The following is a 571,608-nucleotide window of genomic DNA, read 5'->3' on the forward strand; positions in this document are numbered from 1 at the left end:
GGTCATGGATACTAGATACAGAAAACCATCGGTCCAGAAGGAAATGGTGACAGCCAAAAGGAGACGAGTGGGCACTGATGGTCTCTGCTGTAAACACAATATTCCACAGAGTGCTGATCTACATGGCCTCCCCAGTGGCTCAGCAGTGAGGCATCCGTCTGCAATGCAGGAGACAAGGGAGACGTGGGTCTGACCCCTGGATCAGGAAGATCCCTGGAGGAGGAAATGGCAACCCACTCCAGTATCCTTGCCCAGACAATCCCATGGACAGAGGAGCCTGGTGGGCTACAGTCCATGGGGTCCCAAAGAGTCAGACGCAGCTGAGTGACTGAGCAGGACCATAACTGTTCTACATATCTAGTGCTGCCTAAAAAACCACCCCGAAACAGAGTGATCTATCACCACAAACGCGTTTGTTTTGCCCATGAATCTACAAGTCGGCAGGGCTCAGTGCAGAGGACCAGTCACTGCTCCACTCAGCCTCAGCTGGTGGTACAGCTTGGAGGATGGGATTTGGAATCCTCTGGACGGTCACTCCATCGCACATCCAGGGGTTGATGCTGGCTGTCGCCGGGACCGAAGCAGGAACCAGAGCTGGCACACTGCAGATGCTCCCTCCACCTGGCTGCCTGGGCTTCCTCACAACGTGGCAGCTCAGTTTCAAGGGCACAGAGAAGCCGGGAGAGGGGGAAACCGGGCAGAAACTGCATTCTTTTATGACCGAGACTCAGAAGTCATGCAACAGTACTTCTCCTGCCTGTTGGTTGAGAGCAAGTCATGAGGCTAGCCCGTATTTAAGAGAAGAGGGGGACTCGCTGGTGGGCCAGTGGTTGAGCATCCACCTTCCAATGTTGCGGATCAACACTTGATCCCTGGTCTGGAAGCTAAGATCCCACCTGCCGCAGAGCAGCCAAGCCCACATCACAGCTAGAGAGAGCCCGAGCACTGCGATTAAGACCCAGCACAGCAGCCAAAACTTTTTATTTTTTTTTAAGAGAAAAGGAATTAGATTTCACACTTTCAGAGACTCTGCAGACGTATTTTAGAGCCACCACACTGTACGCTTCCATTCCGTTTTACAAACACAGAGCATTTCCTCTCTGTCAAGCATTTTGCTGGATACCAGGTGACAGAAAAGGACGATCCATTTCGAAAAGAGATTTTAAAAAGAATTCTGGAGTCAGTGTTTAGGTTCATTGCCGTACTTATCTCAAGAGTAGTTTTATAATTTGCATGAATTTTTGATTAATGCTGATTTCTTCAGAAATGATTCAGAAATACGTACGTTGTTCGAGAATGCTTCTGTGCTCGGGGCCAACACTTACAGTAGGGCAGGTTGAGCACGGCACAAAAGCACCTTCCCCCTCCCCAAGGAACCAAGGTCGGGAAGAAATCCAAGTTGCACCTGCTCATCAGACTGTGCCCTGCTGCTGGGCTGGTTCATAAAAGGGTGTTTTCTGGTTCCATGTGCTAAACCATTCACCCCTATCTGGAGAGGGCATCTTTTATTTATTTACTCAAAGGTACCAAAAAATAGAACATAAATGACAGAAGCAATATTATTAAAAATTTAATAAAGATTTTTAAGAAATACGTAAAAATATTAATAGATGTCATCACTGCGTGGTGAACTATAGGAGGCTTTTATTCACTTTCTGTTCTTTATGTGTATTTTTCAAATGTTCTATAATGAACACATACTATTGTTGTGAAGAAAAAAGTAATAATAAATTCTTAAAGTCATCTGACAAGACCCATTCAACTGTACCTGTCAAGCTGTCCAGGGAATGGAGCAGAAAAACCCCCTTGAACTTGGATCTGACCCTGGACCCTAGTTTGTGACCCTGAACACACTATCTTTTCTCTCTGGAAAAGTTTCTTCATCTTAGTTTCTTCATCTGTGAATGGGTGAACAACACCCCCCATCTTGGGTATTTTGGGGGACTCCCAAAATCTCAAAAGAGATCTCAGGAGTCAGCGAGCTTTGGAAGCCATAAGATGCTCTACAAATAGGAAGAACATTTCAACCCAAATACCCTCAAAGTAAAGGGTAGGTCCAGCAGGGGCCCATGAGAATCAGAACTAGAGTGAGGCAGTGAGCCACTGGCCCTGGGTGCAAAATCTAAGGCCACCTCCACGACTCGCTCATCTGGATAAATAACACAGCCATGTCCTGCTCTTTTTAAAACAACTTTAAACTTTTTCTTTTGTATTGGACTATAGCCAATTCACAACGCTGTGATAGTTTCAGGTAGACAGCAAAGGGACTCAGCCGTACATACACGTATCCATTCTCCCCCACGCTCCCTTCCATCCAGACAGGCACAGAACGGTGACCAGACTTCCCTGTGCTATACAGCGCGTCCTTGTTGGCTGTCCATTTTAAACATAACAGTGAGTACACGTCCATCCCAAACTCCCTAACTACCCCTTCCCCCCATCCGAACTTCCTCCGTAAGTTCCTTCTCTGTTTATGAGCCTCTTTCTGTTTCGTAAATTCATTTGTATCATTTCTTTTGAGAGTCCACTTTTAAGGGGTGTCATATGATATTTCTCCTTCTCTGATTTACTTCACTACTGTGACAATATCTATGTTGCTGCAATTGACATTATTTCATTCTTTTTAATGGCTGAATGATATTCCATTGTATGTATGTACCATATCTTCTTTATCCTTTCCTCTGTCAATGGACATCTAGGTTGCTTCCATGTCTTGGCTATGCTGCAATGAACATTGGATGCACTGCTTTTTTAAAGCCTCCAAACACCCATGGTGAACAGAATAGCAACATCTGTAAATGAAGACAGGATCTGATTCAGCACCTCCACCAGCCTCCCTCTCCTCACCCTGGTCTCGACCCTGAGACCTGGACTCTAGAGCAGAAGTGATTGGAGGTTTAGCGTCCAGGAGGGGAATGGCCTGAACTCCAGGTCATCCTTCCGGTTTGGAGGTCGAGCCTGACCCAGGGTCCAAACCTCCCAGCCTTTAACCAGGAGTATTTTCCATCATGCCAGGTGGTATCCCCCCTACCAGGATGACGCTTTATGGAAGATGTGTGTATGTGGGTGTGTCCCCTGTCCCCACCATCTATGCTAAAATCAACCCAAACAAGCAGGTGGTTTTCTCCAGAAAAGCCAGGAGGCTTAGGAACAGCTTTAACGCTGCCCCTGTTTCTCTACATTTTCATCCACATTTTGAGAACTTGGTGTTTCAATCCAAAGCTGAGCTTGAAAAGACTGAAGCCCCCTTCAGTAGAAATAGCAGGCCCTAAGGCTGCTTCACAGGAATCCTTTCTCCAGGATGATGAAAGATGCATTGGAGAGGGTTTCCATCCTTGACTTGCTCCCTTGGTGGAGGGTCAGGCCCTGCAAACAGCTGTTGCTGAGTTGCCTGCGGAAGCTGCCCGCAGCTGAACCGAGAAGGCAGCTAAACCGAGAAGGAGTCTGCATCCTGGCTTCTCTTGCCCTTCATCACAGCGCTTGTCTCCATCTGTAATTACATGTGTGACATTTGATTAATATCTGTCTCCCCACCCCTCCCCAAGCCCAGGCTTTCAACAGGCCAGGGTCTGCCTGCCTCCTGCTCACTGCTTCTCTCCCAGGGGGAGCATGGAGTAAGGCTCCTGGACATATTTGCTGAATGTATGAATCATGGAGTTAATTAAACCCGTGAACTAAGGCAAAGTCCGAGGTCTGGAAATGAGTAGAATACTAAGAACAGCAACCCCGATTTACACTTTCAAATGAGAAGCCCGGTCCGAAGCTCTGTGCGGCGGAGACGCATGTAATCGCCACAACTCTCTCGAAGGCAGGTACCGCTGGGAGCCCTGCCTGTCTTAGGGCTGAGGAAGTGCAGACATGAGAGGCTTAAGCCGTTGGCCCATCGCACTCTGCGGTCCCTCCCCGGTCACAGAGTCCAGGCAGAAAGGTGATGCTCATGGCAGGTGAAGGGAGGGAGATGGGGGAAGCAGACCACACCCTGATCTGCCTTCTTCTGGGCTTGTCCCTCCTTCCTCCCCCCAGTCCCTCCTTCTTGATGAGTCTGGTGGTCTCTGCTGGTTGTGCCCCATTGGAGCTGGGGCACAGACAAAGCAGGCCTCTCCGCTCTCACACCACACTGATCCTCTGAGCATCTCAAGGAGTCCAGAGGTTTACATCACCCTCTAGATACAGATTCTCCAAAGCACTGGACCGAGTGGTTCTCATCCGGAGCAACTGTGCCCCCCACCCCCAGGGGACATCTGGCAATGTCTGGAGACATTTGTGATCGTCATGCCTGAGAAAGGGATGTAATTGACATCTCCTGGGTAGAGTCCTAGACAGCATATTTAAAAGCAGAGACATTACTTTGCCAACAAAAGTCCATCTAGTCAAAGGTATGGTTTTTCCAGTAGTCATGTATGGATGTGAGAGTGGACTATAAAGAAAGCTGAGAGCCAAAGAATTGATACTTTTGAACTGTGGTGTTGGAGAAGACTCTTGAGAGTCCCTTGGACTGCAAGGAGATCCAACCAGTCCATCCTAAAGGAAATCAGTCCTGAATATTCATTGGAAGGACTGATGTTGAAGCTGAAACTCCAATACTTTGGGCACCTGATGCGAAGAACTTTTTGAAAAGACCCTGATGCTGGGAAAGATTGAAGGTGGGAGGAGAAGGGGACCACAGAGGATGAGATGTTTAGATAGCATCACCGACTCAATGGACATGAGTTTGAGTAAACTCCGGGAGTTGGTGATGGACATGGAAGCCTGGTGTGCTACGATTCATGGGGTCGCAAAGAGTCGGACACGACTGAGCAACTGAACTGAACTGGGTAGAGTCCAGAGATTGGGCACCCCATCAATGCACAGGGTGGCCCCCACAACACACAGTGATCTGACCTCAGACTTCACTAGGGCTGAGGCTGGGAAGTCCCAGCCAATCTGACCCTCTGTGCTGAGAAGTATTCCCAGGAATTCCCTGGCAATCCAGTGGTTGGGACTCTGCACTCCCAGTGCAGGGAGCACAGTAGTCCCTGGTCGGGGAACAAAGATTCCACATGCAGCACAACACAGCCAAAAATAATAATAACCTGGAAAGCAATGTGCACGTACGTGTGCTGTCGTGTCTGACTCTCTGCGACCCCATGGACTGTAGCCCGCCAGGCTTCTCTGTCCATGGGAATCTCCAGGCAAGAATGCTGGAGTGGGTTACTAGGGGATCTTCCTGACTCAAGGATGAAATCTGCATCTCTTGCATCTCCTGCATTGGCAGGTGGGCTCTTTTTTAAAAAAAATATTTATTATTTATTTGGCTGCTCCAGGTCCCACTTGCGGCACACAGGATCTTTAGCTGTGTCATGCAAACTCTTCCTTGTGGCATGTGGGATCTAGTTTCCTGACCAGGGGTTGAACCCGGGCCCCCTAGCTTTGGGAGCTCAGTGTCTTAGCTACTGCACCAGCCCAGGAAGTCCTGGAGGGTGGATTCCTTACTACTACACCACCTGGGAAGCCCTTTCAAAGCAAAGCATAATTAAAAAAAAAAAAAAAAGATTCCCAGCTGCCGCCTGGGTGGGTCCGCTTGGACGTCCCCCAGGGCCTCAGTGTCCTCCAGAGCGGAGTCACAGTTTGCACCCCTCCTCCAGCACCACCAGTCGGCCGGCCTTCCAGCATTTTCCAGTTCTGGAAACGCCAGTTCCACTCACATTACTCTCCCACCTGGGAAACTGCTATCACCTGGGCACGTCAGGCACCCACCCACTTCCGTAACCCCATCACCTAAACGCCAGCTCTGAATTCTTCTTGCCTTCCCATCACCTCCACCCTACCTGAGCCCCCAAGCTCCCTGCACCGACCAGCCTCTCTGCTGGCCTTGATCCCTGCAGCTTCACCACCACCCACTCTGGCCCGTCACCCACGCAATGAGCAGAGAGATCCTTCTCAAGCCTGAAAGTGTCGCCTCTGGGACTTCCCCGGAGATTCGAGGGTGAAGACTCTACATTTCCAATGCAGGGAGCATGGGTTCAATCCCTGGTGGGGGAACAGAATTCCCATATGCCCCACGACTCAGCTGAAATATAGAAAATAAAAGCATCACCTCCTCCAGAAAAACCCCCATTTAGTACAGCATTTCCTTCTAGAGTGATGATAGTGTTCTAGAACGAGATGGTGATGCTTGTTTAACATTGTAAAGGTGCTAAATGCCCCTGAATTGTGTGTTTTAAAATGTTTAAACTTTACTCTGTGGATATTGGACCACAATTTCTTAAAAACTGCCCCCTTGACCTCTGGGCTCCTCTCTGTGGTTTCCACAATCTGGCCTTCTTGCTTGCTAAGGACTCAGATCAGTCACTGGGCTTTGCTGGGGACTGGAGCAGGGCGCGGGGGGGGAAGTAGAGATGCCTGAGATCTTGCGAGCGGAAATAGTGAAGCAGTGAGATTAAGAAAGCAAATTAGGCTTCCCTGGTGGTCCAGTGGTTAGCACTTCGTGTTTCCACTGCTGAGGGCCCAGGTTCAATTCCCAGTCAGGGCACTAAGATTGCACAAGTGGTGTAGTGCCGCCAAAAAATGATAATAAAGTAAATGAAAAAAAATTAATTAAAAAAAAAGTAGAAACTTCCCTGGGAGCCCAGCAGTTAAGAATTCACCTGCTGATGCAGGGGACACAGGTTTGATCCTTGGTCCAGGAAGATCCCACAGGCCAAAGGGCAAGTAAGCCTGAGACTAGAGCGTAGCCTCTGCTCAAAGACCACAAGAGAGGGAAAAAAAAATGATGGCTGCTGGTTTTAGATGCTGCTTTTGGGGTGATGTGTTATGAAGCAACAAAGAAACAGGCAGCTGGTCAGCCAGCCTCGACCCGTGTCCCAGACCCACCTCTCACCAGAGGTGTGCGCTTGGGCCATCATTTCCCCTCTGGAAGCCTCAGTCTAACTTCCCTAGTGGCTCAGATGGTAAAGAATCTGCTGCAACGCAGAAGACCTGGGTTCGATCCCTGGGTCAGGAAGATCCCCTGGAGAAGGAAATGGCTACCCACTCCAGTATTCTTGCCTGGAGAATCTCATGGACAGAGGAGTCCATGGGGTCACAAAGAGTCGGACACTACTGAGTGACTTCACTTTAGCCTCCGTCTGCTCGTCACGGAGGAGAGAAAAACAGCACATGCCTCACAGGTGTCTTCAGACAGAAGATAAAGTACGCTCAGCACGTGACAAGCACTTACTATGTAGCTGCGGTTACTATTCTGATGTGTTTTTTAAAGTACGGATTTGGCTACACCAGGCCTTAGCTGCAGCGTGTAAATCTCTGGTTGCAGCACGTGAGATCTAGTCCCCCAACCCGAGATGGAGCCCCAGCCCCCTTGCATTGGAAGTGCAGAGTCTTAGCCACTGACCACTAGGGAAGTCCCTATTCTGATTTTCCAGAACAACCCTGGTGATAGGGCCTGTATTCATTTCCCAAGACCACCATGACAAAGGACCCGAAACTGGGCACCTAAAAACAACAGAAACTTATTCTCTCACAATTCTAGAGGCCAGAAGTCTAAGACCAAGGTACCAGGGGACTTCTCTGGCGGCCCAACTTTCACTGCCAGGGCCCAGCCTCAGTCCCTGATCAGGGAACTAAGATCCCGCAAGCTGAGTGGCATGGCCAAAAAAAAATTTTTTTATGAAAAAAAAAAATAATAAGATCAAAGGTCAGGAGGGCCACGCTCCATCTGAAGACTCCAGGGCAGGATCCTTCTTCTTGTCTCCGGAGGCTCCAGGTGTGCCTTGGCTTACGGCAGCATCGCTCTGTAAGCCGGGTCCCCTCTCTGTGTGTCGGTGGCTTCCTCTGGCTTCTTATGCCTGCCAGTGCAGGAGACAAAACAGACTTGGGTTTGACCCCCAGGTTGGGAAGATCCGCTGGAGGAGGAAATGGCAACCCACTCCAGTATACTTGCCTGGAGAATCCCATGGACCTGGTGGGCTACAGTCCACAGGGTCGCATAGAGTCGGAGATGACTGAAGTGACTCAGCACACGCACACATGGCTTCTTATAAAGACACCAGTTACTGGATTTACCCTGGTACAGTGTGACCTCGTCTTAACTAATTACACCTCCGAAGATTCTCTTTCCAGATGAGGTCGTGTTCACAGGTACTGAGTTACGAGTTTTGGAGTATACCCCTGAGCCCACCTGTGTGCCTGTTCACCTCCCACTCTTTTTTGACCTCATAGACCATAGCCCACCAGGCTCCTCGGTCCATGGGATTGCCCAAGCAAGAAAACTGGAGTGGGTTGCCATTTTCTCCTCCAGGGGATCTTCCCGACCCAGGGATCGAACCTGCATCTCCTGCATTGGCGGGCAGGCTCTTTACTACCGAGCCACTTGGAAAGCCCTTGAACCCACAGCAGTCCCTTTGCGCCACAGCAGTAGGCGACTACCTGAACACACACATCCCCTCTCAGGGCCTCACGGGTGAAAGGTGAAGGTCAGGTGTGGACATCAGGCCATCTAGGACTGACACCAGCTGCTGGTTCCGTGGTGCAGAATCAGGACCACGTCCTCGGTGAGGAGGAAAACCGACAGCTGGCTCCAGGCATCACAGGTGAGGCCTCAGCTCGTCACTCGGGCTCCCCCAGGCTGCTGCTTCCAGGCAAGGACTCAACCACCCAGGGAGGTGCAGGAGGGAGCGAGCCCCACAAAGGAGCGGGGAGGCAGGGGACTCGGGAACTCAGCTCTCCCAGCGCATAAATATTGTATTAGTCATCCCAGGCTTGTTCTTCCTCTGGGGCTCCGAGTATTCCATTAAATTAAGCATTTCTAATTGAGGAAATAGAAAGGAACACGGAACAAATGCCAATGTTCTGAGAAAATCCCCATATCCTCCTGATGGGGAGAGGTCCACTCCCCAAGCTGTGGTTGGAATACAGGCAACTTAACCTGGTTGCTGTTGAAAGGGCAGGATCTCCAGGGACAGCTGCATCAGGTGCCCTGGGGCAGGGGGATCCTCAGACCCCAAGGAGGGTGGAGGCGGAGGCAGAAGCCCGTGGCTCAGTTGAGTGATCAGAGCAGCAGTTTTGGGTCTCAGTCCCAGCCCATGACCTTGGAGCGTCCTTGGCCTCGCTGAGCCTCTGCTGGTGTGCATCTGATGGTGGGAACCACAGAGGACGCGCCCCCCTGCCCCTTGCAGGACAGTGGCAGGGGTCAGATGGGAGCCAGGAATTTAGGAAACTCTCAAATGCTCCCAGGTGTAAGTCAGTCACGTCTGCTGGGTGACCCACCTTCAACGGTGCTCCCAGGAAGCTTCCAGAAGAGGCCAGAGCAGATGACCCGTGATTGAGCCCAGCAGGGACGCCTCCTACGGACAATCGGGGACATCTAAGCAGCCGGGAGGTGATGTGCTCCCTCTCCACCGGCCAGTCCTCCCGGGAAAAGCTCAGACCTGCCGGGGAGGTGAGAAATCGAGACCCGAACACGAGAAGGGACTTTCCCAAGTCATCTGTCCAGGAAGCAAAAGAGCGCGTTCCCAGGAGCACGGCGGCCCAGGCACAGCCCGAAGCCTCTCGCTGCCTGAATCATGCTTTCTCCCCACCAGCCTCAGCCCCACCGAGTCTCTTGTCCCCTGGCTGGACCCCGGCTTATGAGAGAGGGTGACGGGGTAACGGCCGCCAGAGAGCCAGTAGAATAGGGGACGCCATTCCCCTAGGCGGGACTTCCTCGACCCAAAAGTCACATCCACACCTAGAGTTTCGCAGGACCTTGTGACAACCTGTTTGGCTGACTGGTGTGTTCCCAGTGCCTGGCTGAGGACTTGGCATGAAACGGCTCTCAGGAGAAACTTGTGGGATTGAACTGGATGAAATGGGCTTGGGGAGGATGATCCGTGTGCCCATTTTACAGACAAGAAGACTGAGGCCCAGAGGGAGCCAGGGACTTCCCCAAAACCACGCCCCTGAGCTGGAAGAGGTGCATCGGCCGTTCCTGGCCTTTCTCAGACCTGACATTTCACAGCTCCCCAGTCTCAGCTGGGCTTCCTGAACCTCCCTCAGCCTCTTCCTGTCTTTCCCTCTTCTTTCTCTCTGGACTTGGCTCCTTCATTCTCTGTCTGTCTCTGCCTTCAGTCCACTCCTCTCTGTCTCTCTCTCCACGCCTGCATGTTCAGTTGTGTCTGACTCTGCGACCCCATGGACTGCAGCCCTCCAGGCTCCTCTGTCCTTGGGATTCCCCAGGCAAGAATACTGGAGTGGGTTGCCATTGCCTTCTCCAGGGGATCTTCCGACCCGGGGATGAAGCTTCCTCTCTTACGCCTCCTGCATCGGCAGGCAGGCTCTTTACCACTGCACCACCTGGGAAGGCCCCTCTCTGCCACTACCTCTGTCTTTATCTCTATAAAGGTGTTGCTATGTTTCTCTGAGCCTCTTGTGTCTGTGTGTTCGTGTCCCTCTGTCATTCTGTCCTCTCTCCCTTCCCCTATCCTCCAGATGCTCCAGGAGTGGGGGCTGGGGGGGTCCCCAGTTGTAAATATTTGGGAAAGCACAGGCTTCCCGGGTGGCACTAGTGGTAAAGAACCTGCCTGCCAATGCAGGAGATATGAGAGGTGCAGGTTCAATCCCTGGGTCGGGAAGATCCCCTGGAGGAGGGCATGGCAACCCACTGCAGTATTCTTGCCTGCAGAATCCCATGGACGGAGGAGCCTGGTGGGCTACAGTCCATAGCCCGGGCTACAGACTTGAACACAGCTGAGCAACTAACACTTTCACTTCATAAGTGAGTGAAGAAGTGAATGAAGAATATGAGTGAATCACTACATATTGATAAATGATGAACGTATCTGTGAATGGCTGGATGGAGGGTGGACAGCGAGTCAACGAATGAGCGGACGAATGAATGAATGAACTTTCTCACCAGGCAGAGCCATCCTGAGTAGGGAGTGGGTCAGTTCCATGGACCATCCACATCAGAGGGTCCAGCCAGGTCTGGACCGAAGGACACAGGTCCAGGCAGAGCTCCCTCTGCAAAGGGGAGGCAAGTATTTCCTCCCCTTCTTGTCCTATTTACTTTTCTGAGAGTAAAAGCCCACTCCCCTCAACCCCTAAAGCCCACCCTGAGTCCAAACCCCTGAGTCCAAGTCCCCCTGGTCCAAACACCCTCATCCCCCCAGATGATGGGAGAAGCCCCTCCTCCATCTGCTCTCCACCCCCAAGACCAAAGGAGCTTCTGTAGGGGTTCTCACCCCACCCCTGCTCAGCACAGTCACCTGGGGAACTCTTTTTTTTTAAATACCAGTGCCTGGGCCCACTTTCGAAGTTTGGATTCCTTTGGGCTCAGTTGTTAGAAGTTTGGTTTTATTTTAAAGCCCCTGAATGATGCTAATGTGAAGCCTGTAGTGAGAACCACTGGGTTAGAGCCGACGCACCTCTGCCGCCCAGACAGCAAAGGAGGGACTTCCCTGGTGGTCCAGCGGTTAAGACTCTGCACTTCCCCTGCAGGGGGCACAGGCTTGATCCCTGGTCAGGGAACTAAGACCTTGCATGCTGCACTGTGTGGCCAAAACATTGAAAATATATTCAAAATAGGGATGGAATGAAATGGAATGGGGTGTGATAGGACTGAATCCCAAACACAGCTCAACCATGAAGAACCTCCTTACCATGGACCAGAGGGAACCCCTAGCCCTGTTCCTCTGCCTCCTCCTCACCTTTTCACCTCCTACCGCCATCCCCCAACACGCCTTCCTTCCCTCCCTCAAACACCTAAGCCTGTTTCCCACCTCAGGGCCTTTGCACGTGCTGACACCTGCCTGGTCGGCTGTTTCGCTATGAAGGGCTCCTCATCTGAGTCTCTGCACGAATGCCACCTCCTCCCAGAGGCCCTTCCTGACTGTCCTTCCGAGAGCAGCCCCTCCCAGCACCTTCCATCTCATGACCCTGTTTTCTTCACCATGCGAGTTTCTCATACTGGTTCGAACGTGCGCCGTCGGTTTCCATGTAACGCCAGGGATCTTGTCATCCATGCCCACGGATGTGTTCTCAGACCTCAGCACGGTTTTCAGCATATAACAGGTGTTTGGTAAGTATTTACTGAATGAATGAAATTCTTTACAATTGTGTCAATGGCACCCCACTCCAGTACTCCTGCCTGGAAAATCCCATGGACGGAGGAGCCTGGTGGGCTGCAGTCCATGGGGTCGCTAAGAGTCAGACACGACTGAGAGACTTCACTTTGACTTTTCACTTTCATGCATTGGAGAAGGAAATGGCAACCCACTCCAGTGTTCTTGCCTGGTGAATCCCGGGGACGGGGAGCCTGGTGGGCTGCCGTCTATGGGGTCGCACAGAGTCGGACACAACTGAAGTGACTTAGCAGCAGCAGCGGTCAGTTCTTTGAAAACACTCTCTCTTTGTAATTATTTCTTTTCGTTTCCACAGCCGGGTTTCTCACCCTTGGTGCTTTGACAGGTGGGACTAGATCTTTCTTTTTGGGGGGCAGGGGGGGCATCCCATGCCCTGTGGAAGTTGATCAGCGGCCCTGACCTCCACCAACCGGAGGCCAGTAGCACCCGTCCCCAGTAACGACAACCAGAAATGTCTCCAGATAACCCCAAACGCCCCAAGTGGAGAGGGAGCGGCGAATCTCCCCCAGTGAAGAACCCCTGCCCTGAGTGTTTAACCCACTGAAAGGCTGAGAACAAATGGCCTTGGTCTGATTTGAACATCAAAACCAGCCTCTGGTGCAGTTCCCCCATGTGACCAGAAGGTGGCAGCAGAGACCGCCCTCTTACCATCACAGTTTGCTCTCGCTTTGTGAAAACTTTTTCATCTTTCTCCCCAGACTAGAAACTGATTTTGGGGAAAGCACTCACCCACTGCCACGAGGTGTTGTGACCAATCCACTTTATTTGCACTTTTCCATATTAGACAGAAAGGGAAGCAGCAGCAATGATTTGAACCCAGAAGTGAGCTGGAATCAGGTAGATGTGAATTTCAGTCCCAATTGTACCCCCTTTCTCTCCTTAGCTTGGGCTTCCCCGGAAGTTCAGCTGGCAAATAATCCACCTGCAACGCAGGAGACCCCAGTTCGATTCCTGGATTGGGAGGATCCCCTGGAGGAGGGAAAGGTGACCCACTCCAGTATTCTGGCCTGGAGAATTCCATGGACTGTATAGTCCATGCGGTCACGACGAGTCAGACACGACTGAGTGACCGTCACTCTCTCCTAGCTTAGTCCATGTGTACCTCAGTTCTGACCTGTATGCACTTTGCGCATCTCCATAGTCATCACCATCAGCCATATATTTCACCTGCCTCTGTCCTCAACCACGTGGCAACTCAGGGAGCAAGGGCTCGCTCTGGTGGGGTCACTGCCCCTGGTTCCTAGCATAAACGGCCGGCCCTCAGAGGTTTGTCGAACGACTGATGGATGGGTTCACTGGACGATGCAGGGGCAGAGTAAGCAATGACTCAGTGGGTGTCAGCCGTGACGATGACCATGCCCTACTCAGGATGCCCTTCTTCACGAAGGTGAGGGGAGGACGTCATAGTGAAGGCAGTGACGTTGTGGCAAAAGTAGTGATGTCATGGTAGAGTGATGTCATGGTAGAGTGATGTCATGGTGAGGATGATAACATTATGCAGTTGATCTTAATGTTCGCATCTTACATCCACACCAGTGGTCCCCAAATCTGAACCATCAGCCCTTCCTGAGGAGTTTCTCTAACAGGTATTTTATTTTGTTTTTAGCCACACGATGCAGCGGGTGGGATTTTAGTTCTGAGACCAGGGATCGAACCTGCACCCCCTGCATTGGAAGCACAGAGTCTTAATCACTGGACTACCAGGGAAGTCCCTCCTGGGGAGTTTCTTAAACCTGCAGCTCCCCAGCCCTCCACACATCTCATGACTCAGAATCTTACAGGAGCAGGTTCTCAAGCTTAGCTGATGTTGAGTCATCAGAAGAGGTCTTAACAATTATCAGCGCCTAGGCTGCCCCCCTGGAGACCATCAGAGCAGATGTTCAGCCCCGGCATCAGGCCTTGTGATTCTAATGGGCAGCAAGGCGACAGCCAGCCCTGACACTTAACAAACTCCCCAGTTCAGTGTGATACAAAGGGTGGTCCCAGCCCAGGAGTGTCTGCAGCACCTGGAAACTGCTTAGAAATGAGCCCCACCCAGACCCACCGACTCAGAGACCCCCTGAGTCAGGAAGACCCCCTGAAGGAGGGCATGGCAAGTGGGTCTGGACTCCCGGTGGACTGACATGTGAGCAGCACTGCCCCAGGGGAGTTCAGACACACAGCCACTCTGGGGACCCCCATCCCCACTGGCCAGAATATCAGGAGGAGAGAGGGATGGAATTTTCTGGAGCAGGGAGGAAGAGTTATGATTAGTCCCCAGAGATCACCCTAGCCATTGACCAACTCCTCGGGGACCTCCCAACTCCCTATTCTAGACTGAACCTCCCTGCCACACGAGAAAAAGCCAAACTACAGTGATTTTCACCCCAAAGGAACCGAGTCTTCTCTGAAGAGTGTTCAGTGCCAATGGGGCCACGGAGGTGGGCACAAGTCCCCAGGCAGACCCACTGGGGCCACACCAAGGAAACACCTTCCACCTCCAGTCACAGAACTGCGATGGGGTGTTGTTTTTTCACAGAAGAGCTGTCATATGTCCCCACGACCTGGCCTGTGACAGCAGACCTCCAGTGTTTGCAGAAGCAGCTCACAACCCCCACTGCTCCAGAGGAGACCATGTGTGTACGCAGTGTGTGCGTGTGTGTTTAATCACTTCAGTCGTGTCCGACTCTGCAACCCCACGGACTGCAGCCCGCCAGGCTCCTCTGGCCATGGGATTCTCCAGGCTAGAACACTGGAGCAGGTTGCCATGCCCTCCTCCAGGGGATCTTCCTGACTCAGGGGTGGAACCCAGGTCTCCCGAATTGCAGGCAGGAGAATCATCGTACCAACGAAGCCTGTTCTGCTGAAGGCTCAGGAGGGGACTAGGTGAGCATGAGCCTGGCTGGGGCAGGTGAGGCAGGACACATCCACCACCTGGCTGTCAAGGAGCCCACGTCTCTGCGGTCTTCCCCCCGGTTCCCCACGGGACCTCCTGCCTGGCCCCAGGTCACGGGGAAGCCTGAAGCCCAGTGTCTGAGATGCAGCCGCCTCCACACGCAGGATCCAGGTCGCAGCCAGTCAGCCGGAACCACCCGGAGACGCTTCGATGTCGGAGAATATGCCTCTATCTTGCTGTGTCTTTTTCCAACACTTACCTAACCTCTCTGGTCCTCCATTTCCTTAACAGAGAGGCTCATCCAAAGGGCAGGTGTGAGGATGCAGTGAAGCCAGAGGAAGTGCACAGAGGCTGCAGTGACGCAGGGGGCGCTTTTTGTGGTCTCATGGGTTCGGGCTCCTCCAGGCCACAGACACACAGGTGCCTGGACACAGCATCCCCCATGCCAGGCAGTGCTAACATGACCGCCAGGCCCCGAGTTCAGCCCACAGTGGCTCTCTGGTGGTGGCCTCAGACCAAGGGGAAGCCGCAGCCCACCAGGATGGTGTCCCTGAGCACTGGCCCCTCCAGTCCAAGCCGCTCCCTCCGCCCTCGAGCCGGAGCCCGCCTGCGTTCAGATGGCCTGGTCCTGCCGCCGTCTCAGGCTGAGCACACGGGCCGCCACCAGGAAGGTGGCCCCGGTGAGCAGCTCGGCAACGCAGCTGACCCAGCCCAGGGCCAGGGACCAGCCGAAGCGGATGTCCACCTGGTCCAGCAGTGTCTTCTCCTGCAGAAGACACAGCGCCTCCTGGAAGGCAGCGGCTGAGTAGGCGATGTAGACGCTGATGCCGGCGAGGGTCACCAGGGCTGCAGTGGACAGAGGAGAGCTGGTGGACCCCCACACACACCCAGCACCACCCCTCCTTCCCTCTTCTGCCTGTCCTCTGTCCCACCCCCTCCTGCCCCTGGTAGCTCTTCCCCATCCATCTTTCACGCACGCGCTCGTGTCCCCTCTGTCCAGGGGATTCTCCAGGCAAGAATCCTGGAATGGGTTGCCATGTCCTCCTCCAGGGGTCTTCCCAACCCAGGGATAGAACCTGCATCTCCCCCAAATTGGCAGGCGGATTCTTTACCACTGAGCCCCCTGGGAAGCCCCCATCTATCTAAGCTCGTGTCGATTCCTGGATGCCCTCCCTCCCACTGCAGAGCTGGCCAAACCACCCCCTCCCATGGTTTCACAGCGTCTCACAGCGCTCCATCACTACCCAGGTCAGAACTGGAATTTTGCAACTATTTGTGAACCAGCTAATGTCCGTCTGCCGCAGTGTGAGTCCCAAGGGGTCCGCCCTGGATTCCCCAGCACCCAGAACAGCACCCTGCACACGGCTGGTCCCTGTCCCTGTGTGATTAGGGCCCGCTGTCCAGTTGACGGTCCTGGGTGGCTATGTAAACACATTAACCTCAGTCTACATCTCAGCTCCACGTTGGCATCTGCCTCGTGTCAAGTGCTCATTGCCTGGTCTCGTGGCAAATCAGGGATGGAGACTTCTCCTGGGGAGGCGCCGTTTGGGGAATTCATCACTGGGCAAACTGTTAATGCCGATATTCTTAACAACATTACAGTGGATGGTGTTCGCACCTCCAGGCGCCACTTTGCCGTTCCCTCCACGGACTCCGAGTGTCATCCCTGCTCTTGTTTTGTGTTGCTTCTGTGACTGTGCAGGGAGTTTAGCTGCAGCATGTGGGGTCTAGCTCCCTGAGCAGGGACAGAGGGCGGGTCCCCTGCGTGGAGAGCATGAAGTCTTAGCCGCTGGACCACCAGGGAAGTCCCTGTTCTTGTTCTTTTTTAAGGGCCGTTTCAAATGACCCAGGAAAATTCCCCAGTGGCCCAGTGGTTAGGACTCCACACCTTCACTGCCAAGGGCTCAGATTCAGTCCTTCGTCGGGGAACTAAGACCCCAAAAGCCATGCAGCGCGGCCAGTAAATAAGTAAATAAGCAGGAGGCTATAAAACTACCGGAGAAGGCAGTGGCACCCCACCCCAGTACTCCTGCCTGGAGAATCCCATGGACAGGGGGAGCCCGGTGGGCTGCAGTCCATGGGGTCGCTAAGGGTCGGACACGACTGAGCAACTTCACTTTCACTTTTCACTTTCATGCATTGGAGAAGGAAATGGCGACCCACTCCAGTGTTCTTGCCTGGAGAATCCCAGGGACGGGGGAGCCTGGTGGGGTCTCACAGAGTCGGACACAACTGAAGCGACTCAGCAGCAGCAGCAGCAAGTGCTAGATCCCATCTTTGAAACCCAGCCATTGCCTGACTTGCCTGATTTTAATCAATCAAAGCAAAGCAATGTGTCAGGATGGCAGGTGTGCATGAGACAGCGAGGGTCTCCCGCCAGCCCGTGACCCTGACCCTGAAGCTCTCGGGACTCGGCTTCTTTTATGAAACAATGAAGATGATTCTCAGAACCTGCTCTCACCCTCAGGCTTCTCTCCTGGGACCACAGACCCAGGGACCCTGGGCAGGAAATCTGTTCACCCCTTCCAGCTAGGAGATCACAGCGGGGCAAACCGAGCCCCAGAGGCAATGCAGTCTCCTCCACCCTCCTTCCTTCTGGGGGACCGTGCACAGACCCTCTCGGCACCTGGGGCTCCATGCCAGGCGGGCACCTACCTCCAAAGAGGAAGAGGGTCCCCGTGAGCAGAAGGAGGCAGGAGGCTCGCAGGAGGAAGCTCAGAAAGCCCGTCATGCCCCCGAAAACCATAAGGATCAGGCTGAGCGGCAGCAGAATCACGAATGTCCCATGCATGGCTTAGGGGAGACAGAAGGAGGCAGTTACTAACATCCTTCAGTCAATCAACAAACACCTACTGAGCACTTCCTGTGACCTGCACCCAAACGCTGGGGGGAGGGGGGAAGTTGCCACTACTACTGCCCGATAATGATGATGATCTGGGCTTCCTGGTGGCTCAGGGGTAAAGAATCTGCCTGCTAACACGGGAGACCCAGGTTTGATCCCTGATCTGGGAAGATCCCACATGCCACAGAGCAACTAAGCCCATGCACTACAACTATTGAGCCTGTGCTCTGGAGCCCAGGAGCTGCAACTACTGAAGCCCGTGCTCTGAAACAAGAGAAGCCCTGGAACCACCACTAGAGAAAAGTCCGAGCAGCAACAAACCCAGCACAGCCTAAATAAATAAACAAAATTATAAAAAATAGCCATGATAATAATATGATTAATGTGCTGTACTAAGCCACTTCAGTCATGTCTGACCCTATGAACTGCAGCCCGCCAGGCTCCTCTGTCCATGGGATTCTCCAGGCAAAAATACTGGAGTGGGTTGACGTGCCCTCCTCCATGGCATCTCCCGACCCAAGGATCGAACCTGCGTCTCTTATGTCTCCTGTACTGACAGGCGGGTTCTTTACCACTAGCACCATCTGGGAAGCCATTGATATGATTAATAGCCACGGTTATCGAAGCTCAGTTATGCCAGGCTTTGTGCTGCGTAAGTACCCCCTCGTTTAAATCCCATGCACCCTATAAGTAAGTATTGTCCTTGTTCGTTCGCTTATTCACTCAGCACATGTGTATCGAGTACATGCTGGGTGCCAGGCTCTGTGCCTAGATTGGCAGATACATAGGCAAATTCACCAAGGCTCCTGCCATGCGGGGTCAGCAGTGAACAAGTAAGTGATGAAGTTGAGAAATGGTGACAAATGCACGGGGAAGGGCGTGAACAACGCTGAGAAGCGGGCAGGGCAGTGGCTCTACTGAGGAAGTGACATCAGAGCAAAGACCTGAAGGAGGTGAGGGAGGCAGCCGTGCAGGAGGGGCAAGAACTGAGGGACGACAGGGAAGGATGGAGCAGGGGGGAGTCAGAGATGGGAGGGGTTGTGCCCGGTGGGACTTCCTCTGGGAGAGCCAGCGAGGGTGGCTGCGGGGAGGGAGAGTGAGGACGTGGGGAGGGGAGATCGTTCACAGCGGCTCGCGTGGGGCTCGGGGCTCCGGAGCCATCAGGAAGATTTTTCATTTCTCTCTGAATGAGAGGGCTTCCCTGGTGGCTCAGATGGTAAAGAATCTGCCTGCAACGCAGGAGACCTAGGTTCGAGACCTGGGTTCGATCCCTGGGTTGGGAAGATCCCCTGGAGGAGAGCGTGGCCACCCACTCCAGTATTCTTGCCTGGAAAATCCCCACGGACAGAGAAGCCTGGAGGGCTGCAGTCCATGGGGCCACAGCGAGCCGGACAGGACTGAGTGATTAAGCGCAGCCCTAATTAAGACGGAGGCCACCAGACTGTCTTGAGGCACGAGAGACACGGGCTTTAACTTCACTTTCTATAGGTCGCTCTGGTCGCTATATTGTGAGTGGCCAGCAGAGGGGTGTAGTGGGCTGAAAGAAGGCTTCCAAGTTCACGTCCAGACTTCTTTTCTTGGGCTCCAAAATCACTGCAGACGGTGACTGCAGCCGTGAACTTAAGACACTAGCTCCTTGGAGGAAAAGCTATGACCAACCTAGACAGCGTATTAAAAAGCAGAGACATCACTTTGCTGACAAAGGCCCGTCTAGTCAAGGCTATGGTTTTTCCAGTAGTCATGTACGGATTTGAGGGTTGGACCAGCAGGGAACACCGCCAGAGAAGATGCAGAAGTTCACATCTGGAAGGGTCTGCCCCAGCCATGGCCCCACTCCCTTCCCAGCCACTGGAGGCTGAAGAGTGACAGGTGGGGGCGGGGGGGGGTTGAGCAGGAGAGAGGAGGGGGAAGCCAGAGAAAGAACCACTCAGAAAAGTGCCACCAGCATCCATCCCCTCCCCCTTCTGTCCCCAAACTCCCTGTCTTTTGTGAGTCGCTTCATTCCTCAGAAGCTCGTTTTCACGTCTCTGACCTGGAGGTCATGAGATCCGGTTCGCTGTGTTACCATAAGGATAATGTGTGTGGAGGAAATGGAGAGGCCCATAGAGCCTGGATTAAATCAACCATGACCTCACCAACCATAAAGATGATGAAGGTAATCATCCGGTCTGCCTTCCCCTGTGATCACACCCCTTGGTTTGCAAGCCCCTAAATGCCAGCAGCCTTGGCAAGTCAAGGAGACAAGGCACATCTCCTTCCTGGGGCTGTCACAGGACAAAACGTGATTCCAGGGGACGGGGACCTGGGGTCTTTCCTCCTTTGCTCCCTCCCTCTTTTCCTTCCTTTCTTTCTCAAGGAAAGATCTTGGGCAAGGAAGCACAACAGCTGGTGTGAAAACCGGGTTCTGTTAAGATCTGTCGGCTGCATGGCATTGCCTCCAGACGCTGGCTGAGAACTGAAATCATTTCTCATTTAGAAATTAATGAGGTTTCCCAGAGTTGGTTCGTCCCCGCAGCCCCACGTGTGAGCTCCCCAGACACGCTGCCGGCTGAGTTCCTGTACATGTTCAATTAAATATCTGGACGAGAACAGTGCTCCCCCTGGGAGAGTTGTAACATTTCCTGCTGAAATTTGGTTTAGTACTTTTTTTTTTTAATGTGCCTTGGTCTTTTGTTAGTTTTTTATTTTCATGACTGCTGTCTGGGGACATAAATATTGATTCTGAGTTCTGTTCTACTTGGAAAGGTCCCCAACTCCCGGTACATCTCATTCAGAAACGAATGTCTAAGGGCCCCATAGAGCCTGGGCATCAGCAGGGGACAAGGTCTCTGGCCTCCCGGAGATCACAGTCCAGGAAGGAGACAGACTCTCAGGAAAATAAAGGGGATGATTACAGACCGAGTGTCACAAAGGACATGAGCGTGATGATGTGGAAAAAAACAAGGTGGCCACTTCTATAGCTGAGATGGCTGTTTTAATTTCCTAAAGCTGACATCATAAATTACTACAAACTAGGGGTCAGGTATGGATGTGAAAGTTGGACCATAAAGAAAACTGAGCACTGAAGAATTGATGCTTTCAAACTGGGGTACTGGAAAAAACTCTTGAGAGTCCCTTGGACAGCAAGGAGATCCAACCAGTCAATCCTAAGGGAAATCAACCCTGAATATTCATTGGAAGGATTGAAGCTGAAGCTGAAGATCCAATGCTTTGGCCACCTGATGCGAAGAGCTGATTCGTTGGAACAGACCCTGATGCTGGGAAAGCTTGAAGGCAAAAGGAGAAGGGGGCAGCAGGAGATGAGATGGTTAGATAGCATCACCGACTCACTGGCTATGAGTCTGAGCAAACTCCGGGAGACAGTGAAGGACAGAGGAGCCTGGTGTGCTACAGTCCATGGGGTCAAAAAGAGTCAGACTTGACTTAGCAACTGAGCGACAACAGCAGATGTCTTAAAAGCAGGAGGAATTTATCCTCTCACATCAAGGTGTCAGCAGGAACTTGGTCCCTGCAGAGGCTCCAGGGAAGACTCCTTCCTGCCTCTTCCAACCTCTGGTGGTTGCTGGCAAGGCTTGGCATTCCTTGGCTGGTGGCAGCATCCCTCTGATGTCCACCTCCATCTTCCTATGACCTTCTTGTCTCTCCTCTGCGATTCTCCTTTTCTTACGAGGACACTTGTCATAGGACGTAAGTTAGTTCACAGTGATCTTGAGAGCCTTAACTAAATTGCCTAAGATATTTTTTTCCAAATGAGGTCCCATTCCCAGGTACTAGGATCTGTGAGGACATGGTCACATTTTTCTGGAGGGTGATACCCTTCAATCCACTACAGCGTTGGGACTTCCCCGGCAGTCCAGTGGCTAAGACCCTGCACTTCCAACGCAGGAGCCTGAGTTTGATCCCTGGCCTAGGAAATAAGATTCCACGTGCTGTGTGGCAAAAACAAAAGAATCAATGAACCCAATCCAATACAGGGTTTACAGTAGGAGCACAACCCAGGAGAGCTAAGATTACCATCTAGAATTAATCATGGGCTTTCCTGGTGACTCAATGGTAGAGTCTACCTGCCAATGCAGGAGACACAGACATGATCCCTGGACCAGGAAGATCCCACGTGCCATGGACCAGCTACAGCCTGGGAGCCTCAACTACTGAAGCCCGAGAACCCTAGAGCCTGTGCTCCACAACAAGAGAAGCCTCCGCAACGAGAAGCCCTCGTGCCGAAACTAGAGCAAAGCCCTGAGGCAGCACTGAAGACCCAGAAGAGCCATAAATAAATACAAGTATTTAAAATAATACTAGTAATCGTGTTGGCGATCAGGAAGACGATGAAGGTGCAGTCCCGGTCCTACAAGGAGCCACGTTCTGGTGACAAAAGATTCGAACATTCACAAAAAATATAAAAATCCACTTCCTTACCAGGTATAATAGGATTGAATGTCTCTGAGGATCTCGTGGAGTCTCCAAGTCACACTGACAAGGTTTGAAACTAAAGATAGCGATGATTTCCCCTTTGGGAAATGGTTCCTGAGACTTTCTTCTTTTGCTAGCACTCTGATGTTGTTGGAGAATGATACCGCTCTGCTCTTTTAGCTTCTCTGATGGCTCAGTGGTTTAAAAAAAGAAAACCTGCGTGCAATGCAGGAGATGCAGGCTACATCCTTGGGTTCGGAAAATTCCCTGGAGAAGGGCATGGCAACCCACTCCAGTAATCTTGCCTGGAGAATCCCATGGATAGAGCAGCCTGGTGGGCTACAGTCCATAGGTCACAAAGAGTCGGACATGACTGAGCACACACGCACCTCTCTGCTCTCTGTAACAGAAAGACTATTACTTCGTTACCTACCCTGGGGCTTTCTGACCTCACAAGCATTCCGGAAGCCTGCTCTGCCCATCAAGCTATTCTTTGAACAGTGCGATAATGAATCATTCACGCAGTTATTCTTGGCATGAACATCTTGGCTTTTCTCTGGGTTTGCTTTTCCTTTGCAACAAAGCATTTCTGAATCAAAAAAATCTCTTGCACCTGGGTACCTATTTGCTCTTGATGAAAAAAATGACCTGTCAACATTATTAGTATTATTAATTCTACATGGTAATCTTAGTTCTCAAGTGAGCTCCTACTGCGGGCAGTGGAGAAGAGCGGGGCTCCGAACCCAAGAAACAGGCTAGGAATTTTTCTTCCGGTCTCAGCACACTCACATTATACTGAAATTATCCTCGGTGTAGCGTCATTCTAAAAGAGTAGAAACTGCCTGTGTTCAAATCCCAGATCAACCAGTTACTGTCCAAACTTTGGTCACTTACCCAACCTCTCTGTGCCTTGGTTTCCTCATTTGAAAAGTGAGGAGGATAAATCACAGTAACTGCCTCATGGGACTGTTGTGGAGTTTAAATGGATGGAAACATGTGAAGACCTCAGGACAGGGTCTGGCACACAGCACCTGCTCTGTAAGCACTGACTGTTATTTTTACTGCTCTTCAACCACTCCACAGAAAGGGGCCCCACCTCCCTTTACTCCATGCCCCTGTTTTATTTCCTTTGTTACAGCTACTACTATTTGAAACCATTTTATGTTTATTTATTCACTGCTCACCAGGTGTTTATTATCTGCCTCCTGCACTAGACAGTAAGCTGTAGGTGGCAAGCACCCCACAATCTCACCATGTTTTATCCCCCGAATTAAGTTAAAAAAAAAGGAGTTTGCAATAATTAGCCCCATTTTAGGGCAGGAGGAAAAGGGGAGGACAGAGGATGAGCTGGTTGGATGGCATCATGGACTCAATGGACATGAGCTTGAGCAAACTCTGGGAGATAGTGAAGGAACAGGGAAGCCTGGCGTGCTGCAGTCCAGAGGGTCACAAGAGTCTAACACGACTTTGCAACTGAACAACAACGCCTCATTTTACAGATGAGAAGCCTGAGGCTCAGGGAGGTAACATGACTTAACGCAGGAGAAGGAGACCGCAACTCCCCTCCTGTTTTGGGTAACCTAAGCTGGATGCTTTACCATCTCTGAGCGACTAAAACAACTATGCTGGAAGCTTTGCTTATATGACCTCATTTCATCTCAAAGCAGCCCACTTATTTTTTAAATTTATTTTTCATTGTAAGTGAAAAGTGAATTAGATCAGTCGTGTCCGACTCTCTGCGAGTCCATGGACTGTAGCCCACCAGGCTCCTCAGTCCATGGAATTCTCCAAGCAAGAGTACTGGAGTGGGTTGCCATGTAACATTAATTATTGCTGTACAGGAAAGTGACTCAGTTATCATATATATATGTTCTTTTTCATATTCTTTTCCATTATAGTTTATCACAGGATATGGAATATAGTTCCCTGTGCTATACAGCAGAACCTTGTTGTTTATAAAACAGCCCATTTATGGAAGCAGATGACTAGCCAGAAGTTACAGAACTGGTCAGGGGGACCTTATCTATGATGAGGTGGACCCCACCCCATCTTGTTGAGAGAGGCACATGACTCAGCCTGACCAATCAGCACACTCCTTGCCCTCGGCCATACTGATTGGCTCAGTCCTAGGCATGTGATCCGATCTGAGCCAAAGAGAGACCTACCAGGAGTTGCAGAATGATTGGGCAACAGTCTCCTATTTTGGTTGCTGAGACTGGAGAGGATTTAGTTGAAAGCAGAATCTAGAGGCAAAGCCCAGAGAGAAGAAGAAAGAAATTGTGCTTAACTCTTTAGGTCCTGGGGGGCTTGAGCTTTTCAGCTCCATGGACCAGGAATTCCGTGTTTTGTTTTAACTAGTATGATTTGGGAGCTTTCCCGGTGGCTCAGAGATAAAGAATCTGCCTGCAACACAGGAGCTGCAGGAGATGCGAGTTCGATCCCTGGGTGGGGAAGATCCCTGGAGGAGGGCATGGCAACCCCCTCCAGTATTCTTGCCTGGAGAATCCCATGGACAGAGGAGCCTGGTGGGGTACAATACATAGGATCACAAAGAGTCAGACACAACTGAAGCGACTTAGCATGCACGCACAGTATGATTTGAGTTTCCATCACTTTCAAAAGGCTGATACAGCTAGCCTGGGTGGCTCTAAACTGTGGCTCTTTTATCTAAACTGTGCTGGGACTTTCCTGGCAGTCCAGTGGTTGAGACACTGAGCCTCCAATGCAAAGGGCGAAGGTTCAATCCCTGGTCAGGGAACTAATATCCCACATGCCATGCAGCGGGACCAAGAAAATATTTTTAAAATATAAAAGTAATAATAATAAACTGTGCTGAATTTGAAGACTGCCTCTCTGCCAAAAAAAAAAAAATCCCAGTCCCTAGCCAGGGAACCAAACCCTTGACATCCCCAGGGCTAATCAAGAAGATAAAATATCCAAGCAAGGTGGAGTTTTACTGGGTACAGAAGCAAGCTGCCCGCATGGGTTTTCTTGGAGGAAAAATCAATTGTTCTTCCCATCCACCCTCAGGAGGGACTCTGTCTGGAAGGCTGCCTCACAGAGCATGCAGCTTGTCACTTGGCCTCTGTCCTCTGTGACTCTTCTGCAGGTCCAGAAAGGAACACGGGCTCTTTGTGCAATAAAAGAACTTGGCCAACATTCAAAACTCTTTCTGGGGATAAAGAGATTCTGGGAAAAAGCTGTCTCTGGGGGTGATTTTCAGTGAGCACAAGGTCTGAAGGGCCAGCCTCCTCTCTGATGATACAATAGTAGTAAGAGCAGCTAACACTCAGGGTACACTTACAGGGCCAGACACTGCGTGAGGCTCTGGAAATACACTCTCTCGTTTCACCCTCGACTGTTCTTATGAGGAGAGATGAGAGTTATTTTCAATTTGCCTATGAGGGAACTGAGACTCAGAGAGGCAGAGGAATTTGCCCAAAACCATCATGTACGGATGTGAGAGTTGGACCATAAAGCAGGCTGAGCACCGAAGAATCGATGCTTTCAAATTGTGGTGCTGGAGAGGACTCCTGAGAGTCCCTTGGACAGCAAGGAGATGAAACCAGGCGATTCTAAAGGAAATCAACCCTGATTATTCATTGGAAGGACTGACGCTGAAGCTGAAGCTCCACTGCTTTGACCACCTGATGTGAAGAGCTGACTCACTGGAAAAGACCCTGATGCTGGGAGAGATTGAGGGCAGGAGGAGAAGGGGTGACAGAGAATGAGATGGTTAGATGCCATCCCCGAGTCAATGGACATGAGTTTGAGCAAACTCTGGGAGATACCGAAGGACAGGGAAGCCTGGCGTGGTGCAGGCCATGAAGTCACAAAGAGTCAACATGACTGAGCGACCAAACAGCAACAACATGCCTGGCTGGTGGTGAAGCTGGGGCTTAGACCTGGGGCAGAGGGTGAACAGAGGCGCAGACTGTGGACATGGGTTTTGCCTGTTTCTCAAAACCCTGGACCACGCAGGGCTGCTGCATTATCAAGCTTCACGAAGAGGCCAGACCAGTGCTGACTGGTTAGCCATCCAGTGTACCCACTGATGTGATAAGTAGGCTGAAGGCCAGCATGCAGCCCAGCAAAGGGCCACAGATGTGACTGCGTCTAAAAGAGGCGGGAAGGAACGGTACAGAGGACTAGTGTTTACTGACCACTTAGTGCGTGTCTAGCACGTTTACATCAAGTCATTCTTTGATGCAACAGGGAGATCACACAACAACAGGCACTAAGCCAGGTGCCAGGTCAGGTCCATCTTTTCAATCAGCTAGTTCGTGGAATCCTGACCCCACACCCCTTTCGGGTTTTGTTATCTTGTTTGGATAAATATGGAAGCTGAGGCTCAGAGAGGTTAAGATACCAACCCCGGGATCACAGAGGGGTCCTGGGAAAGGTCTAAGCTGGGCTTTGACTTCCAGCCCTCAGTTTATGGGCAAAAATTCTAGATTATTCTCTCCCCGCCCCCCACCATGGGAAAGCCCTCTTGTTTATTTGATTAAACAAATAAACATAAATAAGCTGGGGCTTCCCTGCTGGTCCAGAGGCTAAGACTCTGCACTCCCAATGCAGGGGGCCGGTGTTCAATCCCTGGTTAGATCCAGGGTTAGATCCCATGGAACTAGATCCCACACGCCACAACTAAAAAGATCCCTCGTGCCACAACAAAGACCCAAATCCTGTGTGTTGCGACTAAGACCAGGCACAGCCAAATAAATACATTTTTAAGTTTTAAATAAATAAATAAGTTGCATAGGCACAATTTTCACATGCAAAGGGACACCCAACTTTGTTTTAAGGCTGTAGTAACTGATACAGCATCTCCTGGTTACATTCTCCAGCCTTCTCTGTGGACCAGAGTGATCCATTCAGAAGCCTGCTAGCTAACACGTAACAGGAGTTTTGGAATGGGAATTCCTGATGATGCTTGAAATGCTCTGAGAATACCCAGAGGTCCTCCTGGTGCAACTTGGAGCTGAGGACAGAGTTCGTGAGATCCCTTCCTTTCCTCCATGCCCACCCACCTCACTTTCCAAGCACCTAGCGGATATTCCCTTCAGGGGGACTTCACGCAGTAGTGTGCAGGTGGTGGTTTAGTCGCTATGTCATGTCTGACTCTTGTGACTGCAGGGACCGTAGCCTGCCAGGTGACTGCAGGGACCGTAGCCTGCCAGGCTCCTCTGTCCATGGAATTCTCCAGGCAAGAATATTGGAGTGGGCTGCCATTTCTTTCTCCAGGGCATCTTCCCGACCCAGGAAGCGAACCTGGGTCTCCCGCATTACAGGCACGTTCTTTACCAACTGGGCTACAAGGGCAGCCCGTGGGGTGCTGGAGTTGGATTATATCAGAGTTGTTCTATCGCTAAGTCTTGTCCTACTCTTTGTGACCCCAGGGTCTGGAGCACACCAGGCTCCTCTGTCCTCCACCATCTCCCAGAGTTTGCTCCAATTCACGTCCACTGAATCAGTCAACTGTTAAGTTTTCAGGAATATGCGGAACCAGTGGACGTCATGTTGACAGCTTGAATTGACCGCAGTGGGAATATTTATTCCACAGAGGTTGGCAAATGCCACAAATCAAGATGCTCCCCTCCTCCAGAGAGCCAATTATTAAGCATTTTCCAGCACACCAGTGGACTTCAGAGAAGCAGTCTGGTTCACTCATGTACTTATTTATTCATTCAACAAACATGGATTGAGTTTCACCTCTAAAAAATAGTTTACATTCACTCTCATACCTGCTCAGCCAACCTTGGCTCATGGGCTACTCTGTGCCAAGGCTGTGTGTGCTAAATCACTTCAGTCATGTCCGACTCTGCAACCCTATGGACTGTAGCCCACCCAGCTCCTCTGTCCATGAGATTCTCCAGCCAAGAGTACTGGAGTGGGTTGTCATGCCCTCCTCCAGGGGATCTTCCCCACCCAGGGATCAAACCTGCATCTCCTGTATTGGCAAGCAGGTTCTTTACCGCTAGCGCCACCTGGGAAGCCCAGGCTCTGTGCTAAATACTAAATATTCTGTGCTAAATTCCAGCTGTGGCAAGAGAGACATGGTCCCTGCTGGCATGGAGCTTGTTTAGTGAGGGGGTCAGCTTTTAACTCTAAAAATGTCACACAGCCTGTACTGTGAGTAGGAACTGACTAAGTCAAGCTGGCAGGATGGGAGCAGGGAGACTCCGAGTGGAGGCAATGGCGTGTGCAAAGTCTCTGTGGCGGGAGGAAATGTGCCACCTTCCAGGAACTGGTGCCAACACAGCCGGAGAGGAAAGAGCAAAGGGGAGAGTGGAGCTGAAGAGGGGCCCTGGCAGCCCTAGTGGGCCATGCCAGGGACTTGTCTTTATTCTAAGAGTCCCATCCCCAACCCTCAGTAAGTCTATCAAAAGCTGCCCATACTTGTCAAGGTCTATGGAACTCAGCTCTCATTTCCTCATCATTTCCTTTGTATGGCACCTCTCTCTCTAGGAGTGTTTCCTCTTTGGAAAAGTAAAGATTAAGATGGAGACAAGAACTTTGCAGGAAGGCTGTGAGGATTAAATGAAGGCTGAAATGGAGTTCAGCTCCAGGTCTGGCCGCTGGTGAACTGAACTATGGCTCTGATTTTCCCTCTTCCCTCCAGTGTTTATTCAGCCCCTTTGCTTTCCCAAATTCTGTCCTCAAATCCTGCCGGCTTTTCTGACTTCGGAGCACCGTGCCAGGCACTGGGAAGTCAGCCAGGAACAACAGACACAAGGCCCCTGGGGATGGGGAGCTGTCCTTTGCCTCCTGGTTTTCCTCTCTTGGATCGTTCAGCCAATATTTACTGCATCCTTGGTGCTGCCAAGCGCTTGTCCTCAACAGCGAGGATGCAGCGACGGCTGACCATGGGGTGTGCCAGTCAGCTCCCCAGGCTGGTTAAGGTGTCTCCTCGGGCTCCGAGTCACCCTCCCCCGTGCTGCTTGCCACTCTGAAATGGAACTGCGCACTTCCCCCTCGGTGTCGCCAGCTAGCCTCTGAGCCCCGAGCGCTGGGCCTGGGGCTTGGAGCTCAGCACCCCGCTGCCCCGCGCACCGAAAGCCTGCAGCCAACGTTTGTCGAATGAATCCCCAACCACACAACTTCACCCGTGGAGCCAGAGGGTCCCACCTCCTTCTCCTATACCCCTTCCCCTGCTCCTGCCCGTGTCAGAGGCCACCTCGGTGGCCCTCTCCTCTGCAGGGCCCCCGCCCCCAGTTTGAATAAAAGCTCCCAAACTGGCGTCCAGCCCCGGGTTCCGCCCCCCGTCTCACCCTCCCCGGACTCACTGAGAAGTTGCCGGCTCGAGTCGCTGACGGTCACGTTCTCCTGCCAGAAGGGGTTCATCAGCGGCGCGCACGGGCTCTGGACTGGGTGGGGCAGAGGAATCGGTGGGCGTAGGGGCTGCGGGGCGGGGGGGGGGGGGGTCCCCGGGGGTTCAGACCCAGCCCGCGCCTTCGTCCCCACGTCCCTCCTGGATGTCCCACCCGGGGGGTGTAGGGTCGCGGAGCAGCGGTGGGCTGAGCCGGGCACCTCTTTATAGGGGTGATGGCAGCCCCAGGACCCTGGGCCACCTCCCGTCCGGCCCCGGACCTCGCGTTTCGCGGGCTCCGGGGCTTGAAAGCCGAGTGCGCGCCAAGCAACAGGTCCGGCCACCGCCCGGGCTCCCCGGGTGCCCCCTTACCCCGGCAGGTCCGCCAGAGGCCGGAGTGCGAGCTCAGAGGCTCGAGCTGGCTGCGGTTGTTGGCCCCCGCCGGGCCCCGCGCCCCTGGGCCGCCCCGCTCCAGGCGCTCGGTGTCGATGATGTACCAGAAGTCGGTGCCGATGGCCGCCGCCAGGAGCACGAAGCTGAGCGCCCCGGTCAGCGCCGCCGCGCCGGCCAGCGCGCCCAGGTGCACCCGCATCGCCGAGCCGCGACCCCGGCCGCCGCCCACAGTTGCCAGCGCCAGAAGCTCGCGCGCCCCGGTTCTAAGAGCCAGAACTGGTCCTCGGGACCTCGATCCCTCCCTCCGCCACTGGCTCCGCCCCTCAGCCCCTCACCTGCAGGCTGGGACCTGCACCGCCTCCCCGCTCAGACCCCATCACGATCTAAAACCCCACCTCGATTAACACTTGCAGCCCAGCACACCCTTTCGCTCCCGCTCCTCAACTGCTCGAAGACCCTCCTCCCACCTATCCGCTCCTGCACTCCCCACGCATCCCAGCTGTTCCCCGCTCTGCCGGGCCTCTGCGTTCCTCCCAGCCCTGCCCCGCGACCCCACCGCCCACCCCCAACTCAGGGAGTCTGCCCTCCGACGCCCTTCACGCAGCTCTGGGCTCAGTGGACGCGTGCTCCTCCTCTGTGCACAGCGCCCAGGCGCCCCGCACAGAGAAAAGGGCAGGGTGGTGCGGGGCAGAGGGCGGTCTTCCCACAGAGGGGGTGAGGGGGTGGGGTAGGGGCGGGGGGATTAGGAAGGACAGCTAGCACCTGTCCTGTTTCCAGGTCATCCTCAATAGCCTCTCCCTCCAGCTTCAACCACCCTTTCTCCAAAATCTTCCCTTTCAGTTGATTTTTCTAGGCTCGCTACAGAGAAAAAAGATCAGTTTTTTTACATAAAAATTCTTTAACGGATAACCAAAAGGTCCAACTGCATAGTAAGGGGAACTATATTCAGTATCCTATGATAAACCACAATGAAAAATAATTAAAGAAGAATGTGTGTGTATGTGTGTGTGTGTGTGTATGTAACTGAATCATTTTGCTGTAGAGCAGAAATTAAGAAAACATTGTACGTGGAAGCAACAGATGAATGGATAAAGAAGTTTGGTATATATATGTATAATGGAATATTACTTAGTCATGAAAAGGAATGCATTTGAGTCAGTTCTAATGAGGTGGATGAACCTAGAGCCTATAATACAGAGTGAAGTAAGTCAGGGAGAAAAACAAATATCGTACATTAATGCATACATATGGACTCTAGAAAGATGGTTCTGATGAACCTGTTTGCAAGGCAGCAGCGTCCATGGGGGTGGCAAAGAGTTGGACAGACTGAGTGACTAACTCTTAGTGGAGACACAGAGAACAGACTTGGACACAGCTGGGCAAGGAGAGGGTGGGACGAATTGAGAGAGTAGCATGGAAACATATATTAATACATTTCCAAATGCAAAATTAGAAAGCCAGTGGAAATTTGCTCTGTGATGCAGGGAGCTCAAATCCTGTGCTCTGTGACAACCTCGAGGGGTGGGATGGGGTGGGAGGTGGGAGGGAGGTTCATGAGGGAGGGGACATATGTGTCCCTGTGGTTAATCCATGTTGATGTATGGTAGGAACCAATGCAATATTGTAAAGTGACTAGACTCCAATTAGAAATAAATAAAAATTTTAAAAGACCACATTGTAAATCAACTGTCCATCAATAAAAGTCTGGTTTCTAGTCTAGGCTCCTGGTCAGTTTTGAAAAGAGTAAGTGAAATGTTGTAATTTACATTTTTTAAAATCTCACTCTTCCTCCCGATTTTATTGTGGAGCAGAGACTGTCGGGAGACAGCACAGGAAGCAAGGAAGCCAGTTAGGAGCAACTTAACAACAGAAGCACAAGAGATGTTTGGATGGTCAGGCCACGGTGGTGGCAGCCAGGAGTAGGTAGAGAAGTGAATAGATTATCTTTTTAACTGAGAGGGGTTGACTTGATAGGATGTGGTGATAGACTAAGGCTGACAACTACTCTTTCCCTTGTTTAATTCTGTCTTACCAACACCATCCTTCTCTTCATCACTAGCGTCCTCATCTCCATCAGCAGCAGCAGCACCCTGAACAGAGCCATCACCAGCAAGAACACATGCTCCCCTTGATTTTACCACCCCATTCTGCTCTAGGACCCCTTCAACCACCATCTGAGTAAGACTGATATCTCCCGTTACCATCCCCTTCGTTATCCCAGGTGGCACAGTGGTAAAGAATCCACCTGCCAATGAAGGAGAGGCATGAGACGCAGGTTTGAGCCCTGGGTCGGGAGCATCCCCTGGAGAAGGAAGTGGCAATCTGCTCCAGTATTCTTGCTTGGAAAATCCCACGGACAGAGGAGCCTGGTGGGCTACAGTCCATGGAGTCGCAGAGTTGGCCATGATTGAGCATGAACGCATGCAAATAACCATCCCCACTAAAGAGTTCGCCTTCCACTCTATCATGTTACTATCGTTATCTTCAATTACACCATCATCCAAACAGTCCTCAACTGTTCCATCGACATTTGGGAGCCTAACTGAAGGTACAATTCAATGAGGTGGGTCCCAGGACCCCCTAATAACGTCTTTAAGTTTTAATTCTTCTCTCTCCATTCCTCTACATCTCTCCGTTGTTTGTCCTCTCCTGGCTTCGTTCTTACTCAGATTCTCATTGGTTGGAACCCCAGGAGCTACTTTTTTCATCACTTAGCAATCCCAACAAAAAAAAACAAATGTCTTTCTCAGTGGTGCAAATCAGATTTCCAGGATTCCCATCTCTGACCCAGTCTCTAGGAATGACAGGAGTAGGAGGCACCACCTGGCCAAGCCTGGATCAGTCACCCCCCTGCTCCTGAAACCAAGGGAGAGTGAATCAGTCCCATCATCATCATTTGAGTTAAGAGGCGTCCTGGCTGCCAGATGCAGCAAATAAAGGTGCCCCGTTAGTTACATCTGAGGCCTTCCCAGGGGCACTAGAGGTAAAGAATCCACCTGCCAATGCAGGAGACTTAAGAGATGCAGGTTCGATCTCTGAGTCAGGAAGATGCCCTGGAGGAGCCCTGGAGGAGGAAATGACAACCCACTCTGTAGTATTCTTGCCTGGAGAATCCTCCAGACAGAGGAGCCTGGCGGGTTGCAGTCCATGGGGCCACAAAGAGTCAGACACAGCTGAGCACACACACACACACACACATACACACACACACACAGAGTTACATTTGAATTTCAGATGAATAATAAAGTTTTAGTATAAATATGCTCCATGCAGTATGTGGGAGATACTTATATTTTTATATTGTCTTTGGACTTCCCTGGTGGTCCAGTGGTAAAGAATCCACCTGCCGATGCAGGGGACACAGGTTCGATCCCTGGTCCAGGAAGATCCCACATGCCGTGGGGCAACCAAGCCTGAGAGCCACGACTGCTGAAGCCTGCACGCCCTGGAGCCTCTGCGTCACAAGAGAAGGCACCGCCGTGAGAAGCCCACGCCCTGCAACTAGAGGGTAGCTGCAGCCACCACAATTAGAGAAAGCCCATGCTCAGTAACAAAGACTCAGTGAAGCCATTAATTATTTTAAAAAGAAAATTAAACTGTTGTTGCTGTTTAATCTGAAGTTCAAACTTAACTGAGCATCCTGTCTTTTCCCTGGCAAACGTGGCTGGCTCCCCAAGGGACAGTGAAAGTCACTCAGTCATGTCCAATTCTTTGCAACCCCGTGGACTACACAGTCCATGGGATTCTCCAGGCCAGAATACTGGAGTGTCCCCAAAGGACAACCAAGGCGCTATGACCACAGCCAGGAGAAGGGGCAGTGGCAGGGTGGATGATACCCCCTCCGCCTGGTGCAGGCACTTTCCTTCACTGGGTCCCACGTCCCTCATCCCCATAAGGAGACCTTCTTCCATGCCCCGTTGCAAAGACAACCTTGTAGGCTTTGATCATTCTATTTTTTCCTGAGGATTTTGATAGAATCTACCTGAATCATGCTCAGTCGCTGTAAAATGAACAGAAAGTAATGTTTTTCAATGAATCTGGGGCAGGGGAGGGGGCACATCAAACAACGGATGCTGTGACTACTCAGCCGGTCAACTGAAGAGGCAGGATAAAACCGGAAGGCTTCCAAGGCAGAAACCAAACAAAGCACCACCTTTAGGATTAAAGCCACACGCTGAACCCCGAGCTGGTAGAGAAGGGCTTTGCACAGGGGTTCAGGAGGCTGGTCTTGAGTCTTAAATCTGCGTGAGCCCCGAGAAGTTGCCTCTCTGAGCTTCAGTTTGTGTTGTTGTTGTTTTTTTCCCAGCTGTAAAAAGCAGGTAATTGTACCCACCAGTCCCAGGAGGGCACTACGAGGGTGTCAGGATGGTGGGTGTAAAAGTACTTTGTGACCAGGTTTCCAGTTAAGAATCCACCTGCCAACCCAGGGGACACAGGTTGAATGCCTGGTCTGGGAAGATCTCACCTGCCTCGGGGTAACCAACACAACCACTAAAGCCCGTGCACCCTAGAGCCCGTGCTCCGCAACGAGAGAAGCCACTGCAACGAGAAACGGGCGCACCGCAGCCAGAGGGTAGCCCCTGTCGCCGCAACTAGAGAAAGCCCACGAAGCGACGAAAACCCAGTGTGGCCGAAAATGAAGGAACGAGAAAAAGAAAGTCTGTTTTTAAAATTTTTTTAAAAAGTACTTTGTGACTTAGGCAGACTCATGCCAATATTATTATTAGAAGAAGTGAGAGACACTTTGAGAAGCGGGGAGGAGTGCGTTTCAGAGATGCAAGGAACAAATATTTAAAAGAAAGAGAAGGGAAGGAGGGAGGAAGTCAGGATCCTGGAAAGAAGGGTTTCCTTTCATTATGAAGCGTCGAGTGTCATGGGAAAGCCGATGTTTTTTTAATCGGTGAGCTCTGGATTTGTACAAGTGTGTAGCCCTGAGGCCCTGCCAGCCTCGCCAGCCTCACACACCTGGACCTCGAACACATGAGGTTCGTTCCTGCCTGAGGCTTCGCACATGCTGTTCCCTTTAACTGAAATACTCTTATCCCCACTTTTTAAAAAATATCTCAACTGAAAAATTACCTCTTTGGAAGTGAAAGTGTTAGTCGCTCAGCTGCGTCTAGCTCTTTGCCACGCCATGGATTGTAGCCCGCCAGGCTTCTCTGTCCATGGAAATCTCCAGGCAAGAATACTGGAGTGGGCTGCCATTCCCTTCTCCAGGGGATCTTCCCGACCCAGGGACTGAACCCAACTCTCCTGCATTGCAGGCAGATTCTTTACCATCTGAGCCACCGGGGAAACCTCCTCTTTGGAAAGGGCTTACCTAATCCCCAACTTAGGTTAAAAGCTCTCAGGATATGATGATTTATGATGATTCAGGTAGGGTTAATGCCCATCATAGCTCCTTAGGCTCTCAACCACTTAGTGCATTTCTACAGCACCCACTACACACACCTGTGTCTTTCCATGTATGGACTTCTCTCCCCAGGTGAGAAGACTGATATTGATGGAGGATGAAGACCCCTAGAACACCAAGCATGAAAGAAGTTGGAAGATAAACAGCCTCAGCTATTCCCTCCTTCAGGGAGGGAAAAGCTCTGAGGCCTGTCCTACTCCACCCCCTCGAGTTTCCCAGTGGGAGTGAACCCCAGCCGCCCACGGCAGCGAAGTCTTCAATTGATAGCCTTCCTTCTTCATCTTAATTCCCTACTCTTGTACCAGTGTGTCCTAGGATCACCCACCCCAATAAAATCGCTAGTCTTAAATCCTTATCTCAGAGTCTACTTCAAAAGAAACCCACACTAAAACACATGATATCTTGGCAACAACACTGTCCCCATAGTAATTAACGGTTTTTGAGCAATGAAGTTGTTTTCTACCATCTGTTCCTTTGGACATTCAGACAGGATGGTCGATACTATAGGATGGCTCATCCAACACCAATCTGACCCATCTGCCCCTTCACTTTTCTAGGTACCTTCTAGCCAGTGGTGGCCACGTGACAGACATAATCCTAACCAATGACTTAGAAGCAGAGTCTGTTGGGAAACAAAAAAAAGACCAGGCCCTGGGAGGAGAAGGCTTTTGATCCACTTGGGATAAAGATGTAATGTCTGGAAGTACAACAGCCATCTTGCAACCATGAGGCTAAACCTCCTAGTGAGTGGCAAAAACAAAAGATACAGAGTCTGAGGCTCTGATAGCATCACTGAACAGCTGCCCCATCCTTGAATTGCCTACCTCAGGAATTCTTATTAGAAGGTAAAACTAAGCCCCCATTTGTTTAAGCCACCCTCTCAGGATTGTCTGTGTTTGCAGATGAATTCCTTGTGAACCTCTGCAGACACAATGGTGTTGGTCCTATCCCAAGCACATCTCTGGCTTTTAGGTTAGTGCATGATACACAGTAGATGTGTAACAAAGATTTATTGATTCAATAAATGAAAAGTCTTCCCAAAAGTCTCTTCTTGCAAGCACAGGGCTTATTTTGCGTGGCAAACTCATAAGGAACCAACTCCAAGTTATAGCCAAGATATTGGTACGGTTATTAAGATCACCATACTAGAAGGAAATGGCCTCTGTCTATTAAGTCTCATGAGGTCATGATGTTGTTAGGAGTCATTTGACTCCATGGACCTGACCTGTGCATAACCGTTTAAGTTTAAAGCCTCCACTTTAAAGCTTCCACTTAAAGTTTAAAGTCCCTAGAAACTTCTGGAGGGGCTGGCTGCCACTCTTCAAATCCTATATGATGTAATTAATTTTGAATGAAAAGGGATCAGTAATGCACTGGTCTAATTTTCCAAACACATGTCTGGCATGATACCAAGAGATGAAGGCTAAGCAGCCCTTTTTTCGTTTCAGGGAATCTCTTCCCAAATTGGAATAAAAATCCCTCAGCCAGAGAGAAACCGCTGCTAGGAGCAATGTGGTAGGGAAAGAGCTAGAACCATGAGCCAGTGCACCTGGATTCTAGCACCACCACGAGCCTGCTGAGAGATCTGGACTGGTTGCTTCCCCTGTCTGAGCCTCAGTTTCCTCATCTGTAAAAGGGGCTAGCACAAGTGCTCTTCTGGGACTCTATTCCTGCAACAGCTTATATGCGGCATCGCTACAATGTGGAAGGCATCACCATGCACGCATGCATGCTTGTGTGCTCGCTCAGTCCTGTCTGACTCTTTGCAACCCCATGGACTGTAGCCCACCAGGCTCCTCTGTCCATGAGATTTCCCAGGCAAGAATACTAGAGTGGGTTAACATTTCCTTCTCCAGGGGATCTTCCTGACCCGGGGATTGAACCCAAGTCCCTTGCATCTTCTGCACTGGCAAGTGGGTTATTTACCACTGTGCTAGCTGGGAAGCCCATGTATATAAGCAACCCTCTCCAGTATTCTTGCTGGGAAATCCCATGGACAGAGGAGCCTGGCAGGTTATAATCTACGGGGTTGCAAAGAGTTGGGCATGACTTAGCAATTAAACCACAAGTAGGTATACAAATTTGTAAAAGCCAGACTTGCCTAGGCTTGAACAAAAGGAATTTTCCAAGCAATAATACATTTTAGGCATTCTAAAGCTGAACTGCAGGACACCTGGCTATACTTTCCAGCCTGTTCTCCAGACCAACACCTAACATGCGACGTAGGGGGAAGAAACTGGGTAGCTGATGTCCACAGGCACGCCAGGCCACTTGCCCCTGCAGTTCCTCATCACTGAGACAGAAATAGTAGGTTAGCTAGAAGCTTCAACAGTTCAGCTAAGGGGACTTCCCTGGCAGTCCAAGGCTTTTCCATCCAATGCAGGGGGTGCAGGTCCGATTCCCTGGTCTGGAAGCTAAGATTCCCACATGCCTCATGGCCAAAAAAACCCCAAACCATAAAACAGAAGCAATATGGTAACAAATTCAATAAAGACTTGACTGAAGATCCTATGTGACTCAACTGGGACCCAGTGCAACCTAATAAATAAATATTTCCAAAAATAAAGCAAGCAGGGGACTTCCCTGGTGGTAACTCAGCTGGTAAAGAATCCACCTATTCAATAAAGACAATGATCCACACACACACAAAAAAAAGTCTTTAAAAAAATAATAATAATAAAGTGAGCACATTCAGGGACTTCCCTGGTGGTCCATCGGCTAAGACTCCACATTCCCAATACAGGGTTACATCCCTGTTCAGGTGACTAGACTTTACATACTGCCACGAAGACCGAAGATCCCACGTGACTCAACTAAGACCAGTGCAACCTAATAAATAAATATTTCCGAAAAAAAAAAAAAAGCAAGCAGGGGACTTCCCTGGTGGTAGCTCAGCTGGTAAGGAATCCACTTGCAATGCAGGAGACCCCAGTTCGATTCCTGGGCCAGGAAGATCCACTGGAGAAGGGATAGGCTACCCACTACAGTATTCTTGGGCTTCCCTTGTGGCTCGGCTGGTAAAGAATCTGCCCGCAATGCGGGAGATCTGGGTTCAATCCCTGGGTTGGGAAGATCCCCTGGAGAAGGGAAAGGCTACCCACTCCAGTGTTCTAGCCTGGAGAATTCCATGGACTGTATACGGAGCGACTTTCACTTTCACTTTCCCGGGTGGTAGAGTGGATAAGAATCCGTCTTGCAATGCTGTGCGCACGGGTTCGAGCCCACGTTCGGGAAGATCTCACATACCGCAGAGCAGCTAAAGTCCATGGGCCACAACTACTGAGCCTGCGCTGTAGACAGCCCACCAGCCACAACTACTGGGACCACGTGCTGCCAACTGCTGAAGCCCACAGGCCGAGAGACTGTGCCCTGCGGCAGGCGGAGCCCCTGCAGCGAGAAGCCGCGCGCAAGGAAGAGCGGCCCCCTTGCTCACCGCCGCTGAAGCGAGTCCGTGCACGGGAATGAAGACCCGGCGCAAACAAAATTAATTAATTTTTTTTTAGGTAAGAACAATTCTCTTTTCTCCCTCCCTCCTTCCATTCTTCCCTCTGGCCCTGGGGTTTTGTTGAGAAACACCTTTCCATTGTTAAGAAATCTCTCTTTTCTACAACAACCTAGGGAAATGAGGTGTCTAGACACAGGCCAGACGAGCCTGGCCTTACCCAACCTCCGCCACGACTTAAAGTCTGAATAGAATCCCCCAGAGAATGTGTAGGCAGGGACTCCTGGGATGGGCTGGACCGGGGAGGTGTGGAAATGTTCAATATAAAAACCGTGTGTAACTTTTATCACATGCATAGCTCTGAGAAGATATTTAACTAGTTCTTCCTGAAATAACACAGGTAAAAACATTTAGCTGGAGCCTTACCCATAGTAAGCGCTCATGATATATAAGACCTATATATATTATTAGAGTTTTAATCATGCTACATGCAGCATTTTCTCTTCAACTGTCATTACATCATTCAGTTGGACATCATTTGCAAACATATAAACCTCAATCTGCACCTTGCACTAGATAGAAAAATTAATTCCAAAGGGCTCATAGGCCTAAGTGCAAAAACTAAAGCTATAAAACTACTGGGGACTTCCCTGGTGGTCCAGTGGTTGAGAACCCACCTTCCAATGCAGGGGATGTGGGTTTGACCCCTGGTTGGGGAACTAAGATCTCACACGCCACAGGGCAACTACTGAACCCACGTCCTGCGACGAGGGTCTTGAGTGCTGCAACCGAGCCCCGACACAGCCAAAAATAAATGAATGTTAAAAAAAAATAGAGGACATAAGAAGAAATCCTTGTGGCCTTGGAGTAAGCAAGATTTCCTAGGCAAACACAAAGAACACAATTCACAAAAGAAAGAAGTGATGGCCCCCAGTGAGCCCACCTTCATGTAATTCCCGTCTTTGTGACTGTGAGTGAGACATGGGACGTGTGTCTAAACAGCAGCATGCAGCAATGGCAGCAGGATGTCATTTCTGTGGTTATAAGAGACTGTGATGATCTTGCTGGCATGCTTTCTCCGTTTGCCTTCTCAACCTGCACACTTCATGTTGCAAAGGCCAACATGGCCAGCAGCTATACATGGCCCTCCAGCTAGTGAGGAAATGAGACCTTTAGCAAACAGCTCTGGAGGAATTCAGTCCTGCCAACAACCCGAGTGAGCTTGGAATCAGATCCTATCTCAGTGGAGCTTTCAAATGAGACCCCAGCCCCAGCCAACAGCTTGACTGTAGGCTTAGGAAAGACTGAAGCAGGACTTCCCTGGTGGTCCAGTGGTTGAGAATCCACCTGTCAATGCAGGGGACATGGGTTCAACCCCTGGTCTGGGAAGATGCCACATGCCACAGGGCAACTAAAGCCATGCATGACATTCACTGAGCCCAAGCTCCAGAGCCCATGTGCCCTGGAGCCTGTGCCCTGGAAGAAGAGGAGCCAATGCAATAAGAAGCCTGCGCCCTGCAACTAGAGAGTAGCCCTCACTCACTGCAACTAGAGGAAGCCCGAGTGCAACAAAGACCTAGCACAGCTAAAATAAATTAAAAGAAAAAAAAAGACTAAAGCAGAGGCCCTAACCTATCTACGCCTGGCCTCCTGATCCACAGAAATGGTGAGATAATAGAGATGTGCTCTTTAAGCCATTAAATCGGTGGTGATTTGTTACATGGCAACAGATAACTAATACAATTGGCAGGTTTCTGAAGAGCAATCAGGGGCTTTGTGTTGAGGACCTTAACAAGGGCATACTCCTGATCCTGAATTTCCACTTTGAGAAATAGAGAAGCAATTGCTCCAAAAGGTACATTCAAAGATGCTCATCACAGAGTTCCCCAGTCTGAGAAAAGTATCTGATGTTTCATGAGGACCTGCTGTTACAGAGTCCAGGCTCACTCTGCTTGCTACATGACAGGCCAATTAACCAAGAGACGAGGTGTTGAGGCAAGGAAAATGACTTTATTCAGAAAGCCTGCTGACCGGGAAGATGGAAGACTAATGTCTCCAAATAACCATCTTACAGGGTCTGGATGCCATTCATCTTGCAAATGTCTCCTAGAATGGCCAGTCTCAGGGAGGGGATGTGTTGATTTCTTCCTTCCTGTAGCCATCCGCAGGTGGGTGGGGTCCCAAACAAAGGCATTTTGGTTTAACCTTCAGGCAGAGGGGCAGGGTTCCCTGAGGCAGGCTGTTATGTATGGACAGTATACTTTTAGAGAACAGAAGCAAATGTTAAAGTAAAAGAGACAGCTCCAACATAGAGTCAGTTCTTCTCTGTAACACTACTACGATATGCCAGGCACTCCATATGTTTTACTTACTTAAGTCTCCCAACAATCTTATTCTTACAACATTATACCTACTTTGAAAGTGAAAGTGTTAGTCACTCAGTTGTGTCCGACTCTTTGTGACGCCATGGACTGTAGCCCACCAGGCTCCTCTGTCCATGGAATTCTCCAGGCAAGAATACTGGAGTGGGTAGCCATTCCCTTCTCCAGGGGATCTTCCCAACCCAAGGATCGAACCTGGGTCTCCTGCACTGTAGGCAGATTCTTTACTGTCTGAATAACCAAGTCAGAACACACCTAGTTTACATACTAGCAAATTAAGTCTCCAAGAGAGGAAGCGACTTACCAGAAACAAATCAGATAATGTTCATCAAATTCTTAGCACTGTGTCTGGCCAAAGGGTAAGTGCTCAATAAATCTCACACTGTTTATCCTTATTCAGTTTCAAGTTGCAGAAACCTAACTTAAAGAAGTCTAAACTCAGGGCTTTCCTGGTGGTCCAGTGGCTAAGACTCCAAGCTCCCAATGCAGGGGACCTGGGTTTAACCCCTGGTTGGGGAACTAGATCCCATTTGCCACAGCTAAGACCTGGCACAACCAAAGTAATTAATTAAAATAAATATTTAAAAATATTTTTTTTTAAAATAAGAATCTAAGCTCAAAAGAGCTCATATAATTGGGGAGGTCTGGGTGGTTAGCTCCAGCCATGGCTGTATCCAGGAGCTGGAAGGATCTCTATCAGCAGGACTCTGTCTTTACCAATCTATGAGCTCTGCTTGCTTCTGTTTTTCAGGCTCTGTCCACATGCTTCCTCCTGGTCTGGCAACCCTAGGAGAACAAAAGCATCCATCTCCCCAAATCCACAGGTTAATCTGAAAGGAGAATCTGATTGGCCTGATTATATCACCAGGAGGCTGGCACTCTATGACTGGCCATCCTGGGTCTCATGACCATCTTCCAGGGACAGGAGTGTCATGGTTAACAGTCCCACCCAGAACCCAGGTCCACAGAGTGATTTAAGGAAGGCATGTTGGGGACAGAGTGAGCACAGCTACCTCCATTTAGCAATTATGACTCCAGCATGGATACTGAGGGAAGACGGGTCAGAACACCACCACCCTGCTTTGGGCCTCACGTCCTTCCCATTATGTACGCCTCATCTCCCACCTCCCCACTTTAACCTTTTCACACTTCACACTGTCGGCTGGCCTGAAAAACACCTCCTCTGCCTGACAGTATGCAGTGAAGAAGCGGCTCATAAAAGAGCCTTGGTGAAGGGAAGCTGACTGGACGCAAAGGTCACAGCAGGTGGGGTTGACGTGCCCGCTGGTCCTTGCACATCGGGGCTCCAGGGCTACGAGCATTGTCAGCGAGCTCAGGAGAGGGTCTCTAGAAGGCTGAGGGTCTTCTCCGTGTCCCTGCTGTTGTTGTTTAGTCACCAGTCCTGTCCGACTCTTTGCGACCCCATGGACTACAGCCCCACAGGCTCCTCTGTCCCTAGGATTCTCCAGGCAAGAATACTGGAGTGGGTTGCCATTTCCTTCTCCAGGGGATCTTGCAGATCCAGGAATCGAACTCAAGTCTTTTGGGTCTCCTGCATTGGCAGGTAGATTGATGACTGCTGAGCCACCAGAGAAGCCCTTTCCATGTCCCTACCCAGATGATTAACAAAACTATCACAAATCAGCAAACATTTACTGAGTGCTTGCTGTGTCCCAGGCCCTGTGAGAAATATTGTACCCACACTGACTCCATCCTCGCAAAAACCCTATGAGGAATGTGCTAGCATTATTCCCACTTTACAGATAGAGAAACTGAGGCACACAGAGGAAGCGATGCAATTTGCCCAGAACCAACACTCCTAACCCTGCAATCCTGCTGCAAAGAGAAGTGAGATGTTCAGAGCCCACTAGAAAGACCACCATATCCCCCAGAAAGCTCTACTTTAAGTCAGGAATATTTTCATAGGCATTACCAATGATGCTCCTTTCTGACTCTTGACGGGGGGCCAAGGGGAGGGGGTTCCCTGTCTGACCCTGGACACCATGTCCTAACACATGATTGTAGGTAAGGAAGATGCTGAATGGGATGCTTGCTCCTTGGAAGAAAAGCTATGACAAACCGAGACAGCGGATTAAAAAGCAGAAACCACTTTGCTGACAAAAGCCTGCATAGTCAAAGCCATGGTTTTTCCAGTAGTATGGATGTGAGAGTTGGACCATAAAGAAAGCTGAGCGCCGAAGAACTGATGCTTTCAAATTGTGGTGTTGGGGAAGGCTCTTGAGAGTCCGTTGGACAGCAAGGAGATCAGACCAGTCCATCCTGAAGGAAATCAACCATGAATATTCACCGGAAGGACTGATGCTGATGCTGAAGCTCCAATACTTTGGCCACCTAACGTGGAGAGATGACTCAATGGAAAATATCCTGACACTGGAGAAGATTGAGGGCAGGAGGAGAAGGGGGCAACAGAGAATGGGATGATTGGATGGCATCACTGAGTCAATGGACATGAGTTTGAGCAAACTCTGGGAGATAGTGAAGGACAGGGAAGCCTAGCGTGCTGCCGTCCATGGGATCGCAAAAAGTCGGACACAACTGAACGACTGAACAACAACAGAATCTGCAGTAAACTCAAAGGCACCTTGCTCTCTGCTCGCCAAGACACTTCATGGCAGAAGGGCTTCTGGGGCTGTGATGAGAGTTCCTTAGTGGAGATCTAGATGAAAATGTTGTAGAAAAAAACAGAAATGAGTGAACAGCCTTTGGCATATGCCAGCCAAACAGGCCTGTAGGAGCTAAACACTGTTGGCCGCTGCTGCTGCTAAGTGGCTTTAGTCGTGCAGTCTTTAGCTATCGCTACTAATGAAGGCTTGCAGCTAGACTTGTCCTTCACAAAACTAAACAAAGCTAATTATTCTCAGACACCATGTGAACTGTGCTCTGCACCTGGCATTGTTCACCTCCTACACTCTCTGGCAGCATTCTGCATTTCAAAAAGAAGGTCAAGGGCCGATAACTTCAGGGACACTAGACCCAGCTGCTCAGCCACCTGATGCCAGCTTTGGCAGTAAATTTGCAGAAGAAAAGAAATGCAAGAGCTTCATTCCCAGAAGCCCCGGATATAAAACCTCTCCCTACTTCCCACCGAGAGGGGCACAGTTCTTGAGGCCCTAGCCTCCTCTAGTCCCTCTTTGCCTGGCAAAGAATAAAGCTACTCTTTGCTCATCCCCCTGAACCTCTGCCTCCCTTTTGCTTTCAGGCGTAAGTGCACAGCGGGCCAAGATTTTGGCAGCAAACCCTGCTGTTGTTGTATCATGTGAGAAGCCACAAAGGTAAAAGAGTGGGCTTGGCTGTTTGCCAATAAAATGTGCCCATAAAACGTTATTCACAAAAGCCAGGCTGGATTTGGCCTGAGACCAGAGTTCTATGTGAACTGTTCAGGGACTGAAGAGAGACAAATGTATTTATTGAGCAAATACTATAAACCATGGACCAAACTGGGCCGTTTCCTTGAATCCCTGGAACCACTCTGTCATGTGGGGCGCTACTTATCCCCATTTTACAGATGGAAGAAACTGAGGCTCTGGGACATAACTTGCCCACATTCACATAGCTTGTTAGCAAAAGAGGACTTGAATCCAAGACTTCAAAGCCTGGGCCTTGGGGCCCACGTGGCCCTGCCTCCCCTGGGGATGGCTGTTGATTCTGAAACCATGTACAAGCCCCCGTGTCCTTGTCTTTTGAAGTAAAGTGCTGACTCGAGAGTTAATGACTGGGAAACATGAAAAGGTAAGGAACAAAGACTTGCTGTTGGGGCTGGGGCACTGGTAACAATTTAGACTACAATGCTGCCTCTTAGCCGAATCACAGAACTCCCAGTTCCCCGAAAGCTACAGATAAAGGCCTGACACACATTCCTGAGTTGCTTTTGCAGGAAGCTGACCCCCTCCAGATGGAAACTGCTGACCACAAGAACACAGACCCTAGACTGGTTGCAACCAGAAGGCTGATGAGGCTTGAAGCTTCGCCTTGATGCCAACCAATCTGAGAGATGTCCACAGGCTGATCACACCCTTCTCCTTGAATGCTACAAAACTCCTCACTCCCCACTCCAGGGTAGGTCACAGGGTCTTCAGGGCTTTAGCCCGCTGTGGCCCCCTTTGCCAGCCAAAGCAATGAAAGCTACTCTTAGAATTCTACTACACCCAAAATTCTTGTCTCCACGTTTATTTTTTTTAACTATTATTTATTTTTGGCTGTGCTGGGTCTTCATTGCTGAGTATGGGCTTTCTCTAGTTGCAGTGAGTTAGGGCTACTTTTCATTGCAGCGCACAGGCTTCTCACTGCAGTGACTTCCCTTTGTTGCGGAGCATGGGCTCTGGGGCACATAGACTTCAGTAGTTGAGGCTCTTAGGATTTACATCATGGGCTCTGCAGTTGTGGCTTACAGGCTCAGCTGCCCCAAAGTATGTGGAATCTTCCAGGACCAGGGATCGAACCCGCGTCTCCTGCACTGACAGGTGAATTCTTTACCACTGAGCCACCAGGAAACTCCCTGTCTCTGAGTTTCTATTTTGGCACCGGGGAACAGAGGCTAAGTTTGGGCAACAGTTCCCATACCCAGGTCCCTTGTGGGTGCCCCCCTCCTCACAGCATCCCAGCCTCTGGATCCATCTTAATCCCAGACAACGTGCAGCACCTCCTGCTTACCTTCCTGCCAGCCCACCTTCCAGGAACCACCCCCGCCTCCCTGACTCTCTTGTTCTTTCCTTCTCCACTGAGCTCAGCGCTGCCCTGAACTGCAACACATTTTCTCAACTGAGAACGAAGAAATCGAAATTTTTGTTTTTGCGCAGAAGCTGCCCTTTTCAACCGTGGCTAAAATTCCCCCACAGAACAGGAAGAATAGCCATGGTCACACCAAACGTCAATACTTATTGAGCTGGCACCACGGCCAGAAGCTGGCTGGAGAGAGGAGGGGCAGACCACAGTGCAGCCACCTCTAGGAGCTGACAGAAGGAAGCCCAGGGCCCCCTGCGGGAGCACAGAGTCCCCTTAACTCAGCCCAGTGAGGGGATGGGGAGGGATGGAGAGCTCCAAGGATGAGGAGGTACTAATTAACGGCCAAGGTGCAAGGCAGGGCATTCTGGGTACCCAGAGTGAGAGCGTGGTCTTTGCAAAACCACCAGCACCCTGATACGCCTGGCACACCCGGAGTGGGAAGGGACTCTCGGTGAGCATCTGGGGTTTGAGGCTGCCCAGCACCATTCTCCTTCAGGCAATGGTACCCTAGTTTTTCTTAGCGGAACTAACTGCTCCGTTGCGCAGCCCTAGGGGACTGTCAATCAAGGTACCCTGTTCACTCACAGCAAGGTAGACCAATTAGATGCTCCTCTTTCCAAAATCTGCATTGTGAAGAGAAAACTCGATGAAGGAAAGTGCTTGAGGCTACAATTACCCCATTTCTAAGGTAACGCCTTGAGCCAGGACCCTTTGCTTCAATTCTAAATTTCCTGAGCTCTCTGGATCCTGTCCCTCTGAAGGGCTGGCTTTTCCAGCTTTTCCATTTGTTTGATGCTAGAGTCCCCAAGCACATGGTCACACGTTTTAGTGTATTTTTGCCATTGCTGGTTTCCAGGGCTTCCAATCAAGCCATCAAAAGAGGTATAGGGCTGGGACTTCCCTGGCGGTCCAGAGGTTAAGACTCCATGCTTCCAATGCAGGGGGGTTGGTGGGCCAGGTAATGGGTGCGATCCTTGGTCAAGGAATTGGCATTTCCCATTCTGCGTGGCGCAGCCCAAAATTTTAAAAATAAAAAAGAAGAGGTACAGGAATATGGGCTTCCCAAGAGGCTCAGTGGTAAAGAATCTGCCTGCCAAGGCAGGAGATGCGGGTTTGATCCCTGGGTTGGGAAGATCCCTTGGGGAAGGAATTGGCAAACCACTCCAGTATTCTTCCCTGAGAAATCCCATGGACAAAAGAGCCTGGTGGGCGAGAGTCCATGGGGCTGCAAAGAGTCGGACATAACCAAGCACGTGCACACAAGTGCAAGGCTATGCAGGGTCAGATGCTCTAGGAAAGTAGCAGAGTAGATTAGACATTGGAGGAGTGAGTCTGTCGTCAGAAGATCATCTTGGATTATCTCTTAGGGCCCTAGATCCAAAGGTTCTTGTAGGAAGAAGAGAAGATGTAGACACAGAAGAGAAGACCACGCAAAGATGGAGGCAGGAACTGGAGTCTACAAGGCAAGGAACGCCCGCTGTCAGCTGGAAGACAAGCGTGGGGTAGACCTTTCCCAGGGGCCCTCAGAGGAAGCCTGGCCCTGCCAACACCTTGCTTCTGGGCTTCTAGCCTCTGGAACTGAGAAAAAGAGAGAGAGCATGCATATGTGTGTGTGTGGCGGGGGGGGGGGCCTCTGGAACTGAGAGAGAGAGAGCGTGCGTATGTGTGTATATGTGTGTGTGTGTGTGTGTGTGTTTAGTTGGTAAGTTATGTACAACTCTTGTAACCCCATGACCTGTAGCCCACCAGGCTCCTCTGTCCATGGGATTCCCCAGGCAAGAATATCAGAGTGGGTTGACATTTCCTCCTCCAGGGGATCTTCCTGACCCAGGGATTGAATCCGGGTCTCCTTCATTGACAGGCAGGTTCTTTACTGCTGACCCACTGGGGAAGCCCAATCATGAGAGAAACTCCTTCTGTTGTTCTAAGCCACTTAGTTTGTGCTCCTTTCTTACAACGGCCCTAGGAGACTCCTGCACTTGCCTCAAGGCAAGAGAAAGACTGTGACGTGACTTCTGCCCTAGGGTTCCCTGTGGGAGCAGGCTGAGGCTGGCCTTCCGCCTGACCTCTCTCTCCTGCTGGTATTCTCACCTTCCCTGTCCTGTCTCCCTCACTCCCTTCCCAATTTCTCCCAGAAACACTTCCTTGATAAATCACTTGCCCGTGAATTCTCATCTCTGGGGCTGCTTCTGGGAGAACATGATCTAAGAGGGGGAGGAGGGGCAAGGACAATATTGGCCCTGAGGCTGCCTGACTCCCGAAAGCTGGAAGCACAGCTTAGAAGATTCCCTTGACTTTTCCAAACCACTTTTCAGGGTCGGACTGAAACGAGCAGGACCCTATGGTTCTTGCCCCGGCCCCCCCGCATACCATGCCCTCTGCCTGCCTTCTGTCTGTGCAAAAACTTTAATCAAAGAATAAGTTTAATCAGAGAAGTGAGAAATGCTGAAAAAAGGGAAACAATCAAAATAAAAAAGGAAACCAAATAATAATGATGTAGTCATTAAACATAGTCAGGGACCTTTAGTTCTTTCTCAAGGGCTATTGATAATATTCTGAGCCACATACTGCAAGCTGTCTTATAGATACTAAACATCAGGTGGAGAAGTTAACGACATGGTGACCAGACTGTACCCAGGACATGAGCTGCCACAATTCCGAGAATTAACCACAAAGAAATGGGAACAAATGGACTCTGGAACTGAAAATTAACTGTACCTAAAACCACCAAGATGATGCCGGTCAGACCACCGACGACCAATCTGAAGATGACTGTCAGATTCTGCATGTAGTCCCCCAGCCCCGACTTCTGTCTATAAAAGTTCATGCCCCACTGGTTGCCAGGGGAGGGAAAGTCAGCCTTTGGACAGATGTCCACCACCCTCTGCACCCCCATCCAGTGGCTGGCATCTGAAATAAAGCCTTTCCACCAACCTGGCCTGTTTATTGGCTTTTGAACGGTAAGCAGCCAGACTCCACACACTTTTTGGTAATAAGACCCATCTGGGCCAGCCCTCTAGGAATTCAGTGACTGCATCTCTGAGCCTCAGTTTGCTGGTCTGCAAAATGGGGCCAGTCTTGGTGTCTCCCTCTTAAGGCAGCTTGGAGAATAGGAAATGACTCATGTAAGCATGCAGCAAGCCTCCAAGCCAGGGTGCTGTGTTCTGCACTGCTTCGTGGGTCCAGGGTGGGTGCAGCCAGCTGAGTGCAAGTTCCCAGACGAGGGCACCCTCATCCGAGGCCAGGCTCTTAAAGGAGGCCCTGGAAGACGTGGACCTTCCACAAGCCCTCTGCCACTCTGTATTGATTAGATCTGGTTTGCCAAATGTTCCCGAGATAAAAGGATCTGATAATGGTGAGCCATATGATCAAAGCAGCTCTGTGAGATCTAAAGGCTCACGGAGTGTCGTCAGCTAAAAAAGAGAAATTTCGAGTTGGAGAAAGGTGGGGGGAAAAAGATGACAAAGGCTGGGAACAGAATCAAAGGGATCCATCTGCAACCTGACTCTCCAACAACTCTCCACTCCTTTTCTGGGGGCAGGGGTGCCTATATGAGGGTGGCGGCGGGGGGAGCACTGCAGGGGAGAAGGCATTAAATCAGCCTGTTCTGGTCCACCCAGAAGGAAGCCAACGCTCAGCGTGGTCACTCAAAGTCTCACAGGTGGGGGCCAAAGCCTCATAGGTCTACTGGAGTCCAGAGCCCAGAATCTCAACCCCTGCCTCCCTTAAGCTGCCTGAGACCCCTCCTGACCCCAATTCTGTGTTTTTCCTCCTCCCCAGCCTATTCCCTATCCGCCAAGTCCTGCATTTCGAACCACAACACGTTCTAGGAAGTCCTTACTCAATACAGCCACAACCCCCAGAGGACTCTCGGACAAGAGAGATTTCCCTGGTGGTCCAGTGAGTAAGACTTCACCTTCCAACACAGGAGGTGCTTGTTCAATATCAGGTTCAGATCAGATCAGATCAGTCGCTCAGTCGTGTCCGACTCTTTGCGACCCCATGAATCGCAGCACGCCAGGCCTCCCTGTCCATCACCAACTCCCAGAGTTCACTCAGACTTACGTCCATCGAGTCAGTGATGCCATCCAGCCATCTCATCCTCTGTCGTCCCCTTCTCCTCTTGCCCCCAATCCCTCCCAGCATCAGAGTCTTTTCCAGCGAGTCAACTCTTCGCATGAGGTGGCCAAAGTACTAGAGTTTCAGCTTTAGCATCATTCCTTCCAAAGAAAGCCCAGGGCTGATCTCCTTCAGAATGGACTGGTTGGATCTCCTTGCAGTCCAGGGGACTCTCAAGAGTCTTCTCCAACACCACAGTTCAAAATCATCAATTCTTCGGTGCTCAGCCTTCTTCACAGTCCAACTCTCACATCAATACATGACCACAGGAAAAACCATAGCCTTGACTAGACGAACCTTTGTCGGCAAAGTAATGTCTCTGCTTTTGAATATGCTATCTAGGTTGGTCATAACTTTCCTTCCAAGGAGTAAGCATATTTTAATTTCATGGCTGCAATCACCATCTGCAGTGATTTTGGAGCCCAGAAAAATAAAATCTGACACTGTTTCCATTGTTTCCCCATCTATTTCCCATGAAGTGATGGGACCGGATGCCATGATCTTAGTTTTCTGAATGTTGAGCTTTAAGCCAACTTTTTCACTCGCCACTTTCACTTTCATCAAGAGGCTTTTGAGTTCCTCTTCACTTTCTGCCATAAGGGTGGTGTCATCTGCATATCTGAGGTTATTGATATTTCTCCCGGCAATCTTGATTCCAGCTTGTGTTTCTTCCAGTCCAGCATTTCTCATGATGTACTCTGCATAGAAGTTAAATAAACAGGGTGACAATACACAGCCTTGACGTACTCCTTTTCCTATTTGGAACCAGTGTGTTGTTCCATGTCCAGTTCTAACTGTTGCTTCCTGACCTGCATACAAATTTCTCAAAAGGCAGATCAGGTGGTCTGGTATTCCCACCTCTTTGAGAATTTTCCACAGTTTCTTGTGATCCACACAGTCAAAGGCTTTGGCATAGTCAATAAAGCAGAAATAGATGTTTTTCTGGAACTCTCTTGCTTTTTCCATGATCCAGCAGAGGTTGGCAATTTGATCTCTGGTTCCTCTGCCTTTTCTAAAACCAGCTTGAACATCAGGAAGTTCACGGTTCACATATTGCTGAAGCCTGGCTTGGAGAATTTTGAGCATTACTTTACTAGCGTGTGAGATGAGTGCAATTGTGCAGTAGTTTGAGCATTCTTTGGCATTGCCTTTCTTTGGGATTGGAATAAAAACTGACCTTTTCCAGTCCTGTGGCCACTGCTGCGTTTTCCAAATTTGCTGGCATATTGAGTGCAGCACTTTCACAGCATCATCTTTCAGGATTTGGAATAGCTCAACTGGAATTCTATCATCTCCACTAGCTTTGTTCGTAGTGATGCTTTCTAACACCCACTTGACTTCACATTCCAGATGTCTGGCTCTAGGTCAGTGATCACACCATTGTGATTATCTGGGTCGTGAAGATCTTTTTGTACAGTTCTTCTGTGTATTCTTGCCATCTCTTCTTAATATCTTCTGCTTCTGTTAGGTTAGGAGTCTAAGAACTCACACACCTCTGGGCCAAAAAACCAAAACATAACACAGAAGCAATATTGCTACAAATTCAATAAAGACTTTTAAATGGTCCACATTAAAAAAAAAATCTTAAAAAAAAAAAAAACAAGAAGAGAGCCTCTCTATGAGAGGAGTCCTGGGCATCCATCAAAGTCACCTGAATGTCGAGACCATGACTGCCCACCTGTGCATCAGATTTCAAGGCACTGGGAGAAAAAGGAACTACAGCTCAGATGGAGAGGTCCCTGGGGCTATGGATTGGGGGTAGGGGGAGCAGTTTTCAGGGGACACATTGAATCTAAATCTCTGTAACTTTCCATTCAATTTTGCTGTGAACTGCCCCCCAAAAAATAACATTTACTAATATTCTTCATGTTTTAAGAAAAGAAGGATGGAAAGGAGGTAAAGAAAAGGAAAGGAATGGATGCTAGGCCGATGACTTAACCCCCCTGACCTCTTTGTAAAACGGGAACAATACTTCTCTCATAGAGTTGTTGTGAGAATTAAAAGCAATTAAAAAAAAAAAAATGTGAGATGCCTGGCACAGCCTCTGTTGGTTTGGGAATTACTAACCAGGACATGGCTTCAGGTTCCAGATTTGCTGCCCCTAAAACAGCTAGTAAAGATCAATTCCTGCCCAAACTTGAAGGAAATAGATATACATTAAATAAGACGAAATAGGAACCAGAGAGGAGACCCACCAAAAGAGGCTGTTGGGGCAGAGACCATTGAAAAGCAGCTCTAGGGTCTCCCTGGTGGTCCAGTGGTTAAGAATCCACCTGCCAATGCAGGGGACACAGGTTTGATCCCTAGCCCGGCAAGATCCCACAAGCCGCACAGCAACTAAGCCTGTGCGCCGTAACTACTGAGCCTGAACTCCAAGAGCCCGTGCTCTAAAACAAGAGAAGCTACTGCAATGAGAAGCCCGTTTACCAGAACGAGAGAGTAGCCCCCCGTGCGCTGCAACTCGAGAAAGCCCACGTGCAGCCATGAAGACCCAGTGCAGATGAAAATAAGTAAATAACATGTTAAAATTATAAGAAAAAGAAAAGCAGCTACAAGATAATTTTTTAAAGAGAGGAAGGAAGAAAGGAAAGAAAGAAGTTAATCCTTCCCTGGGTGGGGGGGATGGTACATTAGTTCCCCCCATCCCCCAATACTGCCCCCGCTCTTCAGGGGATGTACCCCACTAACTAGACCCCACTGATTCCACTGCTCTGCTACCTATAATAAGGGCCAAGATACAGCGATCAGATACTTCGTGAGGAGACAGCCATAATCAGAAGAGGGAGGGAGCCTTGCAGGGAAGAGAAGGTGCCATTCAAGGTCTTCCCCCAACATCCTGGGTCTGGGGTAATCTGGGGAAAAAAGGAAACAGAGCAGGCGTGTGACACTTGCAAGTATTCATTACTCTTGGAAATATTCATTACTTTCCCGAAGCCAGACACGGGAAGAGAACAGGGTGACTTCTTAAGCTGATCTCAAAAAGAATATTTTGATCCACTCCGACCGGGATTTTCTTTTCCCTGCCACACACAGGGAGTCATTGGGATGTCAGAGGGCAGCTTCTCTGAAGCTACATCCTCCTCATGACATGCGGGGGCAACAGAGCCTCCGGAGGCGCTCTGAAGGTCTCCAGCCTCTTGTTCATCCTGCAAAGAGCCCCTTATCGCACCCCAGGTACTCAGGATAACAATGAGGCAGGCAGGCCTGGCCCTGCTGTCTAGCATCTTACATTCTAGTGCAAGAGACAGATGATAAACAAGAAGAAATTAAATAGCAGGTCATTCTGGAGCACCACAGGCTTAGGAAGAAAATAAAACAGGTGTGCAACAGAGATACTTGAATGGATGGTTGGTGTTGTTTAGCTGCTCAGTCATGTCCAACTCTTTGCGACCCCATGGACTGTAGCCCGCCAGGGCTGTCAGAGGACCCCATGGCTGTCCTCTGTCCATGGGATTCTCCAGGCAAGAATACTGGAGTGGGTTGCCATTTCCTCCTCCAGGGTATCTTCCTGACCCAGCGATTGAACCCACATCTCCCGAGTCTCCTGCATCAGCAGGTGGATTCTTTACTACCGAGCCACCTGGGAATACGGAACTGAAAGTTAATTGTACTTAAAATGATCACGATGATGCTGGTCAGACCACCACAGAACCAATTTCAAGATGACTGTCAGAGCTCACTGTTCTGTTTCTACAAGTACCCCCTCCCTCTGTCTATAAAACTCTTGCCCACTGGTTGTTGGGGGTGTTGGGGTGGGGGCCGGGGGGAGTCAGTGTTTGGACAGGTGTCTGCCCTCCTCCCGGTTGCTAGTATCCAAAATAAAGCAAACTTCCCTTTCCACCAACCTGGCCTCTTTATTAGCTGTTGAGTGGCGAGCAGCCAGATCCCCACTTTTGGTTACAAGAGGGCACTGATGGGCACAGGGTTTGTTTGAGGGTGATAATCCCATTCTGGAATTAGACAGTGGTGCTGGCTGTGCAATGTTGTGAATACGTAAAATCCACCCATTTTTGCACTTTAAAATAGTGACTTTGATGGTATATAAGTTATCTCTTGGGCTTCTCAGGTGGCTCAGTGGTAAAGAATCTGCCTGCCAACTAAGCAAGAAACACGGGTTCAATCCCCAGGTCGGAAAGATTCCCTGGAGAAGGTGATAGCAACCCACTCCAATATTCTTGCCTGGAGAATCGATGGATGGAGGAGCCTGGTGGGCTACGGTCCATGGGGTCACAGAGTTGGACACGACTGAGCGACCGAGCAGCAGAAGCAACAACCTGTTATATCCTGGTTCATTCTAGCTGCTATCACAGTATACTTCAGCCTGGGCAGCTTATAAACAACAGGAATTTCCTCCTCACTGCTCTGGAGGCTGGAAATCTGAGATCAACGTGCCAGTCTGGTCAGGTCACTGCGGACTATGTGTCTATCTTCTCTCTCAACTGTCTTTCCCCCAAGGCTTTTAACATCCACTGATGGTTCTCATCTGGATCGGTCATTATCAACGTGACTTTTAAGAGTGATTTTCTATAACTATTCATCCTTCCATCCACAGTTTCTCACTGAAGCTTTCCTTCCATGCCCTCCCTTTTAAAAAGTCTTTGAGGACTTCCCTGGTGGCTCAGAGGGTAAAGCGTCTGCCTTCAATGTGGGAGACCTGGGTTCGATCCCTGGGTGGGGAAGATCCCCTGGATAAGGAAATGGCAACCCACTTCAGTACTCTTGCCTGTAAAACCCCATGGATGGAGAAGCCTGGTGGGCTACAGTCCATGGAGCCACAAAGAGTCGGACATGACTGAGCAACTTCACTTTAGCTATTTATTGTATAGTATCCAGTTTTAAAAAATAATAATAAATTTTTAAAAATAAGAAGCTTTTAGTTTCATTATGAATTCATGGATTTTTTAAAAATATTTATTTATTTTGGCTGTGCTGGGTCCTAATTGTGGCGTGCAGGATCTTTAGTTGGAGCACGAGGGATCTTTTTTCTTTTTTTTTTTTCAGTTTCAGCATACAAACTCCTAGTTGCGACATGTGGAAACTAGTTTCCTGACCAGGGATAAAACCTGGGCCCCCTGCGTTGGGATCAAGGAGTCTTAGCCACTGGACCACTAGGGACGTTCATTCATGGATTTTTTTTTTTTAACTAAAGTAAAACTCATATAAAATACATCATTCTGAAGTGTAACATTTAGGGACTTATGTGAACCCTGGCCCAGTGATTCAAGCTGCTTTGCAATGCAGGGGACGAAAGTTCGATCCCTGGTCCGGTAACTAACATCCCACGTGCCTCAGAGCTACTACGCCGGAGAGCCACAACCACTGAGACCCCACGCCACAATCAGAGAGTCTGTGCCCCACAACAAAAGATCCCACATGCTGCAACTAAGCCCTGATGCAGCCAAATAAATTAAAAAAATAAGTTAAAAAAGTGTACACTTCAGTGGCATTTAGTACATCTACAATGTTGTACGGTCACTCTATCTGGTTTCAAGCCATTTTCATCACTCCCAAAGGAGTGACCCATCAAGCAGTCTCTCTCCACTTTTCCCCTCTCTCCTGTCCCTGGTGACCACTAGTCTGCCTGCTGTGTCTGTGGATTTGCCTTTTCTGGATGTTTCATTACACGTGGAACCTTACAGTGTGTCTTTTGCGTCTGCCACAGTTCACTGAGGGTCACCGTCCATCCACATCGTAACACGTATCAATGCTTCCATTTTAAAGCTGGATAATTTCCCCACTATATGGAGAGACCACATTTTATTTTTCTGTTTTTCAGCTGATGGACACGTAGGTTGTATTTTTTTTTTGCTACTGTGAATAGCGACTTACCAACACTTGTGTCCGAGCATTGGCCAGAATGTATCACGCCAGGAGGGCCTTCACCACAATCATGCTGGCACCCTGATCTCAGACTGCCAGCCTCCAGAGTGGCCATTGTTTATAAACCACCCAGTGTACGGTACGCTGTCATGCAGTTTCAACAGACTGAGACACATTTGTTTGAGTACCTGTTTACATGGATTGCTTTTATTCAGTGTGTCGTGTTTTGTTCTCGCCAATATATGTTCGCAGAGGCTCCTGTGCTCAGTCGTTCAGTCGTGTCTGTTTCCACATTCTGTTTCACTCCTCACAGCAGCACTTCAAGGTAGGTGGTGTTATCATCAGTACTTGAGAACTTAGAAACTTAAGTTTCAAACAAATAACTTGCCCGAGTGCCTAGCATGTGAAAAGCTCTCCACCATCAGGCATCAAATGAGTGTCTATGATTACTCAGTGGCCCAGCTGGGATTTGAACCCAGCTCATTGCATACCAAGGTCAGCTAGGTGCCTCCCTACACAGAGCCAGGAGCCAGAGAGGCATTCCTGTGCCTGTGTAGCAGCTGCTGCCAGAAGCTGGTGGGAGGTGGGGTGGGGCTGGGGACAGAATTATAATCACCTGCTCTCAGCAGATCCAGGGGAAGAGCTGTCTCTCCAGGAGGACAAAATCTAGGGCTGATGGGGAAAATGCATCAAGCGTCTGATAAACGCACGACCTTTGGAAACGTGGTGACTCTGAATACCCAGGCTAACAATGATCACCTAATAGCAATTTCCTGCAAGCCGGTTTCTTTCCACACATCTGGCAGTCTGTCCGCTTTTCTCCGTTGCATACATGATCTGTCATTAGCCCAGGCAGCTCGGGTGATGTGCGATCCAGGATATGGGAGTTAGCATAGTAACTCTTGCATCGCCAAGCCTAGGGGAGCCTCTCAAAGACGTGCCTGGGATGCCAGAAAGGGCTTTTCACTCTAAGGCTCCATCTAACAGACTCACACGGTTGTTTCGCAGACCTGAGTCTGCACCCCAGCTCTGCCACTCAGTGACCGGCACTTTGAGCAAGGCACCTCACCTGTCCGAGCTTCAGGGGTGGTTGTGTGTGTAACTGAGACTCAGGTGCCTGGGAGGCCACCTCTCCCTAACCTGCAAAGCTCTGCAAAGAAGGGCAGCGTTTCCTTCCCCTCTATTCTGAGCATCGGCAGCTGTGTTACAAGTGAAAGTAAAAGTGTTAGTCGCTCTGTGATGTCTGACTCTTTGAGATACTATGAACTGCAGCCCACCAGGCTCTTCTGTCCATGGGATTCTCCAGGCCAGAATACTGGAGGGGGTTGCCATTCTCTTCTCCAGGGGATCTTCCTGACCCAGGGATTGAACCCCGGTCTCCTGCATTACCACCAGATTCTTTACTGTCTGAGCCACCAGGGAAGCGCTGTGTTGCAAACTACCCCCAAATATAGTGGCATGATGCCAGCAGGTGTCCCCAACCTGCAGGATCTAATCCCTGACACTGAGATGGAGTTGATGTAATAATAATAGACATAAATGCATATTAAATATCATGTGCTTGAATCATCCCAAAACCATCCTCCCAGCCCGTGGAAAAATTGTCTTCCATGAAACCAGTCCCTGGTGCCAAAAAGGTTGAGGACCACATAGACCATAAGAACATTTCTGTTATGTTTACGGATTCTGTGGGTCAGGATTCGAACACAGCAACATGGGGCTGGCTTTTCTCTGCCCCACGATGTCTAGCAAGAGGATCCCGGTAGCTGAGGTGACTCACAGCTGGGAGCTGAAAAACAAGGTCTTCAAGAATCCTTTCCAAGACATTTCCCACTAGGAGTCAAATTATGTCCCTCCCACCCCCGCTCAAAGATATGTTCAAGTCCTAACCCCAAACCTATGAATGTGACCTTATTTGTTAATAGGGTCTTTGAAGGGTGAGCAAGTAATTATGAGGTCATACTGAATTCTGCTGTTGTTGTTAGTTGCTCAGTCCTGTCTGACTCTCTGTGACCCCATGGAAGGTAGCCCGCCAGGCTCCTCTATCCATGGGATTCTCCAGGCAAGAATACTGGAGTGGATTGCCATTTCCTTCTCCAGGGGATCATCCCAACCCAGAGACTGAACCCATGTCTCCTGCATTGACAGGCAGGTTCTTTGCCACTGAGCCACCAGGGAAGCCTGGTAATGAATTAGGAGGCCCTGATCCAACAACTGGTGTCCTCAGAGAAGAGATGTGGAATAGACACATGGGGAATATGGCCATGTGAAGATGGAAGAAACTGTGTCATTGCATCTGCAAGTCAGAGGTCACCAGGAGTCACCAGAAGCTGGGAGAGAGGCAAGAAAGGCATTATGGACTGAATGTGTCCCCCCAAGTTCGTATGTGGAAGCCCTAGCCCCCAATGTGGCTGTATTTGGAGATGGGGCCTCTAAGGAGGCAATTAAGGTTAAATGAGGTCATAAGGATGGGGCCCTGATTTCATAGGATTAGTGTCCTTATAAGAAGAGACAGTAGGACTTCCCCAATGGTCCAGTGGTGAAGACTTCACCTTCCAAAGTAGGGGGTTGTGGGTTCGATCCTTGGTTGAGGAGCTAAGATGACACGTGCCTTGTGGCCAAAAACCCCAAACATAACACAGATAAAAATGGCCCACATCAAAAAAACAAAACCAGAAGAAGAGAGACACCAGAGAGCATTCTCCCTCTCTCTCTCCTCACACACTCAAGAAGTCACATGAGGACGCAGTGAGCAAGTGGCTGCCTGCAGCCCAAGGGGAGATTCCTCACCAGAGCCCAGCCACGCTGGCACCTGCATCTTGGACTTCTGGCCTCCAGAGCTGTTAGAAAACAGATTTCTGTTGTTTAAGCCACTCAATCTATGCTATTTTGTTACGGCAGTTCAAGCTAATACAGGAGGATTCTTCCCGAAAGCCTTCAGGGAGAACTCAGCCCTACTGACACCTTGATTTTGGACTTCTGGCCCCTAGGACTGTGAGAAAATGGATTCATTTTGTTTTAAGCCATGAAATTTGTGAAAATTTGTTACAGCAGCCATAAATATTAATACATTTCCATTTGCAGGGCCTGGCCGGACGGTGAACAATCAAGCTGAACCTATTCACCAAAGGGTCTCACCCGCCCCCCTAACGTGTCTGATGTTAGGCAGAATGAACTACATACAATATAAGAAATAATATAGTAGACCTTCATACAATGCAGGGGTTGGGGGGCACCGATCCTCCGCACAATCAAAAATTCAAATATAACTTTACAGTCTGTAGAGTCAAACAACCACGGATTGTGTCATACCACAGTACTTATTTAGTGGAAAAAAATGCTTCTATAAGTTGACGTATGATGTACAGTTCAAACCCATGTTCAAGGATCAACTGTAATAGTCTAAAAGTACCGTGGCTATATATTGACTGCTCACAGCGTGCAAAGGACGGTGCTAACTGCTTTACAAGCATCATCCAGTTTTTCCCTTGCAGATATGGACAAATTCAGTGTGAGCTGCTGATGAAAACCAGCAGCTGCTCCTGCCAACAAGCACTTCAACCTGGTGGGGGAGTCACAAGTGCTCTGATGGGGAGACCTGAGAGGACTGGGCAGGCCCACAGACTCATCAACATGAACTGGCAGAGGAGGAATCAGGGAAGGCTGCCAGAAAGAGGTGACCCGCAAGCAGGGTTGCCACTCTGCCATAACTTAGTGTAGGGAGGGCCCTCAGGGCAGATCTGTTTTGGGCTTCATGAATGAGGAAGGGACAAAGTATCAGGGACCAAGGACTCCTCAGCTTCCTGCTTAAGGGTGCCAGAAACTGCTCTATGACACTTCCCCTTACATTCCACTGCCTTAATCCCATTGGTTTAACCCCATGACTTCACTCTACTGCAAGGGAGGCTGGGAAATAGTTTTTAATTTAGAGGACTTTCCTGGCGGTGCTAGTGGTTAAGAATCCATGTTTCCACTGCAGGGGGCACAGGTTCAATCCCTGGTTGGGGAACTAAGGTCCCCCATGCGGCCTGGTGTGGCCAAAAAAATAAAGGATGAGAAGAAAAAAATAACACACACACACACACACACACACACACAAACTGAGGGAGAGGCATGTGCCCAGCAAAATATTATACAACTATGGGGAAAAGATGAGAATGGATACTGTCCATGCCTTGGGGCGCAAAAGTTAACAGGATCCAGATAGAAGAGTTTGAACTTGACCCTGAGGATTGTTAGGAATCCTGCAATGACGGGAATTCCCTCAACATCACAGTGAGGGACCCAGACCCTCAGCGGCTCTCCAGCTCCCTAACACATCCCATTCCTCTTTCTTTCCCTCTTTCATTCAACAAATTGAACTTTCTGAGCAGTTCCAATGTTCCAGGAAGGCCTGGGTGGGAAGAGATGGTTATTTCAAATAGGATGGTCAGGGAAGATCTCGCTGAGAAGAGGATGCCTGATCACAAGCCCAAAGGAGGTGAGGGAATGGGGCAGGGCAGATGGGTGTCCTGGGGAGATGTACCTTCAGTGAGCAGAACAGTCAGTGCAAAGCACGTGAAGGGGAACACAACTGATCAGGGTGGCTGGAAGGGAGCAGAGTTGGGTGTGAGATGGGATCTCTGCCCAAGGTACGGGCCTCCAGGGGTTTCAACAGAGGACAGATGTGATCTGGCTTTTGTTTTTAAAAGATGACTCTGCCTGCGTTGGGGGCTTCCCAGTGACTCAGGCAGTAAAGAATCCACCTGCAATGCAGGAGAGCCAGGTTCAATCCCTCAGTCGGGAAGATCCCCTGAAGAAGGGAATGTCAACCCACTCCAGTTTTCTTGCCTGGAGAATCCTCATGGACAGAGGAGTCTGGTGGGCTACATAGTCCATGGGGTCACACAGAATGGAACACGACTGAGTGGCTAACACTTCCACTTTCTGCCTGCTCTATTCTCACAAGTTTTTTAACAAAACAATAACTCCAGAGGTGTCTATGCCACCTTCCTCAGTGACCTTCCCTCTTTCATTCAGCAAATTGAACTTTTTGAGCAGCTCCGATGTGCCAGGAGTGCCTGAGTGCCTTCCACCCAGACATTCCCTGAGAACAACCCAATCAAGACTAGAATGGGGTCTCAAGATGCACAGACAACTCTTCATGTACTGTTCCGGGGAGTTCAGGAAACAATCTGTTTCCTTTGAGAATATTTATGTTGTTTGGTCACCCTATTAACGCCACACCAGTTTTATCCATAAAACTTACGTTAATGCTCCATAAGTGAAGTAAAAGTGTTAGTCGCTCAGTTGTGTCTGACTCTTTGCAACCCCATGAATGGTAACCCGCCAGACTCCTCTCTCCATGGGATTTCCCAAGCAAGAATACTGGGGTGTGTTGCCATGCCCTGTTTCAGGAGATCTTCCCCATCCAGGGATGGAACTTGGGTCTCCTGCATTGCAGGCAGATTCTTTACCATCTGAGACATGGGGGAAGCTCAAGAATTACACATGTGTGCACTCTTTACATATGTGGTCTTATGTGCTTGGAAATTTACTGAATATGCAACAGCTGTATTGGATTTCATTTCCTACTAGATGCCAATTAACACGGAGGTTCTTCACTCACCTGATGTTGGAGACTTGATGAGTGGATGAATGAATGAAATGAGTACCAGCTATTGTATTAATGAGTACTAAGAGCAAGATGACACCACACTTATGGCAGAAAGCGAAGAAGAACTAAAGAGCCTCTTGATGAAAGTGAAAGAGGAGAGTGAAAAAGTTGGCTTAAAACTCAACATTCAGAAAACTAAGATCATGGCATCTGGTCCCATCACTTCATGGCAAATAGATGGGGAAACAGTGGAAACAGTGACAAGCAATTTTGGGGGGCTCCAAAATCACTGCAGATGGTGACTGCAGCCATGAAATTAAAAGACTCTTGCTCCTTGGAAGAAAAGTTATGACCAACCTAGACAGCATATTAAAAAGCAGAGACATTACTTTGCCAACAAAGGTCCGTCTAGTCAAGGCTATGGTTTTTCCAGTGGTCATGTATGGATGTGAGAGTTGGACTATAAAGAAAGCTGAGCCCCAAAGAATTGATGCTTTTGAACTGTGGTACTGGAGAAAACTCTTGAGAGTCCCTTGGACGGCAAGGAGATCTAACCAGTCCATCCTAAAGGAAATCACTCCTGAATATTCGTTGGAAGGACTGACGCTGAAGCTGAAGCTCCAATACTTTGGCCACCTGATGGGAAGAACTGACTCATTGGAAAAGACCCTGAGGCTGGCAAAGATCAAAGGCGGGAGGAGAAGGGCGGACGACAGAGGATGAGATGGTTGGATGGCATCACCGACTCCATAGACATGAGTTTGGGTGAACTCCGGGAGTTGGTGATGGACAGGGAGGCCTGGTGTGCTGCAGTCCATGGGGTCGCAAAGAGTCCTACACGACTGAGCGACTTAACTGAACTGAACAGCAAGTATAACATTAATTAACAAATACCTAGGCAATGGCACCCCACTCCAGTACTCTTGCCTGGAAAATCCCATGGATGGAGGAGCCTGGTGGGCTGCAGTCCATGGGGTCGCGAAGAGTCGGACACGACTGAGCGACTTCACTTTCACTTTTCACTTCCATGCATTGGCGAAGGAAATAACAACCCACTCCAGTGTTCCTGCCTGGAGAATCCCAGGGACGGGGAGCCTGGTGGGCTGCCGTCTGTGGGGTCGCACAGAGTCGGACACGACTGAAGTGACTTAGCAGCAGTAGTAGCACAGCAGGCTCTAGAGCCGTATTAGCCGGTTCGAAACCAAGCCTCGCCACTTAGCTGGGTGACCTCGAGCGAGTTATGTAACGGCTCCCGCACTCGCAGGAGTGCACCATCCCGCCAGACCAGCCACCATCCCGCCAAACCGGGGCAGGTGAGAGCAAACCTGCGCAGGTGAGAAACGAGCTTCTTCCGGGCTGCGCCTGACGACAACGCTGGCGCGCACGCGCGATTCGGCAGGTGGGCGTGGCCACGAAGCTACGCAAGGAAGACGGGTGCGCGGGGGGTTGGGGCTGCGCCTGCGTAGGCCGCCCCGCCATGGCGGCCGCCTGAGCGCCGTGGTGAGAGGCTCGGGTGTGACTTCGGGCTGCGGCCGGCGGCTGGTAAGCCCTTTGGAAGAGCGGCGGCACGGGGAAGGATGCATGGGATCTCTTGGCACCTGACCTTGAAGCGCGGGCTCCCCCACGGACTTGAAGCCTGGGTCCCCAGTCAGCCTCAGTTTCCCTAAGCGAGGAGGTAGAGGGGAGGAGTCCATGCCTGCCTGTAGGTTTCCGTTTGGGGTCCAGGCAGCCCCCTGGGTTTCGGATTAGGAAGGGACGACGATGCTGGAGCTGTGACTCCTGATTGAGAGGGCATGCGTAGCCCGCCGGCTGGAGTCCTCGGAGGCGGCATGGCAGAGGGAACGAAGAGCCCCAAGGACCGAGGACCCTGGAGCCCCCGACTCTGACCCCCGCCGTGGCCGGGGCCAAGTCTCAGGCCCCCAGCCCTGGGCCTCGGCTCCGGAATCGCGCCCAGTTCCCTGTCATTAATGACCCTGTGACACCTGGCAGAGAGAGAGCCTGGATGGCAAGCAGGTGGTTCAACCCCCCACATCCCGGCAAACTGCTTTTAACGGGCAGCCCTGGCAGGGTTAGGATGACAGCGTCGGCGTCTGGCCCCCATAGCCTAGCAGAACCAAGGACACGTGTCAGCAACTCCTGTGAGATGAATCTACAGTACGAAGGAGGGGGCGGAGGGCCCATCTGCATTTGGGTGTCCTTTTCTCCTCCCCAGTCAGGAGAGGGGACTGAAGCCTATCCAGCCTCAGAATTCCCAGACCGACCGTGAGTCAGCTGTTCCTAAGTAGAGAAACTGATTATTGCCTTTTCCCATCTTCCAGCACATCCTTTAATAATTACTCTTATCAATGCTATAATGATGAAAGTGAAAGTGTGAGTTACTCAGTCCTGTCTGACCCTGCAACCCCATGGACCATAGCCCCACCAGGTCCCTCTGTCCATAGATTTCTCCAGGCAAGAATACTGGAGTGGGTAGCCATTCTCTTCTCCAGGGGATCTTCCCGACCCAGGGATCAAACCCTCCTCTCCTCTCTCCCCTGCACTGGCAGGCGAGTTCTTTAACCAGCTGATGCACCGGGGAAGTTGAGCACTTACTATGTATTGAACTCTGAAAGTGATCGTTGTCTCATTTAATGCTCACGTAGACCCTGAGACGGGTCTAAGGTGCTCCTGTAATTCCCAGAGATCTGGTTCTAGGAAAAGCCGCTTAAAGGGAATCCCCTTTACCTAGTACTCCATTGTAGAGTGTGTTTCCTGGAAGGCTGGGGCAGGTTGGATTTCAAAATAGAAATTTCAAGCAGTCTAGATCATACCACTTGAACGCGCCCGATCTCATCTGATCTCAGAAGCTAAGCAGGATCGGGCCTGGTTAGTACTTGGACGGGAGAAATTTCAACTGCAGGTTAAGAATACAAGCTTATTTTTTTGTCTATTTTTAAAAGTATTGGTGTATAACTGCAGTGTTAAATCTTTCAGTCCTCAGGGAGCCAAATCTGCCTTTAAAACGATTGGTCATGGTTGGTCTACACTGTGTTTAGACTGGATCTTCTTCGTGGATCCATCCTAATTTTTCCAGTCCTCATTGTTTGAGGACTTTTGCCTGTGAGGCAACAACCCTCCCCACCCACCCACCCACCCCCAGCATTTCTCCTCCATCACTTTCATTGACACCATGAAATCTTCCATCCATTTATCAGATTCACAGCTTCAGCTCATAACCCACTTACTTTGTGCTGGTTTGTCGCATCAGATAGAAAAGCCAGCGTGGAGTGACTCTTTTATAGAAAACATTTGTGTTGGTACTTCTGCTTCCCCGTGGCAAGTGCATAAATGTAGGAACTCCAGTTATGTGGACTCAGATTATAGACTGTGGCTTATGACGATCCCATTTTCTGACTGAAGGAATGGAGGCTCAAGAGGTTTCATGACATTCGTGTTGCACACCGCTAGTGCACACATCTACCCAGATAGGAGGGTCGGGGGGGGGGGGTGGGCGGGGGTGAGGGATTGTGGCAGGTTTGTGTCAAAAACACCTGAAACCAACCCCATGACAAGAAAATTGTGGGGTTTATTAACAATTGCTGTGCACCAAGGACTCTGCTCAGTGCTTGACACACAGCCTCCACATCCTGCTGCCCCCCAGCCCTGCGAGCTGAGACTATAGCTGACGAAACCAGTCCAGAGAGGTGAAGTAATTTTCTCAGGGTCAGTGAGGAGGTTGGAGACCAGATTTAGCACCCACTCCACCTAGCATCACAGCCCTAGGCTCTGTCCACATGCTGCTGCTGTTTGATGGTTTTTGATGAGGTGGAACATTTGGATGGAGGAAGAGCCTTCCTGTTTTTCTTTTATTTTTTTGGCCATGCCTAATGGCATGTGGGATCTTAGTTCCCTGACCAGGGATCAAACTCACCCCCTGCATTAGAAGTGCAGAGTCTTAACCTCTGGACTGCCAGGGAAGTCCCAAGCCTTCCTGTTTTGTTTTGTTTTTCCCACATTTTAGAAAAGTTTATTTTTGTGTGTGTATGTTGGTTTCTGCCAAACATCAGCATGAATAAGCCACAGGTATACTTATGTCCCCTCCCTCTTGACTCTCCCTCCACCTCCCTCCCCATCCCACCCATCTAGGTTGATACCGAGCCCCGGTTTGAGTTCCCTGAGTCATACAGCAAATTCCCATCGGCTCTCTGTTTTACATATGGTGATGTCACCCTTTCCTTCCTCCCCTACGTGCCGCCCGCCCCACCATGTCCAGAAGTCTGTTCTCTATGTCTGTGTCTTCATTGCTGCCCTGAAAATAATTTCATCAGTACCATCTTTCTAGATTCCATATATATACGTTAGTATATAATATTTTTTTCTGACTTACTTCACTCTGTATAATAGGCTCTAGGTTCATCCACCTCATTAGAACCGACTCACGTGTTTATTTTTATGGCTGAGTAGTACTCCATTGGCTATATGTACCGCAGCTTCTTTATCCATTCGTCTGTCACTGGCCACCCAGGGTGCTTCCGTGTCCTGGCTACTGTAAATGGTGCTGCAGTGAACATTGGGTGCGGGTGTCCTTTTCAGTTTTGGTTTCCTCAGTGTGTGTGCCCAGGGGTGGGATTGCTGGGTCATCTGGTGGTTTTATTTCTAGTTTTTTAAGGAATCTCCAAACTGTCTTCCATAGTCCAAGCCTTCCTGTTTTTAACCACTTTGCCTCCAGCATGAGTTTCCAAATTTTAGTTATTGCTGGGTCACCTTCATAATTTTTCAAAACCTATATATCACCTGTACAATGATTCCTTTAGTTGGTTTTGCTTTAAATCCACTAACTTTTTTCAAAGTTTAAAAAGACGATTTTAAAACAAATGATATGTGGGCAGCTGGAGTCAATTTCTAGGAAGAAAAAAGATTATAGGAAAAAAACTACTAAATGTGATGTGTAAATTGTGATTAAATACTGCTTTAGGAAAAACTAGCTACCAAAGACAATTGTCTCATGGAGAAAACGGACTGTGAACTGGGTTTTAAATGATATAAAGGAATCCTTAGTTATCTTAGGTCTGCTAATGGTCTTTTAGTTAGATAGGAGCACATTTTTACAAGACAGACATGCTGAAGAATTATTTAGAGTTAAAATATCATGATGTCTGGAAGGTGCTCAGTTCAGGGGAGAAAAAAAACCCTAGATTGATTGATCACATATGACAGTGTGAATGATCATTGAATCTAAACAGTGGGTATATGGCTGTTTATTACACTGTGCCCTCAACTTGCTAGTATTTGAAATTCTTCATAACGAAAAGGTTGGAAAAAATAAAAAGGGTAGGAAAACTGTTTTCAGTATAAATGGAAATTTGGATCCTTTGCCATAAATAAAAGGTTACTATGAAAGTCAACAGAGTGCAAGACAGAGTAACAGTTCTGTTTATTATCTTGCCAGGGCTCTGAGACTTTGACCTGCAGGATTATGAGAGGACTAAAAAGAGAAGCCTTTCTTCCAGGGTGACTGGGAGCGCTCTGCCCCCTGGGTGGGTCGTTCACCCTGCTCCCCGCCGGGAGCTGCTGTCTGAGGACTTGCTCTCGCCCTTCAGGTGCTGCCATCCATGGTCACTGTGGAGCCCGGGCCATGGTCACTGGCGCCCGCGCTGGCCATGGACGAGATCACCTTCAGAAGCGACACTGTGCTGTCAGACGTCCACCTGTACACCCCGAACCAGAGGCGCCTCATGGTGCGGCTGAACGGCATGGGGCAGCCGGGTAAGGAGCCCACTGTGTTTTCTGCGTCCTCACAGAAAGGACGGGGAGGACTAGCTTGTCTGACTCGCCCTCGCACCACTTCTTCGGAGCCCCTATCTCACAGAGCAAGCCCCTCAGCTTTCCTGAGCACCTGCCTTGTGCCACGCCTGATGCAATGCTGGGAAAGTGGAAGGAATGGGCTGAACTCTGCCCTCAAGAGCCCACGGACCAGTCGGGGAGAGGTGGCCCTCTACCAGGCTGGCTTCACCTACCAGGGCTCCCTGGTTTTCTTCCCACACACCCTCCCCTACTCCTCTAGCCCAAGGGATCTTTTCTTTCTTTCTTTTTAATATTTAATTATTTGGCTGCGCCAGGTCTAAGTTGCAGCACACAGATTCTTTGCTCTTCTGTGCCATATATGGGATCTAGTTCCCTGACCAGGGATGGAACCGGGACCCTCTGCACTCAGAGTGCAGAATCTTAGCCTCTGGATCACCGAGGAAGTGCCCCAGGGGATCTTTTGAGAAATGCAGATCACACCACCGCCCAGATTCAGACCCTCCGGTGGCTTCCCGTGCTCTCAGAATGAAACCAGAGTCCTCACCTTGACCTTTGAGGCCTGGCCCTACCCCTGCTCGAGTGCCCACACCTCCCTCTCCCACCATCAGTGCCCAGCAGCCACTTCCAGGTCCTTTCTGTCCCTCACACCAGGCACACACCTTCCTCTCTCAGCACCTTTGCGCCTGCTCTTCACTCTACCCAGAACATGCTCCCTTCCCGGGACCTCCCTGGCCACCGTCCCCAGCTCCTGTCTCCCTGTGTTTGCTTATTGCTCTGTCACAATCAGTCACTCTCCCTTTCCCTCGTGTCCCTGTTTGGATTCCAGGATTCAGGAAACTGACTCAGGACAGATGAGCTACTTGCCCCGGGGGTCAGACAGCAGGGGCGGGGAGGACTGGCCCAGGACTGCCCACTCAAGTCCTGGCACCCCCTCCCTCCAGCCTGGCACAATACTCTTACCGAAACCTGTTCTGGTGACTCTCTGGGCCCCAGGTCGTGAGGGCCCCGGCATCCATGTCCCAGCCTGCAGACCTCAAGGCCAGACAGTACGGCAAGGAGGGCAGTGGCCCAGGGGTTGGGGAGACTGGATTTGGATCCTGCTTCAGCCATACCCACAGCTGTGTGACCTTGGTCAGCTCACGTAGCCTCTGAGCCTCAGTTTCCATGTCTGTAAACAGAGCTCCACTGTTGTGTTCACAGCAGTCTGTAAAGTGGAGCACCACTGTTGTGTCCGCTGCTGTGCGGAGTCAATGACAGCATGTGAACTGAGTGCCTACAGCGTAGATCAGAATGCGGCTGCTCTGAAGGCCACAGCTTCACAGCCGAGTCACATGGGCCTTTTCTGCTGCCGTCACGATGTCTCCACCTGGCGTGAACATAGTTCCCTCTGCTGTGCAGTAGGACCTTATTTGTCTCCTCCCCTCTCCCCCAGCCCAGCCTTTAAAACTCTTTCCAGGTGGAAATTGAGGAAAGGAAATACAAAAAGAGACAGTGAAGAAATATTCTACTTGTGTGTTTCGCTTTCAGTCTTCCTGTCCCAGTTCAAGCTTCTATGGGACCGAGACTCTCAGACTGACTCAGGGGCCGAGGGTGGCGATCACACAGAGGGGACCCCTCCTGCCGGCACCATCTGCAGCCGCGTGGGGGCCTCCCTCCAGGCGGGGGCCAGCACCACCACCCCAGAGGGGCTGGCGGCTCAGCTGGACGAGGATGGGGACTTGGACGTCGTGAGAAGACCCCGGGCTGCCTCCGCCTCCGAGCCACTGGGGCCTCCGAGAGACAAGGTACATCCCACGATTCTAACGCAGGAGGAAGACGACGTCCTGGGAGACGAAGCCCTAGAGAGCAGCCCCTACAACGTCATCAAAATAGGTAAATAAAGGGCCGCTCACCTGCCACCAGGGCAGCGCCACAGTGGGTCAGGCACACGGCCCTCTGAGTGTGGGCCGGGTCAGTGGGACCCGAGCGCGGACACTGAAGCCCGCTGGGGAGCATGCCAAAACCTGGTCTGATCCCCCTCTTACTTCAGGCTCCTCAGGGGCCCCCATTGCCCTCTGGACACAGTCCGTGTGCTCAGCTTAGCTCTGCCCACCTCCCCAGCCTCAGCTCCCACCACCGCCCACCCTCTCACCTTCCCTGCACTTCCTCACCTGCGCGCCTCTGCTCAAGCGAACCGCCATCCTGGAGGGCCTGCCCCTCCCCTGCTTCCCTGGCTGACACGTTCCCGGTTGTCGTAGTCCGAGTCCCAGCTCAGCAGTCAGTTGTTCCAGAAGCCTGCTGCCGCCTCTGCCACCTGCATCAGCATTCTGTGCCCACTCGGCTGCCTGGCTATGGGTCGGGGTTGTCAGTGAACGACTGGGCCAGCGGGGGCAGGCAGCAGGGAGCCCTGGCAGATTGCAGAGCCAGATCGGAGCAGAGGAAGATGAAGAGGGAAGTAGGTCCGTAGTCAACCTGGAGGAGCAGGTGGGCTGATCAGATAGCCCCAGGGGTGGGAAGAAGCTGGGGGCCAGTGCAGACACAGCGGCAGGATAGGCGGGGCGGAAGGGGGTCTCAGCTGGCCCTCAGGCAGGGCCCAGAGCATCCACACCTGCCCGGGGTCTGGGCAGAGGGCATTGGCGGAGCGGGGATTTTGATTTCTGGAAATGCCAGGAGTGGAAAGCGGCCGGGACAGGAAGTAAGCCAGTAGTTTGAGGCACCTGTTGTGTCTTGATGTCCACCTTCACCTCTTCGTGGGCTTCACAGCCCCTCCAGGGCATGGTTCGGATGAGGAAGTGACAGGCTCAAGGCCGTGCAGTTTGGGGCCAGTAAAGGAAGGTTCTGAACCCATGTGGACCGTCTCCACAGGCAGGGCTCCGGCCACCCCAGCCCTCCTCTTCTACGGGGAGGAGCTCTGATTTGAATCTGTTCATTGAGATCCAGAGTCCAGATGGTGCCTGAGGTCCCAGGTAAAGGCCTCCCTCGATACTGGCCCTGGTCGGGGGCCTGGGATCCACTGGACTTTCTCAAAAACCCTAATAGAACAGCCACTCTGATTGATGGCAGCCCGGTCAGCGGCCCAGCAGACAGTGAGTGAGTGCCTGCAGGTCCCTGGCCGGCTGGGTCTGGATCCCCCGGTGGGGACCCTTCTCTGTCTTCTGTGGAATATCTCTAGTCCCTGTGGCCTTCCCAGGGATGAGTATTCGCATTTCACACAGGAGGGAACTGAGGCTCAGGTTGAGGAACTTGCCCAGGTCACACAGCTAATCAGTGACAGAGCCTTGACTCACACCGGTTGTGTCCGACACCACCGCCTATGTTCCCTACCCACGTTATGTGATCAGAACATTGGAAAGTTCTGTTGTCAAAAATCTAATGTTACTCGTGGACCAGCTAGGAATTAACAGACACAAGGTTCCTAGTAAATTATGAGCATTCCCCCCATTTTATAGATAAAGAACTGGAACCCAAAGAGAATGCAGAAGAGGCAGGGCTGGAACTTGGGCTGTCGGATCTCGAGTCACTTGCCTTTTCCATTGTCCTATGACTCAGACAAGTACTTTAACCTCAGAGCTGTTTCCTCTTCTGTGAAATGGGTATAATCTCCCCTGGCTGTAAGGAACAGAGGGAGCTGGCCCACATAGAGCTCTTAGCACAGTGCCTGGCGCATAGTAGGTGCTCAATAAACATGCACTGCCATCAGCTTTCATTCCTGGGGACCAATCTGAGCGCGGAGGAGGGAGGCTGAGGAGGAGAGTCTGGGTTCCCACAAGTCTGGAGACTGTCCTGCTGGCCGGGAACCCCTCAGACACTGAGACTATTTGCCTCACCCCCTTTGCTAGCCCTGGGGTTTCTCATGGGGCTTCCTGGGTGGCTCAGTGGAAAGAATCTGCCTGCCAATGCAGGAGACTCGAGTTTGATCCCTGGGTCAGGAAGATCCCCTGGAGGAGGAAATGGCACCCTACTACAGTATTCTTGCCTGGAAAATCCCATGGACAGAGGAGCCTGGCAGGCAACAGTCCATGGGGTCACAAAGATTTGGACACAGCTGAGGGACTGAGCACACATGAAAGTTCCTCGGGCTGGGCTTTTATGCTCTTACGAGGCCACTGGCATTGTTAAGTATAAACTGGCTTTCCCGTGAAGCAGGAGCTCCCCACCCTTGACCCTGGTTAGGGAGGCCTTTGAGCCCACAAATGAGGTGATGTTATTTCTGCATCTTGTGAAGGAGCAAACCATGGCTCTGGTGCTGAGAAGGTCGGTGATTCGTGCCACCAGCCAGATCCGTGACCAAGCCTGGGTCACCCTCAGGTCTGTGAGCTCAGTCCACGTTCTCGCTCAAGGGAAGCCAAGCACCCCTTAAATGCAGCCGGAGGCAAAACTTAAGTCCACGGGACCTCTGGGAGAAAAGACCAGGCTCAGACTACCGAGATCCCCGTGAGAGGGTGCCCCTGGCTTGGCCAAGCAGACTGGAAGGAGGCAAAGAAAGATGGGATGAGCCCCCTCTGTGGGGGGACCCGAGTCACGGCAGGGACAGTGGGCCAGGGACCATACAGGGGCCACAGAGACTGGGGAGGAGGTGGAGTGGGGTCTTTGGACTGAAGGTCCAAGGCAGCTGGAGAAGAGAGCCCCCCAGGAAGGCCCCTTCTCACACACACACCCCTTCAGCCTCGCTGTTTCTTCTCCCACCCTTGCTTCCTGCTCCTGGTTTGATGTGAGTCAAGCTGCCCTGCTGTGCATGTGTCCTGGTATTTGATTTGCTGGCCGTCACCATCTCGCTTCAAGACTCAAGAGCCGGTTTTCCTCTAACAGGAAAAATGTTTGCCTTCACTCTTTCTTCTTGATCTCATAGTTCTGTGCCCCATCCCGACCCTGGTAACCAGCACTAGATTGTGTTCTGCATTTGAGTATACTTCAAGTGGAGTGTGGGATGTGTGTTTGTGGTTAAGTTGGGCCGAGTCCTCTTGTGACTGGTATGTGCAGGCTTCAGTGATCTGAAGGAGAGGAATGCTCATCCCGCCCTGGAGGCTAGCGGATGGCCGCGTGGCCTGTGTTTCTGCTGCTGTTTAGAACGCCCGCCTTCAGCCCCGTCCCACCGTGTCGGCCACCTCCCCCACACCCCATCTGTGTTCTGTCCATCCCTGTTTTCACGGTGGCCCTTTCTCTCTTGGTTTCCGCCCCCTCCAGAGCACACCATGGCCACCCCCCTGGAGGATGTTGGCAAGCAGGTGGGTAGGTCCCGTCCACTCCCCGTGGCCCTGCAGGGTCTCTTGATTGCCTCCAGTCACCCACCGTTCCTGCCCCCCTCTCCCCTCCAGGTGTGGCGGGGTGCCCTGCTCCTGGCAGACTACATCCTGTTCCAGCGAGACCTCTTCCAGGGTCGCACGGTGCTGGAGCTTGGGGCGGGCACTGGGCTGGCCAGCATCATCGCAGCCACTGTGGCACAGACCGTGTATTGTACAGGTAATGCCCCGCCATCCCAGGCTGGGGGAGCGTTCTCCTCACAAAGGGTGTGCTGACTGGGTACAAAAGGGAGGGAGGGAGACTGGGAATCCGACCTTGGCAGTTCTTGATTCTGCCCTCCTCCTGGGCTGGTTTTCTCCACCCTCCACTGTTTTCCCAGCAATCCCACGGTGCAGGACCAGCAGCTTGGCTAGTACCTGTGCTCACACCCCCTCAAGAGAGTAAACACCTCAGGAAATCAGGAAGAATGTGCCTCTAATAAGGCTTAAAGATGGGCTTCCCAGGTGGCACTAGTGGTAAAGAACCCGCCTGCCAACACGGGAGACATGAGAGACACAGGTTCAGTCCCTGGGGCTGGAAGAGCCCCTGGAGGAGAGACCGGCAACCCACTCCAGTATTCTTTCCTAGAGAGTCCCCATGGACAGAGGAGCCTGGTGGGCTGCAGTTGCAGAGTTGGACATGAATGAAGTGACTTAGTATAAGGCTTCAATTCAGTTCAGTTCAGTCGCTCAGTCCTGTCCGACTCTTTGCGACCCCATGAACCGCAGCGCGCCAGGCCTCCCTGTCCATCACCAACTCCCAGAGCTTACCCAAACTCATGTCCATTGAGTCGGTGATGCATCCATCTCATCCTCTGTTGTCCCCTTCTCCTGCCCTCAATCTTTCCCAGCATCAGGGTTTTTTCAAATTAGTCAGCTCTTCACGTCAGGTGGCCAAAGTATTGGAGTTTCAGCTTCAACATCAGCCTTCCAATGAACACTCAGAACTGATCTCCTTTAGGATGGACTGGTTGGATCTCCTTGCAGTCCAAGGGACTCTCAAGAGTCTTCCTGCAACACCACATGCTTAAAGACAGTTTAGTATTTTTTTCCTGATGATGGAAGTCTTGCCTACTCTCTATGGAAAATTTGTAGAATAGCAAATAAATTTCCTCATAATGTCACAATCCCCAGATAGTGTCAACAGTGTGCAGGTCACTGCGTGCCAGACATGGGAAACCTGGGGTGAATGAAGAAGATCAAGTCGCTGTACGCGGGAAGCTTCGGAGTCTATTTTTTAACTGTGTCAATTATTTTTTACAATCTTTTCCTTTGTGTGTACATGTTCCCAAATAATTTAGATCAAACTATATATATTCAGTGCTTTATCCTGTCAAAAATGTCAGAAAATAGAAAGCACATTTTCCGTTGTCATTAAAGGGAAAAAGGGAAATTGAAATCACTCAGTCGTGTCCGACTCTTTGCGACCCCATGGACTGTAGCCTACAGGGCTCCTCCGTCCATGGGATTTTCTGGGCAAAGGTACTAGAGTGGGGTGCCATTTCCTTCTCTAGAGGATCTTCCTGACCTAGGGATTGAACCCAAGTCTACCTGCATTGCAGGCAGACGTTTTACCCTCTGAGCCACTAGGGAAGCTCCTGAGTTACTTATAAATAACTTTTAATGACTGATTCATATCAATGTATGGCCAAAACCACTACAATACTGTAAAGAAATTAGCCTCCAATTTAAATAAATTAATTAATTTTTAAAAATTAACTTTTAATGATCAAACAGTATTTCATCTCTTTTCTCTCTTTTTTTTTTAAACCACTCTCCTATTGCTAGATGTTTGGCTGTTTTCATTTGGTATGGTGTTTTGGGGGGTTTTTTTGTTTTTTTGCTTTTCTTTTGCACTGCAACCAATACCTTTTTGCATCTTCGGTTGATAATCCTTAAACCAGATTCTTAGAAGTGAGTGGGACCTTTCTTAAGCTTTTGATGTAAGTGTGTTAGTCACTCAGTCGTGTCTGACTCTGCCACCCCATGGACTATAGCCTACCAGGCTTCTCTGTCCATGGGATTCTCCAGACAAGAATATTGGAGTGGGTTGCCGTGCCCTCTTCCGGGGGATCTTCCCAACCTAGGGATCAAACCTGGGTCTCCTGCATTGCAAGCAGATTCTTTACCGTCTGAGCCACCAGGGAAGCCTGTACTTACTGTACTTAATGATTGCTTTTTAAAAGTTCTATTTTGAAATAATACTAGATTCATACAAAAGTTGCTAGAACACGACAGGAAGTGCCAGGCATCCTCCGCTCAACTCCCACCATGATAACATCAGGGATCACACCCACAAACTGACCCAGGGCAGTACTACCAGCTACGCTCCGGATTGGCCAGCGTGCTTTCTCAGGGACAGTCTACCAGTTTATAAGAAAGTAGGATCTCAGCAGGCGATTATTATTAATGTTATTATTTTTTAACTCTTTAATAGCCACTAGGCAGAAAGTGGTGTCTGCTGACACGCTTTGTGTTTCATCAAATTCTTAGTTTATGTTCCCGTGGCGTCCGTCTTTTGCGTCTGAGCTGAGGAAGGGGAAGCCTGGGTGGCAGTTGTCCTGCTCAGATACCCTGCATCAGCTACTGGTCAGGAGTCTGCAGCAAGGCCACTCTGTGGCTCCTTGACAATTGGGTGTAAATGGCCAGTGAACTTCAGAGTCAAGCCACCAAGCAGTGCCCGAGGGCTATATTCACGCCTGGAGCCTGACACCAGCATCTCATCTCTTAGTAGTTATCATCCCCTTGAGAGGGTGTGCATGCAGGCAGCATATTGCAGTTAGTAAGGCCTTTTCTTGAGCGCCGGCACCTGCAAGCTCACCGCGACACCAGGCAGCCTGTCACCATCCCCTCTTTCCAAATGGGAGGGGCTGAGGCCAGGTGGCTGGCCCTGGTCACCCGGGGAGCCGCCTTGGGGCCGACTGAGGGGTGGAGGGCAGAGGCAGCTCCAGGGCTCTGGGTCTCCCTCCCCCACTCAGCCAGCACTGCCCCTCTCGAATCTGCTTGGCACGTTAGAATCCCACAGCAGATGTTCTGACAAAAGTGCCATAAAGGCTTAAAAACTGCTGACCCAGTCCTGTGCTGCCAGGCACATGCCTCAGTGTTCTCTGCTCCCAGAGCCCCAGGAGCAGGGACAGGGCATCCTATGACCCCACCCCCACCACCCCGGGGCTCTGCATGGTCCCTGGGTTGAGACAGTGGTCCAGGCCCAGGCAGGTCTGGGGCGGGGACAGCGGGGGGTGCTCTGTGGTTGCAGGAAGCCCAGGAAAAAGAGTCACAAGGCTTTGGGTGCCCTCCACATGCTCAGTCTCCTGATTGAAAGTTAATTTTGGCAAAGCACTGCCCTGGCCCCCATCCAGGGCTCACTGAGCTACAACTCAGTTCTGCTCATGTGGCAGGAAGCCTTGCCTGGTCAGAGCAGCAGGCGGGTGGGGAGACGCGATGGTGGCAACAGTGAGTTGGGCCCCGCGGTGTGGCCGTCAGCCCGCTGATTGTGCTGTGTCCCCGCCAGTCACATCCAGACGCCCTCCTGGCTCATCCATCTTCTGGGGCATCAAAGAGCAAGCCTCGATTTGGAGTCAGAGACGCTTGGGTTCAGACTTTCCTGATGGTCTAAGGATCCACTAAGGATCCTGCCAGTGCAGGGGACACGGGTTCGATCCCTGGTCCGGGAGGATCCCACGTGCCGCAGAGCAGCTAAGCCCCAGGCACCACAGCTACTGAGCCTGTGCTCTAGAGATACTTGGGTTCAACTCCCAGGTCTGGTTCCACCCAACCACATGACTCTGCCCCGGCCACTTTGTCTGTGATGGGACTGTGATGCCAGCTCAGAGTCATTAGAAAGGTCAAGGGTGGACTCGGGTGTGCATGTTTCATGAGCTCTGAAGATGCTGGGAGCTCTCATTCCTCCTTTCTGGAATGCAGAGTCTGCCCCACGAGGACAATCTTCTCTAAGGAAGAGATCATGAGAAGGAGCCTTAAGGTAAACATACTTCATTTTGGCATAAAACACATGGGAGGAACATTGGTTTTCGTTTTGCATGTCTCTGCCGCCGGGCGGTGGACAGGAGCTCTCTGCAGGCCAGAGCACGGAGGTGAAGGGCTGTCGCGGCCGGCGCTTCATGGCTGCCCTCTGTCTCCCCAGATGTCGGTGCAGACCTCTTGGCCATGTGCCAGCGAAACATCGCCCTCAACAGCCACCTGCTCGCTTCTGGAGGTGAGGCCTGGTGGGTCCCCGCCCGGGAGAGGGGCTCCCCTGTCTGGCAGGTGGGACAGACATCCAGAACCGGGGCACCGGGAGGCGGGGTTCTGCCCGCACCCGTGGACGCCCCAGACAGTGGAGGGAGCGGACGTCCTGGCCTTGTGTCCCTGCAGGTGTGCGATGGCTCTGTCCTTCCTCCTCTCTGCCCACGCCTCCGCTGTGGCCCACCTCCGCCCTCTCTTCCCTTCAGGCCACGGGGCCCCTGCCAGGTCTCCCCAGCTCCTTGTCTGACCACTTCCCTCCCCGCTGAGCATCTTCCAGGGGCAAAGTCTGAGCTCCTCTGGCTCCAGACCCCCTGCTCTGGGCCAGCCAGCTCCTGCCCCCTCTCCTGACAGCACACCGTCCAGCCCTGCGCCCAGTGAGCCACAGACTCATATGCCTTTCCTTCTGCCCTGGGTGCCCCCAGCCCCATCGGCCTGACCACCCGAAAGAGTAAGCTGCTGATGAGGCACACCCCTCCCTCACACAGCCGGGGGGATTTACCAGACTCGGACAGGGTCAGCCGGTCCCACAGGCTTCAGACCCTTCAGAGATTGCCCATTGCTCTTGGAGCAGAGACCCAGCTCCTTTGCTCTTCTGGATCCTGTGGGGTCTGGTTGCTGCCCATTGGCAGTCCCTACCCTACCTCCACTCCAGACATCCTGGCCTGGCTGGAGACTTGGTGCCCTCGGGGCCTTTGGCTCTTTCCTCCTGTCTGTTTCCCTTCCCTCTGCCTCCTGTCAGTTCCTAATCAGGCTCAGGCCTCCAACAAGGTCACAGTCCCCTCACAGACGCCCCTTTTCACCCTGAGCCGTTGTGTTTGGACATCTGTCCGTGTGACTAGTTGATAGGCATCTGCCATCCCACTAGAGCTCCCACCCCTGAGGGCAGGGCCCCATCTATGGTGGACCCTCTGGTCATGTTTGCTGAGCACCCAGGGCAGAGCAGGCCTGGAAGGGAGGAGCATGCATAAAACACCTCCTTCTGGAAGCCCTCCCTGACACCCCGTCCACACGAGAGCCCCTCTCCTCCCTTGTACCTGGCACGTCCTTTTCATATCAGCGTCTGCTACCTGCCAGTCTCCTGGGACATGGACGTGCCTCGTGAGACTGCTCCCTGGGCCAGCACCAGGCCTGACGCTTAACATGAAAAGCGCCGGTTGGGGGACTTCCCTGATGGTCCAGTGGTTACTGCTCCACGCTTCTGCTGCTGGGGCCCCGAGTTCAGTCCTCGGTCAGGAAACCAAAATCCCGCAAGCCACACAGCATGACCAAAAAAAAAAAAAAATAGTGGGACGGGTGTATCGTGAGGTGAAGTGTGAGGTTCATCTTCCCTAACTTTGCGCAGAGTTTGGGGGATTCCACTCACGTTTGTTTTGCAGGCGGTGTGATTAAGGTCAAGGAACTGGACTGGCTGAGAGACGACCTCTGCACAGGTGCATGGCCTCCTCGCTCAGGCCCCCGTTCATTCGTGGCTCCTCGCGCCACATTGAGGCCACCCACCCTGTGGCCTTGACTGGCCAGCAGGGTCCTTTGTCCACTGGCTGATGAGTGACAGCTGCCCGCCTGGCTGCCACGTGCCAGGCGCCCCACACTCGTTCTGTCGTTCGGACTCACAGCATCACCGTCCGTCTGTCCTGTAGTCTCTGGGTAACGGGGGAAGACGGGTGCTCAGAGAGGTGCAGTGCCTGCCCAGGGTCACAGGCACCAGCCGGGCAGGGTGCAAACCCAAGTCTGTGGGGCTCCAGGGTTGAGACCATTTGCCTGCAGGAGTTGGCCCCTGGGGGTTCAGGGTCCGTTGGGCGGGGGAGATTGCTAAATTTTGCTTTTTAAGTTTCTTGTACAGACTAATTCACACTCACACCCTTGCTCTTTTTCTTTGTACAAGAACTTTTCCTGCCAGACGCAGGGTGAGGAAAACCATTGTTGTTGAGTGCTCCAGTGCACTTGAGGCCCTTCGGTCTCCCTGACAGTCCTTATCAGGCCCATCCTAGCATGAACACCACAGCCCAGAGAGGTGAAACTCTTTTCTCGGGGTCACACAGCAAGTCCGCAGGGCCAGGAATGCCATGGACGGAGGGGCAGCCCCTGTTCTGTTCAGGCTGCCGGCCGAGGCAGCAGGTCAGGCCCCTCGTGGCTGAGGCAGGCCCGGCAGAACCTCCTGATGGGATTCAGGGCTGCTCGGCAGTGCCCACTGCTCCCAGCCTCACCCACCCCGGTTTCTTCTCCTAAAGCTTACTGCAGTCCATCTCTGTGAGAACTGGTGGCCCACAGAGCAAGGGCTGAGCCCATGGTATTCTTCCGCTTTCACAGACCCCGAGGTCCCCTTCAGCTGGTCCGAGGAGGACATCTCCCACCTGTACGGCCACACCACCATCCTGCTGGCGGCCGAAGGTGAGGGCGCCTCCGCCTCATCGCATGTGGTCCTCGGGGGGTGGGCCTCAGGGGTGGCCTCCCACCACGGCTCCTGCCGCTTCCCTTCTGAGCTGTGACTGTTCACATCCATACAGATTCTATCCCAGGGTCCTTGGGATCCGCTAAGGTATCCTTCTCCCTGACGTTTGCCTGTTTTCTTCCCCTCAGTGTTTTATGATGACGACCTAACTGATGCTGTGTTTAAAACCCTCTCCCGACTGGCCCACAAGCTCAAGAATGCCTGCACTGCCATCCTCTCGGTGGAGAAGAGGTGAGCTCCGCGCGGGCCAGGCCACCCTCGCCTCCCAGATGAATCCATCCGTGTCATCCTCGTCCCTTCCTCATCCACCGCTTGCTGTCCCTGACACAGAGCCTCGTGTGACCCCCACTCACCAGTGTGTGTGTGTGGGCGCCGCCCCTGCCGCACAGCCATAGGGAGGAGGCTGAGACCTCAGGGCTGGAGCTCTGGGGACCTGTCCAGGCCCCGCCGGGCAGTGGGCGTCCCGGAGCCTGAATGCGTGGCCGCTGTGCTGGCCGAGGCACTGCCCATCTATGCCCCAGGCCCCCGTCGGTGCTGGCTGCACTCTCAGCCCCTCCAGGGCATTTCCCCCTGGATGTTCTGACACACTAGGGCTCCCGTTGCGGGAGTGACCCTCATGGTGGATGCAGCACGGGGCCCGCTACACACATTTTCCTCTAACGCATAAGCTAGCCCACAGCTCTCCTGAAGGCAGTTTAGAATCAATAGCAAAAAACAAAACCGAGCAGACCGACTGACCCAGCAGTTCAGCTTCTAGAACTGGCCCTGTGTCAGTGATCGCGGCCAGTGCAGAGGCATCCAGTCGGGCATGGCTGCTCCAGCAGCTCTTACACCCATGAGGCCCAGTATGCCCATGTGCTTGGTCCCCGTGACCTGTGGCACTTCATGGACCTGATCACTTGGTTTGAACCTGGACACCTGCCCCTCCCCTCTGAGCCCCGCCCCGCGGGGGTAAGTGGAGGTGGTCACTGAGCCTCCTCCCTGGCTTCCTGCTCAGCATGCGGAGGCGCTCGCTTAAAATCCGGCGGGACAGAAGGGACCGAAAGCTCCGGGGGTGACGGCGCGCTCTCCGGTTGTGCACAGGCTGAACTTCACGCTGAGGCACCTGGACGTCACGTGCGAGGCCTACGACCACTTCCGCGGATGGCTGCGGCGGCTGGAGGGGCTGGCGGGCGGGCGCCTGCGCTTCGCGGTGGAGCCGGTGGACGCCTCATTCCCGCAGCTCCTGGTGTACGAGCGTATCCAGCAGCTGGTAGGTGTGCGCGCCTGCGCCGGGTCTGGGCGAGGCCGCGGGCCACGGGCACAGGAGGCGATGAGCTAGCTTTCCGGGTCGGGCCCGGCCCGAGCTCTCCCGACTGATTGCTGCACTGGGCCCTCTGGGTCTGGCGAGGGCCCGCTGGATGAATGGTCATCCAGCTTTAGGGCACGTCCTTTCCCCGCAGGCCCTGCAGACTCCAGGAGAAGCTGGCAGGCGGGGCAGGGGGCCCTTGGGTGGGCTGAAGACCAGAGCTGACGGCCACGTTTTCAGTGTGAAAGTGTGTGGCCTCGCGGGCTAGGGGGGCGGGTCTGATGCCCCAGGGCCCTTCTGTGGCAGGCAGGGTCCTCGTGTGGGCCTCTGAGCGGTCACCCTGATGACAGGCGCCAGGTGCTGGCTGGCTCCCAGCCCAGGCAAGGTGAGTTCCCGCGGGAAATGGCAGCTGTGTGTGTGCCATCCCTCAGTCATGTCCGACTCTGTATGACCCCAAGGACTGTAACCCACCAGGCTTCTCTGTCCTTGGGATTCTCCAGGCGAGAACACTGGAGTGGGTAGCCTTTCCCTTCTCCAGCAGATATTCCTGACCCAGCGATCAAACCCAGGTCTCCCGCATTGCAGGCAGATTCTTTACCAGGGAAGCCAGGGTTAACCCTACAGACATGTTGCTTCCTATGACGGTTTTAAAACAAGCACTGGGGGGAAATTTGAAAAGTTTAAAATCCCCTTAAAAATCCCTTAAAATGACCAGGAGCTGAATTCATAGAAGTCCCAAGGGCTTTCGTTCCCGTGGCCCCTTGTCTGCAGCCACCCTTTCTCTGAGCCTGTGAAGACCAGGCCTGGCTCCAGGAGGAGGGATCCTGCCCCCTCGGTCTGTCCCACCAGCAACCACAGCATTGGGCGCACTGCTCCCAGAAGCAGGAGCTGTGTGACCTGTTGCCATCCTGGCCCCTTAGACCATGGGCAGCCTCAGCCTCTCAGATCCGTGCCAGGACTCAGCATGCAGCTCCTCCACGGAAGAGCCCAGAGCCGTCCGAGGGGGCGCCTGCTCCAGTAGCTTCCATGCTGCCCAGTGTTCACATCTTGTTGGGGCTTCTCTTTTGCCAATTTACACCCCTTTGTGAAACTAAAGTCTCGTTTCCTCACCTGGGAATCCGTCCCTCCATTTGCTGCAGGAACTCTGGAAGATCTTTGTGGAACCAGTAACAGACCCCATCATGTCTGTAGACAAAGCTTCTCAACCATTCTCGTGACATTTCTAATAAAATTGAAAGCTCACAAAGTCATGTGCTTGAGAATTTTATCATTGATTTTTTATCATTTAAAAAATATGGTAAATGGATCTTCTATGACCCAATACAGTTTTAACTCTTCATAACCAAAATCAGGGGTGTTTGGAGCAGACGTAAAAGCCGCCGCCTGGCTGCCCAGGGTCCGGGCCCCCACAGCCATCTGCCTCGTGGGCGTCTCCCTTCCTCAGCCTGGGCTGGTCCCCCCTCCCCTCTTCTCTCTGCGTCACCTGCATGGGTGTCTGTCTGTGTGGTCTTTAACCCGCTTCCCTGGGCCTCTGCTGCATCTCTCCCCCTCACCTTGTCATCCCTGCTCCTCCCACCCCCTCTCTCCCTCCTTCACTCTCCTGCTTTCCAGTTTGAGTCCCACCTTCCCTCCCCGCAGTCCTCTCCCCCGACCCCGTCGATGTTCCTGCACACTGTCCACCCCCCCGCCCCGGGTGAGCACGGCCCCGCCCCGATGCCCCTCCAGCTCCAGCCCAGCCACCCCTGCCCATGTCACTGCCCCCCAAGCACAGGTCCCATTTCTGTCCTGACACGGTGGTCCAGGCTTCTCAGGTCTCGATTCATTTCATTTTCCCAACCACTCTACTCTAGTTAGTCAGCAGCCTGGTTAGACCAACCCATTTAATGGTTAAGAAGACTAAGGCTGTTGAAAGGGAAAAGTCTCCGTGAAGTCAGAGACCTGTTTGTCACACACGAATACATTCCTGCCGTCTGACCCTGGCCCAAAGCAGGGGCTCAGTACGTTTTATGGAATTAATTGTTCAGAGGAATTGTTGCTTAGGATGGTGTTTTTCAGTTGTGGGTGCTCTTGCTTCCAGGGGCATTTGGCTAAGTTTGGAAACATTTTGGGTTGTCACACCTCGGGGAGATGGCTGCCCCCAGCCAAGGAGGCTGCTAAACATCCCATACCACAGGACAGCCCCCACAGCAAAGAACAGTCTAGCCCAAAAAATGGTAGTGGTGCCGAGGCAGAGAAACTGTGACCTGGAAGAAGAGTATCAGCTACTTTAGGAGAGAAAAATGGGCCTCGGTTGAACTTGCCATGAAGGTGACGCAGAAGAATGAGTCTCAGCCCTTCCCTCGGGGAGTGGAAGGAGATGTACACGCACCATCTTTAAATCTTACCAGGACCTTCTGGTAAGGATCCCTATTTTAAATGTGAGAAATCTGAAGTTCAGAGAGGTTAAGCAACTTGCCCACCACCACACAGCTACCATGTGGCAGAGTCAGGCTCCCAGCCCAGGCCTGTGCTCGCCCCTCATCCCCAGTGTGGTTCCCAGACCAGCAGCCCTGGCAGTGCCATCTCCTGGGAGCCTGTTAGACATGTAGCAGCAAGCCCAGCCCAGACCCAAGTCAGACCTGCATTGACAAGACCCCAGGCGATTTGTGAACACAGAGGTTTGAGAAGCCTTGCCTTTGAGATTTTCCCCTTTTTCAAGGATCCTATACACAAAAAACTTCCCTGATTGTTAATCGGCTATACCCCAATACAAAATGTTTTGAATATTAAAAAAATTAAATTTTTAAAAATAAATTTAAAATTGTAAAAAAAATAAAACTTCCCTGATTGACTTGCCATAATCAAGCAGAGTAGCAGATCAAGACAGGATTCATTTATATTTTGATATGGATTTCTGATATAATTCCACAGTGATAAGAGAACAGACTCTGTATAATTTCAATACCTTTAGACCATGAAGTTTTTGCACCTTGTTTTATGTCCCTGAATATGTTCCAGTGTCTCCTGGTGTATAGTCTATGGGAACTTGAATTTGTATCTTACTGTTGTGTGAAAATTGTATAAATCTTAATTATGTTGAATTAGCTCATGGTGCTTTTCAGGTCTACTATATCCTTCTACTTTTCTGTCTATTCTAATAGTTTTTGAGAGTTTGATATTGAAACTCCAACTAAAAGTCTTAATTTACCTATTTAAATAATTGTAATATATAGTGGAACTATATGTAACTTGAAGAGGAAATAACCTCTTGATGAAATTGAAAGAGGAGAGTTAAAAGGCCAGCTTAAAACTCAATCTTTAAAAAACTAAGATGATGGCATCCAGTGCCATCAACTCATGGTGAATAGAAGGGGAAAATGTGGAAGCAGTGACAGATTATCTCTTCTTAGGCTCTAAAATCACTGCATATGGTGACTGCAGCCATGAAATCAGAAGACAGTTGCTTCTTGAAAGGAAAGCTATGGCAAACCTAAAAAGCAAAGACATCACTTTGCTGACAAAGGTCCGTGTAGTCAAAACTATGGTCTTTCCAGTTAGTCATGTGTGGATGTGAGAGGTGGACCACAAAGAAGGCAGAGCACTGACAAATTGATGCTTTGAAATTGTGGTGCTGGAGAAGACTCTTGAGAGTCCCTTGCATTGCAAGGACATCCAACCAGTCTATCCTAAAGGAAATCAACAATGACTATTCATTGGAAGGACTGATGCTGAAGCTGAAACTCCAGTCCGTTGGCCACCTGATGCGAAGAACTGACTCACTGGAAAAGACTTTGATGCTGGGAAAGATTGAGGGCAGAAGAGAGTGACAGAGGATGAGATGGTTGGATGGCATCACCAATTTAATGGACATAAACTTGGGCAAACTCCGGGAGATGGTGAGGGATAGGGAGGCCTGACATGCTGCCGTCCATGGAGTCGCAAAGAGTCGGACACAAATTGGTGATGGAACAATGACTTTCATCATTTAAAAAAGGGAAAAGGGGGGGAAAAAAGACAGGATTTATTAATAATAAGTGTTCAAAACAGAGCGCCACCAGTGACTTTCCCAGCACTCCTGGGGACAAGCCTATCAAGGTAATTGACACCAAGCGATAGCGTCGTCATGCCTCTCACCTGGTGCATCAGGGGACATGCTCTTATGTGCAAACCACTCGGCCTGAAAGCTTCCTCTAAGTGGAGCCTGGAATTAATCCTGATTCACTATAATTCAAAGCATCATCAGATTATCATTCCTCAGAGTCAAAATGCACACTTATCACTGTGTTTTACAGCTTTGCTTGAGCTTCTGGAAGTGCCTGTTTGGCAGTGATAGTTCAGAATCATCAGAGCATCAAGATGTTGTACTAGGGTAGGGAATTAATCCAGGCCATTGGACTCAATTTTTTTTTGCACATATTCTAAAATTTTCAGAAGATATACAGCCCAGGGAGGGGACTTGATGGTTCAGGCCTGCCTGGGAAATATTTGGTAAAACCAACAAACAGGAATGATATGGGCCCAGCACTTCTCAAATTCTATGCATGCGAATCCCCCAGGGTTTTGACAGACACAGCTTCTCAGTCCTGGGTGGGGCTCCATGCTGCAGTTTAATAGGCTCCCAGGTGATGCTGGTGCTTCTGGTCAAGGGACCACAGGTCATCCCTTCTTGAGAGCACAGACTCTGGGGTCGGGCAGAACTGGGATCAGTCCTAGCTTTGCCATGGACCAGCCAGGTGACCTCGGACAAATGACCTAGTCTCTCTGAGCCTCAGCTTCCTCATCTGTAAAATGGTAAGACCCCATCTTCATGGAGTTACTGCAAAGGTGATAATAGATAAGCCGAGGAAGACGCACCAGAAGTCTTCCTGGTGGTCCAGTGGCTGAGAATTCGCCTTGCAGTGCAGGGGACATACGTTCGATCTCTGGTCAGGGAACTAAGATCCCGCGTATTCTGGAGCAACTAAGCCCAAATGCCACAACTGCTGAGCCTGAGCGCCACAACTAGAGTTGTTCCCATATGATTCAATTCCACATGCCACAACTGAGACCTGACACAGTTGAATAAATAGTTAAATATATATATTTAAAAAATTTTTTTAAAGATGAACTGGGGAAGTTTTCACTAGATGGCAGGTATTGGCTCAGTGCAGACTTGCTGGGGTGGGAACATTTTCAGTTCGTACACTGTGGCCTGCATGATCTGGTCTGATTGTCCTCTTCTCCTGCTGGATGGAATCACCGAGAGCCGTCTCTTCCTATCTGTGTCAGTAAAAGGGGTCCTGGAAATTCCCGGGTTGCTCAGTGGTTAGGACTCCGTGCTTTCACTGCCATGACCCGGGTTCAGTCCCTGGTGGGAGAATTAAGATCCTGAAAACCGAGCTGTGCGGCCAGGGAGAAAAAAAAAAATCCAGACACAATAGCTGGACAGAGAGCAAATCTGAAGAGTCACATTATACAGACCTGCCTAAAATCCCAGGCTCCATGTTACACACAAAAGTCACTTTAGAGGACTTGGGTGGCTTTAGAGGAGGAACAGGCAAGTCACCCTCGACACTGCTGGTAGGGGAACCTGCTTCCTGGGGAAACGATCTTGGGGTCCAGGTATCTCATACAGTAACAGTGGTCCCCAAACTTTTTGGCACCCAGGGTCGGGTTTCATGGAACAAAATTTTTCCACATATTGAGGCAGTGGGCGAGGGGCAGGGGCTTAGATGGTTTGGGGATGAATCAAGTGCATGACATTTGTTTTGCACTTTATATTTCTATTATGATTACATCAGCTCCCCCTGAGGTCATCAGGCATTAGATCCCGGAGGTTGGAGACCCCCGTCATACAGGGTGGAGCTAAAGTGGGATGTCGTGTCTGCCCATCTGTGGTGAGACCCTCATGTGTGGGGCTGACCATGCACTGGCAGGCCAATCCTGGCCCTCTGTGACTCTGGCATAAAGCTCCTTACAGGAGCCCCAGCTCGCTGGTCTCTATGTCAAGGTGACCCCTAGGCATCTGGGCGCTCAACTGCAGCAGCTGTCCGGGGCGCCCCGGCACTGATCTGAGGAGATAACGGTGCTGCGCATGCTGTGTTCCCTGCCCCGCAGCCTTCTAGAAAGCCACACAAGAGTGGTATTAGATCTCAGGAGTGTGACTACAGGGTCAAACCCACCTCAGCCACTAGACCAGCGCACGGGCTCAGGTGCTGAGCAGGCGGTCACCCCACAGATGAGGAAAGAAGGCAGCAGTTCACCCCTGGTCCCAGCAAGAACCTGGGAGAGGCCCCTCATTCTGGGCTGTTTCCCATCTGGCATGGCGGTACAGTGCCCCAAAGCCAATGTCTGTCAGGACTTGCAGATCTGGCCCTGATGAGTGATTCTGCCCCAAAACACTGGATGGTTTTGAAATCTGCAAACTTGCAAATGATGTTACGGTCTCCATCTCCCTCTCTCTCTCTCTCTCTCTCTCTCTCTCTCTCTCTCTCTCTCTCTCTCGCTTCCCTGGTAGCTCAGGGGTAAAGAAGCCACCTGCAATGCAGGAGACACGGGTTCGATTCCTGGGTCAGGAAGATCACCTGGAGGAGGGCATAGCAACCCACTCCAGACTTCTTGCCTGGAGAATCCCATGGACAGAGGAGCCTGGTGGGCTACATACAGTCCAAAGGGCTGCAAAGAGTCAGACACAACTGCTCAACTAAGCATGCACACACGCAAGGTCTCTCTACCAGCAGACTGAGAAATCAACCTGATGGCTTTGTGCATTTTAACCCTCTGTTAAAACCACAGATTTCCTTGATGGTCCAGTGGCTAAGACTTTGAATTCCCAATGCAGGGGCAGGGGGTGCAGGTTTGATCCCTGGTCAGGGAGCTAGATCCCGCATGCCACAACTAAGGGTCTGCATGCCATAACTAAAGATCTAGCATGCTGCAACAAAGACCCAGCACAGCCAATAAAATATTTCTAAAAAAATAAAACCACAAAGGGCAAGGTCAGCCCCTCAGACCAAAAAGAGACCTGTGGGCTTGTGTGATGGAAGCAGCCCTAAATGCTCAGTCCTCTGTCCCCTCACAGGCACTCTTCTCATCAAAACAATCTGGTACCTGGTGACTGATTTCTGTGCTGATCAGAAAATGTTGATGGATGATTGGAAAGAGCATAGGAATCAGAGAAAGACACAATCCCACCATTGGTGATTATACGCATAGGAATAAACCAATGAAGTACAGTGGACAAATGAATTAATGGGAAAAAATCAGTCTCTGTTGATTGATAGATGCCTGATCCAAATGGGTCTTGAGTTTGTTTCCCATAGGGAAAGCTTGCTGACTTTAAGCAGCAGAGTTATAATGATTAAAATCTAACTTTATTCTTAAGCTGCCCTCTGTATTATGTGTGCGCGTGTGTGTTAGTCACTCAGTCATGTCTGACTCTTCAAGACCCCCATGAACTGTAGCTCACCAGGCTCCTCTGTCCATGAAATTCTCCAGGCAAGAATACTGGAGTGGGTTGCCATTCCCTTCTCCAGGGGATCTTCCCAACCCAGAGATGGACCCCAGGTCTCCCGCATTCCAGGCAGATTCTTTACGATCTGAGCCACCAGGGAAGCCTGTCCCATGTTGTAAAACCTTAATTAATTAGAACTCAACCCACTAAACTTGCTTCCCCATCACTTCCAAGGCTCAAGCCACTGGGAGTTAAGCATAATATGGGGACTTGAAAAAAGATCATAGCACAGAAGTCCCTAAACACCTGGGCAGGAAGGAGCCACCTAAAAAGATGGTGACCTCAGAGCATGAGAAAGCCTGAGCCAGGACTCCCCTGGTGGGCCAGTGGTGAGGACTCCCCCTTCCAATGCAGGGGGCATGGCTTCAAGCCCTGGCTTAGGAATTAAAATCCCCCATGCTGCAAGGTGCAGCCAAAATAAATAAAGAGAACTCTTTAAGTTAAAAAAAAAAAGATTGTTTTTAAAAAACCATGCTTTAGATAGATCGGGAGTTTAGGATTGACATGTACACTCTGCTATATTTATAATAGATGACAAGGACCTACTATATAGCAGAGAAAGCTTCTCAATATTCTGTAACAACCTAAATGGGGAAAAGAATTTGAAAAATAATAGATATATGTATAACTGAATCACTTTGCTGTACATCTGAAACTAACACTACATTGTTTTTCTTAATAAATTTTTAAAGTAATTAACACATACTGTTAAGATGAGATGCGACAATGAGATGGTTGGGTGGCATCATCGACTCAGCAGACTTGAGTTTGAGCAAACTCCGGGAGATAGTGAAGGGGAAGCCTGGTGTGCTGCAGTTCATGGGGTTGCAAAGAGTCAGATGCAACTGAGCAACGGACCAACAACAACACATATTGTTAATAAACTATGCTCCAATATTTAAAAAAAAAAAAAAAGATCTGAGTAGACCACTCCCCTGGGAGATTCGGATGAATGAATGAACCGCTTGGGAACCAGGGCTCCCGGGCCTCCCTGCTCGGCCCCAACCCGAGGTGACAAAGGAGTTCTGAAAGCTCCCTTTCTCCTCCCGCCTCGCCTCCGACCTGACCCCTGAAGGCCTTTCGCCGCGAGGTGGCGCCCCAGCCTCATGAATCCACAGCAGTACACAGTCGTCTGTCCCCTTGGCCACTGGCAGCCTCTCCCAAGCGGACCCCAAGAGTCACAGGGGACTCTCCACCCAACCCATGCTACAGAGCAGCCAGAACGCAGCTAAGCCCATACTCTAATTCAGATCAAGCCTCGTTTCCTGGTGGCTCAGATGGTAAAGAATCCACTGACAATGTGGTAGACCCAGGTTCAATCCCTGGGTCAGGAAGATCCCCTCTGGAGAAAGGAATGGCTACCCCTCGTCTTCTTGCCTGTAAAATTCCATGGACAGAGGAGCCTGACAAGCTACAGTCTTTGGGGCCGCAAAGACTCAGACACGACTGAGCAACTAACACACCATGGCTCTCATTTATCAGCCCACCAACCCTGAACCCATTTTAGAGGTAGGTAAGCTGAGGCTCAAAGAGCACACCCAGGCTGAGGTCACATGACTCTGAAGTAATAGGAGTGGAATCTAAGCCCAGGTCTGCCTGGCTTTGTAGCCAGCATTCTTCCAATTACCCTCTTGCCCAAGGTGGGGACTGTTTGTCTGAAGGCAAGCAGGAATCCTGTGGATTGGAGACAATATTATGACGTTGTGCTGGGATAGATCCAAGGGTCTGATAGGCCCGGACTGAGACATGATTCTGCCTCAGGCCTTAGGAAACAGTGCACATGGGAGCCACACAAGACCATTCCTCTGGGGCCGGAGTGTCTGGACCAAGGAATCAAGCTCAGAAATGGGTCCTGTGGGCAGATCGAGGCATTTCCAGCTTCCAGTTTACCACAAAGAGAGCCTGGAGCTGATGGTTTGGGTTGCAGGGGTCAGGGACAAAAGGAACTGAACCTTCTTCCCCCTACCCTCCTCTGCTGGTGGCTCCTGAAAGGCAATAAAGATTGGTGGCTAGAGCGTGGCGCCTGACGTCTGAACTGGGCTCAAGGCAGCCCAACACTCGTCTCTCTCAGCCTTGATATTTGTGTCTCTTAAAGATGGTACTTGATAAGACATGTAAAGCATGTGGCACACCCCCGATTCAGGAGAGGTGCAAGAGCCGCGGCCATCATTTCATCACCGCTGCCACCACCATCACCAGCATCACTCTTATTAAGTGTCCACTGTCGCACCTCTATTAACCACCTGTCTCAGTGGGGGTTGGAAACTCCCCAAGCAGCTAACGATGTAAAACCATTTTGCCTAAGTGTTGTTTGACTGACAGGATGGGTTATTTTGGGGAGGAAAAAAAAAATCATTCGAGCTCTTGAGTGCACCATCCCTGAAAGGTTTCCACGACAACGCACCCCTGGATGTTCCAGGGGGAAGGCAGCCACGTGGGGGAAGAGCGAGAACGAAAATCAAGAGATGGGGAGGGGTCCCCCCTACTCCGCCTATTTTCCTGGCTGCGTTTGTACAGCAGGATGCGTTACACAGGTTCTCTCTTTTACACCTCGTCAGGACCTTCAGGACTGAGCACTATTACATTTTCCAGATGAAGAAACTGCAACTCAGAGAGATTCAAACTTGCCTAGGCCGTGCTTTCCTGGCGGTCTGGCGGTTAGGGCTCTGAGATTCCACTGCAAGGGACACAGTTCGATCCCTGGTCTGGGAACTAAGATCCCACATGCTGCCCGGTGTGGCCAAAAATATATATATAAACAGTGTTTCCCTCATAGCTCAACGGTGAAGAATCCGCCTGCCGATGCAAGAGACTTAAGTTTATCCCCGATTCAGGAAGATCCCACATGCCACGGAACAACTAAACCCACGCACCACAACCACTGAGCCTGTGCTCTAGAGCCCAGAAGCTGCAGTGACTGAAGCCTGAGGACCCAGAGCCTGTGTTCCTCCAGAGAAGCCACTGCAGTGAGAAGCCCGAGCCCTGTAACTAGAGAGCAGCCCTTGCTCACCACAACTGCAGAAACACCCTCATAGCAATGAAGACCCAGCACACCCCCCAAAAAAACAAAAACGCACACACGAAAGACTTGCCGTTTGGGGCCGGATAGCTCTTTGCTGCAGCCCATCCGTGCACTGTGGATACTGAGCAGCATCCAGGGCCTCCTTCACTAGCTTCCAGCAGCACCTCCCTCCTCCCCTGCTCATGACAACCCAAACCTGCTCCAGACACAGCCAGGCATCCCAGTTGCTGACCCTGGGCTAGGTTAATAGTCTTTCTGTACACGTGTAGGGCACACTGCATCCGTAAAGCCCTGTCAGAGGACCTGCCTCCTGGGATCCCGTGCAATCGTGTGACTTTGAGGTCTTTTAACAGTGAGGATCCTGGGAACTGGGGGTGAGCCCCGTGCCTGAGCCAGCAGATGGACACGGGAAATCAAGGGGAAACTCAGCCATCTAACCCTCCTTGCTGGGCAGACACATCTTGCAGTACCACTTCTTATGGGCAAGGAAACGGAAGGTCAGGGTTTCCCAGGTGTCTCGGCAGGAAGGGATCTGCCTGCCAATGCCGGAGACGTGGCTTTGATCCCTGGGCTGGGAAGATCCCCTGGAGAAGGAAATGGCAACCCTCTCCAGTATTCTTGCCTGGAGAATTCCATGGACAGAGGAGCCTGGCAGGCTATACAGTCCATGGGGTCACAAAGAGTGAGACGTGACTGAGCAACTAAACAAAAAACAACAGCAAAACTGAAAGGGAGGAGGAGCGGCCCCCGGGGGTCCCTGGGCCTGTGAGCGGCAGGGCTGGGTGGGCACCCAGTGAGTGGTCTCCACTGTAGCCTCTAAGGACTCCAAACCTCAAAGGTCACCTTGGTTCACACGGAACCACCCAGCTGCACTTGCTGGGCGGTATCACAGACTGGAGGATGGGCCAAGGAGGCGAGGGTCACAGGCATTCCGCTCAGGACCCAGCATGGTAGATGTCGGACCCTTGGTGACACATAGGACCATGGCGTGGGGGGGTAGGGCTGTCACCTGCCTGTGGCTGCAGAGGAGAGTGGAGGATATTTCAACATTACATGCTGCAACAAAGATGGAAGGTCCCTCCTGCCACAACCCAGAGACCTGGTGCAGCCAAATAAAAAATATCTTGAAGAAAAAAAAAGATATTAAGGAGTTCCCATCCTGGGTCTCAAAAGACACTTGCTCCTTGGAAGAATAGCTATGACAATGTAGACAGTGTATTAAAAAGCAGAGTCATCACTTTGTTGACAAAGGTCTGTATAGTCAAAGCTATGGTTTTTCCATTAGCCACGTACAGATGTGAGAGCTGGACTATAAAGAAGTCTGAGCACCAAAGAATTGATGCTTTGAAACTGTGGTGTTGGAGAAGACTCTTGAGAGTCCCTTGGACTGCAAGGAGATCAAATCAGTCAATCCTAAAGGAAATCAACCCTGAATATTCACTGGAAGGACTGATGCTGAAGCTGAAGCTCCAATACTTTGGCCACCTGAAGGGAAGAGCTGACTCATTGGAAAAGATGCTGGGAAAGATTGAAGGCAGGCAAAGGGGGCGACGGAGGATGAGATGGTTGGATGTCATCACCGATTCAATGGACATGAGTTTGAGCAAACTCCGGGAGTTGGTGATGGACAGGGAAGCCTGGTGTGCTGCAATCCATGGGGTTGCAAAGAGTCGGACATGACTTGGTGACTGAACAACAAATCCTGGGTCTCAGTCAGCCTCTGGAAGACATCTGGAGCCCCAAGGAAAATGGTGGGGCTGTGGGAAATGCAAGCAAAGCTAAGGTGAACAGGGCTTTCTCCACCTGCCAACAGTTTTCTTCACAAGTGTCACAATGAAGCTATTTGAGAACCAGCTTGCGAAGCACCTGGCTCTAAAAATCCTTCTCACAGGCTCCCCCAAGCAGAAACAACGCAGCGCCTCCTGAATGTCCTATGCCAGGCCCTAACCCGCAGTGATGCTCCATACGTAGACGAATGAATGAATGAACATGAATGAAGACGACGCCACCCACTTTGTCTCCCCCGATTGCCTTAGACCAGGGCTTGGCAAACTTTTCCTGAAAACGCCAGATGGTAGATATTTTTGGCTTTGCAGGCTGTATGGTCTGTGTCGCAACTGCTCCTCGGCTCTGCTGGGGTAGCACAAAGACAGCCACAGACATCCAGAAGTGGGTGGTGCGGCTACGTTCCAGTAGAACTTCATGCACAATGAAATGTGAATTGTATGCGATTTTCTTGCGATACAAAATATTCTTTTTTTCATTTTTTTTCCTACCATTTACAGTGTAAACCCCATTTTATAGCCCAGATTGCAGGTCATGTAAACTGATGGTGGGTTGCATTTGACTTACACTTTTGCTTTCTGTTTTTCATGTTAGCTATTTGTTCTTAGTACAAAAGCAATGTGTGTGTGTGTGTGTTTGTATATATATATATATATATATATATATATTTAAAATGGGACATAAGTAACATGCAGATACGGAGAAGGCAATGGCACCCCACTCCAGTACTCTTGCCTGGAAAATCCCATGGACGAAGGAGCCTGGAAGGCTGCAGTCCATGGGGTCGCTAGAGTCAGACACAACTGAGCAACTTCACTTTCGCTTTCTACTTTCATGCATTGGAGAAGGAAATGGCAACCCACTCCAGTCTTGCCTGGAGAATCTCAGGGACGGGGGAGCCTGGTGGGCTGCAGTCTGTGGGGTCGCACAGAGTCAGACATGACTGAAGCAACTTAGCAGCAGCAGCAGCAACATGCAGATAAAATTATAGTCATCCACAATTTTAACATGCAGAGATAACTACTTCTGCTCTACTGCTGCTGCAGTTGCCATTTGCCATTTCCTTCTCCAATGCATGAAAATGAGAAGTGAAAGTGAAGTCGCTCAGTCGTGTCCGACTCTTAGAGACCCCATGGACTGCAGCCTACCAGGCTCCTCCGCCCATGGGATTTTCCAGGCAGGAGTACTGGAGTGGGGTGCCATTGCCTTCTCCTAGTGGGCATTTTTTTTTCAATCTATTGATCTATGTATCATCTATATTGGTGATCTCCAGTGTGATAGACAGGAGCTTCCCTGGTGGCTCAGCAGTAAAAGAATCCACCTGCAATGAGGGAGACATGGGCTCGATCCCTGGGTAGGGAAGATCCCCTGGAGGAGGAAATGGCAACCCACTCCAGTATTCTTGCCTGGGAAATCCCATGGACAGAGGAGCCTGGCGGGCTACGTCCATGGGGTCATGAGAGTTGGACCCAATTTAAGGACTAAATCACCACCACCACCAATGTGTGACTATTTAACTTAAAACAAAAGTTAGATAATATTTTAAAATTCCATTTCACAATCAACTAACGACATGTGAAGTGTTCCATGCCTACCTATGGCTGGTGGCTACCATATTGAATAGCACATTTCCACCATCATGGAAGGTTCTATTAGACAGCATTGATTTATCGATATCTATTTATCTAGATTTACCAAAAATAGAACACCAAATAAGCTTTTTTTGGCAAATATCTTTTACTCACTTAATATTTTGTGTAAACCATTCAATATTCAATACCTATGTTTTATTTAATTCCATACCATTCAATATTCAACATCTATGCTGTATTGGAGACGTCTAATTTCATGCAACAGATGTCCTTTCTGAGTCCCTGTTGTACTCAACTTATAAGTACTTATTAGTTGTTTCTAGATTTTTGCTATAAGAAACAAAATGACAGTAAACCACTTTATCACTAAACTTTAGCACCTTTCATTGTTTTAGGATAAATTCATAGAGGTTTAAATGCTAGGTCAAAGGGGAAGCTTATTTTTCAGGTTTTTTGAATAGGAATACTCAGTTTCTTCCCAGAAAGGCTTTGAACATTGATATTACCTACAGCAATTTATGAAATTGTCCACTTCCTTGAAACCTCCACAAATAATGCTAATTATAATAATAAAAACAAGGCCATTCTGGTAGATGAAATTTTCCATCTCTTTAACTTGTCTTTCTTCGGCAAACCTTCCTTTCTTCCGCATTTACTGACCATTTTATTTCTTTGGACAGTGAAAGGGATTATCTGCATGGCTTGGGTTTTAAGGAAAAATTTGTAACCCAGGCCTCATAAAGGTCTGCAAGGTGACAGCATTAACATACCAAAGAGACTGGCAAAGCTCTCGGTTTTAGTAGAACTGTGGTTCAGTGGTATGTTCTATCCGTTCCTTTGTATTCTTCTTTGGGGCTGCACTGGGTCTTCGTTGCTGCACTCGGGTTTTCTCTAGCTGCAGTGAGCCAGGGCTACTCTCTAGTAGTGGAGCAGCGGCTTCTCACTGCAGTGGCTTCTCTAATTCTGGAACACAGGCCCTAGAGTTCGCAGGCTTCAGTAGTTGTAGCCCACATTGTTAGTCGCCTCTCGGCATGTGGGATCTTCCCAGAGCAGGGATTAAACCCGTGTCCCCTGCATTGGCAGGCAGGTTCTTAACCACTGGACCACCAGGGAAGCCCTCCTTTGTACTATTCTTATGTATTGTTTCTTTTGTTCCCTGGAGTCACAGACCACACTAGAGGGCAGGTGGTTTGTTCGGCGGTTTTTAAATGTATTCATTCGCTTTGGCATGCTCAGTTGCTTTAGTCGTGTCCGACTCTGTCACCCCATAGACTGTAGCCCGCCAGGCTCTTTTGTCTATGGGATTATCCAGGCAAGAATACTGGAGTGGTTTGCCATGCCCTCTTCCAGAGGATCTCCCCAACCCAAGGATCCAACGTGAATCTCCTGTGTCTCCTACATTACAGGTGAATTCTTTACCCACTGAGCCACCTGGGAAGCTCCCCCCCACCAACTTTTTGTTTTGTTTTGTTTTATATTTATCTTAATTCCCAGGACTGTAGTCCTGCTCACCTAATCGGAGATAGGGCAGCCTGGATTCATGGAAGACAGGAAGGAAGGAACTCAGAGTTTTGCAAGATGCAAACAAAGGAAATAGTTACCTGATCAGGCTGAGTGGGGAAAACCAAGCTGTATTCTTTCCTGGCATTTTTAATTCTGGAACAGCTATTCATCATGAGCACTTGGTGAGCTCTTGTTGTTTTCTGATGGGTAGTTTCCTGTGTCTTTGATTTTACCATTGAACGAATGCATCCTCTTTCCAAATACCTTTAGAAAGCTACTGGGCTAGCAGTTATTCACACTTTAGTATTAGCTAGTTTTCATACCGGAGAAGGCAATGGCACCCCACTCCAGTACTCTTGCCTGGAAAATCCCATGGACGGACGAGCCTGGTAGGCTGCAGTCCATGGGGTCGCTAAGAGTCGGACACGACTGAGCAACTTCACTTTCACTTCTCACTTTCATGCATTGGAGAAGGAAAGGGCAACCCACTCCAGTGTTCTTGCCTGGAGAATCCCAGGGACGGGGGAGCCTGGTGGGCTACTGTCTATGGGGTCGCACAGAGTCGGACACGACTGAAGCGACTCAGCAGCAGCAGTCTTCATACAGCACTTCAATTTTTGTAAAGGCAGCTTCATCACATCTACCCTCTCACTTGTGCTCATGAAGGAGGTGTTATCACTGCTGTCTCCACTTACTGTTGAGGAGCAGAGAGGCAGAGTGACCTGCCCGAGAACATGCAGCAGGAACCATGGACGCCTAGTCCAGTGATTTTTGCACTGCCCCAAGGCTGCACTCGCTGGGAGGTGTTAAATGAATGGCAGCTCAGGGAGCTGAGAGCCAGAAGGCCCTGAGCACTTGCAAGGAGGGAAGGTGTGCGTGGGCGGGGGGTGGTGGTGGGTGGAAGGGGACCCTATGCTCTTTCGCCCTCCCTTTCTTACGGAACCTTGTCTAACTCTGAATCTAGGTTTCCCGGAGCCGGAGATCTAAGGCTCATGGTGCAGAGGGGGCAGCTACACACGTCTGCAGCCCCCAGTATCCAGAAAAGGGGCAGGGGGCAATTAAGGTCTAGGTTAAACCAGCCTAGAGAGCCTCCCCCCCCCCTCCCGCCCCCCATTTCAGAGACGGGCTCCTCACACCCCAGCTCGGCTGGGGCTCCTCGCCGCCGCGGTCGCAACCCGGCTCCTCCATCCAGGCCCTCGCGGCCCCTCCTCCGGGCCCCCGGCTCCTCCGCCCCCGGGAGGCCGGACTCTGCCCCCGGCCCGCCTTCCCCCGCCCTCCCGGGGGCGGTGGCCCGTGGCGGGCGCGCTCATTGGCCGTGGCGCGCGTGAGGGCCGGGACCCGCATCTCTGATTGGCCAGCGCGGCTCGGCGGAGCCCAGGAGCCCGGCGAGTCGCTGGGGGAAGCGGGGCAGAGACCGGGCGCCGCCGGAGCGCAGGGCGCGCATCGCTGAAGTCGGAGCCCGGCGGATCGGAGTCTGCACATTGGAGCAGAGGCCTGGAGGTAAGGACCTGGCGCCGGGTCGCGTGAGGCGAGCCCTTGCGCGCTAGCTGAGATGGAATCCTTCGGCCCTGCCCCCCAGGGAGCAAAAACGGGGCATCTTCTCTTAAGAGACCGAGCCCTCATCTTTCCGAGACGCGGGTCCCTCTGTCCCGAAAAGACAGAGCCGTCCACCGTCCAGAGAGCAAAATAGTTTCCTTTTCCCTTCGGATATGGGCCCTTCCTTCCTGGCCCCCCGGCTCTAGAAATAAGATTGTTCTCCCCACATTCCCCCTTGGAATGGAACGTGCTTCCCTCCGCCCCCAAAGTGGGTTCCAGCCTCCCCGGATTTCTAGGGCCCATCATTGGGCCCATCATTTCTTTGGAGACGCATGCCTCTCCCCCGTCCCTAAAAAACTAAGTTTGGCTTCTTCTCCCCACCCTCCCTTCTCAGCTCGGAGATAACGGGGTGCTTCCTCCAGGAGGGAAAATAAGCCCCTTCCTAAAAGAAGGATATCGCTGGTCAGAGGCTCTGCATGTAACCCTCAAGTGCAATACAGACCTCCGTGTAACCCACTCCCCCCCCCCAACTCAGAAACTGGACTCAATTGCCTATCTCCACCCCCAGTCCCCCTTCATCCATCAGAGACAGAAGATTGATTGCCTTGAAAACCTTTACATTTAAGGCATTTGGGAGATTACTCCTCTTTCTCAAGATGTAAGAGGAGGGGTTTTCACATTCAGAAACAGGGCAAGGGTTTGGTCACCGGTCTGGACGAAGCCACACACCTCACCCCACCCCTTTAACCCTTTTGCACAAATCCCATCCCATTAACCACCCCCCTACCCTGTCCCATCCCTCCCACCTCTCTAGTCCACCTGATCCCATCTCTCCTTTCCTCTCCCACGATTGCCAGAGATAAGAGCAGAGGTTGAGGTTTAGTAAGAAGGTTTAGAAGACTGAAACCCTTAGAGCTGGGCTCCTCAGCCTAGAGATCATTCCTGGAGCCTCCAAACTGCCAGCAGAGATGGCCTCTGAGGCAGCAGGACCAGTGAGGAGCCCCCCCCACACACACACACACAAAGGACTGTGTCCCAAATATCCTCCCCTGAGACAGACCAACCCCTCTCCTGGAGAAGAGGGTGTCCATGCAGAAAGAAGGGCCCCCATTTGCCTCCTGGGGCTCCCCCTTCCTAGCTCCTGTGGACATTGCCCGGTGGAATTCCCTAGGCCCTTAGCCAAGAGAGATGCTTGCAGGAGCCATCCATCGGACTGGCTTCAATGAAGCTGGACTGAGGGACAGGTTGGTGGTGACCTGATGGGGGCAGGGAACCGCTTTGATCCGGCGGGTCAGAGTAAGGGGTGGCAGCAGAGGAGAAAAAGCAAGGAGCTTTGCTTTGGAGCTGCAGCTGAGAGGTGGAGAAAGGAGAAGTGTGTGTCCCAGACGCCCAAAGAGGTCAGCCCCGAAAAGAGAGAAATGGCGCTACCTGGAGACCTTAGACCTCCCAGGGACTTGAGACCAAAGATCTTGCTCCTTCATTTGACAGTTGAGCAAGCAGAGGCACCAAGACGGGAAGAGACTTGCTCAAGGTCACCCAGCCAGTGGGTGGCGAAGCTGGTCACAGCCTCTCTGGGACTCGCGGACCGGCAGGGTCCAGAATACTACCTCCCATCCTCACATTTAGAACCAAGGTGGTTGGGCACCAGGCTCCCCACTTGTCAGAGGTGGTGCAGAGGCTCGGCCAATGTCACGCATCTGGGAGGGGACACAGCTGGAACTCGGTGCCGCCCCCCAGCAGGTCGCTGTATAGAATCCATTCCCGGGCCCCTGCACTTCCCCACTCAGCCCGTAGCATCTTTTTATTGAGCCAACTGCCAAGTCTAGGCTTGCCAGAATCCGAATGGACTCAGGACGGCAAATGAGATCAGTTGTATTAGTCTGGAGCTGCTGCTGCTGCTGGAGTATCTGTTGCAGGTGAAGCTTGCTCCAGGCTCTTTGAACAGCACCCCCACCCCCACCCCTGCAATGGAAGTCACAGCCCGTCCCTCCAGGGCCCCCTCCCTCTCCATCGCTTCCTTTTCCCTGTGACCCCAAGTTCTCTGCTGCCATCTCCCACCCTAGCTCAGAGCCTGCTTCTTTTCCTGAGGCATTGAACCCCCACAGAGCAGCAGCAACCAGGTCCCTACAGATGGGAGGGTCTTGAGGTGGGGACTCCCCACTGCCTCCAGCTGAGGGCTTGGCAGTGCTCCAAGTTGGAGCAGGGATCCAAGTTCAAGGTGCCAAGGTGAAAGTTCACAGTATGAGGGAGAAGCTTAGTGCAATGGGGGTTGAGGGATCCATCTCTGGCCCCTCTATTCAGGGTCAGAGCCCAGATTTGCTACTTAGTATGCGTCTTGGTGGAATTATTAACCTCTCTGCAACTAATTCCCTTAGTGTCCTTATTACGGTAAAATGAGTTCATCTTGGTAAAATACATGGCAGTACTTTATGTGATTATGACAAGTCATAAAACCTCTAAACCTGGGTAGGGGGCTTATGCTTTTAGGTAAGACTTAAGACTTAAGACTCAAGATGTAGATCACCTGTCAGGCAGCGAAAAGTCAGCTCTTGCTTCGCGACTAGGATGGTGTCTTCCCAGAGAGATGGTGCGGGATGTGGAATGCACCCCAGACCCTAAAGTCAGATGGAGCCGGGGATCTACTTCTGTTACCGCTGGCTGGGCAGCTGGGCAGGCCTCTCTGAGCCTCAGTTTCCTCATCTTTGAATTGGGCTTGTTGGTGGGGGGAGAGGCTAGGCATCAGATAAGAGATAGGTCTGCTGCTGCTGCTGCTAAGTCGCTTCAGTCGTGTCGGACTCTGTGCCATAGACGGCAGCCCACGAGGCTCCCCGTCCCTGGGATTCTCCAGAGAGATAGGTCTAGAGCAGGGCAACAGTGTTGCCATTTGGGGCCGGATCATTCTGTGTTGCCAGGGGCGGGGGAGGGGGGCTGTCCCATGCATTGTAGGGTGTGGAGCAGCATCCTTAGCCTCTACCCATTAAAGCCAGTGGCAACCATTTCTAGTGATGGCAACTAAAATAATCTCCAAGCATGTCCTCTGGGGGGCAAAATCCCCCTCCCCGCATTGAGAACTGCTGGTCTCAGGTAGATTCTCCACTCATAGTGGATGATTGATGTTAGGAGAGCATCCTTCTTACTCAGGCTCCTCGTTCCGCTTTGTGCATCATAGAGGTCATGTGTCAAGTGCTGAGCCTCCCGATGTTGAGGGCAATATTAACCCCTCACACTTCAACAGGAAAATCCAGAGCACTTCCATGTGCATTGCTGTAGGTTTCCCATTTTACAGGTGAGCTGAGGCCCACGGAGGTTGAAGGACTCTGCTAACAGCATTACCCCCATCCTTGCTAGAAGTCAAAGCAACTGTCCCTGCTGGAAGTCAAAGACAGTTTTAGAAATAACCTAGTTCTGGAGCCTTCTCAGTTCCTTTAGCAGTCTCAGAATTTTAACTGCAAGCTCTGGGGCCCAGCCATCCCTCAGCTAAGAAAGAATCTCCTGTAGAAGTGCTAGGCCAATGCAGGAATGTTCACCCAAGGGCTTGGCAATCCAAGACGGGAAGGGGTTACATTATGTGGAAAAATGAGCCGTCTTTTTAGGAGAATGGGGTGGAACTATGCTCCTGACCTGGAGAGATCTCTAAGACATCATTTACTGAAAATGATAAAAGTCACAGGATCAATATATAGGTATTTTAGTAAGTATATGTACATACATATAGGGAAGCGAGAAACATGAAAGGGGCCTCTGTGTGTGTGTGTGTGTGTGTGTGTGTGTGTGTCTATCCATGGGGGAAAAGAGGAAACAGGATCCTTTAGCCAGCTTACCGTGCATTAAAGGTGAGCCAGGCACAGCCCCCAGAGACTGAGACTTGCTCAGAGTCCTTTATCCACGCTGCACACCAGGCAGGGGCTCTTTCAGCTGCCTGGCCCCCAGGAAAGAGAGGCAGGCAGGGTCTGAGGACTGGACATTCCTGCATACCCAGTCCCTCTTTCCTGGGAAGTGGTCATGCCAGAAGCTGCCAGTGACCGGAACTCAGGCCTTTGAGCTTCCTAAGAGTTCTGGAGCCAAGAGACAGAGATCTGAGGCCTCATGTCCACAGGCTGAGCCTCCGCCCTGCCCACAGGGGACTCTTGTCACCAGCATCCTGGTGGGGCCTGAGGTCACACTGACCAGAGCTGAACTGGGCTTCCACCAGCATGAGGGGGGCTTCCCTGGTGGCTCAGATGATAAAGAATCCGCCTGCAACGCGAGAGACCTGGGTTCAATCCCTGGGTGGGGAAGATCTCCTGGAGAAGGGACTGGTTACCCACTCCAGTGTTCTTGCCTGGAGAATCCCATGGACGGAGGAGCCTGGCGGTGCTACAGTCTATGGGGTCATGAAGAGTCAGACTCGACTGAGCCACTAACACTTTCACTTCACTTTTTACCCTCACAGCATGACAGCCTAGGCCATGGACATTCTGTTTGTTAGTGCCACATTTTCCCATCTTTAGAAAGGCAGTGGTAGTTGAAAGAGAGGAAAGAAGGAAGGAATAAAGAAAGAAAAGAAGGAAAGGGAGAAAGGGGGGGAAGGTAGGCAGAGGTGCAAAAGGAGAACGCGGCTCTGAGTTACTGTGAGGATTGGCTGAAACCCTTGTTCAAGCACCTGGGACCTAGTCCCTCTTCAGTAGTGTGAGCCCTGCTCTCCCCCTTCCTCTCTCTCCTTGTCTGCCCTCCTTGCCAGAAAGCCGGGGACAAAAGCATCATGGGTGACAGCTGGGGAGCCTGAGGGCTTCCAGAACGCACCACCCGCTCCCCACTGCACCCCTACAGAAGGCCCAGGAAGTGGTTCTGAGCTGCATGTCCTCCTTTGTCTCCGCCACGTCTGACTAGCCTCGCTTTCCTGGAGGCACCAGGCATTTTAAACTGTCTTACCCATCCCAGGAATGGTATCGCCTGGTACAGCCTCTGATTACACATCCTCTCTGTCTTGGGGTCGACTTCCCAAGGGCAAATTGCCCTCCTCCTTCAAAAGGTGTCTCCGTGACCCTTCCTGCCTCCAGCCTCCCCCAGCGAGGATCCGTTTATCCTCAGAACTGAATGCTTAAACATCCGAGGCTTCCTTGGGTCTGTGACTGTTGGCTGGGTTTCCTCCCCATCTGTCTCCCTGGGGAGTAGACGTACATTCGAGTCTCTTTCACTTCCATCCTGAATGCAGAGCACTGTCCCTGCCACACAATAGAGACTGGATGAGCGTTTACTGCGCAGTGTGTGCAAGAAAGTGCTTGTGTGCTCATTTGTATCCGACTCTGCAACCCCATGGACTGTAGCCCACCAGGCTCCTCTGTCCATGGGATTCTCCAGGCAAGAATACTGGAGTGGGGTGCCATTTCCTTCTCCAGGGGGCCTTCCCGACCCAGGGTTTAAGCCAGCATCTCTTGCATCTCCCCCATTGGCTGGCAAATTCTTTATCACTGCACCACCTGGGAAGCCCCAGGTGATTAAAAAAAATGTGTATAGGATCTTAGTTCCCTAACCAGGGATCAAACACATGTCCCCTGCATTAGGAGTGAAGAATCTTAACCACTGGACTGCCGGCTACATCCCTTAATAATTTTAAAAGGTACAGTTCAGTGACATTAAGTACTTTCACAATGTCGTGCAATCGTCACCTCTCTCTAGTTCCAGAACTCTTTTATCATACCGAAAGGAAACCTTGTCCCCATGAAGCCGTCACCTTCCCTTCCCCCAGCCCTTGCCAACCATTCGTCTGCTTTCTGATTCGATAGCTTTGCCTGGTCTGACTATTTCATATAAATGGCATTATCCAACATGTGGCATATTGGTCTGACTTCTCTGAGGTAGCATATATCAGTACTTTGCTCCTTTTCATGGCTAAATAATATTCTATCACATGGATTATATGCCAGTTGGTTTATCCGTCTGTCAGTTGAGGGGCATTTGGGCTTCCAACTTGACGGCTATGAATGATGCAGCTGTGGACATGTGTGTACAAATTGCAGCTTGAAGATCTGCTTTCCGTTCTTTGGGGAGTGGGACTGCTGGGTCCCATGGTAGCTCTTTGCTTAACCTTTTGAGGAATCGCCATGCCAGACTCCACCATTTTACAAGCTCACCAGCAATGTGTGAGGGTTCCAATTTTTTCCACATTTTTGTCAACACTTGTTATTTTCTGATTACTAGTATTACAATGTATTACCTTATTCTAGTGGATATGAAGCAGTATCTGATTGGAGGGGTGGTTATCTTTTTTGCTTACTTTATCTCACTGTGGTTTTGATTTATGTTTCCCTAATGGAGAAGACTCTTGAGTCCTTTGGACTGCAAGGAGATCCAACCAGTCCATTCTAAAGGAGATCAGTCCTGGGTGTTCTTTGGAAGGAATGATGCTAAAGCTGAAACTCCAGTACTTTGGCCACCTCATGCAAAGAGTTGACTCATTGGAAAAGACTCTGATGCTGGGAGGGATTGGGGGGACAGGAGGAGAAGGGGACGACAAGGGATGAGATGGCTGGATGGCATCACCGACTCGATGGACGTGAGTTTGAGTGAACTCCGGGAGTTAGTGATGGACAGGGAGGCCTGGTGTGCTGCAATTCATGGGGTGGCAACGAGTCAGACACGACTGAGTGACTGAACTGAACTAAATTGAACTGAATGATAGTGATGTTGAACATCTTTTCATGTGCTAATTGGCCTTTTGTGTATCTTCTTTGAGGAAAGGTCCGTTTAAGTCCTTTGCACATTTTTGAATTGGGATGTTTGTCTTTTTGTTGTCATGTAAGAATTCTTTATATACCTAAGTATATCTTTGTCTTGCTATTTCCTCTTGCATTTAAACATTCGCTTAGCTCCTGGGGGTCAGGCCCTGTCTCGTGACTTTGGGATGTCAAAGTGACTGCCGTACAGTTCCTGCCCTCCAGGGGTTCCTAGTTTAGAGCAAAGTTTCTTTTTCTTTTTTTTTGCCACACTTTGCAACTTTCAGAATCTTAGTTCCCCAACCAGGAATTGAACCCAGGCTCCAGCATTGAAAACACCAAGTCCTAACCACTTAACCACCAGGGAATTCCCAGAACAAAGTTTTTTTACAACACTGTTGCCATGGCTGGGGTGGGGTGGGCATGGAGGCGGGTGGGGTGTCCTGTGTACTATGGGATGTTCAGCGGCATTTCTGGGTTTTATCCCACTCATTGCCAGTAGCACACTTACCTCCAAGTTGTGACAAGCAATAATGTCCCCAGACATTGCTAGATATCCCCTGGTTGGAAATCAGTGGTTTAGGAGCTTAGACAGGCATGTCTATCTACAACTTCTTGTGCCTAACAAGATGCCTAGTGGGCACTCACAACTTATCTGTTGGATGTTGGATGGGTGGGTGGATGGATAGATAGATGAAATAATGAATGCAATTTACAGGGTCTGGACATGTGCCTGAAAGTCGACTATGTGAAACAAAACATTGTTCTTCCAACTGGAATATTCTACCCCTTTCTGCCTAGCACAATGGTTCTCAGACTTGCACATCAGAATCCCCTGGAGGATGTATTAAAACAGAGATCGACAGGTCTCACCACCAGAATTATCACTCTGTTGAGTCACCGGCCTGGCAGAATGCTCCCAACCTGGTTTCCATGTCCCTTGGGAACCCTGCACCCGACTACCCCCGCTCACCAACTTGTCCGTCCTCGGAGTCTCATAGTCTTAACTGTCAGCCTCTCCCACTTGGACACTAACATTTATTACTTTGAACGATCAGCAACCAGGGCTTCCCCAGTGGCTCAGCAGTAAAGAATCTGCCTCCAATGCAGGAGATACAGGAGACGCAGGTTCGATCTCTGGGTCAGGAAGATTCCCTGCAGGAGAGAATGGCAACCCATGCCGGTAATCTTGCAGGGAAAATCCCATGGATAAAGGAGCCTGGCAGGGTACAGTCCATGGAGTCACAAAGAGTCGGACATGACTGAAATGACTGAGTACACAACACATCAGCCACGTACTGGTTATCTGTCTTTCAGCCACTGCTCGGAGAGTTCCTGCAAAGCTGGGACCCACTGTGTCATGGCATCTTGCTGCTCAAAGTGTGGTCCAGCACCCAGTGGCATGACATCGCTGGGGAGCTGGGGGGAAAATGTGGGCGCTTGGGCCCCACCCAGCATCCTACAAAGTGCAGTCTGCGGTTTAACACTATCCTGGTGGGACAAGGGGGTTCGTGTACACCTTCAGGTAGTTTGGGAAGCTCGTCCTTGGCCATCTCTGTAACCTCAGAACTCAAAGTTAACCCCTGTAGCCTCGCTGATGTGTTACCTTGACAGCATCTGTTACATTGTAAATGGTGCCTGAGCGGGAACATCATTAGGGTGTTACTGGCCATCCGTATCTCCGCCTGATGTATTTTATCTCTTGGAATGCCTGAACTGACCTTGCTTCACCCATTGGAAAGCCAGAGGGGTGGCGTCTTGCTCAAGGTCAGGCGATGACCATAAAGCAGAATGGAGAGATGGCCCCGTTTCCTAGAGGGGAGCAGTTGAAAGGCCACGGTTACGACATGTGAAAATACAGGGCGGGAGGGTAGCGTTCAGAGGCTGCTGGGGTGCTTTTCACACGTGGAGAGCTGGGAGATGATTTAAAAGTGGGCCAAGAACAGGAACTGAAATGGTATTTTTTTATTAATTAATCTGTCTTTCCTGTGCTGGGTCTTCGTTGCTGTGCGGGTTCTCTCTAGTTGAGGTGCGCGGGCATCTCATTGTGGTGGCTTCTCTTGCTGAAGAGCACAGGCTCCAGGGCGCATGTGGGCTCAGGACTTGTGGCTCTGAGACTGGGCTCACAGGTTCAGGAGTTGTGGCTCACGGGCTTATTTGCCCCGTGGCATGCAGAGTCTTCCTGGACCAGGGATCAAACCCGTGTCCCCTGCATTGGCAGACGGATTCTTAGCCACTGGACCACCAGGGAAGTCCTGAAATGGTATTTTTTTTTCATTTATTCAGCCAGTGTTTGTTGAGTACTTTGTAGATGTCAGACATTGGCATCCCGTGTATGGTATTAACAAGGAAAACAAGGTCTCCCACACCAGAGGATCTTCTAGGCTAGCTGTCAGGATGTGCTGTGTGTGCTAAGTCGCTTCAGTCGTGTCCGACTCTTTGCGATGCTATGGACCATAGGCCGCCAAGCCCGTCTGCCCATGGGATTCTCCAGACAAGAATACTGGAGTGGTTTGCCATTCCCTTCTTCGGGGGATCTTCCCATCCCAGGGATTGAACCAGAGTCTCTTATGTCTCCTGCACTGGCAGGAGGGTTCTTTCCCACAAGTGCCACCTGGGAAGCCCAGCTATCAGGGAACAGGCCCATAAACAACCAGTCAGAGAGAAGAGTACCAGGAAGGTGGGAGTAGATAGTAGATAGAGGGAGGAGCTCAGAGAAGGAAGAGGTTCTCTGTCTCTGCACCTGGGCATGCTGGGAAAGAAATTTCTGGAGGAAAAGGCAGAAAAGACAGGAAAGATATTCTCAACAGATAGGACACAAACAGGGGCTCACAGACTTCATGGAAAAGTCTTAAAATCTTCAGGACAAAGTAAAAGGGGGGGTGGTGATAAAACCATGACTCCCTTAGAGATACAAAGATGAACACTTAATGATTCTGTAAAGTTCATTCAATGAAAGAACCAAGCAGATGTTGGAAGAGGTTCAAAGGAAAAGTCAAATAAAGCACAGTTGTCTATGGAGTAAAGGAATGGTGAACTCCATTGCAAATGGAGGCAAAAAAAATGACTGGACAAGACAGAATTGGCTCCTCTGTGAGATTCCTGGGCTTCCCAGGTGACTCACTGGCAAAGAAACCACCTGCCAATGCAAGAGACATGGGTTCGATCCCTGGGTTGGGAAGATTCCGCTGGAGGAGGAAATGGCAACCCATTCCAATATTCTTGCCTGGAAAATCCCATGGACAGAGGAGGCTGGCAGGCTACAGTCCATAGGGTCGAAATGAGTTGGACCGACTAAGCAGCTGAGCATGCATACACACATCAGATTCCTACAACTTAGAAAGAGTTGGAAAAAAAATAGCTGGAAGATAATGTAATGAACAAGGCTAGAATCAGATATCTTAAAAGTTTGTGTGGTATGTAAACAATGCATAGTTTTCCACTGAGATGGCTTTTTAAATAAAAAACCAATGTTCAGGGAGGTGTTTGGCAGAGGCTCCCCAGGGTGGATGGCTAAGAAGAGGGGAGCTGTGAGAAGGCCAGATCATAAACAGCCTGGTGACCCTTGATGCTGAGTTTAGACTTGACCCAGAGACCCCTGGGGAACCTGGAAGGGTTTTAAGTAAGGAGGTGACCTGATTTGATTAGCACTTGAGAAATACTCTTCAGGAAGCTTCATGGAAAGTGGACTGACTGTAGGAGGAGCCTGTTTGTTAGAAGATGAGATGGTGGGGGCTTCACGTAGAGTCGGGCTCAGCAGATTTTTTTTTTAAGGGGCAGATAGTAAATATTTGAGGCTTTGTGGGCCATGCAGCTATAGTCACAACCACTCGACTGTACCGTGAAATGTAAATGAATGGATGTGTTTGTGTGCTAATAAAACTTTATTTACACAAACAGGCTGGGGGGGCCAGATGTCTCCCACCTCCCAACTAGTTTGTCAATCCCTGACCTAGAGCGGCTAGAGCTGTCCATGGTTTTGACAGGTCTCCTGTATCCCTTTCTCTAGATGTTTAGAGTCTACAGGCAGCTATTGGTCAGGCTTCCCTGATGGCTCAGCAGCTGTTAGCGGGAGCAGGGACACAGGTCCCCTGACTTTGCGTGTGGGTTCCCTGAGGGAATCAGACAATCGTGGGGGCGGATCCCTGGCCTTTCAGCAAAAGCTTTCAGGACCTCGAAGCTCCTTCAGGGCGAGACTGGCTGAACAGCCTCCTAAAGCAGCCAAAAGAGCAAGCCACCACCACCTCAGCAGGGCCATTCCCATGTGAGATCAGAGCCTGCCTCCCTTCTCTTTGCCCAGAGCTGTAAATAGCTCTCTGCTGGCTTTGCAAGCCGAGTGCCGTTCTGGGGACAGGCTGGAAATGAGCACACCGAGGAGCATTTGTGCAAATTACTGCCTGCATGCGGATTTGCATGGCTGGCGTTCTGCCCCAGTCGTAAGTGCACAGTCCTCCCAGGGGCTGAAAACGGGACTCAAAGAAGAGCCACCCACAGAAGAGCATGGACTCGATGACCTAGGGTCAGGGTCCCAGAGGGATCCAGGGCTGGGCTGCCAGGGTAATGATAAGTTTCAGGGACAAGAGCAAACATTCAGAGGACCCTGGACAGACTTTCAGCTTAGGCTCTGTCCATCCTATTGCAACGGCCCATGAACACTGGCAGCTCATATTTGCCGAGCATTCAGCGGGTGCTAGGGCTGTTCTGAGGGTTTCATGTGTATTTGCTCATCTCATTGCTCATAACAACCTAAAGAGGAAAGACTGATCAGGTTTCAGAGGCGGAAAATGCAGGCTCAGAATAGATGATTGACTTCAGGCTCTCATAATAAAAACATCAAGTCTAGAGAGAAACTCAGGCATACGGACCTGGACCTCTGCTAATACTAAGCCCCATGGATGCCGCTGTTTACTCTGGCCTCAGTTTACTCATCCATCAAGGGGAATAATCTTGTCTTATCCTTTGATGATCACAATAGAGTTTGCGAAGACCAGCTGCGATGGCAAATGAGAAAGCAGTGTTCGAAAGTCCAAAATGCTGAATAAAGCTAGTGGTGAGTGGGTTCAAAGTTCAAAGCGCTTCCAGAGGCAGCCAACAATTTGGATCATTTGCAGTAATTGATCAGATTCAACCCTGTGCAGCCCCTTGACATCCTGCTATGGGCTTAGGTTGGAGTCTGTTGCTTAGCTGTTCCTTTGGGGGTCAAGGAAGAAGTCCTATGGAAAGTAGCTGTGTAGCTGGCTTTCTGAGCTCCCTGGAAGTTGTGACTTCTGGGTCTCAGTTTCCCCATCTGTAAAATGGCAACAATACTGCCTTTTGAAATAGCATATTTGTGGTTATTAGGGCTTCCCTGGTGGCTCAGTGATAAAGAATTTGCCTGCCAATATAGGAAACTTGAGTTCAATTCCTGGTCTGGGAAGATTCCTTGGAGAAGGAAATGGCAACCCACTCCAGTATTCTTGCCTGGAAAATCCCACGGACAGTGGAGCCTGGCAGGCTACAGTTCATGGGATCGCAAAAGAGTCAGACACAACTGAGCGACTGAGCACACACACACACACACACACACAGATTAGATGATAAGAGTGAGTGGTCAGAAGCTTTCTACCTGCCAGGCACTGGGTTCTATTTGGATTATCTCATTTAAAGCTTTCAATAATCCAGGTGGGAATGACCTTCTTTGTGGACGTGGAAACAGAGAATTTTAAGTTTCTTGGCCAAGATCACAGAGGAAAGAAGGGCCAGAAACTGAATTCGGTCCATAGCAAGACTATTATAGTGTTGTCATGAACATTCTAGAACAAATTGGTTGCCCCATTTAGACTCTGCCAACTGTGTGTATGAGGAGTCCCCTTCCTCCATACCTCTCCAGCTCCAGCACCTCAACTTGCTATTATATTTCAGCCATTCCAGGAGTTGTGTATTTTTTTTAAACATTTCTCTACTAACTGAGTTCATCACCTTTTCTATATTATGTATGTTGACTACCTGGAATTCCTGTTTTATGAAGTGCCTATTAAGATCGCTTGTCCATTTTTCTTTGCATTTGTCTGTTTTTCTTTTTCTTATAGATTTCTAAGAGTTTTCTTAATCTATTTGGATAAAGATCCCTCTGCCAGTTATGTGTTATGGATCTTCTACTCTGTGGCATGAATTTACTTTTCAATGGTGACTTCGGGTTATTGGGACTTTAATTTTTAGATGAACTCATACTCATCTTTTTTTGTGGTTTTGTGTGCTAGTTCAGAAATTTAAAGTCATTCATGTTGCCCCTCTATTTTCTAGAAGGTGTCACATTTAGTTTTTCATATTTATCTCTATCATCTGCCTGGAGTTGATTTTTAGGTATTGAATGAGGTAAGATCATGATAAATTTTTCTTTCCATATGAATAATCCTACTGAGCCAATATCACAGACTCTTTAATTAATTTATTTATTTATTTTTGGCTGTGCTGGGTCTTTGCTGCTGTTTGCAGGTTTTCTCTAGTTGTGGCGAGCGGGGGCTACTCTTCATTTCGGCGGCTTCCCTTGTTGCAGAGCAGGAGCTCTAGAGCGCAGGCTCAGTAGTTGTGGTGCACGGGCTTAGTTGCTCCGAGGCACATGGGATCTTCCCGGCCCAGGGATTGAACCCATGTCCCCTGCATTGGCAGGCAGATTCTTATCCCCTGGGCCACCAGGGAAGTCCTAGGGTTGCTTCCATGCTGGGGAATCTGTTACCTCTGTAGTAACACGTGGGTCCTGTGGCCTCATCCCACAGGTCCTGGCTCTGAGCATCTTGGTTTTGCTGGCAGTGGAAGCGACAGTTTTTCCTCGCAGGCAGCCCGGGTTCTGCTGGCGATAGCATCTGCCAGGCTCGACATCAGGTCTGGAACCCTTCTGTCCCCGCCAGCGAGCATGTCCTGCCTGCTGGGCATTTGCAGGACAAGCCTGAGGCAGGCCCTGCGCCATGGACCTGAGCCAGTGCTCTTCATTCATTGTCATCTCTGCTCATCACCCCACAGATGAGCAAACAGCAGCCCAGAGCACTCAAGCCACTGGCCCAAGACCACACAGCTTCCAAGGGGCAAACGTGACGGTTTTCTTTCTTTTTTTAAATTTTATTTATTTCTTATTTTGGGTTGTGCTGGGGCTTTGCTGCTTTGCACACGATTTCTCTAGCTGTGGTGTGTGGGGGCTACTCTCTAGCTGCGTCGTGCGGGCTTCTCATTGAGGCGGCTTCTCTTGCTGTGCAGCACAGTCTCTAGGCTCACGGGCTTCAGTAGCTGCGGCTCTAGATCACAGACTCCACAGTCGTGGTGCACGAGCTTAGCTGCTCTGTGGCATGTGGGATCCTCCCGGACCAGGGATCGAACCCAAGTCCCCTGCATTGGAACGCGGATTCCTATCCACTGCGCCACCAGGGAAGTCCATGACAGTTTTCAGCTTGCTACAAATTTTATTTTCCAAACTTGAATAGTACTTTTTTTCCCCTCTTCAAAATGGTGGATCCAATTCTTCAGGAATTTCACCTGAAGAATTCCAACTTTGTTTAGAGTCTGGATTCTAAAATATCCCCACATCTCTGCCTAAGACCCCTCATTCTGCCCTTGGCACTGCTTTTTCGATTTTGTACCCAGCATGGGGTTTTGTTTCTTTCTGCACCACGTAGAATAATTAAGAAGATTTTAATGTCAAGATACATGTCTGCTGGTTTTTAACAGAACTGGAGGAGGAGGGAGAGAGCTCTGTCTATGCCGGCACTCAAAATCTCATTAAATGGATCCATCCCTGTTTTGGGAGGGCTTCCCTGGTGGCGCTAGTGGTAAAGAACAATGTAGGAGATGTAGGAGACTTGAGTTCAATCCCTGAGTCGGAAGATCCCCTGGAGGAGGAAATGGAAATCCACTCCAGTACTCTTGCTTGGAGAATCCCATGGACAGAGGAGCCTGGTGGGCTACAGTCCACAGGGTTGCAGAGAGTCAGACATGACTGAAGTGACTTAATACGCACTGTTTGGGGATGGGAAATCCAGACAGAGCTGACAAGATTGATGATGTTTTCATGAAACTGGGCATCTGTTGTGTTCCTTGTGGGTTCTTATTGAAGGAATTTGCTGGCGAGAGGACAAAGAAGCAGAAACTTTGGAGTCTGGAAAGATGGTGTAGTTTTGGAATAAGGATCCGCTTCCCCCTCCACAGTGGGATGTGTGGGGGGTGGAGATGACTACGCTACCAGACTACAGATTTCCATTAGTCCCTCCATTTGCAAACCGTACTTCCCATACTGGCTCCCACTTCTGTTTTCTGAGCACCTACTCTGCATGGCAGAGTAGGCAATGGCACCACTCCAGTACTCTTGCCTGGAAAATCCCATGGACGGACGAGCCTGGTAGGCTGCAGTCCATGGGGTCGCTAAGAGTCGGACACAACTGAGCGACTTCACTTTCACTTTTCACTTTCATGCATTGGAGAAGGAAATGGCAACCCACTCCAGTGTTCTTGCCTGGAGGATCCCAGGGACAGGGGAGCCTGGTGAGCTGCCGTCTATGGGGTCGCACAGATTCGGACACGACTGAAGCGACTTAGCAGCAGCAGCAACTCTGCATGGCAGTGTGCTGGGTGCTGCAGTTACCCTCTCTTTATAGTTGTTTAGTCGCTAAGTCGTGTCCAACTCTTTGCGACCCCGTGGACTGCAGCCCACCAGGCTCCTCTGTCCATGGGATTCTCCAGCCAAGGACACTGGAGTTCCCTTCTCCAGGGGATCTTCCTGACCCAGGGATCAAACCCACTTCTCCCTCATTGCAGGCAGACTCTTTACCACTGAGCCACCAGGGAAGGTCACCTCAAAGAGAAATAAAGCAACTATACTCCAATAAAAATTAATTAAGAAATAAAGCTGGCCTTGGGCCACATCTGGGCTGGTGCTCACAGACAGAGAAGGAGAAAGAAACTCTGGAGGCCACTGCCTCCTAATACTTGAGTTCCAACTGAGGACCCTCAGCGGGTGAGTTCACACAGCTCTGTGCCCCGTTCTCCACCCACACGGCACACATCCCCGAGCTCCTCCCTATCCCCACCAAAGACCGTGCTCTGGGAGCCACTGAGCTGGTACTGGGAATGCTGGCATCCACCTGTGTCTACCCCGAGTTCGTATCCAGGAGAACTTTTTCCCCACATCTCTTCAACTCTGAAATGAAGAGTCCCAGGTTTGCTTGGGGACATCCTTTGGAAAGAAGTGGCATGTCAGTGCCACATGGTGATCGGGGGAAGTTGCTGAGTCTGCAAGGCATCGCCGCACTTGAGCTGGCAATGGGAGCAAGAACTCCTCGGAGACGTCTGTGAAAAGACAGGAATGAGAAGCAGATGGTTCCTAGTAGCTGCGATAAGAGGCCAGTGACTTGCTGTACGTCTCATTTTCTGCAGGAGCCAAATGATGGTAGAGATTATGTTTCTCCGCAAGCGTAGTATCACCCCCATAGCACTGTGCTCGTGATTCTGCAGAAAAGCAGGCCCATTGTCACTTATTCAATACAAGGTGGAGGGGGGGTGGTGAGACTTACTGAACCTTCCGTGGGTCTCAGTGTCCCCATCTGCAAAAAGGCTCTGCCTTTGCCTCACAGGATGTTTACAAACATCATTGATCAGAGAGCAGAGAACATCAAGAGGCACTTCAGCTTTCTTTGCCTGGCTTTCTTATCCACTGAATGGGAAGAAGTCTTCCTTGTTGTGGAGCAGTTTTTTTTTCCTGTGCTGGGTCCTCGTTGCTGTGCACTGGCTTTCTCTAGTCGTGGAGAGCGGGGGCTGCTCTCTAGTTGCGGTGCACGTGCCTCTCATTGCGGTGGCTTCTCTTGTCGCAGAGCACAGGCTTTAGGGCTCAGTAATTTCGGCACTCGGGCTTAGTTGCCCTGAAGCAAGTGGGGTCTTCCCAGAATAGGGATGGACCCCATGTCCCCTGCATTGGCAGGCAGATTCTTAACCACTGAGCCTGATGCCCCGGCCCCAGAGGTGTCCACATCCCAAGGACTGAGCAACACTCAACACATAAATTATATTTTGCATCAACAGTAAGAGAGAGGTGAAGGGGAGCTTGCATCCTGGGGCAGGGAGACAGATATATCCATGAACAAATGGGAAACGGTGAAGGGCCTCAATGAAAATCAAATTCCGTTACTTGAATTAATGGCAGTCAGCAAGGCCATGTGAGAGTCAGACCATAAAGAAGGCTGAGCTCCAAAGAATTGATCCTTTCAAACTGCTATGCTAGAGAAGACACTTGAGAGTCCCTTGGACAATAAGGAACTCAAACCAGTCAATCCTAAAGGAAATCAACCCTGAATACTCATTGGAAGGATTGATACTGAAGCTGAAGCTCCAATACTTTGGCCACCTGATGCGAAGAGCCAACTCATTGGAAAAGACCCTGATGCTGGGAAAGACTGAGCACAAGAGGAGAAGGGAGTGACAGAGGATGAGACGGCTGGATCGCATCCCTGGCTCAACGGCCATGAGTTTGAGCAAACTCTGGTAGATACTGAAGGACAGGGAAGCCTGGCATCCTGCAGTCCATGGGGTGGCAAAGAGTCGGACACAACTGAGCAACTGAAGAAAGAAAGGCCTCTCTGACTGGGTGTTTTCTGAGCTGTGAAAGATGCCAGTCATTCAGAGACAGGGAAGCATGTTCCCAGGTTGGGGGCTAGGCTCTGCACAGCAGGTGCACACAGGACCCCGTCCAAGGACTTTGAGGTTATAGTGAGAAGGTTGGGTTTTATCCTCTTTGCAATCAGACACCGTTGGTAGGTTATTAACCACGGAGTGACGCGATCTGCTTCACTTTATTTATTTATTTATTTTTTTATTATCTGCTTCACTTTAAAGCAATCTCTCGGGTTCAGCCCTCGCTACAAAACTGGTCCCTGGTGCTGGAGAGGTTGGGGACCACTGCTCTACAGTGACCTACAGTATTTACAGCAAATAATACCGCCTTCCAGACACAAGAGTGATGTACAGGTTTTCACTTAAAATTTTTCCTGGTCAAAAAGCAAGATGGGGGGCTTCCCTGGTGGCTCAGTGGTAAGGAATCCACCTGCCAATGCAGGAGACATGGGTTCAATCGCTGGTCCAGGAAGATCCCACAAGCCACGGAGCAGCTACACTGGTGTGCCACAACTTCTGAGCCTGTGCTCCAGAGCCTGTGAGCTACAGCTATGGAGGCCCAAGTGCCCTAGAGCCTGGGCTCGGTAACAAGAGAAGCCACCGCAATGAGAAGCCCGCTCATCGCAACTAGAGAGCAGCCCCACCTTGCCTGCACAGCAAAGAAGACCCAGCACAGCCAGAAATAAACAAACAAATTCTTAAAAAAAAAAAAGCAAGATAGGATGTCCCTGGTGGTCCAGTGGTTAAGACACCACATTTCCATTGCAGGGGACTCCGGTTAGATCCCTGATCAGGGAACCAAGATCCCACAGGCCACACGGAGGAGCCAAAAACTAGGGAAACAAAAAAAGCAAGATCACGTCAAGGTGGGTGTGGGGGAGTGTTGTAAATGTTGGTAAAGACAGAAGAATGGGGCAGACAGAAAATGCTGGCTCCAGAGAAACACACACCTCCAGCGCTGCCAGTGTGTTAGCAGGAAAAAGAGCCCGTGCGTGCTGCAGCGGGTGGCGCAGCCAAACCCACGCACCGCGCTTTCTTTACAAACTGAACCCTGAACCTGGATACGCGTGCGTCACCGCTGAGTCCTAAGGAAGGTAGGATCAATCTGTGGTTTCAAAGCTTGGAAAGCTTGGATCAGTCAGTGTCGGCTAACTTTTTCTGGAAGGGCCAGATGGCCAGTGTTTCCGCAGTGCGGCTACATGCTTTCTGTCGCAGCCACAGAAACGAACGAGCAGAGATGAGTCTTCATTTGCAAAAATCACGCAGCTGGCCGCAGTGTGCAGACTCATAGCCTAGAATTTGAAGCCCCGGGCTGCCAGGCCTCAGCACATGCTCTTGCCTGGCCTTCCAGGAATCCCAGGTTTCCTTTCTCAAGCTCCCCTTTCCTTCTGTGCCTTGGGATGAGTCTAGAAGTTTCGAGCTGTGGCGACAAGACATGCCCTGTGCTCCCTGACCCTGCTGACCTACTTTCAACTTTCAAGTATTTTACACCCGGGATCAGAATCCAGTTTGACCTGGTTCGGTGCCAGAGAACAAACGTCCTCTTTGGAGTCCACCTGAGAGCTCATCTCTTCCCACGCCTTCGGAAACCAAACGGAACACAGATCAATGTCCCAGTGCCTGTGAGGCTCTCTGTGAATGCCAATAATGTCAAGTTACCCAGCACTTATTTTCCTGCGATTAGATGTCTAGACACATTCGGCTGCCATCAACACAAGGCTGCCCGTGTTATAATTTCTTTCTGTGTATTATTAGAGAAAGAGAGAGGCTGCTTTCAGATCATTAGCGACGATTCAGAAAATACCAAGAGGCGGAAAAAGGTAGACTTCTCCGTAGCCCCATATCCAAGGCAAAATGGTGTTGAACAGAAATTTCATTTCTTTCCAGCCTTCCTTTTTCGTGTATTGGTTTATGGGCTTGTTTTTGCGTCTGTATGAAATTCTGGCCAGACTGCATATAAAATTTTATGGTCTTTCACTCTCATTTACATAACTTCAGAAATCGTTCCCCTGCCTTTTTACCTGGTTTTCAGTAAATAATTGTCATATCACAACTCATTTGAGCAGCCCTTTGCTGTTGCTTGTTCACATCGTTTTTAGTGGTCCACTCTTCTAAAATACACTGTTCTGAACAACAGAGCCCAGAACTGTTACATTCTTTAAGATTGACTGCATTAGCTATGTTTCTGGGGGTGGAATTATTTGGGATTCAAATATTTACTATCTCTTGACTCTTTGGGGCTCCATTGTTTTCTAAAAGTGTTGAGCCCAGATACCGTACACCTCAGTCTGTTTGGAGAGACAGCAGGCATGATGTTCTGACTCTCAGATCAGACATGCAAGTAACATAATTCCCAGGTGCTTGCTTGCTTGGTTGGTCCTACCTTCTGGGTCTCATTTCAAAGAGAGGGAATTGACTCCATAGTTAACACACACACTTAATTTCACAGGTGCTATTTCTTGAGTTTAACTGTTTGCTAGCAAAATGGCCACATTTCTAGAACTTCTAGACCTGTTGGGTTAGGATTTTGCACACAAGATGATGTAATTTATTTTTTTTCTTTTCCCTTTTAGTTGACTATAAGATGTTGAATATAGTTCCCTGTGCTATACAGTAAGACCTTGTTGTTTATCTATTTCATATAGTTTGTATCTGCTAATTGCAAACTCCTCGTTTATCCCTCCCCGCCTCCCTTTCCCCTTTCGTAACCATACATTTACCTTCTACGTCTGTGGGCCTCTTTCTGTTTTGTAAAGTTTGTTAGTATCATTTTTTTAGATCCATATGTAAGTGATATCGTATGATGGATATCAATAATTTTGTAATATAGTTGTGTCATTTTGGAGAAGTTTGTTTTCTTCCAAGTCCTGAGCTCTCTCATCTATAAACCGGGAATAGTAAATATCCACTCCATACATAGTGCTCGTGTGCCAGGCACTGTGCTGGGGACCCACCCCTTCTCTGGGGAATGGGGAATGGCCTGGAAGACACAGATTAAGAAAATACACAGGGCTTTCCCAGTGGTCCAGTGGTTAAGATTCCAGCTGCCAGTGCAGAGGATCCCTGGTCTGGGACGATTCCAAATGCCACAGGACAACTAAGCCCATTCAGCACAATTGCTGAAGCCCAGGCTCTCCAGAGCCCATGTTCCACAAGAGAGGCCACCACAGTGGGAAGCCCATGCACAGCAGCAAAGACCCAGCACAGCCCCAAATAAACACACAATAAAAGTTTTAAAAAGCAAGATACACAAATAAATGTAGATGTGCAATCTGTGATAAATGTGAAGGAATAATAACACAGGGAGTGGTGAGAAATTCCAGCAGGATAAGCATATTTCCATGAGGTTTAAAAAAAAACAAGCTTCTCCAAGGAGATAACATGTGATGTTGGAGACCTCTGTGTGTGTGTGTGTGTGTGTGTGTGTGTGTGTGTGTGTGTGAGCTCAGTTGTATCCAACTATTTTCGACCCCTTGGACTACAGCCCACCAGGCTCCTCTGTCCATAGGGTTATCCCAGGCAAGACTACTGGAGTGGGTTGCCATTTCCTTCTCCACAACTCCAGTAGTCTTGCCTGGGATAACCCTATGGACAGAGGAGCCTGGTGGGCTGTGGTCCACAGGGGTGCAAAAGGGTCAGACTCAACTTAGCAACTAAACAAAAACAACTTTATATATAAACTTAAAAAAACTGGAATCATTATATCAACTCTCTAAAGAACATAATGCTGTCATCACACCACTTTTCATATATATCCTTCCATACTGAAATCCCCCTAAAAACAACGGGGTTTACCTCATTGTCATTAAAGGATATGAAAGAGAAAACCCCCCCCAAAAAAAAGAATACTGGAGTGGGTTGCCATTTCCTTCTCCAGAGGATCTTCCTGACCCAGGGATGGAACCTGTGTCCCCTGAATTGCAGGCAGATTCTTTACAGTCTGAGCCACCAGGGAAGCCCCAAATAGGACATAAAACTAACTTTAAAATTTCATCTCTTTCCCTTTTTTGGTAACATGTTCAATAGGGGGAAAAAAGAGTTTGAACAGGGATATTCAGTCATTTGAGAATGGCTCAGGTCTTTTTTTTTTTTTTTTAATTGGAGTACAGTTGATTTACAATAGCTAAGTGAATCAGTTATACGTATATCAGCTCTGGTCTTTATTGTGTCCTATTTTAGATGTTAGGTGATCTATGAATTTCCCAATGATTTATATCTTTTTATTTATTTTGAAAACTTTATTAAATTAGAGTTGATTTAATAGAAAATTTTAAATTACATACCTGACTCGCATTTAGAATTGACCCTTGACCAACAGATTGAACTGCACAGATTGTTTTCAATAAATATAGAACCGAGAGACTTCCCTGGCAGTCCAGGGCTTAAAGACTCTGCCTTCCAGCGCAGGGGATGTGATTCAATCCCTTGTCGGGGAGTTAAGATCCCACATGCCTTGCGGCCAAAAAATCAAAATGTAAAACAGAAGCAATATTGTAACAAATTCAACAATGACTTTAAAATAATGATCCGCATCAAAAATATCTTTTAAAAAGTACAGTACCTATATTTTCACTTTATAGGTCTTTGAATTAACTAAGCGTGGTGGAGAGTTTGTGCAGGATTAGAGCTCACAGTATGTGGAATACAAAAAACTAAGGTTTGAATCCTGAATCTATCCACATATGTCAGCTTCCTGCCCTTGGGTGAGTCATTTATGTTTTTGTTTTTGAGGCAGAGAGAGCACTACGCAGATTTTGGACTGTGGGGGTTGGTGACCGTGACGCCCATGTTGTTCGAGGGTCAGGTGTATATTTTTAACTGCACTGATCTAAATGGGTTCCCCAGGTGGCACAGTGGTAGAGAATCCACCTTCAATGCAGAAGACACAAGAGATGCAGGTTTGATCCCTGGGTCAGGAAGATTCTCTGGAGAAGGAAATGACAACCTGCTCCAGTATTCTTGCCTGGAGAATCCCATGGACAGAAGAGTTTGGTGGGCTACAGTCCCTGGGGTAGCAAAGAGTCGGACACAACTGAGTGACTGAGCATGCACACACACAAAGTTCTGACTTAAGAAGTAGGAATGATTAAGGAATGAGAAAATTGTGGACTCGGCAGCCAGAAAGATTTGGGGGTACCCGGGTAGCACCCCTCTGTTATCAGGAAGCTTGCTAACCTGTCTGTACCTCTTTCATATCTGCAAAATAGGAGGAAAAATCCCTAACAGAAAGGAGTTGTTCTGAGGCTTAAAAGAGATTATATAGGAAAAGTGCTTACCTCAGTCCTAGACACAAAATAGGTGCTCAGACAGAAGCAACAGGTACAGCTTTTGTTCCAGCTGCTTACGGGTGTTTGGCATTCAAAAGTGGGCTGAGCACACTATGGAGAACAGTATGAGGGTTCCTTAAACTCAGCATTCAGAAAACGAAGTTCATGGCATCCGGTCCCATCACTTCATGGCAAATAGATGGAGAAACAATGGAAATAGTGAGAGACTTTATTTGGGGGGGCTCCAAAATCACTGCAGATGGTGACTGCAGCCATGAAATTAAAAGATGCTTACTCCTTGGAAGAAAAGCTGTGACCAACCTAGACAGCATATTACAAACCAGAGATATTACTTTGCCAACAAAGGTTCATCTAGTCAAAGCTATGGTTTTTCCAGTAGTCATGTATGGATGTGCGGAGAAGGCAATGGCACCCCACTCCAGTACTCTTGCCTGGAAAATGCCATAGATGGAGGAGCCTGGTAGGCTCCAGTCCATGGGGTCGCTAAGAGTCGGACACTACTGAGCGACTTCACTTTCACTTTTCACTTTCATGCCTTAGAGAAGGAAATGGCAACCCACTCCAGTATTCTTGCCTGGAGAATCCCAGGGACAGAGGAGCCTAGTGGGCTGCCCTCTATGGGGTCGCACAGAGTCGGACACGACTGAGGCGACTTAGCAGCAGCAGCAACAGCATGTATGGATGTGAGAGTTGGACTATAAAGAAAGCTGAGCACCGAAGAAATGCTTTTGAACTGTGGTGTTGGAGAAGACTTTTGAGAGTCCCTTGGACTGCAAGGAGATCCAACCAGTCTATCCTAAAGGAAATCAGTCCTGAATATTCATTGGAAGGACTGAGGCTGAAGCTGAAACTCCAATACTTTGGCCACCTGATGCGAAGAACCGACTCATTTGAAAAGACCCTGATGCTGGGAAAGATTGAAGGCAGGAGGAAAAGGGTATGACAGAGGATGAGATGGTTGGATGGCATCACCAACTCGATGGACATGAGTCTGAGCAAGCTCTGGGAGTTGGTGAAGGACAGGGAAGCCTGGTGTGCTGCAGTCCATGGGGTCGCAAAGAGTCGGACATGACTGAGCGACTGAACTGAACAAAAAAACCCCTAAAACTAGAGTTACCACATGATCCAGCAATCCCACTCCTATGCATCCCAGTGTTCACAGCAGCACTGTTCACAATAGCGAGACAGGGAAACAACCTAAACGTCCATCAACAGGTGAATGGATGAAGATGTGGTCCATGGACACAAGAGAACACTACTCAGCCACGAGGAAGAATGAAATCATGCCGTTTGTAACAACATGCATGGAGCTAGAGATTATCAAGCTGAGCAAAGTCAGAAAGAGAAAGACAAATACCATATAATACCCCCATATGTAGAATCTAAAATGCGACACAAAGGAACGTATCTGTGATACAGAAAGACTCACACACATAGAGAACAGACTTGTGCTTGCCAAGGAAGAGGGGCGTGGGGGAGGGAAGGATTGGGAGTTTAGGATCGGCAGATGTAAACTATTATTTATAGGATGGATAAACAACAAGCTCCTACTATATAGCACAGGGGACTATATTCAGTGTCCTGTGATAAACTATAATGGAAAAGAATATTTTAAAAGAATATACATACACACACGCATATAGGTGTAACTGAATCACTTTAGTGTTCAGCAGAAATTAACACAACATTGTAAATCAACTGTAATTTAAAAGGAAGTGGGCTGGGGCTTCCCTGGTGGCTCAGTGGTAAAGAATCCACCTGCCAATGCAGGAGACAGGGATTCGATCCCTGGTCTGGGAAGATCCCACATGCTGTGAGGCAGCTCAGTCCCAGCACCACAGTTACTGAGCCTGTGCTCAGAGCCTGGAGCCACAACTGAAGCCTGCACACTATAGAGCCCATATGCTCCGCAACAGAGAAGCTACTGCAATGAGGAGCCACGCACTGCAACTAGAGAGCAGCCCACACAGCAACGAAGACCCAACACAACCATAAATAATTTTAAAACAACTAAAAATAATGAAAAGAAGTGGGCTGAGTAGATCTGAAGGTAACTCCCTGGGTGTAGCAAGATGGCTTCGGGATATGCTTTTCACCTCTATCACCACCTTTGATCTTGAGAACCACCCTGCAAGGTATAGTCAGCCCCTTGCAGAGCTGGAGAAACTGAGGCACAGAGGCCCTGCAAGGTCTGCACATGACCTCAGACCAGGTGTCCTCCTGTCAACCCCGTCGTGCTGCCTTGAAATTTGCCACACCTCTGAAGTGTGTTCCAGTTTTTGCCTCACCCTCTGGTTACGTATGGCGCTAGTGGTGAAAGAACCTGCCTGTCAATGCAGGAGACTCAAGAGATAAGGAAATGGCAACTCACTCTAGTATTCTGGCCTGGAGAATCCCATGGACAGAGGAGCCTGGTGGGCTACAGGCCATGGGGTCGCAAAGGGTCAGGCACAACTGAGGAACTAACACACACTCTGTCATCCTCCCGAAACGGGGAAGAAGACCATCATCTAGCACCAACCAGCCCCTGCATGGCTGACCTCCCTGAGGGTACAGTGGGGGAGCTATGTGTTTTCTGGGGAGGCTCACGAAGCAGGGCGGCGTTTCTCATGAAGAGCTAGTGTTGACACTCGTGACTGCTCATAAAGCCATGTTCCCCAGACCCACTGGTCCACTTAAGTCTCAAACGAATGTGATACCCAAGTCTAAGAGCTGCTGGGGACTCAGGGGACATTGTCCCGTACTGCTCCTTTGCAACTTCTTTGGCTTAGATTTTGATCAGTTGCTCTCCCACGTATTTGTAGAAATGTGTGCCCCCACCAGCTTGATCAGATAGTTCATGATCAGTCAGCGTGGAGAAAGCAGAGGGAGAGTGAGATGGCAGCTGGGAGGCCAGTCAGGAGGCTGGGGCAGCTGTCCACCTAAGATACAATGGGGACCACAACTGGGACAGGAGAAAGAGGAGAGGGTGGAGGCTGGAGCTGGTGTGGAGGGGAAATGCCAGGGCCTACTACTGAGTGAAGGGAGGGAGGGAGGGATCAAGGCTGTATCTCGGGTTTCCGGCTTGAATAACTGGGTAGACAGTGGTTCTACTTGCTGCTATGCTGAACACAGGGAATGGAATAGAAGTGGTGAAGGGGAAAAAAATGATGGTGTTTAGCTGGAAATGTATCGAGCTTAATGTGCAGGACTCGGTTGGAACAAGGAGGAAGATTCAGGGATGGGGAATCCTGTGTGGAAACCATGAGCACACATGAGCACTCCCAGGGATGCATGGATGGATGGATGGTGGGTGAACGAGTGGGAGACTGGGTGGGTGGATGGATGGAAGAAAAGATAGATAGGTGGACAGATGGATGGATATATAGTTAGATTAGTGGGAGACTGGGTGGGTGGATGAATAGAAGAAAAGATAAATGGGTGAAGGCAACTGGAAGTATGTAGAAAAGCTGATTTGTATAATGATCTTTGAAAATTTCTGATATAATTTGAATATTTTTTTTCAAAATCAATACTCTGATACTAGTTTTGAGTTGAGGCTCATATATATCTAAATCTTTCTAGTTCCCTTTCATGTGAAACTTGTTAATTATGTATTATACAAATATTTTTCTCCTAGCTGGACCTCGAAGGCATGTTGCTAAGTGAGTAAGTCAAACATAGAAACCCAAATACTGTATGATCTCACTTATACGTGGAATATAAAACAAAAGTACCCACCAAACTCATAGGAAAAAAGATCAGATTGGGGTTGCCAGAGGTATGGGCTACAGGAAAGGAAAATTGAAAGAAGGCAGCTGAAAGTTATGAACTTCCAGTTATAAATAAATACTAGGGATGAAATGTACAAGGATGATGGTAGTTTACACTCTGTATAATATACAGGAAAGTTGTTCAGATAGCAGACGCCAAGAGTTCTCATCCTAAGGAAAATTTTTATTGTGTCTATGTAAGATGACAGATGATAACTAAACTTACTACAGTGATTATTTTACAGTATATATGAATCAAACCATCATGCTGTGTACCTTAAACTTAGTGATGTATGTCAGTTATTTCTCAATAAAACTGTGAAACCTTTAAAAAAAAAAGATAGATGGGTGAATAGATGGATGGATGAACGAGTGGGAGACTGGGTGGGTGGATGGATGGAAGAATAGATAGATGGGTGAATAGATGTTTAGACAGATGGGTGAATAGATGGGTGGACAGATGGATGAATGAGTGGATGGATGGATGGATGGATAGAAGGATGAGTGGGAGGCTGAGTGGGTGGATGGATGAATGGATGAGTGAGAGACTGGATGGATGGATGGATGAATAGATGGGTGAATAGATGGATGATGGGTGGGAGGATGGATGGATAAATGAGTGGATGGATGGATGGATGGATGAATAGAAGGATGAGTGGGAGACTGGGTGGGTGGATGGATGGAAGAAAAGATAGGTGGATGGATGGATGGACAGCTAGATGACAGAAATCTAGATTGTATTCTATTTAGATTGAATCAGGTGGAATTGCTGTTTTGGTTGTTAAAAATGATCAAATATTAAATTTTTTGCAGGCCGAAGCACTTGAGGGGGAAGGGTACTGATGTCTGCAATTTACTTTGAAATGCATCAACAAGTCAGGAGGGTTAATGGATGGAGAGAGGGGTAGATGGTGTGATGAAGTGATTATGGTAAAAACGTTAACAGCAGAAGCCAGGCTGTGGGTGGACAGGTATTCAGTGTCAAATTCATCTTTGCTGTATGTTAGGAATTTCCATAATAAATTCAGGGGAAGTGTTTTCTAGTGGTCAAATGTTGACATTTTCGTGTCGTTTCACCGAGTGTTTACTCCTCATTTCACCAAAAGATTCTTCCAGGTTTCCTTTCTGTGTCATCAACAGATCTGCCTTGCTGAGACTCCTCTAGCCTTATTCTTCCCAGAATTGGGGGCTGGGGGCAGGGGTTATTGTCCCCCACGCCACCCCCAAAGTTCAGGTTGAATTGCCCCAATGTGCTGATTATCGCCCCAAGTTCGCCCGTATCTGGTTTGTAATAATTATAGATTTCCTCTGCGATTTGATCTCATTGGTTGCCACGGCAACGGCGTAATAGCTCAACTGAAGCGCTGTCACGGTGATTTAGAACCAACCCGTCTCTCTTGCATCCTCCGGTCTGGGCGACCCCACCTCCTTGCAGTCGTCATGGCAACTGATGAGCAGCATGTGATAGAAAGCTCTGGGCTCCCCCCACTCAACCTCCCCATCTTGTGACTATTGCCACGCCCTCTTCTGGCCCACCCGGTGGACAGGCACTGACCCAGCTTGGGCTGTAATGGGGAGGCTAGAGTAATCCCTCAGACCCCCTTCCACAGAGGGGGGTCAGATGGACTGTAAGGACCAGGGCAGCCGCCCCTCCCCCTGGCCCCGGAGGTCTTGGAGATGACCTGGCATCCCTCAGAGCCCCTCAGGGCTGTGACACAGGCTGGTTCTGCCACCACCATCCAGGGGAAGCCATTTAGTCTTCCGCAGCCTTGGGTCTGTGCTTTGTAGCTTCAGGAATTCCTGAGCTGGCTAGAGAAAAATCAAGAGAGAGGCTCCTGGAAGAGGTCAAGGGGACAAAAACAGCCTATTTCAGAAAGTCCCAGAGCAGGTGGTTCGTGTGGATCTTTTCCTTTCTGCTTCTGTCCGGAGATCTTTCTCTCTCTCTCTGAATCCATCTTTCCACCTCACGCTCTCTCTCCCTTCCCTCCTCCTCACCTTCTCCCCATCCCTCTCCTCTAATCGCTTGCTAGGAGCCAGCTGAGCGCATCCTTTTCCAAAGCTGCTTTGCCTCGGAGGAGCCCTGTTCCCCCTCCAGTATCTGAGCCAATGTTCTGGGGACAGCCTGGGAGTCTAGAGCATCCTCCCAAGGGGGGAACTGGTACCCGGCGGCGCCTCTTAGGATGAACCAGCTAACCGCGTCCCTGAAACTCTGCAGGATGGCATAGAGGCGACATTGTGAGCAGGCAAGAGCTGGGCTTGCTGCAGGACCCTGACGACCGGGCACTGTGAGTGCAGATGTGTGTGTGTGTGTGTGTGCATGTATTTGCACGTATTGCACGTATCTGCTGACATATGGAGGTGTGTCACTGTTATCTGTGGTAGTGGGTGTGTAAGTGTGTGCCCCGTGGCACGTGTGCAAGTGTGCCTGTGGGTGACTTTCTATCTGAAGGACACACAAACAGGCATGACAGATTTTTCAAGGGTATTTTGCCAAGAGAACGTGGCAGGATGAGCCCTCCTATTTTAATTTTTTATTGACGTATAGTTGACTTTTTTTTTTTGATGTATGAGCCCCTTTCAAATGATAACAAGATAAACAAAGATGGATGTTAAAATGCTAAGGAATTGAATTTGCATCAGTAGGTTGGCAGAACCACTTCTGAATGCATCTGCCTTCTGGCCCTAGAAAATGAAGTGAGGGTCACCTTGAAAGGGCATTTTTGCTCAAGCCCCCCAAAGAGATCCTTCCCTTTTGTCATAAGGGCTAAAACAGCACATACACACACACACACACACACACACACACACACATACACGTACACACACACACAACTTCCTCTTTGAAACTCAAAGGCTCAGGGGCCCCCTTCAGGGCACATTTCACTTTCTTCCTCCACAAGACAGGAGGGGTTTGCTTGACATATGGGGGGCTTATGACGAGGAGAGGTAGGAAACTTTGGCTGGAACATGCCACAGTGTTTATTTCTGTGGTTGATTAGAAGTTCCTTTTGTATTTTTTGACCGAAGCAGCCCAGGCCTTAAGAGGCAAGCAGGTTGAGAAAGGGAGGTTTAATTTGCAGGGCAAGATGTGGGAACCCTGGCAACTTGCCGGTTAAGATCGAGCGGTTGGTGCGTGAGGGCAGGCGGCCACGTCGCCCCCTGGAAGGGAATTCTTTGTGCTTCTCCGTTCCTGAATGTTTGGGAGGCTTGGCGGCCAGTATCCACGGGTGAACGCTGCTGGTGGGCTGGGCAGTGCCCTTGGCATCTTGAAGGAAAGAACAGATCCGAAGACAAGGACCAGCCTCAGGAAAGTTCCAGTTCACGTAGGCACGGACCCTGCTTATTCAGCACCTCGCCCTCGAGGCCTCGCTGCTACTCATGACTCTAAGTCGCCGCCCTCATTCCCCTATGCCACGGCCTCTGTCTGCAGAGGCCCCGCCACCCTGGCCCACCTGCCAAAGCTCTAATCACCTTTAAACATCCTCCGTCACTGCTTCCGGGAACCTCTTAGACCCAAGTAGACCTGATGCCCTATGTCCTCCTCTGCAGGACCCCGAGTCCCCTGCACCTCTGGCATCAGGTACCCTGTAGACCGCTTTCTGCATTTACCCATGAGCTACAGTTAATTTTACAAGGAGTCAGAAAAATATGAAGACATTCAAAGTGACCAGCCTGGACTCTTAAAATATCAGTGGCATGAAAGGCCAAATGGCTGAGAAATGGTCCCAGGTTAAAAAGAGATGAAAAGAAAGAAAAAAATGAGAGAGAGAGAGAGATGAAAGAGCCTTGCGCATGTGATGAGTGGTTCCCAGGGGGAGTTTGAAAAACAGAAACAGCCACCAGAGATGTTTTGGGGACAAATGGGGAAATTTGAATACAGAAAATATTTGATACTATTATGTAAAGAATCCACCTGCCAGTTCAGGAGACACAGGTTCCATCCCTGGATCGGGAAGGTCCCCTGGAGAAGGAAATGACAACCCGCTCCAGTATTCTTGCCTGGGAAATCCCATGGACAGAGGAGCCTGGCGGGCTACAGTCCATGGGGTTGCGTAAGAGCTGGACACGACTTAGCAACTAAACAGCAACAAATTATGTCAATGGTGAATTTCCTGAAGGTGACATACCTTGTATCTCAGATCATTTGTACTAAAGTTCTATGAGACAAAGTCTCATTTTCAGAATGTACAGACTGGAGGATTTAGGGATGAAATATCACAGAGTCGCAAGTACCTCTCAAAGAATTCAGAAGAGAGATAATCAGTACATTGATTGATAGATGGGATAGGTACATATGTGGCTCAGTGTTAACAGTTGGTGATTCTGCGATTACAGGTGGTTGTTGAGTAACTTGCAACTTTTCCGTAGGTTTGAGATGGTTTGAAGCCCCACCACGTGCTGGATATTCTGCCTAGCTCAGTCTATGGACGGCCTTATGTAATGCTCACAGCAGCCTCGGGATGGGGGAGCTCTGTCATACCCATTTTTCAGTTGAGAAAACAGAGGCAGAGCCAGATTCCAGCCCCAGCCAAAATCCACACAATGCCACTGCTCTACCGCCTCCCTTCTGGAGAAATTACAAAGGGAAGTCTTGCCCACTTCCAGTCTGAATCTGAGTGAGTTCACATCTTCACTCTGGTGTACAGGTTAAGAGCACTGGATCAAGAGCCAGCCTGGGCTTGTAGCCTGGCTCATCTACTTAGTGGTTCTGTGTTTTGGGGCAAGTCACTTAACCTCTCTGTATTTCCATTTATTTTTTGGTAAGAGAGGATGATAATTGTAACTGCTTCAGAGAGCCATTCTAAAAATTCAAAGCCCTAGTATACGGAGAAGGAAATGGCAACCCACTCCAGTGTTCTTGCCTGGAGAATCCCAGGGACGGGGGAGCCTGGTGGGCTGCCGTCTATGGGGTCGCACAGAGTCGGACACGACTGAAGTGATTTAGCAGTAGCAGTTAGCAGTATATGTAAAAGCTTGAAACAGGGTTTGACCCAAAGCAAGTGATCCCTGGTGGCTTAGATGGTAAAGAATCTGCCTGCAGTGCAGATCTGGGTTTGATCCCTGGGTTGAGAAGATCCCCTGGAGAATAGAATAGCAACCCACTCCAGTATTCTTGCCTGGAGAGTCCCATGGACAGAGGAGCCTGGCCGGTTACTGTCCATGGGGTCACAAGAGTCAGACACGACTGAGCAACTAACACATACACACACACACCCACACACACACACACAAGTGATCACTAAATATTGTTGTTGCTATTACTCTTGTAAACCGAGCATCCTTGCCTCAGCCAGTGATGGATAGTCCTAGAGGGGTCTTTCTCTTCCACACCCAGGCCTGGCTTGCTTTCTAGACCCTGGCAGTCTCTGCAGAGATATCAGGCTGGGGTTGGGGGGTGTGGTAAGAGGCCATCTTATACCACCTCTTCCCAGCAGAACTGCCCTCCACAAGTCACCTGCGAACCAGTTCTCAGGCATGCTGTAAAGACCTCCAGGGAAATATGCATCAGTTTAGTCAGAGCTCATAAGCCCATGAGCTCACCAGAGACTTCAAAGTCCATCCCCAAAGGCTGGAGGCAGGCGCCTGTGTTTTGTCTGTTGGGTGTCACTCTCACCGCTTGACGTTTTAGGGGCAATGCCTCAGGGTGATCGAGAAAGAATCTCGATCGGGAGTGTTTATCCGTTCCCTCATGGCCTTTCGGTTTTGTGAACCAGATGTTCGCACACTTGAAAAGTCATCCCAGAAGTGGACTGTGGGGGCCAGGGGTGGGTGGGGGGTTGTGTCTCAGTCCTGAGCAGCTGGGGTGGATCCTCAGTCACCCTGGTTCCCCTCCACGTCCCCCTTTCGAGGGGTGGGAAAGGAAAGGACTGTTACCATAGTGACCACAGAACCCAGGCTGCCTCAGCGGGACCCTGTGCTCGGAGCATCCAGCGTGTGACGTGCTGCTCCGTGGGGATGGGACGAACGAACGGGCCGCCCTCTGTCAAGGGATGCTGATGACTCTCATCACAATGGGAAATTACCTTGTTTATTTATTTATTGTCTGTCTCCTCGGCCGGAACGGAGGGCAAGGACTCTGCAGTCTGGTCCCACCACCCCCGCCTGGGTCCTCGGGATTTACTGTTGTGTCTTTAGGTAACAGGCAGTCAGGAAATAGCAGAACCTGATGGCAGACCTGTGAATGAATGAATGAGTGAATACATGCATTGCACAGGCTAAAGGCAGAGACAGGGATTGTGAACAGATTGTCACAGTACAGGTGAGCGTGCGTAAGAATATGTGTATTAATCTGTGGCTGATCTAATCATGACAAATATTGACAGTTGGAACAAGGTGATAGGTAGAGCTAAGTTCATCTTGTGTGTTTGCTTTTTTTTTTTTTTTGCACGGGGGGGGCCCACACCATTCAGCTTGCAGAATCTTTGTTCCCCAACCAGGGACTGAACCTAGGTCCCCTCCAGTGGAAGCTCAGAGTCCTAACCACTAGACCTCCAGGGAATTCCCTTGAAATTTTTTATTAAAAAAAAAAAGAAAAGAATGATTGCTGAGATTTCCCTGGTGCCCCAGTGGGAAGCAGGGGGTGTGGGTTCCATCACCAGCTGAGGAACAAAATTCCACATGCCTCAAGGTGCAGCCAAAAAAAAAAAAAAGAATGACTGCTGGAGAAATACAGATGAGTGGTGTCTAACCCTGAGCTGAGTGTCAGGAAGGCTTCTTGGAGTTGGTGGCCAGAAGTGGCCACTCTGAAAAAGCACCCAAGATTCAGGGAATACCCACAGGGGGAGGGGGCAGAGAGGACAATCCAGCAGACAGGATCTCGTGAGAGATGACCTGGAGGCAGCAAAGAGCAGAGTATACGTGAGTCAGCGCCCAAGGGACAGGGGGAGGGGCGGGACATACAGGTTGCAGGCAGGGTTGGGGGTAGGGGGGTACCCAGATAAGCAGCTGGGCTTTATCCTGGGGGTAGCAGGGAGCCAGGGAATGTTGGGGCACCCGTGTAAACTAAGATGATTTCAATATAAGGCTTTTAATTCCTTCCTACAACCCTTACCTTTTTGCATGGAGGATGGCTGGGGGTTTTGTACATGTCTCAAGGAGTATCCTTCCCCGGTGGTTCAGTGGTAAAGAACCCACCTGCCAATTCAAAAGATGCAAGAGACTTGGGTTCGATCCTTGGGTTGGGAAGATCCCCTGGAGGAGGAGGAAATGGCACTCCACTCCAATATTCTTGCTTAAAAGATAATCCCACAGACAGAGGAGCCTGGCAGGCTATCCATGGGATGGCAAGAGTGGGACACAACCGAGTAAATGAACAGAAGCAAGGAGTATCATTTTAGAGATGTGCTTTTTTTTACCTAGCAAGTCTGTTTTCCTAAAATTGTCTAAAGGCATAAAATGGAGGCATTTATCTCAATGGGAGGTAAGGTAGAAGTAAGACAGAGAATGACTGCTGATGATGGAAACCAAAGGAGGTTTGGACACCTGGGTGGGTTTCTCCTTCAGGGAGCATGCCAACCAGGATAAATTCCATCCCAGGTTTTTTTTTGTTGTTGTTGTTGTTGTTTTGGCTGGGGGGTGGGGATGGGGAGGGGAGCTGTGCCATAAGGTATACAAGGCTACCTCAGTGGCTCAGCAGTAAAGAATCCACCTGCAATGCAGGAGTTGTAGGAGACTCAGGTTCAATCCCTGGGTCAGGAAGGTCCCCTAGAGGAGGGTATGGCAACCCACTCCAGTATTTTTGCTTAGAGAATCCCATGGACTGAAGAGCCTGGTGGGCTACAGTCCATGGGGTCGCAGAGTCAGACACGACTGAGCGACTGAGCATGCACGCATGCAGCATCTGGTATCTTAGTTCCCCAGCCAGGGATAGAGCCCAGGCCCCCTGCAGTGGACGCTCACAGTCTTAACCACTGGACCACCAAGGAAGCCCCCATCCCAGTTTTATTTACTCTGAATATCTGGCTCTATGTGGACAAAAGACAGGAGAGGTGATTGATGTTTTGCACTTGCTTGACACTCTACTTTGCACACTGATAATCACCAGCAGCTGGGATCAGCCTTCCTCCTCAGGTTCAGGTCCCAGGCCTTTCTTTGGTGCTCTATTTTGTCCTCAGGGTCCCCCTCCTTTCAATAAACAAGCTAAACAAGGCATTGCAAGCTGTAGGGTTAAGAGCTTCAGCCGTCTGCCTTCTGGTACCTTGGGAAGCCTCCCTAAACAGACAGGCTACATTTGATGTCTTAGATGCTGCCAGACTGCAGGGGGCATCAGGGGAGGTGGATAAGACTGGCATGAGGATCTTGGAAATCAACACACGTGTGTCATCCAGAAGGCCCCAGGTCTTGGCCAGGGTCACGTGATTGATGGCCATTGTGCCAGTCAACAGCTTGATTGGTTCAGAAGACAGTGCATCAGGGGCTTTTTCATGACTCTGTCCTTGGATCTCCCCTCCTCTTCGCTGTCCCTCCCGCACCAAAATTTTGAAAGCATAGGCTAAAAGAATTAGGAAGCAAGAAAAGGTAGGCAAACTCTTGGTCATATATTGATTTTTTTTTAAATTTTATCTTTTGGCCATTCCACATGGCATGTGGGATCTTAGTCCCCAGACCAGGGATCGAACCCACGCCCCCTGCATTGGCAGTGCAAAGTCTTAACCACTGGAGCACCAGGGACATCCCTCATATACTGATGTTTGAAATGTGCCGGCAGCATTCTCTGTTACCTGGAGCTGTCCTGAGTGCCGTAGAGTCACAGAGATGTTGCTTCTTGCACACCAAGGACCTTACTTGCCTTAGGGTAGGATAGAGTGTCTCATGGAATTCAGACCTCTGTACCCTGAAAGGGAAGGTGGGATAAGAATTGGGATGTAGGGAAAGTGCCAAGTGTGGGCTGAGGTTGGAAATGAACATGAGGCCAAAAGATGAAGACTTATTTGTTCTAGCTCTGTGAAGAATACCGTTGGTAGCTTGATAGGGATTGCATTGAATCTATAAATTGCTTTGGGTAGTATACTCATTTTCACTATACTGATTCTTCCAATCCATGAACATGGTATATTTCTCCATCTATTACTGTCCTCTTTGATTTCTTTCACCAGTGTTTTATAGTTTTCTATATATAGGTCTTTAGTTTCTTTAGGTAGATATATTCCTAAGTATTTTATTCTTTTCATTGCAATGGTGAATGGAATTGTTTCCTTAATTTCTGTTTCTATTTTCTCATTATTAGTGTATAGGAATGCAAGGGATTTCTGTGTGTTGATTTTATATCCTGCAACTTTACTATATTCATTGATTAGTTCTAGTAATTTTCTGGTAGAGTCTTTAGGGTATTCTTCACAGAGCTAGAACAAATAATTTCACAATTTGTATGGCAATACAAAAAAACTCAAATACCCAAAGCAATCTTGAGAAAGAAGAATGGAACTGGAGGAATCAACCTGCCTGACTTCAGGCTCTACTACAAAGCCACAGTCATCAAGACAGTATGGTACTGGCACAAAGACAGAAATATAGATCAATGGAACAAAATAGAAAGCCCAGAGATAAATCCACACACATATGGACACCTTATCTTTGACAAAGGAGGCAAGAATATACAATGGAGAAAAGACAATCTCTTTAACAAGTGGTGCTGGGAAAACTGGTCAACCACTTGTAAAATAATGAAACTAGAACACTTTCTAACACCATACACAAAAATAAACTCAAAATGGATTAAAGATCTAAACGTAAGACCAGAAACTATAAAACTCCTAGAGGAGAACATAGGCAAAACACTCACTGACATACATCACAGCAGGATCCTCTATGACCCACCTCCCAGAATATTGGAAATAAAAGAAAAAATAAACAAATGGGACCTAATTAAAATTAAAAGCTTCTGCACAACAAAGGAAATTATAAGAAAGGTGAAAAGACAGCCTTCAGAATGGGAGAAAATAATAGCAAATGAAGCAACTGACAACAACTAATCTCAAAAATATACAAGCAACTCCTACAGCTCAATTCCAGAAAAATAAACGACCCAATCAAAAAATGGACCAAAGAACTAAATAGACATTTCTCCAAAGAAGACATACAGATGGCTAACAAACACATGAAAAGATGCTCAACATCACTCATTATCAGAGAAATGCAAATCAAAACCACTATGAGGTACCATTTCACACCAGTCAGAATGGCTGCAATCCAAAAGTCTACAAGCAATAAATGCTGGAGAGGGTGTGAAGAAAAGGGAACCCTCTTACACTGTTGGTGGGAATGCAAACTAGTACAGCCACTATGGAGAACAGTGTGGAGATTCCTTAAAAAACTGGAAATAGAACTGCCTTATGACCCAGCAATCCCACTGCTGGGCATACACACTGAGGAAACCAGAATTGAAAGAGATACGTGTACCCCAATGTTCATTGCAGCACTGTTTATAATAGCCAGGACATGGAAGCAACCTAGATGTCCATCAGCAGATGAATGGATAAGAAAGCTATGGTACATATACACAATGCAGTATTACTCAGCCATTAAAAAGAATACATTTGAATCAGTTCTAATGAGGTGGATGAAACTGGAGCCTATTATACAGAGTGAAGTAAGCCAGAAAGAAAAACACCAGTACAGTATACTAATGCATATATATGGAATTTAGAAAGATGGTAACAATAACCCTGTATACGAGACAGCAGAAGAGACACAGATGTATAGAACAGTCTTTTGGACTCTGTGGGAGAGGGAGAGGGTGGGATGATTTGGGAGAATGGCATTGAAACATGTATAATATCATATATGAAACAACAACAACAAAAAAAAAAGATGAAGACTTTCTTGGGACTTCCCTGGCAGTCCAGTGGTTAAGACTCCATGCTTCCAATGCCAGGGGTGTGAGTTCGCTCCCTGGTCAGGGAACTAAGTGTCCACATGCTGCAGCCAAAAAAAAATGCACAGACAAAAAAAGATGAAGATCTTTAGGAAGACTGCAAACAGTGATAGCTATTAAGTTTTTTTGTCCCTATAAAGGAAGTGTTTGTTGGTCTCAGTTGATTGATGAGGTTTCTGGGTAAGGACCACAACCACCAACTGGTAATATTCCCAGATCTTGGTCTTCAAGCCCAGAGGCCCTGGTTCCAACCCAGCTCCACGATCTCTGGCTGTGTGTCCTTGTGCAAGTGTCTGAACCTCTCTGAGCCTGTCCCCTCACCTGAAAAATGGGAAGAGTAGAATTTGCATTTGGGGAGTAGATGAGATGGCGTGGGTCATGCTTGGCATCGCAGGCATTTGTTCACTGAATCATAGCAGACCCTCCATCAGATCCTCTGAATTTGTGAAGCTAAGGCATTTCCAAGGGATTGTAGGAATACTGTCAGGCATAGGTGGTAACTCCGATCACCAAAAGAGTTTTTCCAAGTCGCCCTCGGTGCAGACTGGGGAGAAAATAAATGGCTCGTTTGTAACACACCGTGGTATTTGCTCCCTCAGCAGTTCCTGGAGTCCTTAAAATGATTTGGTTTCTCTAAACAGGGAACGTGTCTCCTCTCATCACGTGGGCCTTATCTGCTGGTTTTTCCTGTCCGCCCCCCACCCCCCCACCTCTCGCAGGAACACTGGGTCCCCAGGGCAGAGCAGAGCATGTGCTCACTGGACTGACACCTGGTAAACATTCGTGAAACTGAGCAAACAGACTCCAGTCCTCTGGCCCAGGTCAGCGTGTTCCGCGTTGGCACGGCATCTTTCCCAGCCCAGTTTCTGTTCTCTCACTCCCGCTCCCTTGTGGGGTCAGAAATCCGAAACTCACCCAGCACTTCCAGGACGTGTCTTTTCGCTTATGTCTTGCCTCCAGATCGAAGCCTCTGTCTCTCCCATTCAGGGCTTGGATTCGAAGCCTTGTCTGTTATTTTCTCCTTTATTCTAGAGACGCCATGTCCATGCTGCCTGCGTGCGGGATTTAAGTTCACCTTATTCTTCCTGACGGGGCTCCCCAGGAGGCTCCATGGTGAAGAATCCGCCTGCCAGTGCAGGAGACACAGGTTCAATCCCTGGATTGGGTAGATCCCCTGGAAGAGGGCGTGGCAACCCACTCCAGTATGCTTACTCAGAAAATTCCATGGACAGAGGAGCCTGGTGGGCTACAGTCCATGTAGTCACAAAGAGCTGGACAGGACTTTGTGACTGAGCACGCACGCACACATTCTTCCTGATAGAGCCTAGGGGGCAGGGGCAGTGTGGGCAGGTGTACTGGGAGACAGAAACCTAAGGATGGAGAGATTGGGGCAGACCAGCTTCTGTCTCATGGAAGCTACATCTTCAGGCTCGAGCAGAGCCACAGATTTGCACGTGCAAATGGTCCCTCCCAGGACGTCAGACTGTAGAAGAAATGCCTTCCCTACAAGGTGGAGGTTTCTTTGGAAACTGAGAACGTGGCCTGCGAGGAGCAGTCTCTTCTACGTCCTGTGTGCAGGCTTCAGTTGGCCAAATTCTGTGCCTCGTGACCGCGTGGGTAGGTTTAATTCTTCCCATTTCACAGATGAGGAAACTGAGGCCCTGGTGAGCTGAGCAACCTTTTTTTTTTTTTTTTTTTTGGCCATGCCATACAGCTTGTGGAATCTTAGTTTCCCAACAAGGGATTGAATCTGGGCAGGAAGAGCGCTGGACCACTAAGGAATTACTGAACTGAGCAAGTTGCCCAGTCATCAAGCTACTAGATGGCACATCTGAGCCCAGTTTCTGGCTAATGTTACTTTCTCAACTGCACCCTCGGTCTGTCTTAGGAGTCAACACTTGCCTGTTTCTAAGAACAGTATTCCTCTCCCCTTATACAAGTCAGTAATGATTGTATGGTGTTCCACCAGCAGGTTATAGGGAATCATGAATTCATGAATGCAGGGAGGAAGGGCCAGGGTCTGTTTTGCAGAGAAAGCTCGGGTGGGGAGGGGGGCTGGAGGAGAAAAGCCAGGTCCCAGATAAAACCTTCTGTCCCAAGGCCATCATCACAGGCCCTTGAATGGGGCCCTGTTAGCTATCTGCAAAGGCCAGGCCTCTGGCTTTATTGGTTGCCATGGCGACCCCTGGCCTTGACAATGGAGGCCCACTTAGCTTGAGCCCGTCATTGTGTCCCACTGAGTCTGCAGAAAAGCCGACAGTTGGGGCTGCAGACAGGGAAAGGAATGTCCCCAGCCTCTGCCAGCGTTTCTGTCTCCGTTCCAAGAGCAGATAGAAGAATGAGAAAGAGTATTTGGGGGAGCCTCAGAGAAGTCCAGGGGTTCCATCTCCAGCCAGTGACATATGCAAATGGTAGAGAGATGAGTCTGTCTTCATCGGGTGGTTTGGAGTGTTTAGTATGTATGTAATGACTATTTGCAGTGCGGCACTGGGGCTGGGGATAGCCGTTCACCCGCAGCTAGGCCATGAGTCAGGTGCAATTGGGGTTTCCCCATTTTACAGAGGAGGAAGCTGAAACCCAGAGAGGTTACTTAAGGTGCTCAAGGTCACACAGCAGGCAAAAGAGGCTGGTTTCACATCAAGCACTCCAGCTCCCCAAAGGGCCACCTTGGTCTTCATTTTTTTCTCTTCATTTTCCATCTTTGGAATGTTTAACTTTCAAAGCCATTTCCAAAGATTTGGGGGCAGTGCAGACCTGGGTCAAGTGCAGGGCCCACCGTCTACCCCTTAGGAAGGTGGTTGTAACCCTGCCTCAGGAGCGTCACCAATCCCAGGTCACACTTGTGGGTGTCCCCGGAGGGAGGGGGTGTCATAGATGGAGAGCTCCCCTGATTCTCGCCGGCAGCGAGGGTAAGAATCACTGGCTTTTGAGCCCCAAGACCATGGGGAGTCATTCACCCTGAGCCTGTCACCTGAGGCGGACACAAAATGTCACACAGAGGGTACAGTGCACACGACAGGGGAGCCATAAGCAGCAAGCAGTGCTGCGATTGTTGTTGTTCAGTCGCTAAGTCGCACTATTTGCAGCCCCATGGACTGCAGCATACCTGTCTTCCCTGTCCTTCACTGTCTCCCAGAGTTGGCTCAAACTCATGTCCGTTGACTCCATGATGCCATCAACCATCTCATCCTCTGTCCCCCTCCCCCCCTACCTTCTCCTCCTGCCCTCAATCTTTCCCAGCATCTGTGTCTGTCTTTTTATTCTCTATGACTTTTTATTCATAGAAAAACAATCAGAAGTTTTTTTTTCTTTTTTTTTTTGCCCTTTCACCTGAATTCCTCTCGCCCTATTGATTTAAACATTGCTTCTGCCCAGCCCACCCTCCAAATGCACCAGGAAGATAAGAGGCAGCAGAGAGAACTAATTAGCATTTTAATTAAAGGAACCGGGATAGGGAGCAGTGGGTGGAAACCCAAGGACTCCAGTATCTGGTGAGACCAGGGTTTCAACTTGTTTTGACTGAAACGCACACTGAGAAACAGGTTCTTTGTAGGGGCTCCATGTGTCTGAAACAAAGGTCACCCCCCACCTACCGTGCGCTCTGATGGTTCCTATTCTCTTTAGTTTATTGATTGGTTGAAATTTCTCTTTTGGTTCTCATCATGGCATGGAGAAAAGTTCCTGTCTGATGCTAGCCTGCTTTTAACACCTGTCTGAGAGCTGCTCGTCTCCATCTTAGCAAGAAGATGGGACCCTCTGCAGAAGATGGGGCCCAGCAGAGGCTGGAAACCTTGGGCAGTCAACCACATCCAGCTTTTAATTTGACAACCTGCCTTGATTTTATTACATTCTTTCCCCGATCACTTTTACTTGCAGCAAATGAAACTTTGAGGGAAGGATGCTGGGGAGTGATTAGTAGGGGCTGTTGTTGATCATTCGTTCAGTTCTGTCCGACTCTTTGTGACCCCATGGACTGCAGCTTGCCAGGCTTCCCGGTCCTTCATTGTCTCCCAGAGTTTGCTCACACTCATGTCTATTGAGTCAGTGATACCATCCAACCATCCCATCCTCTGTCACCCCCTTCTCCTGCCCTTTATCTTTCCCAGCATCAGGGTCTTTTCCAGTGAGTCAGCTCTTGGCATCAGATGGCCAAAGTATTGGAGCTTCAGCATCAGTCCTTCCAATGAATATTCAGGGTTGATTTCCTTTAGGATTGAATGTTTGATCTCCTTGCAGTCCAAGGGACTCTCAGTCTTCTCCACCACCAGCTGTAGGAAAGTAATTTTAAATAGGAAAGCTTAAAAAGCAAGTTGATCTCAAGAAGTACATTAAGTGGGGACTTCCCTGGCAGCCCAGAGGTTAAGACTCTGTGTTTCCATTTCACAGGGCATGGGTTCAAACCCTGGTCAGGGAGCTGAGATCCCACATGCCACGTGGTGGGGCCAAAAAGACAAGGATTTCAGGGACCAGGGGTTCCTGGCAAGCAGCCTGTTTTCCATTCAGAGTCAGGATTTCTCCAGCCCCACGTTGGTCCCAAGCCTCAGGGTGGGCTGGTACTCGGAAAGCTCCCCCTCCAGCCCAGGATCCCTCAGGCCTCCCCATCCCTTTTCCAGATGTGCAGCAGATTGCAGATGGGGGGACCCGGTGGGGGGGAGGCTGGTACCACTTCTGGGGTAGGAGTGGGGGCCGGGAGTAGCGCTGCAAGGAATTCTCCATAAACTGCTCCTCAGATGCTTCTCAGGGTCAGAAGGGGCCTTAGAAACGACATGACCCAACACCCACGTTTTACACACAAGGAAACGGAGGCCAGAAGTGGGCTGTGTCTTCGATTCCAGAGCCAAACAAGGGCTGTGGTGGACAGGCAGAGACTCAGTGACTTCAGAGTTGGGGGAGGGGAGTACTATTATTAAATTGCCGTTTTAACATGAATTTTAGACCTCCTCACTGATTTTATTATTTTTTTTAATTATTACTTTTGTTTTTGGCTAAGCAGGGTCTTCATTGCTTTGCACTGGCTTTTTCTCTAGTCACGGAGTGTGGGGACTACTCTCTGGTTGCCGGGTGGAGGCTTCTCATTTCAGCGACTTCTCTTGTTGCCGAGCATGGGTTCAGTAGTTGTGGCTCGAGGGCTTAGTTGCTCCTCAGTTGTTCTGTAGGATCTTCCAGGACCGGGGATCGAACTTGTATCCCCGGCATTGGCAGGCAGGTTCTTAACTACCAGACCACCAGGAACATCCCTGGATTTACCTATTATCGAAGTTTCAGACATAAACAGAATCTTACAATAGGTGACCCTTTATGTCTGGATTCTTGCACTTAACGATGTCTTTAAGGCTCAGCCATGCTGTGTCAGTGCTTCTTTCTTCCCTTTTTATGGTGAATAATAGTCCAAGGCATAGACAGACACATGGTGCTCATCTGCTCATCCATCGGTGCACACTGGGCTGTTTCCACCTTTTGTGATTGTGAATGGTGCTACTGTGAACACGCGTGTTCATGTTTTTCTTCAAGTTGCTGTCTTCAGTTCTTTTGGGTGTATATTTAGAAGTGGAATTGCTGGACTATATGGTAATTCTGTGTTTAACATTTTGAGGGACCCGTAATTCTCAAACCACCAGCTCTAAGGCTAGGGGTTTAGGAGTTGGTCCCTGGCTTCTTCCTCCCCATCAACTCCCACCCCACTTGATGTTCTCCACTCAGCTCATCCCAGCAAGTCCCCCTCCCCAACTCATCAATGACCCCAGCATCTCATTAACATCCCGAGTACCTATTCCCTCCTTGCCCTCTGGGACTTGCCTGAAGAGGTTCCTTCTGGATAAGACAAGAGCAACTGGCACCTTCCTTCCTTTGGAGGGTCTCTAGTGGGTTCCATCTGGCAATTAGAAGATTTTTTTTTTTTTTTGAATATTTGTTTACTTGGCTGCGCTGGGTCTGTTGTAGCATGCGGAATCTTTAATCTCTATTGAAGCATGTGGGATGTTATAGTTGCTGCTTCCGGGGCTAGTTCCCTGACCAGGGATAAAACCCGGGCCCCCTGCATTGTGAGCATGGAGTCTTAGCCACTGGACCACTGGGGGAGTCCCGTGACCTAATTCTGTGCATCTTCCATTTCAGTGCTCTGAGATATCATGCTTGAGTCCATGGGCATTCCACATCCTTTCATGCCTTTGAGCATTAGCTCAGCTTCCCAGGTGGCCCTAGTGGTAAAGAACCCTCCTGCCAATGCAGGAGACATACGCAATGCGGGTTCAACCCCTGGGTCAGGAAGATCCCCTGGAGGCGCGCATGGCAACTCACTCCAATATTCTTGCCTCGAGAATCCCATGGACAGAGGAGCCTGTCAGGCTATAGTCCATGGGGTCACAAAGAGCCCGACACGACTGAAGCAACTTAGCATTCATTTCTTCATTCATTACTTCCCCTTTCTTTCTATGGCTTCTGGAACTTTGCAGCTTTTCAAGGGGCAGCACCCCCCCACACACACACCTAGAATTAATTCTCTGTTCCCCTGGCAGCTTGTTTATACCAGAAGGTAAAGATTCCATTCCGTCTTATGTAGAATTAGCTGTTGACAGTGAACAGGGCATTTCTTCATCTACATATCCTGCCAGGTTATTTTAAGGATTTATTGACATGATGGGTAAAGCAGTTACTACATTAAATTCTCCTGTTTTCTCCCCCTCATTCCTCTGACACTAAATTATGAGCTTTAGAAAGAGAGCAGCATTTTATTCATCTTCGTTTTCTCCTGTGTCTAGATAATACAGTGCCTTCCGTGAAACAGGTACCTGATTAATTTTGTTGACTGGATTAGGGGGCCAGAGAAAGTGAATGAATGACATCAACTCTTCTGATTGTTGGAAATATATTGTGCTGAGAACCAACGCCTGATAGAGATCAGGTTTCGTTATAAGGTCAGTTTCAACTGCGGGCCACTGAAATGTCACCGAGATATATTTCCCAATGTGACATTTTGTAATTGAAAGTGTACGGGTGTGACTTTCACTTTTGCATAGCATTCAAATGTTAATATTCGAGTTCTCCGAGATTCTCGCATTTTCAAACACACATCTAATGGAAATTGAATTGTGTGGAGTCCTTAGTGCTCCCATTTGAGACAAATAGTCTTCAAAGAGAGCAATCGCTCTTTCTGCCTAGTTTTTATGTTGTTGTGCTTAGTCGCTCAGTCTCGTCTGACTCTCTGCAACCCCATGGACTGCAGCCCGCCAGGCTCCATGGGATTTCCCAGGCAAGAATACTGGAGTGGGTTGCCATTTCCTTCTCCAGGGCATCTTGCCAACTCGAGGACTGAACCTGAGTCTCCTGCATCTCCTGCATTGGCAGGCAGGCCTTCACCACTATCACTACCTGGTTACCAGGCTGCTAAATTAACAGGGCTGCATTGAGCGAGCTGTTCTGGAATAGATCAAAAAATCCATTGACTTATCACAGAAAGAGTCTGCTTTCTCAGTTAATTTATGGTCACACTTTCCAAGACCATGCTTTCCTCAATAATATTTTCTCAGGTGAAAAGCAGCAAGATTTCCTCTCTTAACAGGAACATTTGTATTCATCAAACCCCTTGCTTCTACAGTTAGATGTTTTGTTAGTCACTGAATTAATCCATGTTGTCATGAGCAAGGGTTTGGGGTTAGGCAGTCCCAAGCAATCCTATGATCAAGGCCATATACCATGACCTCTCTGAACTTCTATCTCCTCATATCGGAAGTGGGGAGATACCCTACTCCCTGGATGGTTGAGCAGATTGAGGGGGATCAAATACCCTTCAAAACAGTCACTTCTTGGAGGAGGAAATGGCAGCCCACTCCAGTATTCTTGCCTGGAGAATCCCATGGACAGAGGAGCCTCCCAGGCTACAGTCCGTGGGAATCGCAAAGAGTCGGATGTGGCTGAGCATGCACACACATTAATTAAATGCATCAATATGTTTTTAGAGAGGGATATGATCAATTAGTTTGAGAAGCACTGCCCTGGGGGTCCTCTAGTCTCACTTATTTCTTTCCCACACCTAGAGTTGCTAATATTTCCTACCCTATCTCTTTTGACTTTTTTTTGGGTGGCAAAGGGAAATAATAACCTTTCAGCAAAAGATGGGAAATTTCAAAATCACTCCTATTCAAGCTTCCAGATAATAGTGGTTTTCATTGTGTGTCTATGTGTTCCCTTCTAATCTTTGTCCACATGCAAGATGTATTTTTTCATAGAAGCCTTCTGTTACAACATTAAAAAAAAAAGTCACTTCCATCCTGGAGGATTCTGGTGGCTCAAACGGTAAAGAATCCATCTGCCGTTCAGGAGACCCAGGTTCAATCCCTGGGTCGGGAAGATCCCCTGGAGAAGGGAATGGCTACCCTCTCCAATATTCTTGCCTGGAAAATCCCATGGACAGAGGAGCCTGGTGGACTACAGTCCATGGGGTTACAAAGAGTCAGACGCGACTAATCACATACATGCCACACCACAGCAGAAACCAACACAGCATTGTAAAACAACTATACTCCAATAAAAATAAATGAATGAATGAATGAATACATATACAATGAGAATCAGAAAAATAATAAAATAAATGAAGGCATCCCATATTCATGTGATTGCCATTTTTGTGAATAAAAATTCTATTTAAAAAAAAAGGTAAAACCTGAAAATTCCACATCCTGGAACCTCTTGGTCCAGAACACACTCGGGATGGTTGGTTGTGCTGGAGAAGTCCACCCCTCAAAATGGGCCCCGGGTACTGCTCTGGATCTGCAGGGTTCCCAGCGACCCAGCCACCAACATTCTGTATGTGAACAGGGCAGGGGCCTCCTGGCCTCCCCCACTAAGCAGTCACCAGGACATCTGCTCTAGAGTTTCCTCCATCTGAGTTTTTCCATCATGTAGGACACAGGCTGCTTTGCTTATCCAGATGGACGAGGCCCTCTCACCAGCTTGCCCACAGAGGGTCCTCCAGCCAACTCTGTCTTCTAGCCAACTCTGTCCTCTCTCTTTGAAAGTGGGTGTAATAATCCTACCTAGATGCAAGGTCAAGAAAAAGACAACGTGGGGTACTTCCCTAGTTGTCCAATGGCTAAAACTCCAGCTCCCAATGCAGGGGGCTCAGGTTCAATCCCTAGTCAGGGAACTAGATCCCACATGTCACAGCTAAAAGTTCGCACACTGCAACTGAAGATCCCTCATGCTGCAACTAAGACTCAGTGCAGCCAAATAAACTAAGAAAATATTAAAACACACACACACACACACAAGGTGAACAGGCTTTGATTTAAAGTGTATATACTCTGGAGACCTCCCTGGCAGTTAGAATTCTGCACATTCACTGCCATGGCCTGGGTTCAATCCTTGGTTGGAAAACTAAGATCGCGCAAACCACGCAGTCAAAAATTTTTTAAAAAATAGTGTAGGCCTTCCCTGATGGTCCAGTAGTTAAGAATCTGCCTGCCAATGCAGGGGATACTGGTTCAATCCCTGGTCCGGGAAGATCCCACATGCCGGGGAGCGACTGGGCCCAAGTGCCACAACTCCTCAAGCCTGTGCTCCTCAACAAGGGAAGCCGCTGCAGTGAGAAGCCTGCCCGCCGAAACTGGAGAGTAGCCCCAATGGCCTCCACTAGAGAAAGCCCTTTAGCTGCACAGCAGGGAAGACCCAGCAAAGCTAAAAAAATAAATTATAATTTTTTTAAATCATAAAAAATAGAGTGTACCTTCTGCATGAAAGCAAAGGATCTGATATTAGCAGATCCTTCTCCACCATGTGGGGAAATGGTGGGGAGTGGGATACTTGGCCAGCAAGGGCATGGCCTCTGTTGGCCTGACTCTGAGTTTCTGGTTTCTTTCAGGGCCGGAGCGTGTGACAGGGGTCTCTGTTCCCAGCGGAGGGGACCATGGCCTCCATGTTGCTCACCCAGCGGCTGGTCTGCAGCTTCCAGCACAACTACCGCCTGTTGGTGCCGGGTAAGCCCTGGGAGATGTTGGCAAGGACTGGTCCTAATGGAAGATGCAATCCAGACTAGAGACTTAGGGGTCCGGAAGAGTTCTTGGGGACAAAGGGACCTGCTATCCCACCCACCCCCATGAAACTATCCCCTTGGCCACCCCTCCCATCTCCAGCGTGTGCTCCTGTGCCCTGGAGGACAGCTCAGCAATGGGCAGGGAGCTGATCTGCCCTGGAGCTGCTCTGCTTGCCCCTGAGGCCAGAAGGGCCCAAGCCATCCCCACAGGGACTGTTGAGGGAAACACAGAGCTAGGTTTGCTGCCAACAAACAAGGAAACTACAAAAACCCTTGTAATTCACCTAAAAGCTTCAAGGACACTAGAGAGTGGGCCCTATCCAAGGAACGGCCACCCTGCCCCTCCCTCTCCCTTACCTCCACTCACCCCGCACCCAAATGGCCAGCAGCTCATGCTGTCACCGCAGCCCCTCTCAGTTCAGTTCAGCCGCTCAGTCGTGTCCAACTCTTTGCAACCCCATGGACTGCAGCACACCATGCTTCCCTGTCCATCACCAACTTCCAGAGTTTGCTCAAACTCATGTCCATCAAATCGGTGATGCCATCCAACCATCTCATCCTCTGTCGTCCCCTTCTCCTCCTACCTTCAATCTTCCCCAGCATCAGGGTCTTTTCCAATGAATCAGTTCTTGCATTTGGTGGCCAAAGTACTGGAATTTCAGCATCAGTCCTTCCAATGAGTATTTAGGACTGATTTCCTTTAGGATTGCCTGGTTTGATCTCCTTGTAGTCTAAGGAACTCTCAAGAGTCTTCTCCAAAACCACAGTTCAAAAGCATCAATTCTTCGGTGCTCAACTTTCTTTATGGTCTGACTCTCACATCCATACCTGACTACTGGAAAAACCATAGCCTTGACTAGACAGACCTTTGTCAGTAAAGTAATGTCTCTGCTTTTATATGCAGTCCCTCTCAGAGGCTTCCATTTCTCTCTGCCTCACTGAGTGCAGGCAGCATAGCCCAGTGAGCACCCTGCCTGTATGATCTCAGGAGACCTCCCTCCATAGTTCCCACAAGGAAGGAAAGGGTGAATCCCAGTTTACAGATGAGAAAACTGAGGCTCAGAGAAGCCAAGTCACACAGCCCCTTGAATGCAAGTCAGATGTGGGAAATAGAGTCCACCGACCCAAACCCAAGGAATGGACTTGGAGACACAAGATGCAGCGAGAAGCAAGGCTTTAATGATGATGTTGCCAGATCAGGTGTCTGGTGGGCAAGTTACAGTGGGGTTTTTATCCTCTCGGCACCCAAGCCCCTCCCCCAGCCCCTCATTGGTTGTGTACTACTGGGTTAACAATCTTCCCGAGAAAGTCACCTGGATTTATTACTCCCCCTTTGTCTGGATTTTCCCACGCAAGGATCCTAACGGCTATTACATCAGCAAGCTGTCCCTCTAGGCTAGTTGTCCTTGAAAATGGACCACTTTTAAGTTTTTCTTACATCAGTCCAGCTCCAAACACTGGATTATTATCCACTCCCTCAATGTGTCTCCTGGGCTTCTCTGGTGGCTCTGTGGTAAAGAACCTGCCTGCCAGTGCAGGAGACGTGGGTTTGATCCCTGGATGGGAAAGATCCCCTGGAGAAGGAAACAGCAACCCACTCCAGTATTATTGCCTGGGAAATCCCACGGAGCCTGACAGGCTGCAGTCCATGGGGTTGCAGAGAGTCGGGCATGACTTAGTGACTGAGCATGCATGCAGCTTGCCTCCCAGCAGCTCTGGTAGCCTGCTTCGGATGCCTGCCCCTCCAGGTTGCCCCCAGTTCTCAGAGCTCCATGCTTGTCATCACGATGTCTCCTTATTGTGTGTCCCGTCTGCCTTCTGAAGACAAATTGTCAGTGGAGTCCTTGGTCTCCTTGTTGAATGTTGCAGGCGTTTCTGTCTTGAGTGCGATAAAAAGCAGGAGTGTTGTCTCCTCTCCCACAGGCTTTATTTTTAAATAAACATTTATCTTGGAATATTTTAGATGTGCAGAGAAATTGCAAAGACAAAGAGATCCCACATGCTGTTCACCCAGTTTTCCCCAGTCTTATCATCTTACATCACCAGGATGCATTTGTCATTGCTGAGGAACTGACCTTAGTACTTTGATCTGAACCAAACTCTAGACTTGTGTGTGAATTTCAGCAACTTTTTCTCAGGGCCTCCTTCTGCTCCAGGGTCCAATCCAGTTTCATTGTCTCCTCTGGTCTATGAGTTTCTCAGTTTTTCCTCTTTCTTTTTAAACCTTGATAGCCTTGAGAAGTTATTAGTGGGTTTTGAGGATTTGTTTTATTTAATTAGAAGATAAGCATATTAATGCTTACCCCTAATTATGTAACAAATAAACTCCAATGATACAGGTCTGTTGTGTTCCAAGTAGAAGGGAGAGTCATTAGCATGGAAGATTCATCAGGTCTTAGCTGCGGCTCATGACTACCTACCTAGCACAGGATTAGTTGCTCCGCGGCTTGTGGATCTTAGTACCCCTGACCAGGGATTGAACCTGCATTCCCCACATTGGAAGGCAGATTCTTAACCACCAGACCAGCAGAGGAGTCCCAAGTGTTTTGTTTTAAACAAAAGCAGAGCAAATAACTCCAGTTGAACTTAATCTTGACTTTGGCTAGGCTCACATAGAGAACCCTTGCTGTTTGGGAAAATGGCATTTATTCATTGCTCTCAGAAGAAGATCTAGAGGACATTAAAAACATCAGACGGCAGCTTTTACAGTTTGGAGTTAAAAACTGACTCTGTGGATTGGCACAGTCACGGAGGATAGTAAGCATCATTATCAGACCCAGAGGATTGGGTTGAATTTACCCACCCTGCCTGGTCTTGCCTGTCAGGGCACACCCCTGCCCTCTGGGTGTGCTATTTTATTCATGAATGGAAATGTTGGGTCATTCGGTGTTGATTCAAACTTCTTCCTCCTTTTGGTAGTAATTTGCCTTTAAGAGAAGTGAGTCGTTTTGCTGCAAATGTTTCATTTCAAAAACCCACACTAGATGAGATGGACTATACATACATGATGCTCACAGCATCTGGGAAAGGAGAGGTCCAGTGGACAGACTGCCAGCTTCAGCACTTTCCATCTGTGTGACTCTGGGCAAATTAATTGACCTTTCTGAGCGTAGTGTCTCCTTTAACATAAGACTCATAATAACATTTACCTCCGATGGGGTTGTGAGGATTATGCGAAGTAATCCATGGAAATTACTCGGAATAATGTCCAGTATGTTCACCGTGAGTGCTCAATAAACGGACATCTGCTCACACAGCTTGATAGAAGGGATCCTGGAAAAGGCTTTCTTGATCATTCAAATCTTGTTCTTTTTTCTTGTGGTTTATGGCACTACATGTCATCATTAAGTGTTGTATTGGCATTTGGTCATTTTCCTCCACAAAAGTCACAATTAAGATATAGTAGGAAAAGCACAAGTTTTCTGGACTCAAGTTCTGGCCTTGCAAACTCACTAGCTATGTGACCTCAGGAAACTCGCTTAACCTCTCTGACCCTCATCTGTGAAATGGGAACAGTATCTTCTCACAAGAAGGTTGTGGATTAATCAAAACAATAGGTGAGGGGCATTCCAGCAGTTACGACATCACCTTCCAATGCAAGGGGGTCAGGTTCGATCCTTCGTCAGTGAGCTGAGATCCTACAAGCCTAGGAGCCAGAAACACCAAAACATAAAACAGAAGCAATGTTGTAACAAACTCAATAAAAACTTTAAAAGTGATCCACATCAAAAAAAAAAAAGTCTTTAAAAAAAGAATAAAATAATAGGTGAGCATTTGCCTAAATATATGTGAGCGTCTCCATCTTCCTTTTTCTGATGGCACATTTGCAAAAAAAAAAAAAAATTCAACAGACTCTGATTTTCAGGATTTCTACCCAGCATTTTTGTCCCTCTCCCATCCACACCCAGAAAGACTTGGGACACGGTAGGAACCAGTGCGGTTCCTGACCCAGATGCATCTGCCTCGCGCCTGGCCTTGGCATCCCCGTCTCATGCCCCATCCGTCTCCACTGTGTCTCCCAGGTCCTACCCTGACCCCGCCTCCCAGCCCTGTTTACTCATGGTCCGGGCATCTTGGCAACCACAGCTCCCCGGGACTTCACATGCTCCGCTTTGAGGTCCTTTCAGCTGCAGGTCCCACTGCCAACTGCCTCCACCCCTGGTATTCCTGCAACCCCCAAGAAATCTGATTGCTACAATGCGATGTCAAGACATAGTCTGGAGAAAGGAAGAGAGGACTTGTGTGTCCTCATGAGAGGATGACTTACTGCTTATAGATTTTTCACTGTCCCCCCTTTTCTGGAAACAAAGGAAGAATGGCAGGTTAAGAGCCCTGTTTATCCAAATAGACCTGTTGAATGCAGGTCTGGTTGGAATCAGTCTTGACCAGTAACGCTGAGTTCAGGCCAAGGAAACGAGAAACAGTTGAGTGTGTGTGCGTTGTTTTTTTTTTTAAGTCATCAGTATGGTCCATGATTTTTAATTCTCTGCTGATGGAATCAGATCTTTAGGAATTCCTTTTTCATTGTAAGATCAAACAAAAGATAATAAAGCTGGTATCTTCATGCCTGAAAATAAGGGTGGTATTGGATTTTAACTGGATTTTATGTTCAAAGGGCTCCACTTTATTGCATAATTAATTCAGAAACCTTTGATATTCCAAGCAATTGTGAAAAATTAAGAATTTATGTTTTCTAATGTCATGGCTTTTTATAGTTTGGTAGGTCGTGTGTGTGCGCGCATCAGCGTGTATGACAGAGAGACACTAGCATGTTTTAGTATTTGTTTCCTCTCCTGTGTAATGCAATAAATAGCAACTACTCCTCAGCATTGTGGAAAGATGAAAAAAGATCACATACATGATCTTTTTAAAAAAAATTTATTTATTTGTTTTAATTGGAAGCTAACTACAATATTGCGGTGGTTTTGGCCATACATCAACATGAATCAGCCACGGTGTACATATGTCTGTCCGTCCTGAACCCCCCTCCCACCTCCCTCCCCACCCCATCCCTCTGGGTTGTCCCAGAGCACCGGCTTTGAGTGCCCTGCTTCATGCATCGAACTTGCACCGCTCATCTGTTTTACATATGGTGATATACACGTTTCAGTGCTATTCTCTCAAGTCACCCCACCCTTACCTTCTCCCACGTAGTCCAAAAGTCTATTCTTTACATTTGTGTCTCTTTTGCTGTCTCGCATAGAGGGTCATAGTTACCATCTTTCTAAATTCCATGTATATGCGTTAATATACTGTATTGGTGTTTTTCTTTCTGACTTATTTCACTTTATATAATAGGCTCCAGTTTCACCCACCTCATTAAAACTGACCCAAATGTGTTCTTTTTTATAGCTCAGTAATATTCCATTGTATATATGTACCACAACTTTCTTATCCATTCATCTGCCGATGGACATCTAGATTGCTTCCATGTCCTGGCTATTATAAACAGTGCTGCGATGAACACTGGAGTACACGTGTCTCTTTCCATTCTGGTTTCCTCGGTGTGTATGCCCAGCAGTGGGATGGCTGGGTCATATGGCAGTTCTATTTCCAGTTTTGTAAGGAATCTCCTCACTGTTCTCCATAGTGGTTGTACTAGTTTGCATTCCCACCAACAGTGTAAGAGGGTTCCCTTTTCTTCACACCCTCTCCAGCATTTATTGTTTGTAGACTTTTTGATGGCAGCCATTCTGATGGGTGAAGATCACATACATGATTTATATGAAACATCTTATTGTTTAGTCACTAAGTCGTGTCTGACTCTTTCTGACCCTATGGACTGTAGCTCCCTCTGTCCATGGGATTCTCCAGGCAAGAATAATGGAGTGGGTGTGCCACACCACTTTCAGGATCTTAGTTCCCCCAACCAGGGATTGAACCCTGGCCAGGGCAGGGAAAGCATCAAACTCCTAACCACTGGACTGCCAGGGAATTCCCATCTCCTCGATGATTTTTAATTGACACAACTTGGGGCACAACTCGAGGAGATGCCACTGACCTCTAGTGGCCGGAGGCCAGGGATGCAGCTAAACATCCTATACCACCCAAGGCAGCCTCCCACAGCAAAGAACCATCCAGCCCAGTGTCAGCAGTTCCAGGGCTGACAAATTTGAGTCTACACATGGAGGAGACACAGGTTTGATCCCTGGGTTGGGAAAATCCCCTGGAAAAGGAAACGGCAACCCGCTCCAGTATTCTTGCCTGGAAAATTCCGTGGACAGAGGAGCCTGGCAGGCTACAGTCTATGGTGTCGCAAAAGAGTCAGACATGACTGAGCATACACACACAATACATATGGATATAGATAAATTTTTTTTACAAAATCTGGATAATTTTTATTATGGATACATAATTTTCCCAATATCCTGCTGTCCATGAAAACGGTGGGACATGGCACATTCTATTTACCGACCCTCCCTGTTGGACATTTAGGCTGTTTCTTCTCTGTTGTTGTTAGAAACAATGCTATGATGAATATTTTTAATCTACATCTTTTTGCACTGGTCCACTTATTTTCCGGATGAATCCTGAAAACTGAGTTTGCTCAGTCGAAAAGACTAGGAAGTCGGCATCACCTTAGCCTCACGACAGTGGGATGTGAGCATGCCTGCTTGCCTACAGCATCACTGGCACCAGGCTTTCCCACTTCTTGAAATCCTCAGGGTGCTTGTGGTACCCATGTCTGACCACACTCAGAGTTCTGGGATCGTCAGGCTTGCGTGGGTCTCAGGCCCTGGCACTGCCTCTGTTGGGGACTCCCAGTGTTGTAAGCGCAGGATTCTCATATCCTCTGTGCTCAGGGGTTTCTCACCACCTGTGTTTACTGCAGGATCCAGACACATCAGTCAGGCTGCAGCCAAAGTCGATGTTGAATTTGACTATGATGGACCTTTGATGAAGACGGAAGTCCCAGGGCCTAGATCTCGGGTGAGTTGAGCACACTTGAGTGGTGTGTTTCAGAAAAGAGCAAAAAGGGCCCATGGGGCAAGAACACAGCCATGCTGAGGGCCCTGTATCCTTAGCTGCTTTCAGAGAGTTCACTACTAGAGATCCAGAACTTTAAACCAGGCCATCTTTCCATAAGAAGTCAAAGAAGTCTTCTTAGAGGATATGTATCAGTTATCAATTGCTGTAATAGTGCTGCATAACAAACAGTCCCAAAACCTCAACAGCATACAAGTTGCTCATGCATGGTTAACTGGCAGTTGGGTAGGCAGCTGTGTTGGGCTCATCTATGTGCCTGAGGGATGACTGCCCACCAGTTGATCTATGCTAGGCTTGTCTTGGGTCACTGTGGTAATGTGGCTCTGCCTCATGGGTCTCTCATATTCCAGCCAGCCAGCCTGGGCTTGTTCTCATGGTGATGGAAAGGAGTGCTTGCTCTATGTCTCTTGAGCCAGGCTCCCCACTGACCCACCATTACTTCTACCTCGTTCTGTTGGCCAAAGCAAGTTACATGGCTTGTTTCTGAGTCCAGAGTCAGGGGCTGGGGCAGAGCATCCCACCAACAGTGAAAGAACCTGACTGTGTGATGTGGCACAGGGCGTGTATGGCAGATGCCTCCCTGAGCTTGATCTTGAAGGGCCACAAGGAGGAACTGGCAGGAGTGCATTCTGTTCTAGGTAAGGGGAATGGTGACAAGCCCGCAGGGTGACAGTGCATGGGGTGTGAGAGACTTTGGGCAGCTCAGAATCCGTGGAATAGGTGTTAGAGACACGGCGAGGGGTGTTTCGGCTTCTCCCCAAAGAAGCTACAAAATCTGCATACACCACGCTTTGCAAGTCTGGTTAGCCTTGATTCTGGGTTGTGAGTCCAATACTGTTTCTAATGTTTGCATCTAAAAAATAACAGTGAAAACCTTTGTAATACAAATTTAGTTTTTCTCTGCATATTTTGCAGGTTTTATCCATAGACAGTGTCTTTGTTTTTTAAAAGTCAAAAGATGTTTCTTTTGACATTGAAACTATTTAATAAACTAGAAGTCTTTGTGCTGATGTAAATGATTGTAGCTATTTTGCATGGCTCTTTGCTAACAAAAGAAGACTTTTTTCATGCATATTTCTATTGGTGAGGGGTGAATTTTAATTTAATAATAGTAAAATAGCTGGAATAAATTTCATATTCTTATCATGAATATTATTTTGTATTTTTACATGGAAATATATGATTTTATGACACTAATTGCTAAAGTTTACTTTCTGTGACTTCTTTTCAGAAATGAAGTCCTTGTAATAGTAAAATCCCTAGTTTATAATTCCCAGTTGCTAAGTATAATTGTACAAATGATTTATGGAATGTTCAGATTATAATTATAAATGGTGCAGATTTCTATTTTCCTAATGGTGTGTTAGAGCTTTTATTTTTCCCTAAGTAAAAAAAGAGCCCATGCTTTTCGGGACATTAGATAAATATCTTCAGCTCAATTTTTTTTGGTTAAATATTTTAGTTTACTTGATTGTTATCTTTGAAGAGTCCGACCCTCCAAGCTGTCTGTTGCACTGGTAATTGAAGTGGCAAGAATCATTTCCCACCAACTATTTCTCTTAAGGATTTAAAAAAATATGTATAATATTGTTGACTAACTATTAAGTTATTGACATGAAGGGGGAAAAGCCCCAAGACTTGGGAAAAGATGAAAGATTTTAAGCAAGTATGTGTCTTTGCTATGATGCTTTTTTTCTTCTCTCCTGCAGGAGCTAATGAAACAGTTGAATATAATTCAGGTAAGTGGGGAATCCTATCTTTGCTTCTTGGTTACAACTTAATCTGTGCTTATTCTTTTTATAAAACATGCTTTTGTTCTAAACCTTTTTTTCCCCCTAATTTCATCTGTTATTTCTTCTTTGACTCATTGGGATTTGGTTGTTTTTTTTTTTAATTTTTTATTTGGCTAAGGTGGGTCTTAGTTTCAGTACGCAGGATCTTAGATCTTTGCAGCATGGGGGATCTTTAGTTGTGGCATGTGGGATCTAGTTCCCTGACCAGGGATTGAATCTGACCCCCCTGCATTGAGAACATGGAGTCAGCCCCTGGACCACCAATGAGGGGTGTCCCTCAATGGTTATTTATATAGTGTAATTCCCACATTTTGGTGAACTTCCCAAACTTCTGAGATTTCTAATCTCCTTCAACTGGGGTTGGAAAACTTATTTTGAATGATTTCAATCCTTGGCAATTTATTGACCCTTTTTTATGGCCTAGCATGTGGTCTATTCTAGAAAATGTTCTGTATGCACTTGAGAGGAACATATACCCTGCTGTTGTTGGGTAGGGTGTTCCACACGTGTTTGTGAGATCTGCTGATTCTGAATGTTGTTCACATCTCTTTCCTCATTAATCCTCTGCCTGGTTGTCCTATCCGTTATTGAAAGCCAGGGACTGAAGTATCCAACTAGTGTTACAGAATTATCATTTCCCTTCAGTTCTGGCAGGTTTTGCTTCATGTATTTGGGGCTGTATATCAGGTTTCCCAGGTGGCTCAGCGGTAAAGAATCCGCCTGCAACGCCAGAGACCTGGGTTCGATCCCTGGGTCAGGAAGACTCCTGGAGGAGGGCATGGCTACCCACTCCAGTATTCTTGCCTGGAGAATCCCATGGACGGAGGAGCCTGGCAGGCTGCAGTCCATGGGGTCCAAAGAGCCAGACATGATGGAGCAACTAAACAACAATATCAGCCACTTACATGTTTATGGTCTTCTTTGTGGATGGACCCTTCTGTCATCATAAAATGCCTCTCTTTACCTCTAGAAACGTCTTGTTTGTTTACCTGTTTCATCTGATATTAGTATAAAACATCCAGCTTCCTTATGATTACTGTGAGAATTATGTAGCTTTTCCTATCTTTTTACTCTCAACCTAATTTGTATTCTAGAATCTAAAATGTATCTCATGTAGATGGCATATCACTGAATCTTTTAATCCAGTCAGATAGTTTCTGATTTTTTTTTATTGACTTGCTTAATCCATGCACAGTTAATGTTACCATTGATGTAGTTGTATTCACAGGTTCAGTTTTATTTTCTGGTTTCTTTAATTATAACATTTGTTTATTTGGCTGCACTGGGGCAGTGGCATGTGGGATCTAGTTCCCTGACCAGGGATTGAGCCCAGGCCCCTTGCAGGGGGAGCAAGGAGTCAGCTGCTGAGCCACCAGGAAAGTCTCCAGTTTTATTTTTTGTTCTCTCTCTTTCTCTTGTCTTTTTTCTTCCTCACCTTGGTTTCTACTAATTTTTGGTACATAATGTGAAAATCTTCTACTGTACCATTTTCATTTCTTTCACTATATACTATATATATATTATATTATCAATATATAATCACTATCATTTTTTAGTTTTCTTAGGCCCTAAAACTTACCATATACATCTTAACTTTCCAGAATTTTCTTCAGATTTATTTTTCAATCTTTTTTGTTGGGATAAATAAAACACATACAGGAAAAAAAATCATCAAATACAAATCCACAGCATCAAAAATGATTATAAAGCAAATCACCTATGTATTGATAATTACCTGCAGGGCAAAAAAATCCTACATTGTCAACAACCACAGACCCCATCCATGTGTCTTTAAATGGTCAGGACATGGTTTGAACCCAGGTCTCCTGCACTGAAGGGCCTTCCCAGGTGGTGCTAGTGGTAAAGAACCCACCTGCCAGTGAGGGAGACATGAGAGACACGGGTTTGATCCCTGGGTCAGGAAGATCTCCTGGAGAACGGCATGATAACCCACTCCATTATTCCTGTCTGGAAAGTCCCATGGGCAGAGGAGCCTGGTGGGCTACAGTCCATGGGGTCACAAAGAGTCGGACACAACTGAAGCGTCTAAGCATGCATACTCCTGCATTGCAGGCAGATTCTTTACTGTCTGAGCCATCAGGGAGGCGCTTTACTTCAGCAGTTCAAGCTTAGTCCTGAAAGACTGGGGGTCTAGGGAATTTCAGTGAGCCTGATCCAGTCTCTTCTTTCCCCAAGAATGCAGAGGCTGTGCACTTTTTCTGCAATTATGAAGAGAGTCGAGGCAATTACCTGGTGGATGTGGACGGCAACCGGATGTTGGATCTTTATTCCCAGATCTCCTCGGTCCCTATAGGTAAGAGCTGGAAAATAAATCCCTGGATGGAGCTTCTTTCTGTGTTACTCATGGTTATCTGGACTTCAGTCCCTCCTTCCAAGAGATACATCCTTGTGTGTGGCCAGACACTTCCCTCAAGGGCAGAGGAAAAGAACAAGTCATTTGCAGAGGGTGTATTAGAAAAGGAACTTTACATGTCTTTTCTCATTTACTCCTCCCCCAAAACCTGACAAGTGTGGGTCTGGGTGAATATACCCGTTTTGTAGGTAGATAAGCAGAGTTTGGAGAGGAAGCACAGGCAGGATGTGAAACCGTGGCCAACGTCAGCAGTCTTAGGACTCCTGGAAGAAGGTCGGAGGTGGGGATTCAGTGACAGTGGTTAATTAAGGGAGAGCTGGGGTGGGCGGGGGGTGGGGGGGCGGGGGGAGGGTGGCGCAGAGCTATGGAAAGGAGAGGGAGAGAAACAGCAGAGAGCAAAGGGGAGGTGAAGAAGGATGAGGTCTCAGCCAGAGACCAGCCACAGCCTGATTCCACAGGGCGGTGGGAGTGGGGGCTCTGGAATGTGAATTGCACCCCAAAGTCAAACCCAGACCAATGCGAAGAGGCTGATCTTTTGGCCCCCCTGGGCCAGTCGGGTCATCTCGCATCAGCTGCCAGAGGGAAGGATGCCATCTTTTCAGGCAACGCGGCTTCCATTCATCAGGGGCAATTTGCCAGAGGAGGTGGCTGGAGCCACTTTCAGTGTCCCCCTCCCCCCAGGATACATGCACACAGAGCAGCTGGAAGAGGGGTGGCTGGGCCAAGAAAGTATCTCAGCAGGCTCACCTCCTGGCCATCCAGAGCAAGGCTGTCCTACTGCAGGAGGGAGAGGCAGGGCTGATGGGCACAAGCTGTTTGTAGCTTGGCTGGTCCGTGTTTCTTTGGTCGATGGAGTCCTCACGGCACCCGCCGATCTGTAGGCTGAGTATCTGTGAAGCCTGTCCCTTCGTGGATAACCCTGGAATATTTACAGCTCCCCACCCAACTCCAGCCCCCTCCACTCACCTCCAGCCCCCTCCACTCACCCGCTTAGGGTCTTTCCACAGAGATCCGCCCCTGCCTTAGGTTTCCACGCCTCCTCTGCTTTTGCCAAGTTGGGTCGCTCAAACCTATTTATTTCCCATGAAGATGAGATCCAACAGCAGGCAGATAGATGACTCATTGTTTCTGGTAAGTTCATCATTCAGAGATGCCTTGGCCTCTGAAGGTGACTTGGAGTCTGAGATTTACGAATCTGTCTCTCCATGTCCTACCAGAGTGAAAGGGGTAAAATCTCGCATTATCCCGAAACCGTGGGCCCGTCTCTTCCTGGCTAACCCCTATATCCTCCCCACCACCACCCAGGGCTCCTTCAGCTCAAATCCCCAGCCAGCCGGCATCTCTATGGGGCTAGGGGAATCGGGCTGATCAGACTGGCAGCAGTTGTTAAAAGACCAAAAGTTCAGGGCTTCCCCGGGGGCTCAGTGGTAAAGAATCCACCTGCCAATACAGGAGACACGGGTTCGATCCCTGATCCAGGAAGATCCCACACGCCCTGGAGCAACTAAGCCCGTGTGCCCCAGCTTGTGAACCCGAGCTCTGAAGCCTGTGCCCCGCAACAAGGGAAGCCACCGCAATGAGAAGCCCACACATTACAACTGGAGAATAGCCCCAGCTCTCCGAAACTAGAGAAAAGCCCACACAGCTACGAAAACCCAGAGCAAGCCAAAATAAATACATAAATAAAATTATTTTTTTAAAACGCCAGAAGTTCTAAAAGTTTTGTCTTTGGCCACCTTTATTTTACATCTGTAGTCATTGAAATAATTTTTTTTAACTAATAATTACTGAAAATTTGCTGTCTGGCATAGTGTCTTCCAAGGGCTTCCCAAGTGGCCCTAGTGGCAAAGAACCTGCCTGCCTGTGCAGGAAATGTAAGAGACTCAGGTTGGATCCCTGGGTCGAGAATATCCCCTGGAGAGGGAAATGGCAACCCACTCCAGTATTCTGGACAATCCCATGGACAGAGGAGCCTGGCAGGCTACAGTCTATGGGGTTGCAAAGAGTCTGCTGAAGCAACCTAGCCTGAATGCATAATGTCTTCTGTGTTCTCTCACTTAATCCCTACAACCATCCTATAACGTCGGATCTTTTAATATCACCTCAGGCCCATCAATAGGGAGTTAGTTTCAAGGGGTTTCAGGGTTCCCACGGCCATCCAAGGAGCCTGAAGGTTTGCACCAATGACTCTGCCTCCTAAGCTTACTTCTATAATAGCAGCCTCCAGACAGCTACCCCTGCCCTGCGGTGTGGGCAGGGGGCGCCCCATGACATCAAAGACTCGGGTGTGCAGGGACTTCCCTGAGGTTCCAGTGGCTAAGACTCTGCGCTTCCACCGCAGGGGGCACAGGTTCAGTCCCTGGTCTGGAACTAAGATTCCACCTGCTGCTCGGTGTGGTAAAAAAAAAAATCCAGCAATAGGATTTCCTGATCAGAGGGGCTAGCTCTGCTTTCATCTTTCTTTATGAAGCCAATAAGAAAAGTTGCATCTGTGGCTTAATGTGATTCCCTGACACTGCCTTTATCTACTGAGGCAGAAAAGTTATCAACATCCAGGTAGCGTGGTAAGAGTCAGAGCCCAAAGACCTCTGGCCACGGGTCAGTTGGGAAAACCCCCAGAGTGTTCCTTACTTGGGGAACAAGCAATTCCCAACCTTGGTCCCGGCACCCCTGGGGGTGGGGCGAGTGGTGGAGAGACGGAGGAAGAGTGTTAATCACTCTTTCCCCTGGTCCTCACACCACTGCCCCAGTCCACAGCCCCTGCATCCGACAGAGTGAAGTTACAGGGCGTTTCCCAGGCAGGGCCCCAGGAATGGGCCTTTGTGTGTGAAAAGGGTTGCAGGGTTGGAAGGGAAGGGAGGAGGCAGGCGATGGGGTGAAGGGCAGGGGACCCCCAGATACGATGCTGGTCTCTAACTGTATCTTCCTCTCCCCAGGTTACAACCATCCTGCTCTCATGAAACTCGTTCAACAGCCTCAAAATATGGTGAGTGCCCGGGGTTGTGTTCATGGAGATTCAGAGGCTGACTGGGGCAGCCTTTGGAAATGGTCCATCCATTCAGTCCTCCCTGAAATATTTGTTGAGTCCATACAGTGTGGTAAGCCCTTGGAACGCCTTGCCAACACTGCACCCTGCTCCCACAGAGGCAGCCAGTTAACCACACACATAAGCAGAGAATCGCAGCCATAGGAAACGCTACTGAGCGAGACAATCAGTGCTGTGTGGGCACAAGACAATGATCATGATAATAATGAGCAATAATTAAGAGCATAATACGTATAAAGACTGTGGCCGGCACAGATCGAATATTGCCAAGTCTCTGAGGCAGCTACTGTTGTTATCCCTGTTTTACAGATGAGGGAGCTGAGCCCAGAGAGGTTAAGTATTTGTCCAGAGTCACACAGCCAGAAGAGGTGCTGGAGATAAAAAACCCAAGGGAGCTGGGCTTTTTTAGGGATGGACGGGCTGGGGGCTGGGGGAGAGTGGTCCCTGTAGGGAGTGGAGGGTGGGAGGGAGAGGTGCAAGGAGCTTCAGGAGCGAAAGAGGGCATGGCAGCCGGATCGGAAGAGGCAGGAAAGGTCCAAGAGTGGTGGGGTGGCAGGCAGGGGCTGGGGCAATTTCCCATCCTTGGCATCGCTACCGTTTGGAGCCGGATTCTTCTCGGGGGCTGTTGACTGATGACGCTGGCTGTAACACACATGGAGATGTGCGTGCACACTCAGCGTGCTGTGTGTGTGCGTTTAGTCGCTTCAGTCGTGCCTGACTCTGCGACCCATGGACTGTAGCCTGCCAGGCTCCTCTGTCCACGGGATTCTCCAGGCAAGAATACTGGAGTGGGTTGCATGCCCTCCTCCAGGGGATCTTCCCGACCCAAGGATAGAACTCAAGTCTCCTGCATAGCGGGCAGATTCTTTACCATCTGAACCATCAGGGAAGCGTACTACTGAATGAATTGTCCCCTGTTACCCAGTGTTTCTCCACTTTTTCTTCCCATTATCACTCGCTTAAGGAGTCTTTTTTTGGCCGCACCATTCTGCATGTGGGATCTTAGTTCCCCAACCAGGAATTGAACCCACAACCCCTGTAGTAGAAGCACAGAGTCTTAATCACGAGACCACCAGGGAAGTCTCTCCAGAGGCTTTTTAGACATTATTTCCCCAATTATCCTCCCCAACCATGAAACTTTAAAACCACCCTGTTTTAGTTTCCTGTTGCTGGCATCACAAACTACCACCAGCCTAGGGATTTAAGACAACAGCCGTTTGGGGTCTCACAGATCTTATGGGTCTAGAATCCGGTGAGCAAAGCTGAATGCTCTGCCTCGCAGCTCACAAAGCTGAGGTCAGCTCTTAGCTGGAGGCTCCGGGGGAGGATCTGCTTTGGGGCTCATTCAGGTCGTTGGCAGAGTTCGTTTCACGTGGTCCTTCCACCGTCAAGCCAGCAGTGTATGATCCTGCTCTCTTTGTATCCCTTCTCCGCCTCTGCCCTGAGCCAAGGGCTCGTGTGGTTGCAGTTAGCCCACCCAGAAGATCTAGGACTGTCTCCTTTCTGAGCTGAATAGGAAGCTTAATAAGACCTGCAAAGCCCCCTCTGCTGTGTAACAGTCACAGTTGTGGGGAGGGGATAAGAGTAAGGTATCTTCTTGGAAGCCATAATGGTGCCCACAACACACCTATGATGCATGGTGTGTCTGTACGTATGAAGAAGTGTGAAGCGTTAGTCACTCAGTCATGTCCGACTCTTTGTGACCCCAAGGACTGTAGCCCACCAGGCTCCTCTATCCATGGAATTCTCCAGGCAAGAATACTGGAGTGGGTTGCCATTTCCCTCTCCAGGGGATCTTCCTAACCCCAGGATCGAGCCTGCATCTCTTGCATTGCAGGCAGATTCTTTACCACTGAGCCACCATGGAAGCCTCCCCTTACTTCTAACAGCACATGGACAGAATCGTACTGCGTGTGCTCTTTATCACATCTGGCTTATCTCACTCAAAATCCATCTGGAGATGTGTCCTTGGTAGCCACAGGGCATCCATCCTCCCGGCTTTAATCGTTCCATTGTGTGAACGCACTGTAATTAGCATCCTACCTACCTCGGATGAGCATCTGAGTCACTTCTCACAAAGGCCACTGCTGTGGACCTTCCAGTGTGTCTGTTGGTGACACAGTCATGCGTCCCACGATACAAGACGTAGACAAAGCCAGTCCATCTCTACAGCAGTGTGCACACACGGTCAGCCTCAGCAGATCCCCAGATCCCCGGACAGTTTTCCCTCTGGCCACTCCCCAACCTACCCCCCTACCCCGGGCGCCACGCATCATTAGGGCTTCCATTTTTCTCAGAGTGTGACATCATGTCCACACATAAGGGGTGTGATTCCCAAAAAGAAATCAAAGAAAGACAGGAGGACTGAAAGCCTGACCCTGGCAGGAACCAACTCTTATTTTTTATAATATTTGTATATTTGACTGTCTTGGGTCTCAGCTGCAGCACGTGGATCTTTGTGTGTGTCATTCAGGATCTTTGGTTGCAGTGCACGGACTCCCTGGGCTTCCCCCCATCATGGTTCAATGGGTAAAGAATCTGCCTGCCAATGCAGGAGTCGCAGGAGCTGCAGGTTTGATCCCTGGGATGGGAAGATCCCCTGGAGGAGGGCATGGCAACCCACTCCAGCATTCTTGCCTGGAGAATCCCACGGACAGAGGAGCCTAGCGGACTACAGTCCATGGTGTCTCGAAGAGTTGGACATGACTGAAGCGACTGAGCACGCACACACTCTCTAGTTCAGTGTGCGGGCTCTACAGCATAGGCTCAGTAGTTGGGGCAAATAGTTATCCAGCGAGGAATCGAACCCATGTCCCTGCACTGCAAGGAGGATTCTTAACCACTGGACCAGCAGGGAAGTCCCTTCTCCAGCCATAAAGAAGCAGCAGAAGATAACAGGAAAGAACTCAGCTCCTCTTTACCTGTGGGCCGGTGTACCTGCCTGGGAGGGACCTGGGGATGGTTCTCACCTCTGATGGGTTGACAAGTTCAGGAGCTGCTCTGGCAGAAGCCTCGTCCCCCCACCCCCCAAACCCAGGGTGTCTGGCGAGGCCTGTTGGTGTCTCCGAGCGTGTGTTTACATTCAGAGCCCGGCTTTGTTTCGAAACGTTCTGCGGATCCCAGATGCCTCAGCAGTTGGTGCTAAAAAACTGTGTCAACAAACACGCCAGACACATTTGCCGTGTCAGCTGCCTCCGGAGGCAGAGTGGCCCCAACAGCACATGATTTCCAGGCCCAGGGATTCTGATTTGCGGGGGCAGGGGCGTGGGGAATGCCCTGCGTCCACCTATCCCTGCCAAGAACCTGGACACCACCCCTCATCCTCCCTTCCCCCAGCCAGGCGGGGACCAGTCCTAGCTCCCCCTCTTCCAGTTGGAGTTTCCCATCAGCCCCTCTCCATCCCTTCCTCCCACCTCCATGTCCATTCTCACCTCCTCCAAACCATCCTCCAAACTGCTCTGTGCCTGGAACCCGCTCCTGGTACCCACTGCCTTCAGGATGCCTCCCAGCTCCTCCTCTTCACATGCAAAGCCCTTTGTGATCTGGCTCCTGCTTCTTCAGCCTCATTTCTTTCTTTTTTTAAAAATTAATTTATTTATTTTTATTTTTTTGATTGCACTGGGTCTTCATCGCCGCAAAGCAGACTTTCTCTAGTTGCAGTGATCGGGGGCCACTCTTCCTTGTGACGCGCAGGCTTCTCAATGCAGTGGCTTCTCTTGTTGCAGAGCACAGGCTGTAGGCACACAGGCTTACATAGCTGTGGCGCGTGGACTTAGTTGGTCCTGTCGTGTGGAATCTTCCCGGAACAGCAATTGAATCTGTGTCCCCTGCATTGGCAGGCGAATTCCCATCCATTGTACCACCAGGGAAGTCCCAGCCTCATTCCTTAACATCTGTTCACTTAATGATGGATGGAATACCTACTGTGTGCCGGGCACTGTCCTTGGTGCTGACCTCGATAACACGATCACAGTCTAGGTTACACTCCAGAATAGTCTGGACCAGTGTCTGGATCACAGATCAGATCTGCCTAGATTGCCACCTAGACCGTAGTCCGGATCAAGGTCTAGATCACAGTCTGAGCTGATGTCGTTCTTGCAGAGGGCTGGGTATGGGGCAGGGAGACTGGCACAGCCTCAGAGAAGTGACCGATGACCGCCACAAGCTCAGCAGAGTACATCTGAGGCGTCAGACAAGACAACCTTGATTGACGTCTTCCAAACTCTTAGCCCAAGATGTGCTCAGGTGGTGGTCATGGTGTTTTTTACCTGTCCTGGGCAGGCTGTTGCCAAGTCATTGAAGTCTTGAGATGGTGCTTATCAACCCTTTCATACCCCAACCACATCGTCTATAATTCATGTCCCGGGTCACCTGGATCTAACCGGTTGCAGTTAAAACTTCTTATGTCCCCGGGGCGGCCTCATCACACTGCTCACAGACTATACAATATCACTGGTCATTGCATGTACCTGGTCACTGCAATGAACAATGAGTGCCGACTGACATCCGTGGTCTTTGGCTGGGCTGGTCATAGGGCAGCTGACCTTGTCAGCTAAGACATCAATGTGACCTCCAGGCCTTTCCACCTGCGTGATTCTGTCCTTCAGGACTAGCTCCTGCCTCATCTGTAGGCTATGTCCTCTCACTGGCTCCTGACGAGCACCCAGGAAGGCATCCTCATTTTCTCAAATAAGGACCAGAGAGGTTAAGTGACTTGCCCCAGGTTGCACAGCCACTTAAACCAAAGCCCATTCTCCTCCTTCTGCACTTTACAGCTGCTGAGTCTGATGGCGAGGATTCTAGAAACCTGTCCTCAATTGATTCTGCTACCCAGAGTCCCAGATACCTTCTGTTCTTAATGAATGCCACGCTTTGCCGAACGAGAACACCACCCCCACATCTTGCCTGGGCCCAGAGCGGCAGTCGGCCCAGCCATCTACCTGTGCTGGCAATTCCCCTCCACCCTGAGCTCATGATGTGTTTGGTTTCCTCAGAGGCACATTGACTGTGTGTGTGTGTGCTTAGTTGCTCAACCGTGTCTGACTCTTTGTGACCCTATGGACTGTAGCCCGCCAGGCTCCTCTGTCCATGCGATCCTCCAGGCAAGAATACTGGAGTGGGTTGCCATTTCCTTCTCCAGGGGACATAATGAATGTCTTGAAGCCAAAACAAAAGACCGCTCAGCACCTCCCACAGGCCACCCAAGGTCTCTGGTCTCTGCCAAGCCTACTTACCAACAGCATCTATAGTTTCAGGTGGAGGCTGCCTGCAGTGCCGGCAGAGGATGGGATCGGAAGTCAGCCAACCTGGGTTTGACTCATGGTTCTGCCTCTTTCTATCTGTGTGACTTGAGGCAGGTTGCTTGACCTCTCTGGTCCTCCATTTCCCCGGCTCTACAGTGAAAAGGGTTAACTCCCCCCCATTGTTATTAGACCTATGCAGCTAGTCACAAAGAAGAAAAACCAACCGAGACACGAGGCTACCACGAAGTCTAGCCAGCCACGCCGAATCGCAGTGCCACGGGAGGATGGGTGCTGGGGCCCGCCTGTCCTTGAGTTTCCTCCTGTTTGGATTTGCACTGAGTTTATTTACATAGCTGAGTCTGAGAGAGAAGGGTGCCTGAGAATTTCCAGGCTCAGTCAATCCTTCCTTACTTTTTAACTTGACTCACAGGATCTTAGTTCCTGGACCAGGCATTGAACCTGGGCCCCTTGCATTGAAGGGCTTCCCTGGTGGCTCAGATGGCAGAAAATCTGCTTGCAATGCAGGAGATGTGGGTTCGATCCTTGGGTCAGGAAGATCCCCTGGAGGAGGGAATGGCAACCCTCTTCAGTATTCTTGCCTGCAGAATTCCATGGACAGAGGAGCCTAGTGGACTATAGCCCCATGGGGTTGCAAACAGTCAGACATGACTGAGCAATTAACACTTTCACTTGCTTTGAAACCATGGAGTCTTAACCACTGGACTATCAGGGAAAATCCCCCAATCCTCTTCTTGATGACCTCATTGCTTATCCGCTGTGCAGACCCCACTCAGACTCTTGCTGATCCTTCAGGGGGCACTGGCTGCACCTGGAGAGACAGATCAGCTCTGTTCTTATCCCCATTTGCATTTCCATTTGCATCTTTTCCATAAGGGTGGACACATGCTGATACATTTATCAACAGCCACAGAAGGTACACCACTCAGTGAACCCTAACATACAACTGTGACTTTGGACATGCCATTTTACCAGCAACACAACATTATCATCAGTGAATGTGCCTTTGTTTGCTTAACCTAATTTTGGCATTTAGAGTGGTTCTCCTTTTGGTTGAGTGACGCTCCCTCGTTTCCTGGGTTTCAGAAGCGAGTGTCTGTGTAGCGTCAGGTATGCACTGTAGATTTCCTTACAGAGGGAATCTTTCTCTAGACCTGCCTCTATCAAAAAAAGGGAGTTTTCTAACGCTATTTCTCTTCATCGGCAGCTCTTTCATTAGCCAGCTTCTTTATCCGATTGCTCTCCTACACCTCACTGTCTTTAAAACTTACAGTTACTGAGACCTCTTTCCCGTTTTTGTTTTTTTTTTTAATTAAAATATAATTCACATGAGGTCAGATCCATCCTTTGCCATATACAATTCTATGGATTTCAACAAACCCATAAACTGGGAATTCCCTGGTAGTCCAGCATGGTTCCACAGCAGGGGGCATGGGTTTGATCCCTGGTCAAGGAGCTAAGATCCTACAAGCCACTTAGTGGGGCCAAAAAATAAATAAAACTTAAATTTTTTTTTCAAATTTATTTGATAACTTTTAAAATAATTTTATTTATTTATCTATTTATTTTTTGGCTGTGCTGGGTCTTCATTGCTGCACAGGCTTTTCTCTAGTTGCAGGGAGCAGGGGCGACTCTGTAGCTGCAGTGGACAGGCTTGTCTTTGGGGTGGCTTCTTCTGTTGCAGAGCACAGGCTGCAAGGTGTGCTGGGAATCTTTGGAAAAGCAGGTGGGCAGTTTGTCAACGTGAGGCTGCCATCAAGGCATCCTTCTTAAATAAAACTTTTTGGTGTTGTTCAGTCGCCAAGTCGTGTCCTACTCTTAGCAACCCCATGGACTAGTATGCCAGGCTTCCCTGTCCTTCACTATCTCCCAGAGTTTGCTCAAATTCATGCCCATTGAGTCAGTGATGCTATCTAACCATCTCATCCTCTGCTGTCCCCTTCTCCTCCCGTCTTCAATCTTTCCCAGCATCAGGGTCTTTTCCAGTGACTCGGCTCTTCGCATCAGGTGGCCAAAGTATTGAAGCTTCAGCTTCAGCATCAGTCCTTCCAGTGAATACTCAGGGTTGATTTTGTTTAGGATTGACTGGTTTGATTTCTTTGCTGTCCATGGGACTCTTAAGAGTCTTCTCCAGCACCACAGTTCAAAAGTGTCAATCCTTCAGCACCAATTCTTTCTTTATAGTGATAGCTATAAAGATATAGCTATATATATATATATATATATATATATATAGTGATAGCTACTTGGATAGTACCCCAGCCAAGAAACTGACACTTGGTTTTCAACCCAGAGCCATCCTAGTGGATTTCTCTAAAAGTGCAGGAAAATCTGTCATTCCTGGAAGTGTGAAACACATCCACTCTGAAAAGCATCGCCGGTGGGCGGGACCTGGGTCAGGCAAGAAATCACTGCTGGCATCCTGGCTTTTTTGCAGAGCACATTCATCAACAGACCTGCCCTCGGAATCCTTCCTCCGGAGAACTTTGTGGAGAAGCTCCGGGAGTCCCTGCTCTCGGTGAGTGACTCCATGGGGACAGACTGCAACATGAGGACCCACCTCCGCCCTCCCCACCGCTGGCCCTTGGCTCTGATCTTCAGGAAGCCAGAGTAGCTGGGAAGGAAAGGGTTGGCATCCATAGCAGTTAAGGATGGGGTGTTTCTGCATTAGTCTCACTCTTCCTGCTGTTTCTTTCAGGATGAGTCTTTTTAAATTTTTCCTTGCAAGAAAAGCTGGGATCCCTCTCGTGCTAGGGGGTGGGGTAGGGGGAAAGGGAACCCAGGGGAACTTAAATTAGCATAGATCCCACAACTGGAGCTTTGCCTGTGTCCTTCAGTCCTCCCTGACTTTGGGTTTCAGTGGCCACAATGATCAGTGTCCTTCGGAATCCTGACTTCCCACCTGTAAAATATACAGGCAGTGGTGGGGAGGGCCATCAGGAGGGACCTATGGGCTTCATTCACCTTTTTCCCTCTCTGGCCTCCAGTCCCCAGGCCTTTCTTGGCTTCTCGCTCACCCTCCCAGTCTGGCTGCGTCCAGGACTCCATACCTGGTTCCCTGCCCGCACATAGCGGTCAGCTGGAGGGAGGTGGGGAGTGGGGAGCCCACAACTGTTTCCCTCTCCACAGGTGGCTCCCAAAGGGATGTCCCAGCTCATCACGATGGCCTGTGGCTCGTGCTCCAACGAGAACGCCTTCAAGACCATCTTCATGTGGTACCGGGTGAGGTTTGGGGCATGCATGCGTGTGCACGTATGCACACACACACACAGAGAGACTCCTCAGCCCCCAGCTGCACAGTCAGCCCTTGTCCAATTATTCACCCCAGTTGGGCAGAATATTGGACATCAGTGACCATGTCCAAAATCCAGGGAAGGCCACTGGCTAGTCAAGCCTTTCTAAACATCCCAGCAGAGAATGGTACAAAACCTCCCCAGTGTGCTACGCTAGTTTACCTGGAATAACGTACCATCTCACAGATCTTCACTGTTGCCAATAGAAGAAGGATGAGCCTTATCCGTCCATCTGTTTCATCGCAAGCACTATGAACGGTCTCGGGCCTCCATCCATACATGTAACATTGACATGTGTGAGCAGCTCTTCAGAAAGCACCCCCTCGTGGCTTAGATGTGGGTGCAAAGCAGCAGCTCTCCCTGTCCCAGAGCATCTCTGAGAATCTTTTCTGTTCCATCTTGTCAGAGCAAGGAAAGGGGCCAGTCGAGTTTCTCCAAAGAGGAGCTGGAGACGTGCATGGTCAACCAGGTGAGCCCAGCACCCCCTGCTGTCCTCCTCAAGTCGGAGGGTGTCCCGGTTTGTAAAAAAAAAAAAAAAAAAACCCACAACATCTGTGAAGTGCAATAAAACAAGCTGCATCTCATATCACATTTGGAGATGAATAAAGGAAAACGACCTGAGGGTATTCTGGAGTTTGTGGGAGAAGGTGCTAGAGTTTTTCCTGGGAGTCTCGGGGACCCAGTGGAGTTGAGCCAGGTCAACCTCCCAGAGACTCAGGGGCCCCCAGGGTGGCCTCTGCAATGTCCCCAGCAGCTCTTCCTGAGTCGCCTGGAGGCAGGTCTGATTTCCTTGCTGAGTGGAGAGTCAGAAGGCAGTGCAGCTGTGCCGTTCACTTAGGGCCAGGAGAGGCCTGGGTGTTCGTGAATTCCTCATGCTCCCAGGGGCAGCCCTGGAGGGCCAGGGAAAGCTGGTGTTCCTCCCCTCCTGCTGATCCAAAGCCTGGGCATGTCCTGTGAGGGGCCCAGCTCAGCATCAGGTCATGGGCTGCAGGTACCACCCCCACACCTGGCCCACCTGTGGGCTGTGGGAGCCAGAGCCACCAAAGCAGGGAAAGGAGAGGGGCTGGGAGGAACTTGAAGAGCCCGTCGACAGCTGGGGTGGTGATGGAAAGGAGACTGGGGGGTGGTGGGGGCCCTGGGGCAGCACGCCCACCCACCTTCGGGCTTGGCCGGGAAAGATGGGCGCCCGTGATGCAGAACTTGTGAGAAGACAGAGGTTCAGAAATGTATCTCATGAAACCTCTTGATTTACAAAAAAGAAAAAAATCCACGGGCTGGATTTTGACCTCTGGTGTCCAGTTTGTAACTTCCCCCTGCGAAGGACCCTTGGTTCCTCTGAGATTTCATGCTCCTCGAGGTTCATGGGAGCAGCCACCTAGGTCCCTAGTTCACAGTCCTGACCGATGGTTGTTTCCTGGTTCCAGGCCCCTGGGTGCCCTGACTACAGCATCCTCTCCTTCATGGGTGCTTTCCACGGGAGGACCATGGGTAAGGAGGGCCGTGGGATCCGGAGGTAGCAGGTAGAGTAACAATAACAACAGCAGCAATAGCTGCCTCTGATCGGGCGTGGCGGCTTCTACTTATGGTCTCCTTGATTGCACACCATTCTCTGCAGACTAGGGGTGGCTGTTCCCACTTTGCAGATGTGGAAACTGAGGCTCAGCAAGGGAAGGAACATTCAAGGCCATTCAGTGGCAGAGCTAGGATTTAAACCCTTGCCTCTCTGCCTTCAAAGAGTTAGTCTGTGATAAATCAGAAAGCAATGACACACACACACACACACAGAGGGACACAAGTGTGCCCCTTCAGCTTCAGGATGTTCCCAGAACTGGGGTTCTGCGGGCACCGGGTCTCCCCAGGCTGCCCCATATCATTCTCAAAAACAATCTGGCAGAAACCAACACAATATTGTAAAGCAATTTTACTCCACCTAAAAAGTAAATTTAAAAATAATTAAAAAGCATTTGCTGTGGTCCTGCTTTATTGAAGGTACCATTCACTGAAGGCACAGTAGTTCTGAAATGAAAAAAGTACAATCTTTGCCTTAAAAAAATCTAATAGATAAAGACTTTGGGAATTAAGAGTGTATCTTGACTTGCCCTAAAGTTTTTATAACTACTGTGATTAAAACCAGGCATACATGAAGCTTTAGAGAGACCATGTAATGGATTTGTTGTTGTTGTTCAGTCGCTAAGTAGTATCTGACTCTTTGCAACCCAATGGACTTCAGCACACCAGGCTTCACTACCTCCCAGAGTTTGCTCAAATTCATGTCCATTGAGTCGGTCCTATAGTGATGTAATGAGTCAGTGATGTAATGATGTAATGGATAGAGGAGTTAATTCTGTTTATGAGAAATCCAATCTTCATTTTCTGTGATCCAAAACATAAAATTTAATAAATTCACAAACTTTGAAATTCTTTAAAAAAAAAAAAAGAATGGTCCACCTTCCTTCCCCCAGCCAACCTCTGCTCTTCTGTTCTGCTGGGCTTAGGTTGCTTAGCAACCACGCACTCCAAAGCCATTCACAAGATCGACATCCCCTCCTTCGACTGGCCCATCGCACCGTTCCCACGGCTGAAATATCCTCTGGAAGAGTTTGTGAAAGAGAACCAACAAGAAGAGGCCCGCTGTCTAGAAGAGGTAACACCCGGACCCTCCCGGTCCTCTCCTCAACACCCCTTCCTGACCCTCAGCACACCGAGAATTAGCCCAGATAAGAGGAATACACACAGAGTGTCTGGGGATCCATGTGGCACTCCCTGGGTGGGTCAGAGGGACAGGGAGCCACGTGTCCCGATGTTCCATGTTAGGAAAGGCAATGAGACACTGATTTTGCCACCCAGCCTCCATCACCCGGCTTCTGGTACCAACTTCTGTATCATTTAAGTTTCTTTGGGGACAAGCTTCACTGAGTCCAGAATAAGAGAAAACGAACTGATGGAAAGAATATGGGACAGCTCATAGGGAAACTGATTCCAGGGGATCCTCTAATCCCCTGTGTCTCAGTCTTCGCCAGAATCCTGGGGCTTTTGGGAGAGCCCTGGAGGTTGCAGGGTCGGGGGCTAAGGATGGGCGACCCTGGTCACCACGCCTTCACTTCAACCAACAGCCCCACCTTGATCTGTCCCAGATATTAGGGTTCCATGTAAGATGTTGAAAGGATTGTGTTGTTTGAGGGGGCAGGTGGGGAGTGGCTATCACTGTTCATCCCTGTTCAGATTTGGATTTGAGCTCAGATCAGGCTGGTTTCCCTCTTACCCACATCTTTCTTTTGAATTAATAGGTTTCGCGTACTAGGTGTGAACTAGGTGCTAGGTATTTCGTTGTTGTCGTGGTCTAGTCACTAAGTTGTATCCGACTCTTTTTCAACCCTATGGACTGTAGCCTCCTGGCTCCTCTGTCCATGAGATCTCCCAGACAAAAATATTGGGGTGTGTTGTCATTTCCTGCTTCAGGGGATCTTCCCAATCCAGGGATCGAACCCACATCCCCTGCATTGCAGGCAAATTCTTTACCGCTGACCCACCTGGCTATTTAGTGGTAAATAAAAGAAGCAAGATGATGGAGTCCAAGCAAAATAAGGCCAGCCACAAGTCCCCACAGCCTTCCTAGTCATATTTTTAAAAGGTAAAAAGACCTGGGAGAATAATTTTAATAACATTTTATTGAACCCAGTGTATCCCAAAATATTACTGTGTCAACACGTCATTAATATTTTTAAATTATTGATGAGATATTTTTATATGCTTTTTTTGTGTTGAACCTTCAAACTGCTGGGTGTGTTTTAGACGTAAAGTACATCTCAGTTTGGACCAGCTGCATTCCAAGTGCTGGATAGACATGTGTCTCTTCTGCATCCTATCAGAAAGTGCAGACTAGTCAGAAACACAGCACTGGACAAATAAATGGAAAAACAGCCATGCAATGACAAATTGCAAATGACACTCAAAGCAAAAAAAGCATCTGACCACTTCCGTGGGGCCATTGGTGAGGCAGAGACCAAAATTACATCATTCACATAGATGATTTTCCTTTAATTCTGCATAACAGAGAAAGATTGCACTTGTTACTCTATCTGGGTATGTGGTTTGGGTTTTTTAGATTAAGTATAATTATTAAATTATTAATGAAGTATCACAATTACTATTCCTTAATTATTTATAAGATGATGCCTGTTTTAGAACAAGACTCCAAGAAATATAACCACTTGGGGAAAATCAGATGCTTTTCTTACTACTCCATCACTGTTAACAGTTAAAAACTTTTTTTTCTTGTAATGAGCTATCAGAGATCAGATCAGTCACTCAGTCATGTCCGACTCTTTGCGACCCCATGAATCACAGCACGCCAGGCCTCCCTGTTCGTCACAAACTCCCGGAGTTCACTCAGACTCACGTCCATCGAGTCAGTGATACCATCCAGCCATCTCATCCTCTGGCGTCCCCTTTTCCTCTTGCCCCCAATCCCTCCCAGCATCAGAGTCTTTTCCAGTGAGTCAACTCTTCGCCTGAGGTGGCCAAAGTACTGGAGTTTCAGCTTTAGCATCATTCCTTCCAAAGAAATCCCAGGGCTGATCTCCTTCAGAATGGACTGGGTGGATCTCCTTGCAGTCCAAGGGACTCTCAAGAGTCTTCTCCAACACCACAGTTCAAAAGCATCAATTCTTTGGTGCTCAGCCTTCTTCACAGTCCAACTCACATCCATACATGACCACTGGAAAAACCATAGCCTTGACTAGACGAACCTTTGTTGGCAAAGTAATGTCTCTGCTTTTGAATATGCTATCTAGGTTGGTCATAACTTTCCTTCCAAGGAGTAAGCATCTTTTAATGAGCTATAGGGAAGGAGAATCTGAAAAAGAATATGTGTGTGTTTGTGTGTGTGTAACTTAGTTTGCTTTATACCAGCAACTAACACAACACTGTAGATTAACTATGCTTCAATGTTTTTTTAATGATTTTAATGTAGAAGGGTGCCCATTTCTCCACATCCTCTCCAGCATCTATTATTTGTACACTTTTGATGGCGGCCATTCTGACTGGTGTGAGGTTGTAAGTTACTGTACTTTTGACTTGCATTTCTCTAATAATTAGTGATGTTGAGCATCTTTTTATGTGCCTGTTGGCCATCTGTATGCCTTCTTTGGAGGAATGTCTATTTAGGCCTCCTGACCATTTTTTGATTGGGTCATTTGGTTTTTTGTTACTGAGTTATATGAGCTGTTTGTATATTTTAGAAATTGAGCCCTTGTCTGTTGCATCATTTGCAAGCATTTTCTCCCAGTTCATTGGTTGTCTTTTTGTTTTGCTTACGGTTTCTTTCACTATGCAAAAGCTTATACATTTGATTAGGTCCCGTTTATTTTTGCTTTTATTTCTATTGCCTGGGAGACTGACCTAAGAAAAGGTTGCTAAAATTTATACCAGGGAATGTTTTGCCTATGTTCTGTCCTAGGAGTTTTGTGGTGTTGTGTCTATATCTACGTCTTTAAGCCATTTTGAGTTTACTTTGTGTGTGGCATGAGGGTGTGTTCTAATGTCACTGACTGCCATGCAGCTGTCCAGGTTTCCCAGCACCACTTGCTAAAGAGAAACTGTCTTTTCTCCACTGTATATTCTAATGATAAGACACCATGACATCGTCAGCATAACTTCCAGGGGTCCACAGCACCCCCATGCCCATCCTCCTCGGGGGCTGCCCAAGAGCCCCCACGAGCCCTTGTCCCGGCCCCCTTTGGAATCCAGGTGGAGGACCTGATCGTGAAATACCGGAAGAAGAAGAGGACGGTGGCCGGCATCATTGTGGAGCCCATCCAGTCTGAGGGCGGAGACAACCACGCGTCGGACGACTTCTTCCGGAAGTTGAGAGACATCTCCAGGAAGGTCAGTGCCCGGGGCCAGTTAGTTGGTTTTCCAGGGCAAAGGGTGAGCCTGGACTCCTTGTAAACTTCCAGATGTTTCAGAGGCCACCTGTGGGCCTCGTGGATAGAAAACTTGGGGTTGACGGCAGGACAGGGAATTCTTCCCTAAAATCTTCTTCCAAAGTCAGCCTCCAACCTGCCACCTTAGGTGGTGGTGGTGGTTTAGTTGCTAAGTCGTGTGCAATTCTTGCGACCCCATGGGCAGTAGCCCGCCAGGCGCCTCTGTCCATGGGATTCTCCAGGCAAGAATACTGGAGTGGGTTGCCATTTCCTTCTCCAGAGGATCTTCCCAACCCAGAGATCAAACCCGGGTCTCCCGCTTTGCAGGCAGGTTCCATCTTAGCGACACTCTCAAACAAGAGAAGGTCCCAGGGAAAGCCTCAGCCCCCTCGTCCCTTTTCTTTCTTGGGATCCCACCTCATCTTTCAGCCCATTGTGGTTCACTCTCCACAGAAACCAAATGAACAAACTTTAATATCATGTCTATTTGGGGTTTCCCAGATGACCCTGTGGGCTTCCTCTGTGGCTCAGCTGGTAAAGAACCCGCCTGCAATGCAGGAGACCTGGGTTTAATCCCTGGGTTGGGAAGATCCCCTGGAGAAGGGAAAGGCTACCCACTCTAGTATTCTGGCCTGGAGAATTTCATGGATTGTGTAGTCCATGGGGTCTCAAAGAGTCGGACACAACTAAGCGACTTTCACTTTCAGATGACGCTAGCGGTAAAGAACCTGCCTGCCAATGCAGGAGACATAAGAGATGTGGGTTTGATCTCTGGATTGGGAAGATCCCCTGGAGAAGGGAATGACAACCCGCTTCAGTATTCTTGCCTGGAGAATCCCATGAACAGAGGATTCTGGCGGGCTACAGTCCACAGGATTGCAAAGAGTCGGACACGACTGAAGCATTTAGCATGCCTGCATATCTATTTTAATGTGTCTTGGTCCATCCAAGCAGTCAGTTTACAGATAAAGGTGATAAAAATTTATTTAAACACAGATGCTAAGTAAATAATAGTCCAGGTGGACGTCCCTTGTGGTCTACTGGTTAGGACTCTGCGATACCACTGAAGGGGCAGGGATTCGATCCCTGCTCTGGGAACTAAGATCCTGCCTATAGCATGGTGTGGCCAAAATTAAGACCAATAATAACAATAGTCCGGGTGCTGAGCAGAGCTGGCAAACATGGCACCTGAAGTTTGGGAAACGGAGTGCCTTACCATCGGGGCACGCCTCCTTCTGAGCACGTTGGCCTGCTCAGGAACCAAAGCCAGTGGATCAAGGAGCCTTTGATGTTCCGATTTTGTTCCAGTTGGGCAGTGGGAGGCCACGCGCAGACACAGCCCTGCAGGAACTGCCCTCCTAAGCCTTCATTTGGTTTTGCACAGCCTGAGAACACGGGCCGGGTGTGAGGTTCAGAAAGCAGTGGCTCTTGGGCTGGATTCGGGGATCCGAGGTCCGAGGTGGGGGGGCCCGAGGTGGGCGAGGTGCGCGCGGTGTTCATGTCTCCCTCACCCCGCCTGCGCCAGCATGGCTGTGCCTTCTTGGTGGACGAGGTTCAGACTGGAGGAGGCTGCACCGGCAAGTTCTGGGCCCACGAGCACTGGGGCTTGGATGACCCGGCGGACGTGATGACCTTCAGCAAGAAGATGATGACCGGGGGCTTCTTCCACAAGGAGGAGTTGCGGCCCAACGCTGTGAGTGGGGACCCCGCCTGCCTGTCCCCACCTCTGCTTTCCAGGGCAGGGGGCGTTGCTTTCTCTTAATTGCTTCTTTCTCACCAACAAGGCACTTGGTAAATACCTAAATGTCTCACAGAAGTTTCTGAAGCCTTATTTCTTCTCAACCTAATTTAAAGGCAATGGTTACAGTCACCCCAGCTCTCTCTGCAGGGTTGACTTTATAGCAGTCGATCTTCAGGCTTCTGATTTTTCTCTCTGTGCACAAGCAAAAATATTGTCAATAGCTGCTGCCGTGAACAGCGCCTTTGTCTCTGACCCAGTTCTAAATACTCTGCTTGTACTTTTAATCCTTACAACATCTAACCAAGTAAATGTTATTTTTCTCTCCCATTTTGCTAATGAGGAATCAGGCACAGAGACGTTAAGTAAGTTGTTTAAGGTCACACAGCCGGTTAAGTGACAAAGTCAAGATATAAACCCAGAGCTCATGCTCTTAACCACTTTACTGCAATGCCATATGTACATACAGATTCTCTCTTTCTCTCTCTCTCTCAGGGCCCAGGGTCCCTCCTTCCATCATACCTTCATATAGCTTCTACCCTCAAGGTCACCTCATGATCCAAAATGGCTACTTGGGCTCCAGCCCTCAAATTTCAATTTTAGGCAGTAGGAAGGAACAAGGAGGCAAGGACAGAGTGGCCCACTTCTCGTCCTTAAGCAGCTTTCCCAGAAATCCCACAACGTTTCTGTTTCTCCCGCTTTTGCCTAAGATCTGCTCACATGGCCACTCTTAACTGCAAGAGGGGCTGGGCAGTGTGTTTCAGCTGGGCTGCGTTGACGCCTGAAAGAGGAGTAAAGGAGCGGCCTTTAAGGGCCAGGCTGCCATCGGTCCACTCCTGACTCCACCAAAGTGTTGTATGTTCACAAACAAATCACTTCACCTGGAACCCCAGCTCATCCTTTGTGAAAATAAGGATTGTGGTGATGAGGAGCCAACTGTCTCAGTTTCCCCAGGACTGAGGGATTTTCCAGGGCATGGATGAGTTGGTGTCCCTAATAGGAGTAACTAGAAGACCCACAGGGCTTCCCCAGTGGCTCAGCTGTAAAGAATCGCCTGCAGTACAGGAGACGCAGACTCGATCCCTGGGTGGGGAAGATCCCCTGGAGGAGGGCAACCCACCCCAGTATTCTAGCCTGGAGAATCCGGTGGACAGAGACTCCTGAAAGGCTACAGTCCATAGGGTCACAAAGAGTCGAACATGACTGAAGCAACTTTAGCACACACGTGTTTAAGACCTACAAGATTGCTGTGATGGAAACAATTTGTTGAGACCATGTGTTATCCTCCCAGCCCTTAGCAGCTGCTTGCTGAGTTGATCTCTCTCCTCTTAAATGGGGAGAAGTGAGTCTGAGGCTACGTCTGGAACCTTTCTGATACCCGTGATATCTGATTCTGATTCCAGCCTTACCGGATCTTCAACACGTGGCTGGGAGACCCATCCAAGAACCTGCTGCTGGCCGAGGTCATCAACGTCATCAAGCGAGAGGACCTGCTGAACAACGCAGCCCATGCTGGGAAGGTCCTGCTCACAGGACTGCTTGACCTCCAGGTACTCCACCACCCCAGCCCCACCCCAACCTTCCAAGACCCCACCCATGGCTCCCAACGGCCCCTGGGGCAACAGCTGAGCCCTTCAGGGTGGCATCGCACCACTGCCCCAGTGATTCTGAATGGGCTGCACCATTTCTGTAGGGAGCGCCTTCCTACCCCTCATTTCCAATCTTGTTCCCGGTTCCTGATGCTCCTCTGAGAGTTCAAACATCCTCCTCTGAGTTCAGACATCCCTCCTTTGAGAAACCTCCCCAACACTCCTCTCTTCTTCCCACCCGTGTGCCGCCTGTTCCCTCCCCTGGACCATCTTCTACACCCTGATCACTCCGTAGCAGTGCTCTCCAGGGGGACAGATTGCAAGCTCTTGTCGTTGTTCAGTTGTGTCCGACTCTTTGCGACCCCATGGACTGCAGCACACCAGGCTTCCCTGTCCTTCACCATCTCCTGGATCTTGCTCAAACTCATGTCCATTGAGTCGGTGATGCCATCCAACCATCTCATCCTCTGTCATCCCCTTCTCCTCCCGCCTTCAATCTTTGCCAGCATCAGGGTCTTTTCCAATGAGTCAGTTCTTCGCATCAGGTGGCCAAAGTATTCGAGTTTCAGCTTCAGCATCAGTCCTTCCAGTGAATATTCAGGATTGATTTTCTTTAGGACTGGTTTGATCTCCTTGCAGTCCAAGGGACTCTCAAGAGTCTTCTCAAGCACCACAGTTCAAAAGCATCAGTTTTGCTTACAATCAAGATTGCAAGCTATACACATAATTTCAAAGGTCCTAGTAGCCACACTAAAAGTTAAAAAGAAGGAAGTGAAGTTAATTTGAATAATATATTTTACTTGACCCGTCATATCCAAAATATTATTATTTCAACATGCCATCAATATAGAAAATAACGTGATATTTCACATTCTTCTTCTCATAAGTCTTTGAAACCCAGTACGTATTTTACACTTGGTTGTTGTTCGGTCGGAGAAGGCAAAGGCACCCCACTCCAGCACTCTTGCCTGGAAAATCCCATGGACAGAAGAGCCTGGTAGGCTGCAGTCCATGGGGTCGCTAAGAGTCGGACACGACTGAGCGACTTCACTTTCACTTTTCACTTTCATGCATTGGAGAAGGAAATGGCGACCCACTCCAGTGTTCTTGCCTGGAGACTCCCAGGGACGGGGGAGCCTGGTGGGCTGCCATCTATGGGGTCGCACAGAGCTGGGCACGACTGAAGTGACTTAGCAGCAGCAGTAGCAGTTGTTCGGTCACAAAGTCATGTCCTACTCTTTGCAACCCCATGGACTGCAGCACAGCAGGCTTCCCTGTCCTTCGCTATCTCCCAGAGTTTGCTCAAACTCAAGTCCACTGAGTCGGTGATGCCATCCAGCCATCTCATTCTCTGTTGCCCGCTTCTCCTCCTGCCCTCAGTCACTTAGGGCACACCCCAATTTGAAGTCACATTTCAACAGCCACATGTGGCCCCTCAGTGGACAGTAGAGCTCTCTGTTATAGTTATTTGCCTTTGTTATATCTATTCCCTGCAGGACACACTCTCCTAGATTTGGGGGTGGGGGATGTGGCTGGGAGGAACCACAGTGTCTCCAGGAGGAGAGCTGACCCTCCCCAGATGGCTGGACAGAAAGCCCTTCCTTCCTCCAGGAGCTTGAAGCATCCAGTCCCTGGTGAGCTCAGCAGAACCGCTGCTGGTGACGGTGACGCTGACAGCGCTGTTGACGTTGAAGGGAGGAGGGACGGTAGTGAGAACAGCGTCCACTGATTGAGAGCCTGCTCCCCCCAAGTCCTCTCACAAGGGGCCTCGTGCATTCCTGTTTAAGTCCAGTAGTCACGCTAGTGATGGAGACACCACTGTTATCCCCATTTTACAGATGAGGAAATGAGGGGCAGAGAGCTATTAACTTGTCCAAAGTTACACAGCTTCTACTGTGCTTCTTTTCCTTTATTTTTAAAATGTACTTATTTCTTTGGCTGCACCAGCTCTAAATTGCAGCACACAGGATCTTTAGTTGCAGCATGTAGGATCTAGTTCCTCGACCAGGGGTGGAACCCAGGCCCCCGGCATTGGAAGTATAGAGTCTTGGTGGCCTCTGGACCACCAGGAGGACTTCCACTGGGGTTTGAACCTGATTTTGGTGGCCTTCAAAGTCCATGTTCTTTGCCAGTGTTCACCTCTTTGACATGATCAAAGACATCATCCTTTTAAATTGTTTTTCCATCAATTGAAACTTTGCTCTGTTTAAAATTATTTTTCCATCAACTAAAAATTTGCTCTGTGCCAAGCATTGTGTTAAGTGCATTATCTCATTTAATCCTCAGAATAGGATTACTGCATTTCAAGGGAAAATAAATGGAGGATCCCCCAGTTATATTTAAATTTCACAAGTCCAAAGCCCAGGGGAGAAAGGCAGGTACTAGACTTGGTTCCCATCACAGGGAAGAGGCAGGAGTTTCAGGGACCAACTTCCTCCTCCCCGGATAGGGATGTGAGAGTTAGCAAATTACAATACAAGACTCTCAGTTAAGTTTAAAAGATGGGAGTTAATTTTTTTTTTTTTAGCACAAATATATCCCATGCAATGTTTCGGACATACTTACACTGAAAAATTAGAAGTTGCTTGTCTGGGGCTTCCTTGGTGAGTCAGTGGTAAAAAATCCACCTGCCAATTCAGGAGACTCAGGTCCCATCCCTGATCTGAGAAGATCCCACATGTCGGAGCAACTAGGCCCACGCGCCACAGCTACTGAGCCTGTGCTCTAGAGCCCTGGAACCGCAACTGCTGAAGCCTCCCTGCCTGCAGCCCATGTTCCGCAACAAGAGTTAGTTCAGTTGCTCAGTCATGTCCGACTCTTTGTGACCTCATGGACTGCAGCACACCAGGCTTCCCTGCCCATCACCAACTCCCAGAGCTTGCTCAAACTCATGTCCATCAAGTTGGTGATGCCATCCAGCCATCTCATCTTCTGTCATCCCCTTCTCCTCCTGCCTTCAATCTTTCCCAACATCAGGGTCTTTTCCAATGAGTCAGTTCTTTGCATCAGGTGGCCAAAGTATCGGAGTTTCAGCTTCAGCATCAGTCCTTCCAATGAAGGAAATGGCAACCCACTCTAGTACCCTCGCCTGGAAAATCCCATGGACGGAGGAGCCTGGTAGGCTACAGTCCATGGGGTCGCAAAGAGTCAGACACAGCTGAGCGACTTCACTTTCCTTTTTCCTTTCCTGATATGTGCTCTAGAGATATCTGTTCTTTACAATCTCAGATCGAGGATAAAGATATACAATGCACAGTCTTCAGTGTCAAACCTTCAGGCCTTCCATGACTTTATTTAGCCCTTCGGCTAGTGACACCCTTTCTCAGCAACTCCCTCAAGGCTCTGGGAACAGTCACTAATGGTTTTCCATCAGTCACATCAGTACTTCACCATCTTGTTTTCAAGATGTTTTTCCACGATGTACTTTTTACTGCTCCTAGCGCTTTGCCTGGGGGTGATGAGAAAGTCATTCTTATTTTTCAAAGAAGCTCTGTTAATTATAGTACAGGCCTGTGCATAGCATATTCCCTACAGTACTCCGCAGCAAGAGAGGCCACCACAATGAGAAAGCCACACGCCACGAGTAAAGAGTAGCCTTCCACGCACCGAAACTAGAGAAAAGCTCACACAGCAAGGAAGACCCAACACAGCCAAAAATAAATAAATAAAAGTTAGAAAAGAACTTGCTTATCTGAAATTTATCTGGGTGTCCTGTATTTTTTTCTGGCACCCCTAAGCCAGGACAAGTTGAAGTTAGAAGAATATGATTCTCATTTTCTGGATGGGAATGGGAAGCTTTAAACCCAGGTCTGCCTGATTGTAGACGCTGAAGGGGTTAAGTGTGGCTGCTGAGACAGCTGAGCCCCTCCAACTGTGCTGCGTGTAGCTTGAAGGGGGATTTCTTTTTCTTTTCTTGGACTGGATTTGCATTTAGACTGAGGCTGGGTGGGAGCAGGTGCTAGAAAAAGCCTCTGGGAAGGATGGGAGCAGAAGGACCTTCCCTCCTGCTGCCCGTTCCCTCCCCCGTTGCCAGGGTGGCAGGGGAAATGTCAGACACTTCTGTGTCCCCTGGGGGGACAGCTGGGCCCCAATTGCAGTTGTCGGTGCCGGAGTGTGGACGTGTCAGGGCAGGCCGGGCTCTGCAGGGATCCTGTTGTTCTGAGGCTGTCCCTGCCCTGAGCCCAGTGGCCATGAGGTCCACGTGGACTGATGGCTGCCTTGGCTCTTTTCTTTTTTACTGCACCGGGTCTTCGTTGCTGCCTGGGCTTTCTCTAGTTGCAGTGAGCAGGGGCTAACCTCTAGTTGCGGCGTGCAGGCTTCTTGTTGCGGTGGCTTCTCTTGCCGCAGAGCACGGGCTCTGGGATGCGGGCCTCAGTCATTGTGGTGCACGGGGCTTAGCTGCCCCACAGGCCGTGGGATCTTCCCGGACCAGGGATGGAGCCCACATCCCCTGCATTGGCAGGCGGATTCTTAACCCCTGGACCACCAGAGAAGTCTTGCCTTCCTTTGCACTGATGCCGGTCTTGTCTCCCAACTGCAGGCCCGGTTCCCCCAGCTCATCAGCAGAGTCAGAGGGCGAGGCACCTTCTGCTCCTTCGACACTCCAGACGAATCCGTGCGGAATAAACTCATTTCAATAGCCAGAAACAAAGGTAAGGCAGCTGGGCAGCGGGGGGCGGGGAGGCGGGGGCAGTGACCACAGTTCCTGGTGGGGGGCCCACTGGGGCACAGAGGTGAACCCTCACAGGACTAAAAATAGTCTGAATCTCCTTTCTCAAAAGAAGAGAAAGTCACCAGGGAGCTTTATTTGTATGTTGATTCATGTGGCAATATTCCCCGAGGTAAGCGGTGCCTATGCTGGAAAGGATCAGGAAAACTTCCTTCAAGGAGTTTTCAGTCTAGCAGGAAGGGGTGACATCAAAGAGAATATTTCAGAAACAACCTATTACAGTTTTAAGTCCTAGGATGGAAGAAAAGGAGCTAGAGAGCAAATAGCTAGGGAAAATGTCCAGGAGATCAGGGGAGGCTTCCTGGAGGAAGCAGCATTTTGCTGGATGAATACCGGTTGGCCAGGTGAAGAAGGTGAGAAGGAGCATTTTGGGCAGAGGGAGGGAGGTGTTCCTTTAGCTGGGTGAGACGGGGCTTAGAGTGTGACAAGGGACAGAGGCGGCGGCGGGCGAATCAGGTTCAGGTGGGTAAGGTTCAAGATTCCAGACTTTCTCCTGAGAGCTATGGGAGCCCTGGAAGTTTTAAGTGGGGGAGATCAGAGTGCCTGCTGGGTGTCTAAGCCAGTGTCTTTCACATGGACCATCTTAGAGGATCCCAGCAGCAACCCTGAAGGGCAGGGTAATTCATCTCCTCTTGAGAATGGGAAAAAAAAAAAAACAAATTTCAGAGACTCTGTGCAACCCAGGCAAGGACCCCAATCTAGTCAAAGGTGAAGTCACCCTTTAAAATAAGCACATTCTGGGGACTCCCTGATGGTCCAGTGGTTAAGACTCTGCGCTTCCCCTGCAGGGGGCATGGGTTCTGTCCCTGGTCCAGGACACTAAGATTCCCGCAGGCCATAAATAAATAGATTTTTAAAATAAAATAAGCAGATTCCAGGAATTCCCTGGTGGTCCAGTGGTTAAGACTCTGCGCTTCCACTACATGGGACACGAGTTCAAACCCTGGTCCGAGAAACTAAGATTCCCGTAGGCCATAAATAAATAGATTTTAAAAATAAATTCCAGGAACTCCCTGGCCTCCAGTGGTTAAGACTCAGCACTTTCACTGCTGAGGCCACAGGTTCCCTCCCTGATTGGGGAACTAAGATCCCGTATGCTAAAAAATAATAATAATAAGCAGATTCCATCTCTTGGACATGCTGCTGACCTGCCCACACTTTTGTGACTTACTTTTTTTCATAATTGTATTTATTCAGTTACTTTTGGCTGCACTCAGGCTTTCTCTAGTTGCAGGGAGCAGGGACTACTCTCTAGCCGCGTGGTGTGCAGGCTTCTCACTGTGGTGGCTTCTCTCGTGGCGGAGCACGGGCTGTAGAGCACGTGTGGCACACAGGCTTAGCTGCTCCGTGGCATGTGGGATCTTCCTGGACCAGGGGTCAAACCCGTGTCCCCTGCACCGGCAGGCCGATTCTTAACCACTGGACCACCAGGAAGTGCTATAATTTAGTTCTTTACTTATTTTCTCTCCCTGCCGCACCGTGAGTTCCTAGAAGGCAGGGACCTGGTCTCAGGGTTTCTCCATCAGCAGGGCTAGTTTGGGGCAACAGAGCTGGCATTTGCAGTTGGAAGGGAGGGAGGAAAGAGAGAAGGTGGGTGAGCTGGGTGATGGGAGACAGTGAGAAGGCTGGATGGGTGGCTAGCGGAAGGATGAAACAGTCCAGATGGATGGTAGCACCCCTGTGTGACCGTGCCCCCAGGGGACCCCCAGCAGGTGACTCTGAGCCCGAGCCCCTAACCCACCCACCCCTTGCCTCTCCTTCCAGGCCTGATGCTGGGGGGCTGCGGCGACAAGTCCATCCGCTTCCGTCCCACTCTGGTCTTCCGAGATCACCACGCCCACCTGTTCCTCAACATCTTTAGTGACATCCTAGCTGACTTCAAGTAAAGAAGCCCTCTCCTCCACGCTCTGAGGACGGCCTGACCTCAACCGTTGTCCAATTGATTAGTTCGCCTAATTCATGTTTTCACTCAAAGTTTCAGAGGTGAAGGCATAAACTGAACGGTTACTTGTAAAGGAGGGGATGTCTCTGGTGGCTTGGGGGCAGGGAGGGGCTGGTTGGGGTCTCCGTCTCCGCGGAGCCGGTGGCGCACATTGATTTTCAGCTCAGAGATTCTGCTTGAGCCCTGGACTTAGTCTTAGGATGGTCCCTGGGGGTCCTGGCCACATAACTGCCCACCAGGAACCCCCCCAATACCTTTTGAAGCCAGTCAAGGGAATGACACCTGCTGCTGGGGCTGGCGGCTGGGGCTCCTGGGTTCCGTTCCACTCAAGGGACACATTCAGAGAGGGGAGGATGCTGGTTCTCCCTCCCCTGTCCTATGCAAACAGACTCACGTCCCCCTCATCCCCCTCTGAGCATGTCCCATGGGCAGTGCAGTGATGGGCAGGACAGAGCATGGGAAGGCAGGATGGCAGGGACATGAGACTGAGCTTTGGGCTGTGGGAAGGGGGTCTTCTAGCCACTCCCCCGATGCATCTGGGGATTTCTCTCCAAACTGTGAATTCTCTCCTTGATGGGGTTTCATCCTGGGAGAATCTCTGGGCGGCATCACCAACCAGTCTTAGTCACCACTCTCATTCCCCAAGTCCCCTCCCTCCTGTTAGGCGTCAGCCCAGACCTCCCTCCTGGGAAGGAAAGCTGTAGCCCATCACCCTGGGACACACTCCCGGGAGTGTCAGCCCAGGCCGGGGACAGCAGAGACCACCCCCCCCTTCCTGTCCTCCCAGCTTCTGGGGTCTGACTTTGGACCCCTGGTCGGGGGGAAACCCTTTCTCTAGCTTCTGCTCATCCACCTCTGCTCCACAAGTGAGCAGCGCCCCAGGAACGTTTTCCGCTCCGTCAGAGGGACTTGGTTACAGGACCAGGTTTCTTCTTGCGGGAGGCATCACGCATTAAACGCACAGAGCTCCAGGCAGGAAAATGCAGCCTGTCAGGGCACGGCGATTTCCTTGTCGTTATTGCTCTGAGTGAGATTTTCCCGCCACGCGTGAGTGTGAGAGGACCAGGCAGGTGATGCTTAGAGGACGCTTCACTGGACGATGGCTGAGGTTCAGGGGGGTCTCTCCTGGAGATGAGACAATTTGCAACTGATTTGACTTCAGTTGCTTCTAAAACAGAGCAGCAGGTCATCCTAGAGCAGTGAGGTGTGGTTTAGTGGGTAGATGAAGGAAGTCTGTCCAAAAGGAAGCCATTGGGGTCTCCCCATGCCTTGGTTGACTGTTTTGGGGAGCCGGGCAGATCAAGAATCTCAATTCAGCACTTTTCTCTTTTAATAACTAATCATCCAAAGATCTCAAAGTGCTTTGGTTTTTTTCTTCCCGCTTCCACTGTTCAGCAGATTTGGTCATCAACCTATGTTTGCCGAGAGTGAAAGGCAAACTCACATGTTTAACAAGAACACGGACAGATCCGTGAATACTGGTTCACCCCACATCCTGCACTCAGTGCTAATCTGTTGCTTTTAAGGGGCTCTGCTGTGTCCGAGGACATGCGCACTGCCAGCTAAGTGGAGTTCCCTCTCTCTACAACTTTCACTCACTTGTAGATTCATTTATTTATCCAGTCATTCATTCATGAAACTTGCATTAAAACCTGCTCTGTCCCAGGCCCAGTGCTAAGCACTAGAAATCCAAAGGTGAAACAAAACCTAGTCCCTGCTCTCAAGGGACTCACCCTCCCATTGGGAACGACAGACTCTTAAACCAACAATCAATGCAGAATGGCAAGTGCCATAACAGCAGTATGTGTGGGGACATCAGGAAATCAGAGGGTGTGACATGATCCACCTAAGGGTCAGAGGAGGGTCCAAGGAGAAAGTGACATTTAAGCAGGGTTTTGCAGGATGCGTAAGAGTTCACCTAGCAGACAAGGCAAGGAAGTGTTGCAGAAAGGGAACAGCATATGCAAAGACACGTCCGTTCACAGCCTCACACCTTTCACAGGGGATCCAGATTCCACAGGCAATATCCCAAGATTCAAGGCCTTATTTAACAAACAAGCAAAATGCAAACCAAACCATACTTCACATATGCTTTCTCTGGAGAAACAGCATCGGATCCAAACAAACTGTGAGGTTCCTGGAGTCCAAAAGGTTTTTAAGCCAGTGCCCAAGCAGAAACATGGCTCTCTTTGGTGGAGAGACTGGCTCCAATATTTTGTTCTCTCCCCATAGGGCATGGACAGATAAATGAAATCTTTTTTTTTTTTTTTTAAATCTGGAGAGTCACAACCAGACTTATTCACTCCTTACCAAGGGAAGTTACTTCTTAGAAAACTTTTTAAGCCATTTATCAGCCAGTTCTCATTGACTCAGGGCTGAGTGAGTTTCTGAGACATCCTCTTTTGGAGGTGGGGGGTCTAGCTGGAAGAACTTCAAGGTAAAGATTCTCAGCAGTGTTCAAGAAACTTGTCAGAGGTTAGTGGAACACAGGGAGAGTAGAAAACAGGTGCAGAAGAGTTTTTTTGACCTATGGTCTGGAAATGAATCCATCCCACAGTAGTGCCATGGAGTTTAGTACATGTCGCTAGGAAATCTCATCCCTTTTACAGAAAAACGAGGTCCAGTAATAGCAAATCTTAGCACATCCTCACTTTTATTATAAATGGGTGTTTGTTTTTTTTTTACAATTTTTACTGACACTCAGTAACCATGCAAAGTTGTGTACAACATTCATCTGTCTATATATCTATACGTGTCTATATCTATCTATATATCAACTCATGGTAGAAAACCATAGCTAGGGAACCTCGCCGACTTACCCGCATACAAAATGATCTTGTTTACAGTATTCTGTTGACAGTGCCAATAAATGATAAAGAAATTAACGCGTCACGATGTAACGGATGACCCTATGCCCAATTCCATGAATTCAATCTGTTTCCTGTGTTCATCAGTATTCTTAAATTAAAAACAAAATGTTTATAATGGAAACATCTGCGTATAAGTGGTCTTTTTGGTTAGAAATGGTTTTGGTAAGGACTCATTTGACAAGTTCTTATTAAGCACGTATGATAAAAGTGCTTAATCATAACTCTTCAGGATGTCTTGGGGTAATTCTGTGCCTGCATTAAGTCTGCCTTGGGCTTAAGAAGCCTGCTGAGGCCATTCAGTTCATCAGAGTTCATCTAAGGTATACCACGTGTCGGGGGTGGACAAGGTGTGGTCCTCGGCTCACCTGCCATGGGCCTGTCTAAGGACCAGGATACAGGAGGATGCTGTTTGTGAAAAAAAAAAGACAGGCCCGAGGCATGGTGGAAGTTAGGCCCCTGAATTTCAACCTCACGGTTGAGTGAGAACGGCTCCAATGACTCAGAGGAGGGGTAGAAGGCATTCCAGACCAAGAGAACAGCCAGCTGAAGGCTGGGTGAGGCAGGCAGGTCTGTGGCGTTCAGCATGACTGTATCACAAAGAAGGGGAGACGGGAAGAGCCTGGAGACCAGGCCAAAGAAGAAGGCAGGGCACGGATCCAGAGGGCCTTCTGAGCCAGGCTGGGCCTGCCACACAGTGATGGAGTCACCGAAGGGCTGGGGTAAGGGGGTAATCAATGTGCATTCTCGAAAGAATGTCCCGAGTGCCCACTGTGAACATCAGAGCGCCTGGACCACCAGGTGGGAATCTGTGGCCTTGAAATGACTGGGTGGCCCGACCAGGACAGCAGTAATGGGCTGGATTGGGAGATCCAATGGGATCTCTCCCAGTAATGGGAGAGGCCGAGCACAGAACCCACAGAGCCCAGGACACTGACAGTCCACACTAGGTACCTTGTGTTGCTTCATTTTTAATGTTTTTTAATTTATTTGGCTGCACCGGGTCTCCGTTGCACCATGTGAGATCTTTTTTTTTAACTTGTGCCATGTGGGATCTAGTTCCCTGACCAGAGATCGAACCCAGGCCCCCTGCCTTGGCAGTGTGGAGTCTTAGCCACTGGGAAATCCCAACACTGGACACACTTTGGAGTCGGCCTAAAGAGCTTTGTAAAACTCCTAATGCTTGTGCCCCACCCCAAACCAATTCAACCACATTCTTTCTGCCACCGCTTGAGGTGGTTAAGTTGAGGACCAGCTGGCATCAGCCCACAGGCAGGTTGCAGCATGGGAAAGCGGGGAAGAGATGCTGAGTCAGCACCTGGGGGCAAGGGGGGGGGGGGCAGGGGCGGGGCGGGGAGAAAGAGAGATAAAAAAAAAAAGTCTGCCTCTCCTGTCCTCCTGGTGTCCTGACCTGGAACCAGGCAGGGGTCGTGGGCTCCTGACTCGCTTCTGTGCCCAGCTGGCTCCGTAACCCTACACAGCCCTTATTTTTCTCACGTGGAAAATGTATGGTTTGGATCACAGGATTTTCAGTGTTCCTTCTGGCTGGGACACCCAACACATCTATGAAATAATTGCACTTGGAAAGTAATATCTACCATTAAATGTGCTTTTAAGAATAATCACAGGTAATGATAATATTTATCATTTGTTTGAGCATCTGCTACCTGTGAGAATATTCTGGTGAAAGTGAAAGTGTGAGTTGCTCAGTCATTTCTGACTCTGCGACCCCATGGACTATAGACCTCCAGGCTCCTCTGTCTATGGGATTCTCCAGGCAAGAATACTGGAGTGGGTTGCCATTCCCTTCTCCAGGGGATCTTCCCTACCCAGGGATGGAACCCAGGTCTCCTGCATAGCAGGCAGATTCTGAGGTACCATCTGAGCTACCAGGGGAGCCCATATTCTGCCGGGGCTTTGTAATTGTCACAACACGCCTATGCATGTGGCAGCCTGTTTGTAAACTGAGAAGCCTGATGCTCAGATAGGTTGGAGACCCTGCCCAGCATCATGCAGCCTAGAAGCGGGGATTTGAGACATGGTGGGGGGCGGGGGGTGTGCATGCACACATTCCATCAGCATGGGGTTGATTGAGGAGCGACCACTCAGGACACTTCTCTCTGCCATTCTGGCCACTGGCCTAAGAAAGTGGACTTGAACTGGCCAGCATTAGTGTAAGCTCCTGAATGTATATCCCTAAGGCAGGTAGGTGGAAGGTGCCAGGACTTCTGTTAAAAACAGTTACTGTTTCCATTTTTCTGTCCTTCTTCCCGCATGCCCCCAGGAGTAGGCAGGACAAGGCAGGAGAATGATCAGCTGCTTTCTAGCTGGGCAACCTTGAGCAAGTGCCTTCACTTCTCTGAGCATCACCCGCAGAGTGAGACGGATCATGGTAATGCAGCTGACACTTATTGAGGGCTTTCCTGGACCAAGCGCTATTTTAAGTGCTTTTTGTGTAGGAAGTCAGTCCCTTCAACCACCTTCGGTGGGTGCTTTGAGTGTCATCAATTCACAAAGGAAGAAACCAAAGCACAGAGAGCGATTAAATGACTGGCCCAAACTCACAGCCCGGGAGTGACAGGGCTGGGGTTCCAACCAGCTAGAAGTCTTGCTTCCAAACATGGTGCTTTCCATACTCGTGCAACTTCCGGCTCTCCAACTCCAGCCGTTGCTGGGGGATTCAAGAAAAGCACATAATCATCGCCTGACAAGTAACAGGTGCTGAATACATGCTGGTTCCTTCGGCCACTTGATCTCCAAGCATGGAGTTCACACATAGCTCTAAATATAAAATCTACTTCCCAACAAGGAGACAAGTCCCACCAGATCCCAGGGTAGCTTACAACAGTTAATCAGTAAAATGGATGCTTTGTCTCTAGGGTTGGTACAGACACGGCCAGATGGTATTGGCCCTGCCTGATTAACCCTCATCAGGCAAGAATTTACAGTTGAATGAATGCTGCACAGTCAAAACAAGGCCATAAAAGTTGGGATTCTGCCCAGGTTTCAAAAGGACCCTGTGGCTTTCCATTCAGGACTCATGAGTCCTGAATTCTTAAAGCAGCCTAGGGCAAGCTCCTAGTTATTTGGGTAACTTGCCCCAGGCTGGCCCCCTGCAAGCAGCTAAGCCCATCAGATCTGTTTTGGGGATTGCATTAAATGTGCCTGTTTATGATGGGATGGGGGTGGACTACCTGGGCCTATAACAAGGTAAGGCTCAGTTTCGATAACCAAGAGAGGAAGGACAGGGCTTCCGAGGTGGAGCTAGTGGTAAAGAACCCACCTGCCAATGCAGGAAATATAAGAGACTTGGATTTGATCCCTGGGCGGGGAAGATCCCCTGGAGGAGGGCATAGCAACACACTCCAGTGTTCTTGCCTGGAGAATCTTCATGGACAAAGGAGCCTTGTGGGCTATGGCCCATAGGGTCACAAAGAGTTGGACACAACTGAAAGCGACTTAGCACACACACATGCATCAGATCAGATCAGATTAGATCAGTCGCTCAGTCGTGTCCGACTCTTTGCAACCCCATGAATTGCAGCACGCCAGGCCTCCCTGTCCATCACCGACTCCCGGAGTTCACTGAGACTCACGTCCATTGAGTCAGTGATGCCATCCAGCCATCTCATCCTCTGTCGTCCCCTTCTCCTCTTGCCCCCAATCCCTCCCAGCATCAGAGTCTTTTCCAATGAGTCAACTCTTCACATGAAGTGGCCAAAGTACTGGAGTTTCAGCTTTAGCATCATTCCTTCCAAAGAAAGCCCAGGGCTGATCTCCTTGCAGTCCAAGGGACTCTCAAGAGTCTTCTCCAACACCACACTTCAAAAGCATCAATTCTTTGGCGCTCAGCCTTCTTCACAGTCCAACTCTCACATCCATACATGACCACTGGAAAAACCATAGCCTTGACTAGACGAACCTTTGTTGGCAAAGTGATGTCTCTGCTTTTGAATATGCTACCTAGGTTGGTCATAACTTTCCTTCCAAGGAGTAAGCGCCTTTTAATTTCATGGCTGCAGTCACCATCTGCAGTGATTTTGGAGCCCAGAAAAATAAAGTCGGACACTGTTTCCACTGTTTCCCCATCTATTTCCCATGAAGTGATGGGATCAGATGCCATGATCTTAGTTTTCTGAATGTTGAGCTTTAAGCCAACTTTTTCACTCTCCACTTTCACCTTCATCAAGAGGCTTTTTAGTTCCTCTTCACTTTCTGCCACAGGGTGGTGTCATCTGCATATCTGAGGTTATTGATATTTCTCTCAGCAATCTTGATTCCAGCTTGTGTTTCTTCCAGTCCAGCGTTTCTCATAATGTACTCTGCATATAAGTTAAATAAACAGGGTGACAATATACAGCCCTGACGTACTCCTTTTCCTATTTGGAACCAGTTTGTTGTTCCATGTCCAGTTCTATCTGTTGCTTCCTGACCTGCTTATAGATTTCTCAAGAGGCAGATCAGGTGGTCTGGTATTCCCATCTCTTTCAGAATTTTCCACAGTTTCTTGTGATCCACACAGTCAAAGGCTTTGGCATAGTAAAGACAACAGTTCCCAGCTCTGCACACTGTGAATGCCCCTGGCTGCAGCTGACTCACCGCAGTCTGCAGGACCCCCTGTCTTAGCTCAGGCTGCTCAAACAGGATACCATAGGCAGGGACTTCCCTGGGGGTCCAGTGGTTAAGACTCTGGCTTCTAATGCAAGGGGCATGGGTTCCATCTCTGGTTGGGGAACTAAGATCCTAAGATCTCACATGCCACACAGCACAGCCAAAAAATATAATAATAAGAATAATAAAATAACTTTAAAAAATAAATACTAACAAAAAAAAATTAAAAAAAAAAAAAGAATACCATAGACAGGGCAGCATAAACAGCCAACATTTATTTCTCACGAGTCTGGAGGCTGGAAGTTCATGGCTGGGTCCTTGGTGAGGGTCTCTTCCTACTTGTCCTCACATGGCACTGATTCCATAATGAGGGCCCCACCCTCATGACTTCATCTAACAAGAATCACCTCCCAGAGGCCCCACCTCCAAACAGCATCACACGGCTGCGGGGGCGTTTCTACATACGAATTTTAGGAGGGGACACAAACACTCAGTCCATAGCAACTACCATGTGAAAACACATGCTACAGGTCACCCCATTTCCTGTTGGTTTTGTTGTTGCTAATCTGGGGCATGGGGACAGCTCCTGGGTGCTGCCCTGCTGGTGCACTGCAGAGGCCCTAACCCATTTCTGTTGCCACAGGGTGACCCGGGATCGTGGGGGACTGCGGGGAGAGGGGGGTGCAGCAGGAATGAAGGGGTGGAATGATGCATTTGCTCTGTGCGCCCTCTGCTGGTACTGTGCGAGCAAACCACACATCCTGGAAGCGGACTGAAGTGAAAGCTGCTCAGTCGTGTCCAACTCTTTGCGACTATACAGTCCATGGAATTCTCCAGGCCAGAATACTGGAGTGGGTAGCCTTCCCTTCTCCAGAGATTGGACCAACCCAGGGATCGAACCCAGGTCTCCAGCATTGCAGGCAGATTCTTTACCAGCTGAGCCACAAGGAAAGCCCAAGAATACTGGAGTGGGTAGAGTTGGCTCTTCCCGCCAAAACTGGTGAGAATCTAGGCTCTCATCTCCCACTGCACTGACACTTCTGGGCTGTGACTGTCAACCTAGATGACGATGGAAATCACCATCACCTAAGGAAGCTGGGCATGGGCCTGGGCCTGCGGGTCTGCTCAGTCATGTCCGGCTCTTTGCGACCTTATGAACTGTAACCCACCAGGCTCCTCTGTTCAGAGGACTTTCCAGGCAAGAATACTCGGCAATGGTGTTTTTTTTATAGGTCTCCAGGTGATTCTACACGTGGAGCCCAGATTGAGAACCTTTAGGGGGGGAAAAAATGGCTGAGGGAAACAAAATCCACAGAGACACGTTATTCTGGTGCTTCCCATCCTGACCATCTATTTCAGAAATTCCCAGCCTGGGTGCATTGCAGAATTAGCCTCAAGCTTGACCAGGGAAGTGCTTACAAGTATCCTAATAGGCTTATTTGAGTTCATTTTGGGTTGTAGTAAGTCAAAAGTGAAAGTGAAAGTAAAGTCACTCAGTCGTGTCCGACTCTTTGCAACCCCATGGACTGTAGCCTACCAGGCTCCTCCCTCCATGGGTTTCTCCAGGCAAGAGTACTGGAGTGGGTTGCCATTTCCTTCTCCAGGGGATCTTCCCAACCCAGGGATTAAACCCGGTCTCCCACATTCCAGGCAGATGCTTTAACCTCTGAGCCACCAGGGAAGCCCCTAATAAGTCAAGGTCAAACCATTAATCCTTAAGACATTTTATAGGAACAGACTATCAAATAGCACAGCCTTGGGAAAACAGGCTCACAGGCGTTGAAGGCATCTGATGAGCAGGTGAGGGAAGGGTAGAGCCAGGCTCCAACTATATAATCAAGTCTTCTGTATAACTGAATCCTCACCATAAACTTTTTTTAAAGTCTTTTTTTGATGTGGACCATTTTTTGTCTTTATTGAATTTGTTGCAATATTGCTTCTGTTTTTTGCTTGTTTTGGCTTTTTGGCTGCAAGGCTTGTGGGATCTTAGTTCCCGAACCAGGGATCAAACCCATGCCCCTTGCATTGGATGGCAAAGTCTTAACCACTGGACCACCAGGGAAGTCTCCACACTATAACTTCTTGAGGGTTAAGTCAGAGAAAGAAACTGGAAAAGGAGAGACTTCTATGTAGAAGATATCTGGGGAGAAAAGCTTCCAGGCAGAGGAACTGTGTCATTACAAAGGCCCTGAGGCTGGAGGGTGCTTGACTATTGGAAGAGGAGCAAGGGAAATACAGCCAAGTGAAGTGACTGGCACAGAGCTATGGATGAGGCAAGGAAGCTGGGGGAAGAGTCCAGGCCATGCTCCAGGCAGGACCTATAGACCACAGTAAGAATTTCAACTTCTATAGAAGTGATGCAATCCTCTTTTTTCAAAGGATCACTTTGGCTGCTGTGAGAACAGGCTCTAGCAGGGTAAGGACGGAAGCAGCAAGCTGCAATAATCTAGAGGCCACAAGAGCAGCGTGGATCAGGGTGGCGGGGCTGGCGGAGGTGAGAGCAGTCAGGTTCTGGCTGTTTTAAAGTCGGTATAAAACAGTCTGTCAATGGAACCACATGCCATTTACCCCGAAGAGCTGGCACTTCTGAGTGGGTCTGAAGCCCTCTGGGACCCTCCAGGCCCACCACCAGACTCTGGGTCATGCCTTCCACTGCACACACAGCCCCTCTACCTAGGGAACCCACAGACACACCGTGGCTGACAATGGGGATGAGGGGAGGGCTGGACAGCATTCCCAAACATCTGAGACACACAATCACAGCCCCACCCACGCAGACCATAGCCTCTGACTGGCAGAAATTAACACAGAGGAAGAAACTGTTAAAGGAGAGACTTCTATGTAGATATCTACGGAGAAAATTAACAGAGGAAACAACAAACCCACGATAAGCCTAGTCCTATCGCTTGCATCATTAACTAAAGACAAATACAAATTAAAGCCGCTTCCTCTTGTTCCGAAGTGCTCCCAAGCTTTCAGAGTTCTCTTTTTCTCTGACCAGCAAAGCTTCCCCACAGTGATGTGGATCCAAATCAGGGTCCTCCCTGAGCAAGGGTGTCCATCCTGCTCCTGTCCAAGGCAGGACAGTCTTGCTGCTCCCGCAGCCCACCTCCTCCTCACACCTGGGGTGCCCTTCAAGGTCCGGGCCCCAGGCCATCTGAACCCTGCTCCCCAACTCACCCCCTGCTGTTGTTCTGCTTTGGACCACCCTACTCTTCTCTTGCCTTGCACATTTCCCTGTCTCTAACACACATACACTTAGCACCCGGCCTCCTCCCCACTGACACTGTCGGCCCCACAAAGGCCCCAAATCCCCTCGTTTTCTGAACTACATACGATGCCTTACACCCAGCATTAGAGGTCTGGGATGACTGGCTGACTTGGAAGCCTTCGGTAACAAACTGTGTTTGTTTGTTTATTATCTTTTTTTTTTCTAGTTGTGCTGAGTCTTCAATGCTGTACAGGCTTTTCTCTTGTTGCAGAGTGGGGGTTACTCTCCAGCTGCGCTTCTCACTGCAGTGGTTTCCCTTATTGCAGAGCAGGTGCTCCAGGACATGTGGGCTTTGGTAGATGTGGTTCCCAGGCTCCAGAGCACAGGCTCAGCAGCTGTGGCGCATGGGCCCAGAGGCTATGCAGCACGTGCGATCTTCCTGGACCAGGAATCAAATCGAGCCTGAATCTTCTGCCCTGGCAGGCGAACTCCACCACTGGGGCACCAGGGAAGCCCCAAACCATCTTGAATTATATGCTTTACTTGCTTCTGTGAAATGCAGTAGATTAAGAAGATCTAACTTGGTGCAGTGGTTAAGAATCTACCTACTAATGCAGGAGACCCAGGTTTGATCCCTGGGTCAGGAAGATCCCCTGGAGGAGGAAATGGCAACCCACTCCAGTATTCTTGCCTGGAAAATGCCATGGACAGAGGAGCCTAGTGGGTTACAGCCCATGGGGTCACAAAGAGTGGGACTCGACTGAGCACACACAGGCAAAAAAAAAAAAAAGTGTTTCATGTTATCTTGATGATAAAGTCATCTTTCTCAAAATGCCATTTTTCAGTCTACACAGAGGAAGGAAACCTCTCCAAATATTTGATCTTTATCACATTCTTTACAACAATGGAAAATGGAAATCATTTAAAAGGACCAGCTACATCCACTCAGTGGAATATTTTGCAATTACTCATTTTCTTTTTTTGCATAAAAAGTATTTAAAAGAATCAAATAATCTGGGCCTTTTGTTTTTATGTATTTGTAAGGTATACTCCCCATTTTTTTCTAATTTTGAGATCTAATTGGCATATAGCATTGTATTATTTAACATATACAATATAATGATTTATATATATATATAGTAAAATTACAGTAAGTTAACATCCAGCATCTCGCACAGTTAACAAGGTTTTTCCCTTGTGGCTATTCTAAATGATCAACCCCTCCGGCCGCTGGGTGTACCAGGAGGCGCAGCACCGGGAGAGCGAAATCCCTCCCCGTTGCCTGGGACCCCTTCAACGAGCCACCAGCTCTGCATCAGCAGTGACATCCAACCATCCCAGGAGACCAGGAGGATTTTTTTCCCACTTTACAGACGTGAAAACTAAGGTTCTGAGAGACTTCATAACCTGGCTTTGAGAACTAACAGAACACAAGTCGAACACAAGTCCCCCATACCTGTCCGATTTCACAGCAGAGGATGGTTTGAGCAAACCTGTCATTGCTTTCTCCGAGAACCTATCAGAAACTTCTGGCCATTATCTCAATGCCACACGCAAGTCCAGTGAAGAATCTGCACTCGGGGCCTCTTTCCTAAACCCGGCTACTAACGCCTACCTTGTGAGTTTTCTCACAGACATAAGTTTCCAGGCAGCCCAACCCAGTCCTTCAGCCCCGCCCACACTCTCTGCCTTCCTACCGGGGCCTCCCGGCATCCACCTGAGCTCCCGGCATCCACTTGGGCTCCAGGCCATTCACTTGAGCGCCTCCAGCACCCCGAACACCTGCGTGAACCGCTCTTGGTCCAGGACGCGCCCGTAGCGCAGGGTGAGGTAGAAGGTCTGTTTCCCACTGTACTGCTGGATCCGCATGAACAGCTCCTGGGGCCGATCCGGGCTCTCCGTCATGGGGATCACGTCGGCCACGGGGCAGTAGGTGTCCTGTCGCCGGCCCCAGAAGGTCAGGTGGGCCACCCGCAGTACGGTGCCCGCCTCGTTCACATACAGGATGCCCACCAGCCTCCGGAAGAAATGGCTCATCCAGCACAACATGGCCAGGGCAAAGCCGGCGACCCCGCCCGCCAGGCACAAGGAGCTGAAGGGCATGAGGCCCTGGGAGTAGCAGTAGAGGCCTGGTGGCAGGGCGGCCACCGTCAGGGCCGTCTGTGCCACCTTCAGCCGAGACAGGTACCCGAAGGCCTTGATGGCGTCGAACCGGTACACCATCTGGAACTTCTCCGTCTCTGGGCCCAGTGGCTTCTCCTTGGAGTGGGGCGGCCCGCTTCCCACCCACCTCCTGGGATCCTGCCCACCGCAGCAGCACAGCCGGTGGAGGGGCCGGCCCCAGGCGGCTGGCCCTGGCGACCGCGCCACAGCTCGGAGGACGGCAGCCTGGAAGGGAGACAGGGAGACCATTTCTCTCAGGGAACTCAACCATGCGGATCACTCAAGGGACAGGTGCAAAGCCCCTCACACAGAGGCCAGTCCTGTGAGATCGGCATTACTGCCAGACATGAAAAGAAAGGTAAAGCCAGTGGCTTTGTTTGCTGTTGTTCGTTGCTAAGTCGTGTCTGACTCTCTGCGACCCCATGGACTGCAACCCATCAGGCTCCTCTGTTGCTTTACCTCACAGATCTTCAGGAAAGCTGTGCACCACAGGAACCACCACTTCTACTTTATCATGGAGGAAACTAAGCCCAGAGAAGGCAAGCAATGTACCCAAAGACCCACAGCCAGTCGGCGGGGCAGAGTCTGATTTTTAAAAGTGGTCCTCCTTCCTCCAGGTAGTTCAAGTAAATATGGGAAAGGAGGCACAACCTTCATTCATTCAACAGTTATCCTGCGAAAGGACAGCTCTACGCTGCCACTGAATAATCCATAGCCTGTGTGACATTTCCTCAGGCAGGAAACGCCATCAGTGTCCTAGTGGGGAACAAACCCGGGAGATAGTCATCACAATAACTTCCCAATTCTCGGTTAGATTAAAGCGTCTTCTTGGGGTCTGAAATGAAACGCTATTTCTTGGCCTAGACTGAGAAGGGGTTGAACGAAGGAGGAGGGAGGGATGGAGGAATCAACCCGCTGCGCTAGGGCTTCATGAGGCGCAGTTTCACACCTCGAATAGTGCAGTGAAAGATATTTTGGTCGGTGGAGTCAGATCTGGGTTCCAATCCCGACTGCTACAGTCACCAGCTGTGGATCCTTGGGCAAATTACTCCGCCTCTCTGGGCCTCAGTTTCTTCATCTTTAAAAACGGGGATCCAGAATATACTGAATGTGATGATGGTTTGAAAGACTTCAAAACGCACTTAATGCACTCCGAGTGCTCAGTGAGTTTTAGTTATTGCCAGCTGTTGGTCCACGTGACCGGAGGGCAAAGTAAGGCGGGAAGCAGAAAATTAAAACCCACGCGGATGTCCCTCTGGCACATTCTCCGAATGAGAACCCCTGGCGTCTGCATACTTGCCCCAGGCGTGCCCCGGACCCCCAAAGCACGTCACCTCCCTCGCTCCCCACCAGTCGCTTTCTTACCATGGTACCACTGCCCGGTGCCGGAAGTGAATCCACCTGCTCCCGGAACCGCTAAGAGCGCGTGCTGGGCCCTAATAGGACAGGGTAGAGGCGCGTTGCATTCTGGGATCTGTAGTCCAGGGCACATCCCAGAGCCGCTAGTGGCCGGCCTTGTGGGAGTGGAGTCTCCTCCTCCCGGCGTGCCCTACGGCACGGGGGCCGGACCCGGAAGTTCCGGGCAGAGGTCCAAGTGCCAGCGAGTCCTGTTAGGTGCGCGTGGAAACTAGGGTCATGGCTGCGCCCGGTCCAGCGCTCTGCCTTTTCGACGTGGACGGGACCCTGACGGCCCCGCGGCAGGTAAGAGGCGCCCGGCAGTAGCTGGTGCAGAGCCCCCTACTACTCCCAGGCAGGGCTAAAGACCGCCCAGGCAGGCGATCTGGGGCGGCTAGGGACCGCCCACCTCCCTTGGAGCGACTGAACTCTACTCTGTGTTCCCTGGAGGGCTGAGACGGAAGCCCTAGCCAGATCTGCAAGACCTCAGGGTGCTCGGAGAGATGGGACAGGCCGAAAAACTCTAAGAGAGCAAGGAACTTCTGTTGGCTTGGAAAAAATTCTGGACTCTCACCGTCAGCCCTGACTGTGAAACCCAGCTCAGCCCCTTTACCAGCTTGTGTGCCCTTTTCAGATGTATCACTGTGGTCTGTGCCTGTAGCTTGATGTGAAAGACAGGTTTTCAGGTCAGACCGGCCTAGTAGAGTCTCAGCTTTACCTCCTGACAACTGTGTGACCTTGAGCAAGTCACTTAACCTCAGTATCTATGGCTTTAAGTGGGGAGGTGACCTGTTCCTTGAGGTGTTTGTGGGAGTCGAATGAAATCATATAAGTTCATGAAAGTATCTTGAAGACGGTAGGCTGGGTTCAATAATACTCAATTAGTATTAACCACCACCACCATTGCCTTGTCCAGCCCTGCAGTGGAGTGGGGTGATGGATAAGACCTAGATTGCTACAGGCTGCCTGTTGAGAGTCTCCTTGGACTCCTGGAAACTTCTCTTTTCCAGATTTTGTTGCCATGGGCACAGATTTTGTGATGACGCTCATTCTGACCTCCCCCTTGCATGAATCAGTCACTGAACAGCAGCCATTCAAACTTGGGACTGGTTCCAAGTGGCCTCACTGTCTTCAAGTTCTGTCTCTACCCTGCTTGGTTCAGGCCGGATGGTAGCAGTGGTGAGTGCGCTCTGGAATTCACACGCACGGAATGTATGTGACCTTAGCCGCATCATTTTACCTTTCTGAGCCACAAGTGCTGTATCTAGTGATAATCAGATCAGATCAGATAAGTCGCTCAGTCTTGTCCGACTCTTTGCGACCCCATGAATCGCAGCACGCCAGGCCTCCCTGTCCATCACCAACTCCCGGAGTTCACTCAGACTCATGTCCATTGAGTCAGTGATGCCATCCAGCCATCTCATCCTCTGTCGTCCCCTTCTCCTCTTGCCCCCAATCCCTCCCAGCATCAGAGTCTTTTCCAATGAGTCAACTCTTCTCATGAGGTGGCCAAAGTACTGGAGTTTCAGCCTCAGCATCATTCCTTCCAAAGAAAGCCCAGGGCTGATCTCCTTCACAATGGACTGGTTGAATCTCCTTGCAGGCCAAGGGACTCTCAAGAGTCTTCTCCAACACCACAGTTCAAAAGCATCAATTCTTTGGCGCTCAGCCTTCTTCACAGTCCAACTCTCACATCCATACATGACCACAGGAAAAACCATAGCCTTGACTAGACGAACCTTTGTTGGCAAAGTAATGTCTCTGCTTTTGAATATGCTATCTAGGTTGGTCATAACTTTCCTTCCAAGGAGTAAGCGCCTTTTAATTTCATGGCTGCAGTCACCATCTGCAGTGATTTTGGAGCCCAGAAAAATAAAGTCTGACACTGTTTCCCCATCTATTTCCCATGAAGTAATGGGACCGGATGCCATGATCTTTGTTTTCTGAATGTTGAGCTTTAAGCCAACTTTTTCACTCTCCACTTTCACTTTCATCAAGAGGCTTTTTTGTTCCTCTTCACTTTCTGCCATAGGATGGTGTCATCTGCATATCTGAGGTTATTGATATTTCTCCCGGCAATCTTGATTCCAGCTTGTGTTTCTTCCAGTCCAGCGTTTCTTATTATGTACTCTGCATATAAGTTAAATAAACAGGGTGACAGTATACAGCCTTAACGAACTCCTTTTCCTATTTGGGACCAGTCTGTTGTTCCATGTCCAGTTCTACCTGTTGCTTCCTGACCTGCATACAGATTTCTCAAGAGGCAGGTCAGGTGGTCTGGTATTCCCATCTCTTTCAGAATTGTCCACAGTTTCTTGTGATCCACACAGTCAAAGGCTTTGGCATAGTCAATAAAGCAGAAATAGATGTTTTTCTGGAACTCTCTTGCTTTTTCCATGATCCAGCAGATGTTGGCAATTTGATCTCTGGTTCCTCTGCCTTTTCTAAAACCAGCTTGAACATCAGGAAGTTCACGGTTCACATATTGCTGAAGCCTGGCTTGGAGAATTTTGAGCATTACTTTACTAGCATGTGAGATGAGTGCAATTGTGCAGTAGTCTGAGCATTCTTTGGTATTTGCCTTTCTTTGGGATTGGAATGAAAACTGACCTTTTCCAGTCCTGTGGCCACTGCTGCGTTTTCCAAATTTGCTGGCATATTGAGTGCAGCACTTTCACAGCATCATCCCTCAGGATTTGAGATAGCTCAACTGGAATTCTATCACCTCCACTAGCTTTGTTCGTAGTGATGCTTTCTAAGGCCCACTTGACTTCACATTCCAGGATGTCTGGCTCTAGGTCAGTGATCACACCATCGTGATTATCTGGGTTGTGAAGGTCTTTTTTGTACAGTTCTTCTGTGTATTCTTGCCATCTCTTCTTAATATCTTCTGCTTCTGTTAGGTCCATACCATTTCTGTCCTTTATCGAGCCCATCTTTGCATGAAATGTTCCTTTGGTATCTCTGATTTTTTTGAAGAGATCTCTACTCAACTGTAAGTTCTCCAAAGGCTCTTTTTGACTCTGAAAGTCCACGATCCACGCACACTTGTAAGTTGTTAAAAACCCATAGTGGTTCAGAGCCAAGGTCAGTAATTCATTGTTTGTAAAGGGCCCGGTAGCAAATACTTTTGTGTTTACCCGCCATATGATCAGTACTAACTACTCGCCTTTAATGCAAAAGCAGCCATCGACCATACATAAACACTGTAGCTGTGTTCTAATAAAACTGCTGTTCAGTTTGGCCCTTTGGTTGTAATGATCTTTGGTTTACATTCCAAGGCTTCTTACACAATATCATTAGAGCCTCTTAACCTTTCTCCCTCTTTCATCCCAAGTAGGGTAGTTATTTTCATTTTAAATGAGGAAACAGACACAGTGAAACCATGACCTTGGTTTCCATACAAGATCTGATAAAAGTCTCTGGGCCTCAGGGTATTGTTATTTGCCAAGTCTGCCATTTTCTGCCAAGGCTTCAAGGTGGAGGCTGTTCTGGTTACTAGGTGTGCCATTCAGGAACATGCTTCTGATTCCCAGAAGGAATCAGGACATATAAGCACAAAGTATGAAATAGCAAAACCAGGCAACCTGCAGTGTATTCCCTTGAAACATTTGAAACATTTCTTTGATTAACATGATTTTTACACTTAAAAAAAAAAAATCTAAGTTTTATGCACTGGGTGCTCCAGGTAAAAAATAAAGCTAATTTAGCAACAGATCTGCATTATACAACCTTTCCCTTCCTCAATAAACAACATCTCAAACACTGATAAGCACAAGGCAATCCAAAAGCAATCAAATGGATTATCTTTTCTTGCAGCTGCTGGAACAGGATATGACCTAATCAGGTAAAATATAACCAGTGGTGTCCAGAGCTTTGCGCATTTCAGCATGCTAGTAGAATGTTGCTGTTCTAAGTGCTTTCCTAAGAAATGCCATTGCATCTAAGAGCAGATGAGACTTCAGTTCGGTTCAGTTCAGTCGTGTCCAAATCTTTTGGACCCCATGAATTGCAGCACGCCAGGCCTCCCTGTCCATCACCGACTCCCGGAGTTCATTCAGACTCAAGTCCATCGAGTCAGTGATGCCATCCAGCCATCTCATCCTCTGGCGTCCCATTCTCCTGCCCTCAATCCCTCCCAGCATCAGAGTCCTTTCCTATGAGTCAGCTCTTCGCATGAGGTGGCCAAAGTACTGGAGTTTCAGCCTCAGCATCATTCCCTCCAAAGAAATCCCAGGGCCGATCTCCTTTAGAATGGACTGGCTGGATCTCCTTGCAGTCCAAGGGACTCTCAAGAGTCTTCTCCAGCACCACAGTTCAAAAGCATCAATTCTTTGGTGCTTAGCCTTCTTCACAGTCCAACTCTCACATCCATACATGACCACAGGAAAAACCATAGCCTTGACTAGACGAACCTTTGTTGGCAAAATAACTTCTCTGCTTTTGAATATGCTATGTAGGTTGGTCATAACTTTCCTTCCAAGGAGTAAGCGTCTTTTAATTTCATGGCTGCAGTCACCATCTGCAGTGATTTTGGAGCCCAGAAAAATAAAGTCTGACACTGTTTCCACTGTTTCCCCATCTATTTCCCATGAAGTGATGGGACCAGATGCCATGATCTTAGTTTTCTGAATGTTGAGCTTTAAGCCAACTTTTTCACTCTCCACTTTCACTTTCATCAAGAGGCTTTTTAGTTCCTCTTCACTTTCTGCCATAGGGTGGTGTCATCTGCATATCTGAGGTTATTGATATTTCTCCCAGCAATCTTGATTCCAGCTTGTGTTTCTTCCAGTCCAGCGTTTCTTATTATGTACTCTGCATATAAGTTAAATAAACAGGGTGACAGTATACAGCCTTAACGAACTCCTTTTCCTATTTGGGACCAGTCTGTTGTTCCATGTCCAGTTCTACCTGTTGCTTCCTGACCTGCATACAGATTTCTCAAGAGGCAGATCAGGTGATCTGGTATTCCCATCTCTTTCAGAATTGTCCACAGTTTCTTGTGATCCACACAGTCAAAGGCTTTGGCATAGTCAATAAAGCAGAAATAGATGTTTTTCTGGAACTCTCTTGCTTTTTCCATGATCCAGCAGATGTTGGCAATTTGATCTCTGGTTCCTCTGCCTTTTCTAAAACCAGCTTGAACATCAGGAAGTTCACGGTTCACGTATTGCTGAAGCCTGGCTTGGCGAATTTTGAGCATTACTTTACTAGCATGTGAGATGAGTGCAATTGTGCGGTAGTTTGAGCATTCTTTGGTATTTGCCTTTCTTTGGGATTGGAATGAAAACTGACCTTTTCCAGTCCTGTGGCCACTGCTGCGTTTTCCAAATTTGCTGGCATATTGAGTGCAGCACTTTCACAGCATCATCCCTCAGGATTTGAAATAGCTCAACTGGAATTCCATCACCTCCACTAGCTTTGTTCATAGTGATGCTTTCTAAGGCCCACTGGACTTCTTAGAAGCCTGCAAAGAGAAGCAGGGCACAAGCCTGGGTGGACTGTTCTCCAGCTTTCTCTCATGAAAAGCTTCAAAGGAACAGAATCGCTGGGGGAAAAAAACAGTACCCCAAAGAACCATATTCACATCACTTAGATTCAACAACAATTGGGTTTTGTTTGTTTGTTTGTTTGATTATGGGTTTATTTTTGGCCACGTTGGGTCTTTGTTGCTGCCCTCCGGCTCTCCCTAGTTGCCACAAGCAGGGGCTACTTTTTCTTGGGGTGCAGTGACTTTTTGTGGCGGCTTTTTGTGGAGCACAGGCTCTGGGCGCATGGGCTTCAACAGTTGCAGCATGTGGGCTCAGTGGTTGGGGTGCATGGGCTCAGTTGCCCCACAGCATGCAGAATCTTCCCAGATCAGGGATCTAACCCATGTCTCCTGCAGGTGGACTCTTACCCAATGTACCACCAGGGAAGTCCTCGCTCTCTTTTTTAATCTTTGCTGCATCACTTCTGAAGCTGTAGTCATAATGGTACTTCACCCCTGAATATTTACACCTGCAGCTCTTGACAGGGACCTCTGTTGGAACCACAACTTTGTGATCACAGCTAAGGAAATGATCAGCAGTGCCCTAAATTGATTTTATACAGGGGTCAGCAAACTTTGCTCTGTAAAAAGCTGCTTGTGACCACAATCGAGCATCTAAACTCCCCTAGCCCCACCACAGGAGGTAGGAAATGGTTGAGGCTCGCACAGCTGCTCACCCCTGTAGTCATGGCTGCAGACACCACAGAGATGAATGGATATGACTGTGTTGCAGTCACTGTACAGAAACAAGCAGAGGGTTGGTTCTGGCCCGCAGGCCTGGTTTTCTGACTCTTCTTCTCCTCCTTAATTTTCCTTAATTATCCCTAGGAAGTCTTCTATATATATATTTTTTCACATTAATTCCAAGTTTTGGGCTCCTTGTGTTTTGTTTTGTCTGGGATGACTTATAAAGGATTCCTTGAATTTTCATAACTAAAGAGTTATTTAGAAACATGACCAAATCAAAAATTGGGCAGAAGACTTAAACAGATATTTCTCCAGAGAAGACAGACAGATGGCCAATAAACACATGAAAAGATGCTCAACATCACTCATTATTAGAGAAATCCAAATCAAAACTACAATAAGGTATTACCTCAACCAGTCAGAATGGCCATCATCAAAAAATCTACAAACAATAAATGCTGGAGAGGGTGTGGAGAAAAGGGAACCCTCCTACTCTGGTAGGGCTTCCCTGGTTGCTCAGCTGGTAAAGACTCCGCCTGCAGTGCAGGAGACCCTGGTTCGATTCCTTGGTCAGGAAGATTGACTGGAGAAGGGATAGCCTACCCACTCTGGTATTCTTGGGCTTCCCTGGTGGCTCAGCTGGTAAAGAATCCGCCTGCAATGCAGGAGACCTGGATTTGATCCCTGGCTTGAGAAGATACCCTGGAGAAGGGAGCATCTACCCACTCCAGTATTCTGGCCTGGAGAATTCCATGGACTAGATATGTATAGTCTATGTGGTCACAAAGACTCAAACATGACTGAGCGACTTTCACTTCACTTTCACTTCCTACACTGTTAGCGGGAGTATAAACTAATACAGCCATTATGGAGACCAGTATGGAGATAAAACTAGAAATAAATCTACCATATGACCCAGCAACCCTACTCCTGGACATATACCCTGAGAAAACCATAACACTGTGTCTCAGTGTTCATCTCAGCACTGTTTACAACAGCCAGGACATGGAAGCGACCTAGATGTCTGTTGACAGGTGAATGGATAAAGAAGCTGAGATACATATATACAAAGGACTATTAGTCAGTCATAAAAAAAGAATGAATTTGAGTCAGTTGTAGTGAGGTGGATGAACCTAGAACCTGTCACACAGAGTGAAGTGAGCCAGAAAGAGAAAAACAAATATATTATGTGCCTATATGGAACCTTAAAAAATGCTATTGATGACCCTATTTGCAGGGAAGGAATGAAGACGCAGCTATTACAGAGAATGGACTTGTGGACGCGGGGGGAGGGAGGGAGAGCGTGGGATGAATGGAGAAAGTAGCAACAGCATATAAACAAGATGGATAGCTGGTGAGAAGCTGGCACTCTGATGACCTGGAGGGGAGGGAGAGGGTGGATGTGGATGGCTGACTTGCACTGTATGGTAGAAATCAACACAACATTGTAAAAACATTTTTTTAATATATTTAAATAAATGGAAAAAGGCCTCTCTGGTGTGCACCTCCCCCCACAAAAAGAAGCATTGTGACAGTTTTGCTGTGTGGCTACTTTACTCCATATCTCTCTCCTGCGGTGGGGGGTAGTTTACATGCTCGACTGTGGTCAGAAGCAGCTGGGTCTTATTTCCTGTCGAAAAATATTTGCTGCCACCTGGAAGGGAGAAGGTGCCTCTCTGACCCATGCGTGTTGAGCATGTCTCCTGGCTGACCTGCCAGACCATTCAGCTCATCGGTGCTCACAAGGGTCCAGACAAAAATAAATGGTACCTTTGGCTTCTGTGTGAAGGTGTAGGTGTTGTGTTTGTTGTTAGTGTTGCGTTTTTAATGTTCTGCGATCACAGGACTCTTCCCCACTTCCTCCCATTCTGAGCTCATGTCTGAGTACAACTTGTGGGGGCCTCTGGGGCCCGTTTAGAGTCACTGACTCAGAGGCCACTAGACTTTCCACTAGGTCAAGACTCCACCGGAAGATGTGGAAAAGATTGCACTCTCTTAGAAGCCCTTCTGCACAATTTTATTAACCATATGCATGTACTACTCTTAATGCTTTTTAAAGAAAAAGAGAAGATTGAACTCTAGACGTTTTTGTACTGAAGTTAAGTGGATTTTTTTGCTTTCAGTTTCTGGTAGCTTTATTTGTGATAAGTGTACAATCACAGCTTTATTTATGAAGATAAGTGTCCATGTAAGTGTACCATTAAGACTGCCAGCAGCAATGAAACAAGGGTTTAAAAGATACTTTGTGGTTTGCCTAACACAGGGATGTCACTTTATCTCAGTTTAAAATTTATTTCGAATTAGCACATGGGTTGGAATTAGCCACAACTTGAATCCATAAATGCAGTACAGTGTAGCATTTGAAAGGAATGGGTCTATGTGCGTTCTGGAAGAATCACAGCTTAATACTGAGAAAGCAAGTCATTGTGCAAGACAGACAGTGAGTCCAACTGGTGTTTCAAAAAGTAGAACCTTTTTTTTATGTATGTGCCTACAGACAAGAGTGTAAATGCACAGGGAGAAAAACAAGCTGGAGCAAAATACAACAGCTGTTACTGTATTATTTGTGTGTTTTAAGCCAGGTAAAAATTTTAACAAGTTTTTTTTTTTTTTTTTCTGATAACTTGATGTCCCTAAGTGAAAAGTGAAAGTGAAGTCACTCAGTTGTGTCTGACTCTTTGCAACCCCATGGACTGTAGCCCACCATGCTCCTCCATCCATGGGATTTTCTAGGCAAGAATACTGGAGTGGGTAGCCATTTCCTTCTGCAGGGGATCTTCCCGACCCAGGATAGAACTCGGGTCTCCTGCATTGCGGGCATACGCTTTACCATCTGAGTCACCAGGGACTCCCCCAGTGTCCAAAAAGCACAGCCAAACAGTAGGTCTTACCTGTAGATGTAGAAGCAGATAGACAAGTAGGAGAGTAAAGGTTGCATTACTCTTGGGGGTCTTAATCTCCCGATTCCTGCATGTCTCCTGACTGTTTATTTTCCTTTTTGAAATGCAGAAAATTACCAAAGACATGGATTGCTTTCTGCAAAAACTGAGGCAGAAGATCAAAATTGGTGTCGTCGGCGGGTCGGACTTTGAGAAAGTACAGGAGCAGCTGGGAGATGACGGTAGGCTCTGCGTTGCTCATTAGGTTTTGGTGAAACAGTAACTTCTTGTGAGGTTATCGGGACCCGTCGCCACTTAGTGTCGTGGTTACAGCCCTGAACCCTCCTGCCTGTGGGGCAGCCTTCCTGCTTCCTCAATGGGGAAACATTTTCTCTGCCCTTAGTTTTTCTTTTTTTTTTTTTTTTTTTAATCCTATAAATACATTTCTGGAGCTGCTGGTGAAGCATTTGGTACTCAGACACGTGGACAGATGGACCTAGAAATGGTGTCTGTGTCTCAGCCTGGAATCCTTCTTGCTGATATCTGTTAACTGCCTTCCTGGCCTCAGTTTGGGCACCATCCAGACGCCCTGCTCACCTGGGTGCTGAGGGGTCCTGTGGGTCTTCACGCCTACTTCTGATGTCCGATTGCTCAGTGTTTCCCAGAGTCACCCAAGGCTCCTCCCCGACTAGGGAACCAGAATCCAGACCCCCAGGCCCAGGAAGCCAGAGACTGACGCAGTGGGTCCGCGGGGCCTGGGAATCGTACTTCAGCAACCGCCTTCAGGAGATTCTAGAGCTGCTTATGTAGTGCTGAGTATTGGAGACTGTCTGCTTCTGTCTGTCTTGAAGACTGGGACTACGGATTATTCATCTTCATGGCCCCAGGGCCGCTGGGGTGCCTGAGATGGGGCCCTGTGAGAAACAGTGGGTGGAGACCTCGAGGGCCTGAGCTTTCTCTTTGGCACCATTGACGTCAGGGGCCAAGAACTCTCTGTTGTCCGATGCATCGGACGCTGTTGAACAGCATCTGCGGCCTCTGCTCACTTGATGCCAGCAGCGCCCCCTCACCCAGGGTGACAACCACACGTGCCTCCAGACACCAGAGATGTCCCTCGGGGCAGCGTCACCCCCAGTTGAGAACCACTCCTCGAGACGTAATACCTTCCAGTGCAAATCTGTGTGGGCTGTATGTATCCGACCGGTTACTGAAAGAGTAATCTGTGGGGGCCCTTTAAAACCCTCTGTTCTGGGCTTCCCTGATGGTCCCAGTGGTTCAGACTCCATGCTTCCGCTGCAGGGGTCATGGGTTCAAGTCTCTGGTTGGGGGGCTAAGATCCCGCATGTCTTGGGGTGCCGCCCAAAACAAAGCTTTCTGTTCCTCTTTCACTAATTGTCCTTGTAGGTGCTCTGTTTAGAAACACCATAAACAACATGTTGTTGTTTGTTGTTTAATTTACTCAGTCATGTCTGACTCTTTGCAAGCCCGTGAACTGTAGCCCACCAGGCTGCTCTGTCCATGGGATTTCCCAGATAAGAATACTGGAGTGGGTTGCCATTTCCTACTCTAGGGGATCTTCCCAATCCAGGGATCAACCCTGTGGATTCTATACCACTGAGCCCACCTGGGAAGCCTGTATAAACAACATAATGGGGCACATTAAGACCCTGTTACCTGGTCCTGATTGCCCTTTCTGCCTCTGATCATGTATTTAACTACAGGCTCAGAGAGGTTTTGTTAGTATAGGACAGTGTCTTACCTTTCAGAGTGTGAGTGGAAACACCAGATTCAAAATAGTCACGAGCCAGAAGAAAGTGAAAGACCCACCTATATGAGAATCACCTGGGGACCTCGTTCAAATGCAGCGCTTGGCCCCCACCCAACACACCGTGCCTGGGAATCTGCACTATAACAAGCGCCTGAAGTTTGAGACCATCCATGGATATGGGCTTCCCCTATGGCTCAGCGGTAAAGAATCTGCCTCCAATGAAGGAAGTGTGGGTTCAATTCCTGGGTCAGGAAGATCCCCTGGAGGAGGGAATGGCAACCCACTCTAGTGTTCTTGCCTGGAGAACCCCTGTGGACAGAGAAGCCTGGTGGGCTACAGTCCATGGGGTCACACAGGGTCGAACACGACTGAAATGACAGGGTGAACGCAGGCAAGATTGATGTGGGTGGTCTTAAGAATCACCTGAAGAGCTTTTTTGAAAACAGATCATCTGATTCTTAACCCGGCCCCTGCAGGTTCTGATTCAGAAACTCCGGGAACATAGCCTCAAATTCGGCAGGTTTTCCTCACTGTCCGGATGACGCAGGTTACAGTGGGGTTTGGGAGCCATTGTTGGCTTTCACTTGCCTTTACAAATGAACAGGCGGAAGGCAGAGACACGCAGTGACCCACCACCAACTCTCCAGTCTGCAGCCTAGTTGTCATTTGTTAAATTGATAACAAAGCGTCTTTTAAAAAAATTTTTAAGGAGCTTTATTCCACCCTTCCAATCTGTTAAGATAGGTCGGTGTTGGAGTTTAACAGTTTTGTTGGCCATGTGTTAATGAAGAAATAGAAACACAAGGTTCAATTCATTGCATTCTAAAGTTTCTTTTGTTTTGTTGGCAGTTATTAAAAAATATGATTACGTGTTTCCAGAAAATGGCTTGGTAGCATACAGAGATGGGAAACTCTTGTGTAAACAGGTAGGTTTGTAAGTATCCAGACTATGACAGACTACTAGTCAAATGTTTTCTGGAAAGGTACTTAAATGCCTCCAGGGGCTGAATGGTAATGAATTTTCACTCTCGTTTTTTAAATTTTGGATGTTGAACCATGTGACGATTACACATTTCAAATTGCTAACTTAATTTTTACAATTGCTTTTTAAGGGTAATTAATATTTCTGTTATGGTAGCAGAGACCAGTGCAGGCTGCCTTGCTACAGACATTTTTCATGCAGTCCTGTGTAGCTCTTATTACCATTAGGATCATTCTGTTCAGACAGAAGAGGAAACTGAAGTGAAACAAATATGTTTTCTATCCGTGTCTGCAGATATTTTAATGGGATAAAAGCAGCAATGAATAAACTCTTCTGGGGCTTCCAGGAAGTACTTTGAGAGATAATGAACATAAAAATCTTGAGTGATGAAGCAGGAAATGGTTCTGACTGAAGCCCTTTCTGGTTTGCCCAATGTTTTCAGCAAATAAGAAAGGGAGAGGAGGAAGGCAGTGTGGGTGTCACCCAGCCCCGCCAGGTGACCTTCGGCCCGCGGTGGCTGAAAACCTGGCTTGGCTGGAAAGCCATTTGAAAACATCTCCCACTGTGTCAAGTAACATCAACATTTTCTTTATCTAGAATATTCAAGGTCACCTGGGTGAAGCCCTAATCCAGGATTTAATCAACTACTGTCTGAGCTACATCGCGAAAATCAAGCTCCCGAAGAAGAGGTAGGTTTGCTCTTAGCAACGAGGTGCTGCTGGAGTACAGCGTCACATCATCTGGCGGGTTGGGGCTCAGTTAACTCCACAGTGCAGTGCTTACAAGGGGCCACCGGAAACCTTCTGCAAGGCCCGCAGTGGACTAAAGGAAAGTGAAAGGAGAAGTGAGAGTGAAGTCGCTCAGCTGTGTCTGACTCTTCGCGACCCCATGGACTGTAGCCTACCAGGCTCCTCTGTCCATGGGATTTTCCAGGCAAGAGTACTGGAGTGGGGTGCCATTGCCTTCTCTAGCGGATCTTCCCAACTCAGGGATCGAACCTGGGTCTCCCGCATTGTAGACAGACGCTTTACCGTCTGAGCCGCCAGAGAAGTCCTAGCAGTGGACAAATGATTATATAAATGATGGCATGTCCACATGACAGGAATTGAAAGCTCGATGCTTTCAAAGACTGCCAGTCAAGGCCCCTGCCTGTGACAGCAGCGTGGGAAACGCATTAGCCCCAGCTGGGGGGTCAAAACTAGAGGCCCCTGGGCCAAATCCCCCCCCAGATCCAAGTTCACTTGGCCCCCACTGTTCAATACAATCTGAATTAAGTGCTGTCGTTTTTTCATTTTCATCCATTCATTCATTCGTTTTTGGCTGTGCTGGGTCTTTGCCGCAACGCATGGGCTTTTTTCTAGCTGTGGCGAGCGGGGCCTACCCCAGGTGCGGTGCAGTGGCATCTTGTTGCGGAGCACTGGACTCCGTGTGCAGCTCGAGGGCTCTAGAGTTCCTGGCTTAATTGCCCAAAAGCATGTGGAATCTTCCCAGACCAGGGATCGAACTGTGTCCCCTGCCTTGGCAGGTGAATTCTTAACCACTGGACCACCAGAGAAGTCCCAGGGCTGTCATTTGAAAGTCTGATTTTAAATGTCCGGGCTCCCGGTTTCTGTTGCATCTGAAGACCCAATAGTTCAATGCCCGCCCTCAGCATGGCAGCAGCTGGCGAGCGGCACAGGCACAGTGCTGCCCCCCACCACCATCTCCAGCCTTTCACAGGCTGTTTGTCTCATTTTTCTGACCTCTCTAGACATTGATTTGTGAACCTGCCTCTTGCTCCAAACACTTATCATCTCAGTTCCCATTTTTAAACTTTACATAATTGTATTAGTTTTGATGAATACAGGTATACATGTTTCCCCATCCTGAACCCTCCTCCCTCCTCCCTCCCCATACCATCCCTCTGGGTCGTCCCAGTGCATCCAGTAGCATTGAACCTGGACTGGCAACTCGTTTCTTACATGGGAATCTTCCCACTCAGAGTCCATAAGACTGTTCTATACATCAGTGTCTCTTTTGCTGTAGGGTTATTGTTACCATCTTTCTAAATTCCCAGACTATGGCTTACTTCACTCAGGCTCCAGTTTCATCCACCTCTAGAACTGATTCAAATGTTTAATGGCTGAGTAATACTCCAATATGGCTTTCTTATCCATTCATCTGCTGATGGACATCTAGGTTGCTTCCATGTCCTGGCTATTATAAACAGTGCTGCGATGAACATTGGGGTACATGGTTTCCTCAGTGTGTATGCCCAGCAGTGGGATTGCTGGATCATAACAGTTCTATTTCCAGTTTTTTAAGGAATCTCCACACTGTTCTCCATAGTGGCTGTACTAGTTTGCATTCCCACCAACAGTGTAAGAGGGAGCATTTAATTTGTAGACTTTTGGAAGCCATTCTGACTGGTGTGAAATGGTACCTCATAGTGGTTTTGATTTGCATTTCTCCATCTTTTCATTAGCCATCTGTATGTCTTCTTTGGAGAAATGTCTATTTATGGTGAATTTATTTTTCTGGAGTTGAGCTGTAGGAGTTGCAGTTGTTTGTCTGCTTCATTTGCTACATTCTGAAGGCTGTCTTTTCATGCAGTTTCCTTTGATGTGCAGAAGCTCCCATTTGTTTATTATTTCCAATATTCTGGGAGGTGGGTCATTCCTGCGTCAGAATGTTCTCCTCTAGGAGTTTTATAGTTTCTGGACGTAGAAATCCAAGTTTATTTTTGTGTATGGTGTTAGAAAGTGGTCTAGTTTCATTCCAAGTGGTTGACCAGATTTCCCAGCACCACAGATAATCCATTGTATATGCCTCCTTTGGATAAAATGTGCATCTCTGGGCTTTCTTCCATTGAATAAGTACCATACTGTCTTGATAACTGTGGCAGCCTGAAGTCAGGTAGGTTGATTCCTCCAGTCAAGATCGCTTTGGCTATTCGAGATACAAATTGTGTGTTCTAGCTCTGTGAAGAATACTGTTGGTAGCTTGATAGGGATTGCATGAATTGCAGACTATATTGATTCTTCCAATCCATGAACATGGATTAGTGTCCTCTTTGATTTCTTTCACCAGTGTTATAGCTATATATAGGTAGTTTCAGGTAGATATATAAGTATTTTAAATGGTGAAGAATTGGAGTGTATAGGAATGCAAGGGTGTGTGGTCCTGCACTTTACCAGTTCCCCGATCATGTCATCTGCAAATAGTGAGAGTTCCGGATTCCCCTGCTCTGATTGCTGTGGCCAAAACTTCCAAAACTGAAAACCCTTGTCTTGTTCCTGACTTTAGAGGAAATGCTTTCAATTTGAGGATAACATAGCTCCCTATTCCTGTGTCATAAATGGATGTTGAATTTTGTCAAAGGCTTTCTCTGCATCTATTGAGATAATCATATGGTTTTTATTTTTCAATTTGTTAATGTGGTGTATTACATTGATTGATTTGCGGATATTGAAGAATCCTTGCATCCCTGGGATAAAGCCCACCATGGTGTATGATCTTTTTAATGTGTTGTTGGATTCTGATTGCTAGAATTTTGTTAAGGATTTTTGCATCTATGTTCATCAGTGATATTGGCCTGTAGTTTTCTTTTTTTGTGGGATCTTTGTCAGGTTTTGGTATTAGGGTGATGGTGGCCTCATAGAATGAGTTTGGAAGTTTACCTTCCTCTGCAATTTTCTGGAAGAGTTTGAGCAGGATAGGTGTTAGCTCTTCTCTAAATTTTTGGTAGAATTCAGCTGTGAACTGGAGGCTTTTGTTTGCTGGAAGATTTTTGATTACAGTTTCAATTTCCATGCTTGTGATGGGTCTGTTAAGATTTTCTATTTCTTCCTGGTCCAGTTTTGGAAAGTTGTACTTTTCTAAGAATTTGTCCATTTCTTCCACGTTGTCCATTTTATTGGCATATAATTGTTGATAGTAGTCTCTTATGATCCTTTGTATTTCTGTGTTGTCTGTTGTGATCTCTCCATTTTCATTTCGATTTGAATGAGTCTGGCCTATCCTTTGCATTTTTGCTATGGTCTCCTTTTGCATTTATTTCTGTAAGATTTCTTTCCTTCTACTAACCCTGGGGAAGTTGCTTTAGGTGTAGAGTTAGGATTTGAAGCCTGTAGCTATGAACTTTCCCCTTAGGAAGTCCCACGTTTTCTCAGTTTCTATGCAAATTTTGTCTGATTTCTTCTTCAGCAGCGTGTTGTTCAGCCTCCATGTTGGAGTTTTTCTCCTGTGAGATCTAATCTTACTGCATTGTGGTCTGCCTACCAAGGCTAGCTTTATGGCCCAGGATGTGATCTATCCTGGAGAAGGTTCCATGTGCGCTTGAGAAAAAGGTGAAATTCTGGGATGAAATGTCCTATAGATATCAATTAGGTCTAACTGGTCTATTGTATCTAAAGTTTGTGTTTCCTTGTTAATTTTCTGTTTAGTTGATCTATCCTAAAGTCTCCCACTATTATTGTGTTATTGTTAATTTCTCCTTTCATACTTGTTAGCATTTGTCTTACATACTGTGGTGCTCCCGTGTTGGGTGCATCTTCTTCTTGGATTGATCCTTTGATCATTATGTAGTGACCTTCTTTGTCTCTTTTCACAGCCTTTGTTTTAAAGTCTATTTTATCTGATATGAGTATTGCTACTCCTGCTTTCTTTTGGTCCCTATTTGCATGGAAAATCTTTTTCCAGCCCTTCACTTTCAGTCTGTATGTGTCCCCTGTTTTGAGGTGGGTCTCTTGTAGACAACATATGTAGGGGTCTTGTTTTTGTATCCATTCAGCCAGTCTTTGTCTTTTGGTTGGGGCATTCAACCCATTTACGTTTAAGGTAATTACTGATAAGTATGATCCCGTTGCCATTTACTTTATTGTTTTGGGTTCATGTTTCCTGTCTAGAGAATATCCTTTAGTATTTGTTGGAGAGCTGGTTTGGTGGTGCAGAATTCTCTCAGCTTTTGCTTGTCTGAAAAGCTTTTGATTTCTCCTTCATACTTGAATGAGATCCTTGCTGGGTACAATAATCTGGGCTGTAGGTCATTTTAAGTATGTCTTGCCATTCCCTCCTGGCTTGAAGAGTTTCTATTGAAAGATCAGCTGTTATCCTTATGGGAATTCCCTTGTGTGTTATTTGTTGGCTGCTTTTAATATTTGTTCTTTGTGTTTGATCATTAATATGTGTCTTGGGGTGCCTTGGGTTTATCCTGTTTGGGACTCTCTGGGCTTGGACTTGGGTGATTATTTCCTTCCCCATTTTAGGGAAGATCTCCTCAAGTATTTTCTCACTTCTGGACCCCTATGATTCGAATGTTGTAGCGTTTAATATTGTCCTGGAGGTCTCTGAGATTGTCCTCATTTCTTTTAATTCGTGATTCCTACCATTCTATCTTCTAATTCACTAATCCTATCTTCTGCCTCTGTTATTCTACTATTTGTTGCCTCCAGAGTGTTTTTAATTTCGCATTATTCATTTTCTAGGTCCTTGTTAAACCTTTCTTGCATCTTCTCAATCCTTGTCTCCAGGCTATTTATCTGTGATTCCATTTTAGTTTCAAGATTTTGGTCATTATTCGGAATTCTTTATCAGGTAGATTCCCTATCTCTTCCTCTTTTGTTTGGTTTGGTGGGCATTTATCCTGTTCCTTTATCTGCTGAGTATTCCTCTGTCTCTTCATCTTGTTTAAATTGCTGAGTTTGGGGTGTCCTTTCTGTATTCTGGCAGTTTGTGGAGTTCTCTTTATTGTGGGTTTCCTCGCTACAGGTGGCTTGTCAAGGTTTCCTGGTTAGGGAAGCTTGTGTCGGTGTTCTGGTGGGTGGAGCTGTATTTCTTCTCTTTGTTCAGTGCGGAGGATGCTGGACTAACACTGGCGTGGGCTCGCAGTGCCTCAGCCACCCTGGGTCTCTGATCAGTAGTGTCCACACTGCTCGGACTTGGTTGTTCCGCCAAATCCGAGGCTGGCCCTGGGTTGCATGCACCTCCCAGGTCCAAGCCGCTCAGGTTCAGGCACAGTCCTCAGAGGCGCAGACTCACTGCTCTTCCCAGGTCCGAGCGCCAATTTGCTCTTCCCAGGCGAGCGTGCGACTTATTCTCCCTGCCACTCATCTGGATGTAAACGCACCCAGGCAGAACCGTCCAGACCCCAGCAAAGAAGCCTGTCATTTTATAGATAATGTGGGGCTGCGATGGCTGCCTGTCACCGGAGGGGAAGGTCTGCTATCTCTGTTCAGGTTCCGTCTGGCGGTCTTAGGTTTGGCTTTTGTTAGGTATCCCACATGCTAGAAGATAGCCTCAGGGTATTCAGGCCAGATTCTTCAGCGATGCCCGCCTCCCTCAGCCCCGGCTAATGGCAGATGCAGGCGTCTGCGCTGAGCGAGTTACCAGGGCTCGCAATCTGCAGTTTTAAATTGTTTATTTATTTTTTCTCCCTGTTATGTTGCCCCCCCAAAGCTCGGCACAGATTCGGCAGGTTTCCTGAGCTCTCCTTCCCGGGACGGAACTCCGCTCTTTGTCTCATTTTTTTGATTTTTTCCTACCTCCTCGAAGATTGCTTTTCTGGGTGCCTGATGTCCTCTGCCGGCATTCAGAAGTTGTTTTGTGGAATTTACTCGACGTTTAAATGCTCATCATCTCCGCCATCTTGGCTCCTCCGATCAAGTTTTAGAAGCAAAATCCAAAATGAATCTGCAGTCTGGCAAGGCCTCCCTCTACCTGTTCCCATTTTTAAATAATAATAGTAACATGCACACATGCCACAATTAAAAGATTGTCAGGAAACGGACTGGATGCTAACGGTGGCTGTTTCTGGGTAATGAGGTTACAGGTGGTTTCTTTGAAATACTTTTCATTTTCTTCTGTTTTCTGCACTTACTGTGTGACACCCTAGTGATTAGGAGGTGAAACGTTTCTGAAACGGCAATTGAATCTCAAGAGATGCTGCGCTTTAAAGACTGATTTCCTGAATCAGGTGGCCCTGCTCGGCTCCTCCTCTCAGAGGGCGGGGCTTTTGGTTTTCTCGTCTTTTCTAGTCTGTCCCAGGAAGCGGGATGGATGAGGCGGGCGGACCTTCAGATCCGTTTTTGTTGGAACTGGGAGGTGACCTATGAGCGTTCGTTACCCTGTGGTGTTGACATTTGCGTAAATTAGAAATTCAGGTCAGTTCAGTCTTTACTTTGAGCTAAGCGTTAAGGGAAAATAAAAAGAGGGTAAGATCCACTCCCGTTCTCAGAGAGGATGTCGTCTAGTGAGAGACCAGCGTGCAGAGTTGCGACTGAATTAGCCCAGGGTTCCTGGTGGATTCAGGAGGCAGAGCTGAGACCCTCTGAGCAGCGTTTGCCCACATTTCTCTTGGGCCTCACTCTGTGCCCCGCACAGGTCAGGCAGGTGCAGTGAGATGTCAGATAGTCCAGATCTTCAGGGGGGAAGTGAATGCTTGATCGATTGCCTTAGTCCTGGTGTTAGAAGCCATTCAAGAACGCATCAGCCGCCCTCCCTTTCTCAGGAATGAGAGTAATGACGTGTCCTTGAGCTGGGGAAACAATAGAGCTCTTTTACTGACAGTTTAGGACCCACAGGCCTAGGATCCCCGCCCCCGAATGATAACCATTGCCCCCCACCCCCGTGTACATGTAGACGGAGTGGGGGACCAGCCGAGCTGTTCAGAGTCCAGGTCAGCTGGGCGGGGGTTGGGATAGTGTCTCCAGTGTACATGTGTTTGCCTCTTTCTCTGCAAGTGGAGCACAGCAGGGGAGGGTCCAGTGAGGGAGACTTTGCCGTTTTCACTTTACCTGATTGAGTATCCATTGCTACTCAGTTAGCAAAGTACTTTTACATAAAGATTTCAGGAGCTCCTTTGGGGGCTTAGAGCGAGTGCCCTTAGCCCCTTTCTGAGGCTCAGAGCGGTGCCCAAGGTCACCTGGTAAACTGTGGCCTGCCTTGGCCTGGAATCTGGTCCCAGCCCCAGCCCCATGGCGCTCATCTTCACAGTAGTGTTACTGAGCTCACCTGGGATCCTCAGCAGCTTTTCCTGTGTCTCTTTGCTTGGTGAAAAGCAGCATTTCACTAAATCACTGGCCACGATGTCTGGATAGATACTTTCAGATTCCTCAGGGAGCGTGAAGAGCTAGTAATTGTTTCCATAGCTCCTTGCTCGCTGTAACATTCTCTGCCCAAGAGCAGCACTGTCCAGCTGAAATGTAATATATTTTTTGAGCTTTCTGCGGTCCTGGGTTTTTTGGTTTTTAGGAAAGAAAGGAACAAGTGAAATTCATTTTAATATGCTTTATTTAACCAAATATATCCAAAATACAGTCCTGTCAAATGCAGTCAATGTAAAGCGTTATCCGGACCTCCCTGGTAGTCCAGCGGCTAAGACTCCACGCGCCCAATGCAGGGGGCCCACGTTCGATCCCTGGTCAGGGAACTAGGTCTCTCATGCTGCAACTAAGACCCAGCTCAGCCAAATAAGTAAATATTTTAAAAGATAAGGAAAGCCTTATTAGTGAGGATTACACTTTTTCACATGAAATCTCTAAACGCTCGTCTCCGATCGGATCAGCCACAGTTCAGGGCTCACGGGCCACGTGGGGCTGGTGACGGCCCACAGCCCAGCACAGCTCCTCCACATGTTGACCGCACCCGCCTCTGCCTGTGGAATTGCCTGCCTCTTAGCCCATCTGTCCTTCTGCCATGTTGCTCAAATGTGTCTCCGGGACCCCTCTCCCCTTCCCCTCCCGCCCAGGGGCACTTTCATAGAGTTCCGTAACGGGATGCTGAACGTGTCGCCGATCGGAAGAAGCTGCAGCCAGGAAGAACGCATTGAGTTCTACGAGCTCGATCGGGTGAGTCTTCCTGAAATAGCCCGGGCATGCGGACACGTGGTGTGCCTGTCTGTGGCCGAGAAAGCCTGCTGTCTACTGCTCTAGACTCTCTGTATCTTTTTGTCTTCCTCAGAAAGAAAACATAAGACAAAAGTTCGTGGAGGATCTGCGAAAAGAGTTTGCTGGGAAAGGCCTCACGTTTTCCATAGGTACCGTATGTCCGAGGGGTTCGTGCTGGGAGGTGGCTGTGGGCCAGTGTGCTCTTGGACTTGGACTCAGTTCACGTTCAGGGCTCATGAGCCACATGGGGCTGGTGACAGCCATACGGCCCAGTCCAAGTTCAGCTCTTGGACTCAGTGCTCAGTTTGCTGATGGGCAGCAGGATTTTACAGGTGGCCCATCCATAAGAGGGAAAGCACTCGCCTGGGACTTCCCCGGCAGTCCTGTGGTTGAGACGCTGCACTCCCAAAACAGGGGGGCGTGGGTTCAATCCCTGGTCGGGGAACTAATCCTGCATGTTACACAGCACAGTTCAGTTCAGTTCAATCGCTCAGTCGTGTCCGACTCTGCGACCCCGTGAATCGCAGCACGCCAGGCCTCCCTGTCCATCACCAACTCCCGGAGTTCACTCAGACTCACGTCCATTGAGTCAGTGATGCCATCCAACTATCTCATCCTCTGGCATCCCCTTCTCCTCCTGCCCCCAAACCCTCCCAGCATCCAAGTCTTTTCCAATGAGTCAGCTCTTCGCATGAGGGGGCCAAAGTACTGGAGTTTCAGCTTTAGTATCATTCCTTCCAAAGAAATCCCAGGGCTGACCTCCTTCAGAATGGACTGGTTGGATCTCCTTGCAGTCCAAGGGACTCTCAGGAGTCTTCTCCAACACCACAGTTCAAAAGCATCAATTCTTCGGCACTCAGCTTTCTTTATAGTCCAACTCTCACATCCATACATGACCACAGGAAAAACCATAGCCTTGACTAGACGAACCTTTGTTGGCAAAGTAATGTCTCTGCTTTTGAATATGCTATCTAGGTTGGTCATAAGTTTCCTTCCAAGGAGTAAGCGTCTTTTAATTTCATGGCTGCAGTCACTATCTGCAGTGATTTTGGAGCCCAAAAAATATAGTCTGACACTGTTTCCACTGTTTCTCCATCTATTTCCCATGAAGTGATGGGACCAGATGCCATGATCTTAGTTTTCTGAATGTTGAGCTTTAAGCCAACTTTTTCACTCTCCACTTTCACTTTCATCAAGAGGCTTTTGAGTTCCTCTTCACTTTCTGCCATAAGGGTGGTGTCATCTGCATATCTGAGGTTATTGATATTTCTCCCGGCAATCTTGATTCCAGCTTGTGTTTCTTCCAGTCCAGCGTTTCTCATGATGTACTCTGCATATAAGTTAAATAAGCAGGGTGACAGTATACAGCCTTGACTTACTCCTTTTCCTATTTGGAACCAGTCTATTGTTCCATGACCAGTTCTAACTGTTGCTTCCTGACCTGCATACAGATTTCTCAAGAGGCAGATCAAGTGGTCTGGTATTCCCATCTCTTTCAGAGTTTTCCACAGTTTCTTGTGATCCACACAGTCAAAGGCTTTGGCGTAGTCAATAAAGCACAAATAAATGTTTTTCTGGAACTCTCTTGCTTTTTCCATGATCCAGCGGATGTTGGCAATTTGATCTCTGGTTCCTCTGCCTTTTCTAAAACCAGCCTGAACATCAGGAAGTTCACGGTTCACGTATTGCTGAAGCCTGGCTTGGAGAATTTTGAGCATTACTTTACTAGCATGTGAGATGAGTACAATTGTGCAGTAGTTTGAGCATTCTTTGGCATTGCCTTTCTTTGGGATTAGAATGAAAACTGACCTTTTCCAGTCCTGTGGCCCCTGCTGAGTTTTCCAGATTTGCAGCACAGCCTAAAACAAATTTTTGAAAAATAAAAACCACTCTCCTGCAGAATCAGCCGTAGCAGCAACTTGCCAGACTAGAAGATGAATTCCAGGCTGCTGGTTCTGAATCCTCACCCAGCAGGATTCTCCTCCCAATGCTTCTTCTGCTCAAAAACGAGAGCATCTTGCTTGATGAACTGTGTGTGACGAAGGGGCTTCCCAGGTGGCACTTGTGGTAAAGAATCCACCTGCCAAGGCAGGAGATGCAAGAGACTCAGGTTCAATCCTTGGGTCAGGAAGCTCTCCCGGAGAAGGGAATGGCCACCCACTCCAGCATTCTTGCCTGGAGAACCCTGTGAACAGAGGAGCCTAGAGGGCTACAGGCCTTGACTGAACACACACACACGCACACACGCACACACGTGCGCTTGAAGAGTAAGAACTTATCCGCCCACCTTTGGGCAGAGGACAGCACGTGGGTGACTCCGTAGAAGAGATGGGACAGGGCAGGGGTCGGAGGGGGCCCATTAGGTCAAGTAAGTCAAATGTGTCTGAAATCCTGTAATATGTGACGAGCAGAGAACCTTAGAAGTCACTTGGGCTGATTTTACAGATCAAGAAATGGGGCCCAGAAAGGAGCAGGCTCTCGTCTAGGTTCCCGGAGCTTCTGCCGACAGTGACGGGCCTGCGCGGCTGTTTCTGTGTCTGATGCAGAGCCCCTCTTGCAGCGCTGAGCGTCTCCACCTTGCAATCAGGTGGAACACGCCCAGCTTTAAGCAGACAGGTTTCTACTGTCAGTGCTGGTGAGCCATTTCTTAAAGCCCTCTCCTTTCACCAGCTCTAATAAGCAAGCATACACTTGCCAGAAAACTAGAGCTGCAGGGGAACTCTGTGTAAAAGATAAATGGATGGGCTGTTAAGTGTCCCGACAAAGCCTTGAAAGGGTTTTTTGTTGCCCATGAAAGCTGTGTGGAAAATCGCCGTCTGTGGGATTTTCATTTTCCTGCACAGCAAGCTGGGTGCATCCTGCTGTTGGGAGGACGCAGCAAGAGCGTGGTGTGGCTGGAGGTGAGCAGGGCTGCAGCAGGCCCTTGGCAGCGTGCGTGCCAGGCTGCTTCAGCGTCTGACCCTGCCCTGCAGAGGCAGATGTGGTTCTCACTCTGAGTCAGCATGCTGCGTCTCTTCTTCAGACTTCAGATTTTTAGATTTTAAGTGAAATGATGTTGGGAGCGGGGGAAGCGTAATGCCAAAATTAATTTGTAGGGACTTCCCTGGTGGTCCAGTGGTTAGGACTTCGTCTGCGAATACAGGGGTGGCAGGTTCTATCGCTGGTCAGGGACCTAAGATCCCACATGCCTCCGGGCCAAAAAAACAAAACATAAAACAGAAGCAACATTGTAACAAGTTCAGTAAAGACTTTAAAAATGAGCCACATCAAAAAATATATGTATATATCCATACCTTAACTAAAAATAAGACAACCACAGCAACAATTATTTAGGGGAAAAAAAAATTCCTAGAAGCTACCCCTACTGCTACTGCTGCTAAGTCACTTCAGTCATGTCCGACTCTGTGCGACCCCATAGATGGCAGCCCACGAGGCTCTCCCGTCCCTGGGATTCTCCAGGCGAGAACACTGGAGTGATTGAAGTTTCCCCTAAAGTATGGTAATTAGCAAGCCAGGGTAATAAAAGTCAACCTTGGGGCTCCAGTTACAGACTAGCTTGAAGTGCATGTTTTTTTCAGTGACACATCATTAACCTCCTTTGCATCTCTGGCTTGTGTGTCTCCCACCCCACTCGGCAGGAGGCCAGATCAGCTTCGATGTCTTCCCCGATGGCTGGGACAAGAGGTACTGCCTGGGACACGTGGAGAAGGACGGCTATAAGACCATCTATTTCTTCGGCGACAAAACCATGCCAGTAAGTATGGAAGGGTGTTAGCAGCTGTGTTGTTCAGTTTGGGTTGAGGGGAAGAACAGACAGAGGGGCTTTTTCCCCCTACCACACACACTTCGCCCGGCAGCCTGGCTGACACTGGGTGGTGGCTTCTGTCCTGCGGGGTGTCTCTGCGCTCAGACACCTGCCGCCTCTGGAGGTAAGGATAGAGCCTTTCGGTGTGGTGTTGAGTGTCGCCCACCCAAGCACCTTCCAGAACAAGACCTGGGGCTGTCATCATACCCTCTTTGCGTTTCAAAGCCCTTACCCTTTTTATTTTTCACCGTATTTTTCCCAGAGGCATTCATCTTGATTAGGCGCGAGGAGCCCTGAATGGTAGGAGAATGGGAATCTCGTGGGTCTGACATTCAGGAGAGATGAGAGGTGCAGGGTCAGATCTGGGCATCACTCACAGGGTAGGGGGCCGTCCCGGGGGCACGGTCAGGAACCCCCGGTCCAGGACTGAATCTGAACTGGGGGCTGAGAGCAGAGCCCGGTGTGGAGAGGCCAGCGCCAGCTGAAGGGATTTCCCCAGAGCCTCGGGGCTCTCCTGAGGACAGGCGGGTCTCCACGAGCCCGACCAAGAGGCGTTGCCGCCATCAAGGCCCCGAGGAAGTGCACCCCTAATGGCCACTGCCCGGCCAAGGGCCGCCTCCCTTCAGCGTCTCTCACCTCGTGTCCCTCTGCTTCCCCACGGGCCACCCAGTGGTAGCTACCTTGCTGTCAGGCTCCTGTCTCAGGCTTTGTGGCTGCACTGCAGCAGCCAGTGCTGCAGAAAGACTGCATGGACGGAGTCTTTAATTCCTCCAGCAAAAACCCAGGGTTTTGCTGTTTTACTAAAGTCTGTTCCACGTGGGAGGCTTCCAAGGTGGTGCTAATGCTAAAGAATCCACCTGCCAGTGCAAGAGACGTAAGAGATGGAGGTGCGATCCCTGGATTGGGAAGATCCCCTGGAGGAGGAAATGGCACTCCAGTGTTCTTGCCTGGAGAATCCCACAGACAGAGAAGTCTGGCGGGCTACAGTCCACGGTGTTAGAAAGAGTCAGACATAACTGGGCAACTTAGCACACGCGTTCTACGTGGACCTGCCTTTTTCAGTAAGAGCTCCACGTGCTAGTCTTCCTGCAGGAAAGGACTTCCAGATAGTATAGTCTCAAGGCCTGCTTTCTGAATTATAAAACTGGGGGACTTGCCTGGTGGTCCAGCGGTTGGGACTCCAAGCTTCCACTGCCGCGGGCCTGGGTTCAATCCCTGGGCAGGGAACTAAGATCCCACAAACGGAGTGGCGTGGCTGGAAAAAAAATTATAAACCTGGGTCTCAGTGAGGTTAACCTTCCCAAGGTCACACAGCTAACGATAGAGCTGGCGACCCCAGAGCCAGCTCCCCACAATGAGTACACTTCCTAGTCCACAGACCGTCTCTCCAGTTCTGTCTTGTTCCCCAGCAAACCCCGTGCTTCTCAGGAGCTGTATCACTGAGCCTTTCTCTCAGTGATGGAGAGAAACGGTTTATAACCACCTCCTTTTGTTGAAATGCTTTGAGGCAGAAGAGCTTTTGAATTCAGGCAAAGAATTGGGGGAAGAAAGTCACTGTCTGAGGCAAAGCGAGCGAATGATATTACCCCCAGGATCTAAGGGATGGCCAGAGACCTCCCCCGTCCCCCCAGCTTTGAGCCGGTCCTTGTAGTCTGAGAAGCAGGCTCTTCAGACGGGCCAAGACAGAATATTCTGTGACCATGGCCTTCTTGCTCTGCGTAAACAGCCATCTGAGGCCTTAGTTGGGGCTTTGCAGAGTGGAGTGCACTCCTTGAGGTAATCAATAAACTACTTCTTTGGGGAATTTTTCATGTAGGAATTAGAGAGTTGTCTGTTTAACCACTGCCTTACCACACATCAGTCTGTTTTGTGGTTTATTATTGTTGTTTTAACTTTTATTGGAGTATGTGCTGTGCTGGGCATAGTCACTGAGTCGTGTCCGACTCTTTGCAACCCCATGGATCATAGCCCGCCAGGCTCCTCTGTCCACAGGGATTCTCCAGAACAAGAATACCGGAGTGGGTTGCCATCCCCTCCTCCAGAGGATCTTCCCGACCCAAGAATTGAACCGGGGTCTCCTGCATTGCAGGCGGATTCTTCACCAGCTGAGCTACCAGGGAAGCCCTTACTGGAGTATAGTCACTTTTTAATGTTTTGTTACTTTCTGCAGTACAGCAGTGAATCAGCTGTGTATACACACCACCCCTCTCTTTTGGATTTCCTTCCCACTTACGTCACCACAGAGCATTGAGTAGGGTTCCCTGTGCTATGCAGTTGGTTCTCGTGCGTGCGTGCTCAGTCACGGAGTCATGTCTGACTCTTTGTGACCCCGTGGTCTGTCACCCACCAGACCCCTCTGTCCCTGGGATTTCCCAGGCAAGAACGCTGGAGTGCATTGCCGTTTCCTCCTCAAGGGATTTTCTCAACCCAGGGACTGAAAAATCCCTGTGTCTCCTGCTTTGGCGGGAGGATTCTTTACTACACATAGTAGTGTATCAGTTACCTTCTTTCTTAATCTTACGTACCTTTAAAAAATGGGTGCTGCGAAATGGAGGTCCCCCTCCCCCCAACTCAATCCTTAATTAATAGGCATTCATTGTAGAAAATTAGAAGCGGCGTGAGGAGGAAAGTAGAAGGCACTTGTGAGTCGCAGCTGGCCCGCCGCCCAGCCTGTTCGCACGTCTGTCCATGACCCCAACTGTGGACCTGGCACGTTCACTCGTTTTGTTTCTGCTTTTCTTCTCAACATACTTCATTCCCGCCCCTGCATCAGGGAATATATTTTGAAGACAAACGTTTGATGGCCGTATAACATTCTAGCGTTCAGGCACAGTCTGTTGACCCACTTCCCTAGCAGAGGCCGTTTTGGGTTGCGGCTCTTTGCTCTCGTAACGAACACTGTGGTGAACCCTTCTTGCATCATCCTTGGCCCTCTTCTCTGATCTTCTTTGTCAGTGGTTTTCCCGGAAATGGGAGTTAGCTGCCCAGCCCTCTAACTCTTTTACCGTCCCGACGCACAGAGCAGCTCAGGCGCTAGCTTTACGCTTCTCCTATTCGGTGACAGACATTCTGAAAGCTGTTTTTTCCCTTTGTGCCAGGCAAATGTCTTTGCTGGCTTCCAGGGAGGTGGCACCTGAGCTGAGTACTGGGTGAAAAACCATTTCCTTGCCAAGCTCAGCAGATTCAGTTTCCCTCTGATGGGATCTGACGTTGTATGGGGTCCCCCATGTCTTCCCCGACCCCCAGCCCACCCTGAGCACCTCCAGAGAGCAGAGGGGAGAAGTAAGAGGCTGGCCTTTGCTTTTCTGAACTCTTGTCAGTGCTGGGAACCCCCTCATCCTCTCCAGCAGTCACAACAACCAGTGTCCTAAACCCAGCTCAGAGTTCAGGTTGAAGGCCCTGGGTCCAGCCTTGGGGCCTCAGTTTGCCATGGGGAGGGAGACAGCCAGGGCTCGGGAAGAAGACCCAGACCACTCTGCCTCGCTCTCTGGGGGGCTGCCAAATCATCCCCAGCCTTCCTGAATTCCCAGGCAACAGTGCTTCTGCCTGTTTAATGCTTTTTGTAAAAAACATATTGGCTTTAAGTCGCTGCAGCATGAAAACACATCTGAACCCTTCGTGAGCACTACCCACTGATGGACTCTGACTCCGCAGTTCCGCTCTGGTTGATTCAGCTCGCAATTCTCCCCTCCATGTGTAGAAAGGGCTTCAGAGAGGGGCCGGCCCAGCTAGGACCCCACCCTTCACAGGAGGAGACAGAGTGAACACAGCACAATGCCAGGTAGCCTGAAACAGCTAGAGCGGGTTAACAGGCTGCATGACTGTCTAAAGACAGAGAAGTCCTCTCTCCTCACGTTTGCACGTCCGGACACACAGGGAGTCTGAAAAGATACCCGGAAACAAACTCCAGAGTTAACTGTGAGGGTAGGGGTGAGAAGGGGAGAGGGACTGCCCGCTGTGACCAGATCCGATTCTTTACATTTCTGAACTGCCTGAAGGTGCTATCTATTGAAAACTAAAACTTTAAACTGTCTAATTGAAAAAGGGAAGAAGACGAAACTTCTCAAGTACTTCCTCAGCGCCAGACCCTGAGCTGGACACTTCCACGGGGTCTGCCCCGTCCCCACCGCAGCTGGGGAAGGCTGGGGCCCCACAGAGGGTCAGCCCCTGAGTGGGCTCTGGAAGCCCCTCCCTAGTCATTCTCTCCCCTCATTCCAAAGCACTGCGATCACTCTCCCTAAAACCCACGTGGTGGAGAGGGGCAATGGGCTTGAGTACCCAAATCTGCGCCCCCAGAAGCCTGGCGCAGTGACCACAAGCGAGTCTGTCTCTTCCTGGGCCTCAGTGCCCTGGGCCGTCCACTGGGGGTATGGGTCCCCTTCCGAAGACTCGAGAACAAAGTGTGGTCTTAATAGGGCAGGCAGTGGGGAAGCCTGGCCTGCATCCAGGAGCCACTGCCTTTAAGGAAGTTAGGATAAGGCTCACCTGGGACTGAGGACGCTTTGTGAGGTTGGGGCCCACAGGGCGGATGACGCGTCACCGTTGTGAGTGGTACCCAGCCACCCTCGAGATGCTCGTAGGTCTTTAGCCGCAGTCAGGACTTCCTCGCCGTGCCCAGCATCTCAAGGCATCTCCAGGACCCCCAGCAAAAGCACTGTGTCCTGGGGTTAGACCCGCCTCACTCACTACTCCTTTGTCTGCTGAAATCTAAGGACTAGGTCTCAGGTGGCTGATGGCAGGCTTTGTTAGCGGGGTGAGGGGAGCCCCCCGGAGGAGGAGGTTGGACCAGATTAAAGGGTCTCAGCCTGGCCGAGAAGACCCTTGTGCCCCCGCTGAGAAGAGCAAAAGCTAGAATGGGGTGCAGAGGAGCCACAGGTTCCAGGTGTCCACCAGGGGCCCGCCTTCCTTCCAGACACGACAGTCCATGGCCTCCCGGGGCCAGAGGACAGGACGGTGGCTGACTGGACCGGGCCCGCCCCAGCATTCCTGCTCAGGGAGAGCGGGCCCCCAGGGGGCACTGGTGTTCACAGCATCAGCTTCCCGAGCCAGGACCCCTCACAGCTCTAAACCCCTTTTTATGGATCAGAGGTAGGATATGCCAGAGCCATCAGCAGACCAGAAGGGTCAGTCATCCAGGGACTTCAGCCCAACAGCCAGCTCGCTTTCCACCAACCCTGGCCGGGTCATCTTGTGTGTGCACGTTCTGTTCAGTCATGTCCGACTCTGTGACCCCATGGACTGTGGCCCACCAGGCTTCTCTGTCCATGGGATTTTCCAGGCAGGAATACTGGAGTAGGTTGCCATTTCCCCTCCAGAGGGCCTTTCCGATGCAGGGGTCGAACCCACGTGTCTTGCATCTTCTGTGTTGGCAGGTGGGTTCTTTACCACTGAGCCGCCTGGTAATCACTAGGACTGAAACCACTGGTTCTCGGCCCTGGAGGCAACATTGGAGTCACCTGGTTCCTTTCAAAACCTCATGTCCCTGGTGCCAGGCTCTTACTATTTTTTACCCTGTTTACTTCTTTCTAGGAAAAAAAAGAAATCAGTACTATTCTCTAAGGGCATTCATTTTCAAACATTAAAATTGTTTGAGGTTGTGGTCAAATCAGTTCAGTCGCGTCCAGCTCTGGCCCATGGACTGCAGCACACCAGGCTTCCCTGTCCATCTCCAACTCGTGGAGCTCGCTCAAATTCATGTCCATCAAGTCGGTGATGCCATCCAACCATCTCATCCTCTGTCATCCCCTTCTCCTCCCGCCTTCAATCTTTCCCAGCATCAGGGTCTTTTCCAATAAGTCAGTTCTTCGCATCAGGTGGCCATGTGTTGGAGTTTCAGCTTCAGCCTCAGTCCTTCCAATGAATATTCAGAACTCATCTCCTTTAGGATTGACTGGTTGGATCTCCTTGCAGTCCAAGGGACTCGAGTCTTCTCCAACACCACAGTTCAAAAGCATCAATTCTTCGGCACTCAGCTTTCTTTATAGTCCAGCTCTCAATCCATACACGACCACTGGAAAAACCATAGCCTTGACTAGACGGGCCTTTGTCGGCAAAGTGAGATTGTTCTCACCCACGAAGAACAGCACACATGGCAGTCAGGTGGGGAGCCCCCAGACCCACGGCCTGCTGCCCGAGCCCCAGGCGCCTGGCCCTCAGGTGGCTGGAGATACCCTGAGGTGGGAGCTCTCAGAGTTACCCAGGCCTCTGGCCCCCCATCTTTTGTTCTTTCCCAGTCTTTCTGACGAATTTTTTAAGCTCTTGCAGTGATTGTCACCTGCCACCAGGGGGCGAATCCCTGCTCTGGGCCGAGGCCTGGTCTTGGAGGCCTTTGTACCCCTGACAAGTAGAGATTTGCCAAGTGCCTGCTGGACTCCCCGGGGTAAACATCCTCGTGCAGCCGCAGAGCCTGGCTGTGCAGTGGGCGGGTGTCCACGCAGCCCAGACCCCCTAGAAGTCATGTCGCGTCTGTGGCTTGCGGGAACCTGGGTCGGGGACACTGAGCCCTGCTCCCCTTCTTTATCTCCAGCGTCGGCATAATCAGGTTTCACTGGAACCCTCTCCCCTGCAGCCCAGACCTTGGCCTCTCTGGGATTAAATATTAATGGGCGGCCTGGGCTGAGCCAGGGCCTCTCCTTCAGGCCGGCCAGGTTCACCCCAACGGAAACACAACCGCTTATTCATCCTTCCGCCCCCTCCCTCTTCTCCCAGGAAACCAGAGCTTTGTTCTGGAGCTTGGGGAGGCTGAGTCTGGTAACCTCGGTGCATATGTAAATCCAGTTTTGAAATTTCCACCATTTCCTGTCCTCCGAAGCGTTATTACCGAAGCCGAAGCCATATTTTTCTCGAGGGCGGTGCCCTCACTAGCTTGGTGTTTGGGTTCTGCTTCTCCCGACCTCCTTCCGAGTCTGGCTGGCGAGGTCTGTGCCGCCCAGGAGGAGCCTGCTGTGCTCTGAGGCCAGGTCCCCGCGGGAGAGGCCTGTGGGCTGTTCCACAGGTGATCTGAATATCTGGACCTTGGCTCGATACAAGCCAGTGGCTTATATAGCAGTGGGGCTGACTCAGGTCCAGAGACAGCTCCCCTACCTGCCCGCACCCCCGCCATCAGGGCTGGAGGATGCTCATGCCAAGTGAGGCTGTGGTGGGCACCCAGCTGTCCCCGCACGGGACGCCCTCCCCAGGGGGTGGGTGTGGCGGCTCTGAGCCTGGTTGCCCCAGAGGTCCTGCTCCCCAGGTGGTGTCTTCTGTCCGCCTTGCTCCCTGCCTGGCGGCAGGCATCTCCTCTGCTCCCCCTTTGGAGTCCTCACCTTGCCCCCACCCGTTCTCCAGAAGGACCCTCTTGTGATGGGAACCTGATGGTGTGAAGCCTGGCTCCCTGGAGGCTTGGCGTGAACCCCCCTCCTCCCTGCGGGTTCTCAGGGGCAGCCTTTCCCGGATGGGCGGTCACTGTCTTCTCCGTCGCCTCCCTTCCTTCGGCCCCTCCCTGCATTCTTTACAGCTGCCAGCGGAGCCGTCTGGGTCGGTCTCAGAGACCAGCTCGGAAGGCAGCCTGTCAGTGGACTTTGCCACTGTCCCTCGAGCTTCTGAGCCCAGGCCAGGCGGGTCGTGGGTGCTGCCTCCCTCCAGGGTCCCTCCAGGGTCCGTGAGTGGCGCAGCAGTGAGAATGCCTGGGGGCGCTGGGCATCTGCACGGGGCAGGGCTTGGTTCTCCCTTTGTTGTCAGATGCCGTTAGGTGCGATGTGCTGGCTTCCCCACACCCGGGCGGCCCTAAGAGAAACCTTTCGTTTCATCGTAAGAATTGGTTTCACACATACTTGTTTTGGTGGTGTTTTGTTTTTCAGATATTTACTCGTCTATTTATTTGGCTGCGTCTTAGTTGCGCCACTCAGTATCCTTAGTTGAGGCCTGTGGGATCTAGTTCCCTGACCGGGGATCGAACCCCGGGCCCCCTGCTTTGGGAGAGCGGGGTCTTAGCCACTGGACCACCAGGGAAGTCCCACACACGTATTTGTCTAGGAGACACTGGCTATGAAGTGGGAGCTGGCTGGCTGACCAGAGTCCTTTTGTGGGACATAAATTTGTGAAGCCCACGTAAGGCCTGGCCAGCTTCTGGGAATGCACCTTCCCCAGCACAGCTCCAAGGTCACGGCTCCCAAAGTGGCTCCACCCAGCTCACCTGGGCCCCGGCAGCTGACTGTTCTGGGTCTGTGAACCTCACTACCTCCACCTTCTGCTTGGGGGTGGCTGGTTCTTACAAAGACGAGAGCAGCTGTAATTTCAGGTGTCAGTCGTTTAAAAAGTTGTCAGATTTTTTTTTTTTTTAAGATTTTTGAATTAGGCTGCTTATCCATTTTTATAAGGAAAGTGTAGGAATTGCCATGAGAAGGAAAGCAGGGGCAGGGCCTGGGGTGTGGAAGCAGCATTTCCCTGAGACAGGTGTGACTGGGGAAGGCGCGGCACTGGCTCCGGGGCTGGGGGGACCCACGATCACGGACCCCCTCCCCCTAGCATACCCAGGTCCTCCAGACACGTGCCCTCAACTCCTGGGGGTGCAGTGGGCGAGGGAAGCAAGAAAACAGGTCCCCACACTCGCTGAGCCCCAGGGGCTGCCCCAGGACCGCTCGTCCACCGGTGGCCTCCGCACCTCTGGCACGGTTCCGCCACGATCCCCCCTTCACAGACGGAGAGCCGCCCACAGCGCCCCCGTCGCCGGTGCTGGAACCAGGATCTGAGCCCAGGTCAGCAGGCTCGGGCTCCAGGCACGTGGGCCTGTTGAAGCTTAATAAATCACACGCAGCCACACGCGTGGCCAGTCATGCATCTGTTAGGCCAGCCACACGCGTGGCCAGCGTCAGCTCAGAGGTGGACCATGTCCATGGTCCCAGGAAGTTCAAGGGCAGCGCAGCTCTGGCCGTCTGCCCTTCCCTGTGACCTGTTAGGAACATATGGGTGCGGTTAAAGCAAATCGATGGCTGTGAGATTCCTGTCACCCACTGTGCTGCTTTCTTGATAGAAAAATAAGCCTTAGACAGGTCTTCGGGAACATTGTGATTTCTTCCACAGGCATAATTACATGTTCCTAGCTGAAGGCAGTTCAAGGGAAGGTGAAAAACCCTTTCTTGGTAGCAGCTGTACCGGGTTGTTCCTCTCCTGGAATGGTAGCTGCAGAGAGACGCTCCCAGTAAAACACGAGGTCCTCATTTCTCTGGTGGTCCCAGGCCGGGGTGGCAGGGGCCAAGGCCCAGGACAAACCAGGTGGCGCCTGCATCCGCCTCGTGTCTTCACAGGGCGGGAATGACCACGAGATCTTCACAGACCCCAGGACGGTGGGCTACACGGTGGCGGCGCCGGAGGACACGCGCAGGATCTGCGAGGAGCTCTTCTGCTGACCGGCCTGCACCCCATGGGAGGGGTTGCTCCCTGTGGGAGGGCTCCCCCCAGCCCACCCTGCAGTCCTCGCTACCATCCCCGCTGGGCAGGGGAATCGCCCTCCGTTTTCAGGGCCAGAGAAAAAGGCTTGTCAAGAACAGTTCCCAGGACTGCCTCCAGCAGAGAGTTACATCCCCACCCGAGTCTCCGACCACCCCCACTCTACCCGATACGTGCAGTCACAGTGCCCCTGGGGGTTTTGTTTTTAAACTTCCCCATCATTCCAGAACAGTCCAGAGAGAATGAAATGAGTGAGCCTGGACCCTCCCTCTTCATGGGTCTCGTGGAAAATGTAACACATGTTCATGCTGGGACCCCCTGCATCAGCACTGGAAGGGGGCTCTCTTGATGAGAAAGGACAGGACGTTTATGATGAGGCCGACTCCAGCACAGACAGTTAAGACATTTCCAGAAATGAAGCCCATGAATGTCTGCGCTGGCCCAGTGACCACTGACCCCTGGGACTTTGCACGTCACTCGCTGAGGACTCGGGGTAGCTCCATATCCACTACACATTGAAGAGTCCGCTGGTTCCGGAGACATGGACGGTGGAACCAACAGCCCCGCCGAGAACTGGCCCGCAGGCCGCCCGAGATGCTGCTCTGAGCCCCAGCCCCGCAAGTGCCGAGGCCTTCACACTTCACTCCTCAGGGATCAGGGAAGGGCCTGAGCTGCTAACAGATCTGGAGCCCGGTCTTTGAATAAGAAGCCCGCCCCCTCCCTCACTCCCTCACCCAGACTTGGACCCCAGGGCTGGAACAGCTCTGTCAGGCCTCTAACCCTGTCTCCCCTCTCTCCTGCCTCCTGCAAGTTCCTGTGGCTGGAAGGACAGCAGCTCTGGCCCTCACCCAGAGCATGGACATGAGCTTTCCAAGAAAACGGTTCACACGTCATTGTTCAGCTTTGGTCCCTCCAGACCGGGGTGGGGTCAGTCCAGGCATGACCTCTGCTGGGGCTCGCAGACCTGAACCTGAATCTGGGGGTGGGGGAACTGGAGAGGGGTGTTCTGCCACCCCACTAGTTGGTCCCCACCAGGTGCCTTCATCACAGAGGAACCTGGTTCCGCCCTAGCCTCCCCTGAGCCCAGCTTGTCTTAGCCTGGAAGAGAAAAGCAGCACCGGTCTGGAGGTCAGCCCCCACCGGCCCCGCCCGCAGTCACATGCTAGGGTGACTGTTCTCAGTGGTCCCCAGGACTCAGCAGTCCTGGGGCATCTTTCCTGGCTGGATTTTAAATGATACTGTAATGATCTTTCAAAATGAAAAGTAGCAAATTAAAGTGATTTTATTGGTTCCTGTTTCTCATTCCGATTCCTGTTTTGTCCCTGGGTGGTTCAATGAGCCGGTGCCTACTCAGATTCTGGGGGAAAAGCTCAGCCCTTTGGGACCCGAGAGTCGCTCTTTTCGATGCAGTGGTTTCCACGATGTTGCAGGATGGTGCAGACCCTTCATGCTTCTCTGTCCTCTGGGTTAGTACCCAGTGGGCCCTACAAGTCTCCGTAACTTCTTATGTCAGTTGAGTCTTAACCTTACTCAGACTGTCGCAACCCTTATTACTGAGGTGGAGGGTGTGCTGTTTCCCTGCCCTGCTTGGAGCTCCCCTGGGCAGGTCCCCAAGGCCGGCCCCACCCCCACCCTGCACTGTCAGAATTCCCTCAACCTGCCTCCCATTCTCCAGATGACCTCGGACCTCCCGCCATCCTTCTGCTTCTGTAGTCTTATCCCAGGTCCAGCCCAGCCCAAGCTCCCCCAGTTACATCATCCATCTCTTCTTTATTTAGACATTCTCCCAGGTGGTTCAGATGGTAAAGAATCTGCCTGCAATTCAGGAGACCCAGGTTCTATCCCTGGGTCTGGAAGATCCCCTGGACAAGGGAATGGCTACTCATTCTAGTACTCTTGCTGGGAGAATCCCATGGACAGAGGAGCCTGGCAGGCTACGGTGCAAAGGATAGCATAGAGTTGGATGCGAATGAGCATGGAGGCTCAGATGGGATATAGTCCCCACCACACACACAACTGAACTGACTTTTCATAAGAGCCTTGGAAGAGTGGGAGCCGCCGCTCACTTCATCATCCCCAGAAAATCCTGTGAGGCAGAGCTGTGAACCCTGACAGGTGAGGGAAGTCCCTCCCTGCCTTCGAGGTTCCAGGACGGTAGACACTGCGGCAAGAGATGTAAACACAGTAGCTCAGTGTTGAGCAAAAGGGAAGCAGAGAGGTCACCCCAGGTCAGCCTGGGGCTGTTAAGAAAGCTTCCCGCCTCCCTCTGGCCCTTCCCCAGGCCCCACCCCACCCCTACCCCCAGCACTCTGGAAGCTGACCTGGGCTCGAGGGCATAGGAAACCTCAGGGGAAAGACCACACCAGCAGCTACCGGTGCCAGGAAGGCCCTTATGAACCTCGGTGAGGGGCTTGAACTTGATCCCAAGGGAGGGATCTGCGTGACAGGTCTGTCCAGCTCCCGGGCAGTGACTGGAGGCCCGGCCGAAGAACCAGTCGGGCAGACCGGGCAGACATCTGGGTGCGTCTGGGCGAGGCGAGGCAGCCTCGGCGGCCCAGACTCACTTCCTCTCCGGGGGCTTCTTTCCTCATCTCCCCAGGCAGGGTCCCCTCGGCCGGGACTCCACGTCTGCCCATCCGCCCGTTCTCCACAGACCCAAAAACCCCTTTCTGCAGCTCCTCCTGTCTCCTGCACCCTGGCTGCCACCGAACCCTCCCTCATGCTAAATGCCAGCTCCAGCCTCTCCCTGAACGAGTTCGATGGGCTGGTCATAATTTTTCCTAATGTGCTCTGACAATCAATATGCTCTTACATTAAAGATGTTCGCCTGCGCACCACCCCAAAGTCATCACCTGCCTCTCGAGGGGCAGGGGGCCCAAGGAAGACCTTCCCAGCCTCTCCTGCCCCACTGCAATCCCCCCACCCACCCACATGCCCTTGGAAACCCCAAACCTGGGCCACCTCCCCTGTCAGCGCGTGCTCACACTGGAAACAGGGAAATGCATCAGCAGGGCACTTCACAGCTGGCCAACCAAGTGGCATTTTCTGTTGTCACGAAGCCATATCCCTTTGCTCAGCTCACCTACATGTGAGGGTACTGATTAAGGAACAAGGCATGGATGATCCCACTTTCTTACTCATCCCCCCAAAAAAAGACTGAATGTATCAGCCTCCTTTGGGGAGATGCGCCCCCCCTTTCCCACCCACCCCCCACCTGCTGGCTTCAAGGAAGAACTCCCCGCAGCCAGATTCCACCTTGACACAGAACACCAGACTCTCCAACAAAACAGTTTATTGAGAAAGGTGCTGGTGAGAGGAAAGACCTGGAGTCAGGAATCCGGATTCTGTCCCCAGCTTGGTCGCCAACACTATCCATCCTCCTAGAGCCTCTGGGATAACTCAAGATTGTGCTTTGAGTGGGGAGGGGTCCCTTCCAGCCCTCACAACACAAAGTGAGAATGGAGCATTTACAAAGGAGTCTCCCAGCGAGAGGACCCACGTGTCACCTGGAGGAGCAGATCCGACTTCCAGCCCACTAGCAGGCTGGTGGGGTCACGTGGAGCCCCAACCACGTACCAGGGTGAGGGCAAGGCAGCGAAGTCGCCTGAGGGAGCGGGTGGCAAAGACGCAGGCTCTCAACCTCAAGGACGGGTCTCTCAAGGATGAGTGACTCCACTCAAAGTGTGGTCCATACCCAACAGACAGGGGTCTCTGGGGGCCACCTGGGGACTGTCCAAGGCTGGAGGGGAGACGGCCACTGCGGACCAGCAGAAGGCAGAGTGGGGAAGACCCCTCAAGGGGGCACTGCAGGCCGGGAAAAAAGATCAGCTTCCTTAACTGTGACGTTTCACTGCGCACTTGTAACCAACACTTACTCGCCTACTTAAAAACAACTCCAGGGGTCATTTCGTGATGTATGGAAATATCAAATCGCTGTGTTGTGCACGGGGAACTAACATTGTGTTGTAAATCAGGCATACTTTAAAAAACACACACAACTCCATTGGTCCTCAGCAAAATAGCTCTGGCCTCCGACCCCCTCGCAGAAATTCAGATACACTGGATGAGGCCCCACTACCTTTCAAGGGCTCACGCCTCCCTGTATTGCCAAATGGACCCTTGACTACATATTTCATGGGTGTGGCCACATATTTCAAGATGTGTTAAATATGTTTTTCCCATATTTCCCAGCTATTTCTATTTTTAAATCACAACTAAAGCCGAACCAAGCCACACCAAAGGAAAGCCTTAAGGATCTGTTTACTGGAAATATCCACAAAGGTCTGCAATGTCAACAGTAAAGTGCAAACAGAACTGGCTCCGGTGAGAGCTTGAGTTCTTAAAGAAAAAAAAAAAAATCCTAAGCAGTTCACACCAATTTTCCTGAAAACACCACCAAAGGCCTATTTCTCCTTCAACTTGTGACTTGGCCAGGCTCCCAGGAAGCAAACCACCTGCTCTTTTCTAGATGATCCCGAGAAAGGTCCCTTTGGAAACAAAGACCCTCCCCCTCTCCACACTCCCCACCCCTCCCCTCCACCTCCCGGATGGGTGGCTGAGCCAGGATCTCTCAACCAAAGACAGACAGGCAGGACCAGGCTTCAAAGAGAACGAGGACTCGCCTCTGAGCACACGGCTGCCACATGGAGGACTTAGGGCTGCCAGACGCGCAGCTGTTTCACCTCCTGCTGCAGAGACACCAAGACCCGCCGTGCTCCCCGCCCCCAGCCCCTTGGAACAACCAGCTCAGAACCAGAAGTCTGCTCTGCCCAGGGCCAAGGAGAGGCTCACGCATGTGGGCGGAGGGCGGGGTGGTGCGTATGCTCCGGGTGAAAATTCTTCCTGGGAAATCACTCAGGGTCCATGTCACTACCCAGAGGACCAATCTGGGGGTTCTCAGCCTTCAATTCCGGGGCGGGGGCGGGGGCAGGGGCGGGGGGAGCGGTTGTGGGAGGGACTGCGGGCCAGGGAAGACGCCCGACCCGGCCCCTGGGCGGGGCTCAGACCCTCCACTCAGCCACCAGGGAGCGCCTCTCCTTTTTCAATGCTTTTAATGTTTTTCAGATGATGAGGTGTTGGTTGCGGTGGTCGGAGGCTTGCTGGTGGCCCCTGTCTCCAACCCCTTCCTCCAGGAGACACTTGACAGGGACCACGCTCCCCCCCCTTTCAGATGCCCCATCTCAAGTGGCACAGTTGTCCTCTCTCGTCTGGTCCTGCCTCCTGCCCCGGGTGTCTCCCCAGAGCTGGGGAGCCAGGGTGCCTCCGGCCGCTCCTAGGAACTGACGACGTGGCCGGACCAGGTCTCGTGCTTGGTGCCCGGCGCCAGGTGGGTGATGACCACCTCCACGGCCTGCAGCTTCTCGTTCTTGGGCGGGATGGAGCACATCTTATAGGTGACCTCGTCGCCTTCCATGGGGACGTACTCCCCCTCCACGCTGCGGGGCGAGGAGAGACACTCAGGGCTGGCGCTGGGAGAAGCCGGGACACCGGCCCTGGGAGAGGAGCTGCCCTCCCACCCCTGCCCCTGGGGGAGGAGCTGCCCCCAACCCTGCCCCACCACCAGGCGGAGCCACTGGGGCCCTCGGTCGTGACTGAGGGTCCCCTGACCCAATCAGCTCCTTTCCCGGGACCTCTGCTGTGGAGACAGAGATGGAGCCCCGCCCCCAGGTATGCTCACAGGGCAGTTACACGTGGGCACCCTGGGGCTTATGGCTGGAAGAGCCAGGAGAGACAGTCTTGAGCCTGAGAATCAGAGTTGGGGGATGACTCCACGGGGGTTTCCTGAGCAGCAGCCACAACCCCTTGCCGGGTCCAGGAGTCCTGGAAACCAGGCTGCACCTCTGCTGTTCAGCTCCTCAGAATCCCATGGAGCCTTCCAGAAAGTCCTTTTCCCTCTTTTTCTACAGGACATGAGCCACCATCTCACCCGGGATGAAGAGGTCCCCATCTTGATGCCCCCTTGGCTTTACCCACTGCCCCCCACCCCCCAGGAGGAATATCCCCTTCGGATCCTGAAGGCCAAGTCCAGTGAGCTCTCCCCTGGGACTATAATATGGCCTTGATTGAAGAATCACATTGCAAATGGAGCTGCCCTCTTTGCTGTGGCCACCAGGAAGCTCAGGAGTAAAGGTGCAGCCCACTACTAGCAGTGAAACCAAATGCCATCTTTCTTCTCTGCCCCAACCCCCTGCTTTCCTTACTAATTTTTCTTGGCTCATTGTGTCTATCCTTGTCAACCACTATAACTCCTTCCAGAATAAGAGCCAATATAGATATGTATTTCTACATCCACGTATGATTCATATGTATGTCAAAAGGCGTTGCTTTAGCAGTGTCCTCGTGTCTACATTGTACAGGGGGTCTATGAAGACCAGGTGTGTAGGGATGTTGGAAGAGAGTAAGAAAGGGTAACTCTCCCATCTCAGCAGACATTTGCAAAAGGAGCCTAATTTCAAAACATGGTTTCTACATATTGTCAGGCCTGCTGTGTGGGGTACTTTGCCTGCCACTGACAAAAAGATTGGGGTGGGGGTTGCTGAGGTCAAAGATGGGGACGGGGTAGGGGAGCCGATTAGGTCCCCACAAACCTGCAGGCTGCTTAGAAGACCAGAGGTGGAGGCCAGCCTGCAGGGCGCCCTCCAGCCCCAAGGCTGAGGATGTGTGGGCCCCACCCTGGGTGCCCCCCACCTCCTCTCCCTGCCAGGGTTTTCAGACACTCAGGAAGGAAGGACGTCAGTGAGCAAGAGGCAGTAGAGAGGGTCCAGCCCCACACTTCCTTCCTGGAGCAGAGTTCAGTCACCCCCCAGCCTCACCAGGGCAGGGCCCCCAGGGCGAGTGCAAGCACCCACCCCCAGGCCAAACACAGGCTCACAGGACTCCCAGGGACACCCAGGCCTGCCCGCCAGACACACACAGGCATTCAGACCCACCCCAAAGTGAAAGTGAAAGTCACTAAGTCATGTCCGACTCTTTGTGACCCCATGGACTACAATCCATGGAATTCTCCAGGCCAGAATACTGGAGTGGGTAGCCTTTCCCTTTTCCAGGGGATCTTCCTAACCCAGGGATCAAACCCAGGTCTCCCACATTGCAGGCAGATTCTTTACCAGCTGAGCCACCAGGGAAAGCCAAAGGAGGTTCTCACCTCACACGCAAAGACACACAGAGACACGCACACACGCAGAAACACACACAGAGACACGTGCGCAGACATATGCACACACAGAGACACACACGTGTGCACACCCACAGACACACACACACACAGTCGCCTCCAGTGTCTCACACGCTGCCACCACCACGTACAGACTCACACCCTCAGCCCTGAACACTGTCACACAAGCCTGGCCCACACAACCTCATCACACTTGGCACCCACCCAGCAGAGTTCACACACTCCCCCTGCCTCCTCCAGGCCACGGCGCCCATCCTAGCCCCAGAGCACCCGGATCAGCTGCTGACTCACTCGGAGATATGCAGGAAGATGTCGGGGCCGCCGTCAGCCGGGGTGATGAAGCCGTGGCCCTTGGACCGACAGAAGCATTTGCAGACTCCTTTGTAGACCGGGCCCTGGGAAGCCCGCACCGTCCTGACAGAGAGTGTGGAGAGCATGAGGGGCCCCCACCAGTCCTCTAGGACAGCCCCCTGCTCTCAGGGCACACCCAGCTCTTCCCAGTTCCCACCCACAGCTGTGCCCCAGGGCATTCTGGGCAGGGCCGCCATGCACAGTTGTGCAGGTTACGCACTGCACAACTCTGGGAGCCACTCAGAGACCCTGGTGACAGTGACTCTCTGAATGATGCTGGCAAACTTTTCTCAGGCCTCAGTTTCCCTGTCTGAGCAAAATCCCCCTGAGCATCCCTCCCTCTGAAGGCTAACTTAACAACAGCCTCCACATGTTGGCCTGAGCTTTGCACCTGCCAGGCGCCATGTGGGTCTCCTGCAGCGCAGTGGCCACCCTGCTACTGTCCCCGTTTTGCAGCTGATAAGGTCAAGGGCTCCCAGGGAAAAGGGACTGGTGTGTGGTTAAAGCCCGATGATCTAAGACCCCAGCGATTTCCTATCTCTGGCCACCCTCATCCCTCACCCACAGCTCACGACAGGCTCAAGGAGGGGCCTGGGGGCGGTGCGGTGCGGGGTTTACAAGGTGCCTGCCCAGCTTCTCACCATCATCCCCTTCCCAATCCACAAGTTTCCCATGTGATAGACAGGGACGCAGAGGCGACCTGTCCAGGGAAGCCCGAGACTCACGCTGAGAAGGTCCTGGTGCGGCGAGTAGGCAGTGGGCTCGGCACCACGTTGCCCCGAAGCGGGGACGGTGAGCGATCCCGGGCCTGTTGGGTGTCCAGCAGCCCAGTCGAGGACTGGTGGGTGGGGGGCTGGGATGGAGGAGGAGGCTCAGATGACATGGCTGACCTGGAGAGAGACGGGGGGCTCTCAGGGACTCACGCCTTGCTAGGGGGGCTCTCCAGATGCCTCCCCACGCTCACGCCAGACAGTGTGTCATCTGAGACTTGAATATTCCTCTGGCTGTGGAATGCAGGCTCCAGGCTCACTCGGCGTGGACGTCACCTGCTCCAGAAACGTGCCCGCTCGTCCCAGTCGGGGCAGGCGCCTGGTCTGCGCTCCTGTTGCAGCCGTGTGCCTCCCTCTATGACAGCTCCTCACAAAAACGCCGCGAGGACACCACTGGCCCCCCCTTTGTCCCCAGGACACACAGCACAGGCTCTGGCACACACAGCGTGCGTGCGAGCTAAGCTGCTTCAGTTGTGCCCGACTCTTTGCAACCCTATGGACTATATAGCCCACCAGGCTCCTCTGTCCATGGGATTCCCCAGCAAGAATAATAGAGTGGGTAGCTATTCCCTTCTTCAAGGGATCTTCCTGACCCAGGGAACAAACTCGAGTCTCTTAGGTCTCCTGCATTAGCAGGCAGGTTCTTTACCACTAGCGCCACCCGGGAAGCCCTGGCACACTCAGGCACTTGGCAAATTCTTGAGAAAGAGAGGGAGGGAGAGAGAGAAAAAGGAAGGAGAGAGGGAGGGAGGCAGACAGGACACGCAGGAATGCTTCAGTGCCAACCACCTGGATGAGGACTCGGCCACTCATCAAACATTTCCCAACTCCTACTAAGTGCCGGGCACTATGGGGAAGGGGAAGCGAAAAAGGGACTCGCACTCAGTGCTCCTTCAGGAAACTCGGGGACACAAATCAAAAAGGGCTCGGACCCCAAGTCAAGTCCGCGTCCAGGAGGAACCCTGAGGGGGGCAGGGGGAGTGGGCAGGGGCATTTCAAAGGCAGCATCTCCAGCCACCAGGCCCCTGACTCAGATCCAGGCCTTAAAGTTCATTTCCACCCAGCCTGAGTCTCTGACTGCTGCTGAGAAATGGAATTCCCTCTGTGACCCCTAACACACATCAGACGCCAGGGGCAGACCCAGCTGGAGAGAGAGGATCTACATTCCTGTCTTGAGAGCAGCACATGGCCACTGTACCCAACTTGCTGGTGGCCTTGGCTCAAGGCCATGAAGAAAGAGCCAAAGCCCAAGACCCAAAGGGCCTTGGCTGAGTCCCTTCCGCTGTCTGGGATCAACTGTGCACATCGGTGCAGCTGGGTGGGCGTCATGCAGCACCTGCTCAGGGCTGGTGTCGGGGATTCAGGTGGGGCAGGTGCGGGCCCCCCGGCCCCAGGATGGAGAGGAGCCTGACTAGATATCATCCCCCTTCGTTCCCAGGATGTCACCTCCCCCCGCCATTCACAGGGAGTGGTGGGGCAGGAGCTGCTCTGCTGGGTTCTGAGAGGTTCACACAAGGTTTTCATATTTAAAGCACGAGCTATCTTTTAAACATCCCAGAGGTTTGCCCCCCTCCCCCAGACAACGTTTCCAGCTAGGTTTGAGAAATCTAGCAGCTCTGACAACCAGAGCCTCCAGCCCACCTCCCTACCACCACCCCCATCCCCCGCCACTGCCCTGGCTTTCCTGGTCTGCAGGCATTTATGTGGCCCAGAGCACCAGCTTTCAATCTGCATTGCCCAGCAATGCCCCTCTGCCCCCAACCCAAACTGCCTGAGAGCCAGGCCTGATTCCTCAGGGGACAGGCCCACCTCTGCCCCCCAAGAGGACGAACTGGCTCCCTCCATGTGGCCCCGAAGCCCCCTACACACTCCCCTTTCAGGACTCAGCTCCGTCTGGCTGGGAGGGGAGACAGCCAGCTGGCTCCCTGGAGGAAGCGACATAGTACCTCCTGACCCTTCTCTCAGCTGCGCCCGCGGCCAGGGAGGACCGCGAGTCCCGGGAGCCCCCACCTCAGAAAGGCCCCGGCAGCTTGGGGTCAAGGCTCCAGCATGACCCACCAGCACAGGTCATAGAGTCCTAGAATGTTCCAATGCCTGGGGTTCTGGGAAGGGGGCCGGTTCAGAAAAAGGGAGGGCCCCACACCCAGGACAGCCGGTAGGAACCACTGAAACCTGAGGACACCAGGGTGAGGTGGGGAACAGCCCTCCCCACTCCCACCCAAAATCTCCCTCTTTCCCCTGCTGTCAGGAACCTCTGACTTTAAATCCCACCCTTCCAGCTCTTGGGCAAGTTACTTGACCTCTCTGGACCTTGGTTTCTATATCTGGAACCTGGAGATTTTTTTTAACAGTCCTGACTTTACACCAGCGTCAGTAAGTTGAAATGACATAACACGTGTTTTAAGCATTCTGCACACCCTCCACCCAGTACGAGTGAGCATTTAAGGATCAGCTACAATTGTTGTTATAACCGTAATCATAAAGTCATTCAACAAACATGCGCCTGATGGCAGGCCCTGTTTTTAGGCAGTAGAGACTCAGACAGCAGGGCTTCCCTGGTGGTCCAGTAGTTAAGAATCCACCTGCCAGGGCAGGGGACACAGGTTCAATCCCTGGTCTGGGAAGATTCCACATGCTGTGGGGCAACTAAGCCCACGAGTCACAACTACTGAGTCCGTGCTCGGCAACAAGAGAAGCCAACGCGACAAGAAGCCCGTGCACTACAAGTTAGACCCAGCAAAGCCAAAAACAGTAAGCAAACAAACAAGAGTGGGCCATTTGTAAAACAGGGGCAGGTTCTCCCAGTGTGGAAACAGCCTGTGCAAAGACCCTGAGGTTGGCAGGGGCAGGTGTGACTAAAGGCCAGCAAGGAGACTGGGGGTTGGGGGATCGCTGGGGAAGGAAGGGTGAGAGGCAGGAGATGGGTGGGTGGAGGGGCAGGCCAGCTCAGGAATTAGGGCATCATCGTCATCCCCACGGGTCTCCACTCTTCTTGCTCATGTCCATCCATCTGACTGTTCCCCCCTCCCCACCTCCCTGTAAAGCAGGTCTCAGCTGGGGCCCCCTTCTCTCTCCTCCCCAGCCCCTTTGACTCTCCCAGGACACCCAGTCCTGCAGAGATTCCAATGGAAGCCCCCGGCTTGGGGACAGAGCAGGGTCCCCCTGACCAGCCTCAGGACCGGGAGCCCCCACTGGCGTTCACGTGCACCGTGAGCTGGGCGCCCTGCACAGTTGTGCTGCAGGTCCGGGCTGCGCGCATGCGCACTTGGCCATGGGAGAAAATGAGGCACGGAGGACTGCAGAGCCTCCGGGAGAGAGTCGGGGAAGGGAGCAAGGGCTTCAACCACCACCCTGCCCGCGCCTCCAGAGGGCCATCCGTGCAGAGCACAGCTGAAGCCGGGGTAGACCTGGACGGGAGCCAGCCACCCCCACCGGCCTGCGGGGGTGGGGGGCAGGGACAGGGAGGAGTGAAGGGCCTCTGTGTGGGAAAGCCTGGGTTAAAGTCCAGCTATAAGGAAACCAGCTCGTGGAGCGGGGAGCCAGTCACCCAGAAGCCGGCTCTGGGGTCGGCTGCGGCCCCCCCCAAACACAGATGGGGCGCTGGGTGTGCAGCACCCCCCCACTCTCACACTTCCAACCAGCAACTGCTCTCCCAGTAACGCCAGCGGGGGGCCTTGAAGCTGACCCTGGAGGAGGCAGGGCCCACCCTCTGCCACTAGCCCCTGCTCCGGGACCTCTCACCTCCCTACAGCTTCATCAACTCCCTACAGCTGCAGGCAGTCTGCAGAGGGTCGCCTGAGACTGAGGCTCTAGGCCAGACCTGAGATGGGCTTCAGGCTTGCAGCAAATTCAGACCAGGTGTCATGCCCAAGGCCTGTTACGGCTGCTGAGCTGTGTGCACACATTTCTGCATGAGTGCATGCACATGTGTATATGTGTGTGGCTGTGTGTGTGGTGCACGTGTATGTGTACACATGCATGTGTGTGAAGCCAGGCACACAAGTGCGTGCATACATGTGAACACCAATGGACTGGGCAGGGAGGGGTGCAGGGAGCCACCCAGCCCCCAACACCAGCAAGGCCTTTACCCTGGGAAAGGGCAGGAAGGGGGCCTCAGCCCAAAATAGCCTGGGAATTTCCCACAGGCCTATGGGTCCTCCAGGAAGGTTCACAGAGCTCAGCTGGGCACCAGGCTCTGGTCTTCCCAGCCCCTCTTCCACCAACCCACACACCCAGGGACTGGAGACCTACCCAGTCCTGCAGAGCCCCTGCCATCCTGCCCTCTGGGCCTCAAGCCCCACCAGTCATATCAAGGGCAAGTCTGAAGCTTCCCTGGTGGCTCAGTGGATAAGAATCCGCCTGCCAATACAGGAGACACAGGTTCGATCCCTGGTCCAGAGGAGCAACTAAGCCCGTGTGCCAAAACTATTTAGCCTGTGCTCTAGAGCCCAGGAGCCACAACCTCTGAAGCCCCAGTCCCCGAGAGCCTGTGCTCCACAACAAGAGAAGCTAAGCGACAATGAGAATTCCTTGCACCACAACCAAAGAGTAGCCCCCTCTCACCTCAATGAGAGAAAAGCCCGCGCAGCAACAAAGACACAACACAGCCAAAATAAAATAAATAAATAAGGACAAGTCTGTCTTAAGCCATGTAACCGGTTGCTGACTCCAGGAAGGGATCCTTGGCAGTGCTATCAGTCATTTACACTTTAGTGAGACGTTTGCAGTTCATTTCACAAGGCTCCTCCATTCTTGGTAGCTTTCAGGCCCTGGAGGGCAGAAAGATAGGGGTGGGAGAAAGAACTGAGCTTCTTTCTCAGCCTGGCAGCAAAGCTAGATCCCATCAAGCCTACTCTGAAAAATGGGGTGTGGAGCCTTCCCTGGGTTTCTGGATGGGGGAGGCCAGGGCAGGGTACCATGTTCAGATACCTCCTAGCCAGGAGGCCAGGCCCCTGCCGGCAGGTGGGAATGAGTTCCACCCACACGATGGATAGGAACAGCACAGAACACTTTCTTAAGACAGGTATGGGGTCCCACATTCTGCATTTCTAAGGAGCTCCCACCAGCAAGGCAAGATTGACATGGAGTAGTACTGGTTATGGGGTTACTGGCCCGGCCCACCTCTCAGCCTGCATAAGAGGGCCACCAGATGAGTCACAAAGTCACCCTAGTCCACCCAGGTGCCTCACCTGTAAACTGAGGAAGAGACGCCGCCCTTCCCCTCTCCACCTCCAGCGCAACTGAGGCCCAACCCCGCAGATTGGGGGCACTTGGGCCGAACGGGTCAGTAGGACAGCGGGGTCCCAGGAAACAGGAAGAGGTTCACGAAAAGAGCCCCGAAGTGGGCCTGGGCTGCATTGCCCTCCGCTGCGCTGGGGAGAGCGGGGCTCAGATCGGGGAGAGATGGGTCAGGGGGCAGGGGGAAAGAGAGAAGGGGAGGGGAGGGGCCAGTGGGCGGGGACAAGGCGAGGGGCGGGGCGAGATGCCAGAAAGGGCGTGGCCAGGTAGAGGGGCAGGGCTCGGGGCAGGAAGGGCGTGGCCAGGAAGGGGCGGGGCTCGTGGCAGGGGAGGGGCGGTGCCAGGGAGAGGGGAGAGGCTCGGGGCCAGGAAGGGCGGGGCCAGGGAGAGTGGCAGTGCCTGGGAGAGGGGCGAGGACTTGGGAGGGGGGAGTGGAGCCTGGCAACGGGAGGTGGGAGGGGTCGAGGGGAGGTCAGGGGTCGAGGGGAGTTGGGGGGATGGAATCAGGGGAGGGAGCGCGAGGGAGAGGCGGCCTGGCTGGAGCTGGCCGCGCCCGCAGCAGAGAGAAATACGAACACGGCACCGAGGTGCATCTGAGATGTCCCTGCATCTCAGTGGGGGTGGGGGTGGGGGGCAAGCCCAGCTGGGAACTGTTCGGCCGCCCGGGAGTGCTGGGAAGAGGCCGGAAACCCGAGGACTAGCGACCGGGAAGCCAAGGCGCCCTCCGGCACAGGCCCGCCGTTAGCGTGCCCGGCACGGCCCGGCCCAGCCCGGCCCACGGCCTGGGAGGCGCCCAAGCCCCTGTGGGTAACTCGAGGCCGATTCTGCATCCCCATCCCATCGCCCCCACTTCCAGCCTTCCTGTATTCCATCTTCGCCTCCATCCAGGGCTTCGATCAGACCTGAGTCTCAGGCCTAATTGTGCTCTTCGCTCCCTCTGTGACCCCCCCCCGGCAAGCGACCTCCCCCGTTCCTGGCCTCAGTCTCCCCATCTGTCAAATGGGACGGTCCTGGTGTAGCCTCCCAGCCTGGCGGACGGAGGGTGTTGCATAGGAGGGTGCCAGATACAAAGGCTTCAGGCAACAATAGTCGAGCCGCTAATGGTAGCACTGCCAGGTTCCGGCCGTCTAGAATAATCCCTCCCACGTCCGTCTCTGCTGATGGGACACAAACCGAATGCCCTGAATGCCCTGACTTTGCCACTCGGTGAGACAAAGACCGTTCCCCTCCCGAGAGGGCCTCCCTCTTCCCTCAGAGCCCGGCGGTGGGCCTGGCCCAGCTTTTCCCGAGCTTTTCTCGGGGCCGGGCTTCGCGATACTACAGGCCCTGTTTCTGCTCTGTTGGGGCTCCGGAGGGTGATAAAGACCACAGCATTAAGAACCCACGGCCATCAAGGCTGCCCGGGAAAGGCGAGCATAGAGGGGGTTTGGAGAAGGTCCCTGGCCCCGAGGAAGGGGCGCCTGCTTCAAGCCCTACAGGGGCCATGGGGAAGTCATTCCTGGCAGAGGAGTCCGCAGGGACACAGGCTCAGTGACAAGGAGGGAGGGCGGGTGCCAGAAAAGGGCTGGGACGGTCTGGCTGGGGGAGGGAGATAACAGAAAACTCTGGTGAAGAGTTTGGGACTGAAACGACAACGAGGACATCAATAGGCGATTTTAAGCCTGGGGTTGATTTGAACCTGTTTTTACAAGTTCCCCCTGCGTTCAGGGTAGAGAAAAATATTGGAGGGGCAAGACTGGGAACGAAGAGACCAAGAAATATATGTATATATATATATATATATATATATATATTTTTTTTTTTTTTTTTTTTAAAGCAAGTGAAAAGTGTAACAGTAGCTAAAGCTCTCCCACCGCAGTCCTGGGTCAGCCATCTCCTTTTATTCTCACACACCCCGTTACGGTAGGGAAACTTACATCCCCAGCCTACAGATGAGGAAACGGAGGCTAAGAGAAGCCCTCTATGTTGCAGTGAGACCCTCCTGCCTGTGGGAACAGAGATCGTGCCTGGAGGGGGCTGAAATCCGGCCCCCCACCCTACTCCCAATACATACATCCACTCCAACCCCAGATAAGCTGTTGGGGGCTTCCTTTTTAGAAATCAAAACAAAAAACCGTTGCATTTCCGGCCTGAAAACTTGGGCTGCCAAAGAGGCCGGCAGGGAGGGAGCCCGTGGGCGCGAGTGAAGTTTCTCTGCACAGCCCCGGGGGCCCCCCATCCAGACGCAAACACCCCGGGTGAGCGCCCGGCGACTCCTCCTCCCTAGAGGCGGCCAATCGCACGGCGCCAGGATGTCCCCCCTCCCTCCCCAACCTCCTCGCCAGGCCTGGCAGCGGTCCCACCGCCGAGCCCGCAGCTGGCGCGGCCAGGCCTGGCTGGGGGCTGGCTCCACCTCCCCGAGCGGCGCCCCCGCCCCGCGCGCCTCGCCCAAGCGCCTCGCGAGTCACCCCATCTAGCTCCATCCAGCGAAAGCAAGGGGAGGGGTGGGGGTGGGGGGCGCGGGAGGAGGAGAATAGGGTTTTTTTTTTCTGCACCAAGAAAACAGGTGGCCAGGCGGGAAATGCAACCAGACGTCCGCCCGAAATCCCGCGGGCTGCTGCCACACCCACCATCCTCCAGGCAGGGATGAGTAACCCGCGCTGCCCAAACAGGCCACTGCCGCCCGGCCATTTCCGAGGGGCCCAGAGACCCAGCCGGAGAGCTGGAAGACCCTCCAGAGTGGGGGTGAATGGGGGGCAGCGGGGGCAGAAGAGGCCGAGGTCCCATGCCCGAGGATCTTGGGCCTCCATCGGGGCGAGGGCACCCCCACCACGCCCTTCTGGGGTCCCCAGAGAAGCTCCCTACCTGGCTATCCGCTCGGCTCCACCAGGCGCTCAGCTCCAACTGCGGGGAACCGAGCTGGGGAGGGGGCGTGGTTGGCGGGGCGGGCTTGCCGCGCCCCGGCCCCTGACCCCGCCCCCGGGAGCTCTCGGCCAATGGGGCCGAGGCCTCGAGGAGGGGCGGGGCGGGCGGGACCAGTCCCTACGGGACCTTTGTGTCCGCGCGCGGGACTGGCGGGAGCGCGGGGCGCATGGCCTGGGGCGGGTGGGTAGGGGGTGGCCCGGGCTCTCGTCTGTGCTGCACAGCCCCGGCCGGAAGTCTCCCGAGAAAAAAGGAGAGCATCTGGTCGTCGCGCCCGAGCGAGTCCCTCCCCGAGCCGAGGGCGTCGGATTTGGTCCCCGACCTGACCTTCGCTCCAGAATCCTGATGGGCCCCGGGAACCTCCTCCGTTTTAGCAGAAAGAAGAAAAAGATACAGGTATAAAGAGAAGAGATGAAGAGAGTGGCCGAAGGGAGAAAAAGCAAACCAAAAAAAATGCAAAGAAAGAACAACAACGAAACTGGGAGAACTGATTTCATCCCTTTTGTTTTTAGTTTCAGCTTCTTGAGTCCTCTGTGTCTGCAGGTAAATGAACTTACTCCCATCTTACAGGAGAGAAAACCGAGGCACAGACAGGTGACCCATCTCCTCACACCCAGCAAGTCAGAGCAGGCCCTGAAAGGAAAGTCAACCCTGGATGGAGGCTCCAGCTGGTAGTTGAGGGGCGGCATGCGGGGAGGGATATTCTTAAGTGTCTGGGACAACAGGGCCCAGGAATTGGGGTGGCACAGGGGTCCTTCCTGGAACCCACCAACTCTCCCTGCCTCTCTTGTATGGTCAGGTTAGGGGTTCCCTGGAGAAGAACACAGGTACGGCTTCCTTGACATAAGAGAAGCCAGTTTGGGCCTAAGCTGTTTTGTGATCTGAAGCCTAGCCACAGTGTTTGTTCTTTAACCGGGCTCGGTAATTAATGATTTTAAGGGAAGTGAGGGAACGCAGGAACGAGGGAAAAAACAGTTAAGAAACAATAGTTCAGCCATAAAACGGAGACCACCTCAAAGACATGAAGATGTTGACCTTCCTGATATCTGTCAACTAAAACATGGCCTCTGTTGACCTTTGCCCGAATCTGATGCAGTACTCGCCTCTGCTCAAGCCTCTTCATGAATAGGCATGTACCCTTAACTTAAAACTTCCCCAGGACTTCCCCGGTTGTCCAGTGATTACGACTCCGATCTTCCAGAAAGTCAGGAATTAAACAGACAAAAGGACATTCCTGAGAGCGATGAGAGCATGTGCAAAGGCCCTGAGGTGGGAAGGAGTTTGGTGGGGCTGAGAGAGAGAGAAAAGGGAGCATGGGGTCAGAATGCACTAAATTCAAGTGTCTCAATTAGGGACTGATGGCAGCCAGGAGAGAGCTTAAGGCAGGTATGAGTGGAGACTCCTCCCTCCAAAGTGTGCCCCATGTCTGCCCACTTGTACCTATTTCTTCCCCCCATGACTTGAGCCTCTCCCATCTCACCAGGAGCAGCAGCCTTCACCCAGTTGCTCTACCTTCCCCCTAACATCCATGCCTACGCTCCAATTTTCTTTGCAGCAGGCAGAATGAGCTTTCTAAAGCATTTATAAAGCCAACCATTGTTAAAGAAAAGATCACTCATGACACTTGTTAAAAAGGTAAGGCAGACTTTGTTCAGGACTATCGGGATAAGTTAGGGACCACTGAAAAACGAGGATGGTTTTGGCACAGATTGGGCTCAACTCCAAATGCAGCAGGGAAAAGTGGAAAGTTATAGCCAAAGTGGGTTGGAAGCATGATGGATGGAAAATTACTAAGGAGAAAAAACATCACAGGTCAAGGACAGTTCTGGATGAACTAGCTAGCTAGGATCTGTGCTGAAGGCAGGTCAAGGTGGTCAGAAATCACCTCCCCCCACACAACCACATCTCCCCCACTAGCAACATCCACACTAGTAACATTTACTGGTTACAACTGACCACTGACATATCATTATCACCTGCAGCCACAGGAGGGCCCACCAGCTTCACGTGGTCAAATTCAGCCAAACTTTTTTTTGCTGCTTCTGGGGATTTTGCCCAGCTGATAAGGTTAGACAAATACTCTGTGGCATTTCCTGTTTCCTTCTAATTCTTCCATCATTTTGAAGAGCCACTTTATATCTTCAGGATGTTTTGGTGAGCGGGGCAAGTGACCCCAGCCAGCTGTGCTGGGCTAGGATTGCAGGTTCTCGGGCCACAGATGGTGGGTGAACTTAGCTCCACCAGCATCTGGATCTGGGGACACTCTCTTCCCCTGCATCTTCTCAGGCTGCCTCACTCTGGTCATTACAGCTCACTGAGGGGACCGTCCACCCACCCTGAACTAAGTGCGTGTCCCCCACTTAGTCTGTCCCATCACCCGTGGCTACTATTCACCCTTCACCCCATGTGAATGTTGTTGCCTACAAACTGCCAGCGGCAGTTTGTCTGACTCAATGGACATGCGTTTGAACAAGCTCCGGGAGTTGGTGATAGGGAGGCCTGGCGTGCTGCAGCCCATGGGGTCACAAAGAGTCGGACGTGACTGAGTGACTGAACTATCTACCTATCTACCTCTGCAGTGAGTTAAATCACGTGCTGCTGACCTTCAACACCCCCTGAAAGGAGTTCAGGGTGGAGAGCAGGAAGGAGGTGCTCTATGCTCTGGGGAAAACTGGCAGAACAGGTCTTCAGATAGTTAAATATTTTCAGGAACTGATTTTAGGAGCCCAATATCCCTTGTATCCCCTTTATATATATATATATATATATATATATATATATATTTATCCTTTGCATCCCCTTGTATCTAGAAAAGCATTAAAATCCTTTATGGTGATGACTGCTCCTTGTGACTACCAAAAGCCTCAGGAGACCAGTAGAAACCTTTTGGAAACATATGTGTTTGATCGCATGTACTCCCCCTTCACCAAAATCGCATATATACTGACCTTCCCCCCATCTCTTTGGGGCAGTTTCTCAGAGCTCTCTCCCAGGCTTCAGTCCTCATTTTGCCCCAAATAAAACTTAACTTACAACTCTCACATTCTGCTTTTTTTTAAGTTGACAATGAGGTATTGATGCACACACACACCACACACAACACCCATATCCCCCCACCACACACACACACATATCACCTATGCAAACACATACAGTTAAAAACATGTAAAACTTCACAGTGTCCCACTACACAGCTTTCTGGGTTCTCCCCCAAAGGTTTTCTGGATCTAGAGATAGTCTGCCTGCCGCCTCCTCCAGGCAGACCTCAGGGTTCAGTCTCAGAGTTCTGAGGGCAGAGAATGGAAGGCAGTCGTTAGGGAAGAAGTCACCCCTATCTGGTATGCTCACTCTTCAGAGATTCGGCCTCCGTTGATGCCCAGAGGACAAGAATTCCCCCCACTCTCAACCCTCTGCCCAGGAAGCGATGGAACCTAGAGTGGAGGCACCTACAGTGGGCTTCCCATGTGGCACCAGTGGTTAAGAGCCTCCCAGGCAATGCAGGAGACATGAGAGATGTGGGTTTAATCCCTGGGTTGGGAAGTTCCCCTGAAGGAGAGACTGACAACCCACTCCAGTCTTCTTGCCTGGAGAATCCCACAGACAGAAGAGCCTGGCAAGCTACAGTCCATGGGGTCACCAAGAGTCAGAAGCAGCCCATCTACCTCCCATGCCTCTTGCCCCCAGCTCACCACAAACTGGAAGGAAGAGAAAGCAGACAGGGGCTGAAGTGCAGCCCAGAGACGTTAGGTGACATCCCTGTATAACCCAGGGCTCCAGGCTCTTCTTGCTGACCCATGACCCCTCTGATGGACAGGAGGACTAGGCGAAGCACAACCACTCCCTAGATTAGAGCTTCTCCATCTGCCCCCCGCCCCCACCCACACCCCCCAGCCCCTTGGGAAACCAGCCCGGCTTCCATCACTTGCACAATAATTACAGTTACCACTCCTTCCTCCAGATTCCTTCTTCCTTATCTCATCACTTCCCTGCAAGAGCTGGGCCCTTCTGGGAAAACAATGAGCAGGAAGGGAAAAAACATCCCATCTCCCTTTCCCCTTGAGCAACCCCGGCTGTCAGAGTCTTTCTTTCTGCAGCGTGCAGAGAGGGTGAGGGAGGTATCAAGGGTCACAAGCAGGAGAGGACCAGGGCCCCCCAGGAGTCCCGGCTGTCAGAACTCCAGGTTCACTCCATTCTCAGGATGGCCTGTCCACCCCTCTGCCCCCGCCTTGGCTTTTGGGACTCTGCTTATTTCATGTATTATTGTCCTGATTGTTGTTGTTCAGTCGCTCAGTCGTGTCTGACTCTTTGTGACTCCATGAACTGCAGCACACCAGACTTCCCTGTCCTTCACCATCTCCCTGAGTTTGCTCAAACTCATGTCCATTGAGTCGGTGATGCCATCCAACCATCTCATCCTCTGTCGTCTCCTTCTCCTCCTGCCCTCAATCTTTCCCAGCATCAGGGTCTTTTCCAGTGAATCAACTCTTCACATCAGGTGGCCAAAGTAATGGAATAGAAGGTAGGCATGGATGAAGGGTCAGCCAGCAAGGTAAAACTGTCTCCTTGAATCTTCTTAAGACCCTTGTGTGCACGCTAAGTTGCTTCAGTCGTGTCCAACTCTATGCAATCCCATGGACTGTACCCGGCCAGGTTCCTCTGTCCGTGGGATTCTCCAGCAAGAATACTCAAGTGGGTTGCCATGCCCTCCTCTAGAGGATCTTTCCGACCCAGGGATCGAACCCACATCTCCTATGTCTCCTGAATTGGCAGGCGGGCTCTTTACTACCTGTGCCACATGGGAAGCCCTCCTAAGACTCTTGCTGCTGCTGCTAAGTCACTTCAGTCGTGTCCGACTCTGTGCGACCCCATAGATGGCAGCCCACCAGGCTCACCCATCCCTGGGATTCTCCAGGCAAGAACACTGGAGTGGGTTGCCATTTCCTTCTCCAATGCATGAAAGTGAAAAGTGAAAGTGAAGCCACTCAGTCGTGTCCGACTCTTAGCGACCCCATGGACTGCAGCCTACCAGGCTCCTCCGTGGGATTTTCCAGGCAAGAGTACTGGAGTGGGGTGCCATTGCCTTCTCTGCCTAAGACTCTTAGCAATAAGTGATTATTATTATTACTTTTGATGCTTTTGAACTGTGGTATTGGAGAAGACTCTTGAGAGTGCCTTGGACTGCAAGGAGCTCAAACTAGTCAATCCTAAAGGAAATCAGTCCTGAATATTCATTGGCAAGACTGATGCTGAAGCTGAAACTCCAGTCCTTTGGCCACCTGATGGGAAGAATTGACTTCTTGGAAAAGACCCTGATTCTGGAAAAGATTGAAGGCAGGAGGAGAAGGGGATGACAGAGGATAAGCTGGTTGGATGGCATCACCTACTCGATGGACATGAGTTTGAGTAAGCTCCAGGAGTTGGTGATGGATAGGGAAGTCTGGCATGCAGCAGTCCATGGAGTCGCAAAGAGTCGGACACGACTGAGTAACTGAACTGAACTGATACCCATTTTACAGAGGAGGAATCTGAGGCTCAGAGAGGTGAAGACTCCTGCCCTGGGTTACACAGCTGGGAAAGACAGAACCCATGCTTTAACCATCTTCTTCCTCCTCCCTGCCAGATCTTATATAGGGGATGCAAAGGTGAAAAACAAACAAAGAAACAACAACAAAAGGGCTCCTCCAGGAGCCCTGAGCCTGCCCTCACAAAGCTGAAGTTTTAGGGTCAACAGTGACCAAGCCAACTCAACAGGAACGGGACAAGCCCAGGCAGAGGTAAGAGCTGTCAGAACTGAACCAGGTAGGCTGGCTGGTTACGGAGAACTCATCCTCAGGAAAAAGGCCCAGGAGGAGCCCAGCCAGGCCTTAGGCCCGCCCCATGCCCAGATCTGGGTGCCAAGGACTGGGGTCCAAGGGGCCGCGTGGCCTGGGGCTGGCCTCTAGCCCTCTTGCAGCTTGGCCTGAGGAGGGACGAGGTGGGACGGGAAACTTCAGCCCCAGGGCAATATGAAGGCACCAGGCCAGCCTTAAAGGGAAGGTGGCAGGGGCGGCTCGGCATCCTGGGCCTCCCTACGCTGGACCTCTCCGCCAGCGGAGCCCCGAGGCAGGAAGCGAGGCTGCCCCGCGCAGCCTGGTGCTGCCTCCTGGTGGCGATGACTGGGATGGCCGGAGACCAAGAACAAGGCGCATCTTCTTCATTTCCCTAAGAGTGTCCGAGCTCAGACGCACCAGCCGGTGTCCCAGCCCTGCGTTATGGGGACCACTGCCCCCAAAATCTCCAGAGAAGGAGGCGGTCCCCAACTCCATCCCGAGATGTATAACCTCAAGCCTATGCAAAGCCCCCTGCGCCCTGGGCCATAAAATCGGAAGGATTTTAAGCCAAATGGGGTGGGCAGCTCATTCATTCATTCACACAGTCAATCTGTATTTGTGCAGCTCCTCCTCTATACGCGAGCTGGGGCATGCAGAGGGCAGAAAGCAGGCATCAAACCACAGATCACAATGCACACAGAGATATAACGTGGTCCGAAGGAGACGGGGGAGGGGGCGGGGCTCGGGGCGGGGCAGGGGACAGAGCGAGAAGAGGGAGTGGGCAAGGCATCACCACGCGGCGGCAGAAAGGACTGAGCAGGCACGCCTCACTGGCTGTTTCAAGACTCTCGGGTGTGAAAACCATGGAATCGGTAAAAGAGCTGCAGAGAGAGGGGGTCAGAGGGCCCCCTCGCAGGGGAGATGGAGCGGGAAGAGGCGCTCCAGACCACAAAGGAGATACCTTTTTTCCAGGAAGACAAAATCTCTGTGGGAATCAGGAAAGGGCTTCCTTAAGGCGCTTTTTCTCCATCAGCTGAATAACCCCGTTCGTAACAATTCACAAATCTAACGTGTCTGTGATGTAAGTGGCTCTGATATGCCATGCACAACTACCTTCATGCCCATATTCTCTGCCTTTGCAGGCGGCACCTCCATATCTACTGCCTCTCACAGCTTGGCCTGTTTCAGAACTTCAAATATACAGGCTCATAGGAGACATACTTTTCTGAGTCGGGCTTCTTGTGCTCAAAATCATTTTTTGAGACACATTCATCTTGCTGAGTATACCAATAGTTCATTCCTTTCACTGCTGTGCAGAATTCCTTGCAATAAATATACATGATGTGATGATCCACCCACCTGTTGACAAATATTTGGTTGTTTCTAGATTTGGGGCTATTATGAATCAAGTTACTATGAATTTTCTCATACAGGCCCCTTTTTTTTTTTTTTTGAACATGTATTTTTATTTCTCCTGGGTGAAAACCTGGGAGTGGAGGGAATTCCCTAGAGGCGGTCCAGTTGTCGGGACTCTGCACTTTCACTGCTGAGGACCAGGGTTCAATTCCTGGTCAGGGAACTAAGGTCACACAAGCCATGAAGCATGGCAAAAAAATAAAAAAATTAAGACCTAGGGGTGGAATTCCTGGTCCCAGGTGTGTGGATGTCTGCCTTCAGGAGAAACTGTCGGTTTGTTCAAAATGATGAAGCATTTTACACTCACACCAGCAGAGTAGGAGGGTTCTAGTTATTCTGCATGCTTGTCAACACTCGGGATTGTCTGTTTTTAAAAGTTGAACCAATGGAGGGACCTCCCTGGTGGTCCAGTGGTTAAGACTCCGGGCTTCCACTGCAGGGGGAGCAGGTTCAATCCCTGATAGGGAACTAAGATCCCATATGGCACACGGCCAAAAATCAATCGATCAATCAATAACCAAGTGAAAAGACTCCACTTCCCTCCAACTTATTTATAAATAAAAAATAAATTTTAACCATTGGTAACTCAGCCTTTTAATTTGCATCTCCTAGCTGAATAGGGATGCTGAGGATCTTTTAATGTGCATGTTGGTCATTTCTGTATCTTTTGTGAAGTGTCTGTTCAGGTCTTCTGCCCAGTTTTAATATTGTGAGTTTTTCTTAGTTATTGAGTTGAAGGAGTTCTTTCATACACTGTATACTTGTCCTTTGGCCTGTAAATATTTTCTCCTGACCTGTAGCTTGCCTTTTTATTGCATCTATAGATGGTATCTTTTAAGAAGCAGGTGCTTTGATGAACTAGTCTTTCAAGTTTTTCTTTTATAGCTCGTGCTTCATGCCTCGTGGTGTGTAAGAACTCTTGATACATGATCGCATTTGTTAGCTTTCAGTTGCTTTCCGTTTTTTGGTGTTGCTTTTTTCTTTTTGATGTACTTCCTTTTTAATGAGTAAAAATAATGATATGGTTCCAAAGTCAAACTCGTGAACAAGAGAGAGAGAACCGGCTTCCATTTTCAACATTAACCATTTTAGTTCTTAATTAATCCTTCTTTTATTTCTTCTTGGAGATGATTTATCTCCTTCTCTGTTTGCTTACATTGAAAGGAGTGCTAAATATAGGGAATTCCCTGGTGGTCCAGTGGTTAGGACTCAACACTTTCACTGCTGTTGCCTTGGCTTAATCCCTGGTTGGGAAACTAAGATCCCACAAGCCACATGGTAATGACCAAAAAAAAAAAAAAAAGAGTACTATATATACATAAAAACACATATCTTCTTGTTTGTTTTTGGACAAGATATCCTGGAGAGGTTGCTCCATAGTAATATATGAAGATTTTCCTCTTTTTTCTCTCTTTACCCCTTTCTCTCCTCCCTCTCTCCCTTTATTTTGGGTAGCTGAAGAGTCCCTATATGGATGGACATTTGCGTTATTTCTAGTTTTTCGTTGCTACCCTGAATAGCCTGGCACCTACCTCACCTGATACTTTGGCTAGCCTATCCTTAGCAGTCCATTGGAATCACAAAGAGTCAGACACGACTGAGCAACTGAACAACAACAAATCTTTAGGATGGATTTCTAGAAATAGTATTGCATGGTCAAAGGGTCACCCATCTGTAATTCTATCATGTACGTGTGCTCAGGTGCTCAGTCGCATCCAAAATATTTGCCACCCCATGGACTGTAGCCCGCCAGGCTCCTCTACCCATGCAATTCTCCAGGCAAGAATCCTGGAATGAGTAGCCATTCTCTTCTCCAGGGGATCTTCCCGACCCAGAGATCGAACCTGAGTCTCTTATGTCTCTTCTGCTTTGGTAAATGGGTTCTTTCCCACTGTGCCACCTGGGCATTCTGTTGGATATGACCAACACCACTTTCTAGTTCTTGTATGGGAAAACTGGTTCCCCGCCCCTTCCCATTCACCGTAACTTTTGGTTTCTGCCAATCAGATAGAAGCAGGGCTATCTTAGACTATCTTGGACATTCTGGAGGCCCAATGAGAAGCCGTGAAGTACACAGGTCAAGCACACAGACATCAATTCGTGCCTGAAGCCCAGCTATGGGCTTCCTGGCCATGACCCTAGGTGGAGCTCAGAGCCAGCCCCAGCGTGGAGATTGCCCCCTACAGTCAGGACCATCTCTTCCGGCTGTTTCATGTCACCAATCATCTCCCAGTAAAAATGCTGGCTTTACTCCCTGCGCCGAACCCGCTACCTGGGTTATGGCATTTGATCCCATAACAACCCTATGAAGTAGCTATCTTACCCCCATTTTACAGATGGGGAAGCCGCAGGATGGAGGGTTAGAGGGAGTTAGGGTTTTGCCCTAACTCACAGCTAAACAACAGGAGCTAGCCCATGAGGTGACATATAGACTGACACGTTTGTGCGTGCATAGGACCTGCGTGTTTATCCACACAACTGTGTGCCTGTATCCATACACACCTGTGTGTGTGCTTGTGTCTCTGTGTGTGTGTATATATATATGTGTGTGTGTGTGTATTCCCAGGTGGCATTAGTGGTAAAGAACATGCCTGCCAAGGCAGGACACTTAAGAAACGCAGCTTCCATCCCTGGGTCGGGAATTTTCCCTGGAGAAATGAATGGCAGCCCACTCCAGTATTCCTGCCTGGAGAATTCCATGGACAGAGGAGCCTGGCGGGCTACAGTCCATAGGGTTGCAGAGTCGGACACGACTGAAGTGACTCAGCACATATATGTCTATATACACGTGTGTACCTGTGTACATACACCTACCAGCATTTCTAAAGAAGATGTGAACATCCTCACAGCTACATCTCTGCATCCATGGGCTGAATGAATGAATTGCTCACAACAGAATAACTTGCTCTTTTTTCTTTGACCGTGCCATGCACCATCTTAGTTACCAAAGATCAAACCTAGCACCCTGCAGTAGACGGACGAGTCTTAACCACTTGGACCACCAGGGAAGTCCCGGATTCATATATCTTTTTAAATATTTATTATTTGGCTGCACTGGGTCTTAGTTGTAGCGCATGGGCTCAGAAGTCCCACGACATGTGGGATCTTAGTTCCCCGACCAGGGATCGAACCCACGTCCCCTGCACTAGAAGGCAGATTCTTAACCACTGGACCACCGGGAGAGCCCTCCGGATTCATATTTTTAAGGCTCCCACCCTGCCCTCTGATCCCGGCCAGTTTCTGATGGGCCTGCAGCATGGGAAGGGGGTGTCATCTGATCTCTAAAGAGTTCTCAAGCTGGGCCCGTGGAGACCCCGCCCCCTCCTGCAGGGAATGGGGACCAAGCCCCCCCACCCCACCCCTGGCCACGGGGAGGATACACATCACAATGGCTGTTCCACCCAAGCCAGGCCCAGCAAGAGGCCCTGGGGTGACCTGCACTCCCCTCCCCTGCGGACAGCCAGGCCGCAGGATGGGGGCCTCCCGAGGCCAGCACCGGGCCGCTCCGAGCTTGGAACCCAAAGCTGCCTCGACACCATTGCCGGAACAGACCTCCTGGGCCCCAGGAGGGTACTACGCCCAAGGTGAGGGTCTCCTCGTTCAGGTGACACGCTGACTGCAGGGGCCCCCAGGCAGGGAGGCTACGGGTCCCCTTGCTGAACTGGGTCTGATTCCCGTCCTCACCCCACAAGTCACATTGCCCCAGTCCACCCGGGGACCACGAGACCTGATGGGGACAAGGTGGGGCCCCATCAGGGTGGGGCACGGCCTGTACCCTCAAACTATCCATAGACTGATGACGCCCCCATATCAGGTATGACATGCCCCTCCACCCACACCCCACCCAGGGGCCAGAGGCAACCTGGAATGCCCTGGGGGTTTAGGGGGGAGGGAGGTCCCCGCCACGCTGCCATGGCCTCAGGTAAGTCCCCGAACCTCTTTTCTCATCTGAGAAAGGGTTGGGAGGGTTCAAAGAGATGATGGATGTAGGGCTGGGCAGTCAGTAACCAGGTCTGAGCTCAGAAGGACTTTCCAGCTGGTGGTCCTGGGCCAGGTGGTTTAATTCCTGACCTTTAGTTTGTGCATCTGTAAAATGGGTACAAATTCCAGCCCAGGCAGGGCTGCAGGGACCAATTGGGAGAGAAACCACCCGGGCCCCACAGAGCCTAGACTGAGTGGTGGGAAGTGGGGAGGGGCTTCCTGTTCTCCGGTTGCCCCCACTCTGGGAGGAGGCATGGGTGGGGGACAGCCCAGGTGCCCTCCTCAAGCCTTGAGACTCCTTTCCTGAGAGGACCAGGTCCCCATGCAAAGCCCTGGAGAGGTTTCCAGTGAAAACACACAGGGACCCCACCCATCAGCCACACTGGTTAAGATTCGGGGGTTCCCCTCCTCCCCTCCAGACCCCTCTCTGGATACCTGGGATCCCAGAATTTCCTCCTCCAGACACCCTCACTCCTGCTTCCAGGGCCTGGGAGAGGAGGCTTCCCAGGGCCCCGGGGGCGGGCCGAGGGCTGACTCCTGGGAGGCAGGGTCTGAGCCCCTGGTAGGGCAGGAGGGAGACAAGGCTGAAGAAGGAAGCCTGCCTGGGGCCCAGACAGTTCTTGGAAGCAGCAGATGGAATGCTGCATCTTCTGGAGCCGTCCTGACCAGAGGCAAGGGACATGGCACTTAGGATCCTGTGCTCAGGAAGCAGGCCAACTTCAGTTCCATCCTTGACTCTGACGTCTGTGCTGGGTGATGTCAGGCAAGCTGCTTAACCTCTCTGAGCCTAGCTTCCACATCTGCAAAATTGGAATAATGCCACAATCTACCTTATTGGTGTTCTGGCGAGAGTAATCAAAGTAAGGCACGTGAAGTGTTCAGCACAGAGTCTGGCACATAATAAGGGCTGATTATGAAAGTGTTAGTCACGCAGTCATGTCTGACTCTGCAGCCCCCATGGACTGTAGCCTGCCAAGCTACATGGGATTCTCCAGGCAAGAATACTGGAGTGGGTTGCCATTTCCTTCTCCAGGGATTACAAAAAGAAGGAAAGAAAGAGAAGGATAGATTATGGGGTCTGTGTTATTTCTGCAGCCTCAAGCCCCCGGCATTGCCTTCAAGAAGAGCTTGCATCCTATGACACCCAGAGCAGAGTGGGGTCAGGAAATGCCTGGGTTCAAATCCAAGCTCTTCCATCTGCTGGCTGAAATCCCACTGGCAACTTGATCCATCCCTCCAGGCCTCAGCTTTCTCTCCTATAAAATGGGTCGCTGCCTCAGACCAGCCAAGTTTTCAGCTCAGCACCTGGCATGCAGTCAGCCTTCTAAGGGTCTAAGGGTGTTTCTCCTTCTTTCCTCCTCCAAGGGCCTCCTCCTCCTTATTCTCCTTCGCCTCCAGGACTTGGAGCGCCTCCTCCTCCCCCACCCATGTCTGTTTATCCAGGTGAGTGTTCCTGCTGTCCTCCCCCTCGCCACCTCCACACCCCCTTCCCCAGGCTTTCCCTGTCTTAAACCCAGCACCGCCTTGACCACTCGCCAAGACTGTCCGAACAGCACCTCCTCTGGGAAGGTGTATGTCCTGCCTCCCGAGTGGTGTGATCCCTCCCTCCACAGCTGTGAGCCCCACACTGCCCACGGCCTTCTCTCTGATGTGCAGACGTTGGTGGAAGGGGTTGGGACACAGTAGGTGCTCAGGAAATGTCTATGAAAAGAAGCCCTGTTCTCGACTCTGCAAATCCATCGCTCTTGAAACCAAAGAGAGGAATTCAGACACCACCCACCCACCCAACCGTGTAGGGTCTGGGCTTTGGGGAGATTTTTTTTTTTTTTTTGGCTGCACTGCTTAGCAACTTCTGGGATCTTAGTTCCCTGATCAAGGATCGAACCTGTGCCCCTAGCAATGGAGGTGTGGAGTCCCAATTACTGGACCACCAGGGAAATCCAGAGGTGGGGGAGGGATTTCTAAATAAAGAAAAAGCTTGAGAGCTGGTGGGCTGGGTTGTCAAGTCTAGTGTGGGAGAGTGAGCTTTAAACCATGGGTCACCCCCGTCTAGCCAAACGTAGTTCTTTCCCTTGGTTTCCTGCCAAACTAGGGGTGAGGGTGGCACCCCACATTAGAGCCCAAACCCCAGCACCCCCTCCCCTCGGCCCCTCAGGAACCCAAAGTCTATAACGGTCATAGGCTCCTCCTCATGGCCTGACAGTCCACCCGGACCAGACGCCAACCCTTCCGTCTAGAGCATGAAAACTCCCTGGAATCCTATTAACAAAATATTCAGCCACCACCAAAGACCTCACCTCTCTGCACACCCAAGACTATAAAAATGGTTGTTCTGTTTAAAAAAGCTAAATACAGATCAGCTTTTTTTTTCTGGAAACCCCACCCCAGAAAAATGCTGTGCTTGGGCAAGAAGAGGCAGAATACCAAAAGGAAGTTTTTATAGGGGGTTGTTGTTTTCAAGCTACTGCGTCCCCAAGGGTGTCACTTAGAGTTATTGCTTTTTTAAAAAACAATTGGGCCTATTCCTCTACAAACGCCTGTGAAATAAATGCTGGAGGTCTTAACTGAGCGAGGGCCCTGAGCCCTGGAGGCTGGTGGGTAGGGGGTAGTGCAAGGGGGAAGCTGGGCCCATCGGGACGGCCTGGGGGGCTCAGGGGAGCACAGAGAAACTGCAGGCGGGGCGGGCCCCCCGTGTTGGATACAGGATGAGGGGGACGGGGGTGTGGCGTAGGGCCTGACATGTCCCTCCCCCAAGAACTGTTCAGGGTGCCGAGGCTGCAGTCCCCAGACCCCGTACAGTTCACGTGTCCATACTGCATGAACCGGATCGTCACCGTGACCACCCCGGTCCCAGGCGTGCTCACCTGGCTCCTGTGCACCGGCATCTTCGTGGCTGGGTGAGTGGTCCCCCCTCGCCTCTGCCGGGGCCCGGGGCATCCGTGCTGGGAGCCTGCTAGTTTGGGGTGGGGTGCTGGCATGGGGCATGGAGGGAGGGGTGGTTTCCTAGCCCACCTTGCTGGCCGGGCAGCCCCAGGGGTGGGGTGGGGGGCTCGCAGGCTTGGCTTGGCCCCCGGTAAGTCCCCGCTGCTTCCGAGGCTGCAGGTGCTTCTTGGGCTGCTGCCTCGTCCCCTTCTGCGTGGACAGCTTGATGGACGTGAGGCACACGTGCCCTGTGTGTCGGCAGGAGCTCTTCCTCTACAAACGCCTGTGAAATAAATGCTGACTAAGTGACTGTTGTCTGCCCACGTCTGTCCGCCAGGGGAGGCCGGTGAGCGCTGGCACACAGGAGGTGCCCTGTACTGACTGACCACTGAGGGGCTGACCGATGGATGGTGTGCATAGTGGCCCTCCCTTCTCAGGCTCCACCCTCTTCTTTCCTTCACGACTCTTTCCCATCAGACTTCCCTGCTGGCTCAGATGGTAAAAAATATCTGCTTGCAATGTGGGAGACCTGGGCTTGACCCCTCGGTCGGGAAGAATCCCCTGGAGAAGGGAATGGCGATCTACTCCAGGATTCTTGCCTGGAGCATTCCATGGACAGAGAAGCCTGGTTCGGGCTACACTCCATGGGGTCACGAAGAGTCGGACACGACTGAGTGACTAACACTTCTTCCATCAGTCAAGCTCCATCGTCTTTGTGACAACGTCTCTGCAACTCCAGCCAGGTAACCTGCAGAGACGCACCTGCCCTTCATGCTGGCAGAGAGCCTGTGAGCTCCCCTGGCTAAATCCCGCATCCTCCGGGCACTTTGCTCTCTTCCCTACCTGTCTGGGTACCCTTGGGGCTCAGAGGTAAACTATCCGCCTACAATGTGGGAGACCTGGGTTCAATAACTGGCTTGGGAAAATCCACCGGAGAAGGGATAGGCTACCCACTCCAGTATTCTTGGGCTTCCCTTGTGGCTCAGCTGGTAAAGAATCAGCCTGCAATGCGGGAGACCTGGGTTGGATCCCTGGGTTGGGAAGATCCCCTGGAGAAGCGAAAGGCTACCCACTCCAGTATTCTGGCCTGGAGAGTTCCATGGACTCTATAGTCCATGGGGTCACAAAGAGCTGGACACGACTGAGCGACTTTGACTTCCTGACCTGCCTGGACCCTCGGCAGCCCGGGCCCTCCCTGCTGCCTCCCCTGTCCGGCAGTGATGCTCTGGCCACGTCTTGCACATCCTCTCAGCACACCCTGTTGGCCTGCTGTCCCCCCCACCCCAGGGTCCTGTCTTGAGCCCTTTCCCTATTCAAGCCACTCCTGAGGTTTCCATTCTCACCTCCTGTACCCCACAGCCCTCCCCGGATGCCCAAAGGTCCCCCCAAACCCATCAGATCTCCAAGTCACTCATCTTCCCACCTCCTCAGGTACCCCTGGTGGATGAGACTGGCACGGCCACCTCTCTGCATCACCTCCTCTTATCCCTCAGCCCTCAGCCCCTCTCTGCATGAGCCCTGGGTCCTGTCCCCTCTGCCTTGCAGTGATTTCTTTACCTCCCTGCTCCCCTACCCCTCTCTTCCTTAAAGGAGGCTAGAGTCCCTGATGGTGTCTCCCAGCTCCCAAGCCTTGGCCACGCCTCCTAGTCCTCCCCTGTGGCGATGGCTGGCACAGAGTAAGCGCGATTATCAGGGCAAGAGTTTAGGACCTTTGGCTCTGACACCGCCCAGTTAGTACTCACCACCCTCAAGACCAGGCTCCTTTTTTGCACTTCCGTTTGTTTGCTTATGTTTGGCTGGGTCAGGTCTTGGTTGCTGTGTGCCGGCTTTCTCTAGTTGGGGTGAGCGGGGGCTGCTCTTCCTTGCGGTTCACGGGTTTCTCCCTGCAGTGGCTTCTCTTGCGGTGGAGCACAGGCTTCAGTAGTCGTGGCCCCGGGACTTGGTGGCTCTGCGGCCGGTGGGATCTTTCTGCAAAGGGATTGAACCCGTGACCCCTGCACTGGCAGGTGGAGTCTTAACCACTGGACCACTAGGGAGGTCCATCCTAGGACCAGGCTCTTAACATGGGGTCCCTTTGAGGCCATTTGTGGTTCCTGCTCCCCTGAGCTCCAGCCAGCCAGAACCAAGAGAGCCCAAGTGTTCACCCGAGCGTCCAGACTCTGTCCCTGGCCTCTCCTGCAACTCCGTGCCTGCCCCCTTCTCTCCCCACCAATTCCTTCCAGCCCCATCACTGGCTCCTGGGTCTCTGTCACTTCCCCAGACCCCGGTGACCCCAGGTCCTGGCAGGGACAGGTGGGTTTTTGGGAGCTGGGATGAGGGAACCAGTCTTCCCAAATCTCTGTGCCCAGTCCCCAACAAGAGGTTTAATCCTTTAAATCCCTTAAATTCCCTCGAGGCTACAGTAGAGCAGCTTTTCTGTCCTGTGAAGGAAGCTATGCAGGAGGAATCTGGCAAATGCTTAGGACGTAAAAAGGTCCCAAGTTGGCTTCTGAGTGGGCCACTCCTGGGTACCGTGTTGCTGGCCTGGGGGCAAGGCCAAGTGGGGCACGGGCTGAACGTCACATGAATGAAGGGATTTTTTTTTAAAAGAATTTCTATCTTAGCATGGAAACATGTACATTGGCCCGCCAGGCGCATCTGTCCATGGGATTCTCCAGGCAAGAATACAGGAGTGGGTTGCCATGCCCTCCCCCAGGGGATCTTCCCGACCCAGGAATAGACAGCCAGTGGGAAATTGCTGTATGACTCAGGGAGCTCAAACTGGTGCTCTGCGACAATGAACAGGGCTGGGATGGGGTGGGAGGTGGGAGGGAGGTTCAAGAGGGAGGGGATGTATATATACCCATGGCCGATTCATGTTGATGTTTGGCAGAAACCAACACAATATTGTAAAGCAATTATCCTTCAATTAAAAATAAATTAAAAAATAATTTGCATCATAGGGCATTTCCCCGTGTCTTTATTATTATTATTCTAATTTTTGGCCACACAGCACAGCTTATGAGATTTTTAATTCCCTAACTAGGGATCAAACCTGGACCTCTGGCACTGAGAGTTCAGAATTCTAAACACTGGGTTGCCAGGGAATCCCCTGAAGGGATATTTTCAGTTTTGCAAACTATAACAAATATTACTCACTCCTCTTTTCAATTAAAAGGAATTTGCTAGAGAAGGGGCAGAAGCAGGAGAATTAAGAGGCAGAGGAGGACGAGTAGTCAGGTGGGATGGTCACTGAGCTATGGCTTATTCACCAAAAGGTGGCAGCTGCTTCCGTCCCTGCTCAGCACCGTCTGGGAAGGCAGATGCAGAAGCTGAGGCCGAGAGATGGCCAGTCTGGATCCAGTGACCAGACGGGGAGCTGGACCCTCAGCTCTGCCGGCCCGAGGCTCCTGCACAGGCAGAAGAGGTGCCAGGGTGGGATGGCCTGTGTGGAGAGTGGAGACGTGGCCTGTGAGCTGGCGTGGAAGCACCGTGCGGCCTTCAGGTGGTTGGTGCTGCTGGGATGGCGCTGGTGGAGCATGTCACGCCAGCAGGGGGAAAGGACCTGTAGGGGACGGATTTCTCTGGATCTGGGTGTCAGCCTCCCCGGAGAGGCTGGCGGCAGCCCCCCATCTTGGGGACCCCCAAGATGCCCCGGAAAACCCGGGAGAGCCCTGAACTCTGGGGGTGGCACCAGCTGCCGGACGGGAAGCTGGCTTCCACACCCAAACGGGGACCCATCTGTTTATCAGCGCACCTGGAGGCATGCAGAACTTCCTCGACCAGGGATGGAACCCATGCCCTCCCCCGCCCCGCAAAGGAAGCGCAGAGTCGTAACCACCAGACCGCCAGGGAAGCCCCTGGGACTTAAGATTTTTAAGGTTAGAAGATGAAGCATCTGGGCTTCCCTGGTGGCTCAGTGGTGAAGAATACACCTGCCAATGCAGGAGACACAGGGGATCCCTGATCCGGGAAGATCCCACGTGCCGAGGAGCAGCTAAGCCCATGCGCCTGCCTCCGCTACGGAGCCTGTGCTCTGAAGTCTGGGGGCCACAACTACTGAGCGGCAACTACTGAAGCTCGTCGCCCTGGAGCCCATGCTCTGCAACAAGAGAAGCTGTCGCAACTAGAAGCCCACACATCCCAGCTGGAGAGTAGCCCTCTGCTCGCTGCAACTAGAGAAAAGCCCATGCAGCAATGAAGACGCAGTGCAGCCAAAAAAAAAAGTGTGTGTGTGTGTGTGTGTGTGTGTATATATAAAGACGAAGATGAAACATCTGACACAAACTAGGCATCTAGCCCTGAGAACCAACTCATTCGTAATACATCAGGATGGGGGGCACCAAGTGGACCAGCTGTGTGTACTGACCACCAGGGAGGCCAGGCGGGCTCACGGGCCACCACGACCCCGAGGAAGGGGTGTGGAGCTAGGACGTGGTCAATCTGTGGTTTGGAGGCCCACAGCCCCACAGAGGCACCCAGGCCAGGCAGCCCAGAGTCACTGGGCCTGCCTGGCTCTGCCAGAACCGGGCCTGGACCCGGACCCATCTGCAGAGCTCCAGCCGGCGGTCTGATTTTGCACCCATCAGGCAACCTGCTGGGTTTTGCTCGGACTTCCAGAGAGGTCCATGGGCAGAAGCGTTCAGTCCCATGGGCCATCACAGTGCCGGCTGTGGGTGGTGTCCGGACCCTCCTTGATCGGCCTGCTTCAGTCCCCATGGTCCACCCACGAGGCCCTGCCTAGCTCCCCAGCAGTGTTCCATGAGCCCAGGGAGCCACTCCAGGCCTCTCTGACTCAGACTGCCCGGTGTCAACTTAAAAAAAAAAAAAAATCCAGACTTTTCGGCTTCAAAATCTGTGCACAGGTGGGTTCAGTGGGTTTCAGGCTGTCCCCTTGGCCCAGCCCCTGAAGTCCCCATCATCCCAGAACCTCCTCACTCACTGCCTTGAACGACTTGACCTAGACCACCCTTCCCACTTCTTAGTTTATTTATTTTGTTGCTTTTTAATATTTATTTGGCTGCATTGGGTCTTAGTTGTGGTGTGTGGGCTTAGCTGCTCCAAGGCATGCGGGATCTTAGTCCCCGAAACAGGGATCGAACCTGCATCCTCGGCACTGCCAGGTGGATTCCTAACCACTGGACCATCAGGGAAGCCCCACCCCTTGATGTCCCACGCCTTGGTTCTGGGTCCCCAGACCTCACTGTAGACCCAGGCTGGGGCGCATGGGACCCCTTTCTCTCCCTGAGGCTTTCCCAAGCTCCTTCTTCATCTGAACCGACCTCCGGGGCCGGCCAGGAGGGGCCGGGGCTCAGGCTGGGGGAGGCAGAGGAGGTTGGCCCAGCCCCTTTCTCCCAAAGCTCTCATCTTAAAGTGGGGTTCCCCTCCTTCTAGCAGGGAGGCGGCACTCAGAAAGGGGTGGCAGTGAGTGTGGGTCTCAGGGCCGGCTCTGCACTCAGCAGGCCGAGTGCCCAGCCAGGGGGCTTCACTCACTCCCTGTCCTGGTCACTCGCCTCCTTGCTGGCATGTGGTGTGCTCAGTGGTGACAGCCGGTATCAGGACCCTTGCTCTGGTCTTCCCAACCACATGGCCCCACAGACACGAGACAAAGAACACCCCCACCCCAACACAGGGCCACAGTGTGGCGGGCACTGGGGATGCCTCCCGCAGCTTCCTGCCAGAGGTACCGTAGGGTCAGGAGAGCCAAGCTCGGCCTCGCTGCCACCCCGTGTATCCACCGCCTGCCCAGCATGGGGTGGGGTAGAACGAACCAGCCCAACAGCAGCCCCAACCCTCGCAGCGCCGGGTCTGAACGGATGAAGGGCCGCCTCTCTGCTGTGGGGAAGGGACCGGGCAAGGCTCCACGGGGCTCTGAGTACAGGTTCTCTGCCACAGCATCTCATGAACTTTGCATGCGAGCTGACTCACTTCAGTCGTGTCTGACTCTTCGCGATCCTATGGAGCCCGCTAGGCTTCTCTGTCCACAGGATTCTCCAGGCGAGGATACTGCAGTCGGCACATGTATCAAACTGGCTCTATCTTGCTGTGAATGGGACTTCCCAGGTGGTGCTAGTGCTGAAGAATCTCCCTGTCAATGCAGGAGACCTGAGATGCGGGTTCAATCCCTGGGTCGGAAAGATCTAGAGCAGGGCATGGCAACCCACTCCAGTATTTTGCCTGGAGAACCCCACGGACAGAGGAGCCTGGAGGGCTACAGTCCGTAGCGTCAGACACGACTGAGAGACTTTGCGCACACACTACCCGGGATCCCTCCACTGATGATGCCTGCCCGCCCCCCTCCAATGCTAGCAGGTCAGCGACCTCTCAGATCTCTGCTGAAAAGGGACCCTGCCTCTGAACGTGCAGACACCACTCTGATCACCCTGCTCCCCAAGGTGCCCGGGACCCTGCTTCCAGGTCTCATTAGAAGGTAACAGAGGGCACGAGGTGCTGAAGGAGGACCTTGGGGAACTGGCCCTTATTTCATTTGGTTCCCACCCTGCCCCTGGACGCCCCCACAGCTTCCTCTAATGAGGAGGTCAAGGAAACTCTCATGCACTAATGACGGCTTTATATACTCACTCAAGACGGCTCGAAGGAGCTCATCATACCGTCACCACACAAAGTGAGGAAAATGTGGTCAGGACGCCTCAGTCACATGTGGCGATTTACAACTAAACCAGGGACTTCCCTTGTGGTCCAGCGGTCAAGAAACCGCCTTGCAGTACCAGGGACTCTGGCCTGATTGTTCCCTGGTGGCTCAGTGGGTAACATATCTACCAGCAATGCAGAAGACCAAGGTTCAATCTCTGGGTTGGGAAGATCCCCTGGAGAAGGGAATGGCAACCCACTCCCGTATTCTTGCCTGGGAAATCCCATGGAGAGAGGAGCCTGGCAGGCTACAGTCCATGGGGTAGGAAGAGTTGGACATGACTTACCGACTAAATCACCACCACCACCGCCAGGAACATAAGCCCATGCCATGTTGGAAGATCCTACATGGCACAGGTAAGACCTGACTCAGCCAAATAAACTTAAAAAAATTAAATCAGTGATCAAAATTCACCTTCTGCTACTTCAGCCACATTTTAGATACTCAGTGGACACTGGGGGCATGTGGCTCTCTCCCTGGGCAGGGGCACAGAGCATCCCCCAACCCGCCATGACTTAGGTCATTCTACTGGGCAGTGAGTGGTCAGGATGCCAAGGCCTAGACTGGCAGAGATGCCAGCACACGCTCAGTCGCTCAAGTCCTGTCCAACTCTGAGACCCCATGGGCTGTAGCCTGCCAGGCTCCTCTGTCCACAGAATTTTGCAGGCAAGAATCCTAAAGTTGGTTGCCATTTCCTATTTGAGGAAATGCCAGAATCGCCCATCTCGCAAGAGGGATCTGTGGTTTGACCTTGACATTTGAAATGGATGTTTGCAAACAGTTTGCTCCTCTAATCAAGGAGACTCTCCCACTGTACTGCTTCTGGTAGTAACAGGAACCTCAAGCCCCTCGAGAACGATACACTGTGGTTCTGGGGTCCCCAAGCCAGGAGTTATTTTCAGGTTCAGCCGCGCCCCCCCCGCCCCCGCTACCCTCATCGGTTTTATGAACTTGGACTCAAGGCTATGGCTGGGAGGGAATGGAAAAGAATCGCATGCAATGTGTGCTGACCACCCACACTGTGAAATGGCCTTTGAGAAAAGCCTTCTAATAACTTGGGAGTAAGTTTCAGTGACCCAAGACCATCATCTACCATCAGCCAAAACCTAAAAACCAAAAAATCCCGAATACTTTAATAAATGTTCAAAGTTGCGCACCCAGAGAGTGACTTTCTGCAGAAGACAGCGCCATCTATGGTCACTGCGGGGCCCCAGGCAGGAAGGCCCTCCTCCAGGTGGAGAGCAGCCAGCGGACACGCTGTGTCAGGTGGAGGTCGTGAGGCCACCTCCCCCTGGACCACACCTTCGGCCATTCCCGTATTTACGGTCATCTTAGTGCACTAGACTCCTGCCTGGAAAACCTCAATCTCTTAAGCTTCCACAGGAGGAGGAAGAGGAGACAAGAACCCCCAAAACCTTGCCATGAAGTGATTAAATGTTCCCCGGGCCTACCTGCAAGGAGAGCTGATGGCTCCCTCAACTTCCACGTCAACTCACTGAATTATCATTTTTATAGAAAATTTTATTCAACATACAACATTTTCCAGCAAAAAGGCAATATACAGGAAGAGTTGGTGTACACTGCTGCTACAGAAACAAACAAACAAAAAAGTACTGGAAAAGGATGAAAACTAAGTGTGATCTGCTGATTCTATTTTTACTGCACTCAAAACTAGACACGCGGCTGGCGTCAGCTCCAAAGGAAACGGCCGGACTGAAAGAAAGCCACACACGATGAATGTCAACATCAGTGGGGGCCACTCAGAGTCACCCGACAGAAGCCACCACCTCCTCCCCATGGTCAATTGTACATGTTCATTCATTAAATATACAATCTCATTTTTCCTTTTTTTTTTTTGCTTTTTTTTATTTAACTTTTTTTTTTTTTTTAACTTTTTTTATACAAAGTCAACAGCTTGCGAACACCAGTGGGCATACCCTCTTAGCTAAAAGGCCCTCCTTTCTTGGTTCCGTCTGTCCCATTTGAAGCAGACGAGTCTATTTATAATTTTTTCACCTGCTTGAATGAACTCTTGAGATCATTAGGTTTGCCCAGAGGCAGCATAGTACACCTTAATTGGATTTGAACAGTGTTTTTTTTTTTCAGTTGAATAAAAAGACCCCAAAGTGTCTGGTCAAGCCTGTATTCAGTGCATCCGCTCTGCAAACGGGCTGTGGGACGCGGGGGCTGACGGAAGGGAGACGAGTTTATTAAAAAGACCCAGGCAGCCGGGGAGACCCAGGAAGGGGCGACAGGACACCAGTGAAGGAAAGAGCGCTATTTATTAGGTTGTGAGTTTCTCTGCTTCGCCTTTACAGATGCACAAAAGGTCATTGAAAGTATAACTGAGGGAAAGACGTCAGACGAGCCTAAACAGAAGACTTCCTAGCTGCGGGCTGGCGGCCGGGCCCCGGGGAGGGGGTCAGCCGCGCCCGCCCAGCGCCGCGCCCGCCGGCCGCTCCCCGACACGCTGACAGCGCCTGGCATCGTGGTCACCGTAAAATAACTCTCATTGGCATCCAAGCTTTATAAAAACACCTTCATTTTTCTCAAAAAGGGCAATCAATAGATACAGAGAAGCCAAACTGAACAGCCTCAACAAAATAAAATTAACACCAGCAGCAAATCCTCTTGCTGAAGACGTGGGGTGGTGCTCACGCACCAGAGTTCCCGGCTGTTGGTAAGGGGCACACCCACCGCGGTCCGCCTCGCCCGCCCCCGGGGAGGAAGTCAGTTATGGATTTTGATGGCCTTTTCAAGGTATGTGTAGCGACTCCTCTTCGGGGCTTTGTTGAAGTGGTCGAGCCCGAGCCACGGCCGAGGGTGAGACATGTTACCTGGTGGGGAGAGGAGACAGTCAGACCACTGAGCCAGCACTCGGGCCCTGGGGTCAGGAGAGGTCAAGGGGCCTCCTGGGCAGCATGGGTCCCACAGCCGGGACCCTGCACCCCACCAAGGTCACTGGCTCCCCGCGTGGCACTGTCAGGCGCTACCCCATTTGCCATCGTGTGACACCCACCAAAGTCACCGGAGGCAGGCCGCTGTCCCTCCCTGCTCCGCAGAGGACGAGAATGAGGCTCACTCCCCAGCCGGGAAAGGGAAGCCTGGCCCTCGAACCCAGGGCCACCTGCCCCCTGGGCCCCGATGGCCTGCGTCTCCGCGGGAGGGCTCTTACCAGGCTGAGGTTCAAAGTCTTTCAAGTTCACTTCATACTCATCTTCATTTATGTACTGATGTCGGCCCATCATCACAATTGCAAATTTAAACTGACAGACAAAACCAGAAAACTGCGTTAATTCCAAAGAGCAGCGAAACTCACACCGCGGGCAAAAAAAAAGTCAAGACTTTAGCATCCCACCCGACAAATGACTTGCCGGTTTCCAAGAAGCGTGTACCTTTTCAAACTCCTTTTCCTGGATGTCCAGCAGACTCTGAATCCGCTTCATCACTTCTCTGAAATGCTCGCCCTGCGGACCACAAAGCGCACGTATGCTCACACGGCTCACCAGGCGGGCGGGCCCGGAGCGGCCAGCCAGCCGGCAGAAGGGCACCTCACCTGGTGTATCCTCAGCAAGAACGGGATCCCGAACGTCCCGAACACCTCCTTGTGGAAATGAGCCACCGTGATGAGCATCTCGTTCTCCTTGTCGATGTCTACCTGGTCCAAAGGTATTTCCTGGGGACACACAGAGTGGACAGACGTTCGGTTGAGGCCAACACAGCGCTGCACGTTTTAATCCCGAGCTCTTGACTCGTTCCTCCAGCAAGGAAGCGAGGGCAGATTTTTGCCACAAGGTCACGTTAGGGGCTCATGAGAATGATGAGGGTTTAAAGTCAGAAGAAAGATCTAAACCTCAAAGAAAACACCGAGTTTTAAGAAACTAAATAGTGAATCATTGCAGCTACTGGGGCAATCTCAGCCGCTTTACAATTAACAGGGCTCGATAATTTCTGACTAGACGTTGTGACCCACCACTAAAATAAATTTCTAAGCATGAACAAGCGAGGCATTGGGAGTGGGGGAGTGGGGTGGGGGCCTTGGGGGCAGATGGACAGCGGTGACAACTGTCCAACAATATGGACGTACTCATGTCACCAAATGAAGCGGACACTTGAAACAGTAGCTTTTAGGTCAGGTCTACTCTATCAACATTTAAATTTTCAAAACCTGGGAGAATTAACCCCAGGGATGGCAGCATGTTCTGGGAGTCGCTGGTTACCTGAACAAGCCATGGCCCCCACCTCCCACCAGGTCATAGCAACCCCCTCCCAACTCCCCAACCCCCGCCCTCCACTGCAGTCAGAGAACACGTACCTCTATTCGAAACGTTCGACTCGTCGCAGGAGATAAACATTCTAATAGTTCATCTTCTTGATGCACACCAATAATTTTGTAGCTTACAATTTCTAGCAGCCTGTGCAAAGCAAGGAAGAAAATACAAACTCATGGGGAAAAACCAACAAATGCTTTTCTACAAGGGTTTTATTACAAAGTTATGGAGATCTGCTTGTCCTTATGAAGATCTGAAGTGTCAAAAGCAGGTATCCGTGGGGAGCAGACAGAACACTGGCCACGGGTCCCCTCGGAAAGCATGGGAAGGCCAGTCTGAAGGGGACCCTCAGGCCAGGGCCCGGGGAGGGACCTGTGCAGGCCTTTCCCACAATGGTTCCAGAGTAAGCAGGGTTGGTGATATTCTTCTCACTCGTTAGATAATAAAGGCCTCATTCTTCTGTTAATTTTGCAAAGAAAACATTCTGGGGACCAACAGCCCGAAAGACTGTTTCATCCTCTGTGCTGCCCAAAAGACAAGTGGTAAGAACCGCACCCAACTCTCGGAAATAAAAACTGATCATCAAATCTGGTGCTTCTTCCCTCGGCCCGAACATGAGAGAAATGGAGGAGAAGCGACCCGATCTCCCCAACACAAGCGAGCCCCAAGTTTTCCAGTTTCAGCCGATCATTCTGCTTGAGTTCACTCTTCTCTGCTTGGCTTTTTCTGCCTGAATTTCCCTTTGCACTGCTGCTAATTAGTGTCAAGAATTAGGGAGGGAAAAACCATGAAATATTTAAATAAACTGCTGCCAAGGACAGAAAAGCTGAGTACAGTGATGATGCGTCGGGGGCAATGGTGGGGTCGGGCTGGGGCCACCCCAACCTCTCCACCTTAGGGAAATACTCGCCTAAGTTTCCCTGATGCCTTCTCGCCGAGCTCCACAGCCTTTTTACATTCCTCTAACAGGTCCCGGACGCACCCGTGCTTGTCTGGATATAGTGTTATTTCCTAAGAAATGACAAGATCAAGGCTTTAGGGGAACCACGACACATGCGGGGCCTGTGCACTCAGCTCCAACACCTCCCCACCGACCTTCACGCAGACCACCCGCCCAGCCTGGGACCCACCCCACAGCGCTGTGCATCTATCAAAGGCCATGTTGAGGCAAAAAGCTCGCGGTTCCCAGGACAGCTCCTCAGAATTTCTCCCCTGAACAGTCACTAAGAGCCTGTCCAGTTGTCAACGCTGAGACAGAGGACGAGGCCCAGGGTGGACCTTGTGTCCTCACTGGGACAGGGCACGCAGCGGGCAACACTGATGCCGTGTGCTCCAGGTCCCTCTCTACCCAGTGGGGCCAGAGAGGTGAACGGCTAGGGGTCTGACTTGCCAGAAGAGCCACCTAACACGGGGCAGGGTGCCTGCAAGGTGCCAGGAGAGGCTGCCGGCCCCAGGGCCGAGCATCCAGGTCCCCGTCGGTGACAGCAGTCCCCGATACCGTCACACCGTCACTCCGCTGCAGCCCCGGGGGCCGGGGGAGGACAGAGCTCACCCCACCTCCCATCTAGTTCTCAGACTCTGGGGCAGGGTCTCTAACACACGCTGCGGCTTATGAGCTTTCTTTGGTTGTTTCAGTTATCAAGGTCTTGTTGTTTAGTCGCTTCAGTCGTGTCCAACTCTTTGTGACCCTATGGACTGTAGCCCACCAGGCGCCTCTGTCCACGGGGTTCTCCAGGCAAGAATACTGGAGTGGGGTTGCCATTCCCTTCTCCAGGGCATCTTTCCGACACAGGGATAAAACCCATGTCTCCTGCATTGCAGGCAGATTCTTTTCCTGCTGAGCCACCAGGGGAGCCCTTTGACCCTGTTACCAGGAGTTTTTCAAGGCCTAAGTAGAGAGAAACAATAAACAAGCCACAATAAGAATAAAATTTCATATCACGAAAATACTTACCTCTTCCCTAAATTGGCTGTTTAACCATATACACTTAAAACTTCGCCTGTTCTCAAAGTCTGTGATTTTCATCTTAAGCTGTTAAGAAAAGAGAAAGGCATTGTAGGCCCGCCCCAACAGAAACCCGGGGCTTCCGTGGCCACGGTCTGCTGCTCGGGCGCATACCTGCTGGTAGTACAGTTTCTTGGGCTGCCTGGGCTTGAAGAACTGTAGCAGGTCTCTCAGAGTCCCTTCATAATTATGTCTCAGAGGGTTGCCCGGGCCATCCCTGTAACTACACGAGAAAACAGTGCGTCAGTACAGGCTCGTTCATTTCCTGAAACACACACCTGTGAGCGAGCATCAACGCAAACTCCGCCCTGCCCCCTCGCCCTGCTCGTGGCCCCCATCCCTGGTCCCCAGTCCTGCGTCTGTCACACGTGAACGTTCTCTGAACGGTACACGGAGTCCCGGCTGGGACGGGCCCAGCCAGAACACGGGAGGGGAGGCGTGCGGTCTTTAGAGTAAGGCTGGCGTTAGACAAGGCTGCCAGCTATTCTGACGCCTTGGAACAGTGGGCTCAAGATGTGAGTGGTGACAATTCTATGCTGAAACTAGGCAAGGCGAGGTGGCCGGCTGTGAGCTGTGTCCATCGAGGGCTCTAACTAACGGATGGGCTACGGGAAGCATGCAGGCAGGACCCAACGGCGGGCGTCTGCGCACGCGGCTCACCCTTGAGACTTGAAGAACTGGAGCAGCATCGGGTCGGTGTTGAGCCTCTGGGCGACCGTCTTTGCCACCTGGGGGGGAGCAGAGAGTGAGGCTTCCATCCGCAGAGCAGACTGAGCCAGGCCCATGCACTTAGCACTGACTGACTGCTTAATGTTCTTAAAAAATGGGGCATAAGCTGCCAGAATTTAAATGCCCCAGAAATTTACTATTTAACAGGAATAAACTATATTTTAGTATGTATCCACGGGAACAGCATATCTGAGGAAGAACTTTAGAAGCACTTTTCACTTTAAATGGGGAGGTCTATATTTTCTTTAGACGATTTTAATAGCTCACACCGCATATTAAAACAGAAGCAAAGCTGCTGTTAAAATTATGATCTCTGAAACCACCTTATGCCAGGGGTAGGGAGGATCTTGAAGAGAACATGGCTGGGGGCGGGGGAGTCAGGGGGCAACTGCTTCTGGTCCTCTGGCACCGACAACACCAACCAGCCTGGAGCAGAAACTTCCTCAGACAGTGGATAGTAACCCCTCCCCCAGAACCAAATCCACTGCACAGCCTCATGGGCAAGACAGTTTTAACGTAAGAAGGCAGTCTTCCTGGTGTGGAATCTGAAGGGAAGAGTGATCCAATACCTGGAAATAATTCATCCTGTTTGACAGCGTCACCACGAATCCGGGATCGTTGGGGATCGTTTTATCACAGAAAATCACATCGACACGGTGGTAGAGGTCTCGGAAGTATTCCTTTGCAGTGGGTAATTCACTGTTATCGTTTTCGGGGTCATCCCTGGGGAAGCGGGAGAAACACAGACGATCGAAGTCCTGGCCAAGGTTCACTGTTCGCTTGTTTTAAAAAGGCGCCGTCTCCCAAGCAACAGGGGCACGAGCGCTGCGGATCTGAACTCAGGCCAGCGCTTCCCGAAGCCGGGAGCCTGCCCGGCCACCAGGAAAAGGGGACCGCGGACAGAGGCGTGCCCTGAGCGGCATAGGGCAGCTGCTTTCCACGCCTGATCTCACTCCCGAAACACAACGGTGCCCTCTGGACAAGGGGGAGGACTCAGGATGCACGGCGGGGCCCACCCTGCCAGCTGTGCAGGGTCCCCTCCCTGACCGGGGCTTGGTGGGCTGGCACTTTCCTTCAAAGGAAGCCGGTCACCACTAAACCTACAGTCCTCACTGCCTGGCCCTTAAGGAGAAGTCTGCTGCCCCACTCTTGGCCCCGTGTGCGGTGGCCTCCCCGTGGCCAGGGTCCAGGACTGTCCTGCCTAGCCAGAAGGCCGCAGGAGCCCGGCTGTGTCACCAGGCTGCCTTCAGACCACACACCTGCTGGCTCTCAAGCAGACAGACTCAAGCAATTACCCGACTAGGTGCAGGCTAAGGAATTTCATGTTTTCAGGAAAACACAACACTTTCGCTATTCCATAAAGACCTCTGTCCCCCGCAAATAGTTATCACGCTCACTGTCGCCATTTTTAGGAACTAAAACCATTCAGTGAAGAAAAAGCTCACCACCCCTAACTCCCAAACTCAAGAGGCTCAACACGCTGCCAACATCAAACAAAACGTGTCTCAGGGTCTAGAGGTGATCTGTTTTCTGGTTCCAGGACTTTGGATCTTCGTGCAAAGAGAGAAAAGCCCTTCAAAGGGTACGTACTTCTGAAACACTATAATGTCACCATCCATTAGCTCATCGAGGGCTTTGTCAAGAGACACATCGTAGTCCTGAATTCTCTCTGTTAAATTCGGTTTAACTTCCTGCAGTGAAAGAAACGGTATGGTTGTAACGCAACACCTGTCCAGTGTTTAATACCGCCACACACTGAATGTCCTTCCTCTACACCCAATTCCATCAGCTCTACGTTTTTAATAATAATCATGGACACCCAGAGGGGACAGTCAGAAGTGGACAGAGAGAATCCTGACACCACCCCACTTGGCTGTGGTCTTCACACTGCAAATTCAGGGGAGCCACACAGACAGGACCTGTCCTTCCCAAACCACCACCGACATGAGGATTACAGAAAAATAAGGATCCAAACCTCATAGAGGATAAGGCTAGTATCCTGGATAAATCCTGCTCTGTCACACATAACCGGGAGCAAGTCACCTAGGTTCAAGAAAAATAAGGAATCCAAGGCTGCGACATGTGGCGACTTGAGCAAAACCCGCTCGGAAGGCGACTGCAGTCAGACTTACGTATTTTACAGGATATTGGTGTGTAGATATGCCCACAGTAATTCAAGCTCCGTGTTTTGGGATCGTACATCTTCAAAAATAACATTACATCATCTGCAGGGTTAACAGACAGGCTGTGTTGGGATCTTCCAGTCAGTGCAATGCTAATACATATCCACAGTAAGCTTCAGGAACAACTGAACCGACAGCATGGAGCACTGGCGGTTACTGCGTGCCACAAGGGTTCTAGAGGCTGCGCCCAGGACTGGAGCGTCATTTCAAACATGAACCCCACGGAGGCGCTGCATTTGAAGCAGCGAAGATGAGAGAAAGTGCAGAGAACGTAGGAAACCTAGTTTCGAGACCCTAAACTCACTAGCTACCAGGGGGTACCTGTTCAGGGTTGTGTCTGCGTTTTTGCCAGAGAAGTGACCACTTGAAGGAATACAAAAGAGTACACTCAGACCCACCTGTTTTGTAAATAAAGTTGTGCTGCAGCAGGGCCACTTGGTTGCTTCAATGGCAGGCAGAGGGTCATGGCCCACAAAGTGCCAAGTATTTATTGCCAGCCCTTGAGAGTGACCCTGCTCCGTCCCCTGTCACGTGCAGAGCAGCAGAGCAGGGGACATGACCAGTGGCCGCCACCTTCTCTTCACCTGCCAGATACTACAGCCCATAGTCGGTCTGACTTGACCTGACCATAGAGATGTTAACGAGTATTCTGCGGACTAGTGAGATTTCTCTGTGAGAAAATGCTTAGCCCTGTGTTTAGAACGATGGTCCAGGACTTAACTCTGCCCTCTGGGGGTGCCAGGCTGGGCGAGGGGGGCACTTACGATCTTTATCAAACTTGGGTAGCGTGGCTCCACTAGCAGCTAGCTCCGGATCAACTGTTTCCAGGAATATCGTCCAGGGGTTTTCATTATCACTGAGCTCAATCATCTATTTCCGAGAGAGGCCGGGTTTAGGAGACTTAAATGGCTGAGAGAGACTTGAGTAACTGACAAGTCCAATCCCGCGCCCCTGGGCCACAGGCCGCACAGCAGGGCCCGCAGCGTGCACCGCGCAAGCCCAGCCCAGCCACTGGCCGCGCTCACCGTCTTGCTGCCGTCGGCCTCGTTGTCCAGCATGGCCGGCCGCTTGGTGCCGTTGCTCCTCGCCTGCATGGGCCACAACCGAATCTGATCTTGCGGAAATCCCTGGAAATATTCAGAGTTCAATTAACTGAAGCACAATCAGTTTGTAGTCTCATTTGACATCAAGGTGATGGTTCTACGATTAGAAGGGGGATAAGTGATGCTGACACCTCTCCCCACGGGTGTGGGTGGCGGTGCGCTGGCAGCAGGGGGAGCCGATGAGGGCACAACTGGAAGGGAAGGAGCCCAGCAGCGCCGGCCCCGGGGGTGACTACCCACACGCGGGGGTGGAGGAGGGAGAGGACCACCCGCAGGGGGACACGCGCTCACCATGGTCTGAGAGAGGTTCTGGACAAACTCCGAAAGCGAGGAGTTTTTCAGCACTTTGAACACAGTGTATCTCACTTTTTCTTCATCGTACATATCGTTCCCTTGATGGCCACAAAACTGGTCCTCTGCGACAATCTGCCAAGAGGCGTGGAAACACAGGCCAGGGTTTACACCCAAAAGGCAGAAGAGAACCAGGCCACACAGACGGAAGCCAAGGTTCTAACGCTAAGAGCAAGAGCGACTCGTCTTTTGCCTTCTTCAGAAGCCCCACGCAGAGAAACCCCAAATGACCAAGCATGAAGTCAGATATTCATTTATTTAGAAAAGACCAAACCGAACATTTCTATGCAGCCAGTCTAAACTCATCTGCAAGCTTTAACTGCAAGTTCACCTGGGTAAGAATCCCCAATTGTAAAGCCAGGATGCACACGTACCTTTTACCCAGATGGTCAGTCAACTTGTTACAATTGCCTGTTTTCTAACTGCAACTAAATCATGAACCAACAGGAGCCCTCGCCTACCCCGACAGCACTCTCCTGGGCCCTGCTCACCCGCTGTTCTCCAGGCCCCTGCCCGTTTCATGAACGCTCACACACCGCTGCCTTCTCTGGCAGCTTGAGAACCTCTCCCATCCATCTAAGCCGCCCCCTGAATTGGTAAGAATACTCCAAACGGTCAGGGGACTAGCCTGAGCGTCCCCTAGGCTGTGTGCTCACGGGGCTCGCCTGCCCTGGCACCGTACTCGGGAGGAAGCCCAGGTCTGCGGAGCTGCCATGCTGGCTGGAGGCTGACCTGCACTTGCATGTAGAGATGGGCCTCCTGCCGCTCCTTCCGCTTCTGCGCCTCGATCCTCTTCTCCTCCTGCAATCGTTCCACCAACTGCTGAGGGATGTCCTGGTCGGTGACAGCTTGTAAAACCTCACCTGGGGGACAAAGGCACCTGCCTTCACCTCTGTGCGTTACGCCAGCACAAACAAAGCCATTCTTTAGGGCAGCGCCGCTCTCCACCCTCAGTCCACATCCAAACCCACGGGCCCATGCCGGCTGCTCCCAGGCGGCCAGGAGGCAGGGCAAGCTGCACGCGTCGCCCGCCGTCCGCAGGGGAGCTGGCCCGGCAAGGGCAGGCGCCCGGCGCACTCACTGAGCTTGGACTCGCGGATGTAGACCAGCATGTAGGCGTTGGTGCAGTGCCGCACGGACAGGTCGTCGTCGTGGCCCCCATAGTTGTGCTCGATGGCTTCCTCCTTCGTGCACCTGGACACCACGTCGTCGTCAAACTTACACCACTGTGACGGGAACAACAGGGGTGAGGCACACAGAGGAGGAGGTGGCGTTTCCCTGAAACACATCCTCTGCCACGGGCGACCTGCAGAAACTCGCCAGCGCTCTCGCCTTCCTTGTCCCAAACTCCGGGGAAATCGCTGACATCCACCCACGGACAGTTTTTATAAGGTGCTCAGATATCAGCCCAGCTTCAGCTCAGGCTCCATCTCAGTCCACCGGGCACTAACGCCTTCGGCTGCAGGCTCTGCACCTGGCCGTGGGGGTCCCCGCCTGAACTAGCAGGGCTCAGCCTGCTCTGTTCCTCGCTGGGCGTGGACACAGACCCCCAGACCCGCATCTGCTCCGCCTGGTGAAGGTTACGTGATGGGATCCACGTGAACCAGGCAAAGCCAGAGCATTCATTATACATGGCACACGCGGGAACAAGCATCAGTCGCTGCCCCACCCTCGAGGGCCACAGATGATAAGCGTCAGACGTAAAGGGATCCTGTCAGATCCAATGTCTGATACTAAGATTGTATATATAAAGGACTATCACAACTTAAATCCACTTTGAAAGTATCAGCAGTTAACACAGATCAGAATGTGTAGGCACGTCAGAGGCCAAGAAGGAATCCTTCGCCGCTAACGCCAAGTCTAAAGCGAGCGTCACTGAACTCCCGCACAGCCTCCTGACCACCCCGCCCCCGGACCCAGACTTACTTTGCCATCCCCTTTGGGGTTGAGATAAACCACATAATGTCCACCATGATTATCTCCACTATGAACTAGGACCGCATGAAGAATGTAATTTGCAGGGTCTTTAGGATCAGTTTTTTGCAAAAATTCATCAAGTGGTAACTGTTCAGGGAATTCAAACCTATTTAAAAACAAAAAAACCATTTAAAGAGAAATCCAGGTTTCACTTCTGGTAAGATACTTCACTGTAAGGTTTTATTTGCTACCAGGCTCTCTAATTCATTGGCTCCTTGTTATGTGGAGAGGGCAGGGAATGTGACATGCAAGGTCCCCAGAACTCCTTCAGAGGACTCGCACATTGACAAAAATCTGAGGCTTGATTTGAGAAAAATGCCTGCAGAGTACTGACCGGAATCCCCTAATTCCAGGATATTGCGACAAAACACACTGCCTTTTCTAGGGAGTGGGTATCTCCTGGAGGACTGCGGTAGGAGGCAGAGCCCACCTCACACCGCCCTCAGGGACTCGGGGCCGGCATCATGCAATGTACCAAGTACTCTGCAGGCACTTTTCTCCAATCAAGCCTCAGATGCCAGAAATCAGGACTTCCATGTGACAGCTCATGACGTGAAACAATGTCGGCAACTGATTCTAACAGGAAGAAAACCAAGGTGAGGGCCCCACAAAGCTCCACAGCAGGGTGGACCAGCCTGCAGGCCGCTGGTCTGCGAGCTCCGCCATCTCAGGGCCCGTGGTGAGGGGCAAGGGCGGACTAGCAGGCCCGGCTGCTGCGGGCCACGTGGTCGAGCCTCGCCCTCCCCGACAGTGACCGGCCAACGTCCAGGAGGCCGGTTACTATCAGGCAGTACCCTCTGACCAAGGGGTACAGAGTCACCGGTCCTGTCTGCTGAACCAGATGAAGCTGTGTGGGGTACCAAACTTTTACAGGTGCTTTAAGGGCCTAGAAAACACATGGGGCGGCGGGGGGAGCACACCCACCCACACCAGCAGCCCTGATAATTCCAGCACATTCTGCAAGTCGATAGGAACCCAGAGACAACAAGCCATTGGAGAATCCTGGGTAAAGTAATACAGGGATATTGAGCCCCACTTCTAGGGCAAGCAGAGCCTGAGCAGCAGAAAGCACCTGCCCCAGGGCATCATCTGCCTGAGGGTAGACAGAGGTGCTCCCTGCGCAGGAAACATGGGTTCACAGCCCCTGAAGCCATCCCTTCAAAAGTGAGATCAGACTTCCCCAGTGGCCCAGTGGTTGGGACTCCACGCTCCTCGTGCAGGGCGCACGGGTTCGCTCCTTAGTCGGGGAAGATGCCACGTGCTGTGAGGCTCGGCCTCCCAGTGCACTGCCCCCCTCCACCCCCAGAAAAGTTTGTCCTGAGGTGTCTGTCTCGGGACACCTAGGCAGAGGGGAAACCTAAACAAATGAGAGATGACAGCGAGAATACAAAGACTTTAACAAGCCACCGAGCCTACTCCCGAGTCAGGATGCTGGGCCAATCTCAAGTCCCACAGGCCCACTCTAGATTACCTGTCATTGATCTTGATGTTTTGGTCCGTCTGAGGATCATACATAAATCGCATCAGTTGCAGATGTAACACTGGTGGCAACGTCAGGAATTTCACTCCTTTTTCTGCCTCCTGAACATTGAAAAAGAAACGCAGGTTTAGTTCACCTCTGGTTACTTCTCCCAGCCACCAAAGCATTTCACAGCAGGATGGGAACACGCAGGGGACGTCTGCTGGGGAGACAGGTACGGGGGCCTGTAAATGCTCTACGTGTGAGATCTCCTCTCAGTCTGCATCACACTATCTTACTGCCCAGTGACAAGGACGGGGAAGGAAACCAAGTCGCAGTCTCGCTTGCTGCCCTAGAAACACAGTCATTAGACTCTGAAATTCTGGAGAACTGTGAGAAAACCAAAAGGAAGAGAGGAAAGCTGCCTGTGGGCACCATTGGTTCCCAGGGCCGTCAGTGCTGGCCGTCCACTCCCACTTCTGAACACACTCCCTTTTGCTAACAGCAAGGTCCCCTGCCCGCTGGCACGGCCCCTGCCCAACCCCCATCTCACTCCCCCACCTCCGCTCCGCCTCGGCCAGCTCTTTCCTCACTAAAAGCAGCCTTGGCCGAATCCAGCCGCCACCAGGCCATCAGCCCTTCCTTCTGAGCTGTGAACCTTAGGTCCAACACCCGTGAGGAAACGCCCACCTGGAGGAATGGGTGTCCACGAGCAGCCACACCTATGTGGCAAGGTTCTCTGATGTACATTCTCGTATTTAGAGAACAGGTCAGTTCTGGGAAGAAAACCAAAAACCCAGGAACCCACTGCCACGCAAAGGAAGGGCATGGTTTGGGACCACTCGGGAGAATAACAGAAGGCTCCTGTTTCTTGGCCACTGTCTCCAGAGACTCTGATTCTAACATACATACTGCTCACCCAGACTCTAAAACATTCAGTGTGGGTAAGGGCGGTTCTTGTGACTTGTGTTTCCTAAGTATACAGCAGCATGTTCCCTAAGAGACTTCCTGATCTACACCCTAGCACCCCGAGTGGCCTGACCCGGTAGGAGGACAGCAGGTCTGTGGCTCACTGCAACACGGGTTCACTCGCACACACACTGCTTTAGCAAGCTTGGTAAACACGGGGCAGTCTGAAACACTCATGAATTAGCTGAGCCAGTCGGTTGAGATTTACGGGGCCGGGTGGTTGGACCCATGTGGACGCTGCTGATCCACCAAGCAGCCTGACCGGCAGCCTGCACAGGCCACAGGCCACACCCTGTGACCGCAGACTGTGGCTGGGTCACACCCTCAGGGCCCCTCGGAGTTCCTGCAAGGCCGAGTGGCAGAGAGGCGGGGACACCGAGCGCTTGTGCAACAACAGAAACGCGCTCCTCACGCTGGAAGTCAGGATTCTCAGAAAACTAGCAAGAAAGGCAGGCCAAGCACCATTGCCACCAGCCACCAAAAGCGGAGTCCAGTGACTGAGCAGCTCTCCCTGTGCCCGGGAGAGACGGGAGAGTGCCGAGGACGCGCTGAGTCAGGGGCAGCATAGGATGGAGTGGGAGGGGCAGGGGAGTCGGGTGACAGTCCCGCCTCCGATCCACAGGAGGCTCAGCCACCTCCTGCCCACGGCCTCCCCAGCCGGGCACCAGCGACAAGACCAGCTCTCTGCTGTCACGTCCAGACTGAGAAACATGATCCTTCTGCGCGCTCCACACCAGCAGCGCGTGGACAGACTCTAGGAGGTCTCCAGCTCGTGGTTAAACGCGGGGTCTGAACACAGAGCACCAGGACCGGAGGGGACAGCGGCCCACAGTCTCAGTTACCTGCAGGCCGTGCTCCCCGGCGTCGTATTTATTGTCCCCGTCCAGCTGTTCTACCGCCACGTAGTCCACAAACGATTCAAATACTTTCAGGAGAGAGAGGGAGGAAAGTTAGCCAAAGTTATCACTTAAGCTTCGATTATAACACAGCCAACCGCTCAATTCAGGTGCCAGAGAGGAACGAACATACCAACAACCGCAGCCGTGAACACGAACTCCCAGGTCTGCGCCTTCACTGACCCAGGGAAAGGTGTACACTCTTAAGCAAACAGGGTGCTGCTGAGTTGGCCAGAAAATTTGTTTGGGTTTTTCGTAATATCTTACAACATTATCTTGTCTTATGATAACATGGAGTGGATGTTTTATTAATAACAACATCAGCAACATTAGAAACAGCCGAGAATGCGGCCACGTGTAACTCTGAACACTAGAACCTAAGTGTTCTCACCCCCTAAATTTAAAACATAAATGGTAGTGAAATAATGGATGGGTCCACTGACTAGACAGGGGAGTAATTCCCTCACAATATCCATGCACATCAAATCATGATGAATACTTGTTAACCCTTTATGATTGCATCAGTTATACCACCAGAAAGCTGAAAAGGAAGAACCCAGAATTCATCCAAGGATGGTAGCCAATGGACCAGCACAAGAGTCTAAAACAGGCCTACACAGGTACACAGGGCTCACTGCTGACAGCGGGCAGGCAGAACAGCTCAGGGCCACACTGGCCCCAAGGAGAAAGGAACTGCTCTGGGTGGATTGGAGATCAACAGAAAAGATAAAAGAATTGTCTGATGACTTCAGGGAAGGCATTCTTAGGCACAAATAGCAGAGTGAAACACTGGATTTCACAATTATGAAATTCTGTTAAACAAATGGCTAGATGGCAAGAGCAAAAAAAGTGAGCCCCAGATGCGGGAAGAGCCCCAAAACCCAGCCCAGCGTCCAGAGGCCATGAGGAAGCAGCAGCACGGTGGTCGTGATGCGGAGCAAGCAGCGCTCCCCCCGCACTGGACCTTATCACAAGGGCAACAACCTCTTTCATACGCCGAGTGAAGGCAGTGCAGGACCCCCGTGAGCCTCCAAGGCCCCAGCTCACTTTCTGGACCTTCCAGGTGGCAGCACTGGGGAGGGAAACCCCAGAATTGCAGAGAGTGTGGGGATTATAGAGGCCCCAGGCAGCTGGCCTCTGCAGGATGGAGGGCCCAGGACAGCGCAGGCAATGTGCTGAGGCTTCTCCGAGAGCCTTGCTGAGCACTGACCAGGGAGGGTCAGTCCCCACAGCTCACCCCAGCCTGGAACAGCCCTGCCCTCTGCAGCCACAGTGAGAAAGCCCCACAGGGACGGGACCTCGGGCAGAAAACCTGCCAGATACTGCCTCAGTTGTGGGGACAACTGAACCCCACAGTTGCAGCAAGAGACCACGCTTAAATAGGCCTCGAAAGCATCAACTATCTCCATTAACTGAAATGTGCCCCAGAACAGAGGTGAAGAACAGCCAACACAAACAAGACAAAAATCATGACAGCTGGCATCTGATGAAAGACGACTGGACAGGCAACAGGGCTGGAACTCACAGCCCGTGATGAAAAACGAGTCGACGGAGATAGATCCAGAAATCATAGGATTAGCAGACACGGACATCAAGTTACCGTGAACGACATTCCGCACGTTCCAGGAGATATCCGAATCACCAATGAGCTTTTGAAGAGGTGAACTCTCCCTGACTTCTAGGCAAATGCAAATCAAACCCAAGACAGCACCATCTTCCACCATCCTGATGACTAACTGGATGTGGAACAAGTGTTCACACCTTGCTAAGGGGTGGCAGGGATAAATGGCTGCTTCTGTTAAGCTCAAAAAGAATGGCCTGCAAAGTCCTGTGTTATATCCCCAAAGCGGAATACTACACAGCAAGGAAAATGATCAGGTAACTGCTGTCACAAGTGCACGGAGGCAACACTGAGAGAAAGCAAAACGACAATTACAAGACTATGTCCTATGTGCTCCGTCCTTGTAAACTAACCCAGCAAAGGATGTTAGAAGCCGAGTTCCCCGGGAGGAGAGGCAGGCAGTGGCAGCAAAGGGCCAACGTCTTCCTTAATTAGCAAACGTTTTAGTTTCTTGGCCTGAGTGGGGTTATCTGTCTGTGTTCATGAGATACATTCGTCATTTGGGCCATTCTCTATAGTGTATTTCAATAAAAACCACTAGCATCAATGAAGATTACAATGAATTATGAAAAGGTCGTGCTATATGTACACAGAACTTACTATTTTTCTTTCCTTTTATACTTAGCTGGATATCATAATAATCTTCTCTTCTATCAGATCGGTAGTCTACTTCTTTACACTGGATATAAGACTACAAATAAGGAAAATAAGGTGGCTTAAGCATTAAGCGTCAAAATACAGACAATGAAACATTTTTACACAAATCATTGTTTAAAACTGGTCATCACATACCACCATCTTGCCTCTGAATAATTTAGGTATGGTGCCTTCTACACATGTGCCTTTCATCTTGTTTTCCACATTATCAAGCAACTGGAAGAGAAAGTTTTGGCTTTCAGAAAATGTTACGCTTAAGCATTATGCAGTAATTTGAAACGTGACTAGGAAATTTCAATGGTCAAAGAAATTCTAGACTATAAATATTATGACCTTTAGCATGCAATTATCAAAAACATACAAAATCTTCTTTCTTGGTTGGATATTTACAAAAATAACTACATGCAACAGTTGGGATTAACCCCCTATACAGCCTTCGGAATGAATTAGTAACTTGTAGCGCCTTCAGAAGCGTCTTTATATCATTTTACCTCTGGGGAAAGCATGTAAATTGAGCACTAAACTTAACTCGTATTGGTCCACACCAAGAGATTAATGAGGTTGAGCCTGTCAACAGGATTGACTGGTTTGTCCATGGATATTTAATGAACTGGATTCAATCCAGCTAGTGCTGCAAAAAAGAAAACACACCTTGCCCAGCCAATCACCTTGAATTGCCATCTCATGTGTGTGTGTGTGTGTCTTGCATCACGACTGGAAGAGTGGGTGCCTGCTAGGGACTAGAGGTGGTTTGGGGGAGAATCACCCACACAAAGGTCTGCCTCCACCAGGACTCGTGTCTCGGGTTACTAACTGGTAGATTACGCCAATTTAACAAATTAACAGTCCACTACCTGTACAGTTTCCCCTCACACTTTCCTACCAAATCATTTTCAGTCTTTCTGGCCTTTAAATGAGATACGCGCCATCTTTTCTTTCTAGCCTAGTCCTGGTCCTGAACAAAGATGGGCATAACTGGAATAACAGTGACTAAAGTAGGTCTGAGGTTCTGTTTGGTAACAACTTCTGACAGTGCTTCGAAATATGAAATGTAAGAGGAAAAAAATTACGGCAGGAAACTCACCACTCGACAGAGCTCTTGAACATCGTGTTGCATGAAGCTATCTAACGTTTCCCACCTTAGAAAGATAAAATGAATGTACGTTGAAACTTCTAAATTTCACACAAGATTAAGTTAACAAACTACACCGTATCACCAGTCATCATTCTTAAACTAATTTAGAGGATTATTTGGGGGGTTATAATTCAAAGCCAAGTTGAATTGTATCCGGACACCAAAACGCTCCCAACTTTCTCTTGTTCTGAACGTCTTACTGCGCGAGGAGGTCGAGTTTGCAAGTACACGCACAGAAAGCTTGAAGACCATTACCTATCCTTTTCCTGACAGGCAAACCTAAGTGGTGCATTAGTTCTCAAGCAAAATTCTAAGAGCCCCCATTTACAAAGAGGTCAAACCAAGAACACTGGTAAAATGCCCCGACACCACTGCGCGCCTGTGCTCTGCTCTCAACCCCTCTGCGTCCACTAGCTGGAAAGGTCTCCCCACACGCACCCGAATGACTTGGTCAGCTTCTTTGTTCCTACGGGCTTATCGCTGTGCTGTAACTCGTAGAACACTCTTTGCAATGCTAAAGGGACACTTTTGGATGAATCGTCGCCCTCTGTTGGCATCATGTACACAGCCTAAAAGAAGCAATTCAGAAGTAAAAATGGAATCTTATGTGAAAGTATCATTTCTACCACAACAACTAAGGTAGATGGGCAGAGCTTCTCACTATCCCCCCAAAGAGCCCGAATAGTCTTCCAACAATCATGGACGTCTTTAGAGATAATCTAGAAGTTACAAGAAAATGCAAAAACAATTTTAAACATTAGTCATTGCGTACCATCCAACGAGAATCACTTCCATTTCATACTTCTTAGAGCAACATTTTAACATAACTTGACATGTGAACAAAAAGAACTGATGAAATCTTCAACGCTACTGAAATTACCCACACAGCCTCTGATCTAATCCTATCGAGGTAATTACTGCTCCCTGGAAGACCAGTGCGATGCAAACAGGAGTGCCAGCGGACCCGCCAATGTGTGTGTGCTTCTCATGGCCTTCCTAAAGTACAAGGAACTATCCTGCTAGACTTTACATTTTATCTATAAAAACTGAAAAATCAGACTACTGGTCAGCAGTCTTTCAACTCATCACCCTCCATATAAAACTTTTCATATCTTGCTACTACTGACTCATATTAAAAAAAAAAAGCTTGATTATTTCTAGCCTAATAAAGTTAGGTTTGCTGGCTGTACTAAGCTTTTCATAACACCACTTGGCTTCACAAGTGTCTGAACACGGAGGAATGAAGCTACGTGTAAGCATGAGGCAGGGCCCTCCCTGGAGACAAGCCTGGGGCCGGGCTGTTCTTGCCCCAGAATCCTGCACAGAGAAGGCAGGCTGGGGAAGGTTGAGCGAGAGAAACACCATCCATTTACCTTGCGTAGCTGGTTTGTGAAAAATAAAGTCTGCAGCAGGCTGTTCATGTAGCAAGTCGCTCCCTGATTCTTTAAGCCGACGTAGCCCGTGTGCTTCTTTGAGTCCCACCTACAAAACCAGTTTGAGGTTCAGGCAAGGCTGCGCCCCCACGCTTCTGCCACATGGCTGGGGCCGGCTGCTCTGTGCAACCACCTCCGCCCCCCTCCTGACACGGGGTGACGTCTGAGCACCCACCCCCAAGGGAGTTAACTGGTCGCAAAGCCAGGAGTCCTGCTCACCCGGCTCCCTCCAACGTCACCCATGTGGTCCACCCAAGTGCGGGGATAGGGGGAACTCAGTCTGACTGGAGCAGCTGCGTGACCGTCATGTACCCAGGGCACTGCTCCCACATACAAGCTATACTGCGATCAGACTGGCTCCCTCGCACACGCATCACACACACGTTGGTCATACAAGGCAGAAACCGTTGAAACCCTCTTTTCTGTAGTATCACATACACGAGCGAGGACAGGTATGGTGACAGGATCAGACCTCAACTCCTAGAGCCTTTTCTCGAGTCCGTTGTATCTCTGGCTGCTTAGGACAGCGAACCGTCTGCAGCACCCCCACAAGCCCCCGTAGTAACAGGAAGCAGAGGAGCCCTCCCTCTCTGCACAATGCGAACACGTGGCCGATGCTAGACGTTTCCTGTGAGGTCAGCGTCAGCAAAGACTCTGACACTGCGGGTATTAGGTTTTCTTAAGACAGTTTTGACTGCTAAGTCTGAAAAACCCAATCTGCTATTTTTGTTGGTTAAAAGACATATCGTAAGTATAGGGGAACACGTTTTTAAAACGAGGGCAAAAAACCCCCACAAAAAACTAGAAATACCACCTCGTTGCCCACCCTTGACCCCGGATATCTGAACAGGATTCAAGTGTACAATTCAAGTGTGTGTTTCAAAAAGGAGAGTCTGATTTCTCTGAAAGTAGCCCAATTAATATGAAAACCAACAAATCTCATTTGTTTTTTAAAATTCCCAGTGCCACCAAGCCACCCAGGTCAGTCTACGCACTCTTGCCAGAGGAGGGCCACGTGGGAAGAGAACACACGTGAGCAGGCAGGGCACCTGAGCTCGCCTCGTTCCTAGACGGCACTGTGCTGCTGTAGTGCTTGGCCTCGGACACCCGTTCAGCTCCAACCTGATCCCAACACACCAGCTCAGCCTCCGGTGGCCCCTGCAGACTCCCCTGACACCCTGCCCATTCCTCTCCCTTCTTACCGATCAAGGACGCAAAGCTACATATTCTTCAAGGCCAAAACCTTGCTGTTGTACACAGCCCTCCCAGACCTGGGAAAGGAGCGCATCCTCCCAGCTGCCCACCCTCTCCCCACCATCACATCATAGCGCTGCCCAACCCGCCAACAAAATAGCAAGCGCATATGCTGCCGCAGTTACTGTTATTAACTCCTCTGCCCGACGGGTCCCCGAGTTCTTTGAGGCTGTAAAACCGTAGCTGCCTTGTTCACCACAGTTACAGTCACCAGAGCCCAGCAGTGTGTTTGGCTCACGGAACTGTGTTACTTGCTCAGTCGTGTCCGACTCTGTGACCCCATGGACCGTAGGCCACCAGATTCTTCTGTCCGTGGGATTCTCCAGATAAGAATACTGGAGTGGGTTGCCATGCCCTCCTCCAGGGGAGCTTCCTGACCCAGGGATGGAACCCAGATCTCCTGCATTACAGGTGGATTCTTTACCATCTGAGGCACTAGGGAAGCCCAGGCTCATACAAACTGCTTGATAAATGTGCCACACAAAGGCACCGACGTGAAGCTGGCACACACGTGTGTGTGCCACAGGGTAAGCACAGAAAGGGTGCGTCTCTCCTGACACAGGCACCTCTGCTCACTCCTTTCACTACAGCACCCAATCAAAGGAAAACTTACGCAACTCCATGGGGGGCGTCCGCCTGTACGAAGACTTCAAAAGTAACTTTGTCATCATCAATAAATCCTTTCTCAGGATCAGTCACTTCCTATAAAAAAAAAAAAAAGAATATCCAACTTGCATGAGAACACGTGAATGCTCGCTTCATTTCAAACAATCACCCTGGTGCCTGGTACTTAACAGATTAAAATACTGCTTTTTCAAAACACTGAAGTTGTGCTTTCTAGTTCTGCAGTGCTCTGGCCTATTTTCAATAATGTTGTCCTCTGAATGAAATCAGCCAAAGTCTGGATGCCTCCTGGAGGAGTTGGGGGAGACCACATCTCAGACCCAAGGCTTCCATGTCCGCTTAGCAGGCAGGGTCCCGGGAGGCCACCAAGAACACTCTAGAGAGCTGAGCAGGGTGTTCCTACGTCCTACTAGCTTCTGCTCCTGCAAAAGCAGCCCCAAAGCGCTGACGTGAGAATTCACTGGTTACTGGAATCTCCCCGCACCGTGCCAGCCTCAGTATTATTTTTCTTAAAGGAAATCTAGCCTATCCAAAAAGCGCTAGACTACTTTACCTTACAATGTCTGATTAGAACACTGGCTGCTGAAAACCTCAGCAAGGAATTGGGAGGAAACCCGTTTTCAGTTACCTATCCAACTCGCAGAGCAAATGTTTCTGATTCCGAAACGAATGGACAGAGGAGCTGAAGAATCAAGGATCAGGGAGCGAGGATCGGGGCTCGGATGATTCAGTCTGAGTAACTGCTACTTACGCTCCAGGCCATGAAATTGGAAAATCCCCAGTCGTTCTCTTTATGGAAGAACAAGTGACTGATGCGCCGGCTGAACGACTTCTCGTCATCTCTGTAGTTGATGATCTTCAGCACCGCCTGCGCGTGACAGGACCAAGACCTGTGCGAGGAGGGCGACCTGAGCCTCAGTCCACAGGCTGACCCACACCGACCCCGTTTTTAAGAGCACACAAAATCGCCCGTATCATTTCCTTCTATTTTTTTTTAGATGGAATAAAGGGCACACATGTCGATCTTTAATGAAGAAAGAAGTGAAGAGGGTCCCGGGGTGCCCCTGTGTAGTCTGGAGGGATTTCAGTCTACGTTTTATGTCTTTTTGATTTCTAAAAGGTTTCAAGTCTTTTCTTGATATCTATAAAACACAAGCGTTTGAACTTCAAATAGCGTCCTGAGATTTGACAAGAGACGATAGCTTTTTGGTCAGATAGCAGTTCTAGTATCACATACGCTTGGGCTGCTTGAAAAGCACTGAAGAATGATGAACCTTTGGTTGTCAGATGGACAGACCTAAAGCCCCAGGTTCTAAAGTGTCACTCCTGCCCCTCCCCCGGGGCTGCGAGGCTCCCGGGTCGGGCTGTGCAGGGGGCCCCAAGAAGGATCCCGCCACTGGGGAGCGACTGCAGGTGCAGACGTCCGGGGCAGACTGCACGTTAAATGCTTGAGACCCAACTCAGAGCTCACAGGACGGCTTCAACGACCTCTGACATGCCGCACACCCGAGAGCACAGGGGCAGCAACTGCTGTCCGCTCGGGCCCCCTGTGCGGGCTGCGCCTGAACCAGCTGTTGCTCAGGCTCAGGCTGTCTGCTGGACTAAACAAATCCAGCCCAAAGGCTTGTCCGATCAGGTCAGATTGTAATGTGAACTGAACACAGAAGTAAAAACACAGCCGAGGCCCTGACTGCTCCTTAAAACTGGCTTCTGAAATACTCAGGTAAAGAGGAAAAATGAAAGGAGCTGGGTCCCCCCAGGGCCGCAGCAGACTGCTGGAGCCAGTTCAGGAGGATCTGCATTGAGGTGCCAAGGGCCACGATCTGGGGGCGGCAGGCAGATGTGGGCCAGGGAGGCGGCCTTCTCCTGGGCTGGTCAATGGAGAATGAGGCAAGGAGACGAAGTGAGCTGGGATCCCCTCAAACAATCACTCAACTCCGCTGCTGAGAAGCACTGGGCAGCAAGAGCTTGGTCTTTAAGTTTCCAAATAACCCACAGAGTCAGTTAACATACAGTGCGGAGGTCTGCCTGGAGAGTTTTCCTTAACTATCGTCTTCCCCTCTGGCAGTTATTGGTAGGATAAGAATTACGGTAGTCCAGAGAGGCCCTAATTCCATGTTCCACGGGCAGGTAGATTCTCACATACACAAAGTTTAGTGTTTTATTTGCAGGAAAAATATACACCTTTTCTAGTTTGGAGATAATACCTACCAGTGAGTTTTTAAAGAGGGAAATGTATTGAATCTAATTGAAAATCAAATTGCTATGTAGAGGCAGCAAGGAAATTCACAGAGAAATCCAAAATTCAAAGAGGCCAATCTGGCTTATAACTAATTGTGGATTTGTAATTGCATCATTTAAACTGTCTTACGTGGAATCAGATTCAGCATTGCACTGGAGAAAGAATCCTACGCTTTTTTGGTGTGGTCTGTCTGGATAAAAGCGTGGCATCACCATAATCTTCCACGGCAGATTTCGCACAAAACACGGAGGGCTAAGGACCGACTCACTCAGTCTGCTGAAGCGCTCGACAGTGAACTGAAAGGTTGCCTCGGAGCGCCAACTCGTGTCTGCAAGAGAACGCTTTGTCAATCACAGGGCCCGGGGACCGCCGGACAACACTGAAAGCAGGACAAACCTGGGATAAACAATTCTCTACGATGGCGATTCAACTGCTGAAGCCTACCCCTCTGGGGCAAGGAGAGCATCATCTCCAATTCAGTATCAGTCTAAACTGTGAGATGACATACAGTTTGTGTGAATAAAACCCCAGATTCAGAGGGCCAGCAACACACACCTGCCTTCCCACCAGACCGGCTCAGTGTGATTAAGAACGTCTACTCTACTCTGTCTTAATTCCCAAGTAATCCGAAGCGAGTGGAGAGACCGGAGGAAAGGAATAAACTTCTGTCACATCTGTTTAAGGACAGGGCTTCGGGAGGAAAAGAAAAGGGCTTGAGACCTGGGCTGAGTGTAGAGAAGAGACATGGATTTGCAGGCAAACAGGGCCTTCCGAGGAGTGGGGACACCCATTCCTGGGAAGTGCAGCACTGCTTAGAGATAAGACCATTCCTAAGAAGTTAGCTAAAAATAAACACTAACTTCACCAGTTCACCATTTCGGTGAAATAGCACACTAGATTCTCTAAGGGGAAATATTTGGGGGGAAAAAAAAGAATGAAGAAACTGGTATTCCTTTGGACATGAACAGAATGAATGGTTAAATTTACTCAGCAAGACCAAAGGCCAACTTAAGAAATCAAGGTTTCCTCCAATAAAAAGCAAAGCATTGTTAAGAATTAAACTAAAAAGTCACATTTTGAATTCTAGCCCTTTCTGCTGGTGACTACTCATTTCAAGTGACCCCAGGCAGTGATAATAAGCGCCGATAACCCATTAGCCTTCTGCAGCTGTCCAACCACCCCCCCGACCCCGCCAAAAAAAAAAAAAAAACCTGTTACCGGCCAGCACATTCAAAAACTGCAGCGGGGAGGACAAACTGCTACACAACTTTCCAAGCAGTTCCCTGCTCTTTATAAGCCTGTCTCGTGGCAGGAGGGACAGTTCACAGGCGCAGGGGCCAAGGGCCACACGTGACCTACAGAGTAACAGGAGGGCCTTTTCTGGCTGAGCAGCAGGGGCTACTTTGTCACCTCCGAGCCCAGGCACAAGTGGGGTTCTCAGGCCTAGGGAAAGGGTGCCGAGAACACGCCCAGGCCCTTCACACTTCACTTCTCCGCACACAGAAACTGCCTCCGCTGTGGCTGAGTTTGTTCTTAAGAAAACATGTCCATCAATCCTCATGAGAGGGTAATATTCTTCACCAAAGAAAGAAAACCCCACAGGATGTGCTAACAGCGCTTTTCCCTCCATTTAAAGGCTCTGTCCCCACTTGTTTTACTACCCGTAACCCGGCTCTTTGCAGAGGCCCTCAAAGCAAGAGCAGCTGCATGGCGTGCGATACATTCAGGCCTCTGCAGGGGTCACCCTCATCCGTTCACGACATAAGAGTCCACGGAAAAGGCAAAACGCCTGTTGCAGAGAATGTGGTCCAGAACGCTGGGGAGAGAAGTGGGCCACTCCTCCACAGCCACACACATCGTATTTGAGCAGTGTCCAAACCCCGCAGCCAGGCAAGGCAGGTGCGACTCAGCTCCCACATTACAGGTGGGGACACCGAGGCTTGCTGAGGTTAAGCAGCTTGTCTCATCCAAGGTATCACAGGGGGTCTCAGGACCCAAGAGCTGTGGACACTAAACACAGTGACCAAAGCCATCTTAAGAGTTTAGGGGACCAAACCCAGAGCCCGATTAAACCAGCCACTATCTGGTGATGACAGGACATGTTCCGGGGACCCAAAGACATGACGTCACAAGCCCCCACCTACGTGACTTTCAGTTACCATTTAGGTTTTTGTAGGATGAGTTTTATACAAAAAAATGCCTTTTTGCTCTTCCTCCCCACACTTTAGTCAAACAGGACCACAGGAGCCTGGCGTGGGTCCGGAAGCAGGCCAGCCCCCCAGGGCTCCTGGTGCCGCCCTAGCCCGCCTCCTCCCCTCTCCTCCCCTCCCCCACACAGTTCACACTCGCTGAATCACACACCAGATGTGAGATGCTGCCTCACGCCCAAGGCACAGGATTATCTTCCAAAATATGCTAATCAGGAGGTTTGATGTGAGATTTCATGTGAATAAAAATGTCACCACCCCGTCTTCAAGCCCTTTGTACCCATGGCATTGGTGGCCGAGACGAGAGCACAGCTGCCCCCCAAGCTCTTCCCGCTAATGGAGCAGCTGAGAACCTGTACTAAGTACCAGCAGGTCCACACAGGCGGGGTACAGCAGAGCGTCAGACAGGCAGACAGGAAGCCCCTCTCTCTCTGGCGGACAGGGCTGGCCTGGTGACCGTCCTCTGGGAGGTAGGAGAGAAAACGGGTGGAAGGTACCCAGGACTCCATGGACTATTTATGCAGCTTTCTCTATCTGCAATGGCTTCAAAGTGAAACCCTTGTGGGTAAAAGTGGTACACTTGGGATTATAAAGACTACCTCCTACCCTGCCGGATTAGTGCCTCATCCAAATAGACTCTGACCTGCCTGAGCACCACGGGGCACTGACTGGCCCTTGCCAGCGTCTGTCGGCGAGCTTGTGCTGCCTGTTGCCCTCACATGTCCTGGCAGAAAACCTGGTCCCCCAAAAGGTGGGCCTGAGGTTCCCCCAAAGGGCACTCTGGCAGAAGCTGTATCAAACCTCAATTATTCGTTCTAATACCAATCTCTGCACATCCCAGTTAATCACCCCCCCCATGAAAACAAAAACAAAAACAACTATCCCCCATGGGCACCAACCACCTGTATCTACAATCCCTCTACCTCAACTGGATATTTCTCCCACCACTGCTGTCAGCCACTCAACTGCCGTGTAAGAGCCTCCCTGCCACGAAGGCGTCTCTGTGCGGACTGAGGCTCCTACCCTGCGGTTCCCCACACCGTGTGCCCTCCCTACATTATGCCGCCAAAGGAGACTCGGGAAAAAAGGGTGCTAGCGTGTCAGAGGCTTGGGGAATCATCAACAACAAAAAGGGCTTTCAGAGAAACATGTTAGGAGGCTAACGGCTCACAAATACTCAGTAAAGACACGTGCTTAACCCAGCACTCCTCTCACTTTCTGCAGATTTCTGAACAATTTCACACGCACATTTCTGCCATTAAATGCTTCAAAATAACTATCACCGCGGCCCCCCACCCCACAGATACCATCTTTTCACTCTCCTGCCCCTGGGCCTTTGAGAAGACCAGGAACAAAGGGTATTGAAGACCACTGCTACTTTGTCCTGTAAAGTGCTTTTTCCAGCTGATAATTCACAGTAGGAGCATTCTGCTTTTAGGTTCCGTAACGCCATCACTGACTACTAACAATTTAGTACAATTGGCCTAAAAGGAAAGGGTGTTGTGTACACTGTGCTCTCCTTACACTGGTTCTCAGGTGAGGCAATCTGGGGCCCCCGGGAGACTTCTAGCCACTATGAGAGACATATGGAGCTGTCACGACTCGGGGGGAGGAGGGGATAACACAGCAACCTAAAAAGTACAGGACGGCCCTTTCTGAGCAAGAAGGACCCACCAAAAGGCCATGGAGGCCTCGGAAGCCTGTGCCTGGATCCACACCTGCGCCTCCTCCCGAGCCCTCCCTCCCCAAGGACACCTGGGGCGACGCCAGGACGAGCCTGCACTGTGGAACCAGCTGAGGGCAGGGCTCTGGCTGGCTGGGGCGGCTCCCTGCTCTGGGAGAGGCTACCATCGACCCCTGCCTCAGGCCTTCCCCACGGCGCTCTCTGAACCACTGCTGGCCTCTCCAGGGTCTGCGATGGAACCAAAGGGCCCCCGCAGCCGGGGGGCCACCCCACACCGTCGCCCTCTCGTCTGCGGTGGAAAGCGCACTCCACAGGTAACAAAGCAGCGGGTCAGACCACGCCTCTTTACCTTCCTCAGATATGGCCTCAGCCCGCTGCCAGGGGTAAAGCGCACTGTGAGAGAACTCTCAACTACGGCTGCAGTTTCTCATGGAGGCTGAGCTTTTGGCAGGAGGTCTGAACAGCAGTCCTTCTGGTGGTGCAGCCCGTGACTGACGGTTTCTTTCAACTGCCCCGTTACACCCCTGGGAAGGACACAACCCTCATGAGGATTGATGGACACGCTTTTGACAGAACACGGTTTCATATTACACTGCAAGACTCCGGGGGGCCGCATAAAGTGACTATTGGCTGCTACCTTCTCGTGGGGTTGACCTGGCAAACGCACAGGTCACACCCGTCTGATAAGGCATAACGAAGAAATAGCCTCGAGAGAAAGTGCTTCCCTAGGCCCAAAATGCCCATGCATGTACAAATGTGTATACTTTGCGCAGAGAAGATAAAAGACCAAAAGTCAGTCTGGGGGATGAAGCCCAAAGCTCAATTCTGGTTTTCGAACCTAACCGGAGGGGGGAGGGGTCATCAGCTACAACTGATACACTTGCTACAGTAGGAGTGCAATGGGAAGCCACGTTCCAGTGTCTAGAGTAGCGTGCTGCAGACGGAAAGGAAAGGACAGTAAGGTACTTGTTCTGAGTACTAGGAGTGGCTGGAAAATTAACTGCAGGCCTGAGCAAATACCCGTCAATTACAGAATTCTGTATTTCCACCTTCTCGCCTAGGCTGGGGAGAATCAACTTACCTTGACATTTGCGGGCAATCGTGAAATTCAAAACCAAACCAGGCTCCTAAATTTTGCTCAGATACAACTTCCTGAAAACTAGCTACTCTTAAAGAGACTCAACAGTCCTCACGGAAGAGGTGTCTGCTTCCGACCGCTTTTTGCCCGACACGAGGAGACGAAGCCCGGGTACTCACCGTCCTCCATGTCCTCCTCCGTGTTGCTGTGCCCGTCACTCATGGCCACATTCCCGTTGATTACAGGGTTTTGGGTAATTCTCGGTGGGTCATCTGTATCTCCAGCTTTGAAAGAAACAAAGAAATTCCACGATTTTTACCTTCCTGGCTTGCATCAAGTAAACAGAAACATATGTGTACTCTGGACGACTTCCAGTCACTAGTAAGCTCCAACCACGCCAAATAATTGTGCTCTAACCCAAAAGATACTTACTGGTATGTTTGCGAAACAAACTTTTGTTCCGTTCAAAATGCTAAGTGGGTTCTGAACACACAATACTCTGCTGAATTTGCAATGAAATTTATTTTGAAAAAGGTTTCTACTCATTCAAACTCAATCCTAGAGAAAATATTGTTTGGGGGTGGGGGGTTTAAAACAGCATACGTTAGAATCTTCCATCATGGATACATGTGCCTTAAAACAGCAAGCTCATTCTAAACTGTTACTGGACACTTCAATCATATAAAGTATGTATCCATACGAGAGAACAGGAATGGCATTTTGGGGTGTGGGGAATTTGAAAAGGGGATCCCTGGGAGGATGGGAATGGACAAAGATCCTACAAAGGATCTTGAGACTAGCAGAATGCTTGCTGAAGGCTGGCCTGGAAAACATTTATATAAAATCAGAAGCGAGGATTTAAAACTTTTAACTAATGACTGGCAAATATGAAGTGTAAACTCCAACTGTAACACTCCCATCCCTCTTCATTCATTAAGTACAATCTTCTTTGAGACACAGGGCCATGGTTTAAAAGAAAAAAAATTTTTTTTAACTTCTGGCAGGAATTAGGATTTAAATAGCCTCTAAGAACCCACGGAGGATGAAAGGAGTGAGGAAAAGGGGGACACGGAGGTTCTGGAAGGTTGTAAAGGCTCTAGTAATAGAGCCCAGGACCACGAGGCTCCTGAGCCCTTCAGCAGCCCAGTGTCTGAAAAAGGGAACCATCTCCAAGGAGTGGCTGGACGTTACTTATTCAAGTGTCTGATAAACGTTAAGGAGGTGGTAGATGAAACCTTAGTTGAAATGCACTGGGTTGAGGGCCACTTTCACTTTTCACTTTCATGCACTGGAGAAGGAAATGGCAACCCACTCCAGTATTCTTGCCTGGAAAATCTGATGGACAGAGGAATCTTGCAGGCTGCAGTCCATGGAGTTGGACACGACTGAGTGACTCTGACTACTTTGACTTGATTGGTCAAAATGGCCATACTTTTAATTTAATCCTGTCCTTCTGGCATATAGAACAGTTTACTGCAACTAATGATGTTGTGTGTTTCCTTGTATGGTCAGCTTTCCCTGGCAATTCAAACACTCCAACAGAAATTAAGAATACCAGCTACAAACAGGAGATGTGGTTTTTTTAAAGTAGCTACATAGCTGTGTATTTGGACTTCAGTATTTCAGAGCCTTCCCACCACTCCAACAAGCAGTGGGTCTGATTCAGCACCATGGACAGCACCCTTCCCTTTCTCCTCTAGGCAAGTTCCAGACCTCAACTTCAGGTTACATTTCTCAAATAATTCCTGAATATAAACCGTCCTTTTTTTCCTTGAGTATCTCAAAACACACCTTAGAGTTCCTTGGAAGCCAAGAAACAGGTATTACCACCCAAATTTAGACCACTGCCAGTCTTGATGTTTTTGTTTTATTAAATATCAATAAACCAGTGAAGTTGCTCAGATGTGTCTGACTCTTTGTGACCCAATGGACTGGAGCCCACCAGGTTCCTTCATCCATGTAATTTTCCAGGCAAGAACACTGGAGTGGGTTGCCAAGAAGGATCTCCAGGGGATCTTCCCGAACCAGAGATTGAACCTAGGTCTCTCACATTACAGGCAGAGCCACCAGGGAAGCCCAAAGTGAAAGTCAGTCATATCCGACTCTTTGCGATGCATGTATAGTCCATGGAGTTCTCCAAGCCAGAATACTGGATTGGGTAGCCTTTCCCTTCCCCAAGGGATCTTCCCAACCCAAGGGTCAAACCCAGGTCTCCCACATTGCAGGCAGATTCTTTACCAGCTGAGCCACTAAATATCAGTATATACATTTAATTAATTTTGTCAGGGTATCAATAAAAGCTGTTTATGAAAACACAATTTTTAAACTGGCCCCCCAATCATGACACCCTGACAAAAAAACTGGAAAGTAAGAAGGAAAGTAGAAATTCCTTTTCCCGTTGCTTATCTAGCTTGAGCCATATATGCTAAAAATGTACTTTGACTGAAATTTCTACATTTACCCTCCTAAATTACCTCAAACCATCAAAAAATATTTTGAGGAAAAATCCTACAAAGGCCTATGAAATAAACAGCACATTCCACCAATGGAGTATTATACAGCAGGTTTTTTTTTTTAAGGTTCTTGGGGAATTCCCTGGCAGCCCAGTGGTTAGCACTCACACCTTTGCTGCCCAGGGCCCACGTTCAATCCCTGATCGGGGAACTAAAGGTTCTCAGTGTACCTATATGAGGTTCTGAGTTAATACTATTACATTTTTAAAAATGAAGATGCCATATCTATCATCATAGCTATAAAAGAGATAAAAGTTTTGTTGGAATAAGACTATATAAATTCTTATTGCCCTTTACACCAATAAACAAACACAGACTAGAACACAAACTAGCACGAGGTTCTGAAGCAGTAGAGTGACTCCCCCACAGACACACACACCCCCGTCACATGAATGCACTAGGAATCTTGAAGCCATTTGCTCGACATGTGCCTGGTACTTTGACTTTAGTTCCTCAGGTCTTTAGAAGAGCTTTAAAGCATGGTTTATAGTGCACACGTGCAAAAACGACAAGTTTCTCTGAAGTTGGCTCCTAAAGGCAAGGCAGGTAGGGTTCCACAGTTAGAATGAGGTTCTCCTGAGTACCGTCCCATCTTGTACAAAGTACACATTCCTGCTGGGCTGACCAATTTTCCACACTTCACAGGCATGGTGACAGTGCTCCAGGCCGGTGGCTGTCAAACTGCAGAAAAGGCACCTGGCTGGCCCATGACGTACATGGGGAAACTGTCAGCAACAGGCCCTCCCAACCAACTGGCACGGGACCCTTGGAGAAAAGGTCGGCAACTCAAGTCTAGCTCCTAAGGGACTGTATCCAGTTAAAATAAGCTCCTCATAAACGAGTTAGTTCAACAAAAGGATTAAAAATTTAATTAAGACACAGTAAATCCCTGGACCAGAATTAAATGATGGAAGTGCCTGATATCACAATCTGAACTAGGCTTCCAGAAATATCCTAAATGATAAGGCTATCTATATCATCAAGGAAGAAGTGCAAGATTGGCATTTATGTTTATTTATCACCATATAAACTGATCCTGTTCTGAATTTCTTATCTTGCTCAGCTGGAATTTTCCCAGATATGTTAACTCTCATTCGGCCAAATATGAGTGACGACACAACGATTAGAAACACCACTGACAAAAGAGAATGCCTCAAATATACAGACCAAGTCTCCGGTACACTTAAGTGTCAGGGAGGGGAAGGGGGTGATTATCATTCTGAAATATACACATGATGCCCAGAAATACAACAGATCATTTCCATTACTCATGATTAGTAGGCCTTTTGACAACAGCACTGTGATAGTATCAGTGGCAAATTTTAATATACCCATATGGCACAAAATACCTTTTTAAAAGAGTGACTTTAGAAACACAAAAGGGTCCCCTGTTTAGTTACAAAGCCTGTATCTCCTCCTTTTTTACTGGGGCTCCCTGTGCCTATCTATATCCAGCTTTACTCTTCTCAGACCTCTGTGATGTCACAACCCAGAGCCGGCCAATTGCTATGGAAATGAGGTGGTCCCGATTTAGGGCCTGAATCTCACTCCAGGAGGAGAAAAACAGAAAATTCCACTTTGATGGCCTTGACATCTTCCATCACTTCACAAACTTCTCCCAAAAAGGTTGGGGAGAGGGGACCAAACAATCCCAATAACACCTCACGGCCTTCCAACCAAGTCCATGTGCTGCCCCCAGGAGCTAGTTGCGCCACAAGGGTCCAGCCATGCCTCAGAGTCGCTCTCCGCTCAGGAACGCCCCCATCCCTGCAAACTTCTCCTCAAAATCCCAACTAGTGATACAACCCCGTGAGCAAAACCCATGACTCGGTTTAAAAAGGGCAGACAGGGTAAGTGGAGGGCCACAGACACCACGGTGACCTTGACATGAACGGCTCCTTGAATGGGTCAAGCAGAGCCTTACCAGCCCAGCTTAAGCCCCACCCCACCAGTCCACCCTGACTTCCAGGTCAGAGCCCCCAGGCTTCTGCTTGGTCCCCCTCCTCTCCTCTCGGAGTCATGAGGCCCCCTCTGGGCTTGGGAGTCACCTTCTGGTCCAAGTGCGCAGTTCCCCGCCATGTCTGCATGGCTCTGCAGCAGAATCTGCTGGGGTGGGGGGAGGGGAGGGCAGGGTTCTCTCAGCCACATCAGAGTGACTGCATAGAACCTCCAGGAGCTCTCGCTCAGCATTCTCTTTTTAAAGCTGCCCACAGTTATCAGGCCCAGACACATAATCAAGCAACCATCAACTGAGATGATCACCTTCAAAAGGCAAAGTGGTGCAGAAGTAGAGTTTTGCACAGGTCCCAACAGAGGTGTGCATACACATCCTGTTCCAGCTCCATCACTTTCTCTCAAGAATTCAGACACACTAGATTTCCAAAGCTTCTGATCCACAAAACCCCTGGCTCTGAGCTCAAAGAAGCAACTAATAACTCAATGGTGAGAGACAGAAGATGAACCACTCCTGCTGAGCCCGGCTGAGAGGCTAGGCTGGTTAGAGGAAGGCGTGGTGGGGAGTGGGGGTGGGGGGCAGGCAACACCTGGGGCCCCGCTGCCAGCAGAGGATGGGGAGGAGGGGGTCTGATAAGGCTTCCACAAAAGCAGAGACCCACAGGTGTCAGCTGTCACACTCCCCAAGAAGCCAGAACCTCCTGGGTGTTGGGAAACAATTCCGGACACTCCTACAAAACCTACAATTCTGTGGGAGAACTCTGCTCGGTGTCAACTCCGGTCCCCCTGGGGGAGTCTCGGGGCGAGCCAGGCCTCGCACAGACGGGGAAGAGGCAGAGGACGCATCCTTGGGCAGAACATGGAGGTCACCAAGGACACAGACATGGGGCGGGATGGCCAGTCTGAGCTGTCTGCTCTCACGACCCCGGCAACCGCTGGGCGGGAAGGAGCCAGTGCCGACCAGGCAGCAGAGCCCTCAGGCTCTGCCAACAAGCTCGCCCCATCCCGGCCCAGTCGGACAAGGACCACAGTGCCCGTGGGCTGTGAGGAAACGCCCTCCCTCCCTCTGTGAAACCTCCTAGAAATGGAAAACTTTGACTACACTTCAAAAAAGTCATTTCGAATCCACTATCACACCAGCAGGCTCTCCATCCCCTCAGTGGGTGGACTCCCTTCCTGACACTGGTCTGCACACACGACCCACCTGGGAGGCAAAGCAGGCTGCCCTCCTCTCACAGAGGTTAGTCCCTCTCCCAGCAAGCGTCGAGATGTGTCAAAAGCAGGCTGGGCCGGGCGGTGGGGAGAACTGATAAGCAGATCCTGGACACAAGGGCTAAGGTGACAGAAGGGCAGACAGACACACAGGCCGGGACCAGAGACGGGGCCGGCCGGGCAGAGGTCCCGAGAAGCACCTGCCAGGCTCCACAGTGAACAGGAGCCAGGCCGCGGGAGGGGATGGGAGGAAGTGGGCGGTGAGGCTTGGGCAGAGGGCGGGCAGGGCCTTGAAAACGCCCGAGTGCACACAAGCACCCGTCCCAAGAGGAACCACCTGTGGCCCGGAAGCACGTGACACTCGGAATAGGGGGGTCAGGACTGAGAGGTCCCGGGTCTGGACCTGGCTGCCAGCCCCAGGCAGCCATCTGACTGAGCCTGTCCAACCACCGCGGGCCCAGGCATCCGTCCGTAGCTGATCCTGGGAGGAAGTGGGGAGTGTGCATGTGTGTGTGTGTGTGATAGAGAGAGCGCTTCTGTGCTCTCATGAGAGAGAGAGAGTGTGTGTGTGTGTGTGTGTGTGTGAGAGAGAACTTCTGTGCTCTAGTGTGTGTGTGTGTGAGAGAGAGAGCTTCTGTGCTCTCGTGTGTGCGCGCGCACGCGTGTGTATGTGAGCGCGTGCTTCTGTGCTCTCGTGTGGGTGTTTGTGAGAGAGAGCGTGCTTCTGTGCTCTCGTGTGTGTGCATGCGTGCATGAGAGCTTCTGTGCTCTCGTGTGTGTGTGCGTGTGCAAGAGCTTCTGTGCTCTCGTGTGTGTGCGAGAGAGCACGTGCTTCTGTGCTCTCGTGCCCTGGTCCCCGGGCAGGGCAGCCTCCAGCGATTCTGGACTTCCTTTGGCCATGTTAACAGTGAGACCGTGACTTGATCAACACTAAGTTGTGTTAACACGTGCTCTGGGTTTAATTTTTATGCCCTCTGGCTCCGTGAAGGGAGCTGAAAGCCCACTCCCTGCTAAACCAGGGCTTCTCAGCTCCTGCCTTGCGGAGAGCCTGAAAGTTCCAAGCAGAAGCAGTGTGCTGAAGTCCAACAGCGGGCTCCACACTCTTAAATAATTCAGATTTACATCAGTGATAGGAAAATAAAGCCCCAAGGAAGGCCACGGATAAACTTGTGTTCCTTAAATAAGATTATTTGTTTGGGGCTCTCCGTTTGGCTTCATTATGCAAAAATTGTCTGTTCTCTGGAGGACCGTGCTAACCCGCCATCATGTCTGCCCCACAAACCACGACTGCAGACTGGTGTGGACACTGGCCAGGCTCAGAGAGGGGCGTGCACCCAGCCCAACTGAGGAACCTATAATTACGTCCCAGCTGCTTTCTTACATGTCCGGTCTCATCTGCTCTACTGCGTAGGGCTGTCCGGTTGCCGGAAAGGAAAACAAGCGCCAACAAGCCCAGCGGAGGGGGCACGATGTGGACGCTCCAGGACGGAGGAAGACTACGAGCAGACCACAGAAGCCAGAGGGTTCACGAGATGCTGAAGCCAAGACAACACAAGCCAACTGCAGCCAAGGAGAGGTCCCGAAGAAATACAAGTAACAAGTACGCCCAACCCCCCTAATTAACAGGACACCCCTTTCCAACTACCACATCAACAGTGAAAAATACTGGAGATGCCCACAGATGCGGAGGGTCTCATATCATAAAATGGGTGCCAAGTGGCTAGAGTCTAAACTTACAGTCAAATCATTCTCCCCAAAGGTGATATTTATGAAAGCCAAAGTCATAACTCAGAATGTCATTTCTAGACACCTATTCTCAGAAAACTAGCATACATGCCCCAAATTGTACACAAGCATGTTTCTTACACTTCAGCATACTTCACAGAGAAAACCTTATAAAACACAAGTGTTCATTAATTCTAAGGGCCATATGTGGTGTGGCTCCATTCGTTTATATCAGGTGTCCAGAAGAGTGATTTCCAGAGTTAGAAGGCAGAACAGTGGCTGCCCAGAGCTGGGAGGGAGACCGGAAGGGCGATGGCTGAGGGGCACAGGGTTCCTCTTAGGCAACATAAACCGACTGCAGTGATGGGTGAATACGTTTATTAAAAACTGATGAATTGCAGGGTATATGGAATATCTCAATAAACCTGCACTGTTTGGGGGAGGAGGGCACAAGAACTGAATAGAAACAGGCCATTCTGCATGGGGACAAACCAGTTTCAGAGAGCACAGCCGTCCCGAGGGCTCTGCCTGCAACTGCTGTGTGCACTGAACGCCTGAAAGTAAAAGTGAAGGTCGCGTCCATCCCTCTGCGACCCCACGGACTATACAGTCCATGGAATTCTCCAGGCCAGAACACGGGAGTGGGTAGCCGTTCCCTTCTCCAGGGGATCTTCTGACTGAGGGATCCAACCCAGGTCTCCCGCATTGCAGGCGGATTCTTTACCAGCTGAGCCACAGGGGAAGCCTAAGAATCCTGGAGTGGGTAGCCTATCCCTTCTCCAGCAGATCTTCCCAACCCAGGACTTGATCTGAGGTCTCTTGCACTGCAGGCGGATTCTTTCCCAACTGAAGCTAAACACCTGAGGCAGGTGTAAATGCTCTACTTCCTGCACTATTTCTCTAGAAATAAACATTCTGGGGCTTCCCTGGAGGTGCAGTGGTAAAGAATCTACCTGCCAATGCAGGAGACACGGGTTCCATCTCTGGTCGGGGAAAACCCCACGTGCTGGGGAGCAACTAAGCCCGTGCGCCTCAACTACTGAGCCCATGAGCCTGGGAGCTCTGCAACGAGAGAGGCTGCCACAGTGAGAAGCCCGTGACTACAGCTAAAGAAAAGCCTGCGCAGCGACAAAGACCCAGTACAGCCAAAAATTAAAAAAAAAAAAAAAAATCCATTGTGGTGTTTGAAAAACCCATTTATCTATAAAATTTATTTGTGTGTATGAACTCACCCCACATTCGTGTAGTTTTAAAGAAAGCAAGACTATTAAGGGAGAATGTCCACCCAGAGAGGACTCTGGGCAGGAAGTCCTTAGGGGAGAAAGCAGTGCGTGTGGGCAGAGCAACACCCCTCGTGCATTAAGTACACAGTGTTCACCCCTTGGACGGAGCCTTGCTTGCCCTCCTGTCGCCTCAGCAAGTACACATGCCTTTACAGTTCAGTTGGGTTGCTCAGTCTTGTCCAGGACTCTCTGTAACCCCACAGTACAGAGAAAAGGCACGAGCAGAACACAGCCTGCAGCCTGAGCACACCAGCCAGGCTGCAGCAGGCAGGAAGGGGCGCGGAGCTGCCCTTCTGGGCAGAGGCGGAGGGGCTCCTCCAGCAGACCCACACAGAGGGACTGCCTCCCTTATCTGTGACCATGGGGGTCGGCCTTGCACACCTGGGCAGACAGCAACACCCGCCCTTAAACGCCTGCATTTTCTACTCACAGAGACAAGGAAATCCGGGGACTGAAGAATGGGGTCAGAAGCAGAGGAGAGATTTTAAAATACATACTCTGACTGTGCTAATTAAAACTTTAACAAGCCAGTCAAGCACAGCCCATGTCAGGGGAGTTCCTTTATTGGTATAAAGCCACAAACAGAACAGTCTGGGACGGAGGACCAAGCTGTTTCTGGTTGATGTTTTTTTTCTCCCCACATTGATGCCATTGGACTACCACTCAGGCCTGACCCTACTTTTTGGGGGGCCCACCCAGACTATCAAGGAACACTCACATCCAAGACCTTCTAAAAAAACTAGTGCCAAAAGAAAGTGGAAGGAAGACTAGTTTCCCACGTAAAGTCACCAGAGCAGAAGACGGACCACGTTCAGGGGCTGGAAGGCGGGGTGAAGACCTCAGTTCTCCCCAAATCAATTGGTATGTTGATACACGATTCCAGTCAAATTCCAGCACAGTAAGGGAAACAATTCTGAAAGGATAAGTTGAGTTGCTCCAGTAGCTGAGACGGAGCTGTGTTAGCAAAGGGGTAGACTCAGAACACAACAGGAGAGTCCACAAAAACGCCCACTTCAACATTACTGCCTGATTCTTGACAAAGGTGCAAGTAATTCAGAGGAAAAAAGACAGTCTTTTCAACACACAGTAAAGAAACAGTTGGACGTTCATAGGCAAAAATAAATAAACTGCAACCTCACACCTTCAAATACTAACTCATAATGGACCTTAGGTGAACAAACATTTAAACTTTAAAAAGTAATCATGTGATACCCAGCAAAGAATTGTTAGACATAACACCAAAAGGCAAGATCAATAAGACAATTTTGATAAAATGGACTTTTCTGTAAAGACACCATTAAGGGAAAAAACAGACAAGCTACAGGTTGGGAGAAAGTATTTGCAGACCACCTGACAAAGGACTTACACTGAATACGTAAAGAGCTCCCCAAACTTGACAGTAATAAGAATTTTAAAAAGCCCAATACTTAAGCAGACACGTGAAACAGGGTACAAGGATGGCAAATAAGCAAAAAGATGTATGCCTGAGCTATCAGATATCTGTGAATTAAAACGACTGCCACCTATAAGATGACTGAGATGAAACCACTGGCGAGGCCGAGGCGGCGGTGCAGAGGACCCAGGCACACGGACAGCAAGCAGGTGGGCAGTTCCCCACGGAGCACGCCTCACCCAACAACTCGACACCTTCCTCTAGAGAAAGGAAGACTCATGTTCACACAAAAGCCTGAACACGGGTATTTATAGTGGCTTCATTTGTAACTGCCAAAAACTGGAGACAACCCAGATGTCCCTCTGTGGAATAGAGCCCAGCAATAAAAAGCAACGAACTACTGATCAGGTTACAAGCTGTACGATTCTGCAAGATGACAAGACTGCACAGAGACACACGGGCAGCTAGGCGTGAGGGGCTGCTCCGGGCCCCGCCGGGCCAGGGGGCACACACAGACCTGCCCCCGAGCTGCAACACCCAGCCGCCAAGCTCACTATATGTAAAACCAAGGGAAAAACACCTGTAGGGCAAGGAGAAGAAAGTGACTTACCAACTCTCTAAATAAACACCGCCTTGGGTTATGAGTTCAGAACTTGATCCACATGGGAAAAGAAAACAGAGCACAAAAGACGCAGGTCTGAGTCTTTCCACCCCAGGACCCGCGGGCGGTCGTGCACACAAATGACTGCAGCACAGCTCCTTTTCTCGGCGGGGAGAGGGAGTCGGGTACGTCAAGAAGCCAGGAAAACGGGAGGTCAGATACACACTCTGCTCCAGTGAACTCGGGTACATAAATAAGGTGTGCTGTTTCAAAAGCTATGTTTAAATTCAGAGTTCCTCCAAGTGTTCCACACAAGCCACTGGAAAACGGAGAAAGTGAGGGGAAAGACCCAAAGAGAATAGGAAGTAGAATGCTGGCCATGAGGAAGGAGCAGGAAGCAAAATAATCAAAATTACAAATTATTTCTACTTAATTGTCCTCTCCTTGAATTCTCACAGAATATCTGTTCATCTTAATGGAACCTATACATTTTTATGTATCCATAAAAATACATTCTACATATTTTTAAGTGTGTGTGTGGGACCACAGGACAATTTCCCATTGCGGGGGACCACCCAACACTGCCTGAACCTGGAATTAGCTGCTGTGGACAACTCGGCTGCCAGTCGCTAATTATCATCCAACCATCTTCACTGGGCGGGCTTCCCCGTAGCTCATCTGGGAAAGAAACCAACTGCAATGCAGGAAACCCCGGTTCAATTCCTGGGTCGGGAAGATCCCCTGGAGAAGGGATAGGCTACCCACTCCAGGATTCTTGGGTTTCCCTGGTGGCTGAGCTGGTAAAGACTCTGCCTGCAATGTGGGAGACGTGGGTTCGATCCCTGGGTCAGGAAGATCCCCTGGAGGAGGGAACAGCTACCAACTCCGGTGTTCTGGCCTGGAGAATTACATGGACTGTGTAGTCCATGGGGTCTCGAAGAGTTGGACATGACTGAGTGACTTTCATATTCACCTGCCAAGTAGTGGTGACTCTAACATATAGATAGAAAGTCACCACTCTCTGTGCCATGAGCTTTCTGGAGATTTAACTACAACCCTGCTCCCAATTAGGTAACAGTGATGCACTGAATGAAAATGTGATGTTTTAAGGACTTTTTAATGTAACTGTACAGTGAAATACACCAACATTTAAAAGGTCTGTAAACTGTGAATCAGAATTTTCAAATGACCAATGAATGGTATTAGAAATGCAGCATTCAAAGTTCAAGACAAACCAATGAGTTTTAATGTAATAGAGCATGAAAAGTTAACTCAGAGTTTTCAAAGTGCATGTTGCAATGAACCTAAGCTGCTACCAAACTGTGGTGCAGTATGAACGAACTGCCACAATTACCTGACGAGGCTGTACCTCTGTAAGTATATACCTTTTAAAGACTGGGTTTCTTTATATCTCCAGTAAAATTTACATTGCAGCTGTCAGCAAAAGCAGATATGAAAATCCAGCTGACTCCTATCAAGCCTGACAATGAATCTGCAAAATGTATGAACAATGCCATTCCTCATTAAACTTCGTTTTGGAAAGCATCTCCTGCACGTGTGGGTGTCCCCTGGCAAGCCGGTGGCTAGGACGCTGTGCTCTCACTGCCAGAGGCTCTAGTCGGGGAACTGATATCCCACGGCTGTGCTGCATGGCCAAAAAAACCCACTGTATTAAATGTGCTACCACATACTGATTTATTCTAAATGAATAACTAATTTTTAATTTCTAACCTGGCAAATGATGATATAACCCACCTACCCAGCAGCTCTCCGGGGTTCTCAGCAGTGACAGCCCCGAGACCAGGCCGCCTGGTGGATGTCTGCCACCCGAGCGACCCTGCACCCCAGGCCCCTCCCTGCGGAGCTCCAGCAGTGAGGAGGGTGCAGCAAGGGAGCCCTGTGTTGCCCGACGCCCGGTGCTGGTCTGCCTCCTGGCCCCTTCGCTTTGTGAGGACAGCACCAGCAGGCGGGGAGAAGCCCACAGGGGTGTGCGCCAGCCTCGCTCACCCACCTGCCACCATCTTCCTTCGCAGCCCACGGGCCAGGTGGCCTCCCGTGTCAGCGCCAGTGAACTGTCAGCAGCTCACAGAGCTGTGCGCGGGAGAAACCTAGTAAGTGCCACCATGCAGCTCTACTGCTGCTGACAGCCCTCCACTGACACTGATACACCCCCATCCCGCACCACCCGGCTGATTAGATTCGGCGGTGAATCACATCCTCAACAAAGTTCCAAGTCCCTTTTAAAAACACTGAATAAAACCTCTTACAGATGACAGAATCATGAGAGCCTGCACATCTTCTGATCCCACACAAATCACAGCGAGGCTCCACAGGACGGAATACTATTGAGCAATAAAAAGGGACAGCAGACAGCACGCTGATCCTTCCCTCTCGTGCTACAGAAAGGAGCCAGACGCCAGAGACCACACGAAGTGTGAGGCGGCTACACAACGTCCACAACAGGCAGGGAGAGGGCAGACCGGGGGCTGCCTGGGGCTGAATACAGGACTTCTTTAGCGGGTAACAGAAATGTTCAAAATTTGTGCTGACTGTCACAATAAATTGGATGCTTTAAATGGGTGGTTTAAATTGTGACAGGTGGGAATCATCAATATAACTCATTATTTTAAAATTTGTGGTGACGACTGACATTTTTTCAGAGACTTGCAGACAGGCAGATGCAAATCTAACCTTTACAATAGTTCCCAAAGCAGGTAAAATGAAGGTTAAGTGGCACTGAGCACGGTGGCCCTTCCTGGCCTACTGAAACTAAAACATAAAAACGCAGTGCGTTCAGTTATCTGGTAGTAACGGCGGCTCACGGTGGAGAGAACAGAATGCCGCTGGCCTCAGAGACGAACGGGGGAGAGCATAGAAACACAGCTCGATCCACGCGCCCGGGCAAGAAGCAAAGAGGGCTCTGCCTCCATCCACCCAAAGCCAGACCGCTGCCACTCTTGCCTCGAGTCGCCAGAGCTCACACCCTAGCCCCTCCCCGCTCAGAGCCCGGGCTCCTCACCTCTGTGGCGGCCATCCCTCTCTCTCCCCATTAACTGTGTGTTTCCGGGGCCATCTAGATCCCGCGGACTCCCCTCCGGCTGACACCTGATCCCCTCTTCCTCTGTGTCAAGCACCCGGGCCAGCGCCTGAAGTAGAGATCTGAGGGGAAGGGCGAACAGGCGCTCAGGGGAGTCAGTCTGCAGATCCCTCTGCCTGGGTTTTCTACAGAAGAAAATGCTTGGTTTTCTGTTACTCTGAGCAATCCGCGCCAAGGCAGTCTCCCAAAACCAGTTCACAGGCTGGATCTGGAGCAGCAACTGGCCACTAGAACTGTCTGTGACGATGGAGACCATCCACCGCTGTGAAGCAGCGGGCCACGGGTGCTACGTGCCCCTGAACAGATCTGGTGAGACTGGAGAGCTGAGTCTTCAATCACTTCACCCTCCCAGAGACTTGGGTCTCTTGGCCTCTGGAGTGAGGGGTGTAATCATCAGTCTGCTCTAAAGCAAAATCACATGACCACGAGCCCTCCAATAACACAGCCACAATGAAAGCAATATTTTAAGAACAGCAGCCCTTAAAAAGTATAGGACTGAACTTCATCAAAAGAGAAATTAAGATTTTAGATAATAACCTGATTCCCAAGAAAATACTGGCTATCACAGAAAACTCTCGGATCTGTGATTCTCACTCCTTCCCCGAGCCCTCGGGGTAAGCAGTGACCACCTAGAGGAGAATTCTGAGGACTGTTAACAGCTCCTGGGGACCCTGCCTATAACATCACCACGCCCATGACCTGGGCGTCTGGCAGGAGCCCACGGCCACCACCAGTCCGGACCCCGAGGGGCAGTGTCTGGATCGCTGCCCGCCACATGCCTTGAGGTGGAACAAGTCACCTCTACGGATCATTTGCGTTCTGGGTCTTAACGAGGATGCCCCTGAGTTACCTCGCTTATCTCCACCTTCTCCAGACACCCCCAAACCACGTGCTTCAAGGTCGCAATTTGGCCAACCCAGCAGTGAACGTACTAGCAGTATGTGTGTATCCATCTTGTGTTTAAAACCTTTAAAACTGTCAGGAAAAGAGGCCCAGCAGGAGGACCTGCAGGATACGCCCCCACGCTGCTAGCTGGATGTCAGGAGTGAGGGGTCTGGCTGGCCTCTCAGCCCCTGCCTGCTGAGGAACCTGGCTCTGGCCCCTCCGACCCTGTCTTCTTTCCACCTGGTGAAAGCTGCTGCCTTAAGAAACAGATGGTTCAGGCGGCACTGAGGAGACGAATTCAAGTGGCTACAGCTTGGAGACAGAGTGGGGGGACAGCCGGGATGGTGCCATCTGCGTGGCTGGAGGAGCCTCATCTGCTCACGAGCGGAGGCAGGGCTGTGTGGGTGAGCTGACCGGAGGACTGGGGTGGATGAGCGGCTTCGGGGGCTCCAACCTGTGGCTCCACAGAGCTGCGGTCTGTGCCCTGAGCCCTGGCAGACAAGGTTCCCCGCCTTCTCAAGTTTAAATCTCTCCAAACGCCCAGAGCCCTGAATGGTTTGTTTAGGGTGATTCACTTTGGCTCAGGCTCACGTTACTGAGGACCTGATTCAGTGAGGAAGGCAGGTATCTACCTTCAGAAACATCTCGAGTCTCCCTCTGCCACCCACCACACTCCACGTGCTCAAGCAGAAGGCGGCCCCAGCTGACTCTGCAGTGAGCTGCCTTCTACATTCAAAGCATGTGGTGAACCACACAAAAACCTTCCGACCTAAGGAGCCCACCTGCAGCCTGCAACTTTGGGCGGGGAGACAGGAACCGTTGGAGAGGGCAGCAGGGGGATGACCACGACGTCATGACCAAGTGTCTGCTGAATGTGACGAGATGCAAATTTCTGTGCCACCGGCTGGCTTGATTCAAAGCCTGCCACTGCCACCAAGCCCTGGTAGGCTGTGGAGTGTGCTCAGCACCTCTGTTTTGCTCAGGGGTGAAATGGGGATGCTGCTGCCTCTATGTCAGAGCTGTGGGAAGGAGCCAATAAGCGGACGCGGGCACAGCCCCCACGTCCAGTGGCCTGGCCCCGGGAGGGGCGGCCATGCTCTCCCAGCCCCTGTGCAGCTTCCAGGACACCTGCCTGCCGCATCTCATCCGCTCCCTGGACCCTGACCTGTTTCCCGGCAGCTCAACACATCGCCACAGTCTCACTGGCTTAAACAGCACACACTTATCCTTTCAGCTTTGGAGGTCAGAAGTCCACAATGGGCCTCCCTGGGCTCCAATCAATGTATCCGCAAGGCAAGGTTCCTTCTGGAGGCGGGACCTGCTTCCTGGTCTCCTCCTGCTTCTCCTGGGTTCCTTACCCATCCTCAAGACAGCAGCGGCCTCTCATATCACGTCACATCGAGCCTCTTTCTCAGGGGAAGGAGGGCCCTGTGATCACCCTGGGGCCACCTGGCTAACACTGGATCACCTCCCCACCCAGTCAACGCCAAAGGAAATCAACCTGAATATTCACTGGAAGGGCTGAAGCTGAAGCTCCAATACTTTGGCCATCTGATGCGAAGAATAGACTCACCGGAAAAAACCCTGATGCCAGGAAAGAAACACGGCAGGAGGAGAAGGGGGCGACAGAGGATGAAATGGTCGGATGGCCTCATGAACTCAATGGACATGAGTCTGCGCAAACTCGGGGAGATGGTGATGGACAGGCAGGCCTGGCGTGCTGCAGTCCATGGGTTCACAAAGAGTGAGACACAACTCTGTGACTGAACAACATCTCCCCATGCAGGGATCCTGAACTTAACCACACCTGCGAAGCACCCTGTCAGGCAGTAGTGGTCACAGCTTCCAGGGGATCAGGACAGACTCTGTGGGCCACGATTCTGGGGCCACAGATCCTCTCCCGCTAGGTCCCAAGCCACGGTGCTGTTCGCCACCTCCCGCCTGAGCACAACACCCTCATGCTTCTACTGACCCACCCCTTTAGGCCAGCCCTCCCTGCACATGTTCACCAGGAGCCCTCACTCAAGTGCAGGGGGCGGCCAGCATGGCACCGCCAGTCGGGAGGGTCCTCTATCTGAGGACAGAAGCCCTGCAGCAGGCTCAGGGTGCGGCGGACTCAGGAGCAGGCCTGGTGCTCAGAGAGACCCAGCAAAAAGTGGGGTGGGGAGGACCAAGGGCGCCTTTGCAGGAGCCTGCAGGCTGGTGCCGTCTTCAGGCCTCACCGAAACGAGAAGCAAGGGAGGAGACTTGTCAGCGACCTGACTTTGCTGACACATCCGAGCACGGGCCAGTTACCCACCGTCAAACTGGAGAGTGCGCCATGTGCCCACACGGCTCCCGACGCACACCTCCACAGCCCCAGACTCACGGGCACACCATTTACGGCTGGTAAAACAGGCATCGAGATGGCCTGAACCAACACGCTCCCCGAGGAGCAAGGATGGCCCCCAAGGAGCAAGATTACTTGTTACTTTGAAAACTAGTCAGTGGGCTTCCCTGGTGGTTCAATGGTAAAGAATCCGCCTGCCAATGCAGGAGACACAGGTGCTATCCCTGGTCTGGGAAGATCCCATACGTGGAGGAGCAACTAAGCCCGGGCACCCCAACTACTGAGCCTGTGCTCTAGAGCCTGCAAGTCCCAACTGAGCCCACGTGCTGCAACTACTGAAGGCCAAGTGCCCTAGACCTGTGCTCCCCAGGAGAAGCTAGCGCAGTGAGAACCCTGAAAACCCACAACTGGAGAGCCGGCCCCACGCGCCACAACCAGAGAAAAGCCTGTACAGCAAGGCAAATGAAGACCCAGCACAGCCAAAATTATCAAAACAAAACAAACAAGACCAGTCGTATATGTGGCATTCCTTCCAAGTGCGCAAGTAAGCTTTTAATATGGGGAACTGCTATTTCACACCAAACTGTTTAGTTACCACAGGGGCATGACAAAGTCACAGGGGCACAGCACAGCTCCGCATACGAATGGCCTCTACACACTTTCAGTGGACATATAGAACTTCTGCCAGTCTTTCTTCCTATGTGTTTGTTCTAAGTGATAACTGCTGAAATGTGACTTTTAGTAATGATGTGGGGTGTGCATTCTGTATATGCATTTTAATTTCATTTCTTAAATAATTTGTTTACCCTGTATTGCTTACCAAACACAGAAAGAAACTGTCCACAAGCGGACTGGAAATTTAAAAAAGACAAACAAACTGGATCTTCACCACAAATAACCAAAGAAAGCCTGCTCTGTAGCATTTGCCCAGGAATTATTTATTCACTCATTTTAATTTAGCTTTTCCAGGACACACTGTGTCTTTCCAACACCCAACGTGACACTAACGCTACCAGAAACACGGCTAGCTAAGGCTCCAACCAGACTGTTTAGGTGAACTCTGACCACGAACACTTTCTGCAGAACAGACACATGCTGTATCTGCTCGTCCCGGGTGGTGGCATTGGCCACGGGCGGCAACCGAAGCCCTGCAGCGTGGCTGGTCAGTGAAGGACTGCGATTGCCACCATGTGGCCAGTGGCCACCTTACTGCACAACGCAGGCGACACCCTGAGCATCCTCTCTCCTGCTCCCAAGACCCCGAGCGGCCTTCTCCAGCAGCATGAGGCTTGGGAGGAAAACAGGTTTAATCTGTCCTCATCAGTAGCAGCAGGAGACTTGGAGTGCTTCAGAAAGAGGAGGAGCCCTCTGGCTAGCACAGGCTGGACGTCACTCAGAGCTGTGTGAGGAGGGGGACTGCCCAAAGCATGGGGCTCAGCTCAGCAACTTCACCCACCAGCTTCTTAGGGGACATCCTGAGGGCCAGGCACACCAGCCCCATCTGCTCTGCCCGCACAAGCTTAAGACAGGAGGGAAAGGCTGAGATTCGTGGGTAAAAACTCTTACTGGTCCATCTATGATGGTTATAGAAGAGGAACTGAGGTTAGGGATTGAGGAATGTCTTTAACCAATTCACACCCAATTTGTTTGACTGAATAGTTTCTCCTCCAAGCTGACAAACTACCAACTCTAAGAAGCAAGCACTTCCAAATTACCTACTACCAACTCTACTTCAATCAGAAAAAGAAAACTACCTGCCCTTCACTATTTCAGAGGAGGAGCTGGAGATCTAACCATGTAACAGGCTAAAGACTATTACAGGTGCTTGTTTGAAAACCGCAATTGCACAGGGTCAATTAAGAGCCTTGAAACGTAATTTATTCCCCAAAGTCATATTGATGAAATGTACTTGCAATTCTAGGTGCATAAGCCTAGTTTGCTCAGCCTATATACCCTAGAGAAAAGCCCCCTCAAGTCCTTCTGAAAGCACCATAAAGGGGGTGGTGGGAGGGAGCCACGAGGTCAGACTGCCACCCAGACACCTGGAGTCACGCCCTGGATGTGACGGTGCTCTGCATCACAGATCACCCCAACAATCTCACACAACCCCTCTCCCAAGCACAGGCCAGTTTAACAACTTACTGCACGAGTCAGACCTTCCCCTGGTCGATATTCTGGTGCTGGCACCTCGCACGGGATGCTGCCCTCCCAGTAGCAGGACCTCAGGGAAACCAGTCACTGGCATCCCTCGCCCAGGGAGGACGGGCCGGCCTGGGTTTCGAATATCCTATGCCAGGCGGGAGAAGCACGTGGAACTGTTGTGGTTGCACAAGGAAGGGAACTTCCCTCTTTATCATTTAGGTTCCCAGTTCAGTCATGTGCGACTCTGCGACCCCATGAACTGCAGCACACCAGGCCTCCCTGTCCATCACCAACTCCCGGAGTCCACCCAAACCCCCCAAATGACACAAAAAGAAGGGCAAACCACCCACCGCCCTGAGACTCAGACACGTGCTCACTCACATTGGGTAAGAGAAAGCCCCGGTCAATCGGGTGACCTGCCCTCCCTGGAAGGACACCCGGGCATCTCTGTGAACACTAACAGCTGTGCCCGTGCTAACAGGGGCCCCAGCCGAAGGGGCAGCAGGCAGCACCAGCCCCCGCCAGCGCACGCAAACAGTGCGCCCTCCAGTCGGGGGTCTTCTCTGCCCAGCACCAATGACAGTGACACTCCTCCCCAAGCTGTGACCCCGGGACGCCCCTTCCCCTCATCCCCACACCCTGGCTCTTTCTAGTTCACACCAGCATCTTCGTTAAGTTCTGGAAGCACTCACTCTTATCCAGGTCGGTGTATTTCCCTACACGACAAACTTCCTAGTTACCTCCACTGCCAACTTCCAAGTCCACACCACCAACGCTCAGAAGTAGGCCTGCTTCTCTTCAAGAGGGTTTCAACACATGTGACTTCTCATTAGCCGAGTCGTGTGTTAACTTACTACCAGAATGGCATAACTGACTTTCTTGCCTACGCCTGACACTTAAAAATCCTGCTTCCTCCAACTTTCCTAAGTCCAAATTAGTTCAAAACAAGAAGTCTGTGAAGCAGGTGACATTTTAACATTTAACTGTCATAGTACATGTCAAGAAAAACCATGTTACAACGCCAGTCTCCGAAGTTCCTTTGCCTTGGAAATCAAGGAGAAGCAGCCAGGCTACAAACTACTCAGGCAAAAAAACAGAAACAATAACAAACTCAAAAATACTCAAAAGGAAACATCATTAAGGTTCATTGATGCCCTGTGTGTGGAAAAGGACTTTTTCCTGGCAAAAGGATCAAAAATGCCAATCGAAGCAACTGAACGTTAAAAGCAATAAAACTGAATTAGCAGCTATCAAAGCGAAATTGGTTTATGGCTTCGGCATTCTCTTTCACACCGACTTGGCCAGCCAGCCACCTCCGGTACTACTGTTTTGCCGTTTCCTGAATGAGTGTCTCCCACAGAAACACTTAACAGAAAAGGAACAGTCCTGGGGTGAGGAAGATGAGGATACAGTGGCAATCCCACAGGTCAAAGACATGGCTCTCATGCAAGGCTAGTGCCTGAGACCACCAGACAAGTTTGGGGAAATGAACGACGGGCTTCTGAGCCTCTTTCCTGGGGTCTCTGCGCCGTGTGCAGTCAGGGAGAGGCAGACACTACCCATGCAAGAGCAGGGCCTGAGAGCCACGGCTGAACCCTGTGCAGTGCAGGTGTGCGCGCGCGCTTGGAGCCTGAAGCACAAACCGGGTCAGGGATCCCATCGGTAGGCCTGGGCAACTAGCCATCACCTGCATGAGGAAGGCAGCCCACCTGAGTCCTTTAAGCAGGGCGGGGACCAGGCAGCCGTGGGGGGAAGAGAGGAAGCAGGGAACATTAAGAGGCCTATTGCAAAGTCCCGGCATGAGGCAACAGGGGCCTGGCGGGTGGAACACCAAAAGGGCTTGGTAACAGGATGTGGGATTTACAGACAAGAATTCAGGGCCAACTCCCAGGTTGGGACACTCCTGTGACCTGGCCTCCCTGCGACAAACCTGATTGGCAACCATGTCAATTCTGGATACCGGATAATGGCTAAGTAATACCCTCAGCAGAAGGCCCCCAAGCTGCCCAGGTGTCACCAGCAGTGCCCCACCGCACCAAATCCACCATCCTCTCCTCCTGAGCCCATTGCACTTTTCTTAAAATATTCTATAATTAAGTTTAAATATCTACTTAGGAACATCAAGCCCATTCATAAACAATGCTGCTTGGACCGAGGCTGGTCAGTTTGCTTCCTAATCCATGTTAGGATATAATTACTGCAGAACCACGAATGCCAACCAGCCCCGCCTGTGCGCCTGGTTAACCTGCGCCTGTCGCCGGCCCAGGTGCGACCCTGTCGCCATCACCACACCGTGACTGAACGCGACAGCGCCCCACTCCGTGCCCAGCACTGCACACGTGCTTTATGCCTCCACCCTCAGGACCACCCTGCAGGGTCCCACCGACCTCCTTTTCCAGGATGCAACAACTGAGAGCTTAAGCAACGTGCTGAGGTCACACAGTAATTAAATGGCAAAGTCCACGCTCAGACTCGGGCCTGGCACTAAGCCTGTACTCGCTCTCACTCCACTTGCCTTCCTTGAGTTAACAGCTTCTTTCTCCCTTTCCACAAAACTGACTGCACTCCCACCCCCAAAAAAGCCAAGATGAAGGTATATACTTCTTCCCCAATACGTGTGATAAAACTTGATCAATCTTTTGTTTATCTTAAGTCAACAGTCTGGCAGAATCAGGAGGGTAAATGCTTGTGGTGAGTAACTTCCAAACCCATCAAAACTTGACAGGCTCACATCACAGTCAGATGTTTCTAGGTCTGGCCTAAATTCTTCCATTTTTTTTTCCCCCTGGTTTCTCCAAGTTGATGCTCACTTCGTAGGGTTCTTTTACAACTGAAGCTACTGTGAGGGGATAACCTATATTCTCATGTTATCTGACTTTTGCCTTGTCACGGAGCTATCTGAAAAGGAAACATGCTTTAGACTAAAATGCCCAGGTGTAGTCTGTTGGGATGCATGTACACAAGACAACTCACTTTCTATTCCTAAACCTGCTTCAGCAGAAAAGTAACTTGAAACTCTGTGAAATCTACCCACACAGGTTTGAAAGAAAAAGAAATCCACCACTGGGGCACCCCAAACAAAAAGACACAGCAGTCAGTGACGAATTCTTTTCAGAAACCGTAGACCACACTCATTCATTTGCTCCCACCTTGGTGTCCTGATAGCAATGGTCTGAGCGCGGTACAAAAGTTTTGTACAAAAGTACAAAATGAAACTGTCTGTCCCCATTAGTCTCAAAGATGACACTCAGAAACAGACTGCTCACACGGGCAGCAGAGTCTCACCAGGGAGCAGACATCGAGGTACCGACACTGGTGCCAGCCAGCCCAGAGCAGGAGGCAGGCCTTGGGGAAACTTCCTGTTGACTCCAAGGGGGCATGAACAGCCCTGATTATCACTTCTCAAGTACTCCAGAGGGCAGAGGCCAGTGCGGGTCCCTCCTGCAGCCCCCTGGCCTGCAGCACTACCTCTGAGTTGGAGGGTAAATAAACTGCCGAGCAAATTCATTCCTGGCCAGGCCCCGACAGAGGCCACACCTCCACGATGCTGTTTGCCTCCCAACCTGAAAAACGTGCACAGGCCTCACAGGAAGGAAACATGTGGTCTCGACCCCAATGAACTGCCACCATACCCGCCCCATCTTTTCCCTCGCTGCCCTTCCGAACTTTCCCAACTGCTCAAAACAAGACATTTTAAAAATAACTTGGCCTAGGCAGTTTTTCTCCAGCAGACATACAAAGGCTGTGCAGAGTCAGTCAAGAAAAAAATAAATAAATGCGACCCCTTTACAGCAGAGCAGGAGGAGAGCCAATTAACCTGTTGATAGGGGAAATGCGCCAATCTTACCAGCCTCTCCGGCTCCCGGCTCCTTTGAAACCACCCTGCCTAGGAGCAGTGGGAAAGCAATGCTCCTCAAGGGCAGAGCTCCTCAAGCTGATCAGAGCCCTGACAGCTTTCAGCTGCTGAGTCTATGGGAACCAAGGTGAACACCAAACAGGTGCGAGTCATTCTCAGAGCCTGGCTTATGAAGCCAGGCACAGTGGATCACCACAACCCCACCCTTCTCCCTTTTTAATAGGAAGTATTCTTTTGCTCTTCCCGACCCTAAAGTACAATATATAAACTGAGCACACTTGAGGAGTGGGAAGGCTTAAGAAAGGCTGACAGAGATTGCCTGAGACAGGGGCGGCTATCTCACCTGTAGGTGCTCACAGGGTGTCGACAGCCATAAGCCTACCAGGACAAGGCGACGACCGTAAGCCCTACAAAGACAAGGTACCTTCTGGAAAATAAATCCAGGACAGAGACCCACTTGAAAGAAACAAGACTTGTAAGTTTATGGAATGAGTAGTAATAAACTACAACCTCTGCGATCCAGTTTGAAATGGCAGTAAATTTGCAGATTAGTGATTTTATGGGTGACTTTTCCAACGCAAACTTGGATATGAGAACCAAAAACTCCTTGAAAAAATAAAGTAGTCTTAAAAGCAGGCATGACTTCTGAAAATTCTTCCCCCACTCAACACTCTCTGGTCTTAGAGAAAAGCCCTTGAAACTTGTGGACATGACTACTTTCCCAGAGACACAGCTCTACACCAGAAATCCGCTCTGCAGTGGGGTCCATGCTGATCAGCTCTCCTTCCTGTTCAAAAGACTTAAAAAAGTGCTAAGACAACATAAATATTGGGTTTTTGTCTTGATTGGCTGATACTTTAAAAGGACACTAAAAAGCAACCCCTTTTTTTAATATTCAAAATCCTCCCGGGCAATGTACTCCTCTGGCTAGTTGGCTTAGTGACACATGACAAAAGCTCTATGAAGTTACTGCCTTGCTGGAGTCAGACACAGCCCCAGCCTGGCCGCGGATGCGCTGCCCTGTCCCGCATTAGTGGCCACTGAAATCCCAGTGGGAAGTGCCTTCTGCCGGCATCTCCACCACTTTGCTTTTTGCCATCCTGTAGACCAATTTTTTTCAGGGCACAATGAATTGCTGGCCGCCCCTTGTTATTCACAGGGGAGTACCAGTCACGGTGAGAGTTCCCACCAACCAGAGTGCAGCACCCCACGGTAGGAACGCTTCCTTAGCGCCCCTGTTCATTTCCGCAGCTCAAAATCTCTGGCTAAAAGCAACATAAGTACAGCTCATTCAATACCCGCTTCATTCAGAAGCCCTCTTTTTGACTCCTGCCTGTCTGTCCCCCTCTCGAAATAGCTAAGGACCCTCTCTGAATACTTCTTACACTTTGCCCTTTCAAGCACTTGGGCCACGAGCCTTCGAACCACCAGCACTGATTGCGCTATGTAAGCTTAAGCAAGACCCTTTCCTGTCCAGACCCTCTACATCAAACCTCTATTACCAAGCCCTTGTTATCATCTCAAAGCTGGGTACTCTGAAACAAACTGCCGGCACCTAGGCAAAAAATTAAGTTACCTTTAAAGTCAGGTTGAATTCAGAGGTAAGGAGTCGTAGGCTGGGGAGAGGGTGTGTGTGTGTTGTGGGCGGGGCGGGGAGGGGGGTCACGTAGTTTCAAACGCATACCTGGCCGGAGGCACCTCACACAGCCAGGTTACCTAACTCCCCGCAAAACGGCTTAACTCGGAAACGAAGAGCGCGCCCGGTTCCGAATTCTGGGCCAGTCCAGAGGCTGCGAGCCTCTGCGCCCCTTGCAGGTGTTTCCAAACCAAGCCCGAGGCCAGCAAGTGTTGCTACGGAGCGATCGGGGTGGGGGTGGGGGTGGGGGGTCGGGGGGGAGCCCCGCTTCGAAGTCCCCGGTGAGCTCTCCAAGGGGGAGAGAGCGTGCGCGAGCAGGTGCGGCCCGAGCCCCGGAGCCCACGGAGATCTCGTTTCCCGAGCGTAAGCGGGGAAACCACGCGACGCCCCACCGGGGCCGTGGGGGACACAGCTCCCTGGAGCCCGGCTTCCCCAGCCGGGGCGCACGGCAGAGCCCGCAAGCGCCCGCGTCCCCCCGCGGCCGGGCCAGGAGCGCCCTCCTTTACAACTCGGGGGGCTCCGGACGCTTTGTGCCGGCGAGGAAGGGCGCCGGGGGGCCCCGCGGGCCGGACAATGCAGCGGGCGGGGAGGCGCAGGGGAGGGGGGCGGCGCACGCCGCCCGCCCCCCGCCCGCCGGGCCCCCGGCATGACGGTGCAGCCTCGCCCGGGCCGGGGCAGCCGGGCCGAGGCCCGCGGGCCGCCCGGGGCCTGCGTAAAGATGGCGAGCCCCTCGCGTGGCTCCCGCGGCTCTCCGCCCCTCCCGCCCCGGCCACAATGGAAGGCGCCCCCCGGCCCCCGCCGCGGCTGGCCCGCGGGGCCTCACCTTCCATCTCCATGTCCTCGGGCTCGCTGAGCTGCTGCTCGCCCGCTTTCTGCTGCTGCTGCTGCTGCTGCTGGTGGTTCATGTCGGCCGCGGCCTGGGCCTCGCCTGCGGCCGGGGGCCGGGGCTGCGGGCCCGGCGGGCGGGCGGCGGCGGCGAGCCGGGGCGGCGGCGGCGGCGGCGGCGGCGGCGGCGGGGCGGCCTCCTCCTCCTCCTCGCGCGCGTCGTCGGCGGCGGCGGCCCCGGGGCGGCCCACGGCGGGCGGCGGCGGAGGCAGGGAGACGCGCACGTACTTGCTCGCGATTCGCCCAATCTCGGCGCCGAGGCGGGCGGGCGGGCGGCGGGTCGGGCCGGGCGGCCTCGTCGCTCGCTGCTGCGGCCGCCGCCGCCTCAGCCGCCGCTCCCGCCGCCGCCGCCGCCGCCGCGGGTCCCGCCTCCCGCCGCCGGGGCCGGGGCTGCGGGGCCGCGGGCCGGCCGGGGGCGGAGGGCGGCCGGGCGGGGGCCGCGGAGTCAGCCCCGCCTCGGGCCGGGCGCGGCGGGCGGGAGGCCTGGCCGGCCGCGGCGGGCCTGCGGGGCCGGGGGCCGGCGGGAGCGGCGGCGGCGGCGGCGGCGCGGGCGGGCGACGGGCCGGCCGCGCTCGGGGCGCTGTGGCCTCCGCCTTATCGGCGTCGTCGTCGGGGCTCCGGCAGCGGACGCGGCGCCCGGCGGCTCGGCTCGGCTCGCTCTCAAAATGGCGGCGGCGTGAAATGTCACATCCGCATGGGGGGCCCGAGAGCGAGCTTGCGAGCGACGAGAGCGGGCGGGCGGGCGGCGCAGCGAGCGGGCGGGAGGGCGCCGCGCTGGAGGGCGGAGCGGGAGCGGGAGGCGGAGCGGGGAGGCGGAGCGGGGCGCGGCCAGCCCACCGCCGCCGCCGCCGCCTGGGTCCGCCCGCCCGCCCGCTCGCGGCCCTCAGCGCAGCGGCCTCGCGCCCCGCGCCGCCCGCTTCGGCCTCTCCCGACCCGAGGGGCCCGCCCCGGAGCCTCGCGGCCCAGCCCCGGCGTGCGCGCCCGGGGGCCCCAGCCCTAGCGGGGCGAGTGGCCCCGGCAGGTGCCCGGCCCGGCGTGTGGTCAATCCAGGAAGCCCAGGGCAGTCCGGGGAGGGGGGCGGGGGATGCAGGGGCCGAAACCCTGCCCGGGGCCCGGTGACCGCGGGAAGGTTGGCTGATGTCGCCCGGGGACTCGGCAGAAGACGGCCCGATCGGAGCGAGTGGCCGGTGCCGGTCAGCCCTTGCTGGTCCTGGTGATGATTATTTTACCTCTTTGAAAACAGATGTGTAATTCATTCAACCCAGTACCGCGCTGTGCGAGAACTTTTCTCACTGTAGCCCAAACCAGACACCAGGTTTTGGTCCCCTCAAAACCAGCCAAAGTATCTCTTGATCTGGCATCAATTGATTCCCTTCACATCAACCCAATTTGGCTTAGATCCTTTAGGGCCTGCCGCCTTCCCATTCCTTGGGAGACCGGCGATAGGGGTCTCAACTTTCTGATGAGATCCAAGGCAGTGTGGATGAAGAAGGGAGTGGAGGATACGTACATCTCTGCGTCTCTACTGTATCTCTTAGTGACCGTCTCCAGGGAGAATATAATTTTGCCCTCAAATGACCAGGAAGATTTTCTATCTGCTCATCTTCTGTCCCTGCATTTTTCTCTGGTTTTCTCTACTTGATTCACTGTCCGTCTCCCTTCCGGGAAAAGAATGTTTTGTTCTCTGTGGTATCCCAAGCACCCTGAGACAGAGCAAGTACTCAGATACATATTTGTTGAATGAATGTGTAATTAAAATGTGATGAGATCCAGCCCCCCACCTCCCACCCCTCAAGCATTTCCCACCAGTAAATTTCTTGCTGGACCCAAGCAGTGACATTCAAGAGGGAAGGAACCACTTCACGACGAATCAGTCCAGCCCCAGCATCACCCCCCGGATTAGGAAGAGGTGTTGTTATTCCCACAAATGCTAATGAAAGGTTCTCAGATGCAAATGAACCCTTCTCACTTGGGGGAGGGCAGACAGGACCGCTCTGGTGGAAGGGGTGGCAGGCAACGATAATGGTGCCTATCGGGTTCCACACTGGCCAACCTTATCTTCATCACTTGGGTTCAGAACCAACCCCGGGAATTAAAAAAGGATAAGAGTAGGGAATACCTTGCATGATGGTTAAACTAAATGTGGTACACCCAGTACAGTAAAATACTATTTGGCAATGAAGAATGAATTAATTTAAATTAATTAAATGTAAATCTATTATATTTTAATTATTAATGACATCATTCAAGATGCTCCTATTCTTATTTTTTCTGCACTTGATAAAATATTCTCAGAGAAATGTTAATATGTCTCACTATGATTATGTATTTTTTCTTTTCCCTCTTATTCTGATTTTTTGCTATATGTATCTTTGTTTCTTTGTTGTTAGGTGTCTAATGATTTATGATGCCTATCTTTGTGAATTATACCTTTTATCGTGAAAAATATTCATCGTTTCATTTAAAATAAATTTAATTTTTTTTAAAAATTGGATGAGGCTTGAAAACACTGTGCTGAGTTAAAGAAGCCAGACAGAAAGGATCTTATAGTGTATGATGATTCCAATGACAGGGAATGCCCAGAGCAGGAAAATCAACCTATAGAGATGAGAGATAGATTAAGGACAGTTAAGGGTTTGGGGAGTGACTGCTAGAAAGTACAGGGTTTCTTCAGGGGGGCGGGGTGATGAAAATATCTAAAATCTGATTCTGGTGATTATCCAACTCGGTGAATATAGTGAAAATACTGAATTGTGCACTTTAAATGGGTAAATTATATGGTATGGGTCAGATTGCAATAAAATTTAAAAAAAAGAACAAGATGAGGAGACTTCCCTGGGGGTCCAGTGGCTAAGGCTCCACACTCCCAACACAGGGGGCCCGGGTTCGATCCCTGGTCAGGGAACTAGATCCCACACGCTGCAGCTAGAGATACTGTATGCCACAACTAAGACCAGCACAGTCAAATAAACATATAATAAAATTTAAAAATAAAAAGATGAGAATGAGAATAAAAGACCTGAGTGAAAGCTGTTCATAGTCTAGGAGAGTGCTAGAGATGGAGTGGCCTGGGGTTGGGGCGGGGGTGGAGATAGAGAAAACAGGTTAGTCTGTAGGCAGGTCAAGTTGCTGATAGCCTGGAGTTGGGTGGGACAGAAGAGAGAAGAATCAAGTATTACTCTCAGATTTCTGTTTTCAGCAACTAAGTGAATGATGGTGCCAATTACCAACATGGGGGAGAAGTCTGGGGGAGGCACAGGTTTGGAAGTAAAATTGAGAGGTTTTTCTGGCTTTGCTTTAGGGAGCTGGGAGGGGGTTGTTGTTTTTGTGTTTGCCTTTTCTTCTTCTTTTTTTACTGTATTACATTTGAAGTGCTTGTTAGATATTATCTGTGCATGCCTGCTCAGTCATGTCCGACTCTTTGCGACCCTATGAACTGTAGCCCACCAGGCTCCTCTGTCCATGGGATATTACTGACAAGAATGCTGGAATGGGTTGCTGTTTTCTCGTCCAGAGGATCTTCCCAGCCTAAGGATCGACCCTGCATCTCCTGAGTCCCCTGCATTGGCAGGTGGATTTTTTTTTTCTTTTTTAAATCACTGAGTCACCTGGGAAGCCCCAGACATTATCCATATGGAGGTGTGAAGAAATTAGTTCAACAGGAGTCTGGACTGAGGGGTAGAAATGTGTGGAGATGGTATGAGAGCCTAGAGGTCACTTAGGGAGGTGGGGATATATAATATATAGCAGATGTGGGCCACAGTCATATGCTGATACAAAGATGGACCCACAGAGTAGACGACAATTCTGGAAACTGGTTTACTTTCATAGTACTTCCTAGCATTCTCTTATTCCCTACAGCCTTCATCCTAGATGGCTTCCTTGGTAGCTCAGGTGGTAAAGAATCTGCCTGCAATGCAGGAGACCAGGGTTTAATCCCTGGGTCAGAAAGATCCCCTGGAGAAGGAAATGGCAACCCACTCCAGTATTCTTGCCTGGGAAATCCCATGAACAGAGGAGCCTGGTGGGCTACAGTCCATGGGGTTGCAAAGAGTCTGACAGCTGAAACGACTTAGCATGCACGCATTGTACAGCAAAAAGAGAAAAACAAACAAACAAAATGAACATGTGTAAATAATCTCTGTCCACTCCTAGAAGCATCTTGATGAAAGAAATTATCTTTCTCACAGCTCTGTCCACAGAACCTAGCACAGTGCCTGCCACATAGCAGATGCTCAATAAAGGTTGAATCAATGCTTCCACCCCAGCTGATGCTTACTAACTGCATGTGAGGAGCTAGGAGCCATCTGGGGCAAAGATGGGAAAGACAGTGCCTGCTTGCTTTCAAGGCATCTCAGATGGATTTTCGTACTTATTTGCTCTTTTCTTCCTTTGCCCATCTTTCACAGAGGAGTGGATGGCAGGTGGAGAATTTATCCCTAGGCCCCCATGGCTACTAGGAAAGCAAGACCAGTGCATTTTGAGGCCTACCAAGAAGGCCCAGACTCAGTTATTCCTGAGGGCTATGCTAGTGTGTTTTCTTCTTTGCCCAGTGGAATTATTATAGCCCCTTTACACGCAGAAGGGGTTGTTGGGAAAGAACTCCGCAGAAGATGTGAATCAGCTGCGGAAAGCCTGCTTCCTGGGAGCCTTAATGCCAAGATGCTTCAAAGAAGCTGTTTGGAGAACTCTGTTTGGGCAAGAGGATTGGCACTATTTCTGATCACTGCCAATTTGTTTTAAATTTCACAACCCCTACCCTGGTTCCGAGAAACAAGGGACCAGAGAAAGAGAGAGAAAACTGGGGAGACTGGAACCTCTGGACCAGCTGCCTTGTCAGTAGGTAGAGCCAAGTAGGGAGGGGCCGCCCTATCACTACTGTCTGAGCAAAACATATTTTGCTGCTCCCAGGGCCCCAGCCATGACTCGGCATAAACAGCTGGTCAGGTTTTTTTTTTCTTGAGACCCACCCAGACTATTTACCTACTTGTTCTCATCAGAGTCTAAAATAAATTAATGCACATGTCAAAGAAGAAATGGGAGTACCAAGCACATTTTTTCTTTTTCTTTTTTTTTCAGTGTAAGTGTTATAATCCATAGTTGGAAAGATACAACTTAAACCCCTAACCATAAGGTTAGTGAGGATGTGGGCATAGAGATAAGGCATTCGGTAAAGATCGTGTAGCTGTAAGCAGTTCGGGAGGGTAAGGGGCTTTAGGGTGCAGAACCAGGTGGTCCAAGGGGGTTCCGCAAACTTGAACTTGGGAGACTGACCCAACCTGTTAGAACTCAAGGTTCTTATCAAGGAAATGGGGAGGCTAGTTTCTGTCTAAAGGGGCTGTTATGGAAACCAAGTGAAAAGATAAAACTTTTCCCAAAGTTTCCCATCCAGAGCTTGTGAGATGGTTCTTGTAAAAGAATGGATGAGACCCCAGCCCCTCCCCATTCCTGACACATCATCCTTTCACTCAAAACTATTCATAGGCCTAACCCTAATCCACTGTGTGAAAAGGACAGGGCTGCCTGAGTTAAACAAATGGCAAAAATGACCATCAGTTCAGTCGCTCAGTCGTGTCCGACTCTGCGACCCCATGAAATGCAGCACGCCAGGCCTCCCTGTCCATCACCAACTCCCGGAGTTCACTCAAGCTCACATCCATCGAGTCGGTGATGCCATCCAGCCATCTCATTCTCTGTCGTCCGCTTCTCCTCCTGCCCCCAATCCCTCCCAGCATCAGAGTCTTTTCCAGTGAGTCAACTCTTCGCATGAGGTGGCCAAAGTACTGGAGTTTGAGCTTTAGCATCATTCCTTCCAAAGAAATCCCAGGGCTGATCTTCAGAATGGACTGGTTGGATCTCCTTGCAGTCCAAGGGACTCTCAAGAGTGACCATGGGGGTGGCTAATGAAGTCACGTGGCCGATATGCTTCTGGGCTGTGAAGCAACAAAACCTTAATGCCTTTCTTTCTTTTTTTTTTTTTTAAGATTTCTTTGGATGTGGACCATTTTTTTTAAAGTTTTTTTTGGGTTTGTTACAATATTCCTTCTGTGTTATGTTTTGGTTTTTTGGCTTCTAGGCATGTGGGATCTTAGCTTCCTGACCAGGGATCCAACCTGCACCTCCTGCATTGGAAGGCAAAGTCCTACTTAACCAGTGGACACCAGGGAAGTCGCAAAACCTTAAAGCAAACTCTTTTTGTGGTTGGCTGGTGGGCTATAGATATTGGGATATCGTTTACTCAAAAAAAAAAAAAAAAGAAACAGCTCACAAAAAGATGCTTTGAATGGGTTGCCTCAAAGTTTAAAGACAAAGATGCCCTAATGAGAGACAGTGAGACCGTGGGTGCCTTCTTTTCCTGTTTCTGTTTGTTTGCGTTTTAGGAAAATTTGTCAGACAACTATCACCCCTCTTGGTCAGATCTTCTTAAAAGGGTAAAACTGTGGAAGTGAAAGTGAAGTCGCTCAGTTGTGTCTGACTCTTGGCGACCTCATGGACTGTAGCCTACCAGGCTCCTCTGTCCATGGAATTTTCCAGGCAAGAGTACTGGAGTGGGTGGCCATTTCCTTCTCCAGGGGATCTTCCCGACCCAGGGATCGAACCTGGGTCTCCCGCATTGCAGGCAGACTCTTTACCATCTGAGCCACCAGGGAAACCCAAGACTATGGAACAATGGGGTAATTAAAAAAGAAAAAAAACAATGTAAGTGCTCCGTTAAACAGCCCTTACTGTGAGGCAGGAACTTGTTGAAGCACTTCATGTGTTACCCAGTTCATTTCACTCTCACTGCAACCCTGTGAGGCAGGTGCTCTGATGCCCGTTTCATGGAGGAGGTCACTGAGGCTCCCGGTTAAGTAACTGGCTCAAGGTCACACAGCTGATAACGGAGAAGTCCAAATTTGAACCCAAGCAGTGTGGCTCCAAATTGCCACAATAAAAAAAAAAAACATTGCTAAGCAACTCATTTGATACCTGCAATGTGAAATCCCCCCACCCCACTGGAATCAGGACCCTCATAATCTGTGTTTACACTATCTTCTCATTCTGAAAAGAGATACAGGCCACCTTTCAATGGCACTGCTCATGCCAAATCTTCAGGAACCTTCCTTTCTGCGGAGTCTTATAAATTTGATTTATAATTTTATTTTATTTATTTTTTTGGCCGTGCTGGGTCTTCATTGCTGTGCGGCCTTTTCTCAAGTTACAGGGAGCAGGGGCTGCTCTCCAGTTGCCGTGCTCAGGTTTCTCAATGCAGTGGATTCTCTTGCTGCGGAGCACGGGCTCTATCTAGGAGGTGAGAACTTCAGTAGCTGCAGCATGTGGGATCTTCCTGGAGCAAGGATAGAACTCTAGAAGCCTGAGCACTCGCTCGCCATAACTAGAGAAAGCCTGCGTGCCGCAACGAAAACCAAGTGCAGCCAAGACAAGACTAAATTCAGTCTCTGCCATTTACCAATCAAGTATCACTGGCTCAGTCGTGTCCAACTCCGTGGCCCCATGGACTGTAGCCCTCCAGGCTCTTCTGTCCATGAGATTTCCCAGGCAAGAACACTGGAGCAGGTAGCCATTCCCTTCTCCAGGGGATCTTCCCAATTCAGGGATTGAACCTGGGTCTCCTGCGTTAGCAGGCAGATTCTTTACCACTGAGCCACCAGGGAAGCCATGTTTTATTTTCGTTTTATCATTTATTTATTTTTTTGGCCTCACAGCACATTGGATATCTTAGTTCCCTGACCAGGGATCAAACCCACGCCCCCTGCATTGGAAGCATGGAGTCTTAACCACTGGGCCACCAGTGAAGCTCCACCATCCCTTTGTTTTAAAAGGCAATTGACTCGTGTTTGACCAGTATCAGCCTAGAAGTTTGTCACATCACACACATTCTTGACAGAATTTTCTTAGCACGAATTGTAAACCAAATAATAAGTAACTCCTCAAAGAGCCAGGTAGCATGCTTTGTATTTGAGCATCTTAATGCCCACAATCAGGCAAGAGCAATAGTAATTGCTTGTGTTTATTGAGTGCTTCCCCGTGCCAGGCACTGGGCCAAGGGCTTACAGGAACTCATTCGTTTAGTCCTCTCAACTGCCCTTTGAAATAAAACCATGCACCCCTCTTTACAGGAGAGGAAACCAAGGCGCAAGGAAGGAAAGGGCTAAGAGGTAATAAAAAACAAGGGAAGGGCTTCTTAATACAGGTTAAACATAGACTTGGCACAGGATGGCCCAGCTATGCCACTCATGGGGATGTACCCAGCAGAATGGAAAACAGGGTCTCAAACGAAAACTTGTACACGGATGTTCATTGCAGCAGGAGGCATGATAGTTTCCTATCAAAAGATTGTTTCCATGGAAACAACCAAATTTCCACGGACAGATGAATAGATTGACAAAAGGCGATGTATCCTACAGAAGAATATTACTCAGCCCTTAAAAAGGAAGCATGTATACCTGTTTCAATAAACCTTGAGGGCATTACATTGAGTAAAAAGCCAGCCACAAAAGGCCACATACTGTATGAGTGCATTTATATGAAATATCCAGAATGGCCAAATCCAGAGACAGAAAACAGATTAATGGCTGCTAGAGGCTGGGTATGGGGATGGAGGGCATGACTACTGAGTGGATATGTGGTTTCTGGGAGCAAGGTAGTGAAAATGTTCCAGAAATACTGGTGATGATTGCATAACATGGTGAATGGATGAAATGTCATTAATGGTAAATTTTATCTTATGTACTTTAATAAAAACAAATAAGGTAAAGATTTGAACCAGGGTGGCTCCATGGTAAAGAATCCGTCTGCTAATGCAGGAGACAGGGGTTCCATTCCTGGGTCCAGAAGATCCCTTGGAGAAGGAAATGGCAACCCACTCCAGTATTCCTGCCTGGAGAATCCCATGGACAGAGGAGCCTGGAGGGCAAAGGGTCGGACACGACTGAGCAACTAACACTTCACTTTTTCCCTGCACGCTGTAGGATGTTTATCCGAATCCTTGGTCCACCCACTGAATGCTGGTGGCAGCTGTGACAAACACAAATGCCTCCAGACTTGGCATTAGCTTGTTCAATGACTCAACTTACTCTTCTCCTAATTAGCCTAAAAATAAACTGCAGACCTGGAAAATTATTTTCAAAGACATTTGAAAATGAAGGTGGAGAACATCCATGTGTTCAAAGTAAAATGTATTTAACCTCACATACAATCATTCACTCTTGCAACAAATGCAGAATGCTTCTCTGGCACCTCCATACTCAAGGTCTGGATGAAGGCAGAAAAAAAGGAACGTTGCTTTAAGGCCGTGATGTGGGTCCCCTGGCCAGTGAGGTTGTCACATCCTTGGATCCCCTGTCTCCCATCTCTTAGGACACGTAGACACAGGGCACAGCTAAGCTATTAATACTAGGCTCTATGGCTGCTCAGGAAATAGGTCTTTCCTTCCATAATTTTTGCTCAGGAAAAAAATTTTTTTTAATGTTTATTTATTTGGTTGCCCTGGGTCATAGTTGTGGCATGTGAAGTGAAAGTGTTAGTCGCTCCGTCGTGTTCAACTCTTTGCAAACCCACAGACTGTAACCCTCCAGGCTCTTCTGTCCATGGAACTCTCCAGGCAAGAATACTGGAGTGGGTAGCCATTCCCTTCTCCAGGGGATTTTCCCTACTCAAGGATGAAACCCCGGTCTCCTGCATTGGAGGCAGATTCTTTACCGTCTGGGCCACCAGGGAAGCCCTAGTCATGGCCTGTGGGAATCTAATGCCCTGACCAGGGATTGAACCCCCTGCATTGGGAATGTGGAGTTTCAGCCCCTGGACCACCAGGGAAGTTACACGGAGTAATATTTTGATTGACTCAATGAATACACATGCTGGCAACAAGCAGATTTTTTGCACCACTGTTTGGAGTACAGTGACTGTTGCAAGCAGCAACTGGATTTTATCTGCCAGATGGGATCTCAGGGAATTTAAATTAATTAAAATAATGGCATTTGGTATCAAGGTTGATAGGGAAAGAGTCTCAGGTTCTGAGGCAACCAACTTGAGAACACTGAGGTCCCTTTTAAAGAAAATTACATACAAAATGGACAGCTTTTATCAAGCAGTTACTATGTGCCAGGCACCCTGGGGATTGTTCTTTTTTTTTTTTTAAGATAATATCCCATATTAATAATTATTTCTTTAGAGTAGTTTTTGTTCATAAATAATCTCTGCTCCTGCTCAGCACATCAACCAAAGGAAAGTAGAAAGGAAACTCTTGTCAATATTTTAAGAATCTACATTTTGAGAGAGCCTTTCGAATTTCTTTTTTTTTTTAAAACAACTATAGTATCTTTAAATGGCAAGGAACAATGTGTTTCAGGATTTGGTGTTATCAAGATATTTTTTTCTTACAATAAAAATGTTCAAGGCCTAGAGAAAGACTGTCCTTGTTAGCTGAGTCCTAAAAACCTTGTTTTTTCCTGGATTAATTCTGCTATTGACTTGAAGTAATGTCCCAAGAAGATAAATGCAAGCAGGCAGTGGTAAATTAATACAGAATTCAGTTCTTAGATACTCTGAGAGTAGAAATTCAAAAGCAGAGGACAAAGAAGATAAATCTGCAATTAATAAATCTACATGGATGCTCAAATGTTGGGTTAAATTAACTGGGCCAAATTTAACTTGAACTGCCCTGATTCTGTAGGAGAATGCTTATCATTCTGGAGTATTTTTTAAAATCAAATGATGCAACACACATTTTTGGAACACCTACTAAGTTATCCTAAAGATAGGAACCATTTATGTTAAATCGTTTCCATTGTTATTTATCAACTCTGACTTGCTTTATCAATTAAAAAATAATAATAATAACGTGGGGGTTTCCATGGTGGCTCAGTGGTAAAGAATCTGCCTGCCAATGCAGGAGACACAGGTTCGATCCCTGATCCGGGAGGATCCCAGATGCTTGGGAATAACTAAGCGCATGCACCACAACGGTTGAGCCTGATCTCCGGAGCCCAGGAACTGCAAGTACTGAGTCCACGAGCCCTAGAGCCCATGCTCAACAAGAGAAGCCACCGCAATGAGAAGCCCTCACACCACACCTAGAGAGTGGCTCCCACTCGCTGCAGCTGGAGAAAGCTCTCACAGCAGCGAAGACCCAGCACAGCCAAAAATAAATAAGTAAAATTATGAAACAAACAAAAAATCGGACTTCCCTGGTGGTGATGTGGTTAAGAATTTGTGTTCCGCGGGCAGTGGGGATGGGTTCGATCCCTGGTCAGGGAACTAGATCCTATATACCACAACTAAGACCCAGCACAGCCAAATAAAAATACATTTTAAAAAAGCATGTTTTTAATCTCTGTTACATTCAAGGTATTTAAGGGAGTAAAAAAATGGTTTGGGCTTTTTGGGTTTCACTGAAAATTATGATGCCACCTGGCTTGTTTTATTTTGCCTTTATATAAAAACTTGACTTTTGTGCTTTTAGCCACAATACTAATATGCAAGAAAATTAACAGTGGTTTCCTTGGAGGAATTTGGGAACAGGAGGAGATTCCATGTTTGTTTATTAATTTTTTTAACTTTACTTTTCCACAGGAATTAGTAAACTAAGGCCCACTGGCCAAAAATGCAAGTACTTGTTTTTAAAAATAAGGTTTATTTCAAGGAGTAAGAGATAAACTGGGAGACTGGGCTTGACATATATATATATATATATATATACTGTGCTGTACTTAATCATTCAGTCCTATCCACTCACTGGACTGTGGCCCACCAAGCTCCTCTGTCCATGGGATTTTTAGGCAAGAATACTGGAGTGGGTTGCAATTTCTTCCTCCAGGGGATCTTCCTGACCCAAGAATCGAACCAGAGTCTCGATCTGCTAAGCTACTGAGAAAGTCCCATATATTCAATACTACTATATATAAAGTAGATAATTGCTATACACCTGAACTAACACAAATTCTTAAAGAGATGGGAATACCAGACCACATTACCTTACTCCTGAGAAATCTGTATGCAGGTCAAGAAACAACAGTCAGAACCAGACATGGAACAACAGATTGGTTCCCAATCAGGAAAGGAGTACGTCAAGGCTGTATATTGTCACCCTGCTTATTTAACTTATATGCAGAGTACATCATGAGAAACGCTGGGCTGGATGAAGCACAAGCTGGAATCAAGATTGCCAGGAGAAATATCAACAACCTCAGATATGCAGATGACACCACCCTTATGGCAGAAAGCAAAGAAGAACTGAAGAGCCTTGAAAAAGGAAAGAGGAAAGTGAAAGAGGAAAGTGAAAAAGTTGACTGAAAACCTGGCATTCAAAAAACTAAGATCACGGCATCCAGTCCCATCACTTCATGGCAAATAGATGGGGAAACAATGGAAACAGTGATAAACTATTTTCTTGGGCTCCAAAAATCACTGCAGATGGTGATTGCAGGCATGAAATTAAAAGATACTTGCTCCTTGAAAAAAAAGTTATGACCAACCTAGACAGCATATTAAAAAGCAGAGACATTACTTTGCCAACAAAGGTCCATCTAGTCAAGGCTATGGTTTTTCCTGTGATCATGTATGGATGTTAGAGTTGGACTGTGAAGAAGGCTGAGCGCCAAAGAATTGATGCTTTTGAACTGTGGTGTTGGAGAAGAGTCTTGAGAGTCCCTTGGACTGCAAGGAGATCCAGCCAGTCCACCCTAAAGGAAATCAGTCATGAATATTCATTGGAAGGACTGATGCTGAAGCTGACTCCAATACTTTGGCCACCTGATGCGAAGAACTGACTCATTGGAAAAGGCCTGATGCTGGGAAAGATTGACGGTGGGAGGAGAAGGGGACAACAGAGGATGAGATGGTTGGATGGCATTACTGGCTTAATGGACATGAGTTTGAGCAAACTCCAGGAGTTGGTGATGGACAGGGAAGCCTGGCGTGCTGCAGTCCATGGCATCGCAGAGTCAGACACAACTGAGTAGCTGAACTAAACATAAATTGTAAACGAACTAAACTCCAGTAAATTGTTTTAAATTTCCATATTAAAAAATTAAATTTTGGCCTCCCTGGTGGCTCAGTGGTAAAGAATCCTCCTGCCATTGCAGGAGACATGGGTTCAATCCCTGATGCGAGAAGATCCCACTTGCCTCAGAACAATTGGACCCTTGTACCAAAACTATTGAGGCTGTGCTCTAGAGCCCGTGCTCTGAAACAAGAGAATCTACCACAATGAGAAGCCCAAGAAGCCTGTGCACGGCAACGGAAGATAGCCCCTGCTCGCCAAAACTAGAGAAAAGCCCTGGCAGCGATGTAGACCCAGCACAGCCAAAGAGGAATATAAATAAATAAATAAAATTATTTTAAAAAATTAAGTTTTGTTGGAACACAGCATTCATTCATATGTGTGTTATCTATCGCTACTTTCACCAGATGAAGGCAAAATTAATAGCTGCAATAGAGATCAGAGGTCATATACAAGGCCGGCAAAGCCAAAAGTACTTACCAAGTACTTACTCGGCCCTTAATGGAAAGTGTGTCGATTCCTGCTGTACTGTGCATATAACAAGTTTATCATGTGCATATAATACTGTAATAATAACATCTGGAGGAAACATATCAAAACCATATAGCATTAGAGCAGAGCTCCAGGGAACCTGAGATGAGAAGGCTGAGAACCCAGGGCTCTCGAGTCTTGGTTGGTGGTGGGGGGTCCAAGGGGCCCTTATCTGAGACCTCCACCCTAGTACCATTTCTCTTGGTTGCCTCCTCCAGGGTACAGTGGGCTCCCAGGTTCTGCCAGGGCTGGCGCTATGGAAAAACTCTTTTGTCCCCTTTTCCCCCGGGGGTCACCAGAACTTCTCTAGCACTTTCTGGTCCACATTATACAAGTCACCCCAAAGCAGGTTCTCAGAGCATGGTCCCAGGGCCTTCAGCATCACCATCCCAGGAAAGACTGTTTTTTAAGAACTCCTCTCTTTGAGGTGTTCAGTTCAGTCGCTCAGTCGTGTCTGACTCTTTGCGACCCCATGAACTGCAGCACAAGACACTTACTCCTTGGAAGAAAAGTTATGACCAACATAGATAGCATATTCAAAAGCAGAGACATTACTTTGCCAACAAAGGTCTGTCTAGTCAAGGCTATGGTTTTTCCAGTGGTCATGTATGGATGTGAGAATTGGACGGTGAAGAAGGCTGAGCGCCGAGGAATTGATGCTTTTGAACTGTGGTGTTGGATTAGACTCTTTCGAGTCCCTTGGACTGCAAGGAGATCTAACCAGTCCATTCTGAAGGAGATCAGCCCTGGGATTTCTTTGGAAGGAATGATGCTAAAGCTGAAACTTCAGTACTTTGGCCACCTCATGCGAAGAGTTGACTCATTGGAAAAGACTCTGATGCTGGGAGGGATTGGGGGCAGGAGGAGGAGACGACAGAGGATGAGATGGCTGGATGGCATCACTGACTCGATGGACGTGAGTCTGGGTGAACTCCGGGAGTTGGTGATGGACAGGGAGGCCTGGCATGCTATGATTCATGGGGTCGCAAAGAGTCGGACATGACTGAGCGACTGAACTGAACTGAACTGAGGCCTCCCTGTCCATTACCAACTCCTGGAGTTCACCCAAACTCGTGTCCATCGAGTCGGTGATGCCATCCAGCCATCTCATCCTCTGTCATCCCCTTCTCCTCCTGCCCCCAATCCCTCCCAGCATCAGAGTCTTTTCCAATGAGTCAACTCTTCACATGAGGTGGCCAGAGTATTGGAGTTTCTAATTAATTCAGGTGGAGCTTTAGCGTCAGTCCTTCCAAAGAACACCCAGGACTGATCTCCTTTAGAATGGATTGGTTGGATCTCCTTGCAGTCCAAGGGACTCTCAAGAGTCTTCTCCAACACCACAGTTCAAAAGCATCAATTCTTCAGCGCTCAGCTTTCTTCACAGTCCAACTCTCACATCCATACATGACCACTGGAAAAACCATAGCCTTGACTAGACGGACCTTTGTGTAGTTCTGCATAAATCTTTTATGTATTTACTGCTGCACCAGGTCTTTGTTTCTGCACACGGGCCCTCTCTATCTGTGGTGAGTCGTGGCTACTCTTGGTCCTGGTGCTCAGGCTTCTTGCTGCAGAGCACAGACTCTAGGCTCATGGGCATGGGTTTAGTTGCCCCACGGCACGTGCAATCTTCCTGGGCCAGGGATGGAACCCATATCCACTGCATTGGCAGGTGGATTCTTAACCACTGGACCACCGGGAAGTCCTCCTAGGTGTATCATTAATTCAGGTGTATTCAGAGATTTGTACAACCATCACCATGGCCAATTGAATATTTTCATTTCCCCCCCCAATCCTCTACCCACTGGGGCTTCCCAGGTGGCCCTAAGTGGTAAAGAACCTGCCTGCGAATGTAGGAGACATAGATGACACAGGTTCAGCCCCTCCTTCCTGGAGGAGGACATAGCAACCCACTCCAGTATTCTTGCCTGGAGAACCCCATGGACAGAGGAGCCTGGTGGGCTATGGTCCATAGGGTCGCAAAGGGTTGGATACAGCTGAAATGACTTAGCACACATGCACTAAGTCTATATTTCCCATCCCCACAGCCTTTGGCAACCACAAATCTGCTTTCTGTGTCTATGGATAAACTTATTCTGAACATTTCGCATAAATGGAATCAGAGAATATGTGGCCTTTTGTGTCTGGCTTATTTCACTCAGACTGTTGTCTTCAAAGTTCATCAAGATAGCGTGTGTCAGTGTGTAGGTCCTTTTTCTGGATGAATAATATTCCATGGTAGGATGTACAACTTTTATTTCTCTATTCATCTGTTCCTAGGTATTTTGAGTTACTTCCAGAAGCTAAACCTTGACCCTTTATTGGGCCAGTTCTTGGATCAGTTAACCTCCTCTTCTGTCTTGGCTTGCCCGTCTGTAAAGTGGGGTAATGGCTCCAGGTCGTAGGCAGGGCCAGGACTCACCTACACAGCCCCTTTGTTTGAAATAGAAGTGCCCCTCTTGGCAGACACTTGTCTCATCACAGGGCAGTGTGCACAGACAGAGCCTTTGTTACCAGAAGCAAGATTGGCCAGAGGTTCTTGGGCTGGGTTTTACACCCTATCCTCTACCTTTTTCAAAAATGTCCAGTGCTTTGATTTTAGCTTCATGGTTTCCATTAAAAATGCCATTGTCCAAAGTCATTTAAGTCAGCTTCTATTTTCTCCCACCGCCTTCAGTGAGCTTTTGTCAAATACTTGTAGTATATAGTTGGATTCATTTGTTACTGTCTGCATTTTGTCCTGGGACTACCCCCCCTCAATATCCCTCTTGACTTTTAACACAATTTGTGTGCATTAAAAGTTCACTCTTGATACTTCCCTGGTGGTCCAGTGGCTAAGAGTCCGTGCTCCAACTGCCTGGGGGCCCAGATTCTACCCCGGTCACGAAACTAGATCCCACATGCCACAATCAAGACCCAGCGCAGCCATGCGCCAAATAGATGACATTCATTCTTTGTACAGTTCTATCGGTTTTACAAATGCATAGGAATGAGTATCCCCCTCCCCAACTATCAACATGAACATCTTAAAAATTCCTCTGCCTCCCCCGCCCCCGCCCCACTGTCGACTTTCTCGCTTCTCCCTGACCCTCCCTTCTCCCTTCTGGCTTCCACCTTCTCCCTTGTCTCTGACCCTGCCCAACTCTGATCCCTTGCCTCCCACTTGGTACTATGCACACATTGGACAACCGCAAGCACAGCTCTCTGCCCGTGGGGTTGTTAGGACACGTAGATGAATTCGTGGGAAGCACTCAGGACAGGCTGGACAATCCCTGTGGCTCAGCAGTAAAGAATTCGCCTACAATGCAGGAGACGCAGGAGTGTGGGTTCAGTGCAGCAACTAAGCCCGGGTGCCAGAACGCCCTAGAGCCTGTGCTCTGCAAGAGAGACGCCACCGCAAGGGAAGCCACTGCAAGGAAGAGATACCACAACTAGAACCCACCTGCAGCAGCGAAGACCCAGCACAGCCAAAAAATAACTAATTAATTATATACCTAGGAGAGTTGTGCAGTATGTAGACGATATCTCACTAAAGCTGTTATTTCAAACAAAACAAGACACAAAAGATTTCTACTGTTGCAGCTTTAGCCCCACTCCATAGGAGGTCACACCAGCTTACTCTAACTCAGGCAGGCCTGTCAAATTTTAAAACCCACATCCCAGAAATTCCTCCGCCACTGAACTAATACAAACAGCCATTATTTAGCCTGGCCCACCCTGTGCCAGCTACTTTCCTTACTTTTTTTAAAAACTTATTTTTCAAATTTTACTTTTTGATTGCACACATGTGGGATCTTAGTTCCCAGACCAGGGATCAAACCTGTTAAACCCATGTCCTTTGCATTGGCCACTGGACCATCAGGGAAGTCCTGTTACTTTTTTTTACTTTTAACTCCACTTTTCACACTAGCTGGGTAGGATGGATTCCAGGCTTCCATATTTTCTGGGTAGGTTGTGTTCCTGAAGACTTGGCAACATTTATAAAGCTTAATCATTCAAAATTACCCTTGACAATGGAAGGCGGGTTATTTCTGTTTACCTGTTCAGGTGGGGTCAGAGTAGAGACACACTAAGTGTTCTTCAGGCCTCTTGGTCCTATGAGCCTTGAGATTACTGGAGCCTTAAATAAACGTGGGGGTCAAAGGAATCTGGGCTTCCCTGCTGGCTCAGCGTTAAAGAATCCACCTGCCAATGCAGGAGACTTGGGTTCAATTCCTGGTCTGGAAAGAATCCCTGGAGAAGGAAATAGCAACCCACTCCAGTATTCTTGCCTGGGAAATCTCACGGACAGAGGAACTGGCCAGCTACAGTCCATGGGGTTGCAAAAGATTTGGACACAACTTAGCGACTAAACAACAACAGCAAGCAATTTGTATTACTTCACGTGAGGACAAAAAGTGAGGTTTGACCCATATTTTTATGTCATTGATTCAGATTTGAAAAACGACAACACTAAAAGATGATTGGTTTATGCAGAGGTTGGCAGTAGTTTGTCCAAAGTCACACAGCAAGTGTTAGGACCAGGATTCTAAGTCTGTCTACACTCTGAAGCTGGGGCTCCACCGCTTGGTTGACTTAGTTGCTCCCAATGCAGGGGACTCAGGTTGGATCCCTGCTTAGGGAACTGGATCCCTGCTTAGGGATCTAGATCCCAGAGGACCCAACCAAAGATTCTGAAGGCGGCAAGTGAAGATCCTGCATGCCACACTTGAGACCCATCGCAGCCAAATAAAGAAATAAACATTAAAAAGAAAAACCCACCTGCTGAGTTTTAAAGTGGGTAGCCCTGACCGGATCCAGTTTGGCAAGCAAAGTATTCAAATAACTATTCTCAAAGGGACATGGTATTCTTTCTTTGAAGTATTTAGTCTTGGGAGGAATTTGTTAAAACTTTAAATTCATTACAAACTTAAGTTTCTAAAACCTGTAACAGTTTGGATTTGAATAAAAGCTTTTGGCTTCCAATGAATTGTTTGCTGTTGGCTTCTCCTTTGAGCATCTGTGAGCCACAGGGCAGAACCCAATCAGCTCTGTGCCCTCTCCTCCCTGAACCTGCCTCTACATGTGTTGAAAGCGGAGAATCCTGCTTCCGTCAATCTCACTGAGCTACAGTCAAGTTCAAAAGCGATAAAGCAAGGGTTGGCCGACTGTAGCCCGTGGGCCACATTTTTCTGGTTTACTTCCTGTTTTTGTATAGCCCGAGAATGAAGAATGGTTTTTACATTTTTTGTCAACGGTTGGGGGAAAAAGATCAGTGAATAGTATTTTGAAAAATTATGAAACTTCACATTTCAGTATCCATTAATAAGGTTTATTGGAACAGGGCCACAGCCATTCATTTATTGCCTGTGGCTCTTAGGGTAGCACACTGGAGTGGTTGAGACAGATTGTGTGGTCCAAACTATTTAATATCTGAACCTTTACAAAAAAAAAAAAAAAAAAGACCGCAGATGCAGAATGCTCTAGGTAAAATGGCATTTACCATGTAAATTGTTCTTGTTCTTGTTTAGTTGCTAAGTGGTATGCAACCCCATGGACTATATAGCCCACCAGGCTTCTCTGTCCTTGGAATTTCCCAGGCAAGAATATCTGAGTGGGCTGTCATTTCCTTCTCCAGGGGATCTTCCTAATCCAGCAATCGAATCTACATCTCTTACATTGGCAGGTGGGTTCTTTACCACTGAGCCACCAGGGAAGCCTGCCATATAAATATCAACTACTATTTATTCTTCTTTATCAATCATTTTCCTAATATACACACACCAATCTTTTTCTTAACTTGTATTTTAAATTAATTAGATTTATTTGCAAGCATTCATTTTCTTCTAGAAGATTATTTTTCAAAATATTTAGTTGGGAATTCCCTGAAAGTCCAGTGGTTAGGACTCTGCACTTTCAATCCCTGGTCAGGGAACTCGGATCCCGAATCTGAGCAGTGCAGCCAAATTTAAAAAAAAAAAAAAAAAAATATATATATATATATATTCTTGTTAAGCCAACAAATGACAAATAGGGAAAAAATACTCATGAAATAAACAAACAAAAATCATTGTTGTTAAGTCAATGAATGATAGAGAAAAAATAGTCATGACATAGGCAAAGGATGGAAATCCTTCTTGCAGAAAAGAATATTTTTCGATAAAAACAAAGTTTTATTAATTAATTTGGCCATAAAACCAAATAGTAAATAATGAACAAACAGAAGGTAGCCAACCTAGTTACTATCTAAATTAAAACAAGGTACTTTTTCACCCAGCAAATTGACCATAGTTAAAAACTTAAAAGATGAATACCCAGTGATGGAGATGATTCACGAAAATGGACTTCTATTGCAGATGGGATGTTATCCTGAGTAATAATTTTTTGACTTTTAGGACCTAAGTTCTTCAACCAAGCCCTGAACCCAGGTCCCAGCAGTGAAAACACCAAGTCTTAATCACTGGACCGCCAGGGAATCCCCATGAATAATAAATTTTAAGTGTTTAAAATTTTTCAATTTAAAATGTCTTTAAGTTTAAAACACATAGGTTTGAAACAAACAAAAAAATTTTTTTTTCCATTATTTTTTCAACAAATATTTGAATGAGCATCAAATGAGTGCCAGGCCATGGGAAAGAATTTACATTTGATATATTTGGAATGGAGAAGCCATTGAAGTGTTTTAGACAGGGAATAGCATGGTCAGATTTACACTTTTAAAAATATCTCTGGCTGTTGGAGGAGATTTGGCCCTGGAGCAGGGAGACCGCAGGTGGCAGAGGATGAGATGGTTAGATAGCATCACTGACTCTATGGACATGAGTTTGAGCGAACTTCGGGAGATGGTGAAGGACAGGGGAGCCTGACGTGCTATGGTTCTTGGGGTTGCAAAGAGTCAGATGCAACTTAGCGACTGAGCAACAGCAATAACAACAGAGAGACCAGTTAGCAGGCTTTGGCAATTACCATTTAAATATTATTTATATGTAATAAATATACTTCATTTAACTCAATTATATCTAAGCTTATCTCATTTTCTTTTTGGCCACAGTATACAGCTTGCAGGACTTTAGTTCCCCAACTAGGGTTTGAACCTGGGTCCCGTCAGTGAAAGTGACAGGACTATTCATATCATTCATTGACTTAACAACAATGATTCCTAACCACTGAGTCGCCTAGGAAGTCCCTCCAAGTTTATCATTTCAACAGGTAATTGACATAAAAAATTAATAATGGGACACTTTACATACATAATTTTTCTCAGTAAATCTTCAAAATCTGGCCTATATTTCACATTTACAATGTATCTCAATTTAGATGTCAAAATTTCATTGGGAAATACTTGATGTCCATTTAGATTTCAAAAAATTTGCCCTTGAAAAATTAGTCAAAATGTTATCAAGAACAGTTTAACTGGTATTTCTATGTATTTCAAATTTCCTTTGAAGATAATATCAATATTCAAAAGTAGAACTATATAACCAAGTTATTTCAAAAACACTTAAAATTTCTTCAGTAACAGAATCAAGCATCAGTTCTTAAACTTGAATTAATTCAAATTAAATTCAATTAGATGTTCAGCTCCTCAGTCGCACTATTTATATTTCAAAGGCCCAGCTGCCAGGGGCCTGTGGCTGCTGTTCTGGGCAGCCCTGATATAGAACATTTCCATTATGGCAGAAAGTTTGGCTTGAAGCAAAAGGTTAGAGGGTTATTATGAAGATTAATCGAATTCATGGGTTTAGTTGTGCTTCCCTGGTGGCTCAGTGGTAAAGAATCCACCTGCCAATGCAGGAGCCATGAGTTCGATCCCTAGGCCAGGAAGGTGTCCTGGAGAAGGAAATGGCAACCAACCCACTCCAGTATTCTCACCTGGGAAACCCCATGGACTGAGGAGCCTGGCGGGCTACAGTCCATGAGGTCACAAATGAGCTGGACACGGCTTAGTGACTCAATAACAGCAACAACAAAGAGTTTAGTTAGCACTGTTCATGTCCAGCTCTCAAAAGAGTGCTGAGTACCATGTAGGTACTTCACTGGGACAACCTCCAGGTAGCCCAGTCTTCCTAGATGGGTCAAGCCCAAGTCTGTCCATCATATGCCTTATCCTCTCTTCCTGCCTGGAACTCTATTCTGCCTCCTAAGAGCTCCTAATGAGTCCCCTGCCTCTGTCCATCCCTGCCTGCCCAAGTTCAGGCCAATGTTCCTTCTCACCCTCCTGTTCATCTCTTTGACTCTCCTTCCCCTCTACCCTTCCAGGGTGGCCCCAGTTTTCCAGGCCCATCCATCCAGACACTCCCAGGTCTAAACCACTCCTCCCACCATAGCCAGAGTCATCCTTTCAAAATGTGATGGGATAACTCCCTTAAGAACCTTCTAGATACCACCTTGCTTTATCTGGACCCTCCCTGCCTGCCTTTCCACCTCATCTTAAATCTGAAGGCCTCAAGGACTTTCTGGAGATGCCCATCCAACGTTTGCCCCAAGTGACATCATTCACTTTCTTTAAAAAAAAAAAAACAAAGTTTTTATTTCATATTGGCTGGGCGGGAGCCCTGGGGGGCTTCTCAAATGGAACTAGTGGTAAAGAACCCGCTTGCCAATGCAGGAGACACAACAACGCAGGTTTGATCCCTGGGTCAGGAAGATCCCCTGCAGGAGGGCATGGCAACCCACTCCAGAATTCTTGCCTGGAGAATCCCATGGACAGAGGAGCCTGGAGGGCTACAGTGAGGTTGCAAAAGAGTTGGACATGACTTAGCACTCACACAGGCATAGCGGATTAACAATGTTTCCATAGTTTCAGGAGAACAGAGAAGGGACTCACCCATACATAAACATGTATCCATTCTCCCCATCCAGGCTGGCACAAAATCTGGGCAGATTCCATGTGCTATACAGTAAGTCCTTGTTAGTTATCCATTTTAAATATAGCGAGGTGTATAGTTCAGTTCAGTTCTGTCGCTCAGTCATGTCCGATTCCTTGTGACCCCATGCACTGCAGCACACCAGGTCTCCCTGTCCATTGCCAGCTCCCGGAGTTTACTCAAACTCATGTCCATGGAGTCAGTGATGCCATCCAACCCTCTCATCCTCTGTCATCCCCTTCTCCTTCTGCCTTCAATCTTTCCCAGCATCAGGGTCTTTTCAAATGAGTCAGTTCTTCGCATCAGGTGGCCAAAGTATTGGAGCTTCAGCTTTAGCATCAGTCCTTCGAGTGAATATTCAGGACTGATTTCCTTTAGGATGGACTGGTTGGATCTCCTTGCTGTCCAAGGGACTCTCAAGAGTCTTCTCCAACACCACTGTTCAAAAGCATCAATTCTTCGGCGCTCAGCTTTCTTTATAGTCCAACTCTCATGTCTATACATGACTACTGGAAAAATCACAGCTTTGACTAGACAGGCCTTTGTTGGCAAAGTAATGTCTCTGCTTTTTAACATGCTGTCTAGGTTGGTCATAACTTTTCTTCCAAGGAGAAAGCGTCTTTTAATTTCATGGCTGCAGTCACCATCTGCAGTGATTTTGGAGCCCCCAAAAATACAGTCTGTCATTGTTTCCATTGTTTCTCCATCTATTTGCCATGAAGTGATGGGACCACATGCCATGATCTTAGTTTTCTGAATGTTGAGTTTTAAGCCAATTTTTTCCCTTTCCTCTTTCACTTTCATCAAGAGGCTCTTCAGTTCTTCTTCACTTTCTGCCATAAGGATGGTGTCATCTGCATATCTGAGGTTATTGATATTTCTCCCAGCAATCTTGATTCCAGCTTGTGCTTCTTCCAGTCCAGCGTTTCTCATGATGTACTCTGCATATAAGTTAAATAAGCAGGGTGACAATATACAGCTTTGACGTATTCCTTTCCCTATTTGGAACTAGTCTGTTGTTCCATGTCCAGTTCTAACTGTTGCTTCCTGACCTGCATACAGATTTCTCAAGAGGCAGGTCAGGTGGTCTCGTATTCCTATCTCTTTAAGAATTTTCCAGAGTTTGTTGTGGTCCACACAGTCAAAGGCTTTGATATAGTAAACAAAGCAGAAATAGATGTTTTTCTGGAACTCTCTTGCTTTTTCCATGATCCAGCAGATGTTGGTAATTTGATCTCTGGTTCCTCTGCCTTTTCTAAATCCACCTTGAACATCTGGAAGTTCATGGTTTACATACTGTTGAAGCCTGGCTTGGAGAATTCTGAGCATTACTTTACTAGCGTGTGAGATGAGTGCAGTTGTGTAGTAGTTTGAGCATTCTTTGGCATTGCTTTTCTTTGGGATTGGAATGAAAACTGACCTTTTTCAGTCCTGTGGCCACTGCTGAGTTTTACAAATTTGTTGGCACATTGAGTGCCGCACTTTCACAGCATCATCTTTTAGGATTTGAAATAGCTCAATTGGAATTCCATCACCTCCACTAGCTTTGTTCATAGTGATGCTTCCTAAGGCCCACTTGACTTCGCATTCCAGGATGTCTGGCTCTAGGTGAGTGATCACACCATTGTGATTGTCTGGGTCGTGAAGATCTTTTTTGTATAGCTCTTTTGTATATTCTTGCCACCTCTTCTTAATATGAAGACCTACAAGACCTTCTAGAACTAACACCCAAAAAAGATGTCCTTTTCATTATAGGGGACTGGAATGCAAAAGTAGGAAGTCAAGAAACACCTGGAGTAACAGGCAAATCTGGCCTTGGAGTACAGAATGAAGCAGAGCAAAAGCTAATAGAGTTTTGTCAAGAGAACGCACTGGTCATTGCAAACACCCTCTTCCAACAACACAAGAAAAGACTCTACACATGGACATCACCAGATGGTCAACACCAAAATCAGACTGATTATATTCTTTGCAGATAAAGATGGAGAAGTTCTATACAGTCAGCAAAAACAAGACCGGGAGCTGATTGTGGCACAGACTATGAACTCCTTATTGCCAAATTCAGACATAAATTGAAGAAAGTAGGGAAAAACCACTAGACCATTCAGGTATGACCTGAATCAAATCCTTTATGATTATACAATGGAAGTGAGAAATAGATTCAAGGGATTAGATCTGATAGAGTGCTTGAAGAACTATGGATGGAGGTTCCTGACATTGTACAGGAGGCAGGGATCAAGACCATCCCCAAGAAAAAGAAATACAAAAATGAAAGAAGAAAGGCAAAATGGTTGTCTGAGGAGGCCTTACAAATAGCTGAGAAAAGAAGAGAAGGGAAAGGCAAAGGAGAAAAGCAAAGATATATCCATCTGAATGCCGAGTTCCAAAGAATAGTAAGGAGAGGTAGGAAAGCCTTTCTCAGCGATCAGTGAAAAAGAAATAGAGGAAAAGAATAGAATGGGAAAGTCTAGCGATCTCTTCAGGAAAACTAGAGATACCAAGGGAACATTTCATGCAAAGATGAGCTCAATAAAGGACAGAAATGACATGGGTCTAACAGAAGCAGAAGCTATTAAGAAGAGGTGTGTACATGTGCATCCTAAACTCCTTAACTATCACTTCTCCCCATCCTTTATCCTAGCAACCCATAAGTATTCCATATTTATCTGAAATATATACTAGATTTCAAAGATTTACTAAGAGAAATGATGCAAAATGTTTCCTTCATTTTCTTAAGGTCCTCTGTAGCACCCCATCACTGTACCTGATACTTCTTCACAGCCATCATTGCAGTTGATTAAAAGGACTGATGACTTAACACTTGTTATGTGTTTTGCCTTTTTTTTTCCTTTCAATTTTTGGTTGTGCTGCATGGCATGTAGGATCTTAGTTCCCTGATCAGGGATTGAACACACGCCCCCTGCATTGAAAGTGCAGAGTCTTAACCACTGGACTGTCAGTGGTGTTTTGCCAAAAATCCTGTTTCACCTTTTCCCTACTAGATGTGAGTTTCTTCAATGAAGCAGAACCCCATTCCCTAGGGCCTGGTACACATAGGTGCTCAATGTGAGCTGATATTTTGCTAAATATAGATTAAAAACCAAAAAACCTCTGTCTCCTCCAGCAGAATATATCCATCCTCCTTAAGGTAGTAACTGCCCTTATCTCATTCTAGTTAGAATCCACAGGAAAGACTCAAATATTGCCTAAAGGAATAAACCGATATGTTTGTAGGGTTTGTAGGTTTCTCAGAGCCAGGATGTCTGTGGCAGCTGTGGGAACTAGCAGAGCTTTGCAGGCACCCCACCCACTAAGGAGCACCTTCCTCTAACATCCCCAACTCCAACCTCACCCTCAGGCACACAACCCTCTCCCTGTCTGTGGGGTTCCAAAGGCTAAATTCCCTGTGCAGGTAAAGCTAAGCCACTTTAGTCATGTCAATGGACTGAAGAAGCTAGGCTCTTCTGTCCATGGGGATTCTCCAGGCAAGAATACTGGAGTGGGTTGCCATTTCCTACTCCAGGGGATCTTCCCAACCCAGAGATAAAACCAGCGTCTCTTTTGTCTCCCTCATCAGCAGGTGGGTTCTTGACCACTAGCGCTACCTGGAAAACCCTTATCCACTGTGTGTGAGCTCAGTCGGGCCCAACTCTTTGTGACCCCATGGACGGTAGCCCATGAGGCGCCTCTGTCCATGCAATTCCCCAGGAAAGAAATACAGGAGTAGGTTGCCATTTCCTCCTCCAGGGGGTCTTCCTGGCCTGGAGATCGAACTGAGTGTCCTGTGTCCCCTGCATTCGCAGGTGGGTATTTTTTAAACACTGTGCCGCCTGGGAAGCCCATCCAAGGAATGTGGGACTACAAAAAAATATGCAGAAGGAAGCTGAAGATAGTGTTTACGTGAGGCCCAGAATGTCAGTTTCAAAGGGATGGGAGTAAGGGCCATGAGCCTCAGATTAAACCAAGGGAGGAAAAAGATCTTACAAGTTTTACAGAGATAGAAAAAATGCTCAGTATTTTCATGTTAACTTACACAAGGTCAGCTCTGGACTGGGGTGATTCCAGATTTGAAGTTTGTTTTTTTTTTTTTTTTGAAGGAGGGAAAAGTAATGACATTTCTAAACACAACAGTCAATTCAGCTGTACTCAATTAGGTAATCTTGTTCTTACCTTGGAAGATAACTGGATTTTAAAAAGGTAACAAAAGTGACTTAAGGGATTTTCAAGGGTGATTATGACTGCTCTTGGGCATCTGTGCCCATCCCATGTTGGAGCCTGGTGCTGTGGAGGAGCGCTTTTAGCCATGATCCTGGTTCAACTGATGAAGCACCCACCGGCCTTTCCTCTTCACCCATCCACTAACCTCTGTGCCCACTCCTCTCTTTCCACTAGCTGCTCAAAGACCCAACCTCAATTTGGTCAATTCAGCTTCCAAAGAGAAACCACCAAATGCAAGAGAAGGAGAGACAGAGGCTCAACTGCAAAGGAAAAGATATATTTGCATGCAGACCTACATCCTCCCTGGAGAAGAAACAAACCAGCTCTGGAAGGCAAAGTTAAGATTTCTGTAAGGTGGCCCATGGCAAGATTTACCTCTATGAAATCAACATCTTTCTTATGAACCAGGAATTGAGTTGGAAAACGTCATTGCAAAGAGCATACCTTGTCTTGTGTTCCTCCGGGCTTCCGGGAACCACCTGCAGGCTAAGCTGGTGCTGGGGGTGTTAGGGGAGAGCTGTCTCAGCAATTGGGGGCCGTTTGACGCTTTGGTCCTCCGGCCATACACAGGCTTTCGTTTCCGTTTCTGAGGTGTCCTTGACTTCGATAGCATGGCAAATCTCAAGACGGTGAGCTGTCTGGGAGCATAAAGAGGGCCCTGCATCTGGGAGAGGCAGTAGTAACGGGAAGGAGTTCTGGTCCTTCCCTTCTCAGCCTCCACTTATTATAGGCTCCCTCCCACCACCCTCCTCCCTACCCCAGCCCTTCCGAAGGCAGGGTCTGGAATCCTTGCTCATTTGCATAGCTTAAAGGTTTAGTCCAGGTATGGTTCCAGATTAGGGTTAGATCGCAACAAGGACTGCGGTTACAGCAATTTGGAGTCTCTACCTTTTACTGAATTATTGTGCAAAACCCACCTCGTACTCGGACTTTCACTCCAAATATTTGCTATGATATTTTCCTAGGTAGGTAGATAAGATAGATGATCAGATCAGATCAGTCGCTCAGTCGTGTCCGACTCTCTGCAACCCCATGACCATCACCAACTCCCAGAGTTGAGTCAGTGATGCCATCCAGCCATCTCATCCTCTGTCGTCCCCTTCTCCTCTTGCCCCCAATCCCTCCCAGCATCAGAGTCTTTTCCAATGAGTCAACTCTTCACATGAGGTGGCCAAAGTACTGGAGTTTCAGCTTCAGCATCATTCCTTCCAAAGAAATCCCAGGGCTGATCTCCTTCATGGTCCAAATCAGTGTCTACCATTTCAACACTGTGAGTCTCACGAATGGGCTTATCTATGAAACGGAAACAGACCCGAGAACACAGAACAGACTTTGGTTGCCAAGGGGGAGGTGGGGAGGGGAGGAACGGGTTGGGAGTATGGGATTAGTTGTTGGTGTTTAGTCCCCAAGTCATGTCTGACTCTTTGAGACCCCCGTGGACTGTAGCCCACCAGGCTCCTCTGTACATGGGATTTCCCAGACAAGAATACAGGAGTGGGTTGCCATTTCTTTCTCCAGGGGATCTTCCCGACTCGGATTGAACCCGTGTCCCCTGCATTGGCAGGTGGATTCTATACTGCCGAACCAACCACCTGGTAGCTGTTCAGTCCCTAAGTCGTGTCTGACTCTTTGCAACCCCACGAACTGTACCACACCAGGCTTCCCTGTCCTTCACTATCTCCCTGAGTTTGCTCAAACTCATGTCCACTGAGTCAGTGATGCCATCTAGTCATCTGATCCTCTGCCCGCTTCTCCTCTTGCCCTCAGTCTTTCCCAGCATCAGGGTCTTTTCCAATGAGTCTGCTCTTCACAACAGGTGGCCAAAGTATTGGAGCTTCATCATCAGTCCTTCCAAAGAATAAAGAAAGAAAGAAAATATTTGTCGTTCAGTTGTGTCCAAATCTCTGTGACCCCTTGGACTGTAGCCCACCAGGCTTCTCTGTCCAGGGGATTTTCCAGATAAGAATACCTGGAGTAGGTTGCCATTTCCTTCTCCAGGGGATCTTCCCGTTTAGGATTGACGGTTTTGATCTTCTTGCTGTCCGAGGGACTCTCAAGAGTCTTCTCCAGCACCACAGTTCGAAAAGCATCAATTCTTTGATGCTCAGCCTTCTTTATAGTCCAGCTCTTATGTCCATGCATGACTATTGAAAAAACCATAGCTTTGACTGTGTGTACATTTGTCGGCAAAGTGATGCCTCTTCTTTTTAATACGCTGTCTAGGTTTGTCATAGCTTTTCTTCCAAGGAGCAAGTGTCTTTTAATTTCATGGCTGCAGTCACCATCTGCAGTGATTTTGGAACCCAAGGAAAAAAAAAAGATGTCCTTTTCATCATGCTGCTGCTGCTGCTGCTAAGTCGCTTCAGTCGTGTCCGACTCTGTGAGGACTGGAATGCAAAAGTAGGAAGTCAAGAGATACTTAGAGTAACAGGCAAGTTTGGCCTTGGAGCACAAAATGAAGCAGGGCAAAGGCTAATAGAGTTTTGCCAAGAGAACGCACTGGTCATAGCAAATGCCTTCTTCCAACAACACAAGAGACATATGGACACCACCAGATGGCCAATACCGAAATCAGATTGATTATCTTCTTCACAGCCGAAGATGGAAGATCTCTATACAGTCAGCAAAAACAAGACCTGGAGCAGACTGTGGCTCAGATCATCAGCTCCTTATTGCAAAATTCAGGCTCAAATTGAAGAAAGTAGGGAAAACCACTAGGTCATTCAAATATGACCTAAATCAAATCTCTTATGATTGTACAGTGTAGGTGACAAATAGATTCAAGGGATTAGATATGATAGACAAAGTGCCTGAAGAACTATGGATGGAGGTTCTTAACACTGTACAGAAGGTGATGACCAAAACCATCCCCAAGAAAAAGAAATGCAAGAAGGCAAAGTGGTTGTCTGAGAAGGCCTTCCCAACAGCTGAGAAAAGAAGAGAAGCGAAGGGCAAAGGAGAAAGGGAAAGATATACCCAACTGAACACAGAGTTCCAAAGAACAGCAAGGAGAGATAAGAAGGCCTTCTTAAGGGAACAATGCAAAATAGAGGAAAACAATAGAATGGGAAAGGCTAGAGACCCGGTGATGGAAGTAAACTATTATATTTAGACTGGATAAACAACAATGCTACTGTATAGCACATGGAATTATATCAATCTCCTGTGACAAACACTAATGGAAAAGAATTTGAAAAAGAATTTGTATACCTATATAACTGAATCACTTTGCTGTCCAGCAGAATTTAACACAACACTGTACAGCAACTATACTTAAATAAAATAAATTAAAAAAAAGAAAACGCTGTTCATTTCATCTCACCCATTCTTTCCCTGAAGACTTACCCTTTCATAGGTTCCAAAGTTGGCTAGGTATGTTGGGGGCTATGAAACTAGGTCCACTTTAGATATTTTCCTTGTAACCTTAACACATTATTTCATTGTTTAATCATATTACAGTACAAGTTCATTGCACAAAGCAAACATAACTTTATACAACATTATTATATGCCATACATACTGTCCCATATCGATGCCTACTTCCCAAAGTTCCCACTAACAAATTCACTGCTGTGAAATAATCAGGTAATTTTAAAAGCTTTATATTTTGAATAAATGCTTACCAGGTTGTCATATGGGTGTTTGAGAATGCTTTGGGAACATACTATTTAGGTAGGAACATATTATTCTTTCTCTAATTAAAAAAAATTTTTTTAACGTTCTTTTAAAATCGTTTAGTTTATTTTTGTCTGCACTGGGTCTTTGCAGCTGCGTGGGCTTTCTCTAGTTGCAGCAAGCAAGGACTACTCCCTATTTGTTGTGCCTGGGCTTCTCATTGCAATGGCTTCCCTCGTTGCAGAGCATGGGCTCTAGGGCTTCAGCAGTTTTGGTGTCCAGCTTCGCTGTCCCATGGCATGTGGACTGGGGATGGAACCTACGTTTCCTGCATTGGCAGGCAGATTCCAATTGGACCTCCAGGGAAGTCTGAATTATTCTTTTTTTTAAGTAATAGGATATACTAATAGCAATAGCAACAACAAAAACCTTAGAAATAGCTCAAGTGTCCATCAACAGGAGAATGGTTAAATTATTTTTAGTATAATCATACTGTGGAATACTCTAGAGCAAAGAAAAGTGAAAGTTACTTTCACAGTCGTGTCAACTCTTTGCGACCCCATGGACTATAGCCTGCCAGGCTCCTCTGTCCATGGAATTCTCCAGGCAAGAATATGAAGTGGGTTGCCATTTCCTTCTCCAGGGCTCTGTAGCAATAAAAAACACAAATTATTGAGACGCGACAGCATGACAAACATTTTATTTACATCAACTACAAGAAGGAGAAAAACTAATCAATGGTGCTAGAACTTGGCATCATGGTTACCACTGGACAGGGAGTGGAGAAGGGGTATGATGAGGGGAAATTTGGGGTGCTGGAAATATTCTGCTAGTTGGTGTTGGTTTGTATGGTGGTTGCAGGATATGGCCATATGTAAAAAGTCACCAAAAAAAAAAAAAAAAAAGAATAAAGTCATCAAGCCACTACACTTAAGATTAGGGCACTGTTTTCAGTAGTCTGTACTTATGTGAGAGTTGGACCATAAAGAAAGCTGAGTGCCAAAGAATTCATGGTTTGGAACTGTGGTGCTGGAGAAGACTCTTGAGAGTCCCTTGGACTGCAAGGAGATCCAACCAGTCCATCATCCTAAAGGAAATCAGTCCTGAATATTCATTGGAAGGACTGATGCTGAAGCTGAAACTCCAATACTTTGGCCACCTGATGCGAAGAACTGACTCATTTGAAAAGACCCTGAAGCTGGGAAAGATTGAAGGCAGGAGAAGGGGATGACAGAAGATGGGATGGTTGGATGGCATCACTGACTCAATGCACATGAGTTTGAGTAAACTCTGGGAGTTGGTGATGCACAGGGAAGCCTAGTATGCTGCAGTCCATGGGGTCGCAAAGAGTTGGACACGACTGAACGATTGAACTGACTGACGATCCAACCTGCCAGTTGACTCCTAGGTATTTATCCCAAAGACATGAAAAGAGGCAGCCATGAAGACCTTCCAGTCAACATTTCTTCAGTCTATGCTGTGATGAGTCGCTCAGTTGTGTCCAGCTCTTTGCAACCCCGAGGACTGTAGCCCACCAGGCTGCTCTGTCCATGGGAATTCTCCAGGCAAGAATACTAGAGTGGGTTGCCATTCCCTTCTCCAGGGGATCTTCCCGACCCAGCGGTCAAACCCAAGTCTCCTGCAGTGCAGGCAGATTCTTTACCAAGGAGCCGCTGGAAAAACCCTCAGTGAAAGAAGCCAGATGCAAAAGACCACACGGAATAGGATTCCAATTATATGAAATGTCCAGAATAAGCAAATGCATTGAGACAGAGAGTGGATTAGTGGTTGCCCGGGGCTGGTGGAGCAAACGGGATTAACTGTAAATGGACCCAAGGGATCCTTTGAGAGTGATGGAATTTCTAAAATTAGATTATAGTGGAAGTGCATGTCGGTAAACTTACTAAAAATCATTGGATTGTACACTTTAAATGGGTTAATTTTATGATGTGTAAATTATACCTCAATAAAGGTAAAAAATAAAACCCTTCTAGTGCTGATGCAAAATCTGCTGCAGATATAACCATTAGTTAAATATGCAGCCACTTGAGTCATAAGTACTTTAAAAAGGACTTGCTGGCCTGACAAACTACCACTCCCTACAAAAGCCCTCATGCTTAGCCACCCTGGGTACTTGGAGTTCTTCTAGTCTCAGCCACTGCTTTACTTTTTTATTTCTTTTTTGCATTTTAGCTTCTTATTATATTTTTAAAAATTGTATACAACTTGAAAGACTATTTTCCACTTACAATTATTATGAAATATGGGCTGGGACTTCCCTGGTGGTCCACTGGTCAAAACTCCACCTTCGAATGCAGGGGACGAAGTGTTGATCCTTGGTCTGGGAACCAAGATCCCAGATGCTACAGAGCACTCATTCCACATGCCTCAACTACTGAGTTGAGTAAACTCCGGGAGTTGGGTTGAGTGTGAGTAAACTCCGGGAGTTGGTGATGGACAGGGAGGCCTGGCGTGCTGCAGTCCATGGGGTGGCAAAGGGTCAGACACGACTGAGCGACTGAACTGGACAACTACTGAGCCCAGGCGCCACAACTGGAGAGTCCGTGCACCATAACCAAAGATCCCACAAAATGCAGCAAAGATTCCATGTGCCACAACTAAGACCCAATGAAGCCAAATAAATAAACAAATATTAAAAAAAATTGGCTATATCACCTGCGTTGTGCAACATCGCATCCTTTAGCCTATCTTACACCGAATACTTTGTATCTCCCGCTCCCCGCATGGGGCTTCCCAGGTGGCACTAGTGGTAAAGAACCCGCCTGCCAATGCAGGAGACACAAGAGATGTGGGTTCGATCCCTGGGTGGGGAAGATGCCCTGGAGGAAGGCATGGCAACCCACTGCAGTATCCTTGCCTGGAGAATCCCATGGACAGAGGAGCCTGGTGGGCTCTAGTCCACGGGGTCCCAAAGAGTCAGACACGACTGAAGCGACTTAGTTCCCCTCACAGCCCCTCCCCCACCCTCACCCCCACTGGTAACCACCAGTTTGTTGTATCCCTGAGTCTGCCCCTTTTTTGTCATATTTGATAGTTTGTTGTATTTTTAAGATTCCGCATAGAAGTAATATTATACAGTATTTGTCTCTCTCTACCTCCACACTTTTGTTCCAGCAGTTTCCATGGCCCACAGGAGATGAAATTCTGAACATTTTTCAGAGTATTTCTCAGACTTCTGCCCTTTCAGAAGGCTTCTCCAGTGGCCCCGCTCTTCACACTCTACGGCTGCCTCACTCCCCACAGAATGGATTATTCCCTGCTCCAGCTTTGGTCTAACTGCATGATGAGAAAATTCCAGAGACCCGCTGTGCAACCTAGGTCCTGCGGTTAACACTGTGGTGTTGTGAACTTGGGCTTCCCCGGTGGTTCAGTGGTCAAGAACCCGCCTGCCAAGGCAGGAGATGCACAAGACTTGGGTTCGATCCCTGAGTCAGGAAGATCCCCCGGAGGTGACAATGGCAGCACACTCCAGTCTTCTTGCCTGGGAAATCCCATGGACAGAGGAGCCTGGTGGGCTGCAGTCCACGGGATTGCAAAGAGTCAGACATGACTGAGAGAGCACGCACGCATGTCACTCACTTAAAAACTTGTGGAGAAGGCAGATCTCAGGGTAAGTGTTTTTACTACAAAAGAAGAAAAAGAAAGAAAGGAAAAAAGAAGGGACACAAGAAATCTTTGGGAGGTGATGAATATTTTTGTTCCCTTGACTGTGGCAATGGTATCGTGGGTATATATGTGTGTGTCCAAACTCCCAAAATAAATATATTAAAGATGCATGGTTTGGGGGACGTCCCTGGTGGTCCAGTGACTAAGCCTTCTCACTTCCAAAGCAGGGGGCTCGGGTTTGATCCCTGGTCAGGGAACTAGGTCCCACAAACCACAATCAAGACCCAGTGAAGACAAATACATAAACTATATTTTTTTAAATGTACAATTTTGTATATTAAGTATGACTGAGTGGTCAGTCACTCAGTGATGTCTGACTCTTTGCAACACTGTGAACTATAGCCCGCCAGGCTCCTCTGTCCATGAGATTTCCCAAGCAAGAATACTGGAGTGGGTTGCCATTTCCTTCTCCAGGGGATCTTCCTGACCCTGGGATCAAACCTGTGTCTCCTGCATTGGCAGGCAGACTCTTTACCACTGAGCCATCTGGGAAGCCCATATTACATCCACCAAAGCTGAAAAAAGAAGCAAGAGATGGAAAAATAATTACATAAAATAATGTTGAAGATTCCCTGGAAGAGGGCATGGCAACCCACACACCAGTATTCTTGCCTGGAAAATCCCCATGGACAGAGGATCCTGGCTGGCTACAGTCTATGGGGTTGCAAAGAGTTGGACACGACTGAGTGACTAAGCACAACACAACACACTATCTTAAAGGGAATTTTTTTTCATTTTGGCCGTGCCAACACAGCTTGGGGACCCCCGCAGCGAAAGCGCCAAGTCTGAACCACTACCGCCATCGAATTCCCTCAAACGGAATTTAAAAAACAGATTCTATTGACCCCACTATTGTGAACTTTGTGTCACTTTTAGTTTGTTATCCGAGGCTCTGCATAAGAGCAAGACATGGAACAGGGCCTCAAAAGTTGAGGAGGTCAGGAAGGAATGGGGGAAGGAGGCAGGAGGAAAAAGTGGATGGGGGGATATAATTGAGCAGTGAAAGGAAAGTCCCCAATGGTTTCATTCATCCATTTCCTCACCGGGTCTTTACTGAGCACCTACTATGTGCTCAGCCTTAGGAACAAGAATGTGAACCCGCCAAGTCTAGCAGGGGTTTCTGTCAATAGGAGAGCTCCCAGAATGGTTATGATTTTAAAGGGCTAATCAAAGTCAACTGAACGCCTTTCTTTCCAAATCCAATTATTTTCGGGTGTGTGCAGCAGCAGGGGCTGAGTCATCAGCAAGTTTCCTTTGGCCCTACATTCTCCTGGAGGAGTCGGATTAAAAAATAGATACATCTCAAAGTGCCAGGAAGAGAAGCAAGGCAGGCTGAGGGGAAGAGAGGGTGGTCCAGGAACGCCTTCTAAGGAGGGGCGGTGGGAGGTAAGCGTCCAGCAGCCCTGGTATCTCTGCCCGCCAGCCCTGCTCTTGGTCAGGGGTGAGGGGTGGAGCTCCCTGTGCCTCAGTGTCTGGATTCTCAGCAACAGAGACAGTCATGCTGGCCCCAGCGTCACTCTGCAGATAAAACAGAGCAATGCTCAGAGAACCTGGGCACTGGCTGGGCAGGGAGCCCTGTGTTTCTAGAATGTCTCCTTCAGACTCTGACGTGCAGTGAGGTCACTTCACCCTCATACAGACTATTCAAAATAATAATAATAATCGTTGTTGTTGTTGAGTCAATCAGTTGTGTCTGATTCTCTGTGGCCCCATGGATGGTAGCCTTCCAGGCTCCTCTGTCCATGGGATTTCCCAGGCAAGAATACTGGAGTGGGTTGCCATTCCCTTCTCCAGGGGATCTTCCTGACGCAGGGATCAAACCTGGATCTCCTGCATTGCAGGCAGATTCTTTACCACCTGAGCCATCAGGGAAGTCCCCTGTGGTAGTAGTAATAATCCTAATTTGTTCTGATAGTTAATATCCATCTCCCAGCTATTGATTGTCAGCTCCACAAAGCAGAAAGAATTTCCTCTGTCTCTTTTTTGTCTCCCCAAAGCCTGCATATGACTGGGGGTAAAGAATCTGCCTGCAATGCAGGAGACCCGGGTTTGTTCCCTGGGTCAGGAAGATCCACTGGAGGAGGACATAGAACCCACTCCAGTATTCTTGCTTGGAGAATCCCATTGAGAGAGGAGCCTGGCAGGCTATGATCCATAGGGTCAAAAAGAGTTGGACACAACTGAGCAACTCACACACACAGTAGCAGTTTGGTGACTGAATGAATGGGAAGAACTTTTGTGTTTTGACCTTAGAATCAGATTGGCTTCTCTCCACTCCCTTCCCCTAAGTCCCTCCCATTCTCTCACCTCCAACACTTCTGTGAGGGCTTGACTTTGAAGCTGAGCCTTGAAGCTAGACCAGGAGGGAGGAGAAGCAGAGGCTCTGCCTTAAGGAGTGAAAGAGCTGGAGGGCAAAAGCCTGGAGGCTGGCTTCTGTATGAGCTTCAGGAAGACAGGAGGGGTCCAGGAAGGGTCTGGTGGGTGCCATCAGATATGTCCTGCTGGGTGGAGATGGATTAGCCCTGTTATCACACCCAGGTTGATCTTGGGCCTTCTCCAATCAGGAAAACTGTCCTCTCTTGGGCCAAGACACTTTCAGAAGCTTTTCGAGGACTGCTCCCACCACTGTGGAATGTTCCTGTTTTTGTTTCCCTGGTGGCTCAGATGGTAAAGAATCTATCTGTCATGTAGGAGATGTGGGTTCTATCCCTAGGTTGAGACGATCCCCTGGAAAAGGAAATGGCAACCCACTCCAGTATTCTTACCTAGAGAATTCCATGAACAGAGGAGCCTGATGGGCTACAGTTCATGGGGTCGCAAAGAGTCGGACACGACTGAATGACTAACACTTTCACTTTCTGCAGCCCAAGCGTCAGTGCCCCCACTCAGAACCCCACAGCAGATCCTCACCTGGCCCCCTACTCTTTTTTTTATTTTTGGCTGCGCAGGCTTCTCATTTCGGTGGCTTCTCTTCTCTGCAGAGCACGGGCTCTAGGTGCAAGGGCTTCACTAGTTGTGGCGCTCAGGTTTAGTTGCTCTGCGGCATGTGGAATCTTGCCATACCAGGGATCGAACCCGTGTCCCCTGCGTTGGCAGGTGGATTCCTAAGCAGTGGACCACCAGGGAAGCTCTGGCCCCTCACTTTTGCCCCCTTGCCACCTGCATGAGGCATTAGGACTCCTTTCAACAGTTGGGTGCCTGACAGCTGAGCACCTACGGGATGCTCAGCCCTGTTTGGGGGCACCAGGGAGACAGTCTTTGGCCTTGAGTAACCTTCATTCTAGGGGAAGAGACAAGCTGAGAAGTAAGATACACAGGGTCCCAGGAGTCTCTGGAGAGGAATAAAGCAGGGAGGAGGGCAGGCTGGGGAGGGTACAGGTAGAGGGCTGAGGGACAGGTGAGGCATGGTGGTGCGGGGTATGAGGGTGAGGAGGGGTCTTGCAGGAGGACTGCTGGCCCTCCTCATTGTTGCTGGTGGGACGTCAAGGCTGGGGAGAGGTGGGCTCTCCTGGGGGTGGCGAAATAGGTTATGTTTCCTGGCTTCAACCCCTGAAAGACCCCTATTACCCTTGGGACAAAGGCAAAGCTTCCCCAGGGGCAGCCTGCATGGTCCTCTCTGCCCTTGGCTTCCTCTGTCTCTCCCACACCCTCTCACTGGCCACACGGGCCCTAGGGCCTTTGCACGAGTGGCTGCTTCCTCTGCCAGGACCATTCGTCCCCTCCCACCTCCCTAAGGGGACTCCTAGCATCTTTCACCCCTGACTCTTTCACTTCATCCATGACGCTGTCCCCCAGGTCCACTGGTTCACACCAGTTGTCATCTCCTCTCCTGGCACCTTTCATCTCAGCACCAGCCTAGGAGGTAAGTGTGTGTTCCTTTGGGCAAGCGTTTGAGGATCATCTCTCTTGCTATCTGTTGAATCCCCAGCATTTGGTAAAGAACCTGGCACATAGTAGGGATACCACTCATGGCTGTCGGAGAAAAGAATAAAAGGAGGGAGGGACAAGGGGACAGAAACATAGCCCAGTGGGTCTTTGTGTTCCCAGTAGTGCGGAGCATGTTGGGGTAAAATCCAGGCTGAGCCACTCTCAGCCCTGGGACCCTGGGGCAGGCACAGGGGCTCTTTGATCTCAGTTTCTCTCATTTGTAATAAAGGAATGATCACAATACCTCCTACTCTAGTGGACTTTGGGTGTGTGTTGGGGGAGGGATGTGAAATATACATAACATAAAGATGTGACATTTTCCCATTTTAAACTGCACCATGCACAAGTTGCTGGCAGTAAGCACACTCACAATGTGGGGCAGCCATCGCCACAATCCAGTTGTTCCAGAACCTATTGGGGTTTTATTTTATTTATTGTAGCATCACTGACTCGATGGACGTGAGTCTGAGTGAACTCCGGGAGTTGGTGATGGACAGGGAGGCCTGGCGTGCTGCGATTCATGGGGTCGCAAAGAGTCGGACACGACTGAGCGACTGAACTGAACTGATCACCACTATCCAGTTGTTCCAGGACCTATTGGGTTTTTATTTTATTTATTGTATTTTTTGGCCACACCACGCAGCAGTAGGATCTTAGTTCCCTGACCAGGGATCGAACCCGTGTCCCCTGGCATTGGAAGCATGGAGTCTTAACCACTGAACCACAAGGGAAGTCCCCCTATTGGGTTTTTATGAAGATTATAACATACATCTAAAGCTTTCACACTGGTTCATGGATTTGGGAAGAGCTTGGGCTTCCTTGGTGGCTCAGATGGTAAAGAAGCTGCCTGCAATGCGGGAGACCTGGAGGAGGGAAGATCCCCTGGAGGAGGGCATGGCAACCCACTGCAGTATTCTTGCCTAGAGAATCCCCATGGACAGAGGGGCCTGGCAGGCCACAGTTCATGGGATTACAGAGTCGGACATGACTGAGCGATTAAGCGCGTACACACACACGGAGAACATTAATAACTACCTTCAATATTAGTACTGATGACGGTACCAAAAAACACTTCTTCCTTGTTTTCTGTCTCACAGGCATCAGGTGCCCTGGGTCCCTGACGTATATTAATTCATTCACCTCTCCCTCTGACGCATGATGGGCAGGCCTCTGTGAAACTGAGGGAACAGCGCAATTTAGTAACTTGCCAGCATCACACAGCAGAATCAGGGATTGAACGTGGCTCTGCAATCTACACTCTTGACTTCCATGCAATGCCCAGCTCAGGTGATGCCAGAAGAATCGGTGTTTTCCCAGAAGGAGGGTGGGGCAAGGGATAAAAGTCTCCCAGGGGAAAAACTGAGGCAGGGTTTTCCCTCACTCCAGGTGCCACCTGTAGGGGACACAGCCTGCTGCTTGCAGGGAAGTAGGGCAGAGGCTTGCTCCTCCTCCTCGCCTTCTCTCTCGCTCTCTTTTTTTCTTTATGTATTTTATTGAAGTGCAGTTGACTTGGGCTTCCCTGGTAGCTCAGATGGTAAAGAATCTGCTTGTAATACGGGAGACCTGGGTTCAATCCCTGGGTTGGGAAGATCTCCTGGAAGAGGTCATGGTAACCCACTCCAGTATTCTAGCCTGGAGAAGCCCCATGGACAGAGGAGCCTGGTGGGCTGCAGTCCATGGGGTCACAAAGAGTTGGACATGACCGAGCAACTAAGCACAGCTGACTTACAACACTTCAGGTGCACAGCAAGGTGATTTGTTCATACATATATACATATATTATTTTTGGAATTATTTTCCATTATAGGTTATTACAAGATATGAACTCATAGTTCCCTGTGCTATACAATAAGCTTTTGTTGCTTGTTACATATCTATTTTAAAAAAATAGATATTAAAATTTAAAATAGATACTAAAATTTCTAGTAAAATAGAAATTTAGTGTTCTATTCATACTAAGTCAAACAAGTGGAATCAATATGTCATAAATTTTTTAGTTAGGTAAAAATTTATGTTTTCTAAAATATATATTATACATATGATTTATATATGTGTAAACAAAAACCTTTCTACTCTGCTTGATAAATGCTTGAGAAAGAACATCAAAAAAAAAAAAAGAGAGATGGCAAAGTTGGAAAACACAAACTAAATGAAATGGGAGCACTGAATATGAAATTAAAGTGAAACAAACTAGATAAAGGTAATCTGATGCTCCTTCTCGCATAGCTGTCATCCTGTTAGACTGGCAGCAGGTGAGCCTTTATCCCTGAGGGCCAGAGGAACCAGCTCTGGCTCCGACGGACTGAAATGCCAGACTAGAAACCAAGAAACACTCACTGACTCCTGGGCAGTCCAAGAGCTGATTCACACCCAGGGCTCAGCCTCAGCTCTGCACATGTGCCATCAGAGGGGCGCCAGGCTGCAGCGGGGGCAGAAAGGAGACAGAGCGGGCATGTCCGTCCCTACCACTGATCTGCCTTACGCCAAGATGCTCAGGACATCCCAAAGACTGCAATTTTCTTCTCCCTTCAGAGGCTCGCTACAAAGAGAGGGCAGTTTTCAACGTAATAAGCACAAGAACGCCTGGGGTGTTTTTTAAAAAATGCAGATGGCTAGGTCCCCCTTTTTTAAAAAATTATTTTTATCTATTTGGCTGCACCAGGTCTTAGTTGCGGCACAACAGATCTTCTCTCTTCCTTGGGGCACGCAGGATCTTTTTTTCTTTCAGCTGCTGCATCCGGGATCTACATCCCTGACCAGGGATCACACCCAGGCCCCCTGCATTGGGAGCCCTGAGTCTTAGCCACTGGACCACCAGAGAAGTCCCTGAACTGAGGTTGTATATCTGACTCATTAAGGCCAAGTGGAATCCTTTTCCTGGGAATTTGGAACTGAGACTAAAGAAGAATGTGAACTCTGGACACTTTGAGGCTGCTTGACTCCAGATCCAAGCTCCACTCCTTAACACCTGGGTGGTCCTGAGCACGTTCCGTCCCCTCCCCGGCTTCAGTTTTCACATCTGTGCAATGGGAATAGTTACATTAGTATCTACCTCATAGGGCTGTTGTAAGGAGAAAATGAATTTACACATAAGGTGCTTTGTACAGTGCCTGGCACACAGTGCGTGCTCGAAATACGTTTGTTGTTGCTGTTGTTATAAGTTAGGATTCTTCTGTTCTAAGGGTTCTAGGCAGCATACAGCTTTATCTTAAGTAAAAAATAGCCATTTGTTGGAAGGAGAGAGGATAGATCAGAGAATCCAAGGAAAAGCTGAACAACCCAGACCCAGGAAGGGAGAGGAGTAGCCCTGGGATCCAAGAGGTGGGCTCCACCAGTCTCTCCAGGCACTGCTGCAGGGTGAGCAGGCACCAAGATTTAGATTTTAAGATAGGTCTTCTAGTCCCAGCAGACCCTTACCCTTGGTACCTCAATCAACAAGCTCAGTCAAGCTGCAAGTAGTGGAGAAAGAGCGTTTCCTTTAAATTCAAGGGCCGCAGTTGGAGGATGAGTTCAGAGAAAAATTTGCTCTGGGTATCACTAATCCATCCAACAGCTTTGAAGAATTAGAGGAAGACCTTCTCCGTGGGTAGATGCAGCCTCACCCTTAATGAATGGCTTGATAAACACAGGAGGGACTAGGGTTCAACCCTCCAGGGGCTTCATCGCTCAGGGGCCCTTATGCAGGGTGGAACCTGCCTAACCATCTGTGGCTACCCTTCCTCCACTACCAGGCACACAGAGAGGTTGAGAGAAAGACTCTGTGTGGCTAGGACTGAGCTCTGAAGCTGCCACAGTCCCTGGAGTGGCCCAGGAGCACAGGGAGTCAAGCTGGAGAGAGAAAGGAGGCATGCAACTTGCAGAGAGAAACTGAGCCAAGATGCTCTTGAAATGCAGATCCGTTCTGCGTTTCTGATGGCTTTCCACTTCTGGACCCTCCTGAGGTCTTTAGGTTCCGCGAGGCGCTCCCATCTCCCGAGTGTGAGCTCTCTCTTTTGCTCAAGCTGGCTGCCTTCCTGCCCCAGCTGACTCTTGACAAGGACGGAGGAAGCATTTGGTTACAGCTGTCATTCTCCTGGGTTGACGGGGAGACATTTTTGCTGAACACCACTGGGAGGTGAGATGCCGATGACATCCAGTCTACTAAAGGGAGTGGCGTGGTGCTGGAGTCCCTGGAGGCAGTGATGAAAAATGATGTCGGATTCTCTGCAGTTGATGGATGAGAATATACCCACCTCCACCCCCTGAGCTGCAGCTATTCTAGGAAAGAGGCTCTGGCAGCGCTGAGAGAAGCTTCCACAAGGAGGAGCCTCTGCGGGTAAATTAAAAGAGATCCCTTTGATGAGCCCTAAATCAGTCCTGCTAGACCTTCTGACTCCAGGCCTTTCTGGGTCAGAAGGCCCAAGATGATGAGCCATAACCAGCGACATGATAAATGTGGCACTTTCTCCCTCCCCTGTAACACTCCTCACCCCGGGAATGTGGGGGTAGGATTATTTTATATCAGGTCTGTGATTTCATAATACTGATTGATCTGCTGTGCAAATACAGGGTAACCTTGTATCAACTGAAATGTCCCTTCTCTGGTTCACACTACCCTCAGTGATAACATTGATGGGAATGGAGTGAATGATCGCAGTTCCTCGGTGTAATGCTGTGTTGCTGTTGTTGTTGTTTTAGGCTTTAAGTCGTGTCCGACTCTTTTGTGACCCCATGGACTGTAGCCGCCAGGCTCCTCTGTCCATGGGATTTCCCAGGCAAGAATTCTGGAGTGGGTTGCCGTTTCCTTCTCCAAGGAATTTCCCAAACCAGGGATTGAACCCACGTCTCCTGCGTGGGCAGGTGGATTCTTTACCACTGACTGAGCCATCTGGGAAGCCACATGGCAAGAATATCCATGCAAAATAAAGCCAGGCAGCAAGCAACTCAGAGACCAGAGAGAGAGAGAAAAGGAAAGAGAAAGAACTTGCCTCTGAAGTTCCCAGGGGTTTTCACCAATCACTTACCTCCAAACTAACCTCTGTGAGTTTGGGTTTGTATTCAAAGGAGAAAGTCACATCGGGGATTCCAGTTGATGTGATTTTGGAGTGGCCTTCCTCAAGAAAAAAAGATTTAATCACCATTATAAAATTGTTAGGAAACCAACGGCAAGCCAGGTTTGCCTCAGATGCTATTGTTTGCCAACCCCTGATCTAACGCACCAAAAAACGGACCCTATAACTTGAAAACACATCACCTAAAATATGTTATCCTCTTACACTCAGGTCTTAGGAAGGGAGAAGTAAGGGCCCCCAAAACTCAAGCTTCATGAGCCTCACACTCCTTAAGATCAGTCATTTCATTTGTTTGCATCTATTATTATTTGAGGTGGTGGTGGTGCATGTTGTATCAGATTAAACTCAAGCACTGCCTTATGATTGCATTAGTTTCTGAGTCTGTCTTCAAGGCACCTGGCAGCTGGCAAATGGTTAAGAATATTTATACTCTTTCTCTTTTAACTGTACCAAACAAAAAGAGAAAGAAAGAAAAATCTATCCTGCCAGGACTCTCTGTTCTCCTTTGGAAACCAATTTAGCAGTTCCCTGCACTCAGTTGGCTCCCACTAACAACACAGATAAGCTTAATAATAGGTGTGAGGCACCGTGCTAAGTGCTTTAAAGGCATTTTCTTATTTAATCTTCTTGATAACCCTGGGAGGCAGTGCGGGGGGGTCACTGTTCATTGCCTACTCAGCAACCAGTCTGGCTTTTCTTGAAATCCAGAGATGCATGTAGCTCACGTGACTGAGGGCCAGCCAATCCCGTCCCCCAGCTTCAAGAGTGGACTCTGATTGGTCTAAACTTGGTAATCCCATTTTGCTGCCTGTGATTGGGTCAGGGATCCAGGCCCAAGCCAATCAGCTTCAGGCATCCCCCAGTGAATGGCTTCTCAGTCTTAAATTGGACCAATTAGACTGAAAGGACGGAGTTTTATTCCATGATCTGGGGGTTGAGTCTCTATTGCTCTGTTGGATATGAACACCAAGGCATGTGGCCTCAGCTACCACGAGAAGTCTTCCAATAGCCACAAAAGAACCGCAACCTTGGCCTGAAAAATAAAAGTTTCTGGGTCCTCAATTCAGCTTCAAGATTAGCCATTTCTGAAGCCCACCCTACCTCCGGGCTTTTTGCTAAGTGAGAGGATACATTTTCTTATGGTTGATACACACTTTTGTTCCTTACAGCCAAAGACATCTTACTGATGCATGTAGATATTTTCCCTCATTTTACATTTGAGAGAGCTGAATTCAAAGGTGTTATGTAATGTAAATGAGTCACTCAGCTAGTAAGTGGCAGATCTGGGTCTCTATCACTTCCATGCTAATGCCTTTAATCACGCCGTGTGAGGATTAGCTGGTGCACCCATGCCGTGCCCTACTGCCCGCCCCCCACCGCCCCGTTTCTGCAATGCAACTAATGAATAGCAGCAGTAATCATAATGGTATATTATATAATGGTATAGAATACTTGGGCTTTCCCGGTAGCTCAGGTGGTAAAGAATCTGCCTGCAATATAATATTGGTGTTTAAAAACGTTTTTGTTTATTTGTTTATGACTGCACCGGCTCTTCCTTGCTATGCAGGGTACTCTCTAGTTGCCGGTGGCGGGGCTTCTCATTCTGGTGGCTTCTCTTGTGGCACGGGCTCTCAGTGAATGGGCTTCAGTAGTCCCGGCAGGTGGGCTCAGTCGTTGTGGCACTTGGGTTTATTTGCCCCTCGCCACGCGAAATCTTCATGGACCAGGGATCAAATCCGTGTTCGCTGCATTGGCAGGACCCTCAACTAGGAAGTCCATATAATACTTGCTGGGTGTCTAATACTACGTGTCAAGTCCTGTTCAAATTCACCTGCGTTCATTCTTGTAAATAGTTACTATTGTCTCTGTGTAACAGATAAGGAAACTGAGGCACAAGGGTTTAAGCAACTTGTCCATGGTCACATAACTGCTGAAGTTCCAACTATGAGTGCTCTTACTCTGCCAAATAGAGAAAATGTACTTTAGGACCGACTTCAGTTGCCTAAGCCTGGAAACTTGTTGCTATGGATGCCACCATATTCCATCATCTTAAAGTCAAGTGGCTTCACTTATTTGCAAAATCAGCCTAGCTCCTTTAGGCATTTGGAGTTTCCAAACCTTAGGGCATAGCACGGAGGCAAAAAAAAAAAAAAAAAAAAATAGTGACTGTTATTTTTCTGTGTCCATTTATCTCCTGGTTAATTTTTCTTGCTGGCTAACTTTTTCCAGTTTGCGTTTGTATCTGCACCGCCACCCACTTCCTTATGTTACGACTTTAAATGAATTGCATTCTTGGAACATTCACCTCCCTTCTTTCCTCTCCTGTCTGAAGCTCAGGAAACCCAGCTGGCACTAGGTTCATATTTTACTTGTTTCTTCTTGCTTATCATTAACTTAGGAGCTAAAAACCATCCCAAGTCTATAGCCAGTGTCTAAAGGATGCCTGCCACAGGCCCAGCACTGCCCCCAGGGCTTAGCACACATTTCTGGCAACTATCTCTGAGGCAAGTCCTATAATTATCATCTGTCCTTTAGGGATGGAAAAAAAAAAAAAAAAACCCTGAGGCACAGAGAGATGAAGTAATTTGCCAAGGTCACACAGCAATATGAAACAGAGCAAAGATTTGAACACAGAAGGTCTGACTCATCACTCATTGTGGTGGACCTGGTGTTACCACTGGAAGAAGGGAAATCCAGTATCAACGCGCTTTCAAGGTATTAGTTAATAGGACTTCCCTGGTGGTCCAGTGGTTAAGAATCCACCTGCCAACGCAAGGGACATGGGTTTGATCCCTGGTTGCCGCGGGGTAACTAAGCCTGTGGGCCACAATGACTGAGTCCCCTCGCTCTGAAGCCCATACTCTGCAGCAGGAGAAGCCACTGCAGCGAGAAGCCTCACACCACAGCTAGAGAGTAGCCCCCACTCCCCATAGTCAGAGAAAGCCAGTGCGTAGCGACGAAGAGCCAGGGCAGCCAAAAATAAAAATAAATAAATAAATGATTAAATAACATATTGGTTAATAAGACAGATAACGAATAAGGACCTACTGTATAGCGTAGGGATGTATACTTAATATTTGGTAACACCTTATAAGGGAAAAAAATTCAGAAAAGAAAATTTATCTACCTGCCTATCTATCTATTTAAATCACTGTGCTTTGCACCTAAAACTAACATGACATTGTAAATCAACTATAAGACAATTTTTAAAAAACATGTTAAAGTGAATAAAACTAAACATATATATGTGTGTGTGCATATATATAATTAATATATACATTAAAGTGTGCCAGCCCCCTACTGGGCCCATCTTGTATTTGGTGAAGATTCTATCAAGCGAGGACTCGTATTTCTCAGATCTGATCTTTCCCATTCTGGTCTTTTGCACTCAGCCTGGTTTCCTTAGCATTAAATGCTCTTTGAAGAATTCCTCCTTGGCTCTTCCATTCCTTCAGAGCTGGGCTGTTCAGCATAGAAGCTGCCACTCACACTCGGCTACTGGAAATGGGGCTAGTCCGAACCAAGATGCGCTTGTAAGCATCAAACATACACCAGATTTCCAAGAGTTAGTAAAAAAAGAAAAGCAATTGAAAAAAAATTCACCTGTTTCTTCTTACTTTGAAAACATGGCTACTAGAAAATTAGAAATCACATATATGGCTTGCATTATGTCTGTATTGGATGGCATCCATCTAATGCCCCCTCCTGCAAGAAGCCTTTCTGAACCACTCCACGCGGAGTAAGCCCTCTCCCCTAAAGCTGCGTTCTAACCACAGGTATTTATTTTTCTGTCACCTAAAAGTCCCAAAGTGGGCAGTGCTAGGCTCGGCTGGGGTTTCACGGCTCCTAGAAGCCAGACTCCTCCTATCCTGTTGCTCTGCTGGGCACAACCTTCATTACATGGTTAAGACAGGTGCTCCAGCATTCTCCCATCCACCCTGTCTTTTAGGACCCTTCCTGTAAGGGGCACACATGGCTTCAGCTTCCAATCCCATTGGAGAGGACTCAGTCACACGGCCATGCCAGCTGCCAGGAAGCCTGGGATATTCTGCATGGCCCGTGAAAGCGTTAGTCACTCAGTCCTGTCCAAGTCTTTGCAACCCCATGGACTGTAGCCCGCCAGGCTCCTCTGTCCATGGAATTCTCTAGGCAGGAATTGTGGAGTGGGTTGCCATTCCCTTCTCTGGGGGATCTTCCCGACCCGGGGATGGAATCTGGGTCTCCCGTATTGCAGGCAGGTTCTTTACCATCTGAGCCACCAGGGAAGCCCTGCATGGCCACATGCACAGCTACGAATTGGGGGGATCTATGACTTTAAAAGAAAGAAGAGCTGTGGGAGGACAACGGACAACCTGTGTTCTGTCTCCAGTAAACAGTCTCTTCTTTATTTCCCAGAACCGGTCATAATCTGTTATCATTTGAGTTGCTTATCTCTTTCCTTTGGGACACGCTCCCCTCTTTGAATATACGCTCTGAAAGGACAGAGATTTGTAAGTCTTTCCAGCTCTGTGCCCCACTGTTTGATGGACTACCTGGCACAACTAGGCATGTAGTAAGTGTTTGTTTAAGAGATCACTGTTTGTTAGCGCCAGATCACTTAGAACAAAGCCATCATGCCGTTCACGAGTAGGGTTTGTAGTATTTTTTCCCACCACAAAGTCAAGGTATTAAAAGAGATAATTTTCCAGATCATTGCTGGATGGGTGGTTGGGCTGGCAGTTTCTCTAACTTCTTTTTTTTTAATTAATTAATTTTTTATTGAAGGATGATTGCTTTACAGAATTTTGCTGTTTTCTGTCAAACCCCAACATGAATCAGCCATAGGTATACATATATCCCCTCCCTTTTGAAACTCCCTCCCATCTCTCTCTCTCTCTCTTTTTTTAATGTGTATTTATTTGGATTCCCAGATGGCTCAGTGGTAAAGAATCCACCTGCAATGCAGGAGACTTGGGTTCGATCCCTGAGTCAGGAAAATCCCCTGGAAAAGGGAATGGCAACCCACTGCAGTATTCTTGCCTGGAGAATCCCATGGACAGAGGAGCCTTGTGGGCTACAGTCCATGGGGTTGCAAAGAGTCGGACACAACTGAGCATACACACATATTTATTTATTTTCATTTATTTATTTGGCTGCGGTCTTAATTGAAGCATACTAGATCTTTATCTTTGTGATGGTATGCAGGATTTTTTTTTTAGTTGTGGCATGTGAGATCTTTAGTTGCAGCATGGGAACTCTTAGTTGTGGCATATGGAATCTAGTTCATTCCCTGATGGGCCCCCTGCACTGGGAGCATGGAGTCTTAGCCACTGGACCACCAGGCAAGTCCTACTAACTTCCTTTTAATACGAAACCTAATACCTCTTAATACTAAACCAGTGTATTGCCTGCCAGGCACAGTAGCCTGCACCTGTAATCCCAGCTACTTGAGAGGCTGAGGCTGGAGGACCTTCGAGACCAGGAGTTCTGGGCTGTAGTGCATTATATCTTGTTGTTTTGGGCTCCCCAGGTGGCTCAGACAGTAAAGAATCTGCTTGTAATGCAGGAGACCCAGGTTTGATCCCTGGGTCGGGAAGATCCCCTGGAGAAAGAAGTGGCAACCCACTCCAGTATTCTTGCCTGGAAAATCCCATGGACAGAGAAACCTGGTGGGCTACAGTCCATGGGATCACAAAAGAGTCAGACTCGATTGAGTAGTTAACACTTTCACTTGCAGTGTACGGCCCAAGTGAGCTGTTTCCAGGAAGAATGAATCCTTTGAGTGGCTAGGGTGCTAACACTCTCAGATCAGATCACATCAGTCGCTCAGTCGTGTCCGACTCTTTGCGACCCCATGAATCACAGCACTCCAGGCCTCCCTGTCCATCACCAACTCCCGGAGTTCACTGAGACTCACATCCATTGAGTCAGGCAGACATCTCTTCAAATGTTCCCTGGAATTAATGTGACAACCCAACAGCTCCCTAAATGCCATTAGCTCCTTTCCAAAAATCTCCCGGTGTTGTCAGCTATTTGCTCCAATGCAAATCCCCATGACCGTCACTGGAGGACTTCTCTGTTTTCTGATTAGTACGGAGAAGATATGGCTGTGACATCCCGCAGACCTGGACTCACATCTTGCCTCCCCTTTGACTATCTGTGTGAGTGAGTGAGTGAGTGAAGTCACTCAGTTGTGGCCGACTCTTTGCGATCCCATGGACTGTAGTCTACCAAGCTTCTCTGTCCATGGAATTTTCCAGGCAAGAGTACTGGAGTGGGTTGCCATTTCCTTCTTCAGGGGATCTTCCTGACCCAGGGATCGAACCTAGGTCTCCTGCATTGCAGGCAGACGCTTCTGAGGCAAATTACTTAACTGCACTGGCCTTCATTTCCTCATCTGTAGAATGGGGATAATAACACCCACCTGATAGGGAGGCTGGGTGGAGAAGAGGAGACAATGATTGACTTCAGAACAAAGCAGGGTGTGTACACTCACCGCTTTTCTCCCTGTTATTACTTTGGCTGTATTCACCCTTCCATCTGGCTAGGCTGGTCTGATGACCACACCCATTCTTGCCACTAACAGCAGTGATCCTGAGGATGATGAAAACAACTCTTATTTGTTAAGGCTTATTCTGTACCAGGCACTGTCACGGTCACATTATAACTTTCCTGGCATCTTCCTCCATTAAAAAAAAAAAGACTATATTTTGTGACTGTATTGGTGTAAAGGCAAATACAAGGCAGGCAGGATTCTATTCTTTTTTCCTTCTGATATTAAAAGTATTTCCATGGGCCCTTACCCAGCAGCATCCACAGCAGGAAGGGAGAGTCAGCCGTAATTACAGCCACTTTCTCCTTATCTTTGTCTTTATATCAGAGTGGGAAAGGTTTCTCAGACCAGCCACCCACCCCCCGTGGACTCCCCATTATGGTTCATTGGCCAGAGTTGGTTCCCATCAGCAAATCGTTTCCTGTTAAAGAAGAACTAATTGCCATGACTGGCTTAGACCAGTGGTTTTTGGTCTTAGCTGCCCCATAGTATCACCTGGGTATTTTTAGAAAGATTATTGTGTGATGCTAGAGGTGGTTAATTTTTTAAATTTTATTTTGGCTGTGTCGCAGGGCGTGTGGGATTTTAGTTTCCTGATCAGAGATCAAACCCGCACCTCCTGCATTGGAAGTGCAGAGTCCCAATCACTGGACAGCCAGGGAAGTCCCTAAGTCCCTAAGCTTTTAAGAAATGCATGCCCTGAGTCCACCCACAGGTCAATTACATGACAAGGGCTTTGAGTGTTTTGGCATCCTTGAAAGGATTGCTTCCCCAAATAATTCTAAATTACAGCCAGAGTTGAGAACCACTGACTTAAATCGGGGTCAGCAAACTGTTCTACAAAGGGCCAGATCCTGAATATTTTTAGCTTTGTGGGCCATGCTTTCTCTTGCAAGTAGAGAGCTCTGCCATTGTAGTCCAAAAAGTAGCCACAGACAATCTGAAATGAATGGATGTGGCCGTGTTCCAATAAAACTTTATTTGTAAAGACAGGTGGCAGGCTGTCATAGAAGAAAGAGGAGACGTGATGACGGAAGTAGAGGTTGAAGTAACGTGATGAGGATGGGGAGGAGTCACAGGTCAAGGAATTCAGAACTGAAGGGTGTGCAGAGACACCCCTCCCCCCAGGACGTTCCTCTGGGTCTCCTGGCACCACCGCCCCAGACTGTCATTAGCCTGACTGGATCAGATGCCAGCGGAAGCTCTGGACTGGGGTGGAGGTGTTACCTGCAGTCCTGGGGCTTTGGAAACCTGCTATTCATGCCCCCTGGGGGCGGGGAGGGCAGGCGGGGCGCCCTCTAGTGGCCACTGGGAGGAAAGAGTCGGGTAGCAGTTCAGCAGAGATTTGGGAGCTGGGTCCCCATCGGGTGCTGAAACTCAGACTCGCCTGTTCTTGCCCTTGTTGTTGTTTAGTCGCTAAGCCGTGTCCGATTCTTTCTGAGCCCATGGACTGTAGCCCACCAGGCTCCTCTGTCCATGGAATTCTCCAGGCAAGAATACTGGAGTGGGTTGCCATTCCCTTTTCCAGGGGATTTGCCTGACTCAGAGATTGAACCCAAGTCTCCTGAATTGCCATTTCCTCCTCCAGATGATCTTTCTCGACTCAGGGATCGAAACCTCATCTCCCGTGTCTCCTGAATTGGTAGGTGGATTTCTTTACCACTCAGGCACCTGGGAAGCCTTCGTGGGTGGTCTCTGCTGCTGCTGCTGCTGCTGCTAAGTCGCTTCAGTCGTGTCCGACTCTGTGTGACCCCGTAGACGGAAGCCCACCAGGCTCCCCCGTCCCTGGGATTCTCCAGGCAAGAACACTGGAGTGGGTTGCCATTTCCTTCTCCAATGCTTGAAAGTGAAAAGTGAAAGTGAAGTCGCTCAGTCAAGGCAAGGCAAGGAATCCTTTTCCAGAGCCTCCAGAAAGGGAGGCAGCCAGGCACAGCTTGATTTTAGCCCTTTTGCTGGGTTATTGTTGTTTGGTTGCTGAGTCATGTCTAACTCTTTGTAACCTCATGGACTGCAGCATGCCAGGCTTTCCTGACCTTCACCATCCCCCCAATGTTTGCTCAAGTTCATATCCATTGAGTCAGTGATGCTCTCTAACCATCTCATCCTCTGCTGCTCCCTTCTCCTTCTGCCTTCAATCTTTCCCAGCATCAGGGTCTTTTCCAATGAATTGACTCCTCGCATCAGGTGGCCAAAGTATTGGAGCTTCAGCTTCAGCATCAGTCCTTCCAATGAATATTCAGGGTTGATTTCCTTTAGGATTGACCGGTTTGATCTCCTTGCAGTCCAAGGGATTCTCAAGAATTTTCTCCAGCACTACAATTTGAAACCATCAGTTCTTTGGCGCTCAGCCTTTTTTTAATGGTCCAATTCTCACATCTATACATAACTACTGGGGGACTCTTCAGAGAGATCTATCTTGCAGTTCTGACTTCTAGGACTGTAAGATAATAAATGTATTGTTTGAAGCCACTAAATTTGTAGTGGTTTGTTCCAGCAGCAACAGGACACTAATACACCATCTGACATCTAGTCCCTAACCAGACTTCCCTGTGAGCCATACCTGCAGGATCTGTTCTCTAGATAGGTCCCTCCCACACTGAATCTGCGAGACTTGGGACCTACCAAAAGATGATGACATATGAGATGCTTGTCAGCTCCACACCCAAGCATCAGAAGACTTGTCAGCTCTACTTTTGGGCTTCTGGGAGTCCCAGGATGTGGTAGATAAAGCTGGAGGGGGCCACATGGAGAAGATAAACCCTGAGGCAGCTTGGAGAGGAGCAGTGCCCAGCCTTCCCAGGTCCTGTTGAAGCCTCCAAGATGACTCCATCCATTGGACTGCAACAGCCTGAGAGACCCCAAGCAACATCAGCTGTGAAATAGCCTCGTGAGGCCACCGACAAAACCAAGGGGATAATAACGTGGCTGTTTCAAGCCACTGTCCAATTTTATCAAATATGAATTGAAGCCCTCCTATGCTGGGTGCTAGGGAAACATAGTAAAGAACCCACCTGCCAAAGCAGGAGACGCAGCTTCAATCCCTGAGTCAGAAAGATCCCCTGGAGGAAGAAATGGCAGCCCACTCCAGTATTCCTGCCTGGGAAATCCCATGGACAGAGGAGCCTGGATGGCTACAGTCCACAGGGTCACAAAGAGCCGGACACAACTTAGGGAAAAAACAACAACAAAGGGAATCGTTATCTCACACCAGTGTGCTAAATATCACCTCCACTTAAAAATTATTATTTAACCTTGGTTGCACTGGATCTTTATTCTGAGCAGCAGCCTTTCTCTAGCTGTGGCGAGCAGGGGCTACTCCCTAGTTTCAGTGTGAGGGCCTCTCATTGCAGTGGTTTCTCTTGTTGCAGAGCATGGGGCTCTAGGCACACGGGCTTCAGTAGCCATGGTGCCCAGGCTTAGCTGCCCTGAGGCAGGTGAGATCTTCCCGAACCAGGGATCGCACCAGTGTCCCCTGCTTTGGCAGGCAGATTTTTTACCATTGGATTACCAGTAAAGTCCTACTTAAAAAATTTTTTTTATTTATTTGCCTGCACCTGGTCTTTGTGTTCATTGCAGCATGTGGGGTCTTTAGTGGGGGCATGCAGACTCTTAGTTGGGACATGTGGAATCGTTCCCTGGCCAGGGATCGAACCTGCATGCCCTGCATTGGGAGCAAGAGGTTTTAGCCTCTGGATCACCAGGGAAGTCCCCACCTCCACTTTCAAAATGAAGAGACTGAGGCCCTGAGAGGGGGGCAACCAGCTGCTGGTAGATGAGGGAGCTGAACTTGAACCTGAGTCTTTCTGACTCTGGAGGCCCTTTGCACTTCCCAGTGCCACCTCTCCTGCAGGCTCCTTAGGTTACACTCAGAGGCTTGGGTCAGTCCCTGTTCCTGCCGTGACTGCACTGCAGGCCGCCACGTTGGATGAAGCAAACTCATGGCTACGCTCCTGCCCTTTCCCTCCTCTCCTTTTCAAGTCTCATAGGAGAAGCAGGGTAATTTACAGTAAATGAAAACCAGGACGTGTACAGGAAGGGCAGGCTGATCCACCACAGGGCTATTCTAGCCTGTAATGTACCTATGAGCTCTCAGACACAGCCAGACTGTCTGCAGAGGGGCTGGGAGGGTTTCAAGCTGCCCTGTGGCTGCTCCGTGGGGGTCAAGGCTCAGGAATGCAGAATCGAGGTGGGGGGGCAAAGTTACCCCCTCACCCCACCCCAGGATGTTCCTCTGGGTCTGCTGGCACTGCGGGCCCCAGACTGTCATTAGCATAGCTGGATCAGATGCCAGCGGAAGTTCTGGAGGGAGGTGGGGGTGTTATCTGCAGTCCTGGGGCTTTGGAGAGCCTGCTGTTCGTGCCCCGCCCCGCCCCCGTCCGGGGCGGGGAGGGCCCCCAGTGCTGAATCACTAGCCAGTGCCCTGACCCCAGCGGCCAGGGCTGTGCCAAGGTTCAGCTGACTGGGGCCTTTGCGCCCTCTAGTGGCCCAGAAGAGACTTAGCAGCTCAGCAGAGATTTGGGAGCTGGGTCCCCGATCTGGTGCGGAAACTCAGACTCTCCTGTTCTTGCCCTTGTTGTGGTTTAGTCTCCAAGTCTGACTCTTTGCGACCCCATGGGCTGTGGTCCACCAGGCCCCTCTGTCCATGGGATTTTCCAGCCAAGAATGCTGGAGTGGGTTGCCATTTCCTTCTCCAGGGGAATCTTCCGCACCAGGAATCAAACCCACATCTCTTGAATCTCCTGCCCGGGGAAGGTGGATTCTTCACCAGTGTGCACTACCAGGTAAATAAAAGAGATAACCCAGAAGAATGGATCCCAGTTAGGCATCTCTTTTAAAAGAAAGATGGTGGGGGGAAGGATATTGGGAGATTGGGGTTGACATATACACACTGCTGCTGCTAAGTCGCTTCAGTCGTGTCTGACTCTGTGTGACCCCACAGACTGCAGCCCACCAGGCTCCCCCGTCCCTGGGATTCTCCAGGCAAGAACACTGGAGTGGGTTGCCATTTCCTTCTCCAATGCTTGAAAGTGAAAAGTGAAAGTGAAGTCGCTCAGCCGTGTCCGAATCTTAGCGACCCCATGGACTGTAGCCCACCAGGCTCCTCCGTCCATGGGATTTTCCAGGCAAGAGTACTGGAGTGGGGTGCCATTGCCTTCTCCTCATATACACACTACTATATATAAAATAGGTGATTAATAAGGACTAATTTATAGCACAGGGCTCTCTACTTGATACTCTGTCATGACCTAGAGGTGAAAAGAATCTAAAAAAGAGCTGATACACGTACATATATAATTGATTCACTTTGCTGTACGGCAGAAACTAACACAACATTGTAAATCAACATTACTCCAATAAAAATAAATAAAAAAAGGTAAACCAGGAGAATGGTGGTGCTGAATAAATGCAGGTGTGCATGGCCTTGTCAGATCAATGTGCCCCAGCCATGTTAGCTATAAAAGGAATCTTGTTTTCTCACTAAAATGAGAAAATACTGGAGTGGTTTGCCATTTCCTTCTCCAGGGGATCTTCCTGACCCAAAGATCGAACCCAGGTCTCCTGCACTGCAGGCAGATTCTTGACTGACTGAACTACCAGGGAAGCTTATCATATTTTAGAGCCATTTAAAGTTCATAGCAAAAACAACAACAACAAAATCCGCAGCAAATTTGAGGGGAAGGTACGGAGATTTCCCACATGCCCTCTGTTCATATACAGAGGCTTTTTGCACATGCCTGGCCTCTCCCACTCTCTGGAGCTCCCCTTATCCAGAGTGGTGTATTTGTAACATTCGAACTGACCGGAACACATCATCACCCAAAGTTCATCCTTTACATGATGGTTCATGCCTGGTGTTGTGCTTGCTATGGGTCTGGACAAATGTTACATGACATGTGTGCGTAATTCTAGTATCATATAAAGTATTTTCACTGCCTTAAACATCCTCCACGCTCCGCCGACTCATCCGTCCCTCCCTCTCCTCTCATCCCCGGCAACCACTGCTTTGGGTCCCCATAGTTTTGCCTCTTCCAGAACGTCATATACCTGAACCCCTACAGTACGTGGTCTTTTCAGAATGGCTTCTCTCACTTAATAATATGTGTCTAGGTTTCCTCTGGAGAAGGCAATGGCAACCCACTCCAGTACTCTTGCCTGGAAAATCCCATGGATGGAGGAGCCTGGTAGGCTGCAGGCCATGAGGTTTCGAGGTCGCTGAGTCAGACATGACTGAGCAACTTCACTTTGACTTTTCACTTTCATGCATTGGAGAAGAAAATGGCAACCCACTCCAGTGTTCTCGCCTGGAGAATCCCAGGGACCGGGGAGCCTGGTGGGCTGCCGTCTGTGGGGCCGCACAGAGTCGGACACGACTGAAGTGACTTAGCAGCAGCAGCAGCAGCAGCAGGTTTCCTCCACGTCTTGCCTTTTCTTGATTTTTCTTTTTTATTGACGTATAGTTGATTCACAATATTGCACTAGGTTCAGATGTATAACATACTGACTCAACCATTGGATAGATTATATATTCCACTTAAACTTGTTATAAATTATTGACTCTATTCCCTGTGCTGTACAATATATCATTGCCGCCTATTTATGTTTCCTGCATGGTTTTCCATAGCTTGATAGCTCATTTCTCTTTGGCACTGAATGAAATTCCTTTGTCTGGATCGACCACAGTTTATTGATTCATTCTCCTACTGAAGGACAGATATCTTATTTGCTTCCAGGTTTGGGCGCTTATGAATAAAGCTGCTATAAAAATCTGTGTGCAGGTTTCTGTACAGACTTAGCTTTTCAGCTTTTTTTGGGTAAATACCAAGGAGTCAGTTTGCTGAATCATCCAGGAAGATTATAGATCATATTTAGTTTTTCTTTTTTTTAAAGAATATGTTTAGTTTTGTAAGAAATCACCAAACTGTCTTCCAAAGTGTCCATAGCCTTTATTGTTCCCACCAGCAATGAATTGTTGCTGCACACTCTCATCAGCATTTGGTATTGTCAATGTCCCGGATTACGGCCATTCTAATAGGTGTGCAGTGGTATCTTGTTGTTTTGCTGTTGTTTTTCACTGTAAAACTGAAGATGGATTCTTTTTTTTAAAGATTATTTTATTTTATTTTTATTTTATTTTTATTTTTTGGCTGCACCACTCAGCGTGTGGGATCCTAGTCCCCCGACCAGGGATCGAACCTGTGAGCTCTGCATTGGAAGCACAGATTCTTGACCACCGGACCACCATGGAAGGCCCTCTTTTTGTGTGTGTGTTTTTCTTTTAAAGGTTTATTTATTTATTTATTTTTGGCCAAACTGGGTCTTCAGTGCTGCAAGCAGACCTTCTCTGGTCATGGAGAGTGGCGGCTGCTCTCTAGTTGCAGTGCATGGGTTTCTGATTGCAGCGGCTGCTCTTTTTGGGCAGCGCGGGCTCCAGGGCTCACCGGCTTCAGAAGTTGCAGCTCCCGGGCTCTAGAGCACAGGCTCAATCGTTGTGGCACACTAGCTCAGTTGCTCCATGGCATTTGGGATCTTCCTGAATCAGGGCTCAAACCCATGTCTCCTGCTTTGGCAGGCAGACTCTTTACCACTGAGCCACCAGGAAAGCCCTCAAGATGGATTCTTATGACTAAGAAAAAAATGAAAACCAAAAACGCCTTAGTTGACGACAAGGGAAACTTTCCCTCGATACATGACTTTCTTTTTTAAAAATGGTCTCCCATCAGCTGAAACATATCTTAACCTGGAACTCATGAAGCGCTTGCATCTCCTATTCAGTTGTTTGTGTGTTTGGGAAAATAGAGGGTCTATAACTTTCTTTCTTTTTTTTTTTTTTGTAGGGGGGATGTTCTATAACTTTCCTTGTAGCTCAGTTGGTTAAGAGTCTGCCTGCAATGCAGGAGGCCCGGGTTTGATCCCTGGGTTGGGAAGATCCCCTGGAGAAGCAAACGTCTCCTCCACTCCAGTGTTCTTGCCTGGAGAATCCCATGCACAGAGGAGCCTGGCAGGCTACAGTCCGTGGGGTCGCAAGAGTCAGACACGACTTAGCGACCAAATCACCATGACTATAACTATCAGCCGCTACCAGCAGAGGGATCTCTGACTCCACCCCTTCCCAAACACAAACTGCTGAAATTTCTCGTTCCTTAGCACGGTCTCCGCCATCCTCAAGATCTAGCCTGTTCCTACCTCTGTTCACCTCCCAAAAATAAAACAAAAACAAACAAAAGTTCACCCTCCCTTTTGCCTGCTGTCTCAACAGGGATAGGTCAGCCGCTGTAAGTCAACCCCCCACCCCAGGGGCTGAACACAACAGAACTTCATTTGCAGGAGCTCCTGGCTAACCAGCCAGCCCATCAGTCAGGGACCCAGGCTCAGTCATTCCTCCAGCTCTGGCCCTCTCAAAGTCCCCTCCGTGTGGTTGGTGAATCTGGAAAGTTCAGCAGGATCAGACTGGGCTGATCCTGGGCCAGGCTTGCAAAGGGTGCCCAAGGCATCTCTTCACGTTCCACCGACCTGAACTTGGTCACGTGGCCGCCCGGAACTGTGAGACGCTTGGAATGTGGTCCAGCCAGAAAAGAAGAAGCAGGTTTGGAGAACAGCCAGCCAATCTCTGCCTCACCTGGCTGACTCCTACTCCTTTGTCCAGCTCAGGTGTCGCCTCCTCCAGGCAGCCTTCTCTGACCCGCACCTATTCCTCAGCCCGCCTCGCCCCTGATTCGGTTACATTAAAGCTCCTCAAATGTTAATGCACGTTCAAATCGCTGTGGGCCTTAGTTAACCTGCAGGTTCTGATTCTGTAGGTCTAGGGTGGGACCTGGGTTTCTACATTTTCCAACACCTGCCCCGATGATGCTGATGCTGCTGGTGCGTGGACCACACTTGGGGCAGCAAAGAGTTAGATGCTCCTCCTTTCACCTCTGCGGGATCTGTGCTTTCCTCCATCAAATCACTCTGTTGCTAAGATGGCTTATTCCTGGAGCTGTCTCCTTGGCTCCCTGAGATCAGGGAAGGGCATTTGTTCACCATCAGATCCTTCCAGTGCCAAACATAATGCCTGGCCTGGAGGCAAGCTCAGTGAATGTCAATAAGTGAAAGATTGAATGGGTTTCTCTTCCTTTGTAATTGGGATCCCCACTCCCTGCCCCATGGCTGAGTCACGCCATGAGGGGGCAACTGGGAATTGACAAATAGATCAGTGGCAGGGAACTGGCCCTTTTGGAAAGAATACGGCATCGGAGGCACTAGGCAAAGCCCATCCTCTCAGGATCCGAGGTGGCTTTGCAGTGCCCGCGCCACCCCACTTGCCCCAGGATCCCACACCTCAGTGCATCGTCTGGCCCCCAGCAGCTGTCTCTAGTTTCCATTGTTAGAGCAGCAACTCTGACCCCCTTCTCTTGCCAGTTAAAAGGAGAAAGCCTTTTCACCTCATGCTGTCTAAGTTTCCATTCCCCAGAAGCAGAAACTGTGACAAGAGATTCTGGACAAGTATTTTATTCAAGAAGGGCTCCCAGGAGAAACTGGGAGGGATGTCCTTCCGGGAGCACTTGCCTTCAGCATGTGATTCTGGCCTCAGATTCCCTGGGTTCAAATCCCAGCTCTACTTACTGTGTGTCCTTGGGCAAACCCAAACTCCCCAAGGCTCAAGATTAAATTAATTTGTGCAAAGTATTCAGCTTGTGGTGAGTGATAAGGAAGATTAACTGTAATGTGTGTGGCAGGGATGCTGTTTGAGGTTGAGAGTCGAAAAAGAACGAACTTGGAAGCCAGACAGACCTAGTAATAGTCGCGTGGACTTGGGCAGTGCCTTCAACTTCCTGAGCCTGTCTTTCTATCTGTAGAGCGGAGCTGTGGTTAGAGTTAACTGAGATAGTGTCTGTAAAGCAACGAGGGACTTCCCTGGTGGTCCAGTGGTTAAGAGTCCACCTGTCAATGCAGGGGACACAGGTTCAATTCCCGATCTGGGAAGATTCCACATGCCAAGGGTCAACTAAGCCCGTGTGCCAAATTATTGGGCCTGTGCTATAGACTCCCTTCTTGGCATCAAGAGAAGGCCCACAATGAGAAACCTGTGCACTGCGACTGCAGAGTAGCTCATCGCCACTAGAGAAAGCCCTTGAGTAGTAACAAAGACCCAGAACAGCTAAAAATTTAAAAATAAATAATTGTTTAAAAAACAAAGCAATGAGAACAGAGCTTCAGGAGCATTTAGAAAGTGGTAGCTATTCCATCATAGTTTTTTTTTTTTTTTAAGATAATTGACCTCTAATAAACAGCACATATTTTGATGAGTCTGAGGTACATAGACACCTGCAGTAAAATCACAGCCACCACATCATAACTAGAATTACAGTGCTGACCATTCCGAAATGTACAAAAATAATAAATCACCATGTTGTGTGCCAGGAGCTAACATAGCGTTGTAGGTCAATTACACTTCAAAAACAAACAAACAAGCAAACAAACAAAGATTCACAGAAAAATATTTCAGATTTGCACTTACCAAAGGGGGGATGTGGGGGAGGGGAATTGGACAAAGATGGGCAGAAGGGACATACTTCCAGTTATTAGATAAATAAGTACGAAGGATGTAATGTACAAAATGATAATGCAATTAACATTGCTGTTTGTTATATATGAAAGTTGTTAAGAGAATAAATCCCAAGTGTTCTCATCACAAAAACATTTTTTTATTTGTCTTTAATTTTCTATCTATATGAGAAGACGTGTGTTTACTAAACTTACTGTGATAATCATTTCATGATGTATGTATGTCAAATCATTATGCTGTACACTTTAAATTTATACATATAAATTTAAATTTGTACATTGAATATATCTGAATAAAGTTGGAAGAATCATAAGAAAAAAAAATCACAGCCTCAAAACAGTGAACCTGTCCATCCCCCCAAATGTTTCCCGGTGGCTTTCACGAATCTCCCTCCTCTTCTTCTCTCTCTTTTTGCTGCATCTCTGGGTGACCACCGATCAGCATTCTGTCACTATATATGCATCCGCATTTTTAAAAAGCTTTCTATCAGAGGAATCATACAGTATGTGCTCAGTCTTTGGGTGGTCTGCCTGCTTTTATTCAGCATAATAGTTCTGTGACTCATCCAAGCTGTTGCACATCTCGATAGTTCCCCTTTTTTTATGGCTGAGTAGTCATCTGCCGTGGGGCTTCCCAGGTGGCGCTAGTGATAACCTGCCTGCCAATCCAGGAGACGTAAGAGAAGTGAAAATAATCACATTTTCTATATGCATTCATCTGTCAATGGACACTTGTGTTGCTTCCCTCTCTCGGTTACTGTGCATAATACTGCTATGAACATAAGTGTGCAAATATCTCTTCAAGATCCTCCTTTGAATTCTTTTGGATATATGCCCAGAAGTGAGATTGCTGGAACTTATAATAATTATAGTTTTAATTTTTTGAGGACCTCCATACTATCTTCCATGGTGGCCGCACTATTTTTCATTCCCACCAACACTGCACAAGGGTTCCAACTTCCCTGCCTCCTTGCTGGCAGTTGTCATTTTCTGTTCTTTTGATGGTGACCATCCTGATGGGCGTGACAAAATCATTTTGCAATATTTAAAAAATGATACGTAATCCTTGATTTGTTTCGAATACGCAGAATGTTATAACGTTTTGGAAGGATGATTGATATATAGTAAATAGCACAAATATTTTAAATGGCCATTTTGATGTAGGGTTTTGACATATATATATACATAAAGGGCTTCCCAGGTGGCGCTAGTGGTAAAGAACCTGCCTGCCAATGCAGGAGACATAAGAGACTGGGGTTCGATCCCCAGGTGGGGAGGATCCCCTAGAAGAGGGACAGCAACACACTCCAGTATTCTTGCCTGGAGAATCTCCATGGACGGAGGAGCCTGGCAGGCTACAATCCATGTGGTCACAAAGAGTCGGACAAGACTGAAGTGACTTAGTACATATAGATATACGTGTATGTGTGTGTGTGTATACATATATGAAAAACCATAACTATAGTCAAGATAGTGGCCATCCTGGACTTCCCTGGGGTCCAGTGGATAAGAATCCGTCTGCCGATGTAGGGGACACAGGTTCAATCCCTGGTCTGGGAAGATCACACATGCCACGGAGCAAATAAGCCCACGTGCCGTTCGCCACAACCACTGAGCCCACCCTCTAGAACCTGTGCACGTCAACAAGAGAAGCCACCAAAATGAGTAGCTCACACACTGCAAAACACAGCAGCCCCTGCTCTCCATAACTAGAAAAAGGCCGCTTGCAGCGGCAGAGACCCAGCACAGCCAAAAAAAATAGTGACCATGCCCATCACCCCCCAAACGTTTCCTGGAATCCCTCTGTGTTCCTCCCACTCTTTCCTCCCTCCCCCCTACTTCCTGTCTCCAAGCAACCACTGATAACTATGCCGTTTAAGGAAGAAAGTAAAACGCACCTGAGTTGGCTGCTACAGGTAACTGAGGGTCTAGACCACCATACGCTTTTCCAAGGGTTGTTTGGGTTTGGGGACTGTTTCTAACCTAATGACACTGATCACCATCTGGGTCCTGAATCTGGGAGCATTGTGTCCCTTTTGTGGCTCTTTCAGGGCCCCAGAAACACTCAGTGTGGTTCACTCGCTCAGTCACGTCCGACTCTGCAACCCCACGGACTGCAGCACGCCAGTCTTCCCTGTCCATCACCAACTCCCAGAACTTGCTCAAACTCATGTTCATCGAGTCAGTGATGCCATCCAACCATCCATAAACACTAGATTGTAGTATATGAATTTGTTGATACTCAGTTATTTTAAGTCACAAAAAATCAATTTCCTATTATTCAGCTTAAAATCTAAGCTGAATTCACATATTTGCTTATTCATTTCCCCAGTGGGATCCATAGAGATTCCTTCCTGAAATATTATGACCCAGAGTAAGCAAAAGTAATAAAGAAAAATGAGTCACCTCTAACCACTTAAGGAAGGCAGGATAATTGTATCCGGAGCCAGGCAGGAGATGGTCAATGAACGTGATGGTTATTGTTCTGTACTTAAGTTTTGTTGTTTCCAGAATCCAGGGTGAAAAGGGAGACACAGCATGTAAGCTTTTTGCTGTCAGATAAAGAACCACACCACTGCCCCCACTGGCTCAGCGCTAAAGAATCAGCCTGCCAACGTAGGAGATGCAGGAGACTCAGGCTCCATCCCTGGGTCGGGAAGATCCCCTGGATAAGGAAATGTCAACCCACTCCAGTATTCTTGCCTGGGAAATCCCATGGACAGAGGAGCCTGGCGGGCTACAGTCTAAGGTTCACAAAAGGTTGGACACGACTGAAGCAACTGAACACCCACACACAAAGGAACTAAGTTTACAAGCGATGCCAGATGCCATCCTCAGCGCAAATCTGGGAAGAAAACAGTCAAATCTGGGCGATTTGTCACCTCCTAACCTTCCAGTCTGAGAAAAATCACATTTTTCTCTAAGTTGCAGGAGTTAACAATGGCTTTTGTTTCCAGCTGGGAGGCATCACCATAGCAAAAGGCAATTATTAGATCAAAGGGACAATTTAATGCATCTTTAAAGGCACTAATTTGACACTGAGGTGGCAATCAAGCCCTGCTCTCAGGACTGGTTTGCAGGACCTTAAAATAAACTTGTCAGTTCTGGGCCACGCTAAATGTTTTTGAATAAATATCTCTTTTATGCTCACAGCATTAAAATATAAACACACAGTGACACAGGCCCAGAAAGCTTCAGGGACTGATAAAATGGGATTTCTTGCAGGCTCTCCCCAAGTTAAAAGACGCTTGCTCCTTGGAAGAAGAGCTAGACAGCATATTAAAAAGCAGAGACATCACTTTGCCCATGAAGGTTTGTATAGTCAAAGCCATGGTTTTTCCAGGAGTCATGTATGGATGTGAGAGTTGGACCATAAAGAAGGCCGAGTGCCAAAGGATAGATGCTTTCTAATTGTGGTGTTGGAGAAGTCTCTTGAGAGTCCCTTGGACTGCAAAGAGATCAAACCAGTCAATCCTAAAGGAAATCAACACTGATAATCATCGGAAGGACTGATGCTGAAGCTGAAGCTCCAATACTTTGGCCACTTTTGATGTGAAGAGCTGATTCATTGGAAAAGACCCTGATGCTGGAAAGATTGCGGGCAAGAGGAGAAGGGGGTGACAGAGGATGAGATGGCTGAATAGCATCACTGACTCAAAGGACAGGAGTTTGAGCAAACTCCGGGAGATGGTGAAGGACAGGGAAGCCTGGTGTGCTGCAGTTCACGGAGTCGCAACGAGTTGGACACGACCGAGTGACTGAACAACAACAACAACTCCCTAATTCAGTTAAAGACATGGCAGTGGAAAGCTTCAGAGGAATCCAGATTTAGGACCCACAGGCTCCCTTTCCCCACTGCGCCACCCCTCAATTATCTCTCACAAAGCTTTCTTCCTTTAATGAGGCAGGGGAGGTGTGAAACACACAGGCACACACATTTTGGCAATGTTTAGATACGTTTTGCCTTGTCACAACTGCTCTGTGTGTGCACATGTGCGTGTGTGCTTGTGCACACTATTGGTTTCTAGTGGGCAGAGGTGGTGGAGGAGGAGGGAGTATGGAGAGAGAGATGGGGAGGACGGAGAGGGTAGCCACTGTAGAAAAAAGAGGGGGACACAAAACGAGAAGAGAGAGGGAAGGGACAGGAAAGGAAAGACGCAAAGCCTCGCACAGGTGCTGGATCCAGCCGGACCTGAAATCTCCCCGCCCCGGCCTTTGCAGCGATCCCTTCCCTGTTCGCTTAAGCCCTTTTCAGATGTTGTGTAGTCACCAAGTCGCCGACGACTCTTTGCGACCCCGTGCACTGTCGCCCGCCAGGCTCCTTCTGTCCTTGGGATTTCTCAGGCAAGAATGCTGGAGGGGGTTGCCGCGTCCTTCTCCAGGGCCGTTTCAGATGGGTTTCGGTTATTTGGAACCCAAAGGCTCCTAGCTAACACAGAGGGAAATGACTGCTTAAGGGTGCTTGCTCACGTTGAGCAGAGGTTTCTTGCCCTGGATTGCCATAAGCTCTGATCGCTCTCAAAGCCACTGTAACACAGTCGTCTTGGGTTTAAAGGGAGACGTGGGGATGGGGAGAGAGAGACGGGGTCCCTGGGTACCTGAGAAAGAGGGTCAGGCTCAGGCGCGCCCAGCTCCCGGAGAAGCAGGCTGCAGCTTGCTAAACGTGGAATTTGAGATGGGCGCCCCATACTGCCTTAGGTGGGGGCATCCCCACTTGGATGTTAAAAGGAGAGGGTGAGTCCAGAAGAGGAGCACCCTGGGGGCCACCTCCGCTCCCCGGGAGGAACGGGTGCACACGGCAGTTGGGAGATAGTTCACAGGTTCCCCATCTCTCCCCTCCTCTGCCCTCCCCTCGCAGCGGCGCTGGGGGCGCGGGGCGGAGGAGGCGAGGGGCGGCGCTCCGTCTGCTCTGAGCCTGCAGCTACGGCTCCTGCCCTGGGGTGGGTGGGTGTGGGGGCTGGACCACTTTGAGAGTCAGGATGCAGCGATGACTCCAGTGTGGAGGCGGCCCCAGCAGCTGCCTGCCCGCCTGCCCAGCCAAGCAGGACTCCCCGTTTCTCACCTCGTAGGAGTCTAGGCGGGGAAAAAAAAAAAAAATCAAAGAACAACAGTCCCCGGGCCTCCTTCGCTGAGGAAAGAGCCGAGCTCATCTGCTTTAGCTTCTGCATCACCACCACTCCCCACCTTCAAGAAACTTCTGATGCTCAAAATTAAGCAAGCATGGTGAAAGCCCGTCCACCTGGACAGGCCGAATGAGGGATTTAGAGTCACTGGAAAGTGCGCGGAGATTTAGGAGGATCAACCCACCCAGTCGTTCTCAATCCAGACTGCAGGTTGGAATTATGAGGGTGGGGGCTTAAAAAAATACTGAGCCTGGGCTCCATGCCCAGCGCATCTGGGTGTGTGATTTAATGCAAAGAAGAAAACCAACACAAACAAAAAATCCTACTGAGCAAATGGAAACCTCAAGGCTGCAAGCATTCTATAAACCTGGGTTTAAGTCCTTACTTCACAGACTGACCCTGGCCAAATTTCCTAACTTCCCTGATCTTTCATTCCCTGTAACAGAAAGACGCTTGCTACTTGAAAAGAAAGACATGATAAAGCTAGACAATGTATTAAAAAGCAGAGATGTCACTTTGCCGACAAACGTCTGTAGAGTCAAAAATTTGATTTTCCAGTAGTCGTGTACGATGTGAGAGTTGGACCATAAAGAAGGCTGAGCACCAAAGGGTTGATGCTTTTGAATTGTGCTGCTGGAGAAGACTCTAGAGAATCCCTTGGACTGCAAGGAGATCCAACCAGTCAATCCTAAAGGAAACTAACCCTGAATATTCATTGGAAGGACTAATGCTGAAGCTGAAGCTCCAATGCTTTGGCCACCTGATTGTGAAGAGTCGACTCATTGGAAAGGACCCTGAGTTGCTAAGAAAGATTGAGGGCAGGAGGAGAAGGTGGTGGCAGAGGATGAGATGGTTATATAGCATCACCAGCTCAACGGACGTGAATTTGAGCAAACTCTGCTAGATAGTGGACAGAGAAGCCTGGCATGCTGCAGTCCATGGGGTCACAAAGAGTCGGACACAAGTTGGCAACTAAACATCAACAGCAATACAGGAGGGAGTGGGGCAGCAGCCTCCTTTCCAGAGACTTCTATTGCTCTTAATTCTCCAGCCACCCTGGACTTCATTTCCCCCAAGCCTGACATCTCTCAGGTCTCCATGGCTGTACCCTTGAAGGGCTCACTCCCATTCAGTCCTTAATGCCCAGCTCAAGTATCAGGTATCTGTCTTGTGTTTTGTTTTTGGCTGTGCTCCGTGGTTTGTGGGATCTTAGTTCCCCAACCAGGGACTGAACCCGGCCCTCAGCAGTGAAAGCACAGAATCCTAACCACTGGACCATCAGGGAATTCCCCACTCTGAAAGCCTTTATGTCCTCAGACTGTTCTCTCTGCCTGTGAGGTGCTTCCTCTTGCTTGGGGCAGAGACCACCTACTGTCCCCTAATATTCATCCCTTTAATATCAGATTCCATTGTTGGGCAAGACTTCTTCAGGCTGGTGTGTGCGTTCCTGCTGGAAAGTACACAGCCTCAGATTGTCTCTTTTTGTCAATTTTGAGGTCACTAACGCTTGTCACCTTAACTATTAATGTATTCAAAGTTGCTAAGCGGCAACATTCTGATTCGATCTATTCTTCCTTCCTGTGGTGGAATCTTCGCTAAATCAATTGTTCGGTTATCTTGAGGTTCTATTTGAAGAAGGAAGGCAAAACAAATGGTTGTTTCTTTCCCCTTGTTGGCCAGATTTCAAAACAGAATGAGCTGGTTCATTCATATCCTGTAAGGTGAGGTTTGTTTTTTTTTAAAGTATGATTTTGCATTTGTGGATTTAAATGTATTTATTTCAACCCATTTCAGTTATCCTTGTTGTTGTTTTAGTCACTAAATTGTATCTGACTTTCTTACGACCCCATGGACTGTAGTCCACCAGGTTCCTCTCTCCATGGGATTCTCCAGGCAAGAATACTGGAGTGGCTTGTCATTTCTTTCTCCAGGGGATCTTCCCAGCCCAGAGATCGAACCCATGTCTCCTGCATTGGCAGGTGGATTCTTTACCACTGAGCCACCTGGGAAGCCCCTCAGTTATCCTTATTGATAGTCAAATTATCCCCTCATTGGCCTGCAGGAGACTCTTGAACTTAACATCTGGATTTGAGAGGACCCTCGTAGTCTTTGCTCACCTCACACATATCCTGCTCCAGGTCTAAACTCGGCCATTTCTCCAAGAAGCCGCTTGGCTCTAGAGTTACACAGCTTCCTTCCTTCCTTCCTTTTTCCCCAACACAAATTTCAGTAAACGAATCAAAGCATTCTGCATCTTCTTCACATCACAGTTATTTCTTGGCTCTTATTCCACATAACATGCTTTTGAGTTTTGAAAACAAAAGCCCCCAAAATTATTTCTACTCTGTCCCCTGCTACGTCTCTCCCCTGAGGTCAAAAGTACTAGGCTGACTTCAGTGTAAATTCAGGGAAGAGGAAGGGGGAGACAGGAGGGGAAAACTCAGAGTGTGTAAAAGCACAGGGCACACTAGGTAATCAGACAAATGACTGACGTCACCCTTCTTCTTCCTTCTTCCCTCGTAGCTTGAAAACTATACCTTTCAATCCAATAATTCTTGTTGCAGAGGGGAAAATGCACTGAGTCAAATAGGCAACTAGATTTTAATGCACATTGCTGAGAAATTCCTTCTCTGGTCTCATACATTCAGTATCTGCCAAGAATGCTGGCTGTCCGGGGATTTGCAGAAAACAGCAGTTTGTCCATCTCCTGTTTTTCAGAGCCTCCCAGTTCTCTCTTTCATACTGTCACATTTGAGATTGTAGCAATAAGGCCAACGGAGTTCTAGAAGCGCCTGTGTTCTCCATCCCCCACCCCACTACACCCAGCCCTCTCCTTCCCAGGCTCGTCAGCTTCTGACAGGTGTTAGCAAGAATCTATAAAGTTCGAAAGGGTAGATTCATGCCACTAAATGCCAGGGAGCCTTGAGTAATCTTTCTTCACATAATACAGAACTTAGATTTCCTTTTCAAATGTCAGAAAGTCTTTTCTCTAACTTTCCCACTTTTGAGAGAGAAAAACGAGTACTGAGAAAGATGGCTCTGCTGAAAGAAAATGGCAACTCAAATGCTGAAATGTTAAGGGTGTTTGGGTTTCAGCCTTAGTGCTGGAGGGCAATTGGGAGGAGTAGGGACTGTGGCAAATTGGAATTCCAACACTTCCCTTTTTAAAGGGACAGCTACTATTGAATTCCAGCAGCTTGTTGCCAGGGGAAGTGTGGGTACAGTGTTGCCATACATATGTGCTAAGTCGCTTCAGTCGTGTCCGACTCTGTGACTCCATGGACTGTAGCCCGCCGGGTTTCTCTGTCCAGGGGATTTTTCAGGCACGAATACTGGAGTGGGTTGCCATGGCCTCCTGCAGGGGATCTTCCTGACCCAGAAATCAAACCCAAGTCTCTTATGTCTCCTGCATTGGTAGGTGGACTCTTTACCCGTAGGGCTACCTGGGAAGCCCGTATTGCCATAGTTTAGGAATTTTCAAGAGAAAATGCAACGTGGAATTTGATGTTAGAATACTTTTTTTGAGTTTTATATAGTGGCTTGGTTTTTTTAAATAAAGCATTCATTCAACAAAAACATTCCTGGGCTAAATTCTGGTTCCTGGCCACCAATTTGCAGACCTCTTTCCATAAGTTTTCCAAGCAATTTCTCTAGACTTTGAGCAATAGCCTCTGTACTTTTCTCTCCTCAAGACATTCTGATGAGGACATTCTCTCTGCTGTCCCTGGGATCTCTGTCGTTTTTAATCTCTGTGTATATCATTTTTAATACATTAATATGCAATTATATAAGGCACTATGCTAAGCCCTTTACCATACATTATTAAATTTAATTTTGGACTTCCCTGGTGGCACAGTAGATAAGAATCCACCTGCCAATGCAGGGGACCTGGGTTCGATTCCTGGTCCAGGAAGATCCCACATGCAGTGAAGGAACTAAGGCTCTGCACCGTGACTACTGAGCTTGCTCTGGGGCCCTTGAACTCCAACCACTGAAGCTTGTGCGCCCAGAGCCCATGTTCTGCAACAAGAGAAGCCACCGCAATAAGAAGCCGCAACAAAGAGTAGCCCCTGCTCACTGCAACTGGAGAAAACCCATGCAAAGTAATGAAGAGCCAGCACAGCCAAAAATAATTTAATTTAATTAAAGTTTTGCTGAGGGCAGACAAACCAGAATATGTGCGTTGCTCACTCAGTCGTGTCTGACTCTTTGCAACCCCTGTGGACTACAGCCCACCAGGCTCTTCTGTCCGTGGAACTTTTCAGGCAAAAATACTGGGGTGGGTTGCTATTTCCTCCAAGGGATCTTCCTGACCCAGAGATTGAACCCGAGTCTCCTGAGTCTTCCACAATGGCAGGTGAATTCTTTACCACTAAGCCTCATGGGAAGCCCAACCCAGAATGGGATATCATCTTTACAAAACTAGGAGGTAGGCACATATGAGTTGTTTATTGCTCCATAACCAATAACCCCATTGCCCTATGATTATAAGAGATATTGTTGTTCAGTCTCTCAGTCGTGTCCAACTCTGTGACCCCATGGACTGCAGCACGCCAGGCTCCTCTGTCCCCCACTATCTCCCAGAGTTTGCTCAAACTCATGTCCATTGAGTCGGTGATGACATCTAACCATCTCATCCTCTGTCGTCCCCTTCTTTTCCTGCCTTCAATCTTTCCTATCATCAGAGTCTTTGAGGAACTATTTGGGCTTTTTTTACTTTTTACAAATTTTCTATAAATCTAAAATAATCTCAAAATTAAAAGCTTAAAATATTGCTGATGCTTAGACCCTATGCAAATAGGGTTGTGACTCTTTTTTAACTTTGACAGCATTTATATGCTATCCATGTAAATATACATTGTTAATATTTTTCATTTTATTTATTTATTTAGGACACACCAAGTGGCATATGAGATATTAGTTTCCTGACTAGGGATTGAACCGGCACTCCATGCATTGGAAGCGTGGAGCCCTGACCCCCAGACTGCCAGGGAAGTCCCAATAGGTTCTGATTTGATTGGTATAAATTAGAGCCTGGACGTAAGATTTTAAAAAGAATCTTTCTATTCATGTGCTCCTAATCAGCAGTCAAGATTGCGATTCACAGTCTAGGTACTGACTCATTATTAAGATTATTTCACAAGTTATTCTTATGATCCCTTTAAAAAAAGACACAGCAAAGGAGATATGTCATACCATCCCGTGTGTTTTGGTTTCTAGTTTGAAGTCCTTTGATAAAGATAACAAACTTTGATGAAACAGAGTTATAAGACTGAGCAGTGAATGGAAATTTAGCTATCTAAAATGTGGAAACAGGAGAAGTTCCCTCGTGGTCCAGTGGCTAAGACTCCGCATTCCCAATGCAGGGGGTCTGGGTTCAATCCCTGGTCAGGGAACTAGGTCCCACATGCTGCAACTAAGATCTGAGGCAGCCAAATAAATAAATATTAAAAAGAATAAAATAAAATGTGGAAACAATACTTCTGACTCTTTAAAAAAAAATCTAAAAAAATAAAAATAAAAAATATACCTGATCAAAGGAAATAAAAAGGAACGTGTCTTGTCATTTCCCCCCACCCTTCTTTGTATAATCTATACAATGACCCACTGTGAATACTTACCAAATGACACACAATTGCTTGCACATCAGGAAAGCACATAGTTTTTAAACATGTATTGTAGTGTTGCCACCATTTTGTATCCCAATTGTGGACGTGGTTACAAGAATCTAGACACATGTAATAAAATTTCATAGTATCACACACACACACACACGCTTGTAAAAACCGGTGAACGTGAATGAAGTTTGGAGTTTAGTGAATAGCATTACACCAGTGTTAATTTCCTGGTTTTGAAAATTCATTTATGTAAGATGCTACGATTGGGGAAAGGCGGGTGAAGAGTGGATGAGAACTCTCTGTACTATGTTTTCAACCTCTTGTAACTCTAAAATTATTTCAAGATGAAGGCTTTATTAAATACAGGGGAAATTCTGAAGAGCGGCTGTGGACATGGACGGTTTGAAATAAAACGAAGAACAAATAGCCACTGTTCGGCGGCTTCTTTTGCCTTCAGGATTAAGTTCAAAGCCCTTCGGATGGCATTCAAGGCTCTTCTTGGCCTGGTTCTGACTACTTTGCCTAGATCTTTAGGGTTTGGGACACACAATCGAAGTGTGTCATCAGGAGATGCCCTGGAAACCTCAGGTGGTGAAAAGACAGTTCAGTCCCTCCAAGCAACAGGAGAGTTGGGCTAGGCCAGGGCCTGGGTCCTGCAGACAACCCATTACACCCAAAGCTCCTTTTTTTTTTTCTTTTAAAAAAAGTATTAGGCTGCACCAGGTCCTAGTTGCAGCACACAGGATTTTTGATCTTTGTTGTGGCCCACGGGAATCTTTCGTTGTGCCATGCAAAGCCTTAGCTGTGGCATGTGGAATCCAATTCCCTGACCACGGATATTACCCAGGGCCCCTGCCTTGGAGTGTGGAGTCTTAGCCACTGGGCCACCAGGGAAGTCCCTAAAGCTTCCTTTTAATACAAATATTTCATAATCTCACTTTACCCTCCTGAAAGAAAATTCATGGACAATGTAACCTCTTTCCACACATAATTTACAAAAATGAACACCATGACCCAACTGTATTTTTAAAAGGAAAAATATTAAAAAATGTCATTTACAATAAAGTAATATGCATTTCTACAAGTAAATGCATAGGCACAAATACTCTGTGAGGCTTAAAAGAGCGGGCAGATGCTGAAAATGCAAACTGATAAGGCTGTGCTGTGTCGCCACACAGACACCACATTTGGAAATGTGAATTTCCCAGCTGGTAGATGACTCCTGGTAAGATTCCAAACTAAACAAAGCATGGCTTTCCCAGGATTTACTGGGTAGCTAACTTCTTGGACTCTTCAGTGTACAACAAAATAGTCCAAAAGACACTTTGGGATCATACATAAAACAGAGAGATAGGTTCAGCGCTTATAGATGTTTCTGTTTGCTTGTTTGCTTGTTTTACTATCTTTGTGAATGTTCAGTGGAAGATTCAAAAGTCACAGGAGGCACACGGGAACGGTCTTCATTTGGCAGCACTGTCCCATGCGTTGCAGAAGCGGCGTCATGCCTGGCGCCTGCCCACTTTACGCCAACAGCTCTTCAATAATTGCGGAAACAGGAACTTGCCTGGTGGTCCAGTGGCTAACACTCCACGCTTCCACTGCAGAGGGCATGGGTTTGATCCATGCCAACCAAGCTCTGTACAGTCAAACTGTGATTTTTCCAGTAGTCATGTACAGATGTGAAAGTTGGGCCATAAAGAAGGGTGAACACCAAAGAATTGAGGCTTTCAAATTGCGGTGCTGGAGAAGACTCTTGAACAGTAAGGAGATCGATCAACCAGTCCCTCCTAAATGAAATCAACTAACCCTGAATATTCATTGGAAGGACTGATGCTGAAGTTGAAGCTCCACTACTCTGGCCACCTGATGCAAAGAACTAACTTTTTGGAAAAGACCCTGATGCTGGGAAAGATTGAGTGCAAAAGGAGAAGAGGACAGCAGAGGATAAGATGATTCTATAGTATCACTGACTCAATGAACATGCAGCTGAGCAAATTCCGGGAGATAGTGAGGAGAGGAGCCTGGCGTGCTGCAATCTATGGGGTCAAAAAGAGTCAGACTTGACTGAAGGGCTGAACAACGACAACAGGGACCTAAGATCCCAGGAGCTGCAAGGTGCAGCCAAAGGAGAGAAAAAGCTGTGGAAACAAAAAGAGCGCCTAAAATTTCCCAAATGTCTCCCTAGTAAAACAGGGGTGGAGTGGGGCGGGGGTAACCTCCTGCTGAGGATGAGTCTTCTGGAGCAGTGCTCTCCAGTATGGGAGCCACCAGCCACATCTTGTTAACATAGGGGTTGGAAATGGCCCAACCCCACTCCAGTATTCTTGCCTGGAGAATCCCCATCGACAGAGGAGCCTGGGGGGCTACAGTTCATGGGGTCACAAAAGAGTCAGACATGACTGAACAACTAAGCACAAAAATGTGTGGGGCCCCCAAATTGACATATGTTAGTGGTGTAGAATATTCATAGGGTTTCCTAACTTGATATGAAAAAAGAACAAAATATCTCATTCAGTTCAATTCAGTCGCTCGGTCATGTCTGACTCTTTGCGACCCCATGGACTGCAGCACGCCAGGCTTCCCTGTCCATCACCAACTCCTGGAGCTTGCTCAAACTCATGTCCATTGAGTTGGTGATGCCATCCAACCATCTCATCTTCTGTCGTCCCCTTCTCCTCCTGCCTTCAATCTTTCCCAGCATCAGGGTCTTTTCCAAGGAGTCAGTTCTTCACATCAGGTGGCCAAAGGACTGGAGTTTCAGCTTCAGCATCAGTCCTTCCAATGAATATTCAGGACTGACTTCCTTTAGGATGGACTGGTTGGATCTCCTTGCAGTCCAAGGGACTCTCAAGAGTCTTCTCCAACACCACAGTTCAAAGGCATCAATCCTTCAGCGCTCAGCTTTCTTTATAGTCCAACTCTCACATCCATACAGGAAAACCCACAGTTTTGACTAGACAGACCTTTGTTGGCAAAGTAATGTCTCTGCTTTTCAATATGCTGTCTAGGTTGGTCATAGCTTTTCTTCCAAGGAGCAAGCATCTTTTAATTTCATGGCTGCAGTCACCATCTGCAGTGATTCTGGAGCCCAAGAAAATAAAGTCTGCCACTGTTTCCCCATCTATTTGCCATGAAGTGATGGGACCAGATGCCATGATCTTCCTTTTTTTAAATATTGAGTTTTAAGCCAGCTTTTTCATGCTCCTCTTTCATGTTCATCAAGAAGCTCTTCAGTTCCTCTTCACTTTCTGCCATAAGGGTAGTGTCATCTGCATATCTGAGGTTATTGATATTTCTCCCAGCAATCTAGATTCCAGCTTGTGCTTCATCCAGCCTGGCATTTCTCAAGGTGTACTCTGCATAGAAGTTAAATAAGCAGGGTGACAATATACAGTCTTGCTACTCCTTTTCCAATATGGAACCAGTCTGTTGTTCCATGTCTGATTCTAACTGTTGCTTCTTGACCTGCATACAGATTTCTTGTGGGGCAGGTCAAGTGGTCTGTTATTCCCATCTCTTTGAGAATTTTCCACAGTTTGTTGTGATCAACACAGTCAAAGGCTTTGACATAGTCAATAAAGCAGAAGTAGATGTTTTTCTGGAACTCTCTTGTTTTTTCTATTATCAAATTGGCAATTTGGTCTCTGGTTCCTCTGCCTTTTCTAAATCCAGCTTGAACATCTGAAAGGTCTTGGTTCACATACTGTTGAAGCCTCACTTGGAGAATTTTGAGCATTACTTTGCTAGCATGTGAGATGAGTGCAATTGTGCAGTAGTTTGAACACTCTTTGGCATTGCCTTTCTTTGGGATTGGAATGAAAACTGACCTTTTCCAGTCCTGTGGCCACTGCTGAGTTTTCCAAATTTGCTGACATATTGAGTGCAGCAATTTAACAGCATCATCTTTCAGGATCTGAAACAGGTCAACTGGAATTCCATCACCTCCACTAGCTTTGTTCGTAAAGTGATGCTTTTGTTCAGAGTGATGCTTCCTAAGGCCCACTTGATTTTGGACTCCAGGATGTCTGGCTTTAGGTGAATGATCATGGTTATCTGGGTCATGAAGATGTTTTTTGTATAGATCTTCTGTATATTCTTGCCACCTTTTCTTAATACCTTCTGCTTCTGTTAGGTCCATACCATTTCTGTCCTTTATTGAGCCCATCTTTGCATGAAATGTTCCCTTGGTATCTCTAATTTTCTTGAAGAGATCTCTAGTCTCACCCATCCTACTATATTCCTCTATTTCTTTGCATTGATCAGTGAGGAGGGCTTTCTTATCTCTCCTTGCTATTCTTTGGAACTCTGCATTCAGATGGGTATATCATTCCCTTTCTCCTTTGCCTTTTGCTTCTCTTCTTTTCTCAGCTATTTGTAAGTCCTCGTTAAACAATCATTTTGCCTTTTTGCATTTCTTTTTCTTGGGGTGGTTTTGATCACTGCCTCCTGTACAATGTCAGGAACCTCCGTCCATAGTTCATCAGGCACTCTGTCTATCAGATCTAATCCCTTGAATCTATTTCTCACTTCCACTGTATAATGGTAAGGGGTTTGATTTAGGTCATATCTGAACGGTCTAGTGGTTTTCCTTACTTTCTTTAAGTCTGAATTTGGAAATAAGGAGTTCATGATCCGAGGCACAGTCAGCTCCTGGTCTTGTTTTTGCTGATTTACAGAGCCTCTCCATCTTTGGCTGCAAAGAATATAATCAATCTGATTTGGGTATTGACCATCTGGTGATGTCCATGTGTACAGTCGTCTCCTGTGTTGTTGGAAGAGGGTGTTTGCTATGAACAGTCTGTTCTCTTGGCAAAACTCTGTTAGCCTTTGCCCTGCTTCACTTTGTACTTCAAGGCCAGACTTGCCTGTTACTCCAGGTATCTCTTGACTTCCTACTTTTGCATTCCAGATACTTTAAAATATCTCATTAAAAACTAAGAAAACCTGGAGTATATGTTGATATGATACAGTTTTTGATATACTGACTTCGATAAAATATAAATGCTAATTTCACCTCTTTTTTTTTTTTCTTACTTTTTAAAAATATGGGTGGGGAGACCTCCCTGGCGGTGCAGTGGCTAAGACTTCTTGCTCCCAAATGCAGAGGGCCCAGGTTCAATCCTGGTCAAGGAACTAGATTCCACATGCTGCAACTAAGAGTTTGCATGCCACAACTAAGACCCATGGAAGCCAAATAAATAAATTATTTAAAAAAAAAAAAAAAAGGGAGGAAGAATTGATGGGAGACGGGTTTCTAGAGTCTCTCCCTCCCCCCCCTCCCCGCCCCCGCCCCCGCCCGCCAGTTCCTCCAGGGAACTGATTCAGCAGAGGAAATAAGGCTTGTTTCAGAGCCTCCTTGGGAACAATTTGTGGCTCTGGAAAGGCATTGCAGAGTAATGTCCTACCACCATTGATGGGAATGGTGATGATGACAAAAAAATCCTTGGTGTGTTTAGCCGAGAGGCCTGCGGGGAGCCGCAGAGATCGGACCTACTTCCTGTGGAGACGGCCTTCCTCTCCCCAGACAGACTGACCCGAGGAGGGCGGGGGTGCCCACAATTCCTTGGCGTGGCCGTGCTGTAAAGTACATGTTATCAGAGCCAAACAAGGAGCTGGGGTGGTGAACAGCGCCTGTGTATGAAAGAAGGGTCTGAAAGTCAGGCGGGGGTTGGGGGGTGGGAATGAGGTGTGCAGGTTAAAGGGCATTCACGGGCACCCCAAGAGCCGATGGGTTGCTATGAGGGGGCATCCGAGGAGGGGTCAGATACGCATTTTCTTGGAGTGGTGTATAATTTATTATAGAAAAAAAAAATTAAACTCAGAGACTAAAGGACTGCATATGAAGTATTAAATAGAAATAAAGAGCCAAGAAATTCCATAAATAAATATTACACATTTGAGAAACAAAGAACAGATAAGGAGACAAATATTTTTAGCAATAATTGGGGAATCATTTTTCTTATCTGAAAAAAAACCCACATAATTTCTATGAGCCGAACTCAATAGTCGAGGCGTCTATGAAACATTTGTTACTGAATTATTTTAATTTCAAGATTAATAAAATAAATTCTAAGGACCTCCCTGGTGGTCTGGTGTCTCTGGCTCCACGCTCCCCGATGCAGGGGAACAGGGTTCGATCCCTGATCTAGGAACTACATTGCACCTGCAGCAATTAAAGATCCTTCATGCCACAACAAAGACCCGGTGCAGCCAAATAAATAAATTAAGTTAAAAATAAAAATATAAATAAAGTGCCTATAATAAGGAAAAAGGAATACAGGGAAACAAAGTTACAACGGAGCAAAATATTAATAGTTCCCGTACTCACTTATCAGAGGAGGCTGGCTGCAGTATGGAAAGCAGACAGCAGGGGGCGAGAGAGAGACGCCCGAGGCCCTGACTGGGAAGTAAACCGGCAAGGCTGGGGGACCCCTGGACAAGTGCCTGCTCTGGATGCTTCATGGATACAAAGACAGTACAAGATGTGGCTGTGGTGGTCTGGGACATTACAGTCACATCCCGCCGGCCAGGAGATAGAAGTTTACTGTTGCTGCGTGGCTGTAAGGAGGTGAGTATTAGCAGCAGCTCCTTGTGAAGTGAAAGTCGCTCAGTCGTGTCGGACTCTTTGCAACCCCATGGACTATACAGTCCATGGAATTCTCCAGGCCAGAATACTGGAGTGGGTAGCTGTTCCCTTCTCCAGGAGACCTTCCCAACCCAGGGATCGAACCCAGGTCTCCTGCATTACAGGCGGATTCTTCACTAGTTGAGCCGCCAGGGCAGCTCCTTACTACAGCATGAATAAATAAAGAGCCCAACTGCAAGACACTCCCTCTCTCAGCATGTACTTTAACCCCCAAGGCCAGTTAGCTGAGTGTCATACTGGGCCACAGGCTTGAGCCACCCAAATACCACATCTAGAGGTTTTTCCTGTGCATTTGTAAGATCATCACTATTTACTCCTGTCAGTTCATCTTTCTGAGCTTCAGTTTCTTCATCTGTAAAACAGGATCCTTAAGATTATCTCCATCAGAGTGTGGTGAAGAGGATTAACTGAGATAATGCAAGCAACATGCTTAGCACCGGGTGCTCAGTGGATGTTCACGATCACTGTTGTTGTTCAGTCACCAAGTGTCCGACTCTTTGTGACCCCGTGGACTGCAGCACACCAGGCTCCTCTGTCCTTTACTATCTCCCGGAGTTTGCTCAGATGCATGTTCATTGAGTCAGTGATGCTATGTAACTGTCTTTCCTCTGCTGCCCGCTTCTCTTTCTGCCCTCAATCTTTCCCAGCATCAGGGTGTTTTCCATTGAATCAGCTCTTTGCATCAGGTGGCCAAAGTAGTGGAGCGTCAGCTTCAGCATCAGTCCTTCCAGTGAATATTCAGGACTTATTTACTTTAGGATGGACTGGTTGGATCTCCTTGCAGTCCAAGAGACTCTCAAGAGTCTTCTCCAGCACCAAGGCATCAATTCTTCGGCACTTAGCCTTCTTTATGGCCCAACTGTCACATTTGTACATGACTACTGAAAAACTACACCTTGGACTATATACTAAAAGAATAAGATTTTTATTGAGTATTATAAGATGCATTCAATAGTCTTTAGATAAACCACATCACAACTCATCTACAATCAGTCAAACCCAACAGCAATTCATTCTTTCACAAACCATGTGTCAGGACAAAAGTCCCTTCAACTTACAGTAAGATCCTACTCAAGTCTTGTGGGCAGAGTTTGGGGAATTACATCTGTATTTTCTTGTAATGTCATTATTAAGCTATTATGGTGTCTCTGATGGTAATGAGGGCAGGAGGATAAGGGGACGACAGAGGATGAGATGGCTGGATGGCATCACCAACTCAATGGACATGGGTTTGGGTAAACTCCGGGAGTTGATGATGGACAGGGAGGCCTGGCGTGCTGCGGTTCATGGGGTCACAAAGAGTTGGACACGACTGAGCGACTGAACTGACTGACTGACTGATGGTAAAGAATCTGCCTGCAGTGCAGGAGACCCGGGTTCCATCCCTGGGTCGGGAAGATCCCCTGGATAAGGGAATGGCAACCCACTCCAGTATTCTTGTCTGGAGAATTCCACAGACAGAGGAGCCTGGCGGCCTACAGTCCATGCGGTTGCAAAAAGTCGGCATGACTGAGCAACTAACACTATTCACATTCCACCACAAAGCTGACCTTCCCACAAGACTGTGAATTCCCTGAGGACAATGTCTATGTCCTAGCCATTTTGCCTTGACCATTCAGGGTTGGAGGGGCGAGCTGTGTCCCTGTCCACAGTGCTGAAGTTGCACAGGCTGGGTATTCCTTGTGATGCTTCCTCTCCAGCCCATTCACACTACCCTCTATAGAGATGCCCTCTGGAGTTGCTCTGACATCAGCCCTTATCTGATCGCCCAGATACATTAGCTGAATACAGCAGGTAGTAAAAGGGATCCTATCACATGAACTCACTGCTGAAAAACACACCCTGTACACGCATGCATTCATTTTTGTAGAACATATATTGTAGTGGTGGTGTTCAGTCGCTCAGTCGTGACCCGGTGGACTGCAGCATGTCAGGCTAACCTGTCCTTCACTATCTCCCCAAGTTTGCTCAAATTCATGTCCATCGAATCAGTGATGCCATCCAACCATCTCATCTTCTGCCGTCCCCTTCTCCTCCTGCCTTTAATCTTTCCTGGCATTGGGGTCTTTTCCAATGAGTCAGTTCTTTGTATCAGGTGGCCAAAGTATTGGAGCTTCAGCTTCAGCATCAGTCCTTCCAATGAATATTCAGGACTGATTTACTTTAGGATGGACTGGTTTGATCTCCTTGCAATCCAAGGGACTTCTCAGTATGTAGAAGGATATATACCAAACTATTGATGATCTTTATCATCTTACATTGAGACTGGTCACTGCAAGGGGATTGCTCTTTTTTAACTTATGCTCTTTTGTATTTTTGTTTGTTTTAACAATAACCCATACTTTATTTCTGTCAAATACATCTGAAAATAATGTTTAACCAAAAAACACGGTTAGGTGCTTGCTTCAGCACATATACTAAAATTAGAACTATACAGAGAAGAATAACATGGCTCCTGCACGAGTTGTCATGAAAATTCATGAAGCATTCCATATTTTTCAGACGTAAAGTTATGGGAAACGAAATCATGGTTATCAAAGGGAAACATGGAGAGGGATAAATCAGGAGCATGGGATGAACATACACACACTACCACATGTAAGATAGATAACCAACAAGGACCTACTGTATAGCACAGGGATCTGCTCAATATTCTGTGGTAACCTGTACGAGAAAGAATGTGAAAAAGAACGTGCGTGATAAATCACTTCAGTCGTGTCCGACTCTGCGACCCCATGGACTATAGCCTGCCGGTCTCCTCTGTCCATGGGATTCTCCAGGCAAGGATACTGGAGTGGGCTGCCATGCCCTCCTGCAGGGGATCTTCCTGACCCAGGGATCAAACCCTCGTTTCCCGTGTCTCCCGCATCGGCAGGCAGATTCTTCACCGGGGAGCCACCAGGGAAGCCCCTAGCTGATGTGTTCTGCCAGGCATCTGTAAGCCAAATAGATGGTTGCTTCATGGCACTGAGTTTGGGGCGGGTACTTAGTGTTGCTGTCATAGCAACTGGAGCAGCTGGTAAGAGAGGGAGTCAGAGTCTGACCTTGGGAGTCCCACGCCTTCTTTTCTCTCCCTCCCTGCTTCTCCCCCTCTCACTATCTGGTGATCCGCCTGCATTATCAGCAGCCAGCAGCCTCCTCTCTCCCAGCCTGGGGACCTCTGGCTAATCTCAAGAGCAGTCCATTTGTTTGGAAAATAAAAAATTAGAATACAAAGACAATTGTTCACCAAATGTGTGAAAGCCGCTTTCGGTAACAGCTGTGGTTCTTTCCATAAAGGAGAGCCCCCAGCCCCCAGCCCATGCAAGAAAACCACAGAGCCAAACATAAAGTAATGAGTCCGTCTGTTCACTCCTGCCGCCCAGGCTTTTGCTCAGATCACAAAAGCTCTTCCTCCTTCTCTTCTTTTTTTTTTTTAAATAAAGTCTCCAAGGACCTGAGGGCCAGGCATTGTCTTTTCTGTGCCTACCTGCTTCCCTCCAAAACAGGGAGGCTCATGCTTTCCACATAATTTAGCATTAGAAAAAAAAAAGATGTACTTAACTCCTTCTGGGCAGCGTATCTATGAGCCTTCAGGCTGGAGAGCCAAATTGGGCTGAATATAGTCCTGTATTTTCTTCCTTCTGGGCATGAGTCAATTAAGACTCACTACAAGGGGACAAATGAAAAAACTCAAAAGCAAAAACCCAACAATCTCAACCTAAGTTGTTAAAAAATAATCATTAAAATAATAATATTATATAATAATAGTGGGCTTCCCTGGTGGCTCCCATGGTAAAGAAGCTGCTTGCAATGCAGGAGATGTGGGTTCGATCCCTGGGTCTGGAAGATCCCCCCCTCTGGAGAACGGAATGGCAACTCACTCCAGTATTCTTGCCTGGAGACTCCCATGGACAGAGGAGCCTTTCGGGCTACAGTCCATGGGGTGGCAAAGAGTCAGACACGACTGAGTGACTTTACTACTACTAAGAAAAAGAAGAAGAAATTCATTTCCTTCCGTCATGGGGAATTTCAGGCATGGCTTGACTTTGGGTGAGACTGGATCCAGAGACTCAGGTAACAATAGCATCCAGACCCGGAATCTCTGCCATCCTTGGTTTTGCCTTCTCTGTGGCCACTTCAGTTTCCAGCTTGTCTTGGGGTTCCCTGGCAACTTCATATTCCCCATATTGCCAAACCAAATGCAGAGGGAGACAGAGTTTCTCTGTCCAAGAGCTGGAAAAGAAGGAAGGTTGGAGCCTTGGTTTCTCTGGCTGGCCCTTCTGGGGTCATGGGCTCTGCCATGAACCAATCACCATGACCTGGGGATGGACCTGTTAGTTTCCCTTGAGTCAAAGGCTGTGAATTTGCCCACGCAGGAGGTTGGGGAGAAGGGGACCACAGGGACTGTAACCACAGGGAAAAGAGAGGATTTGGACGGCCAGGACATATATAGCCACTGCAGGGCAGAGTTGGAGTGTGCTGAGAAAGCAGTGTGAAATATCCACAGTGCTATCAACACTCTCAGGGCATTCACAGGAGGTAATACAGAAACGGTCATTATACACCTTTGAAAAGATGCTGAAAACAAGGTCCTACTACATAGCACAGGGAACTATACCCAGTCCTCTGGGATAAACCACATGGAAAAGCATGTATGTTGAATGTGTGCCAAGTCACTTCAGTTGTGTCTGACTCTTTGCGACCCTGTGGACTGTAGCCCACCAGGCTCCTCTATCCATGGGATTCTCCAGGCAAGAAACTGGAGTGGGTTGCCATTCCCTCCTCCAGGGGATTTTCCCATCCCAGGGATCCAACCTGTATCTCTTATGTCTCCTGCACTGGGAGGCAGGTCCTTTACTAGTAGCACCACCCGGGAAGCCCACATATATATCAAAATAGAATGTATATATGTGTGTAACTGAGTCACTTTGCTGTACAGCAGAAATTAGCACAACACTGTAAGTCAACTATACTTCGATCAAGAAAAAAAAGGAAAGAAAGGACTTTCCTGGTGGCTCAGTGGATAAGAGTCCACCTGCCAATGCAGGGGACGTGGATTTGAACCCTGGCCCAGGAAGACTCCACATGCCTCGGAACTACTAAGCCCAGGCGCCACAACCACTGAGTCCTTTCTCTGGAGCCCTTCAGCTGCATCTACTGAAGCCCGAGCACCCTGGCAACAAGAGAAGCCACTGCAATGAGAAGCCCCGCAATTAGAGAGCAGCCCCCACTCGCCGGAACTAGAAAAAGCCCTCTCGCAGAAGGAAAACCCAGCACAGCCATAAATAAATAAACAATTTTTTTTCAAAGTCCTGTTCCATCCTCTTGCCCACACTTGGAAACAGATAATGTTATTATCTCGCTTTCCAGATGAGAAAATAGAAGAACTGAGTGGTCAAGTAAGGAACCCTAGGTCACACAGTTAATAAAAAGCCGATCTGGGCCTTCAAGCCCATCTCTCTCTGAAGTTAAGGCTTCTTTTTCCTCTTTGAAACATTAGACTAAAGGAGTATTTTAGGTAAGTCAGGTATGGATGGGGTTGTAGCTGCTGTCCCATTCAAGAAAACCTCAGTGCAGGAATGTCTTCAAGGTCTCACCACGGCCAGCATTTACAGCTTGCCGCAGGTATGTGCTGGGCTTCCCAGCTAGTGGTAAAGAACCCGCCTGCCAATGCAGGAGACACAAGAGACACGGGTTTGATCCCTGAGTCCGGAAGATCCCCTGGAGGAGGAAATGGCAACCCACTCCAGTATTCTTGCCTGGAGAATCCCATGGACAGAGGAGCCTGGCAGGATACAGTCCATAGGATCACAGTGGCTGAAGTGACTTAGCACGCATGCACAGCTGTATGGGGACTGCTGGTCTGGGCCCACGTCTGTGGCTTTACCTGGGTCAGACAGTCCCAGCCAAGAAGGCAGAGGCAGGATGAGAATGCCAGCCCAAACTGTGTGGACCCCCTGGCCTCCTCCCCTCAAAGAGCTCAGGGAGGCCAAGAACTGGAGGTATGAGCAAGTCAGCAGAGTGGGGCGGAAACGGTGACTCAGCCCCGGGTCAGGATTCCCAGCTCCTCGGCCTGAGGGATGAGTCATTACCTTGACGCCTTCAATTTTCACACTTCTAACTCTCCCAGCCTCGCCTAGGATGATGACGAAGGAAAGCTCCCTGCCCCCCGGGCTGTGCCCCAGATGACCTTGAGTTCAAATTCAGTCTTTGCTACTTACCAGTCAAGGGACTTTGAAAGGACTTCCCTGTGGTCCAGTGGTTAATCCATCTGCCAACTCAGGGGACACGGTTTCAATCCCTGGTCGGGGAACTAAGGTTCCACATCGTTGTTCTTCAGTCACCAAGTCGTGTCTGACTCTTCGGGACCCCGTGGACTGCAGCACGCCAGCTTTCCCTGTTCCTCACCAACTCCCGAAGTTTGCCCAAGTTCATGTCCACAGACCTCGGGGCAACTAAGTCTGTGTGCCACAGCTACTGAAGCCCGAAGGCCCTAGGGCCCCTGCTCCACAAGAGAAGCCTGCAAACCGCAACTAGGGAAAGCCTGTGCTCAGAAACGAAGACCCAGCGCAGTCAAAACAAAAGCAAAACAAAACGAAATTCAGGCTCTGCTATTTGTCAGTTAAGCGTCTCTCGCTCAGTTGTGTCCGACTCTTTGCGACCCCAGGGACTGTATCCTGCCAGGCTCCTCTGTCTGTGGGATTCTCCAGGTAAAAATACTGGAGTCGGTTGCCATCTCCTCCTCCAGGGGAGTTTCCCGATCCAAGGATCAAACCCAGGTCAAAGGAACTTTGACAAATCACTGAGCTCACATTTTCCCATCTGTAAACTGGAGGTGATAATGTCTGTCTTGCTAGGCTCCTTTACCTGCTTGGTATTTCTTGAGCACCTACTATGTGCCAGGCATGGGGGATATGATAATAAACAAAACAGACAGACTTCCTGCCCTGGTGAAGCTTACTGGGAAAAAAATAAGAAATTATGTATGTGTAATATAATATCAGTTGCTTTTGAATACAGTGAAGAAAAAGCAAATGGATGAGGCAAGAGAGGGGCAAGAGGGTTGAAGAAGACAGTTTCTAGTGTTCAGCATGGGGCCTCTACATATTAGGGCCTCGGTGAAGAACTATGAATTCTCCCTCTTGTAGCTTCAGGAAGGAAGGCCCACATGATTTTCAGCACAGAAGGGGCTTCCCTCCCTTGGGGTGATGCCAGGTGACAATTCCCAAGCAGGGTCCCAGGATTGGGCTGAGGGTTCCCAGCCCCCACTCAGTGTATGCCTGTGTGTGTGTGTGTGTGTGTGTGTGTATGCATGTAATGTATTTTTTTAAATATTTATTTATTTGGCTGCATGGAGTCTTAGTTTCAGCATGCAGGACTTTCAGCTGGGGCCTGTGGGATCTAGTTACCTGACTAGGGATTGAACCCCAGACCCCTGTACTGGGAGCACAGAGTCTTAGCCACTGGACCACAAGAGAAGCCCCTAATGTGTTTTTTTTAATTGAGGTGAAGTTCATACAACATAAAATTAACATTAACCATTTAAAAGTGAACAATTCAGTGACTTTTAATATATTCACAGTACAGTCATCATCTCTATTTAGTTCCAAGACATTTTTCAGCACCCCAAAGAAACCTTGTATCCACTAAGCATTCACCCTCCATTCCTCCTCCTCCCAAACTCCTACAAACCACTAGACTTACCACTTCAGGACACTTCACGTAAATGGAAGCTTACCATATGTGACCTTTCGTGTCTGGTTTTTTTTCACTTGGGATGGCAGGATATGGCTCAGACGGTAAAGAAACCCCTGCAGTGAGGGTGGCCTGGATTCGATCCCTGGGTTGGAAAGATCCCCTGGAGGAGGAAACGGCAACCCACTCCAGTGTTCTTGCCTGGAGAATCCCATGGACAGAGGAGCCTGGTAGGCTACAGTTCATGGGGTCACGAAGAATCAGACACAACAGAGCAACTAAGTACAGCACAGCACATTACTCCATCACAGGGACAGACCATACGTGTTTATCCCTCAATCAGTTTAAGTGCATCCTTACGTTTTATACTCTAGACACGTCGTGTGCCCCATCCCAGCCCTGAGAGCTGATTCCACCAAGTTCTAAGAGGGAGCGAAGTGAGACGAGGAAGGGAGAAGAATGAGTACAGGGTGCATTAATGGGCAGGGTACCATGATGGACTTTGGGGACTCTTTCCTTGGGGCTCCCCTGAGGGACTGTATGGGGTGGGCAACCAAGCCTGATCGCCACAGCTACTGAGCCTGTGCACCATAGAGGCTGCAACAGTGAAACCACCATGCACTGCAGTTAAGAGCGGCCCCTGGTCACTGCAGCAAGAGAAAGCCTTCGTGCAGCAACTAAGACCCAGAGCAGTCAAAAAATAAAATAAACACATAAAGCTTAAAACAAGTGGGTGCCTCCTGCTGCTATCTGGCAGAATTCTATTAGCTTTCTTCATAGCGCTTAACAGTTTGTGATTATTTTATTTATTGCTTCACTGATGTATCGTCTGTCTTGACCACTAGACTCTCAGCTGCATGAGGACAGGGGTTCCTCTTGTTCACTACTGCACTCCTAGTTCCTACTTCAGGGCCTGGCTCAGAATAGGAGCTTAATAAATATTAAGTACCCCTGGAGCATAGCTGAGTAATAAAATAAATGAACCCACCATACAAAACACGCTGTTGCTACGTCGCTTCAGTCGTGTCCGACTCTGCGATTCCATAGGCAGCAGCCCACCAGGCTCCGTCCCTGGGATTCTCCAGGCAAGAACACTGGAGTGGGTTGCCATTTCCTTCTCCATTGTGTGAAAGTGAAAAGTGAAAGTGAAGTCGCTCTGTCGTGTCCGACTCGTAGCGACCCCACGAACTGCAGCCCACCAGGCTCCTCCATCCATGGGATTTTCTAGGCAACAGTACTGGAGTGGCTTGCCATTGCCTTCTCCGATACAAAACATACTGATGTCATATTTCTACAGTCCCAACGTATACAAATTACACTGTTTCCAAATATTAATTAACAAAGCCTTTGGAATTTCCCTGAGGGGTTGGCCAAGGGTGCTTCCAAGTGGATGATCCAAGATGCAAATAGAGCGAAATGATTTCTTCTGGGTCATGGATGACTCAATGTCTGGGAATAGAAACATACTCCAAAACCTTTGCTCTAGTTAGTCAAGGTAATTATTAGGCACGATAATTAGGCCCGAGTGTCACCAGCCAGGCTGTTTTGTGACCTCTTGAGTGTAAAACCTGCACTAATTCTGCTCTAACGAGAGGATCTGTTGTCGTTTACCATCCCCCAAACTAGTTTTGCTTTTTTCTGGGCAATCAAAATGTTTCTCTCAAAATACAATCTTTTCAAGAATAGATGCTTTGACTCACTCACTGTCACATTCTGGGATCGTCCCTCTAATTATTTCCCTCTGATACAGTTTTTGTTTCTCTGGGTTTCTTTTTATTTTTGGTGTTGGGGTTTGAAATTTTTTTCTTATGAACTTTTCAATATTTTTATTTATGGCTGTGCTGGATCTTCGTTGCTGAGGGCTTTCTCTAGTTGCGGGGTAAGAGCTCGTTTCAGTGGCTTCTCTTGCTGCAGAGCATGGGCTTTAGAGTGAGAGGCTCAGTAGTTGTGGCTCTTGGGCTTACTCGCCCCACGACAAATGAAATCTTCCTAGACTAGGGATCGAACCTATCTCGCCTGCAATGGAAGGCAGATTCTTAACTGCTGGACCACCAGGGAAGTCCTAAAAAAATTTTTTTTAATTAAAATATAGTTTATTTGTCATGTTTCAGGTGTACAGTAAAGTGATTCAATTAAACACACATATATTTTTTCAGATTATTCTTCATTATAAGTTATTACAAGATATTGAATATAGTGCCATTTTGGGGAGGTTATTTTTAGAGGTCAATTCTGATCTCCGTACAAACTCTTCTCCTGGCTCATTTATTGATTGAATCAGTATCTATGGCGCCCCCTACTAGGAGCTTCCCAGGTGGCGCTAGTGGTAAAGGAATGGTCTGCCAAGGTAGGCGACAAGAGACACAGGTTCCATCCCTGGCTGGGGAAGATCCCCTGGAGGAGGGCATAGCAACTCACTCCAGTATTCTAGCCTGGAGAATCCCATGGACAGAGGAGTCTGGTGGGCTACAGTCTATGGGGTCGCAAAGAGTCGGACACTTTGAAACAACTTAGTACTGCCAGGAGCAGGGCTCTGTGACCACACCTGGGATGATTGGGAAATACAGTTCTCACCCCAAAAGAAAAGCCTTCATATTTCTGTCAGTGTGAGGAGGAATTGCAGCATTTAACTTATTACTTTATCTTCCTCTTGACCTGTTCTCATAGCCAACATTTCCTGAGGTCTTATTCTCTGTGACGTACAGCCTTGGCATTGCTCAGTTAATCCTCAAAACAGACTTCGGAGGAAAGTTACCAGTAGTGCTATTTTTATCATCCCCACTTTACAGATGAGGAAACTGAGGCACAGGGCTTCAGTAACTGGTCCTATGTCACAGTGCTGGTGGGTAAATGATGGTTGCCAGATCCGAACCCAGGGAGCTGATATCAGAACCTGTGCTCTTAAGCCACCACCAGACTCAGTGTACTAGAATTTTCCATCGTCCAGAAAAACTTTCAAGTTCTCTGACATTGCATGTTCTGCATATTCACTCAATAAACATTCGCCAGTGACTCTCTGTCGGCAAGGTCCGACGGAGGCGATGAGCAGGGTGTCAAGATGAACCAGGGCAAATTCTTGCCCTAGAAGCAGAGCAGTCTGGGGGAAGGATCAGGATTTTGGAGCAAGATCCTGGACTCGAATTCTGGCTTGGTCAGTAATTCAGGTTGCCAGATTTAGCAAATAAAAATATAGGTCACCCAGTTAAATTTCAGATAAACAGTGAATAATTTTAGTGTCACTATGTTACATGCCAGCTTTTGTTATATTTTATTTGGCAACCTTACGGGTGATTGCTGTGTGACTGTGGGTACATGACTCAGCCTCTCTGATCTCAGACTGCCTGTGTTCAAAATGAAAATACTGATCCCCATTTCACATAGTAAAATGGGCTTGGAGGAGTAAAAGCACATGTTTATATAAAGTATGCACAGTGCTTCAGCTTCTCATAACTGGTCCATTTTCACAGAGAGCCCACTCTAAACTGCTCCATGCAGTAGCTTGGGTCAAAGGACTTTTAAAATCAGCCCAGGCCAAGGCCTACTGAAGACCCTTTGAGGTTCCCATGGCGCCTAGACTAAAGCCCACAGGCATCTGGATGTTTCTAAAGTCCTTCAGGCTGTAGTGTTCAGAGCAAAGACCCTTCTCAGGAACCCACCCTAGAGACTAACCCCATCCATATCATTTTTCTTGAAATCCATCTTCTCTTCCCAAAGTCTAGTGGCCAGGACAGTAAGCTCTTGATGTGAAGGAGGAGGGAAAATGCATGGGGTTTAGGGTATGAGATGTTGCAGTAATCCAGTGCAATCCCGCCAGATATATTTTGAATCCAAATGCCTCTCTCCAGCCTCTTCCCTCCTCTCCATAATGACTCCCCTAGTCCAAGGACCACCACCTCTTCCCTGAATAATCTAAATAAACTTTAAAAAAAATTTTTAATTTAATTAAAAAAATTTTTATTTTGGCTGCGCCACACAGCATATGGGATCTTAGTTCCCAAACCAGGGATCAAACCCATGCCCTCTTTAGGAAAAAAAAAAAAAACAAAAACCCATGCCCTCTGCAGTGGAAGCTGCTGCTGCTGCTGCTAAGTTGCTTCAGTCGTGTCCAGTTCTGTGCGATCCCATAGATGGCACCCCACCAGGCTCCCCCGTCCCTGGGATTCTCCAGGCAAGAATACTGGAGTGGGTTGCCATTTCCTTCTCCAATCCATGAAAGTGAAAAGTGAAAGGGAAGTCGCTCAGTCATGTCTGACTCTTAGCGACCCCATGGACTGCAGCCTACTAGGCTCCTCCGTCCATGAGATTTTCCAGGCAAGAGTACTGGCGTGGGTTGACATTGCCTTCTCCATGCAGTGGAAGCACCCAGTCTTAACTGCTGGACTGCCAGGGAAGTCTTTCCTCTTTTTCATTTTTAATTAATTATTTTTTGTCTTAAAATTTTTTACATTTTATTTTGGAGTACAGTTGATGGACAGTGTTGTGTTAGATTCAAGTGTTTCAATAAACTTCTTACTGGTCTCCCTACTTCCACACTAAAAAGTCACAAGAGCAAAATTTTTACTACAAAAAAATTTTTTTAAATAGGCAGAAGTAGAGGGAAAAAAATGAACACAATTTCAACAACAATTGGCTCATCAGCTCATGACCAATCCAGTTTCATCCACTTCCCAGACCTCTGGGATTTTTAATTTCTCCTCCCCAGGATTTTTTTTTTTTTTTAATTTCAGCCTCAAGGAAAGGAAAATGTGAGTTTTTATTAGTTCCCCTGCAAATGTATTGCTTATTATGGCATCAGCTTTATTCCAAAATTTCTTCAGGGATTTGCTTTTGAATCCAAAGTTTTCATACTCAACACCAAAGTTTAGAGATCTTTTTTTAAAAAAAGTTTCTCTCCTGCAAATCAAAATACTTGGCTTTCAAGATTATTGTCTCCACCATGAGTTTCAAAGCCTGCTTAGGAACTCATAAAAGCCAAGAATTTGGCTCTTTGGAGCTTTCTTTTTTTAAAAAATTGGTTTGGGTCAAGCTTCTTCTCTAAGGAATGTATCCACGATGATTCAGGACTCAGCCTCAATACTTGGTTTTGTGGAGAGTCACAGGATTGCTTTTAAAAAGGGAACAAACACAGCATTGCTGTCTGTGCAGAAAATGTTACCCAGGGCTATTTTTATTGTCGTTAAAATAACGATTTCAGTGAATTTAAATGATTTCTCAGAATACTCACAGATGTGAGGCCCATTACCCTGTTTTTCCAAATAGTTAAGCTCTTCAAGTACCATGTCTCCTACTAAAAACTTTCACAAGACCCTAACTTCCAAGCTTGGGGTGGTCATTTTCTCTTTAATACGTCAATATCCTGGGTGTTTCAGCAAGACAAGCTTGCTTCTCAGGACTGCACCAGTGCCCCCTCGAAAACCAGTGTTCTGGATATCATCTAGCATCCCTTGTCTTTTGAAAATTCTGCTTAGCTTTGTGCCATCTGATTTACTTGGTCATCAGCATTGGCATTAATGTTGAAGTTAGTCATACGTTTACACGCACACACAAAAAAGTCAGAGTTTTCTTTTTAGGCAAATCTACTGAAGTTTCCCAATATTTTTCAAGCCAAAAATCGCCCAGAATCAGATCTTACCCCGAAAGGATAATTCAGGCCCGGACATGATACAGACAAACCAAAGGGGAAGGAAGGAGGGTTAGTGGTGAAAACCACTTACTGAGAATAGAATCGCGGGTGTTTATCCTGAGCTCAGCCAACAGCTTCCCTGGTGACCTGATGTGCCAATGGTAGGTTCAGTTACCAAGTGGGCAGTTTTCCTAAAGACAAAACCAGAATGCACTGAGTCCTTAAAGCCAGAGGCAAGAACACTTGTGTTTTCTTAAAGTGGCTCAAATTATCACCATTGGGTATGCCTTGATTGTTTTGTTCTTAATAATTTTTTTAAAACGTTTTATTTTGTATTGGGGTATAGCCAGTTAACGATGTTGTATAGTTTCGGGTGAACAGTGAAGGGATTCAGCCATATATATACATGTATCCATTCTCCCCTCTCATCCAGGCTGCCACATAACATTGAGCAGAGTCTCTCATGCTATACAGCAGGTCTTTGTTGGTTATGCATTTTAAAAACAGCAGTGTGTACATGTCCATTCCCAAACTCTCCAACTTCTAATTTTGCAACTCTTAGATTTACAGCAAAGTTGCAAAGATAGTATAGATTCCCCATCTGCGCCCCCCCCTTCCCCCCCATGGTTTTCCTGCATTATAAACATCTCACAATGTTCCCATATATATGTTACAATGAATAAACCAACAGGGACACATTTTTCACTAACCGCTGTACTGGGTTCAGATTTCCTTAGTTTTTACCAAATGTACTTTTCCTGGCCCAGAATCCCATCCAGGACACCACATGATCGCATGGACTCACCGTGACTCCCTAGACACCTCTTGGTTGAGACAGTTTCTCAGACTTTCTTGTGTGTTTTTTTTTTTTTTTCCCCCAATTGAGTTGCAATTCACATACTACAATATCCATTCTTTCAAAGTGTACACTTCAGTTTTAACATTCAAAAATAGGGCAGTCATCCCTACTAATTCCTGAATGTTTTCTTCACCTCTAGAAGAAACCACACACTCAGGAGACTTCCCTGATGACCCAGTGGTTAAGACTCCTCATTTCCACCACAGAGGGTGCAGGTTAGATCCCTGGTCACGGAACTAAGATCCTACAAGCTGCACTGCATGGCCAAAAAAAAAAAGTAATGAGTAAATGAGGCTGTATTTGTGGGGAAAAAAAAAAATTGTAAAGAAAAAATGGTACTATATTTAAAAAAGAAACTACACACCCACGTAGCACTCACTCCCCACAACCACAACCCCCAGCTCCCAGCAACTGCTAATCTACTTTCTGTCTTTATGGTTTTGCCTATTCCGGAAATAAATGGAATCATACAACAGGTGGCCTTTTGTGTCTAACTTCTTTCACTAAGCACAGTGTCTCCAAGGTTTATCCATGTTGTAGCAGGCATCAGCCCTTTGTTCCTTTTTCATGACTGAATATTATTCCACTGAGTGGATATAGCTTATTTTGTTTATCCATTTATCAGTGATGGACATACTCACCTATGGCTACTATGACTTCCCTTAATCATGTTAAGGAGTACTGCTTAGGTATTTTGTAGAATGTCCATGTGTTTCTCATGAGGATGCTACAGTTATGAGGAGGAAAATCATGAAGGAAAAGTACCTTCTCAAGGCCCACATTGAAGATATATGCTACCAGTAGGATTTTTCACTCATTAAAAAAAATTTTTTTAAATGTTTTGGTTGCCCAGCTCAGCATGTGGGGTGGTGGTTTCCTGACCAGGGATCAAACCCATGTCCCCTGCAGTGGAATCTCAGAGTCTTAACCACTAGACTGCCAGGGAAGTCCCTATGATTTTTCACTCTTGATGTGAACTTGCTCACCTGGTGATGGTGACTGTCAGATTTCCACACTGTTAAGTGCTCTAATTTTAATTGACTATTGCATTGATTTCCTCTTCACTCTGGCTGTGTGGTTATAATTCTAACATTAATTTTTGCTTCCTAGATCTATTCAAAGAAAGGCTAGCTTTAATTTATTTGATTTAAATTCATGCTTTAAAGACAGATGTTTTATTTTTCAGATTGAAGACACTGAATTACATTAAAAGATTACACTGGAAAAATATAGATCATATTGAAGTGATTTGCAGTGATTTTCAAGCAAATATTTAATATCTAGTGTTGCAGGGGATATAGAGAAGTAGACATTTCATAGGCTGTCCAGAGTAAGAGCAGAAATGGGGAAGAAATTTGGCATGTCATACCCAAAGAATTAAAATGTGCCTCCTGAATACATCAGTTCTATGTTTAGAAATTTACATGAAGAAAGTAAACATGTGTGCAAAAATTTGACTAGCATAAAAAAACAAACAAAAAACTCAACTCAACTCAGTATGGTATTACTTGGAGGAACCAAAAATTGAAAACGACCTAAGTGCCCCAAATAGGAAAGTGAAAGCTGCTCTCTGCGACCCCTGGATAGTCCAGGGGATTTCCCAGGCCAGAACACTGGAGTGGGTAGCCCTTCCCTTCTCCAGGGGATCTTTCCAACCCAGGGATCAAACCCAGGTCTCTTGCATTGCAGGTGGATTCTTTACCAGCTGAGCCACCAGGGAAGCCCAAGAACATTGGAGTGGGTAGCCTATCCCTTCTCCAGTGGATCTTCCTGACCCAGGAATTGAACCAGGGTCTCCTGAATTGCAGGCAGATTCTGGAAATTAGCTTTAAAACCACAGATGTAATGCCACAATCCAACACCAACCAAACATTTAAAAGGATATAGGGACTTCTCTGGTGGTCCAGTGGTTAAAACTCTAAGCTTCCACTGCAAGGGACACAGGTTCAATCCCTGGTCAGGAAACTAAGATCCCACACACCAAATAGTGTGGCTAAAATAAGTAAATACATATGTACTTAAAATTTTTAAAAAGGATGTAACAGTGTGAGAAGTTAATCACAATTTTTATGTTGAGTGGATGGAAACAGGAAAATTCTAATTTTGTAAAACCAATGTATATATGTCTATACATAGAAAAAATGATGGAAGGATATATATGAAGATGTTACATTTGTTTTTTGAGTTGTGGGTCAAGAGTATGATTTCTTTCCATTTATTTGTATTTTTATATCTCCCTACAATGAATATGTTTTATTTTTTGATAAGAAAAAGTAGTTTAATTTTAAAAGTTATTTTTTATTTACTCCATTAAATGATGTAATTTCTGTGTATTTAGTCATTAAAGCATGGCTTCCTTCATAGCTCAGTGGTAAAGAATCTACCTGCAATGCAGGAGACACAGAAGATGTGGGTTCAATCCCTGGGTTGGGAAGATACCCTGGCGAAGGAAACAGCAACCTGTTCCAGTATTCTTGCGTGAGAAATTCCATGGACAGAAGGAACCTGGCAGGCTAGGATTTATAGGGTCGCAAAGAGTCAGACAAGACTGAGCAATTAAGCATGGGCACGAGAGAGCCATTCAAGTGAACTTTAGAAAGACATCTGATACATAATTGTATCATCACACCAGACCAATCCCAGGCTACTGCTTATTTTCTGTATCAGCCAGGGTCCCTGCACCAGACAGGTGACCTCTCAGGTCTTCATCCCTGCTTCCAAGCACAGAGCTTCTAAAACCCTTGGAATTTCCTGAGTGAAGGGGCAGGGGGGGCAGTCTTCTGCTATTCACAAGAAAATGTTAGTTGCTCAGTTGCGTCCAACTCTTTGCGACCCTATGCACTGTATAGCCCTTCAGCCTCCTCTGTCCATGGGATTTTCCAGGCAAGAATACTGAAGTGGGTTGTCATCCCCTCCTTCAGGGGATCTTCTCCACCCAGGGATTGAACCTACCTCTCCTGTATTGCAGACAGATTCTTTACCGTCTGAGCCAGGGAATTCACAAGAAGCCCCTTTCAGTCACGCGTGAGTTTATGTTGATGAGCAGTATAAAGCGTTGCTTTAGTGTGGGGCCCCCCTGGACAGCCTCGGTATAGGGCTGGTCACCAGAAGATCACGTGACAGCAGGGTTAGCACTCAGCTTCAACCAGTGACCTCTAAAAAGGGGTTGGGGGAGGGGACTGAAGACTTTATCAAAAGTCTTGAATGGTACCCTCTTTCCCTCCCTCCGCTGAAAGAAACCAGCTGTCAGGATGCGCGCCACCCCACGGGGTGCGGGGGAAGTTAATTAACATAATTATCACCCAAACTGCTTCCTTTCCCAAAGGGGATTACAGTGGGATACTCTTGGTAATTCCTCCCTTCATATCTCTCCCCACCCTCCCCCACATTCCCAGCAACCTGTGATCTGTTTTCTATGACTATAGATTAGCTGGCATTTTTTTTTTTTTATAACTTTATGTCAAGGAAATGAATCATAAAACACGTACTCCTTGTGTCTGGTTTCTTTCACTGAACACGATTATTCTGAGATTCATCTGCGTCATATTGTGCAACAATAGTCCACCCTTATCTCAGTGGACCACTGGGTCCACGGTATGAATGTATCCCAGTCCATGTATCTTTCACCTGTTGATGGACATTCAGGTTGCCTCCAATTTTTGTCTGTTATCCATAGACCTGGTATGAACTTTCGTGTATAAATGTGCACACAGGCTTTCTTTTCTGATAAATATCTGGGAGTACAGTGGCTGAGTCTTAATCCTAAGCATATCCTGAATTTTAGAGGAAACTCTTGAATTGTTTTTTAATGGGATTGCACCTGTTTACATTTCCATGCATGCCAAGTCGCTTCAGTCGTGTCAGACTCTTTGCCACCCCACGGGCTGTAGCCCTCCCGGCTCCTCTATCCATGGGATTTCCCAGGCAAGAATACTGGACTGGGTCACCATGCCCTCCTCGGTTTAGAGCCCCGTGAGCACTCTAACAGGATGGTTAACAACTAGCACACATGAATACACTCAATGCCAAAGGTCCCTATCATTGTGATAACGCAGCCACCAGCCCCCTTTACAAATGCCCCCTGGGATGGGGCAGTGCTGTCACCGTTGAGACCCACTGGACCAGAGGCTCTTTGGTTCTAGGGGAAGGCAAGGATCTGCCGCCATTTAGGAGCCAGGAAAGTCGTGAACCCCCATACTTCTGAGCTGCACTCATGGTAGCTGAGGTCCAAGATGATAACAAGAGGGAGAGGTAATTGCCAGCAACACATCTTGGCTTGGCCTCACCTTCTGTGGTTCTTAAGTATCTGAAAAGACCCAGATGCTCTTTGTTTAAAGAACTAAGGTTGACACGCAGTGGAGAAGCCCAAGTGGTGATTAGAGCCTAAAGTCGCTGACCCATTTGTTTTCTATTCTTAATTTTTGTCTTTGGTCCTGGAGCCTCTCAGAGCCTCCCTGGGGTAAAAATAAATGGTGTTTGGTAATCCTGAGCTGAAAGGTGGTATTTAAGTCAAAAGCACACCAGAACTCAGCTAATTTGTACTAATCGCCTACACCAGCCACGAATCAGCCAGCGGGGAAAAACATCAGATGATGCAACCACAAACACGTATTGCTCCCACCTCAGACTCTCTTTTCCTTTCCGAAACCTTCACCTCCAGCCCCCCTACCACACTGGAGAGGGCCTCAGAATCCCCTGAAGGCTCGTTAAGGCATAGATTGGCCTGGTCCCACCCCTTGCAGGTCTGATTTCTTAGGTCTGAAGAGGTGCTGAGAGTTTTCATTTCTGACAAGTTCCCAGGTAGTGCTGCTGCTGCCGCTGCAGGGGTCACACTCTGAGACCCACCTCCAGACTGAAACTCTTTTTTGTCAATTGGAAGTCCAGCCATGGCAGTGATTTTCAACCAAAGTGATTTCCCCCTCCCCCAGGAGACAAAATCCAGAGAGATTTTTGGTTGTCGTAACTAACTGGGGTGCGGGGGCTGGGCTGGGGGTGGCACTGCTTGACGTCTAGTGGGTAGAAGCCAGGGAAGCTGAATATCCTATAATGCATTGCACAGCCCTAAATTATTAGAAATCAATTACAAATAATGATTTGACCCCCGATGTTAATATTGCCAAGTCTGAGAAACCCTGAACTGTATAGGAGAATGCTCAAATAAATTAGAAAATACCCACAAGGGATAAATATTATGCAGCCATTAGGAATCCTTCTACTAAGCCCCCGAGCACCACAACTACGGAATGTACTTACTTGTGTGCTTGGTTGCTCAATCGTGTCCGACTCTGCAACTCCATGGGCTCCTCTGGACAGATTCTCCAGGAGTGAATTGTCATGCCCTCCTCCAGGGGAACTTACCAACCCAGCCATCGAACTTACTTCAGTCAGTTGAGTTCAGTTCAGTCGCTCAGTTGTGTCCGACTCTTTGCGACCTCATGAATACTTACTTACAGCTGCTAAAAAAAGTCATGAGGGCACCCCCAGCAGTCCAGTGGTTAAGATTCCATGCTTCCATTTCAGGGGGTGTGGGTCCACTCCCTAGTCAGGGAACTAAGACCCCACATGCCACATGGTGGCCACACAGGCGCACCCCGCCTAAATAATTTAACATGAGACACTCAATAGAATTGAGACACTCAATAGAATTGAAATCTATGTTCACACAAAAACTTGTACGCAAATATTCATAGCAGCAGCCTTATTCATAATAACCAAAAAGTGGAAACAATCCAAATGTCTACCAATGGATGAAGGGATAAATAAAATGTGGTCTCTCCAGACAATGGAATATTATTCACCCATAAAAACTTGAAGTAGTGATACATGTTATAACACGGATGAACATTGTGTGCTAAGTCGATTGTCGTGTGACTCTTTGTGACCCCATGCACTGCAGCCCGCCAGGCTCCTCTGTCCATGAGATTCTTCAGGCAAGAATACTGGAGTGGGTTGCCATGCCCTCCTCCAGGGCATCTTTCCGACCCAAGGATCAAGCCCCAGTCTCTCGTGTCTCCTGCATTGGCAGGCGGGTTCTTTACCATGAGTGCCACCTGGGGAGCCACTGGAAACATTAAGGTAAAGAAAGAAATCAGACACAAAAGGTCATATATTGTATGATGAGCCTTTTTCTATGAGATGTCCAGAATAGGCAAATCCAGAGACAGAAAGTAGACTGGTGGTTGCCATCGGCTCGGGGACGGGGGAGGGAGTGAACTGGAAGTGAGTGCTCACGAGCATTGGGTTTCTTATAAAGGTCATGAAAATGTTCTGGAATTAGATGATGGTGATGGTTGTACAATATCGTGAATATAGAACCACTGAACTGTACACTTTAAAATGGTGGATTTAATGGTCTGTGACTTAGATCTCAATAAAAAATTAATTTTCAGAAGGTGCCTTTTGTCCTAGTGTGCCTATAGGCTGGAAATGTATGGGCTGGCTGAGGTCTGCAAAACAAGGCTTGTAGGGTTTCATTTTGGTGACCTGGTGTTGGGGTGGGAGGCAGGTGGTTCCCGGAAAAGACCAGAAGTTTCTATACAGGATACACACTCAGAGTGGCAGACCCCACTGGCTGCTGCTGCTAAGTCGCTTCAGTCGTGTCGGACTATGTGTGACCCCATAAACGGCAGCCCACCAAGCTCCCCAACCCTGGGATTCTCCAGGCAAGAACACTGGAGTGGGTTGCCATTTCCTTCTCCAATGCATGAAAGTGAAAAGTGAAAGTGAAGTCGCTCGGTCCGACTCCTAGCGACTCCATGGACTGTAGCGCACCAGGCTCCTCTGTCCATGGGATTTTCCAGGCAAGAGTACTGGAGTGGGGTGCCACTGCCTTCTCCAGACCCCACTGGCACCTGCCTCTATCTCCTTGATTTACACTTTGCCCATGACATCATCTCTCTGCTAGGACCTGTGATTCTCTGGTGAGCCCTTGTTCTTGTGGAAGTGGGCTTGACCCAGTGGATGATATGACTGATACCCACTCAACTTCAACCAACGTCAGGGACCCCAGCTTCCTCACTCCTGGAGGTCCCCAAGGGACTCACAGCAGTAACCCATTCATTAATGCACCCCAAGTTGGCTCCTCCGTATCTCTGCCTTCCTTCCTATTGTGGGTTCACCTCCCAGATCAACAGCTTTTGCTCTCTCATCCTCATGTCAGTTTCTGCTTCTGGGAGAACCCAACGGAGTAATTCTCTTCTCTTTTATTTTAAAAAATATTTTTCTAGAAGACAATATTTTCCTCATCAGAAAAAAAATAATAAGCATTTTAAAATTAATGTTCAATAAGTAAAGCATATTTTAAAATCAGCAGCAGCATCACCTGGGAGCTTGTTAGAAATGCAGACTTGGACTTCCCTTGTGGTACAGTGGATGAGAATCCGCCTGCCAGCGTAGAGGACACAGGTTCATTCCCTGGTCCAGGAAGACCCCACTTGCCGAGGAACAATTAAGCCTGGCGCCACCACTACGGATCCTGGTGGGTGCGAGGTCCAATGGGTCACTAAGAGTCAGACATGACGGAGCAACTTCACTTTCACTTTTCACTTTCATGCATTGGAGAAGGAAATGGCAACCCACTCCATTGTTCTTGCCTGGAGAATCCCAGGGACGGGGGAGCCTGGTGGGCTGCCGTCTGTGGGGTTGCACAGCGTCGGACACGACTGATGCGACTTAGCAGCAGCAGCAGCCACAACTACTGAAGCCCTTGCACCCTAGAGTCCGTGTTCCACGAGACGAGAAGCCACTGCAATGAGAAGCTCATCCACCGAAATGAAGAGTAGCCCCTGCTCGCTCCAACTAGAGAAGGCCTGAAGGCAGCAACAAAGACCCAGCGCAACCAAAAATAAAAATACATTAAAAAAAGAGAAAAGAAAGAAACGATGCAGATTCTCAGTGCCCCCCCCCCACTCCCCAACCCCCGCAGCCCAGCTGCCCAGAACCGAACACTGCATTTGAATGCGATTGCCAGGTGATGTGTGTGGAGTGGTCGATTTCATAAGAGGACGTTTGAGGATGCAAACTGAGGTCAGACAGCGCACCTGATGTGTAAACATCTTGTCTCAGGGAGAAGCTGCTTCTCTGGTGAGACCCACATTGGCAAAGGGACCGAAGCCTTTGTTTCTGTTTTTAGAAAACAGTGTCACAGTTTTCAGGACAATCAAGGAATCATTTAGCAGGGTACTGCCTGCAAAGTTATGGCTAGTTGGGAAGGCCACAGGCTGACTTTCTGAAAATTCGTTTAATTGCCTGTGATGCTCCCCTCGGATAGCAGTCAGAATGAGGGACCTCATTCTTAACCTGACGACTTACTATCTCATAACTGGCAACAACTTGCAGCTACACATCTAGGCTGAAAAGTGAAGTTGCTCAGTCGTGTCCGACTCTCTGCAACCCCATGGACTGTAGCCCACCAGGCTCCTCCATCCATGGGATTTTCTAGGCAAGAGTACTGGAGTGTGTTGCCATTTCCTTCTCCAGGGAATCTTCCCAACCCAGGGATCGAACCTGGGTCTCCCGCATTTTGGGCAGATAATTTACCATTTGAGCCACCAGGGAATCTAGACTGAGGACTAGCCATGTTAGGGGAAGCATGCTGATTGAAACCGCCCACCCTGGCCAGGCACCATAGTAACTATTTGCATGAGTGGTTTCACGACAGGAGGTCCTGGTAAGGAACACGGAACTAATAAGCCACCACCAACCGGAAGAGTTCAGGAAAGGTCAAAAGGAGACATCACATGTCCGACCACCTCCCAGAATCCTTTCTGGCATCCATCTTGGCTGAACAAGGGATGCACCACCAGGAGGGACTCTGAGTCAGAATAATTGGCTAAAGACAACCCAGAAGCTAATCCCATCACCATAAAACCCAAGACTGTGAGCCACGTGGCAGAGGAGTCCTCCTGGGTTCCCTGACCCTCCTGCTCTCCACCCAGGGCACCCCATTTCCAGGAAAGTCTCTTGCTTTGTCAGCACATGTGTCTCCAAGGACAATTCATTTCTGAGTGTTCGACAAGAGTCCAGTTTCTGGCCCTGGAAGAGGTCCCCCTTCCTGCAACAGCCATAGAAGGAACATGCTCTTGTAATGGGGAAGAGTGGCATAAACAGTGGCTAAGAGGAAAGCAAAGCAAAAACATCCTCAAATATCATTTATTTAGCACTGTGCAAATTGCCATGAGCTTCACATACTGTAATGAGTTATGGATTCTGTTTAGCTGTTAGTACAGAGACCCTGACTACAGCTGCTTATACCAACTACAGTGTTTTTTTTTTTTTTTTTTACTTAGATAAAAAGTCTAGTGGTAGCCCAGGGACATCCACAAATTAATCAGTGACTTCCTCCTTTCTGCTCTATCATCCTTGGCATATAGCTTCCTTCCTTAAGATTACCTCATGGTCAAAGATGGCTGCTGCTACTCTTGCAATCTTGTTTGTATTCCAGATAGAAGGAAGGAGGAAGTGGCAAGAGGGCAAGCTAAGTCAGTTCCCTCTAAATAGCTTTCCTGGAAGCCCCACCCAATGACTTCCTCTTATTTCATCATCCTCTTAGTTGCAAGGGATGCTGGGAAATGTAGTTCTTAAGATGGGCACATTGAGTTCCCAAAGCTGCCAACCTTTCTTTTCCTCAAGGCCAAGTGGGCACCTTCTGTTTCCTACTGGTATGATCATTTGGCTGCCATCTTTTTTTCCTCCATTGGCCTGGAGGACATGATCAGATCAGATCAGTTGCTCAGTTGTGTTCGACTCTTTGAGACCCCATGAATTGCAGCACGCCAGGCCTCCCTGTCCATCACCAACTCCCGGAGCCCACCAAGACTCACGTCCATCGAGTCAGTGATGCCATCCAGCCATCTCATCCTCTGGCGACCCCTTCTCCTCTTGCCCCCAATCCCTCCCAGCATCAGAGTCTTTTCCAATGAGTCAGCTCTTCACATGAGGTGGCCAAAGTACTGGAGTTTCAGCTTCAGCATCATTCCTTCCAAAGAAATCCCAGGGCTGATCTCCTTCAGAATGGACTGGTTGGATCTCCTTGCAGTCCAGGGGACTCTCAAGAGTCTTCTCCAACACCACAGTTCAAAAGCATCAATTCTTCAGCACTCAGCCTTCTTCACAGTCCAACTCTCACATCAATACACGACCACAGGAAAAACCATAGCCTTGACTAGACAGACCTTTGTTGGCAAAGTAATGTCTCTGCTTTTGAATATGCTACCTAGGTTGGTCATAACTTTCCTTCCAAGGAGTAAGCGTCTTTTAATTTCATGGCTGCAGTCACCATCTGCAGTGATTTTGGAGCCCAGAAAAATACAGTCTGACACTGTTTCCTCTGTTTCCCCATCTATTTCCCATGAAGTGATGGGACCGGATGCCATGATCTTTGTTTTCTGAATGTTGAGCTTTAAGCCAACTTTTTCACTCTCCACTTTTACCTTCATCAAGAGGCTTTTTAGTTCCTCTTCACTTTCTGCCATAAGGGTGGTGTCATCTGCATATCTGAGGTTATTGATATTTCTCCCGGCAATCTTGATTCCAGCTTGTGCTTCTTCCAGTCCAGCGTTTCTCATGATGTACTCTGCATATAAGTTAAATAAACAGGGTGACAATATACAGCCTTGACGTACTCCTTTTCCTATTTGGAACCAGTCTGTTGTTCCATGTCCAGTTCTAACTGTTGCTTCCTGACCTGCATACAAATTTCTCAAGAGGCAGATCAGGTAGTCTGGTATTCCCATCTCTTTCAGAATTTTCCACAGTTTATTGTGATCCACACAGTCAAAGGCTTTGGAGTAGTCAATAAAGCAGAAATAGATGTTTTTCTGGAACTCTCTTGCTTTTTCCATGACCCCGCGGATGTTGGCATTTTGATCTCTGGTTCCTCTGCCTTTTCTAAAATCAGCTTGAACATCTAGTCCTTGCTAAATTCACCCAAAAAGGCTTCAGTGATGGCCAATAAAGCCTGTTCTTCTTGAACACGATATGTCTCTGATTAAAAAAGCTCTCCTCCAAAATAAAATGGCCTTCAACATTGTTGTGCCTCAAAAGAAGCAATTTGAACCATTATCCCAATAAAATGTGTGTTCATATCTAAGGGAAAAAACAAGGGCACCTTGCCCACTTGAATAAAATTTAGGCAATGGCAACCCACTCCAGTACTCTTGCCTAGAAAATCCCATGGGCAGAGGATCCTGGTAGGCTGCCATCTATGGGGTCACTAAGAGCCCAACACGACTGAGCGACTTCACTTTCACTTTCATGCATTGGAGAAGGCAATGGCAACCCACTCCAGTGCTCTTGCCCGGAGAATCCCAGAGATGGGGAGCCTGGTGGGCTGCCGTCTATGGGGTCGCACAGAGTCGGACACGACTGAAGTGACTTAGCAGCAGTGGCGGCAGGAAAGAATAACTGTGAAATGGTAATTGGGCAGAGAGCTAGCAGACTGTGTTATGTATGCATTATCCCATTCTATATTCAGTTTTGAGAGATCCTTAGTAAAACCCATCAGTTCGCCCATGGGGTCTGACAATGGTCCTAAACTTTATTCTGTATTAAAAGACACAAAATAATTGCTTTTATTTAAATGTGCTTGCTGATTTGTATACTGTTAAATGTTAAATAAAAGATACTTTATTTTATCTTGCTATTAGTATTCCCTTTTTGTGCTTAGAATATTATTTGAATTTTCTTATGTCTTTTGACTCATGTCCTTGAGTCTAACTTTGACCTTTCTGGCAGTAATTAATCCATGAAACCACTTTTGGTGCTCACTGTGGTCAATGCAGGCATTATATAGTGTAAGAAGCTATTAGTATCCTATTCTCTTGACATTTCTGATTGTTCGGTAGTCAAAACATGTGAGGAAAAAGATGGACTGCTGCTGCAGTTTTAGTTTAACCGTGTTAACAATCTTGGAACGTAGAAAGCCTTATGCAAAACACACACACTTTATTCTATTTTTAATTTTTTTGGCCATGCAGTGAGGTTTTGGGATCTTGGTTTCCCAACCAGGGATTGAACCCAAGTCCTTAGCGGCGAAAGCACGGAGTCCTAACCGCTGGACTGCCACGGAATTCCCAAAACTCAGAAGATTTAAAAGATTTGCCTATTTAAAAATACGTGCAACACATGAAAAGTAGAAAAGCATAGACAAAATAAAAAAAGCCACTAACTGGGAAATTGGGCTAATCAAAGTACAACTACAAAGGAACACTCTTTTTTCACTTATTTGATGAGCAAATGAAACGTTTTTTATAATGTTATAGATAGTACTATCTATATAATACTATAGACAGTACTCTAGAAACACAGCACACATATACTATGGAAGGCAGTGTCAATTACTGTACTTTTTCAAAGGGCATTTTTGAAGTTTCTTATAAAGTTTTTAATTCATACACCTTTGACCCCAAAATGATATTTCTGAAGATATATATTTACACAGACATATGTATACACACGGAAGGGTGTTTCCTGCAGCATTGTTTACCATAGCTAAAGACTGTCACAATCTCAATCTCCAACATTAGGAAACCTCTTAAAAATTGTAATTGTAACAAAACCAGTGAACACAGAAAAATACACTGCTTTCACCAAGTGATTTTATTTTAGAAAATTTATACAAAGAGAGTAATTGAATGAGTGTGCTGAGTAAATGTTACTGTTTGAAAACACCAAAAACTTAGATGTCCTTTGCAGAGAACTGTTACATGTATCACCATGTGATGCTATGGGAATGTCAATAAGAAGAATGAGGTGACTGTATTGAGAGCACAGGTCCAAGATACAAAATGGGAAACAGAAGACAGACTTCACAAGTTGCAAAATATAACTTTTATATCAAAAAGTTTCTATATACATACTTCAAAGTCTGGGTGTTAAAAATGAAAGTATACATTAATCCACATTTTCTTGAGCCATTCAGTTCTAAATACTACTTTTTTTTTTTGTCCTTGCCATGTGCCTTGGGTGGATCTTAGTTCCCCAAGAAGGGGTGGAACCCAGGGCCCTGGCAGTGAAAGCGCCAAGTCTTAACTACTGAACCACCAGGGAATTCCTTGTAGGTATTAGTTCATTAAATTTATGTGAAGTTACTGGATCTTAGTTGAAAGATGTCACATTCTTTGTGGCTCACACAGCCTCCTAATACCAAGGATTGAGGCTAATCCAGGAGCGTTCTTCCAGGCCCCTTGAGTGCTAGTTTTTGTTGAGTAATTTCGTGTGTTGGGATCATGGACTCAGTACTTTCTCCACTTATTATCCTTTAATCCTGAGACTTTCTTACCTAACCCTTTTTTCTTAACCCTATGACTTTCTGAAATCATCGCCATTTATCATGCTCACAGAGACTTAATTCTCCCAAGGATACTCAGCTAGGAAGTGCCTGTGCAATTATTTAGAAAGCCAAATGAGATGGCACCAGCTCACCATCAACAGACAGAGAAAGTGATTCAAGTTAAACCAGATCATTCCCTCTTCCTGGAGCCCTTTCCACCTCTGCGCCTCTGAAGCTATGGGTCACCCCTCACCGCCACCCCCCCCCCCCACCCCATCCCACTCTGAGGGCCCTCTCCCTTCCAAGCCTTGCCTGTGGTACATGGCTTAGATTAAAATGCTCCACCCCTTCCCCCACCCCCAGGAAGCCCTCCCTGATTCTCATCATTGGCAAACAGCATTTGGCACATCCTCGCCCTACAGCTTTTTGCAGATTGACTAGGAGCGCCCACCAAGTAGTGTGAACATGCTCAGTTGGGTCTGACTCTTCAACTCCATGGAACATGTAGCCTGCCAGACTCCTCTGTCCATGTGATTATCCAGGCAAGAATACTGGAAAAGTTAGTCACACAGTCGTGTCCAACTCTTTGGGATTCCAGTGACTGTATAGCCCGCCATGCTCCTCTGTCCAAGGAATTCTCCAGGTAAGAGTACTGGAGTGAGCTGCCATTTCCTTCTCCAGAGTACTTCCCGACCCAGGGATTGAACCCTCGTCTCCTGCATCGGAAGGCAGATTCTTTACCCCTGAGCCACCTGGGAAGCACGTATGTCACCAGGTATTGATGCATTAATTATGTTGCTTAGGTTTTTACAAAGACAGTTTAGACTGAAAAGAATCATTTGCCAGTAGCCTGGTCTCCAGAGTTAGATAGATACACCTAAGATCTTGGTAGGTCCCAGAAAAATCTCAATCATCACAGTAAACACTACAGTGCGTTCAGATGATAAAGACAATGATGATTTGCTGTAGATGTAACTGAAAATTCTTCCTACTGCATTAAAATTTTTTTTAATACTATAGAATCAACACATTGTTTTTGTAGTGCTTGTATAAAACAGACCCTAGGCTGTATGCCTCTAATACTGAGCGGACAAAGTGCCCTAGCTGCTGCTCCCTCCCCTTCTGGTTGACCTAAAGAAACCTGGGATTCCTCTATAATCCTTACTTTTGCAGGGCAAGTCTTTTCCGCCCTGACCTCCAGCCCTCCCTCTTTCTGAACTCTACTTATCTTTTAAGATTCAATCAGGAACAAGACTGCTAAGATCCCTGCCCTCTAAGAACTTACTTTTCGGTAAAAAGAGACACATAAATAAGTCATTTCAGATACTGACTCAGGCTATGAAAAAACAAAACCAGCCAACAGGAGAGTGAAGAGGATGGTACTTTAACGAGGCTGGTCTGTCGAGGGCTCTCTGCTTCCAAAGGCCATTTGAGAGGAGCCTTGAGGAATGACGACGAGGAAGAAAATCCAGAGAGACAGGAAACTGCGAGGGCAAAGGCAGTTTCCGAGGAAACGGAAAGGTCATTGTGGCTGGGCGGCCCAAGCCAAGCGAAGAGCGCGGAGATGAACACAGAGAAGGTGGGGCCCGATCCTGCAGGGACCTGTAGCCCACAGTGAGGAGGTCAGATTTTATTCCCAAGGTGACGGGTTTACAGCCAAATTTGCTTTGTAGAAGGGCGCTCTGGCAGCTCGTGGGACTTCTCCAAGCCCCAGTGGCTCATGCTCCCGCGCCGCCAGCCTGTGATGGCCAGCTTTGCCTCTGTGCCGTCATCGCCCTTTGATAGCGTTGCTTCTCCCCTCAATCCTGAGCCCCCCGGGGACACTCCCCACCCCGGCCCGGTGACCGCAGCGCGCAGCCTCGCAGGTGGCGCGCGCAGCCTGGCTCGGCGGAGAGTGCCTGGGGCGATGGCACACGGCTGAACCAGAAGTCTGCGCAGAACTTTGCCCCTGGAAGCGGGGCCTCCCACTCGGCTCGGCTACGCGGATTCCGGCCGGGTGCGGCGGAGGGACCGTCGCGTGACGCAGGCGGCCACACGTGGCTTAGGAGTGTGCCGCTCGGGACAGGTGCGGGGGCCGCCAGCTCGGCACCCAGGCTCCCGCCCGGGGTTCTTCTCGGCTTCCCGGCCGCTGCGGTCTGGTCTTGGGACAGTGTCCCCGGGGGTGGGATCGGGGCTGGCGCCTTCGGGGAGGGGGGCCCACCTTGGTTGGGGGCGGCCCGGAGGGTCTCCCAGGCGCTACGCAGAGCGAGCCGCAGGCCTCCTGGGCGCCCGGCAGGGTGGTGGGAGGGCCCGTCGGCCTCGCGACTCGCGAAGTTTTTTTTTTTCTTTTTTTGGACGCTGAGGCTCAGCTTGTCTATCTAAGAAATGGGTGTTTGAAATAAACAGCTGGCAAAGCACTTGCAAATCTGGCCTCGAGCTGGGAGTCTAATTCACTTTCATTTCCCTCCTCCGTCTGGAAGCCCAAGGGGCTGGAGTAGCGGGCCACCACCCCACCACACCCCTCAGTCCCCGCGGCGCGACCTCTAGAATTGACTTTGCGTCCCCTGGGGCCTGGAAGCGCCGGAAAAGCCCCCGCGGGGTGCGGTCGTGGAGCCGGGTCACGTGACTCCTGTCCGCTGGCTCCTGGCAGCAGGCCTCTGCGCATGCGCACTTATTCCCACCCCTTTTTTTTTTGGTAGGCTCGGACGCAACCACTGTCAGCTCCTCCCCCTCCTTCATCCTTCCTGACATTCACTCCCTTCCCCCCGCCCTTTGGTTACGTCAGGCAGACAGGCCGACTAGCCAATCACGGCCCTGCAATCATAGGCTGGCACGCGGAACCGGTCGGATCGGACCAATGGAGACCCTTAGAGCGGGCGCGCCCCAACCGGGCGGGGAAGCCGGGGGCCGAGTGGGCGGTGCTTCCCCCAGTCAGCAAGTGGGCGGGGGAGGGCGGAGACCAGCAGCCGCAGAGGCGTCGACGGCGGCTGCGACGACGACGTTCCTCAGTCTTCGGGGTGGGCTCGGCGGCGCAAGCCGGTCTGCGCGCAGGGCTAGGCGGTTTGCGGCGGCAGCGGCCCTAGGGAGGCCGCGGCGCCATGGCTGGGCGGTAGACGGGCTCGGGCCGGCGAGGCAAGGGGAAGCGGCGTTGATCCGGTCCGCGGCGACCTTCGGCAGGGCCCGGGGGTGGGGAGGCCCGGGGCGGGGGTCGTCCCGGGCAGCGCGGGGCCGCGGGGCGGGGCTCGTAGGCCGTCGGGGTGCAGGAGGCCTGGGCCGCCGCGAGGAGCCGTCGCCGCCGCCGGTCGCTGGGCCCCGCCGCCGGGCCGCTCGACGACGACGCTCCCGCGGGGGTCCCGCCTAAGGAGGACGCGGCCGCGGCGGCGGCGAGGCCGCGGGAGGCCGCGGAGGATGGAGGAGCGGAAGGAGGAGGGCGAGGCCGAGATCCAGGAACACGGGCCCGAGCACTGGTTCTCCAAGTGGGAGCGGCAGTGCCTGGCCGAGGCCGAGCAGGACGAGCAGCTGCCCCCGGAGCTGCAGGAGGAGGCGGCGGCCGCCGCGCAGCCCGAGCACAAGCAACAGAAGCTGTGGCACCTCTTCCAGAACTCGGCCACCGCCGTGGCCCAGCTCTACAAAGGTGAGGGCCGCCGCCGCCGCCATCTTGCGCCCCCGTCCCCGCGGGGCTGGCCGGCCGTCGGCGAGGGGACAGCCCTGGGGTCTGGGGCTCCGGCCGTCGTGCCGCGTCCCCGCCGCCCCCTCCCCGCAAGATGGCGCCGCGGGAGGCGGGCCCTCGGGAGGGGCTCGGGGTTGGGGGGGGGGCCGGGGCCCGGCTCGGGGCGGGGTTAAGGGGGCGCCCCGGCTTAGGGGCCGCTCCCCCGGCGGGGCTCGGGTTAGGGGGTCCCCTGCTCCTTTCTGAGGCCGGGACGCCGGCGCCTCCCCGGGGCCTGGGAGGGCGAGGGAGGAGCCCCCGGTCACAAAATGGCGAAGGGAGGAGGCCCCGGGGCCCTATTGTGCCGCAGCCGGCCTCGGGGCGGGGACTCTGAGGGGCCGCCTCCCTCCGCCGCGACTCGGCCCCTGGCTGCGCCCCCCTTGCCCTCCGCCCCGAGCTCCGGCGGCTTCCCCGGCCGCTCCGCCGCCGACCCCCCTTCTGTTCGGGTCCACCACCCCGCGCGGGATCACGAAACTTGAACAAAATGGCGAAATCTAATATGGCCGTTCCCGAATGATCGACGCCCAAGTTTCATCGCTTGTTCTCTTTCTCTCTGTCTTTGTGTGTTTCTCTGTGTGTGTTTCTATTTTTTTTGTCTTCCCTCTTCCTTTCGTCGTTTTTCAGACCGGGTGTGTCAGCAACCAGGACTTTCTCTGTGGGTTCCCTTCCAAAACGCAGCCACCGCCGTCACGAACCTCTACAAAGGTAAAGAGAACCTGCGGCCATGCCGCTGGCTGGGGGCGGGAGGAGGGTAGCCTGCGTCCGGGTTTCTGTCGGGTGCTCTGAGTGCAAGGGCCGCCTCGATCTCGATCGCCGAAGTGTTTCCTGCCCCGGAATCCAGCCACTTAAGTGTCAGTAGCTTGCAACTGGAGGATTCCGCTGGTGTGATGTCATCTCCAGATAACGGGGTCTCATCTGGGGTCGTTTGGCCCCCTTGCCCGCATTTGTCGGTGTTTGGGGTACTTTAGGGGGCTTCCCCGATGGCTCAGTGGTTAGATGTAGGAGACTCGGCTTCAATTCCTGGGTCAGGAAGATCTGGAGAAGGAAATGGCAAGTCACTCCAGTATTCTTGCCTGGAAAATCCTCATGCACAGAAGACCCTGGCAGGAGCCATAGAGCCGCAGAGAGTCGGACACGACTGAGCACGCCTGCAAGGGACACGCTAATGTCATCACTGATAGGCTTGCTGCGCATGAGACCGCCTACCAATCCCTATCCCAGGTCCCAGATGGCAGTAGTGCCCAAGTTGAGAGGCCCAGCACTCCAGCCGGCCAGACGTGCTGTTTGGGCATCTGGGGAAGAAGAGTTTGTCTCAAGGACAGAGGTGGGAGGGACACTTGTTTTTGAAAAAGGGTCTCGTGGAAGGCAGTTTCCTGTAGGCCCTGCATTTAAGTGCATTGGAAACTAGGTGGAATAATCTGTGCTCACGTGAACATGGTGTTATTCCCTGGCAACTGCATCAAATATTTGTTTTCAAAGCTACCTTCTATTTGACATCTCACTGTAGGTAGGAAATCTGATCAGTTTGAGTTGATTTGTGTTTTTTGGTAGTGCCTTTATGCAGTTAATCCCGCCCCCCCCCCCCCCCCCCCCCCCCCATACGTGCCTGAATATTCTTGCCCATTGCACTCTCAGTAACAGTGGGTTTAGATTTTGTGTATTACTCGATTTTGGAAGATTTGGAAATTTGGTTTTGATTTTTGGCAAGGTTTCTGTGGAAAAAGAAACTGAATTTGAGTGTTAATCTTAGTAAAAATGTAATTAAATGCTTTTAAACGGCTAAAAACTGATAATTGCAATAAAACTTTTTGCATTTCAAAATTATCAAAATAGGTTGAAACTGGCTGTGGAGCAGACTTGATTTTCAGATTTTTATTCTTGTGTAAGAATGAGCAAATTAAGATAGTAGTCTTTAGAGGAAAACGTCCTTTATTTTGGATTTCCTGGGTTGATCTTGCAGTTTTTTGGGATGGTAATTAGAGAATGTAAGAATAAAGTGATGAATGGAGTGTTAGTTTCAGGGAATGATGAACTAATAGTCCAGGCTTACTGAAAAAAGGGAAATGATTAAATGGTGTCCCAGTGGTCAACTTTGATTTTATGTAACTGATTTGCTTAAATTTTGACTTTTAGCATCCATTATTATTTGAGGGTTTTGAACGTTCTCTGGAATTACTCTAGGTTTCACCCAAACAGGAAATTTTGAAATAATACTTGGAAAATTCCAGTTTCTGGGAGTATAATTTACATAAAGATCATTCTTTTAAAATGTATAAGTTGAATTTGACAACCACTTTGTTAGTAAACAGGATATATCTATCCCCTCACCCTTGCCCCTGGCAAGTACTGATTTGATTGTTGTAGGTATGGTTTTTACCTTTCTTTAATTTAGCAAATAGAACCATATAGCGTGGAGCCCTTTGTGCCTGGCTTCTTCCACTTTCCATAATGTTTCTGAGATGCTTCTTTGAGTTCATATTGTTGAAATTAACAAACAGTGCAGTGCTCCCTCCTCCCCACTCCTTCCTGACTAGTGTTCTGTTGTGTGGAGGTGTCACAGTGTATCCACTCAGTTTTAGCAGTTACTTTTTAGTTTAAGTCCTTTTTATGTGCCAGGCTCTTTGACTAGGGCATACACAGATATGAATGTTCTATGATTTTGGTGCTGTTGGTGTGCTCCTGGAATATATCTCCTTAGGACTATAGCTGGCAGTTTTCTTTAGTGTTAATTCTTAGAAAAGAATGGACTCAGAAGCTGAACTCTGAAATAATCCCTAATTTACTTGATTTGAAAATGTTTTAACAGTGTACTAGTTTTTCTTTGTTCAGAAAACTGGATGAAAGACATTGAGTTCCTTTTCAAACAAACATGAAATTCTTGCATTATTGCAAATGTTAGATTGTCAGTCCAGCCTTAGTTTTATTTTTTATCCTATTTCTGTAAAATGAAATACATCCCCTTTTACCATCCTCTTTTACCTGAGGAGTGGTTAATTGTGGTTTGTGGAATTTGGTTGTGTAGCAGCATTATTCTTTGTTTAGCTGATTCAAGGAAAGTGTGGATGAGCTCTGCAGATCCTCACATTCTTCCTTCTTTTCAGGGTGTGGTCTTCAGAGAAAAGAATGCAGCTGTATTAATAATTGAGCACTTTAAATAGAATCAATAAAATTAGCAAGGTAGTGTCACAGTACATGCAGCTGTAAGTAGTGGTAAATTTAGTCACAGTTCTGATTTAATATCTAAATGTAATTTCCAGGAGGGGGGTAGGTGGGGAGATGGTTTTGAGGGATCCCTGTAAATGGACAGTGCTCGTGTACTTTGTATGATTAAGCACTTATCTTACAAGCTAAAAATGGCTCATTTTGCCTCACCCAGCCTGGGGAGAGGTTGGCACTTTTACTAGCTTCTTGATAACAGCTACAGTGAGTGCTTAGGGAAGTCAGAATGAGGTAAAAGTCTAGCAGAGGGCTCCCTTTGATTGCCTGTGGGGTTTTGAAACATGGAACGTTCAGTTGGTTTGGTTACATGTGACTGGAGACTTGGAGGAGAGTTGGGGCGTCCTCAGTGTGGACGGAACTCAGCGAAATGGAGTGCATGCTTCCTTCCACTTCACATATTAAGTTGGGTCAGACATGGGCGTCTTTGGGGAAGAACATTCTGATGACTGGTGGTTGTTTTTACTTTGACTTGGTACATTTAAAGGAAGTGCTGTTTGTTAAATATTCAGTGTGGTTGTATCCCTGGCTTAGTACATTTTTTGATGTCTACAACTAAAAGGGAGTGAAGTTACTAAGGTTTTTAACTTAGTCCAGGTTGATGCTTACTTGAGAACTGCTTGGTCAAGCCTGTTTGCCTCTTAAATCAACCTCCTGTTTCCTTGGCTGACTGGTTTTGATCTCTCTCCTGACTCATTAATTCGAAATTGCTTCTAATGTCAGTAGAGGCTGACGCTAGTGGCCATCTGGAGGACAGAGCTGTCCTGTGGAGCCTCCTGGTCATCGGAGGTGGGCACTGCACTCTGCTGGCTCTGCAGCAGCCGCCTGCGAGCCAGTGCTTGCCGGCACCGCTTCTCACCCTTCTCTCTCTGTTATTGCTGTCAATATGTTTTTTCTGATTTTTGTCTTATGTTAAGCTGTCCACATTTTAAAACTGTCTGAAACTTGAGTTGCGTATCGACTTTTACCATATATGTTGAGATCTTATGATATTGTTTATATTAAAGATGTTTGTGGTTTTCTCTTTGCTCAGCGTTTGTCCTCAAGGTGTGAATCTAGCAGCACTTGCAGAAGGCCAGGAGCATCATTATCATGGAGTCTTCCCCATGATGCCTCTGGTTCAGACTGTTCTTTCTACTTAGTTGTATGACCCTGGAGATAGATAATGGAACAAAAACTATTTCACTATAATGTGCCTTCATTTTCTCAACTGGAAATAGGTTTAAGTACCCACAGCTTAGTAACCAAGCTCTTAGTATGGCATGTAGTGAGTCTTCAAGCGAGGACTGTGTTGGTGGTCACAGACTATGTGTTGGTCCTGTTTTTCAGATAATGTTTCTGGCTGTGGGCTGTGCTTAACATGAAGGGAAGAAATTTCCTTCTGTTGGAATAACTTCTGTGGCGTGTCTTCATCTTTCCCTAAAAGGGCTAAATGTAAATGGGATCGACAGGGGAGAAAAATGGTAGGATGCCCTTTAAAGTCCTTAGTTTTCAGACATCTTGATGCCAGATCCTCTATAGTATGTTGTTCTCACTTCAGTGTGACCCTCTTGGGTTTGTATGTGAACTAAAGTGAACAGAACGTACTAAAAATTTGTGGATGAGGGGTGTTTAAATAGCTGGTCAGAGAAAGTATAATCTACCTGCAGGCAGATATTGAAGTTTGAGCTTTTGTTTTGACCTTGGAGTTGGTTTGTAACTCTCCTGCTACAGAAAACCATTGAGTTTTGAGACTGTTGGGGCTTCCCTGGTGGCTCAGATGGTAAAGAGTGCCTGCAATGCGGGAGACCTGGGTTCGATCCCTGGGTCAGGAAGCTCCCCTGGAGAAGGAAATGGCAACCTACTCCAGTATTCTGGCCTGGAAAATCCCATTGATGGAGGAGCCTGCCAGACAACAGTCCATGGGATTGCAAAGAATCTGACAGGACTGAGTGACTTTCCTTTTACTTTGAGAGTGTTCAAAACGTTTTAGTATGGATTAAGGTTGAATACCCAGAGTCTTGTTAAGAAGCAGCCTCAGTCATTACCCTTAGTGTTTACCTGTGAAGTTTTACAGAAGACAAGTCGGTTTCTTATGTGTAACTTCTCTGTAAAAGAAGATTTTGGCTGCAGAGACCAGAAGATAAAAGTCAGGCTGGACACGGATTGGCTGCTCTCTAGCTTGAAGCCTGAGGGTGGGATTGACTGGACCCAGTGGCTCAGGCCTTCCTCCTCTGCAGCGCTCTCCTCCCATGTGTGGGCCTGCCCCTTTGGGCTTTGTCAGTAAGTGAGTTTCAGTATGTTAGCTCCTGGAGAAGGAAACGGCAGCCCACTCCAGTATCCTGGCCTGAAAAATCACATGGTAGAATAGCCACAGTTTTGGGGTTGTACAGATTTGAGACTAAACCAAACGTATCATCATTTGAGCAGATGTGGAGGAAGCTTCCCCCAGAGCTAGCCAGAGACTTGGAATACCTTTAGGAGAGGGAGGACACAGACTGGATGCAGGCGGGGGGCTGCTTGCATCCTCCCTGAGTCCTGCCATTCATGCTGGCGAGGATTTAAGTCAGTATATAAGTTACAGAGAGGTTGCTGTTTATTTTGGATACTGTGTTACAGAATGTACAGAAACTACTTCCTTAAAACAATTGAAAAACTTTTTTTGACATGACTCATAAATTATTTCTAATGAAACATATATATATATATATATATTTTTTTTTTTTTTTCCCCCTAGAGCAGAGTAATTAGTTAGTGCAGATTTAATTCTAAGTTCAAATGTTTCGTAGTTAGTATTCCTTGGAAATGCGCTTTGGTCTGTCTGTGATTTTCTGGTTTGTAGGTCCCCTAAAGAAATGGAAGATGGCTTCTCTGTTGTTGAGGAAGAAATCTACTGTAGAAAGAGCTTTCGCTGTCTAACTTTGGGCAAGGCCCTTTGAGCCTCAGTTCCAACTCCTTGTTTATGAAATTGGGATATCTGCTTTGGTTAACTCATACATGAAATCTGATTATGTCTGTTTCATGTAACAAAGTTTTGCATTTGGTCTTGGTCTCAGAAATCATGGATCCTTTGCCTGCTATCCCTTGCCAGTGGTGGAAAAATGAGACTGATAAAAATTCTTTGAGTTCAATGTTCGCTACTTACGTTGTTGTTCAGTGAGTAAGTTGTGTCCGACTCTTTCCAACCCCATGGACCGTAGCATGCCAGGCTTCCCTCTCTTCCACTGTCACTTTAGCTATTACTTCAGCTACTTAATATAAAAACTTTTTTTTTTTCAGTACGAAGCAAAGATATCTACTGTTTCTTGTATGAATCAGTTTGTTTCTTGAGAAAGGAAATGAATGTGTTGTGATGAAAGGTTAGATTGACATTTTGATGCCCTCGGGCTTTTCCTAACCTTCACGCTTATGGCTGTTTTCTACAGTGGCTTTGGCATCAGTAAAATACTGTTGGACACAAGACTGTTGCACAGCTTTCTGTGCTCCGCACTTCTAGAACTTGGTGGTCTAGTTGACAAAGTTCAGATGTATTCAAAGCAGTCTTTGGCCGAGAGCTTTCTGGAGGCCATCTTTGAGTGTTTATTATCTTACTAGACCCTAAAGTAACCTGTGATTAAAAATCTAGTCTAGTTACTCCTAAGATTCTCCAATAAGCATTTTATCTCTTCTGTTTAGTTCAGAATGTGATAGGAAGGTTTCATTTTCAACCAAGTAACTCTTCAAAATTCTTTAACATTTGTTCAGTTGCTAAGTCATGTCTGACTCTTTCATGGACTGCAACAATCCAGGCTCTTTTCTCCTGCCACTATTCTTGAAGTTTGTGCAGATTCTCATGTCCATTGAGTCAGTGATGCCATCCAACCATCTCATCTCTGCTGTCCTCTTCTCACCTTTTGCCTTCAATCTTTCCCAGCATCGGGGTCTTTTCCAGTGAGTCGGCTCTTTGCATTAGGTGACCCAAGTTTGTAGCTTCAACATCAGTCCTTCCAATGAATATTCAGGGTTGATTTCCTTTAGTATTGACTGGTTTGACCTTCTTGCAGTCCACGGGACTCTAAAGTGTCTTCTCCGGCACCACAGTTCGAATTCTTTAGTACTTAGCCTTTTTTATGGTATTAAAGAACTATAAAGAACTATAGTGTCAGCATGATATTCTTGGTTTAAGGAAATGACTGAGATTGGGTTAATTTCTGTGGCAGTGTTTGGCTTTGGCTTTCAGGATATGCTGTAATGGTATAAGACCAAATTTATGCCCAGACAGAGCAAAAGCATGCACCTGAAGACATTCATGTTCAGTCTGCTTTTCTCCTCCTGTACCTCTTAGTCTGTAAGAGTCTGTTTACAAAGTGCTTAGTGTGTTCTTGGTTGGTTCTGATGTTGAGATTTGTGTAGAACTTTTGAAGATGAAATGATTGGTCAGTATTTTAAGAGGTTCACAGCTTGTTGCATAACTGCTTTTAAAACTATGAATATTGAGTTTTCCAGCTTTGTTAAGCTCTGTGATTAAAGCATCAGCCCTTTGCAGATCTGACTTTTGGGATTTCCTCATGTGTTCAAATCAAAACAAATCACAGCTCTGTATTCCCAGGATTGTCAGGTTTTTGTTCTCTTTTTTTTAAAGCCGCCTCACGTGGTTCCTTCCTTTGGCTCTTGACTTTTGTATCAAGTTCAGCCTTGCTGTCTGTTTTGTCAGGTGTACATTTACATGCCTGGTTCATCTTACTTTGTACTGTCCGTGCTTGCTTCACACTTGTTTCTTGTACCCCTTTCATGCTTTCAACTTTTTCCCTATGTACTTCCAGTTCTGGGCTTTACCCCCATTTGGTTCTCTAAAAATTAAAATTTCTTGGGTCATTCTTTGTGGAAACAAACTTCTCTGGTTAAGAGCTTGATTACAACGATGCTCTTAGGTAGGGCAGGTTTGTAGAAACCTGGTTTCTTGTAGATGCATCACACTGGACAGCTACCCTCATTTTTGTGGTTGCATGGGGTGGGGTTAGTTTACTCCATAACTTAATTTCTCTTAAAAGTGCTTCCAGCTCTTTCAGAATCACTTAGGGTCTACATGCAGCCTTACAAGGTCATCTTAGAGATTATCCACCCTTTATCTAAGGTTGGCTTCATCTAAGTCTTTTTAAGATTAAGAGATGGGAAGGCATTTATCCTCTTAAATGCTGTTCACTTTTTAAATGGGGTTCATGCTTTGTTTTGTTGACGATAAAATGAGAAATCAGAACACATTGATTCACACTGTAACTTGGGCATACTAGTAGTGAGACACTGGAGAAATCATTCAGGAGTAGCGTTTACATCTGTAAAATTAGAAAGCTGTGATGGAATCTGTTATTTTCCAGAGTACTCGCATGACCAACTTGTTGCGCTTTTCTTTTTAGCAACAAAAACTGATCATCTGCTAAAGAATAGACCTTATTATAAAATTCTGTTTGTGCTACCCTGTTGCTATTTATTTATTTATTTTTAATATTATTTGGCTGTGTAGGGTCTTAGTTGTGGCATGTGGGATCTGTCTAGTTCTCCAACCAGGGATTGAACTCCAGGCCCCTTGCATTGGGAACCCAGAGGATTGACCCCCTGGACCACCAGGGAAGTCCCCATCTTTTTTAATAATGCAAATTCAAGCAGCTTGGGAGCCTCTGTGATGTTTGGATTGTTACCTTTCTGGGACACAGCTCTTCATTCACTGGTTTGCTTATCCTTCAGCATCTACTTTAGATGTAGCAGATAGAATTAAAATCAAAGCCAGGAAAATGAATGGTTCTGTGTGTTAAATGAGAATTCGTACTTGGGGAAAGGAACCATCTTCTCTAATGTCGTTAAAGATGTATTAGTGATTTTCCTGCTAACATAACAGCTCAACTAAAAATAAATTGCAGTAACTTAAGTTACCAGGTATTTTTCTTTCAGCTGTAAAGCCACTAAAGGGCAGGCATCATGGTTTTTTGTTTTTTTTTTTTTTTGGTCTAGGAACAGGCCTCATGTTACTGAAAGTTTGGGTTTAGTGTGTACAGGGGGCAGTATCTACTGGAAGGTAAGGAGACCAGTCTGAGGGGTTTTAGGACGGGGTCTTTTGGGAATGGTTAGAAGTTACAGAAAACTGTTGGAAACTGTAAGCAGAATGAAAACATCCCTAGGGAAGTGAGTGTGGCTTTTTGTTCCCACAGTGCTTCTTGGTTTTGGTGACTAGTCAGTCAGTGTTAGTTTTCCGTTAAATTTTTAAAATATTTGCTACGGCGTGTGTGTGTGTCTGTGTGTGTGTGTGTCTGTGTGTTCAGTCATGTCCGGCTCTTTGTGGCCCCTGTCCTCTGTCTCGTGGAATTTCCTCTGGCTCTATCCATCGGATTTCCCAGGCAAGAATGCTGGAGCAGGTTACCATTTCCTCCTCTAGGGGATCTTCTAACTCAGGGACTGAACCCACGTCTTCTGCATCTCCTGCATTGGCAGGTGGATTCTTGACCACTGTGCCACCTGGAAGCCCTGCTCCTGCTTTTAGTGTTTCCAGTTCTTGATGCTGAACCTGTCAGTAGGAGTACATATCTGAAGTGACACAGTACTTGCAAGGAGAGCACAGCCTGAGTGATTTGTGGCAGTGTTCAGTCATCTGTTGAAGGATGTGATAGAACTCCTGAGAGTTCATTTTTCTGAGAGACAGTATAGCTTAGTGGTTAAGACCCACAGACTCTGGACCAAAAATTCAGCTCTTGAATCCTGTGGTAGTCACCCAGTGCCTGTTTCCTCAGTTGCACTGAGGGGACGGTGGTGCAAGGTATTCATGTACATTTTGTTATGTATTTTTGTTATATTTGTTATGTTTGTTATATTACATGTTACAATAAACGTTTAGTGATTGACCCATTGTTAGCATTGTTAAATACCAGAGAAGGCAATGGCACCCCACTCCAGTACTCTTGCCTGGAAAATCCATGGACAGAGGAGCCTGGTAGGCTGCAGTCCATGGGGTCACTAGGAGTCAGACACGACTGAGTGACTTCACTTTCACTTTTCACTTTCATGCATTGGAGAAGGAAATGGCAGCCCACTCCAGCGTTCTTGCCGGGAGAATCTGAGGGACAGGAACCTGGTGGGCTGCCGTCTATGGGGTTGCACAGAGTCAGACGCGACTGAAGTGACTTAGCAGCAGCAGCAGCGTTGTTAAATAAGCTAGGTTGCTTAGATTAAGTTACCTTTTTAAGGAAACATTATTAAAATGGTAATAATTTGGCTAATAATTAGTCCCTCTTTTTATCTGTTTTTTTTTTTTTTTTAAAGAACAAGACAGAAGTTCCAAGATTGTGTGATATGTTTACTGAATTTAGGCAGTTGTGATTAGATGTCATGTATTTTAAACATGAATGAAGTTCAGTGGGATAGATTACTGATAGACTTACAGAGCCCCCTACTTAATGATACTCATTTTGGTGAATTTATAAAATGGTTTTCTGTAGGAGGGAAGGCGCCTTGGCTCTACTGATGATGATGTATCTTTTTCTTTTTTTCTAACAGAAAGCGTGGATACTCATCAGAGAAGTTTTGATATTGGAATTCAGATTGGCTATCAACGACGCAATAAGGATGTGTTGGCTTGGGTTAAAAAGCGCAGAAGAACTATTCGTAGAGAAGATTTGATCAGCTTCCTGTGTGGAAAGGTTCCTCCGCCACGAAATTCTAGAGCTCCCCCAAGACTGACTGTAGTGTCCCCTAACCGAGCTACTTCAACGGAAACTAGCTCATCTGTAGAGACTGATTTGCAACCCTTCCGGGAAGCCATAGCTCTGCATGGTAAAGCCGTTTAAACATATTTCTTTGGAAAAATGGTTAAGAGTGTGTGGATCCAATTTCACATTTAGGTTTAGATCCAGATATACTGTTTTTTGTCTATAATAGTACCTACTTGCTCTAGAAATGTTTAAATAGAATGTAAGCTAAGAACTTACATGGGCAGTTTTTGAATGTTAGCCAGCCTATCCTAAAAACTGTTTTTGGAAGTTAGTTTGAGCTGATTGGTATTATAATAACTGCATCTTTTGCAACATTAATTAGAATTGATTGCTTTACACTTCTGTTGTACATACTCTCTTACTCTTCTGAGTCAAAGAGGAAGTTCTGTGTCTTAAGAATTCTGTCGCATTTATAATTACCTGGAGAGCCTAGTCAGTGACAGGCAAGTAAGGCAGGTAACTGTTGGGGGAGTTCTCTTGGGAACTCCCTTCGTTAGCTTAGGTTATTGAGTGTGCCTGCAGAGGGTGAGTGTTGATGGGCCCGAGGAGGAGAGGACAGATGTGAGAATAGTTAGGTTGGCTTTCCTTACACCTGTTGTCCAGAGGGCCTTGCTTGATAGTAAGGACTGTCAGAGGCCAAGTCCATCTCCATCTCCCCAGGCCAGACCTGCTGTCAGATGGCCTTCTTGGCTGAAGGGTTTAAGTCCTACTGGAGAAGCCTGGGAAATGTAGTCAGTAGGTCCGTTGTTGCTTGTTATCTAATACAGGCTTCCAGATAGAAGTGGGAGAGGTATTCTATAGGTCATTCAATACTGCTGTAAAAATACAACCACAGAATAACAAGACTTGGTGTTGAAGCCAAGATGAAAACATGGATTGTGCAAGTGACTACGCAGATAGCAGTCATTAGTGAGTTAGGTCATGGGCCTTGTTAAAAGTTAACATTTCTGGGCCACAGTGGAAGTCATCTGAAATAAAGTAACCTGGTAATAAGAAGTGGGATATATACAGAGAGCTTCTATATCATCGAAGCTTTAATGCTTACAGAGATTCTTTTTTCTTTTTGGCAAGCATTGCTTCTTTATACCTAAAACCCCATTCAGAACATGGACTTGGGAAAAGTGTTGTTATTTTTCCCTGTCCTGATTGTGACTTTATGATCAGTTAAAAACACAAAAATGTTTTATTGCAAGAAAGTCCATGATGTATGGTTACAGTACTTAAGACTGCTTGCTGTTCCTAACATAGTGGAATTTTTGAAACTCAGGCAAAATAGAGATTGATCTGTTCTCTTGAATTAAGAGTTTCACATCTTCTACCATTAAGTTTGGAAAAAAATTACTACACATGTACAGTTTGTTAGATTAATTGTAGTGCATGTTAGTATTTGATGTAGTTGTGTTTCCTTAAACATTTTGATTTTCTTTGTCATCCAGTGGATTTATGATTCATTCCATATTTTTCTTTTAAGAGTCTTTTTTTTCCCTGAATTATGCTCTTACAGGAAACAGTTTTGAGAAACATAAATGCCACTCTTGATATAAAACCTTTACTGCAGTTGTACACATTGTAAGGACAAGCCAGGAGCCCACCCCCCACAACTACTATATTCTCCAACTCCCATTACGTTTTCTTAAATTGAGTTTGTTCAAATTTGTGATTTATTATTTTACTGAACTTTGGGAGTTTTAGTGATGGTGTAATTTTAGGAAGGTACTATTTATAATTTTGATTTGTGTTTGAATTGTGAGGGTTTTAGAAAGTTTAATTTTAAAGCTATTTAAAAAATAACCTTCCACTTTGATAGACTTATGAAGTAGTGCCAATACGGAATATATTGGATTCCTAGGGCTCATGCGCTGAACTCACGTAGTTAAAATGTGAAGTTGCAGTGCAGTAATAGAGCAGCTTGTAAAGAGTATACAGAAACAAGGAGTTTTGTGCTCTGTTGGTTTTAAAGGACATCCATGAATTGAGAATGCTAGTCTGAATTGAGTATTTTGAGTAATTTAAATGATTTCTAATAATAGGGCATTATTAACTAAATTGTAAATTGACTTAGTGGCTAACTTTGTAACCTGGTGTCCTGATGATCTGATTTATTGAATAGTTTGTAAATTGAAGTCAAAACTATTCATATATTTTGAAATATATTTGGAAATATCCTAATTAGGGTGCATGCTTGTCAGAATTTGGTTTTGCACATAATTTTCATTGCCAGATCTATGAAGTATGAGGTCAGATTGAAGTTCTTGGGGTTCTTTGGAGGGAGAGGCTACATTTATGAAGTTTTGGGGTCCCGGGGGAAGTAGGAAAAGAATTGAGTCCGACTTTAAGTTTCTAATCAAAGCAAACATTCGTGTAGGAGGTAATGTTTGTTTATTCTTATCCACAGACGACCTCATGTCCTCACAAGAGAGGACAGTTACTCTTGTATTTTTTTTCAAATTAGCTTCTAAATTCTTATTTCCACCAATGCTCCCTTATATGCTTAAAATATGTTTTTTATTTGAATAAAAATGGCCGAGACATAATTGTAGAGTATATCATGTTAGACAGGGTCCAAGGATAAGGTCCTTTGATAAATACCCCTCATAACCTTAGACTTAAATATGCAGTTGCAATTAAAAGCATTGGGTTGGCCATAGGTTCTTTAAATGAACCTTTTGGCCAATTCAATACATTAATAGTTATCAAACAATTTCAATCAAAACTGTCAGCTAATGGTTGCTGAAATTTAAGGAATATAATCTAGTGCTTTATTTTGGCACTTGTTTGCAGCATGTGATGTTCATTTTCTGTGTACATGATATGTCCTCATCTGGATGCTAAACTCATGGAAATCAGAGAAATGCATATGCGTTTTCTATGTTGATTTCTCCTTTTCTTAATCATGCTTGTCTTAAAAAAAATATTATCTAAAATTTACTGGGAACTGGATTCATAGCTGGCACCTTGTTTTTATGTAAACAGATTGCAGATAGACCAAAGATCATCTGGACCATTTTGTGGTTCCCTGCCTGTCTTCTGATTAGCTCTCTCTTAGCCATCCTTTCTCTTCTAGAAATTTTCCTTTTCTGGTCTTCTCCTTAGGCTTCTTTGATCTCTGACCTTTCAGTGACTTAGGGGAATAGGTTACATTCCCCTGGATTTAGCTGTTAGCTACCTCCTGCAATCCCTTTAAGGGATTTTTAGTCTTAATTTCTAAAATTTGTCCTTACAGTTTAGATCCTTTCTCCAGACTGCTTAAACATGTATACCCTGTTATGCCCTGGCCTACATCTCCACCAGGGTATCCCCAAGTAAAGCAAAACCATGTTTTTTCCCTCATTTCTGCACTCAGCAAATGGGTATGTGGCAGATACTGTATAGTCTCTAGGGAAAATACGATTGAATAGGGTGCTTCCTTTTCTGTTGAGGCCAGTGCACACTTGGATAATTCATTTTAATGTCATACGTAAGGTGTTGTGGGGTCAGAAAAGAATGTTCCACAGTGTGCTGTAGCGATAAGTTCAGAGAAGGCTTTTCTGGAGGAGGGGAGCCCTGGGCTCTTGGAATCATCTCCTGCCTGTTCTTGCTTCCCAGTCCTGAGTTGACCCATTCTCCAGTCCATCTTTCCTGGGACCACTGGAGTGATCTCTATCCTGTTGCTTCATTGAAAAATAACGTTCGTTTCCCTGTGGTCTGTAGGATGAAGTTAGAACTCAGTGTGACATTGTAAGGCCCTTGTCAGTTGATCTGACCTTGGGTCAGGTTTCTTAGCCGTATTGTGTCATCATCTGAATACCTTCATGGTTTTTTCTAAGCTTTTTTCTCTTCTGCCTGTTGACCCCTTCAGACTGATGGAACGTCTCCTCCGCTACGAAGCTTGTCTTCAGTCTCCCTGTTCTCTGGTCTTGCCTGAGTGGGGCATCTGTTCTCCTTGTCCATAGACTAGGGGTGCGGTGGGGCAGGGCTGTGTCTCAGAGCTGCTGGCTGTGACAGAACCTGGGCTAGATGTGTCCTGAGCCTAACACAGGGTTCAGAGGTCTGTTAAGTCAACAGAGCAGAGAACTTTTACAGAGAGTTGAGGCTCACAGATTTCCTGGGTGACTGCAGTATGAGGGTGAGGAGAATGGAGAACAGAGCAGGTGTATCTCAGGACTGTTGCACAGTCACCTCTTCACCCCAAACAGCTGAGACTTGAAGCAGGGCTGAGGGTGATGAGGCACCGTTAGAGCAGTCCTTTGAGTGTTAGGTCATGTCAGCGTCCTGCTAGGGGAGCACTGTCCACATTTGCCCAGGGTTATTGCCATCTTATTGATGATGAAAGGCTTATTTGACTAAAATAGACCAGGTCAGTAAATGTTTGAATAGGTATTCCAGATCTGTCTGGCTCCCAAATTCAGTTACCTCTATTTGTACATTTAGGGTTCCTCATACCCCTGCCCCCCGGCAGGTCTCTAAGCTTACTTTTCTTCCCTAAACACATTAGAACATACATAAGTTTGGTATTTCTTCCTGGGGGTTTTCCCCATAAGTGAATCTGGGTACATAGGCTTGAAGATGAATGGCTTGTAACCTATATTTCTGGTTGGTTTTAGCAGGAAGAGTAGTCAGGCTTTGTACCTAGGCTGCATTCCCAGGATGACCTTGGGCAGGGTGGCCAACCTCTCCAGGGCAGTCACTTCTGAAAAGGTGACGTGTTTTGTTTGTAAGGCAATATATAGAATGAGAAGCCAAGCATAGCACCTAGCCTTTACACAGGTAAAATGTTCTTTGCCTCCAGAGGAGAGGACTTCCGGTTAGTTCCAAGTCCTGTGAGCGCCCTGATGGCGGTACTCCAAAAACAGGCCTGGAGCTCAGGTGGCCTTAGAGGGTACTTTGCCTCTCCTTTTAGTAAGGGTGGCCTTTTAAATGTGCAGTTACTCAAAAGGAAGGAATGATTTAAAGTTTAGTGTTAACTACCTATTTATATTATTACTTACTAAAATCTTGAGCTTGTTTTATGTTTCAAGCTGGGAGCTTGGTGGTGGAAAGATTCTGAGCTGACTTGACTTGCCCAAGCTACTGTTGCGTCTAGAAAGCCTTAGATTGAAGGATAGTCTGTTTGTCATCATGGGGATTGAAGGATAGTCTGTTTGTCATCAGGAGTTCTGTTTGTCATCATGGGGATTAGATGAAAAAGATCCAGAGTTAGAATGGGGCCCAGGTGTGGAAGAGACCTGGATGGGAGAGGATGCTATGGTGCAAGTCAGACCTCACTCATTTGCTAACTCTATTAAAAACCTTGCTCTTGCTCAGATCATCTCAGAGGTGGTCTTTGTACGTTTCTGGCCCTGGTTCAGACTGTTCCATAGAAATCGGAGACACTTGGGTTTAGTTCCAGAAATCATTTTGATGACTAACTGCAGTACAGGGAACTAATCCCACTGGGCCTGGATTTGACTCTGTGTAAAGTTATTCAGTTCACACAGGGTGTGGTGTTAAAGAGTGGGTAACTGGTGGGTGAACCATTGCTGTCACTGACATTTGGCTTTAAGATGCCTCCTTGCTCAAGTTCAAGTTCCTTCCATGTTGTTTCAACAACATCAGTTTAAAAAAGACAGTGGGCTACTATGTTTACTGAAAGGGCCTTAGCAAGTGCAGGCAATCTGGCCTTTGATATGATACTGGAGAATTCTCCCCTTGCCAAAAGGGAAAGGAGTTTTTTAATTTGATGTGTTTTGTTTTGTTTTGAGATAATGTGTCGTGCGTTTAAGAAGAAGACATAGTATTCAGTGAGGGTTGAAGTCAAGCAGTTTTAGTCTGGAAACCCCTGTGCGTGTGTGTGTTTGGCTGGCTGACTGTGGTGTTATGCAATTAAAATCCTTTTGTGAAAGGTGTGGTCATTTAAAAATGTATATTGTCATTCTGTAGTCTTTCCTATTGCCCAGCATTTACTGAGCACAGTAAATAGCCAGGCATTCTGATTTTCAGAAGCTAGTGATAGGAGCAGATGATACAAAGATGAATCACATAATATCTCAAGGAGTTTCTAGCCTAATAGAATTGTATTATTAGTCAGTTTGAGGCATGTAATCCCAGGCAATCAGATTGAGGCACAGTTCCGTCACTTGAGGAGTTAATAGGCTCCATATCTGGCTTCTCTCATGCCTAACAAAGTCTTTCTGGCGTATATGGTGATCCTTAGTCTCTTAAATCATTAAGGTGCTTGACTGGATTCTTGGATCTGGAGAGACTGAGTGTAGGGCCTTAGAAGAAAAAGACATTCATTTGAAATCGTATTCAGGGATATAAGGTTACGTAGACATCTTTACCTAGAAAAAAAAAAAGTAAGGCAGATTCCTAATTTGTCATAAAATGGTTCCCTGCTTCCTCTGGTATTTTGGAAAGCTGTGATTTTAGGCAGTATAGACCAGTTGGATTTTCTTTCTCCTTTGAGCACAGGTTCTGTTGCTTTTGTTATTTTTGTCACAACATTGGCCTGTGTCTTCCTGGTAACCTTGAGATCTGTACATTTAAGAAGAAATTTGAGTATTGACGCTTGGTTCCTGTCTCTCCTTTTCTATCACTTTTTATTTCTTCCTCTGATAAAGTTAAATACATAGAAACAAACGTTGACAGTCACACAAATACTGAGGTTAAGTTCTTTTAAACAGATGGTACAGTATGAAAGAAGCTTCGTGGCAGTTTGAGTTGCAGGGAATAGATTAGAACTGGCTTGTGGGGGGATTTATATCCAGTCTTTGAGAATCCCTTTTCCACGTCTTGCCCACACACCTAGCACAATGTGTGGAACACAGTAGATTCCTAATAAATGCTTGTTGAATGTTACATTCTGCATCTTCCTGAAATAACAGAGAACTGTCAATAGTTACTTAACAGTAAATGTTTGCAAAACTTACTTGGGAATTAAGATGTAAGAGATTAATGCACCAAAAGCAAATCTCATCTCTTAATTGCTTTAAATTGATTATTTAAAATAATCTTCTTTAATTGAAACTCTTCTGAAGGCTGGAATTTTTTTAATTATAGCCTTTGTTCAGACCAGCCTCTGAGAAGAAAAACAATCAAGGCAATTAAGATAGCATTAAATTTTTGATGAAAAGTTGGCATTTTCTGTTTATTAAGATTTAGATATTAGCTACTGAAGTTTCTTGGAGATAGGGCTTAACTAAAGCTGCTGGCATTAATGATACAAAACTTAAGACTTTGCAGTAAAATTTTCTTGGACACTTTTTTCATTGAGGTGAAAAAGGAGTCCATGTAGCCAGGCCTTAAAGCCAGTTTACTCACCTAGTATTTCCTTAATAATCCATTGGTAGTTGTGAAACAGTTTTAACATTTAATTTTTTTCACTAGTTTTCTGATTTAATAATACTGATTTCTTGGAAGATTTGAAAATTTCCAAAAAGTGAAAAACTCAGTATCTTGCTGTCCCACTTTACAGAGATAACTGCAGTTAAATGTTTGGTGCATTTTCTTCCAGTCTTTTTTTTTTCAATGTATAAATATTAAAATTATTTCATAGCTGAGCTCATACTGCATATATGGTACTGTATCTTGCTTTTTTCATTTTAACGACGTGAGCATTTTTCCCATGGCATTAAAACTGTCTGAAAAATTGAAAGCATTTTGGGCTGTCAGCATAACTGAAAATGTTTTCTTGGTGTGACACATGTATCTTTGTAATTGGTTTGATTTAGTGTGCTTTACTTCAATAAAAGTTCAGAATTACAATTCACAGATTGGGGTGGGGAGTGGTATCTACTTCAAATTACCTAAGTCTTCCTAGTAGAATGCACTTTTTCATGCTTGAACTTCTCCCCCCTGTGCACTTAAAACACGACATTTACACACATTGCTTACCTAAAACCTCAGAATACACTTTGTGCAAAGGAAGTGTTTCCATTTGAATAGTGCAAGTCATTTCAAATGCAAAAATGCCAGCTTCTTAGGGCTTCCAGTCAGGATGTTAATCAGTTGGTCCAAGTCGTGGGGATTTCACATCCCCCTTCTGCCCGAGATGAGAGAGCTGGTGGCGCGCAGACCTGCCCGAGGGTCCTGGAGCTGCGCTGAGTGGATCCGCGGTAAACAGTGGACGGTCGGCCTTGTCCTCCAGGGCGAGGCGCGCAGGTGCTGCAGGAGGCTGGGCGGCCAGCGGAAAGGGTAGAGGCTGCCTCGAGGCCACTGCCAGGGCTGCGGGTCGGAGGAAGGGAAGCTGGCTGGGTTCTGCGTTTGCTCTTTGTGCCTCTATGTGACCTAACTATGTGCTGGTAAACTGGAATTACATGTAATTAATTCTGAAAACAGGATTTTTTTATGACCCTGAGCATGACCTTGGTATGAAAATTATAGTGATGTGCTTTTAACAATTTGCCATGTAACCTAGATTCCTATAACCTGGACTGTAACTTTTGTTTTTGCTCCCATGGGAGCTTTCAGAGTATGATTAAATCCTCCTAATTGTTTTTTTTTTTACCCCCACTCCTGCACTAATCATTTAAAAGGAATGCAGACACGTTTTTAAAATGATTAAGTTTATCTTGTATTAAGCAATGGAGACTTTTCTGTCTAATCATACTGCTTGTTCTACTGCTTTTTGTCAATTGATATTCCCATAGCCCTTTTGAAAAAGTGTGTTTTGGTAGAAATTAAGTCGTATGCCCTTGGGCCATACAACTTAGTTTTTTTTTTAGTTCTGAAGCATGTTTAGATTCTCTGTACTTGTATAGGCCTGTGATTGTTTATGTGGCTTAGCTAAGGTTTCCTAAAGCATCTCCTAGTAGCTGTCATTGGTTTATAAAATAAAATTTGGGTTGTTTAAAATACATATATTTTTGGTTGTTAATCTTAATTTTTTTGTTTGACCCTTGTGATGAAAAGTCTTCTTTTGGGGAAGATTTGTAAGTTAAACCTTGAAAAGAATTTTCACTGCTGAGAGTAGAAAATAAAATAGGTAATGTTGCACATTGTGACTTCTGCTTTAGCTGTCAAACTAAGCCCAGGGTCATACACCCAACAGAAAAAAGATTGTGGTTTTCTGGAAGTTACTGGGGGAATTTTGAAAAGGACCGAATTGATGTTTTAAAATCTCTCTTCTTTTTTCATGGAGGATAGCAGTTGAAGCATTTGTTTGAGGTGACTCTTCACTTCTCATGGAGCGTTTTATGAGCCTTGAATGTTAAACATACAGCCACGTGGCTCCTACATTAACAGGAAGGTCATTGGAGCGGAGTTTGTTCTTTCTGGGGTCTCAAATGCTCAGGGGATCCCAAGTTTAATTACTGAAATAGCCCAGTTTATTGCCGAGGGCCTATATTTTGCAGCATAATTACCTTAGAACCTCCTGCGTTATGAAACAGGTATGAAAAGGTTGTCTCAAGTATGTGGACACTTTTCAGTAATACGTTACAGGATGCGAGATTAGGAGAAAAGGCACAGCTGTCCCCCTCAAGGGGTTTAGTCTTGATGGAGAACTTAAAAACAGACAAAAGACCAAATCCAGCAAGTTGGAAATAATTGAGTGTTATCTTCATGACAAAGACATAATAAGAGAGCCACGTGGGTGTGTTTCCTGACATTGGAGAGGTGAATAAACATCAACAGCTTTGGATTTCAGAGTGAGGGGTAAGGCCTTGAAGCTTTCTGTTATGTGCCAGACACTGTGTTACGTTCACGAGATGCAGATGAAAAGGTACTGTCTATGGGAAGAGATGAGCAGTGGTACTGTGCTAGGTGACATCAGCCCAGAGTGTTCCTTTCCTGTTTTACTTTATTTTAATAAAGTTGTGTCAGCTAGGGAAGAAGCAGTGTGAGTTTTTCCCCCAAAGGTGTTAGGTTTGGAGGGCCAACGGGCAGTTAGAAATATGGATGGGCCCTTGAGCTCAGGAAAAAGGTCTGTTCCTGTGGCGATGATGTGGAAAATCACTCCTGTAGGTAAGCTTCAGGGGCCAAGGCGCGTAGCTGGCTGACGTCAGACAGACATACAGAAGAGAAGGCCACTGAAGAAGGAGTGGGCAGGCTGAGAACAGGAAAGAGTTTCACAGGAGAGATAGGAGAACTGGGCAAGTTGCCTAGGACTGGAGGCGGAGGTGGGAGGGACCTGGGCTTCACGCAGTGGGGAGCAGATGTCGGAAGGCAGGTGCAGACCAGGCCGTTTTTAGGAACCGCAGATGAGTTAATGCTGGGAGTGAAGGATTGAGTGTTAGGATGGGATTGAAGAGAGCAGACGGGAGAGGAGCCACAGAGATGCTACGAGGTAGGCTGAGACCCTAAGTTCCTGAGGCTACTTCCGTGCTGAAAGAATTGAGACTTGAAGAGGTGGACAGAGTTAGGAATTTAGATTCTGCTTGAGTCTTGGGTCCCGGCTTTTGCTTGCTAGCTGTGTGACCTTGAGTGGCTTACTTATTAACCTTTTAACCTTGGTTTTTCATCTGCAAAGGGGAGAGGATACAGTTCTCATAGGGTTATTCCAAGGATGAAACAAAAAAGTGCCTGACCTAGGAAGTACTCCAATATTAGTGCATTTATTTATTTTTAATGGGCACTGGCCTTGGAAAGGCTTAGAGCCCATGAGAGATGAGGTCAGATTTCCCCTGGCCACCAGCGGAAGGGCGAGAGGGTGCTGCTGCTGCCCGGAGGGCAGTGAGAGGACTGGTTAGTTCCTGCAGGAAGGAGTTAAGAGCAGCTTAGAAAGGGAGGTATGGGCTGCAGAGAGTACCTGGGAGGCGGTGGGGGCTACCAAAGATTGGCGGACGTTCACGGGCTATTTGTAGAGTGACAACGGTGTCGAAGGGAATTTAAACGCTTTGGTATGGTAAGTGGAAAAAGGATTCTCTGCTCCCTAATGATCAAATTTAAAGTACATTTACAGAGTAAATTAGAATGGGTCCCTAGGAAATCAACCTCTAAGCTGACTTGTTAAGATAGGAGTCCTGTTCTTTGTGAATGTTGATTATACTAGATCATAGCAGTTCAGTCAAGCAACGAAGAAATCCATTATGAGACTCAGATAGCCCAAGGGGGCTGTTCATAAGAAGGAAAATCCAGTGAAGTCAGGTTATTGAATTCAATGCTGTGGCGTGTCTCCTGGCCCTCTCATGCCTTTCACAGGTGTGTCCCGAGCATTTAGAAGCAGAACATACATTTGCCTCCTTTAACTGTTCAGGGGTCTAAGGAATGAGTGTCCAACCACGCGTGCTGGAATGCTCTGGATTTAGTAACTCTTAACCTTGAAGGCAAGGCAGCAGGAATTTTTATACTACCCTTGCGCTCCCTCCCCCCTTCTCTGAAGGATTAGAGATGATGTTGAGTTAGGGTGTCCCGAGTACAGTCCAGACCTTGGGGTGAGCATGTAGGTTGATTTGTCCAGGGCAGAATCACTTTGTATCTGATGTCCAAGGATTATTCTTAATAGTTAGGGACCGCTTTTAAGGCTCAATAGTGTATTGTTTTAGATGCTAAATTATAAAGTCACTTTATAGAGATGTCAGAGTTGAGTCCACTCAGGCCTGGAAATGCCTGTGGGCTCCCCTGTGCACACAGCACAGGGATCTGTTGGCTCAGAGACAGGGCAAGGGAAACATTCTGTTTAAAACCAGCACCTCCTTCCTCAACTCTTACGTTACAGATAGCGCTTACCTCATAGAGTAGATGGCAGGATTTCCTGATGGATTTGTACACCTAGCAGGGTGCCTGCCATGTATCATAAGCTTCCAGTAATTGGTAGTTACCTGGATTGTAAATATTGATTAGTATTACCAATGAACATCTCCTGTGTCAGACGATTCGTTCCTGCAGGGAAAAAACCGCTCCCCCGGTGAACCCCTTTGTGAGGAAAATAGGCAGACCTCCTTTGACGCGATGACGACGTTGAAAGTAAAAGTGGGTTGCTTTCAAGAGGGTGGAATAATCGAGCAACTCTTAAAACCTTTTTTCTTCTTCCTAGGTCTTAGTGGTGCAATGGCTAGTATAAGCGTGCGTTCGAGTACCCCAGGCTCTCCTACACATGTAAGCAGTGGATCGAATGCTAGTCGAAGGAGAAATGGACTCCATGATGTCGATTTGAACACTTTCATATCAGAAGAAATGGCACTCCACTTGGACAATGGTGGAACTAGAAAGCGTACCTCAGCCCAGTGTGGCGATGTCATTACAGACTCACCAACCCATAAACGCAACAGAATGATCTAAACTGCAAACATTTTTCACACCCACCATGCTGCTTGAAAGCCACTTGATCCTCAACATATTACTATTATTGCAAAGGAAACATATGAGGCCATCTTCCATTGTTCACTGTTTAAGACAAGTGAATCCTATAGTGGTTGCCATAAAAAGAAAGTTCTAGGTATTTATAGTAGATGCCTCTTGTAACAATGGCTTTCTTAAAAGTATAATCCTAGCAGAGGACATCAGATACCGTGTAGTAGGATCCTCATAGGCAAACATATATCCGTTTCAAGGCTAAAAGTGACCTTAACTGTATTTATTCTCAAAGGGAAAGGAAATATCAGATGTTTATTTGGTTATAGGATGGTTTTTTTGGGGTGGGGGGAGGGTCCATTTCCTGCTGTGTTGAGTATTTTGCTTCACCAGTATTGCCAGGTTTCTAAAATTGTCTAAAACACACGATCTGGCTTCCTCGTCAGATCTCCAGGCTTCCATTTTTGCAGCAACACTGTACCACGCACCTGGTTTCTCTCTAGTAACAGCGTGCAACTTTGAATTACTATTGAACTGTGCCCTATTTTTAGTTTTTGAAGCAGTCTATAATTCTGGTGATTGTGTGATGTAAAGAGGTGCTATGATGGTCATGCAATTAATACTTAATACTGAATCAATACACAGAACTTTATTGGATTCACTTTGTGTGTGTTAGTGCTCTAAAAGTAGCAATATTATTAAATTGCCCCCCTCCTCCAATTAACCCTATAGGCTTAAAATAATTCATTTTTAAGACAAGTACTACTTCCCAAGCAGGGTACTATCCTAGTGGTAAATGTAAACATGTTGACTGCATTCATGGTGACCTGAAGTAGAGAGGTCACGAATTCTTCAGAACGGACTTCCTTTTTGGTTCAGTATTAGTGAGAGGGAGATGGGTGGTTGGGGAGGCTAGGCACTGTAGTCTTTCATATCCTGTTTTACGTTTTTCATGAATGTTCTGCTTTGTGCAGTTTCCGTTGGAATGGGTGAAAGAGAAAGGTCTTTTGTCTGCTAATAATTAATGTGATCCCAATTTAAATAGCAAAACCCAACTCCAAATCCCTCTCCTAGAAAGTGCAGTTTGGAATCTCATTCTGGGAAAAGATGGAATCGCATGGAAGTCCTCTAGATGTTAGGTTAGACCTAAATAAAAGTTCTCAATAGAGTCCTCTTTTGAGTAAGTATAAGACCTCTTGTAGCTACAGTGTTCTAGAGCATGTTTCATCTTCATTTTTAATATCTTGAACTGAATGGTAGTCTTTTTTTAGATGAAGAACTGATGTCAGCCTGCCAGGTACTGTAATTTATTCTACCATATTATAATATATATATATATATATCTCAAGTAGGACAGTGACAATGTTTCCTTGCAAACTTATAGTTCAGTATCAGTTACTTCCTGTTTTTTATCCTTTAAAGACTATTGCAAATCAGTATAAGGGTTTTTCCAGTAATTACTCACAGCACTTTGTTAACGTTTGCAATTTTCTCCAGCCATTTAATAATCTTTGAAGAAATTTTGCTAAGTTCACCATAATATTCATTGACAGGTGGGATGTGAATGGAAATGTGTGAACTGGAGTTCTATATTCACTATAGATACAGCCCTTATTTAAAGAAAGTCAGTTCCATGCTAAACCTAGGAATGAAAGGCATTTCTAAATTTTTGCAAAAAAGGATTTTTTTTTAATATGATAGGAAGAATTATAACAGTTTATCATTATACCAGAAATGGACAAGCCTGTGTATTCTCAATACTTTACACTTCCTTTTGGAATATACCAAGAAATGCATTTGGAGTTATCTTTGTTTTCTATCTTTGTAAATTTAGATTCTGGAATTGGGTTTGACGGTGTGAAGCGTTGCTCACAAGAGGTCAGAACTCCTTCCTAAAGGTTTTTGAGGCTGAGGAACACATATTTAATCTCCCATTTATGCCTTGGTTGTAGTTCCTCTCTCCAAGTTAGTGACAAAAAATTTTTTTGGTGGTTTTTGTTTTAGTTGGTGCTCTGAATCTCAGTACCCTTTACTCTGGATTGTCAAATTTTGATAAAACATGTGCCATTTTCTTTGGTAAGAGAAAGCAGGTCTTCACGTCTGCCAGAACACAATTTATATATTGGCTCCATTAAACTTTTGAAAAACTTTAACATTTGTTAGTTTTTTCCATTGCATTCAATTCTAAATGCGCTTTGTCGCCGGACCGGTTAACTCCTTCCCCATCTCCACCCCACTGCCGAAGACCCAGGAGGTTAAAAGGGAGGTAATTTCTCTTAGGAAAATTTAGTTCTGACTGCTAGATTTTTTGCAGCCTTTCTTTGTGCCATTTCAGATGCAAAACAAATCATGGAAGATTGCATATGTGTGTGATACTTTTTTAATAACGAATTTTTTTCTTTTTTTCCTCCAGTCTCTGAGAACAGTGTAGGCAGAATTTTAAACCTTAACAGTTTACGTTGGGGGAACAGAACCTCTTTTCATCTTAAGCTAGATTCTCGGATTCCTTTAGACGTCACAGCTCATGAGTTCTGCTCCCGTCACGTTAACTTGGCATGAGTGGGTTGTTTACCCTTCTGCAGTGTTCTGAGCATGGCTGAAGCATTAAAAACTTATATATGTTTAGTATTTTATAGAGTAAAGTTAATGGAAAGCATTTGGCTGTACCTAAAGACCTGCAGTCAAATTCTTCAATGTGGGTTACCCAACTGGAGTAGTGGTACACACCTTAAATCATTCAATGAATAAATAATTAAAAAAACCAAAAAACCCCAGGGCTTGTCTGCAGTTTTGTTTTTGGTCATCACATCTGGGTAACTTTGACATAAAATGGAAGTTCAGGCTTACAAAATAACTAGCTGAGATATTTTTCCCAAGGGCTCTCAGAGCTCATTAAACTTAGGTCACTTTGGCTTTTGGCCTTAAAGATTGCCATGCAACACTGAAAGCTGGGCTGAGTTCCCTATCTTGTTGAATATTAAGGGAGTCACCAAGACCCAGCCGAGAGGACGAGCCACAAGCCAGCCTTGATGTGGTGGAGGTGCAAGGCACCGTTACTTACTACCGGAATGTTCTGAGAGGTGTAGTGACTATTAGCAGATGAATCTCACTGCACTTTATTTTGTATAGCCTGCCGCTTCATCCATTAGATTATCTGGGTGTATTTCAAAGTGAAAAGAAACTTTAAGATTTCATGTTTCGTTAAATGTAGGAGGTTATTCTGAGCAGATGTTTCTGTGGTCCCCGCACTCTCCTTGGAAGCTGCTACAACTTTGATCAGTTCTGGTGGCCTTACACTGCTTTAGTCTAGCTTCCAAACCCTGCACCAGAGTGTTGGTGAGGTATGTGATGTTTTAGTAGGGGTCGCTCTGTGTGTTGTATTAGTGCATTTGACAGGGCTTTACTTCCTGTGACGGGACCTGCGTGTTCTCTGTGGAGTCCAGCACACACCAGCCCATGACGCAAGAGGGTTTTGAGAGTCAAACACAAATTTTGTGGCCCTCAGTAAAACGGGCTTTTTGCTGATTTTACTCCAAATTTCTGATGGCCTCTCATTCTATTTGTATTGAGTTAATGCTTAATTTTTTTAAAAAGCTACAAAAATCCAGCTATACAGTAGCATATAGTCTATGCAGATCTTTCTGCATAAGATTATATGGTGATATTTTATGACTAAATTCTGTACACATCTGGGGCTTTATGGGGATCCCATGTTTTATCATAGTTAACAGTGAATAGTTTTTTTTTTTTTTTAGGTTCCTCTGGGATAAATTTCTGCAGGTAAAATTGCTAGTTCAAAGGAATTCATACTTAAAATGTTGATAGGTCCTACCAAAGTAGGAATGGTTAATAACTTCCATCAACATGATTGTAAGAGTGCCTTTTCCATCTTAGCTGCTGGATATTTGTACTACTTGCAGACGGAAATGATCTCACAATTTTCATTTGCCTTTTGCCCCCTTGTATGAAGGAAGAATCTTTGCTTGAAATCACGTGGATTTGAAAGCCAACTTCGCCACTTACTAGGTGTGGGAGCCTGGGTAAGTTCACCAGCCTGGGCTCTGTTTCATCGTTTGTGACATGGGATGGAAAAAAAAAATGATGCAAAACTTAGTGACTTGAATTCCGTGGATACCATTTACATCTGCACTTAAAATCTGCCTCCTATGAGTGGAGTCCTTAACTCTGGAATGTATCTTTATTTTTAAAACGTGCATTTTTATAAAGAAAAAATGACAGACAGCGTAAAGGCCCTTTCAACTTATCTTCTCTTTCACGCTTCAAAGTTAAAAACAGCTGTTTTGGAGAGTAACCTGCCACATGATTTTCTGTAGGTTTCTGAGTCCCTTCGTGTGTGTGGCCACTAACTATGCTGCTTGACTGGTGGCGGTATAGCAGTAAGTATTGAGCCGTACATGAGTCATACTCTTGAGGGGTGTGAGAGACTGGAACTTGGAAGCTCCAGGCTTGAAAATGGGTCTCACTGGATCCTGGGCTAGTCTAAAACCAGAGGCATAGGTACTCAGAACAGGGTGAAGCCTGCAGTCTGTAAAGTAATAGTTTTAGGGCAAAAGCTAGTCCACGTGTTTGTGAGGGTCTTACTTTTCAGACTGAAGTAGAATGCCTGCTGGGATGCCACAGCCAGCAAGTCCAAGTGACCTTCCTTTATGAGTTCTTAATCCTCGGGTTGGGGAGCCAGGCCTTAGGAGCCCGGGGGAGGGGTGCTGGTGGGCATGAGGTCTGCGTGTTCGGGTGCAGGCCCTGGTGCCAGTGCCGCACTCGGGAGAACTGAGACGGTCCTGCTGCCAGTGTGGTGGTGTGTGCTCAGAGCTGCCATGGGAAACTTGGGAGCCCTGGGCTTTGCCTGCAGCTGCGAGGCGAGCTCAGCAGGTGTGCAGCTGGACTGGGAAGAGGGGTTTGGGGGCGCTGGGGCCGCTTGCCACCACTGCTGTGTCTGGGCTCCTCTCATCCCCTTTTGGGGCCTGAGGGATTTAGGATCCAGATATCCTCCGTAAGTCCATCAAGGTAGGTGCCTCTGTATGTTTGGCATTTGAGGAAAGGGTCTGGGACCATTGGTGTTTATTTAGGGGTGGCAGTGGTGCTGGGTTGAAATTTCTGGGGTGGAGGCGGGGGGGGACGTTTACCAAACCATGGAGGAGGTTGATGGCTTTTCTCATCCATCTCTCCGTGGTGAGCCTCATGGCCACAAAAGCAGTGTGTGTTTCCAGGTGAATCTATAGACATTTGTAACTACTGTGAGGTTCTCGGGCTATTTGGGGCTTCTTCTCAAGTGTTTCTCAAGCATTTTGGACCGTGATCAGCGGTAAGAAATAACCTTTCCCATCAAGACCTAGTGTGGAGACACACACACGGGTATTTCCCTAAACAGGATGCTGTATGTGAACTACCACGATTTCACAGCCAGTTTGAAAACCCGGGCTATGTGCATGTCAGTGCCTGGCACAAAGTGTAGAACTTGGACATGTTCTTGAATGAATGAGTAAATAAAAGGTGACTCGAGGTTTTCCAGGTTTTCATGAAAAGTCCCTCTTTTCCATGATGGGCCTTCATAGTCTGACAGAAACCAGTGTGCAGTGGTTAAGAGGATGCCTTGGTCAGGGTGAGGTGAAGAGGCCTGCACCACAGCTGGCACGCAGGAAGCGACCCAAGGGCTGTTCAGTGTGAGCCGACGTGGCTGGATAAAAATCCCCTTGCAGCGTGGGAGAAGGATCTCTTCCTGGGTTCTGTAGTGGTTCCAGCTCCTCTCCCTGTTTCTTCTCCCTCCAGTCCTGTGGTTCTCACCCAGCCTGCACAATAGAAGCAGCGTGTTGGGACGTACCCCAGGCAGACCAGATGAGACTCCTTGCGGTGGGACCCAGGCACCGGCATCTCTGAAGCTCCTCAAGTGAGAAGCACCTCTGGTGCGTTCTGAGGAGACTGCAGAGGCGTGTTGCTTGGGCCCTTTCCAAATTGCTAATTGAGCCAGTGGCACCGGGCTTCTCAGCCTGAGGCTGAGGTCAGCTGGTGCTGTCAGATGACCCTGTTCCTCCCCTTGGTTGCTTGCCCAGCCACCTTCGGTCCCTTGAGCTTTCAGGAGGTCTGGACATGACGAGTGCCTTCCTCTGAGGCAGGCTGTTTTCACCGGGCTTGGCAGGAGGAAATTTACACCCACAAGGTCCCAGGGCCCTGTGAATCAGAGCTTACCAGAAGCCCTACTCTGGGAGACAGCCCTCCTGGCAGGGCTGTGTCACCTTGGGAGAGGTTTAAAATACAGATTCCTGGACTCCCCACCCATATACATCGATTCCAAAGGTCTGGGGAGAGGACAGAGTTTCTACGTTTAAAAGGTAAAATCTGAGTCCTACTACCTATTACCCCTGTTTATTTTTAAAATTTTTCATTGATAATACATACACATGGGAAAATGGTACGGAAAGGCTCAGGTGACAAGCCCTCGTGAGCTGTCTCCTCTTGGATGTCCTGTATGGAGTTGAGCCTGGGGTTCTCTGGCTTCTTGGAACTGTGAGGGAAGATGGGCCAAGACAGGCTGATGGACATGGCAGGCACCAAAGGACCTTGGTCCTGGGGCACACCAACCATTGCGATCATTCAGCTTGGAATCCTGTTAAAAGGAGCAGAAGATAAGGCTGCTGCGACTGCTAAATCGCTTCAGTGTGTTCGACTCTGTGCGACCCCATAGATGGCAGCCCACCAGGCTCCCCTGTCCTGGGATTCTCCAGGCAAGAACACTGGAGTGGGTTGCCATTGCCTTCTCCAATGCATGAAAGTGAAAAGTGAAAGTGAAGTCGCTCAGTCATGTCTGACTCTTCGCGATCCCATGGACTACAGCTTACCAGGCTCCTCCGTCCATGGGATTTTCCAGGCGAGGGTAGTGGAGTGGGGTGCCATTGCCTTCTCCAAAAGATAAGGCTGGGGTGAGGTATATTTATTCAATTGCTAAGCAGTGTCTGGCTCTGTGACCCCATGGACTGCAGCACACCAGGCTTCCCTGTCCTTGATTATATCCTGGAGTTTGTCCAAAACTCATGTCCATTGAGTCGGTGATGCCACCCAACCATCTCATCCTCTGTCACCCCCTTATCCTCCTGCCTTTAGTCTTTGCTCGAATCAGGGTCTTTTCCAATGAGTCAACTCTTCGAATCAGGTGGCCAAAGGATTGGAGCTTCAGCTTCAGCATCAGTCCTTCCAATAAATATTCAGGGTTGATTTCCTCTAGAACTGAACTGGTTTGATCTTGATAAATGTATTCCTGAAAAACTATACAGAAAGAGTTACAAAACACTGAACTGCACTATTTACAGATAAAATAATGGAACTCTTCCTTTGCCAACCTGTCCAGATGTGTACCTTGTATTTAGTAATGAACATTGTCATGAAGAGAGAATGCCTACGAGCTCGTGGGGCGGGTCTATCAGGTCAGTTTTCTGGATGAGAGTGAGGCTTGGTTGTCTGACTTTGTGACTGTGCCCTGCTGTGCTCAGAGGGTGTGGAGCCCTTTGGGGACAGTCCACCATCCACTCGGCAAGCGTTGGCCACCCTGCCTCCCTCTCCCCATCTGTAAAGAAGGGTGTTTGCGAGGATGAGAGAGGTGATGTCTCACACGGAAGGGTACCCGCCTCCGGGTGAGCACTGAGTTCATCCTGGCCCTGGGGCTGCAGGAAAGACTGGATCCATTTCTCCAGAGGAGAGGAGAGGAGGCAGCCGACCTGAGGGTGTTAAGTGGTGAAAGGGGGGCACTGAGGCCCCCCAGGCCGCAGGAGGTCTCTCTAGGGGAGCAGGGGGTCTCCGGTCGGCGGTGAGCGGCACCAGGACCATGGGTCCGCCCGGAAGGGAAAGGGCCAGCTGTGCCCGGGGGCTCGTTCTCTCGGCTTCAGCCCAAGAGGAGCGGAGCGCGGCTGGTGGGTCCAGCGGGGCCACCGGAGACCCCCCTCATCGTGGGACCCTGATGTTGGAAGACGAAGCTGCTCAATGAAACCCGGTTTAAATCGGCTCGCCTGGTGGCTGCCAGTAACCCCACACCATGGGCTCTCTTCCAGATGTCCTGGCTCCAGTAGGCGGCCAGCGGGGTCAGCGCGGGCACAGGCTCACGGCCAGCGGGGGTCGGGGGATTGGAGGCCGTGAGAGTTACTTCCAGGCCCTGTGTGCGGGGGTGGTCCTAACACGCTGGGGAGGACCAGGGCCTGGGGCTGGTCTGTTGTCCAACCCCCGCCCCCCCGCACCATGCTGGGTCCTCAGCAGGTGCCAGTGCTGAGGGGTTCGCCCCTCTGAGAAAGCCCTCCCGTTATTTTTGGGGTTCGTCTTCCATGTCCTCTAATGGACCTCCCCCTTGCTAAGTCATGCTCTTTGCTCCTTGTTTCTTATCGTATCCTGATTTTATTTATGGCTTTACTTTTTCGTGGGAAACTCCTGCATTTCCTGGAGGCCACTTGTGTTCACGCTACTTGGGCCTGTCACTGAGTGGACATCGGGTAAACGCATCCTGATGGGCTGAAGGGATGCCCATTTTACAGATGAGAAGACAGAGGCACTGAAAGGCTAAGGGGGTGCCCAAACCAGGATCTGAACACGTATCTGTCTACCTCTGCCCTGTCTAGAAGATATGCTTGTGAGCATTCCCTGTGGAGGTAGAGCTTGGGTTCAAATTCCAGAGAATTGGGAGCTTGGATAGGTTTTTTGACTTGAGCCTCAGTTTCCTCATGCAAAGTAGGGGTGACACTGGTTAACTACCTCCTGGGGTTGGGGCCCTGGTCGGGGATTGAAAGATGCCAGTGTGACCTGAATGACCTGGTCAGTTAACTGAACTTGGATTGGGTTTGAGAACTGCCCTCAGCACGCAGCATTCACTGATGCAAACAGATGCTGAAACCGTGTTCCTGCGCCAGCAAAGCCAGGCACCCCGCAAAGGCCTCACCCCCACGGGGTGGGGTGGGACCTCGGCTCCCTTGAGTATCCCGCTAAGGCTGACGCCCCTCATTCTCCTGTGGGGACTCACTTCCTGTCTGGGCCTGGAGTGGGGAAGACATTGAGAAACAGCCTAGGCTCAGCTCCATGGAAATGGCTGGGCCAGCCCACCCGAGCCTTAAAGGGACAGTCCTCCTAGGGCAGGGCTTGTCCAGGTGATTCCCGGTGCTGAGTGGGTGCTTGACGAATGGGCCCAGCGATCCTGGCAACAGGGTTTGAGTCCGCAGAGTCTGTCGCCAGATGCCACCGTCCTTTTCCATTCCCCTAAGGACCTCTCTATGCCCTCCCACCCTGCACCACCTCCCGGTGCCCCAACCCCATTGCTGGACCATTCCGGACCTCACCCCCTAAATAATTCTATTGAATTTGCTGCTTGGTCTAGGCCTTCACTGTCAAACTGGGTAACAGGAGCCTAGACTGACTGTGAAAGTTCCATGAAGTCCTGTTTGTTGGGGGTGGTCCATTCAGATCAGATCCGTGAGTGATGCCGACATCCCCAGGGCGAAGGTGAATTGTAGAGGGCACAGCTGGTTAAGGAAGCTTAAGTTCAACACACACTGTTGGCCCAACTGAGCACCTTTTGTGGGTGGGGCTGGCTGTGGTCTCCCTTGAGTCAGGGCCTCTGGGAGAACGGGTGGATGCCTTTCCGGGCTCTTTCAGGAACTGCCTACTGGGCCTCACCTCGTGTGTGAAAGTCACTCAGTCGTGTCTGACTTTTTGCAACCCCATGGACTAGACAGTCCATGGAATTCTCCAGTCCAGGATAATGGAATGGGTAGCCTTTCCCTTCTCCAGGATATCTTCCCAACCCAGGTATTGAACCCAGGTTTCCCACATTGCAGGCAGATTCTTTACCAGCTGAGCCACAAGGGAAGCCCAAGAATACTGGAGTGGGTAGCCTATCTCTTCGCCAGCAGATCTTCCCAACCCAGGAATCAAACAGGGGTCTCCTGCATTGCAGGCGGCTTCTTTATCAACTGAGCTATCAGAAGCCTGGGCCTCACCTTGCCCACCTCTAAAATGGGCCCTCTCACTGGCCCAGGATTTGAGATCCTGGCTTGGTATACTCAGAAATCTATGAACCGTAACTTGCAGTTAGTTATTCTCAGGGTTTAGTTACTGTTCCCCGACCACCTGACACCCCCAAACTCCTTCCCATCCCCAGGCTGCACCAGGGTACTGAAGGTGCCTCGGGTCTGCCCTCCAGGGCTTTTCCTCTGAAGTCCTTCCTAGACTCCAGTTGTGGCTGTAATCCTTCCATTAGCTTTTGGCAGGAGACAGACCCGTGGCTGTGGGCAGAGCAGGCTTGGGCTTCTCGGCTGTGGGAGGATGCGCCAAAACAAACAGGAAGTCCGCCAATCCTGCAGGAATTTGTGCTATGCCCTCAGGGAGATGGACGGCCAGTGGTGCTGATAACCCTGTTTCTTCTCTGTCTCTTGGGTACTCTCAGTTCAGTTCAATTCAGTAGCTTAGTTGTGTCTGACTCTTTGTGACCCCATGGATTGTAGCATGCCAGGCTTCCCTGTCCATCACCAACTCCCGGAGCTTGCTCAGACTCCTGTCCATCGAGTCCGTGATGCCATCTAGGGTACTTTACATGCGCATATTCCATTGTAAGTCTACGCAACCCCTGAGGCATGCCTGTGTGCCCGTTGATCGGTTGAGAAGCTGGTGCTCAGAGAGGTTGAGTGACTTGTCTGAGGATCCCCAGCTGGGACTCAAACTTGGAATTTCATCTCTCTAAAATCCAGACTCTCTCTCTCTCTGTGACTTTACTGGATCAAATTTCGTTTCGATGAAACTTGTGATCCAGTCGGGAATGTGTCATTTGGTATCATTTTAAGTGTTTAATTTTTTATTCACTCCAGTTAAATGATGTTTCATGGTCTCAGCATAAAGAGAGAGAATAGATTCTATCCCCCTCAATCATGCCTTTTCTTTAGCATAAAAATGGAATTCTTTATTAGAATGGCTGGCACACTATTTAAAGAAACAGAACAACACAGCAGGACTGAAAAAAAAAGAAATGCTGATGTGCAATCTCTGGACACAGGCTGCTTGGATTTGAATAACCTGGCTCCATCACTGATGAGCTGTGTGACCTTGAGCAAACCCACTTAACTGTTCTATGCCTCAGTTTCCTCATCTACTGCGTAGATGAGTTGCTGTTACTAAGCTTAAGTAAATTTGATGACTTAACACATTATTGACCAGAGGCGTATTAATATGTCTTTTGTAGTGTGTGTGTGTGTGCTCAGTCACTAAATTGTGTCCGACTCTTTGCAGCCTCATGGACGCAGCCTGCCAGGCTCTTCTACCCATGGAATTCTCCAGGCAAGAATACTGGAGTGGGTTGCCATTTCCTACTCCAGAGGATCTTCCCTCCTTCAGGGGGTCTTCCAGGAATGGAACCCAAGTCTTCTGCACTGGCAGGCGGATATTTTATCACTGGGCCACCTTCCTTTTGTTACCTGAATGTTATTATCAATATCATTTACAGAACAAATCACCAGCCACAGGTGTTAGTTTCTGCAAAAATTAATACAGATAGTAATGAGTTAACATCATAAAGTTCTTATAATAGCATTTGCCATTTAGTTTATTTAATATGGTAGACTGGATAAATATAATATGGAAGGGTCCTCGCCCATAATAGGGCTAATAGCCTCCTTGCTCCCTCAAACCCCCAGGGCAGGATTTGTCCTGGGGATTCCTGATGCTGAGTAGGTGCTGATGAATAGGCCCAGCAACCTTGGAGTCAGGATTTGGGCCTGAGGAATCTGTGGTCAGATCTCAAAATCCTCTTTTCCTCTAAGAATTCCCCTCCACCTCCTCCCACTTTTACCACAGAAGCAATAATTTTTAACATCATTTTGGTACCTATCTTTCTGAACCACGAGTTGGCAAACCATAGCCTAGAATCTGAGGGCCGAATTCTGTCCCCTTCCTGGTTTTGTGAATAAAGTTTTATTTGCACTTGTTTGTTTACATACATACATTCAGTCTAGGGCTACATTTGCAGAGTTGAATAGTTGTGACCTTGTGGTTCACAAAGCCCAAAATGTTTACTGTCTAGTGCTTGACAGAAGGCTGACCCCTGCTCTAGACTATTTCCTATCATTATGTATTTTTATATATTTATATTATTATAAAAAATAATAAATGGAATTCTACTGTAGGCATTTGTTTAGCAGTTTGCTTTTCTTCTCTTCACTTTAAATCAAGAACCTCCTTCTCTGTATGTGCAGACCAGCCTGCTGCTAGTAGTATTTCAGAGTTTATTAACCATAATTTATTAACCAGTCTCTAGGATATCATTTAGTTTATCTCCTGTAGTCTATTGCAGAAAGTGCTGCAGTGAACGTTTTGTGCATATGTGTGAAATTTCTAGAGACCAAGACATAGAAGATCTGGGTCAAAGCGCAGATACTTTTAAGAGTTTGATAAATAAAGTGAAGTCGCTCAGTCGTGTCCGACTCTTTGCGACCCCATGGACTGTAGCCCACCAGGCTCCTCTGTCCATGGGATTCTCCAGGCAAGGATACTGGAGTGGGGTGCCATTTGGGAGACACTCAAATCCTCTTTCTGAAAGACCAGTTTGTACGGCCTCCAGCAGTGTCTGCAAGCACCCATTTCCCCATATTGTCTTCACAGTTCAGTGTTGAATCTTTCCAAGTTAACTTTTTTTTTGACATGTGAGATCCCAGTACCCAGGGATTGAACCTGGGCCAGAGAAGTGAATGCCCTAAATCCTAATCATTAGGCCATCAGGGAACTCCTTCCAAATTAATTTTGAATTTACCATTCAAAATTGAATTTATAGTTTTATTAAAAGTCCAGAGGGATTTTTGGGAATGGATCATTAGTATTTTAGTTCAGCTGAAAGAATTCCCAGCTGAGATTAGCTAAGGAAATTTGGAAATAGAAGACTTTAAAACATATAAAATGGTAATAATTAAAAGTTAGGTGTTGGCATGAACAATGAAACAGGATAGATACTCCAGAAAATATACATGATATTCTATCAGAAAATAGCACAAATGATGAAAGGGATGGGTTAGTCAATAAGTGGTATGGGGAAAGCTGAATATTTGGGGGGGAAATTGTTAGTGCAACATTTCATGCTCCCAGGTATATTGAGACATTAAAAAGTTAAACAGAGAAACTTTGCTGGTGGTCCAGTGGCTAAGACTCTGAGCTCCCAATGAAGGGGCCCAGGTTTGATCCCTGGTCAGGGTCTAGTAGTCCAGTAGTCATTTATGGATGTGAGAAAAGTGAAAGTTTCTCAGTCGTGTCTGACTCTTTGTGACCCCGTGGAGTATATCGTCCATGGAATTCTCCAGGCCAGAATACTAGGGTGGCTAGCCTTTCCCTTCTCCAGGGAACCTTCCCAACCCAGAGATCAAACCCAGGTCTCTGGCATTGCAGGTGGATTCTTTATCAGCTGACCCACAAGGGAAGCCCATGGATATGAGAGTTGAATCATAAAGCTGAATGCCAAAGAATTGACCCTTGTGAACTGTGGTGTTGGAGAGGACTCTTGAGAATCCCTTGGACTGCAAGGAGATCAAACCAATCAATCCTAAAGGAAGTCAATCCTGAATATTCATTGGAAGGACTGATGCTGAAGCTGAAGCTCCAATACTTTGGTCAGCTGATGCGAAGAGCTGACTCATTAGAAAAGACCCTGATGCTGGGAAAGTTGAAGGCAGGAGGAGAAGGGGACAACAGAGTATGAGATAGTTGGATGGCATCACCGACTCAATGGATTTGAGTTTGAGCAAGCTCCGGGAGTTGGTGATGGACAATGAAGCCTGGCGTGCTGCAGTCCATTGGTTGCAAAATGTCACACACGACTGAGCGACTGAACGACCACAGCAACAGGGAACTAGATCCACATGCCACAACTAAGACCCAGTGCAGCCAAAAAAAAAAAAAGTAATAAATATTAAAAACATTTGAGGGACTTCCTTGGTGCTCCAGTGGCTAAGACTCCATGTTCCCAATGTAGAGGGTCCACATTCATTCCCTGGTCAGGAAACTACATGCTGCAACCAAGACCTGGTACAGTCAAATAAATAAATATTAAAAAAATAAAAAATATTTGAATAAGTAGTTAATATTTAATAAGTTTAGAAAGTTAAATGTAAAACGTAAACAAGGAAAATATTTGTGAATATTTAACCTTACAAACATAAAAATGGGCAATATTTTTATTAAAAATAAAAGACTGATTATAGCATAAATTTAAACTTTTGTTCATCACCAATATAAACAAAATTGAAAGGAAAATGGGACAAGTAATACACCAGAAAGGAAAAATGAAAAGATATGAACAGAGAATTCAGAGGCAGAAATACAAATGACCAATCAACACTGTGCTTTGGGTACAGTTTTCTCCCCCTTGCCCCCGGCCATGCTGTTTGGCTTGTAGAATTTTAGTTCCCTGACCAGGGATCAAACCCAGACCCTTAGCAGTGAGACCATGGAGTCCTAACCACTGGACTGCCAGAGAATTCCCTTGGATACAGTTTTGGAAAGATAAGTGGATACTACTCAGTGCTGGGACATCCAGGCTGATGTACGTTCATACATGCTGCTCCTGAGGGCAAACTTCCAATATTCCAAAAAATAAATTTGCCGTTTATATCAAGATCTTTACAAATGGCCCTAGATTTTGATCCTGTAATTCCACTTCTAAACATCTACCCCAAGAGGGAAATAATCAGAATTGTGGCAACTCCTTCTTAGACAACAGTATCAAGTATAGTATTATGTGGAATAGAAGACACAAAGAAATGACATTAAAAACCTAGTGATAGGTCACTGATTAAATGCATCTTATTAGTTAAATTAGGTAGAAAATTATGAAGCCTTTATAAAGCATGCTTTTGAACACTATTTTAAGAAATGAGGAAATGCTCATAATATAGTGGGAAATACACACAGCATGATCTTAATTTGGCTAGAACACTGCCTGGCAGCTGATGTGAGCTACTATCATTATTGATAATGTCAAAGCCCCAAATGAGCATTCATTCCTGCCTCAGTTGCACACGTGTGTGTTCCCAAGGTTCCTTGCCTGGCCCACCCTCTGCGAACCAGTTGGGGAAGGTTGTGGGGGGCGGCCCTGTGCCTTCCCCCTGGGCAGGGCCCCAGACCTACCTGGGGCTCTGTTTCTGGCTGAGCACTGCCATCTAGAGGCTCCTGGCCCACAGCGCAGCTGTCCGTGCCCCTCACCGCCACCAGCCGCAGCCACCCGACAACGGGGCTCCAGTGTCTTGTCTGCTCCCTTGTCGGCTGGGGGAGCTGCTTGGTCAGCGCTGGAAAAGACCCTGCAAGACTCCTTATGTCAAGACCTTTACAGAGATCCTTTGGGCCCATGTTTCTTAAAACTGTGGTTCTTGAACCTGCATCGCTGGCCGCTGCTGGGAGACTTAATAGTAAAGATTCAGGGTACATCCCAACTTCCCTGAATCAGACTTTGCTGGCGGTGTGGTGAGCAAGGCTGCCGAAAATCTCGAATTTTAACATGCTTGCTGGGTGATTCTGATACACGTTGGAGTTTGAGAGCCATTGATCCAGACCACTAATATTTTATAATTTAATGGGAGTTGGGGGGGGCGGGGCTTGGCATAGAGCCTTTAGCCTTTTCCCTAGTAACCTACATCTAGATCTATTTTAGGAGGTTCCTTGACTCCAATGTAAGATTTTTTTTTTTTTTTAAGAACAGTTTTAGGGACTTCCCTGGTGGTCCAGTGGGTAAGACTCCACGCTCCCAATGCAGCGGGCCTGGGTTCGATCCCTGGTTGAGAAACCAGATCCTGAATGCTGAACGAAGAGTTCACATGCCATAAGTAAACCTCCTGCGTGCGACAGGTAAGACCTGTGCAGCAAAATAAATAAATAAATAAGCCAAATAGAACAAAAAAGAGGCAGTTTTAGGTTCAAAGCAAGATTGAGAGGAGGTACAGGGGTTTCTCATATACCTTCCGCCCCCGCCTCCTACCAGAGCCTTTCCCACGATCCACATCCCCCCCAGAGGGGTTCATGTGATGGACTTATCCTGACACACCCTAAATCACCTGAAGTCTATATCGAGGCTCATCTGGTGGTGTACACGCTGTGGGTTTGGACATAGTATTAATATCATGGCATGGATCCATCATTAGGTATCACACAGCGTTCTGCTGCCCCCTCCCCCAAATCCCCTGTGCTCCACCTACTGATTCTTATCCCCCGAGCACAACCCCAACCCCTGGAAACCACTGATCTTCTTACTGTTGATTTTTCTAAAATGTCATACAGTTAGACTCATCTCACTACATAGTGTGAAAAGTACATAGCTTTTTCACACTGGCTCTTTTCACCTAATAATGTGCATTTAAGATTTCTCCACCCTTTTCATGGTTTAATAGCTCATTTCTTTTTAGTGCTGAATAATATTCTGTTGTCTGGACGTACCATGGCTTATGAATAAAGCTACTATAAACATCCACGTGCAGATATTTTGTGGGGACCAAAGTGTTCAACTCCTCTGGGTAAACACCAAGGAGCGAGCTTGCTGGATCCTATGGTAAGAATGTGTTTAGTTTTGTAAGAAACCGCCAGACTAGGACTTCCCTGGTGGTCCAGCAGCTGACTCCACGCTCCCAATGCAGGGGGCCCAGGTTCCATCCCTGGTCAGGGAACTAGATCCCACAGGCTGCAGCCAAGACCTGGTGCAGCCAAATAAGTACATAAATAAATAAAATATTAAAGAAAAGAAACCACCAGACTGTCTTCCAAAGTAGCTGGACCATTTTGCATTCCCACCAACAATGCCTGAGTGTTCCTGTTGCTCCACATCCTCACTGGCATTTGATGATGCTGTTTCAGATCTTGGCCTTTTAAATAAGTATGTAATGCTATTCACTGTTGTTGTTGTAATTTGCATTTCCCTGATAACATATGCAGAGCATGTTTTCATATGCTTATTTGCCATCTGAGTATCTTCTTGGGTGAGGTGTCTTTTAAGGTCTTTGACCCATATTTAAATCAGGTTGTTTACATCCTTATTGTTGAGTTTTAAGAGTTCTTGGTATATTTTGGGTAACGGACCTTTATCAGATGTGTTGTTTGCCAATATCTTCTTCCAGTCTGTGGCTTGTCTTTAGATTCTCTTGACATTGTCTTTCGTAGAGCAGAAGTTTTTTTTGTTTTTAATTTTAACGAAGTCCAGCTCATCAAGTATTTCTTAAATGGATTGTGTCTTTGGTGTTGTATCTAAAAAGTCATTACTGTGCCCAACATCATGTACTTGAGTTTTCTCCTGTGTTATTTTCTAGGAGTTTTATAGTTTCATATTTTACATTTAGGGGTGTAATCCATTTTGGATTAATTTCTGTGAAGGGTGTAAGATGCTACAACCATAGCCACAGTGAGCCCTGGAGAGGGAGAAGGCTGATCTGCTGCTCAAAGCCATCTGGGACATGAGTGGGGCTGGCTCATTTGCCCACATCCTCTGGAGAAGGGGAAACCCTATTTTCTGTTCGTCTACTCAGTATTCTCTGTCACAGGGATAGCTGCAGTCTGAAATATTTCTGGTTGATAAAATAGTGATTTGAGTATAATAGAGTAAAATTCTAAATATACTGTTTTTGTATAACTTTACTCTTCTGAGCAACGTAGTAGAATTAGTAACCAACACCTTACCATTGCCAGGTACGTGAGAAAAAGTGTCACAAAACAGCATTTTGCAGATTCTAGCTCCTCACCTATTAAGGCTGTGACCTTGGTCAAGATACTAACTTCTAAGCTTTCTCTTCTGTGAAAGAGAATTAACAGTAGTATTTAGCTGTGGCAAAGACTGCTCGTTTCCCCCCAAGATCCTGTCTCCCCTGAATTTTAGCTGGGTCTGTGCCAAATGAGGGGCTTCCTTGGCAGCTCAGTGATAAAGAATCCACCTGCCAATGCAGGAGACAGGGGTTTGATCCCTGGGTTGGGAAGATCCCCTGGAGAAGGGAATGGCTACCCACTCTAGTATTCTTGCCTGGGAAATCCCAAGGACGGAACCTGGTGGGCTACAGTCTGTGGGGTCTAAAAGAGTCAGACACTTATCTACTGAACAAACAACAGCAATGCCAAATGAAGGCTACTTTCCCCAGCTTCCTTTAGCTATGTGTAGTCATGTGACTGAGTTCTGGCCAATAGGGCATAGATAAAAATGATGTGGGGAACTTCTGGGAGGGGCTGTTGCCCTTCTCCGCCCCTTTTCTCCTTACCCTGAGCTGGAGTGCAGGTGTAATGGCTGGAGATGGAGCAGCCATCTGGAACATGAGATCGTTTTAGGAACAGAGAATGGAGGACATGCTCAGTAGATGGACAAGACAGAAGAAAGTTGTTTCTCTGACACTGTGGAATTGCCACCTCAGTCCTGGACCACTTCATCACAGATTTTTACGTCACAGAAAATTAAGTGTTAGTGATAGTCGCTCAGTTGTAGTGTCAGACTCTTTGTTACCTCACGAACTGTAGCCTGCCAGGCTCCTCTGTCCGTGGGATTTTTCAGGCAAGAATACTGGAGTGGATTGCCATTTCCTTCTCCAGGGGATCTTCCCGACTCAGGGATCAAACCCGGGTCTCCTGCATTGCAGGCGGACTCTAACTTCTATCTTATTTAAGTCATTGACATTTTGGATATCTGTTACTTGTAACTGAACTTAGCTCTAAGGAATGCACGACCACGTAGAGTTCTTGGAGAAACTGAATGAGTTATTATGTACAACTTACCTATTTCAAGGGGACACGACTGAAGTGACTTAGCGGCAGTAGCAGTAGCAGCACGTTACCAACACTCAGTAAATGTCTGCTTCTTATTGTAGATTCTCTAGCTTCTAACTGTAATAGCAGTCCCTTAGTCCCAGCAAGAGCTCTAGAGGGGAGTCCTTCTGGAAAGAAACATGATCAAGATTGTGTTAGTTCCAAACAGTAAACAGAATCTGGGAATTCCCTGATGATCCAGGGGTTAGGACACTGGACTTTCACTATTGTTCTCGATCCTGGGTCATGGAACTAAGATCCACCAAAAAAAACAGAAACCAAATCAACAGTATCATCATAAACAACAAATTCAACTAGAAATGATTTCAGTTGAGCTCTCTGTTTACCTGTTCTAGCTGACAAAGCTCAGCTTTACCATTTTGCATGGCATTTCAGTTGGAAGATAAGTCATACGTTCTTTGAAATAGCTGTGTTTACAAGCACATAGTTCAATTGTTCCCACATTTGAAACCCAGCCTTTCAAAACAATTTAGACGCATTCTTCTCCTTGGCTTTCTCTGTTTTAGACAACATGTTGGAATGCTTTCCCGGAGTCAGTGACCCCATTTCAACTTCGTCCTTTGTAACCTATGGATGGCCTATGTATCAAATACTCAGTGATAGCTACTCCTGTGTCCAATGAGCATTTGTTTGACTTAGTTGCTTCTGAGATACCTTTTGGCTCTCACATTCTTTGATTCTGCAAAATAGTGATTCCTAAGGAAGCCCAAGGGAAAAAGCACAAGGACAGTAAAATTTTATTTATTTATTTTTTTTGACTGCAGTGTGTCTTTCTTGTAGTGAGCAGGCTTTCTCTGGTTGCGGTGAGCGGGCTTTCTCTGGTTGCGGTGAGCAGGCTTTCTCTGGTTGCAGTGAGGGGGCTTTCTCTGGTTGCAGTGAGGGACCTTTCTCTGGTTGCGGTGAGCGGGCTTTCTCTGGTTGCGGTGAGTGGGGGCTTTCTCTGGTTGCAGTGAATGGGCTTTCTCTGGTTGCTGTGAGCGGGTTTTCTCTGGTTGCGTTGGGCGGGCTTTCTCTGGTTGTGGTGAGCGGGCTTTCTCTGGTTGCGGTGAGTGGGCTTTCTCTGGTTGCTGTGAGCGGGGGCTTTCTCTGGTTGCAGCGAGTGGGCTTTCTCTGGTTGCCGTGAGCGGGCTTTCTCTGGTTGAGGCTAGCGCGCTTTCTCTGGTTGCCCTGAGCAGGGTTTCTCTGGTTGCTGTGAGCAAGATTTCTCTGGTTGCGGAGAGCGGGCTTTCTCTGGTTGCTGTGCCTGGGCTTCTCATTGCGGTGGCCTCTCTAGTTGCAGATCATGGGCTCTAGAGCACACGGACTCAGTAGTTATGGCCCACAGGTTTAGTTGTCCCAAGGTATACGGGATCTTCTCAGACCAGGGACTGAACCCGTGTCCCCTATATTGGCAGGTGGATTCTTAAACACTGAATCACAGAGTTCAAGGAGAGCGAAATTGAAGAAAGAAAATTGTTACAAGGTTTGTTATCAATGGATGAAAGGGGAGAAAAGGTAAATATCAAGATGGTTGCTCTTTAATGTAAAAAAAAAACCCTCAAAATTAACAATTTTGACTTATTGCTGCTAAGTCACTTCAGTCGTGTCTGACTCTGTGTGACCCCATAGACGGCAGCCTACCAGGATACTCCGTCCCTGGGATTCTTCAGGCAAGAACACTGGAGTGGGTTGCCATTGCCTTCTCCAGGGTATGAAAGTTAAAAGTGAAAGTGAGGTCACTCAGTTGTATCCAACTCTTCATGACCCCATGGACTGCAGCCCACCAGGCTCCTCCATCCATGGGATTTTCCAGGCAAGAGTACTGGTGTGGGTTGCCATTGCCTTCTCCGATATTGACTTATTAAATATATGTTATATTAAAATTTATTTATATTTAACAGGTCAATATTTATATTTAATTTTATATTGACTTATCAAATATAAATAAATATAAATTTTAATATAACACTTAGGGGTGAGATAAAGCCTCTTACTACTCTGTTGTTGTTCTGTCGCTCAGTCGTGTGTGACTCTTTGCAGCCCCATGGACCGCAACACGACAGGCTTCCCTGTCCTTCAGTATCTCCTGGAGTTTGCTCAAACTCATGTCCACTGAGTTGGTGATGCCATCTAACTATCTACTCTACAGTGTTACTCTTCTCTACTTTACTACAGTTACTACTTCACACTGATATAATAAAAAAATTAAGTACTAATATTTTTATAATGGCATAAAGCAGTATTTTATATGTTAACTCAATTTTACAGAAATAGAAAATATTTCATATAGAACTGTAATGAAACTTCTATATAGTTTCATTTCATTTCAGTTTAAAAAAGGGTTGGTTGTACTTTAACAGCTCATCAGTTGTTTGGTAGGCAAATTTGAAGCTATTTTCTCTGTAGAAAAAAGTAAAATGATAACATTTTCCAAGCTAGCCTAGCAGGTCCATTTAACCTAAAGGATAGCTGATATATATAAACATGGATTGAGTTCTGGGGTCCAGAAGAAAATTTAGCTTCATTTATTGAGATAACCATTCTTTTCTTAAAATTAAGTTGCGTGAAGTAACATTCCTATTTGTCGTCCCTCTTATTCTTGTTAAATTATGTCTGATTATTTTTCTTTAGGCCAATCTATGGATTTAAGGGCCTAGATCTGATAGATAGAGTGCCTGATGAACTACGGAATGAGGTTCGTGATATTGTACAGGAGACAGGGATCAAGACCATCCCCATGGAAAAGAAATGCAAAAAAGCAAAATGGCTGTCTGCGGAGGCCTTACAAATAGCTGTGAAAAGAAGAGAAGCAAAAAGCAAAGGAGAAAAGGAAAGATATAAACATCTGAATGCAGAGTTCCAAAGAATAGCAAGAAGACATAAGAAAGCCTTCCTCAGCGATCAATGCAAAGAAATAGAGGAAAATAACAGAGTGGGAAAGACTAGAGATCTCTTCAAGAAAATCAGAGATACCAAAGGAACATTTCATGCAAAGATGGGCTCGATAAAGGACAGAAATGGTATGGACCTAACAGAAGCAGAAGATATTAAGAAGAGATGACAAGAATACACAGAAGAACTGTACAAAAAAGATCTTCATGACCCAGATAATCACGATGGTGTGATCACTGACCTAGAGCCAGACATCCTGGAATGTGAAGTCAAGTGGGCCTTAGAAAGCATCACTACGAACAAAGCTAGTGGAGGTGATAGAATTCCAGTTGAACTATTCCAAATCCTGAAAGATGATGCTGTGAAAGTGCTGCGCTCAGTATGCCAGCAAATTTGGAAAACTCAGCAGTGGCCACAGGACTGGAAAAGGTCAGTTTTCATTCCAATCCCAAAGAGAGGCAATGCCAAAGAATGCTCAAACTACCACACAATTGCACTCATCTCACACGCTAGTAAAGTAATGCTCAAAATTCTCCAAGCCAGGCTTTAGCAATATGTGAACCGTGAACTTCCAGATGTTCAAGCTGGTTTAGAAAAGGCAGAGGAACCAGAGATCAAATTGCCAACATCCTCTGGATCATGGAAAAAGCAAGAGAGTTCCAGAAAAACGTCTATTTCTGCTTTATTGACTATGCCAAAGCCTTTGACTGTGTGGATCACAATACACTGTGAAAAATTCTGAAAGAGATGGGAATACCAGATCACCTGATCTGCCTCTTGAGAAATTTGTATGTAAGTCAGGAAGCAACAGTTAGAACTGGACATGGAACAACAGACTGATTCCAAATAGGAAAAGGAGTACGTCAAGACTGTATATTGTAACCCTGTTTATTTAAGTTATATGCAGAGTACATCATGAGAAACCCTGGACTGGAAGAAACACAAGCTGGAATCAAGATTGCCGGGAGAAATATCAATAACCTCAGATATGTAGATGACACCACCCTTATGGCAGAAAGTGAAGAGGAACTCAAAAGCCTTTTGATGAAAGTGAAAGTGGAGAGTGAAAAAGTTGGCTTAACGCTCAACATTCAGAAAACGAAGATCATGGCATCCGGTCCCATCACTTCATGGGAAATAGATGGGGAAACAGTGTCAGACTTTATTTTTCTGGGCTCCAAAATCACTGCAGATGGTGACTGCAGCCATGAAATTAAAAGACGCTTACTCCTTGGAAGGAAAGTTATGACCAACCTAGATAGCATATTCAAAAGCAGAGACATTACTTTGCCAACAAAGGTTCGTCTAGTCAAGGCTATGGTTTTCCCAGTGGTCATGTATGGATGTGAGAGTTGGACTGTGAAGAAGGCTGAGAAGAATTGATGCTTTTGAACTGTGGTGTTGGAGAAGACTCTTGAGGGTCCCCAGTCCATTCTGAAGATCAGCCCTGGGATTTCTTTGGAAGGAATGATGCTAAAGCTGAAACTCCAGTACTTTGGCCACCTCATGTGAAGAGTTGACTCATTGGAAAAGACTCTGATGCTGGGAGGGATTGGGGGCGGGGGGAGAAGGGGATGACAGAGGATGAGATGGCTGGATGGCATCACTGACTTGATGGACATGAGTCTGAGTGAACTCCGGGAGTTGGTGATGGACAGGGAGGCCTGGAGTGCTGTGATTCATGGGGCCGCAAAGAGTCGGACACGACTGAGCTACTGATCTGATCTGATCTGATGGATTTGACAGGTACCAAATACTTTTAATGTGCTTGATGAGGCAAGAATAAAATCTAAGTTATGATCTATAGGGCACTTGTTATCAAACACCTTGCCTTGCATCTTTTTAAAAAACATATTTATTTACATTTATTTATTTATTTGGCTGCTCCAGGTCTTAGTTGTGGCACTTGGGATCTTTATTTGTGGTATGCAAACTCTCAGTTATGATGCGTGGGACCTAGTTCCCTCACCAGGGATCGAACTCGGGCCCCCTGCATTGGGAGTGTGGAGTCTTAGCCACGGGACCACCAGGGAAGTCCCCTCGTCAAAGGATCTTTGAAGAGTCCAGACGGCCCTCTTTCCAGGTGAGCAGGCCCATGGCAAGGAACCTGCCCAGGTCCAGGGACAGAGCAAGATCCTGGCTTTGCCTGGGAGGCCTCACGGCCACCTTGTTGTGAAGGAAAACCTCCGGCCATGTGCCTAAACTGGAATCCGGCAGCTGTGGACCTCGGTAGCTTTGTGTCTTTGAGCAAGTCGCTTGACCTCTCTGAGCCGCGTTTTCCTCTTGTATAAAATAGCAATAGCGCCACCTAGTGGCGTATCTAGCTTACATGATGGCTGTGCGTGTGTGTGTGTGTGTGGTAAGTTGCGTCAGTGGTGTCCAACTCTTTGTGACCCCTTGGACTGTAGCCTGCCAGACTCCTCTGTCCGTGGGATTCTCCAGGCAAGAATACTGGAGTGGGTTGCCACGCCCTCCTTGAGTATATGATGCCTAGAGTGGTCATTAAAAAACCAAACACTCCTTCCCCCTACCTTTTTAGAGATACCTTTATTTGGATGTAATTCACATCCCATGTAACTTAGCCCCTGCAAGGACAATTCAATGTTTTTTGGCATATTAATTTTAAAAATTGTGGTAAAATAGATATTGCATGAAATGCACCGTTTTCATCATTTTTAAGTGGCCTTAATGAGATTAGCACCTCCTCTTTATGGCAGAATGATCTTCTATGATGTCGTTAACAATCATCGTCTTCAGGGTCAAGTTTTCATTTTAAAACAAGCAATTAACGAGTAAAAGAAAAGCATGTTTCATTTTTAAATATGTTATCCGAATTCAAGGAGATGTTTCATGTGTGAACAGAATTTGCACTTACTCGAACAAAAATAGGACATCTTGAGGATTTCTCTGCCTCACTGTCCTAAACTGTCCACGCAGGGACTTCCCTGTGGTCCAGCGGTTAAGGCTCTGCGCTCCCAGTGCCGGGGCCTGGGTTCCATTGCTGGTCGGGGAGCTGTGATCCCACATTGCTGCTCCACGTGGCCGAAAACAAAAAGAAGACAAAACACAGCTGTCTACACAGATCAAAATGCCAGGATTGTATGTGGTAACTCCAGCTCATTGTCCTCGTCACAGTTCCCCCTTGATGCATGGACTCGGTTTGCACTCAGGGGTGCTAAGCACCAGAGTGGGCGACTGACTAGTACCCGGCAAGGGTGATGCCCAGCATCTAGGAATTTACTCCCAAAACAAACTTGGGGAGCTGAGTCTGTTAAGCTCTGTGGCCAGGTGTTCTCAGAACGAACTGCTGTGTAGAACACAATGTTTTATTAAGGGATAAGTAGTAAAAACGTGCTGATTTGAAGTTGATGTGTATATTATAAAAGAGTGTATGTGCTCAGTTGTGTCCGACTCCTTGTGACCCCCAGGCTCCTCTGTCCATGGGATTCTCCAGGGAAGAACACTGGAATGGGTTGCCATTTCCTCCTCCAGGGGATCTTCCCGACCCAGGGATGGAACCTGGGTCTCCTGCAATGGCAGGCAGATTCTTCCCTGCTGGGCTATCTGAGAAGCCCATATATTACGAAAACTCAATGGTAAATTTTTTTTTTTGGCTGTCCTGTACAACTTGTGGGATCTTAGTTCCCTGACCAGGGAGTGAACTCTTGTCTCCTATAATGGATGCATGGAGTCCTAACCCCTGGGCCACCAGGAAAGTCCCTGCAGCAACTGTTTAGAACTTAGACCAATGGAATATACTTTTGGGGGGAGAGTATTTTGATGGTGAGGATAAAAAACAGCCCAACTTGTGGTCGATTTCATTCCTGGCTTCAGTTCTGTATTGATGAGATGGAGCCTCTTACTGACGGCTCCAGGGCGGCTGCTCCCACCACCCCCCGGGCTGTGGATGAGGATTAGAGTTCAAATGTGGGAAGAACCCAGCACCTTTCCAGCTCACCCTGCGTCACAGGCTCTGATACCCAACTTATGCCCCAACTGATGATTGATACGGGCCGATGCTCTCTTTCTGCTGACAGGTCTCCTCCTCCCACTTAGGAATTTTTCTAATCTTGGGCGTGGACCTTGTTCAGGCATAAATTACTGTGTCTCCTCCGAAACTCTTCTCCAAGGGGCCAAGGAATATGGAATTGTCAGCAATCAAACTTCAATCCTAAAGGAAATCAGTCCTGGATATTCATTGGAAGGACTGATGCTGAAACTGAACTCCAATACTTTGGCCCCCTGATGCAAAGAACTGACTCATTTGAAAAGACCCTGATGCTGGGAAAGATTGAAGGCAGGAGGAGAAGGGGACGACAGAGGATGAGATGGTTGGATGGCATCATCGGCTCAATGGACATGAGTTTGAGCAAACTCAGGGAGACAGTGAAGGACAGGGGAGCCTGGCGTGCTGCCGTCCATGGGGTCACAAAGAGTCGGACATGACTGAGTGACTGAAGGACAAAACTTCATGCTCATTTTCTATGCAATTTTCCGAGTAATCCATGTTGCTCTGAGCCTTCTGCTTTGGGGATATCAGTGGAAGCTCATGTAAGATCCCCTTTTTATTAAAATCCTCAAAGTAAATTCCACCTCTGCCTGCTACAGACAGTAATGGAACCACTGGATATTTAAAGATGGGCTGGGGGTGACGCCCTGGGTGCACAGGGCTCCCGTGTCCTGGAGTAATTTAATACTGAATGAAATTCTGACACCGTCCTTTCAACCCCTCCTCCCCAGTCCCAGAGCTGCGCCTCGCATCATGACTGGGGTGCCAGGCGTCAGATTTGCGCTCACCTGCCTGCCGTCCTCTCCAGAGCCTGGGGGGCCGATGCCCGCACCGCGATTCAGGGAGGAACACCTGAAGTTGAGTGAGCATCTGGATCTCACGCAAACCCCCCAGCTGCCACGTCCTTCTGGGCCCCACGTTTGGACCTCAGGACTCCCCTGAACTATGTCTTCCAACAGGTGGGGGGCCCTAGTACCTCCCACTTGGTACCACGCAGACAGTTTTTCCAGGCCTCTTCCCCATCCCTCGGTTGTCAAAGACTGAGGTCGGCTTTGCTCGAGGTCTTGGGCCCTGTATCGGTTTCCTGGGGCTGCTGTGAAAAATAGACCACACAGCTCGGGGCTTAACACAACAAGAATTCATTCTTTTACAGTTCTGGAGGCCAGAAAACCCTGATGGGGTGCACATAGAGTTGGTTCATCACTCTCAGTGTCTGGCGTCCCGGGGTGCCGGCCACCTGGGGTGCTCCTGGGCTGGTAGTGGTCTCGCTCCATTTCTGCCTCTGTCTTCACGTGGTTCTCTCCCTGAGTTCCGTGTCCACATTTCCTTCTTCTTATAAAGAAACCAATCCTTGGGTTGAGGGCCATCCCCACCCCCAATCTGATAGGACCCCACCTTTAACTATCGCATCGGTAAAGATGTTGTTTCCCAATAAGGTCAGGTTCTGAGGTTCCAGGTGGATGTGAGGGCCCCCCTCCCTTCCTGATCCCCGCCTCACGACTCGGCGGCCCACCAGGGCTAAGAGCCCAGATGAAGTATCTTCTCAGAGGGGCTGTCCAAGTCCAGTGATGCCTGGGACCCAGGGCTGCAAACCGGAGGCCTGAGTGGGTGGGCTCTCCCCTGGGGAGTGGAGAGGATAGAAAAGGGAGAGGTCAGAGGAGGGGGATGGGGAGGGGGTTCGGGGTGCAGCGGGAGCCTAGCAGGGGAGATGGAGAGTTTTGCATGTGGCTCCTGCTTGCCATGAGAGAGAGAGAGGAGAGGGAACTTGGGTGGTGCTTTGCACAGATCTGGAGCTGGGGTCCTGGGAAAAGCTGTGTCACCCTTAGCCCCACCCCCAGATCCTTTCAATCAGATCTGCTGGGGGTGTGGGTGAGCCGGAGGCCCCTCCGGCAGCAGTGTCCCCTGGAGAGAGTGATCAGCGCTGCTCAGACACGTGACCTTGAAATACCCTTCATAAAAATGAACACCCACCTCTGCACGACACCGGATGGAGGGTGGGGGCCCGGGTACGGGGCAATAACTCATGGAGTGTGGAGGGACTTGGGCAGGGGAGTGGTGGGTGAAATACTGTCCTGGGGACCTGCCTCTGACAGCCTGCTTCTCTCCAATTACCTTGGTGACTGTGGTGATAAATCTCGTTCACCTAAGTCTGGGTGCCCAGCAGGCTGAGCATCAGGACATCCACGCTGGACCCAGCTCTGGCCATTCACAGTCCTGGCTGCTGCATGGACACTCTGGGCCTTTTCCGCACTTTGCAATCCCATCTGTCCCTTTATTTTTTTATTTAAAAAATATTTATTGTTTATTCGGCTGCCCCGGGTCTCAGTTGTGGTACTCGGGATCTTCAGTTGTGGCGTGTGGGACCTAGTTCCCTGACCAGGAATCAAACCCAGGCCCCCTACATTGGGAGTGCGGAGTCTTAGCCACTGGGCCACCAGGGAAGTCCTTTGGTAAACTACTCATATGTTTCAAGGTTTCATTATTACAGAGAATCGGCCTCTTGCACGGATTCCCAATCACGTGTTCGGAGACGCAGTCTAGGATGGAACTCCAGATTGTAGTCAGACGTCGGGGTTCAAGGTCCTCCTCCACCAGTAGCTGAATGTCCTGCGAGCAAGTTCCCTGACCTCTGTGAGCCACAGAAATCTCATCCGCAACGTGGGAATCGGTGTTAAGATTTGTGAGCTGGGAGGCAGCTTAGCAGAGTGGAATAAATGTGAGTTCTGGGGTCGGACAGACCTGTGTGTGCACCCGCCTCTTAGCTGTATGGCCCTGGGTACCTGGAGTGGCCTCTCTGAGCTTGATTTGGTTTCCTTACCTGTAACATTTGGGGGAAATCAAGGCAGCCTCCAGGCTTGTCCTGGTGTGGCTGAAATTCAGCCTCTGTACGGTGCCGGATTAAATCTCAGAGACAGAATTCTGAGGGAAGTAGAAATAGTTATTTATTGCTTTGCCAGGCAAAGGGGGCCACAGCGGGCTCATGCCCTCAAGGCTGCGTGTCCCGCTCTGCAGGGGGTAGTGAGGCGTCTTATATGTTCAGGGTGTGATCAGCTGGTGGACATGCTTCTGATTGGTTGGTGGTGAGGTAATCAGGAGTCAGCATCATCAACTTTCTGGTTTCAATGGTCTGGGGTCTACATGCTTGTGGGCAGCATGCAACTTCTCCCACTTGGTGGGGGTTTCAGTATCTGCAAAGCCGCTCAAGGATATGGCTCCGAATATTATCTGCAGTCCTTGAGGAACTGAAGACTTGGACTTGACTTTGTTTAATGGCTGAAGTATTATTATTTTGTCTTGCTTGACTGTTCTCCTTTCTATGTTTTCTTACTTCTCCAATTAAATTTATTCTTTAAGTAAAGTTTTGATACAGACAAAAAAGCAAGCAGAGGACTTGGGTGGAGTTCTATTCTTGGAGGGCCTCTTAGGGTCCTGCTTGGTTATACTGGGGATTCAGAAGATCATGTCTGTAGAGCGTGTTGTCCAGAAATTGGCATATAGCAGGTGTTCACCTAAACCTGGTTCTCTCTTAACGCTCCTTTCCTTCTCGTGTGCTGGGGATCAGCACACTTTTTCTGGAAAGGGACAGAGAATAAATATTGTAGGCTCCACGGGCCATATAGTCTCTTTCATAACTGTCTAACTCTGCCACTGCAGCAGGCAGGCAGCCACAGACAGTGTGCAAGCATGATTGTGCTGTGTTCATCCGATTCAACACTGTGCACTTTGAGAGTTGAAATTCTGATCATTTTCTTATTTTATTTTTGGCTGGGCTGGGTCTTCATTGCTGTGCACGGGTTTCTCTAGTTGGAGTGAGCGGTGGCTACGCTCTAGTTGCGGTGCGTGGACTTACTCCGAGGCACGTGGAATCTTCCCGGACCAGGGATCGAACCCATGTCCCATGCATTGGCAGATGGGTTCCTAACCGCTGGACCACTGGGGAAATCTGAGTTTCCAATCATTTTCATGTCACAAAATATGCTTTTGATTTAAAAAAAAAAAACAGATTTAAGATAGAAAAACTTCTGTTACTTGTGGATTGCACAAAAACACAACAGGCTGGATGTGGCCAGTTGGCTGTGGTTTGCCGACCCCTGTGTTAGACAGTGAGTGTCTCCAAAGGGTGTGTAGTTTGCTTTATATTCTCTGTGCTTCACTCAAGGCTGGACCTGTGCAGCCCCCAGTGAGATACAATTGTGGGAAATGGCTGTGAATAGGTATGTGATCAGGCACGTATATTGCAGGTACTCGAGTCACATTTGGAAAGAATGAAGCCCCTTCAAGGGGAATTTGCATACTATCAGAGGAGGAGCAAGGAGTGGGAGCCGGAGTGCGGGTACCAGAGATCCTTGGAAGTCTCTGTTGAATTCGGCTGTTCAGCCATTCCCAACTTAGCCAGCAGGGGGCGCAAGGGGACCGCTTTTCTCTGGGTGTCTGGGCGGCGGGAGGCGGTACCGCGGAGGCCTGCAGGAGATGGACCAGAGATGGACCGGATGATCTCCGAGCATCTTTTCTGCCCGGCGAATCTCAAGCTCTGTCTCTCTCTCTCTCTTTTTTTTTTTTTTTGCAGAGGGAGACATTTAAAGATGAGCTGCCTGGAACTAGCTGGCAGCAGCCCCCTTTCCCTGGAGATGGAATAAAAGGAAAATCTTCCTCTTGTTGCCGGTGGCTGTCATCCTGGAGTCTCAGCGTGCTCTCTTTATCATTCCTTTTGGTTAGAACGTATGCGCCTATAGAGGAGTTAATGGCAAAAGAAGTCAGGGCTCTAATTAAAAGCGGACTCATTAAGCACATGACAAACACTAGGCAGAAGGAAAATGGCTAAGATTGAGCCGGGACTGGGCACCAAGGACCTACAAATGACACTCTCTTAGCCTTTAAAACCTCAAAGAAAGCTTCGAGGTGAGACCGTATGACAGCCCCCAACGGCTGCCTGTGGTGTCCTGGTCGGTGGTGATTCCATCTGTGAAGTTGGGATGGAGAAACATCACAGATTGGTCCATGGTGGAGGGCAGTGTTTCCAACCATGGACCTCAGGCTAGCAGCATCACCTGGGAGCTTCTAAGAAATGCATATTCTGGGGCCTGACCCCTGAATCATTCACTGGGGTTGGAGGTTGCATTTGGCCTCTAACCAGCCCTCTGATGGGTGTGATGCACGCCCCACCAGTGTGCAAACCACTGGCGTCCTGTAGCTGTTTTCAGCCTTGGCTGCACGTTGGAATCAATCACCTGACTTTGAAAAGCCTTCAAGTGGGACCCCGGAGAAGGCAATGGCAACCCGCTCCAGTACTCTTGCCTGGAAAGTCCCATGGACAGAGGAGCCTAGTGGGCTACAGTCCATGGGGTTTCGAAGAGTCAGACACGACTGAGCGACTTCACTTTCACTTTTCACTTTCATGCATTGGAGAAGGAAATGGCAACCCACTCCAGTGTTCTTGCCTGGAGAATCCCAGGGATGGCGGAGCCTGTTGTGCTGCCATCTATGGGGTTGCACAGAGTCGGACACGACTAAAGTGACTTAGCAGCAGCAGCAGCTGTGGGAACCACAGCCCAGACCCATGACATCAGGCCCTCTAGGGTTGAAACCAGCACCTGTGGGTTTTTTAAAAACAATTTTGTTGAAGTGTAAGCTGATGCACAGGCTTCCCAGGTGGCGCTAATGGTAAAGAACCCGCCTCCCAGTGCAGGAGACATAAGAGACGTGGGTTCGATCCCTGGGTCAGGAAGATTCCTGGGAGGAGAGCCTTCAAGTGGGACCCCAGAGAAGGCAATGGCAACCCGCTCCAGTATTCTTGCCTGGAGAATCTCGTGGACAGAGGAGTCTGGCGGGCTACAGTCCATGGGGTCACAGAGAGTCGGACATGACTGAGCAACTAAACAACAAACAATGACAACAGGTCATTATCAGTGCCTTACACACACCTCAGCCCTGAGTGAGAGCTGCGGAAGTGAACATCTAAGAGGTTTACTTACTGGGTTTCTTATCTCACAGTCTTGCTGGGGCCAGACTGGGGTGATCTTTCTCTGCTTTGTCTTAACCCAGGTCAGCCCTGATGTCTTTAAATTTAAAGGTCCCCCTGAGCTTTAGGAATCTATCATGATACCAAAAAAAAAAAAATATTGCCAGCATGTTGAGACTTCCTGGTGGCTCAGTTGGTAAAGAACCTGCCTGCAATGCGGGAGACTGGGTTCAATTGCTGGGTCAGGAAGATGCCTTGGAGAAGGGAATGGCTACCCACTCCAGTATTCTTGGGCTTCCCTGTGGCTCAGCTGGTAAAGAATCTGCCTGCAATGTGGGAGACCTGGGTTCGATCCCTGGGTCAGGAAAATCCCAGGAAGAAGGGAAAGGCTACCCACTCAAGTATTCTGGCCTGGAGAATTCCATGGACTACAGTCCAAGGGATCGAAAAGAGTCGGACACAACTGAGTGACTTTCACTTTCACTTATGACATGTGTGTGTTGTGTCCGTGTGTGCTCAGTCATGTCTGACTCTCTGTGACCCCATGGACTGCTGCCCACCAGGCTCCTCTGTCCATAGGATTTTTCCAGGCAAGAATACTGGATGTGGGATTTTCCTGGCCCAGGAATCAAACCCGAGTCTCCTGCGTCTCCTGCATTGTCAAGCAGATTCTTTATACCACTAAGCCACCTGGGAAACCAGGATATGTGCACAAAGATATTCACTGGTGTGTTGTTTGCCTGCAAAAAAATTGGAAACATAACTTTTCCAATAATTGAATAATAGAATACATTACGGCACATTCAATATTATGGAACATCACAAACCATTGAAAAGAAGTAGGTGGATCTATATGTATTGATCTGGAGAGAGAGGTACTATATATTATTAAGTGAAAAAGCAAATTGCTGATTTGTGCCTGTGACGTGATTCTTTTTTCTTTTGAGGACCCATGCCGGGGGTTAACACTCAGAAATGAACTGTCCGAAGAGACACACGTGCTGACGGAGCAAGAGACTTTATTGGGAGGGGCACTTGGGCGGAGGGCAGGAGGGTAAGGAAACCCAGAACTGCTCTGCCTCATGGTTCGAAGATTCAGGGTTTATGGAGATGGCGTTAGTTTCCAGGTTGTCTCTGGCCAATTGCCTTGCTTGGCCCATAGTCTGATTCAGGGTCCTTCCTGGTGGCGCATCTCTTAGCCAAGATCGGTTCCGGCAAGAAGGACTCTGGGGAAAAAAAAAAAAAAAAAGAAGGACTCTGGGAGGTTGGTTGTCTCCTCCCTCTTTTGGCCCCTCTTGACTTCTCCCGGTTAGTTTTTGGCTGCAACACCACGTTCTTTGTTGAGACAGCTCAGGCAAGTGGGCCTGGCCAAGGCAGATGGTTTCAATCAACAGTTCCTTAATACTACTGTTATTAATATATGTGTGCTCATATATGTGTGTCTGCATAAAGGAAAAACCAAGCATGAAACCAGGCTCTTGCATTGCTTTCTTTGTGGGATTAGAGATCGGGAGGAACTCATTCATTCATCACCTCATTCATTCCTGTGCTCATTCATGTTTTCAGTTAATATTGATTCAGGGTCTGCTGTGTGTCGGGCACGGTAGCCCTGGGGACACGGCCGCGAACACAGCAGACCAGATCGCTGCTTTCCCGCAGCTGGATGCGCCACCTGTCCCGTGCGTGTGTGCATCGCCCCGTTTCAGTGCTGTGATTCTGTCCTCGCAGGAACGAGGTCCTGAGCACAGTAGCCTGAGTGGCCACCCTCTGGAGCACACATTTTGCATTTATTAACATTTACTTATTTTATTTTTGGCAGGGCTGGGCCTTTGTTACTGTGCATAGGCTTTTCCTAGTTGCCGCAAGTGGGGGTTACCCTCTAGTTGCGGGGTACAGGTTTCTCTAGTCATGAATCATGGGCCATAGAGCACAGGTTCAATCGTGGCTCATGGCTTAGTTGCCCCGTGGCATGTGAGATCTTCCTGAACTAGGGATCCTGCGTGTCCGCTGCATTGGCAGGCGGCTTCTTCTTTTTTTTTTTTTTTAAACTTTCTATTTGTATTCACAATGTTGTGATAGTTTCAGATGGAGAGCAAAAAGACTCAGCCATCCATAAACACGTATCCAATGTCTCCCAAACTCCCCTCCCATCCAGGCTGCCCTATAGTGTTGAGCAGAGTTCTCTGTGCTAGTAGGTCCTTGTTGGTTATCCATTTTATTTATTTATTTTTTAAAAGCCTTTTTTCTTTAGCCTTCAAGTTAAATTTTATAAAAACAAAATCTTATTAAACACCAGGATAAAGAGTCAATAGAAAAAAAAAAGCTCAGAAAAGATTAACTTGTACATTTCTCAAGAGATGAATCTTGTGAAACATAAGGTTCCAACGTGGGTGTGCACTTGCTCATGAGATGGTGGCTCCATTGTTGTTGAGTTGCTGAGTTGTGTTTTACCCTTTTGCAACCCCATGCGCTGTAGCCCACCAGGCTCCTCTCTCCAGGCAAGAATACTGGAGTGGGTTGCCATTTCCTTCTCCCAAAAGCTTTTTTCTTTAAAGACTTTATTAAATTTGTTACCATAGTCGTTTGTTTTATGTTTTTTGGATTTTTGGCCCTGAGGCTTATGGGAGCCTGGCTCCCTGACCAGGGATTGAACCGGCACCCCCTGCATTGGAAGTGAAGTGAAAGTCGCTAAGTCACGTCCGACACTTTGTGACCCCATGGACTATACAGTCTAGGGAATTCTACAAGCCAGAATACTGGAGTGGGTAGCCATTCCCTTCTCCAGGGGATCTTCCCAACCCAGGGACTGAACCCAGGTCTCCCACACTGCAGGCAGATTCTTTACCAGCCACAAGGGAAGCCCAGAATTGGAAGGTGAAGTTCTAACCTCTGGGCCACTAGGGAAGGCCCTGGTTATCCATCTTGAATACAGCAGTGTGTCCATGTGGCAGGCGGATTCTTAACCACAGGACTGCCAGGGAAGTCCTGGAGTGTGCATGTGAGCTTGGGGAAGACAGATGAAGAGATATTACAGAATGATAGATATTTGATGATAAAAAGACCTGTCTTGGAGGTCCTCCAACTTGCATGCAGTAAGAATTATCCCCCTGCCCAGGCCCCGAGGTCCCCCTTTACGTTCTGCCCAGCTGTCAGCGGTGGAAGGATGCTCTGAGCACCTCAACTGCCCCAGACGGTCGTGGGCCGGCTCTCCGTTTTGCTGAGTTGGCAGTGGGACCTCGTTTGTTAATTAAGAGTAGATGGTGAGCTGTCCTCATATTTTAATTAACCTAATGGCCTTCCCAGCATGACTCGGGTTCAGCTGTAGACATCACTGCAACTTTTAATAAAATGATGTGAAGGGCCATTAGGGAGGCATTTCCTGTCACTTGGCAGATAACCGCTTGGCAGTTGAGCCAAGGGAACACTTGGGTTTTGGTTTTAAGGCATGGCGCTTAATCTTTTAGTCATGCTTGAGGGCTTGATGGCCTTTTCGGCCCTAAACCAATTTGTTCGGCTTTGAAAGCGCGGCCAGGAGAAGACGTCTCACAAGCTCGGAGGCTGGAGCAGATGCTCTTGGTGTCGTGCCCACATCCCCTCGGTCCCAGGGCCTCTGATCTTTGAGTGCCTGTGACACCTGGGACGCTGCCTGGGGCTTCCCTCGCTGGCTTGTGCTTGGCTGGACGAGCCGGGGTGGGTATCTTACGAGTTAGATCGTGTTGAAGTCCCAGCCCCGTACCTGTGGCTGTGACCTTGTTAGGAAGCAGGGACTCTGCAGGTGATCAAGTTAAGATGAGGTCATTAGGGTGGGCCCTCATCCGATACATGATTTTTATTGATCGATGTTTGGCGGTGCTGGGTCTTCTTTGCTGCATGGGACTTCTTATTGCAGTGGCTTCTCTTGCTGCGGAACATGGGCTCTAGGGCATGTGGGCTTCAGTAGTCGTGGCTCATGGGCTTAGGTGCTCTGAGGCATGTAGGGATCTTCCCGGACTAGGGATCGAACCCAGGTTCCCTGTCCTGGCAGGCAGATTCTTCACTACTGGACCACGAGGGAAGTCCCCAGGGTCTGCTTCTGAGACAGGGCTTGGCAAACCCTGACTGCTGGCATGTGCATGTGAACATGAGTGTGTGTTTGTGTGTGTGTGCGTGTGCGTGTATGTGTGTGTGTGTGTGCACATGTGAGCACACTGTGTACTGTAAAGGCCTTGGCTCACAGTTTCCACTCTGCAGGCAAAGTAATTTCCTGTCTGAGTTGAGCCCTCAGCCCCTGGGCCCGTGGACCAGCCATCACCTTTGTCTGCAGGGTCCTCACCTCCTCTCCACCGGGGTTGAGGCTTCTGTAAACCAAGACCCGATGGGGTCACAGCTGAGCGCCACCACCTCTCTGAGCTGAGAGGATGCTCTCGCCCTGTGGTCTGGCTCATGCAGGTCAAGGTGGCCTCATTTTTCAGGTTCAGCTCTGGCTCGGCCACTGGAGAGGTCAACCTCAACCGCTCCACCACGGCGCAGACAGGCCAGCCACCCTCCGAAGGGATCCCCCAACTTCTGAACTCCTTCTAAGAGTGGGAGCAAAGCCAACACATGCCCTGTGCCCCGTGGTGGGCGTCTTCCTTCAGGATGGAGCTGCGGGCGGCTGGCCTCGGGCCAGTGTGCGCCCAGAAGGATCCCTCCACGGGCCACTGCATGGCGCTGTGTCTCTCTCCTGTGACACACTCCTGGCATTCCTGGAATGACATTCCTGAAATAGCAGGAGAGCCACGGGGACTGGCATTCCTGGTGCGATCATGGCTCCTGGGGAACCCTGGAGCAGGAAGAAAGACCTTCTCCCTGGGATACCGGGCTTGACTCAGGGCCATGTGAATTTGAGAATTACATCATGCATACACATGTTCATGCATATGTAAAACACGCAAATAGATGAAAACACTCTGATGGCCTGAGAAATACTGCGTGCTAAGTTGCTTGAGTCGTGTCCAACTCTTTGCGACCCCATGTTCTGCAGCCTGCCAGGCTCCTCTCTCCATGGGATTCTCCAAGCAAGAATATTGGAGCGTTTGCCCTTTCCTCCTCCAGGGGATCTTCTCCCTCCAGGGATGGAACCTGCGTCTCTTACATCTTCTGCGTTGGCAGGTGGGTTCTTTACTACTTAGTGCCACCATGGGGTTGGCCAAAAAGTTCGTTCAGGCTTTTCTGCAAGATCGTACAAACTTTTTGGCCAACCCGGTATTTGGAGTGATCCATGAAATGTTTCCTTTCTCCTTGTCCCTCGATGATAATTTCTTTCTCAGACTATTATATAAATACGAATATAGATCTAGGCACGGATAGATATAAACAGATGTAGATATAGATAGATTGCTATGGCTCAGATGTAGGCACCTCTCTATATATGTAGATACAGATTTGCATCAAGACACAGACATAAAGGTATAGACTTATCTATAGGTATAAATAGATATGGCGAGTGTATTTTTGAATGCCATTGTGCTGTCTGGGTGGTTTCGTGACATTCTCTTACCCCTCGATGATTGTCTAGACAGTTTTCCAGACCGAGAACACATCTACCCACCTCCTCCTTTTCAGCCAATCCCCTGTGAGCTGGCAGTCAAGTCGCTCCCGCTTCTCCCCCGGACAATGCTGCCACAAACCACACTTTAACAAACTCTTAGATCTTTATGTAGGAGGGATTCCTGGAGGGAGAATTCTTGAGTTCAAAGGGAAGCACGTTTCAAATTTGGGGACCTGCTTTCCCCAATTGCCCTCCAAAGAGGTTGAACCAATTTCTGCTCCCAGAGTAATTGGATTTGAATATGAAAAGGGAGGCCGACCTCCTTTTGTACTTTAAGCTGGGGAAGTGGGCCAGATGTGTGACATGTAAATAGGTTAGGAGTAAGCAGGTCTGAACCGGCTTCCACTCAGCGATGCTTCGTTGTTTCTTTTTTAGTGCCTGTACTTGAAAGTAAAAACAAACCGATTTCTTTCCTGTGCTTTATATTTTAACACTTCCCTGATAGAGACAAGACTTTCCTTTCCACCTTGGCCATTTTGGAATCAGGGGGGTTTTCCTGTATCAATCACAGGTAATCATAATGGAACATGGGTCAAATCTTTACACACTGATAATTCACAGTCAAGATATTTGGGCTTTTGATTTTGTTTTACCTGTAGGTTCAGCCCCCATAGAAATGATCAACAGTTGACACTTGTGCCTGGAGTTGTGAAAATGTGATGTGACTTTGAACTTTGGGGTTCAGCTTGTACAACTCCATTTCCTTCCTCACTTTCATTCCTCCCAGGTTTTCCTAATGGAGAAACATGGTGCTTGCATAGGGTGGGGGTCACTGGGATGTGAGAGGGTGTCTCTTTGGCTGTATCCTGGCTTCTGTCCTGTGCTGTGGTGCTTGCAGAAAGCAGAACTGGTTGTTCTAAGTCACATGTGTGTGCCCACCATCAGAAGAGATGGCTGGGGCTCTTCAGAAATGGGTCAGACTTGGAGATGTTTAGGGGTGGATGCGAGAAGTCCTGACTCCAAGCGCATGGTTTCAGAGATTGTCTATTTATTATTATTATTTCTGAAGGATGGTAGACTTGCAGGAAATTCTGCCAGAGGAGCTCCGAGGAGAAAGATGAGGTGCAGAACGGAACAGGCAAGCCCTGTGCTGAGGACTCATGTGTTGTAAGGATTCAGGGGGCTTCTGTTAGACGTGCAGACTCTAGAGCCCCCCCTGGAGAGGTGGCCTCCATCATCAGGGATGGGGCCGTGGAATCTGAAACTTACTTGGTTTTGGGGCTTGCATTGGCCAAAGGCTTGTTAGCCAACATGAGCAAAGGTTTGTGCTGGGTTTGCTCTTTCGCACTTCCAGCATGGCTGTGAGAAACATGCCCTGGGTCACTGCTGGTGCCCAAGGAAGGAGGGACATGGAACGGAGTCACCTTAGGCCCTGGGGTCCTTGCAGGCCTGAACCTAGAATCAGAGCTGCTCCAGCGGAGTATGTGAAGCATCACTTACTATGGTGTGCCTCTTCAGATGGTTTGTTACGCAGCCATAGCTGACGGATACCAAGTTTTTTTCTGTGTGCGTTTCACCTATGTTTTCCCCCACTATCACAATTACTAAGAAAGATGTGATGTGTGGGACTTCCCTGCTAGTCCAGTGGTTAAGAATCTGCCCTGCAATGCAAGGGACGCAGGTTCGACCCCTGGTTGGGAACTAAGATGCAACATGCTGTGGAGAAACTAAGCCCGTGAGCTGAAACTACTGAGCCCATGAGCCTCAGCTAGAGAGTCTGTGCCCTGCAGTGAAATATCCAGTACAACGCAGTAAGATCCCGCGTGCTACAGCTAAGACCTGACACAGCCAAATGAACACATATTTAAACAGAAATTGAACGGATTCTTTAAAAAAAAAAAAAATGTGTACCTCTCCAAAATCTTCAACAGGCTGTGTGTTTAGAAGTGGGCAGCAATCATATTTATCTTGTTCCCATCACCTAAAATTCTACCTGGCACATGGCAGGACCTCATAAAGCACGTATTGAATAATGAAAGATGAATGAATAAAAGGAAGCAAGGATAAATGCGCTTAGGTTGCCCCAGTTCCTTGGCTGCCCTTGGATCCTTCCAGTTACATTTCCTTTCTTTCTTTTTGAAAGATTACTCTAATTTTAGTAGGAGTTAATTTTTATGATCTGCCTGAATCAAGCATGTAATAAAAAAAACACAAAAACCCAAAGCTTAATGAATATATCTGAGTTCAGTGCCCAGTTGACTAAGCTCTCCTCCTTCACCTTTGACTTATTTCCTGTTTGTAACAGTCTTGGGATGCAGGATTTCTTTCCCTTCCTTGGGAGGACTTGAGGACCAGATGTGCCCAGGACATGTGGCCTGTCTACCAGCAGGGGGTGTGAAGGAGCCACGTCTATTATCTCCAGCTTGTGGTCCAGGGTCTTCCTGCAGCCGGCTCCCTTCTCAGTGGGTCCTGGGCCTCGCTGACCTGATGCTGGGGCCCCATCTCTGAGAACCTGTGTGAAGTGTTCGAGTCTCATCCTCTCTCCAAGAATATGCCTTCATTCCCTGGGGTGCAGGAAGAATAAACTTCTTTTTTTTTTTATGGTCAGGAAAACGTTAATGAAAAATGAACCATCAGTGAAATTAATTTCAAAGATTTATGCATTCCCTGTGACTAACAAGCCTGCACCTGTTCATTTGACATCCTTTATCTGCTTCTCCCCCCGCCCCACTTCCCACCTTCTTAAAATTTTCATCCTTTCCTGAAGGCATCTGGAGGGTGCGTAGAGCAGTTAAATACACATACGACGGAATAGGGACACGGCTTGTTAATTAAAAAGCGTGCTCTGCTGCTTCAGTTTGGAAGAGATGAACCAGGCGGAGCAGAGTTACCATCCAGGAGATGCTGGTGGGGTTTTTACGTGCTATGTAAAAGCCCCTGGTTTAATGGGAAGGAAGGGACGTTCATTAGCTCTTCCTGGAGCTCCTCTGCCTCCGGCCTGGTCCGCGGGAGTCATCCTTTCTCCCATCCTCCCCTCCCTTGGCATCACGACGGACACCCTCATTGGATAAACCTACAGAGAGAATCTCCTGTCTCCCCGGTTCCGCCTCCACATTCATCCAACTGTCCTCAGGTCCAGCATTCTTCTATTCATGCCACTGACACCACATCCTGCCATTATTTCCTTGCGGCTTGGATGGGCGGAGGCCCGACAGGCCCTTTCTGATTGGCAGCTCTCAGAGGTGAGGAGCTTGCAGTTTGTGAAAAGCCCTAGAGAAATCCCAGATCGTGACAACTGGGGCTTCTTCGGGCATGGCCCCCGTTTGCTGTCCACCCTCGTGTCTGCCCCCTTCATTCTTGGTTACCTCCTTTGGGCACCATGCAAGTGTGTCTATAATAGCTCTGAGAATGTCCTTGAGACATTCTCATCCTCTAGCCTTTTATGAACTTTGTCTTAGGCATATTACTCATCTTCCTTTTTTAAAACTTTGCATAAAAAATGTAAAAATAATTGAGGTGTAACATCATGCAGTGTGTACGAAATGTGTGCACCTTAGTGTGTAGCCTGCTGAGTGTTTATATATGTGTGCACCTGTGTAGGGGCTTCCCAGGTAGCACTTGTCGTCAAGAACCAGCCTGCACGCATCCTTGTGCAACCGCAGCCCCAATCAGAATGGGAAGTGTCCAGTCACTCCGCCTTTTTGCAAGCCCTTGGCTTCGTTAATCTTTCTTTTTCTTTTTAAAGAGTATTGTATTTAAAAAAAATAATTTGTTTGCACCAGGTCTTGGTTGCAGCATGCAAGCTCTTAGTTCCCTGACCTGGGATCGAACCTGGGCCCCCTGCATCGGGAGTGCAGAGTCTTAGCCACTGGACCACCAGGGAAGTCCTTTTTTTTTTTTTTTTTTGAATTCCAGCCATTCTGCAGAGGGTGTAGTGGTTCTCCATCTCCGCCCCCCGCGCCTCCCCCCCGCCACCCCGCCTCTGCTACCGCTGTTTTATTTGTTTATAATTTATTTATTTATTTTTGGCTGTGCTGGGTCTTCGTTGCTGCTTTTCTCTAGTTGCGGCAAGCGGGGCTGCTCTCTACCTGTGGTGTGAGGGCTTCTCATTGCGATGGCTTCTCTTGTTCCCGAGCGTGGGCTCTAGGCACGAGGACTTCTGTAGTTGTGGCCCACGGACTCAGTTGCTCTGTGGCGTCTGGGAACCTCCCGGACCAGGGATTGGCAGGCGGACTCTCATCCACTGTAGCACTAGGGAAGTCCCCGGCTCCTATCACTTTAACACCATTTTCAGCCGTTGGACATGGTGGGACGTGAAACCCAGCCCCGTGCTCACTATGAGGTTCGTGAAAAGAAGGCTGGTAGGAAGGCAAGCAGGAAGGTGAGAAAGATCCTTGGAGAGTCTCCCCCCTTTTTTTTTCTTTATTTTTTGGAAATGTGTTCACAGGGGGATCTATAACTGGGAGAGGAAGTCTGATAGTTCTTTATCGGATGGTTTTGCTCTATAAACATTCACCCTGCATAGTCACTGCCCATCTACCCACCTGCCCCCAATCCAGACCTGCTCTCGGCCTGTTCCTCTTGGGTTTGGGGGCAGAACCATGACCTCCGGAGCTCTCCAGGAGTGTGGGGATGTCATCTCTGGTGTTGGGGGTCTTTCTTGGAGGAAGCAACCTGTTCTTCCATGGTGGGAGAGACCCCAGGGAGAAAGAGTACAGCCATGGGGCTAGGCATGCAGGCACCTAGCATGAGACAGCTCAAGTTCAATCCTGGCTCCAGGATTGGAAATGCCATGAGGAAGTGCCTCGACCCTTCTGTCCTCATATTTCTCATCCGTAAAAATGGGATGACAATATGAACAGGCTTTGTCTCACAAGGTTGTTCTTTTTTGTTTTAAAATTTTTATATGATTTTTAAAGGCTGCACTCTGTTAACAGTTATTGCAAACTATTGGCTGTGTTCCCTGTGTTGTACAATATATTCTTGTAGCCTAATTCATACCCAATAATTTGTACCTTCCATTGTCCCACCCCCAACTTGTTCTCCTCCCCAGTGATAACCACTAGCTTGTCCTCTGTATCTGTGAGTCTGCTGCTGCTGCTTCTTCCTTTTTTTTTTTTTTTTGGTTATATTCACAAGTTGTATTTTTTTAGATTCCACATATAAGTGATGTTGTTGTTGTTGTTCAGTCTTCAAGTCGTGTCTGACTCTTTGCAATCCCATGGACTGTAGCACACCAGGCTTCCCTGTCCTTCACCATCTCCCAGAGTTTGCCCAAGTTTGTGTCCATTGAATCTGTGAGGCCATCCAACTGTCTCATCTTCTGTCACCCCCTTCTCTTTCTGCTTTCAATCTTTCCGAGCATCAGGGCCTTTTCCAATGAGTTGGTTGTATGCATACAAGTGATATCATACAGTATTTGCCTCTCTATCTGGCTTTTCTCACTTAGCATAATACCCTCCAAGTCCATCCATGATGCCGCAGATGGCATTATTTTGTTCTTTTTATGGCTGAGTAATCTACTGTGGTGCTGGAGAAGACTCTTGAGAGTCCCTTGGACTGCAAGGAGATCCAGCCAGTCCATTCTGAAGGAGATCAGCCCTGGGATTTCTTTGGAAGGAATGATGCTGAAGCTGAAACTCCAGTACTTTGGCCACTTCATGGGAAGAGTTGACTCATTGGAAAAGACTCTGATGCTGGGAGGGATTGGGGGCAGGAGGAGAAGGGGACGACAGAGGATGAGATGGCTGGATGGCATCACTGACTCCATGGACGTGAGTCTGAGTGAACTCCGGGAGTTGGTGATGGACAGGGAGGCCTGGCATGCTGCGATTCATGGGGTTGAAAAGAGTCGGGCATGACTGAGCGACTGAACTGAACTGAACTGAATATTTCCATTGTATGTTTACACCACATTTTCTTTATCCATTTATCTGAGACAGACACTTAGGTTGCTTCCATATCTTGGCTATTGTAAATAGTGCTGCTGTGAACATTGAGATGCAAATGTATCTATTCGAGTTATTGTTTGAGTTTTTTTTTTTGTTTGTTTGTTTAATATTCCCAAGGCTGGAATTGTTGAGTGATATGGTAGTTCTATTTTTAGTTTTCTGAGAGAACCTTCATACTGGTTTCCATAGTGGCTGCACCAGTTTTTACAGTCCCACTGAGAGTGTACAGGGGTTCTCACAGGGTTGTTCTGAGGCTGAAATGAGCTAATATGTCCCAGTACAGAGTTAAGGTTGTGTAAATTACTGCTTCCCTGGTGGCTCAGTGGTAAAGAAGAGAATCCACCTGCCAATGCAGGAGAAGCAGGTTTGATCCCTGGGTCGGGAAGATCCCCTGGAGAAAGAAATGCCAACCCACTCCAGTATTCTTTCCTGGAAAATCCCATGGACAGAGGAGCCTGGCGGGTCAGAGTTCATGAGGTTACAAAGTAGTTAGACATAACTTCGAAACTAAACAGCGACAAGATTACTGCTACTATTACATAGCTTTGGAACAACATAAACTTGATTTCAATCCTAGATCCAAAGTGCATTAGCTGTACAACCTTGGGCAAATCCCAGAATTTCAGTTCCCTCTTCTGAAAAGAAGAAATAATCACATAATCCCCTAAGACTTTGGTAATGATGAAAACAAGACTAGCATAATTAACGGAGCTCTAGGTGGGTCCTTAAGACGTTTTACTCTGCCCCGAACACATGAGTGAGCTGAGTTCCAAAAAATGTGTTCAAATGACGTGTTTTGAACTAGAAATGCCTTTCCCAGTGTAAACCATGTTCCAATGGACTGGCCGTGTCCCGATACAGCCAGTTACTTCTGGTTTTTCAGGTTGAAAACCTTTTCGTAAGGAACTATTTCAAATCTTCCGAAAAGTACAGGAAATAACCTGACACCGTGTGCTCACCCTCTGGAGCTGACACATGTTAACATTTTGTCATATTTGCTCCACATCCTTCTTTACAGGTGGGGAAAATATTAGAGGTACAGCTGAGATGAAGCTATTTAATCATGGATGCAGTTGAATTCTGGTTCCGATGGGTATTTCTGTGCTAGGTCTCTTTGTGGGTAGTGGTGACGCTGATAGGAATAAGAGAGCTCCCTGGCTTCCGTGGGCTCACGGACCCATGGGGAAGGCACACCCCGTGAACAGACAAGTGTCCAGTGTGGAAGACTCAAGAGTGGTGGTGGCGTTGGGGAGCGCGGGTGTCAGAGGTCAGACATTGAGCTATGTCTTGAAAACTTTAGTAGGATTTTGTTGCCGTGGATTTGGAGAAATAGGCTTTCCAGGTGGAGGGAACAGCAAAGGCGGGGAGGTGGGAAATGGTGTGTGAACTCGGTGTATGCTATTCAGATTCTTCGTAACTTCTGCCTCATCTTTCGGACTGTGGGATGTTGCATCTGTTTCCTACAGCGTCCGTAACAAAGCACCACAAAGCCAGTAGCTTAAAGCGACAGAAATGTATAGGCTCAGTTCTGGAAGCTACAAGTCCAAAGGGAAGGTGTCAGCAGGCCTTGTGCATTCTGCTAGGAGAACCCCTCGTTGCTCTTCTCCACCAGGGATCCTCGGCGTTCCTTGTCTGGTAGCTGCTTCACTCCAGTCTCTGCCTCCGTCATCACCTTGCCACCCTGTCCCTGTGTGTCTCTGTATCCCTTCTCCTCTTCTTATGAGGACCCCAGTCATATTGGATTAAGGGCCCACCCTCCTCCAGAATGACCTCATCTTAATATAACTTCACAGAAAGTGAAGAAGAACTAAAGAGCCTCTTGATGAAAGTGTAAGAGAAGAGAGAAAAAGTTGGCTTAAAATTCAACATTCAAAAACTAAGATCATGGCATCTAGTCCTATCACTTCATGGCAAATAGATGGGGAAACAGTGGAAACAGTCAGAGACTTTTTTTGGGGGTGGTCTCCAAAATCACTGCAGATGGTGGAATTAAAAGCCTGCAGCCATGAAATTAAAAGACACTTGCTCCTTGGAAGAAAAGTTATGACCAACCTAGACAGCATATTAAAAAGCGGAGACATTACTTTGCCAACAAAGGCCTGTCTAGTCAAAGCTATGGTTTTTCCAGTAGTTATGTATGGATGATGGAGAAGGCAATGGCACCCCACTCCACTACTTTTGCCTAGAAAATCCCATGGATGGAAGAGCCTGGTACTGGTAGGCTGCAGTCCATGGCGTCGCTAGAGTCGGACACGACTGAGTGACTTCACTTTTTTCACTTTTCACTTTCATGCATTGGAGGAGGAAATGGCAACCCACGCCAGTGTTCTTGCCTGGAGAATCCCAGGGATGGGGGAGCCTGGTGGGCTGCCGTCTATGGGGTCGCACAGAGTTGGACACGACTGAAGCGACTTAGCAGCAGCAGCAGCATGTATGGATATGAGAGTTGGACTATAAAGAAAGCTGAGTGCCAAAGAATTGATGCTTTTGAACTGTGGTTTTGGACAAGACTCTTGAGAGTCCTTAGGACTGCAAGGAGATCCAACCAGTCCATCCTAAAGGAGATCAGTCCTGAATATTCATTGGAAGAACTGATGTTGAAACTGAAACTCCAATACTTTGGCCACCTGATGCAAAGAACCTGACTCATTGGAAAAGACCCTGATACTGGGATAGATTAAAGGCAGGAGGAGAAGGGGACGACAGAGGATGAGATGGTTGGATGGCATCACCGACTTGATGGATGTGAGTTTGAGCAAGCTCCAGGAGTTGGTGATGGACAGGGAGGCCTGGTGTGCTGCAGTCCATGGGGTCACAAAGAGTCAGGCACGACTAAGTGACTGAACTGAACTGAACCGAATATAACTAATGATATCAGCAGTGACTCTTAAGAGTGCAAGGATTTTTTTCCCAGGATGCTCTTATCCATCCCCTGGGTATGTATGTTTGTGTATATAAGCATAGTCCCACGGACAGAGGAGCCTGGTGTGGTATAGTCCATGGAGTCGAAGGAGTCGGACATGACAGAGCACACAAACAAGCACATATGTATGGATGTATGTTAACATGCATGCATGTATTTTATAAATTGTGTTTCTATCCTGCTATAAATGTCACCACTCTGGGAATTCCCTGGTGGTCCAGTGGTTAGGGCCAAGGCATGGGTTTGAACTAAGACCCCATGAGGTGTGGTCAAAACTAAAAGTCACCATTCTAGTTTGTAGACACAGGGAGACATTTGTTGTTCTTCTAAGTTTCAAGTGCACGAGTTCTTGTTTTGGTTTTTCCATTTTTTTTTTTTAATTGAAGTTTAGTTGCTGTTGCGGAGAAGGCAATGGCACCCCACTCCAGTACTCTTGCCTGGAAAATCCCATGGACAGAGGAGCCTGGTAGGCTGCAGTCCATGGGGTCACTAATAGTCGGACACAACTGAGCAACTTCACTTTCACTTTTCACTTTCATGCATTGGAGAAGGAAATGGCAACCCACTCCAGTGTTCTTGCCTGGAGAATCCCAGGGACGGGGGAGCCTGGTGAGCTGCCGTCTATGGGGTCACACAGAGTCAGACACGAATGAAGTGACTTAGCAGCAGCAGCAGCAGTTGCTGTTGTAGTGATTTTTTTTGTTAAAGAAAGTGGAAGTATAGTTGATTATAATGCTGTGTTAGTTTCAGGTGTATAGCAAAGTGATTCAGTTATACACATATGTATCTTTTTTTTCAGATTCTTTTTTGTTATAGGTTTTTTACAAGAGGCAATGAGTTTTTAAAAAAGTGTGTTTATTTATTTTGGCTTCACCCAGTTTTAGGTCCAGCCTGTGGGATCTAATTCCAAGACCAGGGATTGAACGTGGGCCCCCTGCTTTGGGGGTGTAGTCATAACACTGGACCACCAGGGAAGCCCCAAGATGCAATGATTTTTTTTTTAAAGAAATCCCCCCTGTGGATTTTGCCAGTCAAGGAATCTAATGGATTTTGATGGGTGTTTGAGAACCAGTCCAGCTAATCCAATATTTCCTGGGCATCTGCTGAGTGCCGCATAGTGAAGCTGTGGCTAACTTCTTTATGCCATTTTTAGGTGGCTGGTTGATGAATATTCCAGGTGTCAGAAAGACCTAATTCATAAAAGTGGACTTGAGAGGTGGCCTGAAAGTAAAAGTACCGAGAGTGGGCAGATGTTTTCTGGGGCATTTACACATCTGAGACAGTACCCAGACAAGACAGTTGCGTTTGAAGCGTTGAGTCAAGCATCTGGAAATCTCCAAACCTGAGGAAAAGTCTGGGGAAAGCAGAGTGCTTGACAATAAGGCCCTAACGTTTGGCCCCATTTATAAGGCACTTTGAGGATGACAAAGACATTGTTTTTGCACATTCCCCCCTTGAGCCCTGCAGCATGTCTGCTATACAGGCAGTTGCATATTTTATGATTCACTCCAGGGATAAGAAAACCGAGACCCAGAAAGGCGATGTCTGGGAATGTTAGGGCTTGAAAAACTATGACAAACCTAGACAGTGAACTAAAAAGCAGAGACATCACTTTGCTGACAAAGGTCCATATAGTCAAAGCTGTGATTTTCCAGTAGTCATGTACAGATGTGAGAGTTGGACCATAAAGAAGGCTGAGCACCAAAGAATTGATGCTTTTGAACTGTGGTGTTCGAGAAGACTCTTGAGAGTCCCTTGGACAGTAAGGAGATCAAACCAGTCAATTCTAAAGGAAATCAGTCTTGAATATTCATTGGGAGGACTGATGCTGGAGCCAAAGCTCCAATAAATACTTTGGCCACTTTTGATGCAAAGAGCTGATTCATTGGAAAAGACCCCGATGCTGGGAAAGATTGAGGGCAAGAGGAGAAGGGGTTGACAGAGGATAAGACGGTTGGATAGCATCACTGACACAAAAATCATGAGTTTGAGCAAACTCCAGAAGATATTGAAAGATAGGAAAGCCTGGTGTGCTGCCGTCCATGAGATTGCAAAGATTTGGACATGACCTAATGACTGAGCATTGACAACCAAGTGATCTACAGGGCATTTGCCCCTGAGCCAAGAGTGGAGCTCAGGGCCCCTCCTTTTCATGCTCTAACTGTGGGCCTGGGGCTCCTTCTCCCAGAATGCTAGGAGGTGTCAGCTGCAGATCTCAGGATGGGCTCCCAGGGATGGGCTCCCCTCTGTCACCAGTTCAGGACTGCCTTGGCATGAGGATCACTTCCTGTGGTCACATCACATCTCAGATGCCTCTTTCTGGCCAGTCAGTGGCCCCTGTCTAAGAAGCTCTTCAAGGACTTCCCTGGTGGTCCAGGAGCTAAGAATCTGTCTGCCAATGCAGGGGATACGGGCTCCATCCCTGGTCTGGGGAGAATCCCACATCCGTGGGGCAACTAAACCCATGTATCACAACTGCTGAGCCCACATGCTGCAACTCCTGAAGCCCGAGCACCTGGAGCCCGTGCTCCTCAACGAGAGAAGCCACCGCAGTGAGAAGCTTGAGCCCAGCAGTGAAGAGTAGCCCCCGCTTGCCGCAAAGCGCGCAGCAACAAAGGCCCAGGGCAGCCATAGATTAATGAGTAAACAAATAAGAAGCTCTTTATTTTTATCTCACCACCTTCTTTTTTTTTTCTTCCATTCCTCCTCACGTCCTCCGTCGGGCTCTGCGGAATCACCCACCCAATCCCCCATGTGCCAGAGCTGGTGAGTAACTCTTCATTTCCATGTTAACCTTCAGCTCATCAGCAACAGGAAGGAGGTGTTATCTCTAATTTGTAGACAGGGAAATTGAGGCAGCTGGAGAAGGGGATGCTTGTGCAGTCACTTAACTGGATCAGAACCGGTTTCAAGGGCACCTGGGAGGGACTTCCCCCTGGCCGTCCAGTGGTTAGCTTTCCACACTTCTACTGCAGGCGGCCTGGGTTTTTGATCAGAAAACTGAAATTCTGCATGCCACTTGGCATGGCCAAAGAGGAAAAAAAAAAGAGTAACTGGGATTTATTTCAATTGGGGAAGGTAAGATACACAGACAAGGCATGACTTTCACAAAGGAAGAAGTTTATGTCCCCTAGAAATGGGAGACAGGGCCCGAATTGCAGGGCCACACAGGGCGGCACCTGGGTCAGTCAGGGGGCAGAGGGAGCAGAGGGGACATGTGGGCATGAGCTTTTGCTGTGGGTTTGAGGCCAGATAAGCGGGCTTCCCGGGTGGCTCAGATGGTAAGGAATCTGCCTGCTATTCAGGAGACCCAGGCTCGATCCCTGGACTGGAAAGATCCCCTGGAGAAGGGATCCAGTATTCTTGCCTGGAGAATCCCATGGACAGAGGAGCCTGGCGGGACACAGTTCATGGGGTCGCAAAGAGTCGGATGTGACTGAGCGATTAACCCAAGCAGGCTCAATGTTGGCTAGCTGGAATAATTTCAGTGGGTTTCACAGCCGCTAGCTAAACAGTGCCTGGCCCTGGGGCAATTCAGGCAAAGGGAGAGTGGCCCAGAGGGCAGGTCAGGCCCTGATTCAGAAGGTGGTTGTGGTGTAGGCTCTGGATTGGCTGGTTTGCATCTGAAACGTGTGTTTTCCAGGGAGCTGTTTGCTTCTTTTAGGTGTCAGTTAACCCTGGGAGGGGCAGTCCTTCCTGGATCATCCAGGCTCCAAGGTGTCCAAGCATCAAGCATATAGAATAAAAAAGACATGATTAATACAGAGCTCAGTTCTGAGCACAAAACCACACGCATTCTGCTACACCCATTCATCCTTGTCAAAGACCAGAAGACAGTTCCTTGAGACCCAAAGAAGGAGCCACCATTTTTTTTTTCTTTTTTTTGCCTAAGAACAATCATTCCCTCATTCCAGAGTGTGTGACTTCACTCCCCTTCTGCATCTTTCCCTTCCTGCAATCACTTGCTATGTGATTTCCATCAGGACGACTGTCTTGGCTGGGTCCAGCCTAGGTAAGAGTCAGTGTCTGACTAAAGACACAGTGCACTGGCCAGGTGTACCGTAGCAATAATGAGCAGACAGAAGGACATGAAAAGCCCTTGAATTCTTTGCTGCGCCTCTCTCTTTCCTATGGCCAGAGCTGAGGCTGGACATACTGTAGTATTATTAACTCTTTTAGGCTGGCAGTCAGCAGGAATTCAGATCGGCAGTCTTCTTTGCCAGGAATCGGAGGGAAGCCCCAGAGGATCCTGTCTGTGGTCCCTTGAAAACTTTCTCATTCCCACAAAGGTTTGGGTAAGTGGTTGAGAAAGGACCCAGAGAAAAGTTCTGGGCTTTCAAGTTAAAGCGAACTGAGTTTGAATCCTGGCTCTGCCAAGGGCACCAAAGAGCCCTTACCCTCTCTGGCCCTCTGTCTTCTCATCTGCAGGGTAGGGAGGAGACCACCCACCTGGTGGGGCATGGGAAGCTCATGAGTCCCAGTGTGAAGTGACCACTGATGTACAAGGTGTGGGAATATAGTGGTGAGATGAAGCTCTGCACCAAGTCTAATATGGGAGACAGACAGAAAAAAAAAAAGAAGCAAATAAACACAGAAAAACAAAAAATTGTAACAAGTGCTCTCTGGGACATAATACGCACTGTTAGTTAGAGTCTAGCGGGTGGGAAACAGCTTTTGCAAAGGTGATTAGGAAAGCTCTGTTTCATGAGGGGAGATTTAGAGTGAAACCTGGAGGGTGAGAAGTAGTCATGAGAGAGTGGGTTGGGGAGAAAGGAGACAGTGTGTGCAAAGGCTCTGGGGCCGGGAAGGTGCGCTTGTTGTAGGGATGGCTGAAAAGCAGTGAGTGAGGAAGACGCGGATGAAGCAGGAAAAGAAGGCAGGGGACAGCCATGCGGTCCCTTGTTGACTTTCAGATCTTATCCTAAGTAGAGCAGGAACTGCTGAAGGGTTTTCAGCAAGGGGAGTGCTATGACTGGATATATACTTTTTTAAAAATATGTGTATTTATTTATTTCTTTGGCTGTGCCAAATCTTAGTTGCGGCACGCGGGATCTTCAGTTGTGACACGTGAACTGTTAGTTGTGGCATGTGGAATCTAGTTCCCTGACCAGGGATTGAACCCTGGCTCCCTGCACCGGAGCTTGGAGTCTTAGCCACTGGACCACCAGGGAAGTCCCTGGATATATGTTTTTGTTGGGCTTTCTCTTGTTGCAGTGCACTGGCTTTTTGCAGTTGCAGGCTTCTCATTGCGGTGACTTCGCTTGTTGCAGAGCACAGGCTCTGGGGCGCTCGGGCTTCAGTAGTTGCCTTAGGCGGACTCTGTGTGGCACACGGGCTTTGTTGCTTCGAGGCGTGTGGAATCTTCCTGGACCAGGAATCCAACCTGCATCCCCTGCATTGGCAGGCGGGTTCTTATCCACTGGACTGCTAAGAAAGCCCTATATGTTTTTTTAATGGCCCCTCTGGCTGCTGAGTGTTGCATGGATTGGAGGAATCAGCCAGTCATGTCCTCCGGCTCAGGTGAGGGTGGCTGGGGTTAAATTGGAGGTAGTGGAGAAGATGGACAGGAAGTTTTAGGTTCAAAATGCAGGTAGTTTTAAAACATTTATTTATTTATTTTTTATTTTATTATTTTTTTAAAATTAGAGACTTCCCTGGTGGTCCGGTGATTAAGATGCCATGCTTCAAATGCAGAGGGCATGGGTTCAATCCCTGGTCAGAGAACTAAGATCCCACATGCCACGTGGTGTGGTCAAAGAATAAAAAATTTTTTAAATTAATTTTTATTGGACTTTAATTGATTTACAGTGTTGTATTAGTTCCAGGTACGCAAAAAAGTGAACCAGGTATATATATACATACACTCTTTTTTATACAAATATGCTCTTTTTCAGATTCTTTTCCCACATAGGCCATGGCAGAGTATTGAACAGAGTTCCCTGTGCTATATAATGGGTCCTTATTAATTATCTGTTTTGTATATAGTGGTGTGTATATGTCAATCTCAATCTCCCAATTTATCCCTCCCCTGCCCACGTTCCTTCTTGGTAATCGTAAGTTTGTTTTCTACGTCTGTAACTATTTCTGTTTTGTAAATAAGTTCATTTGTACTATTTTTTAAGATTCCACTTATAAGTGATCTCATATTTGTATTTCTCTGTCTGACTTCACTCAGCAGGTTGCTGCAAATGGCATTATTTCATTCTTTTTTTATGGCTGAGAAATAGTCCATTGTATATATGTACAGCACCTTCTTATCCATTCATCCAAATGTGTTTTAGAGGAAATCAATAGGAATCGATGACTGTGTACTGACTTCTCTCTTTTCAATTACAAGTTGGTCTTAATTTTATCACATACGGTCTTAAAAATGTACATGTCACTATTTAAAAAATGCGTCTTCAGATCCATGTTCTCCACGCTGAAGGCCCACCAGCACTTTCTTCTTGTTTTTTCATCACAGTTTTAATATATGACATTTGGGGCTACATCCTCTTCCTCTGTTGTCTTCTCTGGTGGCTCAGAGGGTAAAGAATCTGCCTACAATGCAGGAGACCCAGCTTTGATCTCTGGGGTTGGGAAGATCCCCTGGAGAAGGGAATGGCAACCCACTCCAGCATTCTTGCCTGGAGAATCCCATGGACAGAGGAGCCTTGTGGGCTACAGTCCTTGGGGTGGCAAAGAGTCGGGCACAACTGAGTGACTGGCACTCAACACTCATTCTCTGTTGGAAGGGTGTCCTGTGCACTGCGGGTGGTGTAGCTTTTACCTGCTGGATGCCAGGAACCACTTTCCACTCCCCACAGTTGCGATAACCAAAAATATCTTCAGATATGGCTAGTTGTTCACTGGTGAGGAGTGAGGGGGTGACATTACCCCTGGTGGAGAACCACTGACCCACATCACTGAAATCAAAGACCATGACCTCAGCCTTGGCCCTGGGATTACATAGGCAGCTTTGAATTTAGTCTGGGCTTTGTTCTGTGTGGCCCCAATAATGACAACGATAATGATGATGGTAATATATAATAATAATCATCCTTAGAGCTGACACTGACTGTGGTTACCATGCCAGACTCTGTTCTAAGCCTTGTGCATGATTACCTCATTTGTCTTCTCAAAAGCCTCACCACATAGGTTTCATTATTACCCCATTTTACAGAAGAAGAAACAGGCACAGCAAGTTTAGAAGTTCAGCCGGGTTCACAGATGCTAAATTGTAAACAAGACCCAAACCCTACTGTGCTAAAGTGCTGGTTCTAACCCCAAAGGCAGTGGGTGGCCACTGAGGGGTGTTAAGAAGGAAGCCATGGGCCAGATTTGCATGTTGGAAAAGTGGCGTTAGAGGCCAGACAGGAAGATGAATCTGCGGTGGACCAGTGAGGCTGGAGGGAAAACTGATGCAGAATCCTGGTCTGTAGGAAGCAGCTACAACCACCCAGGGGGAGAAGCGAGTTGCCTGGAAGAATGGGGCTGTTCATTCAACTCATTCACTTGTTCAGGTCATGAGTATTTACTGAGGATTTCTGTTGTGCCTGTTGCTGTTCTAGGCATCAGGCCTGACACTCTAACTCCCCAGGAAGAGTTTAGAATCCAGTGGGAGGAGATGGACACACAAAACAAAATACAAAACAGCAATTATGCCATCATGCAAACCAACCACAGAGATGCTTAGATATGATGACGAGTTCTAGGTAGGAAATGGGGTGGAATCAAGGCAGATGGAGTGAGGGGTCCCTATTCTAGGTGGGGTGGCTTTAACAATTTATTTATTATTTTTGGCTGCATCAGGTCTTTGTTGCTGCACAGGCTTTCTCTAGTTGTGGCAAGCAGGGGCTGTTCTTCTCATTTCCATGGCTGGACTTCTCATTTCCGTGGCTTCTTCTGTTTCAGAGCTTGAGCTCTAGAGTGCGAGGGCTTCAGTAGTTGTAGTGCAGGGGTTGAGTTGCCCTGGGGCATGTGGATTCTTCTCGGAGCAGGGATTGAACCCATGACCCCTGCATTGGCTAGCGGATTCTTAACCCCTGGACCACCAGGGAAGTCCGGGGGTGGCTTTGTAAAAAATACATTTTATTGGAGTACAGTGTCTGCTATACAGCAAAGTGAATCAGTTGTGTGTATACATATATCCCCTCTTGTTTGGATTTCCTTCCCCTTTAGGTCACCCTAGAGCAGTAAGTAGAGTTCTCGGTGCTGTACAGTAGGTTCTCAATAGTTTTCTATTTTATCTGTAGCGAATATATGTCAATCCCAATCTCCCGGTTCATTCTCCCTCCCTTACCCCCTTGGTAGCCACACGTTTGTTCTCTACAGTTGTGTAGGTGGAGTGGCTTTTAAGTTGAGCTTCTAGGAAGGGAAGGAGCCTGCCTCGGGAAGCCTGGGGTTGGGGGCATGTTCTGCAGTGAGAAATCTTTCTAGTAGGAAAGTCTTGGGGTGTTCTAGAAGGGCAGTGAGGCCAGAGTTGGGGGAGTAGAATGAGCGAGGGGGAGGAATGCCTCATGGACCAAGGCCAGGGTTTCGTTTTCAGTCTGAGTGCAAAGAGAACCATTTGGAGATTTTTAAGCAGAGGAGTGCTTCGTCTGTTCTGGGAATGAAAACGTCTCTCTGGTGGCACTGGGTGAGAATGGAGCATTCGTGTTAGGGGCTGGTGGAAGATGCCCTTGGGAGCCTAGGAAGATTCAGTCAGAGCAGGGAGGAGGGGATTTGTTCTTCGGGCAGGAGTGGATGGACCACTGCAGCTTCAAGGAGGAATGAGCATCACCGTCAGACCCCAGAGATGCTGGGAGAGCAACCCTTTCCCACCCACGGGAAGTCAAGAGCTGGGGCCCAGATCCAGCCAGGACACCTGGAGACACCCCACATGACCCCGCCCCCCACCCTGACTGCCCCAGAAGCAAAGTCACGTGGCCTCATCCACCACTGACACATGTGTCTGCTGGAACCTTCCTCGCCAATTCTATTTTTGCTCCCCTTGGCAGCTCTGTGGAAATTAAAAGGCTATTTGCAGTGACTAATGTTGCTAATTCTGATCAAACAATTTAAAATTCATCCTTCGCCATATCGGAGACCCACTAGGGAACAGAATTAACACATCATTTGTGGCAATTTCTATGACGGTTGGTAGAAAACAAAAAAGACATTAAAATTGGTCTCAATTCAAACTGCTGCTCATTAAACTGCCTCCTTCAAAATATCCCATCTTGATCTATACAATAGCTCTCTGTCTGTTCCGGCTTATTAGCCAAAGGGAGGGACCTTGACAAGCTGGCTGCTGACTCCCAGGTGCTAGGAACTTCTTTGGGAGTCTGGTGGGAATGCATTCTGCTGTCCTCACTCATCCAGCACCCCTTCCAGCTTTGTGTCCAGCTCCAGCTACCTGCCTTGGGTCCTCCTGTCCGGAGAGGGCAGTGTGGTTCCTGTCTCCAAAAGTTAAAATTCAAGAAGCCAAGTATTAGAAAGAAAATCAAGCTTCCCAGTCTTGCCTAAAATTGAGCCATTTGCATACCACCTGTGTGGTCTTTGCTGTATCCAATTCCATACTCTGTGATTTCCTTAATATGAAGCCAACTCTTTTAAAAATGAAATTAACATCTTAATTTAATTTATGCAGGAACCTTTATAACCTATCTAATATATCCATTAAATGAACACATTAATTCGATTTTAAACAGGAAACTTTATAACACTATTAGAAATGTTTGAAAGTCAGCATCACATGCAATAAACATTAAGTGTAAAAATAAAATCTAAAAGCTCTGTGGCTCAGTGGTAAAAAATGCACCTGTCAATGTAGGAGAGGTAAGAGACGTGGTTCGATCCCTTTGTCAGAAGATCCCCTGGAGAAGGGAATGACAACCCACTCCAGCATTCTTGTCTGGAGAATCCCATGGAGAGGCTACAGTCCATGGGGTCACAGAACTCCCAGAGAAGGAGACCTGTCATCCCAGTAGCTGTCTCTTTTGTATCCCACAAGACCAGATTCAGACTACAGAATCTTAAAAGATTTGATTGATTCTTTTTTTTTTTTTTTGATCAAACATCCTAGGTCCCTGCAATTACCAGTTCCACCTGCTTCAGACAGGTGTGTGTGTGTGTGTATGTGTGAACCTTGACACTGATTTTATAAGCTCCAAGGTTATGATAATGTCTCTTGTTTCCTTTCCATTCTGCTCTTCCCATCACTATGGCAACCCACAAAACAAAAAGGGCAGAAGGAAGGTCTTTGATATTATCTTGCCTGGGGGCTTTGCCCATCCTTTGATCTTCCTGTAGACAACCCCATCAGGAAGTTCAGCACTGGGTACTGAACAGCCTGGGTTACCTGAAATTTATTCATTTGTGGCTCAGATTCCTATCAGAGAGGTGTGGGAAATAACTAACAATTCTAAAGCAATTAACTGAAAATAATAGAAAAGTCATTATGCAAATCTGTGGCAGACTGAATTCTCTGCAGATGGGTCAACAGTAGCTCTAGCACTACATGTTGTGCTAGAATCTTCCCAGCCTCTCAAGAGTTGTAGCCTCTGCCCCTTCCTTGTGAAACTGGATGGGCCTTGGTGACTGTCTTGATCAACTGAATATGGCAGAAGCAATGGTATAGGACTTCTGAGCCTAGGTCATAAGGATGCTTTCCCTAAAAAACTAAAAACAGTCACCATGTGATCCAACAATTCTACTCCTGGGCATATATCCAGAAAAGACAAAAACTCTGATTTGAAAAGAAACATGCACCCCTATGTTCATGGCCACACTATTTATAGTAACCAAAACATGGAAGCAACCTGTGTCCATCAACAGAGGAATGGACAAAGAAAATGTGGTATATGTATACACACACAAACACACAATAGAACACTGCTGCTGCTAAGTCGCTTCAGTCCTATCCAACTCTGTGCGACCCCATAGACGGCAGCCCACCAGGCTCCCCGTCCCTGGGATTCTCCAGGCAAGAACACTGGAGTGGGTTGCCATTTCCTTCTCCAATGCATGAAAGTGAGAAGTGAAAGTGAAGTTGCTGAGTCGTGTCTGACTCTTAGCCACTCAGCCATAAAAAAGAACGACATTTTGCCATTTGCAGCAACATGGGTGGGCCTAGAGATTATCATATTAAGTGAAGTAAGTCAGACAAAGAAAGACAAATATTATATGATATCACTTATATGTGGGGCTTCCCAGGTGGCACTAGGGCTAAAGAACCTGCCGTCAAGGCAGGAGATGTAACAGACACAGGTTCAATCCCTGAATTGGGAAGATCCCCTGGAGGAGGGCATGGCAGCCCACTCCAGTGTTCTTTCCTGGAGAATCCCCATGGACAGAGGAGCTTGGTGGGCTACAATCCATAGGGTCACAAAGAGTCAGACATGACTAAGGTGACTTGGCACATATCACTTATATATGGAATCGAAAAAAATAATATAAATGAACTTATTTACAAAACAGAAACAGACACAGAAAATAAACTTATGGTTACCAATGAGAAAGTGGCCAGAGGGAGGGTGGGGTGGGAGGGAGGGATAAATTGGGAGTTTGGGATTAATAGTTACACAGCTCTTTGTATAAAATAGATAAACAGCAGGGATTTACTGTACAGCACAGGGAACTATATTTCAGTTCAGGTCAGGTCAGTCACTCAGTCGTGTCCGACTCTTTGCGACCCCAAGAATCCCAGCACGCCAGGCCTCCTTGTCTATCACCAACTCCCGGAGTTCACTCAAACTCATGTGCATCGAGTCAGTGATGCCATCCAGCCATCTCATCCTCTGTCGTCCCCTTCTCCTCCTACCCTCAATCTTTCTCAGCATAAGGGTCTTTTCCAATGAGTCAACTCTTCGCATCAGGTGGCCAAAGTACTGGAGTTTCAGCTTTAGCATCAGTCCGTCCAATGAACACCCAGGACTGATCTCCTTTAGGATGGACTGGTTGGATCTCCTTGCAGTCCAAGGGACTCTCAAGAGTCTTCTCCAACACCACTGTTCAAAAGCATCAATTCTTCAGTGCTCAGCTTTCTTCACAGTCCAACTCTCACATCCATACATGACCACAGGAAAAACCATAGCCTTGACTAGACGGACCTTTGTTGGCAAACTAACATCTCTGCTTTTTAATATGCTATCTAGGTTGATCATAACTTTCCTTCCAAGGAGCAAGCATCTTTTAATTTCATGGCTGCAATCACCATCTGCAGTGATTTTGGAGCCCAGAAAAATAAAGTCTGACACTGTTTCTATTGATTCCCCATCTATTTCCCATGAAGTGATGGGACCAGATGCCATGATCTTAGTTTTCCGAATGTTGAGCTTTAAGCCAACTTTTTCACGCTCCTCTTTCACCTTCATCAAGAGGCTTTTTAGTTCCTCTTCACTTTCTGCCATAGGGGTGGTGTCATCTGCATATCTGAGGTTATTGATATTTCTCCTGGCAATCTTGATTCCAGCTTGTGCTTCTTCCAGCCCAGCGTTTCTCATGATGTACTCTGCATAGAAGTTAAATAAACAGGGTGACAATATACAGCCTTGACGTATTCCTTTTCCTATTTGGAACCAGCCTGTTGTTCCATGTCCAGTTCTAACTGTTGATTCCTGACCTGCATATAGGTTTCTCAAGAGGCAGGTCGGGTGGTCTGGTATTCTCATCTCTTTCAGAATTTTCCACAGTTTATTGTGATCCATACAGTCAAAGGCTTTGGCATAGTCAATAAAGCAGAAATAGACGTTTTTCTGGAACTCTCTTGCTTTTTCCATGATCCAGCAGATGTTGGCAATTTGATCTCTGGTTCCTCTGCCTTTTCTAAAACCAGCTTGAACATCTGGAAGTTCATGGTTCACGTATTGCTGAAGCCTGGCTTGGCGAATTTTGAGCATTACTTTACTAGCATGTGAGATGAGTGCAATTGTGCGGTAGTTTGAGCATTCTTTGGCATTGCCTCTCTTTGGGATTGGAATGAAAACTGACCTTTTCCAGTCCTGTGGCCACTGCTGAGTTTTCCAAATTTGCTGGCATATTGAGCGCAGCACTTTCACAGCATCATCTTTCAGGATTTGAAATAGCTCCACTGGAATTCCATCACCTCCACTAGCTTTGTTCATAGTGATGCTTTCTAAGGCCCACTTGACTTCACATTCCAGGATGTCTGGCTCTAGGTCAGTGATCACACCATCGTGATTATCTTGGTTGTGAAGCTCTTTTTTGTACAGTTCTTCTGTGTATTCTTGCCACCTCTTCTTAATATCTTCTGCTTCTGTTAGGTCCATACCATTTCTGTCCTTTATTGAGCCCATCTTTGCATGAAATGTTCCCTTGGTATCTCTAATTTTCTTGAAGAGATCTCTAGTCTTTCCCATTCTGTTGTTTTCCTCTATTTCTTTGCATTGATTGCTGAGGAAGGCTTTTTAAAATCTCTCCTTGCTATTCTTTGGAACTCTGCATTCAGATGTTTATATCTTTCCTTTTCTCCTTTGCTTTTCGCTTTTTTTCACAGCTATTTGTAAGGCCTCCTCAGACAGCCATTTTGCTTTTTCACATTTCTTTTCCATGGGGATGGTCTTAATCTATGTCTTCCGTACAATGTCATGAACCTCCGGCCATAGTTCATCAGGCACTTTGTCTATCAGATCTAGTCCCTTAAATCTATTTCTCACTTCCACTGTCTAATCATAAGGGATTTGATTTAGGTCATACCTGAATGGTCTAGTGGTTTTCCCCACTTTCTTTAATTTAAGTCTGAATTTGGCAATAAGGAGTTCATGATCTGAGCCACAGTCAGCTCCCAGTCTTATTTTTGAAGACTGTATAGAACTTCTCCATCTTTGACTGCAAAGAATATAATCAATCTGATTTTGGTGTTGACCATCTAGTGTTGTCCATGTGTAGAGTCTTCTCTTGTGTTGTTGGAAGAGAGTGTTTGCTATGACCAGTGCATTCTCTTGGCAAAACTCTATTAGCCTTTGCCCTGCTTCATTCCGTACTCCAAGGCCAAATTTGCCTGTTACTCCAGGTGTTTCTTGACTTCCTACTTTTGCATTCCAGTCCCCTATAATGAAAAGGACATCTTTTTTGGGTGTTAGTTCAGAAAGGTCTTGTCCGAGGTCCCATGTCCCATGAGGCCCCACATCCGAGGTCAGGGGCAGCGGCTGAGACGAGTTACCCCACATTCGAGGTCAGGGCGGTGGCTGAGAGTAGCTACCCCACATCCGAGGTCAGGGGCGGCAGCTGAGACAAGCTACCACACGTCAGAGGTCAGGGCGGCAGCCGAGATGAGCTACCACACGTCAGAGGTCGGGGCAGTGGCCGAGATGAGCTATCACACGTCAGAGGTCAGGGCAGCAGCTGAGAGGACCTAGCACACGCCCGAGGTCAGGGGCCGTGGCTGAGACGAGCTACCCCACGTCTGAGGTCAGGGCCGATGGCCGAGAGGAGCTACCACATTCCTGAGGTCGGGGTAGGTGACCGAGAGGAGCAACCCCACGTCCAAGGAGCAGCGGCTGCGCAGGCGCAGGAAGGCTGAGAGGAGCTACTCCACGTTCAAGGTCAGGAGGGGCGGCCGTGAGGAGATACCCTTCCTCCAAGGTAAGGAGCAGTGGCTGCGCTTTGCTGGAGCAGCCGTGAAGAGATACCCCACGTCCAAGGTAAGAGAAACCCAAGTAAGATGGTAGGTGTTTTAAGAGGGCATCAGAGGGCAGACAGACTGAAACCATAATCACAGAAAGCTAGCCAATCTGATCACAGCAGCACAGCCTTGTCTAACTCAATGAAACTAAGCCATGCCTTGTGGGGCCACCCAAGATGGGAGGGTCATGTTGGAGAGGTCTGACAGAATGTGGTCCACTGGAGAAGGGAATGGCAAACCACTTCAGTATTCTTGCCTTGAGAACCCCATGAACAGTATGAAAATGCAAAATGATAGGATACTGAAAGGGGAACTCCCTGCGTCAGTAGATGCCCAATATGCTACTGGAGATCAGTGGAAAAATAACTCCAGAAAGAATGAAGGGATGGAGCCAAAGCAAAAACAATACCCAGTTGTGGATGTGACTGGTGATAGAAGCAAGTTCTGATGCTGTGAAGAGCAATATTGCATAGGAACCTGGAATGTCAGGTCCATGAATCAAGGCAAATTGGAAGTGGTCAAACAGGAGATGGCAAGAATGAACGTCGACATTCTAGGAATCAGCAAACTAAAATGGACTGGAATGAGTGAATTTAACTCAGGTGACCATTATATCTACTACTGTGGGCATGAATCCCTTAGAAGAAATGGAGTAGCCATCATGGTCAACAAAAGAGTCCAAAATGCAGTACTTGGATACAATCTCAGAAACAACAGAATGATCTCTGTTCGTTTCCAAGGCAAACCATTCAATATCACCGTAATCCAAGTCTATGCCCCAACGAGCAACGCTGAAGAAGCTGAAGTTGAACTATATTTAATATCTTGTAATAGTTTATAATGGAAAAGAATCTGAAAAAAATGTATAGCTGAATCACTTTGCTGCATATCTGAAACTTAATACGATGTTGTAAATCAACTATACTTCAATAAAAAGATACAAGAAAAAAAGAGAAGATGTTTGGTCATCTTTCTTTAGTATAGAAGACAAGCTGACTATTCAGAACTTAATTTTTTTTCTGAGCTTCAATTATTTCTGAACATTTTGCCCTTTCCAGCTAACCTGTGTATGTATGATGGGTACAATTATTCCTTGAATATTTTTCTTTAAATAGACTTGACTCACTTTCTCTTTGTTTTATCCTTGGTTGTCATAATATCCATGAACTAAGTTTGTGCTAGTTGTAAAGTGCAAGTTAGTTCATCCTGTAGACTTCTTGCTTAATGCACTTGGGAAAGACCGATTCTATGGTCTTTGGTTCCAAGTTGATTGCTTTGTATTTTCAAGTAAATGGACTCCACCAATGATTCCTCTCCTTGCTTTAGGTTAAAAAGAAAACTGCTCTGCACATCCACCTGATGCTCACTCTTGGAAACCAGCCGCCATGCTGTGAGGAAGCCCAAGCGTCCTGTGGAGAGACCCAGGAGGGGAGGATGAGTGTCTCCAGCCCATAGCCCTCTGCTAGTCCCAGCTGACAGACAGCCCCACCTTGCCAGTCCTGGGAGTTATGTGCAACCTTTAAACTAGCAACCCCAGTGGGTGCTGCCTGGACTAGAGATGAGCCACGCCCACTGAGCCTTTTGTTGTTTAGTTGCTCAGTCATGTCCTACTGTTTGCGACCCCACCAGGCTTCCCTGTCCTTTACCATCTCCTGGAGTTTGCTCAAACTCATGTCCATTGAATCAGTGATGCCATCCAACCGTCTCATCCTCTGCCCTCCCCTTCTCCTCCTGCCTTCAGTCTTTCCCAGCATCAGGATCTTTTCCAGTGAGTCAGCTCTTTGCATCAGGTGGCCAAAGTATTGGAACTTCAGCATCATCCTTCCAATGAATATGATTTCCTTTAAGATTGACTGGTTTGATCTCCTTGCAGTCCAAGGGATTCTCAAGAGTCTTCTCTAGCATCATAGTTCGAAGGCATCAGTTCTTTGGTGCTCAACTTTTTTTTTATTGTCCAGCTCACATCCGTACATGACTACCAGAAAAACCATAGCCTTGACTATATGGATCTTTGTAGGCAAAGTAAGTCTCTGTTTTTTAATATGCTATCTAGGTTTATCATTGCTTTTCTTCCAAGGGGCAAGCATCTTTTAGTTTCATGGCTGCAGTCACTGTCAACAGTGATTTTGGAGCCTAAGGTATAAATAATCATTGTTGTTTTAAGTTACTAGATTTTGGTTGGTTAGGTTGCAATAGATAGTCCAAACAACAAATACATGTCCTAACAAGAGTTTTCTGCTTTGTGGAGATAAAATATTTTATCTCCTGTTTTAACCTGTTTTCTACCTCTGGACTTCCCTGGTGACTCAGCGCTAAAGAGTCTGCCTGCCAAAACAGGAGAGGCGGGTTTGATCCCTGGGTCAGGAAGATCCCCTGGAGGAGGAAATGGCAACCCACTCCAGTATTCTTGCCTGGGAAATCCCATGGATAGAAGAGCCTGGCAGTCTACAGTCCAGGGGGTTGCAAAATAGTCAGACATGACTTAGCAACTACACAACAACCAACCAGTTTTCTATCTCTACATGCACTTCCAATTCTCTTTGAAAATTAGTGCTCCTTATGAAACTTGATAGTTCTCAACATGACATCTAAGTAGAGACTTGAAGAATGAATTCAGATGAAGAGAGGTGGGAAAAGCATTGCAGGCTTCCTCACCAGGACAGAGGCATCATAGCACAAGGAATTAAGTGAGCACCGGAACCTAGAGGCAGCAGGTCCATTCTGAAATGTGAGGAAGGCAAACAGAAGTAGGGAATGAGAAGGGATGGGTCAGTTGGGGCCACATCCTGAGAACCCGCTGGGGAGCAGAAGAATTGAACTGGTGACTCACCTCTAATTATATAATAAACTCAAGTGGGACTGGTTCCTAAAGCTGGGTTCCCCGACTCCCAGCCCAGAACCTCATCCACTGTTTTTAGCTCCAGTGTAAACCGTCCTTGGTGGTGGTTTGTTTTAAGGCTCTGAAAACTGAATGAAAAAGTAGGGTGGTTATACAAGGAAATGGTTAAGACCTTAAGCTCCAAGTTCAAATGCCAGTTTCCTGCTGTGTTGGCCCAATGACATACTCTGGTCTCAGTTTTCTCATTCCAAAGATGTGACATACCTCATGAGACTGTTTTGCAGATCCAATGAATAAATTAATAAATATTTAGCACTATTTTCCTGATGCCTCAGAGGGGCTTCTCTGGTGGCACAGACAGTAACGAGGTCTGAGTTCAATCCTTGGGTCAGAAAGATCCCCTGGAGAAGAGAATGGTAATCGACTTCAGTATTCTTGCCTAGAGCATCCCATGGACAGAGGAGGCTGCTGGGATACGGTCCATGGGGTCACAAAGAGTCAGAGATGACTGAAGCGACTTGGCACGCACACACACATGCAGAGCTCCATAAATGTAGCTCTTACAACATTGGATGTGGAAAGGATGGGAGAAGTTAGCGAGGGTAATCTGACACAATGAACAGATTAATTGAGCGACTTCTCTCAAATCTCTGAACTGAGAAACAGTACCATTTTCTGATCCTTCCAACATGTCTTTTCAGATTTTCGAGACATTTCTGAGTTGAGATGAGGTGAACAATACCCTTTCAAGGAGGAAATGCACTCTCATAAGAAATAGCTGGCCCTCCAGAAGGAGGCTGATGAGAGAATGGTTGTGCTTGATTATTTAATTGAGGTTGGTCACGCTATGCGGGGCTAAGGCATTCCTCCAAACCCATGGATCTCCCCAGGAGGGTGAGCCCTGGGGAAATCTGTGCTTTTAGGTTACTCTTGCAACTGCTCCTTAATGGACTGCTTAATGGACTGCCATTGTCTTGGAGTGAAACGGAATTCTTTCTGCATAAAAATGGAGGTGTGATGTCTAGTTCGCACCCCATGCAGAAGGGAACTTGTTCTCAGTGATAAGAATAGAAACCAAGACAAGAAAGTTTCTTTTCAGCCTTCCATGGGGTCTGTGGTCACGGAAGGAATGAAGGCAGGGACCGGGGAGGGAGTGAATGAATGAGTGAGTGATCAGGTGAGCCAGTGAATGGACGAGCTGGTGTGTGAGTGAGCCAGCAGGCAATGTGGGTGCACCCCACCCTCACTTTATCCCAAGTCACCCTTGGTTTGCTCCTGTTCCACCACAGCAGCCTGACTTGATTTGGGTATTCCTGAAAGTGAGTCCTGATACAGGTGGGTTGCAGGTAGATTATTTGGGTGAGATTATTTGGGAGAGGGAGAAGCAGAAGGGAGAAGAGAGCACAGAGAGCACACAGTGGGTGTGTGTTTTGAGCTGGCCTAGAGAGTATTAAAAAGCAGAGAACATCACTTTATCGACAAAGGTCTGTATAGTCAAAGCTATGGTTCTCCCAGTAGTCGTGTATGGATGTGAGAGTTGGATCATGAAGATGGCCAAATGCCAAAGAATTGATGCTGTTGAACTGTGGAGCCGGAGAAGACTCTTGAGAGTTTGTTGGACTGCAAGTAGAGCAAACCAGCCAATCCTAAAGGAAATCAACCCTGAATTTCATTGGAAGGACTGATGCTGAAGCTGAAGCTCCAATCCTTTGGCCACCTGATGCAAAGAGCCAACTCATTGGAAAAGACCCTGATGCTGGGAAAGATTGAAGGCAAAAGGAGAAGGGGGTGGCAGAGGGTGAGATGGTTGGATGGCATCACTGACTCAATGGACATGAATTTGAGCAAACTCTGGTGATAATGAAGGATAGGGGAGCCTGAAGTGCTGCAGTCCGTGGGGTTGCAAAGAGTTGGACCTGACTTAGTGACTGGACAACAACTGGCTTTCTGGGCCTCTAGCTTGATGGCAGACTGTGGGACTTGTCAGTCTCCATAATTCCAGGACACTGGGGTGGGGGTGGGGGTGCTGGGTGTTGGTGAGCCTCCGATTGCCTATGCTATTTCATTCCAGCTCCCCTCGGCCAGAACTTGCTGGCAACTAAGAAATAGCTGTGGAATGAAAACTTAGAAGGAATTCATTCATTCAACAAATACTGACTGAGTTTCGGCTCTAAAAGAGGGGGTCTGGTGCGAAACATGCGTGGTTTGGATCCTGGGTTATTCCTGCTCTGCTGCTGCTGCTGCTGCTAAGTCGCTTCAGTCGTGTCCGACTCTGTGCGACCCCAGAGACGGCAGCCCACCAGGCTCCCCGTCCCTGGGATTCTCCAGGCAAGAACACTGGAGTGGGTTGCCATTTCCTTCTCCAATGCGTGAAAGTGAAAAGTGAAAGTGAAATCGCTCAGTCGTGTCCGACTCCTAGCAACCCCATGGACTGCAGCCCACCAGGCTCCTCCGTCCATGGGATTTCCCAGGCAAGAGTACTGGAGTGGGGTGCCATTGCCTTCTCTGATTCCTGCTGTACTGAGTACCTAGTATTATGTTACTAGTATGGGCCAGGCATTCAGTAGGTGCCTACTTAACAGGTGCTGAATGATAGAAGGCATTGTGCAGTGATTGGCAAGACACATCACTTTGCCTTACCTCAGTTCTTCATCTCTGAAATGGGCATAATAATGACCTTGTCCTGGGACTGCCCTGGTAGTCCAGTGGCTAAGACTCTGCGCTCCCAATGCAAGAGGTCCAGGTTTGACTGCTGGTCTGGAAGATTCCTTGGAGAAGGAGACGGCAACCCACTCCAGTATTCTTGCCTGGAAAATCTCATGGACAGAGAGCCTGGCGGGCCACCGTCCATAGGGTCACAAAAAGTTGGACAGGACTTAGTGACTGAGCACGCACAGGAACTAGATCCCACATGCTGTAACTAAAGAGTTTACGTGATGCAACTAAAGATACCATATGGCACAAGTAAAAGATGCTGCAACAAGGACCGTGCCCAGACAAACACACACACATACACACACACACGCACACACAAACCAACAAAAAAAATAGCCTGTCCTCAAGTGGATATGAAGAGATGGTGCAGACGGTGTGCAGAGCTGGTGTCTCATAGATTCCCTACCAGCGCTAGCTTTGACCATGATGGGATTTTTAGTTTATTTTTGGTGGGAGGATAATTGCTACACAGTATTGCATAGGCTTCCACCATACGTCAACATGAATCAGCCATAGGCACACATATGTCCTCTGCCCTTGAACTGCCCACCCACCTCCTTCCTACCCTTTTAGGTGGTAACAGACCAGGTTTGAGTTCCTGAGACACACAGCCAATTCCCATCAGCTAACCGTCTTACATGTGGCAGTGTATGTTTCCATGCTACTCTCTCCATTCCCATGATGGAGGAAAGAGAATCCAGTCACCTAGCAGAGCCCAGGGGAGTTTTGATGTCCTAGTTCTGTGGCTCTTCACCTCCAACTCTGTGTCCACAGTGTCTGCGGAGGGAACGTCGCCTGTCATGGGACCCCAGCCACGACCTTCTGAGTGCTCCAAGGTCAATTCATGTATTGTGTGTACCGAGTGTAACATAGATAGCTGGTGAGAAGTTGCTGTATAACACAGGGAGCCCAGCCTGGCACTCTGAGAGGACCTAAAGGGGTGGGGTGAGAGGTCAAGAGTCTTAGTCGCTCAGCTGTATCTGACTCTTTGTGACCCCATGAATTTTAGCCTACCAGGCTCCTCTGTCCATGGGGATTCTCCAGGCAAGACTACTGGAGTGAGCTGCCATTTCCTTCTCCAGGGGAATCTTCCCCACCCAGGGATGGAACTAATGTCCCTTACATTGCAAGGCAGATTCTCAACCACTGGACCACCAGGGAAACTCGTGTGTGTCTGTTTCTGAGGGCATGCGTGTGTGCTAAGTTGCTTCATTCATGTCTGACTCTTTGTGACCGAGGAGCCTGACAAGCTCCTCTGTCCGTGGGATTCTCCAGGCATGAATACTGGAGCGGATTGCCATGCCCTTCTCCAGGGGATCTTTCCAACCCAGGGATCGAACTGGCATCTCTTTTACATCTCCTGCATTGGCAGGCGGGTTCTTTACCACTATCGCCTCCTGGCAGGGAGTGGATAATCCCCAGAGAAGAATAAGAGATAATGAAGAGTGGAAGAAATGAGGGTGGAAAGAAAGAGCAGAGGAGAAGGGTGAAGGAAAGGGAGAGAGGAGACCGAGCTCTCTTTATGACGTTCTTTCCCTGCTTCTTTCAGAGAGAGAGTGGCTCACCCTGAGTCCCACAGCTGGGCAGGGGCAGCTAGACTGTGGACAACATGTGGGCTTCACATTTGGCCTTCCAGCTTCCACCAGCAGGAGTGTGGCCGATGGGACCTGGCCATTGTTATTCAGTTCAGGGAGCTGGATGCTGCCGGCTCACATGGAAATGAGTCTTCCAGTCCACTGAGCCCAATGCCGGCAGCTGGATAGCCCAGCAATCCTGGCTATGCCGCTGGCCCTGGAACAGGAGGAGCCTCCTGGGCTGGGTTCTTGGGTCACAGACCCTGGGGACGTGGGGGAGGCAGGGCTGACCTTTCTTGAGACTGCCTGGGAGAAGATACGAGAATCTAATGATGCCAGAGTCTTGAGCAGCTGGAGGATGGGGGAGCATAAACTCTTTACAGTCTGTTCACGGGCTGCAGAAGCCTGTGCCAGACATGGACATAGCCTTGCACTGGCCTGGCAGCCTGGCAGCAGCTGCCGTGGAAGAAATTGCCGCCCACCTTCATTTCCAGCCAGCTTCGGGGGTCAAGAGCCAGCCCAGAGCCATGGGAAGAGGAGGAGGTGGCCCGAGTCAGGCGCAGCTGGAGCTCACATCCCCGCTTTGCATGGCCCGTCACCTCCCAGAGTCCCAGGTTCCCCATTTGTCAAATGCAGACGATCGCAGTAAAAGTGCATTTGCTGACGTTTATGGAACTCTTAACGGTTCCAAAATGCCTTAGGGCCTGAACTCTAATGCATCCTCATAACAGATGGTTACGGTTATTTATTTCTAAAACTCAGCGGCTTAAAATGTCAATTGATCATTCTGTCCCTCACTCCTGTGGGCTGGTTGGGCTCAGCTGGTTGCTTCTGGCTGGGGTTGCTGTTGCAGTGGTGGATCAGGTGCAACTGGGACAGGAGTCATCTGAAAGCTCGACTGGGCTGGGTGTTTAAGGGGCTTCTTCCTTCCCAGGGTGGTCTTAGCCTCACTCTCTGCAGGGCTCTAAGCCTCCAGGACTTTTCCCTTTGACCCCATCACAGCACGGGGAGTGTATTAGTTTTCTGTTGCTGTTACAACGTGCGTGCTCAGTTGCTTCAGTTGTGTCTACTCTTTGTGACCCCATGGACTGTAGCCTGCCAGGCTCCTCTGTCCATGGCAAGAATACTGGAGTAGGTTGCCATGCCCTCCTCCAGAGCATCTTCCTGACCCAGGATGGCACCCACGTTTCCCGTGTCTCCTGCATTGGCAGGTGGATTCTTTACCTGTGAGCCACTAGGGAAGTCCCCTCATTTTAGTTTTGATTTGCCTTGAATGAATGAATGAATCTTTACATCCACCTCCTGCCTGAGAGTGGCCACTCCTTGGCAAACGAGAGGAGAAATTCGATGGCTTTTGGCTGCAAGTATCTCTGCTTTGGTTACCTAGGTTGCTGATTCATTAGCAGAGATTTACAATGTGTAATTTTTTTTCCCAGTCTGAGATAGACTCCTCCTTTAGGCTGGGAAAACATTGGCGATGTATTTTCTAAATGCATTTTAGTTCCTTGGACATGCTTTTTAAAACGTTGGCTGTTTCATTAAGGTCTCAGTGGAGAAATCGTAATCGTAAACAGAGATGTCATTTACTGAGCTTCTACTATGTGCTGGAGAAGGCAATGGCACCCCACTCCAGTGCGCTTGCCTGGAAAATCCCATGGACGGAGGAGCCTGGAAGGCTGCAGTCCATGGGGTTGCTGAGGGTCAGACATGACTGAGCGATTTCACTTTCACTTTTCACTTTCACGCATTGGAGAAGGAAATGGCAACCCACTCCAGTGTTCTTGCCTGGAGAATCCCAGGGACGGGGGAGCCTGGTGGGCTGCTGTCTATGGGGTCGCACAGAGTCGGACACGACTGAAGTGACTTAGTAGTAGTAGTACTATGTGCTAAGTGCTTTAGACTGATTGCATCATTTAATCTCAACAGTTCTGTGCGGTAGCACAGTGATCCTTATGGTAATAATAATATTAGTTATAACAATGGCAACAGCAGTACTGGCACTAACAAGCAATAATAGAAATAACAGCAAGTATTTATTGAGCACTAGTTGCTCAGGGCCAGGCACTGTGCAATGGGATGTACACAACATCCTTATCCCTTTGCTCACATGCTGTTAAGGACATTTGGGCTGAATCTCGGGTATTGCCCAGGGTTCTTGCCCTCCCTCTCAAATACAACTTTTTTTTAGCAGAAAGAGACAAGCGCATCTGGGTGGCGCTAGTGGTAAAGAACCCGCCTGCCAATGAAGGAGACTTACAAGACACAGATTAGATCCCTGGATTGGGAAGATTCCCTGGAGGAGGGCAAGGCTCAGGGCTGTGGTCTTGGGGAGAGGAGAACTGGGTTCACATCTTGGCTTTTCCATTTCCCAGCTGTGTGACCTTGGACAGGTGACTTTATCTCTCTGAGCCTCATCTTACTCATCCTTAAAATGGGAACAAGAACATTGTGGCGGGGTACCATCAAGATATTTATTCTCTTTGTTCCCACCTTGTAGGGTCAGTTAGGGTTGCTGCATCTCTCTCTCTCTTTTCCCACTGCATCTGTGGATGGAAGGTCTGCTGATAGCAGACAGCCCCTGCCTGATAGCCCTCTCCTCACAAATTTCTGTCTCCAGATTCTGGGAACTGCTTCCTTCTCATCCCAGGATTATCTCTCAACAAACTTAGCTCATCTTTCCCATCCTTTTGCCCTCTAACCCCTTAAGCTCTGTTTCTTCCAGCTTTCTAATTCTCCTTAGCAGCATCTTTCCTTGCTGGGTTCCATTCCTGCCACTGTGTGATAATCCAGTCCTCTCAACCCACTTCCTAAGGTATCAGCAAATAACTAATTTAAGCAGGGATTCTCACTGGGTGACCTGAGGGTTTTGTACGATTTTGCATCTGTCTGCATTTTTTCTAGGAAAATGGTCTATAGCCTTCCTTCCTGCCCCTGCCCTCCACATTCTTCAAACATAAAAAGATTAAAAACCACTGGGTATTTGTCACTTCTCCCAGGATCATCTGATTTTACAGATGACTTTAGAATAGTCAAAGGAATGAATCTTTAATGGTGGAATTATTACAGAAGGTTGCACAGATCCTAGGGCTTGGCACAGCCTGCAGCATCTTCAGTTGGGCATTGCAGACGGTGCTTGCCTGACATCAGAGCTTAATACATAGTTACAGATTTTATTATCCCAAAGTGGAAACACAAAGTCTGAGAGATTCATGTCGGATTATAAAAAGTCCAGACTTAACAATTCTCTAAAACTTTTTCAGAGTGAAGGAGAAAGGAAAATATTAATAAAAGACGACATGCTGAAATAAATGGACCCGAGAGCAGATAACAAAATAAATCTTGCAGCCAAGGAGTTTGGCTCCATGATAGAAGCGGGAGGATATTTAAGAGGGGGGAAGAAATGGATAAAAGAAAGGAATAGGAAAGTTTCTCCCTCTTTTTTTTGAATATTTATTTATTTGGCTGTGTCAAGTCGGTTGCAACATGTGGAATCTTCACTGCATCATGCGGGATCTTTTGTTGAGGAATATGGACTCTCTAATTGTGGCACCCGGTCTCCAGAGCGCTCAGGCTCCAGTAATTGCATTGCATAGGCTCAATTACTCCATGGCATGTGGGATCTTAGTTCCCCAATCAGGGATTGAACCTGTGTCCCCTGCATTGTAAGGTGGATTCTTAGCTGCTGGACCACTGGGGAAGTCCCTCTCCCTCTTTTCTTGGAGTGACCCAATCTCTGCCTTCGGGAGTCAGAAAACAAAGTAAGTGTGCCCTTATCTCTTAGCAAGGTCAGGTGGGCCAACATCAGGGGGAAGGTTGATCTTTTAGGGATGGAATCCTTCTCCCTTTTAAAAAGATATTGATTTATTTGGCTGTGTTGGGTCTTAGCTGCAGCATGTGGGATCTAGTTCCCTGACCAGGGATCAAACCCAGGTCACCTGCATTGGGAGCATGGAGTCTTAGCCACTGGACCACCAGTGAAGTCCCCCCCCCCCCCCACTTTTTTCTTTCTCCTTCCCCTACCTTTTCTGTCCATCCCTGCCTTTTGTCTGTCTGTCTTGACTAGATGCTTGGTGGGGTGGTAGGCAATTTACCAGCATTATCTCAGATTTGCACCTTGCCAGCTATGTGACCTTGAGTGAGTGACATAACCTCCCTGAGATTAAATTTCTTTTGTTCGTGGAAGGGTTATAGGGCTTGCATGATATAGTACATCTGAAGCCATGGGTACAGCGTCTACAAGCAGCAGTCCATTAATAAATGTTCTCCTTCTTCTCCTTGTAACACAATTAGCCAGCCCCTAATGCATCTAATTAATAAATGTGCATTTGAAAGAGACTGACACAGTGAACAAGGAACAGTGCTCCTTTTTATTGCCTGCAGGAGGTTATCTGGACACAATGGACTGAAGCTGCCAATTTTAAAATAAGGTGGGATCTTGATTCTTGTTTTAAGGTGTGGAGTAGGCAGGGGTAGTTTCTGAAATGCAAATGTGCATTGTGTTGCCATGACAAAGATGTTGTAAGGAAATAGAAAACCGCAGAACTTCAGAGCCAGAACAGATTTCAAACTAAATTACTCTATTTTCCAAGCCCAAACTGGGACAGAGGGTCAGAAGGGTACAAGCGATCTTCTGGGGACAGCGGGACAGAGTCATATTGTCTAGAGTTTGAGATGCCATCTTTTAGATGCTTTAACATATCTGAAAATAGAATGCCTTTTGTGTGCATTTAATGTAGTTTTTTTTTTTTTTTTAAGTCTGAAAAAGCTATTATGCCCAACCTGCATCTATAGGCAATGGTGTTTTAAGATGGAGCAAATATGGTTTTGAAATCTGAGCTGACGCTGCTGGAATCAATGATCAGTCAAAAATGGGGCTTATTCTCTTCTGTACTATGAGGAGGTAGACCAGTTGACCATTTGATGTCCTAGCACAAGTGTGCCCTACTACCCTTCAGCCTCTATTTCCATGTGGCTCCATCTTCTCATGCTTCTGTCTCAAGGGCCCTTGGGGCTGACAGTATGATCTGCCTGTGCATGCGGGAGGCTGGAAGTGTAAGAGAGTTGATGGCCCTGGAAGCAACCCTTGGCCAACGCGGCCTGGGATTTGCTGGAAAATACCCCCAGATTGCTTGCCCTTTAGATGGGAAACTCTGAGATGTGCCCAGCATTCCCCAGTGGTACCCAGCTCCAGTTTGCACACAGGGCATCTTGCTCCATAATGCATCCCTGGCTGCCTTCCCCTCCTCCCCCATTTCATTTTCCTCCTCCTCCTGCTCATGCATCTTGGGTCCCCTCCCAAATAAATTACTTGTGCTACAATCCTTGTGTGATGGCTCAGTAAAAATTGTTTTTATCAAAGTAGAGTTGATTTACAATTTGTGTTAATCTCTGCTGTACAGCAGAGTGATTCAGTTATACATACATATATTCTTTTCCTTTATGGTTTGCAATAGGATAATGAATATAGGTACCTGTGCTATCGGAGAAGGCAATGGCACCCCACTCCAGTACTCTTGCCTGGGAAATCCTATGGACAGAGGAGCCTGGTAGGCTGCAGTCCATGGGGTCACGAAGAGTCAGGACTGAGTGACTTCACTTTCACTTTTCACATTCATGTATTGGAGAAGGAAATGGCAACCCACTCCAGTGTTCTTGCCTGGAGAATCCCAGGGATGGGGGAGCCTGGTGGGCTGCCGTCTCTGGGGTCGCACAGAGTCGGACACGACTGAAGTGACTTAGCACCTATGCTAGACAACAGGGCTTTGTTGTTTATTCATCCTATCTATATTAGTTTGCATCTGTTAATCCCAGACTCCCATTCCATCACCCCTCACCCCTTGGCAACCACAAGTCTGTTCTCTATGTCTGTGAGTGTGTTTCTGTTTTGCAGATAGGTTATTTGTGTCATATTCGAGAGTCAACATATTGTTGTTCTTCAGTTGCTAAGTCATATCCGACTCTTTCGGGCCCCATGAACTGCAGCCCGCCAGGTTTCCTTGTCCTTCACACTCTCCTGGAGTTTGCTCAAATTCATGTCCATTGAGTTGGTGATGCCATCCATTCACCTCATGCTCTCTTGCCCCCTTCTCCTCCTGCCCTCAGTCTTTCCCAGCATCAGGGTCTTTTCCAATGAATCATCTCTTCACATCTGGTGGCCAAAGTATTTCAGCATCAGTGCTTCTAGTGAATATTCAGGATTGATTTCCTTTGAGATTGACTGGTTTGATCTCCTTGATGTCCAAGGGACTCTTAGGAGTCTTCTCCAGCACCACAGTTTGAAAGCAACAATTCTTTGATGCTCAGCCTTCTTTATGGTCCAACCAATGTCATAGAAAAGCTATGACAAAGCTAGACAGCATATTAAAAAGCAGACACATTATTTTACCGGCAAAGGTCTGTATAGTCAAAACTGGTTTTTCCAGTAGTCATGTATAAATGTGGGAGTTGGACCATAAAGAGTCCATATATACACGATATCATATATGTGTCACTGTCTTTCTGACTTCTCCTTAGTGTGTGTGTGTTGGTTCATTTTTGATGTCAACTTGACTGGGTCACTGGTCTCCCAGCTAGCTGGTAAAACATTATTTCTGAGAGTGTCTGTGAGGGTGATTCCGGAAGGGATTAGCATTTAAACCAGCGGACTCTGCAAAGCGGATGGCCCTCCCCAGTGTGGGTGACTCCACTGAGAGCCCGACTAGAGCAAAAGGCAGAGGAAGGGTGAATTCACTCTCCCTGACTGTTGAGCTGGGACACTGCTCTATTCCTGTCCTGGTTCTTGGGCCTTCAGACCTGGACTGGAATGTACAGCATCAGCCCTCTGGCTTTCAGACCTTTCCACTCCACCACTGTGGTGTTGGAGAAGACTCTTGAGAGTCCCTTGGACTGCAAGGAGATCAAACCAGTCAATCCTAAACAAAATCAAGCCTGAATATTCATTGGAAGTACTCATGCTGATACTGAAGCTCCAATACTTTGGTCACCTGATGTGAAGAACTGACTCTCTGGAAAAGACCCTGATGCTGGGAAAGATTGAAGGCAGGAGGGGAAGTGGGCAACAGAGGTTGGATGGCACCATTGACTAAATGGACTTGAGATTGAGTAAGCTCTGGGAGATGGTGAAGGACAGGGAAGCCTGGTGTGCTGCAGTCTATGGGATCACAAAGAGTCGGACATGACTGAGACTGAAGAACAACTGGCTTTCTGGGCTTCCAGCTCAATGGCAGATTGTGGGACTTCTCCGTCTCCGTAATTCTATGCCTCTATCCCTTGTGATATCTGTGTCCTATTGGTTCTGGTCTCTGGAGAATCCTCATTGTCTCAAGAACTACTCCTGGGGAACCCAGCATAGGACAGTTGGCCACCTGTGACTTTATGGGAGCTTCTTGACTGCAGAGACAGGTATTGTGAAGTCTTTCCTTAGGGGACCTTTTTAATATTGAAAATAGCTGAGCAGCTGTGAAAGCAGTGGAAAGAGAATTGTCTTTACTTTAAAAAAAATATTTATTTATTTATTTAGCTGCATTGGGTCTTAGTCGTGGCACGTGGGATCTTCATTACATCATGTGGGGTCTTTTGCTGTGGTGCTTGGGCTCAGCAGTTGTGGATCATGGGCTTAGATGCCCTATGGCATGTAGGATCTTAGGATTCCCAGGTGGCGCTTGCAATAAAGAACCCGCTTGCCAATGCAGGTGATGTAAGAGATGAGGGTTCAAACCCTGGGTCAGGAAGATACCCTGGAGGAGGACATGGCAATTCACTCCAGTATTCTTGCCTGGAGAATCCCATGGACAGAGGTGCCTGGTGGGCTACAGTCCGCAAAGAGTCGGACACGACTGAAACGACTTAGCTCCCCAACTAGGGACTGAACTGACATTCCCTGCATTGCAAGACAGATTCTTAACCACTGGACCACCAGGGAAGTCCCCCAAGAGGCAGTTTCTGCAATAGGGGTAATTTCTACCTCCCTGGCTTGTTACGAAGCTTAAATGAGATCCTGTCTTTGAAGAGCTCATTAAGTGGCTACATCCTTCATCACGGAATGGATCTTTGACTCTGTTGTTTTAGCAACAGTGAGGAAGTTCTGGATCCTGAGGCTACATTGAGATGGGAGCATCTGGTGAGGAGCTAGGGTCCCTTCAGAGGCTCCTGGGCAGAGCATCCTCACTTCCCAGTGAGGTTGACGATGTGCCCTGTGCTGCTGTTCTGTGAGCATCCCAGCCCTGGATCCCTGAACTTCACCTGAGTGAGTGAATCTATTTTCGAGTTGTGGCGGAGCAGGGCATAACTGGAAGAAGTCAACAGTGGCTGAGTCCACCATGGAGAAGACACAGAACTCCTTAAATCCAGGCTCACCTTTTCAGATCAGCAGGGACCTCTGGCTCAGTGAAATTCTACCTGCAGGAAGCATTTGTCTGTGGGGTAGCTGAGAGAAGAAAGGAGAAAGGGAAAAAATACAGAAAGGAGAGGGAGATAGTGATTAGGCGATAAGCCCAGCTAAACATACTGAATTCCGCTTCTTCCTTTGCTTTGAACTTGCTGTGTGACTTCAAACATATCTTTGTTCCTCTCTGGTCCCAGCAACTGTAGTGTTTTTTTTTTTTTTTTTTTAAATTCTAAGGCTGACCATTCAATAGGTTCATCTCATCTGACCTGACCTTTCCTGGGTTTATTTCAGAGGGAAAAGTTCATATTCAGGTTCAGTTTAGCTTGTGACTCAGGAAAGATGTCTAGGTAGTCATTCATTCTGCTGCTAAGTCGCTTCAGTCGTGTCCGACTCTGTGCAACCCCATAGACGGCAGCCCACCAGGCTCCCTGTCCCTGGGATTCTCCAGGCAAGAACACTGGAGTGGGTTGCCATTTCCTTCTTCAATGCATGAAAGTGAAAAGTGAAAGTGAAGTTGCTCAGTCGTGTCCGACTCTTAGCGACCCCATGAACTGCAGCCTACCAGGCTCCTCCGTCCATGGGATTTTCCAGGCAAGAGTACTGGATTGGGGTGCCATTGCCTTCTCCGGTCATTCATTCTAGCAGTGTTTAATTGAGCACCTACTGTGTACCAGGCTATGCCACCCTAGGCTCCAGGAGCTCATGGTTAGAGGGTGGTGGAGAAGCAAATAGGCACACAAGCAGGTCATTACAATGCAGCCCAGTGCATGCTGGAGGATGGGCGGGGGCTCTCAGGGCTGACTCTGCCTGAAGATTTCAGAAAAGAGCCAGCAGTTTTTTTAAAAATTATTTTTAATTGAAGGATAATTGCTTTACAATATTGTGTTGATTTCTGCCAAACATCAACATGAACCAGCCATAGGGATACATTTGTCCCCTCCCTCTTGAGCCTCCCTTCCACCTCCCAGCCCATCCCACCCCTCCCTGAGTCACACAGCAAATTCCCACTGGCTATCTATTTTACATATGTTAAAATATATACACATGTTATACATATGTTAGAGTATATGTTACTCTCTCCATACATCCCACCCTCTCCTTCCTCCCCTCTCTGTGTCCATAAGTCTGTTCTCATTGTCTGTGTCTCCATTGCTGCCCTGCAAATAGGTTCATCACTATCTTTCTAGATTCCACATATATGCGTTAATATACAATATTTGTTTTTCTCTGACTTACTTCACTCTGTGTAATAGGCTCTAGGTTCATCCACCTCATTAGAACTGACTCAAATGCATTCCTTTTTATGACTGAGTAATATTGCATTGTATATATGTACCACAGCTTCTTTATCCATTCATCTGTTGATGGACATCTAGGTTGCTTTCATGTCCTAGCTATGTAAGTAGTGTGAGGCAGCAGTTTTTATTAGTAGTAAAGCTGCTGATCTTTGCTAAATCTTTCCCAAGTGCTAGTTTCTGTGCTAAGTGATTTGCAAACAGTATTCTGTTAAGCTTCCCTTTAGCCCTAGGAGGTAGGTGCTGCTATTCATTCTAGTTTACAGATGAGAAAGTCAAGGATCAGAGAGGTTAAGTAACTTGCAACAGGTCACAGGGCTAGTAAGAGGTACAGTTGGGATATGAGCAGACTGTGGGTCCATAACCCAAATCCTGGCCCCTGGCTTGTTTTTATCAATAAAGCTTTATTGGAACATAGGCACACCCCTGCATTTACATATTATCTGCAAATGCTTTCACACTATGGTGGTAGAATTGATTAGCTGTGATAGAGACCTAACAGCGTGCAAAACTGAACATAGTTATCTGGCCTTTACCAAAAGGTTTGCTGAGCTCTGCTTTATTATATCAAGTCATTTCATTCCCACTACAATACAATAATTTCCTCCACTATATCATGTGGGGAAACCAGGCACAGAGAGGCAAAGTTGCTTATCCAAGGTCACACAGCAGAGCTGGGGTTAACACTCTGGCCCCAGTTTGGTCCAGACGCTGTGCTCTAACCATTTTATCCCACTGCCTTTGCAGTCAAACCAGCAAGATCTGCTCTTTATGCTTGATTTTAGTGTAGAGCAGGAGGAAGAAGGCAATGGCACCCCACTCCAGTAGTCTCGCCTGGAAAATCCCATGGATGGAGGAGCCGAAGGCTGCAGTCCATGGGGTCATTGAGGGTCAGACACGACTGAGTGACTTCACTTTCACTTTTCAGTTTCATGCATTGGAGAAGAAAATGGCAACCCACTCCAGTGTTCTTGCCTGGAGAATCCCAGGGACGGGGGAGCCTGGTGGGCTTCCGTCCATTGGGTTGCACAGAGTCAGACACGACTGAAGCGACTTAGCAGCAGCAGCATCAGGAGGAAGAAAAAAAAGGTACTCGTTAGAACTGGCTACCAGCAGATGTCAAAATATTTTCGGTGGTACCAGAGATGCATGTTGGGAAGGAAAATCTTGGGGAACCAGAACTTTCAATATTTATCTCTGTGGTGACCACATAGTGGGAACTTTGGCAGCTCGCCCAAAATGGTCTGTCGGCGGGAGGCTGTGGGGAGGGGCTGGAAAAAACGGTTTGTAGTAGAACTGAGCCCGTGGGGCTGCTGCAAGGATTAAATCAAGTGATAGACATGAGGTGCCCAGCACTGTGCCTGCTGAGGTCCCTGCAGGTATTTGCTATCATGTGTCCTCAAGAGCTGTTCCCAAGCAGTGTTCTTAGTTCCCAGCAGCATTTGGTTCACTTGCTGGCTTTTCTCTCAGCTCTGGGTCTTGGTGTGCTCAGTTCTCCCTGGATTTGCTCACCTGGGAGCTGAGACCCCATCTGCCCAGCTCTCCTAGGTTGTGCAGCCTCAAATCGGGTGTCAGGTGGGCAGGGGTGCTCCTTGACCGCTCCGCCCCTGGACTGTGTGTGTGTATCCCCTGTTCTGTTACAGCTCACAGTCTCCCCCAATTATATGAGGCTGGGTCGAGGTGGTGAGAGTGCAAGATCCTAGCCCTAGACCAGCAGTCAGTGACAACGGCCCTGGCCCTTCGGCTTTGCAGAAAAGCATTCTCACGAAGATGGAAAGTAGTGAAACAAGTATTTATTAAGAGAAAAAAGAGAGTACAAGTACATGTTGGATAGATATATGGGCAGACTTAGAAAGAGAGTCACTGAGTCACACTCTCGTGTGGTAGTTTGAATTACCTTTATGGGGCATTCCTTCCGGTTTCCTTTGGCCAATCATTTTGATTTGTCTGGTTCACAGTCCATATTTGGTATAGCTCAGGATCCTCCCACATGTGTGCACGAATCTCTTAACCAAGATGGATTCTACCGCAAAGGCCTGTGGGTAGAGCATCCCTTGACATCACTCCCCTTTGACCTCCAAGGAGCCTTTCTGTGCACGTGTGGTTGGGGAGTTCTCCTGACTTTGGGAATGAGAAATACGTGGCCTGGGCAGGGCCCAGCCTGCTGTTTTAATTGTCCTGTTATTCTCATCTTGGAATTTCGGTCCACAGGGAATGAATCTCCAGTAGGTTTACCATGGGGGTGGAGGTGGGCATCTACCTCTGGCCTCAGGGTCATCCTTACTGTTGGATGCTGAGCAGTATCCCTGCTCTCTTCCCACTTGATTTCAGTGACGTCTCCCCCCACCCTCCAACAATGACAACCGAATTGTTCTCCACACATTGCCAACTGTCGCCGGGGGCGGGGACACAAAATCATGGTTTAGCTTAAACTTCAGAAATGCCTCTTTATGGTTGTGTTCACAAAACCACTGCTTTATAGACTAAAGTTACTAAATTACTAAGAGTAAGTTTTGACTTTTGGTGACTTCTTCCTAGCTTAACGGCTCAGAACTTCCCTGGTACGCTGCTGTGGAACCACCCAGTGGGGCAGACAAGTTCCTGCAGCCAGAATTCCTGGGTTTAAATCCCAGCTCTGCTCTTTACTAGCTCTAAACCTCTAGGAAGTTGCTTACTCTCACTGAGCCTCAGCTTCCTCATCTGTAAAATGGGGAGTAAGTTTAGTATCTACCCTACAAGGTTGTCACAGTATTGAATTGAACAAGTGCTCTTGTTCAGTCACTGGGTCGTGTCAGACTCTTTGCGACCCCATGAACTGCAGCACGCCAGAATTCCCTGTCCCACACCATCTCCCTGAGTTTGCACAAGTTCATGTCCATTGAATTGGTGATGCTTTCCAACCACCTCATCCTGAGTAAGCGCATAAAGTGCTGATGAGAGAACTTCATGGGGACTTCTGATGATCCAGTGGCTAAGACTTCACTCTCTCAATGCAGGGGGCCCAGGTTGGATCCTTCGTTGGGGAACTAGATCCCACATCCTGCAACTAAGAGTTCACATGCTGGAAGTATAAGATCTGGCCTGCCCCAATGAAGACTGATGATCCTTGGTGATGCAACTGAGACCAGGTGCAGCCAAATAAATAAAAATAAAATAAGTCTTAAAAAAAAAAGAATACTCTGCAAGGAATACTACTATTATTTCCACGTGACTCCAAGAGTTGTTGAAAATCCCCAAGCTTGGAATTTAAAAAAATTTGTTTGTTCTCGTCCCCTGGCATGGGCATGGGCCAACTCCACGAATTCTGAAACCTCTTCCCCAGGAGAATGAAAGCCTTGGAGAAGATATAAAAGTGATGGCTCATTTTCTATTGCTTACCTTGTTTAAAGTGGTCAAATTACGGATCATCAAAGGAGAATGGATCGCCGAGGAGCAGGGGTGGCGTCCCCTTTCGGATGGCTCTCCTTATTAACTCCCATGTCATTGTTTGGCGGGCACTTACGGGCTGGGGAAATGACAGCCACATTTTTCTAGGCTGAAGTGGAACACACTACGAGGGGGATAAGTGAGCTAATGGGTGGCAATCATTCTGCACAGTGCCTGCCAGGTGGTAAACACTTTGTAAATGTCAGCAGTTGTCCCTCGTGTGGGATGCGAGTTGCTCCTGCCTGGGGGTAATGGTGTTGGAAACCTGCTGTGTGTTGATTGACAGCTCCCCCCACCCACACCCCCAAGATGTGGACCACTGAACCGGACCTTATTTGGAAAAAGGTTCTTTGCAGGTGCAATTGAATTAAGATCTCAAGATGAGATCACCCTGGATGATCCGGTTGGCCCCAATCCAACAACTGGTGGATTTGAAAGAGGAGAAGATAACAGGTGAGAGAGAACACCTTGTGAGGATGGAGGAAAAGAGTGAAACAGGGAGGAACAGAATCTGACTCCACGTTGGATCTTATTTTTTTTACGTTAACCTTTGCTTGCCATTGCTTTTGTTACTATAATCACGGAAAGGATGCTGTCTATAGCCATAAGCATATGTAATGGCCTGCCTCGGGGAACCCTGCGTCCTCTGAAAGTTAAAGTGTCTTTGTTTAGCTCACAGGAAGACCTTCTGACCCTGTCCACCTGTGAATGGTGGAAAGAAGGAACAAACACATAACCTCCCTAAGGCTGGCCAAGCCAGAAGAGAGTTTGCAAGACTTAAGGCCGTTTTTTCATTTTACTTTACTTCCTCACCTCCTCTCCCTCTCTGTTCTATAAAAGACACTGGCCTCCAGACCCCAAGAAGATGGTGCTCTAGAAGTCTAGTCCTCCATCTCCGCGGATGCCCAGCTTTCTGAATAAAGTCGCTAATCCTTGCCTCAACACTTCATCTCCCGATTTCCTGGCTTGTTGTGCCATGAGCAGAGTGAATTTGGACTCAGTAACCACTGGAGTGATACATCTACACCCCCCAGCCGAGGACCGCTGACATTGTGGCTGTCCCCACATGCGGAGGGACAAACGTGGAGCAGATTCCTCCTTACTGCCCTCGGAGGGGACCAGCCTGGTGACACCGTGACCTTGGGCTTCTGGCCTCCAGAACAGTGAGAGAATACATTTCTGTGGTATTAAGCTGCCCACTTTCTGGTACTTTGTTACAGCAGCCACAGAAACTAATAAAACACCCTATTTGGATGGTATACTTTTCCTTTTTTTAAAAAAAATTTTATTTTATTCAAGGACAGTTGATTGACAATGTTTTGTTAATTTCTGCTGTACAACACAGTGATTCAATTTACATATATATGGATATTATTTTTCACACTCTTTTCCATCAGGATTTATCACAGGATATTAAATATAGTTCCCTGTTATTTGTCCATCCTATATATAATAGCTTGCATCTGCTAATCCCAAACTCCCAATCTATCCCTTCACCACCTCCCTCTTCCTAGGCAACCACAAAGTCTGTTCTCTATGTCTGTGGGTTTATTGCATAGATAAATTCATTTGTGTCTTTATACATGCACACACACACACACACATATATATACATATACATGTACATATATTTTTTGGCTGTGCCCCATGGCTTGTGGGATCTTGATTCCCCAGCCATGGACTGAACCTGTGCCCTTGGCAATGAAAGCACTGGATCCTAACCATTGGACGGCCAGTGAATTCCGTCATGCTTTAGATCCCACATATAAGTTATATGCTATTTGTCTTTCTCTGACTTAGCTTCACCTAGTCTGATCATCTCTAGATCCACCTGTGTTGCTGTAAATGGCATTATTTCATTCTTTTTTATGGCTGAGTAGTATCCCATTACATATATCAGTATAATGCCTGTCAACACTCAGGTTGCGTCCATGTCTTGGCTATTGTAAATAATGTTGCTATGAAGAGTCTGTGCCATTCTTTGGGCATGAAAGGTCACTCTAAGTGGTCTCTAGACTTGACATTTTATAACTTCAAATCTTGTTGTGGAAAATTACTTCTCTTCAAATTTCCTCTCATTCCTCTGATTATTCAAAGCCAGAAGTCTTGGTCTGGCATCATCTGTTTTTGTTACTGATCTTCCTTTTTTTTTAAATTTTAAAAATTATTTGGTTCTTTATGTTTGGCTGCATCGGGTCTCCCTTGCGATGTGTGGGCTCTTCTCCAGTTGTGGCGAGTGGGGACCACTCCTCCTTGAGCTGCTGGGTTTCTCACTGTGGTGGCTTCCCTGGTTGCGGAGCACAGGCTCTCGGTGCCTGGGCTTCAGTGTTGGCGGCACTCGGGCTCAGTCGCTGCGGTGCGTGCACCCTAGAACTCGAGGGCTTCAGCAGTTGTGACGGGCAGGTCAGTGGTTGGTGGCTTGCAGGTTCTAGAGTGCAGGCTCGGTAGCTGTGGTGCAGTGGCCTACCTGCTCTGCGGCATGTGGAATTGTCCTGGACCAGGGATCAAACCCATGTTCTCTGCACTGGTAGGTGGATTCCTATCCGCTGCACCACCAGGGAAGTCCCTGATCTTTCATGGAAACAAGACAGAACAGTCCTCAGGTGCAGAGCCTTCGGTGGACCCCAGGAGCGAGATTTTCATGGTATTTATTTTTTATGGCTGGTTATGGTAATTATTACACCAGTTTTTCATTAATAGTGACAAAAGATCTTGTTGGAAACGTTATTTATTTATTGAGGTAAGAAAAGCAGTTACTTTAAGGAAAAATATTAAGTAAGTGATTACAGATTTTGCCTAACATGGTGAAGGTGGTATGAACCGTCTGATGTCAGGGATACTGCTTTAATTAGAGGTGTGTGTGTGTCTGTATGTGTTTGTGTGTGTGTGTGTGTATCTCACAGCTCATGAATTTACTTTTCTAACCGTACAGGAAGTCCCTGAGATACAAGTGTTTATGAACCAAGATAAATCATTTTGAACAGCAAACAGCAGTGCAAAATTAAGATCTCTCAACAATTAAAGGGCAAAGCTGTCACCTGTTATGAAACATCATTGGAATTAATAAAGTAGCAAGAAGGTTATTTTCGAAAGGCATCAAAATGGTATCAACAGCCCCCAAACTAGGTGCTCCTTCTCTCCTCTTTGGGTAGGTGGTAGCCAGCCAGATGACCTTGACTTGACTTTGAATGGAACTTGCCTTGTGGTTGGTAACCATGTTTAATGAGGGGAGCCTGTAGAGAAAAGATAGATGCCTCGAATCCACCCTTTACTGAAGAATCAGAATGAACTCAGCAATGCATAGGATGCTTACTGAAATCTCATAATTGCAGACAGAAGGTGGGGAGGAGTCCTTTATATGACAGAGAATTGGAAATGCTAAAGCCCTTCTGAAGGGCTGTGCCTCTTTCAAAAGATGAAGTCCTTCTGCAAGATGACTAGCCTGGACTCTGAAAAAGTGTCAGTGACATGAACATTAAAACAAGGCAGTGGGGCTGTTCTAGGTTAAAAGAAACTAAAGGGATACGACATCTAAGTGAAATACATGACCCTTGGTTGAATTCTGGATTAAACAAAGAAAAGTGGTATCACTGAGATATTACTAAAAATATATCACTGGAGTTGCTAAGAGGATGTTAATATGGGCCACATATAAGGTAACATTATTGTATAATGTTGAAGATCTTGGCTGTGATAATGGTGTTATTACACATGGAATATGTTGGAGAATGTACTTGTTATTAGGAAATGTATGCTGAAGTATTCAGGAATGAAATATTTCAAATTGTTTTCACATAGTTCAGCAAAAAACAAAATACAGGTAAGCAAATGTGGCAAAGTGTTAATGACTGATAAATCTAGATGAACCTAGGTGCCCATTACTCTATTATTTTAAATTTTCTATAGGATGACAAATTTTCAAAATAAAGAGTTGGGAAATGGGGCTAGACTTATTGCTTTGTAGTTTTGCTTGCTTTTATGGAAATAAGAATTTGGCAATTTAACTGTGTCAATAGAGCTCCTAAAGTGAATCACTTGTTTTTAAAGCACTTCCTGGGCCTTCCTGGGTGGTCCTGTGGTTGCAAATCCACCTTCCAAGGCAGGGGACACAGGTTTGATCTCTGGTTGGGGAACTAACATCCCATATACCGCGGGCCAACTAAGCCTGTGTGCCGCAAACTACTGAGCCCACGAGTTATGGAGCCAGTGCATCAGAGCTAGAGAGGAGTCCGCGAGCTGCAACTAAGCCAGACTGAAGATCCCACGTGCTGCATCTGAGACCTGATGCAGCCAAAAATGAAAAGTAAATTAAATAAATACAAAAAAAAATAAAGCACTTCCTTTGTGTGAGCAAAGCTCTAAGGGAAAAAGATTCCCTTCTAGGCTTCAGAGGCATTAATAGACAACAGATGCTCCCTTTGTATCATGGATTTTCTGCTCTGTTGGATCCAGGACAGGATGCTGCTGCTATCCTCATCCCCTAGGCATCTCAGGCTTATGCTACCTCTCTCCTGTACCAGGGGAGTGATTCTGATTGTCTCAGCAGGGTTGGCAAATGAATAGCACACACAGTGCTGCTCCTACTCTTGTATCCGTAGAAGACATCACTAATCAATTTCAACACAATGCTCCAGCCAGTCACCACTAATCAATCTCAGAGAAATGGTCACTTGATATCCCAGGCAATTGTTTTCAAGCACAAGAAGTATGAGTCTGAATTACTCTAAACCTGGTTACAGATGGTATCCAGGTTGTCGTGGTGACTCAGCCCTCTCCACTTGCTTTCTCCCACCAACATAATAAAACAGGATGTTATCCTGCCCCAGATGTTTTTAAACATTTAGTTGGACCTCAGGGTACTCCTGTGTGCTCACCAGGAGATTGGCTTCCACATTTTGGGCTGCTACTGCTCAGGGGGTGCTGTCACCAAGTTGATGGGTGCTGTTCCCTCTGCCAGGGGCATCTCTTTTCTATTCTTCTGAATTTCTTCTAGCTTATCCACTGGGGCTCTTGGCACCAACACTTAAAAAAAAACTTGGGACAAATGGATAAGGAAGTTGTGGTTCATACACTCAATGGAATATTACTCGGCTATAAAAAAGAATGCATTTGAGTCACTTCTAATGAGGTGGATGAAACTGGGGCCTATTGTATGGAATGAAGTAAGTCAGAAAGAGAAACACCAATACAGTACATTTAACGCATATATATGGAATTTAGAGGATGGTAACGATGATCCTATATGCAAGGCAGCAACGGAGACACAGATGTAAAGAGAAGACTTCTGGACTACGTGGGAGAAGGCAAGGGTGGGATGATTTGGGAGAATAGCATTGAAACGTGTATATCACCATATGTAAACTAGAAGACCAGTGCAAGTTCGATGCATGAAGCAGGGCAGTCAAAGCTGGTACTCTGGGACAACCAGAGGGATTAGGTGGGGAGGGAGGTGGGAGGAGGGAGGTGGGAGGAGAGAGGAGGGAGGATGGGGGACACATGTACACCCATGGCTTATTCAAGTCAGTGTATGGCCAAAACCACCACAATATTATAAATTAATTAGCCTCCAATTAAAATAAGTTAATAATTAAAAAGGTAACTTGGGAATTCCCTGGTGGGCCAGTGGTTAGGATTGTGTACTTTCACTGCCATAGCTGGGGTTCAGTTTCTGGTGGGGGAAAAAGATCCTGCAAGCTGCCTGACACTGATGACAACAGCAGCAGCAACAACACATTAATCGAGGTATATTTTACATATCATATATTTTATCCATTTTAAATGTACAATTTGACAATTTTTTTTAGTAAATTCACCAAGTTGGGCAACTGTTGCCACCCCCCAGTGAGATCCATCACAGCCATTAACCAAGGCCTTTAGACTCAGACCAAAACTTTACTCCATGGACCCCTGGTTCTTAGGTCTACGGGAACTACTCCTCCGGCTTTCCTGGGCCCCCAGCTTGCAGACAGGAGATCGTGGGACTTCTCAGCCTCTGTAATTGAGCCAATCCCTCATGATAAATCTTCCCATATTGTTAGATACATCCTATTAGTTTTGTTTCCCTGGAGAATCCTGGCTAATTCAGAGGCTACCCTGAGAACTGGTCATTTTCCCTTTCCGTCTCTGAGAGTAAACAGGAGAAGGAAGCACAGATGTGCTCTGGGCTTGCTTTGCAACCTGTGTGGCTGGAGTCTGCACCTGGGCCCGGGGCTGCAGCGTGCAGCTGCTGGTGTCAGTAAAAGGCCTCTCTTTGCTTGTTTTTTCAATGGTTCATCCTGGCAGCGGAATGTGCAGAGGACGCTGGCAGATGGAGCGGAGGGGAAGCCAGTGGAGAGAAATACCTGGAGAGATGCTCCGTGGACGGCAATCCAAATACGGAGTCTTTTTACCCAAAGCAGACACCATGGACTTTGATTTTGGAGCTGGTGGAGATGGGAGGCACACTGGGGAAGCACCACAGATCTGCCTGGACTGCTTATTAAGCTCCTGTTGTTTGTTAGGCTATAATCTCTGGAGAGCCCACAGTACACAAAGCCCTGGTTCAAAGCCTGAGGCTGGATTACCTCTCGAGCATCCCTCAAGGATGATCTTCCTTCTTTTCTCTTTTTCCCTTTATTTCTGCCATGCTGTGTGGTCTTCGTTCCCCGACCATGGAGCGAAACTGTATCGCCTACAGTGGAAGCATGAAGTCTTAACCACTGGACCACCAGGGAAGTCCCTGACCTTTCTTCCTTAACGTGATCACTTTCAGAGGTGGGGCGCCTCTGATCACCTTCACTGGCTCAGCTGGGTCCGGGCAGCCAGGATAATGCTCCTGTGCTGAAATATCTCCACGCGCAGAAATGACGCCTGCACTTTGATGAAGAGCATAAGGAAAAGTACTTGTCTTTCCCACTTACCTTTTCTAAATGCCAGGTTCCTATTAGAGGTGAGTGTGCAGATGGCAGGATTCGGATCTGTTTCTTTGGCTGTGTCACTATTATTTTTAAAAATTTCATCAGACATTTCCGGAACAATCTTTTAATTTTGCTGGTGTTCTTGATACTTACACCTTGGATTCTCTCCTCTGCAATCAGGCTTCTGCTGTGCCATTCACACCGCTTTTGCCAAGGCCACTGGTGGCCTCCAGATTGCCAGATTCAGCGGTCAGTGCTGCTGCACGTTGCTTTTCATCCCAGTGGCTTCCAGCACTCTCACCTTCTTAGAACACTTCCTTCTCTCGGCTTCGGTGTCACTTTCCTGGTTTCCCACATATTCACTGGAAGCTATTTATAATCTCCTTTTCTTACTTCTCTGCCTCTGTTCTTTGCCATCTTATGCCTCCACCATGGAATCAGCTATTTGTACATTGATCTCTTTCAATTTTTAGGAATTAAAAAAAATCAATTTTATTTATTTATTTTTAATTTTTACAATTTTGGCTATGCGTGTTTTTGTTGTGGCACATGGGCTTTCTCTAGTTGCTCCTTGGCATGTGGAATCTTGTTCCTCAACCAGGGATAGAACCTGTGTCCCCTGCCTTGGCAGGTGGATTCTTAAACACTGGACCACCAGGAAAGCCCTAAAAAATTAACTTTAAAATTAGAGTTAAAACATGTAGTTTGAAAAATGTTTATAATGTTATAAAGTCAAATTTACACAATTTATTCATTGAAATCTAGCTTCTATCTTTCTCCTTTTTAACTGTGTCCTACCTTCCCTGGTAGCAAACCATTCATATTTTTTATTTATTTTCTCATTAAAAAATATGTTCATGTTCTACCTCTTTAAGAAAGAGGCAGCACAATATGGCAACATAATATACACAGTTTTCTCCATCTTGATTTTTTTTCATTTAATCATACATCATGAGGACTCTTTAATAGCAGACTATAACACATTCCACCTTCCTCTGGCAGCTGAGTAGTGGGTGGTGTTGCATCCAAGTTCAATATTAATTCAATCAGCTCCTGCTCCCCAATATATGTGGTTCCCAGTTTTCTGCCATCACAAGTGATGCTGCAGTGATTCGCCTCCTGCACACTTCTTTGTCTTTTTGCCAGTGTATTTTGGGGGTAGATTTATTTATTTATGTTTTAAATATTTATTTATCTTTGGCTGCGAGAGCTCTCTCTGATGGCTGTGCCAGGGCTTCTCTTGTTGCAGAGCATGGGCTCTAGGGCACACGGGCTTGGCAGTTGTGCATGGGCTTAGCTGCCCTGAGGCATGTGGAAGCTTCCTGGGCCAGGTCTTGAACCTGTGTCCCCTGCATTGGCAGGCGGATTCTTAACCACTGGACCACCAGGGAAGTCCTGGGGCAGATTTTTAGGAGTGGGATTGCCAGTCAACGGATAAATACACACGTAACTTTGCTGGAGGTTGTCAAGCCGCCTCCACCAGAGTTGTGTCCTTTTGCATTCCGGCCAACAGCATCTGGCGAGCCTGTTTCCCCACCACTTACAAAATGGCAGGTTGTAAAACTTTGAGGATGCTTGCTAACTGGTTAGGAAGAAGCTCCTGAACTGGTCTTTGCTCTCACTCAGCAATCAGCTCTATCCGCAGCAGCCAGAGAGCTGTTTTTGTAAATGTTAGTGATATCACATCACTCCCTTGCCTGAAACCCCAATGGCTTCAACTTTTAACATCTGCGACCCCATGGACTGTAGCCCACCAGGCTCCTCTGCCCATGGGATTTCCCAGGCAAGAGTACTGGAATTGATTGCTATTTCCTTCTCCAGGGGATCTTCCCAAGCTAGGGGTTGAACCCGGGTCTCCTGCATTGCAGGCAGATTCTACCATCTGAGCTACCAGGGAAGTCCTCAGCCAACCCCCTCCACCTGGCAGCAAAGTCCTGCATAATCTAGTCTCTTCCTACCTCTTTGATCCCATTTGTTAGTTCCCTTATTGGCTCACTTTGTTCCGACTGTCTTGGCCTTTTCTCTTTCCCTTCAGTCACTAAGGTCATTCCTTCCTCAGGGCCTTGACCTTTGCTATTCCTTGTGCTTGGAACTGTCCTCTCTTCTTTGCACAGTTGCTGCATCTCCGTTTTTACATACCAGCTTCTGTCTTCAAAGAAACCTCTTCCGACCAATGACCTAAAGTACCCCTCCACTCATTCTTCCTTATCCTTTTTATTCTAAAAAACTATTTTTTTTTGGTGTTGACTGATTGGTTATAAGCTCCTTAACCGCAGAGTCTCTTCCTGCCTTCTCATCCTGGAATGCTCAATACATACGGTTCACTGGATGAATGTGCTGTGCTAAGTCGCTTCAGTTGTGTCCGATCCTTTGTGACCTTATGGACTGCAGCCTGCCAGGCTCCTCTGTCCATGGGATTCCCCAGGCAAGAACACTGGAGTGGGTTGCCATGCCCTCCTCCACGGTTGGATGAATGGAATACCCAGCAAATATTTTGCCTGAGAGGGAAATCATCCCTGGGCTCATTCTCAGTCTCTGTCAGTAGAGGGCGCTCCATGAAGGCAGAATCATTCATTCATCTCTGTTCCTGTAGTTGGGGGCTTCCCAGGTGGCTCAGGGGTAAAATAAATCCTCCTGCCAATGTAGGAGATGCTGGAGACTCGGGTTTGATCCCTGGGTCAGGAAGATCTCCTTGAGGAGGAAATGGAAACCCACTCCAGTATTCTTGCCTGGGATAATCCCATGGACAGAGGAGCCTGGTGGGGTACACCACACAGAGTAGCAATGAGTCCAACATGACTGAGCACACATCATGTATGTGTAGTTGTTGTTGATCAGTTGCTAAGTACTATCTGGCTTTTTGCAACCTGATGGACTGTAATCTGCCAGACTCCTCTGTCCATGGAAAGTGGGTTGCCATTTCCTTCTCCAGGGCATCTTCCCAGACCAGGACTGAACTCATGTCTCCTGCATTGGCAGGCAGATTCTTTACCACTGAACCACCAGGGAAGCTCCTTTACCTGTAATACCTGCCACTTAATCGGAGCTCAGGCGGGACAAATTCAGATTTTGTGGAACCCAAAGCTCATAGATTTACAAATGTCACGTTAGGTGGTTGGCCTTGCAAGGGACCCATGTAAGTAAGAGAGGGCCCCTGATGCTTAAGCCTGGTTAGTTTCAGGGAAACCCTTCTCCAGGGCTCATTAAATGTCTGTTGAATGAGTGACTGAACCCAAGGTAGATTTTAAATGCCTGATTTTTACGGGTTTCATTTTCAGTGGGCAGAAACACAAAGACAGCTGTAACAGCAGGAAAGAACGACCTGTTCCATTGTACTCTTGCACGTAATTAGGATATTTTTTATCTTTCCAATTTAAGGTGGTTTTGACCTCAGGTTTGTACCCAACAGGAAAGAAACTAATCGGATGTTTCACTGGGGCCACGCTATTAGGCAGCTGCTGTCTGGGCCTTTCTTCCCTCCATTTCTCTTTCTTGTGCTAATAGCACATTCATTTCCTCTTGGAGAGTCATCCTCTGCCTCTTTTAATCCTTGTGGCTCTGGTGAGGCAGATCCCAGTTCTAACTAAGGGATGTGCACATGTCACATGTCAGGTTAACACATTTCAATCCCCCCCTCCAGTAATTTAATTATTATTATTGTTTGGTCATGCCACACAGCTTGTGGGATCTTAGTTCCCTGACCAGGGATTGAACCTGGGTCCTTGGCAGTGAAAGTGCAGAGTCCTAACCACAGGACTGCCAGAGAATTCCCTCCAGTAATTTAATTAACAGTCACTTCCATATCCTTTGTACTGTGTGCCAGTCACTTATCTAAGCATTTTGTACGTGTGTGTTCATCCATTTAATCTCTACCGTGAGCCTTTGAGGGAAGTACAATTATTGTCCATATTTTACAGATGGAAAAAATGAAGACACAGAGGGGTTAAGGCTTTGTCCAAGGTCCCCAGCAGGTACGTGATGGAGCCGGGGTTTGAACCTAGCCAGTATGGCTTTTTCTTAACCACCATTATCGAGTTGCATCTTCATTAGCTCAGGCAAAAGAGAAGAGAGCCATGCCAGTGAGTCAGAATCCCAAGGCTCAGAACTAGAAGTGGGGGGGTGGATTTCTGTGACTGAAGGAGCTGCTGACAGTCCAGGTGATGAATGCTAGAAGCTTCCAGGGCCACAGTGTAGAGCCAGAAAAGGTTGTCGCCTGGAGGAGCCATGGGAACCCTATCTGTGGTTGCTGTTGGCACTCTCGTTCTCAGCCAGTGTGTGAAAGTCTCCTTCTGGGCTTCCCTCACAGGAGCCAAGATGTTCCCTTTATTTATTTATTGTTTTAAAAATGCATTTATTTATTTATTTAACTCCCCTGGCTCTCAGTTGAGGCACACGAGATTTTTGTTGCAGCATATGTGCTAAGTCGTGTCTGACTCTTTGTGATCCTGTGGACTGAAGTCCACCAGGCTCCTCTGTCCATGGGATTCTTCAGGAAAGAATACTGGAGTGGGTTGCCATGCCTTTCTCCAGGAGATCTTCCTGACCTGGGGACTGAACTCGTGTCTCTTACGTCTCCTGCACTGACAGGCGGGTTATTTACCAAGGCAATGGCACTTGTCATTGCCCACTCCAGTACTTTTGCCTGGAAAATCCCATGGACGGAGGAGCCTGGTGGGCTGCAGTCCATGGGGTCGCTAAGAGTCAGACACGACTGAGTGACTTCACTTTCACTTTTCACTTTCATGCATTGGAGAAGGAAATGGCAACCCACCCTAGTGTTCTTGCCTGGAGAATCCCAGGGACGGGGGAGCCTGGTGGGCTGCCATCTCTGGGGTCGCACAGAGTCAGACACGACTGAAGTGACTTAGCAGTAGCAGCAGTGCTACCTGGGAAGCCCCTTGTTGCGGCATGTGGGTTCTTTTATTTGCGGCATGCAGGATCTTCAGTTGCAACATGCAAGCTCTTAGTTGGGGCATGTGGGATCCCAGTTCCCTGGCCAGGGAATCAAACCCGGGTCCCCCTGCATTGGGAGATTGGAGTCCCAGCCACTGGACCAAGGAAGTCCCAAGATGTTCTCTTTATTGTTCAAGAAAGCTTGAGTTGGGTTTTCTAGATTTTGCAGCTTAAGTAAAGCTCAACTTTTTTCTGACCTCAATTACTTTTTGTAGGCGAATTTGAGGAAGAATTCCTCTTGGCATCCTGGACAGGAATAATGTGCCCAGACTCTCAGGTACCCTCCTCCTGCTGACAGTGAAGTGTGTGGAGAGTATGAATGATGGAGGCAGAGGGCGCAGCTTTGATTCTCAGCCAGGGACCCTAGGGAAGTCACCTGGGCCCCCTGAATCTGGAGAAATGGTGCAGACTGCATTTCTGGGTGATGGGTAAAGCTTTAACAAGATCACACGGGCAAGAGCTTCTGGAGCATAAAACATGCTTCACGCACATAGACTCTCCTGCTCTCTCTACCCGCTTAGGCTTTGTCTGTCTTTACCTGCTATTAGGGCCTTCCAGAGAAACAGAACCAATTGTGTATATGTATAAAATATATTTTATATATGAGCAAACTCTGGGAGATGGTGAAGGACAGGGAGACCTGGCGTGCTGCAGTCCATGGGGAAGCAAAGGGTCAGACATGACTGAGTGACTAAATTTTATACTTTTATATATATATTTAAATATATAAATAAATATAAATACACACTTTATTTTGTTGTTGTTCAGTCGCTAAGTAGTGTCTGACTCTTTGTGACCTGATGGACTGTAGCTCACCAGGCTCCTCTGTCCATGAGATTCTCCAGGCAAGAATACAGGAGTGAGTTGTCATTTCCTTCACCAGGAGATCTTCCTGACCCAGAGACTGAACTTGGGTCTCTTGCGTTGCAGGTGGACTCTTTCCCATGTAAGCCACCAGAGAAGCCCCTAAAATACAAATCTTTATTTAAATACATATGTGTATTAAGTATGTGTATTTTTTTATATTAAGAAATGAGTTCACACAATGGTGGGAGCTGGCAAGTGCAAAAATCCAACAAGCTGAACACTCAGGCCCAAATCTTTGTTTTGAATTCTTGAAGCAGAATTCCCTTTTCTCCAGAAAACCTCAGTTTTTGCTCTTGAAGTCTTCAGCTGATTGGATGAAGTCCTTGCATTATGGAGGGCAAGCTCCTTCACCCAGTGTCAACTGGTTTTACGTGTTCATCACATCTACACTATCCCTTCGTGGCAACATCTGGGCTAGGGTTTAGCCCAGACAATTGGCACCATAGCCTGGCCTAAGCTGACACCCCAACATTCACCTCCACTTTTGCTGATGCAGTTTCTGTGGACCTCCGTCTCCCCATCTGTTCACTGGGGAGCGGGCCTTGCCGTGCTCTGCAGGCTTCTTCTCTCTGAAGTGGGAACGGTGGACCAGGCCGGGGCTGAGGGGCGAGAGGAGGCGAGCCCTGGTGAAGGATGATGATGATTTCTGGACTCAGCATCTTCACTGACATGGGACAGATGCTCCTGCAGTTTGAGGCCTTTTGTTCTCCGAGTCCCTGAGTCATCTCAGGGAAGGAGAAGGTAACATCAGAGCCTGACGGCAGCTGATGGCATGTACCGGAGCTATTTATATGATTCCCAGCTCTTTCACGAAGACAGTTTCAGCCCAGAAGGGAGCACACACAGCCCTCCTGGGTAGCAGCTCTGAGCACATAGACGTGCACAGTCGATCTGTCATCATCCTAAGGAGAGGCCCCCTTCCTTGCATTCAGCACCCACGCTGGGAGGATAAAGGAGGCAGGAAAGCAGGGGGAAGGGAGGGCGTGACACAGATGAGTACCTATTTTGTGGGAAGGGACACACACACAGTCACCCACATGTGTAAAGTGGAGAGCAGGGTCTGGATCCTGGTTTTGACACTGCCTCGCGGTTCTGGCTTGGCTGGGCAAGTCAAGGGACCTCTCTGACCCTCGGTCTCTTTATCTGTGGATGGGGGATTCCTGGTAATAGTGCACGGTTTGCAAGGATGCGGTGAGGATGACACCAGATAAAATATGTGTGGAGCCTTTCATTCTTGGATGTCGCTACGCGGCCTGGTGGGTGAGGGCTCCTGGATCAAGAGGATCAGAGAGGTGACCCCAGGCTGGGTATGGTCATGCCCACTGTGCTGCCGCTGGCCACTCAGAGGTCAGGTTCAGCGCTCAGTCATCCATCCTGGGTCTCGGTGTTTATGTTTATTTTTTAGCATGGGAATGGTGCCATGAACAGGGAGAGCTATTAACAAGCATATTATTCAATAATGGGAGATAATAAGTAGCTGCCCTAATTGTATTATGAGCCTGTAACTTGAGGTTCATACTGTGATTCAAGCTCAACATTTGAAATATTTTTAAGTGGGAGCCCAGGTTTTCAAGTACCAAAAATAAAAAATTACAAACACATACACACACACACAAAGAACAATTACTTAAAAGTGGTAAAATTAACATCCCTTCATTCTCAGCCTTCTAACTAGCTCTCTGATTATACATGAACCTTCATGGCTCCTCCAGACAAATGAGGTTAGGGGGACGAGATAGCTTCCACCCAAGTGATGAAAAGCTGCCACAGGGTGATTCTTGGTGTTTGAAAAGGCCAGGCGGTCAACATGAACATTTTGGGAATGGTTTGATGGTCATCAGTTCAGTCGCTCAGTCGTGTCCGACCCTTTATGACCTCATGGGCTGAAGCACGCCAGGCTTCCCTGTCTATCACCAACTCCCAGAGCTTGCTCTAAATCATGTCCATCACATTGGTGATGCCATCCAACAATCTCACCCTTTGATAGTCATAGACGGTGTTTATCCCACCGGATCCTCTTAGGGGCCCTGAGAGGCTGGCGTCATGATGCCCATTTTGCAGATGGTGATCACTGAGACTCAGAGAGGTGATGGACCTTGTCCTCAGGGGCAGAGCCAGTGCAGGAAGGACGCTAACAGCAACCCTAATCTGTCTGCTGAGGACCAGCTTAGGTGAGAACAGACTAGAGGCATTTTCTTTATTTTTGATTTTAAAAAATTGAAAAAAACCTTATTTTTGCTTGCTTGGGTCTTTGTTGCTGCATGTGGGCTTTCTCGCTCTCTTTTTTAGATATAAATTTATTTATTTTAATTGGAGGCTAATTACTTTACAATAGTGTAGTGGTTTTGTCATACATTGACTTGAATCTGCCACAGGTGTACATGTGTTCCCCGTCCTGAACCCACCTCCCACCTCCCACCTCCCTAGTTGTAGCGATCGGGGGCTACTCTCTAGCTGCGGTGTACAGGCTTCTCATTGCGGCGGCGTCTCTTTTGAAGAGCACAGGCTCTAGGACATCTGGGCTCAGCAGTGGTGGTGTTCAGGCCCCCGTGGTGTGTGGGATGTTAGTTCCCGGACTCAGGATCGAATCCATGTCCCCTTCATTGGCAGGCGGATTCTTAACCACTGGACCACCAGAGAAGTCCAAACTAGAGGTATTTTAGATACCTGCTTTGTGAAAGGCCAAGTACTTCCTCAGGGATCTTTTTCTTGTTTTTCATTTAGAAGATAATTACTTAACAATATTGTGATGGTTTTTGTCATACATCAACATGGATCGGCCATAGGTAGACAGACGTCCCCTCTGTCTTGAAACCCCTCCCCCAACCCACCTCTCTGTTATGGATTTGGCTGCACCGGGGCTTACTTGCTGCACGCAGGATCTTTGATCATGGCTGTGGCACATGGGATTTTTAGCTGTGGTATGTGGGATCTAGTTCCATGACCAGGGATCGAACCCAGGCCCCCTGTACTGGGAGTGCGGCGTCTTAGCCACAGGACCACCAGAGGAGTCTCCTTGTGGGCTCTTTCTTGGTGGCCCTGGGACACTGTGTGATGTGTTTGGATCTGGACTGGTGTCCCCAGACCTGTCACTAATCCATCCTCAGGCTTCCTTGGCCTCATCTTGTCCCTCCCTACTTCCAAGCCCGTCTCCACTTGTCCAGAACATCTGGGTTTCCATCAGGGGAGCCTGATCTGCTGCTACTCGCTAAACAGTTCTGCATTTGCGTTTCTAACTACCTTCTATTTATGGCTAAGAGCGCCAGCTTTCCAATTTGGGCAGGAACGTATGGTTTCCTCTTACAATAAATACACTTTATACCTTTTAAGAGTGTGTAGGTATAAGGAAATATTTAAATAGATAATAGAGATACTGGCAGATATAACCATAACAATAAGCACCAAGGTTTATTGAGTGTTTACTATGGGCCTGGCACGACTCTTAGCGCTTTCTATTTATTAACTCATTTAATTTTCACAACCATTGAGGTTGGTTCCCTTATTAGCTCCAGTTTAGGACTGAGCAGCTGGCCGTGCTGAAGTTACATGACCAGGAAGGGGTGGAGACGGGATTTGAACTTGGACCACCCGACTCCACAGTCCGTGCTCCTATGTGGTCACGTGTGTGGGGGTACGCATGGGTGGTGCTCGGGGGGCCCCGGCCCTGGTTGTATCTGACCAACTTGCTCTGGTTTGCCGGGGACATTCTTGGTTTTCAACCCGCCTGTCCTGTATCCAGGGAACCCCCTCATTACTCTTGTTGAATCTCAAGTCTTTCCCAGTCTCTTCTGTGATTGCATCACTGTATATGCCAGCAATGTAAGCCAAGCATATGTAACCAACCCAAACCTGCCAGGTCTGTGTGGAGTAAATAGACACATCTCCTTCACTGTGTACATAACATCCAGAAACCCTTCCTAAAATAGCTGTAATGTGCCTGATCGCTGTCTATGTAACCGACAATGCCGCTTGCCTTATCGGTATAAATAACAGTCAAGACATCCCGCATCTCTATCTACAGCAGAGTAAAGAGTGTCATATCTGGATGTACTGAAACACCACATTCTGGCATCCTGACACATACCCTGCAGAATAAAGAGAGCCCTCTGGCACATCTGAAATACCAGTAATGATGGTGGTGGTGATGATGGTGATGATAGCACTAATAATAGTGATGGTGACAGCCCCTCCGAATTTAGCCCCCCTTCTGGTCCAACAGAGTACTGAGCACTTTCCATGCACTATCTTAATGAATCCAGACAGTCCCTGTGGGATAGTACTATTATTAGCATCTCCATCCTACAGAAGAGGATACAGAGGCACAGAAAGGTTTTATCCCAAGATTCCTGTTCGCAGGGTATTCAGACACTCATCTAGGCATTGCTGGAAAGCATGCTGTTCAGTTCAGTTCAGTTGCTCAGTCATGTCTGACTCCTTGTGACCCTATGGACTGCAGCAGGCCAGGCCTCCCTGTAGATCATCAACTCCTGGAATTTACTGAAACTCATGTCCATTGAGTTAGTGATGCCATCCAATCTTCTCATCCTCTGTCATCCCCTTCTCCTCTCTCCTTCAATCTATGCCAGCATCAAGGTCTTTTCAAATGAGTCAGTTCTTCGCATCAGGTGGCCAAAGGATTGGAGTTTCAGCTTCAACCTCAGTCCTTCCAATGAACATTCAGGACTGATTTCCTTTAGGATGGACTGGTTGGATCTCCTTGCAGTCCAAGGGACTCTCAAGAGTCTTCTCCAACACCAAAGATCAAAACCACCAATTCTTTGGAGCTCAGGATGCTGTAGATGTCACTAAAGTCCCAAGTCAGTTAATTTCAGGCATGAAGATTATCCAGGTGGGTATCGTCTGATTACATGAGTCCTTTTGTTTTTTTTTTTTGCTGTACCACACAGCATACATGGGATCTCAGTTCCCCAGTCAGGGATCAAACCCGCAACCCCTGCATTGGAAGACCGGAGTCTTAACCCTGGACCGTCAGGGAACTCCCACCTGAGCTCTTGAAAGCATAAGGTTTAAAGCATAAACAGGTTCTGGGATCTGAAGCCTGAGATAATATGACATGCCGTGTCCTCCTGAAGATAGAAAGTCTATGTGGAGAGGAATTCGAGTGGCCTCCGGCAGCTGGGAGAGCCCTAAGATTGACAACCAGCAAGGAATCAGGGATGTTAGTCCGACAACAGCAAGGAACTGGATCCTGCAGGTAACAGCAGGTAGCGTGAAGAGGGTTCTATGCTCCAGAGAAGAATACAGCACCCAGGGAGGTGATTTCAGTCTGAGCAGAGCCTCCCGCCATGCCTGGCTGAGCTTGACCCATAGAACGGGGAGCGGACATGTGGGTGTCCAGTTGATAATTTGTTGTGTGGCAACAGGAGAGGAATACAGATGGTTTCTTAAAAGTGGAATCAAAGGTTATCAGCATTTGAAATCTTAATTCTTTCAACAAATATACATTGCCCATCTAGCACCGGCTCACTCCAAGTTTGGAGACACAGTAAGAAACAATGAAATCACAAAATCTCTGCCCCACCCACCTTGGATCTGATATTCTTTGTGGGAATGTGTTGGGAGGAGGCAGATGATAACAAAAATATGTAAAGCATGCATTATCTGGTGACTTGTGAATGCTATGGAAAAAGAGAAGGCAGAGAAGAGGGTTAGAGAGAAAGAAAGTGGAAAGTGGGAAGAAGAGGAAGAGAAAATGTGTGTGCATGTATGGGAGTTAACGTGTGGCTAGGGACACATCTGATACGCGACCAAAGACTTAAAGGCAATGAGCCACACAGAAAGTTGGGGGAAGAGCATTCCAGGCAGCAGGAACTGCACGTGCAAAGGCCCTGAGGCAGGGACATACCTGGTGAGTTCAAGTAAGTCTTAGGGTAGAAAGAGCAAGCGGGGGAAGAAGTAGGAGTTGAGGTCAGAAAGACGGTGGCATTTAGATCCCAGAAAACCTCCATAATGGGTCTGTCAATTATACCCCTCTCCACCATGTTTGAAGGAGTCCCTCTTTCTAACCATCCACCCTTGCCAGTAGCGGTGAGGGTCAAAGGCAACACTGTTTGTCAATTGGATGGTGACTAATGGTGCTTCCTCTTTCCAACTTGCATTCAGGGTCACCGGTGAGGTTGGGAGTCTTCCCGGATCTCTGTTGGCCAGGAGCACCTCCTTTCCTCCTCCAAGGCCATCCCCAGTTCGGGCCTGTATGTCTGTCATGAAGAAGGCAGCTTGGCATTTCTGGATGTATCTCACAGGGCTTGGGGTCCAGAGAGGCTGTCCCAGGCTGTCTACTCCATCACATGTGGACACACCCTTGCTCACGCTCCCACCAAAAATCCCCTCCTTTCCTCTCCCGTGGAAAGAGCCTAATCAGAATGCAGTGAGTGAATCGATGTTTCATAGGCACAACCTTGAATCTACTTGTACATACATTTGCAACATTTGGGATTCATTATTAGCAATAGATGGTAATACACCTCAGGACTGCTTGGAATGCAGCATCTTGGTTGTGAACTGCTGGCAGAGCACGGGCAGAGGAGGGGTGTGTGTGTGTGTGTTTAGGTATACATATGTGTATGTGAATGTGTGCATGTGTTTATATGTGCAGATGTGTAGGTATATATGTGTTCACACATGCCTGTGTGTATGCATGTTAGTTGTGTGTGTGTGAATGTAGATTTGTGTATGTTCTCTTTGAGTGCATTTGTGTAAGTGTGTTTATGTGTAGGTGTGTGTGTGTGTGTGTTTGTATATGTGTCTGTGTGAGTGTATATGTGTGTTTGTGAGTGTCTATGTATGTGAGTGTATATGTGTGCATGTGTGTGTGTGTGCATGTGTATGTAAGTCTATGTGTGTAAGTCTATGTATGTGAGTGCGTATATGTGTGTGAGTGTGTGAATGAGCCTGAGACCCAGCGGACAGTTACTGGTCTCCTCGAGCCCCAGCGTCCCTCTCGGGCACCAGTGAGGTGAGGAGGTGGGTTGCTCCCCCAGCTCACCTGCCTGCAGGCCGAGACCTCTCAGCCTTGGGAGCGAACACCCGGAACCCCGGCTCAGTGTCCCCAGGTCTCCCTCTGCCGCCGGCTGGGCCCCTTCCTGGTGGCTCTTCCCAAAGGTATCTCTTGGACTGGGACCCCCCCCCCCAAAAGGCCTTGGGCAGCTACCGAGCCCCTTGGGGCGCAGTCACGACCATGTGAGGACAGGGGCCAAGCCCGGGAGAGGCTTCTACAGTCAAGGACCAGCGCAGCGGCCAGCGAGTGGGAGGGGCCGGAGGAGACAGGACAGATGTCTCATCGCAGCCCCAGAAGGAGCCCACCCTGCCGACCCCTTGGTCTTGGACTTCTGGCCTCCAGAACTGTGAGACAGTGCACGCCTATTGTTTAAACCACCCAGCTGGAGGCACCTTGCTCGCACAGCCCTAGGAAATGAACGTGCAGAGAGACACAGAGCAGTTTGGACGAGTGGAGCTTAGAGCTTGGGGTGAGGCCTCTCAAGGACGTGAAGGAAGAGCTAAGGATCCTACGTGAGATTGAAAAGGCCAGCCACCCAATTGTGGGAAGGGAGAGTTATGCAGCAGGGGCCTGGGGTCAGACTTGTGTTCAAATCCTGGCTCTCCTGTGTGATCTCAGGCCGGTGACTTAATGTCTCTGAGGCTCCGAGCACCCATATTTCTTAAAAGCACCACGTTAACAATCAAGAATTTATTCCTGAGGCTCATTTTTATGATGTAAAATGTTATAACTGATCGGGGACATCACATAAAGTAGACCTCGATTATACGCTTTTACAGACAGTGGTTGGGGAGGTAAACCAGGCATTTGTCAGGACTGCCTGCAGCGTTAAAAAATAAGACCCCAAAGGCACGGGGACTGGCAGCACTGCCTTCTCCTGGTGACTCACCCCGTGGCCAGCACACTCATTCTGCACCCTCCCTTCAAGAAGTCCTTAGAGCTGCCTTCAAAATTAGGGTCACCTCTCTGGAAGGTATCGATGTCACTTTGACATTCTTGAACAGGTTTGAAGGGCACACATTTTTTGAATGGCAAGTGCTGGGTAGAGGGGGGTGGTGGTGGCAGGGTTGCCATGGTGATGGGAGAAGCCAATGCCAGCCCTGAAGGTGGTGAGAGGTGGGCAGTAAATATCCATTTTTTTTTTTTTAACAGGGGAGGGTTTTTATTTGCAGGGAGAATGATTTAAAAACTGTAGAGGAGGGAGAATGGGTCAAAATGTGTGTGGGGTCATCATTCCAGGTGACGTGTGACATGAATTGAGGGTTCTTTTGTCCTCAGCAGTTATGTAAGGAGCCCTGATGTGTGTCTCTGTGTGTATGTATCTGTGTCTCTGAGTGTATGTCTGTGTCTCTGTGTCTTTGTGTATGTGTGTGTGTGTGTGTATTTTGACATGTCTGTGAGTGTATGGGTGTGTGTTTGTATAGTGTGTACACGTGTGCACCTCTGTGCATGTGTTTATGTGTGTACGTATGTGTATGTGTGAAGTGGCAGTGTGTCTGTAATGCAGGTGTATATCATGTTTGCATCTGTATATCTGGGTGTGCATATACACATATGCATATGTGTATGCATCTATGTGTGTGTGTTAGTTGCTCAGTCATGCCGGCTCTTTGCGACCTCATGGACTGTAGCTCATCAGATTCCTCTGTCCTTGGAATTCTCCAGGCAAGAATACTGGAGTGGGTTGCTATTCCTGTCTCCAGGGGATCTTCCTGACCCAGGGATTGAACATGGATCTCCTGCATTACAGGCAGATTCTTTACTGTCTGAGCCACCCAGGAAGCCCCGTATGTGTCTAAATGTGCTTGTAATTGTGTATATGTGTGGCACTAATGCGCCTGTGTATCTCTCTCTGTGTAGATGTATATGTGCACGTGTCTGTGGGTCTGTGTGTTTACGAATGTATATGTTACACATGTATTTATAAGTCATCACATGTGTGCATCCATGTGGATATGCTTGCACATATTGGTGTGTCTCTGTATACATGAATATGTGTGTTTATGTGTATATGTATGTGCCCTGTGAGGTGAATTTTGGCTTCTTCTATGAAAGAGCTTTCTGCACTTTCAAAGAAGAAGGGCTATGTCAAGACTGGGAGGCCCCCTTCACTAGAGGAGATCAAGAAAAGGAGACAGATTCAGGGATGGTTCAGGGATGGTGAATCATGTCAGAACATGGGAAGTGACATGAACCCCATTGAAACTGACAGTGGAGGAAATATATTGATTCATGGGGTCAAGAAGAATTCTCAGATAGTTCATGGACGTGAAGGAGGAGCTGCAGACAGCATGGTGTCTTGAGATTGACCTGAAGACCAGTTCCTCTGTGTCTGAATTCATTTTCTCCCACAGTTTGGTCCACATAGTGAGCAACATGGTGGCCGTAAGTTCTGACTCCATATCCTCCCAGATATCCTTAACAACCTCGATGGCAAGAGAACAGCTTCAAGGAGGCTTCTGATTGGGCTTCTGATTGGCTTAGCTCAGTGCCCACCCCTAGAAGTAATACAGTGGGAGTGGCCAGGTCTGGACTGGGGCCTATGTCCGCATCAGTGGTTGGGAGTAGATTTTGTTACTAGAAGGGGAATGGAGGGACAATGCTTGGTTTCTGAAAACCTCAGTTACCATGGTCCACAATGGATGCTCTGGGAGGATTCAACATGAAACAGAAAGATGGACCCCACCCACCTCTAACGTACTGGGGCACACAATAGAAATGTTTTAAACAGTTGATAAAGGAAAGCATAAAGATTCATTTCAGCATCTCAGTTTTGTGATTTTAGTACATCATGTTGATACCTTGAAGCTGACTAGGCCACCTAAGACTGTTCTCTGACCAGCAGAGATGTTGATCAGCTGGTGATGGTATGGTGAGGATGTCTGGGGGTTGTCTCTGGTTACTGGCCACCTCACTCCCAATCTCAAATTAGGCAACCCTCAGAGAAGGGCTTCCCTGGTATCCCAGCTGGTAAGGAATTTGCCTGCAATGCAGGAGACCCTGGTTTGATTCCTCAGTTGGGAAGATCGCCTGGAGAAGGGATAGGCTACCCACTTCGGTATTCTTGGGCTTCCCTGGTGGCTCAGATGGTAAAGAAGCCACCTGCAATGCAGGAGGTTGGGTCCCAGATCCTCCCTGGGTTGGGAAGATCCCCTGGAGGAGGGCATGGCAGCCCACTCCAGTATTCTTGCCTGGAGAATCCCCATGGACAGAGGAGCCTGGCAGACTACAGTCCATGGGGTCACACGACTGAGCGACTAAACACAGCACAGAGAAGACATCCCAATGTTAAAGCACCGTGAGTAGTCACTGAAAATTAACCAAGTGATTATCAAGCCATTCTCGCTTATTCTAGTTATTCCTTGAGTCTATGTGCTACCTCCAATTGTTCTAATGAGCCAGTCACATGAGAACAAGATTATGAGGAATATTTGGGGTGGGGGGAGAAAGGGTTGATAGAGTTCCTTAGAACTCCTGAATGAGATTTTTTTTTTTTAGTTAAAACAACCATTTAGGAAGTGGAGGACGCTGTAAAAATATTTTATGAAGTTTGGCTCAGTAGGTTGTCTTTTGCCCAGTACTGTATCTGGAAGAAAATGCTGCCTCGTAGAATTCCAGGCTCTCTGCTCTCTCTCATCTCCACTCTGCACACCGTGGCCTGAGACGTCTCATGAAAACACTCCTTGCTCAGAAATCTGTAATGGTTCACCTAATGCCTAACCCTAGGCTAACTGTGCTTTTAGTCTTCGGTCCCCTACCTGAGCCAGGCATCACTAATCAATCACAGACAGCCTCAAACGCCTTCTCTGTGGTGCTGGGGTATACCACAAAGGGAAACTGATAGGCTTTTCCAGTTCTCAAGTGTCAAATGAGTTGGCAGCAGAGTGGGGACCAGCCCTGGACTTTCAACTCTTGACTGATTGTTTTGTCTGACTTCTAGGTCAACAGACAGACTCTAGAATTCAAATTAAGGCTTAGCTAGTTACTGGCTATATGATCTTGGCCAAATCACTTGACTTTTCCAAGCCTCAATTTCCTCATCTGTAAAATGGGTTCCATTCTCCTCTTCTGCTTAGGGTTATTTCGAGGCATCAGTTAGATGGTCCAAATGAAGAAAGCTCTTAATGGTAAAGCTCCGAGGACTCAGCGGTTGCTGCTGCTAACCATCCCCCAACCCTCAAATTTATATCCCTTTGCAAAAGCTGAAACCCAAGGGGAACTGTGATCTCGCAGCTTTCATGGCCAGAACCGGCCTCCAGGTACTAGGTTCTAAAAAGATGCCCAACTTCCTGGGAACCACACGTCCCTCCTCCCTCTCGGGAGTCCAAATTCCAAGAAATGTAGCTAAAATTGGCTCTCGAACAGCTTTTGCAGAGCACGTCGCAGTTTTTTTTTGGTCTAGAGAGCCAGTTTCCATGATGAAAGTGGCACAGAAGGAGAGACCCAGCTAAAAACAGCCACCGCCCCGACTGGTGTTAACAGGATGCAGCCTCCCTAAGTCGCTTCGGGGGTTTGGACGCTTCGACTTCCGCAGCAGCTCTCCCCATCACCACTAGGTGGCAGCATGGCAGCGCGCTGCCGGGACCGCGCCCCCCCGGGACAGTAACAAAGAGCCGCTTCTGAAAAGGATGCCCGTAAAATACGCACCAGTCACCAAATTCTCCACTAAATTATCTCCCTTTTATTTGGGGGATTTATTTGTATTGCAGGAGCTTTGCGGAGGTATCTCTTCTCAGAATCGTCTAAGCGCAGGTGCCCCAGCCCCCAGCCCACTGGATTTGGCATTCCTTATGCCTTGCGTCCAGCGTCGTAATGGAAAAACTTGCTTTAGTTTAGAATTTTCCAGGGTAAGTTTGGCCTCGATCTATGGAGAGTGCACTAGCCTGGGACTCATGGTCCAGCCTTGAGGGACCGCTTGCTTCCCCTTCTGAGCTGATGGGATGGAGTTTTGGCTCCAGAGTTTGGCTCCCTGTATTCACGTCATTAAATCATATGGGGGACGGGCCACAGGTGGAAACCCCTCCTGGCCCAAAGCGAGGAATGGATGAGTCACAGATGAGAATTTCTCATCACAAGGACTCCCATCTTTGCTGCTTTTGCTCTTTTCTCAGTATCACCGGCGTCTGGCATATGATTAGCCACCCAACAAATAGCGACTTAAAGGGCGTCACGGCACTTTGCTTGGGAGACAAGGTTGGCAGCGGGGAGAGGTGGGAATGAGTTCTGAGGCCTTGCTTCTCAGAGTGTGGTCCTGGGTATGCAGCCTGGGCAACACGGGTGCTTGTTAGAAACACGGTGTCTCTGCCCTGCTCTGAACCACCAACAGCTATCTTCCTTCACAGCATCCCCAGGGCTTTTGGGCCACATCGAAGTCAGAGGATGTGGCTCTGAGATACCTTCTTACCCCAGGGAGCTGGGGTTCACCCCCGGGGATATGAGGTTCATCCCAGGAAGCTGGGGCTCACCCTTGAGGTGCTGGGGTTCACCCCTGGGAAGCTGGGATTCACCCCCAGGAAACTGGGGCTTACCCTCCAGGTGCTGGGGTTCACCCCTGGGGAGCTGGGCTTGAGTTCACTTTCAGGGAGCTGGGATTCACCCCTGGGGAGCTCGATTCACCCTTGAGGTGCTGGGGTTCACCCCCTGGGGAGCTAAGTTTACCCCCAGCCCTGGGTGAGCATCATCTCACAGATTTGGCTTTCAGCCTGCCAGCTCTCAGGCAGGCCCAGCAAGTCTAACCTTTTCTTGAATGTCTTCTCCAGCTGCCTGCATGCTCAGGTTGGTGGGGATGACCAGCTGCAGTGGGTCCAGGCTGTGTGCCACACGCTCACCTGGGCTCCCAGGTCCAGTTCCCTGCCCGCCCACAGATCACGCCGGCTCTCCTGTGTCAGGCCACAGCATCCTCCCCAGCGACCGGAAACAGACTCAGTGACTCCCCCATCACCCTCCCTACCTTCAGCCCTGTGGATTGTCACCAGAGCATCCACCCCTGCCAGGCGTCCTCTGCAGTCGCTCACTCTGGTTCTCTGTCATTCGGCTCTCTTGGGGACCATCCCCAGTGCCTTGTCCCCCACCATCCGCCCTCTCCCCAGTTCCTGATCTCATCTCACACACCTCTGCCGAGTTGCTGGCCTCCAAGGGTTTTACTCTATGGTCCAAAGTCCCACCCCAGCTCCTCACTGCTGAGTCAAGATCTCCCTTCCTTTGCCGGGAGGCCAAGGCCTCCTGTGACCTCTTCCCAGTCTCTGATCCACCTTTGTGGCTGCATCTCAGCTTTTTCCTCCCGGTCCTCACTCAGATCGGGGGCTGGCACACCACAGCCCGGAGGGGGTTGAATCCACCCTCAACCCCTTGTTGTGGACCAAGTTTGGCTGTTCATTTGTTTACCGATCGTCCACGGTGCTTTTGTGTTTTCACAAGGGCAGGATCGAGTAGCTGCAACAGACCTAGCACAGCCCGGAAAGCTTGAAATATTTACCATCTGGCCCTTTTCCGAAAAAGTTTCTCAACCTCTGTGCTGTATCCAGCCCAAGGGCACCACAGCCTGCACGTCCCTCACACACACACCCCATCCTCTTCCAGCTCCTGGGCCCTAGCCCATTTCTGCCTGTGGTGACCCTGTTCCAAAGCAGGAGTGTCTGGCATTCCTTCAGTAAAAGTTTCCAGAGGATCTGGCCTGTGCCTGGCTTGTCAGCTGCAGGGATGAAGTTTTTTTGTCTCAGAGAACTCACGTGTGGCTGGCCCAGGCTGTCGTCAGAAGCATCTTAGAGCTTTAAAGTGACATCTCCAGGCTTCTCATTTGATTATTTTGGTGTCTTGACAGCCTGAAGCCAGGTACCTGCCCGGAGCACTCAGTACCTGCCAGGCACACCGCACAGTCCATAATGTTACTGAGCCCAAGCTTGGTCTGCTTGCTGCATGGCAGGTCTGGCCAGGCATCGAAAGCTGGACGTCTGAGTAGATGACGGCAGGAAGAGTCCTAGAGCACCATCCCATCGGGGTTTGGGTGCCAGTTTCTTTTATAGAACAGAGAAGGAGAGGAGGTGAGGAAGTACATTAAAAAGGCCATAAGTCTTGCAGAGTATCTCCTGGTTTGGCCAGCCTCAGGGAGGGGATGTGTTCATTTCTTCTTCCTGCAGTCATTCACAGGTGGGCAGGGTCAGAATGTCTTCCTGTGAGCTAAACAAAGACACCAACTTTCAGGCAGAGGGGCAGGGTTCCCCCAAGCAGGCTATTATGTATGCTTGCTGGCTATAGACAGCATCCTTTCTGTGATTATAGTTACAAAATCAAAGGAGAACAAAAAAGGAACAGATCCACCAAGGAGTCAGATTTTGTGTTTCCCTGTTACGATTACAGCTTATGTGAATAAGTGAAGGGTTTCTCTCTCCCTGGTCTGTTTCTGATTTTCACTCTGGAGACTAGACTCCATCTCCCACATGCTTCCAGCTACTTCTGGAATCCCATTTTGGGCCACTGCTATATGTATCCGTGCTTCTCAAACTTTTCTGTGCAGAGGAATCACCCAGTGATTAGAATGCTAGAATTGTGAGAATGTTAACATTGTTAGAATGTTAGACTACTGATTCTGTAGGTCTGGGGTAGAGCCTGAGACCATGCATTTCTGGATAAGGCCAACACTGCTGATCCATGGACTGCACTTTGAGTCGCAAGGATTGGTGCTCACCTCTCTCTTTGCCCTGGAATCAGTTGGGGGATTTTTAAAATGTTCATATCTGGGCCTAACCCTGGACCAAACGAACTGATGTAGGGGATGAGGTAGGGCCCAGTCATTCCAGGTGTGTGTGTGTTTTTTTAAAAAATTTTTTAAAAGATTTATTTTTTAGCTGCTCTGGGTCTTTGTTGCTGCAAGTGGGCTTTCTCTAGCTTCACTGAGAGGCGACTACTCTCCAGCTGCGGTGCACGGGCTTGTCCTCGCGGTCGCTTCTCTCGTTGTGGAGCTCGGGCCCTAGGGCACTTGGGCTTCAGTAGTTGCAGTGCTTGGCCTTAGTTGCCCCTTGGCATGTGGGATCTTAGTTCCAGGGCCAGGGATCGAACCTGTGTCCCTTGCATTGCAAGGTGGATTGGTAACCACTGGAACACCAGGGTAAGTTTCTAAAGAGAATTTTCTGAACTTCTCTGCTAACCAGAAAGTCCCATCCTCCAGAAATCCCCGTGACCTTGTTATTGGAAAGTGGGAAAACATCTCCAGCTCTTTTTCGTCTGTTGATCATGTTACCCTTCAAGCTGCCAGTGGAAGTTTTGGGGCCGAAGTGTAGGAGAAACGCATCCACGTGACTAGCACCCCTAGTGCCCTCTCCTCTCCCATGAGGTCTGGTGGTTTGCAACCTTGTCCGCTCCCTGGAATCACCTGGGTGTTTATAAAGATACTGATGTCTGGGCCCCTTGCCCAGGGATTCCATTTTAATTGGTTTTGGTGGCAACGTGGGTATTGGGGTTTTTTAAAAGCAGCCCATCCCACCCCTGAAGATCCTAAAGAAGAGCTAAGGTTGAGAACTTCTGAATTTAGCAAGAGATATCTTCTTTGAGTCCAGAAAGCCACTTTAAAGAGGGATGGAAGGATCGTTTCCTTTGCTTGAGGAATCATGTGTCTCTGGGTCCAGGTATCTGAACCCCACTACTGATGCCAGTTGGTGTCTGGATTTTGGAGGCATTCACTCTAGCCCACCCAAAGGGCTGGGGGTTGGGTCGAACAGTAATTGCATTCCACACACGTTCACTCTTGTCTTTTTGTCTTTTTAATTGAAATGTAGCTGATTTACAGAGTTGTGCCAATCTCTGCTCTACATTAAAGTGACTCAGTTATACTCATGGAAGTGAAAGTTGCTCAGTTGTGTCTGACTCTCTGCCACCCCATGGACCATACAGACCTTGGAGTTCTCCAGGGCAGAATACTGGAGTGGGTAGCTTTTCCCTTCTCCAGCAGATCTTCCCGACCCAGCAATCAAACCGGGGTCTCCTGCATTGCAGGAGATTCTTTACCAACTGAGCTATCAGGGAAGCCCCAGTTATACTCACATAGACATTCTTTTTTGGGTATTCTTTCCGTTATGGTTTATCACAGGAGATTGAATATGGTTCTCTGTGCTCTACAGTAGGACCTTGCTGCTTATCCATCCTATTGTATATAAAATAGCTTGCATCTTCTGATCCCAAGCTCTCGCTCCATGCCTGTCCCCGCCCTGCTCCCCCTTGGCAACCACAAGTCTGTTTCTGGGTCTGTCACTCTGCTTCTGTTGCATAAACACTCATTGGTGTCATATTTTAGATTCCACATACCAGTCATATCATATGGCGTTTGTCTTCCTGACTTCCTTCACTTAGTATGATAATCTCTGGTTGCATCCATGTCGCTGCAGATGGCATTGTTTTGTTCTTTTTTATGGCCGAGTAGTATTCTGTTGCATATATGTTCCATATCTTTTTGATCCGTTCCTCTGCTGATGGACATTTAGCTTGCTTCCATCTTTGCGCTCTTGTGAACAATGCTGCTATGAACACAGGGGTGCATGTGTATTTTTGAATTAGAGTTTTGTCCCAGTATACTCCCAGGACTGGGATTGCTGGATCATATGGTAATTCTAGTTTTAGTTTTCAGAGGACTCTCCATACTGTTTTCCATAGTGGCTTCACCAACTTACACTCCCACCAGCAGTGTAGGAGGGATCCCTTTTCTCCACACACATTCACTCTTTTAATCATACCTGGCCGTGTAGGTATTATTATCTTTACTTCACAGAATAGTAAATTCTGGTTTGGAAAGCTCTTTTAAAAGCTACCTTTCATCAAGAACTTTAAACTGTGCTAAGTGCTTTACATTCATTTGCTTATTAAATTATTAAATGAGATATAGAGGGCTTCTTCATCAAAGAAGAAGTCCAGACTCAGAAGTGGAGTTACATGACAAAGGCCACACAGCTCTTAGAGACAAGTGAACTTAGATTTGAGATCCCTTTTTAAAATAACACCAGACGATTTCCCCAGGGCTTCCCAAGTGGTGCTAGGGGTTAAGAGTCCAGTTGCCAATGCAGTAGATGCAAGAGGTGAAGGTTCCATCCCTGGGTGGGGAAGATCCCCTGGAGCAGGAAATAGCAACCCACTCCAGTATTCTTGCCTGGAGAATCCCATGGACAGAGGAGCCTGGTGGGCTACAGACCACGGGGTCCCAAAGAGCCGGACACGGCTGAGCACACACAGCACACTCTATTTCCCCAGCCCCCTCTCTCCTTCATCTGCAACATTAAGCAAACATTAAAAACAACAACAACAGAGAAACAAACAAGAAAACAACCAAACCTGTTCAAGTGAACACAGATGGAATCTGCAACTTAGTGTCACGTTATCTGTATGCAAATTTCCCTTAGGGGGTCTTAGCTCTCAGGAGAGATTCTTAATCTCATTTGAAGACACGTTCAAAGTTGTGTTCGTAAAAATTACCTTGTGTAATGAACTCTTAGATCAATTCTCATTGAAATGAGCTGGAATTAGATTTTTGCTCTTCCCATATGTAATGCTTTCAATTCCGTGATGAATTACTGGCGTCAGCAGCTATCTGCCATTTCAATGCCGGGCACGGCTACCTCCAGCTTTCTTGTTTGCCGGCCCTTTACAGAGGCAAAGCTGACTTACTGGAGTGAGTTTTTTAATTTATCGGGGCTGTTTGATCGAGGCTTTTTTTTTTTCTTGATTCAGGAGGAATTTGCCATTTTAACATTTAGATTCATTTGTTTTCAAAATCTCTCTTGGGTCCCTGTGTGAATATTAACGATGAGATGCACGGATGAGTTGCGTAGACTTAGGGCAAACCGCGTCACCTCTCTGGGTTTTCCGTCTCCCCATCTTTGAAATGAAAGGATTTACTCAAGTTGCTGTTTGCCCAAATTCTGTAGATCTGAAGGTGTTAAGAAAAATTAGGGAAATATTGGGTTCCTTGAAGTCAGGATTTCTGCCTTTCCAATGGGAACGGCTCTTTTATTCCATGTGTTTCTACCCTAGCCCATAAAGTGAGGACTCCTCTTAACGCACCTGCTTCTCAAGCTAGCGGGGAAGCAGCTTTGACTCTGAGCTGTCTCTCGGGAAGAGGAGTGACTCATAACCTGGAGATGAGGAAGGCTTGCCTTTCCTTGGGCCCTTTGCGTGGGCTGGGCACACAGCATTCACAGGCTGCCCTGGACACCCACGGTCATTTCTTCCTGCAACCAGCAGTGGAGGAGGAAACACACACAAGATGCGTGTCATCTTGTCAAGCTATTTGATGAGCTGTCTGTGGTCAGCATTGTGCCATCCTGGTGAATCTAAGGTTTTACCATGCTGGGGTCACCCTCTCCATCCCTAATTGCTCTTTTTTTTTTTTTTTTTTAACATAAAGGTCATTTTGTCTGGGACTAAATGATATGGCCACTCCACCATTATTTTCCTAGTATCTGCCTAATGAATCTTTGCTGTCCGTGCCTTTATTTTCAGTCTTTCTATGTTTTAGCTTTTTTTTTGGGGGGGGGTGTGGTAAATAGCAGATAGCAGGATTTTTTCCCCAGTCTGAGAATCTCTTTAATTGGGATGTTTATTCCATTTACATGCATTGTGAATATTAATATATTTGGACTTGTTTCTGTCATTTTAGCTTCTTGACTCTTTGCAACCCCATGGAGCCTACCAGGCCGCTCCCTCCATGGGATTCTCCAGGCAAGAGTACTGGAGTGGGTTGCCATTTCCTTCTCCAGGGGATCTTCCCGACCCAGGGACTGAACCTGGGTCTTCCACATTCCAGGCAGATGCTTTAACCTCTGAGCCACCAGGGAAGCCCCATATGTGTATATAATTTTATATAAAATGTATTTATACATAAAATATACTATATACTTTAATTACTAATTATAATTATTACATAGCATAATGATACATATTATAACATATAACTTATATAATATATAATATTATAATAATTTAATTATAATATTGGGTTGGCCAAAATGTTTGTTTGGGTTTTTCTGTAAGTTGGTATGAAAAACCCGAGTGAATGTTTTGGTCAACCCAATATTTATAATTTTTTTTCTTTTCTGGTCTGTATAAACTAAGATTTTTTTTTTCATATTACTTTTTATCTTCCTTCTGGGATGAAAGTTCTAGCCTCTATTTTTACCCTTTAAACAGTTAACTTTGAAATTTACTGTGCACAAAAGCGTGACTGTTGCCACCTCCCTGTCCCACCTGAACTTGTAGCTGGTGGAGTCATCTCCCTGATAACATGCTCTTGCAACCCAGGATTTGGGTCTTTCCATTAAACCTCCTCATTAGGTAGTTATTTCACTTCATGAAAATGATTACTTTCCAGATTGACTCATGTTACCTCCTACCCCACTGTGTCATTTCTTTTTGCATCTCAGACCTTCCTGTCTGGGATTATTTTCATTCTTCCTGAACTACATCCTATAGAAGCTCTTTTAGTTGGGCTACTGGTGGTTAAAGCTTTGAGCTTTTGTTCTTCTGGAAAATGCCCTTATTTTGCCTTTGTTCTTGAGATAGAGTTGTGTCACTATAGACTGAATGTGTTCCCACAAAATTCTTCCTTTAAAACCACTGGGAGGGTGTTAGGAGGTGGGGCACTTTGGGAGGGGATTAGGTCATGAGGGTGGAGCCTCCCTGAACAAGATTAGTGCCCTTGTAACAGAGACTCCCCTACAGAGCCTCCTCACCCTTTCTGCCCGGTGACGACACAGAGAGAAGATGACATCTGTGCACAAGGAAGCTGTATTTTCCTCTCTAGGATATCTTCTATATATTGGACATTAGCTAAAACTTCCCTGCTAGCTGTTTTTTTCTTTTTTAAATATTTATTTATTTATTTGTGGCTGTGCTGGGTCTTTGTTGCTGCACTCAGGCTTCCTCTAGCTGCAGCAAGCAGGAGATACTCTCTAGTTTCAGTGCGTGGGCTTCTCATTGCACTGACTTCTCTTGTTGCAGAGCACAGGCTCTAGGGCATGTGGTTGCAGTGTGTGGGTTCAGTACTTGCAGCCCATGGGCTTGGTTGCCCCACGGCAAGTGGAATCTTCCTGGACCAGGGATCCAACTCATGTGCCCTGCACTGGCAGATGGACTTCCAACCACTGGTCTACCAGGGAAGCCCCCTGCCAGCTCTTGTGAGACAGTGACTTACAGTTGAATTCTGGCTACAACAAGATGAGTGTGTGAGTGAGGGAGGTGGGTCTGCTGAGGGACGGAGGTTCTGGATGACCATCCAGCTGGACACGTGGAAGCTGGGGAAGGCTGTGGGAGGACAGAAGGCCAGGAGTGCCCTCGGCTACATTCACGGAACAGTCGCAAGTGCATTGTGCTGAGGTGGGTTGGGGAATCTTGTTTTCTAGCAGCCTCAGAACTTCATCAGGACTCTGGGGATGGAGAGAGGATGATTTTTGTCATCTGAGTTTCCCATATGCCTGGAACTTGTTCTAAAAGCCATAGAGGCAAACTCCCTTCTTTCCTGGAGTTGACATTCTAGTGGAAGAAACAACAGTTTTAAGGAGTCAAATAAATAAATAATGTTAGGTGGTTGTAGGGTTAGTGAGGGCTTCCCTGGTGGCTTGGTGGTAAAGAACCCACCTGCCAATGCAGAAGACATGGGTCCAATCTTTGGGTTGAGGAGATCCCTTGGAGGAGGACATGGCTACCCACTCCAGTGTTCTTGACTGGAGAATCCCATGGACAGAGGAGCCTGGCAGGTCCATGGGATTGCAAAGAGTTGGACATGACTCAATGACTAAATGACAATAGCAACAAGGGTCAGTGGAGCAGTGAGGCAGTGAGAAAGATAGACAGAATGATAAAGAGAGGCATCTTGAATGTGGGGTTTTGAGCTGGAACTTGCAGGAGGAGGTGCTTGTCTTTGCAGAGAGTGAGGAAAGGGTGGTCCTGGCAGACAGGGCAGTGAAGGTCAGATGGGGAGGTGAAGGTGGAAGCCCTGAGGTGAGGAGGAGTACTCATGTCCAGGCAGCAGAAGCAGGCCCTGGTGTTCAGTGCCATGTTAGTTATCTCTTGTTGTTTAGTCGCTACGTCATGTCTGACTTTTTACAATCCTATTGACTGGAGCCGCAGTGGCTCCTCTGTCTATGGAATTCTCTAGGCAAGAATACTGGAGTGGGCTGCCATTTCCTTCTCCAGGGGCTCTTCCTGACCCAGGGATCAAACCCACATCTCCTTCATTGCAGTTGGTTTCATTAACCATTGAACCACCAGGGGAGCCCCTAATTATCTCTTGCTGCTGCTAAGTCACTTCAGTCATGTCTGACTCTGTGCAACCCCAGAGACGGCAGCCCACCAGGCTCCCCCGTCCCTGCAAGAACACTGGAGTGGGTTGCCATTTCCTTTTCCAATGCATGAAAGTGAAAAGGGAAAGTGAAGTCGCTTAGTCGTGTCCAACTCTTAGCGACCCCATGGACTGCAGCCCACCAGGCTCCTCCATCCATGGGATTTTCCAGGCAAGAGTACTGGAGTGGGGTGCCATCGCAATTATCTCTTACTTAGTAACAAATTGTCACAGTCTGGGCATTTTAAAGCAGCATCCACTTATTATCTGGTAGAGGACCGAGGATCACACATTTCATCGCAGCTTAGCCGGGTCCCCTGCTCAGGGTCTCACCAGCCTACAGTCAGATGGCATCTTTTAAAGAATTGTTTAATATGGACCATTTTAAAAGTCTTTATTGAATTTGTTACAATATTGCTTCTGTTTTATGTTTTGTCTTTAGGCCTCGAGGTGCATGGGATCTTAGCTCTCCAAGCAGGGATCAAACCTGCACCTCCTGCATTGAAAGGAGAAGTCTTAACTTCCCTGGACCACCAGGGAAGTCCCTAGAGGGCATTTGCATCTCAAGGCTCAACGGGGAAAGGATCTGCTTTCAGCCTCATTCAGCTTGTTGGTGGCATCTATTTCCTTAAGGATGTGTGGCTGAGGACCCTGGTTTTCCACTGGGTGCTGGCTGGAGGTGACTCTTGGGTTCCAGAATCTGAAGTTCTTAGAGTCCTTCTGCAGCTCTTTGCTCTACTGGCTTCCTCAACACAGCTATGTGCATCATCAAGCCAGCAAGGAGGACCTCTCAGCTCAGGGAGATCCCAGTCCTTTTAAGGACTTTCACCTGATTAATCCAGGCCCGCCCAGGTGCTCTCCCTTTTGAGGACGTCAGAATCAACTGATTTGGGACCTTAATCACACCTGCAAAAGTCTCTTCACTGTTGCTCTATTTTATTGGCCAAGGCGAGTCCCACTCATCCTCAAAAGGAGGTGATTGCATAGGTGAGCATCAAGGGGCTGGCGTAGAATTCTGCCTACCATAGGCA

General features: G+C 48.6%; 10 protein-coding genes, 2 long non-coding RNA genes and 2 other non-coding genes across 41 annotated transcripts; 7 read left to right on the plus strand and 7 right to left on the minus strand.

Moving 5' to 3' along the window:
* Positions 1–966: 966 nt before the first annotated feature.
* TMEM114 (transmembrane protein 114) lies at positions 967–30,525 on the minus strand. Of its 2 annotated transcripts, none has more exons than XM_061401069.1 (4): positions 29,907–30,525; positions 29,512–29,592; positions 9,244–9,404; positions 967–3,490 (listed from the first exon to the last, which is right to left on the minus strand). In XM_061401069.1, the coding sequence occupies exons 1-4, from the start codon at positions 30,124–30,126 to the stop codon at positions 3,428–3,430; spliced, it is 525 nt and encodes a 174-aa protein (XP_061257053.1). In that variant the 5' UTR covers positions 30,127–30,525; the 3' UTR covers positions 967–3,427. The 2 variants fall into 2 exon arrangements, with proteins under 2 accessions (XP_061257053.1, XP_061257052.1); XM_061401068.1 differs by lacking the exons at positions 967–3,490; positions 9,244–9,404 and adding exons at positions 12,841–15,816; positions 17,626–17,763 and having other exon boundaries at positions 29,907–30,517.
* A 2,619-nt stretch (positions 30,526–33,144) lies between these two features.
* Positions 33,145–64,051, minus strand: LOC133238212 (serine/arginine repetitive matrix protein 1-like). Of its 6 annotated transcripts, none has more exons than XM_061401070.1 (3): positions 62,767–64,051; positions 52,778–52,877; positions 33,145–33,381 (listed from the first exon to the last, which is right to left on the minus strand). In XM_061401070.1, the coding sequence occupies exons 1-3, from the start codon at positions 63,133–63,135 to the stop codon at positions 33,215–33,217; spliced, it is 636 nt and encodes a 211-aa protein (XP_061257054.1). In that variant the 5' UTR covers positions 63,136–64,051; the 3' UTR covers positions 33,145–33,214. The 6 variants fall into 6 exon arrangements, with proteins under 6 accessions (XP_061257054.1, XP_061257055.1, XP_061257058.1 ...); XM_061401074.1 differs by lacking the exons at positions 33,145–33,381; positions 52,778–52,877 and adding exons at positions 40,773–41,021; positions 43,766–43,840; XM_061401073.1 differs by lacking the exon at positions 33,145–33,381 and adding an exon at positions 40,773–41,021.
* METTL22 (methyltransferase 22, Kin17 lysine) lies at positions 62,913–81,715 on the plus strand. 2 transcript variants are annotated; one of them, XM_061401066.1, is made up of 11 exons: positions 62,913–62,983; positions 67,021–67,186; positions 68,753–69,097; positions 72,389–72,429; positions 72,520–72,664; positions 76,628–76,699; positions 78,105–78,158; positions 79,036–79,116; positions 79,306–79,408; positions 80,261–80,429; positions 81,605–81,715. In XM_061401066.1, the coding sequence occupies exons 2-11, from the start codon at positions 67,033–67,035 to the stop codon at positions 81,680–81,682; spliced, it is 1,242 nt and encodes a 413-aa protein (XP_061257050.1). In that variant the 5' UTR covers positions 62,913–62,983; positions 67,021–67,032; the 3' UTR covers positions 81,683–81,715. The 2 variants fall into 2 exon arrangements, with proteins under 2 accessions (XP_061257050.1, XP_061257051.1); XM_061401067.1 differs by lacking the exon at positions 72,389–72,429 and having other exon boundaries at positions 68,753–69,009.
* Positions 81,716–97,219: 15,504 nt separating this feature from the next.
* ABAT (4-aminobutyrate aminotransferase) lies at positions 97,220–337,061 on the plus strand. Of its 9 annotated transcripts, none has more exons than XM_061401086.1 (17): positions 97,221–97,338; positions 125,769–126,023; positions 144,468–144,582; positions 151,471–151,568; positions 153,335–153,364; positions 155,615–155,732; positions 158,729–158,778; positions 166,537–166,617; positions 167,229–167,321; positions 167,799–167,861; positions 168,817–168,880; positions 169,888–170,036; positions 173,141–173,278; positions 174,842–175,009; positions 176,458–176,604; positions 181,184–181,295; positions 182,601–183,111. In XM_061401086.1, exons 3-17 carry the CDS (start codon positions 144,513–144,515, stop codon positions 182,786–182,788), a joined length of 1,569 nt encoding a protein of 522 aa, XP_061257070.1. In that variant the 5' UTR covers positions 97,221–97,338; positions 125,769–126,023; positions 144,468–144,512; the 3' UTR covers positions 182,789–183,111. The 9 variants fall into 9 exon arrangements, with proteins under 9 accessions (XP_061257075.1, XP_061257070.1, XP_061257072.1 ...); XM_061401088.1 differs by lacking the exon at positions 125,769–126,023 and adding an exon at positions 135,644–135,758; XM_061401092.1 differs by lacking the exon at positions 182,601–183,111 and adding an exon at positions 183,137–186,305 and having other exon boundaries at positions 97,223–97,338.
* On the minus strand, positions 129,754–135,645 carry LOC133238222 (uncharacterized). Its single transcript, XR_009733471.1, has 3 exons — positions 134,933–135,645; positions 132,459–132,571; positions 129,754–129,913 (listed from the first exon to the last, which is right to left on the minus strand). It is a non-coding gene; the product is annotated as an uncharacterized LOC133238222 (long non-coding RNA).
* TMEM186 (transmembrane protein 186) lies at positions 191,041–197,590 on the minus strand. Its single transcript, XM_061401098.1, has 2 exons — positions 197,532–197,590; positions 191,041–196,391 (listed from the first exon to the last, which is right to left on the minus strand). Exons 1-2 carry the CDS (start codon positions 197,532–197,534, stop codon positions 195,756–195,758), a joined length of 639 nt encoding a protein of 212 aa, XP_061257082.1. The 5' UTR covers positions 197,535–197,590; the 3' UTR covers positions 191,041–195,755.
* PMM2 (phosphomannomutase 2) lies at positions 197,667–237,787 on the plus strand. 4 transcript variants are annotated; one of them, XM_061401097.1, is made up of 9 exons: positions 197,770–197,867; positions 198,572–198,740; positions 206,788–206,899; positions 209,275–209,351; positions 210,005–210,096; positions 218,133–218,232; positions 218,345–218,420; positions 221,910–222,025; positions 237,409–237,787. In XM_061401097.1, the coding sequence occupies exons 2-9, from the start codon at positions 198,729–198,731 to the stop codon at positions 237,562–237,564; spliced, it is 741 nt and encodes a 246-aa protein (XP_061257081.1). In that variant the 5' UTR covers positions 197,770–197,867; positions 198,572–198,728; the 3' UTR covers positions 237,565–237,787. The 4 variants fall into 4 exon arrangements, with proteins under 4 accessions (XP_061257080.1, XP_061257079.1, XP_061257078.1 ...); XM_061401096.1 differs by lacking the exons at positions 198,572–198,740; positions 237,409–237,787 and adding an exon at positions 231,361–232,804 and having other exon boundaries at positions 197,667–197,867; XM_061401095.1 differs by lacking the exons at positions 198,572–198,740; positions 237,409–237,787 and adding an exon at positions 234,102–235,804 and having other exon boundaries at positions 197,690–197,867; positions 221,910–222,039.
* On the minus strand, positions 234,778–247,978 carry CARHSP1 (calcium regulated heat stable protein 1). 4 transcript variants are annotated; one of them, XM_061401099.1, is made up of 4 exons: positions 247,880–247,978; positions 239,753–239,917; positions 238,968–239,090; positions 234,778–236,937 (listed from the first exon to the last, which is right to left on the minus strand). In XM_061401099.1, exons 2-4 carry the CDS (start codon positions 239,908–239,910, stop codon positions 236,775–236,777), a joined length of 444 nt encoding a protein of 147 aa, XP_061257083.1. In that variant the 5' UTR covers positions 239,911–239,917; positions 247,880–247,978; the 3' UTR covers positions 234,778–236,774. The 4 variants fall into 4 exon arrangements, with proteins under 4 accessions (XP_061257083.1, XP_061257086.1, XP_061257084.1 ...); XM_061401102.1 differs by lacking the exon at positions 247,880–247,978 and adding an exon at positions 244,361–244,548; XM_061401100.1 differs by lacking the exon at positions 247,880–247,978 and adding an exon at positions 241,744–241,913.
* LITAFD (LITAF domain containing) lies at positions 258,493–262,374 on the plus strand. Of its 4 annotated transcripts, none has more exons than XM_061401079.1 (4): positions 258,493–258,746; positions 260,542–260,586; positions 261,909–262,040; positions 262,246–262,374. In XM_061401079.1, exons 1-4 carry the CDS (start codon positions 258,496–258,498, stop codon positions 262,352–262,354), a joined length of 537 nt encoding a protein of 178 aa, XP_061257063.1. In that variant the 5' UTR covers positions 258,493–258,495; the 3' UTR covers positions 262,355–262,374. The 4 variants fall into 4 exon arrangements, with proteins under 4 accessions (XP_061257063.1, XP_061257062.1, XP_061257061.1 ...); XM_061401078.1 differs by having other exon boundaries at positions 258,559–258,746; positions 261,899–262,040; XM_061401077.1 differs by having other exon boundaries at positions 258,562–258,746; positions 260,509–260,586; positions 261,899–262,040.
* USP7 (ubiquitin specific peptidase 7) lies at positions 270,960–324,189 on the minus strand. 3 transcript variants are annotated; one of them, XM_061401081.1, is made up of 31 exons: positions 324,023–324,189; positions 298,754–298,858; positions 293,735–293,933; positions 292,115–292,253; positions 291,353–291,441; positions 289,426–289,534; positions 288,491–288,621; positions 288,002–288,056; positions 287,053–287,133; positions 286,861–286,951; positions 284,586–284,668; positions 282,787–282,896; positions 281,265–281,421; positions 280,420–280,564; positions 280,071–280,201; positions 279,279–279,413; positions 278,910–279,011; positions 278,649–278,754; positions 277,834–277,926; positions 277,677–277,744; positions 277,292–277,392; positions 276,271–276,424; positions 275,633–275,700; positions 275,087–275,195; positions 274,922–274,999; positions 273,878–273,978; positions 273,012–273,111; positions 272,253–272,372; positions 272,092–272,163; positions 271,872–271,962; positions 270,960–271,533 (listed from the first exon to the last, which is right to left on the minus strand). In XM_061401081.1, the coding sequence occupies exons 1-31, from the start codon at positions 324,102–324,104 to the stop codon at positions 271,427–271,429; spliced, it is 3,312 nt and encodes a 1,103-aa protein (XP_061257065.1). In that variant the 5' UTR covers positions 324,105–324,189; the 3' UTR covers positions 270,960–271,426. The 3 variants fall into 3 exon arrangements, with proteins under 3 accessions (XP_061257065.1, XP_061257067.1, XP_061257068.1); XM_061401083.1 differs by lacking the exon at positions 324,023–324,189 and adding an exon at positions 303,136–303,182; XM_061401084.1 differs by lacking the exons at positions 298,754–298,858; positions 324,023–324,189 and adding an exon at positions 297,846–298,006.
* Positions 303,202–311,012, plus strand: LOC133238216 (uncharacterized). 2 transcript variants are annotated; one of them, XR_009733470.1, is made up of 3 exons: positions 303,202–303,529; positions 305,664–305,852; positions 310,672–311,012. It is a non-coding gene; the product is annotated as an uncharacterized LOC133238216 (long non-coding RNA). The 2 variants fall into 2 exon arrangements; XR_009733469.1 differs by lacking the exon at positions 310,672–311,012 and having other exon boundaries at positions 305,664–305,973.
* A 66,761-nt stretch (positions 337,062–403,822) lies between the features above and the next one.
* Positions 403,823–403,925, plus strand: LOC133238967 (U6 spliceosomal RNA). The gene has a single exon (XR_009733705.1). It is a non-coding gene; the product is annotated as a U6 spliceosomal RNA (small nuclear RNA).
* A 28,220-nt stretch (positions 403,926–432,145) lies between these two features.
* Positions 432,146–457,813, plus strand: HAPSTR1 (HUWE1 associated protein modifying stress responses). Its single transcript, XM_061401103.1, has 4 exons — positions 432,146–432,468; positions 433,165–433,245; positions 443,257–443,532; positions 455,404–457,813. Exons 1-4 carry the CDS (start codon positions 432,243–432,245, stop codon positions 455,646–455,648), a joined length of 828 nt encoding a protein of 275 aa, XP_061257087.1. The 5' UTR covers positions 432,146–432,242; the 3' UTR covers positions 455,649–457,813.
* A 38,809-nt stretch (positions 457,814–496,622) lies between these two features.
* On the minus strand, positions 496,623–496,695 carry TRNAG-CCC (transfer RNA glycine (anticodon CCC)). The gene has a single exon. It is a non-coding gene; the product is annotated as a tRNA-Gly (tRNA).
* Between the last annotated feature and the right edge of the window lie 74,913 nt (positions 496,696–571,608).

Source organism: Bos javanicus, chromosome 25 (assembly GCF_032452875.1).
Source record: "Bos javanicus breed banteng chromosome 25, ARS-OSU_banteng_1.0, whole genome shotgun sequence".
In the NCBI taxonomy this organism is placed as follows: Eukaryota; Metazoa; Chordata; class Mammalia; order Artiodactyla; family Bovidae; genus Bos; species Bos javanicus.

Bases quoted from the DNA above. Each gene is read 5' to 3' on its own strand.
- TMEM114 (XM_061401068.1), bottom strand. From the start codon at position 30,126: ATGCGGGTGCACCTGGGCGCGCTGGCCGGCGCGGCGGCGCTGACCGGG. The intron at 17,764-29,511 runs GTGAGTCCGGGG...GTCTCCCCTAAG, and splicing joins CTCGAGCCGGCAACTTCTCA to CCATGCATGGGACATTCGTG. The intron at 15,817-17,625 runs GTAGGTGCCCGC...TGTCCACTGCAG, and splicing joins GACCCTCTTCCTCTTTGGAG to CCCTGGTGACCCTCGCCGGC.
- LOC133238212 (XM_061401070.1), bottom strand. From the start codon at position 63,135: ATGGACTCCTCCCCTCTACCTCCTCGCTTAGGGAAACTGAGGCTGACT. The intron at 52,878-62,766 runs GTTTGCTCTCAC...TTTTTTCCCCAG, and splicing joins CTCGTTTCTCACCTGCGCAG to ATTACCCCAGACCCAGGATG. The intron at 33,382-52,777 runs GTATCTGATCGC...CTTGTGACGCAG, and splicing joins TATGGCTGTCTCCTCACGAA to AGGCTCCAGGGCGTGCAGGC.
- METTL22 (XM_061401066.1), top strand. From the start codon at position 67,033: ATGGTCACTGTGGAGCCCGGGCCATGGTCACTGGCGCCCGCGCTGGCC. The intron at 72,665-76,627 runs GTAATGCCCCGC...CTGTCTCCCCAG, and splicing joins ACAGACCGTGTATTGTACAG to ATGTCGGTGCAGACCTCTTG. The intron at 80,430-81,604 runs GTAGGTGTGCGC...CATTTGCTGCAG, and splicing joins ACGAGCGTATCCAGCAGCTG to GAACTCTGGAAGATCTTTGT.
- ABAT (XM_061401086.1), top strand. From the start codon at position 144,513: ATGGCCTCCATGTTGCTCACCCAGCGGCTGGTCTGCAGCTTCCAGCAC. The intron at 155,733-158,728 runs GTAAGAGCTGGA...TCCTCTCCCCAG, and splicing joins GATCTCCTCGGTCCCTATAG to GTTACAACCATCCTGCTCTC. The intron at 166,618-167,228 runs GTGAGTGACTCC...CCCTCTCCACAG, and splicing joins TCCGGGAGTCCCTGCTCTCG to GTGGCTCCCAAAGGGATGTC.
- PMM2 (XM_061401094.1), top strand. From the start codon at position 197,802: ATGGCTGCGCCCGGTCCAGCGCTCTGCCTTTTCGACGTGGACGGGACC. The intron at 218,233-218,344 runs GTGAGTCTTCCT...TGTCTTCCTCAG, and splicing joins AGTTCTACGAGCTCGATCGG to AAAGAAAACATAAGACAAAA. The intron at 222,026-237,408 runs GTAAGTATGGAA...CTTTTTCTACAG, and splicing joins TCGGCGACAAAACCATGCCA to GACATGAGCCACCATCTCAC.
- CARHSP1 (XM_061401099.1), bottom strand. From the start codon at position 239,910: ATGTCATCTGAGCCTCCTCCTCCATCCCAGCCCCCCACCCACCAGTCC. The intron at 239,091-239,752 runs GTGAGTCTCGGG...ACTCTCTGTCAG, and splicing joins CGCACCAGGACCTTCTCAGC to GACGGTGCGGGCTTCCCAGG. The intron at 236,938-238,967 runs GTGAGTCAGCAG...CTCGCCCCGCAG, and splicing joins ATCTTCCTGCATATCTCCGA to CGTGGAGGGGGAGTACGTCC.
- LITAFD (XM_061401079.1), top strand. From the start codon at position 258,496: ATGGGGACCAAGCCCCCCCACCCCACCCCTGGCCACGGGGAGGATACA. The intron at 260,587-261,908 runs GTGAGTGTTCCT...AGAACTGTTCAG, and splicing joins ACCCATGTCTGTTTATCCAG to GGTGCCGAGGCTGCAGTCCC. The intron at 262,041-262,245 runs GTGAGTGGTCCC...CCGAGGCTGCAG, and splicing joins ACCGGCATCTTCGTGGCTGG to GTGCTTCTTGGGCTGCTGCC.
- USP7 (XM_061401081.1), bottom strand. From the start codon at position 324,104: ATGAACCACCAGCAGCAGCAGCAGCAGCAGCAGAAAGCGGGCGAGCAG. The intron at 276,425-277,291 runs GTACGTACCCTT...CCGCTTCCCCAG, and splicing joins GACATTATAGTGTTTCAGAA to GGATGACCCCGAAAACGATA. The intron at 272,373-273,011 runs GTACGTGTTCTC...GTGTGTCCCCAG, and splicing joins GTCGAACGTTTCGAATAGAG to GAAATACCTTTGGACCAGGT.
- HAPSTR1 (XM_061401103.1), top strand. From the start codon at position 432,243: ATGGAGGAGCGGAAGGAGGAGGGCGAGGCCGAGATCCAGGAACACGGG. The intron at 432,469-433,164 runs GTGAGGGCCGCC...GTCGTTTTTCAG, and splicing joins CGTGGCCCAGCTCTACAAAG to ACCGGGTGTGTCAGCAACCA. The intron at 433,246-443,256 runs GTAAAGAGAACC...TTTTTCTAACAG, and splicing joins CGTCACGAACCTCTACAAAG to AAAGCGTGGATACTCATCAG.